The 470,000-nt window shown below is 44.5% G+C and overlaps 23 protein-coding genes and 1 long non-coding RNA gene across 39 annotated transcripts in view; 16 read left to right on the top strand and 8 right to left on the bottom strand.

Moving 5' to 3' along the window:
* Positions 1–4,009: 4,009 nt before the first annotated feature.
* On the top strand, positions 4,010–12,077 carry det1 (DET1 partner of COP1 E3 ubiquitin ligase). The gene is made up of 10 exons (XM_056599438.1): positions 4,010–4,330; positions 4,584–4,641; positions 4,790–5,187; positions 5,720–5,986; positions 6,482–6,694; positions 7,610–7,833; positions 9,524–9,653; positions 10,423–10,613; positions 11,022–11,213; positions 11,467–12,077. Exons 3-10 carry the CDS (start codon positions 4,930–4,932, stop codon positions 11,654–11,656), a joined length of 1,665 nt encoding a protein of 554 aa, XP_056455413.1. The 5' UTR covers positions 4,010–4,330; positions 4,584–4,641; positions 4,790–4,929; the 3' UTR covers positions 11,657–12,077.
* Positions 12,078–17,326: 5,249 nt separating this feature from the next.
* On the top strand, positions 17,327–23,717 carry map1lc3b (microtubule-associated protein 1 light chain 3 beta). The gene is made up of 4 exons (XM_056598977.1): positions 17,327–17,584; positions 20,449–20,504; positions 21,619–21,725; positions 21,983–23,717. Exons 1-4 carry the CDS (start codon positions 17,545–17,547, stop codon positions 22,158–22,160), a joined length of 381 nt encoding a protein of 126 aa, XP_056454952.1. The 5' UTR covers positions 17,327–17,544; the 3' UTR covers positions 22,161–23,717.
* Positions 23,718–42,355: 18,638 nt separating this feature from the next.
* On the top strand, positions 42,356–112,096 carry tmtc2b (transmembrane O-mannosyltransferase targeting cadherins 2b). Its single transcript, XM_056598222.1, has 12 exons — positions 42,356–42,771; positions 71,391–71,967; positions 86,295–87,153; positions 88,363–88,477; positions 89,005–89,090; positions 91,565–91,749; positions 92,540–92,618; positions 95,150–95,271; positions 98,655–98,736; positions 100,183–100,297; positions 104,650–104,713; positions 109,342–112,096. The coding sequence occupies exons 1-12, from the start codon at positions 42,689–42,691 to the stop codon at positions 109,519–109,521; spliced, it is 2,547 nt and encodes an 848-aa protein (XP_056454197.1). The 5' UTR covers positions 42,356–42,688; the 3' UTR covers positions 109,522–112,096.
* A 42,593-nt stretch (positions 112,097–154,689) lies between these two features.
* LOC130389155 (protein FAM180A-like) lies at positions 154,690–157,718 on the top strand. Its single transcript, XM_056598826.1, has 3 exons — positions 154,690–154,720; positions 156,930–157,021; positions 157,386–157,718. The coding sequence occupies exons 1-3, from the start codon at positions 154,690–154,692 to the stop codon at positions 157,716–157,718; spliced, it is 456 nt and encodes a 151-aa protein (XP_056454801.1).
* Positions 157,719–157,760: 42 nt separating this feature from the next.
* On the bottom strand, positions 157,761–185,617 carry slc23a4 (solute carrier family 23 member 4). The gene is made up of 14 exons (XM_056599529.1): positions 185,541–185,617; positions 175,768–175,918; positions 168,046–168,105; positions 167,094–167,201; positions 166,339–166,496; positions 162,520–162,679; positions 161,934–162,115; positions 161,112–161,232; positions 160,583–160,739; positions 159,974–160,227; positions 159,377–159,541; positions 159,165–159,273; positions 158,911–159,006; positions 157,761–158,574 (listed from the first exon to the last, which is right to left on the bottom strand). Exons 2-14 carry the CDS (start codon positions 175,810–175,812, stop codon positions 158,306–158,308), a joined length of 1,884 nt encoding a protein of 627 aa, XP_056455504.1. The 5' UTR covers positions 175,813–175,918; positions 185,541–185,617; the 3' UTR covers positions 157,761–158,305.
* A 492-nt stretch (positions 185,618–186,109) lies between these two features.
* bicd1a (bicaudal D homolog 1a) lies at positions 186,110–212,487 on the top strand. The gene is made up of 10 exons (XM_056599209.1): positions 186,110–186,498; positions 202,031–202,243; positions 204,525–204,677; positions 205,101–205,589; positions 207,391–207,813; positions 208,207–209,022; positions 209,134–209,285; positions 209,593–209,803; positions 211,147–211,235; positions 212,334–212,487. The coding sequence occupies exons 1-10, from the start codon at positions 186,283–186,285 to the stop codon at positions 212,452–212,454; spliced, it is 2,883 nt and encodes a 960-aa protein (XP_056455184.1). The 5' UTR covers positions 186,110–186,282; the 3' UTR covers positions 212,455–212,487.
* A 2,423-nt stretch (positions 212,488–214,910) lies between these two features.
* On the top strand, positions 214,911–262,405 carry fgd4a (FYVE, RhoGEF and PH domain containing 4a). Of its 5 annotated transcripts, none has more exons than XM_056599161.1 (18): positions 214,911–215,293; positions 238,436–238,513; positions 247,004–247,153; positions 248,600–248,834; positions 251,734–252,214; positions 253,624–253,713; positions 254,161–254,306; positions 254,598–254,754; positions 255,175–255,313; positions 255,445–255,503; positions 255,673–255,819; positions 256,272–256,444; positions 256,991–257,021; positions 257,109–257,189; positions 257,271–257,396; positions 258,902–259,039; positions 259,693–259,833; positions 260,418–262,405. In XM_056599161.1, exons 1-18 carry the CDS (start codon positions 215,212–215,214, stop codon positions 260,685–260,687), a joined length of 2,724 nt encoding a protein of 907 aa, XP_056455136.1. In that variant the 5' UTR covers positions 214,911–215,211; the 3' UTR covers positions 260,688–262,405. The 5 variants fall into 5 exon arrangements, with proteins under 5 accessions (XP_056455136.1, XP_056455138.1, XP_056455137.1 ...); XM_056599163.1 differs by lacking the exon at positions 214,911–215,293 and adding an exon at positions 220,965–221,482 and having other exon boundaries at positions 260,418–262,404; XM_056599162.1 differs by lacking the exon at positions 214,911–215,293 and adding an exon at positions 221,507–221,779 and having other exon boundaries at positions 260,418–262,404.
* Positions 262,406–262,691: 286 nt separating this feature from the next.
* On the bottom strand, positions 262,692–283,107 carry nup205 (nucleoporin 205). Of its 2 annotated transcripts, XM_056599154.1 has the most exons (43): positions 282,964–283,107; positions 282,798–282,813; positions 282,060–282,202; positions 281,764–281,935; positions 281,491–281,635; positions 280,781–280,940; positions 280,398–280,626; positions 278,921–279,085; positions 278,642–278,817; positions 278,375–278,491; positions 277,953–278,090; positions 277,675–277,825; positions 277,104–277,312; positions 276,585–276,767; positions 276,260–276,310; positions 275,802–276,011; positions 275,220–275,457; positions 274,723–274,912; positions 274,489–274,609; positions 274,283–274,364; positions 273,882–274,046; positions 273,653–273,777; positions 273,404–273,518; positions 273,118–273,267; positions 272,785–272,859; positions 272,519–272,676; positions 272,343–272,423; positions 271,726–271,917; positions 270,984–271,191; positions 270,562–270,660; positions 270,174–270,319; positions 269,190–269,381; positions 268,878–268,999; positions 268,332–268,464; positions 267,968–268,094; positions 267,656–267,729; positions 266,990–267,118; positions 266,269–266,395; positions 265,570–265,742; positions 265,328–265,457; positions 264,865–264,993; positions 264,651–264,715; positions 262,692–263,614 (listed from the first exon to the last, which is right to left on the bottom strand). In XM_056599154.1, exons 2-43 carry the CDS (start codon positions 282,811–282,813, stop codon positions 263,462–263,464), a joined length of 5,964 nt encoding a protein of 1,987 aa, XP_056455129.1. In that variant the 5' UTR covers positions 282,964–283,107; the 3' UTR covers positions 262,692–263,461. The 2 variants fall into 2 exon arrangements, with proteins under 2 accessions (XP_056455129.1, XP_056455128.1); XM_056599153.1 differs by lacking the exon at positions 282,964–283,107 and having other exon boundaries at positions 282,798–282,930.
* agk (acylglycerol kinase) lies at positions 283,099–287,690 on the top strand. Its single transcript, XM_056599176.1, has 14 exons — positions 283,099–283,466; positions 283,581–283,620; positions 283,725–283,804; positions 283,909–283,984; positions 284,069–284,194; positions 284,481–284,575; positions 284,696–284,765; positions 285,091–285,170; positions 285,254–285,311; positions 285,438–285,585; positions 286,037–286,134; positions 286,249–286,319; positions 286,428–286,512; positions 286,631–287,690. Exons 1-14 carry the CDS (start codon positions 283,357–283,359, stop codon positions 286,763–286,765), a joined length of 1,272 nt encoding a protein of 423 aa, XP_056455151.1. The 5' UTR covers positions 283,099–283,356; the 3' UTR covers positions 286,766–287,690.
* Positions 287,691–289,274: 1,584 nt separating this feature from the next.
* On the bottom strand, positions 289,275–294,226 carry dennd11 (DENN domain containing 11). The gene is made up of 9 exons (XM_056599174.1): positions 293,634–294,226; positions 293,263–293,362; positions 292,872–293,030; positions 291,289–291,442; positions 290,877–291,015; positions 290,534–290,665; positions 290,180–290,330; positions 289,880–289,948; positions 289,275–289,754 (listed from the first exon to the last, which is right to left on the bottom strand). Exons 1-9 carry the CDS (start codon positions 294,007–294,009, stop codon positions 289,559–289,561), a joined length of 1,476 nt encoding a protein of 491 aa, XP_056455149.1. The 5' UTR covers positions 294,010–294,226; the 3' UTR covers positions 289,275–289,558.
* Positions 294,227–294,511: 285 nt separating this feature from the next.
* On the top strand, positions 294,512–299,176 carry wee2 (WEE2 oocyte meiosis inhibiting kinase). The gene is made up of 12 exons (XM_056599169.1): positions 294,512–294,622; positions 294,783–295,040; positions 295,135–295,364; positions 295,747–295,807; positions 296,215–296,384; positions 296,522–296,643; positions 296,735–296,881; positions 297,216–297,317; positions 297,403–297,488; positions 297,616–297,786; positions 297,919–298,067; positions 298,604–299,176. The coding sequence occupies exons 2-12, from the start codon at positions 294,792–294,794 to the stop codon at positions 298,770–298,772; spliced, it is 1,656 nt and encodes a 551-aa protein (XP_056455144.1). The 5' UTR covers positions 294,512–294,622; positions 294,783–294,791; the 3' UTR covers positions 298,773–299,176.
* Positions 299,177–300,359: 1,183 nt separating this feature from the next.
* Positions 300,360–302,188, top strand: bida (BH3 interacting domain death agonist). 2 transcript variants are annotated; one of them, XM_056599198.1, is made up of 4 exons: positions 300,360–300,490; positions 300,705–301,002; positions 301,375–301,508; positions 301,747–302,188. In XM_056599198.1, exons 2-4 carry the CDS (start codon positions 300,750–300,752, stop codon positions 301,924–301,926), a joined length of 567 nt encoding a protein of 188 aa, XP_056455173.1. In that variant the 5' UTR covers positions 300,360–300,490; positions 300,705–300,749; the 3' UTR covers positions 301,927–302,188. The 2 variants fall into 2 exon arrangements, with proteins under 2 accessions (XP_056455173.1, XP_056455172.1); XM_056599197.1 differs by having other exon boundaries at positions 300,383–300,490; positions 300,708–301,002.
* Positions 302,189–302,215: 27 nt separating this feature from the next.
* Positions 302,216–318,338, bottom strand: bcl2l13 (BCL2 like 13). 2 transcript variants are annotated; one of them, XM_056599166.1, is made up of 7 exons: positions 318,165–318,338; positions 317,180–317,377; positions 314,480–314,587; positions 314,161–314,317; positions 313,948–314,020; positions 313,548–313,676; positions 302,216–304,723 (listed from the first exon to the last, which is right to left on the bottom strand). In XM_056599166.1, exons 2-7 carry the CDS (start codon positions 317,307–317,309, stop codon positions 303,656–303,658), a joined length of 1,665 nt encoding a protein of 554 aa, XP_056455141.1. In that variant the 5' UTR covers positions 317,310–317,377; positions 318,165–318,338; the 3' UTR covers positions 302,216–303,655. The 2 variants fall into 2 exon arrangements, with proteins under 2 accessions (XP_056455141.1, XP_056455142.1); XM_056599167.1 differs by lacking the exon at positions 318,165–318,338 and adding an exon at positions 317,936–318,136.
* Positions 318,339–318,641: 303 nt separating this feature from the next.
* Positions 318,642–322,215, top strand: atp6v1e1a (ATPase H+ transporting V1 subunit E1a). Its single transcript, XM_056599195.1, has 9 exons — positions 318,642–318,851; positions 319,263–319,328; positions 319,423–319,532; positions 319,978–320,044; positions 320,618–320,707; positions 320,996–321,064; positions 321,149–321,243; positions 321,445–321,532; positions 321,838–322,215. Exons 1-9 carry the CDS (start codon positions 318,819–318,821, stop codon positions 321,898–321,900), a joined length of 681 nt encoding a protein of 226 aa, XP_056455170.1. The 5' UTR covers positions 318,642–318,818; the 3' UTR covers positions 321,901–322,215.
* slc25a18 (solute carrier family 25 member 18) lies at positions 322,188–329,788 on the bottom strand. Of its 3 annotated transcripts, XM_056599188.1 has the most exons (12): positions 329,492–329,788; positions 329,060–329,142; positions 327,954–328,076; positions 326,747–327,114; positions 326,386–326,508; positions 325,762–325,817; positions 325,429–325,519; positions 325,113–325,228; positions 324,696–324,870; positions 324,018–324,196; positions 323,797–323,872; positions 322,188–323,704 (listed from the first exon to the last, which is right to left on the bottom strand). In XM_056599188.1, the coding sequence occupies exons 4-12, from the start codon at positions 326,764–326,766 to the stop codon at positions 323,560–323,562; spliced, it is 981 nt and encodes a 326-aa protein (XP_056455163.1). In that variant the 5' UTR covers positions 326,767–327,114; positions 327,954–328,076; positions 329,060–329,142; positions 329,492–329,788; the 3' UTR covers positions 322,188–323,559. The 3 variants fall into 3 exon arrangements, with proteins under 3 accessions (XP_056455163.1, XP_056455162.1, XP_056455164.1); XM_056599187.1 differs by lacking the exons at positions 329,060–329,142; positions 329,492–329,788 and adding an exon at positions 328,266–328,381; XM_056599189.1 differs by lacking the exons at positions 327,954–328,076; positions 329,060–329,142; positions 329,492–329,788 and adding an exon at positions 327,830–327,943 and having other exon boundaries at positions 326,747–327,118.
* Positions 329,789–330,387: 599 nt separating this feature from the next.
* On the top strand, positions 330,388–365,756 carry LOC130389154 (chromatin remodeling regulator CECR2). Its single transcript, XM_056598825.1, has 19 exons — positions 330,388–331,040; positions 345,167–345,261; positions 347,420–347,603; positions 350,149–350,276; positions 351,162–351,245; positions 351,779–351,837; positions 351,967–352,127; positions 354,903–354,992; positions 355,195–355,345; positions 355,997–356,126; positions 356,233–356,270; positions 356,383–356,474; positions 356,627–356,753; positions 358,044–358,408; positions 358,715–358,864; positions 359,557–360,373; positions 360,777–362,736; positions 364,439–364,528; positions 364,674–365,756. The coding sequence occupies exons 1-18, from the start codon at positions 330,921–330,923 to the stop codon at positions 364,488–364,490; spliced, it is 4,803 nt and encodes a 1,600-aa protein (XP_056454800.1). The 5' UTR covers positions 330,388–330,920; the 3' UTR covers positions 364,491–364,528; positions 364,674–365,756.
* A 1,873-nt stretch (positions 365,757–367,629) lies between these two features.
* Positions 367,630–372,705, top strand: ada2a (adenosine deaminase 2a). Of its 2 annotated transcripts, none has more exons than XM_056599172.1 (10): positions 367,630–367,822; positions 368,455–368,781; positions 369,258–369,477; positions 369,578–369,791; positions 369,884–370,011; positions 370,123–370,213; positions 370,438–370,546; positions 371,043–371,200; positions 371,518–371,720; positions 372,240–372,705. In XM_056599172.1, exons 2-10 carry the CDS (start codon positions 368,484–368,486, stop codon positions 372,325–372,327), a joined length of 1,509 nt encoding a protein of 502 aa, XP_056455147.1. In that variant the 5' UTR covers positions 367,630–367,822; positions 368,455–368,483; the 3' UTR covers positions 372,328–372,705. The 2 variants fall into 2 exon arrangements, with proteins under 2 accessions (XP_056455147.1, XP_056455148.1); XM_056599173.1 differs by having other exon boundaries at positions 367,638–367,763.
* On the bottom strand, positions 372,174–376,756 carry ribc2 (RIB43A domain with coiled-coils 2). Its single transcript, XM_056599186.1, has 7 exons — positions 376,468–376,756; positions 376,265–376,346; positions 374,999–375,319; positions 374,767–374,885; positions 374,426–374,605; positions 373,470–373,636; positions 372,174–373,277 (listed from the first exon to the last, which is right to left on the bottom strand). Exons 1-7 carry the CDS (start codon positions 376,579–376,581, stop codon positions 373,199–373,201), a joined length of 1,062 nt encoding a protein of 353 aa, XP_056455161.1. The 5' UTR covers positions 376,582–376,756; the 3' UTR covers positions 372,174–373,198.
* Positions 376,049–400,185, top strand: slc41a2a (solute carrier family 41 member 2a). 2 transcript variants are annotated; one of them, XM_056599171.1, is made up of 12 exons: positions 376,049–376,179; positions 379,415–379,654; positions 381,303–381,773; positions 382,026–382,133; positions 382,820–382,891; positions 383,897–384,041; positions 392,788–392,934; positions 393,136–393,283; positions 393,475–393,554; positions 393,677–393,808; positions 394,315–394,463; positions 396,233–400,185. In XM_056599171.1, exons 3-12 carry the CDS (start codon positions 381,417–381,419, stop codon positions 396,431–396,433), a joined length of 1,539 nt encoding a protein of 512 aa, XP_056455146.1. In that variant the 5' UTR covers positions 376,049–376,179; positions 379,415–379,654; positions 381,303–381,416; the 3' UTR covers positions 396,434–400,185. The 2 variants fall into 2 exon arrangements, with proteins under 2 accessions (XP_056455146.1, XP_056455145.1); XM_056599170.1 differs by lacking the exons at positions 376,049–376,179; positions 379,415–379,654 and adding an exon at positions 380,544–380,630.
* A 3,832-nt stretch (positions 400,186–404,017) lies between these two features.
* On the top strand, positions 404,018–428,280 carry si:ch211-106e7.2 (uncharacterized). Of its 3 annotated transcripts, XR_008896548.1 has the most exons (5): positions 404,018–404,254; positions 415,247–418,726; positions 418,908–418,967; positions 419,070–419,150; positions 419,332–428,280. XR_008896548.1 is itself a non-coding variant. In XM_056599156.1 (4 exons), exons 2-4 carry the CDS (start codon positions 415,285–415,287, stop codon positions 419,463–419,465), a joined length of 3,636 nt encoding a protein of 1,211 aa, XP_056455131.1. In that variant the 5' UTR covers positions 404,019–404,254; positions 415,250–415,284; the 3' UTR covers positions 419,466–428,280. The 3 variants fall into 3 exon arrangements, 2 of the variants coding, with proteins under 2 accessions (XP_056455131.1, XP_056455130.1); XM_056599156.1 differs by lacking the exon at positions 419,070–419,150 and having other exon boundaries at positions 404,019–404,254; positions 415,250–418,726; XM_056599155.1 differs by lacking the exon at positions 419,070–419,150 and having other exon boundaries at positions 404,019–404,254.
* Positions 428,281–432,877: 4,597 nt separating this feature from the next.
* Positions 432,878–439,514, top strand: LOC130389414 (uncharacterized). The gene is made up of 3 exons (XR_008896549.1): positions 432,878–432,968; positions 433,282–433,383; positions 439,371–439,514. It is a non-coding gene; the product is annotated as an uncharacterized LOC130389414 (long non-coding RNA).
* A 2,420-nt stretch (positions 439,515–441,934) lies between these two features.
* On the top strand, positions 441,935–449,386 carry amn1 (antagonist of mitotic exit network 1 homolog (S. cerevisiae)). 3 transcript variants are annotated; one of them, XM_056599191.1, is made up of 7 exons: positions 441,937–442,055; positions 442,809–442,941; positions 443,721–443,850; positions 445,686–445,903; positions 446,368–446,424; positions 446,961–447,072; positions 447,502–449,371. In XM_056599191.1, the coding sequence occupies exons 1-7, from the start codon at positions 442,030–442,032 to the stop codon at positions 447,570–447,572; spliced, it is 747 nt and encodes a 248-aa protein (XP_056455166.1). In that variant the 5' UTR covers positions 441,937–442,029; the 3' UTR covers positions 447,573–449,371. The 3 variants fall into 3 exon arrangements, with proteins under 3 accessions (XP_056455165.1, XP_056455166.1, XP_056455167.1); XM_056599190.1 differs by having other exon boundaries at positions 441,935–442,055; positions 446,961–449,379; XM_056599192.1 differs by lacking the exons at positions 441,937–442,055; positions 442,809–442,941 and adding an exon at positions 442,948–443,246 and having other exon boundaries at positions 446,961–449,386.
* On the bottom strand, positions 444,343–449,056 carry etfbkmt (electron transfer flavoprotein subunit beta lysine methyltransferase). Its single transcript, XM_056599193.1, has 3 exons — positions 448,618–449,056; positions 448,357–448,487; positions 444,343–448,281 (listed from the first exon to the last, which is right to left on the bottom strand). Exons 1-3 carry the CDS (start codon positions 448,908–448,910, stop codon positions 447,923–447,925), a joined length of 783 nt encoding a protein of 260 aa, XP_056455168.1. The 5' UTR covers positions 448,911–449,056; the 3' UTR covers positions 444,343–447,922.
* Positions 449,387–467,029: 17,643 nt separating the features above from the next.
* Positions 467,030–470,000, bottom strand: part of si:ch73-62b13.1 (Carbohydrate sulfotransferase 1-like) — a 6,876-nt gene continuing 3,905 nt past the window's right edge. Inside the window, exon 3 of the mRNA XM_056599177.1 lies at positions 467,030–468,654. Within this exon, the coding sequence (XP_056455152.1) occupies positions 467,528–468,654 (1,127 nt within the window). The 3' untranslated portion in view covers positions 467,030–467,527. The remainder of the gene's footprint in view (positions 468,655–470,000) is intronic.

Raw genomic sequence — 470,000 nt, 5'->3', positions numbered from 1 at the left:
CCACCCATATTAATGTATATATACATATACATACATATGTATGCATGTATATACATATACATATATATATATACACATTTATATGTATATATGCATTTTATATACATATATACATATTTTATATATATATATATATATATATATATATATATATACATGGAAAAAAGGATTAGAAATAAGGTTCTTTGATTACTGTAATTGTTTTCCCTTCCATATAATCACCACGAACAAACACATGAAAAGTTCACCAACATAATCAAGATGTCCTACTGAAATAAGGATGGATTGAAAAGTTCAGCGTTCACCCTTTAAATGTCAAATACAACTATCAATTGAAAGAGTATTTTTCACATGTGTGCCTTAGAAATCGTTTTAACGCTTATTTTTGTGGTTTGATTGTGGCAGAATACTTTTCATTGAGATGTACTTTGATTGCAATGGTAAAATGTGGTGCACGTGAGGAAACTTAAAATGGAATAGCCGGCAATTATCACTCAATTCCCTAGCGAGTCATGAAGCAAATGCGCTGCATTTGGTGGCTGCGGGGGATGCATTAAACTGTGCGCCTATATGCGAAAAAATCCCAGCAGATGATTGATTATTTATTTCTCCTGTGTGAATGACTTCCAGCAACAGAGTAAACAGTTATGTGCGTGGACACAGGGTATTTTGGTATATTTTGGTTAAGTGAGAGAGTGTAGTCATCTTAAATATGTCCTCCTTAAATATGGAACAATTTCCATATTTTTCGGTGAGAAAAAATAAAGCATATACTGCCATGCATATGCATGCGATTTTATGGAAGCTACTGGCAGATGGCAAAACTGTTTAAAAAATAATTGTACATTTGTCCAGTAGAGAGGCCTCAATGGCCATTTTGAAGGGGTACGATTTTAGCCCCATCCTGGCAGCCCCATGAGGAAATCTTCATTCCGAGAACATGCAGGCACAAAATAAGAGATAAAGGGCAACATTGGGATTTTCTATTTGCACATTTTACAACTTTCTCTGGATTTCTGTGGTGTGGTGGTTTCTAAAGTTTCCCCTTCTAATTACACAATTACCAAATGCATGCACTTAGTCATACAAAGAGACATAAATAGTAACGAGAAAACAGGCATTTCAATAAAAGACACGGAAATGCATGTAAGCCTGCACGCATTGACATACTCACGCATGTATTCTTAAACAGACACCGACAAGCACACACACACACACACACACACACACACGCACGCACGCACGCACGCACGCACGCACGCACGCACGCACGCACGCACGCACACACACGCACACTCGCACGCACGCACGCACGCACGCACGCACGCACGCACGCACGCACGCACGCACGCACGCACGCACACACACACACACACACACACACACACACACACACACACACACTCATACGCACAGGTCATGCTGAAAAGAAAATGTCATTAGATTTTGGTAATTTCGTACCAGGTAATTTCACATCCTTTTCCTGATGCTTCCCGGCAGTTTTCTTTGTAAGACCTACATTTATGGCTCGCTGAATTTGCTTTTACTGAAATTACAACTTGGTTCTTTGGTCAAGGATAATTGTACACTGCACCATTAACTTCTTCCAACACCGAGGTACTCAGGTTGATAGGATAATATATGGAATTTCCGCAAGGTATTTGTTTCAAATAACGCCATTGCAGTAATGCTAATAATACAAAAATGCTGTGGTAACATATCTGCATCCAGAAGATTGACACATGTTGGCTTGCGCATAATGCAATGTCGGTGGAGCGGTACCATGGGTTCTCCCCTGTCTCATCTGGACAGAGCTCAAGGATCAGAATGGAATCTACTAGAATCCTCCTGGGAGCAAACTGTGGCTCAGGTGACCTCAGTTGGGCTGATGTCAAGATGTGGTGATGTCGTTAAATAAATAATACAGTTACCCATTTCTTTGCCGTTGAGTTCAAATTAAATCTAGTGTAGGTTCAGCGATGACAAAACCCAATTTGCTGTTCTGTGAGCGAACATGGTGTCAAGACCATTGTGACATTACTAAATTCACTACAAAGCGCACACCCAACCAATCCTGCCCTCCTTAGGCTTGCAACAGTCCTTTAAAAACGGTGCAGATTACAGTCATTAAATCAAGATGCTTGAGTTAATGTTACTCATTTGTAAATACATCTCGGTCCAAGTTAACTTATCGTCATAAGTGTTGGTTTTAAGACGCTTTGGTGAGAGTGGGGTTAATGATGTATTGATTGCTGTTAGCTTTGACACCACTCATGTATTTATTTTGCTGTGTGATTAAAGCCTGGCATTTACTGACATAGAGCACAGTATTCTGTTGCACTGCTTTAAGAATTGCGTTAAGCCGAAGGGAATGGGCCCGTAATGCTTTTAGTGTTGCTCACTACGGTTTTCATCTGGCAACATAACATCTTATTATTTGTGTCTAAAGATACCTAGGTCCCTGGAGGTCCAGTGGAATATGTTGCTGAGATTATCCCTCGTTCAACCAAGAATTTTGGCAAACCTGAACAAATGCATCCTGATAGCGATATATAGAATAGTATTGGATTAGATAGAAATAGAGAAATATAAGGCCTTCCGTTTCAGCTCTAGCATTTAGATAATATACAGGCTCACATATAATATAACATCATATCCTATAATCTCAATATCATATAACATAATTTGACACCTGAGGGTCTTATTATATTATATTGTTGACTTGTTGTTCTACCCATGGATGTGTAACAATAAGTCACCGTTGATATTCCAGTTTTTTAACTTGAAGTTTTTGTTGCTAAAATAAACACGTGTAAAAGCGCTGCTTTGCAATTGTGCAACACATTGCTCCTTTCTGCAACACACTTCCTCCTGCATACTACACACTATTTCATACGACACTTGGTTAAAAAATGAAATCTCAGCGTACCATTTGGAAAACACATCTATTCAAAATACAAAACAAAATTGGAAATTGAAAATAGGCCTACAGGTGTGTAAATACACACCTGAAAACACCTACTTACAAAACTGAACAACAATCAGCCAGCTACAAAAAGGCCAAAGGGCAATTGTGCACGTCCCGGGGCAGCGCGGGGGAAATATATATCATTGTGTGCCTCGAAAAGACTTCGAGGGTAACTGCACCATCATGCAAAAATAGGTCCCTACAATACCCTACACATATCATCACATTTCTAGATGCACTTCATGATGCAGCTGAAGAGGACAGATCAGTAAAGCCCCAGTTTGTTGTTGTCTGGGACTATGTTAGTTTCCGTCGGGCTGTTTTGGTCCGGAACTGGTTCAAAATCCACGAACAATTTGAAGTCCACGAACAATACTTGCCCCCTTACTCGCCATTTCTAAACCCTATAGAAGATTATTATTTTTTGGCTTGAGGATGGCGCGTATATGCCAACCACATGCCCGCATGCCTCTTCTGCAGGCAAAGGAACAGGAGACATTGAGCTGAGGTCAATCCATGGATGTTTTCGTCACACAAGGCGAGGATCCATAAGTCCACCCACACACAATTTACGTGTTTTTCTGCGTTTACAGTACCGTAGGGCGTAGGCTACTGGAATGTACAGGATTGAGAATTAGATTTTTTTTGGTTGTTGTGAAAAACGTGCCTTTCTGTGGAAGTGAATAAAAACACTGAACATGAAAGACTGCAGTGTTTTATATAAAGTATAGTAGTGTGTTGCTGCTGATCTGAAAGTGTATTCATGATAGGCTACAAGTGTTGATAATTTTGTCATCAGAGTGACATTTTGACAGAGGATTGTTAGGTTTCGATAGCAGAGTTTCAATTTGACATAGATGTGAATGGTATATTTCTCAGTGTTGTGTCTTATTTGCTTGTGAGTTGAGTTTTGACACAATGAGCCAAGTTTTGGAAAACGTGTTCAAGCAACGGGCAAAAGCTGTAATGGCGGGTCCAAGTTTAAAAGATGCAACGCGGTTTCCATCCTGAGATGACGCTGTTGATTCCTACTGCCGTTAAGTCCTCAACAGCCAAACTCCGTACCAACGAGTTCTGGACGCTCTTCTTCCCTGCTTTCATGCCGTCGCCCTGTAGCTTTAGCTATAATAATATTAGGCATATCCACGCCGTTTTATAGAAATGTAGATAGATTGAATACACGTGAAAAACTTCTAATTTCTGAAACGTTCCTATTAATACGGAGACCATTTGCCAATAACCTTAACAGCAAAGCTCCACAAGTTCAAATACAAAGCTAGATAGAGAGCTCAGAAAGTTATCCAAGACTGGGATGTATGATGCTTCTTGAAAAGCTGGACGGTTGACTTTCTTGAACAATGAGTGAGTAACCAGTTTATAGTTTAACATGTAATAGTAGTGTTGTCGTCCTGGTCGTTCCATCGCTTCTTTAAATACTTTAGTAAATGTGGCGCTTGCCTCTCTTCTGCTCGCTGCCTGATGTTTTCCCAATGCAATTATAATGTGTTTACAGAGCAACGCGCCTCTGTTCCTTGACGCCTATGTTTCTGTAACCTTGTGGTAGGTCATTTGAGTCAAATGTAGCAATTAACATAGTTCTCTTCTTGCTTTTAAGATCAAGGGGCAACGTGTTATCCAGCGTCTTAGTTGAATTTAAAGCATTCCCACTGATGGTGAGTTAATTACATGAGGGATGGCTGTAGTTGAGCTTTTGAAAAGCAAATCACAGACTAATCTGTACTTTAGCATTAGTATATCATGCTATGTATGACTATGAATGGTTCAGTATCTTTGTCTCATATCTCTACACGCATCTTGCAGTTTTATGTGCAAGAAGTACCTACACCCAAGATGACTGAGAATAGTTTGTGACGCAAGTACTCCCGTGTCACCATATCTGGCACCACCACCACAAGTCCTATCCGGTCACTGAGGGCACCAACACACTCCCACTGCATCCGATGCGAGCCATGGAAGATGACAGCCCCACGCTGAAGCCCAGGAGGATCCAGAACCAGAACGTTGTCCACCGCCTGGAGAGGAGGCGGGTGAGCTCCGGCCGGGCCGGCGCTCACTGGTACCGCGTGCGCTGCTTCCACCAGAACCTGTTCCCCAACTTCACGGTGGTCAACGTGGAGAAGCCCCCGTGCTTCCTGAGGAAGTTCTCTCCCGACGGACGCTGCTTCATCGCCTTCTCCTCCGACCAGACGTCGCTGGAGGTAAGCCAATGGAAATCCAGGAGATACCTGGGTTGACTTCAATTGAATACACTTTATTGTGTTCTTGGACTCTGGTTGATGACTTGGTACTAACACACACTGTATGTTAAGCAGAAGTGGAAAGCACTCTACTGCTCCTACAACCAAAATAAAAAAATACAAAATAATTGAGTGATGCTTACTATTTTTTCTTTGATTGTTCCTGTCCGTACTTGTAACTTGCTCAATAAGGATACATGTAGAAGCCTCATCTAAGGTTGATTGGCATTATGTTCACCAATAATGAGTCATTAGTCGGGTAAAGGGATGCAAAATAATAAGAACCTCCTTCAACCTAAAGTATGATGTTTCAATTGTAATGTAGCCCCCAATCCTTCTTTAACTCTGCTACTCACAAAGGACGTGAGAAATGAACCATTGCTGCAAGACAAACACGTCCCCAATAGCGTGAAACCTCTTCAAGCGGAGAGGCTGTGAACAGTTGAACCAACAGAATAACCTCAGGCTCCCCTGTCTCCCCAAACGTCCACAGATCTATGAGTACCAGGGCTGCCAGGCGGCCCAGGACCTGCTCCGGGGCCAGGAGGGGGAGACCCTCTCCACGGCCAACGACCAGCGCTCCCTCAACATCCGGGGGCGGCTCTTCGAGCGCTTCTTCTCCCTGCTGCACGTCACCAACGTGGCGTCCAACGGGGAGCACCTGAACCGCGAGTGCAGCCTGTTCACCGACGACTGCCGCTACGTCATAGTGGGCTCGGCCACCTACGTCCCGGAGGACCCTCCCCCGTACTTCTTTGAGGTAGCGCAGCAGCTCTCTCCGCTCCACACTCCACACTCGCCCTTCGTCGTCTCCCCGGTCTCCGCTCGTCCAACCAGGGCGGTCTCTGCGGGCTGTGGAGGAGGAAGGGATGATGAGTTAGGGGTGCTTTTACTTTGAAGTTAGTTTGGTTTGTATGTGGCGTTTAAAAAAAAAAAAAAACGCAACAAAAAGGTTTTGTTGCATGTTAGTCGTAATCAACGCATGCAATCGTGCATTTATTCCAAAAGTTTAGTTGGGGATTTCCTCTACAGGGCAGGATGTGTCTTTACTGGTCTACACAAAGTGCTCCCTACAGGGCAGGATGTGTCTTTACTGCTCAGTAAAGACACAGTAAAGATACTGGTCCTTTTTTTACCGTTGACTGCCAAACCCAGCAGTGCTGGTCTGGGAGTCAGGGACCATCATCGGCCCCTTGTCCCCAGGGCCGTGGTGGTGAGGAGTGCCACTTAAACCGTCCCCTCCTCCCCTGGCCAGGTGTACCGCAACAACGAGTCGGTGACGCCCAACCCGCGCTCCCCCCTGGAGGACTACTCCCTGCACATCATCGACCTGCACACGGGCCGCCTGTGTGACACGCGCTCCTTCAAGTGTGACAAGATCATCCTGTCGCACAACCAGGGCCTCTACCTCTACAGGAACATCCTGGCTGTGCTCTCTGTGCAGCAGCAGACCATCCACGTCTTCCAGGTGGACTGGCACGCACACACGCACACAGGTTCAATCAGTCATAGAGGGTCATGTGTGGTGTTCAAAGCTCTGTACAGAGTGTCTATGTGCTGCGGGCCACAAATCGTTTGCCCATCTTATAGCCGCCTTTTTCCTGGCATGGTCTGCTCGTTTACAATGACTGAGGTAATATACCGGCTTGATTTCGCAGCCCAATTCCCGTCTCGAAACCTACACATATTTGGGGTTTCATTTTCATTACCTTGATTGGACGGCATCACGTATCAGGGGCGCGATATGGGTAGCGTCGTTGGATTAGGGCTGGGCGATTAATCACATTTTTTATTTATTTTTCATCAAATGTTTTATAGAAAGTGCAGAACAGCTGGAATCATATCTGTACATTAATTTAAATTTGAAATTTTTGACCATTCGTGTATGTATAAGGCGAAATTTCAAAGTTCTTAGTTACTAAGTGCTTTTGGGAGAGACATGCTGAATAAATACATCATGTTTTTCAAACTCAAAAATAATCGTTTGAATAAGCGCAATTTCAATATTGACCAAAATAATCGTGATTATGATTCTGTCCATTATCGAGCAGCCCTACGTTGTCTCTACAACAGAAACAACGCAGTGACATCAACAGGAGTTGTTCTAACAGTCGCATTTGACGAAGACGGTGAAAGATGGCGCAATCTCCGAGAAAGCAGCAGAGGAGCTTTCCTTACCAGGCTTTCGCCGGGATCAAATCGTGTTTATAGCCTTCACTCAGAGTAGCAAATTATTCGTAAGAGGTCTACGCTCCGTGCGCAGCCCCGCTTAATCCAACGAACCAAATCACGACCCCACCCGCTTGGCAGTGTAGAAAGGCCTACAGTGGTTAATGTGTGCTGCAGGCCACAGAGGCTCATGTGTGTGTGGTGGCCCCCCCAGGTGACGGCCGAGGGGACCTTCCTGGACGTGAGGACCATCGGACGCTTCTGCTACGAGGACGACCTGTTGACGCTGTCGGCCGTCTCCATGGAGACGCAGGCGGAGGGGCAGCCGGGCTTCCCCCGCCTCTACACCGACAAGACCATCAACTCTCTGAAGCACCGCCTGCTGGTGTACCTGTGGCGGCGGGCCGAGCAGGACGGAAGCGCCATGGCCAAGAGGAGGTGCGTGCTGCCCCTCTCTGCTCCTCCCACTCTCTCTGCTCCTCCCACTCTCTCTGCTCCTCCCACTCTCTCTGCTCCTCCCACTCTCTCTGCTCCCCTCTCTGCCCCTCCCACTCTCTCTGCTCCTCTCTCTGCCCCTCCCACTCTCTCTGCTCCTCTCTCTGCCCCTCCCACTCTCTCTGCTCCTCTCTCTGCTCCTCTCTCTGCCCCTCCCACTCTCTCTGCTCCTCTCTCTGCTCCTCTCTCTGCCCCTCCCACTCTCTCTGCTCCCCTCTCTGCCCCTCCCACTCTCTCTGCCCCTCCCACTCTCTCTGCTCCTCTCTCTGCTCCTCCCACTCTCTCTGCTCCTCTCTCTGCCCCTCCCACTCTCTCTGCTCCTCTCTCTGCCCCTCCCACTCTCTCTCTGCCCCTCCCCCTCTCTCTGCCCCTCCCCCTCTCTCTGCCCCTCCCCCTCTCTCTGCTCCTCCCCCTCTCTCTGCCCCTCCCCCTCTCTCTGCTCCTCCCACTCTCTCTCTGCTCCTCTCTCTGCCCCTACCACTCTCTCTGCTCCCCTCTCTGCCCCTCCCACTATCTGCTCCACTCTCTGCCCCTCCCACTCTCTCTGCTCCTCTCTCTGCTCCTCTCTCTGCCCCTCCCACTCTCTCTCTGCCCCTCCCACTCTCTCTCTGCCCCTCCCACTCTCTCTGCTCCCCTCTCTGCCCCTCCCACTATCTGCTCCACTCTCTGCCCCTCCCACTCTCTCTGCTCCACTCTCTGCCCCTCCCACTCTCTCTGCTCCCCTCTCTGCCCCTCCCACTCTCTCTGCTCCCCTCTCTGCCCCTCCCACTCTCTCTGCTCCCCTCTCTGCCCCTCCCACTCTCTCTGCTCCCCTCTCTGCCCCTCCCACTCTCTCTGCTCCCCTCTCTGCCCCTCCCACTCTTTCTGCTCCCCTCTCTGCCCCACCCACTCTCTCTGCTCCTCACTGTCACCTTACACCCTCAGAGGCTAAACACAACGTTTGTGAGCTTACTATAAGAGGGTCAATAATATGAATCTCAAAGGCCATGGGAAACAACATGACAGGGAAACATGTCAACAATTTGAATTGTTGATTCATCTTTTGATAATTTTTCTGATTACGTTTGGTAAATAATTGCAGGTTACAGGAGCCCTGAGTGATTTTGATTTCAGGTTGCTTTATCTTCATTGTTTATTGGTGTTTATAATTTCTTTATTATGTTCAACCAAAAAATATTTCTTAAGCTATCAGTAGATATTTGTTGTTTTTACCTAGATTATGACTTGAATTAAATATTCAATAATGGATTTAGGAGGAAAAACAACATTCTGTGTTTATCACCATCATTCACAAACCCCAGGTTTGTGAATGATAATTTCTATAATTTCTTTTTCAAGTCATTATTTAAGTAAAAATAACAGATCTACCAATTCCATAAGAAGGGTCAGTATTTGGTTGCACATAAGGTGCAACCAAATACAACGGCACAGGTGGTGCTATTGTAATGGTCTCCTCATGTGTTCACCTGCTGGTGGTGCTATGGTAATGGTCTCATGTGTTCACCTTCTGGTGGAGCTCTGGTAATGTTCTCCATCATGTGTTCACCTGCTGGTGGTGCGGTGGTAATGTTCTCCATCATGTGTTCACCTGCTGATAGAGCTCTGGTAATGTTCTCCATCATGCTTTTCCCAGGTTCTTCCAGTTCTTTGACCAGCTGCGGAGGTTGCGCATGTGGAAGATGCAGCTGCTGGATGAGCACCACCTCTTCATCAAATACACCAGCGAAGACGTGGTCACGCTTCGAGTCACCGACCCCTCACAGGTAGGAGAGCACGCGCCAGCAATGACCAGAGATAAGCAGACATTAGGTGACACTGGATTGTGTTGGGACTTCTCCTGTGTTATGCGTTCAATATCCAAATGTTTCATATAATGGCCGGGTCAGAAGGGAAACGTAAGATCATTTTTTAATAAATGGCTTATCGTCATAATATTTAGAAATTGAACATTGGTACATTTTGTTATGGAAATGTGTATGATGTAGCAAAAACCAAACCAATTACTTGTAGAATAGTAAATAGAGAAATGTGCGTGTTTTTAAAAGAGGGAGGTAGCGTGGGTGATACCACCGTGAGGTCGACCAATTATTGGCCCGGCTGATATTTGTAAAAAATAGTTTTTTCATGTTTATTATTTTTACTTCATATTTGTGACTGTTGCGTTTTGAATAAAACAGAGCCTAATTTATCGGTGACTATGGGTCAATCTTTCCTTGTTTGGCCTGTATTTTATTTAGTAATTTACTGGAAATTAACACTAGCTCCAAATATCGGTTTCCGGGAGGATTTTTTTAAAAGACGTGGAAATCGGCCATGAAAAAGCAAAAAGGGCTGAGGGAACGGCCTTCAAAAGGCAGGGTGCTGGGAAGCCCAGGGAACCCATGAAGGCCACCACACGGTGCTGATCCCGGTTCTATCCCACCATCCCTAACCTTACTCCAACCAACACACACACGGTGCTGTCCTGCAGTCAGAAGCACTGTTTGAAGAGCGAACCATTGACTGACAGCTAGTCTCCCCCCCTTCCCCCAGCCGTCGTTCTTCGTGGTGTACAACATGGTGTCCACCGAGGTGCTGGCCGTCTTCGAGAACACCTCGGACCAGCTGCTGGAGCTGTTTGAGAACTTCTGCGACCTGTTCCGCAACGCCACGCTCCACAGCCAGGCCGTGCAGTTCCCCTGCTCGGCCTCCTCCAACAACTACGCCCGACAGGTCCAGAGAAGGTCAGAGGAGCGCCGGGTACTCTGGGGGTTCCACTCATTACCATGACTTCATTTTCTCCGGGTTTGACCTCAGCCATGTGGGTTTTGGTTGTCGCTGGCGGCACAACAGTGTTCTGCGGTGTTTGCTGGGAACTGGATCTCCCCCAGCCTGAACCCAGAGGAACTGGAGGTGTTCCCCCGGCTGCACATCACGATGTAAACCGGAGCTCGGCCTCCGACCGGGGTTGCCTCGGGAGGGAACCCATTGTGCAACCGTTGCTTCTGATGATGCATTACTTACTGATTTTCTCTGATGGTTATTGTTAGAACCCTCTGGGTTCAGCAGAGCTTATTGAACATGCTAAGGTTCTCCTCCTCCATCCACGGCGTCGTGGTGGTCCACCTAGTGACCACGTCTCCCCCTCCCAGGTTCAAGGACACCATAGTGAACGCCAAGTACGGCGGGCACACGGAGGCGGTGCGGCGGCTGCTGGGCCAGCTGCCCATCAGTGCTCAGTCGTACAGCAGCAGCCCCTACCTGGACCTGTCGCTCTTCAGCTACGACGACAAGTGGGTCTCGGTGATGGAGAGGCCCAAGACCTGCGGGGACCACCCCATCAGGTACCAGGCTGCCGCATGCATGCACCCACGCCCAGAGCCTCCCACCCACGCACGCTCGCTCCCTAACACCCACCCTCCCACCTTATCAGGTACCCGGCTTATGCAACCACCCTCCCTCCCTCCCTCCCCATCAGGTACCGGGCTGCCCCGCCTGCCCTCGCCCAGACCCTCCCACCCACCCACCTACCAACCCTCTCCAGATCAGTGTCAATTGAGTCCTCCAACCGCGCGCCTCTCGCCCTCTTGTCCCCAGGTTCTATGCGCGGGACTCGGGCCTGCTGAAGTTCAAGATCCAGGCTGGTCTCCTGGGTCGGCCCGTCAACCACGCCGTGCGGCGCCTGGTGGCCTTCACCTTCCACCCCTTTGAACCCTTCGCCATCTCGGTGCAGCGCACCAACACGGAATACGTGGTCAACTTCCACATGAGGCATGTCTGTGTGTGAGGCTGAGCGAGAGATGTGTGTGTGTGTGTGTGTGCGCGCGTGTGTGTCTGTGTCTGTGTGTGTGTGTGTGTGTGAGATTGTGTGAGAGACATGCAATCACACCTGTGGACCCGCGCTGGCGATGACTACACCTTCAATCAGCCCCTCGGTGGGGGGCATCATTGTACGGCGGCCCCCCCCTCCATCCCGCCAGAACAGCGGCCGCCTCTCCATCAGCCCCCCCGCACAGCGCAGAGCTCCGCGGGGAGGGAAGCCCCTAATGAGAGGTTAGGCTAATGGCGGGGGCCACCGTCTTCCCATCCAAGACATTTGCAGGGATTTTAAATGACATTTTAAGTCTGTTTTTTTTTATATATATTTCTTTATGTAAATATTTTATCGCAATAAAGTGATCGATCTTATATTATCTAACTATTTTGTGTTTGTTCAATAAGGGTGCTTGTGTGTTAGTTCTTTGTAATAGGAGTATATATTGCATAACCAACGCGATGCTTTTCCTAAATGCCTGGAAAGGCGAATCTCCCGGGAATCCAAACAGCGTTATGTTGTAAAAGACCATTCATGTGCAAAGTCTGGTGAGCAGACGGGGGTCTGAGGGGCGCGGGGGGGGGCCTCCGGCTGGGACCTGGAGGCAGATGTCAGGGGTCAGGTTGGGGTGGAGAGCAGATGTGAGGGGATTAACTGTCCAGGTAGCCTCTGGTTACATACGGTCCACCAGCAGCGCGTGTGTGTGTGTGTGTGTGTGTGTGTGTGTGTGTGTGTTTTTATGAGCGAGTGAAAGAAAGCAAATAGGCCGTATTAGAATACAGACGGCTCTCGATGGGAGGATAGAGAGAATCGGATAGCGTGGGATGGAAGAGGAGAAGAGGGATCTAAGCAGCGGACAGGGCAGGAAGTGAAATGGGTTTTCAGGCAAACAAGGACAATAAATGTTTATTCATATGTCCAGCGGGTTGTTTGTGTGTGTGCACACACGCGCGTGCAACTGTTGGTTAATGAGTGCTCATGGCCAATGAGTGTGTGTCTGACCCTAGCGCATAAGCTCCCTTTAGGTCACGATGATCGGCAGGTTAGTGTTTGCGTAACCAAGGTGACAGCGGGCTGTGTTAATCAGTTAGTGGTCGGGCCCACCCACCAAGCCGGCGCAGATAAGATGACCCGCAGTGGGACATGACTTACCTGACTGGCCCTCTCAAACCAATTGGACTCAACGTTGATACACGACATCTTTATTCTCTTGGATGTGCCATTGATCACTTATCTGAACCTCAGCAAAATGAAGTGAATGCTTGTATTTTCAATTGCATACCTACTGTTACCTATTCAATGTGCTGAATAGGTTGACCAAACCGAATGTTCGTCAAAGGTGCCATTGATTGAGTGCCTCTCAAATCCTCTGAAAAAATGAGGCCAACACTTTTTAGCATTTTCAATTGCATACCTAATGGGAACCACTAAGCTGGAATGGAAAATTGAAATTTTAAACCACTCTAAAATAATGACTAGTTTGAAATGGGTTAGATTTTTCTTTTTTAAGCCAGCGAGGGAACCGGATTCTGAATATCAGTTCACTGCCCTAGAGGGCATTCCGTGGACCACTACCAATTTCAACATCCATAACACAGAAACACTGAAATAACCTCCATTATGGTTTGTACAGCGTATTAAAGCATACAATATACGTTGTAACACTTGTGTTCTTTGTATCAGATAACCCTAGAGCCTTTTTGCCGGGCTGTGGTTGCTACGGAAACATACCCACTCTGCATGGTAACCCAGCCTCTACTAATTGCTGTTGTCTTGGCAACGGTCCAGTCAATATAATCCAGAAAATGGCATAATCCTTGATGTTTGCTATTGCAATGGTGGTTTGTTCAAAAACTTGCCATCGTATTTGACGCACCATGACAAAATTCCGCACATCATTTGGAATGTTAGAAATGGGTGTATTGAATGTAGTTCCAATTGACTTGATCAAATAAATCAAAGTAATGCAGGTAGATTGGCAATCCATTTGCACAGTACCGATTTACATCTAGGCATGGTAATAATATAGAATAAACCTTGTGTTGATGTGTGATAAATTAATTAATCATGACATTGAAGATGAGAGTATGTGTAAAATGTGTGACACAGAAGTAACACGTTTAGGAGGAATGTGTTTAGTGCCAAAGACATTTGGCACAGCTATTTCTCCAAGCCTGCTTAGGAGGGCTGGGGGATCTGAAGAACCCCCCATGTACTCTCTGCTGTTTGCGCTGCTGCATTAGCATGGACAGCCAAACAATATACACGTCCACAGCTTTGTGTTTTTTGCGTGTGCATTCATTTGACACATTTAATCACAAAGGCCTATTTTGTGTTCTCAAATCAAGACTTTAGATGGCCTATTCTAAGCATACTTGCACAAACCCTTTGGTGCCAAGTTTTTTCTGACTTTGGTATGGGGTTCTTCATGCAGATTTCATATATCTCATGAGATTATTTCATTTGGAATGATTCGATAATGCATTTAGTGTTTTTCCTTGAACAGGCTTGGCTTTATGGCACATATGGATTTTCTCGCGAGGTTGTGGGCACTGGCAATAGAAGTGTAGTGGTGGAGGAGGGGTATGTAATGATTTTCCAGAAGCATAATCTAAGACCACTTGGGCATAGACCTGCTTCTTAAAGAGCTGGATTTGTACAAAATATTTCCTGCTTTTCTGAGATGCTTGTGGAAGACGCTGGTCTGTGGAGCACAGGAATATATTTTTTTCTTAAGTAGAGGTTTTGTTGGATTCAGCATAAATGGGACAATGTTGAACTCCATTGTCATCTTATTCAACTGGATGGAGAAAAGAATAGGAATAAATCAGTTGTAGCATGAGTTCCTCGTTTTACAGTGCCCTCTAATAGTTTAAAGGCAGTTGATTATTTTTATGTAAGAGGGTTAATCACAAATAAAGTATTAAATACAATACAGGATGGTGTGCTGAGAGACCAAATACAAACCGGTCTGAATATCTTGAATTGGCAGAGTTACTGCCATTTACACATTAGAATTTATTTTATGAAGACTAGTGCCTGCAAAAAACAGACCATCGGAAAACCAATAGAGGTAAAATAAATGTACATAAATTTCGACCTAAAACTTTCATTCTTTAGATTTGAAATACCACAAGCACGCACGCGCATTAAGTAAAGCCTGCTGCCCACCTAGCCTCTTTTTCCCTACAGGGGATGCTATCGATCAACGCACCATTGTTTGTTTCTCAACATGGATTCTTGCAACAATGTCAACATTTAATATCATAAGGATAATCTGGTGGCTTTTTAAGAGGAAAGAAGGGTAGATGGGCTACACCTGGTCTGGAAAACAAAAATCAGTGTACTGAGGGGCTGTCTGGAAATATGAACAACTGAAATATATTAATATTTTATTTGAACCTACGTTGAATTGCAATAATTCAATTTTGAACAAATGTGTTGAGCTGGAGGAGGAGTGTCTGTTCTCCTGACACCTCAGGAGAATGGACACTGAGATTGATGTTCTGTTAGGGAGAGAAGAAGAGTAAAGAACCTAAATATTGACAGCAAATATTTGATGGAGACTCAAGGGCACTACCTGTGGTTTGATATTGGAGACAAAAACACACTTGCCGACACGTGTGTGTGTGTGTGTGTGTGTGTGTGTGTGTGTGTGTGTGTGTGTGTGTGTGTGTGTGTGTGTGTGTGTGTGTGTGTGTCTGTGTGTGTGTGTGTGTGTGTGTGTGTGTGTGTGTGTGTGAGTGTGTGTGTGTGTGTGTGGGTGGGTGGGTGGGTGGGTGGGTGTGTGTGTGTGTGTGTGTGTGTGTGTGTGTGTGTGTGTGTGTGTGTGTATTCATCTGGATCGAACACACACGCATGCGCGACTGCACATCATTGGGGGGTCTGGGGTGGAAGTCCGCAGGGCAGACCTCACTGCATGGCAAAACTAAAAATACAACTCATAAACTGGTCCTTTCTGAAAAACAATATTCCTTTAGGCTGACATAGAATGATAATAAGAGGGGCATGTGATAAATATAAACTGAATATAATTTTACACATTGTTACAGTGCAAACACAAAACATTGTGCCGGCTAATTAAATTAATACATTTCTTAACCCCACAATAGCAAATTAACGAGCATTTTGCCATTCAAACCTTTAAATAAGCTACTTCTTAACAGCGAGAAACCACTTGAGCGAGCCAGTGGGAAGCAACTTGTGATCACAGCGCTCCTCCTCCTGGTAGAATGGTAGACGTGCAGTGTCGGCGTCGCTAACTGGTATGGTATTTTAGTTTGACAAGTTTTAACTGGCTGTATGAAGGCTCAAAGACGATGTTGTTTCCATTTCTTATTATTGTGGTTGCAAAGCAACCCACACTATTTTATTCTTGTGTCTTCTCTTTCTTGCTATTACTCTTCCGCCGATTTGGCGTAATTATCATTATTATATTATAAATATTTGCAATATTATTATTTAATATGGAAGAAATACATATCTATCAAAAAAAGTTACAAGTAAACCCAAATGACCCATCATTTGGGCCACAAACTCATTCTACTGCGCGACCTTATGGTAATATTTTTGTTTTGATTGTTTTAAGATCTAAGTGTAAATAATACGATTATGCAAATGAGCTGTAATTGTTCAATAAATCCCATTTCCGCTTCACAGTACCCCAGGGAACTATAACTGGGTGGGCCCAGGACAGCCCATGTAATGTGGACATTTTTGTTATAGTTTAAGAAGATGACGTCACTGGGTCAATTTCAAATGATCACTGTTGCAAGAGGTGCTCAGCTATAATAATGGAAGTCAATGGGGATAAAACGCTGTCGTCCACTATTCCGAAGGTTAAAAAGGATTTGTCAAGGTTGGTAAGTATAAAACCCGCACGTGAACAGCACTCCTAAAAGTAAAGTAGGCTTACTCTTTGCCGACAGGGGGCGCCATATCTCGCAATAAAACAAAGATAATCATCCCCCATTATTGAGTCAATCAAAAGTCCCCTTCAAGCAAGGAATAATGCGCGCACGATTAGTTTGCCGACGCAACCACACGTATTTTCTTCAGCAAATGCACATGTATAGTTGAATTGGGATGTTTTGAACTTGAAAGGGTCATTACCGGTCGATTGTGAACAAAATGTTGGCTTACCGAACCAATTAAGAATTGATCGAATGGGAATGACTTTAAACATGATATGAAGGATGAAGGGGGCACCAGATAGGAGCTTGTTGTTATTTCGAAGGGACATATTTTTGCCTGTGGTTACGTAAATGGACTACCTGGCCTCTTCTGAAAGGACGAAAAACACATATGGCACATGGCCCCGTATACACAACTACTGCAAGTTCTGCAACCCTACAAGGGGTAGGGGGATCTGACGCATGCTGGGACATGTCACTGATAAAACGCGCATCCACTTCTCACTGCACTAGTGCAGTGAAAGGCATTATGTCTATGTAGGCCATTCAAACCATACGTTTGAGCAGATTTTTTTTTAATAAATAGATCAATATAATATATTTATAGTTCTTTACCATTTAACGTTGCTTTACTGTTTATTCATTCCATATTTTCACTTCAATGAGACAGTATTTCCTTTGACATTGATTACCAGGGATTTATGGACCGAGGACAGCGTGACGTCACAGACCAGCTGACCAAGTTGTTGTGCTGCTGAAAGCTGGTCCTCAGACGGCAACGCGACGAGGAAGCGAAGACATCAAACGACTTTTAAAATACGCAATTTCTCACTGACCATTTTATATTTTATCAGTTTCTATTTTTAATGCGTGAGTTATTGATATATTTTCCATAATTGTACAACCAACGCTTTCTTCAACCGTATAACTTGTTGACTTTGACGCAATATGCCTTCCGAAAAAACCTTCAAACAAAGAAGGACATATGGTAGGTAATGTTTCATCAAGCCTCTTTACATCCAGCCAATGCTTTCTGCTGGGACAACATCGGTACGATATGTGTTTATTCCCTGCCGACGGTGTTACACTCTGTGTGTTGTTTATTTGAGTATTTTATATTCAACTGAGTCATGGTGTTTGCCAGGCTTGTCTGCTGGTCTGTTTACATTTTATATTAACGTATGTTGGCTACATCTTGACTTGGTAGCCTATAAAAAGTCATCCACATAGTGATTTGGTAGGCTAGGATCTCCTTGGGAACTGTTGTGTCATCGAAAACATTAAAGACACAACTTCTAAAGGATAACTGATCATAAACACATCAAAGCTTTAATCCATTTTGTTTGCACAATGTGTTATGAACGTGTGTGTATGAACGATCATCACATCGAGGTAGGTTGCATTAACGATAGGAGATGAGAGCAACAAAACTGCATTAGAGGTTGTTTTTCCGCTTCACCCCACAGGCCTCCGTATTTGTGTGGTTGGAGAAAAACAAAGTGGTGTCGAAATGCAGAGCAGGGAGAGCTGCAGGATTGGGGGATGGGACTGGCGATGGAGGGGGGGAGTACACAAGTGCTACTGGCACGAAAGCAGCATATATAGACCTAGAGTTGACATGGTTCAGGTTTGTTGCTTGAATGCATTGGTTAGGTTAGCGTAAGCCAAAGTCAGTTTGGGTATTATGTTTCGGTTTCTCATCTGCCTGCCCCAGTTGAGGAGTGGCTAAGCGGTACACAACAGAGGCAAAAAAAGTAGTACATTCGGTGCCAAAGTGTGTATATGTTTCACTTAAATATTGTCACTTGGATGGGTAGGAGAACATGTTTTTTAGGCCTACCTCCAGTTCCACAACATGACTAAGCCAACGGGTTACCAGCAATACCACACTAGGCATTACAAACTTTATAGATGCGATTAGGTTCAATATTGAAATATGAACTTCATAATTACCAAGCAGTTATGCAAACAAATATATTGATGACGTTGGAGCAATTCAAGTCTTTCCAGCCTTGCAAAAGGTGGGGATGTCATGAGACATCTGTGGAAACCACCTCGTATTCTCCTGGCTCAGTTTTTCCATGACTTCCATATTTAAATTTGACGAATGTATGGTGAGTCACACAGTGGAGCCACAAGATATGGAAAGTAGGGCAAAAAAACTATCACTATAAAGGCAAGCAAGAGATATTTTCATATTTTGACTTGTCATGGGCTGATCATCTGACAATGAGTTGATGTGGCATGTATTTTGCCATTATTGGCAAATAGGGATTCAAATGGCCGACATTTGTGTTTCATAGTATTGGAGAATAGTATTTTGTTTTTCAACTTTTCATTACATTTTATATCAACATGACAATGCAGTTATTGATGTTGTTGCACAGTTCAACCAACTAAATACTTTCTACAAGTGTAGAAACTATGTTTTATCTTTACTGTGGAATCATTTATTTAGGATTAGGTACAGATGGGCCAAATAAGGTCAAAATCCTGCCATGGGAGGGGGTTGCTGGTTGGTCAGATCGCCTTTTAATTCTACTGTAAACAAGACGTTGTGTCTATGACATTGTGCGTGGCCAAGGCTTTGGGAGTAAAGCAGTTCATATTCTGTTCAACTCCGAACAACGTAGTTTAATTTTGTGTTTTTAGGGGGAGTTAACTCAGTTCCTGCTCCTTGAAATGTAACGTGTATTATCTTGCGGTGTTGTAAGTAGACAAGAGGAACAGGGAATAGACCGTCATGGCCTAATTTGGTGCTGTTACTGCCCAAAAGGTCCACTATAGGACGTCTGAACTTTAAGAAAGCTCTGTACATATTAATTGTTACATAATGGGCAAACTCTGTGAGGTCTACCAAAGGTGCTACCTAGGATCTCTCTGACCCTAGCGATTATGGCCTGTGGGCCTGAGAGACCAATGTTGGTACCTTTACATCTGAATGAAAAAAACGTATCCGGGTTCGTCTTCTCCTGTGTACTGGAAGGTACTGCAAGTGTTGATGATGAAGTGAAGGAATTTGATTTCTCCTACAAGTTACTTATTCATTTTTATCATCTGTCTGTTTGCACTGATGTGTCAACATGTTTATTCGTTTTTATTGCTGGTTGTTAACCTGTTTTGCTAATCGAGCCTTTTAGAGCTCGTAAGTCTGCCCCTTCCGGGAGACCCCAATGGGACCTCTGGGCTAGGAAAATTTGAATTGGTTTCAATGGAGAGAAAGTAATTCTTTTCTGGTCCCAGTCTTTATATGCCCTGGATTACACTGATGTTGTGTTTTTATTTAAATTATAATTTTTCATGCAAAGAAAACAAAATAATTTTGCGAAGACTTTTGATAATGTTAGGTTTTGCCTAACATCACCCCTCGCTGCTCTCGACGTTAATGATATACGTCACCACCCCTCTGGTACAGACATGGTGATCTCTCTGCTCCACTTCTCCGCTTTTTTTCCAAGGGGAGGATAACGGCATCGAAAGAGGTGAAAACCATTATACGTCTGGGCATGTGGAGATTTTCAGTTATGCCGATGGGGAGATTGCCGGTCTTGTCCACGCCAGTCGCAGGGAGCGTGACGTCCCACACGAGACGTGTAGTCTCTCTCATTGTGTTTTCTCTACAGCCTTCAACTGAACAATTGCACAATAAACGGTCAAACTCTTGACCTTGAATTTGGATTCATATTATCATTTAAATCCACAAACAACATATGTGTTATCCAGGGCATATAAATAACTACTTTCTCTCCATTGAAATCCATTCATATTTTACAATCTCAAAGGTGGTGGACTTACGAGCTCTATTATATTAGCTAACTGCTCAATGTGATTTGTCCTGTGTTTTTCCAACAGAGCAGAGAGTGGAAGATGTGAAAATCATCCGTGAGCAGCACCCCAACAAGATCCCTGTAAGTTATGCATCCAATAACCATCAAACTGTGTTTTGTTATGTTAGACCACGGTAAGAGCCACATTACATTATAACAAACGCCAGTGTCCCAGGAATATAATATGGAGTGTCTTTTAGTCATTCTAAAACATCCAAACAGACATAGTGGCATTGACCAGCTTCGTGACCACTGACACAGAAACCCTAAAGCGCTCTGATTGGCTGGTGGTCCCTGGTACCTGTGTCAGGTTGGTCTGGGGAGTCTGCGCTTTATCAACCGGTGTCTTTTGCACCTTGGGTTACACCTGCTCAACCTGGAGATAGAATATCACTGCAGCTCTCCATCTGCTCCCCCCTCCGTGATCATGCCCCCCCCCCCCCTTCATGTTTCCCGTCTTTACTCTTGGGGGGGGGGGGGGGGGGGGGGGGGGGGGGTTTGGACCACATGGTGTTCTGCTGCTCAGTGTAATATGACTCCACTCCACTCCACAGGACACAAGCCAGAGACAACGGCCACTCCTCTGTGTAGCTATAGCCCCTCCCCCTTCTCTGTAGCTATAGCCCCTCCCCCTTCTCTGTAGCTATAGCCCTGTCCTCTTCTCTGTAGCTATAGCCCCCCCCCTCTCTGTAGCTATAGCCCCTCCCCCTTCTCTGTAGCTATAGCCCTGTCCCCTTCTGTGTAGCTATAGCCCCTCCCCCTTCTATGTAGCTATAGCTTCGCGCCCTTTTGTGTAGGTATAGCTCCAGCCCCCCTCTGGAGCCCATATCAGCCTTCTTCATCAGCATATTTGTAAAGATCTACGAAGATCCAGATCACTACACACAGACCTGTACACTGTTCTGGTTGCAGAGGTATCCATCCTCCCTAAGTTTAGCAATGCATCACCTCTCCCAACTTATCCTGGATTGGTCGAACAGGCAACCTGGGTTGGGTTTTGCTTTTCGACAGAAAAATATTTAAACGTATCGAACCCACTTCAAGACACAAACCTTATTTTTTGCTTTTTGTTTTTTACTCATTTACACATGACTGGTGCATACAACGTTCTCTTTCCAGTTGATTGATAAGACCTACTGCTATAACAAGGTTGAGAACAGCATGATAGCAATGTGTGTGTGTGTGTGTTTCCTAGGTGATTATTGAGCGGTACAAAGGAGAGAAACAGCTTCCCATCCTGGACAAGACCAAATTCCTAGTGCCGGACCATGTGAACATGAGTGAACTCATCAAGATCATCAGGTACAGTCTTCCTTCTCCCTCGTTTGTCTTTCTCTCTTTCTTCCTATCTCTTTGCCTTGCTCTCTTCCTCTGCCTTGTCTCCTGCTGCCCCCTGCAGCTGGTGTACCAGCTGACCTTCACCCAGGTCTTCCTCCTGCCCGTGTCTCCCCCCCTACAGGGGGATGACACGGGCAGGATGAAGACCTGGGTGAAGGTCAGCTGGTACACCAGCTGATCTTCACCCAGGTCTTCCTCCTGACCTTGTCTCCCCCCTGCAGGAGGCGTCTGCAGCTCAACTCCAACCAGGCCTTCTTCCTGCTGGTCAACGGACACAGCATGGTGTCTGTGTCGGCGGCCATCGCTGAGCTGTACGAGCGGGAGCGCGACCAGGACGGATTCCTCTACATGGTGTACGCCTCCCAGGAGACCTTCGGAACGACCGCCGCTGCCCAATGAACGGCTGCGGACCCGCGCCGCGACCCGGCCCCTGTGGCTGTGACAATGATGTTGATGAAGTCCCGACTCCCTCCTCCTTACGTCATTGTGTCATTCGGTAGTTCACTACGAGAAGTGGCCAATGGAGAGCTTGAAATCCCAATCTTCCACTGGTTATAATCTCGTGGGATCATTCGTTGTAGCATTGTGTTGGGCTCTGCCAGAGGGGCCGCTTGCTTCCGTCAGCGCTACAACATCTGTAAACACACATATACGTATATATATATATATATATACAGCACATACCATAGGAGATACTTGCGTTATGTCTTTCTGGGTTCCATATTTCATTGTACTCTTAGTTAAACAAGAATATGCTTGATTCAACCTCCCGGGTGACCTTGAATGATCAGGATTCAGAATAGGGATGATGACATGATAAGTAGGATCAGACAGAGATTGCCATCTTCTTCTCTGCTGCTTAATCTCCCTTCTGGGCGCTTTGTGTCTGTATGTTTGAGTTCCTACTTGGTCTATCTACGTTCCTTTGCTTGCTAATATTACACTTTGTTAAAATGAAACTGATTCTTCAGAAATAGATTTTTTTATTGGGAGATTGTGCAAAGGCATTTTTTGACAACATAAGGAGTGTCATTTTAATAGATGGTGGTTCTCAAATGCACGTAATCCCATTGAATGGCAATCCAAATGTTCTTGAACTTTCAAGCGGAGACCTAGAATGTCTGTTGTGGTCCATGTCCTCTGAGAGACATGGTCTCTACCGCAGTTCGCAGAATCAAGAGGAGAAGTGCATAAGCTACCCTATTTACGAGTAAGCGGGCATGGACAAATCAGTTGGCATGTCTGGGTCTGGATAGACTAGAGGCTTGATTAGAGGCTGTATTTACCCATCGGCCCACCTGTTAGGTAAAGATTGCGCCATAGCACTTTACATGCTTCCCTTGCTCTGCTCACTTCCCTTCACTGGTTTCTCCCTGCCATTTGGGGTTGTCGCTTTTATAATTGCAGTATTTTTATCCATTTTGTTTGTTTTTTATTTAAGCTAATTTTACTTTTATGTACTATGTGTGACTCTCGCTGTTCCATGTGGAGTGTCAAGGTGACTAGTTTGCTAGTTCTGTCTTTCTGATTACCGATTAAATGCATTATATGTAAGTAACAGACACATTCACATTTCCTTTCGATGTAGTCTCTGTGCTTGCTGTTTTAAAAACATGTGCACGTTCAACACAAACGTACACAGTAACAACGCCCAGCTTTCGTATTTATGTTTGTATTTTTTCAACAATAAAAATGAAGAGTAAAAACTGTTTGGGGTCCCTGAAAAGCATGCTGAGGATAAACCTTTAATTTGTAATGTATGGTTATCTTGAAACTACACAAGCCCTCAGTAGACTACAGCCCCCACAAAGCCACACTTCTCAATGCTCATGCAGACCCCACTCAACTGTAAAATATTGTTTATTCTTTATGGTTGTCAGATTTGTCATTTTATGGTTAACAGATACCCGATGGTCAATGTGGTTATTTTATGTACATTTTGTATTATAAATACACAATTGGTAATTATTAATATGGAAGAGATTGAGCAGGTGTAAAACATAGACTTTAGACTTGGTTCTTACTTATGACACACTGACTGCTTATTGACTATTAAGTACAATAATCATTGATCAGGGTGTTTCATGATTGTAATAGCCTCTAGGTGGAATGAAAAAATGGAAACAAAACATCCCCGAACCTGCAGAGGGGAGGAAGAGATGAATTGGATCGTGTCTCGGACACGATCCTATTCCAGCCGACAAGGAGGTGATGTAAATTAGGCCAATTAATTCATTTCAGCAGTGAGGTAACAGGCAGCAGCAGATCACGACAAACAATCAATCCAGTATTCTGAACTTCAAACAAACGGTTAGAGATAGGTAACTGTTTAAAGATAAGCCACTCAAACACATTTCCCCCGTTCCTAGCGATGTCCACATTAGATATCAGTACTGCTGGATCCAAGGTTACTACCGAGCTAAAGTTTTTCTCATATTCAGATTTAGAAAACAATTCGAGCAGCCATATGGCAAAACATGTCAGTATTTTTATGTGTTATGCTGGAAAACAGCCACAATATGGGGCTGAAACCATTGGATCCGTGGCTATAAGTAAAATGAGCTAAATCTTTTCTAAAATAAAAGACCCATCGTTATATGTAGGGGTGCGTATAAAATGGTAACTAATTGAAAAATATTCTGGCGCCCATCCCCATACAGACCAGCAGAGGGCAGCATCGCATTCCCCTGTGAGACCCTGAGTAGGGCCAAGTCACCTGACCTATCAACAAGGAGGCGCTGGAGAGTGGATTTGTTAATTCGTAAGCATGATTTCATGATTATTATTGTTAAATAATATCCATTGTTATAAGCTCTATATATATATCTTTTGTCCATCATGGATCCATCTAATGTTAATTAATGCGATTTGTAATGGGTCGGTTTGTAATGGTTCAAATTAAACATTTTATCTCTTTTCAGATTTCTTAGTAAACGTGGTCACCTTATGTTTTTAAATCTATAGCCTGTTGAAGTCCTGATTTATGTCATGACTCTGACTGATCAAAGAAGAAAACCTTTTGGGATGATTTAAAAGCATTCACTTTTGGATAGAGGAACTGAAAAAGGTGGAGGTACTCAGCCATGCTTTGGAAACGCCCCAGCTCTTTTTAATAGATTCCCACTAGTTTCAGAAATGAAAAAGATGGAGCATTGCTGCTTAGAGATACTGAGAGTCTTAAAAGTGGTAACATATTCAGTTCCCGCTTAGCTCTTTCTAAATTAAATGTGTGTGTTTACAGGAGTTTATACATTATCAAGTACAGATACGTGTTATAAACAGGCTGCAATCAACTCTGATTCCTACAGAAACAGAATGTTTAATGTGTTTAAATATCTTTTCAAAGGGGAAGTGATACATTCAGGGAATATCTTGAAAACAGGGGTTTGAGTTCTGAAGTATACACAATGGTGAAATGTGTGGCAATGCAAAATATACCTGACACTGAATCAAAAACCTTAGCATGAAATCAAACCTTCAGTGTTGGCAACAGCAGATTACAGGTATTATATTGCAGTGTTGTCAATGATGTCATCATGGCACTGCATATTTCCACCTGATGCCCTGGGCTCCTCTTCTCTGAAGCAGCAGCGACGTGGCCAGTGTAGTGCTGGTAAACCGATCTCACCACCACAATCAAACCATGGAGGGTCCTTGATGACCATGGGCCCCCCCAACAGGGAGATTTGTCAAGGCAGAGTCGATGCACACAACAACCCAGCGACGATCTGCTCATGTGAAGTCATTCCTAGCCTGTGATGGATGACCACCACTGTTCCAATGTTCTGCTCGAAGCATGGTTATGTAAAGCCCATCTGCATATCAATCATTGTGTGTGCTTGCTAGCCCAGAAAACGGTTCTTTGGAAATGTCTCTTTACATTGTCTCAGTTTGGCAAGACGCTGCGGAAACACCATGAGGAAATACACTATATTAACATACTGCTTTGAACTCCATCAGCAGAACTCGGCCATTGTATTGGTGTCTGAGTCAGACAGCTCTGCTGAAAAGCTGTCACACGCTTTTAGGACCCCGGTGTCTCTATTAAAACAACCCGCTGGGTGTATGTGCGTGTGTGTCTGCGTGTGCTTGTGCGTGTGTGTGTATGTATGTGTGTGTGTGTGTGTGTGTGTGTGTGTGTGTGTGTGTGTGTGTGTGTGTGTGTGTGTGTGTGTGTGTGTGTGTGTGTGTGTGTGTGTGTGTGCGTGTGTGTGGTGGCCATTTGAATTCCTTAGAGTAATACATGGGTAGTCTAGTGATTTGACAGCCAACTCTGTAGTAATTGTTGCATATGGGGGATGTGCTTATTACTGTCAGAGATAGTTGGCTGGATAGCAACGGCTGCACCATGCTGCCATTCTTTTTTGTGTATCTTGGATAACTTTGGGCTGTGGAATCTGCTGTGACCTAATTTGCTAAATTATGGTGACTTTTATTCTAGAATCGGTTATTGTTTTCTGTCTCACACCAATGAAATGACCAATTAATAGATAATGTGAGGGCTGTTTAAACAAAGATTAAAAGATCCTGCATATTTGGATATTCTGTCCCAAAGAAATTGGGGACCGAAATTTCCCCCCTCCTATCTACTTCCATCTTTGTTTTGGAGGTGTGTGTGTGTGTGTGTGTTTGTGTGTGTGTGTCGCATGTGGTTTATGCATGCAGATGTGTGGAAGCTTTCCTCAAGTGCTTTGTGTATCAGGTGTATTCTAGTTGTGCGTCTGAAGCCTCACTGTGGACCCGTGCCCCCTCCTCAGCCCCTCCTCACTATCCCCCCCCCCCCCCCAAACACACCGTTTCTCATCTCAGACCAGAGCGAACAGCGCCGGGCCCTCTGGTGGCAGTTGCGTTTCATCAAATGCTTTGTGCCTTTTGTTTTCTTATTCGTCTGTGGAAGATAAATGTTGTTGGGAACGAAAACCCATCAAACTGACAGAAAACCTGTGAATCAAGTCTGCTCCTCCACCTCTTCCACGGTTTGTGAGATATGAGAGGATGAGATGGGAGGGTGAGTCTGCAAATCACATGGGACACACATTCTGTCTTATGCTTGGAACCCTGGATTTGTTAAGGAGATCCTCAATCTTTTTGCAACGTTGTGTTGTTTATGGGCTCATAAAATGTAGGTGATGATGAGAAAGTGTTGCCGTGTTGGACTCAAACATTTGATAGAATGCTTCGTCGTGGCCTTTTTCGTTTCCCGATCCGGACACAAATCCATTCCAAAGTTAGTGCTTTGGAATGGATTTCAATACCCCAATTGTTTTAAGGACTCAAACTAACTAAACATAAAATGTATTAAAATAAGAGAGTTTCATATATTTATATTCATACAGTATTTATATTCAGGCTAAAACATAGAGAAATAGTGTGGTCTGTCTATGTTAATATAATTGTGTCTTGTAAGCCCTTGTGGGCTGGGCATGCTAATGCATGACACAATAATAAAAAAAATCATTAATTCATTCAGTATGAAGGACACATGGTTCACCGTTTGTCTTTGCTACTTGTTTTCTCCTGTTGCACTGTGGCTTTAGTGGGTCTGCCAGAAGAAGGACATCCGGTCTTTTTCACATCAAAAGCTGTCTGATTATGGCACCTCATATATTACTGTGATACATGTTAATTCCCGGAGGTCATTTACATTCCTCTTTTTCTTAGACGTTAAGGTTTGACAACATAACCCTTTATATCAAATAATAATATGACTCTAGGAAAACAACCCATACTCAAATCAACAACACGCACTCCCTGGTAGTTAGATATCTGCAATGGGCACCATCCACCATTTGGTTAAGAGCCAGGGGCGTTTCTAGGTGTGCCCTTGGGTGGCACGTGCCCCCAAAACATGTTGTTTGGCCACCTGGAGTTGGTTGGATTTTATGTTGTCAATCAAAATCGTACAGACAGCAGTTGTATTTTAAGTACGTTCTTTCATTTAATTCTTTATTGTCCCTTCTGTTTGTAGACAGATAATGGGATGCGATATTTGTCAAGTTAATTGTACAGTTTTGTGCTCCGTTGCCTCATAAATCGGGATTGGCAGATGTATCCACAGATGCTGTGACTATCCGTGAGTGGAGTTTAAAAAAAAATTCTTGCTTCGTCCATCGTAAGCAAAACAAGCGTACAATTCTTGCGTAGCTGGTTTTTATTCATCACAACGAGCAAAATAAATAGAAAATACTAAATGTTTTCTCTTGATAAGTTTGTGTGTGCACCAAACTTTCCCCTCAAGGAACGCTCCCAAATCTGTCTCCTGAAGACTGTTACACATACTCCAACATCCACAGTTATCCGTCGTCTAGATGAAAACTCAAGCCCTACATCAGACATATTGATACACGGGAATGCGGACATTTCCTTTCTGTTTTCATAGCCGAAGTTTACAGAACGGCGATGGTTAGTGTAAACAGGGTGATGCATGTGTAGACAAGTGATCTCTGGTGAGAATACAGGGAAAGAATAGCAGTGGAGGCCTGCAACAACAACATCTCTGCTGGCCATCCGTCAGCCAGGTGGGACTCTCGCGGCGGACTCATGGCTTTTCCTTTCACCTCGTGGAGATGGATACGCTCTGTGCACCGGGGCTCACGACTCTGCTACCCAAAGAATAAATCCAGCTGTTACACACCGCATTATGGGTCCTCTGCCAACAAACTGCGGCTGAGACCTGCTTTGTTTTCTCTCTCCCTCTTCTCCTCACAGAAGTATTCCCTTCCGTTCAAACCCCTTCTCAGGGATACAGAATCAACCATGATTGTAATTGCCTTTGTGGTTCACTGGATTTGTGCACTTTGAAAAAAGTATTTGGAACTGTAGCTTAATCCCAGAAAACAAATCATAAACATAAATCTAATTCATCTAATGCAGGAATATAGTGACATAAGGATATTGTTTTATTATGGGAAACGACACTGATTTTATTATGTTGCTGATTATCTCTCAACAAAATCCTGTAGATATGATTTATGATCAATTGCATGTGCACCTCTAATGCATTGTGCATGTACAGGTAATGAGATGCATGGCCAATTATTGCGATGATTAATGGATGCACGAATGCACTCATGCATACAAATCATCCGGTAACACTAATTTCAATGATACAGTAATGTGGTTCAGGAGTTACAACTACAGAAACATATTACAACTACTGTGACAGTAAAAACAAACTGCTTGATGGTAGCATATAATGGTATAGCTAACAGATTGTTTACAACCTTCAGATACTAGAGAACATTTTATATGTACTCTAAATTTGTGCCTTTCGACATGAAATCATATCTGATAATCTTTAGAGAATGTGTACTTTACACACATTTTACTTATTACTCAGCCATATGGCGAAAACTGTGCTTGTTGACAGCACAGCCGTTACCGTAATTGTGTATTGGAGGTTTGTGTAGTGCACATTTAGTTAAACAGAAAAGACCATGTATGTGTGTACTGCCGTCGACATGGAAAGCACTTCCACTACTGGTGGAAACAATTCAAATTGCCTCCTGAAGGCTGCGTCAGGGTCAGTGACTCTGAGGCTGATGAAGTTCAACTTTTGAATCTAAATTATGTTTTTTTATTTCTGTCTGTGGCACACATGCACATCGTAGCCTCTTAAACACTGCAGATGAAACGTAAACGAGTTCTCTGCTGTACTGCTTGCTAAATGTTTGAGGGTTTTGTGGCCGTCAAAGGTTGCCAAAGAAATTGGGTTCATGTAAAGATAATATTATGTTATTTGGTCAACACAATAAATCTACTTGTACCCACGATTAATACTTAATATTTTCTACAGATAAACATCAAATCTGACTGAATTCTTATCTTCTTTAACTATGATAATCATCGACATGGAAACAAATTGATTTAGTTAAATCTGATCATTTTAAAATGACAATGCAACTGCAACATTACCCTCAGGGACAGCCCAACCATTTATTATGTGTTTCCATCTCATCATTACTGGTTGATTTTCTCCACATGCACATCGAGTTCAGACATGTTTGTACCAGCAGGAGAGGGTGCTACTGCTGAAGGTTGGTCAGGTCCAGTGAAAGTCGCATTACTTCTAACTCAATGCCACTGTCTTCAAGGCTCCGTACATTGGGCTTCAATTCCACCAAAGACGTGTGTGTGTGTGTGTGTGTGTGTGTGTGTGTGTGTGTGTGTGTGTGTGTGTGTGTGTGTGTGTGTGTGTGTGTGTGTGTGTGTGTGTGTGTGTGTGTGTGTGCACATGCGTGGGTGCGTGTGCACATGCGTGTGTGTGGGTGTGTGTGTGTGTGTGTGTGTTTGTGTGTGTGTGTGGTTCCAGCAGTGATATGTCATGTTAAGGAGGTCTGTTCACGGGGGGGTCACGTTGTCATGGAAAGCTTGAAGCAGACAGTGATAAGCGATCTGGAAGATCCAATATCCCCTGGATTTATGGCACCGGGTGGCGGCGTGCACGCTCACACTGATTGCTGACAGAGTACCAGTCCAGTTCTGGAAAAAGCCACTGTGGTCCCGGGGTTGGAGGGGTGAGGGGGGGTGAGGGGTGTAACCCCACACCCAGAGTAGCGGGGCTTGGGAGTGGATCAGGGAAGACTCAGGCCTGGGACGGGGGAAGCAGGAGCATGTCAGGAGCAGACGGTAATCCTTCTGTCAAACAAGTGAAAGGAGATAAGTATGAGAGATGGAGCACGGCCCTGCTGCTACCGGGCCCAGAGGGGAGCTGTAGGGTGGGAAGCCGTAGTGGAGCCGTGCCGGGGGATGGAGATCAGGGGGAGGAACCCTACCCTGGTGCACGATGGGATTTTGAAGCCAATCCAAAACGAACCAGCATGGTTTATTTGTGTGCAAATTGGTGAGGTGTTGTGAAACTGTTTGGAATCTCGAAGTACAAGGATAAGTGTCTTACTTCAAATCCTGAGTTTACAGAACCCATGTGATCACATGACCAACTTCTGCACTGATGCGCTTGTTTCATCTCTCCTCTGAGACAAATTCATACCATTGGGCCCGTCAGTCACGTCCCTGAGCATAACCAAGGAAAGACAGACCATCCGCAGACCAACTCAAGGCAAACTCAAGAAAGTAAAATATGTTTGCGATAAAACAAGAAGCAGTAACTGTATTGTGGTCGGTTACTCGTTCAGCAAAGGCTGCTTCAAAGAGCTTTCATTGTTTTACTGTTGTCTTTCATTTGATAGAATACAGTGGGAGCAGAACTTCACTTCATCAGGTTGAACGTCTCCAAGTTTAGTATCTATTCCTCCTCTGCTTTTCATAAAGTGAATTTTATTTGGTGGAATTTCCTGGAATTAAGTCAAGATGGCTATGCTGCAACAAATCAACTGTAAGCTGAAATGAATGTGGAAATGTCTATGTTTAGAAGCTTTACGTGGCTCTGACTTGGAGACGCCTTTTGTTCTTTATTTATGCGGTGGCCGTGACACATCACTATTAAAGATGGGTCCCAGGTGAAAGAGAGCGTGCTTCATGAGAGCAGTCATGGATCAACGCATTAAGGTCATTCTCTCTGTGGCGAAACATCCAGAAATGTACCTTATGTTGCATGATACGGATCCTTTGACTAGTCCACCGAGACAGAAATACAAACTCTCTTTGGACACAGCCTCTGGGGAAGAGAGAGGGTGTGCTTCTGAACGGGTCGATACGGCGGCTCGCTCTCCCCTAACCAAGCTAACCTCCTTGAAGGTGGGCCACCCTTTAGACGCTGCAGCGTGCCGAGAGACACACTGCGGGACACCTGGTGTGTTGTGGGAAACATCTGAAATAATATGCAATACTATTGTCATCCCCTAAAGGGGCTCTCTCTCTCAGATATACGGGGTGGATTTGATGACCTACAAAAAGGTGGGAGAGGGGAAGGGACGGCTTCATTCTGCAAGCCCCTGTGTTTTTAGTAGAAATATCGTCTTTTTTTCTAAGAGATATCCATTTTATAGTTGCATGGAGGGTCATTGATCTATGACCATCAACAAATTCAAGAAAAGGCTAATCAAAACTGAATACTCTGAAGTGAATACTGACGATTGCCATCCAGCTTTCAGACTATTAAATTCAAACATTTAATGTCAAGGGATTAATGTCTAAACTTCAGAAATGATGGTTTAATGTAACACTGTGTTTGTGAGCATGGCTGTCGTGACATGATACTAAGGGTGTTCATAGCCATTTGTATACCAACTGTCACTCAAATACAGGATTGACCAGAGAGTAGTCTACTGATAATCACATTTACACTGTAAACAGTGCTGGATGCTTTGCTGTTAACTGCATTTGGAATAAATAATATTCAAATACAAACCTGATTAACAACTAGACTGATATGTTCTTCAGTTTGTCAACTGTGTGTTGTTATTATGCACACAAAAGAAGAATACAGTACCTTTTTGTTTTGCCAACAATGTGGTGTGTGCATGAATGTATTTTAGTGTCTGTATTTGCATCACTGTGTGTCACTTGTAAGTTAGTTTGGCTATGTAATACCTGTGTATCAATGCGTGTGGTTTGGGGTTGTGGTCTCTGGACATGCATGTGTCCTTGTAACAGGAGAGCCGGTATAATGTGATAAATAGGATTCATGTGCTTGGGCTCCTCCACAGAGATGTGTGTGAGGAGGTTCGCTGCCCTCCAGAGAGGGCTTTTGTCTGTCATCGTGGGCAGATGCGTTCCAGATGCCTGGCTGACTGGGGGTGTAGGAGGGGAGATGAATGGCTGAACAGTGGCTGAGTTACGTGGACATGGGGATGAGGAGGAGGAGCTGCTGTTTGTGTGCAAAGACCGTGTGGTAGTGCGACCAGGCCCCGAGTCGCCTGAGGGCCCGAGTAGAGAGACGAGGAGCCGCGTGACCATGATCGTTGTATAGATGGTTTAATTGGCAGGCGGACTCTGATCTGGTAATCATTTCAGTCTCACAGATGATGTTGCTCACACACACACACACACACACACACACACACACACACACACACACACACACACACACACACACACACACACACACACACACACACACACACACACACACACACACACACACACACACACACACACACACACACACACCTTACAACACCTGATTATTGACATTAACAATCATCAGGTGTGTCTCTGTCCCTCCTGTTGGGGGCGCTATTTCCCAAGGGAGATGCCCTCCATTGCCATGTGATCTTCTGAACAGGCCTGTGTATGGGTTGAGGCTGTGGGAGGGAGATGACAGATGAAACAGGAACAGGAAGCCCTTCAAGGTTGCCTGCAGGTTATTTTAAAGGTAAAAGGGAAGAGGCTACTGCGACCATTTGATGGTCACATCCTGTTCATTGTATCGCTAGGCTCGTCTCCTCGTCATTCTCTCGCGTGTCAGGCGCACCACGGTGGCCACGTGTTGGGGAGTGAGGCCGTGTGCGTCAACACAACACAGGTCAAGGCACGCCTCTGTTTCCTGGAGTCGGGTGGATGACAGTAAGAGGTCATGTGATCGATGCACCTCAGTGTGGCGCTGGACTCACAGCGGTCTTCATGGAGAGCTGCTGACCCTGATCAATCTGACCAATAGCATAAACAATAGGAGTGTTGTATATGTGAAGGTGGAGAATGTTTTGGTCTTGTGTTGCCAGATGTACAATTTGCTGAGATGGATTGGATTGGATTTGGATTCTTGTAGATGTTAAGTACAGGACAAGTAGATCCAAGTAGCTCAAGTCCCTGTTTGTGGTTCATCCATCCATTATCTTCAGGGGGACTGTGGGCTGGAGCCTATGGGGAGATCTGAATGGGACACATGCACGTACACACATCTGCACACACACACACACGCACACACACACACACACACACACACACACGCACGCACACGCACACGCACACGCACAGACACACAAACTTTAAAAGGAGAACACGCTTAATCCATGCGTGCATGCATTCTAGAATGCAGGAATGACCCCCAGTTAACCGGGTTAAGAGACAGCAGCACTACCCAGAGTAACCACTCTCCATATTCAAGAATGAAAACCCTGCTAAGAGACAGCACCAGTACCCAGAATAACCACTCTCCATATTCAATAATGAAAAGCCGGAACATTGAATTATGGAAGAAGGGCCTGCTTAAGTTTCAAGATGCCGTTTCATGGAAGTAGAATAAAAGACCAGTGTGTCTCTCTAACACACATGGCTCGTATTGTGCCTGGCACCGTGTCCTATTAAGCACAGCCAAAACATGGGAGATTGCCCACAGAGGACCACAGTGATAAGACTCATGAGTGGATAGGAGGTGAATGAGAATCTCACACCATGTGAAACAAGAGACCCGAGCTCACTGTAGACCATGTGTTCTCTGAGTGTGAACGATCAAGCCTGCTGGAGACTAGTCTCACAAATCAGACATTAGCATGCCATAGTAGGAATGCTGGGGCTGAGATTAGGTGGAGCCAAATACTGAATTGTAGGATAGACTGTAAGACTGTATAGTCATAGATCAATATAGGTCTGAAATGAATCATTTCCAGAGCTTTTCATCCAGGTGAAATGTTTTACGAGAGTTATAGTCACCACACAAGACACTTAATAAGCCAGGATCGTATTTCTATATCTAAAGCCAGGGCATTTAAAGTTTTGATAGGACTGCTTACACAGCAGCAGCACGACTAACTCATTGATATAGCAGCACGACTAACTCATTGATATAGCAGCACCACTAACTCAGTGATATAGCAGCACCACTATCTCATTGATATAGCAGCACGACTAACTCAGTGATATAGCAGCACGTACTCATTGATGTAGAACCACTAACTCAGAGATATAGAACCACTTACTCAGTGATATAGAAGCATTAACTCAGAGATATAGCACCACTAACTCAGTGATATAGCACCACTAACTCAGTGATATAGCAGCACCACTAACTCAGTGATATAGCACCACTTACTAAGAGATATAGCACCACTAACTCAGTGATATAGCACCACTAACTCAGTGATATAGCACCACTAACTCAGAGATATAGCACCATTAACTCAGTGATATAGCACCACTAACTCAGTGATATAGCACCACTAACTCAGTGATATAGCACCACTAACTCAGTGATATAGCACCACTAACTCAGTGATATAGCAGCACCACTAACTCATTGATTGCAGCACCTCAGTAAATGTGATGCATGCTTGGTCATTCAATATAATAATACTCCCCTTTTGTTTAAACTATGACCATGTATTTAGTAGTAGGCCCTATCAACTGTGGAAACATTTGCAATCATTTTATAAAGACCTAATAGATAATAGTTATTAAAGAGGCAAATGCTTGTTACCCTAGCCAATGGGTGATTGAAATAGGTGACATTCATCACCATGTTAACACTGGGATATTTGCCACTTATCTTCAGGGCCTCTGGCTAACCATTATTCTGCAGCACAAAGGATTCTGTTTTCCTTAGCATTCATTTTAGCATTTCGGAAAAGAACATGAACGAACATGAATATTATATTATACTATGGGCTACTATATGTCATGTTCTGTCGTGATATGTCGGAAAAACATGTTAGCAATTATACCTGATATTTGGAATTAGGTTTATTATTTTATTTTTATATATTGCAATTCCATGTAGCCTACTAGCCTTTAACAGCCACTCACTACCAGTGTGGACCTGCGAAGCATTTTGACCCAGAAAGGATTGCAAGGTCAAAGGTTACCGCTCGGCTCAGCCCAGGAAGCAGGAAGAACTTCCCGGCATTTTATGAATCATAGTTATATAATAACATAAGATACCCATATAAGAACAGGATACACAAAAGCACTGAATAAAATGCCCAACACTAAATCATGAGGATCATTTATTGTAAAAAACAATAAACCCTAGGATAAAATGAAGACAATCAACATAAACATTTATACTGACAAAAAAAGAGACAAAATTAACACAGTTTAACTACTGTTTAGAAAAAAAACCGCATAATGTTGCCAGTCTCCGCATTGTTAAACACCACATTTACCAAAAGATAAGGGATGATATTTGTAAAAGGATACGGGCATTCTTTCCAAATGACTCCCTGAGCTGTTTATCAACACTCAGTCAACAAGTCCCCCCACCACCTCTGTCTACTGTCTGGTGCAGGGCCCAGTGTTGAAGGGACCCAGCGATTAGACAGGGCTCATTAGAACACAGACTTACACAGTGTCGGTATCAAGGGGAGGGGGGATTACAGAGGGAATTACGTTACCAAAGGATTCTGCGTAACCCCAGACGACGACACAAACAGTCCCAGAAAACATGGAAGATGCCCTTTAAAGGGCAACTACGGTCTGGGTGAACAAACCACCAAAGCCCACTCTTCTACCTTCCCTCAAACATCCGTTACCAATATCAGTAGTCAAAATGACTTCCTTATATCCATTCTGACGATGAGCATTTAGCATAAAAATGCCTGCCATGAATGCTATTAATGGCAATATGGCCCATAGAGACATTTTGTGAGTACTTGTATTGTTATTTGTTCAAACTGCATGCATATTTATTTTAACACTTTTTGTCATATTTGTTGAAATTCGCAATCAATTAATCAATGCATGGTATCTGTGGCGGTCGCAGGCCTGTATTAGGCCCATCCAATCATTTTTTTAACCCAAATTAAATGATTGGACCCCTAACCTACCTGTGGGCAAAGCTGCCCATGCTCTCACTTCGAATGACTGGAGTCTTCCATGAGGCCAACAGACCTATTGCTAAAGCTAGAGAGCTAGTCACGTGTTCTGGGGCCGTGGCTTTGGCGGGAGGCCTGAAGGGAGGCCTTTTTCAGTTGGATACTTTCAAAATCGAGCTTACTCTGGCTGGTTTCTCCAAATGCAATGCATTTTTTCTCCTTCCCTAAGGCAAGAGCACCAATGCTTTTCAGAGCGTCTGACTCTATGAGCATGTTTTTAGATCATGGAGGTGGTCGGTAGCGCTACAGGAGCAATGGTATCAAAAGATTTCCTTTAATTTCATAGGGTGCATGGGTGTTTTCCCCCCTAATCTTGATCTCCTCTTGCCGTTAACCACGCTGTAGACAGAAGCTTCAAGGTCTTAATTCAACGGATTATCTTTAATATCCTGAAAACGATACTGGAATGCTCCACTCATTCCTTCACTGTGAATTAGATATCTGTACATCTCAGCTCTACAAAGATTTTGGAAATTCCACTGCCATTATACTTCTGCTGTACTCCAACAGTTTATCTTGCTCCCAAATCAAAGGACTATAGTTATGAGTTCTCTAACTTCTTTGATCACTGAACAAAATCCACACAGCCACTGATATTGTTATGGTTCTATTGGATCAGGGCCAGAATCAGCTCCTCACACACTTTGGAGAACAAATAATACAAATTATACTTGATAGTGAAGTATGTTTGTTACCATATCGGTGCTGAATTTGATGCTGAAGAAACTGATATAAAGCAGGTTGGTTGGTTTTCTCTCTCTCTATGTATGAACCAGTTCCTTAACCTTAAGTAACTTGAACAGATCTTACTGTGGTACTGCCGCTCAAAGCAGTAAGCATCGCTGTGTGTGCATTCAGCCATATTAATGACCAAAATGGATTCTGATTCGATGGCCTCACACAGACTGGGGGGGAAATGTGAGGGTATATTGGAAGCAGCAGGATGCTGAAGGAACATGCTTGAGCCATTTACCTCACATAGCGTGTTGCTGTGACTACTGAAACCAAGGAGTCCAACAAACTGTCACTGTGTGTTTTCTTCACCTCCGACTGGAGACTGATTAAGACCGGCAGCAAGAGAATTAGCGAGTACACAAGAGAAAAATGGAATGAAATAGGGGGTGAAACCAACTAGAAACAGTGCACATGTGTGTGTTGGCAAAGAAAAATAAATGAGTAAGCAATGCTGCATACTCTGGAGCCATTAGCACTCAGCCACTAGCCACTCTGCTATTTCGGCGATGGTTCAAGTAGTATGTTAACGAGCGAGGTCATATATTTTAGCATAGCACTGTCACATGCCATAATGAGCACAATTAATGAAGTAATGTACAAAGCTGCAGGACTTAATGGTTATTTTCCAATGCGGAGTCGTTATACTGTGTAACACAAACAAAACAGTTAGTACATACATACACAGAATTACTTTTGCTAGATTGTATAGAAAGTGACCTACAAAGTGGGGGTTGTTTCCGGATTACCTCATTGGGTCCTGGGGTGAAGCCACAGGACCCAGTGGGACAGAGTGTGAAGAGTGTGTTAAGAGGTGTTGCTGGGTCATGTGATCCTTCGAGTGCTTACCATGGCCCACCTCTACCGTTAGAAACCTTATTTCTGTTTGATTGCTTGAAAGGAGAAAGTAGTTGTTAAAATAAAAATCGCTGCTTATGGAATCATTAGCTAAAGATTTGAGATAATGATCATCTAATCCTCCTGGAGAGGTCCTGAGGAACAGGAGAAGAGGAAGAGGAAGAGGTCGAGGAGAAGAGTTGGAGGTCTTGGAGGAGAGGAGGAGCAACAGGAGCAGTGGGAGGAGAGGGTTGCAGGCCCAGGCGATCAGAGCTCTAGCGATCAAACCATCACTTGACAGGCTTCTCCCCCTTGGAGCCCCTGCCAAATAAATGAGTAAGTCTGGGATTGTCATCAGAGTGTTTCAAATTAAGGCCAGTTGTAAGTACGCTGGTGCTCATATAAAAAGGACTGCAACATTCACTCCCACTAGAGCATAGATGAAAGAACAGGAATCAAGCGCATCCTCAGTCAATCTAACACTCAAGCTAAAATACAAACACAATACGTCGCCCACTGGGTACAGAGGTGACACTAGCATTCTCACCCATTCTAATGTCTTCGATATGTTTTGGTTTGCCTTATAAATTGTAGTCTAAAGTCTCTTGGTGTTTGGTATGGGGCATGGAGATGGTCTTAAATCAAATTTACGAATTTTAAAAAATGAATTATAATAAAAACCACTCATATCTATAGATGGTAATCAAAGGCTTAGGGTAGTAAGTCGTGGTAGGCTTGGCAAAGAAACACTCTGATTTTGAAACTTTGAATCGCATTGTGTCAGAATAAATCGAATTCAGAAGGAAACCACAGAGCATCTGCATGCCCTGAAACGTGAAGCTGGCCATCAACTCCCTGGCTCGGTAACTGATCTCCTCTGACACGAGTCAGAGGAGGAATAATGGCTGGTTTCAGCCAATTGTCTCCACAGTGAAGAACGTTGATTCATCCATGGAGAGACCTCACTCCGGTCTGGATAACTGCATTATTCAGATGAGCACAGTGGCAGAGTGCTTCTTGCTGGGCTGAAAAGGACCCAGATGTGGGGCTGGTGGGACGGCGCTGCGCTGGTAGTCATGCGGGGAGGAGTGCCACCACCACAGCCACCATTATCGCCACACTCACCCCCCTGATCAGAGGCACTTACCAACCCCTTCCTGGGGCTGCTTGAGAGGGAAAACGGTATCCATGAAAGCCACAGCATTCCTTAAGAATGCCTATGTCTGCATAGCATAAACAGATGAGACTTGGTTAAACTGAGGGTGGTTGGACTTGACTTGAAGAATGTATTGTTCTCCATTTAGAAAGCTCCATACTGCTCTTTCCACATTAGTGACATTAAAAATACCAGATGTTTGACAGCTGAATGATTCTGAATATGAACCGATGGATAAGCTGTTAAAGATCACGTTGGGAATTTTAATAACATCTAATAAGAAGGAGACAATTGATGCTGGCATTTGATCATTGCTCTTTGCGGTGTACCAGCAGTATTTTACAGGCTATTGAAAATCATACCAATCTTAGCGTGTGTCTGTGTGTGTGTGTGTTAGTGTGTGTGTGTCGGTGTTCTTGTGCAGGTATTCGTGAAGAAATGACACAAGATATTGTGATGTGATGAGCTGTGAAGGAACACTGTCAAACTATGAATGCTGAACGGAAACTTACCATGACAGACATTTGATTATCAACAGCACACAAATCACTCGAAAAGCCTTGACAAGCTTAAACGCTCAATACATTGAAAGCACTTCATAAATCAAGCGCCATTCAACCGTACAGAAGCTTGCATCTTCCCTGTGAACAACACTGTCCCGCACCATTCGGGCCGGTGAACAAACTGTTTCCACGCCTACATCAGCAAGGGGCAAGGTTGAGAGCTAGTTATAGCCTGTTAATTCGAAGCATAATCATGGACTCCAAGATATGAATGAGCGGTAAACAATATAATGTAAGAAAATGAACGTGGGTTGTGTGTTCCTCACAGCCGCTGAGTTAATTGTAAAGGTGATGGAAATCATAATGCAGTAATCACTCACATATGTGGGCTTCTTTCTAAATGGGGATTGTTGTCCTTTGTCGCATCATAGACGGCCTATTGGGTTAGATTGCTAAACACTACACCTGCGAATGCAATGCGTGTGTCTGTGTGCTGATCCGGGATGGAGGGTTGGAGACCAGATGTATACCTCATAACTCATAACCTTTCCTGAGTACTTTCAGTCGTGGTAAGGAGGGTAGCAAGCAATGCATTAGTCCAGACAGCGGTATAATTCTCATGCAACACGGTCAATCACGCCTTTAGGCCCTTAGATTCAATCACAATTAATAATGCTGCCGTGTGCACATCCTCGCGCCCTAATGGAGAAAGGAACTGCGAGTAATATTAATGGAAATGTCACTGATGCTTGCTTGATGAACAGAGGCTTCCACTTGCGTCCATGCTCAACGTATCCATCACCAGAGCCCCTTCTCTGTAGCGCCGTTAAATCTAATGAGTTGTGTGTTACTTTGTGGCTGATGCTGACCAAGCAGGAGCCCTGTCCTTCTCCTTAATGGTGCTAGTTCGTCACTTCTTGCAGCTCCGCCATGCCAAAGAGATGGGGCCTTTGGAGCAGGAGACGTCCTGTGACAGCCGGATAATGTAAACTACGAGGCCAGGGCTGCAGAAGAACCAGAATGGATTGCGGTGAGGAGGAATAACACTACGAGGCTTATATTATATTAATGGCTGACGCACTGAGTCTCCAGCCGCAGTACATTTATCTGTATATTGTCGGCTCGGAAACGGTTATCGGAATACTGCTGACACTCTTTCAGCGGGGACGGAATTGAGCAGAAGTTGAACCGCTTTTCAGGTGTGAGAAGATTTCCTGTCAGAATTTTCTCATTTATTTTTCGGTTAATGAATAACCTGCGTCCCCATTATTCAAAGCAAGTGCAGAATCTCTGGCCGTGCCTCGCTATGGGCTCCGCCGCTCACGCTTCTTCTGTACAGAAGGGATTGGGGCCTGGGTGTGTAATTATATAGCCCTTAAATCGTTGGCTGCCTGTAATTTCTCAGGATCTTGAAGAGCTTCAGGGAGGTCTCAATGCTCTGTCGCTTACAGCCTACTGTCTACCCGTGCTCATTATCTGTTTTCCTTTAGTAAAGTCTCTCTCTTCTCATTCAAAATAACTTCATCTACTGATTGACTTCAAAACTGTTCATTTGTAACAGACATTGACAGATAAAAAAAAAATATGAATGTGAACTACATGTCATTTAAATACACTATACAGTAATATCAACTTAATATTGACCAACCATTATCTAGCTTGCATTATCATTAGTTATATGATAATATTATATGTTGAATACCATATTTGTGTGTGTGTGGGTGTGTGTGTGTGTGTGTGTGTGTGTGTGTGTGTGTTCGTGTGTGTTTGTGCGTGCGTGTGTGTGTGTGTGTGTGTGTTAATGTATTATAAATACATTATGAATCGATTTGTTATAACATTATACAAAGTGTCAGTTTATTTAACTAATTTGATTGCCCTTAGAAATACCAGTAATAGATTGCATCATAATTTCATGATGTTTTCTCCTAAATATGTACATTGGCGTAATGAGTCTGTAATTATTGCTAGTCAGCAGTATAAATAAAGGGTGGGGCATGCTATTCCTATATTGTTTATTTAAATTAAGTTCCCTTCATGATTGGAAGAAAGTTATTTCGGCATATAAGAAGGCTGCACTGTAACCCTAACCTTGCGAGCCCTCTAGTGGTCACCTAACGTAGGACCGTTCACTCTCATCCTGGCGGATCTCAGGAACTCTGATCTTACACCATCCTTACATCTTTTCAGAGACTGTTTTATACTGTGGAATCAGGCTATGAAACGCTGGCTTAACGCTGGCAACCAATTTAATACTAAGAACACACTCGGATTAAATTCATGCTTCACTGTAGGATGTATTTGTTTTGAAAATGTTAAGCCCATAATTCGTCCACTGGAATTGTGCAATCTACTCTCATAAATAATTACATTATAGAAGTAGATTGACGGCTGTGAGGATGGCTTTCTAAATAAATTGGATCAAAGAATCCGTCTGAGACAGATACATGGCAACTCATCGTGACTATTGTTTTTACCTCTCTTAAATTTCATAAATTCTTAAACACAAATAAAGAATCAACAATAAATAAAATAGGTCAAAGATAAATCAAGGCAAAGCGTAAAATACTGGGTTTCCTAATTGATGAGGGTGTCTGGAGTCCAGCATCCCTTTATTCAGTCGGGAGCTGGATCAGTGCGCATGCGCCAAGACCTAGCCACATGCGGCTCAATCACGACGTTTATCTGTGGACTGCTATGCATCAGACGGCTGTTTCCCTGGTAAAGGCGTGCAAAAGCTGTCAGAGATTCAGTGTATGCTGGCTGTTTGTCCCGTTACATTCGGATGGACGATATCTTGATCGTGCCCAAAATGGGTTAGAAGATGAACCCATGGATTATCCACTTACTACACTTCGGAAGGATGGGACATCGGACTGTTTTCACATAAATACCTTGACAAAGACGAGGACTGAAAGAAAACAGCGGAATTGATTTCGTCCGGTGTTCTGCCCGTTTTTAACCTTTTTGTTCTGTGTTCTTGCGGGAGAAATGATTGCAGAATTGGTGTGCGGCGTTGTGGCTGTGCTCCTCTATGTCAACACTCTGGGTGCCGATTTCTGCTACGATGACAGGTACTTGAATGAATGACACCACACAACTTGACCACATCGTCCCCTTACTGTAACACTCGCCACACTGTTTGTCTGTAGTTCGAAGTGAACGGCTGCTTTGCGTAGTTATTTGTCCGTTGCGTGACGGTGTCAAACTTAAAATAAACCAAAACAAAGTCCTGGAGGCATTAGGCGGCAGGATGACTCGTGTTGTGCGAGCTACGGTGGGATGGAGACCCGAGGATGGCTCGAGCACGGTGCTGCTCACGTACCCGGCTTTTAGCGCCAAGTGTTAATGTGTAAAGTGTTGCCAGCGTAATCAAAACGGAGCAGTTTAAATGAGCTGTCCTTAATCTTAGACCGTGGCACTATACCAAGGCTGTTATTTCATTTTATTAATTGTAGAAAGTCGCATTACAAGTTGCGTTAAGCCTACTTTTTAGAGGCTCTCAATTGTGTCAGAACAAAACTTGCTTTCAAACGTGCATGCCGTCAGCAGTACTCGAATTCTTCTTGAGACACCCGCGATTAAGCCACCCAGATGGTGTTGTTTGGGATGCATTTCAGCCACCAGTCTTTTGAGATTGTGTTCCTACTACAGTTGAAGTCATAAATGAAATAATTAGTCTCCGAGGAAGATGCCTCAAGAGACAGACTTTTCCAGACGTAGCCTCTTGAAACGTGACCCAATGAAGTTCCCATTTGACCAATGACACATGGAGATGGTAGTGCTTCCACTCTACGAAGAACAACAAGCCAGAACAAAGCGTCAACATAAGGAGTCCACTTGGGCAGCACCAACCTCCCATTTGATAATTAGTGATCGCTGGCTGATAGGGGTCTAAAATCACAAACTTGATTCGCTGGCTTCATTTCAATAGGCTATTAACGCTTACGATCTTTGTTTAATAAGTAAACAATAACTAATTATCGCCTTCTTTCAGTAACATATGAGATAAGAATCTTCTCCTTAACTCGGACGTTCAGAGAAAATGCATCGATGTTGGACCCAGTTTATGTGTTACAATTATTCGGACAATTAAGTCAAAACGTTTGGAATAAAAATAGTTGATATTCTTGATATTACCACAATAGCGTTGGTATATAACCTGAACACACAACATAACCTAGATAGACCATAACGGTAGCAGCCATGCCGCGTAAAAACTACAGCACTCTAATATGAACCGTATTCCCGAAGGCGTTTTGGACGTTATTCGTGGTTGGGTGGCTACGGCTCTGCACTTTGTGCTTTGATCAGGAGATAGGGCATCCGCATGAGCGATGGATGAGGGCATTTTTCCATATGACGGCCAGGGAGTGTCTTCAGAGGGAGGGCTGAGAGGTTCTGCTGCTGAAAGGCTCTGCAAGGCTGTAGTGGAGATGTTGGTCGAGGAACGCCAACGACAGTCACGCATTTCTTTTTATAGTATTTTTTGAATAACTTCATTGTTTCCATGGCAATGCATAAACAATACAGACATAATTGTCGTCCCCTCTATTGATTATTTATATGAGTTATATTTTGCAAAACAATTGATTATCTGAAGTCATACCACACAGGAATCAGTCCAGGATCTTTTATGAAGCGCTCTGGCCGAAAGGAAATGACTTGATGGCTAAAGTTTTTAAAATAGGCCCTCACAGAGAAGCATCCCTGCTGGGTTTATGATTCGAAACATGTTTTCCATTAGAGGCTGTCTATTATGTATTTTAGGCTCTGCGGGTGGGGTGTGGGGTGTTTGCCATTAGCAGCACTCTCTGCTACCCCTCTGGGTCTTCATCTGAGGTAGAGGAAGAGAGTCCCGCAATATGAAGAGATTGTGTGAACCGGAGTTACTGAAAAGGCTTGCTCGTGGCTTAGTGATGGGAAAATGGTGTGTGTGTGTGTGTGTGTGTGTGTGTGTGTGTGTGTGTGTGTGTGTGTGTGTGTGTGTGTGTGTGTGTGTGTGTGTGTGTGTGTGTGTGTGTGTGTGTGTGTGTGTGTGTGTGTGTGTGTGTGTGTGTGTGTGTGTGTGTGTGTGTGTCCTACAGGTTATGGGAAAGCTTCCTAAGACGAGAGTTCAGCTGCATTGTGAGCCACTCTTATACCAGTTAGTCATTGATTTGAGTAAACTTTGCACATTCTCCACGTGGTAACCAGAGTGTGTCGGAGGGTTATGGACAGGGTGGGGTGAAAACAGACTTCAATACCTTTTTATAAAAAAACAACACAATTTAAACTTTATAAGGTGCATGAAGAAATCCCGGACAGAGCCGCCTTCTGACCTTGAAGTCAATCCTGACGTGTCCTTAGATCCACATGGCAGCCTTGAGCGGTAGTCTGCTCCGTGGTGCTAAATCACCGCACAGAGCCTTTCTAGTCCCTCCCCAAGGACCACTCATCATTAGCACAGCCAGCCCTGACACCGCTGCTGGAAAATGGGACTCATACGTCACAGCAGTTCCTATCTGCTGCCGTAATCTGAAGGCAGACCTGTGGAAAGGAACGGGAGAGCAGAGATAAATGTCAGGGATGAAATATCTGCCCAATCAGCTGCAAACTTGGGGAAGAGCTTCTTGGCTGCCAATACGAGACGGTACGACAGGGAAACCTCGGTTCACTTGATTGGTATTGATCTGTTTGATATTTACGACTTTCAAAATATCTTGAATTCCCCTGAATGTTTTCAAGCATTCTCTTCTGTCAGAGACTTGATGCTGTTGAATAGAAATATAATAGTTACTATTAGTATACTCAGCATGACAGAGACTGGATGCGGTTGACCCTTGTCATGTCATACTAGTAGTTACTAAAATAGAAAACATTTGATATCCTAAATTAACTATGGCGTATTAACTATTAACTATGGTGTAGCCGTGACGGAACCTGTGATAAATAGTTTAGATTGCATAATATTGCACCAGGTTATGAGGGTACTTTTGGAGAACTACAAATACCCATGGGTCAGCCTCATTGGCCTGATTTTAAGTTGCATGATGGTCTGACAGCAGCTCGGTACGGCTTGACCCTGGATGGGTCTGCAGCTTCTCCGAGGCTGCCCTGAAGAAGCCTGCAGGCCTTGTGGTAACAGTGAGGGCCCCAGGGCGTTAACCTAGTAGTCGAGGAGCTCCTGTTCCACCCGGCTGCTATACGCTCCTGCCCTGTAATTACTGCCTCCTCTTCAGCTCCAGACCGACAGCAAGGCACGCTAGCCATGGCTTCTCCGCTCCCTCTCTCTGCCGCTCTATGCCACTCTCTTTTTCTGTTTTGATCTCTTTCTCTCTCTGCCCCTCTCGCTCTCTCTTTCTCTCTATATCTCTCTCTGCCTGCCTTTTTCTGCCACACTCTCTCTCCTGCTAACGGCTCTCTGAAGTGCGATCATACGATGGCTGCCTCCCAGATGGTGTTGTTTGGGATGCATTTCAGGGCTTCTGCTCCTGTAGCTTGGTTAGCATGGTTTGAGATGGGAAAAAAAGGCTTGATGCTGTGAGTGTGTTTGTCATGTTGCCTGGAAGTAGATATCACATCACATTAGACGACATTAGACGTATTGGCAGAAGCTGACGTTTTTTGGCGGGGCAATTTTCTTTTGATTTAGAACAACAAGCACATGTAAAATTACAATGATAAAAACATTTTATTATCATATTATCATTTTGTTTGACTGTTGTTGACATTCAGTATGAGAAGTAAGGCAAATGAACAACAATATTACAATATGCAACAAATGATTATTAATGACAAGCAAGGTTTTAGACACTCACTGCGCTCTAATTGTTACCTGGTTACGGCTCTAAGAAATATGTTGCAGTTTAATCAAGGACCTTCATATATACAATCAATCATCCAACATTCCTGCTGACGTCTTCTGCTTATTTCAGTAATCCGTGCCTAAACCTACCCTTTGTTATTATATCACTACTAAATAATATTTATGACACGATGTCTCGAGTGAATGTTATCACTTTCAAGCCATATTATCCCATAGGTTGGCTGTGTTGAGTGTGTTAGGATTGTTCAAACTGGATGTTCGCTGCACCGTCACCACATTGGGAAGATAAACTAGGATGGTAGGAGAGTGTATCTAAAAATAATATTAATGAGGCGGTTTGGATACGTTTTCATGCTGCTTGCCTTCACTGAAAAGGAAAAGTAATACATTGCTGGGTCCCAGATAAAGGGGGTTCAGATCTGGGTCACTTGGAAACAGCTGAGGTAGGATGTGTAATTTGTGTATGTATTCTTCTTTTTTTATAATCGTCATCAAGCCCAGACTGAGATTCAAGAAAATCTCAAGACTGAATTACACATCCTTAACACTCTAGTCGTAGTAATCTTCTCTCACATTCCCTGTGGTGAAGACGGATAGGGAATTTCACAAATGGCTGCATATTAAATGTATAGTAGGAATTGGGTTTGTATTAAAAAAACCTCCGTACCATATGTTTGCTATTTAGCCATCTTCTTTTGCACATTTCATCTGGGCCACTCGTTTATGAGGTACAATAAAATCTAAACCTTGGCAACACTTGGCAGCGCTTAGCAAATACGATCATTTAAAATACATTCTGTTTGTTAGGATGATTTTTATGTTAAAACTCAAACATTGTGATAATACGACTTCGGCAGTATCTTTATATACAAATTTCATAGTAAAACCATGCAATAAAACTCTCTCCAAGCTACTCTCGCAGACACTACAGTATATTTTATACAATTGAAAAGGGAAACCATACAATATAACTCTGCAAGCTACTCTCTTGGACGATACACTATTCTCTACAAGATCTGCAACATTCATGAATACTGTCGGCATTTATAGCGGCATTGACTTGACATTATACACATAAACAAATCAAGATGAATCAGGAGTCTTGGAAAAGAAGCATTTGGATGAAAACGAAAGCATCTTGTGATTTTGAAGGCATCTTGTGATTTTAAAAGATGCCTCTAACAATATGTGAATACATATTTTAATTTTAAATTATATATGCCATTACCCTGAATCTTGTTTACTATCTAAATCGTACTGCAATATATTAACATATTGTATTTATGTACGATATCAACACATATTTGACATGTATTTAAAAAATAATGTGCAGCTCCCAGTCCAACACATACCGATAATTACAACATGCATGTGTGTCGGCTGTCACCAGATACCCATAACCGCTATGATCCAGATGGTGTCTAGACTAATGTTTCTTAGATACATAATATATACATTATGCTCTCTACTTCCATAAAACTATCAGAGATGGCTTAGTCGATATCCAAATGGTCAGACGGAGATTGGTAGTTGCAAGGAGTTGAAATTAGATAGGCCGGTTTGCATTTTCTTCTCCTCGTGACATTTCCGTCATGTGTGGTATGCTATGACACTCGGGCCTGGCGTGCCACAATGGCCACTGTTAGATGAAAGAGCCTGTTGTTCATGGCCTGGCCAGGGGGAGCTGGCTCAAAGCTGCGCTAATCAGCACTGCTAATCACCCACATGCTGTGTGGAGACTGGCCTCACGTAGGCAGCAGGTCAGCTGCGTCATGCTGGAGGAAGCATTGGAGTTGTTAGAATGCTGATTAGAAATCGGTTGATTCTTTTTTTTTTCTTCCTCATACCACCCTAATTTTAGATATCGGTCATCTTCTCGCTAGGAAATGTAATTAACTGCAAACAACTTATCCCTACAAGGCATCATGTGACCACCTTATCGGTAGAAATAGTCATGCTCACAAGACCCCATTTGCCTTATGTGGAAATAAATATGAATAGAAAAGATTTGCTGCTCGGGAATGAGTTTCGCGGTCCGTATTGCTTTGGAAAACATTCACAAATAATCATGCTCAATATTGTGTTGAAAGCATTGGTATCCCTGAAGTCCAGGGATTCCATGCATCACTTTTTCTGTGCATGTGTAAATGTGCTATTGACCACTGAGTGCTGCACCTCGCTCAATGTTTGTTGCGGGCCATCTACCTATGATGAGATTAGACACGGGTCTCCCATGGTTTGATTCTGTCAGGCTAAGTCCTTAATGGGTCTAGACAAGGGCTTGGGTTTCTGGGGCTAATGTTGGATGATGGATCTTAAGCAGTTGCCTGGCCGGTCTCAGCAGCTTTCTGGAGCTCCTCTTCATATTAATGGGATTAACAGCGCTTTGGGTACGAGGGGGTGAGTAAGTGGTGTGGTAAGCAGAGAAGCCCAGGCCATTAGAAGAAAAGCCCTGTCCCCCTATATCAGAGCAGAAGGCTATAGTCTGGCCTTTTTCAGTCAGGGCCTTGGCTGCTCTGTGGCCTTGGTCTCTGACCGGGAACCCTGGCCCTCTCTAATCAGGTTATGACACCAGTTGGCTCGTTGAGGAACGGGCTTTGTCCATTGGAGGAAGGGTTTGTGTGGTCCATTCACTGAAATGAACCACACAAACAAGGCTGTTTGTCTCTGAATAGTAGGGGAATTAAGCTGTGGTTGTTTTGGCCTCTGACAAAGAGGCCAGACCCAGTGTTCAATGTTTTTTGAGCAGGGCAAAAAACCAACGTAGAACAGTTCAGCCTTATGGACCAGCCGGTCACAGCTAATGGGGTCAGATCATTCTGGGGATACGTGCTCTGGTTGGCATGCTGGACTATTGCAACGGGAAGACCATTGGGGGTAATGTGGGCAACCAAGCTGTATTGTATTATGGATATGCCAACATGACCTGCTGGCTTTTGGTTGTTTAGGGTGTGGAATAATGATATCCTGAGTCCATGCCCCGCCAGAATAGAAGATGGATTCAGTGCTCCGTCATCTGCCAAGAGTCTGCACAGACATTGAGTGGAATTCTTCAGAATAATTGTCTTGGTCTATAACTAATCCTACCCTTGTGTAAACTATTCATATGCTTATTACCTTTATGTATGAGGCAAGGCCTATTAGGCAGCACTGAAATGTTGGCCTTTTTCACACATTATACATTTACATGTGTAATTATTGTGGGTGATAAATGAGGAGTGTTTGCTCAAAGGCATCGTTCTCTGTAATTCAGTGAACAGAGATCCTGGGGTCAGTTAAGTTCCTGGTGTTCCCGACTAAACTAAATAGTTAAGTCGAGTGAACAATATGCCCCCCGGTTTGAACACACACACAGACACAGACACACAAGCACACACACACTCGTGCACGCTCCCACTATAAAATTATAAAACACACTTGGAAGTGACCTCAGGCTTCCCGGCGAATAGCAACTGAGAGGGTAGCTGCTGGACCTGCTCCAGTGCTGTAATCCCTGCCCTGGGGGGGCTTCTCATTGCGCTTGTGTGGGATATGAAAGAATGAAACTGTAGATGTTTGTAGGTTAAGTCATTGCTGTTAGAGCTGGCGACGGCATGCTACTGTGCCCCTCTGCTCGGATCTTTCTAGTTCCACGCTGTTAAACAGGATGAATATGCAGAAATGCATCAAGTCATTTTGTTCCAGTTCATCTGCTGCTTGTGCTTTAGGGTGGGTGTTTGGGAGTGCCGAATGCCACATTAGCGTTACACTAAACCCAATCACATTTGGTGTAAATTGACTGCTTCTAATTCTACTTGTCATGGCTCCAGGAGGGTGACAGGTCTGACACTTCTACAGATGGAGAACAGCTTGGCTTGTATTGGCTTTCACAGATGCAGCCAGGTCTCTCGCTCTCTTTCTCTCTCTGGCTTGGTGTCTCTCTCTCCGTCGTTTGTTTGTTCGGTGATGAAAGAAGCCGCACCAATGAGAGCGTGATAGGATCATGATGCTTTAGAGCTTTGATTTCAGCAGTTTATTTTGGCTTAGCATCGACCCCCGGTGCTTCTGGGCCTGATCATTACCCTCATGTGTGACCTTCATATGAGTAACACTTTCCCCTGCTGACGTCCTGCCAAGAGGTCCCCCCCCCCCCCCCTTAAACAGAGAGGGACACTCACACCCACGCAGACACCCTCACACACTAAGCCGAGGTTTATTTTGGTCGGACAAGGAAGTTTTGCTTCGGAGAAGTGCGCCCAACTGTTTTTCTTCGCCGGCCCCCAAGGTTTACGGAGCTCAAGAGAGGGGTTGTCAGCCTCATTGACAGAATAATGAGACCTCATATATGTGCTCTCAAGAAAAATAAATATCTAATCCAAGAGAGAACTAGTCAGGAGATGGAATACTGTTCACTGGAAAATGGCTGTGTTCGATGCCTTTATTGATATAGGCTTACCTTTCGGAGACTTGATTAAACCCTTGGGAATAAATACCACAAAACCAAATTTTTTCCCTTCCATTTCTTCTCCGTTGCATTTCGCCAAAGTTTCGGAGCAAAAATTAGAAAAGATTTCCTCATACAATAACTGGAATTGCAAGTAAAACTGAATATTAAATACCAAATGCACAGAGTTTGATAGATTGGCTATGAATTGTGCATTGATCAAAATAAGCCTTTCTACTTGCCCTTCATCCTTCCATTGCTCTTTATTATGTCTGAGCATCATTTGAATGAAAGGCTGAAGTGGCAACTCATTGTTGTGTCTTCGAACTCGTTGGCCTCCAGTTCCTATAGCGTTTTTGACGTGAGTAGGGCTCGCTACCGGACCAGATGTCCCAGGTGGCCAGGACACAAGCGCCGTGGCGTGTAGCGCTTGTGGTTCTCCCTGGCACCACATGGTAGAAACATCAGCGTTGCCGTAATTAAAAAACAATTCAAGTCCAATGGGTTCCCACTTCCCAGCTTTGTTTTTCTTCAGGCGATTGACTGCCGTAAAAGGCTGTGGTTCGAGAACAAAGACCATAATCATTCTTCAAACGTGGTCGGGAATCAAACCAACCTCAACCCTCCACACCCCGCTCTGTGCTACAATTCAAATGGCTTTAAGTCAGTGCTTTTCGCGTCGCCTTAGGTCTAGCCCAGCAGCTTATTGTCATCGCTGGCTATGTTGGGCTGTAATTCATTTGCTCTAGTAACTTGGACTGATCTTTTAATGGTACGTTGCCTGTGTGCGTGTATGTCACTGTTGGTTTTCCTGACGGATGTGAGGGTGATTCTAGGCGACAGCTGCAGTACAACAGGAAGTGACATTCGACACCAGTCGCTCCCCAGGGGGAACTGCTGTTGTTTAGCGACAAAATAGCATCACACTTTCCTGAAAGTTTTGGTTGCCGTCCTTCATCGTGGTCCTCATCTACAGCGTCCATCATCACTTATGATAATGGGTCCGTCAGCGGCTCATTTTGAGATCATTGATCTTTATTAATGGAATAATTCTGTGGCATAGTGATCGGTTCCTGTTTGGTTACCACGGATGTATTCCCCCTGTCCCTATGTTGATGATGAAGAGTGGACCAATGCAGTCTTTTGCCTGCTAACACATCCATGCTTCCATCACTCGTGAACAGTATGTCCGACCATACACCAGCCTGGTACCTGCCCAAACTCCCCGAGACCTTTTAATTTATGTTTGTGTAAAGACTGGAGCCCTTGAACCCCCATCCCAGCACTCAGCAATGAAAGAGCACACTTGGACCTCTTGCATGCGTCTGACAGAGAGATCAGCGAAGTGCAGGAAGGTCAACTATATCATACTCTATCATGGCAAGGCATTGTAAATGGGAGTTAAATGATTGATTTTACTTGTCGCAAGCAACAGATGAGTTGGCAAAGACCCCCACTGCGATGTTTGCATTCTCAATGGGTGCTTAATTTGCGGTGATGTTTCAACATCAGCAGAAGAGGTAGTAATCCTTCTGCTCAAAAATCTACTTTTTCTTTGTGTGGAGTGAGCTTGTGTTTAAGGGGCTCTGGACAATCCCCCACAGCTGCACAACAGACAGCTAGTATAGCTGCAATGTAAATGTGGAAGAGTAGAATGGATGCTCAACATGAAAGGTTCTCTAACCCATGTGGCGGTGTCTTTTTTTTCAGCCCCAGCCTTGCTCCTATTACTGGGTACTGTTCTGAATCATCCTTCTCTATAGTAAGCATCCTTGAAAAACCACTGTTTGGCCTTTGTTTGTAAGATTCTGTGCATTAAATAGAAAGGAAATTGGATATTTGGAGATTTTCTTTTTGTTTTTTACCACTGAACAGAAAATGAATCGTTCATATTGTAATTTTCGGTAACAAGATGATATTCTCTTTCTAATTAGCCTGCTATGGGAGACTCAAGTTGTGTTTTTACATGGCTTTCTCTAGTACCAATACCATTCGTTATAATACAGGCTTTCTTTAGAAACACTTGGAGTTTAGATGGTCAATTGGCCAGCCTATTGCCAAAGCCTAATCACTTTACAATCCACTGTCTGAGTAAGTAACGGTTTGCCATAAACACATCATCATCATTATGAATGATCTATGAATGATCCCATGGCTGCTATTAGATGTTGTCCCGGTTTTTTCTCATGAATACATTTCTGCTTTTTGATTAATGGAGAAAAGAGCTGCTCCGAAGAGTCGTTCTCAAAGGAACTTCCACAGAGGCTGGAGGTTCTCCTGAAGGAAGGAACAGTCTCACAGATGATTGATTAACATGACTCGTTCCCTGTTTAAAGAGCTCTCAGCAGGGGCCTTTGATACCAGGATGTAAAACAGGGTGGAGTAGGGTGCTGGCTCCGAGGACCTTGAAGAATGACCGATAGACCCAGAGGTCCAAGGCTGACCCCCACACCAGCTCCACCTATCACCCTAGTGGGTCAGCTCTACGCCAGGCCACAAAAGTGTGTGTGTGTGTGTGTGTTGGAATGCACACGTTCCTTAATCTATATCCAAGGTATAATTCGCTGCACACTGACCGTAAAGTTAGTTGCTTATGGAGTCATTGGAAGGCACTGAATGTCATTGCTTTCTCCATTCTAGGCCTGCAGCTTGAAAGATGCAAGATAATGAGGCAGACAAATACCACTAAATCTCTTTTTGTTATTTGCAGATTTGTGTGTGTGTGTGTGTGTGTGTGTGTGTGTGTGTGTGTGTGTGTGTGTGTGTGTGTGTGTGTGTGTGTGTGTGTGTGTGTGTGTGTGTGTGTGTGTGTGTGTGTGTGTGTGTGTGTGTGTGTGGACTCCCTGGGGGTGATCCCAGACCCCCCTGCCTTCGGAGCTAGATTAAGACCTCAAATAATTTTCCCAGTCTGAAGCTCTTAAACCTCTTGTATGGCTTTTCTTTCTCCCACTTGTTTAAGAAGGATTCAAGCATTTATGTATTTCTGGTATTTCTAAGAAATGGCTCGAATGCTGAATGGACGTAATTACTACAACGAATGGATGAATTGACCAAACATGGATTATGGATTATGGTTTGGATTATGAGCCATGTCAGAGCTGGATGAAGGACACGTTTTCTTTCATTCTCTCTTTTCAAGACTTCTCCAACATGAGGGAAATACTGTTTTTCGGCGTGGACTTGCTGTCTCCACTTGTGTTGGGTCTTATTCCTCACAAGTCTAACAGATTTTCGCCTCAATTCTGTTGGGCTGACCGGCTGAATCCATATGTGGCTTAACCTTCTCCAAGGCCTTCTCGCAGGTTGTACAAGGCTGACCTCCCCACTCTTTAGTCCCATTAAGTCATTAAGATCTCAACAAATTTGCCATCTACATTACAGGCCAAACATAAATCTAAGTGCATTCGATATTCAAAATGTGTTGGCCCAACTGGCGACTGAGAACGATGCAGCTACCATTACACTTTCGTCCGGTCAGTCGCGAATAGCTGTCTGAAATGTCATATGGGGATGCCCTTAAGCTGTGATGTCTCCTCTAGCATGCTCGTGCTGTGGCCAGCCCTTAAAACCACACCTTCATTCGACCAAGGTTCTAAGCTGTGGAAATACTTTGTTACATGTTAAACTGTATTATTTCATGGCAGAGTGCCATTTCTGCTAGCTAGGTTTGGCTATTAAATCAGATATCTAATTCACTTTAAAAACTAGAATTAAGTGGGCTCTCAATGTGGCAGCATAAGGCATTACTGTCTTCTGAAGCACTTTGGAAAACATTTTCAGTCAGTGACTTCATCGTTTGTTGCCAGTATAAAATTAGAAGCAAATGTCAGTTTAGAAAGCTATTGAATAAGTTAACTTGTAAGGTTTGAAGGGTAAAAAGGGAGGGTTGTTCGTGTCCTCACGGCCACACGGGTGTACAAAGGAGGCTAAACAAATTGACATAATGACTGTGGAAGAACCCTAACTGGTTCCATGAGTCATGGCTTCACTCAGTGAACATGCAGGGTACTATTGACTGTGTCCCATCCCTACAGGGGTCCCTTTGTGTTCATCATGGTAACTCTCATCTTCTCTCTTTTCTCTCTCCAACACGTGTGTGGAAATGGCATGCCTCAACTGCCTCCCCACACAGGTAAAACCATTGCTACATTTTGTTCTTCAGTAAACACTAGTTTGTAGAGGCACTTTGCAATAGTGGAAGCAGCTCTTCTTATGTCTGTTCGTCTGTCTGTCATGCAGCAAGAAAGGGATTCAGGTCTGCACTCGGTTGAGTCTAGAACCATATGTTCTGTACGATTAGTGAGGATGAGAAGGGCACAGCGGGGGGGGGGGGCGGGGTTGGCCTCCCGCAGTGAGCGACCAAGCGCTAATTGATTTTCTAGAGACCCCCTACGGAGCAGGCGAGGACCATGCAGGAACCCCGGCATGGTGATGTCTAGTGCAGGGTCTGGGGGGGCTGAGACCCTTGAGCATAAAGACAATCAGAACTAGGAGAATTAAGAAAACAAGACTTTTGGGTTATCTTTCCACAATTTATAGAAGAAAATAAATGGCCATCTAAATATATACTATGATAAACTATTTCTATAAAATAGAAGTTCAATGTGTGTTTCAAACATACAAATGATATCGTTGAGTGAGTTGTGTCAGATGATGATGTGATATGGAGGTCAGAATGCACAAAGAAGAATATGAAGCCATGAACAGCCAAGGTATTGAGTGGTGCTTTCAATATGTTCATAAGCGGCGATCCATCAATCAAAAATCTGTTTTATTTGAAATGGTCGAGCCACAGGCTGACTCTTTATAACTGGTGATGCCATACAGGATCATATTCAAGGCACATGGGTCATTATCTTTACTGATTATTGACAGTGCGGCTCACCGCGTCCCGGGCTTTTGAAGTGTGTTCTGGAGCGATGGCTGGTGATTTGTGATGACATGGCGTTCTGATACCATGTTGGCTCTGGGGAGGTTATTGAAGCTGCAAACGGTTGGGTTGAACACCTCAACGTCATAATTAAGATGTTATTGTGGTGCTGCCTGTGGTGCGGACCCTGACACGGGACACTTCTCAGAAAACACCCCCTCGGACCGCTTGAACATTTCAAACACCATGTTGATTGATGCGCTGTGAATGACCGAGTACATGTAATATCACGCTGGCAAATACTTTCTGCTTATGAAACACAAAGTTATGCACGACAACAGCACCGCCTTCCAACGGCGTGCACCCCGGCCAACAAAGGGGATTGGTCAATTGCATGAACACTTAGCAAGTCGTAAAAATCCATATCCTTGTATTTTTCTTGGCATTCAGACATCATTCTCAGCACTTAGGAAAGGTGCATGGAGGAGTTGGACGGGAATAATATCCTGCTTCCCAGCTCATAAAGAGTAGGAGCACACCTCTGCTGTAGAGGCCTGGCTTCAGACCGTACCTCTCCTACACCCCACTTTTGAGAAATCCCAAGGGGTTTCCTCAAAAAACATGCATGAATGTCTCATTGAAGACCTACATTTGTGTGTTGGCCAGTGGTTGAACATAGTACTCTCTCTTCTCTCCAACATCCAGCTCTCTACCTTACTTCCTTTGGCCGTCCATGAGAAGATTTCTCTCTGTCTGTCTCTCTGTGTCTGTCTCTTATTTCTTTTGCCAGTTGTCACTTACTAGTGCTAAACGGTGTTCTCAGATTATCCCCTCCCGTTGCCAGACCCTGCGCCCCTGGCTGCTGAGCTCTGCTCAATGTGTGCGGTGCGCTGTGTGTTTCGTTTTAACCTAGTTTGCGTGACTGGAATACTTAATATCTACTAAGCTCCAAGTACGCACTCCTAGGATGCCTCTGCACTGACATAGCTCGGCAGAGAACTCCCACCTGTGATCGTCTGATAATTTCTGTTCACTGACGCCCGTCTGTACTTTTTTTTTTTTTTGATCCAAAAAAGAAATGGTGTAAAAAATACAAACGTTTCCCAAAGTAAAAGAAGAAGGAAAATAGTCTCCACATGGGATCTTGTCTTTTACACGCTTAATCCGGGAACATCCCGAGGACACGCTGAGGAATTTGGATGCTGTTGATGCAGCTAAGTAAAACATGGTGCGGCTGCAGGGAGACGGCGTATCCATCACACCTTAACAAAGCACTCTGTTCCCGTCCCGCCATCGACTCAATCTACCTCAGGCGGTGTAGGCTGCAACGGCGACCAAGTCATTTGTCAGACGGCGTGCAAAACGGCGCCAGAGGACAAGAAAGTCCTCAAATTGATTATCTGAGTTGCGGCGTGCGAACAGAGGGGAGAATGTGTTTGGAGTCTTTTGGTGGTGTATGTGAGGTATAAGGGAGCAGCACACATGGAGATGAATGCACTCTCATACGCCAGGTGTTAGGCTTCTGGACTTTATAGGACTGAAACCAATCATCAACCAGTCATGCTACAAGTGAATACCTTTTTTGTTTGATGTATCATGGGAATAACTTGGTCATTTAGCATGGATGCGTTTATCCAAAGGAACCTGCACTTTTATTCTTACTTACTTAAGAATATACTGCCTACATTGGGCATCTGATTTGGACTTTTCGTTTCTAAACACTACACCAGCCTATCTCCTATGTGTGTTTTTTTATATATATATATATATATAAAATTAGCTCCCCTGGGTAAATTCTTAAAATAAATTAGCTTCACTTATCTTGGGTGAAAGAGGTCAGGAAATTGTCTAATATAGGCTGGTCCAGTCATTTTCTCTCTCTTCTCCTTTACCACTGCCGGTTCGCTCTTAATGAAGTACATCTGGGGATCAGTGAGGCAGGCTGGGGCAAGCGGCACGCTGGAGATCACAATGACTCATTATCACCCGCTCAACCTCCCACTTCTCGTCTCCATTCCACCTGCGATCAATGGATTCACTAGATCCACTGAAGTCTGCAGGTTGGTTGCAATAATGAGTTCTGGTAACCATAATCAATTCACATCAACTCATTGCAAGCAGGAATTTATCAACATTGTTTTTATATTGTTTAATGCTTATGCATCTTTTAATTTACAAAGTTTGAAATGTATGTAATTATATTGATGTTATAATACAAAGTATAAAATATTTCATAGATATATTATATAAGAATATATGGAACTAGACTTATCATACATTCAAATTAGTACACTAGATTATGTATGAGCAAAGAAGACATATTTATGAATGCATAGAGGAGATGACCACATAATTAGGGTTATATCCACAAATGAAGCCCATTTTTGCATCCTTGCTTCTGTACAGCGTTTTACCTCCTCAATGGTACTTCCCAGTTTATTAGCAGATGACTCTTTGACTTAGTCTCCCTTCTGTTCCTTCGCTGGGTTGAGGCTTCCTTCCTCTCTAAAGGGCTGATTATGGTCCCATGTTCAAGCAACGCAATGACCACGCAGACGCTTCGACGCAGTCGTGAACCTTTATGGTTCTGCGTCAGGTTTTAGTAAGGGGACCAATCACAGCCCTTGCTGCTCATTAGTGTACTGTAACGAGGAAGAGATATTGGCCTTGTTACAGTACACTAACTAAGTGGGTTGCAGCAAATCAAGCAAATGAAAGTATGACAACAAAAGCAGCAGATTAAATGAGAAACCGATTGATTTCTGAGGATTAATTATTGAACATGGTGCCAAATTGAGATGACCTGGATCAGCAGTGATTCCCTGGTATGCGCAATCCAGAGATTCTCAACCGCTTCACAGAGCGCTCTCCTGCCTTTTTAATCAGTAAGGCTTGCACTGTGTTTACAAATGGCTGCGTGGTGTAGGTTTATTTGAAAGTTCTTCTCCTTTCAGATATGCCATCCACATGCCATCTAATCACAACAGAGTTTCCAATCCCGCCAAATGATCCGCCCCGTCATTTTTAGTTGTTCGTCGCTTGTTAAACAATAACGTCTCTCGGCTGGGAAGAGGGACTTCTCCCTAGTCTCTCCGGCGCGCCTCCTGACTGTTCTCCCAGCTGACGCTTAATGGAATCAGATTGGAGTGCGTAGTGTGAGTAGTTCCTGCGGGGGATGTGGTTTGTAGGTCAGTGTGGTCCCTCTTTGTTCCTGGCGTGCTGCTGGGGGGGGGGGGGGGGAGTGTGTCGTGAGGGAGGGGGGGAGGGGGGGGGTGGGTGGGTGTCAGGAGGCGTGAGCCTTGGTTCGCTGTCGGGTGTCTAGTGGATTCCCTTAACAGACTGATGAGAAGTGAGCTGATGATACAATCCCAACCCCCAGGCATTACCCAGAATGCCCTGCTTCTAGGATAAGGGATTATTGGAGAGAGTGGTATAAATTCATCAGCGCTGCCTCTCCACTCCACTGCCGTGATGACATGTGCATGTGATTTGATCCTGGAGGACGGGCTAGTAGGATTATTTATAATGTAATGATGCACTGGTACATTTTTCATTTGAAAGTTAGCAAAAATGAATTTGGCTGCAGTCATTTCAATGATGTATGTCCTGCATGCAGGCAGTAGACCTAATATACTCTTGTGTCACTAATTGGTATTTTAATAATGTGTCGGCACAATTCATGATTTTTGTGTTGATTAAGTGTTGATTCTGATACACCGTATAGAACGGCTGTAGCTCTATTGCGCCTATCCACTGCACAACTGTTTTCACTGAACGGAGCAACAACTGTGGTGAACAGCGCCGACTGCAATAACACGCTGCTCCCCAGAGTATGCTTAGACATTAGTGTGTGTGTGTGTGTGTGTGTGTGTGTGTGTGTGTGTGTGTGTGTGTGTGTGTGTGTGTGTGTGTGTGTGTGTGTGTGTGTGTGTGTGTGTGTGTGTGTGTGTGTGTGTGTGTGCTCAGGCACACATGCCTCTTATGACAGTCCATTACAGGGATAAATGCTCAGGGACCAACTTTCACCTCCTAGTGGTATTTCTGGCCAGCTCAGCCTAAACAGCTTTGATCTGGTCTTGAGGTTTGTGTCTGGATTGTCTTACGGTGTGGTGAGATGGGAGTGTATCCATGGTGAGTGGAGGAGATGGGTGGAACTAATAACTGTATTCCCCTTGTTTAAAACAACTTGCTTTCAAGGTGTGATAAGCTATATCCCAGGCTCTTTAAAAATACATTGGCAGACAAATACTATATACTGAGTGTGAACATAGAGATATTTAGTCAATAGAATACATAAATATCTTCTATATATAACCAGATGACCATTGTAGGAAACAGATACAGCCTCTTTTTAAAATTATGTTGGACGTTCTGTTAAAAAATGGTGATATAGTGATGTTTTCCTCTAGGCATGCCCTTCCTAGTACCTATTAGCCTTTTTGTTGTACCGTAATCCCTATTCTAGTCACAAACTTGAACTTCGATTTCAACTGCAGCATGGCGGCAATTTTCCAAGGTTCTCTAGGATGCTTAACTTGGGTGGTCACAGCCATTGCGATTCAACAAGATGCGATTCAGCGTCCTGTTTACCATGTATTGTTGTTCCGTGGTTTAACTATTGAGATAAATCAAACACACCCAGCGCGGCCTTCAGTGGCTGTCCTTACACAATCTGCATCAGGATTTAAAAATCCAATGTCTCCATTGGTTACCCTGTCTCGTCTCTTCAGTTCCAGATTAACCTGTTGAGGAAGCAGCATGAATGTACCACGTAACTACACTATACCCTAAGCCTCCTTAACCCAGTCTTGACTCTTTCTGAATCAGTTCTCCAGGATGACCCAGCACTGTTTAGCCACGACCCACTCTCTGTTGATATAACAAACAGGGAGGTGGTGTTTGAATAACGTGTGATAAGGATCCCCTCCTTGCTAGGTGTTCAAAGATGTTTAATGCCAGGTCTGAAATACAGACCTGGCATTGATTGATTGATTGATTGATTTTTATTTCACCATTTTGATATCAAATATGAACAGCACTCTGTGTCATACTTTAAAATACAAATAGTCAGGGATGACACGATAAAGCCTGAAGGCTTACTTCCATTGTGGTCCCATCGCTCCAGAGAACGCTCTCCTACTGCCTTTTTAAATCAATAAGGCTTGCACTGTGTTTACAAATGGCTGTGTTGTAGGTTTATTTGAAAGGTCTTCTCCTTTCAAATATGCCATCAACACTAATAATAATAATAATAATAATAATTTTATTTAAAGGGCGCCTTTCAAGACACTCAAGGTCACCTTACAGAGCATAAAGTTATAAGACAGAGGTTAAACATGAAGAATTAATAACACTCAAAAGACGACTAAAGTGAAGGGGGGGACCTCACTAACCACCACCAATATGTAGCACCCACTTGGGTGACTAGTAACACTAGTAACTTATGAACGTGGTGTGTCGGCTGAGCAAGTTGCAGACCCTGTTGGCCCCCTCCCCGCCGTGCTCTCCTGCCTCTCCCAGCAGATGGGCCGCTCCGGGGTAGGTTGCATAATCAGCCTGACCTCCTTCTCCTGCGCCGGTCCCTCCAGGAGGAGGTGACAGAAAGGGCGACGTTAAGGGGGATGACGTTAATGCTAACGCACTCCTTCCTTCCTCGTGCTCCTCCTGCTGATCCCAGATCCCGGTTCCCTCCAGAAGGTGCTCTGTGGCCCGCTATAGAACCGGAGAGGCCATTTATTACAGTCCCTCATTATTCAGGGAGGTGTCCTTTCAGTTAGCCTCCGGGTCTCGCTCGCTCCCTGCTGGCTGCTGACCTGGAAATGTTGCGGACAGGCCTGACGCACATACACACACAGGACTGTTTGTGCTGCAGGGCGTAGGGTTTAACTCCACTCCATGGTGTTCATCTGAGGACGTGGGGGTCTTTCTAGGCCGCCATGCCGCACGGGACAGCAGTGTGTGCAGTTGGATCAGATATGGGATGAGGAGATGGGCGCCTGATCCAAAAAGATTGCTGTTGCTTTACTGCATACGAGGAGTGAACAAATACTGCCGTCTCACTGTTGCACAACAGATGACTCCGAGGGTGAATGTGTTTCAGGCTTGGTTGAGCATGAACAACATCAACAATAGCAGCCAGCCTGACAACACTGCTTTCTGGGGCTGTTTACCATTTCAACATGAATGTGTTTACTTGGCGGGCTTCCATTGTGTGCTCGTTCAATAAACAAGCCAACCCAAATGTATGACATCGATTCATCTGGCGCTCCCTTGGAGAACAACAAACCATTGGCTGTCGAACGCCGCGTCACCCATTCCTTCAGTCAGTCATCCAGATCCGGTGTCCAGTGACCCTTCCATCTCCTCGCTCCTGATCCTCCGGTCAGCTCTTCTCTTCCTCATGGGTCCTTCCTTTAACACCTGTCACTTCCATTGTGATTCGGCAGAGAAGAGGAAGTCCAAAGCCCAAGCTAGCATGGTCCTACGAGCCTTTTGCCAAGCCCCCATCCCTCACCCCCCCCCTTCCCCTCTCTTTCATTCTCTCCTGGGCTACAGCCTTTTGTTCCTGGGGGCCTTTCTTTGCCAGGGTTTAGGCAATCAGCAAGGGGGCATCCGTCTTCCAATTGAAGGGGGCGTGGAGCCCTGCTTGTGGGTGTGATAATGGACCACACATGGTTGTGCTCCAGTGGCCTCTTTTAAGGCAGGGCCTCTGTGAGCATGGGCACAGGCCCGGCTGTGCCTCTTCTCCATCTGCAGCCTATAGAGTGGTCCTCTGGGCTCTTTGTCTTGGCTGTGCATCCAGCTCTGCCCGAGCTCTGCTTGGCCTGAGCCCTGCCTGTCCCCTTTTGTCCCCCACAAACTGGGAGCTGGTTTTCCCCCATCCACTCCTTTTCTTTTTTGTTATCCGCGCACAAAGACAATATGCCACCAACAAGTATCCCAGAAATGTGGTGAAAGCAGCCCTCTCGTCAACCTCTATGTGCTTAAGCAAAGAGCGAGGAAAGGAGATATTTGATGATTCAGGTTGTGCGGTTGGTTTTTCCGTTCAGTTAGGTTAATGATGTATGGTAATGAATGTCTCAGGTTGGCATTACAAAGCATATTTATTTTTCAATGTTGGAAAGATTTCACATGAAAAATATTAGAACAGTAGCCAATTTATAAAAGTACGGTTTTACGATGGTGTTGAGGTTAACCATTTGTATTTGCAAACCTGGTTACACGAAGATTGGTGAAAATTGGGCCAACTGAAACCTTTTTTTGTGCTTGAGCAAATGCAGCACCCACATGTTATTCTAAGCATGAGGTTTTGATATTGTAACTTCTACTAAATATAATGTGCTTTCGCATTTTCCTTTAGGCTGACTTGGCACCCATAAATCCTGCTGTTTATGTGTAGAGCTTATGATGGGATTTACCAAATGCAGGGCAAGCATTTTGATGTCACACGCATGTTGGTTCAACTTTCTTTGATCTCGTAGCCCATGCTAATTTCTTAAACTTCTGTTGAGTCTTCAAGGATTTATAACCTTTAAACACGAGAAACACACTCAAGTTAATCTACTATTCCAAAAATTTCTCATCAAGCTTTACTACTCAGGATTGTAATAAAATAAATAGGAAAACCTTTTTTCCATGGAAATGTTGACGTGCCACTATTTAATTTCTTTCAAACAGACTCCATGTCCAATGGTATCATTATGTAAATACTCTGGACAGGAAATGCAGTATCAAAGCATTTGATTCATGTACCCAGAAGGGATCATCTCAAACAAACAAATACATAGATGTCCACCTTATTTGATTGATTTTGTAAACCAAACCTTTTGGTTGTTGGTAGTGTAAGGTGTGTTACTGTTGGTTCATCTAGTTGAGGAAATGCCTCAACTACATGGGTAAGGGATGCACAGGAAATCCCAACGCAGTAAAAGCTCACCCACTCAGCACGCTGGCCTTGCGGTTTGTACAATGTGGTGGCCGTAAAAGTTTTGTATGCGTAAATGAGCTCTTTAGCAAAAATGCTAATTGGCACCATGTGGAAGACGAAGCGTTTAAAGACATGTTAGTGGTTATTTGGGTTCCTCTCCGACATGGTTGTGGGATTAACGGGCTCTGCATTCTCACGCCACATCTGCAGCAGGGAGGTATGTGACGTCCTACTATATTTACCAGGAACTTAAGGACACAAAGTCTTTGTCAAATATACTGTACTTGTTTTGTCATTTATTGTAGTGGATGGCTGGTCGTTTAGTATGATTACATTTTTTTATGGCACACATCTTTTGTTTAACAATCGGTAACTAGTATACAACTTGCTTTTAACCTCATGACAACCCTAAATCAAGAACAGTAGGCTCGGTTTGCAATGATACATGAGGTAAATGGCCCTCCCTCAATGTGACCGGCTTGCCCTGGCCCTCGTGAGTAGCTTCTACTCACTCCCAATGTCCCAGAACCACTTACACATACTGGGTGGTTTAACCCCAGTCTGTGAACAACTTCAACCCTGGAGTTACGTGCCTGTACCTCCACTGAGAAAACACCTCAGGGTATACCATTGGCAGATGCAGTTTTCCATTATTTCAATTATTACCCGGAGCAAGGCCGAATATCCAAATCTTGTTCCTTGAAATTTTACCATTGGTATGTGTAGACAGGCTAGCCCTGAGGCTATCTAGTTATACCACGCTGTGTTGAAGAACATATGAAAAATTAAGGTTAAGAGGAAGTTATAACTTTATGAAAATTTCTTCATCTTCCTGCTTCTCTGGTCCCCTCAAAGACTCTGCCCTTAAACCTTCTTGCAGTAAACATCAGAGACTTAAGGCTAGTTGGTGGTGTGCTATGATCCCGGGTCTTCCTTCAGGGATGCTGTCCCCCATAAAATGCCCCCCCCCCCCCTTTTATGTGCAGGGGGGGGGTGGGGGGGCAGGAGTCGGCGGGCCCCCTTCCTCACTTCCTGGGTGGCGTAGGTCAGCCCTCTGGTGGATTTCCCATCCCTGACCCCACTGGCCCCGTCCATTTGGCGGTACTGGCCCACCATATCAGCGGAACACTCTGCTGGGTCAACAGCGCATCTGCCAAGGAGCGAATGATAAAACAGGCCCGGGATGGACCGGGCCAAGAAGTCCTCACACGCAAGAGAATCCCACCACTCGCTCCTCTGCCTGACCTTGGGACGGAAGAGCTTTGTAAACAGCAGAGGAGGAACAAATCAAACAAATTTATTGCTGTTTGTCTGAAAGGTCAGGGCGTGACAAAGAGTCTCCTGTTGTTGGGGGTTCTGGGCGGGCGGCCCCAGACAGAGCAGGCTGCTGCAGCATTAGACACGGCACCGCTGTGACGGAAACTAGCCTGAACCCTGGGTTTGACCCCAGCTCATTATAGCCTTATAGAACTGCGGTTAGGTCAGCAAGTTATAGATTAATTCAACTGTAATGTTGCACATATTTTCCATATTGACAATGTAACGAGCACAAATGCGATAATTCTTCGACATTTCAACTTTTGGGCATTTTTATTGTCTCCGGACGTTGCCAAGCATTAGTGGCTGTGTGTCAATAAAACAGTTTGTGGGCGATCTCAGTAGCCCTACTGTTAGCAAATGAACTAATCCCTCCTGATGATGTTCTGGAACAGAACTTTGTCATGTTTTCCACCATAGAAAATAGATGAGAAAGTCGGATTGGCGATAATGAGACAGTAGGATGATAAAATGGAAACCGTATGTGGAACAAGGTGATGGAGGTTGAAGCAGTGAGTTAATTCATGTGTATAAAATGGAGAATGCGAGAAGAAGCTTACATAAAACAGAGTTGACCTATCTGCTTGTTGCTGCACAGGCTCGGCACGGAACATGTTGACAGATTTATTGAGGGCAATAATCACACTGTATATCACCGGCTCTGCAGAGACCCTGCAATCCACCATCTCACGTGGAGTTCAGTAGAACCATGACCATAATCATTTACTAAAACCCAAGCAGGAAAGCAGAATATTTGTCGTTTAAATAATTGTGTAAATATTTACAACTGATAGAGCATTGTCAAAAAAGTTTAAATGGGCGAGAAAATAATCTGTGTTGACCATCAGGCTAGGTGAACCATTGCCTTCTGCATCAATTGATGCTGTAGTTGCAGTCATTTTGACCTTTTATCCTTATTTCCTAATGGAGTTTTGATGGTTGACTGGCAGGGTAACACGGGCTGCCTTTGTTTGGCTCGATGTCTGTCGGTCGGCCGGCCGGACTGGCTGGTTAGGAGATGACTATACAGAGACCCCACAACACAAAGAGATTATCCATGATGCCGCGGCACAGGCCGACGTGCACAGTGAGCTGGAGCAGCCTGCCGTTCTCCCAACCAAAGGTCTGCTCTCACTGTGTTTTTTTAGCTTCTGTTGCTAGACACAGTGTTATTATTACATTGTGCTTTTAGGCTCCACGGTTCTGTGGACACTCATTTTCTCTACATTTTGCGAATTGAAAATGGTTGAGATTGCGATGTAAAGAGATGTTTGAAAGCAAATGTGAACAAAGTTTTGTAAACTGGTTGACCGCTAGATCTACCGCTAGAAACTATCTAGACTTTAAAAGTGTAGTGGAACCTAGATATTTCTCTAGTGTTAACAGGGCCCACGTTACATGGTCACAACACAATACACAATTTCTTTCTTGAAAACGTAATATATCTCATTTGTTAAATGTTATAAATATGTTGACTGAAATATTTGACGATTGGTCACCTTTTTATACAAATAATATTACATAAAATTGAATGATGGACAAAAACCTTAGCCGGCCCACCCACTATCTTCCAAGTGTCTGGCCTTTACCCAAGTTGTTCATCACTAGCATCTCGTGTTGCTGGGCTCCGGCCTTACATTAATTACCATGAAGCGAGGAGGTCCTGCATGTCTGTGTCCAGGATTCATAGCCCCGGACCCCAAAAAAAATAAAATGCCAACGGCTAGTTTTTGGAGACAAATATGTAGAAGCTGTGAAACTATTACTCTGACAAAATAACTTGCCTGAAAGGGCCGGTGTTTACTACCCTTGTGTCTCTTTGTGTTTTCCAAAAATATGTTTTGTGCTTTATTGTTAAAATTGTTAACTTTTTTTTTTGTAGTGTTTTGCTCGACTCCTTTATCGTATGCTAGGTTGTCTTTTTATCTTTGATTTTCTTCCTATCAGTTTCAAGTTGCATGACATTTTAAAACTATTGTTTAAGCTTTTATTACAGAAAACCTACACAATAGGGGCTATCGATGATGAATTCCAATTTCTGACTTCAAGTGCCTCATATTTTATGCGTCGTCCAATTTCCGAATACAACGGCAGCCTCATCTCAAATTCATATCGGTGCTGTTGAGGAAGAATCCTGGTTTCAATTTCCCTTGGCAATACCCTACCTCATCTCCTTCACGGTACCAAGGCCTCCATCCCATCATTACCACGACAACATGGGGACAGAAAACCAATCAAATTTCTCTTTGGGCTTCCATAACCATTTCCCGGGGTCTGATGTTGGATACTCTGCTAGAAACAGGCTGTTCCTCCAGCCTTTGGTTGTGGATGCTTTCGGGGCCAAGGAGGTCCAGTTGCTGTCAGAACCAGCACACATCCATAGTAGTGGACCTTAGTATTTTGGTATGCCAAAGAAGTTGGCTAATGTGAATCACCACTGTATCATCTGTATGGAGAACAAGTATACCAATGTCTTGGAAAAATTAAAATGTTCCTCGAGGAAGCCACGTAGTCAACAGCATGTTTTAAAATACTGGCACTGGCTGCTGCGCTGCTTCCAGGAGCTATTTTGGAAGTGTTGCCTTTCCTTTTGTGAAACGTGCTGAAGTAACGGATCGTCGGCAGGGGGATTGGGAGTACGCACAGTTAGGCACGCGTCCGATATGCACACCGCCTGCGAGGCGTGTTTGGGGAATCTCGACTTACACTTAATTGAAAATATTGTCCTTAATACTGTAATACCGTAATAATGTAACTTGTGTGCATACATACTGAGTAAACCATAAGAATTCCAGCTGGGACCAACGACGTTCATATCTGGCTACTGTAGTCTAGACAGATTTCAGGGTTATGTCTTTCTTTTTAAATACATTTCCTCAAATGCAATGTGGAGAAAAAAAATTCTCGAATTCAGAATTTGATATAGTAGTACAGAACTTGAGTACATAAACATGTCAACAGTAATCGTATGACTGCTGCACACACCCATGTTACAGATGAACATGAAAAAACCAATAGGAGCCTTTGTTTGTTGTGTTCCCGACGATAAGCATCTAGACTGCTGGGCGGGACGGAGCAGAGCATTAGGGTATGAAGGAGAGACTGATGAGACAGTGGAAGACATGGGGCCGCTCACTGTCTGCCGTCTGCCTTGTGATTTCCCCCCCCCCCCCGAGCCGCTCCTCACAAGCGTGCGGTCTCACATGGAATGTGCTCCCGGCTGGAAAAGGTTTGCCGTTCCCTGAGAGGTCCTCTGTCGCTAGCTCCCTGGCCGGCCACAGAAATTCAATATTCCCCTCAAAGGGCGGGTTGAGCCCGGGACTGGAGGGAGGGTCTGATGGGGCTGCAGCATGTGAAGCAGGGGATCGGTGGGTGAACCAACCCTGGGAGGACCTGGTAATGGTCCCGGTGGCTCTGTCATGTGGTCGCATGTGGTCGTTCCACGGTGGGCGGATGCAGTTCACTGGCTCTTGAGTAGCTGTTGCTGGATGGGTTGAAAAAGTTACTATGCTTTATATATTCCTCATTTCTTTTCCGCCTTCTCTACATTCATTTATCTTCACCCAAAATGCTCGCCTGTCAACCACAGTGCTGGCTTGTCTCTGTGACATGTACAGACAATAAGAGGTAAATCACATACCCAGTGACCCCAGAATCCAGAAAGGCTGTAACCGATGGTTGGCTTTACAGTGACTGGCATCGCTGCATGCCTGTGTTGCACTGCCAACAATATCTGCTGTGGGTTTTTAAGACAATATATATTGTATCTGCTGCCCCGACGGGCTGCGGCACCACGGGATGAAATGGAAAAACAGTGCACTTGTCTCCAAAATGTCTCTGCGATGTAATTGAACCATAATGCCTCTTATGTGAGCGTCCTGCGGTGAAAGGAAGATTTAATTTGACAAATGGGCCGGAGAAAGTATACCGGCACATCTGAGTCATGGAGTGTAGCTAAGCAAGCGGCTCAGTCCCTGCCAGTCTGACCTGAGAGGCCACGGCAACCCAATCATCTGCTGCTCACTGACAGCCAAGGCCTTTCTATTATAGCCCAGCTGATTATGTCTGTGGTGCTGCCAACCGCCTCAGAGCATTCACTTTCTCTCTCATCCAGAACAAAACTCACTTTTGAAACCCACCTCTGTCTCTCCTTGGTCATTTCTTGAGGCTGGGTAATCCCTGTTCCCTCTCTAGACCGTCTGACTTCACTCAGTTTCACAGCATTTTCCCTTTTGTATTTTTACAAGGTAAAATGCAATATAAAAAGAAAGTGTTTAATAAGCAATCAGTTCAATACTGAACTAATTGCTCTGCATGTTGGTTAGTTAAAACTAATAAATAACCCTCTGATTTGTTTGACAATTATTGACTTTCACTTTACCTACCTGTTTGTCATGAAACTAATCATGTGCTGCTAAGGGTCACTGCCGTGGTAGATGATTACATCCGTGTGCTCCTGGTGGTTCCCCCGTTTGTCATGTCTTCATCCATCACTCTTCTCTAATTATAACACCTCTATCCCGCTGTTGCCAGGCTGCTGGCAGATGAGTGATCCTTTTATCACTCATCATCATCAGCACCTACCGTCACCTCGTAACTCCCCGCGGGCGAGACGTGTCACTCTGTCACTGCACGGCGCACGCTGTGGGCCATGACGATCACGAGAGTAGTTAAAGCAGAAATCTCCCCTCACCTCATCCCTCCCCGAGGCCTCTTGGAGTATATCACATCCAGGGTGCACATGCCCTTGTGTGGTAAATCTCGGGGGTGGGTCCGGTTGTGAATGGACCCGGCCTTGACCGACAGTAGAGTGAAGTCCTCGGGGTCTGGAGGACCACGAGGAAGTGCATACCCCTGGCCCTGGCTGGGGGACCCCGTCTTAAGAGGACACACATCCTTTAGCTCCCCTTCTCTCCCTGCTCCCCTTTCAATAAAAACGGCTCATCCGCAAACTAACATCAACGGGCCATTTTGACATCAGGATCACAGGCTTCAACTAGCTTATTGCAGAGATGGTATTATCACATTTTGTTCCTGCTATGTGCCTAGAATGCTACTGCGGCTAAGGGTGTGGTGCCCTTACTTAATCCCTAAGTCTACAGCTGTAAGAGCTTTGGCTACAGTGGTGAAAAGGCTCAAATCTTGAAGCTCACCCTCTGATTTTCTGTGTGAGAATGCCACTTGACCACACTCTCGAGGGAAGCTGAAGGCAAACTCAGGATCTGTTATTGCAACCTATACTTTCTGCTCAGCCCGCGCAGGCAAAGAATAGCTGTAAGTCTCTCTCCTCCCTGGAGGAGCAAGGGCTGGTTCCGCCAATGGATTATACGATTGTATGATAAACACTTTTTTTCGTCCTTTTATGTTGAACATCGCTGCGATTGTATATGAACTAATTAGAAATATGGAGGCTTACCAAGACTGTACACATACACATCAAAATTGTTTTTGTTAGAAAGCAACCAATAAAAAAAAAATGTATTTGCATCTAGGTTGATTATTTTTTTTCATCTCTAGCCAGTGAATCAATTTGTTTCACCCATCTTTCAGGTATCTTTGTCATGGTCACCATGGTCAATGTTTATGTTGTTGGACAGGGCAGAAGTTATCACCTGTTACTCAACGCATAGTCTTCTTATTGCATCCATAGTGGTGAACTACAATTATAGACCTGTAATTATCGCTATGTTGTATGATCACGTAACATATACATTGATCTTTAATCTACGTAGCAGTCAACGCTACAAGGCAATGTTTACTTGCACAGCGGGACATGAATAATGGATAACCAGAATTTGTGCAGTTGTATCACAAGTTCTCCAAAAGGGTTATAGACACATGTCTAGCAGGGAAAGGTCCAATACTAACGTCGCCAAAACATGAATGTAATGCATGTAATGAAGGATGTACAGCAATTTATCATTATACCATTCGCTACACAAATTTACACTTTGATTGGTAACTCAAATAGAATAATTTAATCCTCTAAATATTAGGGATATTTTGGTGAAAGGACAGAGCAAAAGCTTGTCTTCACGACGCGATTGACGGTTCCATTGTTTCGCTAAAATTTGCCTTGTGGCTCAGGTGAATAGTTTTTCCAGTTTCGTCATTTTCTTTTGCATTTTGGCATGTTTTATTCGCTACACGTCAGGTGTAAATTGACCTTTAGACTTAGCACATTCTAGAAATAGGATATGGTTCGGCAGAAAACCGGCATGGTCAACATTGATCATTTGCTTGGGAGGGTTATTCTGAAGCCTGCTGTCTACATTGACTCTCCGCACCTAGCTTCCACGTGGTATCGCGTGTTTCAAAGGACTAACCGTCTTACTTGTCTCATTCCAGCCGCGCGATCAAGACCAACCAGGACCTGCTGCCCGAGACCCCCTGGGCCAACATATTCTACGACGACTTCTGGGGCACGCTCCTCACGCACAGCGGCAGCCACAAGTCCTACCGCCCGCTGTGCACCCTGTCCTTCCGTCTGAACCACGCCCTGGGCGGGCTGGACCCGCGGGGCTACCACCTGGTCAACGTGGCCTTCCACGGGGCAGTGACGGGCCTCTTCACCCTGCTGGCCCGCCTGCTGCTGGGCCGGGGACCCTGGAGCCTGCTGGCCGGGCTGCTGTTCGCCTCGCACCCCGTCCACACCGAGGCGGTGGCCGGCGTGGTGGGCCGCGCCGACATGGGGGCCGCGCTCTTCTTTCTGCTCTCTCTGCTGTGTTACGTGCGCCACTGCGGGCTCAGGGGCCGCGAGGGGCCCCGGGGCCCCGGCGTCTGGCTCCTGGGGAGCCTGGGCCTGGCGGCCTGCAGCATGCTGTGGAAGGAGCAGGGGGTGACGGTGCTGGCGGTGTCGGCGCTCTATGAGCTGTGCGTCTTCCACCGGCTGACTCTGCGCCAGGTGGTCACACTGCTCTACAAGGTAAACCGCGGGTGCTCGCCGCGACGGCTCTGGTTTCACATGCGATCGCTGAGTTGTGTCTGGCAGGACCCTGCAGGATCGTGAGCAGGGATCCATGGGCCTGTTTGGATTTAATGGAAGGGAAAAATAACATTTATGTACTGCCAGCTGTGAAATATGGCTTCTACATGTATTTTTTCATTTCAAACCTTTATTTACACTCGTAGGGCATCGAGGTTTCCCTCATTTACAATGACGAGTTTTACAGCAAGGGACATGCATAAAACAACAGAAATGACCAATAAAAAATAGCAAAACAAATAAAAAATCTAAAAAAACATCTAATAACCGTTGCAATTTGATGAGGTGAGATGAAACATCATGTATGAACATAAGAATAAGAAAGCAAATGATTAGGTTAGCTTTCTGTTCAGGCAATCATTATCTCACTGTCTCAAAATCATCTTAAAACCCCTTGTCGTGAGATAGGTTTATATCTGCTTGATTGTATCCTGCTTATGATCATTCCCCAATAACTCAGCCAGATAAATTTGTCTTAAAACCTAATTTGCCATAAAGATTTGAATGACAAATTACTATAAAAGTTAATGATCGAGATTTTATAGACATTTTGATCTTTCTATTTTGATCTCTATCAGAGTACGGTAGTAGTTTTAAACCCAAACAAGAGATTTGGAACACGATTTGTTTTAGTTTCCAAGAGCATAGGTTATTTATGTTTACGGCTTGCTGTCCAATGGATTTGACATTCATAACTCCTCACCCATTACCCTACACCCAGCAGAGACAAAGTCAATAAAACCCGGCCTTCAGATAAGCCAATGTGAATATAGCTCTCTGGTGCAGCCAACCAAAGGACACTGCTTTCTGCTCAGTTGTTTAGGACATGCAGAGTCTAGAGGGGCTAGAGTGAGACAGCGGATAGTGATGGTTGAGAGAAAAATGAGGAGTCGTGAATGGATAGTGATAGAACGAATGGAATGAAGGAGCAAATAGTGCCCATGTCATCCAGAACTGGACCTGATGGGGAGCTGCGTCTTCCTGCCTCATGAGTTGGGGCTCATCTCTGGAGAAGGGCCTGTCCATTGAGGCAGACGGGTCTTCTTAATGCCTTGTCAGGCGTGTCTGGGCCAGACAGAAACGGGCCGAGAGGGATGCAGTAGATGATACCTCGTAGCTGACACATTTAGAAAGTTTGATTGAAAACCAACCAGCCTCCAATATACGCACACATACACAGACACACATACGCTCAGACTCACAGACACTCTACCAATCACTCACTCACATGCACACACACTTTAGACCCAACTGTCGGGGAGACAGTTTGGCCCGGTGGTTGGCTGGGTTTCTGAGCGGGAGCCGCGCCTATGGAAGTCTTTCATGGTTTGCCACTGTGGTTCACTAGTTTGGCAGGAGAGGCCGAGGAACATCAGGAATTGCATATAAGGCAGCAAATTAAATGACTTCTTTGGCAACACTTCTCCAACAATAGTGTGGGGCTTCTGATTTGATTCACATTCCTGCACACTCAAAAGCACACTTTACATATTTGAAAAAGTAAGTCAAGTTTGAATGCAAAGTAATGGTTTCAAGGTGAAGACAATGAATGGCGCAAACGTGAAGGAAACTTATGCAGCGATGAAGATATGAGAGCTGCATAAGCGGCACAGAACGGCACAAGGAGAGACTCCTCTGCGTCGCTGCTGCAGGGACTGCAGCCCTATGTGTGGAGATGCTAAAATTGAGTGTTTTCCCCCCCGAGAAAGAAAAATAAATGCCATTTCCGTTGGTATTGGGAACGTGAACCCGAAGAGGGTTTTCCACAGCGTGTGATTTGGCCTCACCACTGGCACCGTGAGGGAGAACCCTTTGACAGATCACTGTCATCATCTGCTCAACCTGCCAGGGCCCCAAGGTTCCTAGTCCTCTTGTTTTGTCTCTCTCTGCTGCGTTCTTCTCCTTCTGATCTCAGCGGCGACCCAAGGCCGTGTGTAACCTGATCACACGTATTTATATCAGCCCCACTGACGGCAGGCCGCCATGGTCGTCTATGTTTTCGTCTCTGGCTGTATTATTCGCTGGGTCTCTCATTCGCTCTCTTAGATGACAATACTAACAATCATACATTTTAAGAATTTAAAAGCAATCCAAAGTGTAGCAGAATCTTCTACTACCTCGAACACTCATACATGAAACATGGGACTAGATGGAAGAGAGGGCAGCGGACCCGATAGGTTTGAGCTCTGTTCTGCCAGGATATCCTCCGATATGTCATTCAGAGCAGGTCAGAACGGTCCATTCAAGAAATATGTACTTGGATAGAAACGAGGCATATAACTAATAATTGGAATGTGCTGCAGCCTGCTGATTAAAGATGAGCTGGATCTTTTTTGATGCACTCAAGGTCGGAATTTGGAAGCCCAGACAGGACCAGGTATCACCTTAATGAGTTTAAATTCTTATCAGTAAAGGGGTGAAATGGACTTATCCCAATATGGCTCTCAGTCCATTACATCTTTGATTGAATCGGCTCCAAGTTTTATTATAGTTTATAAATGACTGCAAATACGAGTTGCTGTCCTTGTGGCTCTGGTCTGTCTTGAAGGACGTGCCCACAGGACTATTCAACACTGTACCTCAACCTATTATTCTGGCTGTCCGTTGTTTGATTGCCGTTAAAGTCAAGTAAGGACGTGATGATGACAATATGCTCAAATATAGTGGTGAAGTAGTACTTGCGTACTGTTTTATTTGTCGTGGTTTAAATTATGCAACAAATTTGTGTCTGAGCATAATGTTATTAATTATGAGTTTATGCATGATGTGTCCACAGATTATTTTAATTGTTTAATCTGTATAAATTTACTTAAGGTGTGAAATTTATTGTCTTAAATACTTTGGAAAAACGTGAAGATGTACATTATTGCCCACTGCTCACAGTAGTTTCATCCCTACTGAGATATATTTATATAAAACTTAATCATGGTCAGGTTCGTTAATGTTACCCAGTCGGCCTAAAAACTCATTTTAATCTTCATGTCTCTCTTAAACTCCAGGAACAAAGGTAATCTGCAGATAATATTACAAGAACTTGTATACAATCTTGCTGCGGTTGTGGTCTCACGCTGGTAGTGTGTGTGTCTCTGTGATTTTCACTTGCCGTTGTCCTGCTTTTATTTTTGTGCCAAGGTTCTGGATAAGTGACACACATAGCTTTTCACATCTTGCCTCCTGATGTGCACGCAAGTTTAAGATGAATCCAAGAAGATCCAATAAAACATGAAACAATAGTGGTAGAACATTGAGGGCCTACAGCCTACGCTCCATCGTTGGACTAGACACAGCCCTAGTATATAGCATTGAGCTTCTACAGCCTACACTCCTTCAGTGGGCCAGACACAGCGCTAGTATAGAGCATTGAGCTCCTACAGGCCTCCATCAGTAGTTCCTCCATCAGTGGACTAAGCACAGCCCTATTATTCGCAACTCTAGATCTTCACCTCTCATGATGGTGTACATTCATGAGCATTTGCATGTGAGTACATCATTGTCGCACACCAACCTTATAAAACCCTGAATAACATATAAACATGGACCTTTCTGTAGGACGATGCAGTGGAATCATTGAATGTTTTCCATTCTGTCAGAAACTCGAGGCTTAGACTTGCAAGTTAATGTAATTTTTCCTTCTCATCATGTATAATTTCTTGCTTTTTCGAAAGCGGAGATTAAATGTGATATTTTTTCCCCATGTAGCTTTTATGTATTATTAATGAAGCTATGAGAATATGCTTTTGTTGTATCTTAAAGCATATGCCTTCAGTTCCTAGTATTTACCAATTGTTATAGCCACCTACTATTACATTGTTTGCGTTAATTACTACCACTCTTAATGTGGAAAAACAACGTGTTTTTAAGAGCCAGTTTGCCGACAGCGTTTGCTCATAAGGCTTATTTCTGTTATGGGATTCTACAGTTAGACGACAATTAGTGTAGCTCATTTAGAAATTAAATGCATTTCACTCTGCTCCCAGGGGCGGTTCCTGAACATAACGTGTTAAACAGTTCTCCAGAGGACCTGGCATTTCCATTTGAGCATTATGGGTGTTTTTCCATTGTTAGACTGAAAAAAGATAAAGAAAACGGATCTGTTAGCTGTAGTTTGAGGTAAATATTTGGACAACCTGGTGACACTAACTTTGGACTACATTGAAATACCTGGCTTTTTTGGTCGTGATTAGTGTTGTGATATTATCTTTCTTTTGGTTTGCTCACTTTCTATGTTGTGAAGCAAAAGATCAGAAAACCCATCATCTCTGTTTGTGAAGGTTGACCGACATTCGTTATGCTTCTTCCCCAAACACTGTTCTGGTGGAGAAACCGGAGACTTGACAACCATGGCGACTTGTAAACACTTTCGCACAAAACTGTGCGTGTTGAGTCCGTGTAGACTTGAGTCGTCTGTGTAGATGTGAGTCAGCGTCTCCTCCGGACTGCCTGGATGGAAGCCTCTCTGAATCCCCGCAGTACAATGTAGAAACATGATGCTGTGCGACTGTCACCGGACAAAGAGGAGTCGCAGTGACGTGAGTGTGATGGCGTGCGAGCAGATGGTGGACTGTGACGGTGAGGTCATCTTTTTAGCAGTGTGTTATGAGCCCACCCTGAGGATAGACTTCACAATGTTTTTCCAACATGCAGCAGCTTTCAGCTCAGGGTTTATACTGTTTGTCCAGCTTACAATTAAAAATGACTTATTTTTTATTTTTTAGCCAGAACCAGCTGTGCTATACAGGCACAGTAATATTGTGTTATCGCCGAGTCATCTTCTTTGCATCCTTCATATCAACCACACAGTGCAGGTGCTGGTGCAAGGTCAGCACTCGCGTGTAATCTAGGAGGGGGGTGATGATAGGTTTGGAGCGTTAACATGGGCTGAGCTCAGGGGTTGGTATGGTGATGGTAGGGTTTGAGCGTTAACATGGGCTCTGGTGTTTCAGAGTCCAGTAGTGGAACCAGCAGGCTAGGCTCTGATTGTTAGAGATGAGGAGGGGGGGAGGGAAATGGATGATGCTAAACGGAAGCCCCCCCCCCCCCCCCTCTTCACTCTCCATTCCCTGTGAGGAATGGGAAAAGTATAGAGCGGGAGGCTACAGCTATTACAGGTTGTAGGGCGAAGAGTGTTCCGATGAGTTGTAGGCCCTGAATACAAAGGAGACCTCCTCCTAGTCCTTCTGCGCGGTTCCACGGAGGTGGAGGCTCTGCTCCACCCGGGGCTCCACAGAAGGTGGCTCCATGCTCTAATGGCTTCTGTCACGTGTGATGGAGTGGGCCTGGTGGGATCAGCGGTGCCCCCTACCCTCCCCTACCTGTCTCCCACCGGGGGGGGGGGGGCTCGGGCGCTGGCACTCGTCCGCATTGGGAAATGTTTTGTCCTGGTAGCCATGCATAATTCATTCACATCTAAAAAAAAAAGAATAATAAAAGAGGAGAGACAGATGGGTATAGTTTTGTCAACCAGCAAAGCTCTGTTTTGCCTTGTTATCATAACAGAATATGTGATAATTGGCGGAAGCAACGTGCAAGGAAATGGATGGAAATGGGGCACAGTTAGGTTTGCCTCCAACTCTCTTATCTACCGAATAACGTAAGGAGGACGAGTAGCACTGCGTCAATATGCGTACTGGCTATGATGTTATGCTTTTCCCTGGTCTTTTGCAATTTAATTGAAACTGATGTGTGATGCTTTGTGTAATTTGTTACTCTATATATGCATATGCAATGCTGGGTGACATGCAAATAACTTTCCATCTTCGATATTTCTCAAATGTCCTGCTAAAACCGGTTTAGCTCGACAACTTTTTTGAGAAAATTTGACTTATGCCTTTTGCTTTAAGTGAATAATTACTATGAAAGTAAGTACGCTGGGCACGTTATTCCTAAATGTAGGATGGAAAAGTGTGGCTTTAAGTTGGCTCGGTGTGCAGCATTTTCCTTTTCCCATCCAGCGAGGTGGTCGGCGGGGCAGCCTTGAGACGGAGTCTGAGTGGTTCAGTCTTCTCCTGGAGAAACCTCTCAGCCATAGTTGTGATTCCTCTCACGCAGTATTTCAGGAAGGACCACCGCAGAGAGGTCTTGTTACGCTCCCAAGAGTACCGAGCACACACACACACACACACACACACACACACACACACACACACACACACACACACACACACACACACACACACACACCCCCCTCCATGCAAAGCCAGACAGAGATGGACAAAATGTGTAAAGCCAGAGAGAAAATCAGAAGCATGGAGAGGACCTGAAAACAATGGGAGATGCATGGGGAGGGGGGCAAGAACCAGTGACGGGAGTACCCAAGTGTAGCAGACATGGAGATAGAAAGAAATAGATTAAGGCTGCAGGAGAACCTGCCCCGGATAATCCAGAGACGGTGTTCTGTCTGATGGGCCCTTGGTCAGACATGTTGTCACTCTGGATGAACTCTGTAGCACTCTGTTAACCACTGGAAGCTCTATTTTAAGACGGGCATTGCAGACATGCTAGCGGTTAAAAGCATTGCTGTGCAATCGCCAAAAGAAACCCCAAGACTGTATTTAATGCTGGGTGTTTCCTCTGCCTCGTTGCTCTGTTGATATATTATATTTTTGCTGTTTTTTTATTTTCTGTTATAAATAATGTCTTTTTTTTTTCGTGGTTTTCAGGGTAAACTGTCAGATTACATTAGGCTGAAAGGGAGTGTTTTTATTGGAGAAGTTCAATCTAATGATTATTGCCAATTTGTTCAGTCAAGCTATACCATTATATTAGTCTCACAAATGAGACTTTAGATTAACATCTAAAGTCTGATCATGGCCGACAAGCTCAAATCTGGGTCAACGGGGCGTTTCGCTTTCTTTCGCTTCATATTTGTTTAAACTAATCATGTAGCTGGAGGCGTGGCTTTGTAACCTCATAATTGGCAAACAAAAAAACCAGCCAGCAGTAGTGAACAGTAAAGAAGTGTCTGTAAAGGTTTCAAAACAAACCCTTGTAGATAAGCCACTGGAGAATTATGCTTATTAAAATCTGCTTCTGAAAGCCTCAAGTCTTCTTCGTAGAAAGGTAAGGGGAAACTAGGCCTAACTCCGGCCCTTGTGTTTGATGGTTTTTCGGCCCAGGCTCTGTGCAGAAGTTTTGCTATAACATGTTGGGAGTGCTGGATCCGACATTTCCATTTTATTTATGTCACCTAAAGCTCTGTGGAGTTCATTAGCACCCCCCCAGCCTCTAGAACAGAAGTTGAACTACAGCACAACGCTTTAAGACTGAGTGATTAACGAGTTGTCTGGGAGCGCCCGGCTCGTTTACTTCGTTTATTGCAACAGTATTTGTGACAAGCTGCTGTGTGGCACTTTCACCTTCTTTCTGACATTGAGGGCTAAATAGTCTTTGGGGTGAAACCACTTATCACTTTAACTTGAAAGGAGAAATGTATTTCTTCTTTCACATTAAAGCTATATCGGTCGGTCTATCAACTGCAATCTATTCTGATGTGGGCGTACTAGGGGTCACACAGATTTTACCCTATTTATGGTTAATGAAAAACTTCTTTAGGCAGTTCAATGTAAGCCCAGAGAAACTGTCCAAAGCATGATCAATATGGATATGATGTGTTATCAATAAATGAATGATAACACATGAACTACTTTCTGACTTCACAATACAGCTAGTTGTGAAAAATATAGATTTCAAAACGCAATGCAGTATGGAGGGTTCCACTCGACTCAGATACAATCCCAATCCCAATCCCAGTCAAGCTAGGCTACGAAATAAACCTATCTTATTTCTCCCTATTTCTTATTCTCTCAGAGTCACCCCTCATTTTTCAATTTCCAGTATCTGCTCCCAAGATCTCAGATTGATCTCACACAGGAGCCAGGGTCCAAGGTCCATTGCCAGCCCATCTTGAACGTCTTCCTTAAATCCCAGATTCATTAGTAATCTCTAGGCATGCAGGGGGAAGCAGAGGCAATATGAGTTGCAGTACCCTGGCTGGAGTCCAGGGCTTGTGTTGATGTACCAAGACCTTAAGGACAGGAGGCATACTGTTCCAGGACACTTCCCCTCGTGCAGCAAAGGCTCCTCGCGTTCCCTCTATCTCCATCCGTTTCTCTTTATTCTCCATCACAGGCGCTTCCTTCTTAATAGGTGTGCTTATGTGCAAAGGAACCAACGGCCCGTGGTGTACCATCATATTATGCCTGGTAAAGGGCCATTACTTTTATGAATGCACAGTAGGGATATGGTGCTGGTATAAACACCCCACAGTTAGTCTGAAGCAAGGCTCTGTTTGACTTTGTCATAGCCTTCATGCATGCTCTGTTGGTGGTTATCATCTTTGGTAAAAGCCTGCTATACAGTTGCTCTGGTCTTCTGAATGAATAATAATGAGTAGGAACCCGGGCGTGGACAGCTAGACAAATCTATTCTTGACAGCACTGTTGAGGGTAAACCAAGAACGTGGGCCGTCGATTTAAGTAATAAATCAACGTGTGTGTGTGTGTGTGTGTGTGTGTGTGTGTGTGTGTGTGTGTGTGTGTGTGTGTGTGTGTGTGTGTGTGTGTGTGTGTGTGTGTGTGTGTGTGTGTGTGTGTGTGTGTGTGTGTGTGTGTGTGGTTTGAATTACCATCAACGTTCTCCATCTCCCTTCTCTTCAATCCCTCCTATGAAACTTGAATCAGCATCATGTCACGGTTCAATCGCCACAACGTTTTGCAGCCACATCATGGCTGGCCTTGGGAACCAATTGCTACAGCGTTTACAAATGTATAAGTTAATGGAGAAACAATTTAGAAATGAGTAACACATTTATTTTTCTGTTCACTGCTGAATTAGTTCAAGTAATTTCTACCGTTTCATGGAAAGGTCTTGAATGGAGATTCATATTTTCAATTGAAAATATGAATGCAAGGTCTTGATGCTTTTGCCTTTTTTAGGTCTTATAATTGAAATTCTTGAATGACAGCTTTGAGCTGAATGCCTTCTCAGCAAAAAAAAGCTGTCAACCGTATCCCCAAACTTGTTATGTGTTCATCTTCACATACTTTCCCCAGTATCTTGGGAATCAAGCATTTTTTCTGGATTTTCATGATTCAATCTAATCACTAGTACATAGTAGACAAAGTACTACCACTATGACAACCCACAATGCATCAGGCTAGCGCATTTCCCATTGTTTAGGTGTTTCTATATCTCGGGCCTCAAGCGTAAAGTCAGGGCCATCTTGGACCAGGGCTAGAGATGGCTTGTTTCTTAGCTGCGTCTGCCTTCATAGTCCACCTGTATGCCTACACATCTCATTACCCCCGGCATCTCATCTCTCCTCCCCCATCCCCCTCCCCGCTCTCCATCGGGTTAATATGAGATATGTTTTTCCTATGCCAAGGGTCTGTAGATTGCTATGGCTGATTGCTGCTGCTGATGACAAAATGGATGTGTTCTGATTGTGGCAATTGTAGAGCAGAGATCATTTTGTAGGATTTTCTTTTTACTGTAGTCCAAAATTCAGACATTTATGTTGCAAAATTGGCACGTCTCTTAGACTTTAAGAGACGTGCCGATTTTGCAACATAAATGTATGTAATGTCTAAGACTTTAGAGGTTTGCTTCAAAGGAACTAAATTTCAGTAAATGCTCATCTTGAATTGCTTGGAATGGACACAGATGGTATTGGGATTGTAATTGATCTTCAGTTGGTCTAACAATTATCATTAATAAAAGACAAGAAGAGCCCATAAGTTGTTTAGATCAGACACATTTGCAAGAATTTTCCCACTATATTTTGGTTTCAACTATCAACCACAATTTATATTCTATATATAATTTGTATTTATTTCCCCTCGTTGAGACATTGTCACTTGGTCATAATTGGAGGAGGGTTGAATACTTCTATAGTATTGCTTTGAAGTTTTGTGTTGCTCCCACATGTTAAATGAGTCGTATTATATAAAGCTTACTTGAAAAATGTATATTTTATTTTCTGTGTCTCCAACCCCTTTTCCTTGTCACCAGTGACCTGATTGTCTCCTTATCTTAAAAGTTTCATGGTCAATAAAGCTGTAGGGTCTTTATCCCTGTTACACAATCCTCATAGTGACCGGCCTATTTCCAGGGTTCTGCTCGGTGACAGACCCCCCCCTGGTGGTTTGGAGGTCTCCGGGTGACCGGCTGACTGCATGGTGTTGTGATGGCTTCACCCGGGGTGAACCTTGTGATCAGGAGCGCTGTGTTGAGCCAGACCTAGCGGAGGGACCGCCCCGTCCCAGTCAAGCTGTGAGCATCAAACAGTGCTCCACATGAACTTGTGCTGTGGCACCCCACTGTGTCTGAGAGGAAGTCGTCCACATCATCGCTGTAGGTCGCGCCACTGGAGCTTTCTCCTAATTTGCATGATGTACGTTGCATAAGCTTTTTTGGGGGGGTTGTTTTTATTATGCGTTTCTCTGGTGTTTCTCGAAACAACTTTGGAAGATTTAACTCCTCCTGAGACAAACGGTTGCTGGACAACCACTAGAAGAATAGGATTGCTCATGCCTCTATCTGCCGTATTGTTTACACTCAATGTTTTAATTAATCTCCATCATTGATACTTGGACTCACTGTTTACTCTAAATGTATTTAGGTACCTCCCTCATTTACAATTGACAGTCAGCCATGTCAATCAGCTGTGGTTTAGGAAACAAGTAAAAGCAGGTATGTTGTTGTGTACTCCTCCTAGCGCAGGCGGAGGTGTGTGGAGGCTTTAAAGGTCATTGTGTTCTCTCTGTGGGAGCCTATAGATAGATGGGTGTTGTGATCTCTATCTCACTTTCATTACAAGTCTATCAGGCCCCTGCAGGATCCTGATGAAAGTCCTTCCAAGACAATTGATGCTGTGGATAACCAGGGAAGGGGGTGGGGGTAAAGGTCATCCGCGTGCTACTGCACACCCTGTACACCGTGCAGGGCTTCAGTTAGATCTGACAGCTGATTGATTGTTTGGAAAATGCTGTTGAAGTGGGGGGGGGGGGGCTGTGTGTGTGTGTGTGTGTGTGGGCACATCTGGCCATTCTGTGGAGGAAGAAAGATATTGGTATGGAGGGAATGCACCACAGACTCTAAAGCAATTCATTAATTTTCCCCCACGTTTCCCCCCACATATATTTTCCGCATTATTTGTACACACACACACACACAGATGCATTGCCTGCATGAGTAGCCATGGCTGTTCTTATTTCTCTTCTGTTTGCTATTTCATCCAATCAAGCGCAAGCAGTGGCACAAATACGGATGGCGTAATTTGGCCTGTTTTCCATCTCATCTCCAGGGATTTTTTTTTACAAGCTGCCTTATAAAGGCTAAATTGTTTCAATGCTGAACGGGCGAGGGGAAGTAAAAGAGCTCAAACCTCCTATGGAGTTGTACTAAACCACTTATTTCAAGATAAAATGGATTAGAGACGAAGGAGACAAAGGCGAAACGCCTTGGCGCTCGACTTAATGGAGCCACAGCTCTGGGGGAGCCCTCGCCTTGCCTGTAATTTAACTTATCGTTGTTTAAAGGAGCTGGCATCGCTTTAACCGCAGACATATTCAGAGGAGAATTGGCCTTTGTTTTACCCAGGAGATGATAAAGATGGCACGTCTTCATTGTGGCTCTTGTCCCCGAGTCTACCCTCCCGGAACGACTCCACAGACTACTGATGCCTTTTCTTTTCACCGTCGTCGTAGCCATTGTGCGTGTTCCTCCGGCAGGTCAAAGGCGTCGGGGAGTCGGCGGGGCTGCATTCAGGAGGGTATCAGCGTCGGCACGGAGCGCTTCTGTAATGCTCGGAGCGTCGCTCAGAACGAAGCCTTACCCGGCTAAGGGTTGTAATGAATAGGAATGAAACCCGCATGGCATCGCAGCGCACGCATGTAAATGAAACGCCCCAGTTCCCCCTTGCTGCTTAGACATATGGACGTGGTTTGGCCCAGCCATGGCTCACTGGGCCTGGGAAGAGTCCCAATGACATATTTGTTTGTCGCCGGGCCAGGTAGCAAGTATTAGTTGGCACACGTCCAAATGGACAACAGCAGTGGGATGCAGGTGTGAAGGACCAGCACACTTCCATGTACACACATGGACTATGGAACACACACACACACACACACACACACACACACACACACACACACACACACACACACACACACACACACACACACACACACACACACACACACACACACACACACACACACACACACACACACACACACACAGCGTGGTTCCCTCCTGTAGGGTGGTCTAATTACAGCCGGGGATAAAGGTACTTGAGAGAGTCCGGGGAAGGAACAGGGGGTGGAAGTAATAATAAAAAGCAGCCTTGTGCAGCTCAAAGCCCCCTCCAACCAGGCCGAGTGGCCGACAGCAGGGCATGCTGGGGGATCTGGCACCCCGCCCATCCTCTCAGACCCGGGCGTCCATTATCGGACCCCGAGACGGAACAACCCGGAGTGTTTGGGGGAGGGGGGGGGGTACCTTCAAGGCACAGTCATCTGCTTGCCAGGAGTTCAGCAAAACGTGTGAATACATATTTGAAATGGGCCCCAAGGAAATCATGGACATAAAATCAACTGGGCCCTGAACCTTTCTATTTTACAGCATAACATGTTATTTTTGGCTGTAATCGTGGGTAAACTAGGCTACTTCCCATAATTGGGTTTTGATTGGTTTATTCTTTACTTTGCTCCCTAGATGAGTGCTATTGGCCAATGCAGTGGCCTACCCCCGCAGTAGCCAATAGGAGAGGCTGTAGAGGAACATGAATCCAGTCTGGACCTGAGTCCCATGCAGTAGAAACTCATTTAACCCTCCCAGCCCAAACCTTTAGCAGAGTCTATACTACATGTTTACCATAGACTCTGTTAACAGGTTGGCAAACACGTTATCACAAGTTTGGGAAAGCGTTAATGATTTAATACACACCGACAATAAAGAGGGTATGCTCTCATACCCTCGGACATACAGAGACTACAGAGCGCTTCCCCTTTTTTAAATGGTTTTTAAATTAAATCTGGACTTTAAGTAATCTCTACTCCATGGCACCTTATCTTTGATGAACAGAGTGTTGTGAGTCCTTCAGACTTCTACCAGAGCAATTGGTTACCAAGCAACTGAATCCTTTGTTTTCCAAAGCCGAGGTATCTTCCTATATTTTCTGACAGGTGACCTTATGCATTTTTTAATGGTTGCCTTTTAAAGTTCAAATAAAGGGATATTCAGACAGCCTTGTATGCAACATGAGTCAACTGTATTATAATGCTGACAATGCTTTACATGCATAGAAAGGATCTTTCATTCATTAGAATCAGGCAAATGTTCAGTGTGTTGAGGTTCACTTTGTTCAAGTTTGTATGGGAATAGTATTGCTCAAGGACACCTCAGCAGGCCATAAGGTTAGATACATTGGGCCTTAAGCCCAGAGATCAAAGATTCTCTCTCCCGCCTTTGCTCGCTCTCTCTTGCCCTCGCTCTCTCTCCCCATGCTGTTCTGCTTTGTCCTTGCAAGCAGCAGTCGGAGCCGTTGCCAAGGAGCCTTCCACGGCCAGGCTAGCGTGATTTTAGCAGAGGTCACCATAGGGGATGTCTGGCATGTTTCTGTTGTCTCCTTGGCTATTATGGTGTCTCTTCAGAGCACAGCGGTCTTTTTCTCTAATCCCATGTGGGCGCTATTTCAGTCACATGATTCCGTCCAACAAAATAACAGTTCTGTTAAAAATGTCTCTAGTGGGCATCAGCTATGGTTGTTTCTGAAGGCCTGTAAAGGTTGCTCAAACCACAGAGAGAGAAACCAACATGCAACCGCTGTAGAAACTATAGGCTGATCATCTGTTGGCCATGTGTGTTCTTGATTGACGATAAGCTCAGTGAACATGATTGTTTCAATCAGTCTTGTCTTATAAGGAATGCTGGAATGAAATCCTTATTTTCAATAAATGATGGTGGGTAGAGGTGGTCTAAGAAGTCTTCATTTTGGATTTGTTTAGAGAGATGAAATTCTTCAAAATCATTTCACACAGTAATTTATAAACCACAAAGCCGTTTAGACTAGCACTGTTTTTGTCATTTTATCAGCCATATCGTTATTGAATTAACATCTTCATGTCAAATAATAAATAACATTAAATTCAATCTCACGCTCAGACTATAGACCTAGCTTTGGCTCAACTGTTTTGAACAATCTCGCGGATCAATGATCCCTTGTCAGTATATTGACCGCTTGAACTCTCTCCTTCTCCGTCTTCCAGAGGAAGAACACCCACCTGCTGCTGAACGTGTTCCTGCTGGCCGCCTGGGGGGCCGTGCTGCTGGTCTGCCGCCTCTACTGGATGGGCAACAAACCCCCCAACTTCTCCAACTCTGACAACCCGGCGGCGGACTCCCCCTCGCTCCTCACCAGGACCCTCACCTTCTTCTACCTTCCTTCTGTCAACGTTTGGCTCCTCCTCTGCCCGGACACCCTCAGCTTCGATTGGTCCATGGACGCCCTGCCTTTGATCAGAAGCGTAGCCGACTGGAGGAACCTTCAGACGCTGGCCTTCTATTCGGGATTGCTCGCGCTGGCCTGGTTCGGCCTGCGAACGCGACCCCAGAAGGCCAAGGGCAAGGAAACCAACGGCAAAGCGCACTGTACTTCCAACGGCCGCAATGGACACAGCAATAGCAACGGACACGGCTACCACTGCGGTGACCAGGAGCAGGCCAATCACCAGCACCCAGAGGCGCCCCACGCGAGCAGCGCCCAGAACGGCACCCGCACGCCTCACCACGCCGGCACCCTGCTCCCCACTACTGAAAACGTTGTGGTGCTCTCGCTGGGCCTGATGGCTGTCCCCTTCCTGCCCGCCACCAACCTCTTCTTCTACGTGGGCTTTGTGGTGGCGGAGAGAGTGCTGTACATCCCCAGCATGGGCTTCTGCCTGCTGGTGGCGGTGGGGATGAGGTCCCTGTACGTGCGTGTGCCTCGACGGGGCTACAGGACAGTGTTGCTGGGCTGCAGCGCGGCCCTCGTCCTGATGTTTGGGGTCCGAACCATGTTGAGGAACCGGGACTGGCGCAACGAAGAGATGCTCTACAAGTCAGGGATTTACGTCAATCCTGCTAAAGGTGGGACCTTTTTATTGTGGTTTGTTAAGCACACACACACACACACACACACACACACACACACACACACACACACACACACACACACACACACACACACACACACACACACACACACACACACACACACACTATCAGGTGTTGATACTCACTCACTCATTTGTTAACACACCGGCTACAAAAACAAGTGTGTCTGAGAAGTGTGCCAAACAGCATTCCACACTTGTGGACCAAGTGTGGAATGCAATTAAGCGTGGATTCTGTTGAAGCCTATTTTTGCCATTGCTAATTATGGTTAAAGCTGTTTTTAATCCTCCACCTTACATCCTCTCATTAACCTATTGCCAATTATAATAATTAGTTGAATATTGGAGTACTACTTGAGAGTTCTCCACACACACGTCTTCTCCATTTAATCCAATATTAATCCGACATCTGATATAGCGCCCCTCCGCCTGCCAATCCTCTTGGACTGAACCCAACACTACTAAACTGTGCAGGAGGGCATGGATCCCAGACCCTAGCTAGCAGCCTGTTGAGTAATGGTAGGAAGTGATGTGGAGGAGATGCGCTAGTCAGCGAGGCAGTCGCCGGGACTCGCTGCCTAAAGTAAAGCAGACGGGAGGTGTTGGAGGCAGGACAGCTGTTTGTTCTGGCAGGTCCTCCTCGTCATACAAGCGCTGCAACACAGCGACTGCATGCTGCTCTAATGTGCATTCTGTGGGACTCGGGTGAACCATGTCCTCAAAACCTGTCTCCCGTCGCTGGCACGACGCGAGCCAAAAGGAACTGTTAGACGGTGGAAGGGAGAACAAAAAACAACCACAGCTCGATCATTTTTCTCATTTACATGTACTCGCCTGACCGACTCACGCGCTACCGCACGCTGGAAGTGGTGTTAGCAGCTGTGCGTTGCATTACGATTTCCTTATACAAGACTGCGTGTATATGTATTCAATATCAATATTTATCCTGTAGATGAATAGTCCTCTGGTGTGTGAGCTCATTCAGCCATCTGAGGTCCTGTCAGCAGCCGTCTGAGCGCCAGATGTCCCAGCGTCTGCAGGATCAACATTTGTCTTGGTCGCGTCTCCGTTGCAGTGAGCGATGAAGGCAGGGAGACAGACTGGCTCATTCTTTAGAGTGATGGAGAGCAGTCCTAACGGTATCTTCATCCCCTGTTAACATATCTGTTGTGTCCTGCGGCAGCATGGGGGAACCTGGGCAACGTGCTGAAGAACCAGGGCAAGATGGAGGAGGCCGAGCAGGCCTACCGCAACGCCCTTTATTACCGGAGGAACATGGCCGACATGCTGTACAACCTGTGAGTTAGCTCTGCCGCCTTTTATGTTTGCATACTTGTATGTTAATCGTATATATGTCATATTCATATTTCACTTTCACCTTGTCCGTCATTTTGACTTTGGTTCATCCCTTTTTCTGTAAACATTTAACAACATCTTCGATCCCATGGGATAACATTTCTAAAAATCAATAGTTTTCTGTCACGTTTGTTCACACACACACACATGCCAGTTTCCGGGTACTTAGAGGTGTGCGTAATGATTTGACCATACCTCCCCTTTCAACACCATCGTCAGCCTCTGAGCCGGGCTCCCAGAGGAAATGCTGTCTTGTGTCCTCCAGCAGGGCCTCCCTGACAGTGTGTAGACTGTTTGTTCTACATCGTTGTTCGTCAGCCTTAGGGGAACCGTAGATCCAGCCACGGCCCACAGACGCTCCAACCTGCATTAATAAACTCCCTTTAACATTGAATTCCTTTGTAATAACAATGTAATTGTGTTACTTGAGAAGCCCCTGCTAACTCCTCCCTCTCCTCCCTCTCCTCAGCGGTCTGCTGCTGCAGGAGAACAGCAAGCCCTCGGAGGCGCTCCACTACTATAAGCTGGCCATCGGGAGCCGGCCAACTCTGGCTTGTAAGTAATAACCTTTTATTTTCAGTTTATGGGCAATCTAGGGCTCTTTGTGTCCGGACACCAGTGAATGATCTGGGGTTATGAACCAGTAAATGGGTTCTGAACCCCTGAATGGTTTGTGAACCAGTGAATGTGACCTTGGTTTCTGAACCAGTGAATGGATTCTGAGCCAGTCAATGACCTGGGGTTATGAACCAGTCAATGAACTGGGGTTATGAGCCAGTCAATGACCTGGGGTTCTGAACCAGTAAATGACCTGGGGTTTTGAACCAGTAATTGACCTTGGGTTCTGAACCAGTCAATGACCTGGGGTTCTGAACCAGTCAATGACCTGGGGTTCTGAAACAGTCAATGACCTGGGGTTATGAACCAGGGGATGTGACCTGGGGTTATGAACCAGGGGATGTGACCTGGGGTTATGAACCAGGGGATGTGACCTGGGGTTATGAACAAGTGGATGTGACCGGGGCTTCTCAACCAGGGGATGTGACCTAGGCTTCTAAACCAGGGGATGTGACCTAGGCTTCTAAACCAGGGGATGTGACCTGGGGTTTGAGTGACAACATCCTCATAATTGAGCTAAAGATACAGCAGCTCGTGGACCAAACAGCTGATTAAACCCATCGTGTTTCAAGCACTACATATTTTATAATGTTCATTATTCCAGGTTTTATTTTTTTTCTGACGATTTCCACTAAAACAAAAGACAATTTCACGTTCATTTTTTTTTTTTCACGTCCTATTTCTCCTATTTCCTATTGGCTGGGACCAACTCAGCCAGCCAGGGTCACACTGGGTCTTAAACGCAATCTCTTTTCCTGATTAGTATAAATTGGTCCAATTCCTCACTGATCACGCTGTTAATGAGCTCCCGTTGTTACCGACGTTCGCCAAGGAAGGATGAACACAGAGTCTTTAAGGTTCCTTCCTTGCTTCCCCAGATTGATGTTGCGCCAAATTGAAATCCCGGGAACACTATAACAATTGCCTTTGCCGTTCAATCATCCAATCTGTCTGGGCTGATAACAAGGTTAATTAATTAGCCTTAATAGCAGGGACAGGAAAGGCAGAATGGCATTGTGACTGTAGAAAACATATTTGATCCTTTGAAGGCTGGGCCATTACTCGCTGCCTAATGACATTTATTTGAGGGGGTGGTTATCTGGGCTGCAGCCTTTCTGCTCTAGGTTTTTAAAAGTTAAACAAAGGTTTTGGGTGAGTGAGAGGTGTTTAGGAGTGTTGATAGTAAGATTCTTGTTAACAAAGAGATATGGGCTGGCCAACATTTTTTAATGGTTACAGTGTGTTATTTTATTGATAACGGTATTAAAATAACTATAATTTAGCAATGACTAAATATATATTAATAGATTTAAATTAATCTGTACCCTACCGTTCAAAAGTTTGGGGTCACTCAGAAATGTCTTATTTTTTAAAGAAAAGTACAGTTTTTTTTCAATGAAGGTAACTTAAGTTGAGTAAATTAATCAGAAATACAGTCTAGACATTGTTCATTTGGTAAATGTCAATTCTAGCTGGAAACTGCACATTTTTAATGGAATATCTACATGTGTACAGAGGCCAATTCTAGCAACCATTACTCCTGTTTTCTAATGGTACATTGTTTAGCTAATCGTGTTAAAAGGCTAATTGAAGATTAGAAAACGCTTGCGCGATTATTTGAGCACAGCTGAAAGCTGTTGAATAAAAGTGAGTTTTCTGGGAAAACATGAAATTGTCTGGGGGAGACCAACCTTTTGAATGGTAGTGTTTTTTCGGGTTAATTTAAGCGGCAAGCTACTTTAAATGTCACTCATTGCGACTTCAATTTTATTATGTGGTATTCAGATTCAATGAATGGTATTATGGTGCCATTTGTTTACAATTGTTCATAACCATTATAATATCAACATCAAAAAGAACAATTTTTCTATACAAGTACCCCTGAAAGCCTTCAAGTACCGCTAAGGGTTATTTTACCCCCGTCTGACAAACACTGCTCTAAGGGATACGTATAAGACTGAAAGTAAATCACACAAATAGTCCTCGACGACTTGTAGTACTTGAAGTTGAGGAGGTATTACACAAGAAACTAAGATCCCAAAGAGGAAGCTGCAGTAGATGAGACAGCCTTTGAAAACCAGGGCTTCAACGTTCTCCCGCCCCCGCATTGGCTGGCACGGAGCCTTCCTCTGCCAAACTGGGGATAAGACGATCGATCCAGCATAAGTCGATGTATTCCAACATCCAGTCGGTCAACTCCACCGAGGCTAATTACTCTGCAGTCACTTATTTATAATTTTATGGTGCATTTCATTGTAGAGCCCTGGGCTGTAACAATAACACTATATATAACACCCCCAAGAGTATTACAGAGGTCAGGGAACACAAGGAAACAAAGGGTGGATTCGCATTTTTCTGCAGAAGTATTTTTCCTAACGCTGGCACCCCTTCTGTCTCTCCTGGGTCCACAGCGGCCTACTTGAACACGGGCATCGTCCAGATGAACCAGGGCCGGCTGGACGAGGCCAAGCGCACCTTCCTGACCTGCGCCGACATCCCCGACGAGAACCTCAAAGACCCCCACGCGCACAAGAGCTCCGTCACCAGCTGCCTGTACAACCTGGGCAAGCTGCTGCACGAGACGGGACACCAGGAGGTAGGGGCGCATCAGTACACCCGCACACGGTGCTCCATCAGGGGGAGGCAAGGCCAGGGGGAGGCAGGACCAGGACCAGGGGGAGGCAGGACCAGGGGGAGGCAGGACCAGGCCCAGGGGGAGGCAGGACCAGGCCCAGGGGGAGGCAGGACCAGGACCAGAGGGAGGCAGGACCAGGACCAGGGGGAGGCAGGACCAGGACCAGGGGGAGGCAGGACCTGGACAGGGGGAGCCAGGACCAGGGGGAGGCTGTCTCAATATGTGTTAAAGTGTGCTCGAAGGCAACAAGTCCACCAAAAATCCCCTGGGACCAACCTCCGTTCTTTTGCCCTTCTTTTGTCCTCCCTCTCTCAAACACATACACCCACACGTACTTGCTTTGTGGCTTCGGTCCTTTGACGCCGATGAGTGAATTTGCGCTCCACCCCCGCTCACCCCTAGTGCCCAGAGCTGGGGTGCTCTTCCTGTTTGTGTCCCCTTCTCCCCGGCTCCTCACCCTTCCTTGTAAGCATGAAACGCGGCTCCAAGAGGCACCACAGAAGCTTTGTGCTCCAGAGTCAATACGTGACAACACTCTGGTCGTCTTAATGTTTCTCTAACAGGCGTGACGCCAAGGATAGAAGCTTGTTTTTCTGTTGACCACCCTCCCGGCGACCCCCAATTCCACGCTGCGTTTTCACAGCAACCGAGTCCACGGGACAGGGGGTGGGTGGAGGACTCGAGTTAACCCCAACTCCAGCCTTCCTTTCTGGCTTTAACGCTCCCCCTTTCCTTTGTTTGATCCATGTAGGAGGCCCTCTCTGTGTACAAGGAAGCAGTGCAGAAGATGCCGAGACAATTTGCACCTCAGAGCCTGTACAACATGATGGGTAAGTGTAGTGTGTGTGGATGCATCCATGGAAAAGGGACCTGTTTGGTCTTGCGGTAGAGGGAAACGTGGCTTGTGGCATGTTCAGATGAAATGAGGGCTTACTGTGTACAGCTCGCCTTCGGTCCAAGAACAATGCATCTCAATCTGTTTGGTGCCTTTCCAAAAAAATAAGCCTTGTGCCTGAACTATTGGTTTTTAGTTCTCGCTAAGGTATAAAAATATCAAAGAAATATGTGGAAATAGCATTGAACCATTTCCCCTGTTTTAAAGGATGTGACCATCTCACTGAAAGACTGTTCAACAGCTTTATCTGCTCCAAAAAAACGTATTGTTTGCATTTCAATTCTAGGGAAACAGCTGTAGCTTAGAATTGCCATCTGGGATTTCTAAATAATAATAATATCCATTTCAAATGACACCAACTCATTTCCCTCCCTGATGCTTATCTCCCTGAAAGATACGGCCTCCCCAGTCTCCACAACAGTCTCAGATGTCTTGCTCTGCATCTTATTATAGCAGCCCTCCCCCTTCTCTCCCTCTTGCTCCCTCTAAATATGTGCATTCTTACCCCGGTGTAATCCGTATCCCGGCATTCCACCGGACTCAGTGTGTTTGTGCATTGGCCAAATGCATACTGACAGAGGTGCTGAGATTACGTCAAAACGTTGACTGAGAGTCCGCTCACCGTAATGGGGCGTGATTGGCCGGACAGGAAAAGAGGCTGCAGGTCCTTGCCACCGCCGGCCCGGTGTGTGTTTCTGCACAAAGGCTTGGTTTCACATTTGGCACACCTGCTCGTATCCGTTCCCGGAGCCACACACACTGCTAGCCGGGGCTCGGAGCAGCGGAGCCTTTCATCAGCACAGGACCGGGTGGCGGTTGGCTGGCGCTGGTGGCAGGCTCCACCCCCCCACACCCACCCCCCCCCCGCTGGTCCCGCTCCAACACTCTGGTGGCTCGGGGAATGTTCCTCCTAGCGAGGTGGTTTACGTCTCCTTTGGGCTCAGGGTAACTGCTTATTGCACATGTTTTCGCTAATCTCAGACAGGGCACCGCCTGAAACGCAGCCAGCCTATAAGGTGGTGAGTCAACCAATCAGCTAAAGCAAGCAGTTTGTACAGTAATCAGTAGTGTTGCGTTTTGGTTCGTTTTGCCGTACCCAAATACGGTGAATCATGTATGCAAAACTTTGTTTATCTGCTTTTGGAGATACCCTGCGGTCTAAGCCAAATTGCTAACAGATATCAATATACCAGTGGAACAAATGCGGCCAAGCAATCTGCTGCCACATTGGAACTTCAAAGCTGATGAATAAGATTAAAGTAATTGTAAAGTTTTATAAAAGAAAGAAAATGAGTCAGTTTATTGCTTTTGGATGGTTTTTGGTTTATGGATTTTATGTGAATTTATCTAAAGCACGAGCTAAACTGATAAATTACACAATGAAAAAACTTTAACTTTCCTTAAAAAACATAATAGCTTGCATAATTTGCATTAGCATTTATATGCAGCAGCATGGAGTCTTGAACGATATAATGTCGTTTTTGATCTTAAATTGACACTGACACTGACATTATTCATATTTATTACAATTTATCTTTCTTCAGCTCATTACGAAAGTTGCTGAGTTTCCAAGACTCCAGCCCACCTGCGTCTTATCCTAAATTCCTATCAGTTGAAATATAAGTTTGTATCCCCCGAGAATTAGAGTCTCAAATCCCCTAGATAAGATAGCTTAGCCCCTTTCCTCGGACAAAGTGCAGTATCTGGGTGAGGACTGCAATAAAAGCCCTGTTACAAGTCAAAGAGCAAGGGGGGGACGCCTGTCACATCCCCCCAGCTCCTCTCCTTTCACTTTATTACAGTTTGGATATTGTTTTGGCTGTGTTGTACCCTATTACCAACCACCGAGTCAAAGTAATACCAAGCCCTGCAATAACACCCGTGTAAAGGGTGGGATCTGAAGAGGTCAGTGTTTGCACAGGTGTCAGCCGACAGCGGTATCTGAGCTGGCCGTGGAGGAGGAGGAGGGGGTATCAGATGTTGTCTGACAGATTACAGAGCACATTGATGCTCTTGTCATTAGGGTGTGTGTAATAACATCGGACAAGACGAATGGGCACATCTGTTCGGAAATCAGGGCTGCTCGCAAGCGGCGGGACAATCACAGACCAAGAACAAAACGGCCCACGATATCTACATACTTGGCGCTTGCCCTTGTTTTTTTCATGTATAAATGATATAGTTTATATAAATTGATAAAAAAAAATAATCACTAATCACTTACTTACCTTACACTGTGGCAACGTGTTTGGTTGAACTCAAGATGTGGTAAAGATTGTTACTTATGGTTATGTCACTCCTGAAACAGCATTTTAACGGGTTTAATCATTTTGTTTCAGGCCCAAACGGCTTGAACCCAGGGCCTCTCAGCTTGACCTCACCTTTATTGGATTCCTAGGTAGAACAATAGGGCGATGTGTGAGATCTTAACCTCTGACCCCTGACCTGACCCTTCCTCCATCTCAGGAGAGGCCTACATGAGGCTGAACAAGCTGGAGGAGGCGGGGCACTGGTACCGGGAGTCCCTTAGAGCCAAGCCCGATCACATTCCCGCCCACCTGACCTACGGGAAACTCCTGGCTCTGAAGGTAAGCCTGTCTCTTGGTTAAGAACTTCTTCTACAGCCAAGCTGATCATCACCGCTTGGTTCAAATACCTTCACCCTTCACACAGTTGTCCCCCAACTGGAACCCCTTGATTTTTACTCTTGTCACAACCAGCTTTTTCTAAGAAGCTGTCACCTAATCTTTCCTTTCTAGCAATTTCTTCCCCACTAATTCTGACTAACTACCTTATCATTAAGACGCAACCTATGACATGCAAAGGGCGATCATGTGAGCAGAGAGGACTGTCTTTGACTTGGATACAGACAGAGAGGCGACATGTGCAATGCCTCTGACATTTAGTCAGAGCATCTTGTCTCGCTCAACGGAGATGACATTCTGCCAGTGTCATATGAATGACCCGCACTTTAATGAGAAAAGAAAGGGCCTTTGTGTGCGTGTGTGCGTGTGCGTGTGTGTGTGTGTGTGTGTGTGTGTGTGTGTGTGTGTGTGTGTGTGTGTGTGTGTGTGTGTGTGTGTGTGTGTGTGTGTGTGTGTGTGTGTGTGTGTGTGTGTGTGTGTGTGTGTGTGTGTGTGTGTGTGTGTTGGTGGGGGGGGGGGGGTCTAGTGGGAGGCTCTGGGAGAAGGGGAGGGCTCTGTGTGGCGGACTGAAGGCCAGTTCAGGCCGTCGGGTGAACTCAGGTAAACAGAGGCAGAGAGGGTGGTCCTTAGGGAGGCCAAAGGGCTGGCAAGGGGGTTTCTTCTAATTTTTCAGACACTCCTTCATGCCAGACTCTGCTCTACCTGATTGATATTTGGTAGAGAGCCAGGATTGTGTTCTAGAGCCCCATTGAGTGTCTTGTTAAAGTGTGTTTCTTGTCTTGTTTTGTCATTGCCTTCTTACACGCACATCTTCTGATGCATTCGATAGCATTCCCTTTGAACCACTGGTTTCAGGATAAAGTGTCCTAGATTGCAATGCCAGGCTGAACCAAGCACACCCCCAAAAAATAGCAATTCCTTAATGGAGAGGGTTCACTTGCACTCGTCCTAATGAACCACGAAGAGGAAATTAGTCACTAGAGAATGTGTTATTGATTTTCAGCTGAGAGTTTGGACCTGCAAGGGTGAATCCATCCTTGTCTTTTATGATGGTTGCAATCGCTTCTGTGACCTTTCGAAAGTAAATAAAATTAAGTTAATAAGTAAATTGATCAGTCTTATAGCAATTTATCCTTGAGGGAAAACAGTTCAAGTGCCATGAAACTGTGACAGAACCGTTTGTCTTCACTACATTTTGTAGAGAAGAACTCTCCCTTTTACTCTTTATTAAAATGTCAAATTTCGCTAGTGGAGTTAACTCGTATCTATGACAGCTTTCTTACAGCATAAGTGAACCCCTGTTACAGCTTGAATTTGAACACTGAATCAATCAAAAGGTTTTTTAAGAGTTCTAGGAAGGCAGGGGGCCGCCGCGTTAGCGCCATGGTCTCGACCCAAGAAGACTCTGTGATACGTCTGTAGGCTTTGCATACGTTGAGTATGAGGGTTATAATGAGGAATGTGTTATATGACACATACAGCGAATCCTAACCCGTTCTCTGTTCAGGATCATAGAAGAAATACTAACCCTTAAAACCCACCACGCTTGGTTCCCCGTGCACTTTAATACGTGACCAGAACCAGAGCAGGAAGCTGACGTATCTTGACGGGCTCTGTCAGCTTATCACCACACTCTAACCACACCACCAACCGCTACCCACTAGTCCAACCCCCGTTAGCGTAGAGGAAGCCCTCATGCGACCTGAGGTTCTAGGGTCACAGTCCAGTGGGAGAGATTCAGTTGGATGTTTTGGAAAAGAGCAGAGGTGAGGCCAAAGCAGGCTTGGAACCCAAAGCCCAGGTATGGGTATGGATGAGCTAAGGAGATGACGGAATGAAGAAGGATGAGGTATGGGGAAGAAGAGGCGGGTGGAGGTGAGCCAGCAGAAGAACTAAGCCAGCAAGATGTTTAGAGGTGGACCATAGAGATCAGACCAGGAAATGAGAGTGATTACCATCGGTTCCACTCTCTGGCCTCGTGTGCAGCAGCAGAAGCGGCAGACACCCCAGGGTGCCAGGATATATAGGAGTGTCTCTACACTGAAGCCTCTGGGAATGGGCACAGGAACACTGGTGTCTGAGGGAGTTGGATTCATAATGATATCATTTCCTCAGTTAATCCAATGCAGGTTCTGTTTGGGACAACCTTAGTGACTGCACAAGTAGAGCTGTGTATGTTTCGTGTCGTATGTCACATAATTAGGTACCAATCATACACTCAGTATGTTTAGGTCTATGGTAGTGTATTTGATTGGTGAGTATCATTAGTTTGAAACCTTAACCGAAAATGTTCTTCTTTAGGCAAATAGAAAATAATTATCTGTTGAGGAGGCAGGCCATGCCTTCAATGAATAGCTGATGAACATGAACAACTCCCCATTTTAGGAGATAAAAGATTTCGCAGACCTTCTCTCAATGTAATACACTTTACTACCATTGAATTTCCTCATATGTTTCATAAGGCAAGACACATATCCACATACAACTGTGAGTCATCTCATTGTTTGAACACTGAAGGGCAATGTTATTCTAAACCAGCTGCACCTCGAGTCTGCACTTAGCTCTCTCTGTGAAGGGTGAATGCAAAGTAAATATATTATGAACCATGATGGCCACTTGGACACCGTTGGCTGTGTAAAATATAAACTTGGCGTGGTCTTGATTTTTGTCTGCATCAAAACTTTGAACACTCAAATACGCTTTAAGCCTTGGCTCATGATGTACTGGATATGTATCTGTCTTTATACAGTGTCACATGCAAGCCAGCTCTCTCCTTTCTTCCACAATGGATCTGGATTTTGCTTTGGTTGTTTCGCAAGCTTTTAACGTCATGTATTACAAAAAATACATTTTGAAATCTTCTTTGTAGTCTTACAATATGTAATTCTCTGTTCCTTTGTGGATCAAGTGCATTTCTTTTCCTGCTTCTCTCATTGCTATTCTCACTCTAACCTCCCCTTTCATCATTGGTCTCTGTGAATGAACAGGACTGTGTTAATTGCACAGGTCACACCAGCTACACAGTAGAGATAACGTATGTAATAGATTGTGACCTACACCCTGCCCAGCAAGGCCTGCCAAGCATGACATCTTGTACATTGGCTGGATAACAGATGTTTCAAATGTTTTTAATTAAAAAATGAAATGAAATGTAAATGCCATTCCTGTGGCTCAGACAGGCTCATTAGCTACACCAGGTAGGATTTGAGGATTTGTAGATATTTTCATTGAAACACAGTCTTTGAATCCACCCTAACAACATAATAAATCTGTCTATTTCACTCTCCCTCTCTCTTTCCCATTCTCTGCCTCTATTTCTCTCTCAGGGACAAAAAGCAGAAGCAGAGAAGTATTTTCTGAAGGCCATTCAGCTCGATCCAACAAAGGGCAATTGTTACATGCATTATGGTAAGTGTTCATTAGTGGACGTCAACTTCCATGATTTTCTTATAAATATATCACATGCTGCGTTCCACCATTCCCCATTATCTTCCATTGTCTACTCCTGAAAGAAGATGAGAATTAAAATGTGTCCAAAAGCTACCTGATTGCCGTTTCCAGTTCCTATGGTCTGGACCATGATCATAAGCACAAAGACCCATAAGTGCTGCGACACATATATACTCCTTTGCCATCTTTTCTTTCTTCATTTTGGAATGGCATAGAAGTGAGCATAGTGAGCTCCCGGTAGAAGGTAGAGATATTTACACCAAAGTCATGGCGGGCGACCCAGTTCCCTCCTCCTGTCTCCCTGGTGACAGGTGCAGGTGTAATTAGTGGCATGCCAACGGTGTGTGCTCAGGATTCAAGTGGACTTGTCTTTCCCTTTTACACTTTTCTTCAAAATCAGCCCTTTCCTCTCACCTTTTTTTACCTTTACAAAATGGTTAGTGTGAATATGCTCCAATGTCAGCAGTACTTTTTGCGGTGGCGTATAGTTTACTCTTGGTCTTGGGCTTTTGGTCCAATACGCTTGCTCTTTGTTTCATGTAAACATACATGTTGGCAGAGCTTGAAGGCAAAATGTCACCCAGTCCCCCTGCCCTGATATGTTTTGGCGTTTCCTTAAAAGCGTTGCCGTTTCATGATGAATAATTCAATGCCGTTGATAGTGTTTCGCCCTGCATTTGGAACTGAGCAAATCTCTTGGTAAGAGTACCCTGAACCCAATGATGGTTTATAAGGTACCGTTGTAAAATTATTTCTAAAGAATGAGAAAATGTAATGCTGATAATAACATAATAAAGTCATTTATTGAATGTTGTTAATATTGTGAAGTACTAACTCAATTAAACCATTTGTCTTTGATGCAGTACATCTACAGATACACGATATGTAAAAGTGGTTTACTGGTCATGTTTTCTAATTTGATACGCATGTTTCTCCCGCCAAGTGCCAGACTCCCGCACTACATTTAGTAGGGAAGGTCGGCTGGTTTCCTCTCAGTTTAGTGGGGCTGAACACAGTCCAAAGGGTATTGAATCACCCTTTTTTAAAGAATGTATTTTCTTGACTGCCTGTTATCTGGATTCAGAATTCCACAATAGCCCCAGGATTTGACTTTTCTCCCAAGCACACAATCTCGGTAAACCGCAATACTCCGTTTGGGAATAATCCCTGAACACAACAAGCACACACACACACACGTATCACCATCATGTATTTAAACACATGAGTCTGAGAGATGGCCAAGGAGTGATAGCTTGCTGCGGCTAATATCTAGTGTTTCATCACATGATCGCCGGGAGCTGACAGGGCTGGCTCGGTTTAGCCCCGGCCCAAGGCGACACCAGACGGCCATGTTTCCTCTCTCTAGCACGATGCTCAGCCCCCCTCTCTCTCTCCGCCCGCCAGGTCAGTTTCTGTTGGAGGAGTCGCGTCCGTTGGAGGCTGCAGACATGGCGGAGAGGGCGGCCCAGCTGGACAGCGGCGAGTTTGACGTGGTGTTCAGCGCAGCCCACATGTTCCGGTGAGTCTCAGAGATGGATGGTGGAGGAACTTGAGGTTCCAAAGATTGCATGCTTTTCTGTAACGAGTGACGGGTGAGTTTTAAAATAAGGTCTGATTTTAATTCTGGTCTGAATCCTTGGGTCCCATGAGGAGATGGGTGGGCACCTTGTTCCTAAACAAAGCTCTGTGTATTGAGCACCGGAGGGAGCGAGGGCGCTGTCTCCAGCGTTTATCCGGGAGCTTACAGTGTTCGCTGGCCTGTGTGATTTAGTTGGCTCTACCTTGTAATCCTATCGTCTCGCCGCAGTGCCAGCAGAACAGCTTCTGATTCTCTATATTCTCCTCATTTGCCTCCGTCTCCCTTTCCTCACGCGCTCTACCCCTCTCCTCCCTCGGCTCTCTCTCTGTCTCTCTGGCTCTCCTCGCCTCGCTCTCTGCTGTTTCTGGCTTGTGGCTGGCGTTCTGCGTCCAAATCAGCGCGGAGTTCAGTTGACAAGTCGAAATGAGAGTTCTCCTGGAATGCACATGCTGCTGTATTTCTCCACGAGAGCCACGGACGGAGAATGGTAAATAGCACCATGTGCCAGTGTACAGTATGCTGCGGCACGTACCGAAGCACTTCCATGCCAACAATATTATTATCCAATGCTATTTTTCCAGTCGACAGTTTGCCATTTCCTGACTTTAAAATAAAACTCAAGGTTTTTCGGCATTGGAATCACCACCGTCTGCCGAGGGGAAGTGATTACCGCTGAGGCCATTAATGCGTGTCTTGAATTGTTGAAGTCCTCCACTGGCATGGTACCTTCTGCTGCTCTACTTCACCGATGAGTGCACGCTCTCCACCACAGAGGATCGTCTAGCCAGCTGCCTCTTTCCTCGCCTACTTCCAGGCTGGAGTAATCCACCTGCAACCCTCTCGCGGTGGAGGGTCTCTTCCAGGGTCCAGACCCCTGGCACATAACGGGAGGCCCAGGCAGACCTGCCGTCCCCGTCCCCCCCCCACCTCGTTGGCAGGGGGCTTCCGCTCGACAGCCTCAGCTCTCAGGTTCTTCATGTGTTTGTCTTGGAAGCACATGCTCAAAGGAAGGTGGGGGGGGGGTAGGGAAATAATTGGATAAAAAGCGGCTGTCAGAGGAGTATAAGTATCCCCTTGCTGTATTCCTTTTTATTGCCTTCTGAAAACGCTCAGTGTATGACTTTAAAAGCAGGCCTGCTCTTAAGGGCAAAGGTAAGCCATGGAGGACCTGCTTAGCGCTAAGCTCTGCGTGGAGAGGGTCTGCTGGGTCTCTCCTCTAATGGACCACGTCTGGACGGCAGGGAGGCGCTGCGGCTACGCTACACTGTCCTCACAACGTGTACTACACATATAACATTTTTTATTATAAATATTTATTTGTAAATATTTTTTACTATATAACACATGCAAGCAGTTCAAGCAGGTCACCTTTTATCATTATCCACATGAAGTTCCCTCCCGTTGTCGGGTTAGTCAACTCGTCTAGTGGGAGACGTTCTGCCTATGAGTTTCATATCAAATACATAGTGCATTCACAATCTGAGGGTTTATTTCTTTTCTCCTCTTGATGATCCCAGCCGTGGCGTACTCCCAGTGCTTCACATGGTTCTTGAGCGTCAATTCATGAATCATCAGTCCCAAAGTTGCACCTGTGTTGTGATTTGTACAACACATGTCTCCTCCAATGGGGGACAAAACGTGATCAACGTGAAATATTATCCCAGCCCAATGGAAGAGCACCACTGCTGGATTTGATGCAGCATCTTTCCATCTGGGATGAGTTCTCCCTCATTCCTGGTTGTTCCTTGGGTTGTCGCCGTTACCACTGCTTTGAACCCAAGCAGTGGTTCCTGTTGTTGGCTTCCTTGTGTCCATTCAGCCCACCAGGACCCCGAATCTCCGTTGATACTAGTTTGGCTAGCGTCTCTACTCCTTGAGGTAATGGTATGGAAATCAGAGAACGTCCATTGCTGTATCACATGTTTTGTTTAAACTGACATTTCACACAATAACAATAATGACAGTATTTGTATGTTCTGATTGACCTGCAACAAGCACATATTAGAGTAGGACTTTTGGATTTCACTTCACCCTTATCGGTTTGGTATGTTTCGGGTGATATCTCTTGAATAGACAAACATGAAGCCAGGATGGGTTCATGTTGGTCCTCCAATGCTTTCCTCGCATGTGGAGCTTACATGGCCCATTTGTTCTGGGACCGCAAACAACATTATCAAGTAAAATGTCTTTGGAGTAAGTGGTTCTGCGTGTCAGTTTATGAGCCAGTCCTGGCTTCATGTTGAACTATTTTATTTTATCACAAGGTAAACATCCCAACACGAACCCAAAGCATATCGGTATACATTGTGACTAAATAACGGCATCTCTTCACGGTTCTTCTTCTGGTGACTCATAACATGATTGAAACAAATATAACTCAGAAGAATGGTTGGGTTATAAGCCAAGCACTGCATGTCCCCGATGTTGAAAAATGGTGTGTTTGGCCGCGTAGTTCAAACCATATGGACGGAGAGCCTGTAATAGGGCAGGACAACCTCAACGAGAGCGTGGCTCCAGCGGTCTGCAGCCTTTCATCATGGCAGCTAATGGGCTCCACTGCCACTCACTGCTCACTCTCCTTGGCTTTGTCAAAGTTAAACTGTTTGCAATGGGACAATTGTTTCCATCAGTGAGATGATTGAAGCTCAGGGTCATAAAGGTGTGTTTGGAGCCCGGCCTACCAGAGAGCTTTTTTCTATGAATGCAAACACTTTATGGCCCAAAGGTATGGAGGCAGGGGAACCAGAACAGAACCAGTATAGAGGCAGTGGAACCAGCACAGAACCAGTATAGAGGCAGGGGAACCAGAACAGAACCAGTATAGAGGCAGTGGAACCAGCACAGAACCAGTATAGAGGCAGGGGAACCAGAACCAGTATAGAGGCTGGAGAACCAGAACAGAACGAGGTATATAGGCAGGGGAACCGGCACAGAACCTGTATAGAGGCAGGGGAACCAGAACAGAACCTGTATAGAGGCAGGGGAACCAGAACAGAACCAGTATAGAGGCAGGGGAACCAGAACAGAACCAGTATAGAGGCAGGGGAACCAGAACAGAACCAGTATAGAGGCAGGGGAACCAGAACAGAACCAGTATAGAGGCAGGGGAACCGGCACAAAACCAGTATAGAGGCAGGGAACCAGCACAGAACCAGTATAGAGGCAGTGGAACCAGCACAGAACCAGTATAGAGGCAGTGGAACCAGCAAAGAACCAGTATAGAGGCAGTGGAACCAGCACACAACCAGTATAGAGGTAGGGGAACCAGAACAACCAGTATAGAGGCAGGGGAACCAGAACAGAACCAGTATAGAGGCTGGAGAACCAGAACAGAACCAGTATAGAGGCTGGAGAACCAGAACAGAACGAGGTATATAGGCAGGGGAACCAGCACAGAACCAGTATAGAGGCAATGGAACCAGCAAAGAACCAGTATAGAGGTAGGGGAACCAGAACAGAACCAGTATAGAGGCAGGGGAACCAGAACAGAACCAGTATAGAGGCTGGAGAACCAGAACCGAACCAGTATAGAGGCTGGAGAACCAGAACAGAACGAGGTATATAGGCAGGGGAACCAGCACAGAACCAGTATAGAGGCAATGGAACCAGCAAAGAACCAGTAGAGAGGTAGGGGAACCAGAACAGAACCAGTATAGAGGCAAGGGAACCAGAACAGAACAAGGTATATAGGCAGGGGAACCAGCACAGAACCAGTATAGAGGCAATGGAACCAGCACAGAACCAGTATAGCGGTAGGGGGACCAGCACAGAACCAGTATAGAGGCAGGGGAACCAGCACAGAACCAGTATAGAGGAAGTGGGGTCCCAGCATGAGGTTCATAATGGCACACATTCCTTGGTTTAATGTCCTTAGGCACTGAATATTTTAGGTCTCCATGGGACCCGTATGGGCAAGCCATCTGTTGGAGAGGAGAAATCTGCCAATATGGGTTAGACATCATGGTCTCCTAGTGTGTCAGTGGCATCGAGGTTAGCTTGTTTCCTCTCATGTCGTGAGCTCAAAGCATCATCAGCTCTCAACAGACTCTCCCCACAGGTAGGTCCACTGCTTTAATGAACAAACCAACCATTTAATCATGTGAAGCATTACTTTCAGGATAATGAAGGCACAGGGGCGGTTGATTGATGGGGTCATCCTTGGCCCTCGGTTCCCTTCCCTCCTGTCATTTCCCCGTGAACTTTGGAGAACCGGTGACCCCGCCACAGCTCGGGCCCCGTCCCGCGGTGGGGCTTAAGATGACTGACGGCTCCCGTGTCCTCTCTGTCCGCAGGCAGGCCAGTCTGAACCAAGCGGCCGAGAAGTACTACGGCCGGGCGGCCAACCTGAGACCCAACGTAAGTACCGCTACTACGGGCTAACCACCCCAAAGGTTACCAGAAGGGCCTTTCTGCTAGACACCACTACTACAGGCTGAACAACCTCCCTGTTACCAGAAGAGCCTTTCTGATGGCTACTGCCACGAGCTAACTAACCACCCTTAACTTACTACCCACCCTGTTACCAGAAGGGCCTTTCTGATGGCTACTGCCACGAGCTAACTAACCACCCTGGCACCAGATGGCCTTTCTGATGGCTACTGCCACAAGCTAACTAACCACCCTGGCACCAGATTGCCTTTCTGATGGCTACTGCCACGAGCTAACTAACCACCCTGGTACCACAAGGGCCTTTCTGATGGCTACTGCAACAAGATAACTAACCACCCTGGTACCAGATGGCCTTTCTGATGGCTACTGCCACATGATAACTAACCACCCTGGTACCACAAGGGCCTTTCTGATGGCTACTGCAACAAGATAACTAACCACCCTGGTACCAGATGGCCTTTCTGATGGCTACTGCCACAAGATAACTAACCACCCTGGTACCACAAGGGCTTTTCTGATGGACAGCGCCACACAGGCTACAACCGCCTGGGTGGTGCTCCCCTGTCAAATTATTCCTAGTTTATTATTATTACACAGAGACACACACACACACACAGACACACAGACACACAGACACACACACACACACACACACACACACACACACACACACACACACACACACACACACACACACACACACACACACACACACACACACGCGGCAGTGTTTGGGGGCAGCGGGCCCGGGCCAGAATCATGCGGGCCGATGTTTTCATGACCCCCGTCGGTTTGTTTGTGCAGCGTCCATCTGCAGCTTCAAAGGAGAGGCCAGGGCCAGGCGGAGAGTGGGGCGGTTTGAACTAATGATGATAGCGCCATGTCAGGTTGACCAGAGTGAGAAGGATCGGGCTACTTCTTGTCTGTGATGCTTACTTGAAGGGGGAGTTAACTTTGAGATTTAGGCAGATGGATTATATGTTGGCAGATGTTTGCCGGCTTGTTATTTGGGCTTGATTTAGAAGACGTCCCGTCACAATGTCATGTTTGAGGACTACCCTGTATGGTTAGTTTGAGAGGCGGCTACATGGCGAGACCCTGTAGACGTATGATGGAACTTAGTTGAAGGAGAATACAATGCATTATGTTTCCAGAGACTTAATCACAATAATTTGATCACGGCGTAGATCATGTAGATACTGCATGTGATTCTTGTTTCAGTGCTGTACTCTTTGTGTTGTTATAAATTTAAGTTAATTTGAGATTTGAAAGAATTAAATCACCCCTCTTCTCTTGGAACTCAATTAAATGGATAGAGGAATATAAAGCCTTTAGTAATGCAAGTGAGAGTTTAGTGGGTTGTGTGCACGGTAGCATCATCATTTCCATGGCCCTGGTGTACGCCTCTTCCAGCATCAACTCAAAATTAGTTTCCCCCCCTTGTTCCCTGTTTCAGATGGATTTTACAGAAGGATCCAACTGATACATTCAGCTTAATTTTCTGGAACAACTTGTGATATTTGTATTGGAAGTATTGTTTAAAAATCCACTGGACTCTGCATTGATCTGCAAAATCCCATGGATTTGAGTTTTCTTAGAAAGGACCTCCTCCCACTGCACATGACAATTAGTCTGACGTTTGGACCTGTATAAGGAATGTTAATGAAGGATATATATAATGCACTACAAACACTGTCACTCGGTAAGCCTGCACTGTTATTTCGGACGACTCCCTTGCTATCCTTATTGCTTACAGCTGAGGCGAGTGGTGAGTGAGGATGAGCATCAATCTAAATATGCCATGACTCTGTTCTCCGACTTGACAAGCTGAAGGCTCTTTCATCATTAACCACTTCGTGCTTTGTTGCAACTTGACTCTCCACTCTCTGATTTGAAGTTAAAAAGGCTCATGTCCTCATTTTGATTAGAAGGAAACAACTCAGTCGGGAATCTTGATTTAGAGTTCATACTTGTCTCACATTTTCAGAACTCTTTACATGAAGACCGCAGGCTGCTGAAAATCAACCTGTGTTAGATTTCCCAGTTGTCTTGCCACAAGGGATACGATGCCAAGTAATTGTCTATCTCCACTCATATGAATGTTGGCGGTTCTTTCGTTTCAATGAAAGCCCCCAAATAAGCTCCACTAAATATGTCCAACCAAAGCCATTATGAACTGCAGTCCATTTGTAGCATCCAGCCCCATGATATTTATCATTTAGTGTGGGTGGGTTTGTTACGTTTTCTTCTGTGTAACGCTTCACAAATCACAATCATGCTGTCAGGGGGATTCCCTGTGCCCCGTTCTGTGTAATGAACCCCCTTTCATTAGTTTCATGTTGTACCTAACAGACTGTTGTTGCAGTTAACATTTGTCTTTTTTTTTTCTCAATTATAGAGAATCTTAACTTGGTTCATTAGATCTAAAAAGTTGTACAATTGGGTTTCGGAAATGTCAAACCTGTCTGGTAGAGATGCTGAGCACATTAAGGAGGTATTGGCCATTCTTACCTGTATTTTGCCGATTGATTCTCCACATTTGTATCCATGTTGAGAGACAATGAGGGACCCCTCTTGAGGACATGGGGATTATTCCACTCACTGTTTGATTTATGGATCGATGTAGTCCAGCCTTTGAGAGAAGGGAGGATATATTTGAACATAATGTTCCCATTGAAATCCTCATTGCCATCACTCATGTACCCTCGACACTGGGGAAAACTAAAGATGACTAGTGGCCTGGCTGAGAAAGTGAAGAACCGCTGAAGGGCGAAGGTCAAAATGTATGAAGATTAAGCAGGGTCTTGAAACTGATTTCATTTGGTGTGTTTTTCGACCTTTGGAAACTTAAACCGACCTCAGAATCTCTCCTGTACTTAAGTTTTTCTTAATGTTTGGTTAAAAATGGTTTTACAGGTGAATGATTGTGCTTTGTCGCCTCCCCATAACTGGGAAACACGATGGTGTTTGTTGCATTAAGCCTCACCTACATTGCAGCACTTTTTTTCTTCAGATAGTTCTTATAAACATACTTTGGAAGCTCTTGTATTTATATATGTATACATGTATTTATAAAATAAAATAAATCCCCTCTGTTTGCTCTCGGGGAGACATTAATGCTTTTGATTACATCGAGAAACAAATGAGGGCTTGCAGTGTTTCCTAATTGTACGGACACTTTAATCATGGCCATGGCACGTGACAGTGATAAACGAGGAGATAATTGTGAACGGAAAGTCACCGAGGCTGTCCAAAATGGACATCATTAACCATTTATTGAGATGAATTACGTCTACCGCCTCTCTCGGCATATAGAACAAGATTACACATCCAATAACAAAGAAGGGAGGTCTGCTCAGTAATAGCGGGCTAATGAGGCAAAATTAGCCATCCTTCTCCCCTCTCTGCTCCTCAAATGGAGATCAGATGCGGGCTTTGTCCTGCCGTCTGACTGCGTGGCGGCGGACGCTAGCGTGTCCCGGTGGGTCTCCGGCGTGGACCACTCACCTCTGGACGTTGTGTTTGCGTAATAGCGCCAGCAGGAAAAGCCATTCATCTGCACCACTTCAAAGGGGGGGGGGGGGGGGGGCTGCGGTGGCTGCCCTGACAGCGGTGGGTGCAGACAGGACGTGGAGCAGCGCAGCCCCCCCGACCTCAGACCTCTGTACCCGCACGGCCTGTGATCCAACCAGCAGAGCCCGACTCTCACGGTCACAGCCTGCTGTCTCGCTCCAGTGAATCAGGAAATGCTTCCATAAAGCGATTACTTTTGTACGATATAGAGCAGTAAAAAGCACTTCATTGTATCAGTTATTATATTAGGTTTAACATTTTGACTGCCTCAGTCATGTGGTCATAGTCCCAATGTAATGAAACTGGGACCTCCGGCTAGAAGGTCCCGGTCCACAAAGTGATGTACCAAGCTTTCTAGCACAACTACATCAAGCATCATCCTTTCCCAACTACAATTTTACTATATTTAATGACCATTTAGTGCCAGCTCTCTGGCATCTTGCTAAGTGATATGCAATCGTTGTGGTAAATCCCTGAATGAATACTGAATGGTGATTATGTTGATAGTCTTAATAGAGCCATCCACACACGCAGGCTCTTTCAACATTATTCATCTCATCAAAGACCGCTCAAGGCATTTCAGCCTCCGGCTTTTTCCACATGAATTTCTCATTAAATTACTCTTTCATATATATTTTTGGATGTTTTCTTTTTTACAGCAGGGCAACATCCCTGTGGAAGTTCATTTGCAATTTAGATCGGATAAAATCATTTATCAAACTAAATGTTTGTTAAAGAGTAAATAACTGCTAAGGAGATAAAACAGAGATAAAAATCAAACAAAAATCCCAGGGCTGTGTTGCAAAACCCGTCGTCCTCACTCAAATAAGGGAGAGCAGCTGATGGGGAAAAAGACCAGCAAAAATACCACTAACCAAGTTTAGCCGGAAGCTAGTTCAGTCTTTGAACAGACTTTCCCCCATTTCTATTCCCCCAAACTCTCTGCAATGTAGTACAACATAACAGAGATGTTCCCGGCGGCGGCGGCGAGGTGTTTATCCCTGTGTGTGTTTGTGTTCCAGTACCCCGCGGCCCTGATGAACCTGGGGGCCATCCTCCACCTCAACGGGAAGCTCCAGGAGGCGGAGGCCAACTACCTCCGCGCGCTGCAGCTCAAACCCGACGACGCCATCACCCAGTCCAACCTGCGCAAGCTGTGGAACATCATGGAGAAGCAGGGCCTGCGCACCGCGGGGCCTTGAGCGGCCCCTGCGTCCCGCCGCCACCGCCGCCCACCCAGACCATCTGGTGTGGGCGCTACCGAGGGAGGGGGGGGGAGGGGGGCAACGCACCCTCTCCCCCCTCTGCCTCTCTGGCTCTGCCGTGCAGAACGATGGAAGCAGAGAGTACACAGGAGGATGTTTGTTTCAGATGAGCCATGACCGGGCCCCAGTGCCATGACTTCCAAATGATGAAGCCTCTCTGGGCGCTGGGCCCCTCTGGGGCGCTGTAGCAGTGGGGGTCTCTGCGACGGTACTCCACGGCTGCACCGCGGGCAATTCAGGACAACGTTCCTCGGAGAACACGACCGTGGTTATTTTTTTAATTCAGTTTTGTCTTCTTTTTTTTTTTATTGTTCTTTGTTTTGTTGTTGAGCTTTTTTGTGTTGTTTTCATTTTACTAGAGCACTTAAACTTGAAGTCAGGCCGTAGGCGAGTCCTTAAAGGGTTTAAGGGTTGTTCCACAAGGGTTATAAATATGTTTCGGAGGATTTACCAGGACGCCCTGGAGAGATGAGATTACACAAACATAAAGTATTAGACGTCAGTATATGACAGATGGTCATTGTTTGAAGCAAGGAATTATTTCAATCATGTGTGTAGCACACTGAAAAACATGAATAAATAAGGGAAGAATCTGTTTTTAAAAATTGAAGTTGACAACTGTTGTAAGATGAAAGAGATTAATCTATAAGAGTGTACTAAAATCAGATTGGATGATAGAGAAGGAAATGGAAACGCTTTCATCTCAGCTTTGTGATGCCTTATCATAATCCAAGGTGCAAATCTGCTGCACAGCAGCATGCTGCATTGCTAACACACAAGCTCCTTACTGCAATGGCTTTAGCATAAGACAGCAGCGTACCGCCACACTAACAAACAAGCTCCCTACTGCTGCGCTGTATGACAGCAGCTTGCCGCCACGCTAATACACTAGCTCGCCTCGGCCACCAATCAACCCTGACAGTTGCCGGCGGTTACGGGCTCAGAAATGTGGCGTTAGTCATGAGCTCACAGCCTCTCCTTAATCGCTTGGTGGATGAAAGTGGAAGACATGGCGAGCAGCTTTGGGCAGGTCAGAGCTGACAGAGCTGCTGCTCATTATGAAGTCGTTCTAACCAAAAAGAGAAAAGCCGCTCTCACCACTGCACTCCTTAATGTCTGGGAATCGCTCGGGGAGCGCTTGTTTCCGTTGGGTCATTTTTGACTTGTAAGTGTTTTGTATAAATGAAGCCTAATATATTATGTACAGTATAGAGAACAGATCAAATCCATTCTGCAATCAAGTAGTCGGACATGTGATAAGAAGCCATGGAACACTCTTAAGGTTTTTGGATGAAGATGAACACTGTTTTTCTCTTATCACTCTTGAACCGAACCCTTTTTTTTGTCTTAAAAGCTCCCGTTTTATTTGATCTTAAAAGCTCCTATTTTATTTGTCTTAAAACCTCCTAATTTGTATATATTCTGTGTTTAAAGTAACTCCATTACAGAGCACCTTCCTAGATGTACGGTTATCTATTTGTGAGAGTGAAGAACATTCTCTTATCTAATATTATTGCCCCCCCCCCCACCTCCCCAAAAAAGATCTGTCAAATTCTGTCTATGTGGTTTATTTAATTATTACTTGTTGTTGCCTTGGCAACAAAAACCAGCTGGCACTGTGTTTCGGACACTTATATATGTTGAACAAAGATGAATGGGATAGCTAATACACCTCACTATTGTGGTCATGTGTGGTAATATACAACTATGAGTCTGAAGAAAGGGCATAAATGTAATATTCCTTATTAATCAAATCCTAATCGAAAGCCTAGGGTTTGTCTATTTGTATCTTCCATGAATCTTGCCTAATGGGAGAGGCACGCTGTCGGCTTATCATCCTAGCCGTGTTCTTGGATGAGTCAGGGCTGAACTCCCTCTGGCTGTGTCCTCCCATCCTGTCAGTCCGTCTACGTCCTAGGCTTGTCAGAAGACCCTCTCCACATTCAGCATCGGGAGTCTTGTTTGAGACGAGGGTGTAGACGGATTGTTGTGGTTATTAGACGGTTGCAATGTTGTTATTCTTGCTGTCTCGTTTGAATTCGGTGATCTCCATAGTGTTTTGTGTTGGGTAAAATACTCCCTGTGCTTTAGTTGAACCTCCTCACTCACTCACACACGCACCCACCGTGGTGTTCACTTCTCTGTGTGTAGAGTGTCAACGGGGACACACCGTCGTGGCTGGGGTGAAGATGGAACTAGGCTGGTTCACTCTGTGCTCTGCTCAGGGATCTCAAGTGCTAGGCTATCGCAGAAACTTGCTCACAGAGACTTTACTAAATTAAAGATTTATTTTTTGAAAGTTGTTGTATTTGTATAAATTATCAAGATTTGTAGCCGTTCCTTCTTGTAATATAAAAGAGACGATGCAATTGTGTCGGAATAGACTTTTCCCAATGTTGCTTTTTTCACAATAAAAGTATTGTGTTGTGCTTTTCATTTTGTTCCCTGGCGCTTTCCTTCCCGGAGGTCTACTTCGCCTTCTCTTACATCAGCATTTCACTTACAGTAGATCCATTCAGCACCATGAAAAATAGTGAATTCCCTCCTCAGAGGACAGAATAATACGGACAAAGCTTTGTACTCTTCAATGCCTTCCTGAGTAATATTGTCTTTGCATTCACTTGGGATGTTAGATTAAATGGACCAGTATGGCATGCTCGGGAACAGACTTCAACGCTGCATTTAAGTCGTCTGAAAATTTGCTAAAACATGTCATGAAATCAGCTCAAATGAATCTGCTCCACTTTCATGTTTGGGTAGCAGGGAGGACGTGTAAACAGTGCCATATGGACGTGGGCAGCACAGGCGTTCCACATCTGGATGCTGCTTCAGCCACCTCCCCCCACTCAGCTGACAGGCACAGACACTCCCTGGGAGTCTGGGACCCAGAGGGGTCCGTGTTCAAGCTTCACTCTAAGGGTCTGTAAGGTCATGTGACCTTACCTAGTCCTGATTGGACTCTCAACTCCGTTCTGTGAGGTGTTAAACGTGCCACATATATGTTTTCAAAATACAAAAGTCTCGCCTTGGTACTAATGGCGTGATCAGGTTTCTAAGATAAATAGTGAATGTATATTTGTAACACTAACATATTATGAATGTGTACTATATTTTATGATCATTGTGGTTTTGGCGACAGACCTCAGCAGATGGAGGTATTGAATAAACAAAAAATGCCTCTGTTCCTCGGCCCCCATGCATTTTAACGCAACTTCAACATCCTGGATGTTCATCATAACACTATGAGATCTCAGAGCGTCACCGAGCTGAGAGATGAGCAGATTCCCCTCTGGCCTGGAGGATGGGGCCGGCTCTCGTCGTTCCCTGGAGTAAGCTAGTCCACAAGTTGGAGGCTTCAAACGTAAGAGAGGGGTCTGCTACATTTCACAGAAAAATGTTCCGTTGTGAAAGATCCCCATCTCTCCTGTGAATTGATTTCCTTCTCCTTACTCACCAACACTTGGCAAGTTTTCTGTCATGGCATTAGCCGTTCACTCACGGATTCTCTATATCCACCACCTTATTGAAATAAATAACATCTGTCTTTCATTTTCCACGCCGGCTTCTACACTGCACGGTGCTGCCGCTCGCTTCCAGAGGAGGTTTTACTCTGAGCAGAGGGGCTGACCCTCAACTATGACGGTTCCCTGCACAGACAGGCTCTGATCTAGCAAATCTGCTAGCTGTTATCAGGCAGGTTCTATTTATCTTTTTGGTATGTGCATAGCTCGATCTGTGGTTTGATCTCTCCGGGCGCTCGTAGCAACGCTGGTATCAGAGGAATTGATGGCCGTGCGTGTGCTGGTCGATCCCTCCCTTCTGCAGGCAAGAGCTGCTGGGATTTCATAAAGGCAGAACCAAGAATGCAATCATGCATCCGACGTCAAGCCAAAAGGCAGGTCTATCTGCTTATGAATATTGCTTGTCTTTTGTTTTGTTTTGCTTGGGAGAAGAGGCATCTCTGATGCCAACATTACAGTGTACCTCAACCTTATGTTATAAGGTAGGCAAAGAATTGCAAAGTAAAAGTTTTAACTTTTGTGAAAAACGACAGCAGTTCAAAAATATAGTGTAATGCAGATCCAAGTGTAGCAAAGACGTAGGCCTACATGTACTCCTAAGGGATGTAGTAACCTACCTTATATAGCAAAGAAGATTAAACTAATATTCAGGCGGCTCATACTATGCCACATCCATAGATGCCAAGAGAACTGACTCAAGGAACATCCCAAGCTAGTCATTATATAAATGTGACACTGTTAGTCACACACACACACAAACACACAAGCCTCACTTATCCCAATGACATATTACGCTCGCCAGCTGATGACAGCTCATTTAAATACGAAGCACATAGGATTTAATTTGCATATATGCACAGTAAAGTGAATCTGCTCTCCTCTGTCACATAGGCTGCAATGTTACCCAGATGAAGGAAACTTCATCAATCAAAACTGTGGGGTTTCATGTTTTAAGAACTTATTTGTGGTCCATGCTTTTACTATTATTATTATTATTATTATTAATCTTCCACTATGAGTGCATGATATCATCGTTCTCATTGTTGGAAATAACCTTGTGGTGTGTGTGCGTGTGCGTGTGTGTGTGTGTGTGTGTGTGTGTGTGTGTGTGTGTGTGTGTGTGTGTGTGTGTGTGTGTGTGTGTGTGTGGTTGGAGGACAAAGATAAACAGATAAGACATAATTAAATACCTTTGGCCAATAAATCACTAGACTTCATTTTATCCCCACAATTATGCACAGTTCTCCAACAACGTCAGACCCCAGTCTTCATATGGCTGCTTTCTTGTGGAAGGACTCATTAATCCATTAGGTAATTAAGGCTGCATGCATTATTGAATCAATTAGATAAATCAATTAGGGAGTTCCCAACCCACTCTATCATTGACAGGCAAGACACATTCTAGCGCGTCAGAACTTATGGCAGAATCAGTCGATCACGTGACGTGACCACGAGTAGGATAACAACACACTTTGGACGGAATCTAGGTCCATTCAGGAAGGAAAAGTCTTGATGTGTTTTGGCTGCAGCCATCCATCCAGTAAGCTTATTGTTGCATTATTGATTATACCACATGTGTTTGTGTACACTTTGTTAATGAGGGAATTTAAGTGTCTGTTAATCCTTCTTTCTGAAGCGGTACATTTAGGTGTATCCTCAGGAGTTTTATGTGTGCACCACTATCTATGTCTATATATTGTGAATATGTTTGTGAATGTATAAATGTGTATGTGTTAGTCTGTGTGGCAGTATGTCTGTCTGTCTGTGTGTGTGTGTGTGTGTGTGTGTGTACGTACCTGTTACTGCGCGCGCGCATGTGTGGGTGTGTGAGTGTGTTTGTACAATAGGAAACAAGGAGTGAGAGACCCAATACAGATGTCTGTATTCCTTAAAGATTTGTTGTTTGGCTGCTACCAGCCAGACCACGTAGGCCCTCCAAACAGGCACACAGGAAGACGTGCACGCACGCACGCACTCACGCACGCAGGAACACACACAGACACAATTCCTGGCAGCCAGGGGCTGCATGCTTGAGCTAAACTCTTCTGTGTGCCTCTGACTCGGGCACCTTCAGCATGTGTCTCAGTCCTCACTGATGTGGCTCCACGAGGGCAGACGCTGTCGTCTCTTGGGCCGAAAGAAAGTACAACAGACCGAGAGAAAGTTAAGGTCAAGGTGTGTGTATATGTGTGTGTTTTTGTGTGTTTGTGAGTGTGTGTACGCATGCAGGTATGTGTGTATGTGTGTGTGTGTGTGTGTGTGTGTGTGTGTGTGTGTGTGTGTGTGTGTGTGTGTGTGTGTGTGTGTGTGTGCGTATGCATGCATGCATGCATGCATGCATGCATGCATTGGTTCTATGTGTATGCGTGTGTGTGTGTGCGTGTATGTATGTGTGTGTGTGTGTGTGTGTGCGCGTGTATGTATGTGTGTGTGTGTGTGTGTGTGTGTGTGTGTGTGTGTGTGTGTGTGTGTGTGTGTGTGTGTGTGTGTGTGTGTGTGTGTGTGTGTGTGGGAGAGCAGGTGCGCCCCTATGCAGAGCGGGGTGTCAGGATTGATTAGTTCCACTGAGGGACGGCCGGGAAGATCCACTGTCAAAACAACAAGGACAGCTGGGCTCCAGAGGCCGGGAGCCAGCGGTGCTGCGGGGGTTGAGGGACTGTAGCTGAGGTATCTGTTGGATTTAGAGGGGTGTGTTTGTGTAGGTGGATGAGAGACAGGGAGACAGAGAGAGAGAGAGAGAGCGAGAGATAGGGAGAGAGAGAGAGAGAGAGAGAGAGAGAGAGAGAGAGAGAGAGAGAGAGAGAGAGAGAGAGAGAGAGAGAGAGAGAGAGAGAGAGAGAGAGAGAGAGATTTAGTCGGTCGTCTGAGAAAAGTTTGGTTTGTTAGTATTTTGGGGTCGGGTGAGTGTGTAGGGGGTGAGAGATGGAGAGAGAGAGAGATAGAATGAGAGACAGAGTGTGACAGATGGAGAACAGCTGGACATTGAAAGAGAGAGAAAAAGAAAGTGAAAGAGGGAAGGAGATAAGAGTGGGGAGCCTGGGGTGAGATGGAGAGGGAGAGAGGGGGGGTGGGGAAGGGGGGCAAGAGTGGGGCAGAGAGCATCTTTCAGTAAGGAAACAAGTGCTGTGTTGATGCCGGAGATAATGAGCTTTTATCCATTCCACAAGCACAGCTTACCTGGTAGCTTCATACTGAGTGTCTGGCATATTTTCTTATTTGGGTTTAAATGAAAACAAAGGACAAAACCAAAAAACAAAGCATGTTTGTATTTAGAATAATTACTGATTCCAGTGTAATTGAATTATGAAAACAAACCCCACCCTGAGGCCTCTGTAATTTGCCAGCCTAAATGTGAGCCTCCACAACACTGGCATTTAGGTTTGGGTTTATAAAAGAGTCTTCAAAGTCTGGAAACGGCTAAAAGTGCCTGTTTCAAATTCCACATGTCTGGTGTTGGACTCTGAGGGACTAAACATTTGACTATGCGTTGTAAAGCTGCACACAAAATGACATTTTATGGTTACAATGTGACCGTCTCCATTGTTGTCTGTGGAATGATGAATGGCATACATATCCATTAAAGACAGTGTGCCCAGGAACAGATATGAATAGCAAAATAGTCAACAAGGAAACTACATACATACGAAGAGTTGATTACATTTAACAAAGAATATTCATACTTTTTTATCCTTACCTTTCTATATATACATGGTTTATATATCTCTTCTCCTAAGTTCTTTGAATATCATTCATTCCGGTGGAAATGCGAAGCGAGACGCACCACCCCTGCTAGTCTCTCCGGGGAAAAAGCTTGTTTTATTGAGATTTGTCTGCTCCCTCCTTTGAGTTCATGTTAAACGTATCCAAAAATACCATCTTCTTGCTTGCTTCTTTCAGTTAACTAGCAAGTCAATGAATTAGTCAATTGTAATTTGTATTATCTAGCTTGCTATCTAGTTCAATAATTAGTTGGTTAATTTGATTGACAGGTGGTTTAGTGAACCTGTGTACCCCCCCAAACACCGCCTCCTGGATCCTGGGTCCTTCAGCTTGTCACTGGTTCCCAGCAGCAGCGCAGTGGGAACGCTTGATTCTGATCCCCTGAGACCCATTATGGCAGACAAGCTGTCCTACTGTCTCCGCCATCATCCATCATGCAGATCTGTAGCACTAAACACGCTCGGCCTACCTGCCTGAGTCTCCTACCGTAGTCTACCTACTAGAGATGCGCGGATGGGCTATTATTTCATCCGCAACCGCATCACAAAACGCTTGATCCGCCCGCCATCCATCCGCAACAAATTTTTTGACCAATTTTCAAAACCGCACCCGCCCGCCATCCGCCTGTTGTTTTTAGGTATATGCGCTGCTGACGCGAGGCTAGAAAGTTCTTGCCTGTTCTTGAAAGGAGACTGATCCAATGCCGCAAAGATATTTAAAGGATAAATTCCCTAGTATGAAAGCCTATTGGCTATGTTGTAGCCTATCCCCAGAATATTATCAGTGAAGTGACGTCTGTCTCCGATCGATGCACAGGGAGAAACTTTAAAATAGCCAAGCACATCGGCAAACCTGACCTTACCATAGGCTAGTAGGCCTACACTTTTTTATCATTGTAATAAAACGCAATTTGGTACACCATTTTAATATGGTAATATAGCCTACTGTGTTGTTTTTTTTGCAAAATGAAAGATAGCCTTTTAAGGAAACGCCTTCTCGAGCCTATTAATTCCGAAATTTCACCGCATTGAAGGCTACATAGGCTACTGTAACAAGCCCAACACTTGCCTGCTTGCCTTGCAAATCAAAGTTTTCCGACTATTTTTCTTGCCTTCTTTCTTAGGTGTTGATGTTACTGAGCTAGAAGTTTAACTTGTTCTGCACATCTCGCGCTGCCAATGCCTGATGTCACTTCTGAGTCAAATCACTCCATCATCTCTTTGAAATTCCATATTCCACGAGTGGTAGGCTACAATGACTGTTTTAAAATATAACTTATACGAAACAAAATAACCCAGGCAGTTTCATCTACGAGACGTTAAAGCTTCTTCCAATACTGACAGCTGTCTCATAACTTGCAGGTTTGTGGAGACGCGACATGGGACGGATCGTCACTTAATTTAAACTTTTTTGCTTCCGTAAGTGTGTGTGTGTGTGTGTGTGTGTGTGTGTGTGTGTGTGTGTGTGTGTGTGTGTGTGTGTGTGTGTGTGTGTGTGTGTGTGTGTGTGTGTGTGTGTGTGTGTGTGTGTGTGTGTGTGTGTGATAGAGACAGAGAGGCCAATTTACTGCCTGATGAGAATTGGATTATTTCAAAATGTGCTTGGAAGTAGGTAACGACATTTAACAATGTGTATATATTTTTGAATTTCGTTGGTTAAACCGCCAACCGCCCGAATTTAATTAAAATATTATTTTTTGTCACGTCACCCGCCCGATCCGCGGTTTAACCGCGGAGTCCGCGGTTGCAACCGCCAACCGCGCATCTCTACTACCTACCTGTAGTCTACCTGTAGTCTACTTACCTGTAGTCTACCTGTAGTCTACCTGTAGTCTACTTAGTCTACTTGTAATCTACCTGTAGTCTACTTACCTGTAGTCTACCTGCAGTCTACCTGTAGTCTACTTACCTGTAGTCTACCTGCAGTCTACCTACCTGTAGTCTACCTGTAGTCTACTTACCTGTAGTCTACCTGTAGTCTACCTACCTGTAGTCTACCTGTAGTCTACTTACCTGTAGTCTACCTACCTGTAGTCTACCTGTAGTCTACTTACCTGTAGTCTACCTATAGTCTACCTACCTGTAGTCTACCTGTATACCTACCTGTAGTCTACCTACTTTTAGTCTACCTGCCTGTAGTCTACCGGTTTTGATCTAAGTCCTGGTCCTAGTCTTGGTGTCATTCCTAGTGTTGGTCTGATCCCAATTCTTTTTCCCTTGCATTGTTGTTGTGATATGTGTCCTGGTCCTTATCTTAGTCCTGTTCGTGGTCCTATCCTCTGGTCTTGTTCTGCTCTAAGTCCTGTTTCTTATCTGAGTCCTGATCCTAATCTAAGTCCAGGTCCTGATCTGAGTCTTGGTCTTGATCTGAGTCCTGGTCCTGATCTAAGTCATGGTCCTGATCTGAGTCTTGGTCCTGATCTAAGTCTTGGTCCTGATCTAAGTCCTGTTCCTGATCTAAGTCTTTGTCCTGATCTAAGTCTTGGTCCTCTTGAGCTGAGCTCTTTTTCTTTTTTTTTGGAAGCCGATCATGTGCAAAGCATCTCACCATCAAAGTCCGCCCTGAAGAAGTCCAGAGCTCTCTACATTCTCAAATACTGATTAAATGTTTATTTGGAGAGCATTAATTGTGTGCTGCTCCTGACAGGACAGTACCCACTGGCCTCCGGTGTGTAATGGCTTCAGTCCTGTTTACACCATGCAGACATAGTGTTCACACATATGCACTCCGTCTGTTCGGTTCAGTTTCCTGCTTTAATTGGTTATGTACTGGATCTGGTCTTGACCCGTTAGGGACCTGTTATATCAAATTTAAAGTGCATTGTTGCCATTTTGATGCTTTAATGCTAATAATATATTTTGTATTTGATTGTTCTATTATTCATTTAATTTACATAATTGATATATATTCATAACTCTGTAAGTCATTCCATATCAGGTAGGTGATGCTTACACACGATGGATGTGTTAGGTTAATGCTTGTTCATGTACTACAGTCATCTGATCAACAAGATAACCACCAGCCATCCAGAAGTGTCTAAGCAGCTGTCTGTACCTAAGAGCTGCCAAAATCATCACAGGGAAGGACTCATGAAGTCCAGGACTTTAATGAGGCAAACACAAGCGTTTCACCGGGGTGAATATCTGTCTAGTACCTTTGTATTATCATTCCTCCCTGGTTGATCTTGGATCTGGAAAGGTTAAGTACGCTAATTTCCCTTCCTGTTCAGTTATTCTGTGACTGGCGGAGTAAATGAGACTGGAGTCTTTCACTTTTTTAACAAAACTTATTGATGAATCCAAATGATCATACTTTGTTGATCGATGAGAATGATAGTTTTCCAATTTTTATGGAGCCCGGGAGGTGACATGGGAGTATATTTTTTGCAAAGCGCGCACAAAAAACAAAAATACTAATTATTCTAATAAATATTCTAATAAATATGACACCTATTTAGTTTCAAGTAAATTTTAAGGTGAACAAAAACAGTAGTATGGGTCCCCTATAAAAGAGCATACGTTTTTTGCCAATTATTTCTCCTTCCACTTGTCCTTCAGAAGCTCGCTGGTGTTGGAGCTTTTAACCCCACCTGGGCTTTAGCTCAGTCAGGCCCTTTGAACATTCAACACCTTGCAGGAGACATAGTTGTAGTTGTTGCAGAAGCAGAACTAGTTAAAAGCATTCCGTTCTCATACTGCACACACACACACACACACACACACACACACACACACACACACACACACACACACACACACACACACACACACACACACACACACACACACACACACACACACACAACTTGTTATGCGTTGCTCGAGTCATAACCTAACCTAAATCTAGGAATTGATTCTGCTGTCTTCAAATCTTACACACACACACGCACGCAAAAACACACCCGCACGCACACACGCACACGTACACATACACATACACATACAACGACATACACAAACAGTCATGCTAATCACTTTGTAAGTCTGGTATTCATTTAAACCGTGTAGAAGGTGCCTTGGTCAAATGCAATATGCCAGTGATGTTAATCCTAAATCACTGGCTGGACCTCTTGGCTCAGAACAATTTCCAAGACAAACACGTTTGGAGGCAATTATAAATCATTGAGATTAGATCCTTGTTAAAACACAACAAGAGCAAATGACCCTTCAAATGAACATCTGTGCCCCATATCAGGAGAGACTTCCTAATTACCGGGCGCTAAAGCTCCCTTACAGAAAGTACTTATACCATGCTATTAGACATTCATTGTTTTTATTAATTGATCCTTTCTTATTTTGGCCTTTCCGGAAAGTACAAATCTATCCACAAGCCATTTTGCATATGCCGATACCAATGGACAGCTCACAACCCGCACAATGTATCTTCTGTATTCACCCTCCATCCGTTCTGTTTACACTGGAGAGGCCAAGCAACATTACAGCCAACAGACACACAAACACACACACACACACACACACGCACACACACACACACACACACACACACACACAAAAACACACAGACACACACACACACATACACACACACACACTCAAAAACACACAGACACACACACACACTCAAACACACACACACACGCACACACACACACACACACTTAAAAACACACAGACACACACACACTCAAAAACACACACACACACAAACACACACGCACACACACACACACACACACACACTCAAAAACACACAGACACACACACACACACACACACACACACACACACACACACACACTCAAAAACACACACTCAAAAACACACACACACACAAACTCACACACACACACAGCCGTATGTGTTTTCTCAATGGGAACTCGAGCAGATCTCCCATGCTGATCCTGATTGGTGAGATGCTGAATGCTTCCAACCATGCAGAACTGGTTCTACGTCAGCGCTGCAGTGAACAAGCAGCCATAATCACCCAGCACCACCTGTTCCCCGGCCCCAGCAGCAGGGTGGGGCCGGATGAGGCCCACAGATAGAAACATGTGAAGATGAACAGAGAGAGGGAACCCTTTACTATAAGCTGATATTAACTCACTATTAATAAACATTGGTAAATCCCGTAATAAACATTAGGCAAGTGTTAATTTACAGTTAACTTATGGTCTAGTAATCATTTTATATATATACGTGTATATATATATATATATATATAAAATACATATATTTATACAGAATGAAAGCAGAATGCATGTGTGAGGAGTAGCTGAAGCAGAATGCCTGCAATGTGACTGAGGAGACAGAGACAGACAGACGGAGTAGTAGAGGGAATGGGGAGAGTGGGAGAGAAGGAAGCAGAAGAGAGGGAGAGAGAAAGAGAGATGGGGCGAGGGAGAGAGTAGAAAGAGAGAAGAGATAGAGAGTGGGAAAGTATAGAGTGTACATCTGCTTTCTATAGGTCCAGGCTCCAAGCTTGGAGAATATAATGAAAGATGTTCGGGTCAGTTTATTCTTCAGTCAGTCAGCAGCTCCGCTTGTCCTTTTCTGCTAACAAAGTGGCAGCTTGGCGGGTACCTATACACCTCACCCAGCGCAGGAGGCTGACGACAGGGACTGCAACTAACAAGGGCTGTTATTAGGAGGAGAAAACTATTTCACGGGTTGTTCTGTGGACGCAGCAGTTCCACTGGCGGGGAAATGGGATGTGTTTGTGTGTGTGTGTGTGTGTGTGTGTGTGTGTGTGTGTGTGTGTGTGTGTGTGTGTGTGTGTGTGTGTGTGTGTGTGTGTGTGTATGTGTGTGTGTGTGTGTGTGTGTGTGTGTGTGTGTGTGTGTGTGTGTGTGTGTGTGTGTGTGTGTGTGTGTTGGGGGCGGGGAGGGGGAAGAGGTCCAGACAGACCGGGAAAATCCAAAGCAGTGTAAAATAAAACGTTGAAAAGCTAACACTTTCTATCTTGCTAGAAAATGTGTTTCTGCATATATTGAAGACTACTTTGAAGCTCAAATGAAAAATAGAAAGCATCATGTAGCTTAGCAGGCAACATTTGACTGTCTGAATGTCTTGGCTTTGGTCAGAGTGAACAAAACATGGTCTTACCCATCAACATAAATTCACAAAAGACACATTTACTGTTACAACCCAATTGAAACATCACGACCCGCAATAAGACTTGCCTGATAAAAATACAAATGAAAGATGAAAATTACAAATAAAAGATAACAAATACAAAAAGCTCTATAATGTTCACCTTTCGCAACCGAAAAAAAATAAGCAGGAATTACAAAAACTCAAGCATGGATTTGGCTTATATTTTGGAGACGTTGAAGTACGATCCAAATGCCAATGTGGGTCTATGTAAATATATCTAAGGTTTTACCCTGCATTACTTCTAATGACACAGTTTTACATAATAACAGGATGATTTATGAATGGTACTCCAGTCATTTGGCCGTAGGCAGCAAAATGATGGAAAACAAACACTATATCGAGAAGCTGCAAAGATCCCAACAACATGTTGGTAAATCTATAGTCCTCATCCTGGATAATGATAGATTCCCAGGGTGTAATCATCCCAATCACACGACAGACAGGGCTGCTATGTTGATCAAACTTTGCATGGAAGTTCCCATTTCTGTGAGCTTGTTTACTTGGAAAATATGCAAGCTTTTAGGTCTTGTTTATGCGCTGCGAAGGCGTGAGGAACAATCGAGTCCAAGATCAAGAGCCATCAATCCTAAATCTAAACTGCTGCTGGGAGGGCTGTGGCTGAGTCACTGGTGGTCAACAAATGACAAAGAAGAGGACTTTAGCTTTGATATGGTTGAGGTTGGTAAAATGATCCTCTTTAACGTGTTTAGGTACGCATAATGGGAGGGAGGTTCTTTGTGTGAATGCTTGAATTATATGCGCACTTGCTTTCATGGGGATGGTTGAGACAAACATAACTAGGGTCTTTTCCTTGCGGAGTACTCCTTCGTGCTGGTATTTGTTATACATTCCCAGATGTTTTTCTGAATAATTTTCTCACCCACAATCTGACAAACCATCTTTATGACCAGGATGAGCTGGTGATAAATCCAGCACAGACCCCAAGATAGAAACAATATCCAATCCTACTCATATCCAGACGATGGTCCACAGACGACCTAACCCAATGATTAGCTATAATGGATGCCCTCATCGTACTCTCCAGCATACTTGTTGATAAGATCAATAAACCCAAACGTCCTTGAGATGTCATCAAAATCTCAACCTCCATCACATAGAAGGGGTCTTCCACCCTGCGTAAAAGGCAAGTTAAAAAGCAATCCATTAGAAATCTTTGGATTTGCATGAAGGAAAAATACCAGGAGAGCAAGCCGGTCTGGTTAAAGGATCAGGTTGAGCAGATGTTCTCCATGCTGGTCCGGTGGGAGCTGGAAGCAGCGTTTAGCGAGGAGAGCTGCAGCTTATCAGTTTAAAGGCCCCAAGTGGGGGAGGATGTTCCATTTGTCAGAGACATAAAAAGGCGGAACAGATTTTCATTGCGGAGGAGCTCGTCCATCATGTCACGCTATTGCAGGTGAGACAGTGGTCACATATGCAGATATGATATATCTTGTTGTTATTCACCGGCTGTTTTTTTTTTCCCCAGTGATTCAATCAACCATTCACACATAGTCGAAGATATTTTAACTTATTATCAATTAATCATAGCAAAGATTTTAAGTTACTTCTGCCTCCTGTGAGGAACTCTCAACGGCGTTTACAAATAAGGTGGCAGATGATTTCAGGTCTGAGTGGAGGTTTAAAAATGAAAATCTGTGGTAGTTTACGGATCAGGGTTACTCTTAGCACCTTTTAAAATAAGTGTTAGTTGCCAATCTACACAGAATTTGACATATTTGAGAACTGCTGAAAAGCGTAAATTAGGGAATCTTCAATATTAGCAATTACTATTGGAAACCATTCCCCCAATATAAAACTTTATTGGTTTGGCAGTTTGCTGTGTTGAGATAGTTGACACACTGTATAGTAACATTCCCACTGTGCCTCTAACATCTCAGCAGACATTGTGGAAAACTGAGGCAGGAACGTCCAAAACTCATACAACAAGCCCCGCTTTGATAACAAGATCATTTTAGTATGTAGTCCAATTCCTTCTCACACTGGATGTACATAGAATTAAAGGATTTACAACATTTACACCTTTCTAATATATAGTTCTAATAAATGACATCCACGAGTTTTTCCGTTCCCACCTGAGTTGGTCCAAACTGGCAGGAAAACTAGCAAGTCTAGCGCAATTCATCACAGATCATACCATCCAACACAAGCACATCCAAAGCCCCAAACCGCTGGTCGTTTTCCATAACGCCAGGAAAACCCTTTCCCTTGAGGACCTTGCTCTTTAGCAATGAAAACCTGTGTGTGTGCAATTGTGTGTGTGTGTGTGTGTGTGTGTGTGTGTGTGTGTGTGTGTGTGTGTGTGTGTGTGTGTGTGTGTGTGTGTGTGTGTGTGTGTGTGTGTGTGCGTGTGTGCGTGTGTGCGTGTGTGCGTGCGTGTGTGCGTGTGTGCGTGTGTGTGTGTGTGTGTGTGTGCGTGTGTGTACGAGTGTGCGTGTTTGACATTAAGTACAAGGACTTTTTACAATGGAAGTCTACATGGAGGGTCAGGGAACAGGATTTATGCTGGGCTGTGAACAGCAAGCTATATTTAACAGCCCTTAATGTATGATGTCCCAAACGGTTGCCTCTAAAATGCTAGCAAGTCATTTGTTTGACCCCAAGTGACCCCCACTGATGTATTATTCATCGACCGCAGAAACTTCCGTTTAGATAGCCAAAAGAACCGTGTTAATTCATTTTAACGGTTCATTTGAATAACAGTCAACGCAGCAGCCAGAGGATTAAGGTTGTATAATAGTGTGAAAGCATACATTTTTGAAAGTTTTATTTGAAATCCGTTAAGAATTCTAATGGAGGTGGAACAACTAATCCCAGCGATGTTGTGTCTACCTAGTGATTGTCCGGTTGTGAGTTTATGTTGTAACATACGAACACTGGTGGACTTTTATCAGGCATGAATTATCAACAATGATTTGGACAAACGTGTTAACCGGCTTTTGTGTAAGAAGTCTCCTAACTTAAGCCTTGGATCTCGAAGATGACCTTTTGTCCGTCATACTTAGGACAACACAGCCAGTGTCAAGACAAAATGTATATTTTTTATTGCGCTAGCATCCATCTGACCCGGCCTATTGCGATTAAACACACTGCACACAATCACTCGGCTACTTCTTTGAGGACATTCTTGGACTGCATGGCCGCCTCCTAATTCCACACCCATTCATCCTCTCCACAGCCCGGCCCACTCTGCTCCTGCACAGACCGGTACACTGGAATAGAGACAGAACTCCCCATTCAGGGGACAAAGAGGGATGCTTCTGTCTGTGCATGGCTCTTCAAACACAACTTTGGGGAAGCTACTTCACGTCGGGGAGACCCCTCAGAGTACCAGAGTACCCCCCCCCCCCCCCCACACCCCCCCCACCCCAGCCAGGCTCAACGTGAGGAGTGTGGGAAAGGGAGAAAGAAAAAACTATGCAATTGCTTTTCACTTGAATGAGGCCCACTCCTACCGGGAGCGAACACCATGGGTTTGTCACTCACAGGCCTCAGCCCCCCCCACCCCCCCACCCCCCCACCCCCCACCCCCCACCTCTCCTCTCCATCCATTGAGCGCGGCAGCAGCAGACCTGTGTAGGGCTGGGGCAGACTAATGAGGCAGCAGGCATCCCTCTGGTTGCATGGCGCTGTGTGTGCGCCCATTCTCCCAACCGGCCGGAGGGACGCGTCCCAACGCAAGTGGCTCTCGCTGTTCCTTTTTCCCTTTCCTTCTTCTCAGACTGAAAGGAATTCTACGGCTAATGATGTAATTATGCAAATCGATTCCGCCCCCCCTCCCTCGCACAAACCCACACCCCGCCTACTCAAATATCAATCCTGGGGAGGGATGGGATGCATCGCCGCCACCGCTAACAGAACCACCACCAGAACCACTACCACCACCACCACCACCACCACCACCACTTCTACCACCACCACCACCACCACCACCACCACCACCACCATCACCACCACCAGAACCACTACCACCACCACCACCACCACTACTACCACCACCACCACCACCACCACCACCACCACCACCACCACCAGCACCACCACCAGCACCACCACCACCGCCACCACCACCACCACCACCACCACCACCACCACCACCACCACCACCATCACCACCACCATCACCACCACCACTTCTACCACCACCACCACCACCACCACTTCTACCACCACCACCACCACCACCACTTCTACCACCACCACCACCACCACTTCTACCACCACCATCACCACTTCTACCACCACCACCACCACCACTTCTACCACCGCCACCATCACAACCACCACCACCACCACCACCACTTCTACCATCACCACCACCACAACCACCATCGCAACCACCACCACCATCAACACCACCACCACCCCTTATACAATCACCAACAACAATACCTACACGGGAGATGGCAACTGCAGCTGCAGCGAGTGTGACAGCTCCGCCTCGACTCGTCGAAAATAATAGCAAGAGTCGTGTCTGGAAGTACTATGCGTTTGAGGCGGATGATCAGGGATTAATAATAGATTCGCAAAAACCGACATGCGTTTGTGTGTGTTTGTGTGTGTGTTTGCTAAACCCTCTGATACAGTTTATCTTCCTGTCACTCATGGGCACGCTGAGCAGGGACAGCTCTCTGTTTTTCTGCTGAATGCGTCGACACACCTTGATAAGCAGCCAGCGATGCTGCCGCTTATCAATGAGGCAGGGGGGGCTTATTGTGCTCATGGAAAAGCACACATTAGCGGAACCAATGCTGAACACCTTCCACCTTGCTTCTGCTGTTAATCAGCCAAATGATATCACCATGAACACCATTAGTAAATGATTAGCTAACTGTCAATCATTTTCAAGTGAATGCTTATTATTGCATTTATTAATTTAAACTATTGGTGGAATTTCATGCCAATATTGTAGCGTGTTAAGAAATATGTTTTACACTTCTCAAAGATAATCCTACGACAGCTCTGCCTGCCAAGCACACATAATGTGTAGATAACAGATTGTCTCATGATGTATACACGGTGTAATGAATGAGGAGATTCGGTTAATTCTGAAAACTAGCCTACTCAGAAATGGTTGTACACAATGTACAGTAAGTTGTATGCACAGATCTGGTCATTCTAGGATGGCTTGCCTCCAGCAGGCTGCGAAGAGATTTTGAACGCCTATACATCATGTTGACTGAGCTGTCCTACCATGTGCGACGGAGCCTTGTGATATGGGGGGGGGGTTAGAACCAACCCTAGCAGAGGGTTTGCTTAATTATTATTCATATCATGGAAATGGAGATACACAGGAGTGAGCTGTTTTCACAAGTCCATGAAGCAGTCACTGGTTGTATTTCCCCTGGTAAAGTACACTGTGTAGTTAAGGCCTGAAGAACCCTTTCCTCTGCATTAAAGCATTCACATCAGATGTAGTGAAATGCATTGATTTTCTCTTTTCACTTCAACGTGTCTCACCATATTCATATATGCAATAACCAATGACAACTAACCACTCCCCTCTCCAGTTCCCACACACAATAAATTTTCAATTTTGATGCACTCTGTGACATTTGGCATTGTTGGGATATTTAGGAAATATCTGTCCATTCCTGCCTTTCCACTGCTCTAAACCCTTCTCCAGCGCCGGTCACGGTCTTGATGGAAGTCATACAGAACAACCTCCAGAACTATGTGGGGGGAAAGACAAACAATGACGCACCCCAAAGCCCACAGTCACAAGGGGGGAGAAATGAATACTAACGAACGGCAGACAATACAGTTTGTATGTGAGAAGGCTTGTAACTGAAAAAAAAAAGAAGCCCTTTGCAAACAGGGTTCCCAGGCGATTTCCGTCTTAGAAGAAAACAGAGAAAACCACGGCCAGCTGAATGTTTGCACTTGTCAGTCACCTAACCCGCGAGGACAGAGGGGAAGGGGAGGGAGAAACAGATTAAGTCAATCCGCCGGTGGAGCGCTGCGGCAGAGAGCGGTGGCGGAGCCCTGGCCGCTTTGTGATACGTTCTTCTGTGTTCTGGAAAGAAAAACAAACCCATGTGTCAACGGGATACAAGCGAAGAATGTTTTGGAGCGGTTTCGTTGGTGTGCGTGGATACAATGTTTTAACAAACGCTTGCAAATCAGCTCTGAATAAAAGAGAGCAATTACACGTATTTGGACGACTTGTTAATGACCTTCTCAAGGGAACGTCGAAAACAAGACAGCAGTTATATTTCAAAGCAAAGTTAGTGGAAATGAAAATTCTGTGAAAAATAAACCAAATTGCAACATAACTACAAGTAAACATATGTAAACAAAGATACATGGTGGTATAGATCATCAGGATCTTTCTTGGTGTTTATAATCAGATCTAATCTAAGGATACGATGAACATAAGTTAGACTTTAAGTTGCCATTATGAATGGCACTATTAAATGAATCAAACTCTTCTTGTCAGTTTGTCAGGGTGCTGGATCACTGTTGGCTACAGAAGCTGTTTGAGGAGGCAGATGGACACAACAGGTTAATTGCTTTAGTGGCCTGCAGACGGTGCCACTGTGTGATTGAATAGGCCCTTGTTTTTTCATTGACAAAGTGGTATAGAATTCCACCTTTTTCCTAAATTAAGTATAATGTACGATATGTTTGAATGATATAACGGTACTTCACTATCGTTGGATAGTCTCTCTCTCTCTCTCTCTCTCTCTCTCTCTCTCTCTCTCTCTCTCTCTCTCTCTCTCTCTCTCTCTCTCTCTCCCAGACACATTCACATATGCATTCTGCTTTTCTTATCTTCAAAATCCTGTATAATGCATGTTGTTCATAGGCAAACCTATTTGTGTTGTTTTATTCATATTTCCATTGTGATGGGGTGTGCGACCACCTCATTTGCATTTCGGTCTCCTCGGCCCTTGTGGGAGGACTAACAATGAGCCCTGTCAGGCCTACGCCAAGGTTTCTCCATTCAGTTGTGGTTGGCTGTTGGACTATTGAAACACTGGTAGATCCCCAGTCCCTCCCTTCTATTGTATTGGGATCTTGTGGCTTGTGGCCATAGAGTGGCTGAGCGTGCTCCTGGTCCCAAACTCTGCTGTCACTCACTTTGCAGAACTTGCTGAGCAGTGGGGTAGCTGTCAGGATGTGCTGCTCTGAGGATCCACCTCAGGTGCCTGCCAGGACAAATGATTTCTTCAGCCTTTCCTTCTTCAGATTGAGCTTGCACATAAACCAAAAGCAACAATTGGATTACTACTTCTATAATAAAAAGGTGACCGAAATATTCATCATTGGTGTATGTCTTTACATGGTGCGTCTTCATATTGACGCAAAATAATTTCAGCTACTCACTCCCCGACCTTCTGCCCAAAAAATAAATCCACACAGAAAAAATAAACTTTCAGTCCCACGTCTCAAAGCGATGGTCAACCTGGGCATGGCATTCTGGGGGGCCATTCATCTCTCTAATCGAGGGGGGGAGGGGGAGGCGGGGGGGGATGGGGGGGGGGGAGCGCTGTGCTGAGAAAGGGCAGGAGACTGTCTGGGTGGGAGTGATTTAATGAATTGGGTGATTTATGGAGGAGGGCCACGCCCTGCTAAGGGCTGTGTGGGTGAGGACCCCCCAGAGGACCCCCCCCCACCCGTCTTCTGCTCTCCTCCTCCCCATACCCCCCCCCCCCCCCCCCCCCCCCCACCCACCCACGGCTCTCCACCCTCCCCCGTGCACAGAGCTCCTAGCCTCGCGGTCGGAAACCTTAAAGCGAGGGCCCGGAGCGAGGGCCCGGAGCGAGGGCCCGGAGCGAGGGCCCGGAGCGAGGGCCCGGAGCGAGGGCCCGGAGCGAGGGCCCGGAGCGAGGGCCCGGAGCGAGGGCCCGGAGCGAGGGCCCGGCGCGAGGGCCCGGAGCGAGGGCCCGGTTAACTGCCTGAGCCACGGGCGACGTTAGAGAGGCTCCAGGCTCAGGGCTCAGCACACTCAAGACCCTCAGCGGTCGACCGGTTCACCAGGAGGGGGGTGCGGAGAGAGGGATGGACGGAGGTGGGGAGACGAGGGGTGGAGGTGTGGCTGGTGGTCTTCTGCTTCTACATTGCCTCCATGTGACGATTGAAAGCCCCACACGACGGTTGGTTTGCCTCGTGGTAAGGCATCACATTGTTACTATGTAGAATAACTTCTGTTATGTTTTACTGATTTATGTTCTATATAACACATTCCAGTGTGTGTATCAGCTTCTACAAATCTTTCTTCGGATACAGTGTTGATAATTAGTTATATGTGAGATCCAAACCCTGTTAAAGCTTAATGAATGAGGGGGGATGAATGCTCCCCCTAGGGGTGAAGGTGGTGTTAGAGCACAGGTTGAAGCTACAAGAGGAACACGTGTTCTCCAGGAACGAGAGCAGCTTCCTCCTGCGCCGCTGCCCTCGTGTCCCCCCCCCCCACCGCTCAGCGCTCCTCATCTCCCTGTGCAGAATAACGCGTCCCCCGGACCCCCGGCCGCCCCACGCAGTGTTCAATAATGACTGCCTTGCCCCCCGCCCTGGAAGGTGGATCTATTGCCCAGCAGGAGCGGCCTCGCGCAGATGCTAACGGTACCGCCGCCATCTGCCTCAAGATGGCCGCCGCCGGGCAGCCCCGTGCCGTGTGTGGGCAGATTCACACCGAGGCCCACGAGGCCCTGTCAGAGAGCCACGGCTGAACAAGACTCACGCACACACATGCTTACACATGCACGCACACACGCACGCAGGCAAGTACGCACGCACGCACACACACACACACACACACACACACACACACACACAAACACACACACACACACACACACACTCTCTCGCTTTTTCTCATTCACACACACACACACACACACACACACATATGCACGCACACCCTCGCACACACACACACACACACACACACACACACACACACACACACACACACACACACTCTCTCGCTCTTTCTCATTCACACACACACACACACACACATATGCACGCACACCCTCGCACACATACACACATGCACGCACACACATACACAGACACACACACATGCACACACACACTCGCACACATACACACACACATTGGTGCACACATACACACACACATGTGTGCACATATACTAACACACACACACACACATGCACACGCACATGCACACACACACACACACACACACACACACACACACACACACACACACACACACACACACACACACACCAGTGTGTGGCAACTGTTGCGACCGCTCCTCGTGACATGTGCGCCGCCGTCTCCGGGCGATCCATCACACTCGACGCCAGGACTTCCAGCTCGGTGATTAATGAGCTTCTCACCAGGCCTGACCTCCTCCCAGTACCGTGGCCTCACCACGGCCCAGCAGGACGCCGGTTCCTCTAACCCAGGACAATCAGTACCTTGAGCGGTGGATGGAGGGGCTGGACAGGAAGCTCTGTGTGGCCGTCTTTCAATATCAGCAAAACATGTCTGTGATTCATTTATTGTTTCCCATGAATCCAACATTAAAGGACCTCAGGCTACACTCCCTGGATGTATGTTTATGTATAGGCCAGGGGGAGAGGAAGTGAGGAGGGCCATCTCAAAGTCCTCTTGTGAAGTTTCCCCCTGCACACTCAAAAAAAGAGTTTGTCTAAAGCAAACCCCCCTGCAGCCAGTCTGTTGGGCTGCTCGCCAGCGAAAGAGCCTGGGGTTAGCTAACCCTAGGACAGACAGGAGTGTGCCGCTACAGTTATTGAACCTGCTAGCATACCTGCAAGCTGTAGCGAGAAGGAAACCAGCACCAGCTGTGGCAATAAGAAAAGAAGAGGGCACCACGTTTGCTTGGCTGCCAGTCTCCGAGCCGAGGGGGGGGTAGTGGATTAGGCGTGCGTGGAGGAATAGTGTGTTGCTGAACAGCGTGTTGATTTTAATTGGTTGTCTAGAATACTATGAATGCGAATGTGAGCCATCTGTGTTATGACTGCTTTCTTGTCTTTATTGCCTATTTCACAATTAAGAGAAATCGGAATATCCCGATGCTATAACCCACTCTAAAAGATTAACTCTTAGCACAGTGATCTGAAACAGGGTCGTTTTTAATTTATTTTAGTTTTTTATATATTGTTATTTTACTATAATTTGATTGTGTTGTGTCATGTGAGCCCCCTCTACCCCCCAACCTCATTTTTATTAAAGGGGAGAGAAAATGGAAAAACCAGGGGGCACATGGAGGAAGGAGAGATAGGTAGAGATAAGGAGAAGAGAGAGAGAGAGAGAGAGAGAGAGAGAGAGAGAGAGAGAGAGAGAGAGAGAGAGAGAGAGAGAGAGAGAGAGAGAGAGAGAGAGAGAGAGAGAGAGAGAGAGAGAGAGAGGTTGATATGAAGAGCAGGAAGCAGAGTGTGCGGGGGGAGAGGGGGAGAAAGAGAAATGGAGGAATATCAAAAAGGAATTTGGAAGGGGGGAGGGAGAGACAAACGCAGTGAGATTGTAAAGGTAATGGGAGTAGAGATGAGGAAGAATGCAGGTCAATAGCAGAGGAAACAGAGAGAGAGTGAGGGAGAACTATAGATGAATCTCAAAAAATAAAAATAGAATAGGAAAGTAGCAAGACATCGAGGCAGATGCAGCGAATTGTAAGGTGAACATAACGATGGTTATCTTTAGTTTCTCCAGTTCCATTCAAACACAGAGCTTGAAAAGCTTAATATTTCAACCCAGCCATGGATTATAGACCTAGACTCATAACTATATCGTCTCCAAACATCAGATTCTAGTCCGCTGAGGTGCATATGCTCTGTTTTATTCAGATAAGGTGCTTTATAGTTATCCTTTATATCTATATACTTATATCTAGCATATTCAAGCCATAAATATAGATGCTTATCGTTCAGGTGAGTAAGTAGTTCTTCATACAACAGCATGTATTTATAATGTCCTTGACCCCTGACATCTGGCATAAGCACCTAAAAGATGATACAGGGAACGTGTCAGGTTTGATCTTAAACCTACTTCATTCCAAATCACTCAAAGGTCCAAATGAAACCCACACATGGGATTTAGGCTTAAATGAGCCACAAGAATGCAATATAATAGCTTCTGTCTAAGTACGTTGAATATTGTTCAATCTGTGTTCAATTGTACTGTGTAAGGTGTTCTGCATATGTCGTGGATAAGGAACAACAGATAAAATGACTATAACAGGGCTGTAGAGGAAAGTTGAAACGTTTCTTCGTCTAAAAGGTTAAAATGAAACCCATGCATTCCTTGTTAAGGCGACCTTCAGACTTCAGCCTGGTTTTACATCCGCCTGGTCAGTGATCGAAATCAGCTGTCGCAATGAAATGAAAGAAAGGAAATAAATGGCAGGAAGTGACCCTCTACATTTATAGACCTTGTCAGGGTCCCGCTAGGCCGCGCACTGCCCTTGATCTTATGTGGGCGCGCTGATCATAAACCTTCCAGATCCAGGCTTCTCCTGGTTTAGACTCAAAGACGTAGGACTTCAAAGAATAACCCTACCTTTCTAGAAGTACCTATGTTAACCATTACACTTGTTCATGCAATAATTGCCTGATGTGATACACCAATAGATTTCTTCAAAGAGAATTCACTCTTTAGCATCAGAACATTGCAGCATGATCATTATTCACACAAGCTGCCCTTTCTGTCTTTTTCAATGAACAATGAAATTACTAAATTGCACAACCTTCTCTAGCAGTTTCAATATCTTTCTCCATCATTTTGATGCTCTTTCATGACTGCCAAAATATTAGTGCTGTGCTGTGTGCGTGCTTGCTCCCTTTCAGGATTCTCTTTTTTTGTATGGGTGACCGTCCCTTTAAACACATTAGTGTGTAAACTCCCTGGAGAGTGAAAACACAGGTGTGCAGTTCAGAGAGCAAAAGCAGAGAATAACCTGAGAGGAAGAGGAAAAAGAGGGCCTGCGCCACACTCTGGCCCTGCGTTACGAAACAATAAATCCGTTCTTTCACAACCTTGTAAAGGTGAAATGAAAGGAGGAATGAAACATCCTGTTTGTTCCCAAGGGTAACGTGGAGACTCCCACTGGGACAACAGTAGCGTACCAACCGCACTTTACAGCCTCGTAAAAGTAGCTAAAGAATGACGTCAGCGTGACATAGACCACATCAGCATTTATTCAACTTTAGTGGTGAGACGGATAGTCTGAAAAGGGACACTGTCTACTTGGCTGATGGCGGAGCTGAGCGAGGCAAGATGCTGATTCCTTTAGGCCCCAGGCCGTTCTGATCAGACAGTTAACTCAGTCAGAATGTCTATATGCAGGATTCTGATTTATACCTGATTTATACACACACACACACACGCAAGGACACCACACACACACACACACACACACACACACACACACACACACACACACACACACACACACACACACACACACACACACACACACACACACACACACACTGGCATGCAGGAATATGCACACACACACAGACATGCACGCATCCAGACACAGACACAGACACAATCACACACACATACACACACACACACACACACACACACACACACACACACACACACACCACACCACACCACACCACACACACACACACACACACACACACACACACACACACACACACACACACACACACACACACACACACACACACACACACACACACACACACACACACACAGTGTCCTTATCTGCTGATTCCCTCTTCTCCTCCCCTTGTGTAGTTGCTACCAGAACATAAACTGCGCAATAAACAGAAAACACACCACCAATACTCTGAGGTAGATTCCGACTCCGAGGCAAGCACGAAATGTACAGAAGCGAAGATAAAACACATTCCGTTAATGTCTTAGTTTAAACAAAGCTATCCCCTCTCCCCTCCCCCCTCATTACACACTGGCCTTTTAATGGAGCCCCCGGGGAGAGTATGTATCATATCTACACACCAGCTTTCAATCCCCCAGCAGAGACATCCATGGCACACACCACAAGATCCACAGAGCTCTACAGGCGCACACATCTCTTCATCTGTACCCGGCTGATGGATGCATGGCACTGTGTTTCCTTTATATATTGAGGTAAACACATCACATTATCATATATCGGTTCAGTTCAGTTGGTTACATCTCAAACTCGAAACACCATTCATAGAATCCATTTGGATTAACAGAGTACTTGAAAGAAATGACTCAGCGTTTAGCTAATGGATCAGACATTGTCTGTGGGGATGAGGTTTAAAACATCCTTACAGGGTGATAACAGAATATTAAATCGTATTTCTGGACTTTGATTCAGCTGGGACACGAAGGCTTAAAAAGACTCTTAGAACAAGCTTAAATGATTCACAAGAATGCACCAGGATAGCTTCTGTTTAATGACGTTGAATATTGTTCAATTCATCCGTCAAATCCTACTGTGTAAGGTTGTTAGTGTTCTGCTCGTGTCGTGGATAAAGAACAAGCCCTGTGATAGTCAAATGACTATCACAGGGCTATGGAGAAAAGTGTAAACGAAAAGTTTTCTCTGTTGGTTTGTTCTTGACCTTCCAAGAACCCCCATGGCCTAGTAGTTCTTTCCCAGTATGTCTTTCCCTGTGGGTCTTTTCCCAGGCTCTCTCGTGCCGCAAATGTAGCTTAATTATTTCCCATGTGTGGGGAACAATCAGCACAATGTGCTCATCTATTGAGCGGTGGTGTTTTAAGTGGCACCCCCGGCCCCGCACTCTCAGAGTGTGGTGGTTTTCAGGCCATGTATTTTCCCCATGGTCCCTGAAGATGGCTGTCACGGCTCTGGCTCTCACCAGTGGGGAAAGTGGCAACCCAACTCTAAGCGGAACATCTCCTACCCCGCCGCCTTGGCTTGGGAATCTGCTCCCGGTTCCCAGCCCCCGGCTCTCTGTGGAGGGGCCCCCGGCTCTTCGTGGAGGGCCCCAGCACGGTGTTAAGGTGGGAACTGGAAACCCCAAATCAGAGAGGGTGGGGAGGGTTGAGCGGGAGAGGAGAGGAGAGACCATTAGAAACGGTGAGGGGGTGGATTTCAAGAAGAATTTCCCTTCCAATTTTGGTCTACTCCTAGACCAGGTTGTGCGTTGCCAGAATCCCTTCCCCCGATCTGCCTGATCCCGGCCGGCTGATGGCAGACATGCAGAGAGGGCCCTGGAGGGAAACCCAATTGGTGGCAGTGGAGCCAACTAACCATGGCAAGATCTGATCTCCCTCATTCCAAATGGACGTTCCGGAGATGATAAAGTACACATGGCCCCCAATTTAGGCCTCTTTGTCCACAAGGAAAATATTCCAAATGAATTGTGTATTCAAATCCTCCGGCTTCGCTTCCAGAACCCTCGCCCGGACTGATCTGACCTCATCCCTCTTCACATCTCAGCATGAGCTGCCTCGCCCGGGCGGCCTCCGTCTTCCTTACCCGCATTCAACCATGTTCCACAAAGGCCTCTCCGGCGCACCGCGGAGAAGAGGACTCTTTGGGCTCACGGTGAATAATGCTGCGGGCCCGCTGCCGCTTCAGCCCAACAGCGGGCCTCCAACGCCCCCCTGCCATCGCGTTGGCAGGCGCTGATGTGTTGTCGGCTCGGAATCTCTACCTTCTACATACCGCCAAAACAGAAAGGGTTTCTAGCGGAGGGAGCTCCAGCCGGGACCGCAGGACGGCGCAAAGATTGAGCGGTTTTTCGAGCAAAGTCCTCCAGAGCTCAGTGGGAGAAGAAGGCTTTTTTCACCCTGGGGAGGACATTCCAGGAGCGTGCATGCATTGCTACAGCAACGAAACAGAACCCGCATGGTTTTCTGAGAAGCCTTGGATTGCCATCCAATTTATTAACGCTCCAAAACATTTTTGTATGGTGGGTTTATAGGGGAATACTGTTTGACGTTTAATAGAAACTAGAAAAACAATGTACAAATTTGAGTTGTTTCGACAGGTTTTCCTTGGTAGACGATTGGTATTCAGATGGGATATGTGGGCCACCGGTCCGTGTTAAAGTGGATTTCAGACTGAATTGGAAGTGACTTTAAGGAAGACATCCCAGAGGACCAGCCGAAAGCCTCTGGATGCATGAGCACAAGTGGTTTCAGGGTTGAATCCCCTTTCCCAGTCCGCCCTGTAAGACTTTAAAACAGGGCTGTTATTCTGGGATAATTTAATGAGAGTTAGAGGTATCTACCCAGAGGTATTGTGGTCTCCCAGACCAGAAGCTCCAATTCTCAAGACTTTTCTTTTTGAATATATAGCAAAACGTTTTTGAGGGATCAAGTAATGCTGGATCTGTTATGGGGTGGATGCCTAAACCGCAAGACAACACAAATGTTATTCTGATGCAGAGCGCATTAGCCCTGCAGACATTGATACATGAGTGTTACGGAGAAGAGTTGTGTGGTGGAATAATGGGATGCATTTGTGTAAATCTATATTTCATACTCAGTGATCTCTGCAGGACCAGGCGTGGAGACGGGCCACAGCAGCCATATGTCACACCTGTCGGCGCCTCGGCCCTGGGATCTAGAATTCATATGGAGAGGTTCAGGCCTAACGGGGCACGTTGGATCAACACGAGCGGAACGGCTCCGAGACGGGAGGCTCAGTGAGTGGTCAGTGAACAGCACGCAGAGAAACTCTAGAACGGAACACTGACATGGAAAAGGATCCTATTTCACTTTTACCATGCATATATGCATACATTTTAAAAAAATGAGTTTTAGGTTTGCCTTTGTCCGAGTTATCAGAAAGGCTTTCGGATTTCTGTATTTTATATACTGTCTGATGTGGGCAAATGTGCTGTTTATTATATTATTCATTCACTTTTAGCATGGTTTATGAGTTTTATGATTGCTTTGCATATAATTCCTTACCTCATAAAAGTTTATGATTAACTTTTTTTTTCTGAGTTCCAATTCCAATTTATTTATGATATTGTCTGAGTTTTGTAAATAATTCCTTCGTTCATAAACTCACGATGCAGGCCAGGCCTGTCTTTTAGAGAGTAGACGTGTCTGTATTTTCAGGATGGAATGTTATGAATCATGGTGACTGGGAGAGGTGGAGGGCCCTAGTGAAATATGTACATCCTGTTTGCTTTAGTTGAATCCAAGTGCTAATCCGAGAATATCCACAGAGGTCAAGTTCCCTATCTCGACAACAGGAACTTCACCCTGACCACTTGTCATTAGTCTTCATGAGACTTTTACTTATTTAAGGATTCTGTATCATCCATCTGGCAATCGTCTTAATCATCTTACTCAAATACATTTTGTGTTTCATCTTTTGTTGCTATACATTTCATAAAAAAGCCACTGTATAATAGTGCACAATTATAGTACTGTATTAAAGTGTAAACAAAGTACACTTAAAATTGTGGAAGAACACTTAAATACACTAAACATTGTAGGAGCCTACTGTCCCTCCACCGCCTGTATCAGCTGACAGTGAATCACACCAAATATAGAACACAACCTTGAGTCTTTTCCCTTCTAATTCCCTCTAATGAATCTAGAGAGAAGGCGACATGGCCACATATCCCCCAAAAGATCATGCATGTTCAGAATTATCACATCATAGGAGATCTCCATAGTGTTTCAAACATGTTCATGTGAGCCCTGCTTCAACCTCAACACAAACTCTGGTGCTAAGGAGAATTATAGGATAACATCCACATACACTTTCACTTAATGCATGTGCACCTGTCACACACACACACACACAAACACACACACACACACACACACACACACACACACACACACACACACACACACACACACACACACACACACACACACACACACGCACACATGTACATATCCAGACAGGCATGCATGCGTGCACACACACATATAGATTAACATGCGCAGACAGACGGATACACATACACACAAAACACACACAACCAGACAAACACACTAACCTAAACATATGCAGATAAAATCACAGAGACACACACGTTTACACATGCAGACACAGACATACCATATACACACACACACACACACACACACACACACACACACACACACACACACACACACACACACACACACACACACACACACACACACACACACACACACACACACACACACACGCACACACGCACAGCTGCTGGGAGTGAGGCCAGCCAGGCTGGGGAGACCCAACAGCTGCTCTGTCGTCTCACCTTTCCTAACCAAACCAAACGGCCCCACCGATGTCCCCAGAGATACCGTCACAGAGGACAGTATCTCCCCTGGTGGGGGCCGCACTGAAACAGTGTACTGTACAGTGTAGATGTCCCCAGAGATACCGTCACAGAGGACAGTATCTCCCCTGGTGGGTGCCTCGCTGAAACAGTGTACTGTCTGAGCTTTCACTCAGCGTATTTCCTTCCTCCCTTCAAAGTGCGATGACATGCCAAACGGTTCAAGTTGGGAAACGCAAAGACTACCAACATGCACAGTAGCACAAAGACACAGGGGATCCACCATAAAACACTGCAGTGCAACGTCCTCCAGCAAAACCACGGTACCCAGGAAGAATGAGATAGAGGGAACATTTAATGAGACCGCAAATTGGTTCATTACAGTAGACAGAGGTAATTAAAGTAGAATAAATCAGCAACCTGGGCTGCATTGCTCACAATTCAATCACATTGAAACAGAAGGATGCAAAATGCTTGACCTCATTTTGTCAGACAAATATACAACATGAGGACAATGAGTGTTGGTTAGTAACATAAACTAAATAGCTTCTGCAAATGAGGCAATTTGGATTAGCTTGTATTCATCCCATCATTTTAAGGAAGCATTCAGGCACAGTATATTCCAGCTGTGACTTGTATTTTATTTTTTTATTTTATTTTGTATGACTTATATAGTTAAATACAAAAGTACATAAATTCCTTACACAATACCAAGCCCTGCATCTGTGGCATGGATTCCCATATTCATATTAAATTATAATTGCCAATCTGATATTTTTGGAATTATTGAACATCTAGTCTGAGGATAGTGAATGATGAACTGCTTTGACTTCCTCCAACCCATTATCAGCAAGGGTTCTACTCTGTCCAGCCCCTCTGATGCAGAACGTCTACAGAGCTGCTCAGTTCTCCACAGTCCATCTCTATTGACCTTGTTGTTAACCATGGACCGCCATGAGTCGCCTGTGCTACTTCCCGCTTATATGGCTGCCGTCATATAAGCATAGACATATCAAAGACGTTAAAAGTGTCTCCTTTCAGATAAATAGTTCATACTGGAGACAACATACCGTATTTTATTATCAAGTGTACTCGTTTGATTTTAGATCTAGGACATGGGAAAGCTAAGCAGTGATCGCACACACAAATTACTTTGTTTTCCAAGTCAATAATTCATTCAGAATGCTTAGAATAAGTCTGGGAACAACAGCAACAGGGAGAAGCAAATACCTGCTTAACAAAAAGCCAAAGTCAAAGCACAAAGTGATGACACAATTTGTGGTACAGACCTAAAGGAGGCCATGACTTCGTGCCCAGCCAACCGCACGGAGGAAAGTTGTTTTGATTAGAACAGCATTGCATGTGACTAAGGAATTATCCTAAATTCTCCTTCCCATAAAAGAGAGCTGCGTTGCCACAAGAACGATTTAGTCATCCAGGGCTCAACGCTGGCACTAGCAATCATTCAGCCCCACTAAAAAGAAGGAGGCTGCTCTGGTGGCTGTTAAGGATTTGTCTGCATTTGTGTTGTCCCAAAGTGTTTTAAAGGTTGTGTAAGTACCATTTTCATTGGTTGAAACGATCTGACATGGATTTGAAGTTTCCTGTTGATAGATTACAGGCACTGCCCTAATGCTTAAATAGACCTGGGCGATCCCTCTTTCAAAACACAAAGTCTGCTCTGCCCCCTCGTTCTGGAAACCAAGTGTCTGGAAAGCATCAGCCGGATGGTCAACAGGATGGCAGTCGACTGTCTCGTTGACCGCCACTGACAAACAACTGTCTTGTGGGTTTCCTATTCTTGTTAGGAAACGTGAGTAACGCCACATCTACTGATATACCATATAGTAACATGGATATATGATGTATTAGCATGTATATATGATAAGTAACACTTCATTTATTTATATATGATATAGCAACACGGATATATAATACAGTAACAGGGTTATATTATATAGCTACATGTATATATGATATAGTAGCATGGACATATGGTACAGTAAGGCCACTTGGATTGGGTTCTGCAGCATCCCTCTGGCAGGTGGTTCTCCAGGCCTCACGGGGCCACACCGGACCAGGTGGTTCTCCAGGCCTCACGGGCCACACCGGACCAGGTGGTTCTCCAGGCCTCACGGGGCCACGACGGACCAGGTGGTTCTCCAGGCCTCACGGGGCCACAACGGACCAGGTGGTTTCTGGGTGTGTTGACAGCGAGGGGATGTCCCAACGAGGAGGTGAAACAACGGGCCGCCGTAACCTCATTGGCTCTCACTGCATTAGGGGGAGGGGGAAGGGGGACTCTGGAGAGTGGAGCTGTCTGCCTCTGTGATTTAATTAAAGACGCACAGATTCAATAGTAACAACTCAAATGACTTTAGGTCAACGACTGGGCAGTAATGATCGCTGCTGGCGGTGCCATCGCTCACAGACGCAATCACCTTCCCCCTCATCTCCTCTCCTCTTCCTTCAACCTGTCGCGCTCGCCTTAGTCTCCTGCTATAATAGCACACACACCATGCTCTCTCTCTGTCCGTTTATCTCTCTCTTTCTCTTTCTAATTTACTTTTGAACAGCTCTCTCGCCCGACTCAAAGCCCTGACTATAGCCGCGAGCATCAGGGCCAAGTTTGCAGCTGTGAATGCAATCACATCACATCAAGTCCCAGTCCTGCAGACTTTGTGGATTGTGGATAATTGTCCCTCTGTAGAGGTGTGTGTGTGTGTGTGTAGAGGTGTGTGTGTGTGTGTGTGTGTGTGTGTGTGTGTGTGTGTGTGTGTGTGTGTGTGTGTGTGTGTGTGTGTGTGTGTGTGTGTGTGTGTGTGTGTGTGTGTGTGTGTGTGTGTGTGTGTGTGTGTTTGTGTGTGAAAGACAGGGAGAGAGAGTGTGTGTGTTTGGCTCTCTGAGTTTATGTGAATGTGTGTGAACGAGAGAGAGTGAGAGAGAGAGAGAGAGAGAGAGAGAGAGAGAGAGAGAGAGAGAGAGAGAGAGAGAGAGAGAGAAAGAGAAAGAGTTTGTTTATGAATGGTGTGTAGTGATGCAATGATGTGTGTGTGCATGCGTGCATGTGTGTTTGCCTCCAGAGTGTGCGTACAGTACCTGCCCGGGTCGGTTGAGAGACAATGAGCAAGTCTGACCTTTGGTTCCTCCTGGGACCCCCAGTGTCAGCAGAGGCCCCCTGTCATGAGGACAGACTGCACCAGTGCTGCGTTCACACAGGGCTGAGGAGACAAGGTCAGTGTAGGCCAAATAGAAAACAGAGAAGAGCTGAACCCATCATTATGTCTACAGGACACTGTCCATAGAGCCTGACCATGACCCGAGTTCAACATAACGTCTGGGCATAAGGTCACCATGTGTCCGCTGTTAACAGCCTGAACACACGTGGTGTCATTCCATGACGTGGCTTACGCCCTGTTCTACTGCCATCAAAAGGAGGATTTCCTCCCCTTGCTTTAGTGGTTGAGTGACCCCCATGTGAAGACTCCGGCGTACCGAGCAGGTCCGCCGCCGTTGGGACGTGGGTAATGGCCTCCTGTGGCCAGGTACTTCACGGCCCGAAGCAGAGATCCAAGTTCATTCTCACACATGATCGGACCATTGAGATCCCATAGAGCGCAGCGAGGCGGGGAGCCCAGCCAAGTCAAGGCCGGGCCGGGGGGGGGGGGGTTGTTGCTCCCTGCGCTGTACAGGTGGCAATAAAGGGCAATAAATCTTTTTTATTAGTTAATTTATTTTTGGGCAGTTCATGGATAAGTGCGTGTACGTTCCCCTTCCCTCGAGGCAATATCTTTTAATCTCTGAGGAAGGAAGTTAACAATTTGCTTGATAAAAGATTTTAATAAAAACCAGAGAGAGGATGTGTAATAGAGGTGATCTGATAAATGCCATTTCTAACTAAGTGAATGTAAGGTACAAAGTTTATATACACACACAGAACTACATACACACACACAAGCACACACACACACACACATATACACACATGTACCCACACAAAAATACCCACACGTGCGCACACACACACACACACACACATACACAAAAAAATACACATATTCACATACACACACACACGCACGCACAAACCCACACACACACACACACACACACACACACACACACACACACACACACACACACACACACACACACACACACACACACACACACACACACACACACACACAGGCGGGGGAACATGCCTTGAGACCCTGAGAAGGGGTCTGTCTCTCGGAGGACTCCCTGGGACCGGGCGCATCTGTCATGGATGAGATTACAATCACACACACACACACACACACACACACACACACACACACACACACACACACACACACACACACACACACACACACACACACACACACACACACACACACACACACACACACACACACACACACACACACACACACACAAACCAGGCTGCGCTCCCGCCTCTTTCATTTACCTTTCTGAAATGTTCATTCACAATAAGGCAGCAATATGTACAGTGATGGGGGAAATGATTTCTACCATCTCAGAAGGAATATACATCTATCTGATCTTATCAGTCCTCCTTTGAGGATTTGGCATCCGAACCTTTATCTGAATCTCTCATCACCAGAAGCTTATACTTTCATTTATATGCAACATGTTTTCAACATACATTTCTCTTTGTCCGAGGAAATATCCTGGCAGTTCAAGCCAGTTCATCAGGTTGCTCAGCTAACCACATGCCTGCATCTGGGAGCTCAATGCTGCGGTCAACTCCCAGGATTCTGCATTTCGTGGCAACTCCGACCCTGAGTGCAAACAAGAGCGATTTTTCAACGTTATTGTGCTTAGAATCCAACAAGTATTCCCACTGTGTTATTTTGGTGGAGATTTGGCTGCTGAAAGTCACGTTTCTACTGTAGACAGGGGAGGGGGGGGGGGGGGGGGGGGGGGGGGAGGTTGCTGTTGTTGACTTCTCCATGGAGCTAATTACGGTGGTTGGGAGTCTGTCTATGAAGACCAGATGGACTTGGGCTTTGGTGGTCATGCTGTGTGGTGTGAGACTGGAATGAACCAGCATAAGATCTGCTCTGGGGAGAGTCTCCCCAACATCTGGCTGCCTTCGGAGGTAGAATTATGAATGAATTCATGAACTAATGAATGGATGGATGGAGGGATGGATAGGTTGATACGAGATGGATGAGTAGAAATATTTATGAAGAATTGACTGATGAATGATGGATGGATAGATAGATGAATGGATGACTAGATGTATGGATGTTAAATGGATTGGAGGTTCGATGTTTAGATCGACTTCAACACAAAAACTACGACCACAATGTGTGCGGTTGTAGTTATTAGAGCTGGTGACTGAATAAACGAGTGTGTGTGTGTGTGTGTGTGTGTGTGTGTGTGTGTGTGTGTGTGTGTGTGTGTGTGTGTGTGTGTGTGTGTGTGTGTGTGTGTGTGTGTGTGTGTGTGTGTGTGTGTGTGTGTGTTTTTTTATTTATTTGCTTTGCTTGCGTGCCTGTATTTGTGTCTTTATCAGATCTTACTGTGATGTTGACCTGAGAAGGCGCCGTTGATGTGTATTCTGTCAGCTACTGCCACCCAGTGTTTGATGGTGTCTACTACAAATACAAGCGTTATCTTTTTAACAGGCATTTTCTAAATAAACAATCAAAGCAACGGAGACCAACGCCAAAAAGAGTATGAAAACTAAGTGACGTCATATCCAGGGTTTTTCCTGATTTGACAATTTCCTGGAATATGACAGCTAAGCTTGGAGGTCAAGGTCAGAGCCAATGGAAGTCGATCTGCTGCTATTGTATCTGCCCATGCTATTGTAAGTGCCCATGTGTCCAGCAGCAATATACTTCCCTTGAATGTCCTGTTATATCTGCTTTCCAGGGCCAGGCATCCTTCCATCCAAGTCTTTCAGCACATCTGGTGCTATTGGTGTCCGTTTTACTCATGGTCCAGATGTAATGTCTGATGACAGCCTTTGTGTTTTTGTTGTTGCCTTTTTATTTTATTTCATATTTGTTCGTTTTTCCGAGAAATCACTTATCCATGGCCTTGTAGCATGATTGTTTTTTTATCGGTGTGGTTAATGGTGCTGTGGGTTGGGTTTATATGAGTTTATTATATTTGAGATGGCATAGCCAGCCGTTAATGAGCAAATAATAATAATAAATATAGAATTATATATTTAGTTGAATATGCCTGCCTGTGTGCTACAATTTGGATATTATATCGTCCAGGCTAATTACTGACGAATCAGGGCAACTCTTCCCTGATTGGTGCAGGGAATCAATCTGCCATCAATTTGCCTGTCAATCACAGGTGCGTGAAATCATGCAACTGTTCTGAACGGTGGGAAGAGGTAGGGAGGCAGACCCTATTTTCGTTGTTTGTGTTAAAAATCGTAGTCCCTTCCACTCTTTTCTGCTCTTCACTTTCAAACTCTCTTTTTGCTCCTGCATCTTCCCTTCATCATCTTTGAAAGAAAAAATCAATCAGTCTGAATCCTCTCGCCAAAACTATCATGCAGCCGCTCCCAATGTTTGGCCACAGGAACAGCCTTCATCCTTAAAATAAATAAACAAGGCCAAGGATGCATGGCTACGCATCATTGCACGCAACCCAAATCCTCTTTCATCTGTAGGCTAGAGTCATTTCAGTCTCCCCTCATGCAACCCTTAGTTTGCTTCAGGATATGCCCGCTAACATAGCTGCCAACCAAGCGAACAATGCCCTTGCTTTAACACTTCTGTGTGTGTGTGTGTTTTTATGGGCACACAGGCAGTGTAGTTAGAAATAATGACTAACTGTGTCTTGGGCAGCTCGGACATTCCGTTCATTGAAGCGCCAGCAGAGAACAGAGTGGGCTCCTATGGGTCTTGTTGGCACCAGAAGACACCAGTCATGCGGACAGCCTGATGAAACCAGATGAGTTCCAACCATGTGCCCATTGCCGCATGGGGAACATTGTTTTCTATTCCTCAACTCAAAAATAACAATTAGAAAAAAGCTAACAAAATTTGAGATGTGTGTACGCCAAGGAATGAAGTGTTAAAACAACATGCCTGAATGCTTAATTTTGCTGCATTTAGTATTTTCCTTGATGAGAGATGTGCAAAGGTTAGCTCAGATGCTGGCCCACCAACAGGTTTTGGTATCCATTGATACAGTTGTTTAAAAACATAACGTATGACGGAACGCCCATTCCAGCAGGGAATAGACGCACCCCTGTCACTTTTAAAGCAGTTGATGACGAAGACGTTGCACATCGAAGGTTGCAGATTGAATTGGGAGTCACAGGATAACGCTGACCTCCTCTAGCCTTTAGTTTTGCTTGGGTGTGTGTCCTATCGACACACACACACACACGCACACACACACACACACACGCACACGCACACATACACACACACACACACACCCACACACACACACACACGCACACACACACACACACACACGCACACACACACACAGACACACACACACACACACACACACAGACACACACACACACACACACACACACACACACACACACCCACACACACACACACACACGAAGGGGAGGACTATTAGTCACTATGCGAGAAAAACAACTGAGCACCATGACAGGGACAATTGTAGTTGCAGAAAATCCCATTTGTATCAATAAATTAGAATTTGAATGTGTCTCTCTCACACAAACACCTTCACAGTCACACCTTCTCAAATGATTCATTCCAGTTGCAGATATCCTATTCTACCTACATTACATATTAAGAAACTCATACACTCACATTTTTGCTTCAGTTGCTGCTGTGAATATGGTGCAAAACACATAAAACACCAGTGACCTCTTGCGGTCCAGAGTATACGCCTGTACAATATTTGTCACCAAAAATATAATAATTTTCAAGTCAAGAACTTCTGTAACTGCTCGAATATGCAGCTAAGGACCTCAAATGCAGTTTTCGGGCTTAATTTTTGCACCAGATTTATATTACCATCATATATCTCAGTATATGATGGTATCATGTATCTAATTGAAATGTGGTTATGATGAACCTGGAAATAAATAAATAAGTTCTCAAAAACAAAAGCATTTCTCTCCGGGACCCCAGATTTACTGATACACATGTGACGCTTTCTACAGCTACAAATTCCACTGTCACAGGTGCTGTTTTTTTTTTTGCTCCAATAATTCCTTCATTAGGATCAGGATAAACTATCCACGAAAAAAAAAATTCACTGTGACGGTACCAACGGTCCAACTGGCTGCTGGTTCCCAGCCAAAATGTCGTTTTGTTCTATATATATCTATGGTCCCACCAGCCCAATGCAATGTGTATTGGACTTGAAACATTGAAATGCGCATGCTCAGAGTGTTTCTCTGTTGAAGTGGACGGAGATTATTTTACTTACTGGTGGGGCTAGCCCAAAAGTTCCATGGTGTGGACTTGGCACCGTTAAATATCCCAGGATGCATTTCGCATTTCGCATTCCTGTTATCAGTGTGTAAGGTATAAAATAGGCTATATAGGAAAGTTTTAAAAGTATAACAAAGATGGAGGCCTATTCAACATATTTGCATACTATTATTTTATCAGTGTGTGTGTGTGTGTGTGTGTGTGTGTGTGTGTGTGTGTGTGTGTGTGTGTGTGTGTGTGTGTGTGTGTGTGTGTGTGTGTGTGTGTGTGTGCGTGCGTGCGTGCGCGTGCGTGCGTGCGTGCGTGCGTGCGTGTGTGCGTGTGTGTTTCTATTCTATTCTATTCTATACAGTGTTACCCTTTAGGTTTCATTTGATAAATACGACAGTGTTACCCCTTATGTTTTTTCCCATGATGACTGATGAAAAACAACAGTGTTACCCCTTATATTTTATTTGACAAGGACACTTTCTTTTTTTTTCAAATATGTTTTTTTTCATGACGACCAATAAAATACGACAGTGTTACCCCTTATATTTTATTTGACAAAGACAACAGTGTTACCACTTATGTTTTTTTTCATGACGACCAATAAAAAACAACGGTGTTACTCCTTGTGTTTTTTTTCATGACGACCAATAAAAAACCAACAGTGTTACCCCTTATGGTTTTTTTCATGACGACCAAAGAAAAATGACAGTGTCACCCCTCATATTTCATTTGGTAAAAACGACAGTGTTACCCCCTATGTTTTATTCGATACATTTCGACAGTGTTACCCCTTATGGGTTTTTCATGACGACGGATAAAAAACGACAGTGTTACCCTTATGTTTCATTTGATAAAAACGACAGTGTTACCCCTTATGTTTTTTTTCCCATGATGACTGATGAAAAACAACAGTAACCCCTTATATTTTATTTGACAAGGGCAATTTTTTATTTTTTTTTCAAATATGTTATTTTTTCATGACGACCAATAAAACACAGCAGTGGTACCCCTGTCGACGTTTTTGCAGGGATCCGAACCTGAGCTGTTAAGAGTGTTAACCTCCGAACTTATCAATGCACCATCAAGACACCGAATAAAGTCATCACAATGGTTATACTTGACTTTATAATTCGCATGAAATAGAAATATGAGTCTTCCAACAGATCAACCGGACTAGAACACCAGGCTCCATGGGGTTAGCTCACAGCTCTCTCCACTTCCCACTGAGATTTATTATTTAAGTATGTCTGAGGTTATACATGACAGTGCAAGAGACATGATAGCATTACGTTTAAAATTAAATATATTGTGTTTTCCACAGAAATTGAGCCACGGCCTCCAGTGTGTTAGGCAGAGTGCACACCACTGCACCACTGTGGCGACGAAAATACACAATAATCAATCATCAATAAAGAGTATATACATGACATTAAAATGTATGTGTGTATTTCTATCATTTCCCTCATGTTTTCTTTCATGACGACCAATAAAATACGACAGTGTTACCCCTTAAGTCTTTTTTCATGACGACCAATTAAAAACAACAGTGTTACCCATTATGGTTGTTTTCATGACGACCAAAGAAAAACAACAGTGTTACCCCCTATGTTTTAATGGATAAATATCTACAGTGTTACCCCTTATGTTTTTTTCACGACGACCGATAAAAAAGGACAGTGTTACCCCTTATGTTTCATTTGATAAAAACGACAATGTTGCCCCTTGTGTTTTTTTTCATGACGACCAAAGAAAAACAACAGTGTCACCTCCTATGTTTTATTTGATAAATATCGACAGTGTTACCCCTTATGTTTATTTCATGACGGCCGATAAAAAACGACAGAGTTACCCCCCATGTTTTTTCCATGTTGACCAATAAAAAATGACAGTGTTACCCCTGCCAACGTCTTTGCGGGGATCCGAAAGTGAGCTGTTTAGAGTGCTAACCTCCAAACTTATCAATGCACCAACAAGACACTGATTAAAGTCATCACAATGGTTATACTTGACTTTATTATTCGCGTGAAATAGAAATAAGAGACTTCCAACAGAAGACATCAACCTGACTTGAACCCCAGTCTCCAGGGGGTTAGCTCACAGCTCTCTCCACTCCCCACTGAGATTATTAGTCTAATTATGTCTGAGGTTCTATATGGCAGTGCAACAGACATGATAGCATTCCGTTTAAAATTAAATATATTGTGTTTTCGTCAGAAATGTAGCTGCGGTCTCCAGTGGGTTAGGCAGAGTGCACACCACTGCACCACTGAGGCGATGAAAATACACAATAATCAATCATCAATAAAGAGGATATACATGACATTAAAATGTATGCGTGCATTTCTATTATTTCCAGTGTTACCCCTTATGGTTTTTTTCATGACGACCAAAGAAAACAACAGTGTCACCCCTCATGTTTCATTTGACAAAGACAACAGTGTTACCCCTTATGGTTTTTTTCATGACGACCAAAGAAAACAACAGTGTCACCCCTCATGTTTCATTTGATAAAAACGACAGTGTTACCCCCTAGGTTTTAATGGATAAATATCTACAGTGTTACCCGTTATGTTTTTTTCATGACGACCGATAAAAAAGGACAGTGTTACCCCTTATGTTTCATTTGATAAAAACGACAGTGTTACCCCTCATGTTTCATTTGATAAAAACGACAATGTTGCCCCTTGTGTTTTTTTTCATGACGACCAAAGAAAAACAACAGTGTTACCCCCTATGTGTTTTTCATGACGACCAATAAAAAACAACAGTGTTACCCCTTATGTGTTTTTCATGACGACCAATAAAAAACAACAGTGTCACCCCTCATGTTTCATTTGATAAAAACGACAGTACTACCCCTTATATTTTATTTGCCAAGGACACTTTTTTTTTTTTTTTTAATGTTTTTTTTCATGACGACCAATTAAAAAACGACAGTGTTAGCCTTTACGTTTCATTTGATAAAAACGACAGTGTTACCCCATATGTCTTTTTTTCATGACGACCAATAAAAAACAACAGCGTTACCCCTTGTGATTTTTTCATGACGACCAATAAAAAACAACAGTGTTACCCCCTATGTTTTATTTGATGAATATCGACAGTGTTACCCCTTATGTTTATTTCATGACGGCCGATAAAAAACAACAGAGTTACCCCTCATGTTTTTTCCATGTTGACCAATAAAAAACAACAGTGGTACCCCTGCCAACGTTTTTGCTGGGATCCGAACCTGAGCTGTTTTGAGTATTAACCTCAGAACTTCATCACAATGGTTATACTTGCCTTTATAATTCGCATGAAATAGAGATAAGAGTCTTCCAACAGAGGACATCAACCAGACTTGAACCACTGTCTCCAGGGGGTTAGCTCACAGCTCTCTCCACTTCCCACTGAGATTTATAATTTAAAATTGTCTGTGGTTATATATGACGTTTCAAATTAAAGATATTGTGTTTTCCACAGAAAATGAGCCGCGGTCGCCAGTTGGTTAGGCCGAGTACACTCCACTGCACCACTGAGGTGATGACAATACACAATAATCAATCATCAATAAAGAGGATATACATGACATTAAAATGTATGTGTGTATTTCTATTATTTCCCTTATGTTTTTTCTCATGACGACCAATAAAAAACGACAGTGTTACCCCTTATGGTTTTTTTCATGACGACTGATAAAAAACGACAGTGTCACCCCTTATATTTTATTTGACAAAGACAACAGTGTTACCCCTTATGTTTTTCTTCATGACGACCGATAAAAAACGACAGTGTAATGCCCTGTTTACACCTACCCGATAGTGGGCCCCGATGGTGCCCGATGGCTAAATCAGCAGCTATCGTTATAACATCGGCAAATAGCGTGGTTGCATCGGGAAACACTGTTACTCTTCCCGGGAACATCGTTAGACAATGGGAAGAAAAGCTCAATGATCGGGCAACATCGGGCAACATCGGCAAAGAACAAACATGTTTTATTTGATAAATATCGACAGTGTTACCCCTTTTGTTTTTTTCATGACGACCAATAAAAAACAACAGTGTTACCCCTTATGTTTTTTTTCATGACGACCAATAAAAAACAAGTGTCATAGATCGCTAACTAGCAGAGAGTTGTAAGTACTTTCCACCCTTTTCACTGGAGGAATTGGACTCCCCAAGCAATGTTATACTTAAAAGGAGCAAGTAAGTTACATATTAATTTAGTCTTTCGGCCTGCAGCATATAAATAAAATGAAGCAACTGTCCCATATTTCTAACTGCATTTGAAGTAGACATTGAGACTCACAAAAAATGGACGCTATAGGACAGTGATCATGATTTGTCTCAATATCAGAATAACAACAATGGGTCAAATAGCAATGGCTGGTGGAATGGCCATGAAGTAGGTCTGTATATGCAGTGTAAGCTTGTCCAGGCCCTGCAAGTCAGGATGTAGGCTATGAATCTGAATGAAAAGCAGGTAAATAGGTAGTGGCCATCCCCAAAATGTTTTGATTGTCAACGTCTTATGGCGGACTATTTCACTGCTGATCAACACTACGAAGTCTGGTAACGAATAACTTGTAAAAAGACACACCATGTGAAGTTATTTTCCAAATAAGATTTGAAAAGCCTTGGAAGTTTATTTACAACACTATTTACATGGTTTCGGAGTAGCACACTTTGACATTTTAATACAGTTCAGCGAGAAAGGCGACGAAGAATAAGAAGGGGGCGTTCCAGTCTGCGTAAACGGGAACCCCCACCACACGACAACGCCCATTTGCGTCTGCAGTGGGATGATATTGGGTCTACAAGTCGAACATGTGTAGAGATTTAAAAGAACGAGGGAACGCTTCGCCCAAGAGGGGGAGACAGAGCAGAGCATCTGCTTGGTACGGCCAAGGCCGTAACAGGAAGGGCTGTCTGGGTCATACATGAAGCGTTTGCAGAATAGCGTAGTCACAAAGTGTGGAAGGACATATGGAACTCACCCTATCATTTGCTGCTTGCAATACATTCCTGTATATATATATATGTATACATTTATACATATATAACATATTGGTGCTCTCTCTCCGTAAGAAGAGAATTTCAGATCACTGTAACTGTGTTCTGCATGTGTTGACGCCTTTAACTCCAGCGTCCAGTGTAGATATTCTCCCTGTTTTTATGCCCTTGTTTTGAATATGAATGTGTTCGTTAAACAACAAAAAACTCAATGGGCCGTCTGAGTAACCATTACACTAACTGTTAATTTGCCATGCCTTGTATTTTTCTCGAACAACATCAGTAGGCCTACTTCGTGAGGAACAACTTGTACTGTGCTGATGGAACTTTATTCATGAAATATGGACCATGCCAACTGAGTCACTTTTCCATGTCCAATATCCTGCCTGATTTTGCTAATATTTCATTATTTTCCACCCCCCAAGAGTTTTACGCAGGGGAAAGTGTTTGGCTGTGATTGGCATACATAAAGTTTCATTAAAGTACCGCACCCAATATAAAGGGTGTAGATCCCTTTGTCTCCTACCAGTTCTGTCTAAATTAACCACAGAAGAACGCGCTCTGATTGGACAGCTGTTTTCACGTTTGTGTACATGATATGGCCTCCCATGTCAACAAAAGTGAGTAATAAAAAAATGAAAGCTGATGATGATGATGATGATGATGATAAGGGCTAATGTCAATGTTTACGATGATAATCATGTTTAGGATAATGATGAAGCTGTGACGAAATACAGCACTGCTGTATGGGAGCCATTCTCTGGGAACTGAATGGAGCCAGATGGAAACTGCAGGGGCTGTATGTCTGTATGTCACGGGGTGGGGGGGGGGGGGGGAAAGAGAGGTAAGGAGGTAGGTTGAAGGAGGCTTTGAAAAAGAGTGAAGTGTTTGATTTTGTCAGAGACAGTACAGTGGTACATTGGTACAGATATTGATGGGACAGACTCGAATCAGATCATGGAATCAGGTGGTAAACAACAGCGTCACATGATTGTTTCGGGTGCCATCTGCCAATGATGTCATTGAGGGCAACATCTTTTTGGTGAGGTGGTCACGCCTCTGTGGAGCCTCTAGTACCTGTGAGCTACTGCATGAATACTGTTCCACCATGCAGTCATGGACACTGTTGTTTCTTGGTCTGTTTCATTGCTTTTTCGACATGGCAACCACTCAGCAGCAACGCAACAAAGGTAAGTCTGAAGAGAACCTGAGAATATTCATGATATTTTATGTATAATATTATTTTATCAAAGTTTTTACACAAAATACCAGATATTGTATTACTGTCTTTGTGGGATATAAAAATCACAAAGTTAGGATAATTTCTAGGTCAAATTGAACAGCAATGTACCCTTACACTGAAATCTAAAGAGTAGGTTATGAATTGCCAGAAAAGGAATATGACAAAGTATCGCTCTTTCCAGCTACCTAAATTGTCATGTTTGTTTGCAGGGAATTTATATTGCCCCATAAAAGGTTGCATTAAAACGTGAACTCTTCATTGGCTCTTCTAAGGTCAATTTATATTAGTTTAAATGTTATGACTTTGCCCACTGAAAATGTTCCTACCCCTAACCTCAAGAAAAGCTTGTGTAATGGAACAGTAATTATTAGACTAGTGCCGTGCAGGGCAGTTCAATATAGTGAAGTGGTGTGTATTGCACTTTATTCTGGGGTTGTGCACTATGGTAGTGCAGTGTAGTATAATGTAGTGTAGTGTGGTGTGTTGCATGACTATTATTAGCATGTAGATGGTCTAAATGTGTGTGTGTGTGTGTGTGTGTTTATGTTCTGGTAGCAACTACACAAGGGGAGGAGAAGAGGGAATCAGCCGATAAGGACACTGTGTGTGTGTGTGTGTGTGTGTGTGTGTGTGTGTGTGTGTGTGTGTGTGTGTGTGTGTGTGTGTGTGTGTGTGTGTGTGTGTGTGTGTGTGTGTGTGTGTGTGTGTGTGTGTGTGTGTGTGGGGGTCTATCTTGCCTGTCTCAAGTCAAGTCAAGTCACTTTTATTTATATAGCACATTTAAAGAGTTGAGGAGTTGACCCAAAGCGCTTTACATTTGCAGAAATAAGGGTTGGGCAGGACAGTTGTTGAAAGGGGCAGTTGTACACAGGTATTGACTAAAGAAGAAATGCATAAAATAAGTAGAAAATAAGTAGAAAGAGAGCAATAAAAATAGTAAGAACAGGGTTAAGGGTGTTAAAGGTTGTTAAAAGCAAGAGTGAAAAGGTATGTCTTTAACTTAGACTTAAAACTGGCAAGGGTGGTAGAGGACTTGCCTGTCTGTCTGTGTTCTGTTGTCCATCGTTTTGCCATATGGCTGCCTTTCATGCTAGGCAGTGCTGCTTTGTGACATCAAACCTTCAAAGCACATAATACAGCCATAAATACTCCACATTTGACATACATTAGTAAAACCAGCTGGCAACCGATTCTGCCATGTGGGGAGATGAAGGCGATCATATACTGAAGTTGTTGGACATTAAGTGGAAACAATAGCCTGTGAACTAGCGGCAAATCTCCCCCTCATCCATTCCATCCATCCACCTTTCTTTCATGTGCGCTCCTCATTCCTACATGAACCTCCCGCATGTGTCCAAATAACCTGGTACCCAGGCATACGGGTGCCTATGTGCATATTGACGAAAGAGGACAGGACTCCATAGCATTTCTCGAAGGGACCAATATCAGATTCTTGCTATAACATTTAATCTCCTTGTCTTTGTTGTTTAACAATACAATGCATTGTTGTTGTCTTCCAGTCTGTATTCCAAAGCCAATAAGGGGCATCTATTCTATCTCTTTACAATAACCGTAGCGATCAGGATAATTCTTGTTGGCGTGTCTTCATCTGTGATAACCTTAACACTATAACCTGTGCCTAACGTATTGTCTAATGCCCAACGTGCTGTGCAGGCGGACTGATCCTGTGATACAGAATGTAAAGAGCAAGGCCCTCACGCCCTGACCTAGTTCAGCAAGAGGCCACTGAGCCCCCCGACCAAGCCCCCCCCCCCCCACCCCATAACTTTTAACATCAGAAGTAAAACCCTGTCTTGACTCACTGTGGGCAGGTCACATACTCCAATGTTTGAACTGAAACAGGTGTCTGGCCTGGGTTTGGGGAACCGCTGGTTAGAGCAGGAATGGGTCTGGACCTCTGCAACTCTTACTGAAGTCTCCAACCCCAACAGCTTAGTGTCTGTGGATAGTCTTTACTGTGTGTGCCCAACACAGAATGTGGCTGATGAAGGTTTTTTTTCTGAACAAATAATGCTTGCTTAAACAATAACAGAGATCTAGTCATTAAATTACAATAATAATTACGTAAAATATTTTGCAAAAGTATTATTTTCCCCTGTATCTGTCTTTATCTTATCATATACATTTCCTATTAGCCCTGTTTCCGATAAGAATGAAGAGGGGATTGTCAACAATGCGAAACCCTATTTTCCACAAGTCCTTAGACGACGTGGATCTACTGTACGAGGTGAGAGGTTTTCTTGTTATACCCATTCTTATTTTTAATAAGTGAATACGAGAAATAAAGTTACTGTAGGTAACATTTAAGAGATGTAAAGAGAGAGAGAGAGCAGCAAAGAGCAGAAGAGAGTAAGGTTTTTCAGTAAGAGATGAGGCAGTGGCGATGTATAATCTATAATTGAACCGGTCCTAATGTACAGTAAACCACTAGACACTCTCACTGCACATTTCTCACACTTATTGCTGACGGATGGCTAGAGGATTTTGAACCAATTACACTCAAATTATAACCCCCATCGTTCCCACAGCACCTCTAAAGAGCAAAAAACGGTCGACCTCTCATATTTTTGTTTCCTAATCCCTTATTTAAGATCCTGCTGTCCGGTCTATACTTTGACGACCACGGCAGAGGGCTGTGGCTGAGAGACGCAGAGCTGGCCTCTCTGCGGAAGACGCAGGAACTAGAGGTCCTCTGTGGTGACGCGCTCCCCAGGGAGCTGACAGACGTACGCCGGCTGGCCTCCAGGCTCCTGGGCCGCGTCGGGTCCCTGGGGCAGGGGGATTTCGAGCGTACGCTTTTGACCATGGTGTACACGGCCCAACATGTGATCGAATCCCCCACGGACCACCAGAGAGACGTGTGGGCCGAGTCCTTTGTCAGCCTGTTCAAAGCCATAAAGGAGGATCTGAAAGAGGAGCGGTGATGGGCAATAGTAGGCCGACCATTATGGAGTTGAAGGTCTTGAAAAAAATCTTTATAGGCTTATATATTATCTTAGATCATCATCTTAGTCTGGATGGAGAGAAACCACAACGCCAGTTTGTGCAAATTTAAGTAAATTACGATTTTTTAATTTAAAAAAAAGGAAACTGTTCCAGCCACTTTACCTTCTCCATAAAAGTGGACTAAGCAAATTTATAAGAACACAAACTTAATGAACACAAAAGAGTGTGCTTTATACAATATTAATGAGCAGTAATGAATAATAATGAATAAATGAAAGTATCTTCTAGAAAATGTTGGTAAGAAAGGCTTTGTATTTATCTCCCTGTGATTGCAGCAGAATATAATGCAACATGACACATAACACACCTCAACAATACACTATCAATATATAAGCAATCAAGGAAGAATAAGAAATGTCCATTTAAAATGTACAATCAATTGTATTCACATTATCCTCCAGTGTCTCCGCCGTCCTTCTGTTACACCCACCGTAAAAACCCTGCAATTTATCCTTTGTCAAGTCCGGCCACACACTGGGCAGGAGTTAGCGTGCGACAGTGACGCCTACATGGAGGCCGCCGCTATGATGACGTGAGAGGAGGTCTGGTCCTGAGGGAGGTGCTTGATGTCCATGGAGTTAGCGTTGGCGTCGTAGCCGTCCAGCAGGCCGGGCCTCCGGGGAGGGCAGAAGGGGATGTAGCGCGTCCAGGAGGACTTCTGGAAGAAGGAGCTGATGCCGAACGGGAGGTCGTACACCTCGTCGCTCTCCAGGGCGCCGCCGGCCTCCTGGTGGGTCTGGTTCCACGCCACGATGCCTCGCTCCACCTTGGAGCCTGAGGGAGACACATGGTGCTGTTGTTTGGAGTAGCTGTAGTAGATCTGAGACTTCCCGTTTGGATTTGGAATACAGTAAACAGCAATGCTGAGTTGGGTTTAAAAATCTGAAGAAACGCATTTCTTCTCAGCTGTATGTCTGGTGCTATTATACAATTGTTTTGTACACCTCATAAAACCCTCCTGTCTCTAAGACTGAATGGCTGTGTGTTGAACTTGCTTGGGTAGTGCTAGGTTTAAACAAAGGTCTGTGATTGTAAAAGCAATAAAAAAGCCTTAACCTCATTTGTGAATAAACTAGCCATTAAGGCGAATCAAGGCGTAAAGGAAGTTACCCGGGATGGTGTTGTCCAGAAAGAACCCAAAGAAGCCTCCGACAAACATACTGGTGGTCAGCAACACCTGCACCACCTGGTCCAGCTCCACCACGCCTCCACATGAAAACACATGAGAGACATCCTTAACACACTACTACTACTACTACTACTACTACTACTACTCACACCCTCATCATAGGGTTTCACCAGTAAGAAGTGTGCAAAAACAAAAAGGAAGTTCAGTGTAGCTGACATCGATGAAGCTAACACACCTGTCGCTATGGCAGTGGGGTTCTTCATGATCCAGTTGGGAATGACGAGGCCGGAGAACATGGAGAAGCCAAAGATGAAGATGTTTCTAGAAGAATTCATGTCTGTGTACTGAATAGAAACAGAAGAGTCAAATTTCAGGATCACTTTGAAGAACATCATTTCAATGTACTCATGGTATAGTTCATCTTTGTACTGCGTTGCAGACTGTTACCTGAAGATTAGAAACCCCAGCTGCGGAGATCACTCCAAACATGACCATGAACATTCCTCCGACCACGGGCGTGGGGATGGTGGTGAAGATAGCCCCGATCTTACCAAACACGCCCATGGCCACCATCAGGACGCCACTCGCCACGATCACCATGCGACTGCCCACCTAACACATCGGAAAAGGCTCGTTTAAAATATCATCACCTTCAAGTAGCAACATTTCAACAAGCTCCTAGCTTAAAATAACCTGGACATATTTGCATTGCAATTGGAATTTATTTTAATTAAAGCCTGCAAGCGAGTTAGAAAACGCATGCGCACTTTGTAAGAAAAGTGACTCCTGTGTCACCTCCCAGCCTCTGTAATCAGATAAGGGTGAGGCATCAGAGTAAAGTAAGAGGCCTAACCCAGTACTGTTTGAGTCAGACATTCGGGGTTGAACCCCAAAGGTTTCTGCCTAAAACTATTTAACCCCCTGTTATAAAAAAAAGTCAACAGATTAATTTGAGAACATTGACAAAATCATACACAAACTGAATTTGAATTTAATTTCAAGACCTATCCTCCTTTTGAGAGGGCCATAAGGAGGCCTGTTCACCTTAGTTATACCAAGGGCCCCCACATTCTCGCTGTATGAGGTGGTGCCGTTGCCGGTGCCCCAGGCCCCCGCCAGCAAGCAGCCCAGGCCCTCCATGCCGATGCCCCTGTTGATGGCATGTCTGGGCGGGGGGGGGGCCCCGGAGAGTCTGGCACAGGCGTGGTAGTCCCCCACCGACTCTATCATGGAGGAGATGACCCCGGCCAGGATGCCAAACACCCCCGCCAGGCTCACGGTGGGCACCCCCCACTGGCCTGAGGTGGGTCCACACAGAGAAGAGGCTCAGGTCACAAAGCCCGGACCACGCTCCAACAGTGGTAGAAAATGTATTCATGGAATGCCAAAGTACTTATATAGCACATAAGGGTTACTTATACTGCTACTAAAATACTTGACATAAGATAAACTAGTAGCCTCCAGCAGATAACTTAATAATGTAAATGAATAAGACTTTGTAAAGAAGTTGTTTTGCTCATAAAGACAACTTTTCAATGTACACTGGATGAACTATTTCGATTTCAATCGACTACTTCCATTTGGTCCGAGGTGGGAATGAAAGCCACTGATTGGTGGGTTGGTTTTCTAGTAATGCTAGAGGAGGGTTCCTACCCGGGTAGGGGAACATGATCCAGGAGGCCTGGCCGATGACATCTCCTTTAGTGTCAGTGCGGGCCAGGTGGCCGTAGGTGTTGGGGTCCGAGGGCAGCACGTCGCTGACTGTCAGGATATAGCAGATGAGCCACGACACCGTGATGCCCAACAGAACCTGTGGGGTGCGGAGGAACACGTTGATTTTGTATCTATATTAATATACTAAACATATGAATACATATACTTATGTTATTTTTATCTGTGGTAGCATGGAGAAATAGTGTAGCCATTGGAAGGATGAATGGAAGGAAATTCTAATTGATTATATCCTACAAATTGTATATTTTTTTGTGCAGATATTTAGTGCATTTTTCATTAACATTTTATTTGACCTGTATTAAACCATTTAGATATATTATCTTGTCTTCAAGGGAGTCCTGGCCGCATGTGATCTTGTCTAAGTTCCTCTGTTAAAACGTATGTATACTGTAGAAATGTGTACAAAACATTGCGTAGTATACTATGAATTAGCATAAGCACGACTTACAGGAAGGATCTGGAAGACGTAGATGTTGGTGGTGTGGAGTTTCTTGTGCTGGCTGTAAGCTGGGAAAGGCACCGGGACCCTGCGGAGGTACTGGGAGAACAAGATGATCAACGCTGTGGTCCTGTGTGGACGAGAGAGAGAGAGAGAGAGAGAGAGAGAGAGAGAGAGAGAGAGAGAGAGAGAGAGAGAGAGAGAGAGAGAGAGAGAGAGAGACACACACACACACACACACACAGAGAGAGACACAGAGAGAGAGAAAGAGAAAGAGAGAGAGTTGGGTTAAGACACACAGCAATTAGGAAAACAATGCTATTGTTGAAAAAACAATGAGAAAACCCTTGTTGTTTGTTTCTTAGTTTTTTCTGTGAAGATAAATCAAACATTAACTGATTTGTGGAATATTAAACCTGCACTATGTATACTTTAAACCTCAATTCAAAGTATATCTTTATTTGCAGCTATGCTCAAACCGAACAAAGCGCTGAGAATCAGCATTGTAAATCGCTGAGCAGCTGATTTATTTCACGATAAGCAGCCTATGTCGAGACAGTTGTCGTGGAGCACAAAAAAAGTGGAGCAGCATAAAGGGTTTAAATAGTAAAATTCCCTGGATGGATTGACTAGTGGATAGGAGCATTATATTCTTGAGAACATTTTTACTTCAGACATCTATAATGGAGTAAATAGCTGCAGTAGAAAAGAGACATGAATGTTTTATCAATGTACTTTATTATGCAGAGAAGAGCTGTATATGAGAGGAAGTCTCTCAGCTGTACTGTAGGAATTGTTTCCAAAAACATGAAACCCTGCAGGTTTACCCACATGGCAGAGATACCCCAGTGGTTGCCGGCGTTGGCACCAGCCGACTCAAACAGCGACAGGCCGATGAGAGAGATGGTGGGCGCGATGGTCAGCGGGCCGATGAAGCGCATGAAGAGGCCTATAAGGCCTGAGAAGCCCACCACGACTTGGAAGAGGGAACCCACCATGATGGAGCCCTGCAACTGAGGCAAACAATAAACATCGGATCACAAGATTACTTTTTGAACTCTTCCTCATCTTTGTCTTGAAGCAAGGCAATCTCAAAGATTTCAGTTCTGTTCCCTTTGGCGATAAGCGTTAATTGTTCACATTTGCTCAACGTTATTGCCAATGACTCCCAGTTCAATACATTCATAATACTGCAAATGCAAGTGATTTCATCAGTGGGCTATAGGCTAAATCACCATTGTGTTACTTCATTCAGCGATAGATAGTGACTCTACAGGCACAGCACGATTCCCATATTATTCGTAACATTTAATCACTTGAATGTTTTACGTATCAATAAATCTGCTTTGAACAATTGTTTTATCTGCAGTAGTATTTCTGCTTCTTGAGGTTGAGCCTGGTCCTAAATCTCACTTACTGCTCTCATTCGGCTCTGCCACACTTCGATGAACACTGGAGAGGAGGTGTTGACCAGGGTGGCATTCTGCGTCCAGGCCGGACACGTCCACTCGGGCATAGACAGCATGGCCATGGACGGAGCCAGCAGTGTGAAGGTACCGCCTTGAAGGATAGGCAACCTGAATGGACGGCCATAGGAGAGAGGTCACCAAGGGGGAGGTAGGAGGAATGGAGGAAGGGAGGAGCAAGAGGGAGCCAGGAGCGAGTAAGGGAAGCAAGGAGGGAGGGAAGGAAGAACTAATCTGATGAGAACCAAAGAGGAATACCTCCACACTTTAACAACCATCTGGGTTAGCTAAGGATTTGAATGAGTTGAGACCTTGACTGATTATTATTTTATATATACATGTTTATAACTATTCACTCTCACTCATACTTATAATTATTGTGCATTTTAATAATGTGGCAAAAATGTCCCTCCTAGCAGAAAATGTATGACTCTGTATGTGATGAATAAAACTAAGGCATGTAGCGTTATGGTGCGTTCCAGAGCCCATCCAAAGCAATGGGATGTGGGACTTATCCTACCTGAACTTTACTAGCTCCTACTTGGTGAAGTGGGGGTAGGCCGATCAACCCCCAGTTCGCTAGTAGCCTAGGAGGTTCCACTTCGACGTTGGGATGTTCCACTTCGACAGGCATTCCAGTGCACTTTTCTTAGTTGGAGGTAGGATAAGTCCCACGTCCCACTGGTTTGTATGGGCTCTGGAACGCACCATTAGTCACTGCCAACGCTGGCCAGTGCAATATGCTCTACGCAATTGAACAGTGCCCCGCAAAGAGAATTGCAATTTCTTTGCAGACAGCCGCAGGTGGATTTAAGTTTGATTCTAAAGGAGTTATGCTGCCCTCTGATGGTGGTTTGCACTCAAAGGCCAATTGAAAGAATGCTTTGTAGTTGTCTAGTGAATATTGACGTATACTTTCATGCATAGTACTTTGCCCGAAACATGACAGCAATTCCATTCTATGAAAATCGATATGCATTCATTGATCGTAATTATATCTGGTTGGTAAAATCAAAAATCTCATAATACTAGAATCAACAAAAATTTGATCTTCAATCAGGAAATATTAGTAATGGCCTTCAAACCCACAGTGGTTGGGCTCCCACTCCATTATAGTTTATACTCTATATGACTCTAAGTTGCGAAAATCATCTGGCACCAGAAACATTACAAATCTCAACCACAAGGCATTTGAAACAACAGACTCTTTGAGAAGCTTCTCTCTCCCTTGGCTAGTCTCTCTCTTTAACTCTCCTATCTCCCTCTTGGTTTTTATTTCATATTTTTTATTACGGCTCCAGAAAAATTAAGGGGGGTTCCCCAAAGAAAATCCTGCCTCGTGCCCCCTGTAGTCTTGCGCCAACCCTGGTCACTCTAAGCTGGCAGGCCTGGCCCCTCCCTCTTGTCTAATTTTTCCTCTTAAGTCGTCTAAATAATTAGATTATTAGTCGTACAATCGTTTTCATGTTATATATCTATTGACCCACTTGGCCAGTACCAGGCTAGAATTTGAAAGTATGTATAATTCAGAGAACATGATAAAGCGTTCTTCGGTATCTAGAAGAGGACAAGGGGCTTTTAAAGCCATAACATTACAGCTTCATATCCCTGTCGCCTGTACTCGCCCTCCTACTAGATGTATTGCAGACAGCCAATTTAAAGTTAACTTGAATCCCATGAGGGAAGAAACAGATCATGACTCTAATCATGTGCTGAAGGTTTGAAATGAACCCTGGTGTACCACATAATTTCCTTCTCCACACATTGGAAAACTGTTATAAAACATTACTGGATGTGTCACAGGCGGGAGTGTCCACCTATGTTTATACTGGATATTTCATCTACCAGCCTACTCGGTGGACTGTAGCAACTCAGGCTTATTTATGCATCATATATCTAGGAGTAAACTTCCAGTTGGGATGTCACCAAGTCACAGGGCAATCCCATTTTGAAATGGCTAATCACACTTACCCCTGGTGGTGAAATAGGCCCTTTAAAATGGCAGCTTCAAGGATTTCCAATTGATTCTCTTTGGCGACATCTTTAGCGATAAGCGGTTGTTTCCATAGATCCCAAGTTAACACCAACCCCCAGTTTGTAACATTAATAGCACTGACAATGCAAGTTCTTTCATCAGTGGACCATAGTCTCAATCACCATTAATACCTTATACGGCAAAAGATAATGACATAAATTTACATTAAGCAATCTTTTGCACCACATCCTTCATGTTTTGAAATAAAATAAAATAAGTGTTTGTTTCTGTTCTGGTTTACCTAAGATGTGTCTATGAACATGTATATTGTCTACATTCTGACATACACACCCTGGTCTTCTCTGTGGTAAGTCTAAATTAATTAAGTTTTAAGATTAATTATCAAGATGTTGGTTGTAGTTCAGGTTTCTCTAAAAGAGTGTGACTTTGAACACATCTATTGTTTTCCCTGCCTGCTGACCAGTAGGTTGTTGAAACCATTGGTGATGCTAAGCCGTTTAGCAAGAGCTCGATTCTCCACATAATACGATTTAAATTCCTTCTCTGTAAGCCTTCTGTGACACAAATATTGAGCCAAGTTAAAGCTGTTTGTTGGATGGCTGGACGCTACAACGTCTTGTGCGTTTGGGCCAAAGATCCAGACGGATCCGGCATTTTCAGTGGCCGTAAACACACCTTTTTGAAACCAGGTCCCAGGGTGGATAAGATAAAAACGGCCCTATCTGTTTCGTGTTCGGATTCGTAGCTGGCAGACGATGAGGACATTGCCTCCTCACTAGAAGGGGAACGTTGGAGTTCATCGAGATTTGATTAGTTTTATTTTTGTAGCTTTAAATACAGACCCCGAATTTAATTGCTAACTGTACATTCAAAAGTAATTTCTGCTAAATCTAAAAGTTCTATTTCATGTAGGCTACGCCGTCTAGGCTTCGCCTTACTGAAAATTTTCAATTATGCACCAATCAACGTGGGCACCGCCCACATTTCCCACAGTACCGTGTATATAAGGCAGCGCATACCGCCGCTCATCCTCCCTTTTCTTTCAGCACTTGTACTGATCTACGGAAAAAGAAGAAATGACTTCCAACTTTCAGACTGGTGGCAGCGGCGTGGGCGAGGCTACGGACCGACGGCCCTTTTCAGGGCCACTGGAGGGCGCTCCTATAAGAGCTAGGGGGCCCTTTCAGGGCCTCAGTGCGCCTCCTGTCCCGTTTCCCTGGCGCCCGGTGACGGGCACCTGGCGTGTTTCAGGTGCCTCGGCGCTGAACACGCCGCGGCTGCCATGGTTGCTCCCGCCTCCTGCGCCGCCTGCCGCGCGCTGCCTGAAGAGGGGCTCCTCTCCAGGCACCTCTTTTTCTCCCCGTCGGTGGACCTCGCTGAGGCTGGCTACGTACGTGAAACGCTCGGCCTTTTATGACCATGCTCTATTAAATCAAATACTTTTCGATCAAGAAGTTACCTGAAAGTTCCGTATTTTCCGCACTATAAGGCGCACCGGAGTATAAGCCGCAGCAGCAAAATTGAATGATGTTTACATATATAAGCCGCACTGGAGCCCGCCGCTTAAAAATCCATAGATTTAAGAGGCCCCCTAGTGGCCGTTAGCTATAAAATTCAAAGATTAGCCGCACCGTTATATAAGCCGCAGAATCGCAAAATGGGAAAAAAAGGAGCGGCTTATAGTCCGAAAATTACGGTAATACTTTTCATCCAAAAGCATCCCCACATAGCCTATATACAGTATTATACGATATAGAGTGTATTTGACCCTCACCTGACCCCGAAGGTGACCTGGAGCAGCGTGCAGACCCCTGAGACCAAGAAGATGGTGCTGATGAGGTGACTCTGGGTCAGGCTGTCATGTTGCAGGCACAGCCCCTGGGACAGGATCAGGGGGATCGCGATGATCCCCCCAAAAGCAGTCAAGCAGTGCTGAAGAGAGAGAGAGACATAGACAGAGAGACAGACAGACAATGAGAACAAATATGTTGTTAAAGATGTGCGCTGAGCTATAGAGGCGATTAAGTCAATTCCACTTTATTTGGAAAACAAACATCACAGTAACCCCACACTTTTCAAACAAGTGGAAAATGGGGAAGTTAATACCAATTTTTATATATATATACAGTATATCTACTGTAGTATTGTTTGCTTAAAAATATTTTTTTGACAATATATTATGCAAGATATTTGGATAAGGGCTCCATTCCTGCATGTAGGCTATGCTATGTCCGACAGTTACGTGAGAAAAACCTGACAGTCACACATCTGCATTAGTGCTATGCTAATTGCACCCATGGGACTTGCATACACATGGACCCAACTCAAATAAGGTTAAAGATCAATGTTCCGCATGTGACGGTCCAAGTTTGCTCTGGCTTGCCCCCCTTGACATGTGTCCAGACACCAGGCCCATCTTGAAGACCCTCATTCAATGTGTCACTTCTACTGTTTGCCATATGGGAATTATGAGGTTAACGTTATCCTGCTCGGACAGGGAAGCACTCCGAGGACATTCATGGGTTTTACCTGAATACCGAGGATGATACACAGATACCAGGGAGGCACATCGGTGACACAGTAGGCTAACTTGTCCCTTTCTTCCTCCGTCGAAAATTCAGAGTTCACATCCTCTGTCTGGGGGGGGGGGGGGGGGGGGGGGTCACAGAAGCAGCCATCAAGCTCTGGTAGCCAGTATAGTATTAATGGATGTACAGCATATAATATTTATATAACTACATACGTACATCATATGGATATTGATTAGTTGCAGCCGTAATGTATACACACACGCGCGCGCGCGCATGCGCGCGTGTGTGCGCGCGTGCGTGCGTGCGTGCGTGCGTGCGTGCGTGCGTGCGTGCGTGCGTGCGTGCGTGCGTGCGTGCGTGCGTGCGTGTGTGTGTCTCTGTATGTGTGGTACTTTATTAAGAGCTTAAAGGTGCAGTGTGTAGGATTTAGTGGCATCTTAATGTGATGTTGCAGATGGCAACCAACTGACTAACCCCCCTTCACCTCTACTTTTCCAATGATGATCTAGAAGCTATAGTGGCCTGTACTGTCCTGAAAGGTTCCAGTAGCATCGAGTGGCCTAGTTTCAAGTGAGTTCCTTTATAGATTTCTAAGCTGTATTTCGTTATTTAGTCTGTAAAACCATAGGTCCTAGGTCCTATGTATATAAAGGGCTCATTCTAACGTAATGAACAGCAATTATTATTATTATTCTAATAGGATTAAACACTAATTAACGATACTTATGAATATTATATTCAGTTTCTGCTTTGTTGCTAGATTCCACAACATTTTACACACTACACCTTTCTTGTGTGGTGGAACAGTTTATAAAGGGTTGTTTGATACATTCATGCAAGGATTAGTAATATGTTTTTGTTTGCGAGCATTAGCATGCATCTGTGTTACTTTAGTATTTTTGTCTAACTAAATGTGAAAAAATAGAGATAACTAATATTTTCACACTCACCGCAAAATTGTAGTTTTCGGGACGGTTGCCTTCCCTCTCAGGAGCCATGACAGTCTCAATCTATTGGGTGGAAGGTTTAGTTGAACACAAAGGCAGGGCTGTCATCAAAAACAAAATTGCCAAAAAGTCGCTACAGAGACACCAACTGAGTGAAAGCAGAGCGTGTGACAGATAAACAGAGTGTGTGTGTGTGTGTTAAAGCTAAGGGAGGAAGGAAGGAGGGAGGAAAAGGGTTTGAGTAGAAAAAGTTGAATGGCTGCTAACTGAAAGATACTCCCCCTTTCCCTCATGTGATTTACCAATTAAAAGCAGCTGACCAGCCCCTTCGCTATAGAGTATCTTGTAAGGAAAGGTATGGGTCACGTTTTTTGCTTTACTGCAATGGTCTCCTTACAGGTCTCCCAAAACAAACTCTGAGGAAGCTTCAGCTTGTTCAGAATGCTGCTGCTAGAGTTCTAACAAAGACCAAAAGATTTGATCATATTACACCAATTCTGAAATCGTTAAATTGGCTTCCTGTAAGTCAGAGAATTGATTTTAAAATCATGTTGCTTACCTATAAATCCCTACATGGTTTAGGCCCAAAATATTTAACTGATATGCTTCTACTACACCAGCCTTTTAGACCATTAAGAAGCTCCGAGACCAATCTGTTAATTGTCCCCAGAGTAAACACAAAACATGGGAAAGCAGGATTTAGTTACTACGCAACAAATAGCTGGAATAAACTCCCAGAGGATTTAAGACCTGCCCCAACTCTGAGCACCTTTAAAACAAGACTGAAGACTTTTTTTGCCATAGCTTTCTGCTAAATAACTTTGCCTTTATTTTCTATTTTAATACTAAAATGCCTTTTTAACTTTCTATTTTTTGCATGTTTTTCTTTTACTTACCTATTATTTTATTTTATTGTATGACACTGTTTATATGTGAAGCACTTTGAGTCTGCCTTGTGTATGAAAAGTGCTATATAAATAAAGTTGCCTTGCCTTGCCTTGCCTTTACCTCTATCAAAGTCGATCTCTCTCCAACCCACATACACACACACTCACACACATTCCAAACAAACAAAACAATCTTTTTTGTCTTATCACAATTTTATTGATATAATATAATGATATAATTAATATATAATTAATTTGGAAATGAGCAGGTGCCCTTGAAAGCTGTGTGTGTGTGTGTGTGTGTGTGTGTGTGTGTGTGTGTGTGTGTGTGTGTGTGTGTGTGTGTGTGTGTGTGTGTGTGTGTGTGTGTGTGTGTGTGTGTGTGTGTGTGTGTGTGTGTGTGTGTGTGTGTGTGTGTGTGGAACATGGATAACACAAGTTATCCATGTTCCATCTGGAACATGGCTCATAGGATGAGCCATGTTCCAGATGGAACATGGATAACTTGTGTTATCCATGTTCCATAACCTTAATGGATAACTTGTGTTTTTATAAGTTACTAACCCTATTGCGAGCAGAAATCTTGCAAGTTACTACAAACCACCGATACGTAAACCAAATGGTGGACTTCGCTCATTTCCAAATTTAAAGGTAAATGGTAAGATAAATTGTAGCGGCTTTCACTCCAAACCCCAGCTCACATGTTACGTGTGGCAGCTGAGCTGCCGTAATTTGTTATATTTTTGCTGTTTCTAGGTGACGTGGTTTGACCTCTCACAAGAGGGGTCATTGCCTTGGCGGCACTCAGGGAGGCATGTTTGGTGCTGGGCTTTGACGATGACTAAGTGAATAATGAGTAGTGAGAGTAATAAGTTAATGATTGGAACTTGAATATACAGGTTTGACATTCCTTTGAAATTGAAATATGAACATATCATTTAATGAATTGTGTCAAATAATCGTGCATCGTTGAAATCAATGCGCTTGGTGTTTTGCTTTCATGAATAGGTTTATCCTTTGTTCCTAAAAAATCTGTCCGGGCTACCAATATCTCAGAGTGAAAAACGAGTACTCAAAAAACATTAAAAAAGAGTCGCGTCGATTACTTAAGTTATCGACAGTAATCAGTAATTTATCATATGATGTGCCAATTTCCTAGCAAGCGGAACCTAGAAAACCGAACTGCGGAAATCAATTAACGTCTGCTCAGCTGCAAGCACAACACCTTTATGGCAACAAGTTTGCTGGGGTTTTGAGTAGAGCCATCTAGAGAGCGAGTTGCATCAACGGTTTACTTTTTACAGATTTCTGCACATGCAAGTCAAAGAGAAACTTCTGCCTTTTGCCAGCCTAAAGTTGTTTAGAATTGTGATAATTAATGTGTATCAATGTATATAATAGGTGCAGGGTTTCAAAATGATACTGCAATGGAGATCCTAAAACAAAACTGTATCGCCATGCTGTTGCTAATTCATTGGCCCATTGAACTGTCAGTTTGTAATCATTATCCCTTAAGTCCCCTGCCTCCTACTATTTTATCTGAAAGTCGTTAACATAACATGAGTCAAGCATTTACTAATCTTACTGATTAAAACACAAATCGAATTGATAACCTTCCCGTAGCTCTAATTATATCAATAAACATTAGTGTGATTGCTCTTCATTACCATACGTTCAAAAACATAATTTAAAAGATAAGAATTCAAAGCTTAAGCAGCAACACAGTCTTAAATCAAGAGTTATATGTTAAATATGTTAACAGGGCAGGTAATGCCAATTGTATACACTAATATTCAAATTATATAGATTTATATAGAACAGTTCAGGAGTTGCGGGAAAGCTCTGTGAGTACGAGAGACGATCTGGCAGAGACTGAGTTGAGAGAGAGGATTTATATATGGTTGGTTGGGTTAATTAGGGGAGATCAGGGTGGCAGGCAGGTGAATGGGAAAACCAGGGGCGGACCATGACAGTACCCCCCCCGGCAAGGGGTGGCTCCAGACGTCCTAGATCGAACATGGAGGGTGGAGGGGGCCCGGACGAGGGTTAGAATTCCTCCGAGGCATCAGAGGTTGCGTCCTCCATAGACGAGGTGGACGCGACATCCGAGTGCCTTCTCCTCGGGAGGTCAGAAGAACCACCCGCAGATGGAACTGTAGCGGACGGACGAGAGGACAGGGCAGGTTGGTCAGGGTGGGACCGCTGGAAGTCAGAGATGAGACGGGCGTCCACGATGAAGCGAGCCGGGATCCAGGAGCGCCCCTCCAGACTGTACCCCTCCCAGGTCCACCAGATACTGGAGCCCACGACCACTGCGGCGGGAGTGGAGGAGACGCCGGACTGTAAACACCGGGCCTCCGTCGACGAGCTGAGTGGGAGGAGGGGGCGGAAAGGGAGGAGCCAGAGGGCTTTCCTGGACGGGTTTGACCCTGGAGACATGGAAGGTTGGGTGGATCCTCATGGAACGAGGAAGCTGAAGGCGTACCGCCTCTGGGTTTATGATGCGGGTTATGGGAAATGGTCCTATGAACTTGGGGGCCAGCTTGCGACTCTCCACTTTAAGGGGCAGGTCACGGGTGGAGAGCCAGACCTTCTGGCCAAGTTGATAGGCATTCGGCGTGCGGTGTTTGTTTGCAGCAGCAGCGTTGCGATCTGCAGACTTGGAGAGAGCAGTGCCCTGACGTACAGGGAGTTGTCTAGGAGGCGGCGGAGAACCGACCCGACGTGGGTGACGTGTTCCTCTAGGTTGCGGGAGAAGAACAGGATGTCATCAAAAACAAACTTATTTAACATGTCCCGCAGAAGGTCATTGACGAGCGCTTGGAAGACTGCCGGGGCGTTGGTCAAACCGAAGGGCATCACCAGGTACTCGTCATAACCTGTAGGGGTGTTGAAGGCCGTCTTCCACTCTTCTCCGTCTCGGATGCGAACCAGATGGTAAGCATTCCTAAGGTCGAGCTTGGAGAACACCGTTGCCCCCTGGAGCATCTCGAAGGCAGAGGAGAGTAGTGGAAGGGGGTAACGGTTCTTTACTGTGATGTCGTTCAGACCTCGGTAATCGATGCAGGGCCGTAGGGACTTGTCCTTCTTGCCCACAAAGAAGAAACCTGCCCCAGCGGGTGACCAAGAGGGTCGGATGATCCCCGCTGCTAAGGAGGACCGGATGTACTCCTCCATGGCTTATCGCTCGGGGGCGGAGAGGGAGTACAAACATCCTTTGGGGATGTGCCCGGAAGGAGATCAATGGCGCAATCTTAGGGACGGTGAGGAGGCAGGGAGGTGGCCTTAGCCTTATTGAAGACGTCCCTCAGGTCATGGTAGACTGCAGGGCCCCCGCAGATGTCTGAGGCTGGAGCAGGAGCGAGGGGGGAAGGCGACGGTGATTGCGACAGGTAGACCAGTCAATATTGGGGTTGTGCCTACGAAGCCAGGAGTGACCCAGGATGACAGATTGGCTTGGGGTAGGCAGAAGCATGAACCGGATGGTCTCCCTGTGACCCCCCGGTAGGAGCATGTGCACAGGATTGGTTCGGGAAGTTACCCTCCCCAACACGTGTCTATCCAGGGCTCTGGCAGAGATCGGCGACGATAGTCTCTCAGGGTGGAGTCCCAGCTGAAAGGCAAGGGACCGATCCATGAAGCTCTCGTCGGCCCCCCGAGTCAACGAGGGCGGTAATGGGAACCGGAAGGCAAGAGGAGCCAGTGTTTAGATTCTCTGCCCGAGCCCGAGCCCGACCCACGGGCCGGGTCGGGCCGATATTTCCCGCCACTATCCTCGGGCCGGGCCTTTGATCGAGCGTTTTTTTTATTTTTTTTATCATTGCTTTATTGGCCTAATCTGAAATATTATAGGCCTTTATTACACGGGTCTTCTCAATGCCGTGGAACGCTCCGTTCACTTGCATTGGTAGTAGTCCGCTAACTTGTCAACCCCAGTGTCTTCCGTTGCTAAGCGACGTCACCGTCTTTGCAGACAAATTATTTCTCTACTGATACACTACGAATGCTGGTAACGAATAAATTGTAAAAAGACACACCATGTGAAGTTATTTTTTCGTTTTGGCAAGTAGCCGTGTAATAAGTGGGATAATGTATAGAACGTCGCCGGTCATTATCGAACATAAGCCCCTACAGGGCGAAGCAAGACACCTTCGCTGCGCGTCGGTGTCCTGTTCACCCTGTCGGGGTTTATATTCCCAATAATGACAGAAAGTCTCTGTGATTAACATGACAATTAAGCATTTACAGCATCCATTGAATCAACTCTCTAAATGGCTCTGGTTTGTAGTTACAAAAACTGTTGTCAGTTACACATCTAGTATGCTCATCTAACAGTTTGTGGGTGAAAGAATTCACACAGAACTCAATAATCTGTGAGTTTACTGCTACAAATCAAATATACGAGTACAAACCAAACCTACGGTTACATCGTTTCAGTCCCTCATTTGAATCTTCGCTACACATCAAATCTCACAGTCCAAGCCAAACCTTCCCGGTGGCCAATGGGGATGCTCAGATTCACATCACCATCATCATAAGATTCACAAATAATTTGATTTGTGAATCAGGAATATCTTTTTTCCTGCAGTCGGATCAGCGATGGATTGCCCGGGGCCCAGACATTCAAATAAGATCATTAACAAATCAAATCTGATCAACTCTTGATAAAAAGCCTAAGGTTAACAGGAAGAACCCTGCAGACACATTGATTTATGTCTGCAGGAGGTGAAAAATCAAGTTGAGCTCCTGAATCTATCTGATCTGTCTGCCCCTCACCATAACAGCGCCTTTCACAAAATCATGTAAGGTTGCAGTGATGACCCTCGACACTTCAGACAGTGAAGTTTTGGTTCCCCAATTTGAGTCCCCGCTCGCTGGGTAAGAGATGATCCCGCTTCGGTCTGGTCCACCCATATCACCATCAGATTGACTTTGCCCAATCTGTACTGCAGATGCTGGAATACCAGAAGATAATAAACAGTTCTACTCAGTGCATGGAAAGAAGAAATGTTCGGAAGTACCACTCATGTTACCAATGGTGCCCAAATGTCCCAAATGTCAAGCATGTTCAATGTTTTCATGCACAGATAGTGCTCCATGTTAAAGAACAGAAGTGTTCCATGTTAAAGAAGAGAGGTTCTCCATGTTAAAGTCATAGCTGAAAGGTAACCTACAGGGTGGCTTGATACCACAACATTGGGGAGCACTATTACAAATAAGAAACATCAACAAAAACAAATGGATTTTCCTTAACTCAGCAGTGAAACATGTTCAGCAAACATATTGGTATTTGAAAACCTGACCACAATCTGGACTAGAGTCTAGACAGTGTTTGATAGTCCCTCAACTGTTTCACCACGTTCCGCAACGTGGTGAAAAATCTACCAGTAGAGCAACAAAATGGATTTGATAAGGAGAATTGAAGACGTTATCCCCGGTATGAGTCTGTGTGTGTAGAGGGGTATAGCTGCTCAGGAGAGAGGGCAGCAGCACTCCTCTCTTTAGAGCCATCTCTTGGTCCAAATTGCTACTCCTAAAATGGGTGCAGTAGTTATATCTTTAAAATTCTGAAAGGCATCCGGACCCCTAATGTGGTAGAAATTAACCTTACATTCTATGTTAAACTATGATTATTATTAGGCCTACATATCATATATATACTTTAATAGTGGAAAAGAGCTGATCACCTTTAACCTAGATTCTGTGTGCCGTGTGACACCAGTGAGTGAGTCCAGTCCATTCCCATCTGATGTGTCACACCAGTAAGAGAGTCCAGTCTACTCCCATTTTGATGTACTCTCTGAAGACAATGCTTACATTCACACGTGTGCATCATCTCTGTTTGTATAAGGATAATATATGTTCTAAGGTCACATTGGGATCCAGAAGACATGAGAATATGCTGAAATCCACACAGTATGACCCAGAAAAACATTCTATGCACATCAATATTTGATGAAAGTCCAACTTTGTGTTGGAGCTGTCCGGGATTCATTCGGCAGTGTGTATTCGCGAATACCATTCGGCTTTGTTGTCTCTCGTTTGCGGGTGGCAATAAACTCTCCATCCATACTTGACCTGGACTCTCCGATTCCTCTTTGCTTATAGCTAGTTGAAGTGAATTAGATAAGTTGTTATTAGAAATCCAGCCACACTAACAGTCCACGAGTAGCTAGACAGTGGACTCATTTAGCAGGTGTCCCTCCCGGCGCTGATTGAAAAGGCCAGGCAAAGGCCCGGCTAGCTGTGAGAAAACCTGAATGAAGTTCATACAGTAGCTGCCGAACCCAAACAATTATCCAAGCTCCCTGGCACTGCTTGGGACCTTTAACTCACCAACAGCAGCAACTTACCTGGGATCTGTTGCAACAGCTTTGGCAGACACCTGATGACCCAAAAATCCTATAGAAAGTCTAATTTCTGCACCTTCATTCTAAGACCTGTCTCCCCTGGATACCTCAAGTCTGGCTCCATTTACCAAGTTGTAGATCAAAATGTCATCATGATAAACAGGCATGATCGGGAAAATGAGGTCCCTCATAAATGATGCAGGGCCATTGCAGGCCGAAAAAACATTAAGCATTTAAACGCACAGAATGGTTTAACTAAAGCTGTTTTGGGTCTAAACTAAATATAGCCATTGGCTAAATATAGCCAACTAAATATAGCCATTAGCGGCTGTAATTTTTAACCACCAATCTGTTGGCAAAAGGTCTTTATCTTCTCTTAACAGGAGAGTATTAAAGAACCTTGTAGTAATTGTACTGACATTAAGGCCAGTGTCTAGTAAACATCCAGCTGATACACCTTTTTTCAATGTCTACGACTGCACACTCACCGATTGCAAGACTTGATTGCAGATCGCTTGCTTGTAGGCTGCCATCGGAACCACCAAAGCAGAAATGGATGACTCTCCAACTGGTAGTTGCTGTAGACACAGGATTCCTTGGGCAGGCCAACGGTGTTCTCCAACAAATGCACTCACCAGGCTGGAAACGGAGAGGGCTTTTTAAAACATTGAAAATGGACGTCCAGCAATGTTTCATTATATGATTCAGTTTCAGCGAATGTGGGCTCAGTCCACAAGATTGGTGAATCTTGATATTTTTAATCCAAGACAAGATCGCCTTGTTGGTACAGCAGTGTTTACAAGCACACACAAATTCTGCATGTCACCATCTCAATACTAAGGGCCCCCCGTTGAGCCTTTCAATTGGTTGTGCAAGACATTTTTTAACTCTAATTTTTTTACCCAGTTTTAGCAATGAAACCTGGGAGATGTCCTCAGTCTCTAGTTGAGCGAAGCGTTGAGACCGACTTTTGAGTCAGGCCCGGGCAGACATACCTTCAACAAGGGCTTGAGCCCCTGCCCTTTGGCCTGTAAGGTACGATATGGAATGTTCCTAGGGGTTGCTCAATCCAAACAATAACCAAAGATGGGATCATGGGAGTTGTCTTCACCACCAGTCAATGAAAATCTATCTGATGTTACCCTGATCGAATGCATTAAAATTGTATCCCCTTACAATTAGTCACGCAATGTAATTTCATTTAAATTAAATTGCCTCAGGTAATTGCAATTTAACATTACTTGCAACAAGACTTATGGGGAGTTAAGTATTGTTAACTGGCCATAAGATGAGTCAACTACGCCAACAGCTGTAGATGTTAATTGGGGTAGCCCAGAGCTGTTATCCATGGTCTCAGCAACCATGCTAAAAAGAGCTTGTAACTCTATTACTTTACCCTAACACATTGTAGTTCCTTCCTGATTAGGTTCTCCTTGTGGTGCTTGCTGACGGGGTGTTGAAAGTGTTGTTTTTTGTTTGTTTTTGAAAGATATTGGATATTAAGAGAAAAAGGAGAACATTTAGTGTCTCCCCATGGATAAAACATTTTTTTTGTATCATGAATTGCCATAACATCTACATGTGTAAACTAATGATAAAGACAACAAAACATTAATTTTATATGCATATGAAATGTATTTATTTAATTATAAAAGTAGAATACATGACAGCAATAATCCAATGTGAGTTTATAAATTTCTCAAACCCTCATTATGAACTTGAAAAAGTAGGACATAGGAACAGTAGGGCAATACACACACGATCTGCTGTCGTTGGGACTGCTTCATATAACTTATACTGTGTACTGCATTTACTTATAAAGTACACACGGCAGGAACACAATTACATAGATAAACGACATACGATAATCCACGGTCAAATTCCAGACCGTTATTATCACCATGTGACCATGCAATGTTTACCGTTAAACCGGTAACGTTTTCATCCATCACCCACGTCAACCACAGTTACCGCGCAGTTGACCGATTGTTCAGCCTTCGAAAGGACCATCTTATCTGTATTGTGCAACAAGTGCAACTACCTCAAGGGACTGCGGTCAAGTGAGCCGCCATTCGTTCATCCGCGGTTAAGCCAGCCGTCACACAAAATCTTCGTGCGCCTTTACTCTAAACATCCTTTGGTTGGTATCTCGCAACGTTTTCAAAATAAAAGCCTTCACCTACGTGCGTAGATATATAGAAAACTAGCTGTCTTACGTCAGCGTCTAGAATGTCCGCACTTGCGGACATCTTGCCAGTCAGCTGCTCACCCATAACATTGTGTTGGTAGTGGTACATGTACTTTTTAAATAACCATAACTTGCTACATTTTCAAACGGTTTACAAACGGTTTGGTTTCTTACAAACATTATTAACGTGGTTATAATATTGTACCTATTTTAGAACATTTAAACTTTTTAAAAAATCTAACATAATTATTTATCAGTATCAAGTATACAGTGCCGTAACTACATCTCTGATGTTTATAACAAAACAAACTGTTTGAAAATGTAGCAAGGTGGTTATGGTTATTTAAAAAGTGCATTTACCACTACCAAGTCAACACAGTGTTATGGGTGAGCAGCTGACGGTGGCAAGTTTGCCGCCAGTGCGGACCTTCGAATCCATTGACCAGCAGAATATGCATGCGTACGTTTTTCAAATGACATTTTCTCAAAATCTATACAGTAAAATCAAATGGTTCCTTGTGTACAAGTAGTCGGTACACCAGTTAGTATGGTCATATCAGTCAGTGCCTGAACTTATGAGAAATTCTGTCTATAGCTCACTTGAAAGTGCTGACATGATGCAATTTGCAAAGGTGAGAATATGCATGTGTACGTTTTTCAAATGACATTTTCTCTAAATCTATAAAGTAAAATCACATAGTTCCTTGTGTACAAGTAGTCAGCACAGCGGTTATTATGGTGATATCAGTCAGTGCCTGAACTTATGCTAAATTCGGTCTTTAGCTCACTTCAAAGTGCTGACATAATGCAATTTGCAAAGGTGAGAATATGCATGTGTACGTTTTTCAAATGACATTTTCTCTAAATCTATACAGTAAAATCACATAGTTCCTTGTGTACAAGTAGTCAGCACAGCGGTTAATATGGTCATATCAATCAGTGCCTGAACTTGACGTACACATGCATATTCTCACCTTTGCAAATTGCATTATGTCAGCACTTTGAAGTGAGCTATAGAGAGAATTTCACATAAGTTCAGGCACTGGTTGATTTGACCATATTAACCGGTGTGCTGACTACTTGTACACAAGGAACTATGTGACTTTACTTTATAGATTTTGAGAAGTTTTCATTTGAAAAATGTACACATGCATATTCTCGCCTTTGCAAAATTGCATTATGTCAGCACTTTGAAGTGAGCTATAGAGAGAATTTCACATAAGTTCAGGCACTGGTTGATATGACCATATTAACCGGTGTGCTGACTACTTGTACACAAGGAACCATGTGATTTTACTGTATAGATTTAGAGAAAATGTCATTTGAAAAACGTACACATGCATATTCTCACCTTTGCAAAATTACATTATGTCAGCACTTTGAAGTGAGCTATAGACAGAATTTCACATAAGTTCAGGCACTGACTGATATGACCATATTAACCGCTGTGCTGACTACTTGTACACAAGGAACTATGTGATTTTACTGTATAGATTTAGAGAAAATGTCATTTGAAAGACGTACACATGCATATTCTCACCTTTGCAAATTGCATTATGTCAGCACTTTGAAGTGAGCTAAAGACCGAATTTCACATAAGTTCAGGCACTGACTGATATGACCATATTAACCGCTGTGCTGACTACTTGTACACAAGGAACTATGTGATTTTACTTTATAGATTTAGAGAAAATGTCATTTGAAAGACGTACACATGCATATTCTCACCTTTGCAAATTGCATTATGTCAGCACTTTGAAGTGAGCTAAAGACTGAATTTCGCATAAGTTCAGGCACTGACTGATATCACCATATTAACCGGTGTGCTGACTACTTGTACACAATGAACTATGTGATTTTACTGTATAGATTTAGAGAAAATGTCATTTGAAAAACGTACACATGCATATTCTCACCTTTGCAAATTGCATTATGTCAGCACTTTGAAGTGAGCTAAAGACCGAACTTCTCATAAGTTCAGGCACTGACTGATATGACCATATTAACCGCTGTGCTGACTACTTGTACACAAGGAACTATGTGATTTTACTGGATAGATTTAGAGAAAATGTCATTTGAAAAACGTACACATGCATATTCTCACCTTTGCAAATTGCATTATGTCAGCACTTTGAAGTGAGCTAAAGACTGAATTTCGCATAAGTTCAGGCACTGACTGATATCACCATATTAACCGGTGTGCTGACTACTTGTACACAATGAACTATGTGATTTTACTGTATAGATTTAGAGAAAATGTCATTTGAAAGACGTACACATGCATATTCTCACCTTTGCAAATTGCATTATGTCAGCACTTTGAAGTGAGCTATAGACAGAATTACACATAAGTTCAGGCACTGACTGATATGACCATATTAACCGCTGTGCTGACTACTTGTACACAAGGAACTATGTGATTTTACTGTATAGATTTAGAGAAAATGTCATTTGAAAGACGTACACATGCATATTCTCACCTTTGCAAATTGCATTATGTCAGCACTTTGAAGTGAGCTAAAGACTGAATTTCGCATAAGTTCAGGCACTGACTGATATCACCATATTAACCGGTGTGCTGACTACTTGTACACAAGGAACTATGTGATTTTACTGTATAGATTTAGAGAAAATGTCATTTGAAAAACTTACACATGCATATTCTCACCTTTGCAAATTGCATTATGTCAGCACTTTGAAGTGAGCTAAAGACCGAATTTCGCATAAGTTCAGGCACTGACTGATATGACCATATTAACCGCTGTGCTGACTACTTGTACACAAGGAACTATGTGATTTTACTGTATAGATTTAGAGAAAATGTCATTTGAAAAACGTACACATGCATATTCTCACCTTTGCAAATTGCATTATGTCAGCACTTTGAAGTGAGCTAAAGACTGAATTTCGCATAAGTTCAGGCACTGACTGATATGACCATATTAACCGGTGTGCTGACTACTTGTACACAAGGAACTATGTGATTTTACTGTATAGATTTTGAGAACTTTTCATTTGAAAAATGTACACATGCATATTCTCGCCTTTGCAAAATTGCATTATGTCAGCACTTTGAAGTGAGCTATAGACAGAATTTCACATAAGTTCAGGCACTGACTGATATGACCATATTAACCGCTGTGCTGACTACTTGTACACAAGGAACTATGTGATTTTACTGTATAGATTTAGAGAAAATGTCATTTGAAAGACGTACACATGCATATTCTCACCTTTGCAAATTGCATTATGTCAGCACTTTGAAGTGAGCTAAAGACTGAATTTCGCATAAGTTCAGGCACTGACTGATATCACCATATTAACCGGTGTGCTGACTACTTGTACACAAGGAACTATGTGATTTTACTGTATAGATTTAGAGAAAATGTCATTTGAAAAACGTACACATGCATATTCTCACCTTTGCAAATTGCATTATGTCAGCACTTTGAAGTGAGCTAAAGACCGAATTTCGCATAAGTTCAGGCACTGACTGATATGACCATATTAACCGTTGTGCTGACTACTTGTACACAAGGAACTATGTGATTTTACTTTATAGATTTAGAGAAAATGTCATTTGAAAAACGTACACATGCATATTCTCACCTTTGCAAATTGCATTATGTCAGCACTTTGAAGTGAGCTAAAGACTGAATTTCGCATAAGTTCAGGCACTGACTGATATGACCATATTAACCGGTGTGCTGACTACTTGTACACAAGGAACTATGTGATTTTACTGTATAGATTTTGAGAACTTTTCATTTGAAAAATGTACACATGCATATTCTCGCCTTTGCAAAATTGCATTATGTCAGCACTTTGAAGTGAGCTATAGACAGAATTTCACATAAGTTCAGGCACTGACTGATATGACCATATTAACCGCTGTGCTGACTACTTGTACACAAGGAACTATGTGATTTTACTGTATAGATTTAGAGAAAATGTCATTTGAAAGACGTACACATGCATATTCTCACCTTTGCAAATTGCATTATGTCAGCACTTTGAAGTGAGCTATAGACCGAATTTCACATAAGTTCAGGTACTGACTGATATCACCATATTAACCGGTGTGCTGACTACTTGTACACAAGGAACTATGTGATTTTACTGTATAGATTTAGAGAAAATGTCATTTGAAAAACGTACACATGCATATTCTCACCTTTGCAAATTGCATTATGTCAGCACTTTGAAGTGAGCTAAAGACCGAATTTCGCATAAGTTCAGGCACTGACTGATATGACCATATTAACCGTTGTGCTGACTACTTGTACACAAGGAACTATGTGATTTTACTTTATAGATTTAGAGAAAATGTCATTTGAAAAACGTACACATGCATATTCTCACCTTTGCAAATTGCATTATGTCAGCACTTTGAAGTGAGCTAAAGACTGAATTTCGCATAAGTTCAGGCACTGACTGATATGACCATATTAACCGGTGTGCTGACTACTTGTACACAAGGAACTATGTGATTTTACTGTATAGATTTTGAGAACTTTTCATTTGAAAAATGTACACATGCATATTCTCGCCTTTGCAAAATTGCATTATGTCAGCACTTTGAAGTGAGCTATAGACAGAATTTCACATAAGTTCAGGCACTGACTGATATGACCATATTAACCGCTGTGCTGACTACTTGTACACAAGGAACTATGTGATTTTACTGTATAGATTTAGAGAAAATGTCATTTGAAAGACGTACACATGCATATTCTCACCTTTGCAAATTGCATTATGTCAGCACTTTGAAGTGAGCTATAGACCGAATTTCACATAAGTTCAGGTACTGACTGATATGACCATATTAACCGGTGTGCTGACTACTTGTACACAAGGAACTATGTGATTTTACTTTATAGATTTTGAGAAATTTTCATTTGAAAAACGTACACATGCATATTCTCGCCTTTGCAAATTGCATTATGACAGCACTTTGAAGTGAGCTATAGACAGAATTTCACATAAGTTCAGGCACTGGTTGATATGACCATATTAACCGGTGTGCTGACTACTTGTACACAAGGAAACATGTGATTTTACTGTATAGATTTAGAGAAAATGTCATTTGAAAGACGTACACATGCATATTCTCACCTTTGCAAATTGCATTATGTCAGCACTTTGAAGTGAGCTAAAGACCGAATTTCGCATAAGTTCAGGCACTGACTGATATGACCATATTAACCGTTGTGCTGACTACTTGTACACAAGGAACTATGTGATTTTACTTTATAGATTTAGAGAAAATGTCATTTGAAAAACGTACACATGCATATTCTCACCTTTGCAAATTGCATTATGTCAGCACTTTGAAGTGAGCTAAAGACTGAATTTCGCATAAGTTCAGGCACTGACTGATATGACCATATTAACCGCTGTGCTGACTACTTGTACACAAGGAACTATGTGATTTTACTGTATAGATTTAGAGAAAATGTCATTTGAAAGACGTACACATGCATATTCTCACCTTTGCAAATTGCATTATGTCAGCACTTTGAAGTGAGCTAAAGACTGAATTTCGCATAAGTTCAGGCACTGACTGATATCACCATATTAACCGGTGTGCTGACTACTTGTACACAAGGAACTATGTGATTTTACTGTATAGATTTAGAGAAAATGTCATTTGAAAAACGTACACATGCATATTCTCACCTTTGCAAATTGCATTATGTCAGCACTTTGAAGTGAGCTAAAGACCGAATTTCGCATAAGTTCAGGCACTGACTGATATGACCATATTAACCGTTGTGCTGACTACTTGTACACAAGGAACTATGTGATTTTACTTTATAGATTTAGAGAAAATGTCATTTGAAAAACGTACACATGCATATTCTCACCTTTGCAAATTGCATTATGTCAGCACTTTGAAGTGAGCTAAAGACTGAATTTCGCATAAGTTCAGGCACTGACTGATATGACCATATTAACCGGTGTGCTGACTACTTGTACACAAGGAACTATGTGATTTTACTGTATAGATTTTGAGAACTTTTCATTTGAAAAATGTACACATGCATATTCTCGCCTTTGCAAAATTGCATTATGTCAGCACTTTGAAGTGAGCTATAGACAGAATTTCACATAAGTTCAGGCACTGACTGATATGACCATATTAACCGCTGTGCTGACTACTTGTACACAAGGAACTATGTGATTTTACTGTATAGATTTAGAGAAAATGTCATTTGAAAGACGTACACATGCATATTCTCACCTTTGCAAATTGCATTATGTCAGCACTTTGAAGTGAGCTATAGACCGAATTTCACATAAGTTCAGGTACTGACTGATATGACCATATTAACCGGTGTGCTGACTACTTGTACACAAGGAACTATGTGATTTTACTTTATAGATTTTGAGAAATTTTCATTTGAAAAACGTACACATGCATATTCTCGCCTTTGCAAATTGCATTATGACAGCACTTTGAAGTGAGCTATAGACAGAATTTCACATAAGTTCAGGCACTGGTTGATATGACCATATTAACCGGTGTGCTGACTACTTGTACACAAGGAAACATGTGATTTTACTGTATAGATTTTGAGAAACTTTCATTTGAAAAACGTACAAATGCATATTCTCGCCTTTGCAATATTGCATTATGTCAGCACTTTGAAGTGGGCTATAGACCGAATTTCACATAAGTTCAGGCACTGACTGATATGACCATGCTAACTGTCGTACTGACTACTTGTACACAAGGAACCATGTGATTTTACTGTATAGATTTAGAGAAAATGTCATTTGAAAAACGTACACATGCATATTCTGCTGGCCAATGGAGTCGAACGTCCGCACTGGCGGCCCTTGCCACAGTCAGCTGCTCACCCATAACACTGTGTTGGTAGTGGTACATGTACTTTTTAAACCATAACCACCTTGCTACATTTTCAAACGGTTTGTTTTGTTCTAAACGTCAGAGATTAAGGCACTGCATATTTGATACTGATGAATAATTATGTTAGATTCTAAAAAAATTGAATAATGTTCTAAAATAGGTACAATATTATAACCACGTTAATAAAGTTTGTAAGAAACCAAACCGTTTGTAAACCGGTTGAAAATGTAGCAAGTTATGGTTATTTAAAAAGTACATGTACCAATACCAACACAATGTTATGGGTGAGCAGCTGACTGGCAAGATGGCAGCAAGTGCGGACGTTCTAGACGCCGCCGTAAGACATCTAGTATTCTATATCTCTAGTCTACACACGTAGGTGAAGGCTTTTATTTTGAAAACGTTGCGAGATACCACCCAAAGGCTGTTTAGAGTCAAGGCGCACGAAGATTTTGTGTGACGGCTGGCTTAACCGCGGATGAACGAATAGCGGCTCACTTGACCGCAGTCTCAAGGGGCACATGGTGCCACTGCCATATTTAATGTTTAATGCATCCCCAAGTCTCTGGATCAAGCCACACCAACCCTGACCCGCACACAGCATCTGACCCTCACACAGCATCTGAGCTGAACAGACCAGCGTATGGCAAACAAATTAACGCTCTTCGATTTTATTTACGAAAATGAATTCACAGAGCAGTTACGAACATTACTCTGCCATTGGCGACCCAAAAAGGCAGCGAGACAGTGCTATAATAATAACTCCAGTGCCCCGCTCTACATAGCTGTTCATTCAGGTGGCATGTTACAGATTGCAACAAAATGTCAAATATCAGTTCGATTTCTAAAGTGTAAGCAGCCTGAAATAGCTTCTTTAATGTTGAATATAAATACTTTTCATGAACACTGTCATTTAACAAATAAAAATGTGGAGACTGGGATGCATCATGAGAATTTCGTACGATTTGACTTGTGTCTTGTTTGAATTTGGAAAGTTGGGACTTTAGACTTGCTGGTGACTTCCACGTGTGTGGCGAGTTCCATGTAGTAAGTAGGCCTACATTGAACACATTGACTTACATTAATAAACAAATAATAGTATATATAATCACCACTGGTACAAAATCGTATTATTACATGTATTAAAAACTTAGGAACAATGATATTTTGCAACATTTCATAAAAATATAAATAATTACCCTCGATGTCACTTGATTTCATCTGCAACTTTTTTGTTCGTGATAGTTCATCCAAGAAACACAGGTAGGTGTCGGCCTTCCCCTGTGGTGACAGACCGCAACTACAACTTTATAAAGATACACGCCTTTCCAAATTACCAGCGCAAATAAAACGTGTTAATTGCAACCTACATTATTGTTATCATAATTGTTATTAAATATGTTTTGTCTAGGCCTACTTTGAGATCCAGGTAGGCTGTTAAGTATTTAGCCAACCTACAATGTTATTGCTTATGCTGTTGTTATTAATCAAAAAACGTCCATAGAAAGCCTTTTAAGTAACAAGGTAGGCCTATAATTTAACTTTCATCCAAATAATCGAATTTGACTATAATTGACATCTATCTGAAGCCATGTGCCCCTTCGTCGTCTCGCGTCATTGGGCAGGACGGAGGGTCCAGACCATTTCTTCAGACAATCGCGAGGTGGCGTCGTTGTGTTACCATGAATAAGCAGAAATGATATTGAAGTGTTTGCTGACACCCACATGAGGAAAACAATGACCTGATTTTGTCTTCATGGCTTCACATTTTAGCCTGTATTTCTGTTCTTGGTGTTAATCAGCAATAACCGATAGGAGACCTTATTATTTTGCTGCAGCAGGTCTTTTGAATGATCAGGGACGGGTGGGTATCCCGCAGCCTCTGCCTGTGAAGATCTGTCCAAACCGGAGGCTGGGGTACCGCAGCCAGCGAGAGGGGCGATGGCTGCTGGGGCGCGATGCGGGGGAACAGTGGACGAGTACCGGGCAGAAGTAGAGCGTCTCACCCACGAACTGGCCGAGGCAAATCAGGAGAAAATGAGAGCAGCAGAATGTGGTCTGGTGGTTTTGGAGGAGAACCAGACGCTGAAGCAGCAGTATGCCGAACTGGAGTCCGATCAAGACATTCTAAAGCGGGAGTTAGAACAATTACAGGAGGTATGCTATAGGCTATTGATTATCCATTATTGATAAGCTGAGTGGCATGTCGTGTGTTCGTTTGTGTGTTTGATGAGTGGTGATGCCTCCACCTTGGCTGCATAACTTAACTTCGACTGCTCGAAATGGCCTTTAATATCAAAAAGAAAAATGCAACATTTCATCATTGCAGTATTTTATTTCCAACTCATGTTAATCCTGATGATACATTACTTTACTTCAACCTAATCACTGCTCCATATAGTAGGGCACATGCACCACACCATCATTTTTTTGCTTTTTACTTTCTAGACACGCACGCACAGACGAGCGCGCACACACACACACACACACACACACACACACACACACACACACACACACACACACACACACACACACACACACACACACACACACACACACACACACAGTATGTGTCTTATACTTTCCATGTCTCCTCACTATATCAGTTTGAACACCTTACCACATCTGACTACAATGGGCACGTAGACACATGAGCATTCACATCATTGTTCTCACAACAAGACTACAAGAGGCTAAACAGATTGCTTTGCCTTTTATATTTTCTCTGCATTCCCTCATTAATGCAGAATTGCATAAAGCAGTGCGAGAGACAAGTGCTGACCGAGTCTGACGGTCATCTTAGATTATGATTATGTTTGTGTGTGCAAGGTGTCACAGGAAACAGAAGCAAAACATTTGAAAAAGAAACACATTATACTGTCATATATATACAGTAGAACCAGCAAGTGTGTGTTCATGTAAGTGTGTGTGTGTGTGTATGTGTGTGGGCGTTTGTCCGCGACACTGAAAAAGTAACAGTAGGAAACAATTTTTTTGCATTGCACAATGTGAAAACAGAACCAGCCCTCTTTGTCGGATTACTGGACCAATATCTTCTATTATTCCAGCTAGTTGGAAGCTTATTCAATTCAATTGATTTCCTTTGGTAACGTCAGATATGTTTTCTTACAGCACTATAACAGACGTAACCTTGCCATTGTCCTCCTACATTGGCTGTTTTAATAGCACAACGTTGCATATTGCGTGTTAGGCCATTATTAAGTGTCTAACAGTCAATAAAGGCGTGTGGTTTTCCAGTAGAAATCAGCATACAGCACAAGACATCACAGTAAATAAATCACAATATCAACCAATAAACACATCGATGAAATGATAAGTTGCCCCACCTGGCTGCATTGGATTGAATAAGAACATAGAATGTATTCTGTTTTCCTCTTCTTTATTAATATTTGTATGATTACAAATGAGGGTGTTTAACCCTAGCTAACTTTAGGGTAAATTGGGGGTTAGAGTTGGCTTGAGGGTTAGGGGTTATAGCTGGTTGATCCTCTTGCTCTTCCTGGTTATGTATTGTATAGGTTTCCAAGGCCTTGCTGATGACTTGAATTGTATATTGTATTTTATCATAGTTGACCACCTGAGGATGAATGTGTTACAATTTGACTCGTTCATTGTACGTATCACTTGAGTGGCCACAGTCAATACATGATCTCAACGCATCTGTTAATTAACAGAGCTGCATTGCTATATGGCATCAAGCTTTGTAAAGTGTGTATATAGTTAGGAGCAATGGGCAGGAGGGCATATCAAATGGTAATGAGATTGCTTCTGGGACTGGAAAAAAACATTCCAGTGCTGTTTATTATTCTTATAGCAGACAGAACGAATAGCATTTGCAGCAATTGTTCCTGCTTCTTTACGTCGATGTCAAGCGATTCTGTCCAACCGTAATCATAACTCCTTCAGTACATTGAGTGGTCTATGTGGCGTGTGGATATCCACCCACAGTCTTCTTTGGTGATAGATGTAGATGTCTCTGTTATAGAAAGCCTATAACAGAGCCCTAACCCTAACCCTAAACTACTGACTGATGCATAGTATTTCCTATGGATTTATTTGGAGTAGATTTGGACGTGTGTATGTTTGTCTGCTTGTTGCTGGATGTCTGTGCGTGTGCATGTGCATGCTCGTGTGTGCATGCACATGTGTGCATACTCAGACATTTTGACCAGAAGCTTGGACAGCTGCTCTGAAAAACAAACACTATCTACATAGTCAGACCGCCAGACAGGAGAGAGTGGCGGTGAAATGGCAGTCATGACAAAGTCTTATCTGTGCAGAAATGGCCGACACAGGCAGAGCAAAAAGAAGAGGAAAGTAGAACCGCCCTAACCGTCTTAGCATTCTCTGTCTCTCCTTAAATGCCAAGTTGAGAGTCCTGAGATGACAGAAATAGCTGTTTTTATTAAACCCAGCTAAACAAATGTGATAATGATCCTGTTTTCTGAAAATAAATGTTCAGGTAACACTTTATTATAAGGTGCGATAATAAATAGCAAACTAGTCATTACCTTACCCTTTGTTAATATTTGTTAATTGTTACTAAAATATATTTTTGGCACAAGTTAATAGTTTTTATGGACTGACCACAGAGTGTCGCTGGTTAGGGTTAGGGTTAGGGTCGTGTGTTAGGGTTAGGGCCGTGTGTTATGGTTAGGGTTAGGGTCGAGTGTTAGGGTTAGGGCTGTGTGTTATGGTTAGGGTTAGGGTTGTGTGTTAGGGTTAGGGCCGTGTGTTAGGGTTAGGGTCGTGTGTTAGGGTTAGGGCCGTGTGTTATGGTTAGGGTTAGGGTTGTGTGTTAGGGTAAGGGCCGTGTGTTAGGGTTAGGGTCGTGTGTTAGGGTTGTGTTAGGGTTATGCAAACAACTAATATTTAATTAATGATGAAAAAACTATTAACTTGTGCCAAATAGATATTTTAGTAACAAGTAACAAATATTAACAAAGGGTTAGGTAATGACTAGTTTGCTATTTATTATGGCACCTTATTATAAAGTGTTACCAATATTCAAGTATTAAAAATTGTAATGCACTAAAGTATTCATCAGTCATACCTAGATATTGTTCGTACACTGGATATTTTATTTGAGTTTGGGCACAGTTTACCGAATCCTCTTCATTATCTGCTCAATCATTTACATTTTGAACCATCTCTCTCTTTCTCTCTATTTTACACTTCTTCAATCTATATGTTTCATAATTCTCCCCAGATTCTCACTTTCATGTGCTTTTGTCTTCAGAGCTATGCATATTTACCATGGTCTCTGCTCTCTAGCTCTCTAACTCTCCCAGCCTCAGTGGGTCCCAACCGCTGCGCATATCCATTTATAGTGACCTAAGAAGTGAGAGAGAAAGAGACGCTGTTTCGGCCCTATGCACGATGCTTGTTAGTGCTGTCTCCAGGCAGGAAGAAAAACAGCCTTTAGAACAGTACAGCGGGAACAGCAAATGAAACGTGGAGACCATCTTTGCAGCATACGACCTCAGGTTGTATAGTGGAGCGTGATGTTGTCCTAACCCATTCCTGCAGGGCTTCAATAGAGGGTCAGTAGATCATGGAGCTGATCAGGCGGTTGTGTTGTCACTGGGTTTTTGTTGTTGTTTTAATGTGTGAATCTGCAAGGCATTAATTATGACCATAGAGGCTCTCCTGCTTTTACATCAAATCCCTATTGTGTTTCCTCACAGCTTAACTCACCAACAGGATGTTTGGCCTATTTGTCACATAGACTTTGTGTTCATTCGTTTAAGTTGGTCACTGGTCTTGTCTGTAGGATATTTATTTTGGTGAACAGTCTGTCACATGTTTGAGATAGGATAGGACGTCTAGTTCCAACACACATCTGTTGCCTTTAAGCCGAAAATATGTCAAAAGATATATCCTTCAAACTGTTTCTAAGGTCACTCGATATTAAGGAAGAGAAGAATGTTAAATCTTACTGTTTTCCTCAGTGACTCAAATCTCCTTGAAAGATCTTTTTAAGATCTTTTTTTGCTTCCTTCTTTAGCGACATAAAGGCGAAAGCATTCTGGATGTTTCGCCAACATTATTGCAATTCCGCGAAAGTGCAGCATTTGTTTCGGGAGTATTGGGCAGTATAGCACCAAGCATGGCGGCTGAGATTATAAAAGTTTGTAGATGTGATTAATTTCTCAACATGTCCGACATCATGTCCACAACCTAAACAGCATGCTCTGAAAAAACAGGGGGAAAAAGATACCGTTGAAAGAGGACCTTGCTCAAAGGCACTGAGCGTCTGACCGCAGACCAATGCGTGTGTGAGAGCGCTAACCTTTGTGCCACGTCATCCTATCGAGGTGAAGAGAGGAGTGGGGGGCGGGATCATTGATGTTAGAATCACAATTCCTATCTTATAGGATTGGTGGTCGATTCAAAACTTCATAACTTCCAGAAATCTTTTTTCTTTTAATTTGTTTAAGCTTTTTCTTTGTGTGTTGACATTGTTGCATTGTTGATATGCATTTTTCAAAAATAAAAACAACATAATCTTAAAGACACTTTACTCGGCTCTCATTTGTCACTTCGTCTCTCTCTGCACAAAGCGGATTTGAGTAGATACAGAAAAAACGCCCCTATTATGCTCCTTTTCACTGAACCAAAAAATTCTGTATCTGTGAATCATTAGGAATCGAGAATGGATTTTGAACTGAATTGTGGCCCCAATAATTAGAATCAAATTGAATCGTGAGATACAAAAACATCCCCACCGCTTCATCTGAGCGACATTTGAAGCTGCTCTCGGAGCAGCCATAATGGAGGCAGTGGTGGCAAAACAGCAGAGAACTCTGCAGTTGCTGAGTGGACACTGACAGACTGCAAAGGCATGGGAGACCCACACCTTGTTCCAACCCATATTTTCCTGTGCGGTGATTTGAACACCTGCACGTTCATTCTGATGTACTGAGGCACAGCTTCAAGAAAAAACATAAATTACAAAACACAACATGTTGTTTACTTAACAAACTTTGTAAATGTAACTTTTGGTTTTGCAAAAAGTGTTCATTTCTGCTACCGAGTTCTGCATTATGCGTTTGCATTTGCCTTGTTTGATGTTCTCCCGTTAAGGGGACATGTGACCAAGTGTTCACAAAAAGACCTGCAATGGCAGTATATTTTATTTTTATATAACATCTATATATATATATATATATATATATATATGTATATATATAGACGGGGTGCTGGGTCGGTGGATGAGGGGCTGGAGAACGCTTGGGTCTTTCAGCCCCTCACCCGTCTTCATCCAACCATCCCTCCTGCTTGCACCCTCCTTTACCTGACTGGTGGAACTTCCTGTTCCACCTTGTGAGCCCTTGTTCCACCATGGAATGAACTTAACACAACGTGATAAAGTTGTTATATCTTTTTGTTGGTTTATCAATTCATCAGGCATGGGGCTGTGCAAACTACAACATTAATGGAGTCACAAAAATATTATATTGAATATAATATGATAAAATATCAGTGCATAAAAATGCCTCTACTGCAAACATACTACATCTGTTTGACTTTTGTTAACATCGACACATACGGGCGAGACAAGCCAAGAGGGAATATGCCAATATATACAACTGTGTTCTGTCTTTGTGATGTGGTCGACCATAAATATGTGAGCATAAATACAAAATGAGCCGTGATTAATCCTGGTTAAGGAAAATAATAAATCCAAGATGAACTACACTTGAATTCACTATAGAATGTCCCAGTGAAGCTAGTAGTACAGGGGACACCGTCCTACTGGTACCTTTTGTTGTTTTCAAACTCATCCAGAACAACATTCTGCTGCAGCTGCTCTGATAGTAAATGCTGCTTCTCTATGCATTGAGGTCTGCACATTGTTTCTGTTTAATAATGCATTGCATTGGACTACTTCAGGCTATATGTATTCGGCTGTGCTTTGCAGATCACATGTATGTGTATTCTGTCAGGTTTGCTGGTGTTGACCTTTGACCTGAACAATATGCAGGGGCAGGGGATGCAGCCAGGCATACAGATGAGCTCCTACTGCCCTCTGTCTGGGGGGGGTGTTATTGTTGCTGCTCTGTGCGCGTGTCTGTGTACTTCACGTGTATGCATTTGTGAGAAAGAGAGAGAGAAAGATGTGTGTTTGTGTGTGTGACAGAGGGAGGCAGAAAGTGTGTATGGAAGTCTATGTGTAGTCGTACCAGGAGAAGTGGAAAGTGGTGTAGAGCTGTGGATGTTTTCTTAGCCTCTCAGGGTGCTGCAGGAAGCATGGCCTCCATGTTGTTTCAGGTCTTTTTGTGTGTTAGACAAACAAGGGCAGCAAGGAAGAATGGGCCTCGGTATATGATATGAGAGATAAAAGCCTGCAGGGGAACGGTGGGGACAGCGTGAGAAGAACTCAATGTTTTTTTGTTTTCTTTTGGATCTTGTGACACAAGTCACGGACATTCCTGCATGTGATCCACCCCAAGGTGGATCACATTTTCTGCCACAATGCTGCTTTTTGCTGCGATGAAATAGTTTGCCAGGGGCAAGAGGGGACAGTAGTCTGCAATCCATTGTGTTGGTTAGGGCCAACCTGTTTTTGCTGTAAAAAGTAGGAGGAAAAAGCAAAAGACATACCCCTCTCTCTCTCCATCTGTCACTCATGCTCTATTTCTCTTTCTCTCTGTCTTTCTCTCTGTAACTCTTTCTCATAATCTCTCGCTCACTCTCTCTCTACACATCTCTCTCTTTCATTTCCCCTCTCTATTTCTCTTTCTCTCCGTCTCACTTCCTCTGTGTGTCTCACTCTCTCTCTCTCTGTTCTGTATGTGAAAAGTATACATTGTTGTTTGTTCAGTTTGAGTTCAGTTTCTACAATGAGGCCGACTGAGTCCACTCTTGTGTCTCGTCCTTGTGTTCATCAACCCCTGCTTCCTGGATGACAAGGCGACAGAGATCCAGACAAAGATGCTCTCTAGATAACCCCGGGCTCCCATTCAGTACCGACCCAGAGTGCTTTCCTTTGATACGACCCGCTGCCCCCTATAAACACTTATGGCTAACCTAGCGCATGCTCGCAAAGCTCAATGCCCCCGAACTGGCTCACGGGACAGATGTGGTCTCTGTTGAAATGACAGGGCAAAAGTTAAATTAAGAAATGATATGATAACCCTTAATTATCCCAGAAGGGAAATCCAGGGCAACCGCAAGAGCAACCCTGTTAACCAAACGTGTGTGAAAAACAGACTTAAAGAACTCTACAACATGAGGGGAGAGGCGTGGAAGACCAAGAACACAGTGTGAGTCTACAGTGCAGTCCAAGTACGTGGAGATAATAGCAGCAAGTTGGAGAAATGAGTGATAATACTGCGTTACAATTTCAATCCACCTCAGCAGTTTCACTCAACAGCAGTATAGTATGGCTGGCAGGGGATCGCTTTCCATAGGTCGCCATATGCCCCTGTGTGTGTGTGTGTGTGTGTGTGTGCGTGCGTGTGTGTGTGCGTGTGTGCGTGTGTGTGTGTGTGTGTGCGTGCGTGCGTGTGTGTGTGTGTGCGTGACTATGTGTCATTATCTTCGTCTGTTTGATGGTGTACATTTGGTAGTGTATGTGTGTGCGTAGTTGTATTAGTGTGTATTTGTGGCTGTGAGTGCCTGTGTGTGTGCATGTGTGTATGGGAAGTGTCATATGTGAATCCAGACGGGTCAACTGATTTGTATGTGTGTGTGTGTGTGATGTCCCTGAGTCCTGTTTGTTTGCGTTATGCGCTGACTCACTGCACCAGAAATGGGTGAGGCCCCAAGTTGTTATCGCCCTCCCCGTCTCCCTCCTTCTTTTACTCTCCCTCTCTGTTGTATCTCCCTCTCCATCTCTCCATCCTCTCTATGTCCTATCAGTCTCATCTTCTTACTGGCTTTCTCTCTCTGTCCGTCTAGCTCACTTTGAGTCACAGTCTGCACGTCTCTGGCTCTGCCTTTCACTCTGCTCATTCCCAGCTTCTTTGAGTTTGTCTCTGCAGTCTCAGCCACCAATACCAATTAGGGCAGTGGCTTTCTGTTAATTATGTGGTCACTTTATATCACCATGGTTTTTAATTGTTTTATTATTATTTTATTATCAGAACGGTATTGTATTGTCAACTCTCTTTCAACTACTTTCAGTCTACTTGATAGAGTTAAATAATGAACAGATATACGTGATAGAATATATCATCTAGTCATAGGAAGGGGAGGAGAATGTAGTTTATTTATAGCAAGGAACCCATACATTGACTGAAAAACCCTCCCGCTTCTGAATGTAGCTATTATAGTTTATATCCAAGGGATCAAGAGGACTAAGTGGGCAGCGGAAATTATCAATGAATGTTTTATCGCTCTTAGGACCTGAAGTCCTCGACGCCATCACCCTAATAACAATTCACATATTCCCCCTCCCACTTATCCTCTCCGCCTGCCCTTCATCCATCCTACAGAACCAAATGATCTCCTCTCTGACCATCTCTCTCCTAAACAGGTCTTAAACTCACACGACAGTATGACTGGTGCCATTGGGATGGAAGTCATGCTGGAGCGGTCAAAGAGTGGGCCCTTTGGGAGCGAGAGAGAGCGAGAGAGAGCGAGAGAGAGAGAGAGAGAGAGAGAGAGAGAGAGAGAGCGAGAGAGAGAGAGAGAGAGAGAGAGTGAGAGAGAGAGAGTGAGGAGTGTGATGAGAGAGTGAGGAGTGTGGTGAGAGGAATAGGGGCTCTTCGCCGGCAGTCATCACATTGTCCACCTCATTGCTCTAACAATGAGAGCCAGCCAGAGGGGCTCCTCTGCAGCACACAGGGCCCTGAGACTCTGCACTCGCTATGTTTTGAGGTGCTGTCACTAGACAGCCGCCTGCTGGTGCACAGTGTCCGGGCTGTATAAAGTACTAGGAAGTTATACTTGAATAAAGGTACAGATATCTTACTTGAAAGTGAGTCTGGTAAAGACTCACTTTCATACGCATACACAACATGATTTTATTTCATTAATAATAATTTTAATTGTATTAATTCTGAAAAGTATTGAGTGAAAGTATATTTCTTTGCAATATAAGAAGATGTTATCTTCAACTATAAAACTCCACTCAAGCACATGTACTCCAGATAACAACGTACTAACTAGATATTTACTTTGATACTTTAAACCACAAAGATAGCTGCTGGAAGAGCTTAATATATGTATGTATGTATATATATATATATATATATATATATATATATATATATATATTATATATATATGACAGGATGAAGAGGATGATTATAAAAACTAAACTAAAGTACATGGATGTACAGCTACAGGATGAAGAGAGGGACATTTCACATGTAGAACACATAAATGTGGAATACATACTGTACATGTAGAATACATACATGTAGAATACATACATGTAGAGTACATATGTATAGAATAAATACATTTAGAATACATACAAGTAGAATACATCCATATATGTATAGAATATATACGTGTAGAATACATACGTGCAGAATACATACATGTAGGCATGGACATTAGCTGATGCACAACATGTTATTTTACAATTATGTCAGTTCTATGTGTATGTGTGTGTGCTTGTGTGTGATTGTGTGTGTGTGTGTGTGTGTGTGTGTGTGTGTGTGTGTGTGTGTGTGTGTGTGTGTGTGTGTGTGTGTGTGTGTGTGTGTGTGTGTGTGTGTGTGTGTGTGTGTGTGTGTGTGTGTGTGTGTGTGTGTGCGTGCGTGCGTGCGTGCGTGTGTGTGTGTGTGTGTGTGTGTGTATGTGAGTGTACTATGTATGAACTGACTAGGATCACACTAATATGATTAAACTACACTAATGTCAAGTCACACTATGTTCCCTGTATGGCACACACAAGGATGTCCGGATTCCTGTACTTAGGTTCTTCTTGAGGCTGATTATTTTAGTATTTATGGATAAGATACTGGCTTCCATCCCAAGCATTATGTAAGTGACTATAAGGATAGACCTTTGCAGCTTCAAGGTCTATATACAGAGGCAGGGGGTGTGTTTCATTACACTGAGTGGGTCGGCTGCAAAATGAATGTGTATGTTTTCTTAAAGGGGAAGAACAAAGACAAAAAGGCTGGGAAAGGAGAGTATAGGAGACAAGGGAAGATGGAAGATAACAGGGAAGGAGATGAGAGGTAAGGAAAGGAGTGGAGAGAAGAGGGTTGGAGAGGGGGAGAAGGAAGGGAGAAGATAATAGGTCAAGCAGGCAAGGAACAGGCAAGGAAGAGAGGAAAGGAAATTAGATGGGGAGGAGCTGAAATAATGACCAGGCTGGGTAATTTATAGGCTACGTTAGCAAGAATAATCCATGTCAGGTAACAGTATGTCTGCTGCTGTGTACAAATTATATTGGAGAGAAAAGGACCAATTGGGAACCCATTGTTATCTTTGTTGCATCAGCCATGAATTTGGTTCAATGGTGCAGACTGGACCTTCTGCATCTGCTATTATTTATATTATGGATTCTCCCGCATACCTGTGGTCCCCCTTATATAATAGTCTACTGTGGGCTATATATATCTACTGGATCATAGCCAAGCCTGTATACTGACAGTGCATGAGCACTATTTCTAGCTCTTTCTTTTCTCTTATTTTTCTTTGAAGATAAATGCAGAGACAGGCAGGGCATACTGCACACTGACCACACTAACCCAATGTTCATAAAACCTAGCTCATCATTTATTCAGGGATAGAGAGAACAATGTGTCCATATAATGGTTCAGCAAATCCTGCAGAAAAAACAGGTATATTACCGCAGTTGTTATTGAGCAAGGTTCGAGTCGGCTTCGTAATCAAGAAGATTCCATATGCACAGTGCTTTGCTCTGGTGAGCCTGCTACTTCCTGTGTGTGTGTGTGTGTGTGTGTGTGTGTGTGTGTGTGTGTGTGTGTGTGTGTGTGTGTGTGTGTGTGTGTGTGTGTGTGTGTGTGTGTGTGTGTGTGTGTGTGTGTGTGTGTGTGTGTGTGTGTGTGTGTGTGTGTGTGTGTGTGTGTGTGTCTATGTATCATAAGTGGGGGTAAGGCAGGTCTCTGATCTGGGCAGGTCTAATAGGAATGTTCCACACAGGGACTCCATAAACGGCTGCAGGTCTTTGACCATCCACACACCTCCATCGTCTCTCAGCTAGGCTTAGTGTGTGGTTGTGTGTGTGTGTATGGAGTTTAAGATCCGTCTTTTGTTTTATTGTCTCTGTCGAAATTACAGGGCAAAAGTTAAATTAAGACAAGATATGATAGCCCTTAATTATCCCAGAAGGGAAACTATGCAGGGACACACACCACACACACAGTCATGTATGAATGTCTGCCTCACAGGAGCTCACAGCTGTACTGTTTTCCAGCGGCAGGCCTGCGTCTCGCTCTCCATGGTGCTGAAAACCCCAGCCGCCATCTGGAGAGGTGTGTGTGTGTGTGTGTGTGTGTGTGTGTGTGTGTGTGTGTGTGTGTGTGTGTGTGTGTGTGTGTGTGTGTGTGTGTGTGTGTGTGTGTGTGTGTGTGTGTGTGTGTGTGTGTGTGTGTGTGTGTTTGTGTGTGTGTGTGTGTGTGTGTGTGTGTGTGTGTGTGTGTGTGTGTGTGTGTGTGTGTGTGTGTGTGTGTGTGCGTGAGTGCATGTGTGCGTGCAACTGGTGCACGCACACATGCGATGCAACTATTCCTCCAGATATTCACTCAGTAAGCGCTCATTTTGAGAGTTAAATAGTTTTCGGATTTCAATTCTGCTTCATGCTTATTATCCCATCCATTATTATTTATAGATGGGACTTTTAGTATTGAGGAAGATACCACTTTGATGTCCAGACAAGGAGTAATTCAAAACTTTACCCCTTCAAAAATCGAACCCTATAATAAACTGATGTAACAATATCTTTGTTTGTTGTACATTTTATCAGGCAAAGAGTACCCTAAAGTCATGAGTTAATATCTATAAATAACAGTCTTTAATTGAATGGTGAGCGCTCCATTAGGAATCAAAGTGCCTTCGCCATGGAGGTTACACACCAGATTAATCACTGCTGTAAAATGCTTTCACCTCTCCCATCGCCGACACACACATACACACATGCACACACGCGTACACACATGCACACATGCACACACACACAAACACGCACGCACACACACACACGCACACACACACACACACACACACACACACACACACACACACACACACACACACACACACACACACACACACACACACACACACACACACACACACACACACACAGCACAGCCAGATGAAAGCCCTCCATGAGAACTAATCAGAACTAGGGGTGGATGGACATGTGTTACAGCCTCGTCTATTATTATTATTCCAGTCTATACCTCGCTGCAGCGGCCTGCTACCTCTGAGCGGTCCTATCCCAGGGGCCCAGGGATCTGTCTGTCTGTACAGACGCTGGTGTCTGGACTGGATGGACAGAACCACTGACACCCAGAGCCCGAGGCGTGAATTGAAAGGGGGTTTGATAATGAGGTACTTATACACATCATCTTGACGACAGAATAAACATGAATCCACCCCATGCTGCTTGATAATTATGCCCTGGGAGATTGAGGAATATTTGGCCAAATAATCACCTTGAAGGCGGTTCTTTTTTATCTTCGTATCATGGGGTAATGTTTAAGACGCTGCTCAGTGTTTGTCTGGGCCCACCGTGGTCTAGTCAGAGTGTCATAGTGTCAGCCACCCAGTGGAAACGGGGGGGGTGGCACTGCATCCATTTGGATGAGGAGGTGTCCTGGCATCGCCCCCTTGGTCTGCTATATTGTCTGTGTGTCTTCTGATAAAATGGTCAACAGATGGAGTGAACAGACTTGGAGGAGGTGGAGGCCACCTTATAAGGACGCCAAAAAACTCAAACCATCTGCTTCTCCTCTGCTGCACGACCTTCCTCATACATCCGCCCAATACTCATCGGATGACATGTAGGGGGTCTGACAGCAGAAGATGTGGAACCTGGCTGGTTGTAGGTTGAGCTCTGGGCTGTGACAACACCTTGTGACTCCTTCAGTCATAAGGATCTCACAATGAATTATGCAGCTTATTCCCAGAGCCTCCCTTAGTGGTTCATTAATAATCTCTCTCCCCCTCCCCCGATATGTGGATAAAGGGGGCACGGCGTTACTAACGCTGCACATGAGGAAGGTAGAAACCAGTGAGGAGTAAACAGGAGAAGGCTGTAGGGATGGCTACACCAGATGGACAAAAGCGAAAGCAGAAGTTGTTGCTTAACCGTTTATGTGATTACTGAGCACATGTCGGTGGCAGCTCTTACTTACTAAGTAGGTGTACCAGAGGATAATTACACCACAGAGGTCAAGATCTGTTTGGATGACTGGTTCTTTAATGTGACTGGGATAATATTTCTCATATAATCGTGAACATTGTAATCTATGCCATTTGGTCATTGTTACAAAAAAAGAGAAAACAAGCGTAAAATCCTATGATTTTGCCTGTTTCCAAAAAACACTGAATGAATGCGTGTGGATGTGTGGAGCCTGTGCTGGAAAGTCCTTGATTTTGATGATTGCATCCAAGGGAGGGTTAGGCTTCTCAGTAAAACACCACAGTGACTGGCGGATTTCATATGCAACATCATCAAGAGGTTCCTAGAACTCGTCCAAAACACATATCCCTGTTTGATTTCCATCTGATACAGTGGGCTCACTGACTCTTCAAATAAATACCTCTGATATTTATGGACTAAGAAGAAAATAATGCACTTTTACTTTTGCTCACAAAAAGCAAAAATTGCAACAACACATTATATGAAATATAAATTAGGTGTTTGATGAATTTTTAATGCATATAGTAGTCTGTCTGACTTACCCTAGACTAGACTTGACTCCCTAGTCTAGGGCCTAGACTCACTTCACAAAAGGTTTCAGTTCATACATTAAGGATGTTATCCATTGGCTACCTTCTCTGCGGCCGGACTGGGGGCCACATTTGTCGTGAAAGGGGCTGTCATCAGAGATCAGCTCTGCTGCTGGCCAGATCTCACTGCCACCACCCACTATGAGCCAACCCTGGGATGGAGGCGGGAGCTGGATGGTCAAATTGTGGGTTATTATGTGTATGTATCTTCATAGCCGGTTTGGTATTGTCTGTTTTTCTGTGTCTCTAAGTGTTCATATTCATTGGATGATGGCTTGAATCAAGTTAAATATTGAAAGGCAGCCCTGTGGTCATAGAGGTCGTCTGCCTACGGAGTCATCACATTTTCTCTATGCATAAATAATAAGAATCATCATGTTGTACCATTTTAATAATTAATCTCATGCAATGGAGCTCATTCCATTGGGGCCAAGTGCTCTGGAAATATTAAGCACCTAATCGGTATCTCAAAAAATAAACGTACATTTCTTTACAGACATTTTTACAATCGAACAGGGACACCATTCCTAAGTGGATGTACTAGTCATAAGCCCAGCTGCACTTAGAGGTTAGAAAAGTACGAGAACAAAGTGCCGATATGGCTCGTATGATAACATACTACTCTCTGAGGGTGGCGATAGTGCGTGTGGTTTTAGCTGACCGCCCATGCTGGTCAGCAGAACGGTCCACGGTCTAATGGCCGTGTTCCATCAGGCAGGGTCTACTGATAGCCTACAGGAGGCCATCAAGACCTCTGAACTTTAGATGGTGATTGCAGAGTTCATGACAACCCCTATGCACTTACGAGTGTTCTCTGCGGCAAAGGAATATAGAGCAAGTCTTACGATGGTGGAAGCCTATACGCTGTCTCGAGTTGGGCTGGAGACAGTCAGACACGCAGTTAGATGGTTAATAAGATAGGGAGTCCAACTCCCATCATAAAGTTCAATCCACGATATCCATGCATGCATCATTGATCATGATGCATGGCTCTATACTGCTCCGATGTGTCCATGTATGCATCCATGATCTAGATGCATAACTCTATACTGCGTCACAATGGCTAGGTGACTTTGGCTTGTGGATGCATTTGTCTCTAGCATGGCCCTCGTCCCTCCAGGGGTCAGTGGCTCTGGTGTGTTTGGGGCTGTTGATGCTTGCTGCTTTTTCCAAATCAAAGTGGAGCTCCTTCAGAAGTCAGCCTTCTGCTCTGTGAAAACCTGTGTCAGGAGAAGGGGAACAGTGTTTCTATTGATCACAGATACAGGAGGCAGGCTGAAATATCATCTCAGAGAGAGAGAGAGAGAGAGAGAGAGAGAGAGAGAGAGAGAGAGAGAGAGAGAGAGAGAGAGAGAGAGGGACATAGGGAGGGGAAGATAGAGAGGAAGTCTGACCAGGGTAATCTGACTCAAAACAAACAAGAGCACCCCTAGTGGTGTTCATTGGATAACACAAGGTGTATCTATGAAGTCCAGTTTGTTGGCACAATCTGAGAATGTCTATGATTCTGTGTGCATTTTCGCATGATAGTTTACCTTTTCTTAAAACAATATATGAATATGTTACTTACTACCAGAGACAGAGTGGGGATCTTAGAAGATCTTATTTCAGCTCTTTGAAAAGTGACATTGAAATAAAATCTCCAAGATCTCATACAATCATTTATCCTCTCTCTCTCTCTCTCTCTCTCTCTCTCTCTCTCTCTCTCTCTCTCTCTCTCTCTCTCTCTCTCTCTCTCTCTCTCTCTCTCTCTACCATCTATGTTCCTCCCCAGGCGTTTGGCCAGGCGTACTCCAATCAGCGCAAGGTGGCGGAGGACAGTGAGACCAACGAGGAGACGCTGCTGCGGGAGTCGGCATCCAAGGAGGCGTACTACTCTGGGCGGCTGCTGGAGCTCCAGACGGAGCTGAGCCTCAGCAAGTCGGTGGCGTCCAATGGCCAGGCGGAGAGCGAGAGGCTGGGCGTGGTCGTGGGCGACCTCAAGGAGGTATGGTCCTGATCGTCAACTCATAGTCACTTATTTACTTCTACAGAGTCCCTGAGTCAATGAATGATATTCACTGCAGCACATGCACTGCATACACACACACACACACACACACACACACACACACACACACACACACACACACACACACACACACACACACACACACACACACACACACACACACACACACACACACACACACACACACAAACACACACACAGGGGGGGGGGTTGTAGTCTTTTCACTCGGTTGTCCGTAACAACAGTAGGGCGAAAAGACTACAACCATCCCCCTTTTGGTTTCCGGTTCCGGCCCGGTTTCCGTTTCATTTACAAAATGCCGATTTAAAAAATGCCAAATTAAAACACGACAGAAACTGTTTTTCGCTACGATACTTCATTAGGAACATCAACGAACACCACTTATCACTCGATGACTTTCACATTTCTGAAAACCAACGTTTAGGGGTGTTTTTTGAATGCCCATAGCCAGCCATTGTGAAGCAGGCAGGGGCGATTCGAAATTAGCCAAAGACTCGAGACAGGACCAATATACAAAATTTCGGTCTTAACCACTCCATTTCATCCTAGACAAACCAGAAAGGGGGCTCAATGTTCAAAATACCGGAATTGTTCTTTAAATGGGAGAATTTAAGGGAAGTGAGAAAATTCTGATATGTGAAAAAAGGCGTTGGGATGAAGTTTGTTTATAGTTTGAGGTGTGTGTATAAGTCTCTGTGTGTCCTGGCTGCAGTGGGCCCCTGTGAGGTTCGAGCCGGGGTCAGACAATGTGTCGGGCCCCCATTGTAGAGGCCAAATCCAGCACTAAGCTGAGGACGAGAGAAATGCACTGAGCTCGGCACATGAGTGCGTGTGCGCGTGTGTTTATGTGTGTGTGGGTGTGTGTGTGTGTGTGTGTTTGCATGTGTGTGTGCGTTTGGAATATTGTGTGTGTGTCTGTGTGTGTGTGTGTGTGTGTGTGTGTGACTTCACCTTTCAAAGCAGAGAGCAATGAGGAGTCATTAGTCGTGGGTGAGGGGAAATTAGAGTAGATACTGTATATCCAGTGCGATAAGGGTCATTGTTGTCGATGTTTTGCGTCATGGTTCCCATCATACTTTGAATACACTGCCCGTGATTCAGTCCTTACTGTAAATAAAGTACTCATGAGCCAGTGCATACTGACAATTAAATGCACATAAATTATTGCATACTCTGAATAAACTCTGAAAAAACGGCAGCACTTAGCCCAAAGGCAGGCCACAAGAAGGCCACAGGCAGCCCACAGACAGCTTAAAGGCAGCCAACAAGGGGCCAACAGGCAGCCAGGGAGGCAGCTACGCCTACACATTCACGGAAAGAACGAGTATCATACAGCAGGAAATCATTCTGGCACACTGAAGATGGTAAGTTTTTGGATTTGTCTACAAGAAGAGAAAGTCTGTTTCTTTGCCTGCAATTTCAAACACAATGGCTATAGCCTCGGATCTGTTCCTCTACAGATGCCTAGGACTCAACATTGATTATGTTATTCACTGAGAGGTCAGTTCATGGGACTTGTGGGACATCTTCTGATAAACTACTGATTATTATCTTCCTCAGCACTTCTGGCTCGAATTTAAACAGATGGATAATCTTCATGTAATCACAGCCCAGCTGTCATGCAATCTGCTGTTCTCTAAAATTGTTTGGAGGGTGGCGTTTTAACATCCAGAGTTAAAAATAAAAGTTTGAATATATTTAACACATTTTTTAATGATTTTTTACCAATGACAACAACATGAGCATGGACCACATTCAAGGCTGTCTCATTGAGTATTTTTCTCTTGCCCGGACATTTTCTCTTTGACATATTATCCTAACCAGCACTGGCCTTGGGCTCTGAGACTCACTGCTTCAGACGCCTCATCAGGGCTATTTTATCGGAGTTAGAGAGTGCTGACTCATCCACTCACCAACTGAGCGGCAATTTGTCTAACAGCCTCTCTGAACAAGTTACTGTTTCCTTTACTTTTCCTTAACAGTGATCTGTGAATTATTGCCATAATAACAGCAAACCAATTGTATTTTATGCATATTTTGCATTATTTACATTGTAATGACTTTGTTATTGATGTCTTTTTTATATATATTGTACGTTGCATATTTTGTATTGTTGCTGTTGTGCTCATATGCTGAAGCATTGCTTGGCAGACTCCCTTATATTCTGCTGTGGTCGTCAGAGAGGGGACCTACGTGTTCTAAAGGTCCCCCTTCGTTCTCTCTCTCCTGTCCCCAGAACAACGACCTGCTGGAGGTCCAGAGGAGCAGGATGAGGGAGGAGATCAAGGAGTACAAGTTCCGGGAGGGCCGGCTGCTGCAGGACTACACGGAGCTGGAGGAGGAGAACATCACCCTGCAGAAACTGGTCTCCACGCTCAAGCAGAACCAGGTCAGGAGCAGGAGCTCATCAACAACCCTAGACCAAAACATACACACAAACACTAACACACCTGAACATACGCAGACAATTGTAAAGGTACCAACCATTCATACACATTTAAATTTATGTGTATGAATTAGGGAACCAAATCGACTTATAACCATTCATTCACACACCGACGGCGGAGTCAACCATGCAGGGCGACAGCCGGCTCGTCAGGAGCAGTCAGGGTGAGGCGTCTTGCTCCGGGACACCTCGACACTCAACCAGGAGGTGCCGGGGCTCAAACCAGCAACCTTCCGTTTACCAGTCCACCCCGCTCTACCACCTGGAGCTACTGCCGGCACATCGTTTGGCTGAAACGTCCTCAGGGGATCTGACCGCGTTGCTCCTGCCGTCTCGTCTCACGCTGCGTCTCCTCCTCTTCCTCAGGTGGAGTACGAGGGTCTGAAGCACGAGATCAAGGTGCTGGAGGAGGAGACGGTGCTGCTCAACAGCCAGCTGGAGGACGCCCTGCGGCTGAAGGACATCTCCCAGGGCCAGCTGGAGGAGGCGCTGGACTCGCTGAAGAGCGAGCGCGAGCAGAAGAACAACATGAGGAAGGAGCTGGCGCACCACATCAGCCTGACGGACAGCGTGTACGGCGCCGGGGCCCACCTGGCCCTCACCGTCACCGGGGTGGAGAACATCAAGTTCCCCGAGGACGCACTGGGGGGCCCTGGCCTGCCCCTGGCCAACGGCGGCAGCGAGGACAGCAACCGCTGCCCGGGGCACCTGCACGCTGCGGGCGCCGTGCTGGCCAAGATCAACGGAGTGGAGTACCGGCCCGGGCGCAAGGGGGAGGGGCTGCTGCCTGTGTCAGACCTGTTCAGCGAGCTCAACCTGTCGGAGATGCAGAAGCTCAAGCAGCAGCTGCTTCAGGTGGGTCCATGGGGGGCATGCCTGCATATGTGTGTGTGTGTGTGTGTGAAGAGCAACGGGAGCTCTAGTTATTGCAGTTACTGTGCCACACTCAAAAGACTCTTCAAATATTTATGTTCAACGCTTGATTCTGCCCACAGATCCCATTCAGACAGAGGTGGTAAATATACCATGCTCTATAAACATCCTCTATACAACCACACTGCTAATGAGTGGTTTCCACATTACACATAACTGTGCCGAACTGTGTGTGAGTGTGTGTGTGTGTGTGTGTGTGTTTGTGTGTGTGTGTGTGTGTGTGTGTGTGTGTGTGTGTGTGTGTGTGTGTGTGTGTGTGTGTGTGTGTGTGTGTGTGTGTGTGTGTGTGTGTGTGTGTGTGTGTGTGTGTGTGTGTGTGTGTGTCTGTGTGTGTGTGTCTGTGTGTGTAAATGTTTGACCATGTCAGGTTGAATTGGTGCATGATTTGTTTTTGCTGATAGATTTTTAATAACGCGGTGAAGGGCTCTAATGACGATGTGGTGACATGACATTCGCTAAAGCATGCACGCTTAGTTTACCTGTACCATTCCCATTGTTAGTTTTGATGGTGGTCATTTCTACGCTGCAATTTAGAACATGCAGCATCGTAGAGACAGCACTAGGATCTCGAGCCAAGCCTGGAACAGTCCCCAGAAACAGGGTGCTCTCACGCCATGTTAGCAGAGCGTCCTGTTAGCACTGTGTGGCTAGCTCTGAGGCCGCAGGGAAACACCTGTCAGTGGGATTAGCATCCAGGAGGAAGTTGCCAGACAGAGACACACACAGTCTCTCTCATCGCCCTTTAGCTGAGAGACATGTCGACAGGAATAGAATGTAAAAACAATAAATAAAAAAATCGAATAAAGTGCACACATAAGGTGACAGAGGAATATATATTGCTGGCGCACAACAGAGTGCAGAGACCCCAGTACAGATCTATCTGTGCCCCTATGTCTGATCACTTCCTCTACCCCTCTCTCTCACTGCATCCCTACCTCCCCGATTCTCACTCTCTCCCCCTTTCACTCCCTGCCACGGCTTGCATGGGGAGGTGAACCCAAACGCAGACATCAGCCATAGGTTAGAAGCAAAGGGTAGCTTTACTTGATTAGAATAGGCGGACCGAAACAAAACAACAACAAACAAAGAATGAACCAAAATATTTGGGCAGAAACTAAGGAAGTTAGATAGGAGAAACACAGGTGAATAGAATTAATAGTTAAAAAAGGTGACAGACAAAACAGGTACTGAGTAGGGTTTGGGTAGGATCACATCACACTATCACTGTCTCTCACTAGATTAATTGAAATTTTCAGACACACACAAACACACACACACACACACACACACACACACACACACACACACACACACACACACACACACACACACACACACACACACACAAACATACATGCACGTAGACACACGCAATAAAGAAGAAATGTAATTAGCATTACTAAAATACAATTGATTTGCTTCATCACAAATATTATTTCATTTCAGGAAATTGCTGATGCTTTTTGGGATTTCTAGTGGATTCCATTGCTGTCTCAGAGATAACCCCTAACCTCAATGGCATATATACAATATGAGAAAGCGGTTATTATTTATGATAAAATTACTTCACTTTAATGTTAAAAAAGTAAAAAATTGAAAGGATTGGCTAAGGGCACAGGGAGTGCACATTGTTAGTTGGTAGTCGGTTAGTTCTGCATGCTCCAGCTGCTTGTGTGCAGTACCCTGCCTGTCTCACCCTGCAGTGCCTCCTCCCGTCCTGCAGGTGGAGCGTGAGAAGGCGGCGCTGCTCATGACCCTGCAGGAGTCTCAGACCCAGCTGCTGCACACGCAGGGCGCCCTCAGCGAGCAGCACGAGCGCGTGCACCGCCTCACCGAGAGGGTCAACGCCGCCAACGGCCTCCGTGGCGACAAGGAGTCGGAGGACTCGCAGCGGAGCGAGAAGCCCGACGGGGGCACGCCCTCGCCGCCGGCCAACGACGCCCCCCACGACTACGACCCGGACATCCGTGGGTTTGAGGTCCTGGAGTGCAAGTACAAGGTGGCGGTGCTGGAGGTGATCGACCTGAAGGCCGAGCTGAAGGCGCTGAAGGAGAAGTACAACAAGGCGCTGGAGGGGGCGGCGGAGCGGGGCCATGGGGAGAGCTGCAGGGGGGAGGACTGCCGGGCCAAGGCGCTGGACGAGCAGGTCCGCCCCGGGACACTCCAGCGCTCACACATGCAGCCACTCTCATCCAATCAAAAGACAAGTCTGCAGAGAAACTATAGAAATCCAACATCATTATTATTAATGTACTATTAGTGCAGGGAGCCTAATTTAAGTACAATTCAAGTTCAATGTACACACAAAATACACACATCAACATACTATAATATATAATGTAATTCTTTCATAAAAATTAACCTCTTACAATGAATCCAAATGAGCATCTCTAACGATGTACACACATCAAGATACAATAACATAAATCGTTATCATTTTTTCATTAATTTTAACATCTGACAATTTAACCTAATGAGCATCTAGCTAATGAACCAACTCATTAACCCCACCCTCTCGCGCCCCTCTCCTCACCCTCAGGTGTGCGGTCTGGAGCGCAGCTGCCGTGAGGGCCGGGAGCGGGTGGGGTGCCTGGAGGCGGAGCTCCGCTCGGCCAGCGCCGTGGCGACGGAGAGCCACGGCATGCTGAACACGGCGCAGGACGAGCTGGTGACCTTCAGCGAGGAGCTGGCGCAGCTGTACCACCACGTCTGCCTGTGCAACAACGAGACGCCCAACCGGGTCATGCTGGACTACCTCCGCCAGCGCCGCCTGCCGCGCAGCAGCCTCAAGGGCTCGGACGACGTCCGGGCGCTGCTCACCCCGCGCCTGGCCCGCCGTCTGGCCGCCGTGGCCGCCGCCTGCTCCTCCGCCGACTCGCCCAGCCCCCCGCGCAGCCCCATGGACTCCCCCTCCAAAGAGGCCCCGTCTGGGGAGGGCCAGACCAACGGCATCACCCCCACCACCACCACCACCAACACCACCAACACCACCAACACCACCAACGGAGACAGGGGCTCTCCGCTGGGGTGCCAGGGCAGCCCCCCCCGCTGCCCCCTCGGCCTCTCCCCCTCCCTGTCCCCGGGCCCCTCGGAGGCGGGCAGCGACCTGCGCAAGGAGCCCATGAACATCTACAACCTCAACGCCATCATCCGGGACCAGATCAAGCACCTGCAGCGGGCGGTGGACCGCTCCCTGCAGCTGTCCCGGCAGCGGGCCGCCGCCCGGGAGCTGGCGCCCATGCTGGACAAGGACAAGGAGTCGTGTCTGGAGGAGATCCTCAAGCTCAAGTCCCTGCTGAGCACCAAGAGGGAGCAGATCGCCACGCTGCGGCTGGTGCTCAAGGCCAACAAGCAGGTGACCGCCCCGGGCCGGGATTTGTTCTGTTAGTGTGCTCAGGAGAATGTTCCTTATTCGTGATCTGTAATGAGACCTGAGATACTAAAGACCCTCTTGTCCCAATGGCAGACAGCAGAGGGGGCACTGGCCAACCTGAAGAGCAAATACGAGAATGAGAAGACCATGGTGACGGAGACCATGATGAAGCTGAGGAACGAGCTGAAGGCTCTGAAGGAAGACGCCGCTACCTTCTCCTCTCTGAGGGCCATGTTCGCCACCAGGTGAGTCCGGCTTCTGGAACATTCCCCCAGAGACCTGTAACACACGCGCAGTAGGGACTGTGTGAGGAGAACATCTCTATTCATCTTCATTCACCTAGCTTGGCGACATCATGGTTCTTAATGTCGGAGCATGCGGATCCCCACACTCAGCAGTATTTATTTGGTTAATTTGGTTCCAAAGTACTTAGAACCAAGATGGCCGCCAGGTGAACAAGGCGCATCGGCTCCATTCCAATCCTTTCTACCCTGTATCTCCTTCACTCTCTCCTCCACTAAAGGGTAACCGAGACCTTTGTGTCCTCCCCAGGTGTGACGAGTACGTGACCCAGCTGGACGAGATGCAGCGGCAGCTGGCGGCGGCGGAGGACGAGAAGAAGACGCTGAACTCCCTGCTCCGCATGGCCATCCAGCAGAAGCTGGCGCTGACCCAGCGCCTCGAGGACCTGGAGTTCGACAACGAGCTGACCTACCGCGGCCGCGGCACCAAGGGGCCCAAGATCAGGAGCAGCCCGCCCAAAGTAGGTCGCCGCAACACCGCCAGGCCACCCCCACCCCAGCCATAGCGCTGGTCAGTCCGGGTCAGCACCAAGGTGTTATCAGTAGCAGATTAACTGCAGGACATCAACTGATTTGATTGCAAACCTCATAGTCTGCAGAGCGACATGGCAGCATGCTGCATACATGTATTTGCTCACAGCACCCCCCAGTGGTAGTGGCTGTGGCTATTGAATCTTTCATAAGAATACGCCTTAAACAGTTATTATATCTAACTCCTTCCTACTATAATGGACATTATGAACCCAGATAGTGATTAATAAAATAAATACCAAATTGGCTCACAGTTATATGTACCTATTTTAGAAAAATTCTTTGTTCCACCAGTAGTATAACCAGTTATACCACTTTGTTCACTTATTTTTCCAAACACAATGGATTGTACCGTCAAACAATCACACCATTTAAAACACAATTTATAAACAGTTACCTGGAAATGTGTACAAACAAATTTCTTGACGGAGGACATATTTTGTAGATGTGAATCTCAGAGGGAAATTCTTTGTCTGTCTGTCTGTCTGTCTGTCTGTCCGTTATCTGTCTATCTGTCTGTCTTATCTGTCCGTCTGTCTATATGTCTTTCTGAAAATGTTCCATCAAGGTGAGAAAAGGTTTACATTTCATGTTGTCCTCCTTAGGCAAACTCCCCTTGCATTGATATTGTTAGTATATTATAATATATATATACCAAAAATATATCTATATTACGTCCTATCGGCCTCAACCTATACGTCCTATGCTCCGAGCCGGCTTACCTAGGGTCATCTCTCGCTGAAACTGCCCCCCTTGACCTCCTGACTAGGGATCGACCGATATTATCGGCGTTTTTTTACGTATCGGTATCGGCCGATACGCGGCTGATTTTCGCCGATATTTTTTCACTTTTTTTTTTTCTTTTTTTTACTTGTTCTACCTCAGATGTTTTTAATATTTTTTAAATATTGCTCATCTAATTTTTCTTACTTGTTTTACCTCACCTGTTTTTACTATTTGTTAAATATTGTTTTTTATATTGAAGTTCAATAAATGTTCCTTTTTTTAAATTGAGACTTGTAACATTTGTTATCAGTGTAATTTTTATGATTGAGGGAGCAAAAGCAGTATCGGCTCTAAATATCGGCTCTAAATATCGGTATCGGCGTATCGGAGTATCGGCTAAGGTTGATTAAAAAATATCTGTATCGTATCGGCCCTAAAAAATCTGTATCGGTCGATCCCTACTCCTGACCCCCCAGTCCCCTTATGTGTGTTGTCTTGTGAGCTAACCCTGAGTGTCACTACTCTGTACGTCTGTCTAATTTATCAGTCTCTTGTAGATTGTCAGCAGCCTGCTGCTGCCACGTTACCGCCACTTTCCCCACAAGTAAGGCGAGGGAGAGTCCCAGCGGGCCCCAGGTAACCAGGCCTCCAGGGCGCCTCAGCACACCACCCGCACACCGTCCTACCGACTCACCGCAGCTTTACACCATCGCTGGCCTTCTGCCACTGCCCTTCTCTGTATTCTGGCTCTCTCTTCATCCTCCCTGTCTCTCTGTCTCTGCGCTATTTCATGTCCTTCCCCTGGTCAGGGACGCGTGCTGCATTTAAATGAGATGCCCATAGCCAAGCACATACCTTTTTCTTTCCTTCTTTTTTTGCTCTCCAAAAACTCTGTCCACTTGGTCCTCTTGGATGTCACACCAGGTGAACCAATGATAGAGTTTGGCTTTGCTTCACACAGGGGGGCCTCCCTGTTACCATGGAAGCGTAACAGCCCCAACTTCAGAATATTGTTTAGTACAGGAAATGCAGTATTCTTCCGAATCGATACCTGACTGGATGCATGTCTTTTCTTTTCTTTTTTTTTCTTTTTTTGCGGTATGCATGTATTCAAATAACAACACACCTGCACATAAGCACGGGGTCTAAACATCCAGCTTCAACACAATGGCATCAACTTCTTCAAATTACAACAACTTCCTGTCTGCAAGTAGGGACCTGCAGCTGTGTGGATTATGAAGTCAGTAAGAGAGAGGCGAAGAGACCATTACACTATCAATCATATAAAATAATGGCTCTTCTAATTCAAGATTGAGGAGATAACTGCAGTTTTCTAACTGCAGTGAATAAACAAGCCCAAGACTGGGCAATTGCAGATCTCCACCTACGGCCCTGTCCTTTCAAAGACATGTGACGTGTTCAAGTTCACAATTGATTGCTGAATGACACGTTTCAACCCTGATGCCCTCATCAATACAAGCTCCAGGCTCCTACAGCAATGACGTCATCATGTTGGTTGTTCCCTCTTGTTTCTCCTTCATGTCGGCTTCTAGCCTCCAGTCACACGTCTCTCTGCTAAACCAAGGCAACTCTGTCTGCACTGATCGCGTGATTTGCGTGTTTGTTGATCGTGTTGATTTCATACAAAAAACATCATTCTTAATCAAAGTTGTGTCAGATGTTGTCCTCAGACGCTCACATTTTACTTTCCTCCCTCTCTCCTCCTTGCTTCAGTCCTTACCTGGTGGTGGACCTCCAGGGGTACCGCTACACAGCCCTCCCCACTGGCTCCCGGCTCCCCCCCTTTGAACCCCGGAACTGCCTGACCCAGCCACAACAACCCCCTGGTACCTAACCTCCAGCCCCACCTCTCCATCCATAGACCCCTCCTCTCCACCCATGGACCCCACCTCTCTACCCATGGACCCCACCTCTCCACCCACCTCTCTACCCATGGACCCCACCTCTCCACCCACCTCTCCATCCACCTCTCTACCCATGGACCCCACCTCTCCACCCACCTCTCTACCCATGGACCCCACCTCTCCAACCATGGACCCCACCTCTCCACCCACCTCTCCACCAATGGACCCCACCTCTCCACCCACCTCTCTACCCATGGACCCCACCTCTCCAACCATGGACCCCACCTCTCCACCCACCTCTCCACCAATGGACTCCTCCTCTCCACCCATGGACCCATCAGGAATCGCCACAGAGACAAGAAAACCGTTCTGCCCACGCTCCCCAACACCAACCACGCCTTCACCTCAGCTTAGAGTCCCACCTGGTGCCTACCCACCCGGCCCCCAGCCCCCTCTCAAGAGGCCCCCAAAGGGAGGTCTGTTGCGGACCCAAGACTCATGAGGTGTGAGCTGAATGATGTTGTAGTTGTGCAGTGGATGTAAATCCTGTGTAAAGACTCTAAGGGAATTAAACGTCCCCCCCTATTTATTACATTATTTATTATCTATTTATGAGACTTCTGTTCTTATTTTGCAATACACATTATTTTTAAAAATATTTTATTGAATATTTATTATGATTTATATGATTATGTTCTCCACATGTTTGTTGTTCGTTCCTCACCATGACATTTAAAACATGCTTCTTACTGTGGTGTAGCCTTCAGTAATACAATGCTCAGATAATTTGTGAGATAAGGTCATGCACATCACAAAATTTGATTTAGATATTTATTTAAGATGATGACCAAGGAACTACACATAGGATAAATAAAATAAAATTAATTACATTAGAACTGCTGGTGATGGATTAATTTAGGAGATCCCCTTAAACCCATTTTGTCTATGCTTTGTCATTATGTTCTTGAAATGTCTACATAAATAACTATATTTTATACTTTCATGTTTGTTATAGTTTTTGGGGTTTAAACATCAGTGGGGCTGTTTGTCAGTTTATGCTCATTATGCTATTGCATTAGGAAGTCACACCAGTGCATTGAAGGCAATTGCAAGAATTTACTTAACGTTGTAGCGTCAAACACTACTGAAAGAAGACTCATTTTATTACTTTATTTGCAGTAAACCTAATATACACTAGCTGTTTAGCATCTCATCTACGCTTCTTTCTGTAGTCACAAGCACAAGTATGCACTCTGCATTGAAGCAATAGCAGTGGTCTAAAGAGTCTTCACTATCGTTTCATCTCCCAGATGACACTAACCAGCAGTTCAGAAGAGGAGTCGAATCCACAAAGCTCTTCATTCACAATATATTTTGTTGCATGAACGCCACGCTCTGAAACCGATGGAGGGAATAGTCTGGACAATACAGGTGATAACAGAGTTAGGTGAGCTGTGTATGAGTTATTTTCATCAGACCATTGTGTTGTTATTCACTGATGTGGATGGATATAATAACTGTTTAAGGTATACTCTTGTGAAATATTCAATAGCCATAGGAGACAATCTCTTGGTCTACATGGACAATATAGCTTTCAAATGAGGAGAATGTGAAACAGAAAGCATGTATGTAACAACAGTGGTAACAAGTTGACAAAGTTCTACAATGTGCAATCAATTGTTTAATTTGCCTCCCTCTGACTGTTGATAATGGGTAGACGCTGTTACACCTACTGAGTGAGTATGCGACGTCTTCTACATGGTTATTCACCAGTAGACCCGTAGACCTATCTCTTCTGAATTCCCCTTCCACTCCTTGGTTGGTTTGCACAATGCTAGTGTTGACGGTGGTACTAATGCTGGTACTAGAAACTAATCAAAAGTTAAAGAAAAAGAACATGAATTGAGTGGAAAAGAAAATGAAATCCTCATGGTTTTACAGTTTCTATTTCACTGAAAGCAACTCAAAATCACTATGACAGTTGTTTCAATATGAATTAAATTCTTGTCCTTTGACTGTAGGAGTTATTTTTGTTCCAAGATTATGTGAGCCTGTGCGAACACACACACAAACACACACACACACACACACTCACACACGCGCACGCACGCACGCACACGCACGCACGCACACACACACACACACACACACACACACACACACACACACACACACACACACACACACACACACACACACACACACACACACACACACACACACACAATAATAACAATTGTAAAGATTTTTATTACGCCTTTCATCACAACCGAATGCGTTCGGCACGCGGGGAGCTAAAAAAAAATCACAAAACAGGCAGAAATTATGCATTGACAGGGCTTCATGAGGAATGCACTGTTTAACCTGATTGTTGGGACTAGCCTACTTGTCTGTGCACTGAAATTCAGCTCCAGGACACCCCTCGGGTTTCCTTATTTTGGAACACTGGAAATAACTATTGGCAGTGGTTTTATTTGAGCTACAAAAATGTGTTGGGTCCATTGAAACAAAAGGTCTCACTCAGAGCCCAGCAGGCGATCGTGGTGCTAATATAAACAGAGACTATAGATTTACGCGCAGAGTGGATCACGTCACGTCACTGCGTCTCTACGGACTACGCGATGTTCTGTGCCGACCTGCGGTGACGAGGAACGGTAGTTGTTGTAGTTGTTCCGCGGTGGGTTGGCTGTAGGTTTATAATATGACCCTCAATCACGCCGATGTTGGACTGATCACGCTCCGGTAGAATGGACGACTTCAGAAGAGCTGCGATTAGGCGAAAACCGCGAAATGTGGACTATCCTTCAGACTCTGAAGAGGAAAGTTCAGGTGAGTTTTTTTGTTATATATTATTTTGGCCCAGAATTTGTCATCAACAACTAAACTTATCGTACGTATCCTACAGGCACCTGAATTTGCGTTACGAAATCATTGGCTACAATTGAGAAAATCCGATAAAAAAATGTTGACAGGCTGCCTCGAACTTAATTAACAGGTATTTTGCACTTCATTGGAACACGATTCCACGAATGTAGATCAGAAAGCATGGAATGGCCAGGTAACACACCTTGTGGAACGGTCAGAGGTAAACCTTGTTGACACAACATCTGTCTGTCGGCTAGAATGACTTGCTGACTGCATGCAGCCATTTAGGATCACGCCTTTGTAGGCAAGCCCCAGCCTGTTATGAAACTGCTGTAGGCTAAATATTTTCCATTTAGTTATACATTTGCAAAGTGCAATGCAGGTGTCACATCTAGGCTCACTTAGTCTAGCTTTCAGAGAACCACACATTAACTGAAAACGGGCCAGGGATCTGCACGTGGGATATTATACTATGGTATACTGTATGTGTACAGTGAACTTTATGTCAGTCATTGAGTCAGTTCCTGCATGACTTTGTGAGAAGCAGGAACGTCTTATTCACAGAATGCCACATCATGCCATTCCTGTTATCCCTTCCTTTTGGGGAAGTGGCTTAAGTCAACTTGAAACATGAATACTGTTACTTTTAAGAGTGGACCAACCCATGTTGAACTTTGAACTTTTTTTGGTGAGGCTTGGTGTTGAGGACTGAATATTGTATGACAACGTTAGAAGTGAACAACTAGAAGGCATATTGCTAATGTTACGAGTATGCAGTGGACTCTTTGTTGTGTTTGCATTGTGTTTTACCTTTGTCTTTTGTTGTGGTTATGTACTATGCATCCATTATGTTCATTTTGCACGATTCAAGTGTGTATAGTATGTAAATAAAATAAATAAGAGCTATTATTTAAGATATGCAATTTATTTTGTGGTTATTCATTGTCTTTTGAGCACCTTTCCCTAAACATCTACAACACTGACTTATCTCTCTTTCGTGGTGTAGGCCCACAGCTTTTTCAAAACCACCCAGCAGTCTCCCCAATCTTTACAATTACGATTGTACAATTGTAGGCTACTAAAACTCAACTTGTCGTGACCCAATTGTCTGGAAAAGTGAGGGCATTGACCAGAAGACTATAGTTTCATTGTGTCACTTACTGAGCCATTTCGGAAGCGTTCTGTTTGACAGGGTTCACTTGTGCTGTTCATGCTCCTCGGGGGAATCCTTAGCAGTTGGAGATCCTTCAATAGGTTGTCATTAGTTTGGTTCTATTAGGGAATGCATTGGATTGGGATACCTAGTTTAAGCTTTAATGGCCACAGGGCTGCTCTCTGTTTTCGTCTCTCTTTATTTTACCCTCGCACTAACAGGTTTTATAATGTCATTACAATTCAATCTGCTGGAAACTCACCAACAATGATTGATCCGGATATTATTTGGCTAATCACAATTAATAAGTGTGCCTGTAACAAATTTGTGTGAAACACACTACCACAAAGATGACGAGATCTCTCTTTAAGACAACAGGAATAACGAATGCTAAGTGGAGAAGGCTAAGTGACTTTTGCCCATAAGCGTTTCTCCATGTTGGGAGCAGTTCCAGGGATGAACTGGTATCAGGACTTCAGCATCATGGCTCAACAATGGAGCTGTTTGTGTCCAGTCTGGGAAGCTAGACGTGGGACTGTATGAACAGTGTCTATGTGGATGACATTGTTCTGGTGCGTTGCTCCATGCATGGGGATTAATGACTCTTAGTCTTCAATGCTTTAACACGCTCCTTATCCCAATGTGACTCAATGAAGTTCAGCCAATTCAACTCTTGTGTTGATTATAATGTATTTTCTAAGAGGAAAATGATTGAAATGGTGATGCAACCTAAAATACAACCTGTCACTTTGGAAAAAACAACCTTGTAAATTACAGTTAAAGAAGCTATTACACCATAAACAATCACACCATACACAGGAAAATGTCTTCCATTTACAAGCTGCTTTCTGCATTCCCATTCCTCAGCCTGCCTTACTGTGAACGTGTGCTGTAGTGGCTCACTGTGCTGTACTTGTGCTGTGTTTCCCCTCTGTGGGAGGATTGTATTCCTCTTGTTCTCTGCTCTCTAGGCAGAGCGTGGCCTCCTGGGCTGCGATCAGTTCTTATAATAATATATATCTGTGGTATCAGAGCATTACTAGCTCGTATGGTACTTCTTCTTCTTATATTCTTTCCAATGCTTGAATGTATATATATATATATATATATATATAGATATATATATATATATATATATATATATATATATTCTATATATATATAGATATATATTCTATATATAGATATATATATATATATTATATATATATATACATAATAATATGTTTATTATACTGTAATAACCTCAAACCCTGGTGATTGGCTGGGGACGTTATTGGATTCCTGAAAAATCCCTAAAGAAGATAACACATAACGAAACAACTCATGGTAACGTCAGAGTCGAAAGTCTTAAAGGTACAGATACACAACCTCTTATCTGTTCAGTTTGTGACCTTCATTTGGATGTGTGTGTGTGTGTGTGTGTGTGTGTGTGTGTGTGTGTGTGTGTGTGTGTGTGTGTGTGTGTGTGTGTGTGTGTGTGTGTGTGTGTGTGTGTGTGTGTGTGTGTGTGTGTGTGTGTGTGTGTGTGTGTGTGTGTGTGTGTGTGTGTGTGTGTGTGTGTGCGTGCTTTGGGGGATGGTGCTTCTAAAGAGTAGAAAACAAAGCATTATGGTTGTCGTATGACAAATCCATATTTATCTTATGTTATTAAGTGTAAAGTATAAGTGTATAAGTGTAAAGTAATAAGAACATATTATTGGTTCATATATTACTATTGAACTAGTTACAGACTTATCCAGTGTCTAGGGGCGATGTCGCCAGCATTGTTTGTGTGTATGTGTGTATGTGTGTGTACGTGTGTGTGCGTGTGTGTGTGAAAGGCAAGCCATAACTCATATCTTCAAACCGAGCCCAAGCCTGCAATCCGTATTCCCAGTGTGTCCATAAACACAGCGGGTGTGGACAGAGCTGAACAGGAAGGGTTCAATATCTCCCTCCAATCATCAAGCAGCTGAGAGAGAGAGAGAGAGAGAGAGAGTGAGAGAGAGAGAGAGAGAGAGAGAGAGAGAGAGAGAGAGAGAGAGAGAGAGAGAGAGAGAGAGAGAGAGAGAGAGAGAGAGAGAGAGAGAGAGAGAGAGAGAGAGAGAGAGAGAGGGGGAGAGAGAGAGAGAGAGAGAGAGAGAGAGAGAGAGAGAGGGAGAGAGAGGGAGAGGGAGGGGGAGACTATATTACAATGAGAATCATATTACATGAGTATTTGTCAGACAACCTAATTTAATATATGAATTACATAATTCAGTCAAGGGCATCCTGATATCATTGAAATGCACTACCACATCAACTGTGAAGTTGATGTGAGTAAACATGCGATAAAGTATTTCAACAATAACATTGTTCAAATACTGTCCGGCCTGATTAAACGCATTAACATTAAATCCAACTAGTTGAAAAGAAAAATAAGCATATCTTCCACCAATAGGTGGCAGCACATCCTAAGTATCTTATCACTCACGGATGAATGTTGAAACGCACACAAGAATGAATGGCACCACATTCCATATTTAACGTCTTGAGGCCAGACAAGGTCTGTTATTTGATCTCTGACTCATTATCCCTGTTGGTCTATGTATGTCTTGGGAATCAATGCCCAATTTCATTGTTTGCTTTCTATGTTTACCATCAGTAAAAGTCCTACAAATAATGACTTCATTTATTCTAGTTATTTGTCATCTTTGTTAGAAGATGAGGTGACTTCCTCATTTACCCTTAATTTTACTCTATTGTTTTACTACAATAAGATCTAAATGTTAATGTAAAAAAAAGAGTAAGTTATTAATATGGTATTCTAATAATAATAATAAACAAGTCATTAAATATTCCTTTGTTTCTGCCAGAAATAAACATATGTTGTGTCGATACTGTTTTCTAGCCATTCTCCAGGGAAAGAGTCTCTCCATGTCCCACATTGTTTGCCCCAATTCCAGGAAGGGTATCTCTGGAAAAACAAGCACAAGGGGGCGAAAGGGAAAGAATTGGTTCTATAGATACCATAATTAAGGAGGGCTAGGAAGGAATACAGCGGTGACACACTACCTTTATCTGCGGTACCCCTACTGTGTGTGTGTGTGTGTGTTTGTGTGTGTGTGTGTGTGTGTGTGTGTGTGTGTGTGTGTGTGTGTGTGTGTGTGTGTGTGTGTGTGTGTGTGTGTGTGTGTGTGTGTGTGTGTGTGTGTGTGTGTGTGTGTGTGTGTGTGTGTGTGTGTGTGTGTGTGTGGTTGTGTGTTAGAGAGAGAGTGGGGGGGTCCTACAGTCTTACATCAATCAGTGTGTTTGCCCATATGAAGGAAATGTTGGAAAATATGTCTTGTCGTTCATTCCTTCATGGGAAGTCTGATGCAAAACCAACCAGTGAGGACTTGAGGGCCCTCAGAGAGGTTATGGGGCCCTCAGTGAGGGCATGGGGGCCCTCAGTGAGGACGTGGGGGCCCTCAGTGAGGACGTGGGGGCCCTCAGTGAGGACATGGGGGCCCTAGGTGGGGACATTGGGGCCCTCAGTGGGGACATTGGGGCCCTCAGTGGGGACATTGGGGCCCTCAGTGGGGACATTGGGGCCTTCAGATAGGCCATGGGGGCCCTCAGTGAGGACATGAGGGCCCTCGGTGAGGACGTGGGGGCCCTCAGTGGGGACATGGGGGCCCTCACTGGGGACGTGGGGGCCTTCGTGGGGGCCCTCAGTGGGGTCGTCTGGCCACCCTATTTATTTATTTTTTTAAATACGATTCGGGGCTAATAAATAATATCCAGGGCTTTAGCCCCGAGTGAAGCAGTCTGGTGACGCCGCTGCTCACGGGTGAATGTTGAGACGCAGACAGGACTGAATGGCCCAACATTCTGTATTTAACGTCTTGAGGCCAGACAAGGTCTGTTATTTGATCTCTGACTCATTATCCCTGTTGGTCTATGTATGTCTTGGGAAAGCCCAATTTCATTGTTTTCTTTCTATGTTTACCATTAGTTAAAAGGCTTACAAATAATGACTTAATTTATTAAGTTATGTTATGTGTCACATATTAAGTTATGTGTCATCTTTGTTAGAAGATGAAGTGACCTCCTCATTTACCCTTCATTTTTTTCACTACAATGAGAGCTGAATGTAAATGACAAGACATTATCTTTACCATCATTAGGGAAGGATAAGAATACAGCGTTGACACACTTCCTTTATCAGTGGGGACATGGGGGCCCTCAGTGGGGATGTGGGGGCCCTCAGTGGGGACATGGGGGCCCTCAGTGGGGATGTGGGGGCCCTCAGTGGGGACATGGGGGCCCTCAGTGGGGATGTGGGGGCCCTCAGTGGGGACATGGGGGCCCTCAGTGGGGACATGGGGGCCCTCAGTGGGGACATGGGGGCCCTTAGTGAGCACATGGGGGCCCTCAGTGAGCACATGCTGGGCCCTGTTGTTCTTTCCAATCAGCTCTGTGGTGCTTCCTGAGCGCGGCGTGCTGCTTCCTGTCCCGGGCTCACATTGTTCCTCCATCTGGCCGCTCCAGCTTTACTACACAACCCCTTAGCTAACCCGGGGCAATGGGACGGTACTGGGACTGTTATTTCGCAGCAGGCCACCTCAGGGTGGTAGAGGAGTGGTCTCACTGATCTAGTGTCTCACCTAAAGCTGGAGGGCCTCATCAGAGCGTTAGACAGAGCGCGCCGGAGTCCAGGACAAAGTAAAGAGAGAGCGCGCAGGGGTCCAGGACAAAGAGAGAGAGCGTCTAAAGAGAGTGGCAAAGGAGGTGTATTTCAGGGCTGCTCTTCCTGTACAGGAAGTGCAACTTTGGCAACCGCTGGATGCGGTAACGGATAGAAAGTGGTACATTCACTTCTGGCTGGATCCCCATAAGTAGACCTGTTATCTCCCTATCTCTCATTCCTTCTCTGACTCTGCCCCTGGCTGGACCGTAGCCATTTGTGTGGCGCCTCGCCCAGTGGCTATAGGAGAGCAGGATGGACTGTCTGGCCAGCAGGTACCGGCGGGCCCGTTCGAGGCGCGTTGCTCTGGGTAAGTGATCCTCACTTCAGGGGCCCGTGGCGTGGGACAGGCCGGACCCCTAGGGCAAACGGAAGGGGTGATCAAATCTGAGGAAGGGGTTGGCGTACTGTGTGTTTTGAGCTTAGAGTGCAATCTTTTTTGTAGTCTTATTTTTTTTACTGCCTTGATTTACACTGGACTATTACATTGACTTTTTACACTGGACTTACATTGGCAAGGGATTTTTGATGATGAAACGGCGCCGAAAGTACTGGTTTTGGAGGCGTGGAGGTAGAAACGCAATGGTTGGGATGCTGTGCTGTTATGGTAAGAACTGAAGTGCTTGGCATTTCGTTACATGCTCAAATGTTGCTTCTCAACAGATGTCAGATGCTTGCAGATTCAAGGATTACATGTATCATAAAGAATTCTTATTTGTAGGCTTTTTATTATGTAATATTGAGTTTTAAGTATTTGTGGTATGCATGGATTTATGTGTTAAGTATTATGGCCTTTGCCAGCAATTGTATACCCTAGCTTTCCATAAACTACACAATGTATAGCGAGGCCGCTTTTGTTCCGATTTCTACGATCTAACCTTTGACGCATATTCACAAATGGCTCCATTACATGGTCCTGGAGGACCATGCCCCCTGGTCTTTGCACTAACAAGGTATTAGCAGAACATTTCCTGTGCACTCTCCCTTGGCTCTTGGCGTCTGATGTCCTGGGAGATCTGCATTTGGTTAATCTCTTATTTTTAACCAAACATTGGGCTCTATTTTCTAAATGTTATTTCTGGCCCCTTCCCAAGCGGCCTGCTCCTGGCTTTATTTTCCACTGTTCCCATCTGACTGCATCCCTGGACATGGCGGTTTGAAGCCTGGCATGGTTTCAAGTTTCTAAATGACTTGGATTTCCCCCCAGATTAAAGTGGGCATGTTTGCATCCTTCTTGTTTGTTTATCGTTGAAACGAAAGCTTTGCTTAATACGATGCTACCCACACAACACACAATTGAGTACAGTTACCCTAAAAGACTGTTTGATCCATTGAGCCACGCAACAGTAGCTTTGCTGAAATAAATCGGTTATTGAATAATTTATTATACCATATCCTTTAAACATATTCAAATGCTGCCATTAAATGTGACACAACCAACGATTGAAATGAAAATGTAACCTGCTTATCCGTTTGATTGATAATCGATTGCTGAGAGAGATAGCATTGAATAAGTACCAGCATTAGTGTAGTAAACTACCTCTGCCACGTGGGGGAGAGAGCGTTGGTTGCAGAAGGTAACGGAGAGATGGAGCAGTGGCAGCCTCTAGAGCCAACAGCCTGGGAAAAAAGAGGGACTTTTTCTCAGAGTCCTGGGAAACATGTCCTCCCTCAGCCCCTCAGACCACCACTTGAAGCCTTGGCAACTTCCCCATGTTCCATTACCCAAACCATGTGTGTGTTTGTGTGTGGGTGTGTGTGTCCGTTGAAATATATAAAGCAACAGTAATGCCGCTCTCTCTCTCTCTCTCTCTCTCTCTCTCTCTCTCTCTCTCTCTCTCTCTCTCTCTCTCTCTCTCTCTCTCTCCTTCTCTTTCTCTTTCTCTCTCTCTCACTCTGTTTCTCCTTCTCTTTCTCTTTCTCTCTCTCTCTCTCTCTCTCTCTCTCTCTCACTCTGTTTCTCTCTCTGCCTTGTTAGTGCTCTTTCTAGTTCTCTGTTTCCCTGGTATTCCATAGTATTAAAGGGAGGCTAATTGAGGGAAAGCAGTTTGTATTCATTCTCTCTGCCAGGAAGGAAAATGCTGGGAACAGCAGCAGAGGACCACCCCATCCCTGCACTACCACCCACAAACACACTCATTGTTTGAATACAGGAAGGCTCCTGTATACACGCCGGGCACGCACACACGCACACACAAATCAGCTGCAGTTCCTGTACAGTTAGGCCAATGTGTTATGTGTTTCTATTAATGTTTTCTCAATGACGGTAAATGACGATGGCTGTGAATCATGCGGAGATGGACAATAGAGGATAGGTGTAGTTGTCAGTCCTGTTAGCTGACAGGAAAACTAACTGATGAAACCCCAACCACTAAACACACGTTCATACACACACACACACACACACACATACACATACACATACACATACACATACACATACACATACACATACACATACACATACACATACACACACACATACACACACACAAACTACCATACACAACCAAACTCACACAGACACACACATACACACAACACCGCACGTACACACACCCTAACAAGCAACACACACATTCAGAACATATCGGAGAACAGTGGGATGCTGTAAACAATAATCCTCGGGGTTATGTTTGACCTTGATGTGGGATTCTACAGGGGGGGGAATGCACTCCACCAACTGCATTCAGAGGTTGTCTGTATAATCCAGAGCGGTACCGCAAAGCTTCTCTAGGGGGCAGTCAACTGAGCTCTGGAACCGCACCAATACTTTGCCTCGATACCTGAAGCTGAATAAGTAAGATTCCTCTATCACACCCAATCAGTCACATATGAATCTGCCAGGACATTAGTCCTTAGTGCTAACTCTAATAATTAACTGGTTTGGAATGTTTTCCAACTGAACCCATATTATGGGTGAGGTTCTAAATGGAATAGGTTACGAATAAAAACAAAAACGATGCAATCAACACTGCAATCCCATACACACAAAGGAGCGGTTTGCACCAACTCAAACAGAGTTCACAACAGAGGAGGAGTCCTCCTCTGGTTGGGGGTCTCTCACTTTAGCTAATGAAGTCCCCCATGTGTGGGGTCTTGTAATCACTCTGTAACCTGATGGTCTAATCGATCCTGTCTGAACACAAACTGAGCGTTCTGTTCTAAGCAAGCCCAGCTGCCCCAGTCTGTCATGGGAAGAGCAGCCCATTGATTGTGTCTGATGGTGGATGACAGCGCGTGGCCTGTCCGGCCAGGGCTCCGGCCCTCGTTTAGCCGGGCTTGATGGAACGGATCTGAACATGAGCTTTAACCCTAGCCGGGTCCCGGTCTAACTCTCTGCTCCCTCTGTGAACCTATATCGTAGCCTACATGGTGACACACTTTCTCCCTCTTTCTCTCTCTATTTTAAGATGCAGATGTATGAGGGTCATTGACCCCTTCTAAAAGGTAGCAGTTAAAACCGAGAGCTGGAATGTGGCTGTGTCTGTAGTGTATGCATGCATGTGTGTTTGTGTGTGTGTGTTTGTGAGTTAGTTTCACTTTGATTATTAAACACGGCAGGATCAGCGCGCTAGTCTGTCGCGTGGTTGCATATGTGTCGCAGTTTCGCACATGCGTTCTACGACGACCCACCCACGTTGAAGAGGTACTTTCCAGATGGATGCCCTTACCCCTCTCCCTCCCCCTCCCGCTGCCCCTCCCCCCTCCCCCCTCCCTCCTCTCTCCCTCCTCCTCCTTCTCCTCTTCTTCTTCAAGAGGGGACATGGGACAGGAGGGGGAGTTGACAGCTGTGGATGGTGGGTGGAAATTAAGGATGTGTGTGTGTGTGTGTGTGTGCGTGTGTTTGTGTGTGTGTCTATGTGTGTGTGTGTGTGTTTCCGTGTGTGTGTGTGTGTGTTTCAGTGTGTGTGTGTGTGTGTGTATGCGTGTGTTTGTGTGTGTTTCCATAAGTGTACTACCAAATGGGATTTGATGATTGCGGCCAGCAACTAGCATGATGATGGTTAGCACACATGATATTATCAATACCAATAAACCAGTATAATAATCACTGTGACGTTTATCTGGATGCTGGCAGAAGGGAAACACATGCTGTGTTGTGTGTGCGTGTGCGTGTGTGTGTGTGTTTGTGTGAGTGTCTGAGTGGGTGTATAAGCATGTGTGTTTGTGTGTCTGTGTCTGTATGTGTTTGTTTGTGTGTGTGTATGTGTGTGTGCATATGAGCGTGTGTGTGTTTGTCTGTGTGTATGTGCCTGTGTGTGTCTGTTTGTTTGTGTGTAATGTGAGCATCCTTGCAGGTTTCTGAAAGTGCCTCTGTCAGCGTGTGTGTGTGTGTGTGTGTGTGTGTGTGTGTGTGTGTGTGTGTGTGTGTGTGTGTGTGTGTGTGTGTGTGTGTGTGTGTTTGTGTGTGTGTGTGTGTGTGTGGGGGGATTCACGCTGAGAGTTGCAGCATGTGACAATAGATTGATCTGGGCCTGTGAAGCGACACTTCAGAGCTCTACCACCCAGCAACAAACGCACCTAGCAAGTGTTTTAACTCATCCCTCGTACTACAGCCTGCCTGTGTTTGTGTGTGTGTGTATGTGTGCGTGTGTGTCTGTATGTGAGTGTGTTTGTCAATTTTTTTTTTTTTTTACATACATGCATTGCCTCATGGCAGTGGTGGTCGCATGCAGCTGTTTCTATTACACAGAAATTCATCAATCACTGTCCGAAAAGGGAATGCCCCTGATTAGTGTTGCCATGGCAACAAGGGTCAGAGTCGATGATTGCGAGGGGAGCATTCTGAAGGGATGGGCCATCTATTAAAATAAAAAAATTAAATATGAAAATGAATGCTGGACTTTCATCTGTTTAAAGTCAGTTGGCTGGTTTGGGGTAGTTGTGCGACTTATGTTGATTGGTCCTAGAATTCACTGTATTCTCAGTCTTTTGATTATTCATTGCTCATGCATGTGTGTTCGGAAATGTGGATGAGGATATGTCTGCATAGAGGTAGTGCTGCTGTGTGTGTGTGAGTGTATGTATTTGTGTGCGTGTGTTGTAGGGATCGACCGATACAGATTTTTTAGGGCTGATAACGATAACGATTTTCTTTCATCAGCCTTAGCCGATTACCGATACGCCGATACTGATTTTCTTGAGCCGATAATACACTGGAAATCCAGAGTTCTCGCGAGAGCACAATTTGAATTTGCTCAGCGAGTCACTCTGGGAACGAGCAATATACTTGTGTATATTCTGGGCCTCCCCTGGCCCAGAACATTAATCAATCACATCGATACGGCAAGAGTCTTATCTATTGGTTAGCTCCACTGGTCTGGATACGTCACCCCTTGTATTCTTCTGATTGGTCATAGTGTTATCCAATGTGTGTTATCCAGTGATATTTTCAAATGCATGCTTGGTGCTGCCCCTCGAGTTGGGCCATTTTCATTACTCGTTGCCAGACCCTACAGCTTTCTAGATGTGGGTCTGGATTTCCAGGCTAAGCCTCCCTCAATTTACATCATAAAAATGACACCATGTTGAGAACAAATGTTTCAATGTCTCAATTAAAAAAAAAATTCATTTATTGAACTGTCTGTAAATCACGGCAAAACAAATGAAATAATCGTCTGATACTGAAATAAATTTGGCCGACATATCGGTAGATCACTAGTGTGGTGTCATGCTGTTCTGTTGTTCTGTAACCATATTGACCAGTGTTGAGCTATAGATGTTACAATTGGATGAGAGGAAGAGAGCTGTCTTTTGGTGCAAGCCAAATTATATGTATAATTTGGCTTGGAGTGAGATTATAACACTTCTATGATGTTATCAATAGGATACACAACAATGGATACCTTCCAAGCCACGTGGTTCCAGACGAGCATTGGAAATGACAGATGACATGTCATGGATAAAACGTGGTGACAAGGTCGGGGCTGTGGAAGCTGCTGTAGTTGTTTGTCACCAGACATCAACAGAGCCCGGAGGGCGTAGACGCCCCAATGCTGCTCCCAGAACTGCGTTCCTACTTGTACTGGTGTGTGTGCCAGAGTGTGAGCATGTGCAGTACATATTACTAATCTATTTATGCTTTGTATGTGTGCGCATGCATTCACACCAAGTGTGAGATGGGTTTATTAAATGTGACAACGTAAGAGTTTCCCCCCACACTCTCTCATTCTTTCTCTCTCTCTCTCTCTCTCTCTCTCTCTCTCTCTCTCTCTCTCTCTCTCTCTCTCTCTCTCTCTCTCTCTCTCTCTCTCTGTTTTTCACAATACAGGTGTTTTTTTACGTGATGACAACACTTCCTAGTCGTGTCAGCTCTCCACACGATCTCCAAAAATTGTCTCTCTCGTTCTCTCTCTCTCTCTCTCGCTCTCTCTCTCTCTCTCTCTCTCTCTCTCTCTCTCTCTCTCTCTCTCTCTCTCTCTCTCTCTCTCTCTCTCTCTCTCTCTCGCGCGCTCTCTCTTTCCCACACACAGTAGTGTGAAATTAAAGTGAAATTAAACCCTTCAGGGCATTGAAGGGTGAGAGACCCTGAATGAGACAAATTACATATCAGACCTCTGCCTAGAAAATTCACGTTAGGTTGGTTTCCTACCCATCTCCCTCACAGTATGAGTCTGCAGATCCTCTCTCTCCCCTCTCTTTCTCTCTGGTTGCTTCTCAATCTGTTCTTGCCATCATGTCACCAGCCCTTGCACCCCCTCTCCCCTACGGTGGGAGGAGGAGGGGGGGCTTGTGTTGTGCGGGAGTCAGCACCTACATATCCGTCTGTGGTGACTAGGGAGGGGGTTGCAGCAGATGAGCACGGCCCATTGCCCCCCTCCCCCCTCCCCCCACAAACACACACTCCTCTTCCGGTGGACCTCCCCTCTGACCCATACAATAGGGCCGATTGTCCACGCGACTCACACACACATCACAAAGAGGAAGAGGAGAGAGAGACAGGGTGACGCCTTAAGGGATTTAGGGTGTCGAGACTGTTGGTTCCCTGGCTGCATGCGCCCCTCCCAGGGAAGGCGATTCTGTGTTCCTGACGCCGCAGAATGGAAGCACATGGAGTGCGACGGACCGCCGGCACGGAGACACAGAGGATACGTAGCAAGAGAGCGTGAGAAAAAACAAAGAGGAGTCCACAGCGGATTGGGCGAGGAAGGGACCAACCAGTCTGTCTGACTGGGAGGCTGTGTGTGTGTGTGTGTGTGTTTGAGGGAGAGAGAGAGAGAGAGAGAGAGAGAGAGAGAGAGAGAGAGAGAGAGAGAGAGAGAGAGAGAGGGCAGAGAGAGAGGGAGGGAAGGGAGGATGCAAGGGAAGCCGAGAGACGGCAGTTGAATGCAAGCCTGGACCTGCCGGTTAGTGAGGGCTGGAGCCGGGGAAACAGGGGCGGGAGAGAGACACACACGAGGAAACACATCCATCTGGAGCTGGGAGAGAGAGACACACACGAGGAAACACATCCATCTGGAGCTGGGAGAGAGAGACACAAGGAAACACATCCATCCGGAGCTGGGAGAGAGAGACACAAGGAAACATATCCATCTGGAGAGCCATTCATTGGATATGAATCCCTCCTTTGGACTCTGGACATACGAGCATCAGTGAAGCTTCAGATCTCAGCCAGGTTTGTGATTCTATGTTCCTGTCTGTAGACGTATCTTAGCGTGGGTTTTCAGCAGCTCAGCCCTCGGTTCACACCGGGTGCATAATGCAGACAGAGGCTGATCACTATGCGTTCCTTGGGCAGCCTGGGTTTTTCTCCCCCACCCTAGAGAACCTCCAGTTACCGTTTGGGATTCCCATCTTGGGATCTAACAGACCCACAGCAGGGAATGTGGCGTAACAAAGGGCGTAACCAACAATACAACACCATCACAATCCAGGTTCATCTTCACAGATTCCCTAGTGTCTGTATGTCTGTGTGTGTGTGTGTGTGTGTGTGTGTGTGTGTGTCTCTGTGTATGTCTGTGTGTGTGTATGTGAGAGTGCATGCGTGTGTTTGCCTGCGTGTTGCTGGGTGTGTGTGTCTGTGCATGCGCATGTTTGACTTTGTGTGGATTGGTGTATGTGTGTGTGTGTGTGTGGGTGCGTGTGTGTGTGTGTGTGTGTGCGTGCTTGCCTATGGTTGCGTTGGTGTGTGTTTGCGTGTGAGTGCCTGCGCAGGGATGTGTTAGTTAAGGTGAGTTTGCATGTGTGTCTATGCATGTGTGTGTGCGAGTATGTTTGTGTGTGGGTGCGTGTGTGCGTGTGCGTGTATGCGTGTGTATGTATGTGTGGGTGGGTGTGTGTTGTGTGTCTAGTAGCTGCTCCAGCTGCAGGAGGGTATTAATCTGTTCCCAGGCATTGATGACAGAGCTTTCTAGCCAGTGGCTATCTCAGTGCAAACACAAACTTCAAATATAGCCACACACACACACACACACACACACACACACACACACACACACACACACACACACACACACACACACACACACACACACACACACACACACACACACACACACACACACACACACGCAAAGACACACACACATGCAAGACACACTTGTTCACACATACAGACAGCGAGATGACTTCTTGTGTGCCTGCGTTTGTGGTTTGGTAGATTCATGCAGGTGTTATTATGTGCTTGCTGTGGCTAGCCATCACTAAGAAATGAAAGCAGCACATTTATATATATATATATATATATATTCTGCAAGGCTGGTAGAAGAAATTCTATTTCAGTTCTCTGAAGGCTGAATTGAGATTGTTCTTTCCGCTATCTCTGCAGTTAAGCTCTGCAACTTTGTCCGCGGAGATATAATTCCTCCAGCTTAACCCTGTAGCTTCCAGAACTGGCTGTTGTCCCGGCTGCATAAGCAGATCTTCTACTCATATTCATCCACAACCTGTGATCATATATTAATGTCTTGCTGGGATCTGTGGGCTTGTTTTGCACATATGCCTCTTAAGTGAATCAGCTTTCGTGGGTTTTGGGCTTTTTTATTTTTTTGGAAACCCTTTTCTTCAACAGCAACAAACTTACTGGAACAGTGAGTATTAGAAACACACATTACATTACTTCAGTTAATTACATACAGACGTAATGATTTATTATTTACAGATTGAAGATTATCTTAACTACAACCCACAAATAAACACACCACACACACACACACACACACACACACACATACACACACACACACACACACACACACACACACACACACACACACACACACACACACACACACACACACACACACACACACACACACCCACCCACACAAACCCACACACACAAACCCACACACACCAACACACATTTTGCTTTAGATTTTTTGACTCAGATAAAAAGGCCACCACAATCAATCAGTGTGCAACTTTATTAGCACCTTGCATCTGTGAGCGCCTCTCAGAGCCTAGAGGCTAGCGGGTTGTGGTGTGAGGGGGGGAGGGGAGCCTGTTCCTTAGGGGGGGAGGTGGTCCCTGTGTCACTAGTAAGCAGGGATGACACAAGGAGGAGACCGCACGTTTCTGATCCGAGGAAGCTAAGGGGAAAAGTGAACTAGGGGAATTCGAACATAATGAAATGTAACTAATGATTAACACAGCCTGTAAACTCCCATCATTCCACACTGACCCGCGCACACTCACTACCAAATCCCAGGTCTGCGGCCCTCAAGGTGTGGGTTCCACTGAGCCACATATAGGGATAGACAGGCTGTCCCTTTACTCAGAGATTACTTCTAGTCTGTGTGTGTGTGTGGTGTGTGTGTGTGTGTGTGTGTGTGCTTGTGTGTGTGTGTGTGTGTGTGTGTGTGTGTGTGTGTGTGTGTGTGTGTGTGTGTGTGTGTGTGTGTGTGTGTGTGTGTGTGTGTGTGTGTGTGTGTGTGTGTGTGTGTGTGTGTGTGTGTGTGTTTGTGTGTGTTTGTCTCCTGCTAGATTTAGAACTTGTGGAAACCTTTCTCGTTACCAAAGAAGAAACAGGAAGGACAAAATAAAGAATAAAAGTCTCTCTCTCTCTCTCTCTCTCTCTCTCTCTCTCTCTCTCTCGCTCTCTGCCTCTCGCTCTCTCTCTCTCACTCTTTTTCCCAGCCTTGGCTTAAGGATTCTGCATGCTCACATTCCTCCTTCCACAATGTCAGTTACACACACACACACACACACACACACACACACACACACACACACACACACACACACACACACACACACACACACACACACACACACACACACACACACACACACACACACACACACACACACACACACACACACACACACACACACAAGCACACACACACACAAGCACATTCACTGGGAAACACAATGACTCCCCTTGAGCCGCATGTTTTCTCTCTTCGCCCGCTGTTGGATTCGCTTGTGATGCAAGCAAGCATTCATCCCGCTCCTCCATAATGCATGGGCTCCGTCCGGCCGCCATTGTTGATGAAGAACCTCTGTGACTGACTAGTCAGCGGCTGCTCTGTGAGCCCCAACAACATGACTCTTTATGTTCCTTCAGGAATTCTTTCACGACTACATAATCTTTACATGTATTGCTAAATTATATCTGTTTGTTTATTCAAAAGGCCAGCTCCTCATACCTCATCCCTGCTATTGTAATGCTATTCACATCCGAACAAAAATGTAGACGCAAAAGCATGCCTTTTTCGTCACTATGAACTAAATAAATAATAAATACAAAAATAGTGCTTCCAAATATGGGCATGTTCTAATTTTGCACCCTTCCCAGTGTGCCATGCAGAATGTAAACAAACAGTAGAGAACACAAAGTAAGATATCCCCATGGGGTCTGTGACCAGACCAGGCCAGAACCAACAATGGGAATGCAGCTTGTGTTTACAGTGTCTTGCTCTGTATTTCATACAAGTGACTCTATGTGAAATCCCACACTCATTCAAACACACCGGAACACAGATCCACTGTTTGAACTCTTAGACAAATCAATTTCTATGTTATTTATAAGTTACCAGAGGGAGTGACTCAGATATCCTCCACCCATGATGTAAACTCGATCGGATCTGGGCCCTACCAGGTGACGTGGTTATGCAAACAACAGGCTGAGGGTGTAGCTTCTTTATTGATTGCCGCATCTGGACGACTCCATTCCAGCACCTGTGAGGCTTCTGTTGGTTGCCAGGGACGACCCAGTCGCAGAGGGAGGAGGAGGGGAGAGAGGGCGGGGGTGGGGATTGATTAGACCAGGAAGACAAAATAGTGGAGGACTGGTGAATGGCAGCGCGTCAAAGGACAGATAGGGAGAGACCGAGAATGACCCGTCGATGTTATCGCATACCCTCTCTATTCCAACTATTGATTAGTTCAGTCCAGACTGAGTTCTGTTTCCATCACACTCCTGCATGGACCGTAATTATCTCTGTCTATCTGTCTTTCTCTGTCTCCCTCTGTCTCCCCCTGTCTCTCTCTGTCTCTGTCTCTGTCTCTCTCTCGCTCGCTCTCGCTCTCACTCTCACCATCTCTCTTCATCCCGCCGTCTCTATGTCACCATGCTCATTCTCTTCCTACTTTAAAGAACCTTTTTCAACCCAGTTAAGAAATTTCCGACTTGCTCCTTACCTTAGGGCATCAGTGACGTGATGCTGCATGACCGAAAGAGCAGAGCACAACTTCTACCTCTGTTTCCATTCTATTGTTTCCTGTTCTTTGCACCCTTAACCCCCGGCATTCCAATACGTCTGACTCTATTTGTGATTGGTATGAGATGTGTGTGTGTGTGTGTGTGTGTGTGTGTGTGTGTGTGTGTGTGTGTGTGTGTGTGTGTGTGTGTGTGTGTGTGTGTGTGTGTGTGTGTGTGTGTGTGTGTGTGTGTGTGTGTGTGTGTGTGTGTGTGTGTGTGTGTGTGTGTGTGTGTGTGTGTGTGTGTGTGTGTTTGTATGCATGTGTGAGAGCGTGTGTGTGTGTGTGTGTGTGTGTGTGTGTGTGTGTGTCTGTGTGTGTGTCTGTGTGTGTGTCTGTGTCTGTGTCAGTGTCTGTGTCTGTGTGTGCGTGTGCGTGTGCGAGTGCGAGTGCGTGTGTGTGCGTGTGCGATTGCGTGTGCTTGTGTGTGCATGCTTGAGAGTGTATGTCTGTGTGTGTTTGTGTGTGTGCGTGCATGTGTGTGTGGAGGTCAAGGCAGGGGTCCGGCTGTAGGGCTGTGTATGGAGCTGGCTGGGGAGGAGTGGGGCCCTGGTGCCATTACTCACGGGCCAGCGGAGCGCGGGGAGATGGGGCTCGGCGTTGATACAGGCGTGCTGGGACGACGCGCTGGCAGCCAGGACCTGCTGGGGGTCACCTAGCATCACAGATGTCACAGTGAAACACCCAAACCATCTGCACATGGGGTTTTATTTAAATGTGTGTCTCTCATTAATTCATATTAATACTTCTTTGCCCTGAATCATCATCAAGTAGATTGTTTATTCATCTTATCTTCCCTTATGAGCCGGGCTCGGGTGCGACAGACAAAGAGCATCTATCACTGAGTCAGGACTCGGCCAGATGGTCCTCATCTGCTCGCTCGGGCCACCTTTAAAAGGTTCATTGGCTCTTTTAATTTTTCCTCCATTATGTTTGTGACAGCTAACCGTAACTCTTTCAGTAATTGGCCATTAAGGAAGAACAAGAGAATTGGCAAAGAGGGTCTCATCTGGTCTGCCTCAATGGCATAACAAAACACACATAACACACTGAGAGAGAGAGACCCGCACACACACACACCCGCGCTCACACAAACACGCTTGATTCTCTGGACAGTGTCCGGACCTGATTCACTGTACACTGTCCGGAGTTCATACGTAAAAACAGATACTGATTCATTCCTTGGAATAAGGACCAGCTGATTGGTTCAGATTTGACCACCTCATTATTACATTATCACACCTCTGACACATAAACCTCCCCACTCCTTTGCCGCTCCCCCTATTTCACGCTCTGGTCCATCAAGCTTCTCTCTCTCTCTCTCTCTCTCTCTCTCTCTCTCTCTCTCTCTCTCTCTCTCTCTCTCTCTCTCTCTCTCTCTCTCTCTCTCTCTCTCTCTTCCTCTTCCTACCCCCCCCCTGCTGAACTTTGGTTTCCTGTGGAACCGGTTAGTGTGGTGTATTGAGGCCGTGGGCGGAGCCAGAAAGGTGATGCTTTGGTTAGGAACACAACACAGAGAGAACAACACAGTGTGGGAGAGTCAACACATCAGACTGCCCATGAAAGAGAACGGGGGAGCTAGTGTGAGTGTGAGAGGGTGCATGGCTTCTTGGATGGAGAGGCACCGCGCACACGGCACTGTGGGGCGGACCAGACCTGCCTTCTCCAGGAATACGTTTCTGTCAGGTACGGGAGGCTGTTTTTCAGATAACGTGTTTTTTTCGGTATTAATGATGTGATATTGACCAATTAAGGCGATGAGGAGGGAACACACACACACGCACACATACACACACACTTATACTCATAGGAATTAATAACAAAAATGGTGGTAGGACCGAGAGTGATCGAAAGAACGTTTCGTATTTGGTAGTGCTGTTTGATTTACTGTACTTCTCAATAATGGGCTACATAAAAAAAAAAAAGCTCTGTAAAGCAACTGAGATTCTGCTCGTATAAAATATATAGTAAATGTAAGCTGGACCCTGTAAATATAATATATATATATTATACGAGTGATAGGTATGTGTGAGTGCGTGTGAATGCGTGTGAGTGTGTGTGTGTGAGTGCGTGTGGATGCTTGTGTGTGTGTGTGGGTGTGTGTGTGAGGCAGGGGAAGTCAGCTGATACTAAATGACGTTGATTATCATTAATAAAACTTCCCCTCTGGATGTGGCTTAACCAGGTTAATCAGTTAATGCTTAACCAGGTTAATCAGTTAATGTTTAACCAGGTTAATCAGTTAATGTTTTACCAGGTTAATCAGTTAATGTTTAACCGGGTCGTGTTCCTCTCTCTGGCTCTTAACCTGAGGTAATAATAATAATAATAATAATAATAATAATAATACATTTTATTTATAATGCACTTTATATTCAAGAATCTCAAAGTGCTTCAGAGAAAAAGAAAAAACTATTAAAAGGGGGAACCTCAAAGAAAGTTTAGCTAAATGCTCTTTTAAAGAGATGGGTTTAACAAAACACAGCCTCTGGACTGTGTTTAGGTAAAACAAAACACAGCCTCTGGACATGGAGAGGGAACAGTCAATAGACTTCTTTATGATGGGGGGGGGAGACACAGACCTTTTAAGTAGGACCCAGTAGAACTGGATGAGGCTGGCTACAGTGGGAACGACAAGGCTCTATGTGGTCCCCTGGCCTGAGGAGAAGTACCATTTACCTTGTGTTATGTAAACAAACCTATTCACGCTCTGAGGAATGACATGGGTACTTAAGTTTAGATCACGATTCTGTAGTCTCACTCTTCAGTCTTTAGATCACCCTTCTCTACTCTCACTCTTCAGTCTTTAGATCACCCTTCTCTACTCTCACTCTTCAGTCTTTAGATCACCCTTCTCTAGTCTCACTCTTCAGTCTTTAGATCACCCTTCTCTACTCTCACTCTTCAGTCTTTAGATCACCCTTCTATACTCTCACTCTTCAGTCTTTAGATCACCCTTCTCTACTCTCACTCTTCAGTCTTTAGATCACCCTTCTCTACTCTCACTCTTCAGTCTTTAGATCACCCTTCTCTACTCTCACTCTTCAGTCTTTAGATCACCCTTCTCTACTCTCACTCTTCAGTCTTTAGATCACCCTTCTCTAGTCTCACTCTTCAGTCTTTAGATCACCCTTCTCTAGTCTCACTCTTCAGTCTTTAGATCACCCTTCTCTACTCTCACTCTTCAGTCTTTAGATCACCCTTCTCTACTCTCACTCTTCAGTCTTTAGATATCTTAAGCCTTATGGATCACTGAGATGTGGATACACAAAGAGTTTCACTTTCTTTTGTTTCGACCAATCAGGATGCTGGAGGTGCTGGAAGTGCTTTTTTGGCCATTGATAGCGGCCATTGAAAGGCGCACGGGGAACCAAAACCACATGAAGTAATATGGTTGGTGCTTTAAAGTGCTATTGTCCTGTGCTTAACAATACTACTCCAACAGCTACACTAGCAGACTTGTTCAATTGTGAATGCTGTTTACTGAAACAAATCATATCCTACACATTTCAGAATTGCAGAATGAGATACATAAAATAGAAGTTTATCCTCCTAAACTCATTACGCTAGTATCCAAACATACACACTGACACACACGCATTGAAACATACCTATTGCACCCATTCAACCCTTACGGTAAACATACAATACATCAATTACCACAATATTTGATTCCATATTCCAGCAGCCGTTGAGTGTGTGTGTCTTTGTGTTTGTATCTGTTTGCGTTTGGACCCATAGTATCTCCATGACACGCGCCATGTGAGGAGACAATAGGTTCATGACTTAATGGGTCACATGACCTGCAGGGGGGGTTCTGGAGTGGGCGTCACGTTAGTCACAGATGAGATGATGTGTGTGTTTAGGGAGGGGGAGGGTGTCTAATATACTATGTCATGTATTTGATAATACCTGATACCCTGAATAGGAAACAGATACAGCATATTGGGGCAGCAACTAGTGCTTCATTGTGTGTATGAGTGTGTTTAAGTGTGTGTGTGTGTGTGTGTGTGTGTGTGTGTGTGTGTGTGTGTGTGTGTGTGTGTGTGTGTGTGTGTGTGTGTGTGTGTGTGTGTGTGTGTGTGTGTGTGTGTGTGTGTGTGTGTGTGTGTGTGTGTGTGTGTGTGGTCATGAGGGACCCAGATGGTGGGTGTAGAAAGCTGTGCTTTAATCCCCCAAGCCAGGATATAATACCCTCCTACCAGATACTCTCTTTCTCCCTTCACTCTTACACACACACACACACACACACACACACACACACACACACACACACACACACACACACACACACACACACACACACACACACACACACACACACACACACACACACACACACACACACACATATAACACATGCACACAAAAACCCACATAGGACTTTGGATGATGTTGATGGCATGGTCATGTTGTGTTCGCACGCTTTCCCCAAAGCTCTGAAGATTTTCTAGGTTATCAAGCCCATCTCCAGGTGAGCAACTGGTACCATGCTCTAGATACCATAACAGATAGAGAGACGTGTGCGTGGGCGTGGGTGTGTGTGGGTGTGTGTTTGTGTGTGCATGCATGTGCAAATCTGTATGTGTGTGTGTGTGTGTGCGTGTGTGTGTGTGCGCGCGTGTATGCCTGTGTGTTTTTGTATGAGTGTGATTGAGAGAGAGAGAGAGAGAGAGAGAGAGAGAGAGAGAGAGAGAGAGAGTGTGTGTATTCCAGACTACTGAGGGAATTACTCACGTGTGGGCTCATTATTGTTTTCACTTGCCTTGCGTTTTCTCCTTCATCTTTTATGTGCATATTAAATGTCTGTGTTTGGAGACTTGTGGCGCTCTGTGGACGATGCCCTCCTTCCTCCTCCCCTCATTACACTCTCCAGGGGACGCTCCTTATCTACACTCTTAAATTATATCCTCTCTCTCTCTTTTTTTCTCTCTTTCGCTTGCTGTGTCTCTCTATCCCCCTCTCTCTCTCACTTTCTCTTGCTCTAACCCTCCTTCGGTCTCTCACTGTTTCTCTCTCTCTCTCTCTCTCTCTCTCTCTCTCTCTCTCTCTCTCTCTCTCTCTCTCTCTCTCTCTCTCTCTCTCTCTCTCTCTCTCTTTAATCTTCCTTCTACTTGCCATCATGGTTTCCTGCACCGGGGGCAGGGTGGTATTTATTTATCTATTTCCATTGGTCTCTTTATCTCTCGTCATCCATCTATTTTATTTTTATCACTCATTCTAATCCATCTCTCTGTTTTGGTTTCACCGCATTACTTTAATGGTCGTTCCTCTGTGCTAGTGCAGTTTGATCTTCTCTGTGTGATATAAAATGGTGTTTAAAAGAAAGTACACTATTATTTTCCGATAACACTAATGAGCTGAAATCAAAGGATTCTTCCGTGGTTCTTTGAGCATATTGTTCTTTTGTTGTGGTGTGGTCAACAGCTCTTTGATTGTTTTGAATGTTGGATTGGCAGCATGTTGATGTTGATGTCCCGCAATCGAAGCACAATGAATGACGATGGGATTCACTTTTGGAGTGTTGTGATCAAGGTCAAGTATTGAAAAATTCTGTGATATAAAAGAGTAGCTTGACGGGGTTAACACACCTGTGTGGTTGGTTTGCTTGCAGAGAGAAGAGGCAAGGCCAGCTGTCAGACCGGCCACATTGAGGAGCCCTGCGTCGCAGTGAAGCTCGAACACACCAGAGGTAAGACACACACACTCAAACACACACACACACACACACACACACACACACACACACACACACACACACGCACACGCACACGCACACGCACACATTTAGCAAAGACAATTACAGCTTGTGCTACGTGTTCCAGTTCCTACCAGACACCCCTTCCTGCCTCTTGAGTTGAGTGGGCGGTGGTTCTGCCACAAGCAAGCTTCCATGTGTCCTAAGAAGGGGATGCTTATTCACTTTACATGCTTGCTATTCTAAACTTTTATGGGCATCGCTTTGCAATTTGATGACTTTTGCCATACCGGTTTAATATGGTTATTGTGCATAATTAGTACAACCGAGTCATTTCACAGTTGGATGCCAAGGGTAAAAATTATGCATAGAAAGAGAGAGGGAGGAAAAGACAACTTGGTGAAGGTCATTTACATCTTGCTACTGCAGAGATAAATCTGTGGTATAAAGCCAATTCTATATTTATAGAATTATACCGTGCATGCAACTGTTCCTGTTCCTGTGTACACATTCAAGTAAAAGTTTGACATTTTAAAAGTACATGTATCACCACATCTTTTTAAATGACTGAGAAAAAATATTACTGATTTCAGTAATCCTATGATCACAAATTGTTTGTTGTAGTCAGTATTATTATATTATTACTTGTCAATATTTCCTTTTCAGATATCTGTAATGGAATTCCTGATAGTAAAAAAACAGCTACAAACAGAAAAATCCCGCCTTGTGAGTGTTTAGCAACTCCAATAGCTGTAGCAAGTAAGCGCATACAAAGAAAATAACAAAACACAGAACAATCAGACTCAAATAGCTTGGACTAACTTCGACACCTACAAGCATGAATGGTGTAATTGTTGAAGACACTTTTTTGAGATAGGGCTGTTATAATATATATTACATACTATTATATACGCTCCATATGAGAAAAGGGTATTTAATAAATAATAACGTCTAGGTTTAATGAAAATATTTCAGAGCACTGTCTGGCATTATAGCAGTGCCTTATGCTAAATTGTTTATAGGTAAATGTTGTTGGCATTTTTTGTTTGAGAATGCGAATACAGGATTCTACCGCTCTCAGCAGTGATGGTAATGTGGGGGGAAGGTTGAGATAAAACAACTTTGGCACCAGTACACTCAGTGTCACACAGGACGTTACTAGATCCGTCTGGGGATGGAAATAGTCCTACGTGCCGAGTCTACAGGATATCGGTGACATATTAATGTCCCAAAGTTCAAAAATACTGTGCAGTACTGTAGTGTTAAAGTCAGGGTTAGGGTTGCTCCGTTACGGTGGGCATGTCGGGGTTATAATCTGCTCTCTGCTTTTGGATTAGGGGATGAGGCAGGGTTAATCTGAAGATGGTCTGGTGGGGAGGGGCAACAGAAACACATGCTTCCTCCTCCTTCTTCCTGGACGGTCGGCCCTCTTCCCCAGGCTGCTACCTCACTCACATTCACACTAATCCATGTGCAGATGCACGCGTATATGCAATGGCAGCATTATCGTGCAGGCTTTGTGGAAAAACATGTACTTTGTGTGTGTGTGTGTGTGTGTGTGTGTGTGTGTGTGTGTGTGTGTGTGTGTGTGTGTGTGTGTGTGTGTGTGTGTGTGTGTGTGTGTGTGTGTGTGTGTGTGTGTGTGTGTGTGTGTGTGTGTGTGCCAGTCTTTTTCAGTAATTTTCCCACACTGAATAAATGCAAAAGCGTTGTTTCACTCTGACCTATAGAACATCAGTTACACTTTGGTTGATTGAACCAAATGAGGAAGAGATCAACGTTGCACTTTGTGCCCGTTCTTCTGAATTCAAAAGTGACTTTCAAAGGTCATACGCCTCCTGCAGTTTCTAAGTAAAATGTGACTTCCTGATTCCTGCAACTTGCAGTTGCACTGACTCCCTTACCAAGAACCTGCTAAAAGGCTAATTAAAATAGCATTCAGTACATTCTTATCAACAGACACCTCTCTCCCCTTTCTCTGTGTCCTTCCTCTCTGTATCTTTCAGATTCAGAAGAGATGTGAGTTCCTCCAGGTAGTCTCAGTCCGGATTCCTGTCAAAAGATAATGGTGCAATAGCCTGTAGTTGCACCAAGACCTTTGCCTATCACCTGCTAGTATGCTAATCGGAATAGCATTCAGTTATTATTCCTTGAAATGTTCGTTGTTAAATCAGTCTGAATATCCGCACCAATATGGATATTTTGTTTTGGTACCAGCTTCTAATGCTCCACAATAATAGTACAAATGGAATTTCATAATCTCTCCGGTGCATGACTAAAGTGATTAATTAGGTTGATGCGTATCACCCCACGTAATCAGCGGTGATACCAGACAGCTGTGGGACGACGAGCAGAATGTCCTAGCCAGATAGACCTGTTGGTCTGTGATTGTTGCATAACTCGCCCATACAGCTCTCTGTGAAAATGAGACAAGGGAGAGGGAGCTAGAGAAAGAGTAAGCGAGGGCATGTGTTAATGCATGTGCATGTGTATGTGCATGTGCGTGTTTGTGTGTGGTATTTTTTTATTTGTTTTATTGTGCACATTCACTGTACTATAGAGTTAACGTTTTTTATCATTGGTTGTTTCCTGTGTTTGATTTGCTTCTACATTAGGCAGATATGGAAGCTGATGTGAAGGCAGCATTATGAATTCATTTAGAAACAGAACATGGGGACTCTTAGCCCAGTTCCTCAAACGGACTTCTGTAAAAGGTCTAATGCTGTACAGTACAATTTCTTATGAACAGTTGTTTATATACTGCTGTCTTTTTTTTGCACAGGCGTATTTATTGACCTTTCTTTTCTGTTGAAAATTTGCTTAGAGACGGGTGTGAAGGAATGCTTTGATGGAACACGTTTGTGCAAAAACAGAGCAGACTAGCCAAGCTCTGGCCTCATATTTGTGTTAGAAGTGGAGATAATTAGATCCCTGTAATGGTGTTTGTTCACTGAGCGCCAAACAGGAAAGACATTAAAAAATGTATTTAGCGGCAGACTTGAAGTAGTGTTTGTTCGCTCTTCCTCTGGGTCTTATAGGTGCCCACTCAGGGAGCGATGAGTCAAAACAATCAGCTCAGAGAAATAATCTAAAGACAGACATGCACTTACAGAGACTCCTCTTAGTATAGTTAGATAACAGTACCAGTTATACATACGTTCAGAGACTCCTGTAAGATACCAGTACCATACGTACAGACTCCTCTTGGTAAACAAAAGTAAAGCAAAATGGCGTTTGCCTCAGCAGTAACTCCGCCCTGAAAAACACAGCGAGAAGCGGGCGTCATGAACCTCAGGGTTGTGCGCAGAGCATAAATTCAGTGAGTGGATGTACTTATGTCCCATAAGGCCTTGCTTTACATAGCCACCACTGTATTTCACCGCTATTCATTTGATCCTTCGCTCCTTGACTCCAGGGAAGTGAAGAAGAGTTTGGTTGTAATATGGCGGTAGTATATAGCACATCAAGCACAGTGACCATGTGAACTGCAGACAGTGCCAAGCAGCTTGGTGAGCCCGGTGCCGACGTGGTGGAAGCCCCCTGGAGTCGGCCCCCTGGAGTCGGCCCGCAGAGCAGCGCCGCCGCTGCCCAGAGCAACGCCGTTCCTCTGTAATGTTAAAACGTTTGTTTACACTGAACATGTCCTGTGTCCCAATATATAGACCAACACTTCCCCGGCAAGACCCGCAGCAAACGGGAAGTAGATCACATCATAGGTCATACACACACACACACCAACACAGCTCTCCCCCTAGTGGTGCATTGTCCCATCGTCACCGCGTCGCGTCGTGAGGTGTTGCAGGACCGACATTGACTATAACTCCTTGTTCCCTGGTTCCTTTTCTCAGCCAGGTTGAATGCACCGCTGGTGTCCCTGAACAGACATTCACAGGGTGTGGCCGTCCTTAATCACCTCTTCCTGGGGCTGGTTCTTTTGAATAGCTTTGAGGACGGGACACTACTTCTCTGTCTCACCGCGGTCGAAGAAAACACATTCTGCAGAGACGGAATCAAGCACTGTGTGCGTGCTTGTGTGTGTGTGTGTGTGTGTGTGTGTGTGTTTGTGTGTGGAGCATATGCAGTGAGGGCCGTACTGGAGCGGGGGGCAGAGGTCTGTGATGTCCTGTTGGCCTGCTTTTGAAGTCGTTCTAAAAGAGGATGTCTGTGTTTGTGTGTTTCTGTGGATGCGTGTGTGTCTGCATGTGTGCGTGTGCTTGTGCGTGTGTGTGTGTTGGAGGGAGGGGCCTCCTTTAGATGTTAGCAATCCGGTTCTGGGCTGAGTCACTTTGCTGTGGCTCAACGCACAGTGGCAACACATGTAGGTTTCCCCCTCAGAGGACTCTCTTCACTCGCTCTCGCTCTCTCCCAGGCCGACTGAACCCTTGATCCTTGGTAAGTTGTTCTGCTCTGTCAGCTGATCCTACTACTCTTGACGTCCATACATCTGGGTCTCTCTGTGGGCCCTGGCCTTGGTGTTTGTGTTCAGTCGACTGTTGGTTGGATAGATTAACCATTTGTTAAATTGTGACAACCACAGCAGATCCATATCTTGGGAGATAATTGAATGGGAACTGTAGCTTGTGTCCTCTTCAGATGACATTTCAAAAGTGCCTTGCCTGGTGTTGTAGCCAGTTATCTATTTATTGTGTAGTGAAGGCTTCTGGCACTTCAACCAATTTTAGCAAATTAATTAGATCTGGTGCAACTAGCCTATACATTTTATAGATCGGGACATCATCAATAATGTAATTTCTGAAAGAAGTCTGAGAGATTACAACCACTTCTATATTTTGTTCCTTTCCTTCCTCTTTTCCCCATTCCCTTTCCACTAGCTTCTCCTTAATGTAACTCAATTACTTATAAGAAATCATTAACTCGGCTCCAATGCTTGACTTAAACAGCCAGCCTGTCCTAAAATTAAAGGTCTCTTCAGTTTTGGGCCGGTTCAGAGCCTCATGCACTCTGCCTGGGTTTAGCGAACTACTTGAGCTGTCGTTGTTGACATATCAAGGTTTGTGCTCAAAAGCATTGGAGTTGATCGGTGGATCTGCCAAAGACTTGAGGCTTTGTGGACCACACTGTAGGTCGTTTTGAGGATAGCTGTATTTATGCAAGATCCCAGTGAGACAGAATGTACCATTTTGTCTCAAACTTTGTGGTAACGGTGTTTGGCTGTGAGGTGCTGAAGAGACACGCCTGAGCAGTAATTAGTGATTTAATCAGCCATCCTCACATGCAAGGCCTCCTGGTCAGGCGCGCACTGCATAAAACATAGCGGACTCAAAGCGTGTCTTTGGGAAAACCTAGGCAATTAGATGCACTCGCCACAAGTAAAGAGTCACACTTTGTCCTCTTATTTCCTAGAGAAAACTAAAGAGTGATCATAGCTTGTGAGGTTTGAGTGGTGTTAATGCTGAGGTTCCTTCTCTGTGATCCAAATAAACAGAATAAGTGTTGATGACTGCATGTGCCTTGTTCCTCATTTCTGGCCTTCCTGCGTTATAGTCGGGTTGTTGAGGTGCAAAGATAGTCCAGGCAACCGGTGACCACAGGTAGTATCCCAAACGCATCAATGCATTCGATTTACCACAACCCTCGGATTTAGCAAATATTTGATTTTCTCTTTGCCATAATAAACCTGGCAAATATATGACCAAGATACTTTTTTGGAACTTTCATGTTTCATATCTGCAGACACTTCCCTTAAGTGTCGCTTAATTTCTTCATCTCACTCAGTCCTCTTTGTGAAAACCAAGGCAAGGGGCTCGTTGCCATGGAAGCGAGGTTCAAACTATTCAGTTCATCAAATCTTCCTCTCCTCAACCTTGAATAGTGCTGCATCAGCTTATTGGCAAACTGCTTTTGTATAATTATCATTTCAATATGAAATGGTCTCCTTAATAAGATCATCCCATGCAAGGTGTGTGTGATTATTTATTTACGTGGGTGTACATGTGTGTGTATGTGTGCGTGTACATGTGTGCGTGAGCATGTGTCCATGCGTTTTCTGTGTGTGTGTGTGTGTGTGTGTGTGTGTGTGTGTGTGTGTGTGTGTGTGTGTGTGTGTGTGTGTGTGTGTGTGTGTGTGTGTGTGTGTGTGTGTGTGTGTGTGTGTGTGTGTGCGTGCGTGCATGTGTACGTACATGTGTACTCTGGTCATAATAATGTCCATTCACTCAGTGCCAGAATGCCAGGGTCTGGAAGTGCCTCTAAAACAGGGCAGAAGGTGGCCCGTGCTCCACATGCTATTGGTTAGTGAGGAAGTGGCTGTTTCTCACCTTGGGGGCCCCTGTCGGTCTTGCTTGGCCACATTTAATGAGTGTATGTTTGTGTGCGCGTGTGAGTGAGTGCGTGTGTGTGCTTTTTGTGTTGGCACCTTAGTTAGTGCATGCATCATAAAGAATACTACAGGACTGCTGTTCTGCTCTAGAAGTCACACACACTCCCTTGTGCAGTTTTATATATTCTAAGTTTCTAAATGGGAAGTATAGACTAGAGTCACAGGAGTTTTAGAGTTAGGGTTACAGTTTGACAGATGCACCGTTAATCATAAACTCAACAGAGGGAGGCAGAGAGAGTTGCACATGGAGATCGATAGAGAGATATAGAGAGAAAGAGAGAGAGGGAAAGAGATCGGGGAAAGCAGGCTGTGGGAAATGGACCCTGTGCGATCCAGACTGAGAGCAGTAACGTCGTGTGGAACTTTGTGTCTAGGTGGAGGCGGCACATCAAGGCAAATTACGTACATTATGAAACCCATCGTGGTGAACTCTCGTCACATGTGGCGGCGGCGAGAGAAGCCCAGCACGTAATCAAGGCGCATTCCTGAGGCCAGATTTGGGATTGATCGGTATGGTTTTAGAGGGCCGTTTATAGAAGGGCCATTAAACAGAGCGTGGGACCCGCAGTGAGAGAGTTGGGGAAGTTGGTGTCTTTAATTACAGTCGAGCTATGCAAAATAAAGGTTGAGTGTGTATGTTTCTTCTGTTGTGCAAGTCTCTGTGTGTGTGTGTCTGTGTTTTTTCTCTGTAGTTTGCAACATTGGTCAAAAAAAGTGTTTTTGAGCCTCAACTCATTTGCAATAGGTTGCATGTGCTGTATGCGTGGAGACATATATGCACATTGGTTTTTTTATTCCTCAAGTTCAAATGTTCCATCTGTTCTTTTTATGAGATTTTCTATCATTAGTATTGTAACTGTTGCAAGACCATGTGTGGTCTCACAAATTGCAGTTGAAAAAAGGCTTATTTTCAATCATTCACAATGTGCGGATGGATGGGTGAGTGTGGAGCCCAAGGCTGCAGAGGCAGTGGACTCGGCCTCTGTGCTTTCAGTCCGCAGCGCTGCACGACAGCTGCTTCTACCAGATTTTACCCAGCATGCAACTGTCAATCCGCTGCTGCAGTTTACATGGCGTGTGTTACCATGTGTTCTTTTCTGATTTGGGCTTCTTTGAAAGCTCAAATCAGAAGATAAACAAAGGCTTCTACCATGGCTTTGTTAAGATAATGGGTGTATGTTTTTCTTACTTGACATCTTTTTCTTTAAATTTATTTGAAGGGCTTGTTGTACCTTATGAACAGGTCTCTGAAGAGAGAGAGGAACTGGGTTGGAGAAGAGAAGGCATGATGTTGAATGTGACCACAGGTGGGAAACGAACCTAGATCACCGCGAGTTGTATTGCACACAGGGTTGGCCCACTAGCAACTCAGACCCCGAGGACACCCTTTATGTGACGGCTTAAAGAAACCGATGAACCGCTAAAGCTTCGAGACGAGGCTCTGCCAGTCTGTTCTCATGGACTGTGTCTGTGTATCCAACCCTCTTAGCCCACCTGGTCTATCCCGCCATGGCTGCACCAACTAGGGCCATCTGGCTGGTAAACAGCTCGCTGGTGCTCAGCATCAACTGCACTAATAGGTGGATACAAAGTGAAAAGATTCAGCTTCTAATTTAAGGCCTTGGGTTTTCTAAGGAACAGCCTTGGGACGCTGCGTCCAAGTTGTGTTATATCTGTGAGAGGGGTTATGAGAGGGTCATTCTTAAGTCTTAGCTTGCCAGAGGATTTGATGACAGACACAAGATGGGCTGGAGACAACATTTGGATTGGACATCACCAGTTGGATCGCTCTCTCTCTCTCTCTCTCTCTCTCTCTCTCTCTCTCTCTCTCTCTCTCTCTCTCTCTCTCTCTCTCTTTCTCTTATTATGCATGACTGCCCTACCGCCTTGATGTGAAACAAAAAACTCTCATGATTCAAAAAACATTTCCATTGCCAAAGCACAAAAGTCAAATAAGATACAATTGACAAAACTAATTATAAATCTTTCTCTCTCTCTCTCTCTCTCTCTCTCTCTCTCTCTCTCTCTCTCTCTCTCTCTCTCTCCCTCTCCCTCTCCCTCTCCCTCTCCCTCTCTCTCTCTCTCTCTCTCTCTCTCTCTCTCTCTCTCTCTCTCTCTCTCTCTCTCTCTCTCTCTCCCCCCAGGTCTCGGCAGCAGCCCTACATCGTGTGGAAGCCCACCCAGTGTGAGGGACTGTCTCAGTCGGGCCGTTAGTGGGACTTCTGTCAGGGCAAGGGGAGGAGTCAATGGAAGAGGCTCTGCCCACCGAGCCCAGCTGCAGCCTAAACCCAAAGGTGAGGTCCAGTGCTGCTGCAGTAGAGGTGCATTACAGACACACGGAGGTCCACTGCTACAGTAGAGGGGCATTACAGACACATGGAGGTCCACTGCTACAGTAGAGGGGCATTACAGACACATGGAGGTCCACTGCTACAGTAGAGGGGCATTACAGACACACGGAGGTCCACTGCTACAGTAGAGGTGCATTACAGACACATGGAGGTCCACTGCTACAGTAGAGGGGCATTACAGACAAGAGGGTCCAGTTTTGCTACAGTAAAGGTGCATTAGAGACACACAATGCATCTTGCACGTATGCATACATACACCCACACACGCATACACACTTGCGTGCATACACACACTCACGCACAAATCAACCCACACACACACACACACACACACACACACACACACACACACACACACACACACACACACACACACACACACACACACACACACACACACACACACACACACACACACACACACACACACACACACACACACACACACACACACAGCTAGTCTCAGAAGCAGGATTCAAGTAACTCAATCATTCACTCAAATGCACAACACACCTAGTGTGTTGTGCATTTGAGTGAAAAAGGTGTGTCCTGGTTCGGCCCATCAGTAACAAGTGAAGGAAACAGACTAGGGTTGATATCATGGCCATGAATAGTAAATCATTGAGTAGCATTTGTCTTTCACTTATCATCATAGTGGGACATTGCCTGATCCAGCAGAAAGTAAGCCTTGTCTTATGAACACAAGGTTTTCTAAGCCCGGGCCTCAAAGACACATTCATATTTAACTAGGTGGTAAAACTGGGTTATGTTAAGTTAATTTATTTCCCCTTAATCACAATTATAGTCTAATGTGGAAAATAGAACATCAGGAATGTCCATGTGGTGGTCATGACTTTATTTTCCTAACAACTTTATTATGTTAGATGTACCTTTTCTGTTTATTTCTGTATGGGATTGGATAAAGCTCAGTGTCAGTGGTCTGAAGCCAGGGTTTCAGTTGCAATGACTTGTGCTGCCCCCCTGAGTTCAAATTACAACAATGCAGTACTAATTTATGGTTGTCAAATAATAAGCAATCGTTGTCAAGTCAGTTATCGCTAATTTCAGCCAATCACAACCCACAGATGCAATCCCCTGACCTTCCCCTCAGAGGTGCTATCCCTGCCATGGTTTGCATTTGATTACTCTTGAAGTGCAAGTTCATTTTGAGGCACTCTCGCCTGAGATCTTACACTTTCTCCATCTCATTAATGTGGCGTCATATTAGAGAAAGGGCCTCACTGGAACATCAGCCCGTCCACTGTTGGCTACTGTCTACTGTAATGTCATTGATTTGCCTTGTGATTGGATTTCCATCTACTGATCAAACCTTCCACATCATTTCACCTGCCAATCCTTTTATACCTCTGTTCTCCCTCTGTCCCTCAGTGCCCCCCAAGCCAGCTCACCTGCAGAGCCCGGTGACGGAGTCCCCCTCTCCTCTGGGGCGCCTCGGAGCACCCTTACACACTGCCAGGATGGAGGAGCGAGCCGGGGGAGGAGGAGGAGGAAGAGGAGGAGGAGGAGGAGGAGGAGGAGGAGGAGGAGTATCCCAGAGCAGGGATCGGACCAAAGACAAGCCCTCCAAGGTCCTTGACCTGATCAGCCGCTTTGAGGAGAATAGGTTGGTGCATTGTTTTTTTTCGCGTGTTTGTTTTTGTGTGTGTGTGTGTGTGTGTGTGGGTGTGTGTGTGTGTGCGTGTGTGTGTCTGTTTAGTATGTGAGCAAGCTTGAAGTGTGTACATTGTGTGCCTTTTGATTTTCATCACATCCTGGTAAATTCCAGTGTGAAAGCCTTTACGGTCAAAGTGACCGTTAAGTGCGTGTTAAGAGAAGTTCCCTAACATCTTTGATATCAAATGTCTGGGTGTTTCCTCTGCTGCCCCTCTGTCGTACTGTAGTATTGATGGATTGGGGTTCTAGTCCCGGTCTGCTCTCTTCCCTGATGTATGCTCTGCCTTATTCAAATGGTCCCCGCTTGCCTTCTGCGTCTTACCAAGACAAATTGTCCAAGTTGTACACCCACACGCAACCCAGGGAGCGCTTCTCGTAATGTGCGAGTGACGTCTCTGTCGCTGCAAACGCTTTGAGTCTTTCCCCACTTTCACCACCGTTGTTTCTGTCAAAAAAAAGCAGAAGTTCTCTGCCCCGTCCAACAGCCTCTCCCTCGCTCAGAGTACTACTTTGCCGATAGTGGTTCGCAGCAACAAATGGTATTTGGAGCAGAGATTAGGCTGTGTGACTGGGGCATTAGTGTGGAGCTGGAGGGAGGGGCGCTGGGGAAGTTTGGAGCGTCGGAGCGACCAGAGGAGCAGAGCAGTCCCGGTTCCGTCTTGTGCAGAAGATGTCCCAGAGTAGGAGGGAAGGAAGGGACTCGAGGTAGGACCTTTGAAAGACATAAAGTACACGCTTTATCGATGGATGGCTGCTAGGCCTTTATGGGGGATATAAATATAAACGTTGCTTTATGGCTGAGATCATCAATGGCTGATAGTGACTAATGTGGTTTTCATGATGTTTCTATGACCTATCTATTATAAGAGAATAGCTAATATAGATTCTAAGTTATATTGCTGATTGAAGTCTGTTAGTGGGCAGGCATCGCGGTGGTGTTTGTATGTACCACGCCCCTGTGACTGCATCACAGTAGAACACTAGTCCAGCTCAGCATGTGGCTGCATGTTGCATCGGCGAGTTACATAAGGAACCATACATTGTTTCACCCTGGAAGAAGGAAACACCTGAATCCTCCTCACTTCATGCTGCGTCTTTGTGGATCCCCTTTGCTTCATACTCTGGAAGCGTATGCCACATAGAGGCAGTTCAAGAAACTCAAAAACAACATGCTGTGCTTGTTATTCCTCCCAGCCTGCCTGTGAACAGTATAAGCTCCTGGCGTCTCACAGCAGTCAGAGCCTGCAGCCTCTGAGGGAAACGACATTAGCCTACTAATATACTAATCTGGCTCACATGCCGGGTGTCTCGCAGTAGCCCAGACAACCGCATTGCAAGCAGCGCTGATTGTAGTGTTACATGGCCGTGACTGCCAAGGCTACAGACGCTGGCGTCTTCAAAAGAACACTGCAGAGGATCACAGGAACCTGTTTGGTCAAACGTGAACTGAATCTATGTTAAATGGCGTCAATATGCTTGAAGAAGAAGTTGGGTGTTTAATATGTTTAAAAGGTAACATCCCACTGGGTCAACATTAGGGGGCTGCTTTAAGAGCCGCAGCAGGTTGTGTTTCACATCCCCGCCGGCCCTCACTCCTCCAGAGCGCTCTGAATATCAGATGTTCCTGTATTTAAACACGCTTCCTGTTTATTACGGACCAAGAGATACAGAGCAGGGGAATTGATGATAAGCCTTCTGCGCTCACAAGCTGTGACTGCAAGTTCGTTGGTGTAGCCGTTGTTTGGTAGCGTAGCGCAGGACGTTGATTCAGATTTACCGGCAGCCTCTAGAGAAGGAGGATTTCTCATTGTAGAAGGAGGGGAATGTCCCAGGACTGGTGGACCAGGAGACGCTTCATCTAATGTACGGGACAGGTGGGTCAGAGAGGGAAGCAGCTGCACATTCTGCAACACAGGAAGCACCCCACCGGATGGTCATATTTTGTGTGTGTGTGTGTGTGTGTGTGTGTGTGTGTGTGTGTGTGTGTGTGTGTGTGTGTGTGTGTGTGTGTGTGTGTGTGTGTGTGTGTGTGTGTGTGTGTGTGTGTGTGTGTGTGTGTGTGTGTGTACATGCGTGTTTGTTTGTGTCATTGGGAGAAATCCTTTTTCATTTGTACATGGTTGTGTGTGTACTTTTGTTTGCATGTGTCACCGGAGTGTGTCAATATGTGTGTTTGCGCATGTGTGTGCGTGTTTAACCAGCGTGTGTTTGTGTGTGTGGGAATTGTGTGTGTGTGTGTGTGTGTGTGTGTGTGTGTGTGTGTGTGTGTGTGTGTGTGTGTGTGTGTGTGTGTGTGTGTGTGTGTGTGTGTGTGTGTGTGTGTGTGCACCTATGTGTATGGATACATAAGTAGGATAACGGGAAGTTTGCTGGGACCAGCTCTCCGTCCTCCTCCCTCCTCCAATCCCTCCTCCTCTCTTCTCATCCTCCCTGTTTGTTCGAGCCCTCTGCTCTTCTCCCCCCCCCCCCCCCCTCCTCCTCCCCCTCCCCCTCCTCCCCCTCCCCCTCCTCCCCTGCTCACACAACACCTCAGTCCTCTCCGACCCCGGGCCAGCGCAGGAGGAAGTGCCTATTTGACATGTTTTATTTTTAACTCTCTAACACGTTGCCCTCACTCCTCACTCGGGGCTCGCTGTAGCGCCTAACACTGCTCCCTCCTGTTTCCCGGCTTCTGTTCTGTTGAACCTGGGAACTGTTCGCCCGTAAGAAATCAAAGGTTGCTTCCCCGCCAAGTTGACGCAAAGGTCTCCGCTAGCCGCCGTCCGTTTCTCTTGAAGGGAGTGTTTAAGCGTTAGACTCTCTCTGCTCGGCGGGCTTCCTCATCGGCTCTTCCCCCCCTGTGTCTGCAGCAGCTCAGACGTCCGGAGGGAAGTGCCGCCGCTCAAGCAGATCAGCCGCACGGCCGCCGGCAGCCCCGCACACCGCAGCCCCCTCAAGTCGCCCGACAAGTCGCCCGACAAGACGCCAGAGGGGGCGGAGCGGCGCGTGGACCCGGGACCAGCCGCCGCACCCCCAGCGCCGCGGGATGCCCTGAGGCCGCCCACCAACGGGACGCGAGCCAAGATGGAACAGGAGCTGGAAGAGAGCGTGGACGGCCCGGGAAAGGCCGAGGGCGGGGAGGAGAACCGCCACGCCGGGAGCGAGTGCGTCAAGGGGTTGGTGAACGGGGACGCCGTCGGGAAAGCGAGCGTGGAGGACGGCGAGCGCACCGATGGGGAGGGGTCAACCCCACACAGGACGGAGGAGGCTGGGACCGGGAACGGAGACCAGGGACCCGAGTCGGACGTGGAGAACGATCACAGAAAGGAAGGGGTCAACACGGAACCCAAGGTAAGCGCGCTCCTGTTTGCTCTCTGGGACATTGCTTCTTCAACTAGGGGTCAGGACCCAGAATCTGTTGTGATCCCGTTGGAGGTGGGTTGAGTCCAGACAATGCACAGAAGGGCTGTCTCAAAAAGAAAACAAATCCCGGTGTCCTCCGAGGTTTTCCTTTCTCGCACGTCTTGAGATTGAAGAGTTTGCTGGAGGACAAAGTTGCAATTCATGCACATTCATGAAAATCAATCAATGAACATCGTGTTACTGCAACTACACGGCATATTAGTAACTCATGATAATCAGCAGACACACTTTATAGAACTTGAAGCAAGTTTTGCTTCTATGTTATTGCTACAACAGGACCTTTAGGAATCTTCTCACTCTGGTGCCATGTGTATTTATATCTGGTGTCACATTCTACACTCACTAGCTGGGGCCTCTCACAGACAGTGTTCCCTGTTGAAATGAAAATGGTACCGACTTCCCTTTTCTGCTTGTTCTGCATTTATTTTTCCACTGCAAGTGTTTCAAAGTTCATTTGGAGTTTCAGTTTGAGCATGCTTCTCTAGTGATACAACACACAACAGTAAAGGTCATTTTTTTATTGTCCTCTTTGAAGATACAACAGATGTTGAGAGCTCCTGGCGCGAGAGCCCAGGTGCAGAGAGCCCAGGGTACAGATGCTTTTCACCGATTACAAGTATAAGCAGAAGGCTTTCTTTACTGGCTTCCCTTTCTCAGTTCAACTCACATGACAGACCATTAGAAATGTGTGTGCTTGTACATACATTTCAGATGTATGGCCTCAATGGATGCATAGGGTTATAAACCACCGCTACATGAATGTGTGTTGGGACTACGGCCTCCCTCACCTCTGAATCCCGCACCCTAAGTGCTCACTATTGAAAAGGTTCTTAAAGGGTGCCAGTTCGGAATGTAGATGTGTGCAAGGGTTAAACAAAAAAATGATCAGTGCAAAACACATGTAGACATTTGAATAATTTCCTTTCGTTCAGCCTCACACTATAACTTCACAAAGCATTACCAAGAACCCTGTAAAACAACTCACACATTACAATGCTGTACCCTGACCAGTAGCTAACAGGATCTGTACCTGGACTCTAACAGGAACTAGCAGACGCACAGTTGTACCATGTACTGTCATCTAGGTTGTATTCATCTATGCGTTTGAATCTTGGGGTAACGCCCACTTTCAGCACATTATACAGTCCACATAAAAATAATGGATATGAAAATATTTCTCTATTTCTTAACACTGGCCGCTGAGCCTTCTACTCCAGACCATTTATTTGAAGCAGTTGGTTCATCCACTGATGGAGGGAATGGCTCTAAATCACTGTTCTATGGCATCAAATTAGGCCGATAAAGAAATCAACAATTGATCCTGATTACTTTTCCAGGAAACCAATGAACAGAAGCTGTTTAAGATCGCCAACGAGCTGCTGAAGACAGAGAAGGCCTACGTGGCCCGGCTTCACCTGCTGGATCAGGTGAGGGAGAGACAGCTGACGCCCCAATACACAATCTGATGACACATTAGTCCAGTCCACTCATAGCCCAACAATCTGATGACACATGCATAAGCCCAATTACAACATAACAATCAGATGACACATAAGCCCAATTATATCATAACAATCTGAGGACACATTAGTCCATTTACATCCTAATGATTGCTCTGCATTGCTCCATTGCTCATTTCATTTCATTTGATGGAAGTAAAATGACAACACTGGTTAGCCTGACTGTTGACATTGCATTTGGTCTAACCCTAGCCCCCACTGTGTGCATGTGTATGTGTATATCCATTTATAATATGTATACTATGTGTATGTGTGTATGGATATCCACATATATATATAGTGTAACCACTGCCCCCGATATATGTATGTGCACATGAATATCCAATCATTGATACGTGTTGTTCTGCTCTCTAGGTATTCAGTGCAAAGCTCATGGAGGAGGCAGGTAAAGGGACGTTCCCCGGGGAGGTGGTGAAGAACATCTTCTCCAACATCTCCTCCGTCCACACCTTCCACAGCCAGTTCCTCCTCCCAGACCTGGAGAGACGCATGGGGGAATGGTGAGCCCACATACACCCTGGTCTGAGGCAGGAAGCTGAGCCAGAGGACCCCTCCATTAGCAAAATGGGATTAAAAAAGACGTATCAAACGCGTTAAATCTTAATAAAATACATTTAATGTTCTGCTTTCATAAGACTTCATTTTTTAAAAAGGATTGCAGATGTATTTATTCACTACTCAAAGTAAAATAGTGTTTCTGCAGAACACTATTAAGGAACTAGGGTTAGTTGAAGTTAGCAATCGCATCACACAAAAACGCTAAAAACAACCCCCCTCTCTTTTCCCTGCAGGGAGTCGACACCTCGCATCGGAGACATCCTGCTGAAGCTCACGCCCTTCCTGAAGATGTACGCCGAGTACGTGAAGAACTTCGACCAGGCCATGGAGCTGCTGAAACAGTGGAGCGACCGCTCGCCGCAGTTCAAATCCATCATCCAGGAGATCCAGGTTAGTCGGACGCATTCAGTCTCATTCAGGTCGAAGAATAGAATATGAACTGAGTCAGTGGGGGAGATCACGCCTCATCCGACCGACCTGGCTGATACAGGGCAGCCAGTAGGCACCAGAACGCACACCGCACACTGACAGTAGAGGGTCCAGGAATGAACCAGGCAGATGAGGGACCAGGGTATGACTCGAGGGCCATGTTGGTTCATGTTGGTTCGGCTTATCATGCCCACGTTTTGATAAGATGTTCCCGGTTCGTTCAACTGGTTCAAGAAGCACAACGATGTAAGATCTATATCTGTGCGGGCCGAGTCACGTTCATGTCCATTGGAAGGACATGGTTCCAGGTCGAGAGCGTTTATACAACCAATGCACTGATACATTTGTTGTTGTTTTCTGTCCTTGTTTTGGGCTGGGCAGTGCCAGGAGGTGTGCGGGTCGCTGACGTTGCAGCACCACATGCTGGAGCCGGTCCAGAGGGTCCCCCGGTACGAGATGCTGCTGAAGGACTACCTGAAGAAGCTTCCCCCGGACCACCTGGACCGCAGGGACGCAGAAAGTAAGAGAACACGCCGGCCCGCTGCCCCGCGCGGCCGTCGGGCCGGACACGGGCTCAGGAGGAGACCGGTGGGGATGCTTATAGGTCTGAAACTCTTTATCAACACCCTTTTTCTGTCCCTGTCTGCGCAGAATCACTAGAGATCATTGCCACGGCAGCAACCCACTCCAACAGTGCTATTCGAAAATCAGTAAGTTGACACAATTACCGATTAACGGAAATTAATGGAAATGAACCCTCATAGCCATTAAAACGTCTATACACGCTTGTTCAGCCAAATCGCACATAATATTCTCATTGCACTATTATGAAACTAGCATGTTAAGCAATTAACTAATCAACTCTCAATGTCATGTCAGGACAATCTGAAGAAGCTGCTGGAGATCTATGAGATGCTGGGAGAGGAAGAGGACATTGTCAACGCCTCCAACGAGTTCATCAAGGAGGGCCACATTCTGAAGCTGGCGGCCAGAAACACGTCTGCCATGGAGAGATACCTCTTCCTGGTGAGAGACCCAGGCATTACTCACGTTCACAGCCGGTGGACATGGTGATATGGCGACGTGGCAGCAGCGCACAACTCAATGGAATGAAGGCGTTCATTCATGGGAGTTATGCATATGCGTCTTTAGGACAACATTTACACATTCACTGAAAATAAACTGATATTAAAGGTGATCATTCCTATGAGGCTGCTACAAACCTTTTAACAATAAAAACGTACATGATGGAATGTATTGTTTCCGACAAAATCAATATCAGTAAAAAAAAAACTGATTCAACATGATTAATTTCCTGATATCTATATCTAAAGGTTTGAACAATATGTATCCATGCAGCCGACTGTGTTGAAGTATGGTTACCATTGTATTCAAAGAACCTAAGTGTTGCACACTGCTCCGTTGCTTAGTACCTGATAGGACATGAGAGATTCAACTGATTCATGGTCTTCTCCTAGCTCAACAACATGCTGCTGTACTGCGTGCCCAAGTTCAGCCTGGGAGGCCCCAAGTACACCTTGAGGACCCGCATCGGCATGGACGGCATGAAGGTCCTGGAGACCTCCAACGAGGACTACCCTCACACCTTCCAGGTGTCTGGGAAGGAGAGGATGCTGGAGCTCCAGGCCAGGTGAGACATACCTCCAGGGGAGGCTGGCCGGAGGGGCGCAGGGCTCCCCCAGCTAGAGCTACCACTGGTGTTCATACTTTAGTCTGGAAAAATTATCTGAACAATTTGAACTGAACATATCTGAAAAACGACTGATCCCTTATCCACTTAAAACACATCTCCATCCCACCTATAACACAACCCTATTCCACTAAGAACACATCCCTATTCCACCTATAACCCATCCCTATTCCGCCTATAACACATCTCTATTCCACTAAGAACACATCCCTATTCCACTAAGAACACATCCCTATTCCACTAAGAACACATCCCTATTCCACCTATAACACATCCCTATTCCACAAGGAACACATCCCTATTCCACTTAGAACACATCCCTATTCCACCTTTAACCCATTCCTATTCCACTTAGAATTTGGCTTTGCCGAGACCGGAAATTTATTCTGAATTATTTGACTTTTTTCGTTTCTCCAAGATAGTTGGAAAAACGAGCAATCGCAACAAAGTCCCAACATTTAACATTGCACTGTTCTTATTCCACAGCTCAGAGCAAGACAAGGCGGGGTGGATAAAGGTAATGCAAACTAACGTTTAACGGGTTAAAGACTTCTGATACCTCACGCAGCCGAAGACTCATGGCTTTCTCCTACGTGTGCTTCAGGCATTACAGGAGACCATCGCTGTCTTCCAGCAGAAGAACGAGTCGTTTAAGTCTGCATCCAAGGAGGTGGAGGAGGTATCGGTGAGTTCTACTGACCCTGTGTCTCCCCCATCCGCCCCCCCCCACTGTGAGGGTACTGACCTGTTGTCACTCCTCCCACAGACAGCAGAGCTGGGGAAGCGGGCGCCCCGCTGGATCCGGGACAACGAGGTGACCATGTGCATGAAGTGCAAGGAGTCCTTCAACGCCCTGACCAGACGGAGGCACCACTGCCGGGCCTGTGGCTATGTGAGTCCCGTCACTCTGGAAGGAGAAGCTGCGGCCATACTGCTCAGATCAATATCTCCTGTAATAGGGCTTACTCGCTAGTTACCATGACATTGAGCAATGTGCTATACACACAACCTAAATAGGAACAAGGAGGATTTCTCTTTCATTGGGCCTTATTTTAACGGTCTGAAACGCAAGTGAGAAGCGCCAAGCGCAAGTAGCTTTGTGGGCGGTTCTACGGCGATGTGGATAGTTTACCGGCGCGAAAAAACCAATGAGAGTGCCAGCTCCCATCCCCTTTAAGAGCCATGAGCGCAACTCTGACGAGTTGATATTTTGAAAGCGCGTCTGCAGTCTCCGATGAGACGGATGCACATGCAATACAAACTTCAAATGGCTCAGTTTATGCCCAAATAATATGGCCTAATTCACACATGGAAAAAGGTTTTCTGCCAAAACTTCAGAAAGAATCAAATAAATTTCGGCAAAGAAAACTTAACACACATATGATATGCGGTAACTGGTTCTTTTTAATGATTTACGCAATACATTATAAACATTGTTTCTTATCAGTATTGTATGCATTATCGTTATCGACTTGTGTTCCTAATATGCATGTGTCCCCCCGTTAATATACATTGCCATGGACTGTATAATGCGTTACGCCTTTAGTTTGCGTGTGTGATGGACGCACACACGCGCGCCCGCATTCATTCATTCCTTTTAACACTCACTCGCGGTAAAAAAATGATTTCTCACGATCAAATACTCATCAATCCTAAAAGTTATGGGCATGTACACGATCTCTGTGTCAAGAAAATATGTGTTTGCTTTACGGTGTTTGCAGATGCATTGATTTAATAAGTACAACTTATTACCGATGTATCAGCTGTTCTTTCCCAAATAATTCACCAAGAATGTGTGGCTAGGTAGATGAGAGAAGCAAAGTGTATGCGCGAGGTGCACAAGCAACATTATGCATGCGCCCTTAAAATAGCATCTGAACAACGCGCCACTGACTTTAAACCAGGTATTTCCTGGTTTGTGGCGCAAGTGGTTTCTGAAACTGCAAAATAGTGCCAAGGAACATTTGCGCCAGAACAAGCCTCCTCCTTTCACCGAACCGCCCCTTGGGGTGCAAGATCATTCCCTAATTTACCGACACGTGGTGCAGGAGGGAAGAGAACGCTCTGCGCCAGTTGCAAACTAGCAACGACACATGCGCCAGTGAGTAAGTCAATTGCGCCGGATGCAAGATAGGGCCCATTATCTTTAAAGCCGACCCATAATTACAACAATAAATCAGAGGTCTGATGAAGCACAGATGATGCTGTGGGTCCTTCTACCTTGATTGTATTGCACTCTGGGTGTTTTACTATGCCCTGAAAAGTCAAAGGCTAGGTTGTATTGTTTATAAAATGAATGAAAAAAAAAAAACATGGACAAGCCCAGGGTTGACCATGTGATTTGATGCACAAAGTGCTTCGATCAAACCCGGTGGTTTTCTGTGGTCCGGTGTGCAGGTGGTGTGCTGGAAGTGTTCAGACAACAAGGTGGCTCTGCAGTACGACAACAACAAGGTGAACAAGGTGTGCAGGGACTGCTTCTCCATCCTGACCGGAGAGGAGCCGGCCGAGGGCAAGAAGAAGGGCATCCTGGAGGTGAGACACACGGAAACACACACACACACACACACACACACACACACACAGACACACACAGACACACACACACACACACACACACACACACACACACACACACACACACACACACACACACACACAGGCATGCACACGCACACACACACAGGCATGCACACGCGCACACACACACACACACACACTCACACATACATGCACGCATACATGCATGCAAGTGCACACACACACACACACACACAAACACCACACACACAAACACATACATACAACAAAACCTATCTCAAAGCATGTCAGCTAAATCACACACACGCACGCGCGCACACACACACACGCACACACACACACACACACACACACACACACACACACACACACACACACACACACACACACACACACACACACACACACACACACACACACACACACACACACACACACAGTAGTGCATGCACACACACATGGACATTCAACCTTTAACTAGAACACACACAAAGAGTCCGTAAGCAAGGCTGGGTCTGGCTTACAGGGGAAAGGACCCAGACTAGATCACATAAAGGTCTCTCGCCTTGTCTGGGAAAGGCTACCAGTCAGGCTGAGTTTGTCTGTAGTTGGCTTATGGTAACTCTTTGCTTGTGATCCGTGTGCAGATCGAGGCAGGCCAGTTTACAGGAAGCAGCATCATGTGCGGCTTCCTGCAGTACAGTGAGAAGACCAAGCCCTGGCAGAAGGTGTGGGGTGTCCTCCCCGAGAAGGAGTGTCTGGTGCTCTATCTCTACGGAGCTCCGCAGGTGATGACAGCACCACACACACTGATAGCGTGGACTCATGTTACACGTTTTGTTATCTATCGGGTATCTGGAAATGTTCTTTATTTTAAAGTCGAAGTGAAGCACCTGTTTATTTACTTTATTTTTCAGCGTTCACCCAATCACTAGTCCAACAATAAGCCTTTAGATTACTAATCAAATCTAAAATTCCTCCAATCAGCAAACAGGTGCTTCAACTTGTTTTGCTTTATATTTGTTTCAAGCTGGTCGGTTGGTCGGAGTAGCGCTTTGGTACAATATCTCTAGAAAACACTCAAGAAACAGGGAACAAGGTATAACCTCTCTCATTGGCTGGTTTCCATTCCCGCCAAGAAGTTCTGCTTTAGCGCAGCAGGACTGCTGGATCCAGCTGTCAACTAATCTCTGATCCACCATGTTGGGAGTCTACACGTTGTCAATTTGAAACCTTTACAGACCGCTTTTTACTGTTTACTCTTGTACCAGTTTGTGTTTGCTGTTTATAGCCAAACGACAGATCCCTGCTTACACTGCATCACCAAGGCTACCGTGAGTAGCTGTGTGTTCATGTTCTCCCTGACCCGCAGGACGTGAAAGCCCAGTGCACCATCCCCCTGCTGGGCTACTGCGTGGAGGACAGCCCCCGGCCCACCGACCCTCCGGCCAGCTTCCGTCTCTCCCAGTCCAAATCCGTCCACAGCTTCGCCGCTGAGTCGGAGGAGCTGAAGCAGCGCTGGCTCCGGGTCATGCGGCTGGCGGTGACCGGAGAGATGCCGGAACGACCGCCGTCCGACGGGAACGGGACCAGCATGGACGACAGCATCACACAGGAATCCACCGGCAACGAGAGTTCGTAGCTGACGGGTCGATCCGGATCGACTGGGATCGCACGAAAATGAAATAGGATGCTGGATCGCCAAGGACATAAAAGAGTATGAACTCAGTACCGGGACCCGTATTCAGAGACCATAGAGAATATCAGTGCTGGATACTCCCCCAACCTCAACCTCCACTTGGATTTCATAACCAATCAACACTGTATAAGTGCTGAAACGTAGGAGAAGACATTACCTGGTACATCAATGCTAGGATCGGCTGCAGCGAGAGACTTGCAACTTCACATACGGGCGTGTGAATACAGAAAGCTGTGAAATTGTGGTCACACACTGAGCTTCTTGCTGGTGCTCTTGAGAAGCTGTGTTCTGCTGATGGAGCCAACTTGGCTGCCTCGATCAGTAGAGGGATAAAGTTTCCTCTTTCTTTGGACAAAATGGACAGATGTGTTGTCTCCCAACATTCAATGAGAGTGTGTTCCCAGGCTTGACGGAGTTCTTCAATCATAGAGCTAGAGATCACAATATTAACATTGTTATCATCATACTCTGGAAAACTAAAGAACTGCACCGACTCAGTATATTACAACTCAAGGGATATTCCGTTACCTATTGGCTGGCCTTGTAGTTAATAGGATTATACTTTTCAAAGCGTAATTTAGTAATCCTGCTCATTGAATTTAGAAAACAACTTTAATTTGTATGAAACTGATTATGGAGACTGTTAATTCGGGCGTTGGAACAACGTTTTTGGTAGAACAACCATCAAGAGGTCTGCTGGTCCTTGTCATACTACGGAAGTACACATGCAGATGGGTATTGCTGATTCAAATAGAACACGGCGATCCTCTCTCCCCCCAAACGGTTAACATCTGAAGAACAAACAGTTTGTCTTCACTCCAGCAGACGGGAGCGTCTGGTGAGATGGGTATTAGGGTATAAGTATTAGAGTTTCTGTACTAGATACGCATAGGATGAAGGTCAAAGTACGCTTTGATTCCGTCGTGCAGCACAATCAGAGAGTTTAGGGTATTGACTTGGTGTATCCAGAGTGTAAATGCTGTAATTAATTGTATTATTTAAAGTAATTTATAGGCGATACCGAGCATGGTCGTTTAATATGAGTAGCACAAGCTCAGTTCCTCACTCTGCCAATCCAGCTAGGTTCCTCACTTACCAGGACTACAATCCGCCATCCTAAGTATTGCCGAAAGCAGGGGAAGTCATGGAAACGAGGTAAATGTTAAACGCTCAGTGTCAGTGTGTGTTGCGTAACCTGTTCCTATGACCACATTTCCACCCTGTGTTCACTGGAGGAGGTCTGCAGCCGTACCTGATGGTCCCCCCGCGGTCCAGAAGGAAATCAGAGCACAAAGTACCCTGGATGCGAAAGCTGAATATAAAATAAAACACGTTTTAGTTTAGCCATCTTTTTTTATGTACACAGTCCTTTACTTCCTCCCCTAAAGGTTTGAAAATTGATGCACTTTACTGTCTATGAAGTGTACCTTGTAAAAAAAAAAATTAAAAGAAGAGAAACTATTAATGGTGGTCAACCCATTGCTTAACCAGCTCATTTAAAAGGATGACTTTCACGGAGCAACCACAAGCGACACTCACTTGTCATGACTAGCATTATCTTTCACCAGCTAGGTTCTGATGCCTTTTCCCACTCTCCTGGGAGCTGAGCTGCCTTCATTAGCATGCAGCTCATAGCCCAGAACAGCTTCTACACGGGAACGTCATTCAGCCGTCCTCTCTGGCCCAGGGGCCCCCATCCCTCTGAGTGATGACAGCCACTGTAAGCCACGGGCCCCCAATGCACCAATCACACACACACACACACACACACACACACACACACACACACACACACACACACACACACACACACACACACACACACACACACACACACACACACACACACACACACACACACACACACACACCTTTGAGAGAAAGCAGCATGGATATCAGCTTAAGGGAATGGAATTCATGGTTGTAATTCTATGGAAATAAACCCATTAGTTTTTTATTGGATGAAAGGCAAATGCCATTTCAGAACATTTACAAACAAGAACATTGAAGACAATTAAGAATTGTATTGATTATTTTTGGCCATGTCTAATAACTACAGGTCATAGTTCCTACTTAAAGCTAGTGTAGGCTGTTTGCAGGAACCAGCCAGAGTAAGCATGATTTTGAAAGAAGCCTCCCACCATACCCAGTCCCCTAATAGCTTGCTAGCTTTAGCATAGGTGTGCCTAGCTTTCTGGAATACGTGCAGGTAGACGGGTGGTTAGGCACAGACAGGAAGGACGGAAGAAATTGAGAATGTGATTAGATTGCTTTCGGGTATGTGTACACAAGCACAAGCAGTTAATCCATTTTAAAGTTTATTTCCAAAAGAAAGAAAAATACACAAATATATAAACCACAATAGCAATCATACCAGAAGCGATAACAAATGGTCGCACGTCAAGTTAAACGTCAACTCTGTTCAGTTAGTTATTTTTCATACGCATGCTTGATACGTGCAAGCTGCATAGCACTTAATCACATCAAGTCATTTAATTATCTCGTCTGGAATCCCACACACACATAAGATGCATGATATAATACTAAAGAGCACAGGTTCAAAGGTTGTTGCTCAGCGCCAGAAAAACGCTCCATGGCAGTCGGGCCTCCACTGGTGTAGGCGGGGGTGGTTCCTCTGCGCTTCAGAGAGCGTGTTGAATAAAGAGCCGAGCGGTGGTCTCAGTGTCCGTCAGTGTGTGCCTATCCCCCCAGAGACCTCAGCTCTTGGTGCGTCGGAGGAGGCCGCGGATCCTTCGGACCAGGGCCTGGATGAAGGTGTAGCGGGAGCGGACCTCCCCGTACAGACCCTCCACCTCCAGCAGCTTCCTCTGGAGAGCCTCCCCGAAGCCCGCTGCCATGTCCGCCTGGAGCTGGACCCCAGAGCAACACACACACCATCAACCACACACATTATCAACCACCACACACATTATCAACCACCACACACACCGTCAACCACCACACACATTATCAACCACCATCAACCATCACACATCAACCACACACACATATTATCAACCACCACACACCACCATCAACCATCACACATCAACCACACACACACATTATCAACCACCACACACATTATGAACCACCACACACACCATCAACCACACACATTATCAACCACCACACACATTATCAACCACCACACACACCGTCAACCACCACACACATTATCAACCACCATCAACCATCACACATCAACCACACACACATATTATCAACCACCACACACCACCATCAACCATCACACATCAACCACACACACACATTATCAACCACCACACACCATCATCAACCACCACACACACACCATCAACCATCACACACACACACATTATCAACCACCACACACACACACCATCAACCATCACACATCAACCACACACACACATTATCAACCACCACACACATTATGAACCACCACACACACCATCAACCACCACACATTATCAACCACCATCAACCATCACACATCAACCACACACACATATTATCAACCACCACACACCATCATCAACCACCACACACACACCATCAACCATCACACACACACACATTATCAACCACCACACACACACCATCAACCATCACACTTCAACCACACACATACACATTATCAACCACCACACACACACCATCAACCATCACACACACACACATTATCAACCACCACACACACACCATCAACCATCACACACACACACACACATTATCAACCACCACACACACACACCATCAACCATCACACTTCAACCATACACATACACATTATCAACCACCACACACCATCAACCACCACACACCATCAACCACCACACACCATCAACCACCACACGCATCATCAACCGTCACACACATCAACATAAACCACTACACACACATCACCCTTTTTCTTCCTACCTGATCGAGATCCTGCTGGCTGACTCTGGACAAACCCAGGCCACGCCCACTTCCTTGCAAGGAGTCTACAACAACAAATGAAGGTGAAGATAATCACACACTAGCACGGTGATCTAATAATTCCAAGGAAACTTTGAAGTAGAGCCCAGTATTTTCCCTATGACTAAATGTAAAGCTTTGATCTTTCTCTAGACTGACTCTAGACTCTTCTTACCATCGGCAAAGCGAGATCTGAATGAGCTCGCTCCAGGCAACAGGGCATTCTTGGGGTCCGACGGGGTGCAGTACATCAGGTAGTACTCTAGGTGGCGCCACAACACAAATAGGCAGGTTTCAATGACATCTGAGCGAACCCAAGTCAAGGTGTTGCAACGGTTGGATTGACAGCTCAAACTTCAAGCGACCCTGAAAATATTTGAATTTGCGACATGCTTCAGCAGTCGTTCACAGGTGCTGAAGCAGTAAACTGTAGACCTAATAACTGCACATAAGCATCCGGAACAGAAGGGGGGGGGGAACATCTGTCTCAAGAGGAAGAAAAGTCATGTTGAACTACATTACATAATGCAGACGAGGACCGAGTCTGGCCCTAGAGTCCTGGCTCAAAGTGTGGCCCCAGCCTGTGGTTGGCAGTGGACCCACAGGCTGGGTGCTAGGCAGAGTGTGATGAAGGATACAGGAGCAGAGGGCCAGCAGCTTAGCTCGGTTGTTGATGAGCTGGACCAGGCGCCTCTTGGCGAGCAGGCTCCTCTGGACCGATGAGATCTTGTCCACGCCTCCAGGGCCTGACACCAGCCCCTGGCACAGCTGCAGAGCGCAAGCACATACACACACAATGCTGTTCAGCATCACCATAGACAACAATATGCCGTATGCTTCGTTTCAGGATCTCTGACCCTCGGTCATATGTCCGGCTCACCTCCTTCAGCTCCTCGGGGGGCAGCTGGGCCAGGCCCTGCAGCTTGCTGAGGCTCTGGCGGTGGCTCTGGTGGAAGCGGGAGAAGTCGGCAGCGCTGCTCTTCAGCAGGTACAGCACCAGGCCCAGGCTGGGCACCCGCGAGGAGGCGGCCGCCGGCAGCGTGGACGAGAGGTCTGTCCCAGAAAGACAACCCGGGATCAATGGACGGTTTGGAGCACCGGAGATCCAGCGAGAGATGAAGGGAATCTGAATTCATTTAGGCCCAATCCCATTTCTACCCCTTACCCCCTTGTTTTGAAGGGGCAAGGGTAAGGGGTAAGGAGAAGGAGTAAGCCCTTCCCCTTACCCCTTCAAAACAAGGGGGAGGGGTAAGGGTAAGGGGTAGACATGGGATTGGGCCTTATTCTCTTGAGGGTTAAAAGATTACACATCAGAAGAACTTTGGAGAATAACGTAAAAGGTTGGATACCAATAAGTGTATCTGATAATCAATCCCTTTGACGGAAATACCAAATATCCGTTGCTGCCCTAAAACAATCACATGATTGATGTACTCGTCGTGGAAGACATAGTATTTATAACAGCTATGTAACGGTCCCTTGCTTCATGACTGTAGCACTCCTTCCAAGGCCCCGTGCTGGTGACCCCTGCCTCCCCCGCCCTCCCTCTGGCCCCCTGACGGGCCTCCTTGAGGCTGACCTGCTCGCGCTCCGTCCCTGCCAGCCGGCTCGCTGCCAGACGGGCTGAAGAGGCAGATGGTGAACTGGGCCTGCGCCGAGCTCTGCAGCAGCAGGGTCTGGCAGTACTCCATGATGTTGGCACACACCTGTGAATACAGAGCGGCACCGTGAGCTCAGCGACCGCAGGGAGGAACTGGAGAGCTGGTGACCATACCAAATGGGTCCAAGATGAACGGTGTTCCTTACAGTCATTAAATGTAGTTTTATTACACCAAGCTTTGTACTTTATGCATGTTTTTATGGATATTCAACATCTCAATTGAGACGTTCATGGGGAGATTAAAGTTGAATTAAATAAGGATTGCTCTCGTTTTAAATAGCTTTCTTATTGCCCCATTTATCCATTTATTTATCAATTTTCCATTTATTTATTTTTATGTTACATCAGGAAAAATGAGCCTGCTCCCAATGGCCTTCCATGAATAAATAAAGCTTAAATAAAATAAATATGCAAATGTCTTCCAGTAACTGGTTGAGCCTTCTCTCTATCACCCCAACACCACATTGAGTACGCTCCAAATGTCATCTAGGAAGGTCTTCAGGAAGGAACAGCCTGCATGACCCCTCCGCAACAAGGTCGCTCCCTATGAACACGAGCAGGCACGCCACGACCGACCCTCTTGCATCCTCTCAACCCTCCCAGAGCCGGCCCCTGCCCCCTGGGGCTCCTCCCCTCTGACCTGCTGCATGGCCACCTCCATCTCCTCCCTCCTCTCCGCGGGGTCTCCGGGGGCCGCAGCCTCCGCCTGCTTCAGCAGCCTCTCCCGCTCGCCCCCGGCCAGCCGGCCCAGCAGAGACAGGCACATGCGCTGCGGAGACACGGGTTAATGACGGCTCTGAGCGCTGCTCACCGGGACCACCGAGGGTCAGGTGGGCCCCTTGTTGTTTTTTGTGATACATTTTTTATTTAACGATTTATGCAACAAACCGATAGACATATAGAAAACAGTTACACATACACAAATGAGACAACACACAACATTCATCAACACGCCCCCCCCCCCCCCCCCCACACACATGTCTTGCCCCCCCACCTAGAGAAAATCAGTCATCTGAAGAGCTCAGTAGAGTTGTTAAGTCTGAGTCAGAAATGTAGGATGAAGGAAAGTAAATCATGGCAACTCCCCCAACATACTAACGATAAAGGATGACCACAAGTTGATGTTTTTAGCTTGGTGGGCCCTTTGTTGAACGTCACGTCAACGCGCTACACCGGCTTAGTGAGAGGAACCATGGGTCTGGAGTAGTGTGGATGTATACGTGCATTAGCATTGAATCTGAGGTCCGGAGGGACGAGCATTTTTGACTATACTGGCAATTCAGCACGAGCAGGGGCAGAAACCCACCTGGAACCTGTTGATGTGACCCTGGAACTCCATCACCACAGCGCTGTGGACCTCCCCGCTCAGCTTGAGGACTCCTGGAACACACACGAGCCATCGTCATCACAACTGTACAACCACCGCCTGTTTGGTCATCGTAGCCATAATAGTAAACCTTGTTTTCCTCGCCAATATTTATTATACACGGTAAATGGAGACCATTGAAAATGGGATGAAAAAGAAAAGTAAGACATGAAGCCACAGTCTCCAGTCGTCTGTCCGGCCCCAGGTGAGGGCAGAGCGGCGGATCAGTGGGATGCTGACTGCAGCAGGTACCTGGTAGGGCCGTCTTGCTGATGATGCCTGTGAGCAGAGAGAGCTCCTGCAAGGCCCCCATGCTGAGCTCCTGACAGCGCAGCAGAGACTGGATGGTGTCTGCATGGACGATCAGCCACTGAAGGACCTGCACACACACACACACACACACAAACATGCACATTTAGCAAATTGCTGCTTAAAGAGCTCTCCCCTTAGGTAACAAATGTTTTTTTTGCAAATGTAGGTGTAAATAGCACAAACGACATTTAATGAATGTCATAACATTTTGCACCAAAAGGTTATTATTTATAAAAGGTAAAATCATGCATAGGTATTTGTCCCAGGGATACATTATGACCTTATGAGCTGTGTCTCTGCATACCTGTGGTGCCCCCTGCTGGTGGTTCATGGTGGTGGACGTCAGGATGATCTGGAACAGCCTGAGCGCGGGCAGAAGGATCTGGCGGTAGCGGTCCAGCGGGCTAGGGATGAACCCTGACGGGTCCCTCATGACCCTGGCATACAGAGAGAGCCTTGTTTCAGACACAGTTCAACTGAAGCGCCTCGCTAAACGCCAGTTACAATTTAACAGAAATGGACACGCGTCATTAAAAAGGTGCTTTATGTTGGATCTGAGAGCAGAACGTAATGTTGTGAAACAAACAACCTGTGACTGACAGACAATATGACTTCCCCAAAGACCATCGTGAAAGAGATGGCCTGGGGGCTGGATTGGCTCGGCCATTTCAAACTAATTACTCTCAATTTACAGCGCTTCAATATCACCTGCACACCGTCAACAGATTTATGTAAAGCTTTCTAGAGATGAGGATCAGTGCAAGCCTCTCCATGGAGTCTTTACAGCAGAGGGACACATGCACGTGGTCTGAGTGCCAAGAGCACAGGTGTGTGAGCGCCGTCCCCTGACCTGTGTGCGTCGCTGTCCGGGAGCATGTCGTACACCTGGCACTCCATCAGCTGGGCCACCAGGCCGCAGCGCAGCAGTTCCACCGCACCCTCGCTCGTCTTGGCCACGCGAGTCAGCAAGGCCTGCACACACACACAGACACTTTTAGGGTCCAAGACGTTTCTCTTGAATTTAGCATAGCTGACTGTGGCTATTGGACACGGTTTAATCACACACACGGTTTAATCACACACATCCAAGACAAGACAATTAAGCGCATGCGTGTGAGTGCCTGCATGCGGGGGGACTGAGCGTGTGCGTGCTCAGCCTCACCATCTTGCTCTCGTAGATGTACAGGGGCTTGAGGAGCGGCGGCTGGGGCGTGAGCAGGCCCTGCAGCGCCCCGTCGTCCTGCCGCAGGCTCTCCACCAGCACCCTCAGGTAGCCGCTGTTGCACAGGTACAGCAGCCACTGGCTCTGCCGGTCGATGGACAGGATGCGGTCCAGCACCGCCAGGGCCAGCATCTAACGGGGAGCAGCGAGCAGAGACATGAGGCCCGGGCCCGCTGGACCATTCTGTTTAAAGCCCGGTGTGGTTTGGGTACGCAGCATTCTAAACTTGATGGATAAGATTGTATTATAAAAATATATGTTGATCCACAGGTGACCCAGCACTGATTGAGCCACCCCCATTCGTCCATCACAAAAATCACCCCTAAGACTCTTCCCCCCTCTCCCTTCATCTAGATGCTTTTAAAAGGTTTTCATGACCATTTATTGATATGGCGCTCGTTGTTTATTAATTCTGTATTTGATGTCTTATCATGTAAAGCAGGGGTCCCCAACCTTTTCAGCATGAAGGACCGGTATGATTCTCCGAAAAGTTTCACGGACCGGGGGGGGGGGGGGGGGTTATGTTGCGCAGAGGTTGCCAAAAATGCAAACATGTTATATGCAATCTAACAACTGCATATAGACTTATTGCATGTAAAAGAGTGAAAGTATTGCGAAGTGAATAAAAAAAAATAAAAAATAAAAAAATAAAAAAATAAAATAAAATAATAATAATAATCTTTCTCTGCGGACCGGTACCAAATGACCCACGCACCGGTACCGGTCCGCGGACCGGGGGTTGGGGACCGCTGATGTAAAGGGTCTTTGAGTATGGAGGAAAGCACTTCAGTTAAATGCGTTATTATTATTAAAATAATTATCTCTGGGACTGGGACTTCCCATCAACCCCAGCAAGGACCAATGAGGGGCGTCGCTGCAGGGTAAGTGAGGCTGGTGGGTGGGAATGGCGGGTGGGGCTCATACCCGGCCTATCTCGTGCCCGTCGCAGGCGTCCCGGCACACCACCTCCATCAGGGCGGTGCCGTAGCTCTCGATGATGGACAGGTTCTCCCTCTGCAGCTTGGAGAAGCTGTCCTCTGGGGCGGTCAGGCGCTCCCACATGGACTTCCCTGGTGGAGGGAGAGAGAGCGGTGAGGTCAGCAGGGGTCAAAGGTCAGACCGTCTCTTAACAAGCTTCAATCATTGATTTAAAGGGCATGGATTGCAAATCATTCATCACAATGACGTCACTATTATGGACGCATAGGAGCAGGGGAAGGTTAGTTATAATGTTGGTCGTTTTTGTCCATCGTTATTTGCCTTTACCTGAGACATGGTTTGAAACTGCTGAAGAGTGTCTACTCTACTGTACCTGTCTGTAGCGTGTCGGGCTCCTCTGGCTTCTGGGCCATCTGGAGGTAGTAGAGCAGAGCGCCATACAGGTGGGCTCGCAGGCGCTGGAAGCCCCCGCCTGAAGGGGGAGGGAGAGGTGGTAAGTAGACCGCCGGGTAGTCACGTGCCTCTGGATTCACACTCTGCAGTATTGCTGCTAATCGCTTATGATTGCCCTTCTTACTGAATCAACAATAAAATTTGAGTTTAACATCAAAAATGGGATTGAAATTTGATATTTTTTATATTATTGTTTCGATTAAAAAAATATATATATATAACATCAAAAAGCTAGACATGACAGGTAAACAAAGGGTTGTCTTTTAGGTGACAGATAGAAACGTGCTGATGTTGTGATTGTTGATTTATTTTCTGGACCAACAACAGCAGAAGGTTCCTGACCCGTGCAGAGGATGAAGTCCAGCATCTTGCGGAGGATGAGGTGCAGGGCGGAGTTGGCGATGGAGGCGAAGCCCGAGGACCCGTCCCCGTCCAGCCCCACCCCCTGCTGCTGCTCCGAAAGGATGGACTGGCTGAGCTGGGCCGCCAGCGTGAAGACCGCCCCCGCCACGATGGGCATCAGCTCTCCTGCAGCATCCTCCGATAACACCTGGAGAGCACGGGGGGGGGGGGGGGGGTCAGATCACCTTCTGCACAAACACATTCATACGCAAGCTATGGTTCCTAAAAGCGGCTCATTAGCTTGTTTCTGTACGCTCCATCTTTCCTTCAGTGGTTGTTGGATACTGTATCTATGAAGAAAAATGAATGAGCATTTCTGACTGCATTCACATTGACACCATTTAGTTCACCAGGTTCAGAAATACCTCCAGCTCCCCCCTAAATACCCCCAAACCTCCTCCTGAAGTATCTCTCATCCCACAATACCACCTCCTCCTGAAGCCATCCCTCATCCCACTGTCCCACCTCCTCCTGAAGTATCTCTCATCCCACTGTCCCACCTCCTCCTGAAGTATCTCTCATCCCACTGTCCCACCTCCTCCTGAAGTATCTCTCATCCCACAATACCACCTCCTCCTGAAGCCATCCCTCATCCCACCTCCTCCTGAAGCCATCACCCATCCCACCGTCCCCCCTCTTCCTCTGCACGCCCCCCCCCCCCCCCAACAGGCCTGCTGCGTGCCTTGTCGTGCAGGTCCAGCAGCAGGTCTCTGATGATGAGCTGCCGGTCGTCCGGCGGTATGAGGTCGGCGGGGCAGGCGGTCAGCAGCGTCTCCACCAGGCCCCTCCAGGACTGCAGGGCGTGGCGCTTGGCGTTCAGGCTGCGGCGCACGTGGTTTCTCTCCACCACCTGCTGCAGGATGGAGTTCACCTCCTGGATGCACCGCGGGAAACGGGGTCAGCGGCGGGTGTAGCTTAAGCTACTTCTAAACGGAGTCAGCGGTGTATGTAGCTTAAGCTACTTCTAAACGGAGTCAGTGGCTGTTGTAGCTTAAGCTACTTCTAAACTGAGTCAGCGGCTGGTGTAGCTTAAGCTACTTCTAAACGGAGGTAAACTGAGGCTACTTTTACGACGAGCCAAAAGTACAGCCCGTCTCAAGTGAGGAAGCTCCATAGATGCACTTAGACGTAAGGTTTCTAGGCCAATGGAATCGCAGCACTAATGCCTGGTAGTGTCGTTTTTTAAGTCAATTTGCATTTAAACTGACTTGAAGATGAGATGAATTAATAATGAAACTATGCTGCAGCTCTGCTTGTGACTGCGGGATAATGCTGGAGGCTCAGCAGTTATTCACTCACCTCCATCAAAAGTGGCCTCTGACCAATGGCGGCCATTCCTTGAAGGGCGTTCACTTCAGCAACCAGCACGCGATGTAACAGCTATGACCGACATGTACATATTGAATCAGTACAGGTCACATTGCATTAGTTTCTATCTTCAAAGCGAAACAACTTCTTGTCAAGGGATCCCTCACCTTGACGTTGCAGACCGTGTGTCCCTGCTCGTTGACGTGCTCACAGTTGGTGATCACCAGCTCGATCTGAGCGCGCTCAAAGAAGTCGAGCTGCAGCAGGTCTGGGATGTCCTGGCTGAACTCGATGGCGTCCAGTACACACAGCAGCTTCCTGCGCACTGGGAACCATGACAGACGAGTTGTTGTTATCGGGAAGGAATAAACTGTGGTTTTACAGAATAAAAGCTACAAATATAATCATTGCAGTGAGCCAAAGTGCTGCACACCTTTTGAGGCTGTGTCGAAATGGAGAAAGCCGCAGACTGATCTGGTCTCTTCCTCCATTCCCAGCTCTCCATCAACTACGAGGAGAAAGTAAGGGGTTACAGGTGACAACGGTATTGACTGGCTGATTGTGGAAGTCGGTGTTTGTGTGTAGGTGTGCGTCTCAACATGTGCGTACCGTGTGTTATACGTGCGTGTGAACGTACCATGTGCTGTGTGCGTACCAGTGTGCTGAATGAGTATGTGTGAGAGTGAGCGTGAGCATACCTGTTTGCTGTGTATGTGTACGTACTAGTGTGCTGTATGTGCACGAGGGAGCGTGCGTGGGGGCGTACCGGTGTGCTGTGTGGGGGGCTGGTCGTCCAGCAGCAGGCTCACGAGGCGCTGTGTGTGCGAGCGCTGGCGGTTGAGGGAGGTCATTCGCAGCTCGATGGCCGCCGTCTTCATCAGCCACGACATCTGGGAGAGAGCAGCGATCTGGTTGCCTGATAGAGAGAGAGAGAAAGAGAGAGAGCCGGCCGAGGGACAAACCAGGGACAGGTCTTACACAACTGACCCGGATCGACAGGATACATGGGTAATGTGAATGGAGCCGGGAGGAAGGTGGGAGTTTGGCCTCACTTGGCAGGGAAAAGGGCATGTGCTGCAGGTGAGAGAACAGGAAGTCCTGGCTGGTCCTCAGGTAGCGCATGGTGGGCCCTGACGTGTCCGAACAGGCACACAGCTGGTAGATCACCTTCAAGGAGGCACACAGATCACCCTCAATTTAAAAACGCTCATATATCCTTTGACTACATCCTCGACAGGCCCGCTCCAGACGGATGCCAAACAAAGCTCCACATGTGACGAGGTTCTTTATGTCGGCGGTACCTGGTAGCAGAGCTCAGCTAGGTGAGGGGCCTGCTGGCTGAGCACCGGGCCGGACCTCTTCTCGCTGCCGCGCTGCAGCAGACTCAGGATGGCGTGCAGGCAGCTCCGTGGACATCCGAGCACACCTGGGGACACACAGTGCGGGTCAGCCCTGCGGCTCCCACAGCGACACTGGGGTAGGGAGTGTTTCAGCGTGAAATGACAAATGAAAGGCCAGCTGGTGTCAGACCTGGGTCCTGCAGGTTGGTGGAGGAGACGGCTTTCTTGACCTCGTAGCCCAGCAGGTACAGTGCCAGGTTGGGAGGCTTCAGCTCCAGCGACGTCATCAGCAGGTTCAGGATGTGGATCTTGATCTCGTGCCGGATCCTCGCCACCTTGTTTTGCGAGTCTGTTTCTGAGTAGTGAAGGAGAGTATCTAGGGATCAGCGTGGTTCAAGATGGACGTGAACAGCTTGGAAGTCTGCGAGGTTGTTAACGTAAAAACAGATTTTTATTTGAGAAAAACGAGTCCAGTATGTCATGTTACAGAGCATACTCCTGTTGGCATTCAGGAAGCTCCCATTAGTGGCTGGTACGTTTCTAAAAGACTCATTCTAATTATGATGCGCATGAATAGGAAGGGTAACTCACCTTCTTCCTTCTCCACCGACTCTTCTGCCTCATCAATGTCCAGACATTCCACGAAGCCTGCCATGAGTTTGTCACTTACAGCCTACAAACATTACGAATAAAAATCAAATTATTATACGATGACTCATTTTTTAAATGTTTTTTTTATTCAAAAGTTATATACGCTGCTCAACATATCCACTTAAACAAAAGGGTTGGATGCATACCGGGTCGTGGGTGAAGTCCCCCACCAGCCTGATCTGGATGTTGGGGTAGCGGGCGACGTGACGAAGGATCTTTGCACTCTGGAAGGCTGCCTCCGGGTTGGAGCTGCTGTGGTACAGATAACTGCCAGGGACACGCACACACAGCCGCGCATGAGTACATGTGGTGTTGTTTAAACAACAGGACCCCTTTGCTTCAGGGACCACTGTCACGGAGGGCTTCTGAGGGGTTCCCACCTGGCTATGTTGACGATGTGGTCGGCCCGGCGGGTCTGAGGACTGACCCCCTGGAGGAGCTGCTCCAGCGGGGAGACCAGCAGCGAGGCCTGGCTCTCCCGCAGCAAGTCCATGAACAACACCTCCTTCTGCAGAGCCAGCTCCAGCAGGCACAGGCAGTGCAGCACCGCCGACTCCAGGTGCTTCTTGCCTGTCGGGTGGAGAAGGTCCGAAGGATGAAGAAATTTAAAACGCATGATTTTGATTAACTCCTCCAAACTTCTCTTCGGTCCAGAGGTCAGACAGGTGATCTTCTTAATGACAATGTTTTTATGCTCATACAAAATTGTTACTGGGTCAGTACACTGTGTGCAGACAAAGGTGGTCGGAATGTGAATCCGATCTTGAGGGAGGTTAATGCATGCGGGGCAGCATCTGTTTGCCCATCTTTACCCCACACACGCTACACACAGCTCCCCTCCTTCTCCCCTCCCACTCCTTCCCTCCCCCCCTCTCACCGGGGAAGGGTGCGTAGGTGTCCAGCTGCCGCACCCCCTCCTCCAGCAGGCTGAGGCAGAGGGCCAGGGTGGGCGAGTCGTTGAGCAGGTGGAACATGATGCTGTGGCCCGGGGGCTTATGGGCCGGCACCTGCTCCCCGTGGAGCTCCACCATCTCCTGGAGGAAGTCGGCGGGCTGGGGCTCATAGTCCCGCAGCAGCTTGTGGAACACCTCCAGGACACCGTCGGCCACCTCCCACTGGCGGGGGCGCAAAGGGGGTTAGGGTCCTGCCACGCTAACAACGATACCTTCAGGAGGCATCTTAAAAGGTCCCACGGCATGCCACCCGGTGTGGTGTGGCATGTGTCTGGTAACGAACGAAGAAGAGATGGCTGACCCGACACTACCAACAGCGGCTTAGAAAGACGTCATAGAAAGCGGCGAAAAAAAGAGACATTAAAAAGAGTAAAAAAGTAAATTAAGTAAAAAGAGACATTTTTAATTTAATAGCAACGATGACAAGACGGAAAACGCCTGGTGGCATGCCATGGGACCTTTAATGCGTTGTCCACTGCGCACACGTGACTGAGGAAGAACGCTACCTTCTCGGCGGCGTGGCAATAGGCCCTGGTGGGGAAGGGGAGGAACACGGCGTCCCGCAGGAAAGTGAGGTAGGGGTCGAACCCTGGCGCCCGCAGTCCCGCCCCCAGGTTGACAGGCAGGCTGCTCTCGACCAAGGTGCTGATCAGCTGGCAGAAGGCCCGGGTCAGAGGGTATTCCTCGCAGCTGGACTCGATCTCGTTGAGCTCCACCTGGGGTGGGCGAGAAGTACAGTCAAGAGCTGCAACACACAGAAGTTCCCCTCATCTGTCCACAGAGATTCACCAGCAGGATGTTGTGTTAATATGCAGTCAACATCTTACATTGACAGGTCCTTGTCTACAGCCTGTGAACATCATTCAGCAATTTACTGTAATCTATGAAAAAAATAATGATACACTTGGTTGGTGAATTTGATATCACAAACCAAGTAAAACAATGTTCCCAGATGTAATCATACCTCAATGCCAGCCGCCTGTCTCTGTCCAGGTATTCTCACTGTCTGGAGGATCTGGAGAACCATAGCAGATCACAAGGACTTAATGACAATCCCAACGCACACCTGCTATGAAATGAGGATGCCTGTATGTACATAATGCGTTCCTGCCATAGTGTCATATATTATGAAGTAAAGAATAACCAATAGCACAACACAAAAGGAATATCAATGAGGTACTCTATAGACAATTGGACTGAATAAAACACTGCAACACCTTGAATGTAGGATGAGTCTATTGATATTATCCCCACAGATCAATAAAGAGGAACAGCAATGACCACTTTACCTGGGTGTACTCCAGGGACTGCCAGAGGGAGGCAGCAATCTCAGGAGACTTGCCGAAGGCAGCCAGGCAGCGTAGGAGCTCCCCCTTGAGGACGGGGGGCACGCTGCACTGGAGCAGGCCCAGGACCACTACCACCGGCGTCCACTGGGGGTGCTCACACAACGCCAGCCGCGCATTCTCACTCTAGCGGACCAAGGAGGCACACACACAATGCATTGAAAAGAGCTGAAGGGATTGGAATCAAAAACAAGTTGACAGGCATGTGTTCGACCTCAAGGCGCTGCATACAAAGTATGTTGACAAGGAGAGCTAATGTACCACTTTTTGAGAAAAGTTTGACGTTGAATGTATTTGTTTCAACATATTCATGGAATAATCATATTCAAGCATAATAGGCAATTGTTATAATGTCCATACTAGTTCTTGTTGACGAATGAACATTTTAAAATTTTTGCAATTTAAAAAACGAAAGTGAAAGCAGTGCACAAGGCCGCCCGGCGTGGACAGGACGGGCCATACCCAGGTGATGATGGTGGTGAGCAGCTCCAGGTAGGAGGTGAGCCCGTCCACCTCCCTCTGGGTGATCCCGCGGGTGGGCGGGTGGCGGTAGAGGTTGGCGGCCTCCGGGCTGGGTAGGTCCCGCCGCAGGTTCTCATAGTACAGCATCAGAGAGTGGAACAAGAGTTCCCAGGACACCGGCCGGCCTGTCATGCCCTGCATGGTGTCCCCTGGGTGATGTCGAATACAATATCATGAGAAAAACAATACATACAACAATCACATCTTTCCCATGTTGTTAAATGCATATTTACATAGTCATTCCAGGATAAACTACATGCCATTTAATTTGAAAAATCTAGTAATATTCCTCAAATTGGCCCGTTTATTTAGATTTAAACCTGCAATATGGAAATTTCGTTTTTTCTGGTCTTTCTTCCCGCCCCCCACTGTTTGAAAGTCTGAAGACGGCGGTAACGGAAAATGATATAGCTAATGCTATGACTGTTATGACAGCTCCAGCTGCTAGAGGTTGCAGTGGGAAAACGTATCCAGTGGAGGATTAATACAGTCCCCCCGAGTGAGGCCTTACCATGAGTGGCTCCGTTGGTCTTCAGCAGGCTGAAGCAGTAGTGGGAACACTGCGGTCCGTTGGCCAGACCCTTCAACATCCTCAGGTAAGGGATGACCAGGGTAGAGGGGAGCAGGTCTCCCATCTGACGCACAAACTTGGATAGCACCACCTAAAGGGCAGGAATAAAGAAAGCATGATGGGAAAGGGGGTCAGGTAAGAGCTGATAGTTAAGCGGCAACTCAATTATAGTGTGTCATGAATAGGTTTTTAGTGACGCTGGTAAGCCCAGCTCATACCTGTTTATGCGGGGGTCTTTGCAGGGCCATGCCCAGATACGAGCCCTGCAGGTTGGTGTGATGAAGAGACTCGGCGGGAGCCCAGAACTCTAGACCGAGCTCCAGACCAAACGGGTCTTTGCTGTAGAACTCACCGATCTGGAAACCAAATGTGGGCAAAGATAGCAAGAGATTGATTACAAAGCAACATTTCCACATGGCTGCTGCTAATCATGACAAAATAACTGAGAACTCCATAATTGAACTTGATTATAAACTCAGAAAGAGCCAACTACAGCCAGCTGTCATGGGCTTTGAACCTTGTTCTATTGCCTCCGTCCTCTGACAAGAAGAACATGATGGTGTACTTGTTGTACAGTCACTCTTTGCAGTATCGCAGGCTTTATCGTGTGAAAGGTTGTGCGTAGACAATGCAAACTAACCAGGAACATGAGGTGGTCTAGGTCTTTGCGTAACGACGAAGGGGGCTCACTGCCCATCTGTAGGGACATATACACCAAGCGGGCATCCTCATCGGCACGGTTACGCAGCTGCTTCACCTGCAGAGAAGGAAAACCTTAGAGTGGGCACCAAACCTTCGAAGCAACGTGGACTTAAGTCCTCAGGCTTGTTTCAATAAAAAATGAACCTAAAGAAATATGTATTTAAAAACGTATCAGTAAATGTGTTATTAACACACTATGACTTGCCTTGATCGGCATGAGAGCCAGAAAGTCTGTAATTAAGGTATGAAGGCGACGGATGTAGAACTCTTCCTGGGTGAACCCTTCACATCCCAGCATGCCATCTTTCATGAACAGGAAGACGTCTCCCAGGAGGGCCAGGTCAGCCAGAGCCTCGTCTGACTCCGTGAACTCCACAAGGGCTGCGATAAACACATAAAGAAGTAAGCCACAATGTACAGCCCCCCATATACTATCCATACATTACAACTGTGCGTGTGTGTCAGCCACAAAAGGAGGACGTACAGGAGCCCTGTGGAAGCTGGGACAGAGCCCTCAAAGCCAGAGCCCACGCAAGCCGACAAACAGCCTGTAGGCCCGGAATCTTCCAGGTAGGCCCTTCCAGCAAACGGTTATGCACCGCAAGCACGTAGTCCCTCTCCGTCAACAAGGGCAGGGCCTGAAGCAGATCTGGACAAACACAACACGTCAATGCTTTCCACTGGCAAGTTAAAGCACGGTTACATATTTGTTGTACTTTGACAGTCGAAACCAAACACAGAAAAGCTTTAAACTTAACCGAGCAGTGTCTCGGCAGGTTTCTTTTTAAGACCATTATGAGGGCAATTTAAGACCCAATTCAACTCCATACCGGCAAAAACGGTACAAAGGATGTGAAGGAAAATCAAAGTCCCAGAGTTACTTGCAAAGTAAATAAATGTATTCACATTAGGGCTTTGACTTCGAACTTCGTGATTCGAATATAATTCGAATATCAAAAAAATAAATCAAAATTCGAACAAATATTAGGCAGCCCTTAATATTCGAACCTGTTATGGGCAGGCCAAGAGGGAGAACCCATGCAGTCTATTCATAATATTGTAATGACCACGGAAGAGGCAGTGAATGAAGTATTGATTAGACAGCGATTTATTAGAAACATAATAAACCTTTGGAACGCGCAAGACCGGTAAACATCGCAAAGCCTGTAAACAAACCTCGCAAAGCAGGGCTGAATCCGAATACTCATACTTGTAGTACGCCACAAATATAGCGCGTCCGAATGCTCAGTGTGCATTGTGTAGTACGGAAAACGTTTCCGAATGCGTACTACCGCCACAGTATACAACGGTAGGTCACTACGTTACCAGACTACGAGTCTGGTAACGAACGAAGAAGAGATGGCTGACCCGACACTACCAACAGCGGCTTAGAAAGACGTCATAGAAAGCGGCGAAAAAAAGAGACATTAAAAAGAGTAAAAAAGTAAAGTAAGTAATTAAGTAAAAAGAGACATTTTTAATTTAATAGCAACGATGACAAGACGGAAAACAGGTAACTTATCAAGGTAATTTTGCCGGCATCTGAGGGGAGACACGTCATCTCCAAACATCCGGTGGAGTTACGGCGGTGTTCGGAAGAGTTCAGAGGCGTTCTACGCATAGCTGTAGACCGTACTACACTGTCAAGTGTAGTACGGTCAAGTAAGAGACACTGAACATAAATAGCATGTACTAAGTATTCGGATTCAGCCCAGGTATTACTGAAGGCATTTAATGGTCAAAATATTATTAATAAATATTCGAATATATTCGAATACTAATATTAATAAACAAACAAACTTCGAATATGATTTTTGGCCAAAAGTCAAAGCCCTAATTCACATTCAATAGAACATGACTACACAGAACTGTGTGTACGCAAGAGTTGTAAGAGTATAATACCTGTTGAGGGTTGAGTGATAATATTTCAATAAATTGTATCCAGCATTTATTCATCTTACCTTCCCTATCTTCGGTTCCTTGCTCTAGGAAGCTGACGTCTAAACAGTACAGCAATGCCATGACCAGAGAAAGGTTTACACTGTCCAATGAGCCATCAGCTTCAACTGTCACTGTCTCCAAGTGGCCAATTAGGGCCAGGGTGTCATCTTTAGTCAGAGGGGATTGGCAGGTCCATGAAAACAAGCTGTCTGCCAATGCTTGTCTAGATTCCTTGATGAGGTCCAATACCTGATAATGACAAGATTCCAACCTGTGGTCAAAACCTTGAACAATGCCTTCCCTCACCACAGGTGAGTGTTTTTCAATTAAGCTAGGTATTTAAAATCAGTCGTCCAATTTTTTTTTTAAGGGTTAGTAGAGAGTAAGATGTTTTGACTTGTACCTGTTTCCGGTGCTTCTCGTTGCCAAGACCGCGTTGTTTCTGCAGACGCTCAAACTCCCGTGTCACGTTGACCTCGGACACCAAGCTCAGGATGCGCTTGGTCAGACCCTGGCCCATCAGTTCATCTGTGAACCGCGTGGTCAAGGCCACAAGCTCTCCACTAAGGGACAACAAACCAGACAACCCATCAGCCAGTTAAACACAAACAATCACTCTTTTTCTTTAAGTAAGGTGAATGTTTTGGAACCGGCTGGATTGTGAGGAGAAATTTAGGCAAGACATGGAGGACACCGTAAGCCTGAATTATACTCTGAATAGCCCCATAGGTGTGCACTGAGGGTCGCTACGCCAGTGCTTGCAGTTGTGAGACTAAAGTCATGTATTCAGTGACATCTGATATCTTCATAATAATGCGATCCTTACATATATGCAAACCTCTCCTAGTCCAGTATAAATGCAAGCTGGGAGGACGAGTCAGGCCACCTGTTGCCCTGACGTGTAGTTGCATCTTTTGGAGAGGTGGAAATAAGCTACGTGTCACCATCTTCGGGCAACGCCAGTGACGTAGAGACTCGGGGTACACCAAGGGCGACTGTTCATCACAGAAGTATAAATCACCCCTCAACTGTGGTCACCCACTGATCACCAAAGTATAATCCACCTGACTGTGGTTACCTATTCATCACCAAAGTATAATCCTGACTGGTTACCTGAGCTCCAACGTGAAGGTCTTGCCTGGACGGGACTGAATGAGGGACCGCAGGGAGTTGGCCACACAGAGCTTGCCGTCCCAGTAGAGCAGCACAGCCACCAGCCCACGGGTCAGTCCCGGGAAGTGCGGCTGCTGGTGCTCCCCTGCAGCAAGGCATGCAAGAGATCATTAGAGAGTAGAAGAAAGGTATTAATCACGCTCTCTTGATGGAAATCAATTGAACAACAAGACTGTTATTAAATAAGGTCATTTAAAACGCAGATAACATTACCTGCCAATAGCAGCTCCAGGGCTGCCAACTCTCCCATATCAAACATGTCACTGAGGATCAGCGCTTCTGCCAGGAGCTGCTCAGGCACCAGTCGTGAGCCTTGTTGGCCTTGGATGGCTATGCCTTCTGTGCTAGCTTTGCGCACTTTGTCCCTCTGCTCTGCACTCTTTGGCTGCAAATAAAGTAAGACAGTGTTTGTGTTTAATAAAAGGACATCAAATTAGACACACACAAATAACTTTGACACAAAATTCGATGTGTTTTTAAATGACGTGTGTATTTTAAATGACACATACAGGGTTTTTGTACAGAGACAGAAAGTGTGGCTTGTGTTTCTTCAGCTGCAAGTCGAGGAGGTGGACACTCTCCGACTGCCTCCTCATAACAGCTCCCTCCACCGTCTCCCATAGCTCCTTCAGCGGCCCCCACAGACTGGCTCCTAATGGTACACATAGCATACACTGGAACTTGAGTGACAGATAGTAAGGCGTAGTAACATATTCCGATTGCTTGTAAACATGCATTCATTGGGCTCGAAGAAATGGTGAGTGGCAAGTTTGTATTAAGTTTGTAGTTTCTGTGAAGCAGACCGCAAGGGGTAAACAATGAATACAACTTAGTATGTTGCATTAATAATCGTTCTTCTCCTGACCAACTAATACAACTTTCTTTGCACTCCCAAATGACTTGCTTGCTAGTAGGTGTCTTACTCCCTTCGAAGAGGAAACACAAGTCATCTGTCAAATTATAATATAATATGCACCAGTACATTAACGATACACATGCCATATACGATTGCAGGAAGAGGTGTTCATTCATAGCAAACTAACACTAACAACTATGCTAGGTTGTTAGCCTAGCCACTATTGACGGAAATTGACATGGATAGAGCCACATGTGCTCGATTCAAACAAAACTGAGTGGAAGTGGCCTTAGGAAAATAATTATATATGTATTTATGTGGCATGCGTAGCTCGTGCCTACTGTCTCAACATTGCAGAACTATCACGTTAGTTAAATAAAATATCCCATACCCGAATTTACCGCCATCTGCGCCGCCATGATATGTGGTTACCGGATTTTGGACAGAGAGTGAAGAGTTAGTGCCCGTATTAAATTCTAACCAACATATGCTTTGAAACTATATTATAAATGTTCTTGAAACTTTTCATATCATAATTGATCCAATGAATAATTTACTGAATAAGACTATGATTTATATGAATCGTTGTACAATATATACAATACAGGCGAGGTCCTTATTTTCCAATTAACGAGTTGCGGCAGGGGTAATGTAGTTTATATTTTAAAGTACGCAAGTCTTTTTAGTTTACTCTTACACACCAAGGTGACACCTTTCATATACAATTAAAATGTTATCTCCAACATGTCGGAAGGCCTCAATATAGAAACGATTTTGATTTGTTTAAACGAATTCGTAATCCAAGCGGAACCTCTTAATCTACTTCCTTGTTTCGACCAGAGTGACGTTTCGTGTTACATCAAAATACCCATGCGATTTGTGCAGTCTTCAATCTATGACCGCTGTGACATTTATCGCATATATGATACGTTTCCTACATTGTAAATGAAATGGCTCGCGTCGTCAAAGTGTTTAAGACTTTGCGGAATCACTGGAAGAAGTCCACGTTCGCTGTGTGTGTTTTGTCTTATGGTGGACATTGGCTCTATGGAATACATTGGTAAGTCATGCAGTTCTTCAAATCGGAATCATAATAGATTATTATCTTACTATATATTACTACCGTTAATCCACAGTCTTCAGTGCTAATATTGTTATACGTAATGTGTTTTAGTGACAGCGTTCTGCGAAGGGAAGCTTGCTTAGAAGCCAGGGTAAGAAGGGCGTTTTTTAATTTGTAACAGGTTGTGTTTCATAATTGGGTTAAGGATTTCGTTCAACATTTTCTTATTCAAAGTATTTACCATCCCTGTGCTAGGAATTTGGACGTCAACAGATATCACCACAAGAGCAGCTCAAGAAAGCAACTGTTATACTGAACCCTGCAGCATGTAATGGGTAAGATAATGCATATCTTAAATGATCTGGCTTAATATAGAAAACCCTTTCATTCGAGACTTATTCTGTTTCTGTTTTTTGAATCGCACTTCTGTTGTCCACAGTAAAGCCATCAAATTATTTGACAAGAATGCGGCTCCAATTTTACACCTGGCCGGTGTGGAGATTACACTTGTCAAGGTAAATAAATAAAAGAGTCTTCCTTTTCAAACAACGGTATTAATGACCACATTAAGTAACTGAAATATGTTTGTGACCCTACAGACAGACTTTGAAGGCCAAGCCAAGAAACTGATGGAGTTCATTGAGCAGACGGATATGTTGATAGTGGCTGGCGGGGATGGTACGCTCCAAGAAGTGGTGACCGGATTACTACGAAGACCGGATCAAGTACGAATAACCTTGACTGCATGAACCATGAAAGTATGGCTGTCTGATATAATAACGGTGGAGAAACATCACACACTTACAGTTCAAGATGTGAAATTAGGGTTCACTCTTGGGTCTTTCCCATAACTGATCTCCAGTCTGATCTATATGTAGCTCCTAGTCTGCCATTACTTGCATGTTTGATAATAGTATTAAATTATATATTTTAACATGCAAATCAGAATTGGATTTAAAAGCATAAACGTAAATTTGATACTTATTACCATTGTGTCCTTTTTGTTTATAGGCACACATGTGTAATACTCCTATTGGCTTCATTCCACTGGGCTCTAGCAACTCGCTGAGTCCAAGTCTTCATCTTCTGAATGACAACCGGGTTAAGTAAGTAAATTAGGAGATTGTCATTGAGTCCATTACTGATAGTGACCGCAAAATCATTCTCTAAATTGTATATGTCCTGGTTGTTAAGCAACAACGTCCTCTTCCACTAACCGTTTTCAGACACATCACATCAGCAACACTCTCCATCCTGAAAGGAGAGACTGTGCAGCTTGATGTGCTGGAGATCAAGGTGAGGTTAACCTATTTTTATTTGTATATTACATACAGCACCGGCAGTATAACTTACTGCCGATGTTATTATTAACTGTATTTTTCTTATATTTCATTAAATTCTGGGTGAAAAAAAACAGCTTGAGGATTTTGTTTAAGAAAAAAAGGGATCAATCGAGTTTGAATTCGAGGTTAAAATTATATTGAAGGAATTTTCTTGATGATCACCTTGATGATCAAACATGCAAAAAATATTTGTTGTATTTTATCAGTGAACCATGAGATGACTGTCCCGGATAATCAACAATGCCTGCCCTTATGTTTGAACCTTGTCTCTGTTGTAGGGGGAGAAAGAGCAGCCAGTGTTTGCCCTGATGGGACTGCGATGGGGTGCGTTCAGAGATGCAGCTGCTACTATCAGCAAGTAAGAGTGTTTAACACAGACACAACACTTCAAAGACTTGCTAGGATTATACTTAAAATAACATTGTCTGTGTGTTTTCCTAGGTATTGGTATATGGGACCGTTGAAGACAAAAGCAGCACATTGGCTGAGTACTCTACGGGTGAGCCCTACCGTTGTTATTTATTATCAAGATGGAGGTCAACGTACAAGCAGGAACGATTAGAGAGAAAAACAGTCAATTATGCAGCATTATCGAGAGCAATGTTGACTTGAATGTGTTTCTCAGGAGTGGCCCCTTGTACGCGAGGTCTCGCTGTCCTACCTGGAGCCCACGCTTCGGCCCGCTGAACTGCCAACAACAAGGCCACCGAGAGCCAGTCTGCCGTCCCGCATCATGCGCAGACTAAAGAACTACTGGTCCCCACCGGTGGAAGGTAACGGGATGGATGGATGCGGTGTGTGCTGTGATCATGCTCCTGCTGCGAGTTCCCCCAGCATCACAGAAAGCTCACTAAAATGTTTTCTAATCTTGGTGCATAAACAAAGAGTGAACACACATGTATGTACATATATGTATGCATAACATAAAGGGAGAACCCTTTAACCGACTCTTATACAAAAAGTCTCTGTTGTCTATGGCAAGAGCAGGCCGCGTAGATCTTTCGGTGTGTGAGTATCCTGTCATGAATGGGAAGAAGGGGAGTGTCGTTACACTGGGATGCATACATTCATTTTTTATACCGTTCATTCAGCCACAGAACTGTTTAATTTGAGTTCCCCCTAGATCAATCCACGTATGACAACCGCTGATCAAACATAATTAGCTGGTCAAACCAATGTATGGATGTTGTTTCAACAACCCCTCCTTTGTTTGCCTTCATTCAGAAACTCCGAAAGTTGAAGAGCCGGAGAAATGGACGGATCGTGAGTTTTCCACGCTGGAGCTGCTTATTCATACACACAATAAAAACCCAGTGGAGAGGGTGAGTAACGAAATTATTCAGCATATCGATGTTACATACTTAGTTGAACAACCTGTCCACCATATTACATCTTCCTAGAAAGGTAATTCTCATCATTGTTTTTTATTTCCTTAGCGCCTTTATGACTCATTGATGATCCGTGCAGAACCAGAAAACTTCACTGTTGGAGAGTTCATTGCTGCTGGGTCAGTAGCATACAACAAACACACATGCCTAGTCAGTAAAAAAATAAATGTATGGTATGAAAGATGAGAAGCAATAGTATAATGTCTTCGTGTCTACTCCTTCCACAGGAATGAAAAAGAAACGGATCCAACGATATTCACTGAGAAATCCACAACACTAGAAGCTAGTGTTTGCCAACTGAAGCTGCCAGAGGTCTGATTCCTACAGCCCTTTGAGCATTCATGGTTACTGTAAGAAAAGTGTAATAGACTGTGTTTTGTTTGTATCCGTTTTCTAATGTCTGCTCCTTTCCCAACACTTTCCCCCACAGGATGTTGGTGGCTTCTACAACATCGACAATGAGGAGTATGATGCCATGCCTGTAGAGGTGAGGCTGTTGCCCCGGAAACTGCGTTTTTTCATCAATGCAGAGCGCAGGGAACAGCTTCTCACACAGGCACAATGAGGTAGCAATCTACCTCAGAGAAGCTGATTAAAGCAGGAAAAACAAGAAAAGGCTGCAAATAAATATCTTCTGTCTTTGAGCTTCTGCATGAATACTACATAACATGTTAATGTTTGTTTGCTCTGAGCAGCTGTTGAACATCTAGCTCAAACCATTAAGTTATTAAATTCAATTAATTACTCAAGATATTCTTGTGTATAAATCGAAGGACCAAGTTTTTGCAGCCATTTCATATTTTGCAAGGCTTTATCCTGTTTCCAATATCCCATTATTGTAGCTCAGTTGTCAAACCATCATTCAATTGAGCAATCTTCTTAGGTTCTCATACAATTTCTATGTGCAAGGTGCGTTATTCAAATGATACACCCAGTATGAAACATCATAGAGCACTTTTATCCAAGAAAGAGTTTATTGTTTTACAATGGCAGGACCGTGGACCTGGCATGAGATGAAGTGGTTAAAGTGATGAGACTTACATGTTCTATACCAATGTCTCAAAGTGTTTCATGTTAGTTAAACCATTAAAGTTGCTAATGTGAGTCTGGCTTATTTCTCTTGAATACATTCAAGAAATGAACCGTAACTGTATAATGAGGTGTGGTGACAATAATTGTGCGTTACAAATCTGCTGTGTATTGACATTCAGTGGTGTGGCAAACAGTCAAATACTTATTTACTAATGCTGGTACACATCTCTGAGCAACTCAACAAAGAAGACCTTTTATACAGTGCTGTGTGTTGTGTACTTTCCTTCCCTGTTGCATACACCTAAAATTAAACATTCAGTTCAACTGGAGGCAGGTGGGTAGGTGTGAGGAACACTCGTCTTAAAGCAAATATTTGACGAACGCAGTAGTCAATCATTTCACAGTAGTTATAACGCCTACATTTCCTTAAGGCCCACGTTAACCACTCCGAACAAAAATGGGTTAGTGCCCGTTTAAAAAAAAAATTTTTTTAGCACAGGATAATAATGCCGAAATCCAGGCTGTACTTTTTAATTCTTTCGTAAGTGACATGACCAGAAGCCTTGATGAGGCTTCAGGTCATCAAGGACGGTTATTTTTTTCCCCATCCTTCTAGAGCAGGGATATATAGGAAGGACCAATAATAACAAGGGCCCATCAGGCCATTCGGAGGACCACTCTCCCCCTGCACCCTTTGCCTGCACATGACATCACCGGTTCCCCCAGGCACACAAAGGAATTGTTGTCACACAGACGAGTCGCCAGGGCAACCGACATTGATCAGCAAGACATTTCCAACAGCAATTCTACAAAATGTTTGTTAAAAAAAAGGGACCGATACATAACTTCTTAGTATAATCCAGTATCTAGTACTATAATACAGTCTCACTGAACGAGTGACCGTAATAAAAAGCCCCGCATTCAGTATTTCTTCAGCACATGCAAGACAACCACACAGAAGATAAAACAAACACACACACACACACACACACACACAGCCACTCCACTTGAGGACGACTTGTTGGCACAGACCATCAATACACGGTGACCAGGATTTTCATTTGTGTGAAATACTGGGCTATAAACACAGCACAACATAAATTATTATAACTCTTTGAGAATAAAGGCATGTTCAATAAGAAAATCCTCCAGTACTGGAGATGGTGCAGCATTCATGATAACAGTGCTCATGATTCACATTCTTACTTAAAATAATAAAAAAAAGGAACATCACCGATCACAGAAAGTCAAATGAAATCACAATGCTAAACTACAACTACGAGCACCCTCTATAGCAGAGCCGATACTGGGCATCACCTGACTGAACACGCAGCCACGGAGCACACATTATCTCAGGCTCGTGACTTTGCTTTATATAGAACAGTCATCTTGTGGAGCAGAACATATTTACTTTATGATAAATAAGCGTTGCCTATCGTACGTTTAATACACTATTGTATTATTCTATTCCTATAGTTTTCTTCTTTAAAGGCCAGTGGAATGAGCAATTTCAAAAATAACATTATTTTACTTTCTCAAGAACAGAATGTTTCATCCAAAAGTTAAAGAAATGTATTTTATTAAAAGATGTTAAACGACATCTTACGACAAAGTGTTTTCTTTGTGACGAGTATTTAAAGCACACAGAGCTCCATGGCTGTAAATCCTCACCACTGGCAGCACTCTTTCTTCAGACTAACAACTAATGAGATTAGTGGATACTAGAAGCGATGCGTAAGGTGGATGACAAGGCACACAAGCAAACCATCCAATCTACTGGAATGTTCCTCCTCATCGAAACACTCTGAGCTAGCTAGAGCTAGCACGCTGCACCCCAGGGTTCACAACACAGCTCAGCGTGAGGTGGGTGCCGTTGTCGTGAAAACACTAGAAATGTAACGGCGGGTGATTGAAGACGTGACAGGCCGTCAGAGCCGAAGACAAACCAAAACAAGGCTGCTTACCAGGTAGGTGTCAATCCGCCACTGTGTATCCAGCAGAGTGGTCCCCCCCCCCCCCCCCCCCCCCCCCCCCCCCTCCTTTAGATCTCCCCCAGTATTAACAACAGACTTGGGATGCTCAGAAAACGAACAAATGTAAATACAGAGAGAGAAAGAGAACTAAGGACCTAATGAGATGGGAAGCGACGCCCACTCCAGGGTTGAGGCAGTGTCTTATGTGACCGAGGATCTTCTGGGGCCTTGAAGGCATTATATATCCAGTGGCCACCCCAAACCACAAACACACACACACACACACACACACGCACACAGGGGCCCCCCCACACCCCATCCAGGTGACCTGGCGCCTGCCCATCAGGAAGGGCTCAGGGACAGCAGGGGTTGTCTATGACCAGCATGACGTCGATGCCGTACACCTCCAGCAGATCCACCAGGAAGGAGCGGTCGCCCTGGGGGTCCAGCCCCATGGCCCTCACATGCTCGGCGGTCAGGATGGGCTCCGAGCTCGCCGCCACCTCCCCCAAGATCTGGAAGATCCGGTCGTTGAGCTCCATGAAGAACCTAGAGCGAGGGGAACGCCAATGCATTAACCTCAGATCGCGGTGGGAGCCCGTTGCACGAAGCATACCATTCAAAAGAGTGGGATGAGAACCACTTTATTTCAGGATTTTAAAAAACACACTCACAATATGAAGAGGTCCTCCTCGTTGGAGGAGCAGTCCCCCTCCACCTCCTGGGAGTACAGCAGCATCTGCCTGAAGAGACCACAAGCATCAGGCACCTGTACACACCTATAGCTTATAGGAGCAATTCCAATTCAGTTTAAGATGCCTTCATTTTGTGTCTTTAAATGGCCTTCAATCCATTAGTGCAGTCAATAATAAATCAACGGCTATAAATTAGATAGTCAAATATTGAAATCATGTTTTCACACAATATTCGCATTCTGTTGGACTGTTAAGTCTGTTAAGTCCGGTTTGGCGTACCTCTGTTCACTCAGCTTGGCGTACTTCTCTTTGTCCGATGCGTTCAAGCGGAGCAGCGGTTGCAGGTCGCTCCGGTGGGTCTTCACGTTCTGGTTGTCGACGTAGACATCATACAGCTCCTTCTTCTCTTCAAAGATCTTCTCTGTGGTGCCTTACAGACACAGACACACACACACACACACACACACACACACACACACACACACACACACACACACACACACACACACACACACACACACACACACACACACACACACACACACACACACACACACACACACACACAGTAAATGTCAAGTCATTCCAACCACACCATACACAACTAAAACTAAAACATATGCGGAAACTCACAAGCCACGTAGGACAGCTCCGTCCTCAGGGCCGTGATGTCAGCGATGTTGACGTAGAAAAACGGCCTGAGCTCAGGCACCGCCGCGCCAACCCCCAGCAGAGAGACGTTGGACAGACAGCAACAGCAGTACACTGAGGGAATAGGACCAGCACATTGGAACAAGTAGCTCACGGCACAGCATGGCTGTGAGTGTAAAAAAGGATTCTGCTGGTGTGTGGAAAAGTGTAGGAGTTGGAAGAGTAGTGAAAGAACAATGTTTAATAACCAAAGCCGGCTATGCTAAAGTCAATGATATGTTTTGGACCTTAAAAGGCTTTCAGGGTGCGTGCGTGTGCCTCTGACCTCTGTAGCAGACCACGCCCACGGGGGGAGGGGAGAAGATGAGGATGCGTTTTCTCAGCAGGGCAAACTTCCACAGGACCATGATCTGCTCCCCGAAGAAGCGGATGAACTGGGACATGCAGCCCGCTGGGTGGGTGATCTGCATGAAGGAACCCTTAATTACTCATTTATTAATTGGAAAAGCCTAACCATGTCCAAAACAACCTTAATTGACGTTGTTAAAATCTAAATAAATAGAATAAATGAATCACATTTATATTCATTATATTGTTTTTTATTTTATTTCATCCACACTTGGTGTCACACAATTTCGCCGTTGTTTAGGATCCATGATCAATGACATGGAATAAATAGCGTAGAGTGTATGGGGAAAAAGGTTAAGGGTCGTGCATCAATGTGTGCCAGCTCTGACCTTCATTTCCGGGTGCATACAGCGACTGATATTGGTCACGCTCCAGGTCGGGCAGGAAGTGACCTGTCCGTTGGCCAGCGGAGGAAGGATGGCCTTTTTGTCCTCATAGAAGGCCTCCAGGGGGGAGTACTGGCCGGGACACCGGAGCTGGAGTCTGCAACACACCGCAGTGGCTGCTTCACAACATGGTACTCTTACACAGCGTGCTGGCTGGGTTACACAGCCAGCACAAGCTTTAGGCACGTTCAGGGTCATGTGTCCATTTATAATTGAAGGTTGGAGAGTAGAGGGTTAAAATAAACAAGAAGTAGCAACAGGCGGTCTAAAAAGGCTTATCAGTCGATCCATTACTCAATGCCACAAGAAATAGCGGTGTAATCCTGACGCAGTCTAGCCACTCTTGACACAAATTCTCAAGATCAAAGTAGCGGAAAGAATCTATAATACCTGTTTGTATTCCTCAGGTGAATGCGAAGCCTGACCCAAGAACATTTACTTATATGGGCAGTGTGTGGGAGACTCACACACGCACACTACTGGAGACTCACAGCAGGTCTCAAACAAGCTATAACAATACTCAGTCAAATACTTCCACTAAATATGATCATGAATTAGCTCTCAGCAGGGCCAGTTCTTACTCAACTCACTCACACAAAACAAAACACGCTGGACTACAGAGCCTTCAGCAGGTCCATCACACACTGGACTACAGAGCCTTCAGCAGGTCCATCACACACTGGCCTACAGAGCCTTCAGCAGGTCCACCACACGCTGGTGTAGAGAGTGTTCAGCAGGTCCACCACACGCTGGACTACAGAGCCTTCAGCAGGTCCACCACACGCTGGACTACAGAGCCTTCAGCAGGTCCAGCGAGTTCATTCCCTCACAGCATTCCATGGTCATTTAAAGTGTTTGTTCTGCTCTTCTCCTGGTGTATTTCTTTAAGAGTGTTGTTGGCCTTTCGTGAGAATATATTGCTAGTTGGCTTTTGCATGTGTCAATTTCTGCCCTGGCCCCGTGATGACTGTCTAAGGGCCCCGACAGCCTAAATGCCTTGCACTGAATTGTAACAACTAATGTCAAATGTTTGAGGCATCCGCTTGTCTTTAATGCAGATTTCAAATATGTTCAAGAGACACACTTTCCCAAACACATAAGAACAAATGATATCAAATATGTTTAAGACAAGACTCTTCATAACTACAATACAATAGCAGTTTAAGCCTCACCAATAAGGCCTTCTTCCTCAAGCGGTATGAGACCAACTGGTAGTGTGTAGTGAATGGAAAAGCAGAAACGGCTTTTGGTCCCTTTCTTGTCAACGTTTTACAGTTGAAACAAAAGCTATGGGCAAATAAGCTCCTGTGACCATAGCAGGCTTAGGAACTTAGGTTGCATGCTTTATGGATGAGAGAACACAAACAAGCAATCAAGGACGAAGGGAGGCAGGAAGAAAGTACATAACATAGTGCATGCAGAGATCAGGCCAAAGACCAAACAGACTGACAATCAACACAGAAGACCACAGACGGCATTAAACACACATTCACCGCAGCCAGCCGGACACTTAGGTAAACACTCACCTTACTTGGTTCTCCAGGAATTGCATGTAGCGGTACAGGAGGGTGTAGGACGGAGACAGAATACCCACAGACTTCATCCGAGCACCACGCTCCAGCTCACTCTCCACAGGTATGTTGGCAAAGCAGGCCAGTCCGAAGTAACAACCTTTACGGAAATATCTACCAGGAGTAGATAAACATTCACGATAAGAAATGTATGAACGCATTGTACTGTTAATGTGTATTACACAAACTCTGATACTGATCCAGACTCCAGAGACCTGTTGATAATAATACTCATTATTAATGTGTATTAAGTGAGTAGTAGTATACTACTGTTAATGAGTAGTAGTATATACTAATCATAATAATAAGCATCGATAAGCTTAAGGGTTTGGGATAGGATGCGTACATGAAGTCACTGGTGATCCGGTGAGAGCCACTGGCAATCGATTTGAATTCCACTCCGTCAAGATCCATATCCTGGGGCAAGGACCATTCTACCATGTTGCCTGTCATTCAGAAGCACAATGCAATAGAAGCAAGGTCAGACTTTATTCACTTTGTCCATTCCTGACTTACTTCCTGTATAATTCGAATTCAAGGACAAAAAAAGAGAAGTGAGAATTAATGAAAGTAAATCTAACAAGTGACAACTACATTACCAGACTGTCAGACTGTGTGTTACACACTACATGCGACGTCATCCTGTTCAATTGAACATGACTCAGTCAACTTTGTTGTAGGATTTAACAGTAGGCCTACCAGCCATACTACTTTTACCTGATCTGGTGTCGAAGGTAACGACGAATACAGCCACGATTTGATCCTTTTCCTCCCACTGCTCCTTCACCGAGAGGCCGATATGATCAGCACCCAGGGACTTTGCTATATCCCACCCGGGGACAGAGTGATCCACTCGGAGCCGGGGTGGCCTGCCATCCCCGCTGGAGACCACAGCTGTTACATTTGGACCCCTTGTGCTAGCGGTGCCCCACCCTGTGCGAGGCGCACTGCTACCCTGTGTGCGACCGTCTGGCGGGGAAGTTTTCTCCGTTGCATTTTTCTTCACGGGTGACGAAGGAACCGCCTGGCTTGGTACGGGTGGTGGGATCTCCTCCCAGTCAAGCAGCCGAGCCCGATCCGACTGCTCGACCATGGTGCTGTCGAGGAGTCCAAAAGGAAACGACACGAACTCAGCTGAGACAAGTAAAATGAAGACCCGCTCCGAGAAAACAGTTACGGCAATACCATGATTCCCCGCTGCTCTGATTCGGGTATTTGTAAGCGTGTCACATCCACAGAAGGAAGGGCTGCCTCCCCCTGCCAGAGTCAGTGTTTTGATGAGGTCACACACTTCCGCTCACGTGGGCTACTTCATAATTAATGAAGGCCCAATTATTCTGTGTACTTCTCTGCATTGGCCTCAATTAACCATTCACCATTTATAGTAAAGTGCATCAGGTCAATTAACGCAATACCGACATCGGTATTATATATTATATATATTATAGAACTGGTCCGAAACTTATAGGTTGTAATTATGTGAAATCTGAAATGCAAAACAAGTAGGCAATATTACAAGGTTTCACCTGACAGGCATGGACGATAAAACGCGTCAAAAGCATACGCTCTCCGCATTTGTCACGTCGGCGTATGAATTATTTATATTTGGCCAATCGGATGGCTGGAACTGTTAAGGGTGTGGCGTGATTAATTGTTCAGGAAGCTATTAACGTACCCAGCGCGAATTTCAAGCGTGGTGGTTGTTTGTGAGTATTATTGTCTTTTTACGTTTCTTTGAATGCGTCTGACATTTTAAATTTGGAGAGACGCTTCTATTCGATTGACAGTATGGTTCCACGGGGACCATATTGTCAAGCCTTTTACGCGACTAATTGTGTTGTTACTTATTGTAACTACTTTGAACAGGCCCCGAAGATGACGATGGTGTTGGATGGGATCGCCCAGCGGATAGAGTTCTGTAGCTCCGGAGACGATGGAAGCAGCAGTGATGAAGTTTTTGACTACTGCCTCTCTAGGAACTCCTCCAACCAGAGTTCAGGTTCTGCTTGCAGGACCCCCAGGGTGAATCGCCAACGCAGTAGAAGTATCGCACAATCCTTCAGCCCTATCCCTTACACGGCCTTGACAAATCTAAGGCTCTTTGACTCTCCAAGTACACCGAAGGTGAAGCTGAAATCAGTTTGTACTAACTAGCCAAATGGTTTGGCCTGCATGCAGGCTGCCTGGGTGAAAAAAAACATTTTTGTTTCCTCAACAGAGTCTTCTGTCTAAGTCGTCTGATCCTCACTCCATCTCCAAGTTAAGAGTTAGTCAAAGAGTCCTGCGATCGTCCCTTAAGTTTGCAGACTCAAGCCTTGGGAACAGCCACACTCCTGATGTCAACGTGAACCCCTACACCCCCAGCACCCTTACCAGAGGCAGTGAGCCACACAAGAGGAAGAATTTTAGAAGTGACGACGATGATTATGAACATGAGTATGCTCAGAGGTGAAATTGAATCGCATCACCTTGCACAATGGTTCCTTACATTAGGAGCATTGCACTTTGTGCGATCTTAATCTGTCAGGGAGAAGTAGTCAATGTGCACGACATGTCACAACAAGAGACTTTGTCTCAAGGGCCCTATCTTAATCAGAGTCAGTCTTTAGTTACTGCTTGTGTACCTATTGGTATCACCGATGTTATGACAACAAACACATGTTAAAAAATGTCTGCTGCTGTCCTACATATCATAATTGTGCTATTTTATGTGTCCATGGCCAGTCTTACTCATGGTTTTAAATGGGATTTAATAGGATTGTAAACAGACCCCCAACAGGTTTTGTGTAGGCTCTGCCTCCTGTGTGACTAAAGGCCAAACTCTTCTCAGATTGAAACACACCCTTGAATCGTCTGAGGAGGAGGATGATGAAGCCTTCCTCCCGCCAAAGGTAAATCTATTTATCACTTTGTCAAATTGAATTTCTATTCTGATCTCATGGACCCGTTTGTTTTCATCATACTATGTCATTTGCTGCCTCCACACTTCCTGGCTTTCTTCCGAAAGATTCAGAGGACCGGTTAAGAACCCAGCTGTCGGACGTCCACCCACTGCATGAGTCAAAATGTCATGTTTTTTAGGCATGGTTGATCACTGACAAATCTGCTGTTCAAACGCATTTTTTGCATAGATGACACTCTTTTTTGTGTTGTTTATTTTTTTAACATTATGTTCTGATGTTCCAAATATATATTTGATGTCCAGATGGGTCATCTATTTGAGCTGTGCTGAACCAGTCTCCACGTCTCTCCGTTCTTTGTTGTTGTCATAATCTAAGTCTCTCCATCTGGTGGACAGAGGCAGGCTGTCCAGGCCTTCATGCTGTCACGGTACCAGAGTGAGTTCTTGGAGCTGGAACAAATAGGAATGGGGGAGTTCGGAGCCGTCTTCAAGTGTGTGAAGAGACTCGATGGCTGCTTTTACGCCATCAAACGTCTTCGCAGACCGCTCGCAGGATCAGCAAATGAGTGAGTCATCATCGGACCTTGTATAAAACAGTCTTTCTTACTTGACATTGTCTTAATTGCGTTGAGTTTATTATCTAGACTAGAGCTCCTGGGCTTTAATTCGTTGCTCTTCATGCCTGCCTTCCTATCTTCCTCAGACAGTTGGCTCTAAAGGAAGTTTACGCACACGCCGTTCTTGGCCTTCATCCTCACGTAGTTCGCTACTATTCGGCATGGGCCGAAGATGACCACATGATTATTCAGAATGAATATTGTGATGGTGAGCTGGCATTTCATTGGGCAAAATGAAACCAAAAAGCGTGTTTGTCTTGTTCAGCATCTTGTGTTCCTGGATGGATTTGTTGTCCCAGGTGGAAGCTTATACGACTCCATTGTGAAGAAGGAGGCCCAGGGGGAGCTGTTCTCAGAGGAGGAACTCAAGGACCTTCTCCTGCAGGTGTCCTTGGGTCTGAAGTACATCCACAGCTCAGGCCTCGCCCACCTGGACATCAAGCCAAGTAATTAGGGTTTTAATGGCTCCTTTTCTATGTGTGGCTCTTGTACTACACACATGCTGCTAAAATTATACACTTGATGGTTGAAAGCCAATGTGTGAGATGTATTCTCTTTACTTATATTAAATGACTCGCATAATTAGATTTTCTTTTGTGTTCTACATCCTAAGGTAAAATAATTCACTTGCCACTAAGTCAATGGCTGCTGGCTTTAGATTCTAATTTAACTGGCGTTGACACTTCCATGCACTTGGATGTGTGAGTAATGAGTATTATAGACTTGTGTTAATAATACAACAGATGACAAGTTGATTGGTTTTATTTATATTTTTTATAGGCAACATATTCATATGCCAGCAGAACGGCAAAAGTGCAGAGTATGAAGGGGACACTGATGAAGAAGATGGAAGCTTTTCAGCAGGCGTCATCTATAAAATCGGTATAAATGTATTATTGTGCATGTAATTCGTTCTTTTAATGTTTTTTGTACCTCAATGTCACCCACTGCATGACATTTTGTGCAGGGGACTTGGGTCATGTGACCAAATTCACCAGTCCAGAAGTTGAGGAGGGAGACAGCCGTTTTCTTGCCAGTGAGATTTTACAGGAGGTAAACTGGTTGTTTTAACATCGGTACACACTACACATCCTTATGTAAACTTGCCACTACAAACGCGTCTTTGGCATGGCCTACAGTGCCTCAAAAGCATGACCTCTGCATGCTCTTGTTTCTCTAGGATTATAGCAATCTCACTAAGGCAGATATCTTTTCCCTGTGTCTCACTGTGCTGTTGGCTGCTGGTGCTCCACCTCTGCCCCAAAATGGAGATGAATGGCACAGCCTTAGGAAGGGTCAGTTGCCAAGCCTGCCCATGGAGCTCTCTACTCCCTTCAGAAGCCTTCTGCAGGTACTCCCTTGCGGGTCCAACATCATAATTTTCGCTCTTTAGTTTCCTCACTTCCAGTAGTGCAGGAACCAAATTACCTACATGGGGAAAGACAAAATGGTGTCCTAATGTGTACATGTTTCTGTTTGTCAGTTGTTGCTGGATCCTGACCCAACCAAACGTCTGTCCGCTCGAGCGCTGTGCAAGCACGTCGTTCTGAAAAAGGAGCAGACAGGGAGACTTGCCACTGAGCTCCGTATAGAGCTCAATGTGGAGAAGTTCAGGACAGCCATGCTTGAAAAGTAGGCACGGATGATATGGTGCAAATACAGCTGTATCCTAAAATCAAGCAGTGGAATGCACAGTGTGTGTCTAGCATTTAGTAAAATCTAGTCACACAAACTTGGCAATAATCAAATATAATATTCATAAGTATTTTTATTTAGTGTATGATCCCATTAAAGCAAGAACAAGTACCAAACACAATGTATAGCTCTATCAAGGAACCTCACCCCTTGGCTTCTCGGAATAACATGATGGCCCCTTACACAATGCAGGCAATACAGGCCACCGCAGCTTCTCCTTTTTCGTTCTAAAGGCAGGGAGGGGTTGCTACAGTAGATGCTGTTTGATACTACACACTTCACCCTAAGTCATGGATGGTGCAATAAGATTCTCTCAACAATCATAGTAATCGTAACTCCTTGCATGCATTCATCGTTGAATACTAAAAGTCAAATGTGTTGGTTTGGGTAAATAATGTTGCCTTTTTTTTATTGGCAATAACAAATGGAGGAGGGACTACCTCACACCGTTAAGTCCATGTGCTCTTCTGCAGGGAGCTCCAGGAAGCCCGCTCAGCAGCGCTGTCCCCAAAGCAGGTGCTTCCTGCAGGCCTGCAGGGACCGACCAACAGTGGGTCTCTACTGAAAGCGGGGAAGAGGCTGATAGGTAGAAACTCAGGACGGCGATCCATGAGCTTTGGCTGTCCGGGGTCTGCATTTTAATTATCAGCGTGAGGATTATGCCGGCCCATTGGACTTCGGAAACGGCTCCTCCTTGTGGGCCATGTCTGTAGTGAGAATTTAACTGTACCTTGCAGCAGAAATGTTTTTTCCGACTAAATGTGACAACATAGTCCTGATGGCAATATGAGAACGCCATCTCCATGCTCATTCATTCATAGGTGGTGGCTGGCTCTCGTCAAATTATCTGGAGGAAACTTCCAGGACATCATGGAAGTTTGTAATTCTGACGAACTCTGGCAGATTTTTTCAGGGCTACATTTAAACTAGACCGACTTTTATAACAGTTTGTAACACAAGCATGTCCTATATTTGTTTTACTCTGTAAATAAATTTTTAAGCATTTTATCGAACATCACATTGGTTGTTTTGTGTATACTGTTAAAAATATTTTAGATGTCTAGATGAGTATTTGTCTGGAGAGTTTTAGTCATCTGTTTTAAAAGTATTAATTTGAAGTCATGAACAATTTATAAAGGTTATTTAGGGTAAAGTTTAATTCAAGATATTATGTAGATTTGTTCCTGGTGAAAAGTTCAAACCATTTGCTACAAATGTTATCAAACTCAGAGGCCCATATAAAAACTTAAGCTCTCTGCTATATAGAGGAGGCCAGTATTTGCAGACCTGCACGTAGCATCCTGGCCCATTTTGGGATCTGAAGGACAAGAGAAGCCAAAAACGACTGGCTGGGAATGTGGGCAGACATCAGCAAATGGGTTTTAATGCTGGAAATACCATCATATTATGTCAACAATAATGTCTGCTGTAAAGCATTGTCCAAATTGTGCTTTGAAGGTTTCTCTATCAGTTCGTTGATTTCTAGTTTTCCTTTAATGCAGTGGCCCAAGACCTACCTCAAGCAGAAGTGAAGTCCACTCCAATAAATGCATTTTCCACATCATTTTGATTGTGAACAGAAAATGTTAATGGTCTTCAAATATTATGAAGATCAAGTGCAAAGGATGATCCATAATACAGACGTCTAACAAACAGCCCATTGAGCTAATTGTAATGGAACTAATTATAAAGCTGTCCACACACAAATCAATACATGTGTGTGATGATTGATTACCTGACTAAGTGGCCACAGGAGGGGGGAGGACAATGCAACGTGTCAAAATATCACGTTCCTATGATAGAAGGCTTTGTTGTGGAACATTTAACCTTTGACCTGGTTGTGTGAGCATACATTTGAACAAAAGTTTTGATTAGTTATTTGAAAATATATATATTTTTTTAAATAGGATAGATACTTAAGCCTTCCAGGGTTTTCACAGGCAAGGGGCTTTAAGAGCTGCATGCTGCTAGACAGCTGAGGTTCCCAGTCTCCTGGTGTGAGATCGCTGTCAGCCCAGCTAGTTGAACCTGACCAGCCATGTATTGCCCTGTCGTTTCATTTACATCCCTTCTAATTTGTAGTACACAGATGCAATCACTCCTTTTCTCTTTATCTGGACTGCATGCAATGCGCCACCGTACATTTGTGCATTGTACGTGGTCGAAAAAGGGAACTACCATGTATGTTTACAATTTAGTATACGCATATCAAATTCTTACCGCCACGCCAGGCCAGTCGGTGGCGCTATAATGCAGCTGATCCGTTGCTGGCTGCACCTGAGAAAAAGTTCGACGGGCCGGTGAACTATTTGTTTGTTTACTCGACTCTGCCTATCTATCGAATTGTTTTGTCTGAAAGGGTGAGTTACATTTGCTTTCAGGGTGTCTGAACTCTTCCTCGTTTAACCTCTGCATTGCTCATCTATTTACAATTTGATTTACTTGAATGCAGGAATGGACGTTTACGGTTGCGACACAGTATAGTATACAGTTCTAAGTCGTGAGCCTCTGTTTAGTGTCTCAAAGGTCCATCGCCAATGTTAAACGTACATCTGTGTTTCTTTTCTGTTTCAGTAGCTGAGTTTGGTGACATCTGTGTGGACGAGTCAGCGTTTTTCGATGGCAATACCCGAGGATGTTTCTGGAGTACACAATGCCTGGGTCTTCTTGTCCTTTCTGGGACAGGCCGACTGTACAAACCTTGAACTCCATAAGGAACTCGAATCACTGGGCAGGAATATGATGGACCAAACCTCCTCTAATTCACGCTACAAACCTGATTACGGAGAACTTGAAACCGATGGACACAATCAGAGCAACATCAGTGCTTTACTGGGAGACCTTCAGCCTCAGGTGGACCTACAGGGACCGGGTGCGTTATCCCGCCGTCTGTCTTAAGAAGGAAGTAAACAGAACACGTTATGGGCATACTTTAAGAACTTGGATCTAAAACATAGTAGGCCTACTATGATGTATGTTTTGGTTTCTAGGCTATTCTTCACAAGTTTATAAGAATGCTACCAGCATAGTTATACAATCAGTAAAGGTCAGCTTGTTAAATCGAATGACTCGTATGTAATGGCTAGAGGTATGTCCTCAAAAACAAATCCAGCGGCAGTGAATGATAGGTTGTTTTCATTTAAAAACGAGAAAATTCCCTCATCCTTGTACAGAATGAAGAGGTGCTTTACAAAACCGTAATTATATTTTTTTTAGGCCTCATGACCCATGTGTTTATCTACAGCCAATCCAATCAATGCAGAGGACCTGCGGGACGTTATTGCAGCCCTAAAGGAGATCGCCTTTCAAATTGAGCAAAGTGTTATGACACGGGCCACCGACAGTCTTGCCAAGAAACTGTCTAACTCTCCAGAACACGTGAGTTGGGAATATAGGGATAGGTGACTGGCAGCGCATGGGTATTTGTTTAGTGTGTATCTATATATTATTTGGACAGTAGCATTCTGACTTTTGCATTCACCTCGATATATTAGCTGTTACATCACAATTGATGAACAATGAAATGATGTGGGTGAGGCATGAGTTTGTTACTATTGTTAATCTCATCATTGGACTAGGGCCTCCCTGACCGGTCTGTTTTTCCTTTACCCATCAGGTGTGGAAAACTCATCTTACCCTGGAGGTTGAATGGGTTGTGAAGAATAGCCAGGGGTTGGACCTTCCCCAGGAAAGGCTGATGATGGCCCTGGCCCTCACCTTAGTGAAGGGTGTGTGTGAGAGGACACCAACACTTCTGAGGCGCCTCTTTGCAACCACACTGGAGTACCTTCACTAGAACCTTAGGCCCAGGCTTTTGGGACGGGAGGAGCCTCTTACTTGAAATGGTGTTCAACCTATCAACTCAGGGATCGCTTGCTGTGATTTCAGAATGTTTAAGAGTGATCTCAGATTTTTACTTTGTTATATTTTTATATGTTCTGTGATCCTTAACCTTTGGGACAGATGTGCCCTCTTTCTTGATACTGATGTATGCAAAATATGTCTGTAAAAAATAAATAAACCTCATGTTTAAGAATAAGGATGTTTTTTTCTTTTTTGATCAAATTCTATTGGCTGCCGATTGAAAAACAAAATCATTTCTTTGAATTGTATTCCTTTATTTCCACTGTACAGCATTTGACCCATTCAGGAATCGTAGGTTGACCTTTGTCAACAGCATTGTCTCTTCATCAAGATGCTAAGAAATACTCCTCACTCATGGGACTTGATTCTTTGATAACTTCACTTAGTTGTTTAAAATAACTTTTGGATTGTCTTACCAAGTAATTGAACAGACAATCTGTGAATAACAATTGTGCAGTGAGTTAGGGTATGCCAAACAGTTATAACTCAGACAGGAATGTTTTCCGGCCAAATTAGCAATATTGCAGTGTAATTTGACAAAATTGCATATTTTTTATCAAAGTTTGGTACTTAACGCCAGGTGTATATGAAACCCTAAGTTTTTTACACTTATGGAGAACAATTATTTTGTTGCATTTGGGTCAATAACGTATATTCAAAGACAGGAGAATGAATCGGGTTGGTCACAGTACAAGGTAGCAGGTAGGCACGTTACGGGTTGCCACTAGAAAGGCAATTATCGGAAATGGGTCCTCACTGGCACAAAGACGCTAATCGGACGTGTTTGAGGAAAGGAAATCTAACTTTTGAATGATACTCAGAAGACGGGAAGTGAACATATTCTGCTATACACATTTATGCAGTGCTTTTCAAGACCAAGAACCTGCTTATCTTTATGCTGGCATGGCAGTGGATACAACATAAGTCTAAATCAAATCGTATTAGGTATTATGAATTGGGTCTTATTCACCAGAATTCACTATTTCAGTAATATTTAACCTTAGATGTCACGTGATGCAATCTCTAAGCTGGCCAGTTTTTTTCTAAAATATACCAGATACAACAATTGAGGAAAAAAAATAGCATGATTGAAAAAATAATAATAAGTTGGCCAAGTATTTTTATGTCTTTCAGAGGAATCAAGATTTGCTGATAAATCTTAAGGAAGCCAAGTTGTGTATCCATATGGTGAACAGCGGAAGCTTGATAAAATATCTGACACCGAACAGCAATCCCTCCAAGAAATCCAGAGACGCATAATAGTTCGAAAACATAAATCCGAACAACTTCCAGTTTTAGTTCCAATCGATGGAGACACACAACCAAACAGGTGTTCAATAATTGAATAGGAAAAAAAATACAAAGACAAGGGAAGGAGGTACAGGTTATCACTAACCTCTGTGTACACAGTAGGATATTGGGAAGGACATAAACCCAGGGTCTCTGAGGAAGTGAATTCTCTGTACCAGATTTTAAACATTCAAAAGCATCACAGACGAAGAAAAACAAAACCAAAAACAGCCTAATCTTATGACAACCAAATCAACTTGTTGGAAGAAGGGCATCAAACTTTATTTCTAGCTTGATGTCCTGGAACATTGCATCCACCTTAAACTGGTCCTTCCCTGAGGGCGGAGAGATAAAGAAATGGCTGCTCTGTTCTACTTCCTCCTGTAGGCCAGGGCGCCATAGGCTGCTACCGCTGCTAGAGCCACCACCGCACCCCCGAACAGCAGCACTGGGAACTCTGAGTCGGGCTCCGGCTCAAGCTGCTCCACAGGCTTTATGGGCCGGGCCTCCACAGGGGCTTCAGGTACCGCTGGGGTTAAAGGTGCAGCTTTGGGGACCACACTCTCAGGATCCTCCACAATCTGCACCCCGGCCTGCGGTTCCTCCGCCTGGAGAGGGACTTCATCTCGCTCTGCCTCTGGAGCTGGCTCTGGGGAGGGCTGAGGCTCCATGGAAGCCGGGGTGGAGGTCTCCATTGTTGGAGACGGGGCTGCCAATTCCCCAAGAGCTAGGTCAGCAGCATGCTGCACCTCTGGCTCAGGGTCTGGCTCTATCGCAATAACAGCCAAAGGTGTGGGTTCGGACCCGACATGGGGAGCGACAGTTTCAGCAGCGTCGTGGTCCTGGTGCCGTGGCTCTGGTTCGGAGGAGGCCAGAGAGGGCCCCGTCAACAAGATCTCTGGCGCCTCAAGGAGCACCGGCTCCCCCAGGGTCACCGAGGCGCTGGTGGACTCCACCAGGAACGACCCCGGAGGAGGAGGGCTCTGCTCCCTGAACTGGGCCCTCAGCTCGGCCAGATCGCTCTCCGTCCCCAGGACGCTCATCATGCTCTCCTGCAGCCCCGGCTCCTCGGCGGCTCCTCCCGCCTCCTCCAGCAGCTCGGCCTCCTCCCGCTCCACGTGCACTATGTCAGAGTTGGAGGAGTTGTTGTCGCTGCGCTCCTCGGCCAGGGCCGCGCCCTCGTTGCTGTCCAGGCTCTTGGCGTCCTCGGGGTCCGTCATGGCGATGTGGGCCCAGGACTCGTGTCCGGCCAGGGACGCAGGTAGGCTCTCCGTCTGCCAGGAGCTGGGCCCGCTGCCGTTGTCTTCGGCGCAGAACAGGGAGGGCGGTGTGCTGAGCTGGTCCGAGTGCTGCTCTCCGGACAGGATGTAGATGTCGTTGCTGTCCCCGGCGATGGTCACGCCTGGCTCCTCTTCTTCCGCCAGGGTAAACACGGTGGCCTGAGGGAAGGCAGAGGGACGCTTTAGTCCAAAAGGGACTTGCGGTACGTACATCCAGCGCTGAAGATATCAACCAAAAAGTGCAAGAAACTTCAATGACAAAAAAAAAATAATACATTTAAGGAAGCTATTATAAATCATGTGAATGCAAATCTTATTCAAGTTTCATGCTACCTAGTGGATGAACCCTCTCGTCACAAAGGGGCCATCTGTGACGAGACACTCCGTTATATAAAAGCCTTGTATCAAACGCATGTAACACACAGTGTGCCAGAGCGAAGGGCAACTACATGTATACTCAAGGTCAAACACAATGGTGCCCATTGAAGTGACACTAATTCTTGCCTTCATTGTTCTCAGCCTCAATCGTACATTGCATTGGATCCAAGCGCTGCTTAATGACTAAATGTAAAAATGAGCTGTAGATAACATCTATATGTTAACTAACATGATTGGTTTCAATCCACTTTTTTTGTTTTCAACCACTGAATATTAAAATCCCTTCAAGGACATGCTTCCAGAAAGATTAACGAGGCCGCACACCAGAGAGCAGAGACATCAGGAAGGATAATCTCCGGCCACATCTACCCAGCAGTCGTGAGGTCAGCAGATTTGTATCAGCGAGAGCAGTGTCGTTTTACATTTCTATTAAATAAATGAATAAAAATAACCCTACGCAACACCAACAAGAAGTGTTTTCTCTCCTAGCTCTGATTTAATCTCTTTATGAATGGTCTATTGCAAATTGATAATAAAAAATGCCCCAGAATGTTGAGTAAGTTGGGACTTAAAGGAAAGACTTGACTATAGAAGCATATGGAAAGCTACAATATGTGATACACATGTTCTACTTGGTATAACCCCGTCTATGTTGGGACTCATGTGGAACATCTTCAAATATAAGCAGATTCAGAGACTGAATTGCTGCTCTTCCTCCAAGAAATACCCAAACAATTGGAAGACAATGTTCTACAATTATGGATTAGATCTGAGAACAATAAAATAAAATAACACAACATGTCTTACAATTTGCCGACAGCCCTTTTCAAAAGATAAATATTACAAATATAATTTAAAAAGGAAAAAGACTATCTACCTTAAGCTTATGTTGCATTCTTAAACTTCCTTTGAGGCTGTGTTTTTCCTAAGCTGTTGTCAGGTTGTGGTCTCCGCCCTTGCCCTAAGACAAATACTTGCAGACTTAGACGCCTCCCTTTCACCGGCAGGCAAACTGCAGTTAGTAAAGTTAGAGGCAACCTAGCACCCAGAACAACAAAACAAAAGTGAGAGTATTGTATCGCTCATCGTTCAATGGTACACAATATTAAACATGTCATTTAGACTGTCAAAAATAGTGTCCTATTTATTGCTGTTTTACAGCCTTGGTCAGACTTCAACCTAACACTGAATTGTTTTTTTTCTACAGTAGATCGATTGTCCTGTTCATTTCTCAACATGAACAATTATGGGTGATTTGAATCGATAAGTCCTCTATAAAGTTATATCCTGGCTGGTTCATCACGGTTGAGGCTAAGCCGCAGCAGAAAGAGTGTTGAAAGTGCTCCATTTCTACCGACTACACCGTTAGGTCACCTCTACGTCACTGCGCATTACCAAATGAAACACCATCCGTCTGGTCGCCCAGAGAAAGCCACTATGTGCGTGCATGCATTTGATAGCAATGTAGTGCTGGCCCGCCTATATTAAGAAGATGTAAAACGTTGACCTCAAATGGGTTTTTGTCCCCAGGCGAAGGTCTCCTCCCCCTCCTTCTCTCTTACTCTAGCTCCTAATTTGAACAGACGACTGAATGCATTCAACTCAACCTGGCTCTGGCAGAACTGTTCAGTTCACAAACTGAGGATTCTTTTTTGGATTGGGGAAAATATAACAACAAACAAATGTATTGCTAACACAAGATGGCGGACACCATGAACAAATATGAAATAGTAAGAATGTCCATCGACAAGATGGACAAGAATAAGACATCCACACAGAGAAACCAATATAAGGTCTCCATCACCCCAACTCACAATACCGCTGACAATGAGCGATATTTTAATTTCCGGAAAACCGATAGTTATGTATGTAACTACGGTGCTATGAATCCTGGATGACCGCCAGAGGCGGTGCTTCAAGCACTGAATGATCCATCTCGTGCAATCGCAGGTCGAGTGTTGATACCAACAAAGTCACCTGTGACCCCTGATGAGCTCTGGACAGCCTATATCTTCTGGTGAGAGGGGATCCCTTCCTGCAGAATCTTCTCGTGAGTACACAAGGATTCTGAGTGACAGAGCGCTCTGGCGGTCATCCAGGATTCATAGAACCGTAGTTGCATACGTAACTATCGTTTTATTTCATTCTTACTGACCAGTGCTTCAAGCACTGGATGACTCATACCAACAAGGTCACAAGGAACTCCAATACATACCTCATTGAGAGGAAACAGCAGAGTCGGGCAACAGGACCAGGGCCAACGGGTGGGGAGTGGCAACGTTCAAACCTGGAAAAGGTACATGGTGATTTCCCTGATGCTGCATCACAGATGTCTTCCAGGGGCACGCCCCGCAGGGCAGCCCATGATGTTGAGACAGCCCTGGTAGAGTGGCACCTGACCCCGGATGGCAGTGGGCGACCACCTCCTTTATATGCATGGGTGATGACGTCCACAACCCAATGAGACTATCGCTGCTTGGAGAGAGCACAGCCCCTCCTAGGACCACCATAGCAGAGGAAGAGCTGGTCCGACCGTCTAATGCCTGCGGTCGCAGCTACGTATGCTCTCAGAGACCGCACAGGACACAGCAGTTTGAACCTGTCCTCCCCTTCCGAGGGGATAAATCGTGCCAGGCGGACAGGTTGGTTGACGTTCGACGATGACAGAACCTTCTGAAGAAAAGCTGGATTCGGCCACAGGGTAACCCCTGAGCCATCTGAGTTCCACCTCAGACACGAGTCACTCACGGACAGAGCACGAAGCTCCACGACGCGCTTCACTTACGCGATGGCGAGGAGAAAGGCAGTTTTAGTAGAGTCCCACTTCAGCTCCTCCTGAGCCAGGGGTTCAAAAGGAGGCAAGCATAAAGCATCGAGCACCAGGTGCAGATCCCATGGTGGGGCACGCTGTGCTTGTGGGGGTCGTAAGGCGGGCCACATGGGAGAGAAGATGCGTCGTGTCCAGGGCCACCTGAGACTGGGATGGCGTAGAGATGAGCCAGTCGTCAAGATATGGCAGGATCTTCATGCCCCGCGACTGCAGGGGTAAGAGGGCTGCCGCCACACACCTGGTGAACAACGGTGGCGAAAGGGAGAGCCGGAAATGTCGCCCCTTGAAAGCAAACCGCAGAAACTGTCTGTGGTGCTATGGGAACGTGAAAGTAGGCATCCTTCAGGTCTACTGATGTAAACCACTCCCCTCTTGCAACAGTACGCCGAACCTCTACAGTGCTTAGCATGTGGAACCTCAGGATCTTCAGGAACCTGTTGAGACTCCTCAAGTCGAGGATAGGACGGAGTCCACCATCTTTCTTTGTTAACAGAAAGTCGAGTAGAACCCCCCGGGTTGCAACAGGGGATCTACTGGCTCAATGGCACCCTTGTCCAGGAGGGCGGACAACTCCTGGGTGAGGGCTTGGGTTTTTGCCGGGTTGTGTATGATTGTCATCTTGACCCGGCCACAGGCTGGGGGCCGGCGTCGGAACTGAAGTTTGTACCCGTGGGTCAAGGTGGAAAGCACCCACGGGTCCCTGGTGGAAGCAGCCCAATAGCTGAGCTGCTGCGGGGAAAAGCATCCGACGACCGGCCCCTGGCCCTCAGTGCCGGGTCCCCTGGCCTCTAACGACAGGCAGCATATGAGACCTGAGGTTGCCCCGAGGGCAGTCGCATTGGGGCCCGAAAGGCCTGGGCTTGCTGCTGAGCAGGCTTTGGACGTGGGCGCTGAGGCCTGAGGTAGCCACTGGGGTGAGCCTGTGGGTGAGAGCTGGGCTGTGGGGCAGCTGAAGAACCTCTAGGTCTGCTAGGAGGAGGCACACTTCGTTGAAGCACAGATGGCTGCTGGCGAGTCTTTCTGGCTTGGACTGTTCGCTCAAGCGCCTCTAGAGCTGCAGAGCCAAACAGCTCCTCAGGTTCCACTGGAACACTGCGGAGGGTTCTCCTGCACGCCTCAGTGAGAGGAGACTGTGCTAACTAGGGCTGCACGATATGGGCAAAATTTTATATCCCGATATTTTTTGGATGAATGGCGCTATACGTTATATATCTCGGCATTGCCTCTAGAGTGGGATAAATGTTTTTTTTGTAAGTCAAAAGCCACATGTGAGATGTTGCAGGCACTTTTATTAAAACACAGGTCAGTATGACTGCAACATGTGATTTTGTATCGTTATTTTCAACAGAATGGAACACCTTGAAGGTTACACAAATAGCTGCCAGTTAGAACATTGGTTGTGCCATTAAGGAACTCTGCCCTCTCCCTTCTCCGTTCAATTTGGGAACATGTTTGGTTTAATCTTGCTTGTTTCGTATATTTTAATTAATTAGTTAAGGGCGCCACCAGAAGGCGCCCCCAACACATTTGCTGCTGTAAATGGTGGAACAGATTTGTCGTGCTTCCACTTTTAGCCGCAACGGTTTTGCTACACTCTCTACAGATGACCTGCAGCGGCTGCTCATCGTTTTTTTTAAACCCGAAGCATTTCCATATTATGGAGCCGTTGTTTCTCCTCTTCGAAACAATTTCTCATCAGGGGTCACAGGTGAATTTGTTGGTATTAAAACTCGAACTGCCCATGCGCGAGATGGATCATTCAGCGATTGAAGCAGCGCCTCTGGCGGTCAGTAAGGATGAAATAGAAATTAAATGTAAAAAGTATCAAAATATACTTTGGCAGGCATTTAATGTACAAACTTTCATCAGAAAAAATACAGAGGGAACTTGCGTCTAACTTAAAGACCTGTTCTTCATGCGTGTGTCAGTCATGAAAACAGTCATGACTGCCACACGCATGTGTGTCATTCATGAAAAAAGGTGTGATTGATATTTAATAAAAGCTGAATGAATGTGGGCCTGTTTGACCTTATTAGTCGACCGACCAGTCTTCTTTCCATGGCAGACATGTGCACGCCACAAATAGGGCAGCCTACCCTGGCTGTTTGAGGATTATGAGGGCGATGGGTGGATTCTTCAGCCTGGACTAATCAGTGATATTGCAGTCTCATGAAGGGCTGATGCGCCACAGCATACATGTCCCGCCCTGCAGCTGAACGCTGCTTACATAAACTGGGCGTGTGGGATCTGTCCTGCAAGATGCCACCAGACGGGTCCTGACACACTCCAACCAGCGTTACAAGAAGAGAAAAATATTACCCAGCAACCCTCCCTTGTTTGGAAGACATAGGGTGGTTGCCGATTCTGACAAATGTTTTAGTATAACAGCCTTCTTAAAGGGAGTTTCAGTATTATTGTCGCGTTGTCAGGCGTCAACCTTGAGCTTTGCCTACCAAATCAGCAAGAGCAACGCCATCTTGCATTGTACGGGTGACCTCTACGTAGGGTTGGGCCATGAATTGCCACTGGCTAGACATGGACCTTTCATCAAATCCAACAAGGGCTGTAATAACAGTCCTCAATCAGCCTGTCTGACCGGCAAGGCCAGAACCAAACAATCCCATTGTTCATTACCATCAGTATACTGCTAAGTTTAATCAATCCAACCTTATTTTGAATCAAATCTATTAAAATAGCTACGCATGATTTTTCTCATCTTATCCCCCCCCCCCCCCCCGACACACACCTCCCTTTCTCTGACCCTCCCATCTGTGCTCAGTTTATGATTCGCCTTTTGTTGCAGCCCAATGAAGTGAACACCACATTAAGGTCATAATACTTATTGTACTCTGATGTAATTAACATTGGCAATACCAAAGGCAAAGACAATGCTGTGTGTGTGTGTGTGTGTGTGTGTGTTCAGTAAGAAAGGACACTGTGTCCTCACATTTGCACTGCGTCTACCGCAATTAAAGGGAAAAGTAAACTTCTTTAACAGAGAAGCATATAAACATAGATAGATAACTAATATATATATATATATATATATATATATATATATATATATATATATATATATATATATATATATATATATATAGAGCCATCGGTTGGATACTCAACAGTCTTATATGGAGGACCAATTGTCACGAGAGAAACATCTTTCCTTACATTCGTTCCTTCAGCAATAGACATCATAAATGGTCTGTATCTACTGTATAAATAAACTGTCCAGTGTAAAATGTGAGGGCCTAACAAAGGTCAAATTATGTCTACAAAAAATATGTCAGTTCAACTTTTATGTACACACATTAGTACAAACAACGACTGAAAGCTATGCTGAGGAACAAAAGGTCCTTCAGGGCATTGTTTATGACCTATGTGCACACATGCGTCGCTGCATTCATTACCTCTACAGTCAGAGCCAAGCTAGGAACACAAGACCCTACCTGAATTATTTGTTACTCGTGAGATCTCCTTTCTGTAGACGGACCGAGGAGGTGGAGCTCCCAAAAGAGACGAATTCAACGAGAGTTAATAAAGAAGGAAGAGTAGAATTGTACACGCAGGCAGCTGTCAAACCAATGGAGCTTTCACTAGGCTGCACCGAACCCCTTTCCACTCCCCAAGCCCACCCCCTTTCTCCCTCACCCCGCCCATCCTTCCAATCCCAATCTCTCTTCTGTATCTCGCTCTTTGTCACTCCCCTTTTTTGCCTCTCTTTTTCTCTCTCCCCCTCCCTCTCTCTCTCTCTCCCTCCCTCCCCACTGTGACATAACATGCGAGAGTGGGGCCATGATCTGTGAAATGATTTACCTTTAAACACGTTTTGAGCTAAAGGTTGGATGGAGGGAGATTAAAGGCCATAATGGTGGCCGGTCCAGTGGCCCAAGGCATCGGATGATGTGCCGACTTTAGTTTGACCTCATTTACAGGGATTCAATGCCTGATGCGTCACACAGGAACTCACTGATTAAACACAAGACCTGAAAAGAGGAGACGAGTTCTGGGATATGATGGTCCCATGAAATCAAATGGTGCGGCAAAGACGCATGTGTACCTTTTGCATTCGCAGACAAATTATTTTTCTATCCAATCAACATGATTAGTGAATAATAAAAGGGAGGAACACAAGTACTACCAACCTTTATCAACTGTCAACATGTGAGCCTGCTTTTCCTGTATTGTTTATGTGTCCATGTTTGTTTGAGCCAGGACAACGCATGAGTCGGGAAATTAAAAATGCAAATAAGAAAGTGTGTGTGCGTGTCCGTCTGTGGTAATTGGAAGGATAAGTACAACTACATATGTTCGGTTCTCAAACCACTTCAACCATTTTCTCTCTAACCAGTGACAGTCTCTTGAATGCCTGACAGAAGCACAAGTTTGTATCATGACTGGTCTGTCCAATGCGTGTTCCTCTACAGCCCTTTGAGACTGTAAACATAGGGAAGGACTGTACAAATAAACCGTATTTCACTGATCATACATGACGACCCAGTCCAAACTTGTAAGTTTCTGTTAATCTTTACTAAAAAGGCATGATTCGCTTAAATTAGGTGACAAGGTTTGGAAAAACTTTAGAAACAGAGAGTTCCCTTGAATGGAACATTAAAACAAGCCTTGAACTTTAGGCTTGTTGTGTTTAGTTTTTTTCTAATTTCATCGTCAATACTTTGAATGTAAATTGCAATAACCATCGCAACTTTCAAAGAAAATGTCCCATCCTGCTATAGTGCTGTTTGTTATTCATGAAGATTACATCCTGATTGTTTACAGTTTACAGATAAGGATTTGTGATTATTAATCGGAGCATTCAAAAATCTGGCTATCCACCGCCCTCTAGTGGTCATTTTGAATTGTGTACTTCAATCATCTCTATACAATTTAGTACTCACTCAGTCCAGTAAGATCAATGCGATCTTAAACTTCTACAATTGTTTGTAACATTGAACAATTTGTGAGCTGAAGACATCAAGCAATAGTAATGATGACATAATCGCCCAAGTATTAAGTTTGAAAACATATCATCAAAAGGAAGGAGAGTAACAGAATTCGTATACCTATGATGTACCTTGAAAATATCTTTAAAATAAACCCACATGTACCAAGAGAAACACTTACACAACAGTATGCACTAAAAGTTAGGCACCAATCTGTCTGCAAACTACAAACGCAATCAAACAAACTTAAACACTATAGAGGCACGTTTAGATGCAATTGTGGGCCAAATCATCAGTACAAATCCTAATCTCGTTCAAGCCTCATTGACTCGGTAACAAATTTTCTTTAAGTGTGGCACCATATTAAAACCTTGGCTTGTAGTATTACCTGGCTAATCCCGTGGTAGAATAGATATAGTTCATGTATTTCTGGTTTATACATGGATACAGACCTCGTGCATTTATATTTCGTAGGCACCTTCCAAACATGCATGTGTGGAACTTCATTGCATTCACCGGACACATTCATTCAGCACACTTTTACACGTGCATGCGACATTACATTGCTTAGCAACCTCACGGAGTGATTACAGTGTAAAGACTTGACTCAGATAGGGGAATAGCTGCGTGTCCTCTATTGTATTTCCTTTTCTACTTGGCAAAGGGGGACATTTTTTCTTTTGTTAACAAATTCATGTTCTTAGAACTCAAACTTAAATAGCATTGGAGATAGATAGAATAAGAATAGAATAAAAACAACAATAAAGGTTGATCTGTAAAAATATTTCCGCCTATGAAAGATGATTTCATGGTGTGGTGCAAGGCCCCTCACCCATCCCCCTTGCTGAATGATGTAGTCGGCCTCAGCCTCCTCCAGATAGCGAACCCCCATTGTCAGCAGAGAGGCCAGGGCCGTGCCCTCGCTCTGCAGGGCCTGGAGCATTACTAGGGGCACCAGCACCTGTAGGAGGGAGAAAACACAAGGCCAGATTAGGCTCATATGTGCGTACAAACACTTTTTTTAGGTAGTTTTATTTTGTATTGCTAATTATGTGTATTGCACTACCTGCAATATTGGAATTTGGTTTCCCTCTAATGTGGTGATTTTCAGGAATTGTGTTGTGTTTGCAGTATTGAGCATCACTGCAAAGGCACTGTTGCAAGTTGATAAAAGGATAATATATAGATACATAAATAAACATGAATGTGGCTTCATATTGGAGGCAATCTACCTCATCCCATCCTCCCTGTGTGTGTATAGAAACAGCCAGTGTTGTTTCTCTGAAGCTCTGGTAGTCCAGGGAGCTGAAAAACAAAGGCACAACAGGCAGAAAAACATAAATTGATCTGGACGATTATAGGTCAAATCTAAAACAATCAGCGTTGGCTAGTCTCAAGAGCATTGCCATGTTCCCCCAGGCCCACACGGCTCCACACAGGCTGACCTGCTGAGGAGCGTGTGCACGGCGGTGGCCAGGCGTGAGCCCAGGTCCTTGGCCACGCGGTCCCCCAGCGCCGCCAGGCAGTCCTCGATGGAGCCCTCCGGGTTGAGAGGACAGAACACGGGCGAAGAGAGGCGGTCGAAGCCGGTGCTGGAGAAGGCTGTAAATGGGTGGAGACACACCGAGGCCAGAGACGAGGTTAGACAAGGTGATACACACCACACATTTTGGGAGAAATGGTGCAGGTAAAATAGTATCAGTATTGATTATGAGTCTGAGCATGTGGAAGAGGCATCTTGTTTGTGCGTGTTCACTCCCTTACAGGCGGCAATCTCGTCCTCCAGTTGTCTCAGCTCGTCCTCTATCTGGCCCTTCATCGCTCTGTTCTTCTCTCTCTCACTCTGTTCGTCCCCAGACATCTGGACATCTCCTGAGATAAACGTGCCACACACAGTATTTTTAATTTGCATCTTTAAGCTCACTACTAATATCAAAATAAATGTCATCAATACACACTTGTACACTCTACATTTAAAATAATATGAAGTCAAACACAGAATAGCAATATCAGACCAAACGATTAATGTGTAAGGGAGCACCCTGTTTTAGCTTGTAGCAGGTTGAGATTTTGCAAAAATGCACTTTGGTCTGAGATTTCTAGGAAGGAGTGGGTGCATGTATTCCGCATGGCTATCACCAGCAATATCCCATATGCATTGGGCCACACCATGGCATTATACTGCAAGCATCCAAGAAGCTTCATCCTTTCCCGGATGCAGACATCAACTGCCGCCCAGACAGAGACAGAGACAGAGACAGAGACAGAGACAGAGACAGAGACAGAGACAGAGACAGAGACAGAGACAGAGACAGAGACAGAGACACACACACACACACACACACACACACACACACACACACACACACACACACACACACACACACACACACACACACACACACACACACACACACACACACACACACACACACACACACCAAATAGGCCATTACAAATAGAATGCAATCATGGCAGAGTGGAATGTTCACAAACTGGTAGACAGACACTGGCAAAAATATAGGATTTTACGCCCGTTCTCGATTAGTTACGTCATATTTTGGTAACAGTGACAAAATTCTAAGATTATGATGAAGATCATTTTAGAACTATTAACATTTTGTTTAAAACAAAATGAAAGACGATTTGGGGTTCACTGTCCCTTTAAAGGAAATCGTCAGGTCAAGGCTTCTCTTTGTCGTGTGCAAGGGTAAAAGCCAGCTATCCAATGGTCTACTCATCATGGGAAGGATGACAATCAATGTTGCACTTTGCATCAACCCCCCCGACCCGCCGGCTACGTGGTTTACTCGGTTATTTCACACCGATGTGATAGCATTTTATCTTTACAAAAACAGCAGCACATTATGACACCATTGTTAGGAAACTCAGCATGGCTGGTCGTGAAAGGACTCGTGGTATTGGTGAACCAATTTCCACGCCCTCTTGTACCTCTATTGACTGTGAATGGAGGGGTGTGCAACTAGAATGACCATCGGGTTCAATATGAATGCACAGGTCCATGCTACAGTAAATTATTCACAACGAGGCTCCGCCTAGAATGCTGGGGACAGAGAGAGAGAACAGGGGTTGCCAAACAGACAGTGTTCACTCCCTCATACCTACGCAAATTATGAATGAGTGGAGTTAGCATTAGATTAACTGTGCATGGTTGACAGGTAGTTAGGCACTAACTGGATAGGGATATTTTTAAGAGGGAAGCTATTATTCAGCTAGATTAGGAACTCTCGTGCCCATTTCGAAACCTGCTTCAAAACGTTCCTGTTAGGAACGGTCGCTTGGCTTCCGGTACGGAGGCTTGCGCGCTTTCTCAAGAACCTCTCTTCTAAACAACTTCACACTCGCCACTGCACTTCCTTGGGTCTTTGGCAATACACTTGCCAAGTGGGAAGTCCATCGGATGAACAGGTGTCGAGAACATCGAAGGAGAGTGGTAAACATTTCCACTCCTCCGCTCACGTGTCCGGGGAACCCAGACGAGCACACAAACATGATGGTTTGTTTCCACAAGCAGGGTGCTGCTTCAGCATTTAGCCTGGGCTGCTAGTCAGCCACCCTCTCACGCACCACTGCTGCGTTGGAGTAATCCTCTGGTAATGACATATGACAGGCTGTCAGAACTCAGACCTGGTCAAGCATAAAGCAGAGGATCAGCCATTCGTCTCCACTCTCCACCCATTCCTGGCATGCAGGCGAGAGAGGGACAGAGACAGAGAGACAGAGAGAATAGTGACGCCCTCCCTGCTATTCATCAATACACCCCCTTTGTCCTTGTTTATTTGGCCCGAGGGTGTTGCATATGGGATAGTAAGTTCCACTCATATCCTGTGACCAATGACCAAATGAAAAGCATGGTATAGCATGCCTTCAGCAGTCTGGCTTGAAGCAGCATTCCTGCTCAAAATAGGATAAGTAAAACTTCCTTTCATTGAAAAGGCTCTCCATATCATTGAAAAGATATACAATACCATTCCATGATTTGGAAAGATAGTATTGCACTTACTTTTCATTAATGTAATCAATTGATGGTTATGAGTCCAAATATTTTATACAGGTCTTTCTAAAGATGGCGACATGCATGACAGTGGCACATGGCGTCAAAGATTCAGTTCAGAAAGTGTCTCATCAGCTATGGTGGGTTTCTCTGCCTGCCAGAAACACAGGCAACAATCTAAACTCCAGACTCAGCACATCTACATGACAGAGCTGCCGGTCTCACCATCCCACCAGGCCGGTGTTAGAGCCGCAGTGTGAAAATGACTATTCAACAGACAGGTCACACTAGTGAACAATCACTTTAAATAGAACTGTCGTACAGCAGAATATTGCACTTTATATAATTGAGAACTGATACTACTGATTTACATTATAGCCAAACTACTGTTTACATCATTCTGGAGTGCATGTGTGAAAACGTTTCCAAGATGTTACATTCCCTCTCACCTTGAGCTGCAGTGGATCCATGTGATCTGGTGGGCAGGAGTCCAAGGTAATTGAGTACAACGTACTTGGTCTCATAATGGAAACCATAAGGCACAGTAATGGGGGGTGAGGTGGAGCCAGAGGCAGCCATTGAACAGGTGTCCTTCAGACTCTCTCGAGCACATTAAGTAGTTACAATCAATGCTGGACAGGATTAACCTGAGGAACAAAAGTACACAAATAGAATGTCATTATTTATATTTCATTATTGATGCTGTCGCCTTTTGTGCAATGTAATAACATCCTATATATAATATAACTTCAACCCAATAAACCATCAGGTCCACTCCATAACAATTAAAATGTGGGCTTAGTTACATCAGTCGTGGTCATGCACTCAGCATTGAAACAACTGTCACACACAAGATGCAGAAGACATTTCACAGACCTAAAAGTATCTCTGTGACATTTGTGGATAGGGGAAACTAATACATCTACCACATGCCATATAGTCAATGTTTATTAGTCAAATAAAAGGCCCGTATCAGAAACTAAAACGCGGTTGATGTGTTGTATAATCATACTTCAACTGGAAGCAAACATTATTTGGCAGACACGTGGGATGACAAATATATATATATACACACACATATCAGTTCTGCAATTATAAAAGATATGTATCGTATAAAAGCCCCAAGCAAGAAAATTTGAAGTTCGCACCAGATTTTAACAAATAAGCATTTTATCGCAATGGATTGACAACGTGGGCCACCTCACCAGTTATCAGTGTGTTGCCAGTGGTCCGCCGGCAAATGGGATCGCTCTGAGGCAAGAAGCTAACGTTAGCCTAGCCAACTAGATAATTCTTCTGAAGCTACGAACCACACCCCCTTTTCCCGTCCACTGACAAAACTTATATATACATATCATCGAACCAGCTTAGTGTGTGTTCTATGAATGGAGAACAGCTAGTCTAGGTCGATACATTTTAAGCTCATAGACTTACCCTTGTACAAAGGCAGTGTGGCGGTGCTGGTGGATAATGATCGGGGACAGGGGAATGGGATCAACCCATTGACTGTATGGAGAGAGTTCCTCAAAACTCCCCCAAAAATAAGCTATCTGTAGGACATTATGTGCTTTAATGGCACTTTCACGCTTCTCACTGGACAGAGAGCCCCCGTGTGGAATTTAGTCCGCATTACACAAGGGGCACTTTGTTGTAATGAAGATGACAAGAAGATAACGAACGATTATAAACATACAATGTTAATTGGATTTAGATTAAATAATTATTGCTAAGTTTTCATATAAAAAATACAACATCAAAGGAAGAAGAGCACAGGTCCACTATTTAGCCATCAAAAAAAACACCTAAAATTGAACGTCATTAGAAAATCATGTCTCTAATTAACTGTTAATATTAATAATATAAACTATAATTTATATAAAGACGGCAATCAAAAACAGAAGTGACGCTGCTCAGTAGCGTCCCGCCCCATCTGGGGTCAGCTGACTGGTAGAAACTCGGTCAGGTGGTGTCAAAACCACCCGAAGAAGGAACTAAAGGGTACTTAGGAAAGTTATTGGTTAGCTTTATTGTGTTTATTTTTACCGCATTATTCGCTAGATTAATAATACAAATTTTAGATCATCAGCAATGGCGCTCAGCGATGCCGATGTCCAGAAACAGGTAATGTTAATCCAACATTTGTTATGTCAGCTTGGTGAGCTAACTTCTGCTAACTGTGTTGAACCATCTGTGATTAAGTTAACTATTCAGCGTCTTGCTCACCAAAGTAGTTCTAACTTGGACATCGCACCTTGTGCTTTTGTATGCCCACGATATGACAACATGATTGTACGAAAACTGAAAACCAATTGAAGTTAAAAAAGCTAATGTGCTAAAGGTGGTACTCCTACAAGAATTACTTGTACTTCAATGTATTCATTGATCTTGGTGTCACTTACTTGCAATATAAACACTGTTGTGCCGCAAAATTTACTTATATACATATTCATAAAACTTGAGGTTCGTCGAAACTCTGTTTTTATGAGCGTGCAATGAGTTTATTATTCACTAACATTGCATAACTTTTGGCAGATCAAGCATATGATGGCCTTTATTGAACAGGAGGCCAATGAGAAAGCAGAAGAAATTGATGCAAAGGTATATTCAGATGCTTATACTCAATGTTTTATCAAGAATATTTTCAGGCTAAGTGATCAACATAACATGCTATCCCTGTTCCCAATGATTTCAGGCGGAGGAAGAGTTCAACATAGAGAAAGGTCGTTTAGTGCAGACACAAAGGGTGAAAATCATGGAATTCTATGAGAAAAAGGAAAAGCAGATTGAACAGCACAAGAAAATGTAAGATGTAGGTGTTTTACAGGATATAGAGAACAGAAAATGGGACTCAATTGGTTTTTATGCTAAATTTTGGTTGGCAAATATGTAGGCTGAAAAGATCTATTGATATAACATATCAATAGATACATATATACATACTATATCAATATAAAGGCTTATATTAATATGTTAAAACGGCATACTGTTTTGTTTCGCTATAATGTGAATTGCCTTCTGAAATAATGTGTACAATACATTATGATATATGCAATACTCAAGTACAGTTTGACTAAAATACAATAAAAAATAACTTTATTGCAACCTCCTTGAACGGGAATTAAACAACAAGTACAACTACCCTTGCAGTCCTTTAAATCCTGCTTGCTTTGGAGTGGGTGCAGTGTGTTTGACCAATGCTAATAATTTGTATTCACGCAAATGGTAATTGTTTCCTGGTGGATAACAGCCAGATGTCCAATCTGCTGAACCAGTCGCGGCTGAAGGTGCTCAAGGCTCGGGATGACATGATCGTGGTCAGTGGTCACCCTCTCCGCCACACCAGAAGTACCGGGCTACACTCGCATAGGAAACATTTTTCTTTACCAGAACTACACATTTTAAATATTATTTTTTCAAAATACCCATATTTGTATCCTCAGGTTTGATGTATTGAATGTTACTATGCACACCTCAGACCTAAGATTTGCATTTGGGTGTCGCATATTTTGTGTTTTGTTTGCTGTATATGCCATGAATATGTGTTCTCCAGCCTGTGGCAAAGTCTGACACTTTCCTGCCTGCAGGTGGAGCTAATGCACATGACTGAAACAGGCTTATCATGTCATCCATTCTTACAGCTATTCTCCTGTCTGTTGTTTAGAGGAATACATAGTGGATGGATGTATGTAGTATTTGGTTGGCTGAAAGGTTAAATGGTTTCATTTTATGTTGAGTTTCTCTAACCGCTGTTGACAATCAGTGCTTTGACAACTGGTGTCTCACACATTCAGGCTGACTAACAGCGTAGTGACCTATGCGATGCCATACCACACACAGGTTCATTCCATGGAGCGTAGCCAGTCAGTATAATTGTTGATTAATTGCAGGATTTGTTGAACGAGGCCCGCCAGAGACTTGGAGATATTTCCCAAGACCCTGCCAGATACTCTGCGTTGTTGGAGGGTTTGATCTTGCAGGTAAATTGCCCTGTCTGCCTTTCCATGCTAAACTTCTATGTGGGGTTACAACAGTATGTGTTATAGTGGAAGATGCTGTAGATTGGCTGATATTAATGAAAGACCAGTGTTATAATAAAAAATGCTTTCCAATATCATAGATATTGATATTGGATTTATAAGAAGTGTGTGTGTGTGTGTGCGTGTAATATATATTTCCAAACATTAGAGATTCATTACAGCGTGAAAGCCTTATCTTTTTCGTGAAAGTCTTAACTTTTTACTGCATGTGTGCAACACCTTTTCCAGGGCTTCTATCAGTTACTAGAGCCTAAAGTGACGGTCCGATGCCGACAACAGGACGTAGAGATGGTACAGGTGAGAGGGTAAATAATCTGGTGCTAACCAACTGGGATGCAGTACTGTTTAAAGAAGACACTTACAGTTCTATGACTTCAACAGGCTGCCATTGACAAAGACATAATCGTTTATAAAGACACGGTGAAGAGCAACATTGTCGTCAGAATCGACCAGAACCGATTTCTTGCATCGGACATGTAAGTCCACACAGAGGAATCCCACTGTAGTGAATCAGTTAGCAAACATAGCAGCCCAATTCATAGACCCGACTTAAGACTGATGTTTGCTTATTTTGTTCTCTCTGTGTGTGTGTGTGTGTGTGTGTGTGTGTGTGTGTGTGTGTGTGTGTGTGTGTGTGTGTGTGTGTGTGTGTGTGTGTGTGTGTGTGTGTGTGTCAGCTGCGGAGGTGTGGAAGTGTACAATGACAACGGAAAGATCAAGGTGGCAAACACTCTGGAGAGCAGGCTGGACCTCATGGCCCAACAGGTAGAGCTGTTCACCACAGTAATGTATAACATACCATAACCAGTGAACCTCTGGTGTGTAGCTGTGTTTAATCACTGTAATGTATAACATACCATAACCAGTGAACCTCTGGCGTGTAGCTGTGTTTAATCACTGTAATGTATAACATACCATAACCAGTGAAACTCTGGCGTGTAGCTGTGTTTAACCACTGTAATGTATAACATACCATAACCAGTGAAACTCTGGCATGTAGCTGTGTTTAACCACTGTAATGTATAACATACCATAACCAGTGAACCTCTGGCTTGTTGCCCTTTTTACAGATGATGCCTGAAGTCAGAAAATCACTGTTCGGTCCTAACCCTAACCGTAAATTCCTGGACTAAATGGATACACTAGTAGTGGGAGGAGATGAGGAGGCTGTAACTGTGTGAAAAGTTGCCATTGTTGGTCAGGAGCCCCCATTAAACTCACTGCAGTGCTAAGGCTGGATATTCAGGTATCTCTTGTGTGCCATTGACATTGTTTTGTATTGAATAGATTTGTGCCCCAGAAGTGTCCTTATGAAATGAGTGTTTTGGTGAATGTCAATGCATATGGTCCTCTTGAATACAAATGTATTTGACCAAAGTGGTCAAGCACTTGATATGTATGCCAAAATAATAAATAATTTACAACTGAACATGAATTGACAAGATCTATTTTATTTACAACCTGTAAACGACACATTCATCTAAATGTGAACTATATTGTCTAAACTATTATCTATTATAGGTACTTTAGCCTCATTAGAAAGGTAGAAAAAAAGATTTTAGTTCCACCTAGTGGATTTATGTAGACCAATAACAATTGCCAGGAAAATAAGCCATAATGCTAGGTGGGCTGTCAAATGTCATTGTCCTTGAAAAACTTGAACAAAATCTACAAATCAATTCCATTCCTGGGTTAGGTTTTCATTTCCAGCCCTTTCTCGCTCGCCCTCCGAACCCAGCAAGTCTCATTACCCCGCTGATGGAGTTGAGGTCTGAGTGAGCTGAAATACTTGTTGAGAGAAATTACAGTTGCAGAGTATCTCCCTGGACCAGAAGTAAAAGGACGTGGGACTGTTGGCCCATTTCACAAGGGTCTTTAATTTCCGGCAAGTAGATACAACCATGATAGGATATTATATGCAGACGTTTAATTTGGGCTAGAGACTTTCAGCTAAGATAAGGCTTCATTGCATATATTACTGTTCTATAAATTCTTCAGGTAAAGTACTTGGCGTAAAATATATATAAAAACAAAAAAGAGTAATACTGAGCAATAAATCCAGCATGGCTTGAAGTTCTTCGGACCTCCAGAAGAGGAAGTTAAGGCCACGAGAGAGTGGCCCAGCACTCTAACCTGAGGCCTACAGACCGTAAGAAGCATGTGGGGATGTACAGGACGCACACCAGGCTTAAAGCATTATCAGCAGATTATCCAAAGACTTTGAAGTCACGGGCAGGCGTCGCCTCTCCATTGAGGAGAGCCAAGATTACAACTTTAAACTTGCGGCTGTGGGGGAGTAATGCATGATGGGGGCGGAAGTAGGCTAAGCCCCTTCGTTAGGCAAAGAAACGTTTGAGGCGATTGCTATTCGGACTTCAGCCGTACTCTCCAATCGGCATATACAAACCTAAGAAAACATCGGATTTTCATTACATGCAAACAAGGAAGTGGTCAATTACATTCAGGCATTCAGTCAGACTGAATTATCTCTGAGGGGAAATACCAGCCCTAGATATTACCCTGGAAGTACCCGGGACGACTAGGGAAATAACTACCCGTTTATCCACGCACACAAGAACCTGGCGGACCTTTGAAACCTTGTTAAACATTAAAGAGTGGACCATTGGTCTACATATTAGTCAGTCAAGAGATGTCCTCCTGTTATCTCTCATTTCCCATTTTGGGTAGCTACCTGTCCATCGTGTGCATCCACCGCTCACTGCTGTTTATTCACAACGTGTAAGTAATAACATTTAGTGGAAGAGGAATGCCATGGCCCTTGCAAAAGGGCTTTAGACGCCCAGCGACTCCAGCACCGCCTCGCCAACACCAAGGAAGTATATGCCCTGTGCGATGCCGAAGAGAGGGGCGATGACCAGCGCACGGCACGTCGCCCCCTTCAGGAACGCAGAGGGGCCCTCACGGCTGATGATGCGTCTGTACAACACACGGGGAGGAGGTGGACAGTCAGGAGGCAAAGATACACACGACACAACGTAGAGGGCCACAGCATTATGTGTTGTCCTCACCTTATACAATCAAGGATCCCTCTGTAGCTGTCCTCACCCTCTCCCTTCTGCAAGGTCTGCAGACGAGTCTTTATGACTAGAGCAACATGGAAAACCACATGTCACTTCAATCAGGTGGGAGTATGGAGATTAGACCAAAACCCATTGTAGCAGGGTTTGAGGCTAGCAGTGGCAAGAGGACATTCCTATCCCTCTTTATGTCTCTCCCTTTTTGTACTTACCATCCAATGGCGTCACGGCTACAGCTGCCACTGACCCCGCAATGCAACCTGACAGGAACGACTGCAAGAAGGGCGCTCGCTCGTTCCCATTACCCTGGCAACTAGCGCCCACCCCTCTTGGGCCCAGCGCATTTAGGTTGGCGAACAGCGGGAAGTAGATCATGGAGAAAGGGACATCCCTGGAAGCACACGAACGTGAGGCAAAGTCAGTTGGAAGGGAACGAAGCAGGCCCAGAGAAAAATGTGAAGCCGTCGAGGAAGAAGAGGGCAACAGATGAATCGCTGAGGTTTATTGGGAGAGAGAGAAAGTGCAGCATGCTTCAGGCAACAGACATAGCTGCAGGGAATCTATTGATTCATTAGTACTGATAAACAAAGTCCCATTGCTGGCATGACAAAGGTTATACAATCCTCAATGAATAAGTTAAAATGAAGTTCAATCCGAACAAACCAAATTTGGCCCACAGAAAGTATATTGTTGACTTTGTCCAGTTTATGTTTTATTTTTGTTAGTTCTCAGTAGAATGCGTTGAGCATATGGAGAACGGTTGAGTATTATTTTCAGTTTAAAGAAGAAAGGAGGACAGGCAGACAGACAGGCAGCAGGTGAGGAGGCAGACAGACAGGCAGCAGGAGAGGAGGCAGACAGGCAGGCAGGCAGCAGGCGGGCAGGCAGACCTGAATAGTGTGGCCCAGGCACCTCTGTAGAGGCCGGCGAGCCCTTGGGTCCTCAGCAGGTCCAGGGTGATGCTGGTGGCAGAGGTCCGAAAGGCAGGCCGGGCAGGGGGGGCAGCCACCAGCGATGGGCCAGGGGCCCCGGCCTGGGCCGGAGTAGGGGCCGGCCTCTGGGCAGCTAAAGAACACATCAGATGCTAGTCATGTGCTCGCTCACCCATTGCACTTAAATGTGGCCAGAGATGTAAAGATTTCAGTTTGTCACCTCTTTTTAAATAGAGGAAAACAATTAGGAGCCATGATCTTCTGATTACCCTCTCAATTCTTATTCTTTCCAAGTATTTTGACATATCTGAGCTTTTACACACACGTGAGATTGCAATTCACTGGAAATATATGTGTTCGGAATGCCAGGCTTACCCAGCCTTCCTGCGTCCTGCAGCTGGATTTTAAGCATTTCCATGGGCGTGGTGACGACAACCTGGCAGGTCCCAGCCCCACACCCAGCCAACATCTCCCCCCATAGAGGAAGCCTCCTGGGGAGGGACGAAATATACAGATATAGTAGACTCAATATATTGAATACTAACAACTTTTGAGGCATATATGGTCGGGATAAACATAGAAATTACGTTAGATTGAAATACATTTTTAAATTGACAATTCGGCCAATTGGCATGAGTTGAACTGCATGTGTATGTGATTTTGTAAAGCTTGGGGACCAAAGAAGAACTACCCGTCCTTCGAGAGCTTCTGTCTGAAGATGTCATTGGCTGCCAATTTGATGGCTTTTTCTGGAGTGACAAGGGTGAGATTCACTGCAGCGCCTGTAGTGGATCATCACAAAGGATTGAAGTGACATGCGCGGCAGCTTGCACTAAGACACATGATCACAACACCCAACAACACGGCAACATATGGTTTGCCAGCCTGGGAAGCTAGGGTCAATGTAAACTAGTGGCTATAAAAAGACCCAAGCCCGGAAGAAGAAGGGACAAGTTTAGGTGGACACAGTAATTATAAAGGATGGGGCTTGTTGATGTGAGGATCATGGAATGGAAACAAATACCTCGATAACATCCGAAATAGCCTTCTGACCGCACGGTCTTAGCCAAGCAATCCAGCCTTCAAAACACAAGAAAAGGGTTGTTGTTGTTTTTATAAATAGCCATATTCTGAGCCTGGTGTATAAGACAAATTAGACATAGCAATTTAAACTTTTGGAAAAAATATGCAAGCTACACTGATTGTTAATAAAAGCTTTGTGTGATATAAAATATTGTGATATTAGCTGTGATAACAACTTTAATACTAAGGAGGATATTAAATTAATATGTCTTATCACTAGTGTAGAAAAAATATACAGATAAAACATAACTGTATGAAATACCTAGGTGGTTTATACAAAGACTACTATATTTTGAAAGGGTTTGTATGGGTTAGCTGCCCCATCTTTCAAGGTTAATCGATGGAGGGCACATAATTGAAACGTTTTTAGAGTACTGTTACTACAAAAACCACACACGCTTTTTTGTTTGCGTAGAAAAGGACCAAGCAAGAGGCATCCGGTGATCCTCTGGTAGGATAAGCCCTAATCAAATATCTCCTAAGTACCTAACGGGGGGTTTCCAACACCCTATACTTTACATACACATCATTCATGTGATATGATTTAATTGGGAGCCCAACTCACAATCCTTTGTAGACTTGGGCACCCTGCTGGTTCTGGAGGCGTGTTTTGGCCAGGTCAATCGGAAACACACAAGTCACACCAACAAGCCCGGCAACGCCCCCATTAATCAGCTTAGCAGGGAGGCTGTAAGAATACCAACATACAGACACACACAAACACAACCACATGGATACATGCAAAACAATGCACCTGCTGTGGAACACGGTATGCAAATGTTGAGGACATTGGCCATGGATTAATAAAACAACATCAACGAAGACACAAAGGTTCATACCACACATGTAAACAAACACACAACCAAAGAAACAAACTAATTTGATGACTTGTTCTACGGCTTCATTACGAAGGACTTGGACCTCACCTGACTCTCTTCTCGGCCATCCTGGCTTGGGCTGGGCTCTGTTCCTCTTCTCTTGTCTGAACCGTTACTTCCTTCCTTTTCCTCACCCGCCTTTCCTGATTCCTTTGGGTTGGCACGCGGCCTAAGGTGATACTGCCCCTGATTAGAGTCAAATCCTGGGCTGCTCTCTCAGCATGTAGCACGCCACGAATGTCGCTCACTGCACTTTTGATGTAACACAAGTTAGGCTGGGCAGGCTCCTTCCTGGAGTGGCACTGATGTCCCTTTTTCCGTTGAGATGTGGTTCCAACCTCTAATGATAGACATGTGTATTCCACCCAGCCTTTCTGCTCTGCTGTGTCTCACGCCAAATCCCGGTCCCTCGGCAGCTGCCTGAAAAGACAGTATCTGTTAATACACATGAAAGATGATCCTATTCAACCCAAGGGATAGAGTTAACAAAGGCATTGTGTGGGCAAGGTTAGTGGGTTAGAGGGGGTTGTACCTTCCACAGATTGACTGAATAGAAGTTTGCACTCTCTGTTTGACCGCTCATTTGAAAAATCGATCATGAATATCAGCCTAAACATCCAACATGCTTATTCATAAACTAATGAAAAGTAGAATATTTTAAGAGTGCCACACTGAAGCCAAACATTCTTAAATCTCTCTAATCTGCCCACTAAATGGATAAGTCCATTTGATCTACCGAACAGGGGAGTAACTGAAAGATGACAGGGTCACCGCTTTTATTTTACACCGTTTGAATTCCACCATTTACAAAATAACTGAAAGAGCTATTTTAAATAAAGAAGTTTTACAAGACCCTATTTTCTTTTGGTTCATGCTGAGCCCCCCGTAGCTTGTGGTCTACCTCAAGGAGAATGCTTTAAATGATAACAATGTCGTGCAACCCTGTTGTGAAATCAGAACACTCAGAGTCTATGCACGTCCCGCATTCTTTTCCATTCTTTCTCACTCCTTAGTGCCCAAGGATTAGTAATTAATCCCACTTTTAACCTCTACACCTCATTTCCCCTTTAAACTGTAAACCCTATAGTAAATGTTTTCTCCCTTTCAAAAAGTACAGAAGGAATTACTCACGTTTTACTTACTCCTTCATCTCTTCACAGTTTGGACCACTTCAAGATGACCTTCAATTAGCCTTTTGAAGCTGTCATTTACTACAATTCTTTCATTACTACTATTTCGTCTTCCTTCGACCCACTTGCCTTTTCTCAGTCTTTGTCTTATCCAGGCTGGATCCTGGTCACATTCTGCACATGCCTCTCAGTGAGCCTCTTTCTGGGAAACTTTCTTTCAGCTCAGCTCCTTTCACGCACAAGAAGGCCTGCCAAAAACACAGACAAAACCGTTTCACCCTGAGCCAACGTTGAGGTTGGTTCCCGAACCTCAACTTCCCCCAAACTCAGATAAAACAAACACACACACACACACACACAGCTCCCCATGAGAGACAGTGCAGAAAACCCTTACATTTCTCCCACAGGCTATAGTGGGGCATGGGGGGGGAACTTACCTCTGTGGGTGCATCCTGTAGGCAGGATCAAGCTGTCCACTCTCCTTTCCCTTCAACAATGTGTGCAGCACTGGTAGTCAAGCGAGAGCGATCTGAGCAAGCCAGCCGCCGCTCGGGGGCCGTTGCACAAACAGCAGCATTGTCCTCTCGCCTAAGCTCCTCCCTCTCCCGCTGATTCCCCCCGTTTGACACGGCCCAGCCTCATAGGTCTAGGGCGCTAATACAACTCCACATTAACTCATGCCTGCACCTCAGCCACTGCCGCAGACATGGCCGGTACAAATGTGATGTAGTGTGACTTTTGTTATTTTATTCATCAACTTGCTGAGCCCCAGTGGCATTCTCGTTTGTTATTTATACCCATTCTAAGTAACTGATATTACATAATTCCCTGGAGTACCATACAATACAATATGGTTGAATGGGGTCTTAATGACCCAGTAGAGTCTTTTTGAGATAGAATGACCTTTGTTTTCATTGAGAGTTAATAGAGGCTATTTAAAGAGCAAAGGAGAAAGGTGCATGTGAACACAATGCACTACCTTGCCAATATCTATTAACCAGCATTAGCCAATTGACTCATTGATTCATTCCGGTGGAGGGAAGCACAACTCATCCTGTGTCTCCTCAGCCGTGGCATCCTGGCAGAATATTACAGAATATTTTTCTTACATTTACATTCAGTAATTTAGCAGGTGTTTTTACCCAATGCAGCTTGGATAAAAACAGCATATCATCCAAATCAGAGTAGCAACATCAATATCTCATGCTTCACAAACTGGTCGGGGTCCTACCAGGATGATGAACGCGTGTGTACGCCTTCATCCAGATGGAGGTGTCTGAGTGGCATGCTGCAAACAGTGGTGACTGGTGCCGTCTGGAAAAAAAGAAAAGGCTGGGTAAGATAAATTAACCCCTACTGCAATATCACATGCTTTTGACTTCTGGCATAATAGTAAGCTAAGGAAATAGGGTTGAATCCAAATGTTGGGTCCATCTATGTGTGTATACTGAAGTGAGCATTAATCCTTGCTCTTGTTCATTATCCCCTTCTCATTTGTGAGACAGCTTGGATTACAAATAGTTACATGCCATGCCGTTTTCTTAATTTCCTTTCTTAGAATATCAAAAAGGTCAATTATAGACGACCATTAAGGAAAGCTTTATGAGAAAATAGAATTATATAGACATTGGAGGTTGGAACATGAACATGCTAGAAACCTCACCGCTTTCAGTGGAATTGGGCTCCTAAGCGTCCAGAAATAAAAGTGATGGTTCCACTGTGATGGCTGTGTTTACTACACTGCCCAAGATAAAGGGGAGTGAGGACAACTAGTTAACGTGCTCTTTTTCTGAAAAAGGTGGCCGCAACGGTGAACAACTTTAACTTTGGCTAGGTCATTGGTGGTTTGGTTAGTTAAGAAAGAAACAATGATGAAAACAGTGGCAACAGTGTTTTTGTATTGTTTCTGTTTGGAAAGCGTGACAAATTGCTTGTAATAAAATCATAATGCGACGCTCCGAGGAGGAATAGACTCATGCCCCCGCCCTATCCCAAGACACACAGATGCAGTTTTCAGAGAAGACGTTAGGTGGAGCCCGAGCTTTGCTTATTTATGTTTTTTTACAAAACACATTATATCTTATTTTGCAGTTCAATTTAACGTCAAACACCGGTTCCATTTACATTTTCTAAAGACCTAATTTAATTCTGCAATTGAAGTTGATACATTGAATAGGCTACGTAACATCACTACTCTCACCTTCCTCGGTAATAAGGACACACAAATTGATTAAGAAAAGAGATTTAAACCCGAAATGTTGCTTAATCCTCCAGAAAATCCAAGGAATCGATAAATCTACCTGAACCATATATCCATTAAGAACAGGGATCTTAGGCAAGTTTATTCCCTTAAATGGTCGCTGCACATTCAAGATTGTCATGACAACAAATGCGATCAATTAAATAACAGAAAGGCCTACTTTTAATTTTCATAGCATGATGTACATTGACAATTTTAGAAACCTAGCTTCAAATCAATTCCGTTGCCGTGTACTTAAATATCCAGTCTAAATCACTGTCATACCTAACTTTGTCCCCTTGCGTTCTTATCTGAAGATGGAATGCCTGGCAGATGATACTGTAAATTATCGTTATTGAATACAGAGAGGGTGGGACTTCAGTGTCACGGGTTTAACGGAGGAGAGACATTATAGGGATATATCGGGATCCGTTATCTGTTTTGATATTGCGTCTTAAATGTTTGGAATAAAGACATACACATGCTGCTTGTCAATGTGGTTCTCTATGCCATGTTCTTCTTTTTCTAGCTCCAGGGACTATACGTACGCAACCCATAACATGCAAGCGACCGGAAATTGAGTGGCAGGCCGGAAACACTATAATTCAGGATCCTCTCTCGGACTACCTCGCACGTACGCGTAGCGCCTCCCCCATCTGTTCAGCTCCTCAGAAATTGTGATTGAAACAGATTGTAGCGCTCCACGGTCGCAATGGCAACTGCCTGGATGGATCGTCAACAGCAACTTTCGTCCTATATATGAGATACGTTTGACGTGGCGGGGAATTAATGACCAATCGAAGAACACCTATTCTAATGTGATGAACAAAGTTTGACATTTTCCAGTACGAAAATGTCCCAGGGATGTACAATTTCTGTAGAAGAGATCCAGTCCTGGTGGGAAGTACCCGCCATAGCGCACTTCTGTTCGTTGTTCAGGACAGCGTTCAACCTTCCAGACTTTGAAATAGAGGTAAACAAGATGCGGAACCGCCATAACAACCAGTATCGTGTTTAATTGTTGCAATAAAAAGCTATTTTAAGTCAGCTTTCTTGATTTCGCAGTGCGTCCGCGTTGTTTTGCATAACGTAACTCCCTAGCTTACTGGCTGGTTAGCTGAATTTGTTCTCTGAACTTCTCTACGAGTTTGTGTCGCTAAAACAATCCGGTTAGGTAACGTGTTAGCCAACTAGTTAGCACAGCTACTTGTACTTAATGTATTGGCTGTTTTATCATCTCTGGTTAAATGTAAACATTGTAGCAGGTCGAATATGGCTCTCGACTCGGCACTAGTTCTGGGTTCGACGCTCTTTGCCCGACGACGCTCGTCTATTATTCACTTTATTATGAGATGCAGTGCTGTGGAACCATGTGCGACCCATTTGTTTTCATGGGGGAGAGGCATAACATTGCGCTCTTGTTTATATCACTGTTCGACCCTAGTTCTTGAAATGTTTGGTCTTAATTTAACAGTCACTAAACTGAAACACTATTCCTACATTTTTATTTCAAGAATGCAGGCAATTCCAATGTGTATAGGGAGTGCATAATTATTTTACTGTATTTGGTGCAATATGATTCTATACGATCTCAATAATATATTCGAACAGCAATACAAAGTAACTGGTGAGCCCATGGCCAAAAGGTTCGATACTTTGTTTTTCGATTAAAAGTTCGAGTTGATTGTCTTTCAGTTGAAAGCCATCTGGCTTGGGATGCCGTGGGGACGCAGATGCCTCCCCAGTCATTGTTTTCTTATCCTGTCCCGTTCTAGCGTAAAGGACCACTGGTAAATCGCGTACCTTAACTGGATGAACAAAATATAACATGCGTATCATGTATATTTTCCAACCGTGACATAATAGTATACGTGTGCCATTGTTTGTAGATGTATATGCATCGTGATCTCAGGATAGGTGCTCTTTTACATTATGGTGATTGACTGTTATAAAGTGCATCTTTTGGTGTTTTATATTAACTCACGGGCCAAATTACAGCTTAATATATAGCCTAATTTGTCGAGAAATGATCGCATTACAATAATTGTGTACGGTCAACATCACGCATCAACGATCCCCATCACTCATTCACCCCCACCCCCGCGGGAGAGACACACGCAGGCAACGCTTTGTTATTGGATGGGTGTGTGTGGGGGGGGGGGGGGGGGAGACTAGCAGATGGCGATCGCATTGAGCCTAGTTTACATGAAAGTTCAGGGTTTTATGTACTGTTGCATTTTGTGGGATAAAGACTTGAGTTAATATGACAATTTTTACTGAAATAACATCTATCTATCTATCTATCTATCTATCTATCTATCTATCTATCTATCTATCTATCTATCTATCTATCTATCTATCTATCTATCTATCTCAATTTGATTTAACTTTTAGAAAATGGGCAATTTGTGCGTGATATTAAGGCCACTTTTTTGTTTGGATTCTGCGCTTACAGGAACAGATCCTGTAACAAAGTGACTCATCAGCTTCTTTAGAGAAATGTTTGAATGGCTTCCTGGTTCCTGGACCAAAGCCTATACTATGTCCTTCTGTGCTCCTTGATTTGTTTACAGATGAGACCTTATACATGTGCCAATTTCCATTGCACTGGTATACAAAAGATTCAAGGGCAAACTAGTCTCTGTAAAGTAAGTGAAATCACTTTCTGAGTGCACACTTTCTGAGTGAAGGTCGTCATTCTGGTTTTGAGTTGTTCTGCATACCAGAACAGGCAAGACAAGCTTTCTAGGCCGCTGTCAGTCATCCTTGGTTCAGTAATAGTCCGAATGACGTTTGCCCTCTTGTTAATTGGTTAGGGAGACGAAAGGAATTTGTCATCCTAACCAAATTTGTCAACAGATGATTGAAATCATATTGTATATCGGTTGAAGGATACCGTTTCTTCATCTGTGTCTACTCGTTTTTGTTAGCAGATTCCATGATTACCCATTTGATATGGACTCCATGTAGCCTTAACTCCATGGCTTGATAACGCAAAAATTGGGTGCACAGGATTTGGGAAAATGGCCGGAAATGGTGTGGTGATGGTGGGGATCAGTTGAGTCCAATATGTAATATTGACATGTCCATCACATTTCGTGAGTCCAACATTGTGGACACACTGGCTGCTCTCCCAGTGGGATAAGATTTATACTTTTGATCAACAGCACGGCTCATAACTCTGTAGCCAGTACAGAACCATTTGCCAATGTCCTTTACCATAGATGATGGTAATGATACAGATTGATTCAAGTTGGGTCACTAAACCATTTAAGGTTGCCTGTAGGTATTTGAAGGCATACAAATGCATATATACAAATGGTCATGAAGATCGCTGAACACGGCAGCTTTGAAAGGGAGGGAACGATCCGCTGGGCAGAATCCACTATTGATGGTCCCAGTACTGCCAGATATGCCCCCCTTTTCTTTTTATGAACGCAGCTTTTGAAAGCAATACCTTTTACCGCTCCCAGGCTGGATATTAACAAACTTAGTGATGCCATTTCCGTGGTGCCATTGGCCATCTTTTCTTTCTGTGGAGAGTCAGGAGACTTTGCCTTTTACACTCCTCACCTTAGCCAGCCATACAAAACAGCCCTTCCTGTTTTGACTCACTCCATTCACTGTAGTTTGGTGAGGCGCGGAAACCAAGAGGAGGTGTATTTGTATAAAGTGTCTGTCTGAAGCGGCATTGGGATAAATAGACATTGCAAATGACAGAGGTTACTGTGGCAGTTGTTGTTGTACCTTTCCCAATACCGCCCTAATTCAGGCTAAACTAGCTGTTGTAACTTGAATTGATTAAAGGTATATTTTAATAAATGTATCTTATTTCTATTTATCCTTTTTTTTGGATTGTTATTGTGTTACTCATGATCCAGCAAACTGTTTTACATCTGCTAGCACAGCTCCATCTGTGTATCTCTCTCTTTCATCCCCCTCCCTGCCAGCTCTCTGGGCCTGTTCTCACCATTATGGACCCGCCGTCCCTCTCCTCCAGCCTCCCTCTCCTCCAGTGCCACTGCTACCATCCCTAGCCCCCTGTCTCTGGCCCTCTACCCCTTCCATGGTCCCCAGCACCCTCTGTCTCTCTCCCTCTCTCACCCCCAGCCCCAGCACTGGCATCACCATGACTAAACCCCAGATGGTACTCTTTCTTTCCCTCCCCCTGGAGGGTGAAGCTCTCTGCTTTCTTTCTGGGCGCTGCAGCTCTTCTGGGTGGGGGAGCTCTATTCTCTCTGTAGCCCCCAGTGAGATTGTAAAAAGGAGATTTAGTCCTATTAGATTTGGCCAATAAGCAAGAGATGGCTGCCGTTGTTTTCTTGTCTACGAAGCCAGTGGATTAAATCGCGTGAGCATGTGGGTGTGTTTGGGAGAGTGGTTTGGGTTGGGGTCCAATGTTTATAAATGTTGCTGTGTGTGTGTGTGTGTGTGTGTGTGTGTGTGTGTGTGTGTGTGTGTGTGTGTGTGTGTGTGTGTGTGTGTGTGTGTGTGTGTGTGTGTGTGTGTGTGTGTGTGTGTGTGTGTGTGTGTGTGTGTGTGTGAGCTCTCTAGAAAACATACAGGCTTTTTGGTATGTTGCTGTACTATGCATGTCTGTGTCAGCGGGCATCAGCTGCACTGTGGACTGGAGACGGGTCAGCGACTCATGTTTGAGCCAGTGTGAGCAGCAGCCCCACCAAGGGATCAGTGTTTAGAGGCTTTCATCCTGAATATCTTTAGCTTTTAACCCCGGCCTGCTCAGCTCCTTTGTCAGGCCCCAGGCAACTAGAATGGAGCACCCAACTCTCCAACACACTCACTCACAAGGGAGTACACTTGTCAACAATGAGCCTTTCATCAAGCCTTGTTTGTTCTATCCCGCTATCTCGGCTTGATTCTTCCCTGCCAGGTTTCTTCGCCCCTCGAATGTTCACCATTCAATCGCGCCTTACGTTCCGCTCTCCCTGAATGCCCCTCCTTTTCTCTTCCTCTCCCTCTCTCCCACCTGCTGACACATCCCCAGATCATCCTCTCTTTCTGGTGTGCACAACAACCCCCTGACACTTTCTTTCTCTGGTCAGCGAATGGATGAACCACTGGCAGCCGTTTTACTCTACGCAGTATCACGTTCCCAGCTTGATGATGCTACATACACAGGAATCCTTGAGCCTTCCTGACGCCACCCACCCACTCATGTCTCTGACTCTCAGGACAGCCAAGCACACTGCATTGTCAGAGGGCCGGCTCCCCACCCCCAGTTGTGATTGACAAGTGAGGGTAGCTGGATTTGGATCAGATGATTTTGTGTGTGTGTGTGTGTGTGTGTGTGTGTGTGTGTGTGTGTGTGTGTGTGTGTGTGTGTGTGTGTGTGTGTGTGTGTGTGTGTGTGTGTGTGTGTGTGTGTGTGTGTGTGTGTGTGTGTGTGTGTGTGTGTGTGTGTGGGAGAAGGTGGGGTGTTGGTGGTAGCGACGACTGCGGGGAGGGGGGGGTATAGGCACATACACCAAGAGTTTTTTCAGCGATTTCCATTGTCAGAGCTCCCCATGACTCCCCCTCTCTGTCTCCAGTCTGTGGCAGCCCTCCCTCCAGGGCTGCTCCCCTCAATCCACTCCTTCCATCCCCCCCTTCCCCGGGACTGGGAGGCCTACCTTCTCGAATGTTTTAATGGGTCTTGTTGTTGAGGTAGATGACAAGGAAGGCATGTGTGAGCTTAACATTGTCTCGTCCTGGCCTACCAGGTGCCCTTAGTACATGTGCATTATTGTATTGTGGTTCAGAGCTTCATAAGAAGAGAGGAAGTAAAGTGCAATGAACTTCCCATCATGCTATGAAATGCAGTATACTAGAGTTGTTCTTGCTTAGAAGGCAATTGATGCTGCCTGATCATGTGCAGCGGTGTGTAAAATGCCTGCACCGTTAATGTAAGAGTGCTGTGAAGCAATTTCCATCAGACAAGTATTCACCTGGGAGTGCAATCTTTTAGATGTCTGCCGTTATTGGTTGTATTTGCGCGTATTTTCGAATTGTTACTTAGTTTGGGGATTTTATTGATGTGTGTACATCGGCAACATCAACTCTGGTTCCAATAGAAGACCATGCAGAGAAGTTGGACCATGAAATGTGATTTCCATTGGTCCAACTTTTCAGCGGCAACATGATGTTGCAGATAACTGCAGATCGCAGGCTGAATGGCCTGAGTGGCGGCTCAGTCAGTCAATCACAGGACTAGTTTAGTGACAAGGGGACCAGCTTCTTTGGGGAGCGCTCTTTCTCAGCAGGTGGTGGAGAATGTAATGTGTAATGTGTTTAATCTATTGCCTTGGCTTATGTTAGAGCATTCACTGTCTGCAGTACAGGCTGTCGATTGTTAATGTGGTATTAGTTCCTCAAGTCAATATATTATTATGGCCTGCCCTGCAATATTTCCATTACAACAGTGGTTTGCAGTGGCAAATAGGGCTGGGAACCAAACCTCTATAATTTTTAGGTTCTGGCCATAACACGTTTGTACTACTAGGCCGAAACTGGACTGAAAGTTTTGTTTCTGATGTTTTGTTCTTTAATTGCTCAAACGTGTGGGTCACACACTATGGATGTCTTTTTAAATGTCTGATTTGACTTCTCCCTCTGTTCAGCTGCATCATGCTTCTGCCTCTCTCTGTTCAGCTGCAACATGCTTCTAATTGACTTGTTATTAAGAGAAAAATTGGGTTTTGCATCAGCTGCAAGCAATACAGTTAAAGTTAAGTGGATAAACATTTATAAAAGAGTGAACATTATATTTAGAAAGTAAAATTTAAAAAATATTTTATATTAATGTCTCTATCAAGGGCTCCCCTTTTAAAAGTTTTTCTGTGATTGGTGCAACAATCTAACAGCCTAGTGTTCTGGTTAACATTATCTGATCTTTAAAATCACAATCCAAATCATACACATGACGTTAACTACTCTCAGCAAAGTTTTGGTGAGATTCGGGGTGTCGGATCAATACCAAAAAGGTACTTGTTACGAAATTCATTCATCACACTTATTAACCTTACTAATCTGGGGACATTCTGCACCACGAGAAACATGTCTTAATGCACAGTAGGGCAAAGATTCTTGAGATCTGATATTTATCTGCCAATATAAAGCACTTGGCCTCCATCTGAACCTAGCTCTGCGACTACTGCCCATTTCACCAAAACCGGTGGTGAATATATCTCAAAGAAAAAGTATTATATACTTAGCTGCGATTGTTGCTTGCTATTCTCCTAAAGTAGCCCAAGAGTTAAACAGAATATTTGCTTTGTACTTTTAAGATGTGCTTGTCTCCCAGACAGACATTTTCATTGTGCTGTGTCAGCTGCGTCTTCAAAGTAATATTTTGATGGAAGCAAAACGCTACGATTCTAGGTGCGCTCTATTTATTATGTTCCCATAGTAAGTTTGTTAAATTAGCTAAATATTGGCATAGAAAAAACGATTGAACATTGCCAATTAACGATCCGATCACAAATTGGTAGTTGAATAGATGGAATGACGTCTACACATTTGACCCCGTTTTCTATTCTGATTTGGATGATTCTAAATAATGGGACTATCTATCCAGCTAAATTCAAACATTGCTTTTCAATCTCTGTTACATTGCACTTTAGTGCACATCAATCTGCCATGACAACAGACGAATCCCATGCAAGGCTGTAAACATGACGCATCACACATCAAAGAAAATGGAACTGTTTACTTATTTCCAGAGAGCTTGTTTCAGGTGGCTAGCTAGCTTAAGGTTAGACTATTTAACGCCACAATTTAGCAAAAAGATGGCGGGATGTAATATTCTGGTTACGTATGAGCTCTGAAAATACCTGATAATCTATTCAGTCTGATAGTCAACATTGAATCCGACCTCAACATCTCTTGAACATTGAATACAAATCGTTAGAATCACACTGATAATGGGTTTACTGATTTAATAGGGTTACACTGAAGAACTCTTTTGTGAACCAGTCTATCCAAAAATTAAATGCGGAGCATAATCCAACATTACATTTATGTTGAGAGGCCTTGAATATTATCTTTGTTTGCACTGTCAGGTTAAATGTACGCTTTTGTGCTGTGGTGAAGAAAAATGTTAGACTTGAGAAGGTATTATGGTATGGTGATATCATGGTGGGAAGAAGCACAGCTAACTTATCTGTGTGGTGAGATCCGGTGTGGCTGTCTGCCTCTGCCAACTATGGGGTTTCACATGATTTTGTTGTCCTTCTCCAAGCCCTTTGCACCATCTGCCTAATGTTGATCTCAGCGTCTCAGCCCCAGACCCCTTCCTTCTCCAACCACCTTGCTCTGGGGGGCTATTCCTCTCTCTTCAAGGCAAGCAGGCTAAATGTTAACGATCTGTGTACGGAGGTGCATGTGGGTATGTGTGTGTTTGTGCGTGTGCATTCGCATCTGTTTTGGCAGTGTGGGAAGATGAGAACCTCCGGTTTGTAAGCAGACAGTTAATTCTTAGGAGGAAGCTGATGTTTTTTTTCCTCTTGCCAACCATGTGTGGGGACAGGCGGTGGTGGGGTTGGTCAGGCACCACTGGCCCGGGTGGCCTCTCATCTCCTGTGTTTAATGGTCCTCTCTCATTCAGCTAGCCCATGTAGGCTAAGGCAAAAGGCTCTCAGGTTCACTGTAGAGCTTCCACCAGGAAGGATCGGCCCACTGTCAGTCTCTCAATGGCCCCAGCAACAACCCACATGCCACATACTCTCATAGCCCCACCACCTGTTCCACCTGGTGCTGACATTGGCTGGAAAAAAAGACAGCAGGATTTAAACTGTAATGTTGCTACTAGCCTTTTGGCTGATTTTGGTGTCCGTGTCGTTGCTTATCCACACTGACACGCATCAGAAGTGCCGCTTTAGAGGCAACCAGTTGTCATTCCTGATCGAAGGACCAAATGTCTACCTTGCCTTTGGCTATGGGAGGTCTTAACAGCCGCCTGCAGCATGTCAAAGGAACACCAGATCTTCCTATACTGGTAGAAATGAAGTATGGAAAAAGAATTGTTTACCGACCATCTTAGTCCTCCTTTTACACCAGCTATGAATCTGGGGTTTATTGTTGGTGATCCCTTTGGTAATCAAACACCTACATCCTGAGGAAGCAAGGATGCTTTCCTGTGCTGTGTGTAGTTGAGTGTGCCCATCCATGCACATGTGTTTGTCATGTGGCAGGAGGAGAGGTGTATGTGTGGGGAGAGGGTGGTGTTGTCAGTTGATTACTCCTCGAGGAGTCATGTGTGAAGTGGGACGAGGTGGACAGGGAATAAGAAGACAAACAAAGAAGGGAAAGGGAGGAAGAGAGAGTAGCTGTCTCTCACACAGCAACACCAACAAGCCTCCCATCCCCCCCATTACCATGCAGCCCTTCCACACGTCCTCCAACTGCTGCTCCAGATGGAGCCCAGAGGAGTTGTTAACAGCAGCGCATGGAAAGGGACTCTTGTGAAGCTCTGCAGAGAGGCCAGGCCCCTGATACCACAGTGCTCTGCGTTCTGCAGCAGCTGTGGCATCATAGATACAAGCCGTACCCCCTCCCCCCCCCAATCCTACCACATCCCTTCAGATCCCTGAAGCTTCCCTCCTCCTCACAGCGTCGCTCTGACTCTCACAACGCCCTGTTACCAATGCAGGTGGGCTTCAGCAATACACCATCACCATTACACCATCGCCACTACATCAGTGTGGAGTCGCTTTTATCTTTAAACCTTTTGTTTGTTTATCTATCATTTACCTCTCTTTGTTGCTCATCTAGTGGCTTAAATATACAGGTGTCGGTGGTTCTGTGTTCATGGAATTTAATTCTTATTCCTATTGGTCTTCAATGACCATGGCCCAAATGTCATGGCATGGCCCTATCCAGATGTAAGCCCATGATGTCTGAAACACAATACTTCTCCATAATGAACTCTTGTAATGGGATTTCAATGCCTGGCTCATTATGCTGATAGCTATGGCCAACACTTTTTCAATGTTACCTTTTGTCCTTTAAATTAAACCGGTTGTGGCCCACCATGACCACAATTGTACAGCATATTAAATGAATAGTTGTGTCAACGGCATACAAATGATATGACTTATATACTCTGGAAAGGCATTTGCAGTATGATATTGTCACCTCCATCCCTTGGGGTCCCTGAACGGGGTTTTGCACAGATTTTATTGCTCCAAATGGTGTTGGGCTGCTGGGCACTCGAGGGACCCATAATGGTTGTCTTATACCGTAGGATATACAATCAGAAAAGTCTGTTTTATAAAAATGGAGGTTGTTCCAAGAAGTCTCTGGGGAGTACATCTGTTGTGTATTGCTCTTCGGAGTCCTCATGTTGTCTTGTCTTGCTGTAGGCATCTGTTTTTCTAGGCCAGAAGTAAGCAATTGACATTGAGGCGTAAAGCCGCTCTGACACCTGAGTCCTTAGCTTGACACTGGTACTCTCATGGCCTATCATGATGCCCACACCCTTTCTACTGGACGAAAGTCACAGAGTGTTAATATGGTTGGCATCGCAACCTCTTTATAGTCGGTATGGACTTCCCTTAAGGCTGTGTTAAGTGTTACATGATAACAATATGGCAATGTTTTTTTTGGCTACATTCGTTTTTCCTCAGAATGGCGTACACCGGTTCGGAATGAGGATAAAAATAACTAACTTAATTTGTAGTCAAGTGCAGAAGAACACCATCCTGCAAAGCCTCTGTGGGCTCAGTCTTGTTTAAACGTTTTCTTTACCCAGGGGCAATCCCCACTTGAAACGCAGATCTTTATTTTGAAGATTTATGTACATTTTAAGGAACTATCCAGTACACCATCGGAAAATAATTATCCAAAGCTGGAATGACGTGTTTCATCAGCCCTAGAGGTGATGAATATGGTTGAAGAGTGAATTAGGAATTTAAGGGGGGATACACACCTATTAGGGGTATAATGGTACACAAAAGTCACGGTACGGTACAGGAGGACGGTATGGTTGATAGTTAAGGGGAACATTTTATTTGCTTGTTTGTCAACAACGGAGAATGGCCGTAGATCAGCAGCAATGAAAACCCCAATAGACTTGGTTATGGCTTTTGCATTTCTGAATTCCCAGATAGGGGTTGCTGAAATAGTGTCGTGAGCTGGGTTTGCACAGCTTGCTTTTTTTTCACAGCAACGATGATAGTAACACCTGGATGGTGTCTTTTCAAATGCATGTGCATGTTAAAGTGCTTTCTGTACACAGAGAGCCCTCTCCGTAGCTGGAAAGCCTGTCGGAGACTCTCTCCTTAGCTTACGCGCGTATCCAATATTTTTTATTATCCGTCGACGCAACGGAGACGGCAAGGGCTGTCATTGGTCCTACAAAATCATTTCCAGAATAATTTCTCCAGTTTGACTTTGCACCTTATTTACTTTGTACATTGTTTACTTTGCACATTACGGAACAATAAAACATCAAATAAGATTTGAAAAGCTTTGGAAATGTATTTTTCAAAATTACTGACATGTTTTGTAGTCAACATATAAGATCGATCGGGTGGCGAATTGCATTGCGTATCCAACATCCTGATGGAGAACTGCGAATGCTCGAGGGGTCTCCGTAGTTACGCAGTCGGATTACGGAGTCGGAGTAGTAAAGAGTGGCGAAGTCACGCCCCTTCCGGTAGAGCCCATGGGACCTATGAGATCGAAAAATATGAATGGGTTTCAATGGAGAGAAAGTAATTATTTTCTGGTCCCAGTCTTTATTTATGCCCCGGATTGCACATATGTTGTTTGTGGATTTAAATGATAATTTTTCATGTCAAGAGTTTGACCGTTTATTGTGCAATTGTTCAGTTAGAGGCTGTAGAGAAAACACAATGAGAGAGACTACATGTCTCGTATGTGACGTCACTCTCCCTGCGACTGGCGTGGACAAGACCGACAATCTCCCCATCGGCATACAATATTTTTTGTTTTCTTTGCATGAAAAATTATCATTTAAATTCACAAACAACATGCGTGTAATCCAGGGCATATAAAGACTGGGACCAGAAAATAATTACTTTCTCTCCATTGAAACCCATTCATATCCCATGGGCTCTACCGGAAGGGGCAAGAGTTCTATACTTATACGGGGAACTCTGACCTCAAGTTTTAAATTCCACATCGCAAAACAAGCCTTTACATTCGCCATAATAACCCTATTTACGCCACATTTTCCGCACCGCGGTCCACCTCAGTACCGTGACGGTTCGGTACGAATACGTGTATCGTTACACCCCTAACACCTATGTGTAGTGGAATATCTTTTGTCATTTAAGACCACCTACATTTACTTAATTCGAAACCAACGTAAACTTAGTTTCTATGTATCAAAAGCCCCACTACATACATACAACCAAACCCCAGCTGTTGAACATGGTGTTGAACGAGCTGCTTCTGTATGAACGACACCGACACTAGCCTTGACTCGGCTGCTAATCTTTGTCCTGTACGATAACCTGCAAGCCTTGTTCACTTTACTACCTGGGGGATGAATACCATGCCTCGTCATTAGTTTTCTTTCTAGCCGTCTGCTTATCCAGTGTCCTTATCTAGGGCCTTATGAGGCCTATTGATCATTAATGGAAGCATTGACTATAGTCCTGATCTATGACGAAGGAAAGGCAAGTTGTCTGTGTAACTCTGTACTGTCTTGGCATTTTATTATGTAGTCTATGTCAAATCCTAGTTGATAAAAGCTAAAATAACTTTAATTTGTCAATTATGTGCCGGATAGTTAAAAAACGGTTATTGCCAAACTCACTTACAAGTTGTATTCATTATTGAGAGATGTTTTACGTCTGAGCAGTATTCTACCCATAAATAACATCCACCCGTTCATATAGCTGTGACCATAACGGCCTGCTCTATTGTATGCAGATGTTGCATGTGTGTTCATTTAAGGGAGCTTCACGCAGGATATTTCCAGCTGCAGTGTCCCGTCTTTAATCAGTGCGAGTGTTAAAACCCCCGCCCACAGAGGATTGGCCTGCTGGGAGGTTGGCTTTCAGAGGGAGCTGCACATGTACCACATTTATTCCCCTTCCTTTGCCATCTGATCCTCCGAGTGGCACTTCAAAGGTGGCGCTGGGTGGCGTTAATCCAAGGGCTGGTCGGCTCAGTTCGCTTGCACCAATCACTCGGCGTTTTCCGGCACTTTGCGCCCCAGCCCTCTGCCTCCCCTCCCTCTCCGTCCCTGGCCCCAGGCGTGATCAAAGCGAGGCTCCTCTCTGATGGATGAGCCCTCGACGGCCCACAAGCTGCTTGACAGGGGACCAGGAAGTGGAAGAGAGCGTGACACAGGATCTCTCAGGATCTCACCCACTTGTAACATGGCCATATACATAAAATACCCCCAATGGATAGGCACCGCCGTCTTCCAGTGATCCGTGGTCATCCACAGCCGCTGCTGGGTACACTTTGACCTGGGAAAGGGACGTTTGTAAAATATCTGTTTGAAGATCTGTTGCACCTCAAGTATCGGCTGGTATCTCGCTGACTTTTTTTGTTTATGTCTAGTTGAAGGTTCCTCGTTTAGTATAAATCAGTGCTGACCCGGCCCAAGAGTCCTCCGACGAGATTTGGAATTCTTCCTGCGCTGGGACAGGGACAGAAAGGGCCATTAGAACCTGTTTTACGAGCTACTGCAAGTAGACTGACCACCAATAGCTTTTTGAATTGGCCATTAAAAAGTGCTTAGGGGGCTTGATGAGCTGTGCCTTGTTTGAGTAATGACTTAACCGTTGGGTAATTTCTCGCCACATACTGCCTCCTCTGGTTAGCTCCTCAACGATGCAACCTTTCTGCTTGGACGTCCCTTTTTGTTGTGAAAAGCTGTATAACTTCAGGTTCGACATTGTTAGATCGTTTTCTTTTGTCACAGGATAAAATCAATCGGCACTTCTTAAACTTCCCAGGTTAACCAAGGTCACATTGTGCAGGTTTAACTTCTAGTGAGGCTTACCATCTTGTTTCACTTCTTCCCCTATTTTATTTTACAACCACATTACCAAACCATTTGTCGTATCCTGCTTTTCAACGGGTTGTTTGGTCCCTTCTGCTGTTTCTCATCATGCTGACTCGTTGGCTCCTGGCTTCCGTCTCCCTCTGAGGCCAGGAGGAGTGGAGGTCGACCTTTGAACTCTCCGGGGATCCTCTGGAGAGGGGCTGCAGTCTGCACACAGAGGGGGTACATGCGAGTGCAGAGTGAGAAACCTCGCCTATGTGGGTTATTCTCAACCTACAGGGCTCTAGCTGAATTATTGCCAGAAGACAAGCATATCCTGGCAAAGGGTCCATTCTGGTACTGATGTGGGGCACTTAACATTTATATGTCTGCAGTCTCGTCCGCCTGCTCCTTCTCATCAGTGTCCTCCCCATTAGGGCCTTGAGGCTGTCTTTGGGGACAGAAGTGCATTCTGGGAAACCCTGTGGTGTGTTTTTCAGGGGGTGGTTACCAGGAGGGGCCCGAGGCTGTGATGTGGCTCTAGGGTTCCTGCTGCCTGCTGTTTCTCCTCGGTTCTCCCAGGGCTTTAGAGTTTGCTCTGGCCGTTATTACCGCTTCATAAAACCTCAATGGCTGTCACACAATGCATGGCAGGAGAGGGGTGGGCTGAACTTGAACCTTGTCTCCAGTCAAACAGCCAGCGGCGAAACAAGCAAACCCTTGCCAGAACACTTTGAAATTCCTTTCCACCCACCTGCTGACTACCTTTGCCAGCCTACCTCCCCTTGGTTTCCAAGACTACTAAGCTTCCCCCTAGGAGCGGTTAGCTTTTTCTGGGTCTTGCGTTATAAATGTTTGACACAGACAGGAACTCCTTGCCTTCACCTCACCAATGTTCCCCTTCCCCTCTGTGAGACAGCCTGAGCGTTCCATCTCTATTGGTCCACTCTATCTATTTAATTATTATTTTTATTTTTTATTTATTTTTGTCTAATTCCGCATCCTATTGTATCATAAAACTGCATTTTCAAACGTGTGTTCACACCTGTGAAATGTGTTAATACTACTGAAGGCCTCACTCCGGTCCTTTTGTTATGCTATGTGTTGTCTGACCACTGTCTTTCTCTGACTTGCAGGAGCTGGAGAAAGCCCTGTCGGAGCAGGACTTTGATTTCCTGGGTGACCTCATCGCCTGTCTTTTACAGGGATGCTACCAGCGCAAGGACATCACGTAAGCTGCCCCATGTTTTACAGGAAAATGAGTTGCCATTGTTGACATATCATCTAGGTGGGGTTGTAACTCCTCACCTAATCAAAAGAAGAAGCTGACAAATGTACCATCCTCTGTGATGCGGCTGCCGGAGAGACCAGAGTTCCCCACTGTGTAGGACGGGGCGACAGGGAATTAAGGCCTTGCTTTCTACCAGGTTCAGAGAAGCTAAGACGGTGTGCGGAAAGACTGAACCTCGTCCTGAAATTAATCTTGGATCTGCAGCTCCCTTTGTGTGAACATAAACACCACTTTGCGTCACTATTTTTTCTTCTTTTTTGATTACACTTGAAAATAAATTCTCATATGTTTAGAAATTGACATGCATGAATCATCACAAATGGTTCAGAATTTGATGACTTGTAACATGAGGTTTTCCTCCTATGTTTAAGTAAAACATCAATAAGAGATGTGTACAGAGCATATATATTTCATACATGAAGATTTCTTTGTATATATTTTGCATGCCATGATACCTATCCATAGCTGGCATGAAGCTATTGCACCATCCTTCTTTGCGATTATGAAGGTAGGCACACGGAACCAAAACTACTGTTTGGTACAACAGCTGCAGACACATCACAGAGCGAGCATGGCTCTAGAAGGAGTCAAATTAAGCTCCGGCCGCCTTTCAAAACGTCCTCATAAAGCGCTAGGCCAAAGATCTGCTTTGGTATTCAGTAGTTCAGGTGGTTGCTATTCAGATCTACATTCGGGTTTCTCCAGACACCCCCCCCCCCCCTTTTTCTATCTCCTTTTATTCCTGGTCATCATCAGCAAGCAGCCCAGTAGTGCCAGTCAGGCCATAATAGAAAGGCAGGAACCATTCCAGGCGTCCACCTGGAGCGGCCGGCAACAGAAGGACAACTGGCTTTATTGGAGCGGACAGGCGCTGGCGTCCTGGGGACGGCTGCTCAGGCCTTTCACTGAGCTGCCCTTTTCATCCGCCCGCGCTAAACGCTCCGGCAGAGCGGGGGCCGGGGGAGGTGTGAGTGTCCGCGGGGCCTATCGGAGAGAATAAGGAGAGGCAGGAGATAGAAGGAGAGCCGGCAGTGCGAGCGGAGGACAGAGGGAGGGGGTGTGCCTGCAGCTGTGTGAAAAGTGCACGCTGCTCTTTCAAGATAAGCCATTTTTTTTTTTCCTCTTCCTCTTTCTCTGGGCTGTTGCGGGCATGCTGACCCCTGCCTCAGGCCCTTGTTCCTGTTCAGCTGAGCAGGAGCAGACAAAAAAGTGCAGATTAATCAGCCTCATCTGAGCTGGAACCGACGTTTATTTATCGGCTCACCCCACCCCACCAGTCCCCTTTCTGCAGCCGACGTTTAGCTTTGAATCGGTTTCTTCTCTGAGCTGTTTAAATAAAAAATATTCCCCCACTGCTTGCTTAACCACAGCCTGCTACAGTACCCCTTCTGATTTCAGTGCTAAGCATACCTATGCTGGCTGAAAGGTTACCTAGCCACATGTAGTGAGGCAGAGGAAACCCATCACTAGGCCCTTCTAGCAGTATATGTAGTACTAAAAGATTAAATCTTGCAAAAATGTAGAACATTTGATCGAAAATCCAGTCATTGGAAAGGAGAACAGCTTGCAAATGACTGTGGCCTTCGAAACGCAGGGCTGCACTTGGGTCTCAAATAGGGTGCAACATTCCTACAATAGCTGATACTTTGATTGCTCACGGTGTTAGAAAAGAGGCTAGTTTAAAGTCGAAACTTGGGTTAAGAAAAAGCATTTTTAAATGAATAGGCGGTATTGAGTGAAAAACATATCTGGGGCCCTGGTTTACCAATGGATAACCTAATAATCGAATGTAACATGATCCTCTTCATGTTACATTTTCATTTTGGAGTGAATGGTCACTACTACTGTGGAAGAACATGAGGAATCCATACATCACAGAAGTCATTGAGTCATACACTAAGATGGTGTTCTTCGATCAACATCTCAAATACGCTGTAGCTTGAGCCAATGGCTGTTCTTTAATACGCACTATCGAGGAATCTCAGAGTGGCCAATCACCATTTAGTCGACTGGCGTATTGTTCCGTGGGGCGGTTTGACCCCATTTCAGGTTCAGATCCCTTAATGGCCCATCTCTCTCGCTCCCGTCTCCCTTGCAGCCCCCAGGCCTTCAGCGGTTACCTCGATGACATCATCAACTATCGCTGGGAGCTGGAGGAGGGCAAGCCCAACCCCCTGCGGCAGGGCCCCTTCCAGGAGCTGCCCGTCCGCACCCAGGTGGAGCTGCTGCACCGCCTGTGTGACTACCGGCTGGACGCCGCCGACGTCTTCGACCTGCTGAAGGTAGCACGCCTCGCCGGCACCAGGCCCCCCCCCAGCTCCCCACTCTGGTTCAGAACCCATCCGAGCAATGCCGATCCACCTGGGCCTTTGACTTGACACTAACTGGTGAAGCACCCATTTATCCGCCACCGTTCATCATCGGTCGATATACGCCCTAAACACCGTGATCGGTGATTGGCTGATCAACTTGATATTTGCCCTTCCAGGAGCCGATCCAAGACTCATAAAATGATTGTGCACAAGACGTGCCATTATCTGGTTCAGTCACTGAGAAAGTATTGTTATTCTGCTTTAACATAAGTCGTAGTGTAACCATAGAAATGGATTTTTGTTGATAGGATGCCTTAACCTGCCTGCATCACGCGGTGCTTAACTCTCCCTATGTTTTTAGTTGTGTTTTTTTATTTATATAGGTTTAGCAGTAAATATAATAGCAGTAAACCTAGACATTTCGTTATTCACGCATCCCCATGTTAGCTATAACTACTAAATTACCTATAACCTGATACGTCAAGACTGCCTCGCTCACCTTCTCTGCTTTATGTGAAACTAACTTGCAGTCATAGTTCTTTCATTTCAACGTAGTTCCTACAATCTTAAGCATTGGCTACAGATTAGGGATTTTACTTTTGCCCAAAAATCATATTCGAAGTTTGTTTGTTTATTAATATTAATATTTGAATGTATTAGAATATTTATTAATAATATTTTGACCTGGATTGAGCTTCGCAAGGTTTGTTTACCGCGTTGCTATGGTTACCGATCTTGCGTGTTCCAACGGTTTATTAGGTTTCTAATAAATCGCTGTCTAATCAATACTTCATTCACTGCCTCTTCCATGGTCATTACAATATTATGAATAAACTGCGTCGGGTTCTCCGACGTCTCTCCCTCTTGGCCTGCCCATAACCGGTTTGAATATTAAGGGCTGCTTGATATTCATTCGAATTTTGATTTATTTTTTGATATTCTAATTATATTTGAATATCGAAGTTCGGAGTCAAAGCCCTACTACAGATATAGGCATCTCCTGCGTAGCTTACATGCAAACGTTTCCAATCGCACCATCTTTATAAACAATCCAGAAACGCAGTATTTTCGGTTACACTATTAATTCTATAAACCCTTACAATCATAACCAAGGAACTGTCAGTCATCATTTGTTAGCACAGCCTAGTGACAGAATTTGCTTCTTCCGGGTAGCTGTCCTTTTCTGTGAATATTGATGCGTGCCTAGTGTATCACAGGTGATACACTTACATTTGATCATATGTTGGATTAAATCAATGTTGGGCGTGTATTATCAATAAAAGCTATGTTACTATCCTTTTTAGCTCCTTTCCTTAGTGTGCAAGTAAGAGTGTGTTGGCCTTACAATTATTTAACGCTCCTTTACATTTAAATCTCTAGAAAACAGCTCCTAACTAGGGCAAACTAAACTCTGTAGTGCTATGTGTGGTTCGACTCTTATCTAGTCCAAACTAAACTCCATAGTGCTCTGTGTGGTTCGACTCTTATCTAGTCCAAACTAAACTCCATAGTGCTCTGTGTGGTTCCAATCTCAACTAGTCCAAACTAAACTCTGTAGTGCTCTCATATATTGCTGACTAACTAAGAACCCTTACATAATAAATTATTCTATTAATATATATTTCACTATTAAAAGAAAATTGGTCCTTTGTATTTGATCGACTGATCACACATCTAAAAGATCGCTGGACGGGATCGGCCTAAAAAGACCTGATCGGGGCATCTCTAACATTGTATGCATGCTTTATGTCCTGGAAATTGCGTTGAATTTACTCATTCAACGCATAGTATACGAACAATTCATGTCCTTCCTATTTGTGATAGTAGGGGTCATAGAGACACTGATAAAAGGCCATTTGAAAAGGCTATTCACTGTGGAGTTCACTGAGGGAAGGGTTGTAAAGTTCAAAGTCTCCGAGTGTTTATCACATCAACACAGATAGTGGTTCTTATGTAACCTAGATGCTGGGGGCATGCAGAACCTTCATCCATTATTATGTTGCAGGTAGGAGGTTAATGACTACGCTAACTTCTTGTTTAATTCATTACATAACAGCAGCATAGTAACTTGACACGCAACATTAAGAAATCCCACTTGCCCAATCCGATAAATAGGTGTGTGTGTGTGTGTGTGTGTGTGTGTGTGTGTGTGTGTGTGTGTGTGTGTGTGTGTGTGTGTGTGTGTGTGTGTGTGTGTGTGTGTGTGTGTGTGTGTGTGTGTGTGTGTGTGTGTGTGTGTGGCGGATATTGCAATCGTTCAAGATGACAAACTGGCCACAAAACACTCTTTGGCCCAATCCCATTTCTACCCCTTACCCCTTCCCCATACCCCTTCAAAACAAGGGGTAAGGGGTAGAAATGGGATTGGGCCTTTGTATCCAGCCCTCCTTGGTACCAGTAATGACGCCTCTGTAGTTATTATTTGGTGCTTGATTGGGACGGATGGCGGCTCGTGTCGTCAGGTGAGGTGCATCCCGTAGCCCTGGGTGTTGATCCCTCCTCTCCCCTCCTCCAGGGCCTGGACGCTGACAGCCTGCGGGTGGAACCCCTGGGGCAGGATGGGAGCGGGGCCCTCTACTGGTACTTCTATGGCACGCGCATGTACAAAGAGGAGCCCGTCAGATGGAAAGCAGAGCCGCTCAGGTAAACTGTGTGTGTGTGTAAACTCTATTCAACCGCCCATTCATTATACTTCCTTGTAGCAAACCTTGCCAGACAATGGTGAAGCGTACTGATGTTTCCAAAGAGTTAATTAATGTACAGCCGTTCGTTCCTTATTTTGGTACATTAGTCCTTTCCTTTCTGGAACACCGTGAGAGCTCAGGACAGACAAATAAACGAAATGAGCTCTTAGAAACAAAAAAAGAGCTCTTAGAAGCGAAAATCGAAACCGTACTTAAGCTTACCATCACCGCATAGTACATACACTCTACAGAAGCTAAAGTTAGTATGAACAGCAACATAAATATTAGCCTGGAGAATAAACAATCTTACATTAAGTCCGCTAAACACACATAACTCCACATAAAACATATTTTTACAACATACCTTGTTCCAATTCTAGCCAGGTGCTTAACACATACAGGGAAATCCTTACAATCGCGGAGCGTTATTGATCTCTGACCGTCACATGTTATCGTCTGCTCGTGGACTTATGGTCCGGGAGTACCGAAATAAAAGCATGTAATAGTAAAGTAGAAACGACAATTAAAAGCATACAGGCAGCGATAATCTGATAAGCGATAATAGTTAATTACATTCCTTGTTAATCAAGTACTGTCGAGTACTGTGTGTTTATTCGATTATTGCTACCAGATATGCTGTACTTGATTCTACAGTACCGTTTTGTGACAGGGCTGCAATGTTTCCTACTTGGTGACCTTGTGTCAGGGAGGGTGGGGGGGGGGTGTTTGCATTGTGTCCCCCCTGACACAAGTTTTAACAAGGCCATTAGAGGTTGATTTGTTGGTGTTCTGCTCTGTAAAAGAGCCTGTGATATTCACCTCCATTCCCATCGGTGCTCTACAGTGAACCGCCTGAAGGGAATCCACCGGAGAAGAAGAAGAAGAGGGGGCGGCCCCCGAAGAAGAGGGTGGAAGACCTCCAGCTGAGGTGACACTAGTGAAAGTTTGTCTCAACTCAGACTTTCCTTTTGCATTTCCGTCGTCATTTTGCCTCGTTCTTCCAATTGTAGCTCTCTGTATCTCGTTTTCTCCAATGGAGGATTTATAGGAGGATTTATAGTTGGTCTTTCAGCAGAGACTTTAATCCACCCTGGAACCAGGACAGCCTTGAATCAGCCTTCTGGAACATACAATACATCTTATCAAATGCATTATTTAGTTAAGCAGGATAATTGGTAGTTGTAGGGGTGTACACATTCAGTTTACTTATAGTCCCATACAGCATCATATACATTGCCTGAAGATTAGGTTAATTGTTAATTGTATTATTCTTTTTCTTCTTTGTGTTTTGACAATTTGGAAATGGAACAAATAACTATTACAAGAGGCAATCCATTGTCTTACTGTCTTAGTAAAAAAGTTACATGATAAGACTAACTAAATAAATAAATACAAATCTCTCCCTTACAAAGAAGTGAAGCTGAAGAGATCGTCCTCATCACATTGATGTTTGTGTTACAGTGAGGCGGAGAGCGAGGTTCAGACTGACACCGCCCTGGACAGCCCCCCCCCTGGCACAGGTAGGAGTCTTAACCGCCAGACAAGGCCCCGTTTTCAAATGGGAGCCGTCCAACATTCCACTCGGTGTCAGTAGTGCAGGGCCGGGGAGGCGGTCACCTTGGACCTGAGTCTGTCTCTCCTCCCCCCAGACCGCCAGAGAGGCTGCTGGTCCCTGGTGTGCGACACGGAGCCTCAGTGGGTCAGTCTTGCGGAGAGCATCAAGGACAAAACCTCCCCGCAGGACCGCCATCTCCACCGCATCATCAGCCAGAACTTCCTGCCAGAGATCAGCAGCATGATTGAGCACAAGGTCGGTCCTGCCGCGCGCCGCCATTGGTCCTCGTCGCAGCCGTCTGTTTCCCTCGCTCTATCTCCCACTCTCTCTCTCTCCAGTGTTCTTGTCGTTACATTTTGAGAAAAATGTGTATAAATGCTCTTTACTTGATTAAAGTAGGGTCATGTTCAGTGCTGTTTAAAAGAACGGCGTTAACGCCGTAATTTTTTCAGTAATGGGGTAATCTAACTAATTACTGTTTCCGTCGTTACAACGCCATTGCCTTTACTGTACGTTAAATGCAGTGCGTTGCTATGAATCGATTGAATGAATTGCGTAATCCTAACGCACCCCTGGCTCCAAACACAAACTGCTAGTGAGGAGTTACTTTTTGGAACAAGTAGTGAGTAACTTTAACTAATCACTTTTTTTAAGTAACATTCCCAACACCGTTCATGTTACAAATAGGAGTTTAGAGAGCTAGTTTGGGAGAGAGGCCACTGCAATCATGTTCTAAGTCATTCTCTGTATTACTTGGTTCCAAAAGCCTGGTTGCTGTTGAGTCACAACAAACTCAGGTTCAGACAGTCCAGGCTTTGAAGACTATCAGGAAGGAGGGAGTTCTTTCGGGAATTCTTGACTTACCGCTGTGAGTCAGGGAGCAGGAAGAGAAGCATGTGCTTGTCCTTGATGAAATTTGGATCGGGTTCAAGGCCTTGAGCCAGATCCTGACTGGAGGTGGAGTAGACCAGTGCACAGCGTGTCTTTCACTGGCTCGGAAGTGATCTGCTGAAGCCCACCTGTCAGGCCTGTAGGACACCAACTGGTTATTATGGGAACTGGAATTATTCTCCTGGGAGTTACTCTCTCTTCTGGCTTAGTTTTCCATCATATTTTTGATATTTATAGAAATGGAACTCGTCACTGCTCCATTACCTTTTCTATTTCCTTCATGGGAAATAATAAGTCTGCTGTCATTTAATGTGTTTTACCACTGTTCAGGTTCAATGTTTTAACATAAGGTTTGTGGACTTGCATTACCCTCTGCTCATTTATAGCCAGCCCTTTTGTTGCGTTGCTATGGAAACCATTGAACTCGAGCGGTTGTGTAGGGAGCCGAGCTCTGCAGATAGGTGTCGGCACAGGGGTCACTCCCTTATTGTCCCTGGACAAATGTGTTCTTGTCCTTCATGGTCGCGTAGCTCCGCTGTAGCGCTTCCCACTCCCAGATTACCACCGAACAACCTTCAGAGAAGCAGTCTGCTGAACGCAGCGCCTCTTAAACCCACTGGGGATTTCCGGGGACTATTCCCGGGCTCGTGCAATAATTGGAGGAACAAAATCAGAATCAGTATGCGCAGACACGCACGCCGATGCGCACGCCCTCAGATGCACACGAGGCCAACACCCGCACCCTTTTGGGGTGCGGGCGTTGGCCTCGTGTGCATCTGAGGACGTGCGCATCTGTGTGCGTGTCTCAGGCTGCTGTCACCCACGGTCGGAGGAGGTCTCCTCACCTTGAGGCAGGACGGTGCCTCTTGATTGACGGCCTGGCTGTGCTGCAGGATTCTCCCCGACCTCTTAAGTGGCGACAGCAGAGGCACTCCATCTTGTGTGCGGGGGCAGGGGTAATTGTGTGTGTGTGTGTGTGTGTGTGTGTGATCGCACGTGTGGGGGAGGCTTGGATTGATAATGCACAGCGCAAGGGACCCCAGGACATGTTAAGACTAAGCTGAAATAGGGTGTGCTGTGGCGGTATGGAGGAGGCTGGTGCGAGGTTACTGTAGCTCAGCTGGCCCGTTTTGCGGTGACAGGCCATCAGAGTCATCGTCCCTTTTGTCTCACTCTCCACTCACTCTGGTCCTCACTCCAGACCAGCAGTAGTTTTTCTGTGGCAGCCAGGGGCCTGGCTCTGACACGTCCCTGTGCTGCCGGCAGCGTCTGGCTGACAGATTTGCTCTCACTGATGCACCCTGACATGAGCCGCGGAGGCCAGACCCTGATATAGAAAGCCTTTAAAGAGATCTACTTAAACTCCCTGGTGGGCGGCTCTCTCGCTCTCTCTGCCTCCTATATGCTATGTCCTCACCGTACAAGCATGAATCAGTCCCCCCAGAAAAACGCAGCGTTTTTTTGTGATTGTTGCGGCCAAAAATCCTTGATTATACAGCACGTTTTCTTAAAAAAATGCGATGAAATATGCGGCAAATTTATGCAATTTTATGCGAAGAAATTGCAGGAACTTGCAAAAATTGCGGGAACTTCCGATAAAAATGCGGGAACTTGCGAAAAATGCAGCTTTTCAAAGACGTTCACGTCGCTTAATTACGTCACTTCATAACGTTCCCATGGCAACAGGGGGAAATGGCTGCTCTTGTGTGAAGTAAACGCAACATTTTTCAACTTTCTGCTAAGATATATGTGACTTTTTTGCAACGAAAATGCAGGGATTATGAAATCATGCAAGCCCCGCATATTTTGTGCGGAAATCTGCAATTTATGCGGTGAAAGTGCGGCATATTTGAAAAAATGAATCTGCAGACTGGCTGATTATGCGTTGAATTATGCGATCGCATAATCACGTTTTTCTGGAGGGTCTGATGAATTCTGAATGCCATCTGACATGCTGGCTTACACATGTTTGTATTACCGCATTAGAATTACTCCTTCAAACATTCAGAGATGAAGGCATCTCGGCATGTGCAGGTTGCCCAGGTAGACTGGCAGGGAAGGCCATCTCTCTGGGTGTAGACTCTGTCACCTCTATGGTAGCCAGGCTCAGCTTCTCTGCTGTTCTGTGTTGATCTACAGGAAAAGGAGCAGAAGCAGAAGCTTCTGGAGCCCTCACCAATCCGCGCATCCGGGCGCCACTCCGAGAAACGGATCCACCAAGAGGAAGAGGTGCGTCTCACAAAAATGCACTTTGACCTCATTGAGGGCGTCGACGCAGGAACTATGTGAACCATGATGTTTTTTTTCTAATTCTAATAAACAGTAACCTTCAATCATTCAATTAAATATCTTATGTGTGTAGTAACCTAACCTAACACTGGGTGGCAGGATGGGCCTTTGGATGTAATGTTTCCTGCATGTCTGCCTTCAGGACGACCTGCCAGCCATGCCCGAGGTGGACAAAAGGAAGGACGGGGATTTGGACCGGCAGCTCCTGTTGGCGGAGCAGCGACGGGAGGACGAGCGCTTCCTGCAGGAGGAGAGGCAGAGGGAGGAGATGGAGAAGGTCAAGGCCGTGGAAGGTAACGGTGGCGCCAAAGACAGATCTACACCTCTATGACGGGTACACCGACCCAGATGACCTTTGCAGTGGGATCAAGAACAGAACCTTTGGAGTGGGCCCTCCGTATCCATGGGTCCTCACTGTATGCCTGTTGGGGGGGCGGCGCCTCTGGCCGGGTGATTTATATGAGGGGCGCCCGGACTGAGAGGGGCAGTGTTAGCAGGGGCCTTTTAAGCACAGTATCTCTTCTCCTTCCCTCTGATGTCATCTGCCAGGGTTAATGAACTGCTGATGGTGCTTCAGAGGAGCCTCATTAATGCGTTCTAGATGAACAGCAGGACCTGCTCTCTGTGTGGATTGCCGATGTGGAATACTCCTTGAAACGCCTTTAATCCACACAGCAGGGGACCGGCAGCCCTCTCTGCCTTTCATGTTAAAGATAAAGTGTGTGTGGGTGTGCGTGCATATATATAGTGCTCTCCCTGTACTGGCCTTTTGATCAACTGATCCTGATGGAAGATGGCTGGCTGATAAATAGTCTATGTTGAAGTGGTGTGGGCCTGGTTGGTAATGGCTCTGCTCAGAACCCAGGGGTTCCAAATGGATGCTGTTCAAAAGCGACAATGCGTTTTAGATTTTAATGTTTGATCCAATACCGTTTTGTTTGCAGAACGAGCCAAACGAAGAAAGCTGCGGGAAGAGAAGGCCTGGTTGCTCTCTCAGGGTAAAGATCTGCCCCCAGAGCTGATGAATCTGGACCCTCACTCGCCCATCCGCAGGTCGCGCAAGACCAAGGAGTTGTAAGGAGCCCCTTTCATTTCAGCCTCTTCAGGGCATGTTTCTAAAACGCATTGTTTCCTCTGCTCTGAAATGGCTGGTAACATTTGATGCGTGTCCAATTTTCAGTTATGAAATCGACGATGACTACACTGCGCTTTACAAAGGTAAGATATGGGTTATTTTTGTAGCTGTTGCACCAGGCCAATAACAAGACGGCTGTTGATATCTTTCTGCATGGTATGCTCTCTGAAGTCGTACCTGGTTTGTTCTCTCCAGTGTTGGAGACCCTCAAAGCGCATAAAGACTCCTGGCCCTTCATGGAGCCTGTGGACGACTCCTACGCCCCCAACTACCATGAGCTCATTCAGGTACTAGAGGCCGTCTAGTACAGACCAGCCCCACAGCAGCAGCAGGCTCTCATGTTTGTTTTGACTTCAGAAACCTCTGGCATGCTCTTCCATCGCTTCAGAAGGGATTAGGTCCTATTGTAGTTTGGTAATTGTGCTACTTTGTCATTTAGACTCCCATGGATCTGTCCACCATCGAGAGGAAGCTGAACGAAGGCGACTACATCGCAAAGGAAGAGTTTGTAACTGACGTGAAACTTATGTTTCAAAACTGCATGGAGTACAACGGGGAAGACAGCGGTGAGAGCGATTGGAACTGCAGCCTTCCTCACGTCCTTCGTGGGGGAAAAAAAGAGGATGTTGTTTTCTAACCTATGAGGATGTAGATCTTATGTACTAAAAGTGTGTGTGTGTGTGTGTGTGTGTGTGTGTGTGTGTGTGTGTGTGTGTGTGTGTGTGTGTGTGTGTGTGTGTGTTGATGGCCAGGCAGGGCAGTCTTGACAGTGATTAATGGGGAGTGATTGAGCTGTGCTCCACTGCTCAGAGGGGGGTGTGGGGGGGGGCTGGCTCCGGCCCTGCAGTGCCAGAGAGACATTCCAGCCCTAAGCCCCCTGTCTGGAGCCATCCATCCGACTCAATGCTCTCCCCAGGGGAAGAGGAGGAGGAGGAGGAGGATGGGGGGGGGGAGAGGTGGGGGAATCTTTTCCAGAGGGGGCTGAAGGAGCCTAGGGGGTCAACTGACGCCCTTTGACCTGGTCAGCAGCAACGGCCCCTGTGTGTGTGTGTGTGTGTGTGTGTGTGTGTGTGTGTCATGCTGATCGATCAGTGGTGTGGAGTGTGAGGAAATGAGCTGGTGAGAGAATGTTTGTGACTGGAAGTGTTTTTCCTGGCTAATGCGGTCACATGCCACACCTCGGTGACTTCATAAGAACAGCAAATATTAAAGGTGCAAGTGTGGGTTTGAGGGGCATCTAGCGCTGAGGTTGCAGAGGTCAACCAACTGAGTACCCCCTCCTCACCCCTCCCTTTCAAAAGATGTAGGAGACACAATGGTGGCCTGTAGTGGCATGTTTTGTGTACTTCCAAAATGGTGTCATCGTCTCCGACAGCATCCAAGTGTGAATTAATGAGGCTCCTTGATCGATTTATAAATTCTATAAACACGTTATTTATGTTATGTTATTTATGTAAAATGATAGGTCATATCTTAGTAAGTAGGATTTTGATTCTTAATGTCGAGGGACAGTGAACCCAATTTTTCTTTTTCTTTTATACGTATTAGTTGATTGTCCAAATAGTTTGCAATGCCATTTTGTCACTGATACTCAAATGAGACTGTAATCAGAGAAGAAGTCTGTGTGTGTCGTTCATATCCGTGTCTGAGAGAGGGTAACGCTTCTGGGACACTTGGTATACTACCTTGGTCATTTAGGGTAACCATGCTCACAAGCGCGGTATGAAGAAATATCCCAAATGGGCCATGGTCCTGGGGATAACACCCCACCCCACACCTCTATAGAACTTGGCCCTAAAATGAATTATTCTGAATTTTGAGTGTCTAAATGAACTTGTGTGCTCGCCCTCCCCCAGAGTACACCAACATGGCGGACTCTCTGGAGCGCTGCTTCAGCCGCGCCCTCCTGAAGCACTTCCCCTCGGAGGACGGCGACACGGACGAGGAGTTCCACGTGAGCGGCGAGGACCGCGAGCGCAAGGAGCGCAAGCGCAGCCGCGGCAGCAAGCAGCCGGGGCCCGACAGCCTGATCAGGGCCACGGAGCAGGCCCACCGCAAGCGCAGCGCCCCGGGGGGCAAGGGCAGCACCCCCCCCGCCGAGGAGGAGGGCAAGAAGCCCGGCCGGCCGCCGCCCCCGCCCCACTGGGCCACCGGGCCGCCCCATCACCCCCTGGGCCCGCAGCACCTGGGCGGCGGCGGGATGTACCGCCCAGGACCACAGGTAGCCCGCCACAGCGTCTCAATCCCGTCGGATGTCTCTGGAAGTAATGCGCCCGTGTTCAGATCAGTACCGCGCTGAAGCAGCTTGGTTTATCAGTGCACTACTTTCAATATATAAGATACCATTCCAGTGTGGCTGATCTGATCATGGTTATCGATCAACATGAAAATATGTTGTGCGGAAAGAGGACAAAAACGATAGCAATTAACACATCATTTTTAATGGTGTTAAAAATCAGAGTTGCAGTCTCTTAATTCAATTGACCCCCCCCCCCCCCTAACTCTTTCATAACTGTTTCTCTGGTAGATGCATGGACCTCCTGGCCCCCACGGTCCGCCCATGTATTCCCAGAGGATGGCCATGGACCCCCGCTTTGCCTACTCTGCTCAGGGGGCTCACATACCCAGGCACGGCGACCCCGGTCTGCATCGCATGCCGCACAACTTCAGCATGCAGGTGCGTACCCCCAGGGCAGGGGCGGGGTTGGGGGGTCATGGGAAACACTGATGACCAAGGGCTTGAGGCCTTTTCCAGCTAATTGACATGCTTTACTTCACGACACGGACAGCGTTGTTCAGGGATGCAGCCTTTCCACTTTAATTGTAAATGTGCTTACATTTGCTATGCTATGAAGTACTATCGTTTTGGCGCTTGCAGATACAGAGAACCGATCTGCGTACTTCAAAATACCATAACAGTGGTATGTGTTGTGGGCTGAGAGTTGGAGGAAAGATGGGGGTAGTGTTATCGCCATGGGGGCCACGGCATCTTTGAGATGCTTTTTTTATTATGTGCATGTGCGTTATAATGAGCTCAGGTTGCTCTCTGTCATTAGTGGTGTCGGGTGGTTTTATAGTATAAGATTTATGAGTACGAAATACATGAGCACAGTATCGGGTCTGAGTTCGGCTATTTGTGAAGCGTCTTTGAGTATTTAGAAATCTGCTATAAATAACTGATCAATTACTATTATTATTATCGGTATCTGTGCATAACGTTGTTAGTTGGCCCCCTGCCCGGGGGTCAAAATGTTTTTTTCTTTAGATTGTGGGCATAAGTTGCTTGACCTACTAACTATTCTTTATGTTTGATGTAGTAAGGAATACGTTTGGTGAAACTCGACTGACACAAAACATTTGTACTTTCAGCATCACCTGCGTGACGGTCTGCACGGGGGTCTCCGATACCCCATGGGTCCAGACGCCCACCAGCCACAGCCCCAGCACCAACAGCAGCACCCCTACGTCGGCCCCACGCACGGGCCCTCGCTAGGCCCGCGCCCTGTGGCCCTTCAGCCCGGGCCCCCCTCCGAGGCCAGCATGTACCCGACCCGCCAGCGGCCAGAGGGGCACACCATGCACCCCCTGGCCAACAGATACCCCATCCCAGAGGGCCCCCCGCAGCACAAGTACCCAGGCTTCGGGGCCCCCGGTATGGGCCTGTCCAACATGTGGCCCGGTATGCACCACCAGCCCCAAGAGAGGCCGCACGGGCCCCACATGCATGACCCCAACATGGCCGGCCAGCCCCATTACAACCAGGGAGGGGTGCCCCCGCCGCTAGGACAAAAGCCCTGGCCAGAGCCCGCCGCAGGATACCCCCACATGCCCGCCCCCAACGCCCAGTACCGAGTGCCCCCGGCCGGGAGCTCCCTCGGCGGCGCGGCCCCCCAGCCCGCGCCGCACCCAGACGCCGGCCGGCGGCGGCTGGCCTCCATGCTGGAGAGCCCAGAGATGCTGGCCCTGCAGCAGCTGTCGGCCTCCTCCGGACCCCCCGCGGGGCCCCCTCGCCAGCACATGGGCACCCTCCAGCAGCAGAAGCCCGGGCCCCCGTCAGCAGTTGGCAGCGCCCCAGCATACGCCCCCCGGCCGCCCCCCCCTCCCCAGGAGGTTCAGCTGCTGCGGCCCGCCAGAGACAATGGGCCAGACAGACGGCCTCCCCAGCAGACGGACACGCCGCTCAGAGGTACCCCGCCACACATGGGCCACGTTGCCTCCTCTGGCGTTTGTTACACGCAGAGTCTAGAGTGGAGAGTTTAAACACAGCCACACATCGGGGACACACACGTCTACCGTTTGTTTCTTCAGTGAGGACAGGGTCATTACTGTTATATTTAAGGTTTCAAACCAAAATTATTATTTTCATTTTTTTAACATGTTTGTGTCATGTCTTTGTGTCTCTTCATTGCAGTCATAATGAATATCAATCAAACCTATCTTCTGTCATTTATGTGGTTTAATGGGACAATTTACTGCTGCCGTTTCCCCTCCCAATTCTTTGTTTTGTTTGTTGGTGCTTGTGTTGCAATGTTACGGATATTGATTAACAGGGTATTTCTTTAACGCGCTCCATGCTTCTGTGTTCACAGGAGGATCAGCTGAATCTCAAATGGCGGCCAAACGCAACGACCCCACAACCCAGGCCTCAGCACAAATGACCTCTCTGTCCTCAGACCACGAGGGCCGGCCCCCGCCCGGCCCAGCAGAGTGTGGTCCTCCTGGGGGAATGCACGGTCCTCCAGGGCCCGGCTGGGGCCGAACCCCGGAGCGTCGGACCGCCCCGGGACCCGCAGCGGGCCGAGCCCAGGAGTCGGACTACCAGGGACAATCCCACAGCCACGAGGCCGCCCAGCACGCCAACCCAGCCGCCGCCTCGGCCCGGTACGGCAGCAGCAGCAACAGCAGCCCCGTCCACCCCAGCACCGCCAAAGACCCAGAGCACCCACACAGCCATCCCCAGCACTGCAGCCCTTCAGACCGGCCGAACGCACCTCAGCACGCCCCTGCGCCGGTACCAGAGAGGACCCCGCCACACAATCTGAACGGACGTCCTCAGAGCCGGGGACACCAGGACAGCCCCCAAACCCTCCAGCAGCCACCCCACAACGGCGCTCACTACCTCACCTCGCCACAACACCCCCCCCAGCACGCGCCCCAACAGACCAGCCCTGTGCACGGGATGCCCCAGGGGGGTCCCCAGGGGGGTCCCCAGGGTGCCCGGCACCCTCCGTCCCAGCCCGTCCCTCTCACCTCTCTGCCCCCCAGCCACCCCGTCCCCCAGCTGCCCCCCCAGCCGAGCCCTGCCGACCGCGGGGATCAGAGGCCCTCGGAGCCCTCTGGCCGACGGGGGGACCCGGGCGGCCCTGACTCCCCCCAGCGCAGCCTGCAGCCCGTGGACCGCGCCGCGGGCGCGTTGAAGCAGCAGTGCTACAGCCCCACGCCCCACCAGACGCCACTGGCAGGCGGCACCCACGGGGGGCGGGCCGTCCCTCGACCCGCCCCGTCCGGCCAGCACCCGGCGATGCACCCCCAGGGCCAGGGGAACGGACCTATGGGGCAGTACGGCCTGGCCAGCCCCCCACACCCACACTACGGCCATCAGAACATGGGCAGGCCCATGCCGCCGGCTGCCCAGCACCCCTACCCCAACCAGACCATGAACCCAACCCACTACCCGGCCTACCACCACCACCAGCAGGGAGGCGCCGGGTACCCCTTCCACATGGCGGGCCAGCAGCACCCGCAGGCCCACCCCAACATGTACCCCCAGTACCAGCAGCAGCAGCCCTACTACGGCCAGCCCCAGGCCCTGGCTCACGCTCAGCCCAGCGGCCGGGGGGGGTACCCCTCCGACGACTGGCAGCGCGCTCAGTACCAGCCCCGCCACCCCATGGCCCCCGCCGCCTACGTCCCCATGGCGACCGCCGGGGCCACCGCCAGGCCCGTGGAGAGGGGCATGTCGCCGCGAGGGCCCGAGGCCCCCCCCGCGCCCCTGTCTGAGGCGGGGCCCAGGCCTCAGTCCGGCGGCGGGGACGGCGGGGACGGTAAAGAGCAGCTGTGTGGCGCCGGCAGCCCAGCCAGGCAGGTCCGGCCGGAGGAGAGCACGGAGCGGCCCGAGAGCCCCAAGGAGATCCTGGACCTGGACAGCCACAACGCGGCCGCCCGGCGCCGCAGCCTGCAGCAGCAGCAGCTGCTGCAGCAGCAGCAGCAGCGCCAACCCACGGCAGCCGCCGCCCACCTGGCCGCCGGCTTCATGTACGACCCCCGCGCCGTGCACCCAGGGATGCAGCAGGGCGGGGTGCCCCCACCCCACATGCTGTCCCGGGCCGGCGGGGGCTCGCCCTACCCCGGTCAGCCTTATCCCAGTCCCTACGCCGCCCAAAGACCCCACCCGCACCTCATGGAGGCCCTGCAGAGGCCCCAGCAGCTGCCCTACTCCCCAGGGCAGACGCGCATGGCCGTGTACGGACACCCCCAGGGCGGGGGGCACTTCCAGGGCATGATGCTCCAGCAGAGGGGGCTCGCGCCCGACCACTTCCTGCACCCTGGGTAAGGTAGTCAGTATAGTCTTGAGGCACTTAATTAGAGCTCGTTTCGAATTAGCTGTGCATTTTTAACGGCGTGTCCGTAGAATGCCTTCCATTTATTATTTAAATGCATACACATATGTTGTAAACCATCTCAACTTTTCTTGTTAGTTTAGTCAATGATGCTCAATATCCTCATTGCAAACAATGACATCAAGGCAATTACAATCACCAGTAGAGGGAACTATAAGACCGGTTTGAATGAAAATACTTGATTAAACTTCAACAGTGTCTATCTGAGGTCAAACACGTTGAACTAATCTCCTCTCTTTATTATTATTTATTATGAATGAGGTGGGAACAAACTATGCCCTTTGGAAACCGACAGAGACAACAAGGAAAAACTGATTCTTAAAGGAGACATATTATGGTGTTTTCCCAACAAGTAAAAATAGTATTTGAGTTCCAGAAAACATGTTATTGAAGCTGTTTGCTGGAAATAGCTAGAAATCGTGGCTCCCGCTATTCCCCTCTGTTCCAGTCCCTTCAGAATGCACTGTTTCTGGTGTCTGTAGCTTTAATGCAAATGAGCTGCTGCCCATTGACCAATGAGCTGTCAGACTGAACCACAGCATGGAGGAGAAGGGATGGTTGCCGTTAGCTGTATATCTATATAATATAATATAATAATAATATTATATATGGTATTTATATAAAAGTATATCTAATATGATGGCCAAAAGCTATGTGCGCCTCGGATGATATTATGAATCATAACGACTGCGTCTGACGTCTCTGGCACTTCCACAACAAGTAAAGACTCGTAGTGGGGGACATCTCGGCCATGGTTGAGAAGAATTGGGGGAAAGGAAATTTGGCCTTGACTCTGAAGTCCATGAACCCTGACATGGAGGAGAAAGGGATTGTACTCTGTGAGCAGAGCTATCGGACTGTCCCCGAGCTCCCCGCGCTGGAGCTGCCGGACTGCCTTCGGCTGAGCTTCGGCGGCAGTCCGGCAGCTCCGGCGGTGTACTCCGGGGGCTGAAATGCCGCCGAAGCTTCCCGGCTGCTCCGGCGGGTGTCCTTCGGGAGCTGAAAAGTCTGGCGGGGGTAGCTCGGCGGCAGTCCGGCAGCTCAGCTCCGGGAGTACAATCCCTTTCTCCTCCATGTCTCCTCCTCGGCGGCAGTCCGGCAGAGAAAGGGATTGTACTCCCGGAGCTGAGCTGCCGCTGAGATCCCCCTGCCTGAGCTTCTTGTCCGCTGGTCCACAAAATCTTAGCTATGCTCTGATTGGAGGGCAGTAGGGAAGTGGGAGGTAATATTCAACTGTGCCCCCTTCCTACGTAGGAGGGGGTGCCGAAACTGACTCGCTCGCTTGGTAACTGTGGGCGGGGTACTTTCAGAAATGCATATCTCACTCAAAAATCATGTACAGACTTTTTTTCAAAGTCTCTATGTGTGTGGGAGCACCAGAGACCCAAAACATCACCCCAAATCCCAGGAAAAGTGTTTTCATAATATGTCATCTTTAAACCTAAGCCTTTATTTCCGTCTGTACTGTATGGCTGTATTCATAGCAATTGTACTTCGCTATGAAATCATAAAAGATATATTCTGAGTTTCGGTTTAGTACTTGGTGATTGCTAACAGTTCCAGGTTTCTATGACTCTCGATAAAGCCATGATATTGAAGGCACTCCTGACTCTGGTTCCTCTTTGTCACAGGCAGCAGATGATGGCTGCTCCTGGTGCCCCGGGCAATAAGCAGGGCGTGTGAGAAGCCCCGGCATGAGGACCGTCGCTGCAAGGGAGACGGTACATGTCTTTGTGTTATCCTTCATCCAATAGCCATGTAAACTCTTTCAGGGCAAAATCTTGGTAGCAGATATTAGGACATTTTCTTTTCATTGTCAGGTTGTGAAGTGACACCCACTCGATTTGATTTTGTTTCCCCTTTTAGGCCAAGGATGAGCAGCACACTGCCAAACAGATGTTACCATGTGTTGTAACTCCTACAGAAGTCCGCCGTGCTGCACGCTGCTGTTGAGGACGGCTCTGCAGGGAGAAGTGGTTCAACATGGAGTCCTGTTGTTCAGGGGCGTCTTTAAATTCATCATTGGGCCTGGTGGAACAACAGAGGAGAGCGCTCCCACCTGATGGATAACTGTATCTGAAACTAAACAGCTTAAGTCTCCTAACTGTCCAGTAAAGGGAACGCAATACACCCTTTGATTTCGTTTTTGTTTTTCTAGAGACTCCGTAGAATGTATGATTTTACTGCTGCCTGTGTGGAACCTTTTTGTTCAATTTATAACAGTGGGGCAAAAGGATGGATATTGCTTCCATGCCAGAGGATTTTCAGCTCTGGTCCAGTACAATGTGACAGTGTAAAGACCCTCTCATGGATATTTAGGGTCTACTCATGGAGCTGGCCAGGGCTGTGCAGCCTGTGGGACTTCAACCCCAGGTTCTGCCTCGCAACAGGACAGAGAGCTGTTGCCAGTAACTACTGGATCACAGTCGGTCAGGACAGCATAGAGTAGTTGTAGAGTCACACTGGACGGCCCTTTACTCTTCACTGGACTGTCTTGTCACCTCGATCTAAAATTGGCTTACTTGCCTTTTTTGATAGTTTGTTAGTTTGTCCTCCAGAGTGTGGCTGCTGGTCTGGAGCAGAGGACGTGTTGTTGTTGAACTATTATTTTTCTTAACTCAGGTCTAAGTAACAAAACATGGAGGTACTTAACAACCGATCTCTGCCGTCCACAGACGTCGGCCTCGCCGGAAGCCTTGGTCTTTGTTATTGAATGTATGTATGTGTGAATGACACCAGCCTTTAATGCAAGGTTAAGATGATTATCGCTCGCATTAAGCAAACAAAACTGTCCCAAGCTGAAGGGTGATTTTCACCTGGTCCAGTTTCACCAGAGTTAAACACATCCCCCTATATTTGTGTGTGTGTGTGTGTGTGTGTGTGTGTGTGTGTGTGTGTGTGTGTGTGTGTGTGTGTGTGTGTGTGTGTGTGTGTGTGTGTGTGTGTGTGTGTGTGTGTGTGTGTGTGTGTGTGTGTGTGTGAACCTGCCCTACCCCCGTGGTGCCATGTTCTCGTCGTAAATAAAATAAAAAAGAATCCTTCCCATGCGCCCTCTGCTTTGAGTTTCCCCCTGAACCTGCTGGGCCCAGCCTGATGTAATAAAGGACATTATTTTGGGTGTTTCATACACCGCCCTGCAGGGTTGTTCAGCCAACTGCTTCTGTTCCGCTCTCCCCTTTTTATAGCTTAAGTAGATCAATAATAAATCCTCAGGGCGTACAGTTTATCTATACGGGTATTTTTATTGAATTGGTCGGAGCAACAATACGATGGAACTCGGACTTGATTGAAGTGTGGAACCCAGTGATTACATGTGTAGGGTTGTGTTCATGTGGTCCACCGGGCTCCACTCGCTGCAAATGGATTTGCCGGTTTCTCTCTCTCTCTCTTTGTGTGTGTGTGTGTGTGTGTGTGTGTGTGTGTTCTCTATGTCGTTGGCTCGAGTTTGATTTGAACACTTCACCTGCATCCGTTTTTGATGCGAGGTGATTAAAATGTAAGGAAATCCACTTTACTCTATTACACACAATGGTAGCCTTATGTTGTCACACTTTTCCTTTTAAGTTGGAATGCAAGAAGCACCTGATGTGCTTTCTTGGGAAACAGTCGTCCATGCACCTTGTCCCAGAGGTGCAGTGAAGAATCTACCTCATAACGCCGCTTGGCAGTTCCTGGCCCCCACCGAAACCATCCACTTCCTTGTTTGTTATAACACAGTTGCGCAAGTCAACACTTCTGCATTGGCCTGTCATTTATATACACTTTATAGCTTAAAAAAAAAAAAAAAGAACAGTACAGTCTCTTCCTGTCAACTGTCTGTTGCAAATAGCTGCACTGCTGTCCTTCAACAAAGCAATGTGGGAATTGTAAATGATGTGACGCTATGTCAGGAGCAATGCTATCTTCAGCACTCCCTATTGTAACATACAAGATGGGGATGATGTGTGTGCATGCCTACAAGGGGACCATCAGGTGGCGAGGTGGTGAATATATATATATATTTTGCTGTACAGCTGGCGATCTATTGATCTCTAAGACCGACTTCTAGAACCTAAAGACACACGAGATATGGTGGAAATCGGTGGACCATTTAATAGTTGTATTGCCGTACTATACTAGTGCTGCAAAGTCTTGACTTTCTTGCCTGAATAGGAAAGCGTTGTATTGTGGGCATAATAGAGTTGGCCTTATTCAAGGCAATGTTTTCACTTGGGCTGTCTAGTGTATTAGGGATGCTGGGGTGTTCTTTGTTTTTGGGGAATCTTTCAGATTGTGATAGTTGTGAACTTTACAGACTGTTTGTAATGTTGGTGTGTAGACTTTGCAAATGAAGACTGGTAGTCTGCATACAATCCCCACCTCTCACCTTTACTCTGCTGTCTCAGCACTAGTGAAAAGCATGTTTAAATGTGAATCCTATTTATTTGTTCATTTTTTTTTAATGAATTTTTGTACATTTATGAACTCGTTTTTAATATAAGTGATGTCTGTTTGGGGTTTGTTTTCTTTGGAGAAGTTTACTTTTACCTCAGTAGCATGGCAGCATTGGAAGAGGCCCTGTGTGTTTATTTCTTATGTGACGTTTACAAGTTCTTATCTGACTGACATAGATTATTTTGGAAATGGACCGAAGTGTTTTCTATACTGTACAATTCTTAGAAATAAAATACTTTTTCTGAATAAGAATGTATGGATCTAAGAAGTTCATATAATCCAAAGAACAAATGCATGACACAGGAACTATTGAGTGAGAAGTGAAAGACGAATAGGGAAATTTAAAAAAGGATTAAAAGATGCAAATGCAGGTGCGATGGGCCACAACCACAACGCATACGTCATTAATGACCCCAATGTACAACCCCCTCAGTGACTCACAGTTGGTTGGTTGCTTTCGGCGCCCGAGGGGGTCATCACTGGCTGGGAAGAAATCTGAAGCAGAAGTGTTTGGATAAGTTGGTGTGTATTTAAATATTTCTGCAAGCTAGGCTTTTGGATCTCAAAGAATCGGCGGAGAGGTACGGTAAATCTTCCATTGCGACAGAGAGCGATGAAGCTCGCTGAACACCACATTTAACATCGAAATCCGGTTTGATATGGCTCGAGGTTATTGACAATGCGCGTAACATAACAATGGCTATATTTCATAACTATAGCATTTAAATGGACGGGTGGTTTATCATAGCCACGTCTAAAACCAATCACCAATGCGTCAAGCGACGTTTAGTGTTATTTGTCGTGGACGCCACTGTTAACCGTTTACATTGCTTGTGTAAATAATACCTCCAACGCAAAAGCGTTGCTGTTCACCATGTGCAAACAAGGGGCGCCCAAGTCCAAGTATCACAACACCCTTACACGCAAATAGTTTCTAATTTACAAGATGCCATTAAATGACAAAAATGCATCTACATTATCTCTTCTAAGTAGGCCGATATTGAATTGAAACCTTGGTAGAAACCCAGAGGTAGAGCTATCCGGAACAATGTGAATCATGCTTTAATGGATATAAAAGTGCTGTTATGTTCGCATGTGAAGGTCACTAGCTCATGCCAATAAAATCGTATATGATAGAGGGTGTTTCCACTTTGCATTGCCACGAAAAATGATTTGTACTTTAGTCGGCTTTATATCAATTTCTTGTCTTTAGTTCTTTCGCCACTGTGTCTCTTCCGAGAGATGGAGCTCCAGCGCCACTCTGTGGCCATTTTGTGCGTACTGTCCTGCTTCCTGACCCTGGGTATGAGCTACCCAGACCCCAGGCAGAGGGAAGAGTTGATAAAGATGGAAGCCTCCATGCGCATAGGGGGAAATGTTAGCCTTTCGCCGGAGGAGCAGCAGCTGGATGCTCATCTAAGCAAACTGATGCTCGAGGAGATGGCAAGAGAAGACTTCCTTCCTGCCTTACATTTCTTCAAGGCCAGGCCTCTGATCAGGAGCAGCCCCATCTACGGCCTGCTGCAGAAGATGCCCAAAGGTATCAGTTGAACAGTTGTTTAGTGTAGGCCTTTGATAACCAACACAGAATGTTTGTTTAGTAATGCTGCGTGTTGGTGAGTGCTGCTAGGCAGTTATTTAATCTACAGCACCCACTGCCTTTTCTAGTTTGGTATTGTAGCTCCTAGTGTTTTTTCTCCACACAAGTACTGTAGATGTAGGTGTTCTTTTTCCACGGGAAAATTAAGCCACTAAATAAATTGTATCTTTTAGGCGGGCCTCACATCACTGTCTACGTTGACAAGTGATTGGCTATCATTGTACAAATATGCAAAACAACTTAATGAATGACCAAGCAAATTCTCACTGGTTATATCATGGCAATGCTGCAATTCTTGGAGTGATGGCACTTTGCTAATGTAGCCCATCGTTTAGCCCCCAAAAACTGGTGAAAAGCATAAAATGTCACTGTAAACTGCCAAATAATCCAGCCATCGCCTCTCCATGTGGCACCAGGGGCTGCGCTCCATGTCCATGACTTTGCAATGGTCGATGTGGAGTGGCTGGTGAGGAACGTGACTTATCGACCCCACTGCTACATCTGCTACACTGATGACCGGTCGGTCCGTTTCTACTTCTCCTCTGGGCTGCCGAAACCGTTGTCAAACTGCTCTACCTGGACCCTGCTGGAGCAGCTGAGGGCCAAGACGGTCAACGTTACAGACCTGGATGACAGGTAGGCTCCCCCTGTAGGTCCATGTCATCTTCTGTGTGAGGCGCTGACATGTTAAACATAGATCGTCTAGCTAATTGGTTCTTCTTCTTTGCGTGCCCAGCCTCATGTCCTACATGACCCTCTGGACCCTGGAAGACCCAGAGTTGGCCTATCCTAGCCTGACCGTGGTCTGGAAGAGGTTCGAACAGGCCTTTAAGGCCACCTGGGGCCTGGTGACCTACGCGCCTGTCTTTAAAGACTACTTCCATGAAGGCCTTTTGCAGTTCTACAGAGACAACATTCTGTATGTGGAAGTGCGTGCTTTACTCCCTGAGGTAAACGTTTGCCATTTGCCCTCAAATCAATCCATCTTCTCCAATTATCTTTTTGGGTGAGACTCCTCAGGGCTTTTTTCTGTTGCAACCAGACGTACGAGCTGGACGGAAGTACCCACGACACAGAGTGGACTATGAAGACCTACCAAGATACCGCGCGGCAGTTCGTGGAAGAGAACCCAGACTTCTTCGGAGCCAGAGTCATCTTCACTGTAAACAGGTTGAATAAATACTCGTGTCCCACACTGTCATACAATTGTAGGAGCACCTTCTTCTTCTGATTATCTCAATGATTTTATGCGGAACTTTCTGATGATTGTGTGTTCTTCAGGGAGATATATCCAGCACTGCTCACCAAGGAGGTGCAGAAGGCCATGAAGTTACAAGTGGACTTTCCTGAGACGATGGCTGGGTTTGACCTTGTGAGGGATTTGCTCCTCATTCAATGCTAGCACAGGGTTGGCTTCAAACATGCCTCATCAGGGGTGGGAAGCAGTGGGATGTTGTATCAACCCTAATTTATCCTATGGCTGTCATTTAAAATGTAATGCTATTGAATTTTCGGTTTTGTGTGTTTTAGTGGTCATGACAGAATAACAAAAGAGTAGTGTTAAGTGTGTGTTTGTTTGTTTGTTTGTTTGTTTAGGTGGGTCAGGAGGACACTGGCCGGCCACTCTGGGAATACAAAGAGGCCCTCTCTCTACCAGCTTCTCAGGGCTCCAATCTCTCTTATTTCTTCCATGCCGGAGAGACTGGTGAGCTCAGCCAATCCCTAATCTAAAATCAAGACTGCCAAGACCCTGTTTATGGGAGTCTTAAGACCACAGACGTGTTTGGATAAACTTGCAGGTTGTGATTTATAATTTTCTCCCCTCTGCTAAGGTCGCCATTAAGCATTTTGCACCAAATTTGTTCACGGTCGATGCAGTAGTCAAGAAAAAATAAGCAACACATCCATTGTGTGAGGATTTGTCAGTGTTCATTTAATCAAGTGTCCACCATCTGCAACAATAAACCTGTCCCTTTCATGTTGGAAGTTGTGGCTTAGGACCTAATCAATGTTGGACTGAGATTTTACTGACTGAGGTTAGGGGAGGAAGGAAGGAACTAAAGAAAGAAAGAACCAAACAATGGCAGATATCTGAGCTGAGTCGGTGTAGTTCCAATTACATTTTTGCATCAGCGCATTCGGCTTTAAAACCCTTCCTATATGAAGTGAACAATCAGAGTTACGTCTTCTGTCTCATGCAGATCTGCAGGGCACAAAGTCGGACCAGAACATGTTGGATGCTTTGCTCTTCAACACCTCCCGCATCGGCCATGGCTTTGCTCTTTTGCGCCACCCGGTGGCCAAGATGCTATCCAAGATGAATGCGGTGCCTCTGGAGGTTTGCCCCATCTCAAACCAGGTATGGAGTCATGGAAAAGGGCACTTGTTGTCCCCAGAACAACGTTTTTGCAGCTGCTGACGTACTTTCAAATTTCAAATTACGACATGGCTCACCTGGCTCCAAAAATGATAAAAAAAAAGAAAAAAGACCTGCGTTCATCTAATTCTAAAATATTCATATACATACTATATTACATGTAATATAATTTTAAGAGTAGGGACTTGCATGGGAATAAAGTGACCCGGGGCAGGCATAGCTCGTTGTGAATGACAACCAGTATAATGGAATACAAATGAGAGTTTGAATTGGACCAAGACCGTGTGTCTCTGCTGCAGGTCTTGAAGCTGGTCAAAGATCTGCGTAACCACCCAGCTGCGGCGCTGATGTCAGAGGGGCACCCGTTGGTGATCAGCTCTGATGACCCCTCCATGTTTGGGGCCAGCGGTCTCTCTGATGATTTCTACGAGGCGTTTGTGGGATTTGGAGGACTGAGCAACCATTTGGGCACTTTAAAAGAGCTTGCCATGAACTCCATTAGGTAGGTGTTTGTTTCAAGGTTCATTGACATTCAAACCCCCTGACTGGTCACTGCAGTACTAATTAATATATATCCATGGGTTTTGTCAACTACCCTTTGCATGAACATTAAAGTATCAAGAGAAATAAGCGACCCCCTTGTATGTCAAACAACGGTGCCTCTGTGAAAATTATGAATTCAGTTGAAATTAGCGGAGGACAGTTGTGTTCTCAGCCATCTCAGCCAATCTGAGATTATGCATGCAACGGCATGTATTTTCTTAGAGAGGGAGCCATCCACTGCAAACCAACCTGCAGGTGATGTTGGATTTGGTTCTCCTTAAGAATGGCCCATGTTCACAAGTCAACTTTTCTTAACAGATACAATGATTTATAAAGATATGGGTTCTGGTGTCGCGCTTTAGACACTAATTTTAAATAGACAGGTTTAACCAAAGTAATGATTTGATAGATGTAAGTGTGTTGCATATGTTTCTAAATGTCAACAATATTTTTTACTAATATTCCCTACATTTTGCAGGTACAGCTCCTTGCCACCAAATCTGCAAGAAAAAGCCATGGCCTTGTGGCAAAGAAAATGGAACAAATTTGTGACTGAAAATCTATAATCCATCTCTTTTTTTTTTTTTTTATCCATTGAATCACGTGATGCCTTGTTTACTGCCGTCATGGAAAAGGGAATAATGACAAGCGCAATTGTAAACTTGTCTGATATAATTTTTGTTTATCTATCAGGGATGAACAGTAAACAGAATAAAACGGTATCTGGAGGAGGCTGCACAGGGCAAACATGATAATACAGTATCTGGGTGAGGCTGTGCCCCTCAGGTGCATTGGGTAACCAGGGCACACAGAATGAACCCAACAGTGGAGGCAAGGCTCCGACATGTCCGCACGTAACACCTGCTCAGCCAGAAACCTTTAGGTAGACTGTCAAATAAACTGGTTTAAAATACTGAAGTACATAGACGCCCCATTGACATTTACGTGGGTTAGTGTCAATGACGATGACATTTACCCAAGTCCTGAGTGTCAGAGCCACTTCAGTGGTGTTTGGGAGGGTTTACTGTGACAACTGTGCAACTTTAGCTGTAATGATGCCTACCTCTGCTTCGTTGAAGACATGTTGGAGGTTTTTAATAATGCAGTAATTGAAATGTCTTTACACTTGCCCTAATTTGCCAGAGGATTTGCAACTGCTGTGATTTGTTCTACACTGCACATTTTTTAACATGTGAAATTGAATGAAATTGTACTTTTGAGATGTTGAGTAAAGATTTTAGATTTTTCTTAAATGTAAATTTCTTGGAAAATATAGGCCATGAAGTAAATATTTCCGAAATAAACGACTGAATGCACACATTGCAGATTAACACATTTAACCTAATGCGACCAGGTTAAAACAGCAATTGCAGGTATTTTGAAGCATGGTTAGTTCAACACAATCGCTGTATGGACCGGATCATTGCAGATGTCATCCTATCGGCTGCTGGTATTGAACTTGGAGAAGTAGCTGTCATCAAAGTCGCCAAAGCATTCCTTCTCCAGGGCTTTTTTCCTGATGATGGAAAGGGAATGAAGATGGGAGAGATCATTTATTTATCACATGAATGACAGTTGACTGATAGTTTCCAGCTATTCTACAGAAGACATCTAATTTGTGCTAGTGGATAAAGCTTTCAGAAGGGGATTTGATTGATCTAGGGACTAGGTGGTTCATTGTAAACGAGTGTGATAGTGAGCCACTGACTGCTGCCTCTGCGCCTGGGCCAGCTGAGCGTTGGTCTGGTCCAGCTCTTGTCTCTGCATCCTGTGAGTACGGCTCTGCTGTCTCTCCAGCAGCACAGCCGAGCGCGCCAAGTCCACACGAAGCTGCTCCTCCCGCTGCTCCTTCTGCTGCTTCTCCCATCGAGTCCTCTGCAAAAACAGTCAGTCAGACACACACAAACACACATGTTGTACAACAAAATATTAACATCCGTCCATGATACATTTGCCATTGCCTTTAGGATTCATTCAAGATATATGCTTACTATTTTTTAGAGGACCTTTTGTTCAAAACAACTCAAATTGCCAACTTCCATTGCAGTAGCAATTTATGCTTATTTTTTAAACACACGAAGAAGAGTGGAGACAAACAGTGGCTATCTTATTCTATCTGTCCAATAGCTGGTAATCCATCTATTGCAATAATCAGGGAATTCAACTATACACACACATATTGCATCTTGACACATAAAATTGTGCTGAAACGTCAACGTAGAATAACTTAATTTTTATTAACGATGAAGGCCATCATGTTGGATGTTGTTACTTTTGACAAGTCGGAGCTCTGAAATATTAGCCACATTTTCGACCTGTAATTCTGAGTAAGAACCGTTCTCTCGTCTTGAACGCAGCATTATTCCAATTTTGCACCTATCAAACTTTGAATCATGTGATTGTATTAAAGGAATATAACAAAAAAGAAAACAACGTCTGTTTGGATAATTAAAGCCTGCATTGCACTGTAATACAGGGTTATATTATTGTAATCCCTTTAAATTGTGTTTCCTGGACGTGTGTGTGTGTGCGTGTGCGTGTGCGTGTGTCTGTGTGTGTTTGTGTGTGTAAGGACTTGTTTCAACACTCTTTTGAGCACTCTGAAACCAAGTATTGTTGTTCCTCTCATAAAAGGTGCTAGGTGCACATGACTTGCAGACGGACCGTCTTCTCCTCCACTTGGTGCAGGTTGAAGTGGATCCTCTGCCTGAAGGCCTGCAGAGCTGTGTCCTGAGAGGCCTCCATCTCCCGGTCAGCCTGGAGGAGCATCAGGACGTCGGCTTGGTGTTTGTCTTCCTCAGTCTTCTCCCTGGCCCGGCGATGCGTCTCTCTGTTCTCTGCTGCCTGGGAACGTCACAACACCCGTCGTTAACATCCAGGTACGTACAGGGATGTCTCAAACCTATACAAAAACTCAGAATAGAATAATGAGAAATATGGTCCAAACATTATTTGCTCCTAGATATTTGTTCATGCACTTCTTCAGGTGTTTGCGTGAGACTCACCTTGGCCAGATTGAAGTCTTTATCAGCATGAGCTAGTGCCTTCCTAGTTGCTTGCTCAACCTCCTGAAGCTGAAGAGCTTTGCTGTCCACGCTTATTCTGCTCTGATTATAAAGCTCATCTGGGGGCATGCAGGCATATAAGCAGCACATCAATTAAGAAGAGGAGAAATCAAACCTTATCTGATGACCAAGATTGGGCAGAATGACTGACTGTTCTTTCAGCAGTGCACACCTGCTCGCTTCTGCTGGTGTCTGGCTGCTTCTAGCTCCTGCTGCTGCTGCTGAGACCAGCCTCTGAGCTGCTCCTTCTGCCTCTGCAGCCGCTCCCCGCTCCCCGGGTCCTCTCCCAACAGACCCGGGAGCGTCTTCTGAAGCCCCGCGGTGCCCGGCGCCGCCATGGGCTCAGGGTGGCTCAGGTCCTGCTCCCGGCGGTGCTGGGGCTGCTGGTAGCAGCGTCGGTAGTCGTCCAGGGCCTGCTCCAGAAGCCTCTCCTCCTTCCGCTGACGGCCGTCCAGGATGCAAGCGGCTTTATCGTTTTGCAACATGTCTGCAGCTGTGATTGCCGCATGTGCACACACACACACACACACACACACACACACACACACACACACACACACACACACACACACACACACACACACACACACACACACACACACACACACACACACACACACACACACACACACAACTTTATGCAAATGATCAGCAACATTGACATATCAGGAACACATCAGCGGGAGCAATCTTGGTTATTTATGAAAGTGCCTTAACGTTGCTCCCATAGGGCGCTCATTAGAACAGTCATCGTGTCTAACCTTCATCACATTAGATAAGTGGTTGTGGTGGCCTGACCAGGGATAGGCCTGCTGGAAATCTGATTGACCAGGAGTCTCTATTATTAAATAATTATTTTACAAATCCTGTCTCTGATTGGATGAGTGCCGTTAAGATAAGGCTTGGATAGATATAGGCAACCTAACCTTTTAGTTAGTTTTATGTAACACAACTATTGATTTACATGTGTTATGTTTAGACAACATAACTATATGGATAGGTTGAGGGTCATTGTCAGTCTAAGCCAACCTAAAGGGAGAGCAGGGCGGGTCATGCCTTTGCCATAGTATGATTATTCGTAATTGAACGAACGGGGGGTGGAGGGGCAGACATAGGAGCAATTGGAGCAAATAAAACATTAGCTCTCAATATACTGGTTCTCAGGCTAGTGATTCACTGTTATTCAACCTTAAAAAACACTGTCGAAATAATTGATCAATATTGGACGATGATGGATCTGAACGTCGCTCTATCAAGGAATGAACCGTGTCGACATACGTGCTTCTCAAAAGTTGGATGAGAGATCCAAAGGCAAACGACGAAACGCCTATGCCTACATGATTAGTTACCACAGTGAGTATCTCTAATGTTCAATTAATCAATCTTATTTGGATGACAAACTGATGTGACCATTTAATAAGGGTGATTATGTTTTTACCAAATGCGTGCGATGAATCTTTTGCAGATTCCCCTTTTTTCTCATTTTCTTTCACCTGGTGCTGAAATCCAATTTGATCAACCTGTAACGTTAAAGCAAACATAAAAGTAGTAATGCCAGTAATACACCTGAAACCTACATGTCCAATGTTTAATTTGTCCTTGAGAAAGCTAAATATTGCTAATACAAAGTGCGAAGCCTACCCCAAGAGTTCTAACTTTAGAGTTAAAGATCCTCTCTTGTCGGTGCAGCTCTCGGTTCTGGTGCGTTGCGAGGTTTGCTGCGGCCAGGCGATCGGAGAGCAGTTCAATGTTCATTTTGAGATCCTTTCGCCATTAAAACCTGGGCCTCAAAACGAACACAATGCTCCCAGCACAAACACGGGTTGCTAGGAGACAATTCCCGTGAATCTTTGGATTCTTTTGGCCTCGTCAAACATCCACAAGTCAGCCATCCCTGTCTCCACTAGTTGGTGGCTAAATGTTACTCCATCTTGGCTATAAAGGCTTTATCATTTTGAGGACTGTTTTTTATTTTTTCAGGGCCAATTTAGGAACCCCCTGTTAGTACTCGACTACATCATAATCTTGCATTAACTTTAGCCATTTCATTTTCGTATATTTTCCTTTATATATATTTGTATGTAGCTAGTATACTATTTGAAAATTGAAATAAGTTGCATGTAATTATAACTATTATTTAAAGTGTCTGCTAATGTGGATAAATGCGTTAGTTAAAGCCCTATGCTGTTTATACGGGGATAAAGCCTTGGATGTTATTTAATTAGCCCCGAATATGATCTTTGGGAAAAAATTAAAAAATAAACATTTATATGTAGCCTAGTCTAGATAGTGTTGGGAAAAATAACCTGATGAGCACATCACACGGCAGACACATTACAATATAGTCAACTCTTGCTCTAACCCAACGAACACAAACATGATAATATATAGTCAGGTCAAGGCCAGAGCCGAAGGCCCCAATTCCCAGGCAAATGGTAGACACTCAGACAATGCACCAGTCATCCTCAAGAACGGGAGAGCCACATTCATTTATCACACAGGAGACATTTTGAGAGCTCTTCCCCGTTAGGAGGAACCAAGAGATACCCCTGCCCATACCAGGGGCCTGAGAGCCACATTAAATTATCACACACGAGACATTTCGGGGGGGCACTCCCCCGTTTTAATTTATCACACAGGAGACATTTCGAAGCTCTCCCTCGTTAGGAGGAACACAAGGGTTACACATGCATATCAGGGCCTGGGAGCCAAGGCCAAGCAAAAACACACAGAACCACACACACCTCAAACGCACACACCTCATCGAGAGGAGGATACAGCATAAAACTGTATCACACAGGGACTCTGGACCTTCTTCTGGAGCAGACCTTCCACGGAGGCGAAGCTCTGGACGAACCATCAGCGCTGATTAGGGACTTAGACATATTCGATTTCTCACGCTTTATGACTCTGTATAACCGTTGCCACTTTACTTAATAAATCCAAGGTCCTCGTGCCGACAGACTTTATTACCTCTCCGTCTCATTTCATCTGGTCCAGTAACTAGACAGACCGTTTTTCCCCTCAATAGACATAGTCCTTCTGGCAAGAGAATAAACAACAACCTGTTTACCACCTCAAGTGTATTAACCTATCCTATCCCCAGTCAGATCTGTGCGCGTGTGTGTGTGCGTGTGTGTATGTGTATGTGTATATGTGTAAGGTCTGCCTCACTGGTATTCATTTGCAATAACTTGAATGGAACTTTAGACATTTGGGGATAGCATAGCAGTCAGGTAGCTATTTAAAGCTATAATAAACCGCGTATTTAGTTTATTTAGATAAAGCATTATGAAAAAGTATGAAGATAAAGCATTATGAAAAAGAAAACGCTGCACCCGATATGCTCTCCTAAATTTGGCGCGCAGCATTTTCATTTTCAATCTGGGTTAAGCCCCGGATGTTTATGAAACCTAGAAATCCCCACCCAAATTCTCTTGAGTAGAGGCAATAAAAATTTGATATTAGTGGAAAAGAGGATTAGAGGGGAGAAGGGGAAGAGAGAAGGAGGAGTAGTAATTAGTGACCAAACTGTATGGAGTGTATCTTTTGTGTGTGTGTGTGTGTGTGTGTGTGTGTGTGTGTGTGTGTGTGTGTGTGTGTGTGTGTGTGTGTGTGTGTGTGTGTGTGTGTGTGTGTGTGTGTGTGTGTGTGTGTGTGTGTGTGTGTGTGTGTGTGTGGCTCTTCTTCGTACAGTGACCTGGCTTTTCCTTCTTTGTTTGGATTCTTGCCTGTTTTAGTCAACAGCGGACTTGTGGCCTGTATTTTTTTTTTCTTCCTGTGAGACAAAGAGCTGGGTCTTTTATTGATACAACCGAAGCCTCGCTCTGCCTCAAATAAATCATTTGACTTGATCTACTTTTGGGTTTGAATTTCATTCACCCCTGACAAACCAGGGAGTTGCTGAGCGCCCCTGAATGAGAATTGCGCAAACCTGAAAACACAGCTGACCTTAAGTCTGAAAGGAAAAATGAGGCAAGCTGTAACATGGCATTTAAAAATTAAATAATGTATACAAATACAAATATTTAGATTAATTAAAATTAGGACATTTCAAGGGACATTTCCAACCGGAAGTGGACAGGCCACCAGATAATTCAGAAACTTTTGGAAGGTCTCTTTTAAAAAGATTTGACACATTTCTGACAATTCAACTATTATATCAAATATATTAAATTGTTTGGTTGCTAACATTGTGGCAACTGGTAACCAAGCTCCTTATTAAGGGAAGTTTATTTAAGGATCTAATCCAGTCCGCTTAAATCTAGAATGGGATTTTAAATCTGTATTTCTACTGCGGCTTAGTCACAGTGTAAATTGGTAACCTCTACAGACCCTTTTAAAGTTAACTATTGCTGGCCTTGTGTGTGTTCGCTGTTCATAGCCAATTACTGTAAAAGCTTACTGATCCCCCTCCAGCAACATGATTGATCAAAAAGATATGAAGCGAAGGAGATCGAAATATCTCATTCACCCCAATTGGTGCTCAACTGCAATCAGACTTTAGAGTATCAATCTTAAGTCAGATTTGCGAGACTACATAATTGTAAACGTCATAAGTTGGTAACTTGGTACCCCCTCACCACAGGTCATGGACTTCGATCTGAGAATCCAAGATGGCGACCACGTCAGCCGTTGCAGCCTGCCATCCAGAGGTCCTAGCCGTGGTCTGCCCCAGCTGATCACTGTGTGTCACTCTGGTCATGAGGAGGCCTGGATTCTGCTCAACAATATTCAGCTACATTTCCAGGAAGCTAAGTGACTGGCACGAATATGAGACAGTACTTACTCTGTGACCCATCGTCAATACCATCAAACTCCCAGCCAGGTGAGATCGTTTCTCCAGCCATTCTGTTATCCAAGTACAGTATTGTTGCGTCGGAAAATAGTTACGTTTGGCTGGAAGGTCCCGTGATTTGACTCATGACCGTATTGGCCACCAGTGGTTATGGGTAATGAAGTTCCGGGTGGCCTGATCAACAAGCCGCAGTGCCCATCACTAGACAAAATTATATAAAATGGAATGGAAGCACAACACTGCCATAATTATAACAATGAAAACATATCAGATAGAAAACAAGTAAAAATGTGTGTGTGTGTGTGTGTGTGTGTGTGTGTGTGTGTGTGTGTGTGTGTGTGTGTGTGTGTGTGTGTGTGTGTGTGTGTGTGTGTGTGTGTGTGTGTGTGTGTGTGTGTGTGTGTGTGTAGTGGGTTCATATTAGACAAATAATCTAGACGTATAATAAAATGATTAGGTTAATTATATTCAAGATTACTTCTAAGAACTATAACCAATTTCACTGTGAACCACTTGACCAGAGTAGCAAGATGTACTCAGTGTCTGGTGACTTTTTAGTTCATTTTCTCGCGGATGTGTGTGTGTGTGTGTGTGTGTGTGTGTGTGTGTGTGTGTGTGTGTGTGTGTGTGTGTATGTGTGTGTGTGTGTGTGTGTGTGTGTGTGTGTGTGTGTGTGTGTGTGTGTGTGTGTGTGTGTGTGTGTGTGTGTGTGTGTGTGTGTGTGTGTGGGGATGTGTGTGTGTGTGTGTGTAGCACTAGGCACGTGCATGCACATATTAGTGTGGATGGGTGAGGGTGTCACTTGTTTGTGAGAGAGAGAGAGAGAGAGAGAGAGAGAGAGAGAGAGAGAGAGAGAGAGAGAGAGAGAGAGAGAGAGAGAGAGAGAGAGAGAGAGAGAGAGCGCTAGTGCTAGTGAGAGGGGTGAGTGAGTGTGCGCCTGGTGAACAGGGAAGATGGTACCAAGAGAGCAGAGGAAAGGCAGAGATTTGGACGGCAGTGAACTGGAGTAAGACACTTCATTTAATCTGCTGAAATTGTCATACTCACTAAAAACCTTGTTGATTTGTTTTTTGTTTGACCTAACAATTGACATTGAGATTAATTCAAAAATAATCTTGATGGGGATATGTTTCAACCTGTATATATAACCTCTAAAATCTAAATGCTAAGGATTTGTAGGACATGTACCAGAAATATTTTTGGTTTCTAAATAGCTATCCTGGGCTGTATGTGCCCATCTGGTGACATAGCTATGCGCTGTTCCAATTAAATGAATCAATGGACAAACGATGGTAAGAATGTCCTATAAGGAAATTTGAGGTATGTCCCAGAACAATGCGGGTGTTTGTGACATGATATTGTCAAACCACTGGCATAATATGGTATAGCATGGATTCAGGGATTCATTCAAATGACAACTCAACCATTAATTTGATTTCAGCAGGCCTATCTTTTTTATCTTAGTATAAATAGTGAAATCAGTGTTAGTTTTGTTTTGAATAAAACCTGGGTTATCATTCTCCCCGGTGCGGCATGATGGCCCAGTAGACCTACTGAAGTCTCATCGGCATCCCCCGTTATTATAATGCAAAAGACGCAGCTTACATGTCATTTTACAACCACTCTCAAAGAACTCTGCAAGTGTCCATATCCTGACCACGGGTTTTGATATTTTCAGATGTGCTGTGAGCCGGCAGAACCAGTCTAGATTTCCAGCTGGGTTTGAAAAGTATCAGGAATCAAACTCTCATCCGAGAAATTCCCTGAAAGAGTTCCCCGTTCTCTCCTCACCATGGGCAATGCAATATCCCTCGCCATGGGAACAGGTGACGGCCATCTGCACGAGTCCACGCAGCCCTCAGAAGACCCTCAGGAGCTCCAGGACCTACGCGGATACAGGACCCCACGCAACACGTCTCTATCTCGGGTTCACGTGGACGAGGCCGAGCCCCTGCTCCCCGGGGGCGTCCGCAGTGCGAGGAGCCTCCACAAAGCCGGGGGCACACGGGGAGACCCACAGAGCCGGGAGGGCGCGCCGCCGGCCAGGCCCACCGAGACGATGCCTGCCCTGGTGCTGCAGATCTTGGTGCCCTTCCTGCTGGCTGGGCTTGGCACCGTCTCGGCCGGTATGCTGCTTGATCTGGTTCAGGTGAGAACAGTGAGAAGATGAAGGGGGAGCAAGGCTAGAGCCCCCGTGACTGTATGTTGTGTTCATCTGAGACTCAGCCTGTATGTTAAGTCTGGGTTTTATTTAATGAAATTCATCTCCTTAATATTGTCAATGTTTACCATTCAGAAATATATACAGCTTGTGAAAGTAAATATGTATTATTTATGTGTGTGTGTGTGTGCGTGTGCGTGTGCGTGTGCGTTTGTGTGCTTGTGTGTGTGTGCCTTAAAGCACTGGGAAGTGTTTCAGGAGGTCACAGAGATCTTCATACTGGTCCCTTCAGCATTGGGCCTCAAGGGAAACCTGGAAATGACCCTTGCTTCCAGGCTTTCAACTGCTGTGAGCACTTGCAAATGTTAACACATCAACATCTTATATTGTTTATTGTCATGAGATGTCCCCGCCTTAAGTCATTTATATTTTTGATCTCATTGTGAAAATCCTCTTCCAGGATTTTCACAATGGCAGAGAAGTTCAGTATCCAATGTTATCGTTTCAGCCTCTGACACAGTCCCCATTCATAAGAATGCGACCCACTGCTAAAATTAGTATAGATCTTTTTTGAGAAAGAATACCAACGGTCATTATATTTAAAAACCCACCTCAGGCTGAGCATGCAGTGCCCGGGTAGTACTATAGACTACTAGACTATCGTCTCCTCTGTAATAAGTGGATCGAAAGGGCATTCCCTGAAGGCCCGGGAATGTTTTCAACCGTAGCTGATTGGCATCATGTGAATGAGATATTAGAGGGTTGAATATAAATACCCCGATCTATTTCGGCATCTTTGCAGCTTGCACCGTCTTTAACAGTACTGTACAGTACTGACTATCGCACACATGTTTTTTACTTGATAGCAATGTTATCAAGTTGATTTATCAACTTCTAACAACTTCCAAAAATTATTGTTCATGGCTGAGTAAAGATTTGTCTATGGTGGGTATAACCAAACCCTTGAGTATTGTGAACCCACTGGTAATGTTATAACTAATAACTAAAGCCAATATATAATCTGCTGTTGACAGGTGAATACTGGGAAAATGGAAACGGCAAGAGAAAGGAGGAGTCTGATCATCGGGAATTTGTCTCTTAAACAGGTAGAGGATTTTTTGAAAGATATGCATTGCTATGATTTGGTTAATTATAATTATCTACTTTTTATCAGTTAGTTAGAAAAGAGCTGGTTCGATCCTCCGTGTCTGCTCCCCACTTGTTGTCATCCTTTAGGTAGAGGCCTAACCTGTGTAACTTCTATCTTTCAGCCGAAAGTTGAAAGATAAAGACTTTATTATCAATCATGTAACCAAAAACATGAGTGGGTTGGCAAAGAACTCCTGTTCTCGAATCAGGCTTCATGTTATATATATATATATATATATGTATATATATGTATATATATGTATATATATATATATATATATGTATATATATGTATATATATGTGTGTTTATATAGAAGACACTTGCATATTCAGTTAGTGGGTCACTTATGTGGGGGGACACAGGGGAGGTGCCTTATTCCAAGGCCCAATGCATAGGTTGTTTAGATTGGTTAGTGCATGTAGGATGATTCAACCCCATTTTAGCAAAATCAGCTGAGGTCTGTGTAATGGGAAAATTCGGTTGCCACACATGTGAGGTTTCCCTAACTGCCCCTCTGTGTCCCACCGTAAAAGCTGTAGAGCCCCTGTTCCAACGGGGTCCTCTTTACCATCTGGGGAAGGTCAGAAGCCAGGGATCCAACTGATAAGACACGGCTACATCCCCCTTTAGGACCTCATGAGGTGGTTCATCGATGCTTATACTATAGTTTATTGGGGGGCAGAGCTGTTCTGAGCATGCCTGATTCCCACAACACCTCTTTCTAAATCACAAACTAAGATTTTGCTGTTGCTTCTGTACAAGTGATAATAAAGTCTTTATCTTTCAAACTTTGGCTTTCTCCCTTATTTTTTGTTGTGTAAAGTGTTTATCCACAACATCAACTTATCAATTGAACTGATATAAAAAATACACATTGTAATAAAGGGGTTCACGGCTAAAACATTGTATTAAAGTCTTGTTCAACAGAGTTTAATCTCTTTACTGTCACTCTTTTCCCAGTTGCAGGCCACTGTACTGGGTCTTCTGGCAGCTCTGATGGCGATTGCTTTGGGATGGATGGCAGAGGGTCAGATGCCCTTTAACCATGCCCTCCTCCTGTGTTCAGTCAGTCTGGCTACTGCCTTCATGGCCTCATTGCTACAAGGTAAGGCCCAAGCCTGTCCTCTCCCTGCTTACTTTGGTAATATCATTTTGATAATGAACATTGTCGTGGCAATTTCTTTATGAGATTTTGTGTCTAGAACATATTAGACTTCTAAATTCAAAGAAAACACCTACTTATACCAACGTATTTGAGACGCAGTATGCAAGCCAAAGCTCTCCTCTCTGGCAGGGTTAAACCTGATCATATTGTAACTGAGTTTTTCAACGCAGTTTCAGGCCCTTAAGAGTAGTAAATATCAAATCCCCCTATGAGGTCCCCCGGATTGTAGCTACTTCCGGTCTGTTTAGTGGGTTGGGGCCGGCTGTAGAATTATGTAGCATTAGTCATGATATATCTGAAATATAGTAATGGTCTAAGAAATACTTACAGCCAATCAGCATGTTGTCGTCGGGTGGCTCACTGTTGCCAAAGAACTTGAGGGTGTGAACTGAGTTGGCCTTTTGGAGCGTCGCATCGGGTATTTATAACCCCGGTCATCACCCCCACCCCCTGCGTCATCGGGCCCCAACCCATAGACCCAGGGGTCCCCTTACCTCTGTCACTAATTGTATGTTCACACCCCCCACCTAGGCACACCCTCTTTGTGAATGATCATATTAATACCACTCATAGCGACCGATAAAAGATGTCTTAATTAATAGAACAGTGTCTTAGTTTCATCATAGTTAGTCATCTGTGATGTTGTTGTAGCATTTTTGTTAACGACTTATCTAATTTACTTCAACCAGCTATACGCAATAGAAATCGGGGAGTCCGGAAAAAGTAATGACAGAGACTTTATTGTTACCCACAAAATAGGTACAACAGAGCCGAGCATGTGGTTTTGCAAAAAAGACACACTGACTGGGGCTCCGATCCCAGTCCCTCTTATCCACACCAACTGAGCTGTCATGCATGTTATATGACCGTCCTGGTATATGTTCAAAATGGCCTTAGATTCCCTTACGTATGTGCTCATCTCCTGTAGTTAATCTAAAAATGGGAGGATGTCAGTAGTCTGGGGCCCAAAGTCCTTGGCGCCTTATCAGGCCATTACTCTGGGTCCAGGTGTGGTTTCTCTACATTCCACCATTAATGTTTATGCCTGATGTATATAGGCCTGATAATACTCATAGTTAATATAAAAGTAATGGTTAATTTCTCCCACAATGTCTGTAAACAGCAAACAGCAAACATCTCACTGAAGGCCCTGGTGTTTCCCGCATCACGCACCTGCAGACACCCTGATAGTAACACACAGGCCAGATACTTTTATTACTCTCTATTCCTAGTCCTCATCCTGGATCCCACAGTCTGGCCCCCACCAGAAATTTGGAACAGATTAACCCCACCTGTTAGCCCCCCCCCCTTTCTACTAACACACACACACACACACACACACACACACACACACACACACACACACACACACACACACACACACACACACACACACACACACACACACACACACACACACACACACACGCGAGCACACACACACACACACACACACACACACACACACACACACACACACACACACACACACACACACACACACACACACATGCATACACAAGACCCCTGACCCCGTGGACCATAAGGCCTCAGCTAGCTCAACAACATCTGGCATTTCTATTATTGCTCTGTATTCCTTCTCTCCTTATGGTAATCATAGTTAGACCCAAACACCAAACACCAACCTTTTAACCCCTGTTCTATGGTAAACCATGATTATTATTAGGCCTATATATCTAATGGTAGAAAACATTTGAAGCGTCTCTGGATTCTGATCCAGGGCTTGACACGGTGCCAGGGAGTCTGGGGTCAGAGCATATGTTGGACCCCCCCCACAGGTGCAGGAAGCTACAGGGTGACGAAACTGGACTGTATTTTATTGAGATGTTGAAACTGGTTTCATTCTCAAACGCAACAAAAAGTGGTTTCTGATTCGAGTATTTACATTTATGTATATGCCATTTAGCTAATAAAATAATAAGGTTTATAATAAAATATTGGTTTGCTTGACTAGAGGTGTAATTGAAGAAACCAAACAATAAATGTTCAATACAAAGGGAGAACTTGGGGTCAATGAAACTATTGATAAAAGTGCAAATATCTTTCCATAAATGATTTGAATGGGAACAATTCCAAAATAAATGTGTCACATCTTCAGGGTACATATTACAAAATGAGCAATTGACATCTATGTCTAATTTAAATCTTAATCTTGCAAAAATAGTTTAGAGGGATAGTAACGGTGCATAATCTTAAAAGATACCTCTTTCATTTTGTTAGTGATTAAATGGTGGCAAAGTCCAGATTTTCTTCCAATTAAGGTCAGATACAAATTTGTTCCAGTAGGCAACTACATATGGGACAGAGACTACATCATTTTGGAACAATGATCGTATTCCACAATTATTGTTACGGGGAGAAACAAACCCCACCAACTGCAGACTCGGTAGGGTCAAGAGGTAGCAAAGTTGGCTCAACCCCTGCTGTACTTCTTAGAAGCATCACAACTCCTGTAGGGATTGCATCCATGACAATAGCAAATTCCCTTGGAGGAATTGGAATACCATACTCCAGCATGTAATTTAATTTCCATTTTTTTTTCCAACAGTTTCCATTTTTGTACATAGTTTTGATTGCATTGTTAAAGTATGAACCAAATTCAAATTTCTCTAAGGCATGGGAGATACATTTATGCTCAATTGTATCGAAAGCCTTCTGAAAATCTAAGAAAAGAATAAGACTTTCATCTAAACATAAATCTGAATAGTCAATTAAGTCAAGAACTAGTCTGACATGTTTGGAAATGTGTCTGTGTCTCATAAAACCTGACTGGCACTCATTGATAATATGATCCAAAACAGTTTTAATCCTTTTTTGCAAATATCTGTGCAAACACTTTAAAATCATTATTAAGAAGGCAGATTGGACGCCAGTTATCAATAAGGAGTTTATCTTTCCTAGGTTTTGGGATAAGAGTTATGAGGCCTTGATTAACGTGGGTTGGAGGGTTTCATTATCTATACATTCTAAAAAGAGCCCGAGGAGGAAGGGAGCAAGTTGGTCAGAGAATGCTTTCTAAAATTCAGAGGTGATACCCTTTCGTCCCAGGGGACTTATTGAGTTTGAGATGTCCAATAGCAAGTTTAACTTCCCCTAGTGTTATAGGTCTGTCACAGAAGTCTGATTGGTCGTTATCAATTGTTTTGGTTTCAGTGAGAGAATCTAAGAATTGGAGGGGGGACTCCTCACTGTAATTTGATTGATATAATGTGCTATAGAAATTAGAACAATACAGAGCTATTCTTTTAGGGTCATCTGTAATAACATCATCAATATTCAATTTCTGTATATACTTGTTTTTCGCACAATTTTTCCAGTCGAAAGAAGTAAGCACTATTCTGCTCCCCTTCCTCAAGCCATTTTCTTCTACTTCTTACAAAGGCCTCTTCCGCCTTCCCTCTATATAATTCATCCAATTTATTTTGCTGAATAATTATGGTGTTTTTTGTGTAATCTGTGTCATCTCTGATATTATTTTTTCCTCCTCAGCTCTTTTAGCTTTAAATATAGAACTTCTGTATGCTCTTAAATATTTTGACACCTCAAATATAAAGTTCCCAACTACTACTAAATATTTTATCAATTAAAGCTTTATGCAAAAAGCGTTCAATTAAAGACTGAACCGTTTTACAACCTTGTGCGTTAGGATAGAGCTATTTAATTTCCAATATGAACCCATTCTCTGCGAAATATTGTTGTTATAGTTCAGTGAAATATTTATTGAGATAGCTTTGTGATCCGTTAGGGGTGTTGTAAGAATATTGACCTTAATGTCATTATTGTCTAAACAGTTGGAAATCAGCCAGAAATCTATTTGTGATAAACTACTACAAGCCTTATTACTCCAAGTATATGAACTCATTCCAGGATTCTTTTCTCTCCATATATCTTTCAAGTTGAATTTCAGCATAAAGTGCGTCAAGTTAAAGGCCATAGAATTGTAAGCTCGAGGAGGATATCTATCTAATAATAAACTATGTAATGCTATGTTAAAGTCACCTCCCATTAATATTAATACATTTGGATATTTCGACAACCAATGTAAAATTTGGATTCCCAAATCATCAAATAAAATGTCATTCTCTTGTTTTGAATTATACCCATAAATATTGACGAGTAAAATTATAGCATCATTTATGTCAACAATCCAAATAAAGTAATGACCATTTGGGTCACCCTTAGAATGTAAAATATTCCCATCTAAACAGTTCTTTAAAGTAGCAGCACCAGCTGCTCTTTCTGTACCATTCGAGAACCAACTGTCATTACCCCATTGTGCTTTCCATAAAGATGCATCATAAATAACTGAATGCGTTTCCTGGAAAAAAGAAAAGTCCGTTTTTTGCTGCTTTGCAAATAAGAATGAAGCCTTTCGTTTAACATTCTGTCTCAACCCCCCGGCATTAAAAAGACAGTCTAACAATGAAAGGTGCTATAAAATTACAGCAAACTATTTCTATCCCTTAATAATAGAAAATATATTCTGAGTAACAGTGTTAAACAATCTCCCGAACCTTTTAACAGTAAGAAAGAGAAAAAAGAAGCTTTACCCACAAAAAGGTAATAAATGCTCAGCACTTAGGTGAAAGCAGGAGGAGTGGTATAGTTAGTTCAAGGTATGCATCATCTTGGGAGGATGTGTCCATTTGAGACCGGCCGGACGTGTTTATTTTGGGGGCAAAGATGGACGTACCTCCTTTCCATCGATTATCACACGAACGCCTGCAAAGTCTGCTTTTTTCCCTTCCTTCTTCGCAGCTTCTATTATGGGCCACAGTTTGTCTCGTAAAGTTTTGTCCGCAGAAGTCAGATCCTCTGCAAACATCAACTTATTCTTTGTAAGGTATTCGCAGGTCTTCGCCTTCTTCCACAGGAGGTCCCGCGTGGATCTGTTTGTGAAGCGGATGATGGTCGTCCTGGATCTCCTAATATTTTCCTGGTACCTGCAATGCCGGTGAACGATGTCAATGTCCTCTCTGATCTTTGCATGGGCGTCAGGCACCATGGAGCAGCAGATGTTGATGACTTTGGCCTTGATGTCCTCCTGTTTCTCTTCCGGGACGCCATGGAACCTGAGGTTCCATTGTGGTGGAATTAACCGAGATCTATCACTTCGACTAACTAAGAGAGAGGAAAAGAAATCGAGGGGTCCGGAGCAAGTATGCCAAAAATACTTTATCGTTAAAAAAAGCAACAACAAAGCCGAGTAGTTTACAAAGCACTGCTGGTCAACAGATCCCGGCGTCCTCTTTATCCACACACACAAAGCAGTTTCTTGTTTGGCGCGTCCCCCACAATCAGTCATAAATTCCTCTCAGCGAATGGTCAACAAGATAATCTAGAACACCAGGCTGAGGTTATGGTAGAAATTAACCTTACATTTTATGTTAAACTATGATTATTATTAGGCCTGCATATCATATAGATAGTTTAATGGTGGAAGATAGCTGATTACCTTTCCCCTATATGTTAGGTGTTATGTGGCGCCAGTGAGTGGGTTCTCTCTATTCTTATCTGATGTACTTTCTGAAGACAATGCTGACATTCACACATGTACATCATCTCTGTTTGCATAGAGGTTAATATATGTTCAGAAGACACAGTATGACCCAAAAAAAACATGCTATGCGAATCAATATTGTATGAAAGTCCAACTTTGTATTGTCTAATGATTGGGGATTTAAGGAGCAGGACGAGAATCAGTCTGCAGTGTCTTTGCAAATCTCACTCGGCTTTGTTGTCTCTCATTTGCGGGTAACAATAAACTCTCCATCAATACTTGACCCGGACTCTCCGATTCCTCTTGCGTATAGCTAGTTGAAGTGAATTAGATAAGTCGTCCAGACTGCCCAGACTCCTGGGCACCGTGTCAAGCCCTGGATCAGAATCCAGAGGCGCTTTTGATGTTTTCTACCATTAGATATATAGGCCTAATAATAATCATGGTTTACCATAGAATATAATCATTAATTTCTTCCACACCATCTCCGTTGGTATTTTTTAGCATCATTGAGTGTGAGTTCTTACTCTGACAGTTTCTGCTCATTTTTTTCAGTAGTAGTTTTAACCACCTTCATGTCGATCTTCAAAGAATCAACCTCCGCAAATGCAAAGTCAATAGACTTCTTCAGGGCGTCAATGCTCACTGTGTTATGGTTAATCATGCTTCCCAGGTTATCTGCCCGCTCATTGATTTTTGTTGAGATTATCCCAACGATGTTGTTCTGTAACTTTGGCTTGACTGGTGTATTGGGGTCAGAATCTGGCAACGGCATAGCATCTGGGCTCTGTTCGCGGCCACGGACAGGGGCGTGAGCATAGCCATGGTCAGGGTTAGCTGCAGTCGAGGTTGTAGCTGCATAGCTAGCATGTGTCTTGGGAGAGTTAATAGGTACACCAAAAACCATACCATCAGTCGGGCGCGTTGATTCTATTTCCTTCCGTTTTGCTCCTTTATCGGAAGGCTCCATGTTGCTTGGGAAAGTGCAGGCTCCTCACTCGTGGGCAGTTTAGCTGATGCTGGATTAGCAACGATGCTGTAGTAGCCTTGGCAGCAAATAAGCTACAAACTTACTTCAATAGGGTGAATTACGGTGTTAAAAGGCCGGGAGATGGAACGTTGTAGTTCACGAGACGTTTAGAACATAATAGGGGAAGCAAAAAGTTGTTGTTAAGGGACAGAGCTTGTAATTTTGCTTAGCCTCGTAGACAAGCGTCAGCCTTGGTCGCCATCTTGCCTCGACTTCGCAACATACCCATCGTCTTCTTCCAAAATGCGTATGTCTCACGCCCAATGCGTGAGACTTGAGAGCCCTGTTACCGGTATATTATCCCGGATGTTGATAGTCGCAGTTCAGCAAAAGAGGCGTAGAAGAAGAAGGGGCCGGAAGTTGACACTAATGCCGCGTTTCCACTGCAGGGTGCGGAACGGTTCGGTTCGCAAAGGTGCGGTAGGGAGGAGGTGGTATAGCCCAGCTCTGTTCCGAGGTCGCGTTTCCACCGCCGACAGTACCCTTTAAGGTAGGCCGGATGTCGATCGCGGCGGCAGCTACGTAAACATCGTAAACCACGTCTTCCTCCTTGTTCGCCCAAGCAAGCGTTTTACGCGACATGTTAATTGTAAAGAATAATACCTCGAGGCTACTGTTTGTTTGTTTTTATCCCCACGTCGCCCGGAAGTGATGATTCTGTCGACCAATCAACGGAGGGGATGTGTAGAATTTCCCAGAACCCTTTCAGGCGTCTCGTCTCGTTTTCAGTACCCCAACGGAGGAGTACTGAAAACGAGGCCAAAACGGGTACAGCTAAGTCCGGGTCACGCCCACTTTTGGCGGTGGAAACACAACCCGTACCGCACCTTTGCGAACCGATCTGTTCCGCACCCTGCAGTGGAAATGCGGCATAATGGTTGTGGAACTGTGCAGCGCCGTATGACGAATGTATTAAATATGCAAATTTGATCTGACCTGACTGGAAAGTATTACCCGACACAGTGACGGGTGAAGTGACACAATTCACCGCCACCATACAAATCCAACCGCAAATGGCGTGTGGCGGGTGTTAATTTCCATCCCTGACACACACAAACACACACACACACACACACACACACACACACACACACACACACACACACACACACACACACACACACACACACACACACACACACACATAAACCCACCAAAACACTCCTCTGCACAGTGGGCAAGAATTCCACTTACGGTACCCCTCCTCCCTGCGCCCCCTACAGTCCACCGGGTGTAACTGTCTTCTAAAAACGCTCAATATGGGGTATGTGATTATCTTCTAATGAATAATAGACATAATAGACTTTAAAGTTCAATGTCTCTTTCATTTAAAACATGTCTTTCATTAACATAGGGTGCATTTTAAGATCAAATTAATAACATTTCTATCTCACTTGCATGAACACCTGGTTGAGTGTGGCTTGACGAGGTTGGCTGCTAGCACCAGCTTCAGGGGCTGTGCCAGCTCGTGCATGCAAGCTTTCTACCAAATGTTTTGCATTGAGATGGTAATTAAGGGTTGATGCCTCACTACAGAGATTGCAGATAACCGTGTTCCTATCTACAGTTCCGTCTGGGAGTTGTTTATACTTGAATTTTCCGTTCACGGGGCCGAGCAGCGTCTTCTCGTCTGCCTCCAATTTGTTTCAACGCAAATGACGCACCGGGTCAAAGGGCACTATAGAAGCGCGATTAATCTGCGTTAATTATTTTTTCTGTGATTAATTACTTGAAATTAACGTTTTAATTTGACAGCCGTAGTTTAAATTAATATTGATATAATAATACTAAATTTAAAAAAACGTTCATCTGTATGTCATTGCAGGGCGCCAGGAATGTTTCTGCGGGCCACCATTGGCCCGCGGGCCGCACTTTGAGAACCAATGCTTTATAGGAACACATGAAACGTGTAGGCTTGATATCCACAAACCCATGGCATAGAGACCGATACAGTACGTATAGTGATGCACAACCTTGTAAAAAATAATTGGACAGAGTACAGTGTAGCCATAGGAAGCAGAAATATAAGGGTATAATGTAAACATAATTTCTAATGAAGAAACAGTTCATATCACATCATAGTACACATATTGATTAAATTCATATTGATTGAATTCTTGTTCTACACTTCTAAGGCGTCATCATGGTGGCTCTGATCCTTGGCTCCAGGAAACTGGGTATAAACCCGGACAATGTGGCCACGCCTTTGGCCGCCAGTTTCGGAGACCTCATCACTCTTGCCTTCCTCGCCAGCTTCAGTCGGTGGTTCTACGGATGCCTCGGTAACAAAAGTAGCATTATGCCCTTAAAACATTTTTATCAACCATGTAATTTAATGGATTCACTAAATTGAATTTAATCTCAAGCAATGACTCCATAATGAAAACATGACATCTAATTACATTTCTTTATTTTCCATAAGGGAGCATGAAAAAACAAGATAAATATAATGTTTGTGCTGAATCAAGTTTTCCTTATCACAGAGCCCTACTCCTATGTGTTGGTCCTGGTGAATGTGGTATTACTGTGTCTTATCCCGTTGTGGGTGGCCATCTCATCCAGACAACCAGCTAGCCGTATCCTCCTTCGTAAAGGCTGGGAACCAATCATTACAGCCATGCTGATAAGCAGGTATTCACAACCGTTTAAGATCACCACCTTCATCTGAGTTCAGTAAAATCAGTCACTCTGAATGAAAGTGTCAGCTAAATGAGAGAATAGCAGGCTGGTAGTAAATGATCAAATTGAAGTTATCGTAGTACGGTAGTTAATAAAAATGGTATGAGTTAATACAACTCATTGGTTCACCTCTTCCTTTCCAGTTTGGGAGGACTAATCCTTGACAAGACTGTAACAAATGCAAACTTGGCAGGAATTATAATTTTTGTTCCGGTTATAAACGGTGGGTTCTCTTCCATCCCTAAATTGCTTATATCAATACAAATTAACCAAGAAAAGATGAATGGCTCCTTCTTTTATTTTATTTATGTCTTCTCTTCGCCCATGATTACTTCCTTCATGTAGGGATTGGAGGAAGTCTGGTCTCCATTCAGTGTAGTCGTATTGCTACTGCCCTGCACATTGGCAGCTCCCCTGGGGAGGTTCCAGAGGGCCGTAAGGGACCCTGCAGAGCCTGCCACATGTTCTTTGGATCAGGTAGGCTCTCAATGGGTCCACATTGTGGATAAAAACAACCACTGTTGCTCTTCCTCACTCTTTACCTTCCAATAATAAGGACCTAACAACGAGTATGGAAGGAATTAACCATTACTTTTTATCGCAAGCTATGAGTATTATCAGGCCTATATATCATATAGATACATTAATAGTGGAAAGCAGCTAAATCACCTCTGAATTCATAGGAGAGACTCGACATGGCACCAGGAGAACTAGTATGCATGCTGTGGGTGGGCCTACCATACGGGGAATAGCTTGGTGTGTGAGGATAAAAAGACGGGGATCGTATACATCCAGCAGTGCTTTGCAAACTACTCTGCCTTGTTGTTGCTTGTTCAACAATAAAGTCTTACGTCATACTTGCTCCAGACTCCTCGATTCCTCATGCTCTCTAAGTTAGTTGAAGTGATAGAATTATTTTCTACCACACGAGATGTACGATGTAGAGATTTTCTGTATTAATTAGATTTCTATTAATAATCCAGGGGCAAACCATCGATCGGCCCAAGTGCTATTCCTATTGGTCATCCCGGGTCAGCTGATCTTCTTATACACGATTCATCTGATGGAGGGCGCTCACACGGTGCCGACGCCGTTCTTCCTGTTCATCTTCCTGGCGGTCGCCCTCCTTCAAGTGAGTAGGTCTTGCCTTCCTGGTCCGGGAAACTCCAGGTACTCCCAATCAGGGAGAGAGAGAGTGTCTATGGGGACGGAGAGACAAGAGATAAAGAGGAAGGGGAGGGAGGGATGCAGACTTAATTCATGCTTTTTTCCCCCCTTGCTTGGCGAAGATGCCGTTGAACAGCAATAACTTGACATCACAGAACTAGTTGGGCCCGGGAATTTTCTGCTGGCCTTACCCATGGGGAGGTCCGCATTGTAATGTATGCTGCTTTCCTCCTGTGATCAGCGGCTACTGCTACTTGTTAAAGGGCAATACCGGTCAGTAATGAAACAATCCTAACGGTCTCTCCTGGCTTCACTAAAACCTACGATACCGATATAATTTAGGCACAAAACAAATTGTGCCTAAGAGTACTTTGCGTGAACATGCAAAAACTTTTTTGAAAGTACTTGTATGACGATTCACATATTTCTTCTATCCTCAAACTCTGCACTGACACGAAATTCCATGAATCCAAAAGATAAAAGTGCTATACTGTCAATGTATAAAGTGGCAAGTGGATGTTTGAGTTTGACCAAACAATAATGTTGGTGTAAATCTCTGCACTCTATTTGCCTCCCTTTTTAAGACGGGGCTTAGGTTCATTGTGACTGAGAATGCTTCCCTGCTGCTTAAAGAGCCCAATTATTAAATTCCTCCCTGCTCTCCACCGTCTCTCGGGGGCAGGAAAATCATTGGTTTGGCTCCATCTTGTTTTCCCCTTCCTATTGTTTTCCCCCTTCCTATTGTTTTCTATTCCCTTAGTATCTTCAGTGTCCTTGTGGCTCTGGCTGGTGGGGCTGTGTGTGTGTGTGTGTGTGTGTGTGTGTGTGTGTGTGTGTGTGTGTGTGTGTGTGTGTGTGTGTGTGTGTGTGTGTGTGTGTGTGTGTGTGTGTGTGTGTGTGTGTGTGTGTGTGTGTGTGTGTGTGTGTGTGTGTGTGTGTGTGTGTGTGTGATGTGATCAAGTTGCTGGGGCGCCAGTGTGCTCGAGGCATACATAGAGAGATAGAGGTTCATTATCATTTACTCAGAGATTGAATCAGCAGGAGAAATAGTAGAGAGGGGGATAACAAGCAGGGCAGAGATAGAGGGAGAGATAGACAGAGCGAGACAGAGACAGAGAGAGCGTTAGTAGTTGTCGCCTCTGTGCCTTTATATTCTAGGTTACGCTAAGCCATGCCATGTTCAAAGTGACACCTCCCTATCAGGGAGTACCGGGATGAGATTGGGAGTACAAGCTTTCAAAAAAGAAAAAGCGTACATTTTTACATTATTCACTTGAAATTGTTGAAAGGCCATACATTACTCGTTTATGAATATTAATTTCGCAAAAATAACAACAATAATAATAAATAAATAAAGGTTACCACTAACACTCCCTCTCCCCAATCTGTAAGAATTGAGGTGGTGGCTTAACTTGATAAATAGTAGACCGCGATTATGACAAATGTTTGGGATGGCATACTAACCAGGTTCAAGGCAACTACTGAGACTTTGCAAATGAATGACATAACTTTGCAGAACCTCTTTTGGAGTCACTGTGTTCTTATGTGGCATCGCAGAGGAATCAATGTGAGAAGTAAGAAAAGGCCTCCACATTGTGTCAATACGAGCCCGCTCACAATCCATCGACGTCCAACTGTCCATTGCATGTAATCCCTCCTCCTCCTCCTCCTCCTCCTCCTCCTCCTCCTCCCCCTCCTCCTCCTCCTCCTCCTCCTCCCCCTCACACCCCCCAGGTGTATTCCTTGCTGTGTGTGGCCGACTGGTTGGTGCCCTGGCTCTGGCAGCGGGGGAAGGACCCTGACAGCTTCTCCATCCCCTACCTCACTGCCCTGGGAGACCTGCTGGGTACTACTCTGCTGTCCCTGGCCTTCCTGCTGTTCTGGTGGACCGGGGAGCCTATCAGCACCTCCTTTGAATGGTTCGGACGGACCTGACTGTCCTTTTGGGTCCTTTTGGGCATATATATCATTCTTATTGTACATATACAATATTGCTTGGCAATGAGATGCTGTTTGAGCGACTCGTGATTGAAAGGCTACTTTATAACATATTTAATTAACTATTTCAATTTTTTGTCCAGTTTAAAATGTTATGATATTCTTATGAAATATGGACACTGTCAAATCTGCGTTGATGGAATTTAAAAGACATTCTGCAACAAGTTATGGAGGTGTATTCTCTGCTGGGGTTCCCGCGTATCCAAATCCACCGAGACGCACTTACTCCAGAGCTGACCTTCTGAAGCTTCAACACGCCTGCCAGACATTTGACTTATCACTCGATCAACTGGATTTCATACCAAAACTTTGATAAAGAAGACAATACGGAGGAAAAGAGGACCCAGAGGAGGAATTAGGAACAGGATTAGGAGACAAGGGAGTAAGCTACCGATACTTGCTTTCACTTTGTAAAATGTGCGATCACTGCGTAATAAGATGGATGAGCTTGCTGCACTGTGTCAAAAGCCCCGCCCTGCACTTGGGTCGTCAGATCATAATGTAATTTTACTACTGCCTAAGTATAGACAAAAATTTAAAACACACAAAATCCCGACCAAAACCCTCCAGGTCTGGAATAATGATTCTCTAGAAAGTGACGTGTGTCCCGAAAGGACCCATTGTATTGATGCATTTAGCCGCTCCAGAATCAATCATGAAAAGGACACAAAACCACGCTGTCAACAAATGTTACTTCACATATATATGCGTGCCTTATATATCTTATTATGTCGAAATTTAGAATCACTCAAGATATGTCTGCGTCAAATTCAAAGTGCGATCAATGGTAAAGAACACATAGACGGGGGGAGACATGGGCTGCATGAGAGGGCCACTGTGAGGAACACAAAGAACGTGTGTCTCTGTAGGCCCCATGGTAGGCCCTAGTTTACGACCTCACGCCATGCAGACACAAATGCCTTTGTGTTACGATCCCGAGGCCCCCATTTTGGGGGTTGGGATTTACTAATGATGTGGTCTGTTTTTGGGATATAAAACACTTCGACTAATTTAAGAGAGAGTAAAAGAAATCGAGGGGTCCGGAGCAAGTATTGACAATAGACTTTATCGTTTAAAAAGCAACAACGATAACAGCCGAATTATTTGCAAAGCAATTTGCCGGTCAACGGATCTCGGCTTCTTCTTTATTCACAAACACACACAAAGCAGTTTCTTTGTTCGAGGTTTCCGCCCACAATCAATCATGAGTTTGTCTAACCAAATTATCAACAAAATAATTTAGGACACCAGTCTGAGGTCAGCACGCATAAACCCCGTAGCTTCCTGCCCCTATGGGGGGTTTCTTCCAACATACGCTCTGACCCCAGTCAAGCCCTGGATCAGAATCCAGAGACGCTTTAAATGTTTTCTACCATTAGATATACACGCCTAATAATAATCATGGTTTACCATAGAATATAATCATTCATTTCTACCACACAACGTAAAACAAACACATGTTGAGGCTGGGTGTCTTCCTTGAACAGACCAATATCAAATCTACCCTTCATAAGTAAAATCATTGAGAAAGTTGTCCTCCAGCAACTAAATCACTTCCTGGCATCAACTGGTTGCTATGACACCTTCCAATCAGGATTTCGACCCCTGCACAGCACTGAGACCGCCCTTATTAAAGTTGTAAACGACATCCGTCTTAACACAGACTCTGGCAAAACCTCAATACTAATGCTACTTGACCTCAGTGCTGCATTCGACACTGTAGACCATACATTACTTCTGGAAAGGTTAGAAAACTGGGTGGGGCTTTCAGGCACTGTCTTAAATTGGTTCAGGTCCTACCTACAAAATAGGAACTACTTTGTTTCCATTGGCGACTTTGTATCAGAATCAACCAACGTGACATGTGGAGTCCCACAAGGTTCGACCTTAGGACCCTCTTTATTCAACATCTACATGCTCCCACTAGGGCAAATCATGCAAAATAACAATATTGACCATCATTGCTATGCTGATGACACGCAAATCTATGTATCGCTATCACCAAATGACTATCGGCCCATAGATCTGCTGTGCCAGTGAATTGAGCAAGTGAAGGAATGGATGTGCCGAAATTTCCTTCAACTAAATGAGGACAAAACAGAGATAATTGTATTTGGTTCTAAAACGGAAAGGCTTAAAGTAACCCAACACCTTCACTCTCTGTCCCTGAAAACCTCAATCAAAGCCAGAAATCTAGGGGTTATTATCATGGATTCAGATTTACATTTTGACAGTCACATCAAATCAGTTACAAAATCGGCATATTATCACCTTAAAAATATAGCAAGACTTAGAGGGCTCATGTCCACCGAAGACTTACAAAAACTTGTACATGCCTTTATCACTAGTAAGCTTGATTACTGCAATGGTCTCCTCACAGGTCTCCCAAAACAAACTCTGAGGAAGCTTCAGCTTGTTCAGAATGCTGCTGCTAGAGTTCTAACAAAGACCAAAAAATTTGATCATATTACACCAATTCTGAAATCGTTACATTGGCTTCCTGTAGGTCAGAGAATTGATTTTAAAATCATGTTGCTAACCTATAAAACCCTACATGGTTTAGGCCCAAAATACTTAACTGATATGCTTCCACTACATCAGCCTTCTAGACCACTAAGATCCTCTGAGACCAATCTGTTAATTATCCCCAGAGTAAACACAAAACATGGGAAAGCAGGATTTAGTTACTATGCAACAAATAGCTGGAATAAACTCCCAGAGGATTTAAGACTTGCCCCAACTCTGAGCACCTTTAAAACAAGACTGAAGACTTTTATGTTTGCTATAGCTTTCTGCTAAAATCTTAAATACATTGCACTTTCTAAAAAGCTTTTTTAACTTTGCCTTTATTTTCTATTTTAATACTAAAATGCCTTTTTCTATTCTACCCATTTCTTTGCATATGTTTTTCTTTTACTTATCTATTATTTTATTTTATTGTATGACAATGTTTATATGTGAAGCACTTTGAGTCTGCCTTGTGTATGAAAAGTGCTATATAAATAAAGTTGCCTTGCCTTGCCTTGCCTTGATGGGGAGAGTAATAATAATAATAATGCATTGAATTTATATAGCGCTTTTTCCTAGACACTCAAAGACGCTTTACATTGAAGGGGGGGACCTCACTCACCACCACCAGTGTGTAGCACCCACTAGGGGTGATGCACGGCAGCCAATCTGCGCCAGAACGCTCACCACACACCAGCTCGAGGTGGAGGGTGAGGGAATTAATGAGTCAGCCAATTATACAATTATACAGGGAGATGATTAGGGGGCCAGATTGAATGAGCCTGGTTGGGCCAGGACACCGGGGGAACCCCTACTCTTTGCGATAAGTGCCCTGGAATCTTTTATGACCTCAGTGAGTCAGGACCTCGGTTTTACGTCTCCTCCGAAGGACGGAGGCTTCGGACCTGGGTTAGTTCAGGCCTTGCTATAAAGATGTCAAGCCAGGTGTGAATCCCAAGGTTGATCTGCTTAAAGTGTAACGTAAAAAAAAACATGTTGAGTCTGGGTGTCTTCCTGGAATGCGGAGAGTAAAGGCAAAAGTATAATTCTCTGACTCCGTAATCCGACTTTGATTCTACGGAGACCCCTCGAGCATTCACAGTTCTCCGTCGGGATCCCAGATACGCAATGCAATTCGCCGCCCGATCAATCTTATATGTTGACTACTAACCATGTAAATAGTGTTGTAAATAAAATTCCAACGCTTTTCAAATCTTATTTGGTGTTTTATTGGTCCTTAACGCACAAATTAAACAATGTACAAAGTAAATAAGGTGCAAAGTCCAACCGGGAAAAAGTAATTCCGGAAATGATTTTGGTAGAGACCAAATTCCAGCCCTTGCAATCTTCGTCCGTCTCCATTGCGTCGACAGAGGTTGAATAATATTGCATGCGCACGTAAGCTACGGAGAGGGTCTCCAATGGGCCCTCCGATGACGGAGAGGTCTCTCCATGTCTACCTACAGCACTATACGGAGGAGTATAAACCAGCCTTAAGGTGTCAGACCTGGGTCAGTTCAGGCAATGCTTTGAGATTTTGTCTTTCATGTCTTCCAACATGCATAGTTAAAGTGTTAAAATGTGGTTTTATCTAACACACTATTCTATGAATCCCCTTAAAACATATTTATATTGGTAGCATTATACCAGGGGTCGGCAACCTTTTCATCATGCAGTGCCAGTTTAAAAATGTTCTCGTCAATGAGTGTGCCTTAAGCAACACTATATTAAATATTAAGCTGAATTATGACACAGCGACCAAAAACATTTCCAGAAGACCTGGAATTTTGTAATGTTTTTTTTGTTGTTATATTTGCAACATGGGATTACAAATTATAATTATATGTGTCCCATCTTAAAACACCACTTTCAGAAACTAATTAAAAAACATATTTGCAATGTGAGAAATGTAAAAAACGAGAATATATGAGTATGTTGGAACCATCCCCATCATATCTTTAAGACATGTACAGCTTTGCAAAACCATGTGAAGGCGATGCATACAGGCCACTGGTAACAATATTTTAAATATTTTCTTCTCTATTAATCACAACCAGGGACGTCCTTAGGGGGGGGGTAAATTAGGATGATTCCAGGCGCGCTGCACTGTGTCCAAGAGGACACTGGTGGTATTATTAAAATATATGCAAAAAAAAAAATATATATATTTTTTTCGGATTAAATCATCAAATTAAGGTGGTTTGTTTCGTTGTTTTGTTGTGGTTTGTTTCTCCATTTTACAAAATCATTAGAAAGTCTTCACCCTATTATCACCCCTCTCATTTTTCATTATTTGGTACAGCCCAAGTCTTACACTATTGCAGAGCAAAGTAGCAGCCAGGCAGATCATTGTGAAGCAAGTGCAGACTGCTAGTGTCTTAAACTAGCAGTCTTAAGTCAGTTTGTGTGTCTCCCGGTCGGTGAAATGAAGAAGTCAGGTTGTCAGGGGAGGAAAGAGAGAGAGGAAAGGGCTCAAAGCGGTCGACAGTTCGTCACCCAGTTTTTTTTACCAAGAAAGGTATATTCCTTCCTCTACACTTTCCCAACAACCTGATAACAAGCCTAGCCTAGCAGCTAGTGCTACTGTAGCTAAAATAATTACAGCCTGCACTGGATGATAAAACTGAAATGATCGTTTGCATTACCATTCACATGATATCCAATAGCCTACCTATCTACAAAAAACCTACATTATTTTTACAAGTCGAGCGGACTATTTAATATCTCCCGTATGCAGGTGTTGCCAAGCAACGTGGCCTTCATAGGGTCAACGTCTTTCCTGGGTGTAAATTAACACTTTTTAACCTACACCCTCCAGCCAATCAGAATCGAGTACTCACCCAGACCATGGTATAAGTAAGGAATAATCACCGAGAGGCCGGGCAATAAACAGTTTGATATGCCCGGCTCGTGGACGGCTTACCTTAATTTTTGCGGTAACCTTCCGCGAGCCGGGCATATCAAACTGTTTATTGCCCTGCCTTGAGGTGATTATTCCGTTTATTCTACTTCGCGCCGGCCAACATAATAAAACAATTCAAATACTTTAATAATTAGCCTTTTTCTTATTCGTATTGCATGCTTATTAAATGTATACTCTGTTTAAGTTCATCTCCCTCGAAAAGTAGTTCCCTTTAGAACTACGGTGAATAACGTTAGCTCAGCTGTAGGTAACTCGTTTCTATAGCAACCACACAAGGCTGGATCTGATCACTAGTTTAATAACGTAGTTGCTACATTCGTATCAAGTCAGCTTTAATGACGATCGATCAAACACGCACTCCTTGGTTTATTTTTACTATGGACCTCATGTTGGAAATGTATGTGATAGAAAACGATACAAGCGGCGTATTGATCTACTGTGCTCAGTCAGCAGCAAGTAGAACCGACAAGTCAGCGGGCAATATGCCGGATTAATGCACCCCTCCCAGCCAATCAGAATCGAGCATTCTTAAATGAAGTAGAATAAATGGAGATAATGTGATGATTAACATTCCATACTGCATGCCAGCATGATAATAACATTTATGTAAACAGATTTTGAATATTTTGATTGGCTGCATTTCAATATTAGCAGACATTAAACTATGGATGCTTACATTTTAGCTGATTTTTAGGTTTTAAGTCATCTAAAATTACAAGTAGTCTACCCTTAGATTAATAGCTGCTATTTATTGTAGGCTAATGCAGCAAATCAAAACATACAAATACATATTTAGTCATGCCCAGCTCAATCCAATAGACTGTTGACAACATTGTTTAATATGTTCAGATATATTCTGAATTATATGATGTATCTTAGAGTCAGTGCCCTCTTCAAGCCATGATGATCCGACATAAGAAACTAGTGAGGTTGAAATAGAATAAGGGGAGAAGGAGGACAGTCTAAGCAGAAGCAGCACTGTCACAGTCTATTAGCTTATTGCTGTCTATAGTAACTACAACCCAGGTAAATGTGTAACTAAATACTAACTAACTATCTAGTGTACAAAGTAGCCTAGGTATGTAGGTAGTTTTATCATGTTGTTATACAGTTGTCATTAATTTTCTTCTGATGATAATGACTACCCAATTTTGACCCAGTCTAACCCAATATTTAACGATTATAAAATGTGAATGAATATATAAAAATGTAGGCTAAATATAATTGTATTTTCTTTTGAAAATATATATTTATTTTTTTTGGGTGGAGGGGGGGGGGGCTCCATAACTGAATTCTGTCAGGGGGCCCAGAATTCCTAGGGACGTCCCTGCTCACAACTTAGGTTTAGGCTACAGACTATTAATTGCAAAAAATCGGTAGTAATGATTATGCTGCCGCATTGTTTTTTTTTCTCAAGTGTGCCAATGATTATGCTGCTACGTGCCAGTGGCGGCACGCGTGATAGGGTTGCCGAACCCTAACCCTAACCCTGCATTATACTGATATGATGTGGATAGCTGTATATTATCACATGTCAAATTTGTGTATGGGAATGAATCGGAATGGTATATACGAGATACGCTAATTATTATTGTAATAATTCAATAATAAAAGTAGTAAAACATACTTTTGTAAATCGAACTATAAATGTTCTCTCTTCATTTCTCTTCATTTATCTATTTGATACTTTCCCCCCTCATCTGTTTCAATGGATTTCTACTTAAATATATATATTTGTTAAATTGTTTAATCCTTTATTTATAAATACATTCTTTAAATTGGTTAATTATCAAGTGTGAGGAAATTAATTGTTTCCATGGCCCAATTAGTCCTACATGCTTTTAAGTATCTTCAATCATTTTCATCATCATCTTTTTAATTAAAATTTGATCAATTGTCATTAGTTCTTACCGTTGCAGAAGTGTCAGAAAATGTTTGCAACATTGTTGCACAGTGTTTGTGCGTAAAGGATTCAGACACACACCTATGTGGAGGATCCAGCGATGGTCCAAGCGCAACTCATCTTTCTGAATGATAGGAGGAGTCAAAGTGGGGCAGGAGGAGGAGTCAAGGTGGGGGCGGAGGAGGAGGAGCAAAACTTCAACGTTTTCAAAACTCTAATGTCTAGCTTATTTCATTGTTTGCTTGTGACCGCAACGGACGCTGTCGCATGTAATGCGTCCCTCTGCAGTCACAGCCCACTGAGGAGGACAAAGTCGAAGAGGAGTCGGGGAGTAACGGAATGAGAACGACTCGGATTGAAACAGATTGCACGCTTTTCCTCTTTAATGCCAGCGACCAAACCCGACTACATTCTACAAGGGCATGTAAGTGTACCATCTTTTGTGTTCGGCTGGGATGTTTTTTATTATGGTTTTTCCTATGTTGTAACCTCGCCGGAATGTGTGATTGGACATAATGTTCACTTGAGCGTGACACAAGGTTTTGCAGCTGCATAAGTGAACGTGAGAACAAGGATTCATTCGTTCAAGACCCAACTGATTCACACATGTGTTCTCATTTACTGTCTCAGCTAAATAAGTCCGTCGCGGATTTAGTTCCGTCAGGCCCTTCCTCAAAATGCTATTTACCTAATAGAAACTAGGAATATTATTAATAATGGGTTCGCTTTGTATCTAGGCTTTATGGCTTCGTTTACACAGGCCTTATCAAGTATCATGTTGCATTTTCTAGCCAAAAAATGTTGACACCCCTCTGTGCTCCGGATGTGTAGGTCCAGACTGTTATATTATGCCAGGCTCATGCATTTAGCAGTAGGCCTACACGTTATTTTAGACACGTGACAATAACACTCCAAGTTAACACAACACAAGTAAGGTTATTCAACATCGTTAATGTGTAGGTTGAGTGTGGTTATTGTCATTACGCAGCAGCTTTCTCGTGATGGTCTTTTGAGATTGGATAACTTTTTGGAACCACTTTTTTTTCGGAATGTTCTGTGTGTGTGTGTGTGTGTGTGTGTGTGTGTGTGTGTGTGTGTGTGTGTGTGTGTGTGTGTGTGTGTGTGTGTGTGTGTGTGTGTGTGTGTGTGTGTGTGTGTGTGTGTGTGTGTGTGTGTGTGTGTGTGTGTGTGTGTTTTCACACATGCAAGCCTCTGGCATTTACTAGCCTTTGATCTGACTAGAGCTTGTAAAGGTTTGTGTAGCAGTATTGTTTAGCAGTCCTCCCATTTTGGAGTGGGAACGAGAAGATTTCCATATAAACAATCCAGTGGCATTCATTATGCGTTTTTACGCTGACAAGTATGCCCTTATTACTTGATTTTTTTTTTCCCGGCACGGCCCTCGTGTTTACATAATATACCTTCTTGATTTCACACCCCAATGTCCCCTCTCAAACCCTACACGTATTGGGGGTTTCATTTTCATGTAAAACGATTAGACGGCATCGCGGTACCAGGGGCGGGACTCTGGTACTCTGGTAGGTCTTGATGCGTTGTCTCTGCAACAGAAACAAAGCAGCGACATCAACGTGAGACGGGAAAATAAGTGAGCTTGTGGATCACTAAAGATGTGAACCTCTCTATCTAATCTGGCTCACCTCATGCTGACCGGAAGAGAGGGGGAGGGCTATATGACGGCCATAAAGAAAAAAGGAGCCCCCTTCATTCTCATTTAAATTATACTTGTTTGACTAATTTAATGTTAGTCAAAGTGAAACATTGCTTGCTTTATGAATCTTTTCCACAAAGCCATGGTCCGAAATTTTCATGTGAAACGATTAGACGGCATCACGGTACCAGGGGCGGGAGTTTGGTAGAGGTCTTGATGCGCTGTCTCTGCAACAGAAACAAAACAGCGACATCAACATTTGAAGGGACTATCAGCGAGCTGCTGACCATCATGCAGTCCCTCCAGAAAAACGTGATTATGCGATCGCATAATTCAACGCATATCAGCCAAAGTCTGCATATTCATGCGGGGGCCGCATTTTTTCAAATATGCTGCACTTTCACCGCAAAAATTGCAGATTTCCGTGCAAAATATGCAGGGCTTGCATGATTTCATAATCCCTGCATTTTCGTTGCAAAAAAGACGCATATATCTTAGCAGAAAGTTGAAAATTTTGAGTTTACTTCACGCAAGAGCTGCCGTTTCCCCCTGTTGCCATGGGAACGTTATGAAGTGACGTAATTACGCGACGTGAACGTCATCGGAAAGCTGCATTATTCGCAAGTTCCCGTAATTTTTGCAAGTTCCCGCAATTTCAATGCATAAAATTGCATAAATATGCAGCGTATTTCATCGCATTTTTGAAGAAAACATGCCGCATAATCAAGGACTTTTGGCCGCAACAATCACAAAAAAACACAGCATTTTTCTGGAAGGACTGATCATAGAAGGGAAGGTGATAGTAGCATTTAACGAAGATGGTGAAAGAGGGTGCGATCTACGAGAAATTAGTATGGGAGAAATTAACTCTTACATTTAATGATATGTAATTATTATCTTGCCTATGCATGCTATATTAATTAAATAAGTGTGGGGAAACATTGAGTCAACATGGTACCACTCTCCCTTTATGCAACGGCCTCTGGAGCGACCCCTAGCTTGTCCCTTCTAATGTTCGTTGCTGACGTGTTCCATATGTTGTGGCATTACAGACTGTGGTGTGGTGAAGCAACAGGATGTGGTGTGGTGGAACGACAGAATATGGTGTGGTGGAGCAACAGGGTGTGGGCAGAGAGGAGATCTAGGGAGATATGGATAACTGGATGGGCTTGCAAGGGGCAGGATATGGCGTAGGTTCTAAGTTCGCAGGAGGCGTTATAGGTGCCGCTGTCAAACTAGTTTTCTTTGGTTTGACCACAGCATGGAGGCAGACGCACAGAACTCATCGCGATCATCTTAAATGTTGCTGCGATGATGCATCTTTTTATTCTGTTTCAACATCGTCTTAGCCGAGCTAAGACATTTTGTTTTCAAACATAATGGCTCCGCCATTGATGCACGCACAGGTTAGAACACACACACGCACGCGCACACACCACAGTGTGAATGTAGGCTACTGCTGCCTGTCTTGGCCAGGACACTGGAAGAGATGTTTAATCTCAATGATGATTATAATTTTCTACTAACCAATAGTAGTTGCCTTGCATTTTAAAATGTCAATGCACTTTTCAGCCCTGAATAACAGTAAAAGCTATTTAATAATTTGCATGCATAGTATGCTACACTTTCCATTGAACAATTACCCGTTACCATAAATTGACTAATTTTATAATTTAATCAAATGATCACACACTAGCTGCTTTCAGACACATGAGCCGTATGTGTGAACAACATATCCTCACATTCGTACCCTGAAAATCTCCTGAATAATACTACACCTGAGGTAGTAGTATTTTCTCCGTAGGAAATGTAAATGACCTTATATGTGAAGGAGGAGTAGAAAGTCTGTATTTCTCACACCACGTCAGTGGGTGTGTTCTTGGGGATGGCTCCTCTGCATGTCATTGAGTGGCCCCCTAAATGATAATCAGCCTGGTGCCTTTTGTTCGCTTAATGGTTAAAAAATATTTAAATGTTGGCACTGCTTTTAAGGGTGCACTCACACTAGGCCATCTGGCCGTGGCCGTTGGCCGTTTTCACACCTAACCGTGCTCAAATGGCCCCATTGTTCTCTGGCCTGCACGGTAAACCCTTCAATTCGTTAACCACATAAGATAAGATAATAATTTAGCAGCAGGAAGCAAGTTATAATCTAAATAAGGATAGATACAAAATAGTGCCAAAGTAAGGATAAACGGTATACAAATAGAAAAACGGTAAACGTATAGTTGACGTACGATGTAGTATAAAAAAAAGTAAATGTAGTAGGCCTATACACATAATGTGCCTGATCTCATCAGGCACATTATGTTTTTACCTGGCTAGTGTGATGGGTGGGCCTGCTTGCGTTTTTAGTATTGCATTTCAGGTGTGTGTGTGTGTGTGTGTGTGTGTGTGTGTGTGTGTGTGTGTGTGTGTGTGTGTGTGTGTGTGTGTGTGTGTGTGTGTGTGTGTGTGTGTGTGTGTGTGTGTGTGTGTGTGTGTGTGTGTGTGTGTGTGTGTGTGTGTGTTAGGGCTTTGACTTTTGCCCAAAAATCATATTCGAAGTTCGTTTGGTTATTCATATTTGAATATATTCGAATATTTATTAATAATATTTTGACCATTAAATGCCTTCAGTAAGACCTGGGCTGAATCCGAATACTTATTACATACTATTTCTGTTCAGTTTCTACTGTGGCGGTAGTACGCATTCTTTAACGTTTTCAGTACTACACAATGTAGGGATGGGCCGATAGTCGATTCTATCGACTATCGACGATAGATGGAATCCATCGTCGATCGTGTCAAGTAGCCGATAAAAAGGCGATAATATTATATTTTTATTTTTTTATTTTTTATTATTATTATTATTTTTTTATTTTTAAAAGCGCTGTGGTAGCTATTTTTTCAACTTAAAAAGCCCCGCAAATTGTAATTGAAATTAACTGGCACCGGTGGAAAACATACTATGTAGTGCTGACCTGCCGTATTCACTCACTGCTGCGAGAGGAGAGGGGAGGGGCTCGAAACCTACCGGTCTGCTCGCACGGCGAAATGACATCACATTTGTGTCAGTAAATGCGCCGGGTATTTGTGTGACACAGACGGATGCGCCCAGATTGTGTAAACTAACCGGGCACTCAAGAGGAAAGCTGGAGGTTGTTTTGATGTTGAATGTTACATTTCCTTGAACAAGGTTTTTCTGATTAATTTTGAATGTTTCATTTTCTTGTTAAATCCCAAATAAATTGTTGATATTTCTAAACGAAAGCCGGAGACTCCATCATTAAATGTAGTCGTTTTCGCCGCTTGCGGTTATTGAGCTTCGTCTTCTCCTCCGGAAAAACACGACTGCATTGCATTGTGGTATATGGGAGTAACACGTAGGGAACATCATATGTACACTCACATTTGGGTATTTTAAGTGCATATAGGGCATGAAATTAACCAGTGAGAATTCGAACAACACTACAAAATAGCGAGCACCCTATGTAGTGCACTATATCCGTGATGGGGAACGATTTCGAACACAGCTACGAGCCGTGTGTCATCAGCGTGTGTCATCATGACAGCGCCGCCGGCGCCGACGCATCGAAACTTAAATCAGCGGAGGCTCACGGCTCACGCTGGTCCAAGGGGAAGACCATCGTATTTGTTTATAAGAAAAAAATCGAAAAATAAAAACGCGATTTTTTTCAAAGCGATAAATTATTATAAATAATTAATATTATAAAATTATTATAAAGATGACCCCCCGATAGTATCGACTATCGACGATCGCTAGGGGGCGCTATCGGACGATGGAAGCTTGTAGACGATTGCCCAACCCTAACACAATGCGTACTGAGCATTCGGACGCGCTATACTGTATTTGTGGCGTACTACAAAATTGCATCCCTGGATTGGATTTTGCGAGGTTTGTTTACCGGCGTTGCTATGGTTACCGGTCTTGCGTGTTCCAACGGTTTATTGGGTTCCTGATAAATCGCTGTCTAATCAATACTTCATTCACTGCCTCTTCCGTGGTCATTACAATATTATGAATAGACTGCGTCGGGTTCTCCGACGTCTCTCCCTCTTGGCCTGCCCATAACGGGTTCGAATATTAAGGGCTGCCTAATATTCGTTCGAAATTTTGATTTATTTTTTGATATTCAAATTATATTTGAATTACGGTGTGTGTGTGTGTGTGTGTGTGTGTGTGTGTGTGTGTGTGTGTGTGTGTGTGTGTGTGTGTGTGTGTGTGTGTGTGTGTGTGTGTGTGTGTGTGTGTGTGTGTGTGTGTGTGTGTGTGTGTGTGTGTGTGTGGTGAAATAAATGCATGCATTATTTTATTTACGACCGGATATTCAGATGAGATGCTTAGGCCTAAAAAAAAGAAAAAAAAAAAGGTTGGTTCCTGTTGGTTGCCAGTTGAGGTCATGGGTAGGTAGTAGAGATGCACCGAAATGAAAATTTGTGGCCGAAACCGAAAACAAAACCGAAAAAGACGGTTCCGTTTAAAGTTGTCAAAACACTATTTTTAAATATTGCTTAAATCTACTGCTTACAATAAATGTTTAGACATGTTTTTCAAGGAAAAATGTTTATTTGAAATCTTCAAATGTTGGAGAAAAACACATCACCCTGAATTTGTATTGCGGTTTTGAGAACAATTGAGCCCCCCCAACCCCCTCTGTCCTTTTCTTTCATCTTCTTTTCTACCCTTTTCATCTCTCTACCCCCCTCTTTTTTCTTAAACTTGGCTTCACAATATTAACTGTTTTTTGTCTTTATCAAGTGTAAAGTCTCTGTAAATTGATTTCTAAACAACAACAATAATTACAACACATTTCAAAAGCCTTCCAACACAAACAAATGCATAAACATGCAATATAACAAATTATCAGTGTCCTAAGCATATGTCCTAACCCTATTTTATATTACTGGGAAAACAAGTTTTCACCAAAATCTCAATTCTTATTTTTTTTTACTGCTGCATTTGAACGCATCAATCATATTACTGAGCCAACCTGAACACATCACATTTGACACTGTTTGTGACCATTGGTTAGTTTTTTTTTTTAAGCTAGCTAGCTCTATATCCTGCCGATTTTAACATGGATTTAAAAACTCCATTACTATTTTTAACTGACGGGACTTTCTACACTGTCCGGTTGTGTGATTACTACAGCTGCTTTGAATGACTGTTGATGCACGCGGTGCCGACTCCGAGCCCGTCGGCACAACGTCTGCACTCTGCAGCAGCAGTAGCTGACAGAGTTTTTGGTTGGACTAGACGGATACTGAGTTGAAGGAGTTTTTTTAACCCAAAGACAGTGAAGGTACAACCCTTTTATGTAGGCCTACAGTCCAGTTTTAAGATATGACCAAAATACAAGCTGTGGTCGCTCACACTAAAGCTCGCTGTGCGCGTGCATGAACCGTGAACCAACCTGTCGGCGGCTGGCTGTAAACAGTGCTGCGCCTATGAGTAACTTATTAATCGCGCGACACAACGAATCGACGACCAAATTTGTTGCCAACGCATTTAGTAATCGATTTCTATCGATTTTATCGATTCGTTGTTGCAGCCCTAGATTGAGCTACATTAAATAGATACAATATAAGGAACCAGTCAGTTGGACATAACATAATCAGATATAGGAGTGAATGTATATTTTAAAACATATTTAAGTAATCAATAACCATATTCTCCATCTTGGAGAAGCCTGTTTGTGCCGGTGCATGTTTCTTGCTCATCAATCTTCCCGTGAAACTTTGAATGTATCGTTCAGGCTACAAACGATGCCATATTATATCTGCTTAAGAATGAACTCTGTGATCCGTGCTTAAGGAGAGATTTAGCTGAACAAATTACTCTCTCCGCCGCTTCAATTAACCTTTTCACTAGCTTACGAACGTTAGATTAAACATTCCCGCGGTTCATGGCGAGATAAACAAAACAACTCACAACCTATAAAAAGCTAGAGGGGGTGGCGTAATTGTTACATTTTACTATTTTGAGATCGTATAGGTGGCCTGTGCTCCTTGCTTGTGTAATCAGACAAGATTGTATAATTTTGCGTCACCACCACTTTCGGCCACCGATTCGGCCACTCATTTGGCTTTCGGCTGAAAGCCGAATGTGTCTTTTTTTGCGTTTTCGGCCGATTTTTTTCGGTTGCCGAATTTTCGGTGCACCTCTAGTAGGTAGGGAATTTATTTCATTTTTTCCAGCGGTGGCGATGATAGGTAGGTTGTTTTCATTTAAAAACGAGAAAATTCGCTCATCCTTGTACAGAATGAAGAGGTGCTGTACCAAAACCAAAACGTAATTATAGTTTGCATAAAAAAAAAAATATATATATATATATATATATATATTTTTTTTTTATAAAGCTCATAAAATAATTTGGGTCGCACATAAATTGACAGGGTCGGTCGGAAACCGGAACCAAACAATTTTTTTTTAGGCCTTAGTTATCCAGTAAGACGATAATATAATGCAATCCTGTCTTCTTTCAGCGAGCGATAGCTGCTCAGCTGTTACAGCTCTGTTTCTTCAGCAGGAGGTAGTCCCAGCTCCAGCAATGACTCAGCTTTCAAATTCAAAGGGATTTTGAACACACCCTTTGTCACTCAAAATGTCATATCGCCACGTTGGCTTAAACTGATGAAAATGATCAATGAGAACAACCAGGTGTGTCTGAATAATTCTAGTCAGATGTTTCACATCTGTGTCAGTGACATAATTTTCTTCTATCTGCTGTAACACACTGGGAATCGTGTTGTGTCTTGTGTTTGGCCATCGGAGTCGTGCAAGTCAAAGCTTGAAAAGTAGTGAAAGTTTCCAGTAGGAAAAGTCGAGCAACATAACAAAGTCCTTCACAGAGACATTTTCCCACACATACCTTATGTAAACCAGTTTAGCAATCTGAGACTTCTGTGCTCTCATCGAGCTGAATTGAGATATAAGGCAAGATACATTTTTCAGCAATGGTGTGGGATTGATCCTTCCTCACCTTTTTATATTTATATTAATTGTATGTTGCCAAATGTCCCGCCTCCTTTTTAATCTAAATCATATTTTTTGCTGTCTGTGGGTCGGTGGGTGGGTTGGTCGGTTGGTCGTTCCAGACCTTAAAATACCATATTCAATGCTGGGATAGCTAGTTACTTCAATTAAATTGCATTTGCATAGCACTTTATCAAAATAAGGGTCTCAAAGGGCTTAACATGCCCTATATATTGTCTATGGGGATGGGGTGCGGGCCGCTGAGCAGGCGGGTAGCCGTATGGGGTGTACTGGCATCCAGTCTCGGTCAACACAACACTCTAAAACAGACAGAATGAGGGTTAGAAGGGGCTGGGTGGACGGGGACGTGTAGGCATAGGGCTGGGCGATATGGCTGAAAACTGTATCACGATTTAAGTGTTTCATATTGGTCGATATCGATAATTTGTGTGACCTTTTTTAAAATGAGGACCAGGAGAAAAATATACTACATTTTTACTAAATTATCCTTAACCTTACTCTGGTTGTAGGCAGACAATGGAAATGAATGTCAACAACACAGCCATGGAAAACACTCAAATACATGCCCATCACAATGAAAACTTAAAGGGACACTGTAATATTTTACGTCATTTATTACCTCAAATCAACGTATTCATTCATAAATAAGTCCTCATTGGTGTAGAATTATCTCTGCCAAAAATCTCACTTATCCTCCCTGAGCGAAGAATAATTATTATGTAGTTACATAGGACGGGTAAGCTTCATGGAGGCTTCCATGTTCTTCCGGTCTATGAACTGCCGAGAGGGACAAAAAGCACTAAGTGGTACAGGAAATGCAAACGCGTTTTCAATCTGAGCCAGCGTGAATGATGACTGAAATATTTCACTATCTTGCTCGAGGAGTAATTACTCATGCATCATTAGCTTACACTAATGATTAAATGCAGTTTGAAATTTGTTTGAAATAACGAACCTCATCATCACTCGAATGACTCAATGAGGTAGTATTGGATGTTATGACACAGCTTCTTGGCACATACTGCCCACCGTAGATTTTGAACAAGCGAGCACTATTAGTTTAAATGCAATGTATTGTACCACCAGATGGGAGTAATTTTTACAGTGTCCCTTTAACAATTATCAATAATAAAGTGCTTAACAAAAATATATGTTACAAAAACATGTGCAAAGTGTAAAATGTAAACGCATCGAAACCTGAGACCCGAGAAGAACTATCTACATATATATTTTTTACTGCAGGTTTAGTGCAAAAAAGTTCACCCTCTGGTGAATAACATTTCATTTTTTAAATATATGCAGTGTTTAGTAAACATAGAAGAAATGCAAGTAAAACTGAGGTAGACTAGACCTTTACATCTGTAACATCTGAACTATTCATTTTATTGAAAAACAAATCAAAGCGGCAGTCGCAAGGACAGCTACGTGTCTGGTCCCGATTTCCAACAGCTGGCGTAGCCACGACAACAAGCGACGCATTCGGCTGATGGTCACCAGTTAACACGGTCACGAGTTGAACTGAAACACCGGGCTTCTCAACAGTACTGAGCGGAAGCATATCCTTAGCTATGTGATATGCCACTGCCTGGGTTATGTCTTTGTAGCGTTTGGATGCTTTGTCATCAGGCACTGATGCCGAGTACCTCTCCATGGTGGTCAGCTGCTGCTTTTGCGGCGTTGCATTTGCAGATGTTGCTGGCGGTTTTTTGATACGGCTGTGCTCCAAAGGGTGAGAGTGGCATGACGCTGAAGTTGGCATCCGATTCGCAGCATCCGATTCAGCAGCTGGTCCACTTTAAATCGGTCCTGTTTGAAAACCACTACACCTAGACTCTTCAAATCTGGACTAAATTATCACAGTGAGGCTATACATTATAATAAACATAGTTACAGATTTGTGAAACCTTTTTTCTATTTGTGAAAATGCAATACAGGCTCATTTTAATGCTTTTTAGGGGTCCAGACTGCATTAGAACGGGTCCTGATTGAAAACCACTACACCTAGACTCTTCAAATCTAGACTAAATTATCACAGTGAGGCTATACATTATGTAAAACATAGTTTCAGATTTGTGAAACCTTTACCCTATTTGTGAAAATGCAATAAAGGCACATTTTAATGCTTTTTAGGGGTCCAGACCGCATTAGAACTGATCCTGATTAAAAACCACTACACCTAGACTCTTCAAATCTAGACTAAATTATCACAGTGAGGCTATACATTATGTAAAACATAGTTTCAGATTTGTGAAACCTTTAACCTATTTGTGAAAATACAATGCGGTCTGGACCCCTAAAAAGCATTCAAATAAGCCTGTATTGCATTTTGTCTGACGCCATGTGCAATATACACGGACAATATCCGACCGATTTTTTTTCCAATTTGACCGGTAAAATGAAACCTTCCCGGTCACATGACCGGCACCAATTTCTTCTAGCGGAAACACTGGTACAACCGTGGCCAGAAAACATTTTCTATTGATATTATTGATTACGTGTCTATCGTGGTACATATCGTTATCGTTTTATCGCCCAGCTCTATGTAGGCATCCTCTAATCTAGTTATCTGATCGCTTTATCTGAGAAATCACTTCCTTGTTATTTTTGATACCTCTGTTAATTTTTTTTTAGCATTTTACAAATGAATGAATAATTGTGTTTTTATAATACCACGGGATAACTGTCAGTGGACCGGTCTCAAGGTCACTGAGCACTAATTAAATGTCCTTGCGTTCCATTTCTTCCAGAAGGATTTCAACATTCCTGGACACACGATCAAGGCAAAATGGATACCACTCTTTGGATGTATGTTCAGCAAAATAATCAAGTCCAGCAAAATTCACAACAGCATCAACAATTCTGGAGTCAGGCAGGCTACTCAAATACTTACCCAAAATATGCAGAGGTCAATGACTCACAAAGTGCTCAGTTCAATCCTGGCTATGGTCAGCAAACCACAATAACTTATCAGCAGTTGACAACAAACCCAGGGTATAAACCCCTTCAGAATAATTATGTAAATGGGAACTCAAACCAAAAGACTGCATATGATGATGCACAGACAAGAAACTTTCCCCGTCAATGGCAAGTAAGTGCATGTCAAATGACCACTCAGCAAGATCCAACCTTTCCTGGGAACTGGTCAAACCAGAGACAACCAAAGATGACGGAACAGACGGAAACATACCCATACCAAAACATGCAAAACAGTGTTGGTAATCACAATTTAATGCCACTGAAATTTAATTACCTTCCAGAAAATGTTAAGAAAACAGTGCCACATAATAGAGGAGGGCACAGGGAGTCAAATACAGAATTAACATCTACATTCCGATGGAAACTCCCTGCCACACATGGCAAGCAAGTGGAAGCAACAAGAAAGAAAGAAGGTGCAAGAAAGAACCAAACTCAAACCCCCTATACAGCATCAACACGAATGGCTTCACCACGTTTTACTATGCCAAGAAAACCAATGCCTCCCCTTGATACAACATTCATCTCAAGTGTACAACTTCCTGTGTCGCAAACACATATGCAACTTCAGAGTGGTGCCGGGGCGGCCCCTGCTTTCAGTAACTCTCCTGTATTCAGGGCCCCACCTCCGTATACCAGCTGTCTTTCTCGTGTCAAAAATGTTGAACTACCTCAAGCCACTCATCTGATGAATCCAAACAACCCGGGCAGAAACCCACCCCCTAGCTATTCTTGCCAAAAGGCTGTGGCGGTTGTACAACCACTGTTGCAAAAAAACACCCAAGTACCTGCTAAAAAGAGCTGCCCTGAGAGGATGGGTCGCCAGAAAGATACCTCAATAGATGGTTGTGTTGACAACATCCAAATAGACGGCAACACATTACCACATCTATTTCAACCTTTGCCTGAATCTGACGGTTCAGAAAAAGACGGTTCAGGCTCTGACCAAAAACACCCACCAAATGCCAACATAGAGCCTACCAATGATGGGACAGTGACCCCTTCACTGCTACCAAAAGGAAATGTGAAGGAGTCTGAAGCTCATCAATCAGTGACCCTGGATTCAAGCCACGGTAAAGAAATCCCAAAAAGTGGGGTTGAAGAGTCTGAAACGGATGATGTTGGGCTGTTGAGCGTAGTTCCTGTAAGGACATGGACACATAAACAATTGACTGCTTTAGTTGAAATTACTACCGGAATTGAAATGATCAAACCTTGTCATTCAAATGCGGTTGTAGACCAGTTAATAAAACACCTATGGGATAATGACCCGAAAAAAGCATTGAGTCTGATCAAATCAAACTATTACAAAGAGCTAATGACTGGGGTGATCGACTTTTGCAAGGACACACACGACTCGACTATACTGTCACACATAGATAGCAAAAACTGGGATAGGGTTAAAGAAAAGTGCACTGTACTTGAAGACGATGGTGTCCATTTTGAGTCTCCTTATGTGTCCCCATGGTTGAATGTTAACAGGCAGCTGGATGACATTGATAACGAGTTTGGCTTCCCCTCGTCGTTGAAGAATGGTGAAAGCAAATGCAACACTGAGACGAATCCAATGGAGACAAAATGTGTAATTCCTGTGGATATTGTGAAGGAAATGGCAATTGAAAATGTGCCTCTAATTGCACCTGCTCTAGATGTTGTAGAGGCAGCTAAGTCAATTCTCCAAACCAAATGTACCCTATCCATAGTTCCTGATGAAGCATTAACAGTGGACCTGAATGATCCATTGGACCTCCTTGAAATAGAAACAATGCATCCTGATCAGGCCCGGATCGTCTTTGAGCAACTGAAAAATGGGTCTAGTTTGATTGAGTTCAAATCCAATGAGTTTTCAACAACTGAGGAACGGACTAGTATGGAGGAGTTTTGCTGCATCAATAGGTGGATAGAAAAGATTTTAGGGAAAGAACCTTCATTCGAGTGCTCGTGCAAGTCACTGTCAGAAACCAACAAGCCCTGTGTCATTTCGACAGGTGACTTGGAACCCAGTGAGGAGGAGAATATTATTGAAGTGTCTCTGAATCCTATGCGTTCAAATTCAACGAAGGGGAGCAAAACCGTTGACTTGACCAAACAATTTGAGGTGCCACAAAAAGGGTATGACAATACGCCTATTACTCCTCCCTCGACCATGGACTTTAATGAGGAAGACGAGATTATTAATATCCTGAGGAGCATCAAAGGATCCATCTCAACAACAGCTCTTGAAGATAATTTCAATAAAGAGTTGAAGCCTGTACGCACAGGAGAGACACTAAATATTGACCCAAAACAAGCAGAAGATCATGATGAAGATCATACAGCTGTGTGCGCTAAGCATCCCATCGCAGAATCAAGTGAAGACCATACGTCTACACCAAAGGCTATACTGACTATTGCACAGAAACAATCAAACGGCGACAAACATGATTTGAAGTCCATTGGTTCACATCTCACAGCTGGTCCAAACAGGCTCTCTCCTACAGTGGACCAAAAGGATGCCTGTCCTCAAAGCCTTAAAATGAGACTTGGGCTCAGTAGAAAACGTAGAAGGACAATAGGAAAGATATTGCCATTTGAAGAGCCGGTCACATCTGTCTATCAGCCTGCTATTAAAGAAACCTCAAACGATTTAATCAAGGAAAAGGTTGTTGCTGATGACTCCACAACTGCTGCAGAAAAGACTGTGAAACTTGCCTTATTTGGCAGCACAGAACATAGGAGTGGTGTTTCAGGACCCCGCGGAAAGAGTCACTCTTCGAGTCAGTGGTATTCAGGACTTCCGCATCCACCTCCATCTGTCGTTACGCTGACGATTTGTTCAGTCAGAGACCGAATTTGTGAGGAATGGAGAAACAGTTATCTACCTATAACAATAAAAAATGGTAAAAGCAGAACCATTAGGTTGATGGATATCCATCAGAACTCTAACTCGGCCACCAATGCTCCTGTAGAGGCTGAACTCATAGACATGGAGAGGCTTCCCGCTTCCCCTGAGCAAACCTTTCCCCTAGGATCTGGCAAGAAACGTGGAAGGAGGAAGGCCCATGCAGAAGTCCTCCCACTTGAAACAACACAAATGCCAAACAATAGTGTGACAAAGAAATGGCTAGTTAATAGTAGAAGTATATCTAAAACACTAAAAGTTCCTGACATGCGGCGGAAGGAGAACCGAGGATTGAGGTTAGGTCTGCTTCGCCACCACTTGGAAATCCAAGCTGGACCCAGACGCCGAAAGGACAAGAGAGCTTCTGCATTGGGTAAGTCACCACATGGTTATTCTACACCTTTGGTGAATCAATGGGGCAACAAGGCCAGCCTTGTTTCAATGACAGCATTTCTAAGCTGCCATCGTTTTCTTGTAAAGACAAATCTATGTTGCAAAAAATAACATTTTTTTTTAAATATAATTTCCTCTAAACAATCAACGTCTTATTTTAGATACCTCCAAAAGTGCTGCTATGACCAATGGTTTGAAGACCACCATCCAAAGATCAATAGGTAAAGTAATACCTATCATTTCTTATTTGTTCCCTGCTCAATTCAAAACGTATGGCAGTTGTAATTCTGCTGAACCCTCATCGTCTTATTGTTGGTCACCAGTGAAAAGACCGAAAACTGCAATTATCTGACTTATTGTCTACAAGTGCCGCACATTGGAACTTCAAAACAAGTACCAGAAATGTAACTACAATTTAGATTGCGTTTATGTGCGTCTCTGGTGATTTAGATACAACTTTATCGATCCCAGATGGGAAATTAAGAACAAAGAACCTAATACAGCATCAGTGTCTTTCTTTATGCAGTATTCGCCTGGCTATTGCATGTACTGACCAACCCTTAATGCTGATGAATTCTCCTTCAGCTGGATGGGCTCGTATTCCAGATAAGAAGCACGGTCTTCTCACGTCCTCTAATGTCGCCCTGCAGTGCAAGTCCACCTTCCAAGAGTCTCAGAAGACAAATGCCAAAAGGAAAAGTCTGGAATATTGTGACTGATTTGGGGTGAATAAAAGTATTAAAAAGGTTTCTTTCTCATGGATATGTTAGGCATTTGTTACCGTGTTTGCTTTGAAGGACACATTTATTTTTCTAGCGACATTGTGGATATTTCAAATTTGTATTTTTCTCATTGTTTTTTACATCTTTTTTGCATGCAAAATATGCAATATTGATATATTGCTAATTAATATTGAATGTATGTTGTGCACAATTGCAATAAATCCTTGTTTTTGCTATGACCATCTTTCTATTTATTGTTTTCTTATTTTATTAACCAAACCAGCCCAGAGTATAGCATATCTGCAATCTGGAGGGACAACTTCATACAAGGAACTATATGAGGATGTATTTTATCAGTGGATCGCCCAGGAAGTCTTGGAATTCCAAACATACACCAGTGAAGGTTATTGTAGGGAAGTTATGCGAGAATTTGACTATACTTTATAGTAAATATAACCAGAATATACTTAACATATAGATTAAAACTTTATTAATCCCATGGAGGGGGAATTCCTTTAGTTACAGCAGCCCAGCAGCAGTGGAAGACAGGATATAAAATACATAAAAATACATGAGTGCTAAGGAAAACATAAATAGATGCTATAGTAAGGACTAACGGAATAGACCGTCTAAATGACGAAGAGGCCCAGTAATGCAATGTTAAACGGTGCCCAGTGATCAAGTATATACACATACACATGCATATATGCACAAATACATAAATGCATGCATGCATACACAAAACACAAACATACATCAGGCACTGTTGTTCAGCCTAATGGCTGCCGGCACAAAGTCTTACACCTGGGGGAAATGAATCAGTGGCTGAAGGGGCTCCCCATCTGCCAAAGTTCATAGAGGGGATGGGAGGGGTTGCCCAGGATGGACATGAATTTGTCCCTCCTCCTCTGCCTCCAGACTGTGCAACTGTAGCCCAACAACAGAGATGGTCTTCCTCGTCAGCTTTTTAGTCTGTTGGTCTCTCCAGTCTTGTGACCACCTCCACAGCATACCCCAGCAAAGAACCAGTTTCCCGAAGATCTTCATGACATGTTGGGGAAGAATGTATTTATGTACTTTCATAAGTAAAATCAATCCGGTCGTAAAAGCTATGCTGTAGCAATATCTATGTTTGTATGTCATGATAGTAACAATACTTATCGGTGATTTTAATTTTTGCAATGCTGTAAGGTTAGCTCTAAACTCATAGAATAGCCAGGCCTTAGAAGGCCCATTTGCTCTAGCAATGTGAGAAAGGTTATTTTTAGACAAAGAGGTTGTGAGATGAGTGTGGGGATTGATGCAAGATACAAGATACAATACAAGATGTTTATTGCTATATACACAATGGAAACATAGTTTGCACTGGGCAATGAAATTCTAAATTTGCAAGTTCCCTTCACACAAAATATACTTAAAATAAAGTAGATAAATAAACTAAACTACAAAAAAAAATCTCTACAAAGGCCAGAATTTAGTTAAACAAAAACAGTTAAATATAATTGAATATAAAGTGCTGTTTAGCATGTGCAATGTTCGCATACAGCAGAAGGCACTGAAAGACATTGAAATATAAGAAGTTAGAATACATACATTGGATATTGAATATTATTATTAGATAAGCACATAGTGCAAATGTAGTTCACAGTTGATAAGAAATATAGTTCACAGTATTGAATATAGTGCAAAGACAGTGTTTGATAGAGTAATTCAGCAGCCTGATGGCCTGTGGATAAAAACAGTTTTTAAGTCTGGTTGTTCTGGCTTTCACGCTCCTGTAGCGTCTGCCAGGTGGAAGCAGTGTGTGCTGGGGGTGTGTAGTGTCCTTGGTGATGTTGTTTTTCTCTTTGTGATTCGGTTGTTGTAAATGTCCTGAAGTGATGGGGGGGGCTGCTCCACAGATGTATTGTGCAGTTTTAATCACACGTTGGAGAGCCTTTCTTTCCTGTACCGTGCAGTTCCCAAACCACACTGTGATGGAGTTGGTCAGGAGGCTCTCCACTGTACACCTGTAGAAGTTGCTCATATAATATATATTATAACGGCCAAAAGCTGTGTGAGCCGATATTATGAATCTCAAACGACCGCGTTGGGTTCTCAGACGTTCTTGGTTCTTCAACGTCCTCATCAATGTGAAGTAGACCGCGACAAGGAGGAGAAAGGGATCGTTGCCGGGCAGCGCTTAGGCACCTCCGCCTCCGGCGGTGGTCCCTCAGCGGGTCTCAAGCTGGAGACATTCGCCGCCAACAATCCCTTTCTCCTCCATGTCGTGGTTCATGTTCTTGAGGGAGTCAAAGCCAAAGTTCCTTCCCCCCAATTCATTCTCAACCTTGGCTGAGATAACCCCCAATACGAGTATCGTTGTAGAAATACCAGAGACGAGAGTCCGACAGAACGGTTATCCAAATAACAAGGAAGTGTACAACAGTTGCGTTACAGTCCTGGAGCTCTATATCTAAATAACATCATATAATACATAGAAATCTATATCATTTAATACATATTATCACGGCCAAAAGCTGTGTGCGCCTCCAGACGATATAATGAATCACAAACGACTTTGTCGGGTTCTGCGACGTCTCTGGTTCTTCCACTTTCACATCAACCTGAAGTCGACTGAACCGCGCGCTGCCTGCTGCCGGCTGCCCGCTGCCGGGCGATGGTGCCTCGCGGCAACAGGCGGCATGTCGCAGTTCATGTACTTCAGCCAGTCTAAGCCAAAGTTCCTTTCCCCCAATTCCTTCTCAACCATGGCTCAGTTGACCCCCACAACAGTCTCGTTGTGGAAATACAAGACACGTCAAAGAACCGACAAGAAACACTTGCGTTACAGTGTGTGTATTCACACACTGTAACACACACACACACACACACACACACACACACACACACACACACACACACACACACACACACACACACACACACACACACACACACATGTGGCGCTCACACGGTCGAGTCTCATTGGCGGGCCAACGTCTCTGGGCGGGCCAGGCAGAGTAAGGGGAGGAGCTGAGATTCCTGATGACGTCATGAATACAGACATTCCATCCACAAAGCTAGGGGAACTCATATTTACGTTAGAAAACATCATAAAGTGAGATTTTCATGTCATGGGACCTTTAAGAAGTACAGACGCTGCTGAGACTTCTTGGCAATGTGCTGGGTGTTGTGAGACCAGGAGAGGTCCTCGCTGATGTGGGTGCAGAGGAATTTAAAGGTTTTCACCCTCTCTACCTGAGTCTCGCCGAGGTGTAATGGATTGTGCTGGTCTCTCCTCCTCCTCGGGTTGATAATCAACTCCTTAGTCTTCTCTGTGTTTAAGGAGAGATTATATGTGTGGCACCAGGACACCAGCTGAGCCATCTCCCCCCTGTAGTCTATCTCCACCCTACCAGTGATCAGTCCGATAACTGTTGTGTTGTGGTAGAAATTAATGATTATATTTTATGGTAAACTATGATTATTATTAGGCCTGTATATTTAATGGTAGAAAGCATTTAAAGCGTCCTGGATTCTTATCCAGGGCTGGTCACGAGGCCTGGGAGTCTTGGGTCAGAGCAGGGGTTAGGGCCCAACCCCCCAGGAGCAGGAAGCTACTGAGACAATGCATGCTGACTCCACTTCCTGGGTCCTAGACTATCTCGGTGACACCTAAAACAAGAAACTGCTGAGTACTGTGCATAAGGAGAGGCTGGAATCTGTTGACGAGAAGTGACTCTGCAGACCCACCCGGCTGTTATCGTTGTTGTTGCTCTTCACGATAAAGTATTTTGTTAATACTTGCTCCGGACCCCTCGATTTCTTTTACTCTCTCTTAAATTAGTCGAAGTGTTTTATATCTCGGTTAAAATACACTACAGTGTCATCCGCAAACTTGATGATTGTGGTGTTGCGCTGGGTGGAGGCACTGTCGTAGGGGAAGAGGGTGTACAGCAGAGGACTCAGCACACAGCCCTGGGGGGTCCCTGTGCTCACCGTCCTTGTGCCCGATGTCCGGGTACCAACTCTGACTGTCTGGGGTCTGTCTGTAAGGAAATCCAGAACTCTGCTGCAGAGGGAAGGTGTTGGTCCGAGGATGAGGAGATTCTCAGCCAGTCTGGTTGGGAGGACCGTGTTGAATGCTGAGCTGCAGTCGATAAACAGCATTCGAACATACGTGTCCTTGTTCTCCAGATGTGTGAGAGCTGTGTGGATGGTGGTGTTTACTGCGTCATCAGTGGGCTGGTTCCGACAGTACGCAAATTAGGGAGTCCAGGGTGTCCGGGATGGTCTTTTTAATATGGGACATGATAATCTTCTCAAAACACTTCATCACAATTGAAGTGAGTGCGATGGGAAGGTAGTAATTCAAGCAGGTTATGGTGTTTTTCTTAGGGAGGGGCACAAGGGTGGTGTTCTTGAAGCAGGTGGGCACAGAATATTGTGAGAGGGACAGATTGCAAATATCTGTTAGCACCTCAGCCAGCTCCGCTGAACAGACCCTCAGTGCACGGCCCGGGATGTTGTCAGGGCCTGCTGCTTTCCGGGGTTTCGTTCTCCTCAGCGCCCTGCACACCTCAGCTGATGTCACCGTGAGTGAAGAGCTCTGTGCTGCCTCTGTTGGTAGAATCCCTCTGTTGGTATTGAGGTTGTCAAAGCGAGCGTAGAACTAATCTGGCAGTGTGCTTTTTTGTAGCCTTCAGCGTCACCAGAGGCAAATGCAGTGGAGAGGGCACGCAGCATGGACCGTACATCACAGTTAATCCAGGGGTTTTGGTTTGGGTTTGCAGCACTTAGTGGGGACAATATTGTCTATGCATGTGCAGATGTAGCCAGTTACCACAGTACAGTCCTCTCTCACAGCAGCAGTCTTAAACAAATCCCAGTCAGGACTGTTAAAGCAGTCCTGTAGCACAAGATCAGTCTCCTCGTTCCATACTTTAACAGTTTTACTTACTGGAGGGGCCTGTTTGAGGAGCTGCCAGTAAAATGGGTAGAGGAACACGGAGATGTGGTCTGAAGTGGGTGGCAGCCTTGATGGCATACAAGGTCGAATAACAACTTTGTTTAAGGGAGTGTTCCAGTTCCGGAATTTCCTTCTTGATAAGGAACCAGCTGCATCTCAGGCCAGGTTCATGGACAGGGGAGAAGAACAGCCAGGTCAGGTCCAGAAGTAGATACTCTCGTTCACTCCAATACAAGTGGGGAGGAGGAATGTGTCTTCGCAATTTTTTTTGTTGCTGGTAGATATGTAAGCACTTATTTGTACATAAGTTATTGATTGCATTTTTCGTAGAGCTGTAGCGACGCGTCGATGACGTCGACGTGTCGACGTCAAAAATTCGTCGACGTCAAATTTCTCCGTCGACAATTTTCGACGGAGAAATGGACGAAAGTCACAATAAAGGAAAATGTCCGCGCACGAAATCATCAAAGGTATGGAAATACTTCAAGTTAAGTCCTAAACGGAAAGGTGTTGTGATTTGCACTCTTTGCCAAATGGAGTTGGCATATCACAAGAGCACGACAGCAATGTTGGAGCATCTCAAACGAGAAAGTATCTCGTGCGCATGAGAAAGTATCTCGTGCGCACGAGAAAGTATCTCATGAGCACGGGGAAATATCGTGCGCATATCACTGGCAGTATGTGTGTGTGTGTGTGTGTGTGTATGTGTGTGTGTGTGTGTGTGTGTGTGTCGTCAGCGAGTAGGTGGACGAGCGAGGAGAGCGAGCGATAGCGTGCATGTCAGTCTAGTGAAGTCATGAACGAGTCCGGTTGTGTGTAAGAATAAAGTACCCAGCCTGTCAAGAATCGGTGGCCGCTTCATTCCATCATATTCCGACCTATAAGCAGACTCACTGTCGGTCAAAGTGAAGGGTCATGCCCCCGAGAGAGCATCGGCCCTGGAGGGAACGTATCACCTGTGCTCCTTGGTCTGGGAGCCGACAGCAGGAAAGATGTAACTAACCATCTCGTAGTTGGAGGCGGAGCGCAAGAGAGTATACGCACACATTTTTTTCATGTCCCTTTACGGGTTCCGTATTAAATAAAGTATATTATTAAGAATTTTTTGGTATTTATTTGAGATACAGATTATGGTTTTTATTAATCGAGCAACAGAAAAATAGATAATCGTCCAATTAGTCATTAGATTAGTCGACTAATCGATAAAATAATCGCCAGATGAATCGTTTAATAAATAATCGTTTACCCCCAGCCTTAATTTTTCGTAACTAGTTAGTTGGAAGAAATATGTTTCTTAAGCAATAACATTGAACTGTATTTTTTCTAGGCCTACATTCATTTACTATGTTGTTGGTGTCATATGGAGCAATCATTCATATTTAAAGTCCAAAGATCATTAAAGTTATATCTATTTTTATTTGAACTGCCTGTATGTCCTCTTGATTATAATATTACAGTGTGTACCTTGGTTATCAGCTATCATAAAATGGTGTCCAAATGGCTGCATGTGTAAGAAATAGGACTTGAACAAAAAGTGTTACAATAAGAAAGCTTTTATTTCAAAAATCCTCCCACCCCCAATTTTAACAGAACGTTTTTTTTTTTTTTTTTTACTTTGGGGGGACAGCTACATAGAACGTGGAGAGGAGAGTAAGCATGTTTTTTTTTACATGTTCTGACTGTCTGAGTTGTGCCTGAACGCGTTCATGAACTCGTTCATATTTTGGGCGAACGTGAACTGAACGTACTGTATTACTGCCTGATGAACGTTACTGTGAACTTGTTCATTCTGGTGTCTGTGAACAGCACGCTCACTAGGTTTAACTTCATTCAATAGGGGGGTTATTTGTTTATCAACACAGTGGATGCGCGTTAAGAACGCTGTGTTGTTTGACCGGTAGCCATGGTTTTCTCTGTGTGGTTAATTTGCAGTTGCAGTGTTGTCAGCTTACTGTTATATTAAACTGTAATCAGAAAACGCGGTTATATGCTATAGACCCTAGAGTATCTGTGGTATAAAGGCTGAGACGAATTTCAAATTATAAATATGTACAATCCATAACGTTAGCCCTCTGGCTCATAGCTCAGCGGACTAGAATACCTCCTAGAATCAATGCTTGTTGGCCGGAATCGGAAAGGGGGGCTGTTTACGTTTGGTTTTAGTCTTTTCACTCGGTTCTCCGTCTCAACAGCAGGGCTAGAGCCGAGCAAAAAGACTACAACCAAACATGAACACCTCCCCTTTCCGTTTCCGGCCAACGAGCAATGAGCCTTCGAGCAATGAGCCCACGTATTTATGTTTTTTGCATGTTGTGACTGTCTGAGTTTGTGATGTGGGTCTATGGTCTCGTATTTATGTACATGTTTCACGTATTTATGTTTTTTACATGTTGTGACTGTCTGAGTTTGTGATGTGAGTCTATGGTCTAGTGGTCTATGGTCCAGTATTTATATGCATGTTTCGTGTATTTATATGTTTTTTACATGTTGTGACTGTCTGAGTTTGTGATGTGAATCTATGGTCTCGTATTTATCTGCATGTTTCATATATTTATATGTTTTTTTCATGTTGTGACTGTCTGAGTTTGTGATGTGAGTCTTTGTTCTCCTACTCTTGGCCTGCACCTTGACGTGGTGAGTGGGCTTTAAACTAAGACAGGCCTTTTATATGTTTTTGATTGTTACTGATTGTTTTTCTCACAGTTTATCTTATTAATGACACTGAGCCTTAATTAAACCCCTTCTCTTCTGTTTGCAGAAACTGGAAACTTCAGAGTATATTTTATCTTAAGTTAGAAAATCGTTTTTGTTTCCTCATCAGATGCCAGTCCATCAAGCTCCTCTACTTGTCTGCCGTGCCACCATCATGCCTCATGCATCACCTCTCAGCGCCCTGCCCAGCTGAATCTTATTCTGTTACTCAAGCACTTTCCAGCTCTTTCACAAAAGTGACAAACAGGCTCCACCCAAGTGTTTTTAATCTTTTATTAATTATACATGTAAGGTGTGCTTAATTGTCCTGAAAAGTTCCCATCAATAAAATGCATTTTATTATCATTATTATTAATATTACATTATGGCTCCATCAAAAGCAATGTACACCTGCCATTTACCGTTATCATTTATACTATCCTAGACATCTTTAAACGTATTGACATAGGACTACAGTAGGCCTGAATTCCTCTGAATGTTGAAATAAAAAAAATTCCCACAATTGTATTTCTGCATTCAGACCCCTGTCCATCATACTCCTGTTGTTGTGTTCCTGCACACCTGACTGTCTCCTCCATCAATTGCTGCCACAGCCCTCTCACTGTACAATATTTCATGTTAAATACGTTTCAGGATCAAGTTTGAGATTCAGTTTCAGTATTATTTGTTTTTTAAACCTGACGTGGGGCTGCAACCATCATATCTGTCTTATTTATGGCACCCACACATAATAGGTCTCTGATACCATGTGGGGTCATTTCAGACTCATTTGCTTCCTAACATCTTGACTGAATCAGTGAGTTCCCTGGGTACACCAGCTGTTGGGTCTGTGTATTTGGCATTTGATTCTCGTTTCAGAAACAGAAATATATATTGTTTTAAAATACAAAAAGGTATATACAAGGTGTTTTTCTTATAAAGTCAAAAGGGGCAAACTAATCAAAAATAATAATTGTTAAACATATAGAGAATCATCGAGGGGTTTAGTAACTTATACTTCCATGGTCGGTAAACAATGCGACTGCGATCGCTCAGACCTCTCGCTTCTGATGCTACAATGCCAGCAATGCAAAAAAACAAGAATATTTCTGCATCCGGTACAACATAAACTAGGGCGTGGCTAGGCTACCATGATGCAGAAGCATATCTCTCCTTGATGTTACCCTGCGCCAGGGCCGTTGCACCAAATCCTGGGCCCCTATACAAGAGGTACTGATGGGCCCCCCCCCCCCCACGAATTCCCCCTACCAGCCCCCTGCGCTGAATTGTTGACGGGGGGGGGGGGGGGGGTAGAGAACAATTGTTGACGGGGGGGGGGGGGGAGACGAGGCCGTGTGCGACTCCCAACACTATGGGCTGGTGGATAATTTGAATTTCTCTTTTTTTTTTTTTTTTTTTTTTATTGCCATGGGCCCCCCCTCTGCCTTGGGCCCCCCCACGACTGCCTCACTTTCCCCCGCAGTCCGTCGGCCCTGCCCTGCGCCATTGAGCAGTTTACATAGGAATGAATGGGCGCCATTTTGGAATCCGGTGTCCATTCTATAATATGTCCATGCTTCTAACCCTGCGTTCACACCAAAAGATGCAAAAAGTTGACGCGCGTCGTGATCCCATTCAAAGTGAATGTAGAGACGCGTTGCTGCTTTACTGCCGATGCATTTGCTGCCGAGAAAACGGGTAGCAAAACTTGATTTGACGCGCGTCAAAATCTGATTTGCGGCGCGGCATGCCCGTGCCCGCTGACGGGCACGGGCGAAGGGCGCGTTCACGTATTTTGCGGCGCGTCAAATGCTGCTCGAGTTGAAATATTTCAACTTTTGACGCGCGTCAAAAGTTTGACGCGCCGCAAAACTTGATTTGACGCGCCGCAAAACTCAGGCGTCAACGCGTTCGGGCAGCAAATGCATCTTTTGGTGTGAACGCAGGGTAACGGCTAATCACACCACACCTGGTGGCATGTCATGGGACCTTTAAGCCTCAGAGAGAGGTTGAAGAGCTGTTCCGGGCCCTGTCCCTTTGTCATTCATAACACCTCAGAGGTTCCTGGGTTGACCGACGATCACTCAGACAGATATCCCTCTGTAGTCAATGACATCAGTCTATTTCTCAGTTCACTTAGATATTAAGTATAAGTAAAGTTAACTTTAAGTATGCAAGAATATAAGCTAAATATTGCCACAATGGAGCCAAATGTTAAACACTGTATTGATATTACCTGGCCTTCCTTGGTCAACAAATGCCTGCATTCCGATGAACCCCCGACGCCTCATTTACGTTTAGGTGGCCCCTTACAGAGACGTCTGGCCCTCCTGCGGTTCCCACTCCTTAACCTAATCCATACCCCGGTTAAAATCGGACACTACCAGCTTTATGATTATGACTGTGCCACAGACAAATAAAGTGGTATTGTTAACTATTACAAATGCATGTTTTACCCTTTAAATTAATATTGCTTTTACAAGGCTCATCTCTTAAACACATGTGGTAAGTCATGGCGATTTAAGATCAGGTTAATTAACGGGCCTTCGGACGTTCACGCCCACGATATCCAAGATACATTTCATATAGTAATCCAAGAATTACGTACTAAAGGTTTACATATTAAACATCAGTTACATGAAGTTACATATTACACATTAGTTTTATGAAGTGAGGTCTTTCTTAAAAATCCATTCATCGCCTTGTTTATTAACCTGATCTTTAATCACCATGACTCAACACATGGGTTTAAGAGATGAGCCCTGTGAAAGCAATATTCATTTAAACAGTAAAACATTAATTTGTAATAGTTAACAGTGCCAGTTTATTTGTCTGTGGCATATACAGTCATAATCCTAAAGCTGGTAGTGTCTGATTTTAACCGGGCAAAGGATTACCTTAACTCTAATTTAAGCCATCAGAATATACATTCTAAATCTTCAGACGAGGAGGCATGGGAGGGCGTTTCCTCTCACCGTGACGTGAGTCAGCCTTGGAGTGGCCACTTATACGTAAACGAGGAGGCACAACTTTTGTAACACGTCCATGAGGAACACATGTAAATGTCCCTCCTGACGACTCCGCCGTCGGTGTGTGAATGTATTTATGGACAAGTCGCCTTGGATAAGATCATCTGTAATATGCCCTCAATGTAAATGTACTAAAGAAAAAACGAACCAAAGCAAATGCAGTTCCAGGTATGACATGGATAAAGGTTGTACCACTGATCGTGATGGCACCAGAGCCGGGCCCATAGCAAAGATAGGTCTGTGTAATGGGAAAGTTCTATTTTCACATTCTGTTTCTCATTCTGTGGTGCCTTTTCCCTGAGCCCCTTGGGGTGGTCGAGGGTCAAAGGCTCCAACTGATAAGTCACTGCTATGTCTCCCCCTTTATGACATCTGTCGTGGCAACCCCAGGCCCAAGGTTTACGTTAGATAACACTGGGACCACGTAGGGTGGCTACACTGTACAAACTGGGACTGGGGTTAATTAATATTCAATAGATAAAAGATAGCAACCTTTATGTAATAAAAAATACTTTGTGTGCAGTTTAGAATCACATTGAGTTGTATTCAATACATTTTATGTTTTTATTAATTGTTTTTTTTACTATATTTTGATGGAGTATGTTATTCGCTGTTATTCCCTAGTATTTAATTGTATTCTATGAGGAAGATCCAAGTTCCATAAAAGCTATACATTTTACCCATTCAGAGATCTTTGGTTTTAATAATTTTACACAGTAAAAAACAGGGAATAGGGTTAATTTATATTTAATAAATAAACAAACAGTAGCAAATGTGGTAGAAATTAATGAGTATATTCTATGGTAAACTATGATTATTATTAGGCCTTATATCTTAATGGTGGGACACATGATATGAGCAGGAAGCTACGGGGTTAAGGCATGTTGACCTCAGCCTTTTGCCTTGGGTCATCTTGGCTACGGGGTTAATGCATGCTGACCTCAGACTGATGTTCTAAATCACTTTGTTGAAGATGTGGTTAGACAAGGATTGTTGTGGGCGGAAGCCTCGAACAAAGGAACTGATGTATGTATGTGTGTATAAAAGAAGCTGGGACCGGTGATCCAGCAGTGACTCTGTCAGACCCACCCGGCTGTTATCGTTGTTGTTTTTCTTCACGATAAAGTCTTTGGTCAATACTTGCTCCGGAACCCTCGATGTCTTTTACTCTTTCTCTTCAATTAGTCTAAGTGTTTTATATCTCGGTTAATCCATAACACAACCTTTATATATATATATATATAAAAAAAACTTAAAGTAGTTTGGATACACATTTTGCTGAATTCAATCAATTTAATGTTTTTTATTAGGTAATTGTATTTTACTATTTATGTTAGAAAAAAATCAGCTGTGATCCCCGTAGTAGTACTTAATTATATTTTATCAGCACTGGTCTTTGGTTCTGATCACCTTACCTCCTTGCAGCCGACTCTGGATTACTCACCATTCTCATCCTCCTCGATCTCAGCGCAGCATTCGACACCATCTCCCACCCTCTGCTCCTGGACCGCCTGGCTGGCATTGGGATCACTGGTGCTGCACTCTCCTGGTTTACATCCTACCTCACCGGCTGTCAACAATTTGTTCAACTAAGCAACCACAAGTCTGGGTGTTCAGGTGTCTCACTGGGTGTCCCCCAGGGGTCAGTCTTGGGTCCACTCCTGTTCACCACTTACCTCCTCCCGCTGGGCACACTCCTCCGTCACCATGGGGTCCATTTTCACTGCTACGCTGACGACACACAGGTCTACATCTCCACCAAACCCACCGCTGCCATCCCCCCCACCTCCCTCATCACGTGCCTGGAAGAGATCCGGAGCTGGTTGAGCAGGAACTTCCTGAAACTCAACGGAAACAAGACCGAGGCCCTGCTCATCGGATCCAAATCCACCCTCACTAAATCACAACACACCCAAGCTCCACTCATAATCATCGATGGATTCCCAGTACCCTTCTCCTCCAAAGTCAAGAGCCTCGGCGTCATCCTGGACAACACCCTCTCATTCGCACCCCATATTCACAACATCACCCGGACTGCATTCTTCCACCTCTGCAACATCGCCAGACTCCGCCCATCACTGACCCAATCCAGCACTGAAATCCTAGTTCACTCATTTGTCACATCACGCATAGACTACTGCAACGCCCTCCTCACCGGACTCCCCACCAAACTCATCAACAGACTGCAGATCATTCAGAACTCAGCCGCCCGGATCATCACCCGCACCAAATCATCTGACCACATCACCCCTGTCCTCATCCAACTTCACTGGCTCCCAGTACACTACCGCATCCAATACAAAACCCTACTCCTCACCTACAAAGCTCTCCACAACCTAGCCCCCTCCCTCCTCTCAACCTCTGCTGGACTACTATGTATCCCCACATCACGACTCACTACAATGGGTGCCCGGTCATTCAGCTGTTCAGCACCCAGGCTCTGGAACTCCCTCCCCCACACATAAAACAGTCAGACACCATTACAACCTTCAAGTCACAACTCAAAACTCACCTGTTCAAACTCGCACACAACGTCTAACTGATCACTGTTTTGATTGTTTGTTTGTTTTGTTTTGTCTTGTTTTTGTTTTATTTTTTTATTTATTATATTTACTTATTTATTTATTTTCCACAATGTCTTGTTTTTTAAACGATTTATGATGACTATATGCTCTGTAAGGTGACCTTGGGTGTCTTGAAAGGCGCCTCTAAATTAAATGTATTATTATTATTTATTATTATTACACTTCCGCCGAGCGGGCATTTTGCGCCACATGGACGTCTGTCAGCACCAGTCAGCACGATTCTGGGACTGCCACTTCCCAAAAGGTAAATAACTTTTCCTTTTATTCGTTAACAGATACTATAACCAAGATGCAGTAGCAAGTGAACATTGTTTCGCGTTTGTTACCAAGAATGTCAACCTTGCTCTTCTGTAAAGTCAATATTAAGCTTTGTTGCAGTGATTCGAAGTCAATACAGAGGCCAGTTTGCCTCGACCAAAAGAATGACAAAGTGCGAAAATTACGTAGGGTTTTTCAAGTATTTTCCTGTTATATGCTATCTAATGCCCTTTTAAGACACGTCAAAGGATCTACTTTTACTAATTTTCCTTCCTCGCCCTTCTCCCTCCCTCACCCAGGACCCAACCCCTGTGTCACACAACAACCAAGATGGCTGGCTAGCTAGCTAGCAAGGAGCTAATCTCTCAGAGACCAGTAAAGAGTTTTTTTTGCTTTCAGAGGTAAGCCATTTACATGGTTTACTGCATGTCATTGTGGAGATAAATTAACAGAATTAACAGTTAGGCCTACTCTCGTAATATTTTATTAAGGCCATGGATTTTGTTAATTTTTTAAAACAAAGTTTGTCTGTTTGCTCGTTCTGTTTGTTCAATTTGGCCTTACATTTATTGGAAATAGTTTAGTGCTTGGTGGTTCTCCGTGACCGTGTAGAGACGGAAGCTACTACCGGGGCTCTAGACTGACTGCGGTCATGCCAGCCGACTCATCGAGATCGGCGGTCAAGCCAGCCGACCCAGTTTTTTGCCGTACCTGTATATACTAGCCATTACGGTAATAGCGTCTCAGAACTAGTTTAAAGTAAAAGCATTCGTCGGGTACATACAAAAAGACAGTCAATAAAAGCACTATCAAAGGAAGTGTACGGCCGTTGTGGTATTTACTTTCAAAATAAAAGCCCACCAAACATTCCAATCTGAGACATATTACAAATGATTTTGGATTTGATTTAAAAGAAAATGCCCTGTTATTCCATGCTCATTTCACTTCAGGGTTATAGTTCACAACCCCGTAGGGGTCACGCAAAAGGTTTCAGAACATTCTGATGTGGAGTTTCAAAATAAAAGCCAACCAAGGTTTCCAATATGAGACATATTACATATGATTTTGGATTTAATTTAAAAGAAAATGCCCTGTTATTTCAGGCTCATTTCACTTCAGGGTTATAGTTCACGACCCCATGGGGTCACGCAAAAGGTTTCAGAACATTCTGATGTGGAGTTTCAAAATAAAAGCCAACCAAGGTTTCCAATATGAGACATATTACATATGATTTTGGATTCAATTTAAAAGAAAATGCCCTGTTATTTCAGGCTCATTTCACTTCAGGGTTATAGTTCACGACCCCATGGGGTCACGCAAAGGTTTCAGAACATTCTGATGTGGAGTTTCAAAATAAAAGCCAACCAAGGTTTCCAATATGAGACATATTACATATGATTTTGGATTCAATTTAAAAGAAAATGCCCTGTTATTTCAGGCTCATTTCACTTCAGGGTTATAGTTCACGACCCCATAGGGTCACCTGTGGAGTTTCAAAATAAAAGCCCACCAAAAATTCCAATATGAGACATATTACATATGATTTTGGATTCAATTTAAAAGAAAATGCCCTGTTATTTCAGGCTCATTTCACTTCAGGGTTATAGTTCACGACCCCATGGGGTCACGCAAAGGTTTCAGAACATTCTGATGTGGAGTTTCAAAATAAAAGCCAACCAAGGTTTCCAATATGAGACATATTACATATGATTTTGGATTCAATTTAAAAGAAAATGCCCTGTTATTTCAGGCTCATTTCACTTCAGGGTTATAGTTCACGACCCCATGGGGTCACGCAAAGGTTTCAGAACATTCTGATGTGGAGTTTCAAAATAAAAGCCAACCAAGGTTTCCAATATGAGACATATTACATATGATTTTGGATTCATATGTAATAATATGTAAAATATGTAAAAATATGATCCACATATTTTTACATGTGGATCATATTTCTGATGTGGAGTTTCATTATAAAAGCCAACCAAAGTTTCCAATATGAGACATATTACATATGATTTTGGATTCAATTTAAAAGAAAATGCCCTGTTATTTCAGGCTCATTTGACTTCAGGGTTATAGTTCACCACCCCATGGGGTCACGCAAAAGGTTTCAGAACATTCTGATGTGGAGTTTCAAAATAAAAGCCAACCAAGGTTTCCAATATGAGACATATTACATATGATTTTGGATTTAATTTAAAAGAAAATGCCCTGTTATTTCAGGCTCATTTCACTTCAGGGTTATAGTTCACGACCCCGTAGGGGTCACGCAAAAGGTTTCAGAACATTCTGATATGGAGTTTCAAAATAAAAGCCAACCAAGGTTTCCAATATGAGACATATTACATATGATTTTGGATTCAATTTAAAAGAAAATGCCCTGTTATTTCAGGCTCATTTCACTTCAGGGTTATAGTTCACGACCCCATGGGGTCACGCAAAAGGTTTCAGAACAATTTGATGTGGAGTTTCAAAATAAAAGCCAACCAAGGTTTCCAATATGAGACATATTCATATGATTTTGGATTCAATTTAAAAGAAAATGCCCTGTTATTTCAGGCTCATTTCACTTCAGGGTTATAGTTCACGACCCCATGGGGTCACGCAAAGGTTTCAGAACATTCTGATGTGGAGTTTCAAAATAAAAGCCAACCAAGGTTTCCAATATGAGACATATTACATATGATTTTGGATTCAATTTAAAAGAAAATGCCCTGTTATTTCAGGCTCATTTCACTTCAGGGTTATAGTTCACGACCCCATGGGGTCACGCAAAAGGTTTCAGAACATTCTGATGTGGAGTTTCAAAATAAAAGCCAACCAAGGTTTCCAATATGAGACATATTACATATGATTTTGGATTCAATTTAAAAGAAAATGCCCTGTTATTTCAGGCTCATTTCACTTCAGGGTTATAGTTCACGACCCCATGGGGTCACGCAAAGGTTTCAGAACATTCTGATGTGGAGTTTCAAAATAAAAGCCAACCAAGGTTTCCAATATGAGACATATTACATATGATTTTGGATTCAATTTAAAAGAAAATGCCCTGTTATTTCAGGCTCATTTCACTTCAGGGTTATAGTTCACGACCCCATAGGGTCACCTGTGGAGTTTCAAAATAAAAGCCCACCAAAAATTCCAATATGAGACATATTACATATGATTTTGGATTCAATTTAAAAGAAAATGCCCTGTTATTTCAGGCTCATTTCACTTCAGGGTTATAGTTCACGACCCCATGGGGTCACGCAAAGGTTTCAGAACATTCTGATGTGGAGTTTCAAAATAAAAGCCAACCAAGGTTTCCAATATGAGACATATTACATATGATTTTGGATTCAATTTAAAAGAAAATGCCCTGTTATTTCAGGCTCATTTCACTTCAGGGTTATAGTTCACGACCCCATGGGGTCACGCAAAGGTTTCAGAACATTCTGATGTGGAGTTTCAAAATAAAAGCCAACCAAGGTTTCCAATATGAGACATATTACATATGATTTTGGATTCATATGTAATAATATGTAAAATATGTAAAAATATGATCCACATATTTTTACATGTGGATCATATTTCTGATGTGGAGTTTCATTATAAAAGCCAACCAAAGTTTCCAATATGAGACATATTACATATGATTTTGGATTCAATTTAAAAGAAAATGCCCTGTTATTTCAGGCTCATTTGACTTCAGGGTTATAGTTCACCACCCCATGGGGTCACGCAAAAGGTTTCAGAACATTCTGATGTGGAGTTTCAAAATAAAAGCCAACCAAGGTTTCCAATATGAGACATATTACATATGATTTTGGATTTAATTTAAAAGAAAATGCCCTGTTATTTCAGGCTCATTTCACTTCAGGGTTATAGTTCACGACCCCGTAGGGGTCACGCAAAAGGTTTCAGAACATTCTGATATGGAGTTTCAAAATAAAAGCCAACCAAGGTTTCCAATATGAGACATATTACATATGATTTTGGATTCAATTTAAAAGAAAATGCCCTGTTATTTCAGGCTCATTTCACTTCAGGGTTATAGTTCACGACCCCATGGGGTCACGCAAAAGGTTTCAGAACAATTTGATGTGGAGTTTCAAAATAAAAGCCAACCAAGGTTTCCAATATGAGACATATTCATATGATTTTGGATTCAATTTAAAAGAAAATGCCCTGTTATTTCAGGCTCATTTCACTTCAGGGTTATAGTTCACGACCCCATGGGGTCACGCAAAGGTTTCAGAACATTCTGATGTGGAGTTTCAAAATAAAAGCCAACCAAGGTTTCCAATATGAGACATATTACATATGATTTTGGATTCAATTTAAAAGAAAATGCCCTGTTATTTCAGGCTCATTTCACTTCAGGGTTATAGTTCACGACCCCAAGGGGTCACGCAAAGGTTTCAGAACATTCTGATGTGGAGTTTCAAAATAAAAGCCAACCAAGGTTTCCAATATGAGACATATTACATATGATTTTGGATTCATATGTAATAATATGTAAAATATGTAAAAATATGATCCACATATTTTTACATGTGGATCATATTTCTGATGTGGAGTTTCATTATAAAAGCCAACCAAAGTTTCCAATATGAGACATATTACATATGATTTTGGATTCAATTTAAAAGAAAATGCCCTGTTATTTCAGGCTCATTTGACTTCAGGGTTATAGTTCACCACCCCATGGGGTCACGCAAAAGGTTTCAGAACATTCTGATGTGGAGTTTCAAAATAAAAGCCCACCAAAATGTCCAATATGAGACATATTACATATGATTTTGGATTCAATTTCAAGGGAAATGCCCTGTTATTCCAGGCTCATTTCAATTCATGGTTATAGTTCAATACCCCATAGGGTCACCTGTGGAGTTTCAAAATAAAAGCCCACCAAAAATTCCAATATGAGACATATTACATATGATTTTGGATTTAATTTAAAAGAAAATGCCCTGTTATTTCAGGCTCATTTCACTTCAGGGTTATAGTTCACGACCCCATGGGGTCACGCAAAAGGTTTCAGAACATTCTGATGTGGAGTTTCAAAATAAAAGCCAACCAAGGTTTCCAATATGAGACATATTACATATGATTTTGGATTCAATTTAAAAGAAAATGCCCTGTTATTTCAGGCTCATTTCACTTCAGGGTTATAGTTCACGACCCCATGGGGTCACGCAAAGGTTTCAGAACATTCTGATGTGGAGTTTCAAAATAAAAGCCAACCAAGGTTTCCAATATGAGACATATTACATATGATTTTGGATTCAATTTAAAAGAAAATGCCCTGTTATTTCAGGCTCATTTCACTTCAGGGTTATAGTTCACGACCCCATGGGGTCACGCAAAGGTTTCAGAACATTCTGATGTGGAGTTTCAAAATAAAAGCCAACCAAGGTTTCCAATATGAGACATATTACATATGATTTTGGATTCATATGTAATAATATGTAAAATATGTAAAAATATGATCCACATATTTTTACATGTGGATCATATTTCTGATGTGGAGTTTCATTATAAAAGCCAACCAAAGTTTCCAATATGAGACATATTACATATGATTTTGGATTCAATTTAAAAGAAAATGCCCTGTTATTTCAGGCTCATTTGACTTCAGGGTTATAGTTCACCACCCCATGGGGTCACGCAAAAGGTTTCAGAACATTCTGATGTGGAGTTTCAAAATAAAAGCCCACCAAAATGTCCAATATGAGACATATTACATATGATTTTGGATTCAATTTCAAGGGAAATGCCCTGTTATTCCAGGCTCATTTCAATTCATGGTTATAGTTCAATACCCCATAGGGTCACCTGTGGAGTTTCAAAATAAAAGCCCACCAAAAATTCCAATATGAGACATATTACATATGATTTTGGATTCAATTTAAAAGAAAATGCCCTGTTATTTCAGGCTCATTTCACTTCAGGGTTATAGTTCACGACCCCATGGGGTCACACATGGTGAACTATAACCCTGAAGTGAAATGAGCCTGGAATAACAGGGCATTTTCTTTTAAATCGAATCCAAAATCATATGTAATATGTCTCATATTGGAATGTTTGGTGGGCTTTTATTTTGAAAGTAAATACCACAACGGCCGTACACTTCCTTTGATAGTATTTGCTTTTATTGACTGTCTTTTTGTATGTACCCGACGAATGCTTTTATTTGAAACTAGTTCTGAGACCCTATTACCGTAATGGCTAGTATATACAGGTACGGCAAAAAACTGAGTCGGCTGGCTTGACCGCCGATCTTGATGAGTCGGCTGGCTTGACCGCAGTCTAGACTGCGACCATTTTGATCGCATATGCGAATGGAATTTTTACCCGGTCGCACTGGTGCGATGATCATTACAGTTTTTTCTGTTCATGTCAGCCCTATTTAACTGGCCTCCTCACTGAGAAAGAGAAGGATGAGGTGCTGACAAAAGTCCATGCTGGCCACTTTGGAGCCAAGAGGATGCAGGACAAGGTCAACCAACGCTTGTACTGGAAGACAATTACCAGAGATGCTCAGGACTGGGCAAGTGTTCAAGTTGTGTTTGATCCAGATCAGCTCTAATGTTTCCTGTGAAACGCTGATGCCACTTGCACATGAGATTTAAAGAATAGTTCATAGTGATTGCCTTATATAAGTAATTGTTCTTTAAAACTACTGTGACACTCAAAGAAAATCGTCTCTACTCTAGAGCATATTTTTAAATATGTTGTGTTTAATCTCCTTGTGTTGTAAAGGTGAAAACCTTTGTCATGCCAGAGGTTGGAGCAAGTGAAGAAGGAGGCACCAGAGCTGAAGCCCATCAAACCAAAGTCACCATGGCATATGATTGGTGAGATATCTTCCTTTTGGGTTCTGTGAAATGGCTACAACTTCTCAAAGTCATAGTTTAATTTTTATTATTTCCTTAATGTACTGTATTGCCTTTCCTATATCTATAACATAATCGCCTGTGGGCAGGTACTTGTATGAGTCGAATTGGCATGTGTTTATGTCTGTCCCTATAGGTGTTGACCTTATTGGACCATTCAAAGCCTCAAAGAATGGGAACCGCTTTTGTCTGACAGCAACTGAAGAACTAGCCTCATTACAAAGATGTCCTATTCTTAGATCACAAAATATCTGCCACTTTGTTAAATAAATATATTTCCCCATACTGTGTTTTTTCATTTTTTTCATTTTCAACTTTACTTTACTCAAATTAATGCTAAGGTTTAGCCCAAAGACTGACTACCGTATTGGTCCGAATATAAGACGACCCTGATTATAAGACGACCCCCCGTTTTTCAACCAAACATTTAGAAAAAAAGATTGGCAGACCAGATTTGCAGAACAAATAACTTCATTTTATTTAAAAATAACAATATTAAAAACCCAGTGAATTAAACACTTGTTATATTAATGACAATAATAATAATGCCAGTAAAGGCCACGGCACTTTCAAGGCAAAATATGTACAGTATGATTCAAAATTGATATCAAGCAACATGAATGTTCTCAACTAATTTTAAGGCATATAAAACATTTCAGTACCAAGATTCGGCTTCAGATCATTTTCTGGCAGGAGGGAAACGACCTAAATGTCTTATATTTACCCATGTCAATGTGTTTCAGCTGGTAATAGACACTGGATGGGATATAATCTATGTAATTTGATGCTCATGAATGTTCTCAACTCATTTTAAGGCAAATAAAACATTTCAGTACCAAGAGAGGGCTTGAGATCATTTTCTGGCAGGAGGAAAAGGACTCCAATGTGTCATATTTTCGCTTTATAACGTATTACAGCTGATAAAAGAGACTGGATTTGTTCTTATCTACCCCACATAGCCCACATGAATGTTATAGTGTCAGTTTGAACCCTAATCTATTTAATGTGATAGTAGCCTACCTACTCATGAATGTTTTCAATTCATTTTGAGAAGAAAAAAAATTCTTCTTCACAAATCTATAATCTGGGAAAACAATGTATAGTAAGAAAATACATGTTTTATTGTATAAAATAGATACACAGAAATAATTTCGATTACAGTGGTTTAAAAACATAAAGAAGGGTAATTGACTCACGGACAATATCCTGTAGTGCTATTGACTAGCCTATGACTGATCAGACGTCGATCCCCGTACAACGTCGATGTCTTGTCTCCTTAAAATACATATCTGTGTTAATACAGCGGACAATAGTCCCGTAGTGCTATTGACTACTATGACTGATATGACTTTGCTGCCGCACACACGTTTCGAGGCGATATAGCCTGGCTTTAACAGGCTGTGCGCGCTCCCGCGGCTGAAATCACTTTCTGGACCGCTGATCACTTTTCGGCACAACACCGGCACAAAAATGTATTAAACTATGCCAATGAACAAGTTACTCCTACTGACATGATATAATTAGTAAAAGGCTATGTGCGGTAGTAGCTATTCACCATCGCATGATCTACTCTATCAGTGTAAAATAGACATTCTGAGAGAACCACGTAGAAAATAACAAACAAGTGTATGACAGTAGAATCCCCAAAACGATGGGACGATTATAGAAATAGAAAAAAACTAGAAATAAAACGTCTGAAAGAGTCTGAAATAATAATAGATTTTGATAACTCTCACAGGGGTTCAGGTTTGGAGTGGTTGATTTGAGCGTTTCCCCCCACAAACTTTCAATGTACGAGACAAGATAACAATAATAATAATATATATATATTTTTTTATAACGCACTTTATATCAATTCAATGATCTCAAAGTGCTAATATACAATATTAACAATAGTGTGGCTTGCTTTGCAACAACACGAATTAATGACCATAATTACTTGGATGACATTGACAATACATCCAGGTATCCAGTTTTCTATGTTGAAAATAAATGCCGTTCTCTGTTGAAAATCATTGTCTTTCGCTGTTGAAAATAAGTCCTTATTACCCCCAGTAGTAGGAGACAAAGCACAATCATACAATTCAGAGACATAAAATAAATAAAGAAGAAGAGAACAACAAACACTGAAGCATTTCTCTAAAATGAAAACGCCAATTTAGCGAAATGGCAGTGAATTCGCTCTTAAACATGTAAGTTGGCTACTATAGTATTAGATCAAATTGCATTGTGCAAATGTCCTAATGCGAGCATTTACTATAGCAAGACACCTCTCATTTGGCCATCCCGCATCAGCAACAATGCAATGCATACCTGTCTAAATGATGCAGCCTTTTCTTAATGTATCCGTTAACCTAATTACTTATCTAGTTGGGCGATGGTTATGAATAGACTAAATCAACACTGAAATAACAATTCAATTATTGGAACGACCGAAGTGACAAAGCAAAGCAGAATGTACAAGACTTGTTCAGTGTTCTTTTTCAACATCGATGTGCGGTCTGAATTTGAGTCGATATAATTAAACATGGTTCATTGATAGGTCTACGTTTTTTATCGTTATTAATAATGTTGGATTAATCAGAAACTGTCAAGCCACTGATGTGTAGCCTACTCTGTTCCAACAATCAGATGCTGCTATATTTGTCATAACTGCTCATTGCGACTCCCTGCAGCTTTCACTGATGCTTTACGGCTATAACATTAGTTATTTATAATATTTGTTGTTTACGTTTGTTGATTGTGCCAAGAGGGTGTTTGTCACTGCTTTCTTCCAATGGCCATGTATTAAACAGCCTTCTCTTCAGTGCTACCATTGAACTCAACACTATATTCTAGCCTATTTTTTTAATATTCCATAGCTGACCAATGCAAGCCAAGTGTGTGCAAACGCTATGCTGCAAAGATTTTAGTTTATGTGAATATCTGGTTCTCCCTTTGTTTAGCTGTGCAGATTGCGTGGCAAACTCAGCTGTCTTCTACCTGAGGGAGATCCACTCCTTGCCCTCGGGCATCAAGGACAAGCTGGTACAGATAATGTCTTCAAGAGGAACCATCAGCGATGGTAACATCAGTGAGGTTGGTCCTTCAGCTGGGCATGGAGTCGGTCAAATGGAAAAAGGCTAACTAGAATATGGGTGTATCCCAAAATAAGCCACGTTTACATAAAATGGATTTAGCAGACGCTTTTATCAAAAGCGACCTACAACGGGTCATACACCGACGCTAACATGCAGTGAATTCCTTCAGTGAATGTTAGGGACACCTCGACACTCAGCTAGGAGGAACCAGGGATCTAACTACCAACCTTTCGGTAACTTGCAAGTCAACCCGCTGTACCCCCTGAGCTAAGCCGACCCACGTCATTAGTGTAATGGACAATGGTATGTGTACGCTGTTGTCATCGCTGGTGGGTAGCTCTCTCTAGCGTAGGCCCACCTTGGATTTCTTACGAATGTATTTGTTCTCCTGTTCTGCAGAGTAACTCTTTTGAGAAGATTAGAATTCATAGTGGTGTTTTCCTGAGGGATTCAATCTCACTCATCAGACTGAATTGGTCTTCAAATTCCTCTATCCATCCAAAGAATGAAACGATAGCAGGCCGATTTTATAAAAAAAAAAAATTGCATTGAACAGGAATAATATTTGTAGAAGGAGTGTGGATATCAAGTAAATAGGTCCAATAAGTATTTCTCTGTATACAATTTTTTACTTTAGATGGCAAGCATATCTAGGGAACCCCCTATTCTAGTATGTGTCACAATAAGCATTGCACAGCATGTTTTCATTACTCAATCTTATTCATGGTTCCTGTGTGTGTCGCCGTCTTCTGAAGAGAATTCTCATTCCATCTTCAGTTATTGCATCCAGGCCTACAGACACTGGATCTTCAATGCTGTCAAGTGTCAGACCTAGCTCTGGGCCGGATCTGTTGCCCTCGTCTGAAAACCATATTCCTAAACAACAGTCCGGGGATCACCTCAGAGGGTAGGCTTTAATTGATGATTTCATGTATAACTGTAGTAAAATGTGATGGTGTTTGTGATGGATCGGGATTTTATGGTGATAATGTATTATCCCTCAATTCAGTTCCTTGAATTAGCATTTTGATGATGTCGTGGTGTGAAATATTCATGTTCCTGTTGTTATCCTTGAAAGCATTTAGTAGGAATTTACATGTTCTGTTCTTTTTAATGTATTCATTTTTCAAATGTTATTATTTAATATTATTGTGTCTGTTGGATGTAATTGATTCAATATGTGTAATATAATCTGCCCCATTCCACTTAATAAGCAGGTCTGGTCAATGTATTATAAAGAAGATTAAAAGAAAACATCAGACGCAATTGCTCTTTACAGCAAATTACAGCATGTTTTCATATTTTCAAATAGACAAAGCATTTATTGTTTGTTGGGGCAGATTACGGCCCTTCTATGAAGAGTCTGTCCATTTATCTTTAGGGCTGTAATGTCAAAATATGTCGATGACGCATGCACGACGGTAGGGGAGAGTGTTTAGACAGGGACATAGATAAGCTGGATGATGATACGTGTGACAGATCTCAACAATGGCGAAAGATACGGAAGTTTGTTGATGGTGAAGCTGCCGTGTTCTTTTTGGAAAAAGTCTGCAGAGTCAGGATCGCTTTAACTCACTTTATTTAGCAAAGGTTTAGACCAGCATACATGAAGCAAAAGGAGGGGAATAGTACAAACGCGTGGAGATACACTTAGTAGGGCATTCAAAAGGATGCTTTACCTGGAGCGTTCTAACCCCCTGGGCTATGTGTTGGGACTTATCTACTGGGCAGGCGTGGACTCAGTTATGTGCTCTGATTGGCTAAGCATGGTGCTGAACTCCCGCGCCCCTGGATACCCGTGTGTGTCTTTGTGCTGTCCCTTGCGGCTATGTGTTGGCATTGCAACTTTGTTTGTGGCTATGTGCGGGAATTACACTTGTTCTTGTGGCCTTGAGCGTCTGGGTCTCTCGAACATCTTGACTGCTCGTATCTCTAGAATTGACACATGATGAATGGCCTCCTGTATGAGCTGACCGCCTCCCTAGGCTCCGGATCCCTCCTTAGCCTGATAAAGAAGACTCTTTAATTGGAAAGGGCATATGTGGCCTTGGTATGAATGTGTGAATTACGTTACAAAGCCATGCATGGGAATTGTTTAATATCATCCCTGCCTTGGAGTTTATGAAATAAATCACAGTATATTGAATAAGAATTGTGTCCCGAAGCTGAAAAAACAGTTCCTCTGCAGACCTGCTTGGCTTTTGTAATACTTTCTTATAGTTCTAAATAATGGTCTTGAACTCAATCCTGTGGTTTCCGATTTCTCTTTTTATTTATTTTTTGAGTTGAAAGGTTTTATTCACTGGGGGAGGTCAGATATGTTTATACCCATGACCTTGCTAGCCTGTTAAAAATAACTTTTTTAATGAGTAACTCAACCTGTTTAAACTGTTGGGTTGAGAGACTACTCGACATATGTTAAAACATTTAAATGGATTTGATAAAATAATTGTATAAAAATGGTCATAAGACTTATCCACCATGAAACTGCTGAGCACGGCAGGAATCACTAGACACTGATTGCCCTTCCATCAAACAGCCTATATATTGTCCTGAAAATGTTGCTTGTTCCCAAGTGTAATGCCAAGGTATGTGTACTGAGCAACAGTCTCCACACTCAAAAGCTACGCTCCTTTTAAAACTTGCTTTGTGAACACCAAGCGGCCCCGGAAGAAGGTTTCCTGTGTTCCTCATTGCGTGTTCACACCTAGAGTCAATCTGCATTTCTGCTTCCTATTGTAGGCGTTCTTTCTCTGGCCTCCTCCTGCCCCAACCTCCAGAACGTGGACCTCGGTGACTGTGTGGGCGTGGCAGACGAGGCAGTGCAGGCCCTGGCCCGGCGCTGTAAACACCTGGAGGTCCTTTCTTTGAGTGGATGTCCTGCTGTGGGCGACGTTGGTCTGCAGGCACTGGCGGAGAACTGCAGCCTGCTGCACACGCTCCTCCTCTCAGGAACACGGGTACTCCTCTCCACAGCCCCTCAAGGAACATAAGACTATGGCCCTCGTAAGCTGTTCCGCCAATAGGGCCCTTCAAATAGGTCCTCTGCCAACGCAGATCCTTGATCTATCCAACCTTTTAATTAGCATTAGCTAAGGTACCTCAGGTACATGTGCATTTAACTTTTGTACCAGGTTGTTGTGTACCACTCCTGGAAGTTTTTCATAAGCTATTCCCTCAGACTGCACAGAACTTCTCACGGTAGGAAACAGCCACGGTCTGGATAATTCCCAACTCGCAGCACTTGCGTGAGTAGCTGTATAAACTCTTCTGGCCGACCTCTGGTTTTCATTGAATTGGCCAGGGCTGAGGCAACTTGCCCATGTAAACTGAATGGATATGGGGAAAGGATAAGGACTGCTGAGCGTTATTTTAATTTGTTTATTTTGTTTAAAGTTTTATGTAAATCTTTTTTATTTACTAGATTACAGATGCAGGGATCATTGGACTTCTGAAAGGACTGTGCCGCAATAACTTGTGTGTAAGTAAACATTTGCTTGTTAGTAGGGCTGGGTATTGCCAGGTACCTCACAATTCAATTCAATTTGCTTTGATTCTTTAGGTCTTGAATCGATTCGACTTCCATTTGATATTGATCCTATGGCTTCGATATCGATTCAATAATACATGCAGATGACAAAAATACCTAAATAATATTTAGAATGAACCATTTCTAAATGAATTAACCATTTCATTGTGCTTTAACTAGCAAAAAGGGAACACACCATTGTATAGTATTGTTCCTGAGCTAAACTTGCAGCATAAAAGTAATAATCCTGACATGGACAAATGTAAAAGGGGATGTACATTTAGGCATACTCGCTTCTAGATTTCAATGACTGAGTATGCTTCTTTTTTTTTAATGGAAATAATGTATTCCAAAAAAATCTGAATCGAAATTGAATTGAGAACAAATGAATTACAGTGCATAAATGAATAGATATTTTTACCCAGCATTACTTGTTAGTACTTTTTATTTTGTCACGCCAATGTACGAATAAATGAAGTGTGTTGTAGGAACTACAGGTGGCGCGATGTCCAGTGCTGACAGATGAGACGGTGAGGGCTGTCTTCAAAAACTGTCCCAAACTCAAATGTTTTGTCTTCAATGATTGTCCCCACATCACAGGTAAGTGCTCATCCACATCTTTACCTGCGAAACCCAAATTCCACCACTCAATGCCAATTGTGATGCTGATTGACGAAACAAAGGAGACTTTTGAAACAGGATTCTTTCACATTCTGTTTCTCTAGCTGCTACTTGTTGGTATGTGCCTGTTTTCTTGACCCCCTGGGGAATGTGGAGGATTAAGGCTTCCACCTGATAAGGCATGGCTTCGTCCCCCCATTATGACATCCTGAGTTTACATCCCATAGTTTACAATCTGGTTAAAAAAATACTATAGTTTTTTTGGGGGGCAGAGCTGTTCTCAGCACAAAATCTTTGAGTATCATTAAATGCTTCAGTTAAGAAATGTATTGTCTTTAAAAATAAAGAAACTGAATGTATGACTTCAAATATATATTAATCATCGTTTATTGGCTCTTCCCTATTCAGATCAGATTTGGCTACCATTGGATGACATTGGTCAACGCAAGCTTCAAAATCTGACCTGGACTGTGTATTAGAAACATTAGTATTGAAGTTTCCATGTTCTTGATTGGAGATGTTGCACTTTATATTATCACATTGTTCCTATATTGACTTTTTTTCTCTTTTATTTATATGCATTGTTTGCTACTGATCAAAACTTGTTCATAGTAATAAGTAAAATATTCTAAGTGATGAAAGGGGCTGTGGTTACAGTTCAGGGCGTGGCCTCCTGCTGCTGTTTCAAAACTGCACTGGGATTTTGTTTAATTTAAATATATTTATCTAAAAAAATTGTATAATGTTATAATTCCTATTATGAGAATAAAAACAGATTTCACATTAATAACTCACATTCGGATGTTTGCATGTATGAAATATAAAAATCCTAAATTGTTGACAATTTAGGCTGATAGCGCCAAACGGTACTACATGTCAGTCCATAATTCTCCATTTGCACCGATTTAGGGAGCTCAAACTCAGCTATTTGCTGTAGGAGTCTTTTAATGTCGTGCTCCTCAAAAGAGGCTCTCCCGGGGTCTCCTATAAGGACTGTGGTTCCGTGGGCGTTTATGCAGCTGTCCAACCACCGGTGAAGTCCATCAGCGAGGGCCTCATCGTAGAACATGTCTCCCAACAAAATTAGGTCATAGTGCTTGGGTTGTGAGCCAATCATGTTGTCACTCAAACATTCAACTGGCCCAATACCATTCAGTTCACAGTTTATGATGGTGGCAATGGCAGAAACTTGAAAAAGAAAAAAATGCAAGTCAGCAATGGCTATTATGAGTTATTTTTAGGTTCATTATTTGAATGCCTTACCGTTGTCAATGTCGTTAGCTACTACGTGAGATGCTCCACAAAGGCTTGCAGCAATGGCTGAAGCTCCACAACCGCTTCCAAGATCCAGTACCCTCTTGCCTTTAGCAACTCCAGGGTTATTCAGCAAATATCTGTAAGTCAACAATCCAACATATGTCGAGAGACATAGAGACCAACCACAGACCATACAGGTTTGTTAGTTGTCATATATTTTAATCCTAATGCACTTGCAACAATACTATGTTGTGGTCAAATTCATACCTAGCAAGAGCTTGTCCCCCGGGCCAATATATCGCCCAGTAGGGGTCAGGGAGAGGCCACAGTACTGGGTTTGCATGCCAAAATCTGCATTTAGCCGTCAACAACCTCAACTTGATCTCTGGTGTCAAGGAGTCCTCTCCAACAATCTCTGTATTCTCCACGATAAACCTCCCGATGTCAGCTGAGACCAAGCTACTTGAAAATCGTTGTTTATTACCGCAGCAGGACACCTTTTCTGATATGTTTGTGGTTTGCAACATTCCCCAAAGGTTTCTGATATGATATAGCTTCATTTTATATAAACGCCTACTAAACCACGAAGGCCAAATAGTTACACATTAGAAAATGAGCAGAATACACTGTTGAACGAAGCACATGAAACGGCTCCTGAGCTGCACGGATGTAATGTAATACAATCGGACATGTACTCCGACAGTGATACGCCTCCCCGTTTTGGAGGTACGCTGGTTCCGAGATGAAAAGTTCCTAGGTGAAAAGTGTCGTCCTATTTTCCCTGGACGACGTTTCGACCTTAGCTTCCAATGTTATTTATGACATTTCAATACACTGAATCCTTGTTTCAGAAAAATATGTTATATATTCTAAGAAATCTTCTAAAACGTTGCAACACGTCGGCATTATTACCTATAGGCCTCTGCTTTAATTGTTTCTTAAAACAAATCAGTATGCCAGTAGACCGAGTTAATTTAACAGTCCATAGCCAAATAAGAAACATATATTTCTCATAATGTCACGGTTCATAAACATAGTTCATGTGTATCATCATTTTCTACATGTGTCACTCCTCACTCTTTCATGTTTGCTCTGAGGAATTACAAATATTTTAACAAATTATGCTTTCCCAGTAATGCCATTCTCTGGAACCTGGCCTAACATATATAGCCCAATCTACAAAGAGCTTTGTCAAGATTCTGACGACGCCCAAATATTTATTCAAGCCTCTAAGATGCACACAATGAAATATAAACTAGGTCTCCTTCCATGACCCCATGACTTCCATGTTTTGATTCAGGCAACATGTTGGGAGAAATTATGTTATTTAATTTTCTTGCCAGTGGCCAAATGCTTTGCACTTCAAAGACCAATTTCAAGTACCGGTACCAAAAGTGTGATGCGTCTGTTCTCAGAGATTACACTGCGAATAAAAGGCATGTCCTTGATCTTTTATTGCATTGCTAAATACTTGGGAGTCCACATCACTGAGGATCTGATATGGTCAACACACAATGACACACTTGTGTGTTGGTACACACTGGGGCGCCCATACCACCTCAGGCTGAGGAAATTCAGAGTCTCCCTGGGGATCAGTAGATCAATGGGCTTAGAGACCTACCGAAAGTAGTCAAAATAGGAAAGGAAGTGCAGGGATAAAGTCAAGAGATCAGCATTAAATATGGACAATATATGAGAATTATGTAGTAATAATAATAACAATAATAATATCAATAAATAAATATGGGCATTATAATGAATAATGAATAGTGTAAACAGTGAGTGAAGCATAGATCAGCAGTCAATCAATATTAAGAGTTTGAAGTGATGTAGTTACAAGGATTAAGTTAGGCTTTAGTCCAGGCTGAGGGAAGGAGGGAGGGGCTGTGCATAAGGGCTAATATAGCCAGTACAGTGTACTCTCTACGTATGAGGTAAACAATGGTGGTTGACACATCAAATATACAAGAGACATCATTCAACCTTTTTTCATTATAATAGACGGTGGAGAGGGAGTCAGACTATGCTGAGAAGTATATTTATCATTTCCATTAATTGACAGGTTGTACAGTTGTTTGGCCCTTGGACAAGGTTAGTTTTGCATGGCAGTGAATGTAGTCTCCAGCTGATCAAGCTCTTCTGCTTAGTGATGGCATTGTAGAGTGGATGACAGTCGTTGTCCAAGATGGTGAGCAGTTTGCTAAGTACCCTTTTGTCTGATACTGATTTGATGCACTCCAGTTCAGCGCCCACAAAAGACGCAAAAGACAGCCTTCCTTACCAGCCTTTCCAGTCGCCCAGCATCCCTCTTCTTAGTGCTTCCTCCCCATCACATCACAGCATAGAAGAGGACGCTGGCAACCACAGACTGGTAAAACATCCAGAGGAGCTTGCTGCAGACATTGAAGGACCACAGCCTCCTCAGGAGGCACAGCCGGCTCTGCCCTTTCTTGTAGAATGCTTCAGTGTTGGCTGACTAGTCAGGTTTATTGTCCAGGTGTATCCCCAGATACTTTTACCTGTTTACCATATCCACATTGACCCCCTAAATGGAGACGGGCAGGAGAATGGGCTTCGAGACCTACCGAAATCCACCACCATCTCCTTGGTCTTAGCAGTGTTGAGTTGTAGGTGGTTGAGTTTGCATAATTGCACCAAGTCCTCCAACAGGCTCCTGTACTCCCCCTCCTGCCCATTCACTAATGTACCCCACAATCGCAGTATCGTTCGAAACCTTCTGCATGTGGCATGACTCTGTGTTGTAGCAGAAGACAGACGTGTACAGGGTGAACAGGACCGGAGCGAGCATCGTCGGGTTCTCCGACGTCTCTGGTTCTTCCACTTCCACATCAATCTGAAGTAGACTGAACCGCGACATGGAGGAGAAAGGGATTGTTGCCCGCGATTGTTGACCGCAATTGTCTCCCGCCGGAGCCCCGCGATGGCGGAGGTGCCTCGTGGCAGCGGGCAGCGGGCAGCGCCGAGGCACCTCCGCTCCGCGGCGGCAATGATGCCCCGCGGCGCGGGTGCCTCCTGGCGGTGGTGCCTCCTGGCAGCGGGCAGTGGGCAGCGGGGCTCCAGCAGGAGACAATCGTGGGCAGCATCCCTTTCTCCTCAGTGTCGCGAATCATGTACCTCAGGGAGTCCTCAGACTAGGCCAGAGGTACTCAAAGTGTGAGGGGCGCCCCACTGGTGGGGAATAGAGACGTGACAGGTGGGGCGCGACAAACGGGAGGAAATTTCACTAGCCGCGTCTACATGGACATTTCTGAATAGATCTATTCCTTTCATGCAATCCGAATGTACTGTATGTATGGCATTTACAAAAGTGGTAAGTGTACGTTCGTATGTCTCTCGCGCACAACCGTTATGGTGGTCTGGGCTTATATGATATATGTAAGGGATAATGTTGTACAGAACGCCGGTCATTATCGGAAAAATAAGCCCAGACAGGGCGAACCGGACCCCAACGTGAAGGGGAGTTGTCTTGCTTCGCCCTGAAGGGTCTTATTTTCGATAATGACTTGCGACGTTCTATTCATTATCCGGCTTATTACACGGCTCCTTGCCAAAACGAAACAATATCTTTGTGTATTTTTGCAATTACCTTTCGTAGTGTTGTTCGATAGAAAAATAGTCAGCCAAATACGTTGACGTCGCTTAGCAACCGACACGCTGGGGTTGATAAGTTACCAGACGACTTGCGGAGTGCTAACAAAGACGTGAATCAGGCAAACAAATCCACTTTCCTTGACAGTGTTCAAGTTCGGTGTGCATTAAAGTACTGATGGACCAATTGCGAACTTCTGCAGCTGCTCTTGCCATCTCTATAAGTTCAAAAGTACCGCACCCACCCCAAACCAATCGGAATGAGTGTAACCTTAATATATCTTATTTAGTAGAAATATTAGAAGCACTCGAGATGTCTGTGTCTTCAAAATGTGATCAATGGTAAAGAGCACATGGACGGGGGGAGACTTGAGGGAGCCACAGTGAGGAATACAAAGAACGTGTGTCTCTGTAGGCCCCATGATATAAACAACGTACGTTGACTATAGCCTGTGATCCTGAGAAGAACACAGACATATTGTAAATCTGTGATGGCTGGTGCATCAGCTCAGGCATCATGTGCCGCCCTGCGGGCGAAATAGGAAAAGTACCCAGAGATGTATGACAAAGAAACATTTGTTGAGGAATTGTATGGGAACTCAGAATGTTAGATCACATCGGGCCGCCACCTCGGGCTCCGCTTTCTTCTGCTTTTCTGCTCTTAGAACTGTACAATGAACAGTGTCCGGGGAACTTAGCAATAGCATTTCATCTTAGGAACTCTGATATAACCTCTATTAGTTTAGTTTTAGGAGAGGGAAATCTCAAAGTTACCCCTATCAGTTTAGGTTTAGGATAGGGCATCTCAAAGTTACTTAGAAAGGAAGCTGCTAACAGTTTAGGTTTAGCATAGGGCAATCTCACGTTACTGAGAAAGGAAGCCCCTATTATTTCATTTTAGTTTAGGCATAATCTCAAGCCCGGGCTGAATAAACTGGTGACTGAGATACTGGGTCTGTCTTATTTTAGTTTGGTTAAGATCTATTCCTTATTTTATCTTGTTTATCTTACATTTGTCTTTTCTTTTCTTTATCTTAATGAGCACTCTCTCAATCTATACTCAATTGTAAAATATATTGTGTTTATTGGACCTAAAATAAATCCACCTGACTACATTTGTAGTAGGTTAACTTATCATCCGAGTCCTTTTCCCTGTCGACAAATCGGCCCGGCAAAGCAGACCGACACACTCTCCCAGAGTGTGTCTTGGTCCCGAGGGGTGTCCGACACCCCTACACCGACACTGCTTCGGTGTGTCGCACGTATAGGCCCTATAATCACCGCACGTGCGGTGAGAACGCTCAACAGTGTATACATGTCCATTATAGCGGACTGCACCTCTTCTATTCCGCATGGAATTCTATTCCGATCAGAGAATTGTATACCGATTGAGGCGCATATATGATAATTTTTTATTACGATTGAGCTGTTCTTCCTCTTCTAATTGGATCAGATGTGTCCATGTAAACGCGGCTCCTGAAAACTCCATATTTCTTATGGAAGGAGCGAAAGCTTGACAGACAGCAACTTTTTAAATTTGTGACATAGACCTTTTTTTTAACAGAAAGAACTTCTTTCTGAAACACTTGACCAAAAACCCATCGGAAGCAAGCCTTATCCCGCAACCCGCAACGGAAAGGAGGGTTCCTCCTGTAGCACTTCGGGGCTGCGTAGGCCACCTGACAAATTTAATAGACTATTCGGCCACAAGGAAAGATTGAGATTCTCTCTCTTTTCCCTTGATCCTAAGGACCTCCAACTCATTGGAGAGAGGTAGAATTCGATACCAAAATTACTTTATTTCCCATTATGTGTAACAGATGTCTTTTTTTTAACTTTTTTATTAGAGATATCCTCGACTGCATGTTACTAGCCGTTACAGCTTGTGTTTATTACTCCTTTTTTACGGTTTATTTCGCTTGCTGCAATGTTCCAAATATTAGTCCTGCAAATAAAACTATAATCAACCCATCCTTTTTCATCAATCAGTGAACACCTTTTTAAAGAAGATTAGAATAGCGCTTTGTGATCAGTCAACAGAATCAGTATAGCATTGTGGATCTTAGAGCTTACTTAGTCAAGTTCGAAGAAACATATCCCTAGAGTTAGTTATTTCCAAACTCTTAAACAATCCCAGCAAACTTCCAAGTGCATGGATCCCAGGGGAGAGCTATCACAGACGTGATCGGCAGCCACGGCCCTGACCAGCGTTATGCTCAGGGGTGGGGCGCTTAAGCAAGCGAGGTAGTGTGGTAGAAACTATATCTGGGTTCTATCACTTCAACTAACTAAAAGAGAGTATGAGGAGTCGGGAGTCCGGATTAAGTATTGACAGAGACTTTATTGCTACCCGCAAACAAGCAACAACAAAGCCGAGTGAGGTTTGCAAAGACACTCCAGAACGATTCTCGTCCTGCTCCTTATATCCCCAATCCTTACTGAATATGAGGTCAGACTTACATAAAATGTTGATTTACATAACATATTTTTCCAGGTCACAGATTTACCCTTGAACATACATTAACCACAAATGTTGATAGCATATTTTTCCGGGTCACAGCTTTACCCTTGAACATACATTAACCATTATGCATACAGAACAACATGTGAGCTTTACCCTTGAAAAAGCACACGATAGGAACAGAGTGAACTTACTCCCTGGCGCCGTGTCAAACCTAACTCATAGGGGAGAGGTGATCAGCTACCGGTCCCATGCCGTAATTCCAACGCCTCATTGTTCCGACGTCTCAATGGTCTGAAATATTTCCCATTAGATCGGCATGCCACTACGGAGACGGTTCAATGTTACGGAAACGGAACCCATTGGTCCAAAGGGCCGTTTGTCCGATAAGTCAAACAAGAGGCCCATTAGGCCGACGGTTCAATATGCGGATTAGGCCTACATATAAAGAATTTTCTCTCTCTCTCTCTCTCGCTCGCTCGCCCTCTCGCTCTCTCTCACTAAGCACCACAATACAACCAGGCCTACATATCACGTTCACGTTGAATATTGGAGAGCAAAGTGACAAAAGAGAGAGAGAGAGAGCGCGAGTGAGGCCCAATGCGCCTCCTTTTTGAAAAGTCGGACAAACGGCCCTTCGGACCAATGGGTTACGTTTTCGTAACATTGACCCGTCGGCAGTGTGGCATGTCGATCTAATGGGAAATATTTGAGTTGGGTCTGTCTGCGTCCTGCAAGACGGAGGCGTAACATGTAGTCGGAGGCGTAACATGTAGTCGGAGGAGGCGTAACTTGTAGTCGGAGGAGGCGTAACTTGCACTAGGAGGCGTAACATGTAGTCGGAGGCGTAACTTGTAGTCGGAGGAGGCGTAACTTGCACTAGGAGGCGTAACTTGTTGTCGGAGGCGTGTCTAGTACTTTTCTAAATCGCGGAAGTGATCTGTATGTAGCAGTGGTGCGCGGGTACATAAATGACCGCAACTCGGACCTCAAATATTAGGCCTTAAATTGACTTACCGTCATGAATATCGGAAGACCCGACTTCAATGAAGATCTCGTGTGAACCGTGATTTACAACGCTTTTTGTTTACCGCGAAAAGAGAAAGATCTCGCGTGGACCGCGATTTAGAAAAGAACAAGTTACGCCTCCTAGTACAAGTTACGCCTCCTACAAGTTACGCCTCCGTCTTGCAGGACGCAGACAGATACTATTGAAATATTTCGGACCATTGAGACGTCGGAACAATGAGGTGTCGGAATTACGGGCAGGCCCCCAGCTACCTTCCACCATTAAAGTATATATGATATATAGGCCTAATAATAATCATAGTTTTACCATAAAATGTAGGTTTAATTTCTTCCATAGTAGGTGTCTGGTTTATAAGATAGGGCTGGGCAAGTCTCCCCACCAACCTGTAAACAACCGTTAGGCCTACTGGACAACAGGTTTTGCTAAATCCACCTCCCGTGAGGCAGTATAGTCGACGGATCTAACAATATATATATATATACATATATATATATGAGCCGTTGATACAAATCTATGTTACACAAAACACCCTCTATTTAAAACTTAGATGCACAACAAAGAAAAGCTTGAGGTCTGTTTATAAAGAGAAGGTTGGTTCCCAGGATTCTCTTCCTTTTTATTTTCCTTATTATTTATTTATGTTGATTATCACATCATACATTTTTTACTTCCTCAGAATAACTATAAATGTTAAGTAGGACTTCTGGACTGCTTGTACAAGGTACCGCTGTGGAGTGGTGTTTTAAATAAGCAAGACACTTAATTCCTGAAAGATTATGGTAAAGAAAAAACACAACCATAAATCACTTTACCTCTCCTAAGTGGGCCCTCTATCTGAGAGTGGTCATCGGCTTTCAGCGTTCATGGGGAGTCTCGGGCTTAAGCAGGCATTGAAATGTCTTTCTGGTTGTAACTCATTTAGTGCGGGGTGGGGGGTTAGTCCTTTTCCTGGGCTGGGGGGTTTCAGAGACCCACACTTAAACAAATGCTTGGCAGGCCGCCTTGCAGGCCTCTATGCTTCTGACTGGTGTTGCTATACATTTGAAATCCCACAATGTTGTGGGAAGGCGCCAGGGCTTACGTCCGTGCTGACTCACTGAGTGCGTGTCCATCCATTTTGTCCGACTAGCATTCAGTGGTAAGGGGGGACAACTTCAGTGTCTCTGATGGGTTGAATCCTGCCATGAAACCACCCTTGGGTGTCTGTCAGACCCATGAAAAAAAAAGTATTTACAGGAGGAGAGGAGCACAACATTGCATAACCTCATACACAAGGGCATGCTGAGAGCTTGTGTTCAACATATTCCTGCTCTAAATCCCAGCAACATTGCCTCCAGGTGACTGGCTTAATGTGAGGCTACAGCAAACATGCTATACTGTTCTTGACCAGCAGGTGGCGATGCCAACTCGGGGACTCTTATTCAAAGACCAGGCTAGACCCTGAATAATTTTTATCTGTGTTTAAAGTGTCAGCCTGCATCAATGTGAAAATAATAAAAACACAGAAGCTGAAAATTAGGCTTGTGTTTTTAATTGTGGATAAAAGCATTAATATCTAATCCATAAAATAATGGATTATTCTATATTGTTTTGTGTGATTGTGTGTTTGTGTGTCTGCGTGTGTGTGCCGCATGTGTGTGTGTGTGTGTGTGTGTGTGTGTGTGTGTGTGTGTGTGTGTGTGTGTGTGTGTGTGTGTGTGTGTGTGTGTGTGTGTGTGTGTGTGTGTGTGTGTGTGTGTGTGTGTGTCATAGAAAATAAAGTCGTATTAGCCTACATTACCTTGTCACTAGTTAATCTAAACAACCTTTGGGCAAATTCACTTTTTACCATTCAATTTGCTCAACAAGGTAGGTACCACAGGGGAATGTCCGTTCTCTTCAAGACAACTTATTCTGGATACTCTAACCATAAAGATGTCACTTTCGTAAAGTCTACTAACAGGCGTTGAAATGTCTTTCTGGTTGTAACTCATTTAGTGTGGGAAGGGGTTAGTCCTTTTCCTGGGCTGGGGGGTTTCAGAGACCCACACAAATGCTTGGCAGGCAGCCTTGCAGGCCGATATGCTTCTGACTGATGTTGCTATACATTTTGAAAATTCCATGATGTCGGAAGGCTCCACGCGCCAGGGCTTACGTCAGTGCTGTCTCACTGAGTGCGTGTCCATCTATTTTATCCGACCACCATTCAGTGGTAATGGTGACAACTTTAGTGTCTCTGTTGGGTTAAATCCTGCCATGAAATCACACTTGGGTGTCAGTCAGTCCCATGAAAGCTGCATTGTCTGCTTGGATACAGCTAACCTGCCTTACGGCCCAAGACCAGCAGGTGGCGAGGCCGACGGGGGCCTTCTATCTTAACCAAATAAACGATGCCCTTTATGAAACCTTTTGATCAGTGACGTAACCACTCGCATGAGCTTGCTTGGATGACAACCCTGAATAACAAAAAATCGGTGTCTAAAAGTCTCCTAGCCTACATTGCATGAAGGCTATTACGTTACAATACTAAAGTAAAAAATAAAACACAGAAGCCTTAAATTCGGCTTGTGTATTCAATTGCTGAGAAAATATAAATTGAATATCATCAGCTTATGGCCTTTTCTATATTGGTTTGTGTTTGCGCGCACACGTGTGCATGATCGGAATAAATCTGTCTGTCATGCGATTTGCTCTGGACCCCTTTCTCTCCTCAACAGACAACTTTGAGCATTTTTTTTGGGATTGCAAACAAGGACTCATCCCGTTAATTGTTTAAAAGGCTTTATTTTCCTAATACCATGACAACTACCTTGATTCCTTAAATACCTGTCCTCGAGCCATGGCTGAACCCTTTCTGTATGCTCTGTCTATGTTGTGAACGCTCCTCTTTCCTCTTTCTGCTCCATTCTGTATGATTGTTTGCTTCACCCATTGTCTCTGAAGGTGCTTGGTTGAAGTCTATGCAAGAATTGCTGTGATCATGCCTGATTCATTCAAATACTTTGGTGCCATAGGGGTATTGCAGAGTGCAGAATGTTTGGGTTTAGATTGAAAGATCATAAGTGAAGTGCAATTAATCATTAAGATCTTGTCTATCAGATTACTCTATCCCACTTCAATTTAATTGAACTCATTAGAGAATGAGAATGAATACTAAAAGCAGTACATCAATTTAACTTAAAAACATAAAATTGCACACACCAGCTCTGTGTGCAATATTTTGCACACAGAGCTGGTCCTCATCCGTTTATGATATTTTTAATATGTCTGCACTTATCATCTTGTTGTTGTGCTCACACTGACAGTTCTGGATGGTGAGGGCGAGTAACAGTAATTAGCTAATAGTCTAGTGTACGCTCAGGAGAGCTGTGATTAGGTCCTATGAACATACCCTGCATCGACAAGGAGTGAGAATGTCAGAAGCACTTTTGACTTCAACAATGTTCCCGGGAGTCACTGGGGAACGCTGAGATCGCTCCCACTAAAGAAACCGCATTCCGCCGCGCCGACTAGGTGTTTTCAAGGCTTTTATTGGTGCTAATTAATCTGCAATCTGGAAGAAGCCCTGAAGACATGCCACTATAATCTCGATGGTGAACATCTAACTCACTGAAGGAACAAAAGGCAATTACAAAGAACCTTTGAAGTATAACTATGGAGTCATACTGAACGGAAACTCAGGCTACCTAGGGTCGATGGGATTCTCGTGGAGCAGAGGTGGATGGGACTTCCAATCAATGAGTTCTCACACTCCATCAGCAGAGATTATCTGCTCTCTGAGGGAGCTGCTCGGGTCAAGACTTGCATTATTGAACGACTAATTAGATCCTTTTTTGTTGTCCTGGACACCATCTGTCCCGCAAGGAAACATAATTTGGAGACTGTTCGATTTTTTAAGTAAAAAGATCCTTGAACCTTCAAATAACTTTGCCCTAAACAAGCACATTTTGCATAGAACTTCCTCCGGCTCAGTTCATTGTATTTATTTGTCACATAAATTATTATAGACTAAAGGCGACACAAAGGTGCACTGATAACATATTTAATGTATTTTACATATACTAAACGCTGTACATATACATATACTCAAAGCAGTTATTTATTACTGACCAGCAGTCCAGAGGAAGATCCTCGACTGCTTTGTAATCACCCAATCCACCGAGTGGAAACACGATCAGTGGAAACACCCTCAACCTTCCTGCCATCATGTTATCATCCCCCAGAAGCCACAGGAGTCCATGTGTGATGCATGACCGTCTGTCTCACATGGCACCAATCACACACAGATACAGACACACACACACACACACACTCACACACACACACACACACACACACACACACACACACACACACACACACACACACACACACACACACACACACACACACACACACACACACACACACACACACACACACACACACACTCACTCACACACACCTGGTGCTAGCAGACATGTCACCCTACGCACGCATGCATGCACCCCAAAGGCACACACACACACACACACACACACACACACACACACACACACACACACACACACACACACACACTCACACACACCTGGTGCTAGCAGACATGTCACCCTACGCACGCATGCATGCACCCCAAAGGCACACACACACACACACACACACACACCTGGTGTTAGTGGACATGTAAGGTGCGTGTGGAATAACACCAGTACGGGGACACAGGCGACCCCTCCTTTCATCACAAACCCATCTGATTACATTTATGAAATTCAATGGCGCTATGCTCACACTCTGACACAGACAGATGGACCTGTTGTCAGGGCGGGAGGACTGTCATTTGTTAGCATCAGTAGACGTGTCAGCCCGGGGGCTACTGATGTGGCCAGAGTGCTGTGACTAGGAACCAACAACAAAGGAGAAGAACAGGATGGATAGAGGGAGAAAGACAGAGAGGGGGGGGGAGCGAGCTTGTGGAAAAAAACATGTTGTTTCTCATCTGCGAAGACGAAGGGTTAATTATTTAATGCAATTCTAAGCATTAGTATACTTCATCAGCATAGGGTTAGGGTTATGGATGGGGTTGGGGTAAGGGTTAGGGTGAATCTTTACCCTAATCTTATGGAATAATGATTAAATTAATACCTAAACATGAACACCATTTCCTTAGTAAACATGAACACCATTAGTGAATAATTACAAGAACATTATGATGATAACCCTATGAGTTAATTGTTAACTAAATTATCTATCCGTCTGCTGAACACAAGGTTGCCTATGTCAAAACATTGCACCTTGCGTTCAGGGCCGTATTCCACGATATCATAGGCATTTCCAGCTAAATATGCAGAATATCACCCGGATATCATCATCATCATATCACCAGATATGGCAGACAATTCTAAGTCCAAGCTGTGGAAAAACACAGCGCCCTCCAGAGGAGGAGCCACCTGTATAAGTACACACACAACCCTAGATCGGTGGACAATTGGAGCGGTTCATTAGCCGAGTGGTTCCAACCTCCCTGTGCACCGTCTTAGACCTACTGTAGCCGCTTGCCAGACTGTGCTTTCTATGAATAAACAGTAACCTCAACTGAAGCCTCATCCTTTAAAAGATCACGGCAAGGCATACGATTTTGTTGTTTGTAATAATTCCAGTTTCATTCTCTTGCTATTTCTTTTACAGATAATAAGTAACCTAAAGTAACCTTTAAGCACAGTTTCAGTCACTGTGCTTTAAGTCACATTTGAGGAATTGTGTGTGGGATATTCAGCTGTAGCGCGTTTTGATACTTAAATCTGGCTATGAAATGAACAAGACTGAGATATCATTTCGGCCGAGGTGCATTTCTGTTCGGTTCAGGGTATAACAATAAATTGTAAAAGTTGGGTGTACTGTGAAACACAAAGAAAGAAAAAAGAGTGGCTCTGCGAGTGTTAAATGGGATCCATGTATTCAGGAATCCTATTCTGCGAAATAAAAGGAAATAAGTGCTGAAGGTGGAATGACCTTGTAGGAGCCAAAGTATGAAAGTGTATTAATTTGGTTGAAGATTCTTCAGCTGGTGCTTTCCACATAGGGATCAGTGATGACACATTTAGGCTACCTAAGCAAGGGAACCCCTTCATGAGGTCCTCAGCATTCACCAGGTGAATACAGATGCATGCTTTCCTGTAGGACACGAGCTGAACATTTTACACCTGCTATCTGTCATAATGTTAGCCTAGCATTTACCAGTAAAAGCTACATGCTAACTCATTCGTCCTCAAGTACCAATAGATAATGAAGCAGTCAACTACCATGGGTAACGCAATGCCATCTTAAAAAAAGTGATTGTTCAAGTAAAGCAGTTAGTAAACTTAGTTACGAGTCCTCGCTTGGTGATAGAAAACAAACCGAATGAATAGACAGAAAAGGCTGTGTTGAATAAAACCCAACACTGGAGCAAAGTAGAAGGGGTTGAGAAATACAAAGTTTGTAAGACAAAGTCTTCATTATTTATTGAAGTTGATTATCACTTGCACAGAAGTAATAACCACACCTTGGTGTTATCTATCTTGCCAGTACCATGGCTACCTGCATTGCAATGCTGTTTTCTCTGGAAGCTAAGCAGGGTTGGTCCTGGGGCATCCATGGGGGGCCAGGGGGGCTCATCCATCCGGCCCATGTTATATCTCCAGCGCCCTAGGCCAGAGTCTTTCGGATGAGACGTTAAGCTGAGGTCCTGGCGGACGGTTGTCACTACAGATCCCATGGCACTCATTCCAATAGTAGGGGAGCTAATGCTGGTGTGTTGGCCTCATTCCCAACCCGGCTCTTGTACACGGCCCCCCTAATCATCCCCCGCTCACTAATTGGAGAGTTGCATCATTCCACGACTCTCCACTGTGACAGCCCCCCCCCCCCCCACCACCACCACACACACGCATACTCACTATGTAAAGCGCTTTGGGTCCTTAGAAAAAGCACTATATTAATGCAATTAATTATTAATTATCTAGCCAGCCCATCTGTTAACTAATGTTATTTAGTTCCCCTTTGCTGTTCACCATTTGCCTGGGGTGAACCGGTCACAATATAGCAGTGACCCCCTTAACTTCAGAGAACCCATGCAACTCTGTCCTTTAGGTCAACATGTCCCTCACATGATGTAAGGACAATTGCATTGCTTTGTCGGGGTGCAACTGTTTAAAGGTTGTGTGAAACTGTATTCTGGGCTCACTCTGCTAGAGAGGAGACTGGTGTATGCATACATTAAATAGGTACATTTTCTACAACTCTTGCATGCTTTTTTTGCCTTTAGAAGTCTCACTTGTCCTGGACTAAATATCTCATAAAGAAATCGCCACGGCAGATGCTACTTATTTGACCAGGCTCAAACCTGACGTCCAGGACCTTGTTATAGTGATGGAAAGTGTGTGTTCTTCAAATAAAGAACCAAGGAGGCATATTGAAAATAAGTTTTGTTTGATAACCTGCAGATGAGGACACAGTGACAGAGAAGGTTGTAGGCACTGCAGATTTCTAAGCATATCCAACCCTGTCCTCGCCACAGCAGACAGTCAGACAGACAGACAGACAGACAGACAGTGGCTGGTACTCTTCATTCCTTCCATGGTTGAGGCCTGGCAGTGTCTGGCTGAGTTTGCCCTTGTGACAAGCCGATTAGGCATGTCACAAGCTGCGACGTGACCCAGAGACCCAGCTGTGTGCTTGCCAGCTCACAGCCCATCCCCAGGAGAGGACAGATCTTGAGCAGGGCAGACCACTGACTGGCCCCTGACGACCACCTTACAGGGCAGCTGGGAGGGCAGTACTTGTGTGAACTCTAGGTCCCAAGATGCACTGGGGCATGCTGAATAATACAGAGTTAAGAATTCTGAATTCTGAAATAAAGCTTCCCAGATACTCTGAGCCTACCTGTATTGTCTGTTATCATGCGTGATAACAATTAGACTATTTTGGTTATATTCATCTGTATTTACACAGTCTTTTTGCTATCGTCTTGAGGAATGAAGAAATAGTTGGTGTGTGTGATTTAAGCAAATCCTTACCCTTCATGACGTGATGACTTTTATCCAATAAGATATTAATATTATCAACTACCAGATAAGAGAACACTAGATTAAACAAATGCAGGTGTTACAGCAGCAACCAGTTCATAGAACAGTAACAGAAGAGACAAAGACGAATAAGAATAAGAGTTGAATCATAGAAATATGAAATAAACGGTATACTCAAAATAATTCTTATAGAATAAACAATACAATATATATATATATATATATTTCTATAAACTAAACAATATTACGTACATTTTCAAATGGGTATAGGTCAATGTGCAATAGATTCAAACCCAACCCCTGCAATACAAGCAGGTTCAAGGGGATGTGACACCACCAGTAGGCTACAAGTTGTGTACTCCACACTGTTCTGACCTTGCTATTCTCCCCGCCCACATTAAACGGCAATGTAGGTTCAACTTTTGACAAAAAGAGGGATGTCTCAAGTGCCAGTCTGGCACTTGAGACATTAAAAGCCAAGAAGTGATCAATTTTATGCCAAGCGTTGTTGCAAGGACCAGAGTCTGCCTAGTCCTAGTAGACTTTTTGCTTCCTGCTGGATTCAGGGCAGTAGCATCCAATAGAGCAGAGCATTTAAACTAAAAGATTACAATCTTTATGTTTTTACAGATTTATTCCTCAATATTTTTCAGCAATAATTATTCTTTAAAACAAAAAGAAATGTAAATGCTTGATAGACAAATTGTGCTCCGTTGGTAAGGATCAGAAATTACTCATTATTACAGCTTCTAAAACATTGGTAGAGAATTATATTTAAAATATTAACGACGACTTCTGTAACATCTACCATATAAAGGCTGAAAATAGCCTCTCATTAAACATAGTCACTATTCAAGATTCAACTTTATAATGCCTACTACCGAGGACTGTAATATTCCCAATTACCCAGAGCAATATCGCAGCAATTCATAAAATACTATTAACTTTACTGACTGCGTTTTCCACCCAAAAGGCCCATCATGCATTAGGCCAATTATGCATTTAATTATTGCTATAATATATACTCATGATTTAGACAGGGCTGACGGTTAATACGAAGCTCTTCATCCAATAACAGGGGCGTATGGTCTTTTTATATGCATGGCTGTTGTCGACCTGCACAAGAGGAAAGCTTTTAGCATATTCACTTTGACATAAAACACTTGAGTGCATGGTTAAAATTCACTGCTGTCTGTGTAAACGGCATTATGTGATCGTGCTGACGGGGCCAAGTCTAGCATAGCGGACCTCTTTCTCCTTTGAGGAGCTCTTTTCAGCCCCGAATACACTATGCTGATGTGTCTGTGATGAGCCTGCTCTGAGAAGCTATAGGTTTTAGCTGATTTTAATGGCAGAACATTTATCTAGTGCAGTCTTTAAACTCTCTCACTTCAGAATGCTGTGCACATAATTTATCCCATTCTAAATGGCCCGCATCTTATTGTTTCATATTTATATGTCTCAGGTGTAAATGTCAATATGTGGCCAACAGGGACGTAGAGGAAGGAGAAAGAGATTTGGGAAAGGGTAGAGATGACTGATGAACTATGCTAATCTATTAGTTCGATGTAGAGCGGTGGACTGCTAGTGCCATGGAGGCTTTTGTGTGGGTATTTGATTGGGTGTGTATATTTATGTGTGTGTGTGTGTGTGTGTGTGTGTGTGTGTGTGTGTGTGTGTGTGTGTGTGTGTGTGTGTGTGTGTGTGTGTGTGTGTGTGTGTGTGTGTGTGTGTGTGTGTGTGTGTGTGTGTGTGTGTGTGTGTGTAACTCAATGATAAAGTTGTGCGAGCGTGTGTGTGTGTGTGTGTGTGTGTGCCTGTGTGTGTGTGTGTGTGTGTGTGTGTGTGTGTGTGTGTGTGTGTGTGTGTGTGTGTGTGTGTGTGTGTGTGTGTGTGTGTGTGTGTGTGTGTGTGTGTGTGTGTGTGTGAGAGTGAGTGCATGTACGGGGTACTGAGTGCATTTAGGAAAATAACAGTGTTTGAGTGATGAGTGTAACAGAGGCTGATGCCTGCCCAGGGCCCATATGGCTCCAGTAATAAAGACGCTGAGGCTCAAAGGGCTTTCATTCTGCCCTAAACGCTGCCTAATCGCTCCCTAAATGGCATACTCTGCTCCTGTTGTGGCAATTGAAAAATGGTAAGTGTTAGCTGTGCGGAGACAAGGGGATATCAAGCTCCCAAGGAGCACCCACCGCTCTTCAGTTATTTTTTGATCATGGATCTTAAGTACACACAGCGTTTTTCTTGGACTACATTGAGTACCGGTTGATAAATAAGAAATGCACAAACAAACATCTAAAAAAAGAAAACCAGATAGTCATATAATAAAGTATTACAAAAATGAATTAAATTCAGTTGCAAGCACTGATGTGCTTGTGAATGTGCGGTCACCGCTTGATCATCTCTCTTGGGTGTTTATCAAAAGGTGCATGTTTCATTATTCAGTAGATTAGATTTGTCATCTTTACGAACCACCAGAACATACTTTTGAATAATATCCATACTACTTTGCAGACAGTTATACAATTGGTTGAGTGAAAGCTTTATTAATGTAACTTAGATATTTTTTAGATATATACGAACACACACACACACACACACACACACACACACACACACACACACACACACACACACACACACACACACACACACACACGCCTATCCATTATCCATTCATCATCATCTACCCACCCATCCCTACCCTTCACCCTTCACAAACTAGCCTATGTTGCCTTCCCCGTTCCACTCATACCAGTGCCGTCCGGCCCGGCCCTCGTCAGCAGGGTGGATGGAGACGGAACGCCGCAGCCGGGATGGAACGTAGAGAGAGGGCTGGCTAATCAGCCGATGGCTGACTCAGGGCCTTCGCAGCTTTGGGTGTCAGGGCCGGGATGGAGCAGCGCAGGAAGAACATCTCCCTGGGTGTCATAAAGCCTTGCCTGATGTGAGGTCGGTAGAGCCGTGCAGATTAAGTTCAAAGTAAGACAGCCCCTCTTTTCTCCTCGCATCTTAAATCCTCCTCCTATTCAGGGGGATCTGTAGATCTATTGTTGATTTAATCCTCCGTGCCGCATCGCACTATCCCTAGTGTCAGCAGATATAGCCCAGCTGTGGGAAGTCTGGGGGGTGGAACGGGCTGGAAAAATCATTATCAGAAGGCCAATTCAATTTTTTTAAGGTTAGCAGTCGGGGCTAGTCGAAGAACATATTTATTTCCTCATTTTGTTGTGCAATGCTTCAGCCCAAGCATTGACGTTCCCGGTTCCCAGGGGACTCCTTGCTTTGGAGAGTTGCGGCGCTGGCCGCTATATGGGCTGAAAATCAACCTTAATCAATAGCAATGCAATGGTGCTAAAATTAGTTTTCTGCATAGGCCACATCCAGTGTTTATCTCAAGAGAGCGACTGAACTCCAAAATGCGCTGGCATCTTGAGGTGGCATGGCACACAAACAAAGAAAGATAACTAATAAGCAAAAATTGGCAGAAGGCATTTTTTGCCTCCAATGTTCACTTCTATGATAGAGATTAACGTGTAAATAATTTATTTAGAAAATCTAGAAAATACACAATCTGAATAGTGACATGGTCAAGACCTGTAGTTAACTACAATGCGTAATGTGACAGCGCAGTCCAAAAATGTTTAAAGTGGATTTTCCAAGCACTACACTTTGCCGAGCGCTACAATTAATCAGAGCCTTCATCTCCCGTTGGAGTTGACATAAGAGTCAAAAAAGGGTCGGAAATATAACAACAAGAGAGGAAGCAAATTGCTGCAGTGTTTCTGTAGGTTTCGTTATTGTAGGTTCTCTAGGTTGGCATGTTAACAAACAAATACTTAACAAATATATAAGTATTAAACAAATACAGTGTCCTAATTTAACCTGATTTCCAGATGTTATTAATGGCAGTGGGATCTAGCTGGCCCTACCCGTTTTAAGGACTGATGGCTACCACCATGACCTAAAATATTAAACCGTATGCATGTATCATGAGCAACCAAAACAGCAAGTATCCACATTATTAATATTTTTTGAAATATAATTTCAATCTCATAGCGGAGGCTGGAAGGTTCTTGCTTCCACCAAACTATAGGACATGTTTCTGAGCTGCACTAACGAGCGAGCCTGTTTATAACCCAGCAGAGCCAGGGTGTCGCTACACAGACTCTGCAAAGTCTTCACAATGTCATAGTCCAGTCGGAGCCTCCAGCTCTCCGCCGTGGCTCTGGAGTCCCGGGTGGTGGAGTATCTGAAGTTCCACTCGGACGGAGAGCACGCGTCCCTGTTTGTGTTCCGCGAGATCCACGACGACACCCGGCTGTCCTTCTGCAGCCCCACAAACCTGTGGATCTCCGAGGCCCTTTCCTCGGGGTTGGAGGCCAGGTCCTCGTAGCGCACTAGCAGGTACCGCCCCCGCAGCCAGGAGGGCCTCCGCAGCCCCGTCTCCACGGAGGCCGCCATGTCCTTGCAGGTGCTCGTGATCTGCGACAGGTCCACGTAGCGCGGCTGTCGCCGGGTGGCGTTCCATATCTTCCAGGCGCGGAACTGATCCGAGAACGCCATCATGCGCGAGGCCAGGATGGCCCGGGGGTCCCGCACCAGGTGGATGACCTTCAGGTCCAGACGGGGGTCCTCGATCAAGGTGCGCAGGTCCGCGATCTCGGGGACGCGGACCGTCTTGATGGCCACGTGTCCCTTGGACAGGCACGACGCGGAGGCCAGGGTGAGGTTCAGCGCGCCGCAGTCCTTGGGGCACCAGGTCTCGTCCGGCAGCCCGTCGGCCACCGCCTCGCTCTTGGCCGGGCACACGGGGGGCGTGCAGAGGGCGTGGCTGGAGCTGCGTCGGAAGAAGGCGCCGGTGACGTGCTCCTGCGGCTCGGGGCGGATGTAGTTCTCCATGAAGCGGAGGTCGCAGGTGTAGAGGTTCAGGAGCAGGTCCCTGTAGGCGCCCAGGAGTGCTCGGCGATCCAGCGTCCGGCGCTGTCTGCTGCTGGTGTTGGAGAAGGCCTGCTGGACATGGTAGAGGGGCTCGAACACATAGAAGACCCCCGGGTGCTGGTTGAGGAGCTGGCCGGTGAAGGACGAGCCGCTGCGCGTGGTCGCAAACAGGAGGATGTGTTTCTGGGGCGAGTCGGAGGGCAGCCAGGTGTCTTCACACAAGGCTTTCCACCTTGAGTCTAAAGAGGAGGCAGAAAACAATACAAAGGGAGGGGGTAAAGAGTCGTTTGGCAAGGCATTGATCTGTTATTGCTATTTCTCAAGGAAACATCTGACATCCGGGGGGGCCTTCACAGATGTTACCAGGAGCAGACAAGGTTCTGTTGCTGATATTTTGAAAATCAATGGCCTAGTGTCTTCCAATAAGGACCTTATTCTAACCACAGGGGTTGTAGAGGCCTCACTCATCCCTATATACCGTAGTTGGATATGGTTCTGCCTCGTTCTGTTTTTATCCCCCTCCCTCCCGCTGTCTCTTACCCCCACTGTTAGTTGATGACACCTTCAACCAGCCCTCGAGCCCCTGCCAGATCCTTTTCTCAGACCCCCACGTTTAGTTGATGCGACAGTAATTATGTTTCCTCCTGAGGTTAATCCCCCTCCCTACCTAACAATTGGTCGCTATCCCTCCACTGCTCTTAAGGGGTTGATCATAAAATGTATGCGTACTTCCCCTCATCCTGTTCTCCTCCTCCGCCCTGCCAGACTTCTGTCTCTAACCCCCTATGGTTCTTAAAGCACTTGATCAGCTGAGGGGTTGGTATTAGCATCATAACGCCCTTCTTTTGTCTTACAGTTCAACAACAGATCCCCCTCAGACCAACGGGCGGCGGGCCCATCTCGCCCAGCTGTCACACCCTGTCAATTGTTCAGCCGAGAGTGGGTGTTGGCGGTTTGTCATTGACTTGATTTGAACCACCTTAACCCAGTAGGAATCAGTGGGTCACACCTTTTTGTATGTTAACAGGTAATGGTGGGAGGTAACTGATAGCCACGTCCTTGACATGCGGTTCCATATACTGAGTTAATCAGAATTAAAGAGAACAACATTGGGAGAGCATGCAGGATTAACACGCAGAAAAGAAGGGAATTGAAATATGTACAGAAAGACTGTGGTGGTTGTTTTGGATATCCTGCGTGAGCCCACAAATAACGAGAAGTATAGACCTTGCTGTTTGGAAGAAACAGACTTGGAAACTGCACCTTGATTTGATCTATAGTACATCTCACCCTTTCCAGCATGGTGATTGTGTATACACAGGGTATTTCTCAATGGTGCAATACGACTCTAACTTTGATATTTCCTTTGCAGCACCAATCATAAAATCCCTTTGCGTCTAGAAATGGGTGAGAATCTCCTGCAATTGTGTTTATTGCAGAGGCGTCAGCTGAGGATATTTTCCACATCATTCCAGTAGAGAGAGTTCGTTTCTGTACATAATGATCTGCCATCTTTGATGATTTCCACGGTCCATAATTAAATTAATATTTAACAAAATACGGCAGAGATGTAAAGGTTTTACAT

This window comes from Gadus chalcogrammus, chromosome 9, assembly GCF_026213295.1.
Source record: "Gadus chalcogrammus isolate NIFS_2021 chromosome 9, NIFS_Gcha_1.0, whole genome shotgun sequence".
NCBI lineage: Eukaryota > Metazoa > Chordata > Actinopteri > Gadiformes > Gadidae > Gadus > Gadus chalcogrammus.
Note: the sequence above shows the minus strand (reverse complement) of the source record. Positions and strands in the feature narration are given on the sequence as shown.

Coding starts and splice junctions, on each gene's coding strand:
- det1 (XM_056599438.1), top strand. CDS start 4,930: ATGCGAGCCATGGAAGATGACAGCCCCACGCTGAAGCCCAGGAGGATC. Junction 7,834..9,523: donor AGCGCCATGGCCAAGAGGAG/GTGCGTGCTGCC, acceptor TGCTTTTCCCAG/GTTCTTCCAGTTCTTTGACC. Junction 11,214..11,466: donor TGCGGGGACCACCCCATCAG/GTACCAGGCTGC, acceptor TCTTGTCCCCAG/GTTCTATGCGCGGGACTCGG.
- map1lc3b (XM_056598977.1), top strand. CDS start 17,545: ATGCCTTCCGAAAAAACCTTCAAACAAAGAAGGACATATG. Junction 20,505..21,618: donor AGCACCCCAACAAGATCCCT/GTAAGTTATGCA, acceptor TGTGTTTCCTAG/GTGATTATTGAGCGGTACAA. Junction 21,726..21,982: donor GAACTCATCAAGATCATCAG/GTACAGTCTTCC, acceptor TCCCCCCTGCAG/GAGGCGTCTGCAGCTCAACT.
- tmtc2b (XM_056598222.1), top strand. CDS start 42,689: ATGATTGCAGAATTGGTGTGCGGCGTTGTGGCTGTGCTCCTCTATGTC. Junction 91,750..92,539: donor ACGAGACGGGACACCAGGAG/GTAGGGGCGCAT, acceptor TGATCCATGTAG/GAGGCCCTCTCTGTGTACAA. Junction 92,619..95,149: donor GAGCCTGTACAACATGATGG/GTAAGTGTAGTG, acceptor CCTCCATCTCAG/GAGAGGCCTACATGAGGCTG.
- LOC130389155 (XM_056598826.1), top strand. CDS start 154,690: ATGGCAACCACTCAGCAGCAACGCAACAAAG. Junction 154,721..156,929: donor TCAGCAGCAACGCAACAAAG/GTAAGTCTGAAG, acceptor ATTTCCTATTAG/CCCTGTTTCCGATAAGAATG. Junction 157,022..157,385: donor ACGTGGATCTACTGTACGAG/GTGAGAGGTTTT, acceptor CCCTTATTTAAG/ATCCTGCTGTCCGGTCTATA.
- slc23a4 (XM_056599529.1), bottom strand. CDS start 175,812: ATGGCAGCCTACAAGCAAGCGATCTGCAATCAAGTCTTGCAATCG. Junction 166,497..167,093: donor GTATCATCCTCGGTATTCAG/GTAAAACCCATG, acceptor CTCTCTCTTCAG/CACTGCTTGACTGCTTTTGG. Junction 160,740..161,111: donor ACGTCTTCCAGATCCTTCCT/GTAAGTCGTGCT, acceptor CGCACCCCACAG/GTTCTGTTGGGCATCACGGT.
- bicd1a (XM_056599209.1), top strand. CDS start 186,283: ATGGCTGCTGGGGCGCGATGCGGGGGAACAGTGGACGAGTACCGGGCA. Junction 205,590..207,390: donor TCAAGCAGCAGCTGCTTCAG/GTGGGTCCATGG, acceptor CCCGTCCTGCAG/GTGGAGCGTGAGAAGGCGGC. Junction 209,023..209,133: donor TGCTCAAGGCCAACAAGCAG/GTGACCGCCCCG, acceptor TCCCAATGGCAG/ACAGCAGAGGGGGCACTGGC.
- fgd4a (XM_056599158.1), top strand. CDS start 234,381: ATGAAAGAGAACGGGGGAGCTAGTGTGAGTGTGAGAGGGTGCATGGCT. Junction 248,835..251,733: donor AGCCGCTTTGAGGAGAATAG/GTTGGTGCATTG, acceptor CTGTGTCTGCAG/CAGCTCAGACGTCCGGAGGG. Junction 253,714..254,160: donor GGCTTCACCTGCTGGATCAG/GTGAGGGAGAGA, acceptor TCTGCTCTCTAG/GTATTCAGTGCAAAGCTCAT.
- nup205 (XM_056599153.1), bottom strand. CDS start 282,825: ATGGCGGCGCAGATGGCGGTAAATTCGG. Junction 270,661..270,983: donor GGACTTCATCCTCTGCACGG/GTCAGGAACCTT, acceptor CTCCCCCTTCAG/GCGGGGGCTTCCAGCGCCTG. Junction 268,465..268,877: donor CCGGACAGCGACGCACACAG/GTCAGGGGACGG, acceptor TCTGTATGCCAG/GGTCATGAGGGACCCGTCAG.
- agk (XM_056599176.1), top strand. CDS start 283,357: ATGGCTCGCGTCGTCAAAGTGTTTAAGACTTTGCGGAATCACTGGAAG. Junction 284,766..285,090: donor TTGATGTGCTGGAGATCAAG/GTGAGGTTAACC, acceptor TCTCTGTTGTAG/GGGGAGAAAGAGCAGCCAGT. Junction 286,320..286,427: donor GGAGAGTTCATTGCTGCTGG/GTCAGTAGCATA, acceptor CTCCTTCCACAG/GAATGAAAAAGAAACGGATC.
- dennd11 (XM_056599174.1), bottom strand. CDS start 294,009: ATGGTCGAGCAGTCGGATCGGGCTCGGCTGCTTGACTGGGAGGAGATC. Junction 293,363..293,633: donor TACCTTCGACACCAGATCAG/GTAAAAGTAGTA, acceptor TCTGAATGACAG/GCAACATGGTAGAATGGTCC. Junction 290,666..290,876: donor GGGCGTGGTCTGCTACAGAG/GTCAGAGGCACA, acceptor CTATTCCCTCAG/TGTACTGCTGTTGCTGTCTG.
- wee2 (XM_056599169.1), top strand. CDS start 294,792: ATGACGATGGTGTTGGATGGGATCGCCCAGCGGATAGAGTTCTGTAGC. Junction 297,318..297,402: donor AGGCGTCATCTATAAAATCG/GTATAAATGTAT, acceptor CATTTTGTGCAG/GGGACTTGGGTCATGTGACC. Junction 297,489..297,615: donor CCAGTGAGATTTTACAGGAG/GTAAACTGGTTG, acceptor TTGTTTCTCTAG/GATTATAGCAATCTCACTAA.
- bida (XM_056599198.1), top strand. CDS start 300,750: ATGGCAATACCCGAGGATGTTTCTGGAGTACACAATGCCTGGGTCTTC. Junction 301,003..301,374: donor GGTGGACCTACAGGGACCGG/GTGCGTTATCCC, acceptor GTTTATCTACAG/CCAATCCAATCAATGCAGAG. Junction 301,509..301,746: donor TGTCTAACTCTCCAGAACAC/GTGAGTTGGGAA, acceptor TTTACCCATCAG/GTGTGGAAAACTCATCTTAC.
- bcl2l13 (XM_056599166.1), bottom strand. CDS start 317,309: ATGGCTGCCTCTGGCTCCACCTCACCCCCCATTACTGTGCCTTATGGT. Junction 314,588..317,179: donor TGGATCCACTGCAGCTCAAG/GTGAGAGGGAAT, acceptor CGTTTATCTCAG/GAGATGTCCAGATGTCTGGG. Junction 313,677..313,947: donor CACAGGGAGGATGGGATGAG/GTAGATTGCCTC, acceptor TCCCTCCTACAG/GTGCTGGTGCCCCTAGTAAT.
- atp6v1e1a (XM_056599195.1), top strand. CDS start 318,819: ATGGCGCTCAGCGATGCCGATGTCCAGAAACAG. Junction 318,852..319,262: donor ATGCCGATGTCCAGAAACAG/GTAATGTTAATC, acceptor AACTTTTGGCAG/ATCAAGCATATGATGGCCTT. Junction 319,329..319,422: donor CAGAAGAAATTGATGCAAAG/GTATATTCAGAT, acceptor CAATGATTTCAG/GCGGAGGAAGAGTTCAACAT.
- slc25a18 (XM_056599188.1), bottom strand. CDS start 326,766: ATGGCCGAGAAGAGAGTCAG. Junction 326,509..326,746: donor ATGGCCGAGAAGAGAGTCAG/GTGAGGTCCAAG, acceptor GTATTCTTACAG/CCTCCCTGCTAAGCTGATTA. Junction 325,520..325,761: donor CTATTTCGGATGTTATCGAG/GTATTTGTTTCC, acceptor GATCCACTACAG/GCGCTGCAGTGAATCTCACC.
- LOC130389154 (XM_056598825.1), top strand. CDS start 330,921: ATGTCCCAGGGATGTACAATTTCTGTAGAAGAGATCCAGTCCTGGTGG. Junction 347,604..350,148: donor ACGTCTTCGACCTGCTGAAG/GTAGCACGCCTC, acceptor CCCCTCCTCCAG/GGCCTGGACGCTGACAGCCT. Junction 362,737..364,438: donor GACCACTTCCTGCACCCTGG/GTAAGGTAGTCA, acceptor TCTTTGTCACAG/GCAGCAGATGATGGCTGCTC.
- ada2a (XM_056599172.1), top strand. CDS start 368,484: ATGGAGCTCCAGCGCCACTCTGTGGCCATTTTGTGCGTACTGTCCTGC. Junction 369,478..369,577: donor GTTACAGACCTGGATGACAG/GTAGGCTCCCCC, acceptor TTGCGTGCCCAG/CCTCATGTCCTACATGACCC. Junction 370,214..370,437: donor CGATGGCTGGGTTTGACCTT/GTGAGGGATTTG, acceptor TTGTTTGTTTAG/GTGGGTCAGGAGGACACTGG.
- ribc2 (XM_056599186.1), bottom strand. CDS start 376,581: ATGAACATTGAACTGCTCTCCGATCGCCTGGCCGCAGCAAACCTCGCA. Junction 375,320..376,264: donor AGATTCATCGCACGCATTTG/GTAAAAACATAA, acceptor CGGCAATCACAG/CTGCAGACATGTTGCAAAAC. Junction 373,637..374,425: donor ACCAAGTGGAGGAGAAGACG/GTCCGTCTGCAA, acceptor CTGTTTTTGCAG/AGGACTCGATGGGAGAAGCA.
- slc41a2a (XM_056599171.1), top strand. CDS start 381,417: ATGGGCAATGCAATATCCCTCGCCATGGGAACAGGTGACGGCCATCTG. Junction 382,134..382,819: donor CTTCCAGGCTTTCAACTGCT/GTGAGCACTTGC, acceptor TGCTGTTGACAG/GTGAATACTGGGAAAATGGA. Junction 394,464..396,232: donor TGGCGGTCGCCCTCCTTCAA/GTGAGTAGGTCT, acceptor CACACCCCCCAG/GTGTATTCCTTGCTGTGTGT.
- si:ch211-106e7.2 (XM_056599156.1), top strand. CDS start 415,285: ATGGATACCACTCTTTGGATGTATGTTCAGCAAAATAATCAAGTCCAG. Junction 418,727..418,907: donor CAAGAGAGCTTCTGCATTGG/GTAAGTCACCAC, acceptor GTCTTATTTTAG/ATACCTCCAAAAGTGCTGCT. Junction 418,968..419,331: donor CACCATCCAAAGATCAATAG/GTAAAGTAATAC, acceptor ATTCTCCTTCAG/CTGGATGGGCTCGTATTCCA.
- amn1 (XM_056599190.1), top strand. CDS start 442,030: ATGGCAGTGAATTCGCTCTTAAACAT. Junction 443,851..445,685: donor TCCGGGGATCACCTCAGAGG/GTAGGCTTTAAT, acceptor TTCCTATTGTAG/GCGTTCTTTCTCTGGCCTCC. Junction 445,904..446,367: donor TCCTCCTCTCAGGAACACGG/GTACTCCTCTCC, acceptor TTTATTTACTAG/ATTACAGATGCAGGGATCAT.
- etfbkmt (XM_056599193.1), bottom strand. CDS start 448,910: ATGAAGCTATATCATATCAGAAACCTTTGGGGAATGTTGCAAACCACA. Junction 448,488..448,617: donor GGGGGACAAGCTCTTGCTAG/GTATGAATTTGA, acceptor GTTGACTTACAG/ATATTTGCTGAATAACCCTG. Junction 448,282..448,356: donor AGCTAACGACATTGACAACG/GTAAGGCATTCA, acceptor TTCTTTTTCAAG/TTTCTGCCATTGCCACCATC.